Here is a 576,716-nt window from a genome sequence, read left to right on the forward strand (position 1 = left end):
AGGGTTCAATACAGTGGTACCTCGGGTTAAGAACTTAATTTGTTCTGGAGGTCTGTTCTTAACCTGAAACTGTTCTCAACCTGAAGCACCACTTTAGCTAATGGGGCCTCCCACTGCCGCCACGCCGCCACTGCACAATTTCTGTTCTCATCCTGAAGCAAAGTTCTTAACCCGAGGTACTATTTCTGGGTTAGCGGAGTGTGTAACCTGAAGCGTCTGTAACCCAAGGTACCACTGTACATCCATCCCCCCATCCCCCCCGTTTCCCAGTGGTCCTGTTTTGGCTACAATACTATCAGCACTCCACCACCTGAACCTGCTGTTAGCAGGAGCGATAGGACTGAAGTTTTTGACTGCCACTCTATGCTCACAGGAAAAAGTCCTGCTGGACTCTGTGAGACTTGCTTCCCAGCAAACACATATGCAATCGAGCTGCTTGCATGTCTCATCAAACTCTGTGATAATAACACAGAGAACTGCAGCAGCAAGGGAGAGACACTACGCCTTATTGGAATTTGTGCTGCCATGCTCAGTGGGTGTGGGAGAAGCTGGAGGCACAAGGGCACCCTCGGGAGTTTCACGAAATGATGGGGGGGGGGGAGTAAACATAATCTGTTAAATTAAAACCCACAATCTCCTCCTCCTCCTGTTCTCATATTGCAGACTCCAGCATTCTCCAAATACCTTTATCATCCCACCAACAGAATTGCTGCTGTTGCTGCCGGACTGAGGGAGACGCAAGCTGTGACTCTTAGAAAATGCATTTCTGTTCTTCAGCTGAGATGTTGACCCTTCTTTACCTTACCAAGAGCTGTTGAGTGATCCCTATTCAGGTGGTACGGTAGAATTATAGCAAATGCAACCCCCATCCCACCAATGATAGTTAAGGTTCCCAGTTACACTTCATTCCTCATTACTGTACAGTGCTACCTCGGTTTAAGAACAGTCCTGTTTAAGAACGATTTGGTTTACAAACTTTGCAAAACTGGAAATAGTGTCCCGGTTTGAAAACTTTACCTCAGTCTAAGAACAGAATCCAAACGGTGGTGGAAGGGCACTGGCGGCAGGAGGCCTCATCAGGGAAAGCGCACCTTGGTTTAAGAACGGTTTCAGTTTAAGAACAGACTTCCGGAACAGATTAAATTTGTAAACTGAAGTACCACTGTACTGTAGAAAGCACACTGAGAGTTGCCTAGGCTTTGGGTGATTGCTGCAGCTCTTTGCTACAACCGGTGGACCTGACTTCTTGTTCGTTCAGAGGGATGGTTCATGTTTCTGACTCAGCACCACTTTGGTACACTGGGGGGTATTAAAGATATTATCCTTCCTTCAGCATAGCCCTGTTGGAATGTGCCTCCTGGGAGTAGTTCCTACAGAGAGACCCTGAGGCTCAAGTCACATCTCATACCCCTTAATCCTAAATTAGAGAGCCCAGCTATATGATTACTCACTGATGATGCGAAGGCATTCAGCAAATGACCTTGGAAACAGCCACCAGCATCACTTTATGTGATGCTGGAATTATACCTGATTAGTGCCAAGCTATCCTCTCCACCACCAGCCAGCTCACTTGCATGGAATTCTACCAGGTGAGCTGTTAGCATAAAGCTGTTTTAAAGGTCTGGAAGTTGAGGCAGGTGAATAATGCAGCAGCCAAGCTGCTGAGTGGAGGACCTGACCTGAAGGTGTTTCACTGGCCACCAATTAGGTAGTTTCCTAGCCGTGTTCATGGTCTTGTTACTAACATAATAACAGCCTTAAACAACTAAGGACCAGGTTACCAGAAGGACGGACTGCCCCTGCATAAACCTGTAACACTACTTTGATCATCTGGGGAAACTTAACTCATGGCATTGCACCCGACATAATTGTCACAGAATTGTGACCCAAAAGCAGGCATTTCCTGCCATTAGCCCACATTCTGGAATCGGCTGTGCAGGAAGCACCATCCATCAGTAGTTTCAGATTGTAAAGATGTACCACTTTGCCCAGGCTTTAAATGACTCGTAAGACTGGACCCTGATGCAACTAGATTTCTGATTTTAACTCTGTTTTTATGGTACCGTTATGCTAGTTTTCTTGTATCTTTCTACGCTGGTTAGTGATGTTGAATATTAAGCCATGAAGAAATGCTTTTAAATAAGTAAATAAAGTAAATAAGTAAATAAAAAATAGCTAGAATTGCCTCCTATCGAGAAATCCCCCAACTGGCCAGGTCTGCTGTTGTGTATGAAAAGGTGAATCATTTCCCAGATTAGAGCTAAACATTATGTGCACCAGCCTGGTGGATAAAGAGGCAGCTCTGGTGGCCAGCTGAAAAGTTAGCAGCTGCTGAAGTGTGCTTTCCAATTTAATTCAGGAAAAAGAAATTGTGTCTTTGCAGTCACAGACATTTGTTACATAACTGTCTTATGGTACATATAAAATGCTTTGCATACGACCACAAAAATGTAATGTGCAAAGCCACCCTAGTGGTTGAAAGGACTACGTGGTTGTATTAGAAAGACCTCCCTTCAATTCCACAAACAAGTCTTTGAATTCTATATGGTTTCCATTTACATTCAGCTGCAACATTTCCTCCATGTTCAGCAGATGTTGCTCCTCTTAAAATACTGTAGAAGGAAATAACTAGAGCAGGTAGAAGGGTAGGGGGTGACCCAGTTTCCCTGACCTTTTAAACCAAAGGGGGCATTTCCAAACCACTGGAAGGCTCAAGTCTTATTTCTTGCGATATTCACAATTCCCTATGTGTGGCAATCACGTTTCCTTTGCCCTGTGTACAGAGATTTCTGTATGACAAAGGTACATCTGCTACCAGCTTTTTATTCTTTTTTTTTTTTAAAAAAAGCTTCCTTTTGCACAAGCATTATAGGAGGGTTAGAGTTACTGAGTTGTCACCACATTTGGTCGAGCAACTACATTAGTAGCATTTTAAATTGATTAATTGGCATTCAAATAAAATAATGATTCTGGAGAAACAGGCCTACTTCTTTTGGGTTTTTTTTTGATAATGCACACTTCTGCTGCATAAGGCCTAATTGTAGCAAAGACATCTCCACCTCTAGGGGCAATGCAAGGGTGCCATCCTCAATAAAATATTATATTTGGGGGGGGGGATAAGCCCTAGCCTTCATAATCGATCATAAGACACACACACACCATTTGGATGGCAATGCCCATCAACTGGGGGGGGGACCTGGCCCCTTCAAATATTTTATGGGGTGGGGCTTGAGGGACCTTGTCCCCTAGGAGTTCCCAGCTACGATTTTTGAAAGTACTTACATTAAAAACTATTTAGCTTTCTTCAGTTGGTGGTCCATTTAATCAGGGACAGCATTCTGACCCACTTGTCTCAGCTAATTAGTCCCAGGATGAATAACCTCAGGCCCTCCAAGCCTCTTTATGTGGCCCTTGGGGCTGTCCTCAGGACACACCCCTCACTGTCCATGCTTTTTTAGCCTCATTGGGTGCTTTTTCCTGGTGGCAATCTGTCCTTGTGGCTGTGATGACGCCTCCTGTCTGTCTGGGTGGAGGGTAGACAGGTGTGAGTGTGTAGAAACTAGTCTACTGAAGAAAAGGAACAGTCTAATTGCTCGCTTTTGCCTCAAGTCCTGCCCACCTTGACATGTGGGAGCTGGAAAGTTGCCCAGAAGGGAATGCGGATCTGTGGCTGAAAAAGGTTCCCCACCCGCAGATTAGCCTTAATCAAGAAAATTCTGTAGCCCTGGGTTCATAAGACCTAGCTTGGCCTCACCCACCAAATCCTATGGCATTCTTCTGAACTTTGAAAAGAAAGTTACAATGCAGTCTTGTGCGTGTCTACCAAGTTCAATGGGACTTAGGCTGCTGTAGCTAGGAATGCAGCCTTAAGGACTGTTATTATGCTTCCCTGCTTAAATCCAACAGGGTCTTTGGACTCCAGCCACAAATTGTTATATATAATTGTTCGGTCTCTCTTTCTTTGTGTCTCTGTTTCTCTTTCCCTTGCTGCACACACACACATGCCTTTTGTTTGCTGCTTAGTCAGCTTTATACTGCAATGTGTGGCAGCTATTGTAAATTCTTTTTCTTACAGCCTGGAAACAAGCACGCACACGGTCAACAAAATAACAAGATATATACAAGCTCCTGGCAAGTATGCAAAGTAAACAAACAAAAGATTCTCAAGGAAAATCTGCTGCCTCTATGCAAAATTTCTGTGAATGTTTCCTGCTTCTCCCTTAAAGGGAAATGAAAACATACAGGGCCGGATCCAGCTAACTAGGTCTGCCAGCCAGTGTCGGCCTGAGGAAGCATGTCTAGCTCAGCAGGGCTTTTCCCTCGTCCTCCCGCTGCAGGGGAAGGGTTTGGAGAGCCCCTGGAACAGCACGTGGGGGCAGGAGGAGTGGGCAGACCAGGCTTGTCCTGATGGAGAGATCTGCTTAGTGCTGTGTTGAATTCCTCCCACAGACATAACACCAAATGCTCAGTGCTTTTATTTATACCAGTTACATCCAAAATCTGCACAAACCTTTTGCATCAAATGGGTTGCTGTGAGCCCCAAAAGGGAGTGTCATATGCTTGCTGCACAAATGCAATGTGGGAGAAACTTAAGGCCCGTTTCACAGAGCCTCCAGACTTGCTTGCATTTTGTGTGACAGATTCAAGCCCACACCAGAAATTTAGGTTTGTGCAATTATAGTGGGTTAAAGCACTATGTGATCCTGGTGAAACACTTCTACCTTTTTTTAAAACAACAACAACAACTGACTTTTTATGGTTAGGGAAGTGAGAGGGAAATACACTGAAAAGTGTGGGGTGATCAAACAAATATTAGTAAGACTTATACGTAAATGCAAGCAGATCAGAATGAAATCAGGTTGAGTGCTCATTGTTGTAGAACCTCTCCACAAAGAGATTACACAGATGCTCACCATAGACTGGAGATAGTCTAACCTCTGCATAAGCTTTGTGCAAGCAAATAAGGATGAGTGCTCAGTAAACAGGTCATCTGGAGAAACCCTGGGACCATGCTGTAAGTGGGCTGAAGGCAAAGGAGCTCAGGGCTCCATGTAGGCAGGAACCAACTGCCCTGGTTCTGACACCCACAAATCATGTCACAGAGGGACTATGCAGCAGAGGGATGGTTGCTGCCAGTCCACAATGACCATGTAGGATCAGCACTGATGGCACAGCAACAACAGTGCCAAACTCTTATGCTAGTACTTCCACTTCCCTTTGAACGAAACTTCCAGTGCTGATGATCAGCTGGAGAAATTGCAGTCTCCTTGGAGAGCAGCCTGTGCCTTTCCCCTTTTCCTGCGCCCTCCTAGTCTGCACAATGGGTTCTCCCTTCTTCACATATTAAACCAGGAACTAGAAACCTGTGCCCTGCAAGATGTTGGACTACGACTCCCATCATCCCTCATCATTGGCCATACTGATGGGGCTGATAGGAACAGGAGTCCAGCAACTTTGGGGGGGGGGATTTCCCCTCCCTGCCTTAGCTGTTTAAGAATCCAACAAAGGTACAAGTCTGTGTTTGCAAAGACATGTTCACCCATTAGGGATTGCCAGCTACACCATGCCTTCACTATTATTCGACTTTAAATGTCATGGCATTCCTGGGAACTATAGTTTGTTAAGGGTGATGAGAGTTGTTAGGAAACCCCTCACTGTGCTACAGTTTCCAAAAAAAAAACTTTAAAAGCTACAATTAAAGATAGGTAGCCTATTGGTCTGCCGTAGTCGAAGTAAAATACAATAAAACTCCTTCCAGTAGCACCTTAGAGACCAAGTTTGTTATTGGTAGGAGCTTTCGTGTGCATGCACACTTCTTCAGATACACTGTGTATCTGAGTTGGTCTCTAAGCTGCTACTGGAAGGATTCTTTTTAAATTTTTGTTTTAACGAGCTACAGTTCTCACTATTATTTGGGGGAAGCCATAGCCGTTAAAAGGTATGAGTGCTTTAAGCATATTGTGTCAATGTGACCTAACTCGGAGGCAGTCCCGGGTTTAACCGATATAACATGCGAAACAACCTAATGCATGCCTAATTATTACAGATTTGGGAGCGACTGGGCTCCTCCCCCTCTCTCTCGCGTCCTGCGCTGAAAAGCGGGCGGGGAATGCTTCTACCGGCTTGCTAAAGCCACTCAGCTAATTGGCGACTGAGCAGATTACACGAAGCTATAATCCAAATGCAAGTGGACCGTGAGGGTCACAATTATTTTTTTAAAACTGAGTAGGTGCATACTCAGGGGGCCCGACTCTATGAATTTACTTCCTTGATGTGTGTGTGTTTCCCTTCCAGGAACCTCCGTCTCCTCTCCTACAAGTCTATAGTGAAAACACACACGCCAAGATGAAGTTTTGATTGCTCATATCACTCCAGCCTTGTCCTTTTAATATAATTCAGGCCCAATGGAAGGAAGTGCCCAACCCCTACAGAAGTCTCGTTTTTTTGCCACTTCGTAACATTCCGCCTTCCTGGGCGAGAGGAAAGGGAAAAAAAACCATTTTATTTTATTTTTGCGCGCTCAAGAGAACTAAAGAAGAAGGAAGGGGCGGAGCTGCCTCTTTTTCCTATTTGCATATTCCAGCTTTCCGATCCTATCTTTGCCTTCGAGGGGCGTTCCCAGGGCGTATTCGCTCCTCCTTTCCCCGAATCTCATTGGTTCAAAATAGACCCTTCTGGGAGCTGCGCCCGCCCCCTTGGTAAAATGTCAATGACAGGTTCTGGAACGCTCAGACCCCGAGTAAAGCTGCGATTGGCGGAGCGGCGCCTATTTGTTACACTCGCAATCAGCATCCTATTGCCCGCAGAGCGTTCCGGGCCCGCCCCGGGGAACACCTGCTGCTGCTCCGAAGTTCCCCAGGCCCGTCCTTTAGGGATCTGCTGCCCGGGACTATTATCGCACTTTGCAGGCAACTCTGCACAACTCGCCTGCCATCGAGTTTCTTCCCGGGGCGTCCGAGCAGCCTTAAGGGACAGAGAGCATGATGAACAACGGGGGAGGGAGCGAGCTTCTGCCCCGGCTGTGCTGCCCGGAGAAGGGGCCGAACGGCTACGGCTTCCACCTGCACGGGGAGAAAGGCAAAGTGGGCCAGTTCATCCGGCTGGTGGAGCCCGATTCCCCGGCCGAGAAGTCCGGGCTGCGGGCCGGGGACCGCTTGGTGGAGGTGAACGGCGACAACGTAGAGAAGGAGAGCCACCAGCAGGTGGTGAACCGCATCCGAGGCTCGCCGGGCTCCGTGCGTCTGCTGGTGGTGGACTCCGCGACGGACGAGCGGCTGCAGAAGCTGGGCCTCGAGTGCACCGAAGACCTGGTCCGCGGTCTTCCCGACGAGAAGTTGGAGGAGGCGAAGAGCGGCGGCCAGGAGCCGCGGGAGGCTGCGCAGCGGGAGCCGGACGTGGCGGAGGAAGATAAGAAGAAGAAAGCGGACGGGGAGAAGGAGGAGGGGGAGGCGAACCACGCTGCCCAGCGGGTGAGAATCTAGGTCACTCCCGGGAAAGAGGGGCTGAGGAAAGCCCCAGGGGGGTGGGAAGGGAAGCGGGGGAAGGAGGCTGGGAGAAGCAGGAGGAGTTCCGGGGGGGGGGTAGCTTTAAAAGCACAGAGGCTGTGTGATGGGAGATAATAGCCTTTTAAACAAGGGAGTGGCAGGCAGAAGTTCAACCGGTGAGGGTCTCTCCGTTAATGCACCGGCAAGAAAGTTTGAATGGGTGCTCCTCTCGCAACGCCCGAGGCTTTTCCCGCCTTCGCGGTCGGCGGAACCGCGCTGCACCAGCTGAATTTCTGCCTGTCGCTTCGCTCTTACAGGTTTTCTCGCTGCCGTGGCTGGGTGGGTGGTGGCGACCCTAACGCATACAACGACCTGGGATGGATTCGGGGCGTGGGGGGGGACAGTCTCTTAAACCTAGGGAAACTGGGGCTCCAATCCTAACTGTGCCTACTCACAAGTTCCATTCAGGGGGCTTACTCTCAGGAAAGCGGTTAGGATTGCAGCCTGGCTGTAACTCCTTGTATAGATGCAGCTACTGGCTTCTTTGCGTATTTATATTATGTATTTCCTGATGGATAAATAGTCTGAAACACCAGACTACAGTATTTCCTTCCCATCTCCCGAAGATTTATTTGGTGTGATTCAGCTAACTTTTCTTTGGGTGCTGATGAATAACTCGGCTCTGCTTTCTCCCTCTCCCTTCCTCCTCCCTCTCTCATTATGAAATGTGACCTCTTGAAAGCTGGGTCGCTTCCGCTGTGTGTGATCTGAATGCCAGCCCTGCTGGCACCCACATGAGTCCGGAATGCCGCTGAGTCTTGGCTTGCAGAGAATTACTGAGAGCTAAACAGAGAGATGGGTTACAAAACAAAACACCCACCCCTCCAAATATTAGACGCCTTGCAGTATGTCCTCTGCCAGAGGCAGAAAAATAAGTCTTCTGCAAGGGACTCTAGTCAAAAATATTCTGGTGGTATCCAGTGGGCAGGAAACTGGGCACTTCTGTAATCTAGTGTAATTGAGCAAGTTCAAGGTGTTCCTTTAAAAAGCAGTGCCAGACTTTCATTTGGGGGGGGTGGTGGTAAATTTCTTCTCGTTCTGTTCTAGCGTTAGATCAGTGAAGCAGAAAGAACCTTCCCAGTATTTGCTGGTACTCTTCGACTTGTTCAAATTCATTTTCTGGTATAAACCTGAACTGTGGTTTTTCTTATGGTAGCGCAGCAAAAACTGTCATTTCCTCCATACATGCAGAGGTTCACTGCAGACGACAGTCTTGGCTTCAGATGAAACATTTTCTTTTTCTTTGTTTTCTTTTTGTAAATCGCTCTTTGAGCAGGCTTCCCCAACCTGGGGCCCTGCAGGTTTTTGGACTACCCCTCCCCCATCAGACCCAGAAGCCATGGCCAATGGTCAGGGATGATGGGAATTGCAGTCCATCAAATACACCCAGGGGGCATTAGTTAGGGGAAGATTATCTTAGAATAACTTTAATATTGCTATATGCATTTTTTTGCTTGTGGCTTACAGCACAATCCTGTACTTACCTACTTGGTAGTAAGCACCATTGTATTCATCTGGGTTTACTCCCTGACAAGTGGATATAGAATTGTGGCCTTTATCTCACTCTGCTGCTTTTTCTCACACTTTCCCCGGTAACTCAAATGAGGGAATCTAATGCCTGTTGAAAAATATTACTAAATAAAGGAACCATACTTGCTGCACCCATTCTGAACCTTTTAGGATAAAATGGGATAACTATTTATGCATGTAATCTTTTTAATCCCCTTTCCTTTTGTAAAGATAATCTCACATTGCAGGAAGCGCAGCACACTGAACAACAATACAAAACACAAAATTCAACACTTGAAACACCCCTGAAATTTAGTTAGCGAGCACATTTTAGTCAGTCCTGCACAGCCATAACAAAATTGCTGGAAACTAGTGGTGCAATCCTAAAGACGCCTACTCAGAAGTAAGTCCTATTGAATTCATTGGGGCTTCCTCCCAAGTATCTGGGCTTCAGATTACAGGCTAAGCCAATAACATCTTACCTTGAAGGCCTGATCAGTGAATATTTAATTGTATAATTAATCGAGTGCTAGTTGGTATGGAGAAACTAGCATTCATCAGTTCCTCCTGTTTTCACTTATTGGATATTGGAAATTTTCTTCTCACCATTTATAAAATATTACAAAAGCTACCTATATTTTCACTGGAGTATGATCTACTCCAAGGTCCTAATGATTGTAGCTCAAAGCTGCTCTGCAGCGGCCCTTTGTCCACAGGGCAGGCTCAAACCAGTGGCTTAAAAGGTAGCCTTGGATCTGGGAGGAGGATCCTAGATGTGCTTCTCCTGTGGGCCTTCCGTGCAGCCTTGCGGAAGTTGCTATTTACCTGTCGCCTTCAGTTTAGTGTGTGTGTAAAATGGAAATAGTCATAATAATACTAAACCACCTTATTTGATAGTAGAAATAAAGATACAAAATTTGCACTGCTGAGCACACTTAACTGGGAAGCAAACTCCATTGAACATAGGATGGTGCTGTTAAGCATTTTTATATCAGACTTGGCAAAGGATCAGCAGTAGAATGAGAAGAGAAGAGGCCGTAAAGAACTGGAACTGAATATATAAGAACTGGAACATTGGGGGGGGGGTGTTTATTTGCTTTGGAGTGATTTTAAGAAGCTTTTGTATGACATTGGTGGAGAAACATTTCTATCCCTAGGACATCTGAAATAGTTATTTCTCCAAACTTGCCCACTGTTATCAGAAGTGGTCAGAAGGTAGTTCTGGGGGCCAGTGGTAGATTAGCAAGTGTTTTTGACTCCCTGTGGTTTTAACAGGAGCAACAACTAAAAGGCTTTCTCATGCTCTCTTCCCCCACCCTTAATTTAGGCTGCTGACTTGAGGAGAGTTTGATGTGGGAGAGGGAAAACGAGGAGTGGATTTTTGTGTGACAGGACTGTGAACTCTTGTTCAATTCCTGGGCTGAGAAATGTCCTCAAAGTTAAAGGTAAAGGTACCCCTGCCCGTACGGGCCAGTCTTGACAGACTCTAGGGTTGTGCGCCCATCTCACTTAAGAGGCCGGGAGCCAACACTGTCCGGAGACACTTCCAGGTCACGTGGACAGCGTGACAAAGCTGCATCTGGCGAGCCAGCGCAGCACACAGAAACGCCGTTTACCTTCCCGCCAGTAAGCGGTCCCTATTTATCTACTTGCACCCGGGGGTGCTTTCGAACTGCTAGGTTGGCAGGCGCTGGGACCGAGCAACGGGAGCGCACCCCACCGCGGGGATTCGAACCGCCGACCTTTTGATCAGCAAGCCCTAGGCGCTGAGGCTTTTACCCACAGCGCCACCCGCGTCCCATCCTCAAAGGTACCTGGTTCTTAATTCTGTATCCCCCCCTCCTGCATTTTGCACCTGGAACTCCAGGATACTAGTCAAAAACAGAAGATTATGAAAGCTGCCTACCATGAATACATAGCCTGAAATTTGTCAATCTCTGGACTTGTTGAATATATAGCTGCATAGAAATCTGTGGTGCAGTTGGGTGTGTGGGTGTGTGATTTTTATTTCACCACACCTGGTTTTTCAGTCAGTTCTTAACTTCTCCAAAAAGAGAGGGGATTTGCTGTGTCAGACCAGTGCAGATGTTTTGCCTTGTGCCTTAGGGGAAGCCTGCTCTGCAAGTGTGTGGGGAACCAGGCCCAGGAAATGGTTTGATCAGCTAAGCAGGTGTGGACCTAACTACTTGTAAACCAGATCAGTAGTTGGCTCGCCAGATACCCTTTAATAGGAACCCAACAATATAGTGACGAAGGATTGAGGATTGGAGTGATCGTTCTGAGGTATTGTGGCTGTGGACAAAGCTGAAGTGTAACTTTTGAACAAATGTGTTTTTAATGAAGTAAAACTTGGATGGGAGACCCTGTGGTGTAGCATCGGGTTAACAAAAATGAAAATAGGTGAAAGCCAGTGCTGCTGTTCCACTTACTGAATGGCACATGTAAGAAAAGGGTGGTGTGATTTTGGCTGATTCTTCATTTCCATGGCAGGCCTAGGCAAATATGTTTCAGAGGGTTGGGAGACAACCACCCCCACCCCGAACACTGAGGAAGGTGACATTGTGGGGAGACAGGTGCAGGTGGAAGGAGATTCAGCCAAAATCACACACACCCCGACCGCCTTTTCTTACATTATAGAAGTTCTCTACTGGATCAAGAACCGTTCCATGAATGGAGCAGCCATATTGGATTTCATCGTATAGTATATTAAACAAGTGTGTGGAGACAAGCTGTAGTTGGGAGAGGAGCTTTGCAAAGGCTCTAAAGTGATTATTTTTATTTAATTCACTTCCTGCCTTGCACTGAGTGCCAAGCCTGCAAAATAAAATGGTAGCCGCTATTAAGGATGTTACAGCAGCAGCAGCAGCATTTAAATGTTGGAGTAGTTGGCTGAGAATCGGTAATGAAATCAACAATTAGACTGCAGTTAGGTCAATGGTAACTCCCTTATACATATTCCAGGTTTCAGCCTTTGTGTCGAAAGCAGTTTCTGTGGTTGAGCCCTGGCACATAAAAAAGTAATATTTGCATTGCATGGGAGGTTGACACTAATTGCAGGAATCGGAGTCTTGGGGGAAATTCTCAATCTGCTTACTGAAAGGTTTATTGCTGTGGTGGGGAGCTGGTGCGGACACCTTCTTGCCTTGAACTCTGGGATTATACCTTCAGGGTTCTGGAAGCGGGTAGGCTGGCAAGACGCCAGGCCTCTGGAGCAATGGCACATACTGGCAAGGCACATATTACTACTGTATGCCATAAGAAGATGTCTGCTGGATGAGGCCAGTCTAGTATCCTATTCTTACGTTAGCTAACCAGATCCCTGTGCAAGGAGGACCCAAGCAGAAGAGCTCTGCCCTCCTATTTCTTTATTATTTTATTCATTTTATTAAATTTGTATACCTCCCTTCATCACAAGGCCTCAGGGCGGTTCACATAATAAAATCAAGGTAAAAACACAAGCAAATAGTTAAAAGAAAAAACAACAACAAAACAATACTGCCCCCTTCCCACAAACACATTATTTTTATTTATTCAGTTTATAGAAATACATACCCTTTAATTCCCAGCAACAGCTTTTCATAGGCCTCTGGCAGGAGAAGTAGCATAGCTGTTGTGGCATGTAGCCTTCGATAGCTGTGTCCTCCATGCATTTGTCTAAACCTGGGTAGGCAAACTAAGGCCCAGGAGCCGGATGTGGCCCAGTTGCCTTCTAAATCCAGCCCACGGACGGTCCAGGAATCAGCGTGTTTTTACCTGAGTAGAATGTGTCCTTTTATTTAAAATGCATCTCTGGGTTATTTGTGGGGCCTGCCTGGTGTTTTTACATGAGTAGAATGTGTGCCTTTTATTTAAAGTGCATCTCTGGGTTATTTGTGGGGCATAGGAATTCGTTCATCCCCCGCCCCCCAAAATATAGTCCAGTCCCCCACAGCGTCTGAGGGACAGCACCATAGAGCAGATGTGTGGAACCTTTGTCCCTCCAGATGTTGGTGAACTACAACTCCCATCAGCCACAGCAAGCATAGCCAAGGATGATGGGAGTTGTAGTTCAAGAGTAGTTGGAGGGACAAAGGTTCCCCACACCTGCCATAGAGGGAGGATACACAAAGGCAGGAATTCATGCATCCATGGTACAGCAAGACTTTCTCATGTGCTTGATGGAAAGCGGTCAGTCATTAAAACAGGTACAAGTGACTGACTTGGGTCATCCACACACTCCTTGAGGATATTAAGCTGCTCGTTTGACTCTCAACTCCCAAGTGTTCAGATTACATCTCAAAGTGCCACACTTGTAAGAGCACCACATGTTTATGCAACTGCTATGCTAGTTGGGGGTAAATACATTCTGTAAATATGTGTATTCTTCTGTGTTTTGATTATAGCTCACAAGCTGCATGAAGTTAAATTTTAACCCAGGGATCAGCAAACTTTTTCAGAAGGGGGCCGGTCCACTGTCCCTCAGACCACAAGGCGGGCTGGACTATATATATTTTTTGGGGGGGGGGGAGAAAAAAAAACGAATTCCTATGCCCCACAAATAACCCAGAGATGCATTTTAAATAAAAGCACACATTCTACTCATGTAAAAACATGCTGATTCCTGGTCCATCCGCGGGCCGGATTTATAAGGTGATTGGGCCGTATCCGGCCCCCGGGCCTTAGTTTTAACCAGTGGTTGAAGTACAAATAACTGGAGCATAGTCTGTGAGGCAGGTGTGGAGAACCTCTGGCCCTCCAGGTTCTGCTGAACCACAGCTCCCATCCCTGGCATGCTTGTGATGGACATTGCCGTTCAGCCATATCTGGAGGGCTGAAGGTTCCCCACTCCTGCTGTGTGGAGTAGCTAGAGATAATTCACTGAATTATGCCGAGGGGGCAATTGCAGCACATCATCAACTTTGTTTTCCATGGGAGTACATTTCCATAAGCAATTCTCCATGGTGTAGACAGTTCACAAATATAACACAGTCATACCTTGGAAGTCGAACAGCTTAATTCCTGAACGTTTTGGCTCCTGAACGTTGCACACATGGAAGTGACTGTTCCAGTTTGCAAACTATTTTTGGAAACCGAACGTCTGACCGGGCTTCCGCAGCTTCCGATTGGCTGCAGGAGCTCCCTGCAGCCAATCAGAAGCTGCACTTTGGTTTTCGAACGTTTTGGAAGTCGAACATACTTCCGGAACGGATTCGGTTCGACTTCCAAAGTACAACTGTATAAGCGGTGGGGAAATTGGAGTGCCCAAACATGGGGCTTGACCACATAGCACCAAATCATGGTTTGTATTTTTAATAATGGTGAATCACCCTGGGATCAGTTATCTGTGATGGGTGGCAGATGGGTGATACCCAACATGAGTCATTCTCTGGGTGGACCCATTGAAACCAATGGACTTAAGTTAATGGATCTGCCCTTAGCATGACTAATAATTGGGTATCACCTATAGTTAGAGCAGAACTGCCGTTTGCTCAGAAATGCATGCGGAGCTCATAATATAGACTGGCTGTCAGTGTGCGTTGCCCAACACTGGGGTTGTGTATAGTGTCCCAGTGAATAGTATTCATCTTCCTTTGCAATACAGGGCCCCTGAGTCCTCTTTGTATAGTCAAACTATCTGTGAAGAATGACTGCTGCTTGAATATGCTATCCTGTGAACATTTGTACTTAACTAAATTGAAGAAGCTTGATTTTTATCACCTGGAGGGATTTTACGATCAATGCTCAGTCTAAATATTTTTATGGATGGAGGGCAGGAGTGTAACTTGTTAAAGATTTCACAGTTATAGCGATGAATTGTGAGCTGCTGACTGTTCTCTATATTAAGGCTGCCTTGAGGCATGGGCTACTTTCCCACAGGAGAGCAGAGGGAATATTTGAGAACTCTGCATTGCCTTGATTTCTGCTCTCTTTTCATATTAAAAAGCTAAAACTAGAGCCTTTGGTGAGGCTCTGCAAAGGCTGCATTGTGCTCTTAATTCATGGGGCTTAGAATAGAAGATTGTCAAAGGAAAAGTTCTTGCCCAGGCTGCTGTTGAGCAGAATGGCCTGTGGTTGCTCAGAGACTTCCTCAAATGACATTTCCTTGAGTAGCTGTGTCAGCTGAATATTGAAATTCAAGGCTCTATTTTTGTAAGACAAAATATTTACTTAATAGTGGGGCAGACAGAGAGCTGTGCCCCCTCAGTACGAGCTCATTAAACCTCAACTCTCCTTTAATGAGACTTCTTAAAGCAGCCTGGGTGGTGATGGTAAAATAATAGATACTAGAGCACCCATTGTTTTTTTAGATCCTCCCATTGATATATTGGGAGCAGGCCTCTGAGAATAGTTCTGCAGAAGTGGTGACACCCCTGTTGACAGTTGTGAGAATGCTCTTTGTTAATAGAGTAATGGATTAGTGCAAGATCTGGAACACTCCCCATTAGCATGCCTCTGAATAGAGGAAGGAAATCTCCTTTCAAGCTGTGCCCTTTAATAACCTTGAATCTTGTTAATGAATTTCTGCTAAATAACCCTGTGAAAACTACATTTACCTAAAACTGTTCCCTTCCTGTACTGTGCCTTTGAGGTGCTAATCTGTTATCCTGCTTTCCTTATAAAAGCTGTCTCTGTTGATTCCCAGGTGGGGTCATAAGATGCTTTTGAGGCCTGCTGCTAAAGGGCTAAACTAAGGTAGTAAATTTGCGCAAACATTTGCACTATTTAATCAACAGCAACAAGGAGATAAAGAAGAACACAGGCTCCTTGGCATCTCCTGTTTGCTTGATGCAAGCTTTCTTTGGTGGAGGGTGAAAGGTCCCCCATTTTTAAGATCAGCCACAATGTAGCAAAACAGCGAGTAAGGGTTCAAGCTCTCCAGAACTCTTAATAAGATATTAGGCATGCAAAAAGGGGGAGGAGGGGCAATGGTGCTGTCTTGAATAGTAAAACATCCAGATATTAAGTGCAATGCATGTGATTTACTTACTTATTGCATTTATGTTCCACCTTTCCTCAAAGGAGCTCAAGGTAGCCTCTTCCTCACCATTTTATCCTCACAACAACCCTGTGAGGTAAATTAGGCTGAAGAGACTGTGACTGGCCCAGGGTCGTCATGGCTGAGCAGGGGTTTGAACCCGGGTTTCTCAAGTCCTAGTCCATGGGTAGGCAAACTAAGGCCCGGGGGCTGGATCCAGCTCAATCACCTTCTAAATCCGGCCCGAGGACGGTCCGGGAATCAGCATGTTTTTACCTGAGTAGAATGTGTCCTTTTATATAAAATGCATCTCTGGGTTATTTGTGGGGCATAGGAATTCCATTTCCTCCCAAAAAATATAGTCCGGCCCCCCACAAGGTCTGAGGGACAGTGGACCAACCCCCTGCTGAAAAAGTTTGCTGGCCCCTGTCCTAGTCCGACACACTAATCACTACTGCAGGTTTTGTGCTTATTTGAGTTGCTGGTGCATCCTCTGATAAACACTCACAGTGGCCTTCATGTGGGGTATGGATTCACATTTGTTTTTGACAATGATAACAGGAAGACTGCTACACCCCCCCACTACATCCAATGTAGAAGTCTGAACGTCTCCTATCTCATCCTGTGGACTTCTGACCAAAGCCCTGAAGTGTTGCTTGAAGATATCTTTCACTTTGTTAACGCTGGAGTGAGTCCTGTAGGCAGAGTTGGAGGGATTTTTGTGTGGCATTCTTAATTAAATGCTCCAACTCTGTAAGATGCTGTTTGTGCTGGAGGTGATCTTAAGGGCAGTGATGGAAAAGGGGCAATGGACTTTGCTGTCAGTGCTAAGCCATCACTTCTTGCCCTCTTCAGTTTATGATTATATGCAGTTTTGTTAATCGTTCTCCTTGTTGGACTTTAACCTAGAACATTGATGCTGCCTTCTGATCTCCATGTTAGGAGTGGCAGGCACAGAGCGTGGTGGAATTTTTCCACTGTTAGAAAGAAACTAGGCTTGCCATGGTTTTTTGTGGCAGGAGGGGAAACCTCCCTGGCAGGAGTAAGGGTTTTTTTTTTGGGGGGGGGTGAGTTTCTATTTAAAGGCTAATGAAAGCCAGTGTAGAATAGTGGTTTATAGACTAGGACCAGAGAGACCCAGGTGCAAATTCTCCCTTGGCCATGATACAGTGTTAGAAACTCAGGTATATACTGTAAACCAGTCAGCACCAAATAGCTCCTGGAATCTAGGTTGTGGTCTCCAAAATATCTATTCACCAGGCAATTTGGGACTAAATGACCCTCAGGATCCCTTCCAACGCCACAATTCTATGATCTCCACCACGTTGCTTGACTGCAGCTTGCTCTTATAACAATTCACTTGTCCCAGTATGCAAGTAGGAAAAACACGCACAGTGGAAATGGAAATGGTATTAACTATGGATTAAGGCAAAAGTTTTTAAACTGTGGTTGCCATCCTGGCACCGAGAAATCTCCACATAGTCGCTATTAGACCTGCACCAGTAGCAAAACATGCCTGGCGCCTGGCTGGTTTTGAACACTGGCCATGAAACTCTTTGGGTGATCTTGGATCAGTCACTATCTCTCAGCCCAACCTACCTGATAATTCTTTTGAGGCTAAAATGGCGGAAAGGAGAAGAGTCCAGCTGTGAGGAACATGTGGCCCTCCAGATATTGTACTTCAAAGTTTCCATCATCCTTGACTATTGACCATGTTGGCTGGGGACGATGGGAGCTGGTGTCCATCAACATATGAAGGGCCACAGGTTCTCCATGCTCAACATATAAGAAGAAGGATGGGATTAAACTGAATAATAATGTAGAGGAGGGGATGTCTTCAGGTTCTGCTTTGGGAATAATCTTATTAAATTGGTGATGTGATGTTGCATCCGGTGGTTCACTCTTTAGCCAGTTTCATGTTGAGTTTAAACTCTAAGCCATATCCTTCTAAGTAGCATGGATTCCTTGGTTTTGTTGGAAAGGTGGGAAATCAGTCTTAGCTGATTTGCTTCAGTTTGAAGCATGCTTAATTGGCATAGCTGCACTATAATGGAAAAGCTCATGGAAGGCTTAAATGTAAACAAAAAAACAAATCAGGCTCTTCAGTAAAGGCAGAACTTTGCCTCTTTTAAATAGTAGTTTATTCAAAACAAATTCAGCTGAGGAACTGGTGCTGCATTTAGCTTGTAACTTTTAGCATATACGGTTCCTAAATTTATCACTGCTCATGTGTACCCTTTTAATCAGTGCAGAAGGCGAATAGTTAATAGTGAATTTCGGTTTTGTATTTCCCAAAATCCTCTGTCAGCAAGCCTTTTGTCCTTCTAGCCAGAAGGATGACTTCCTATGAGGACTTTCCATAAGAGGGATTGTGTTAATTAGGGGTAGTTTAAGATAGAAGTCCTTATCTGGCGCGAGTCATTTATAAAGATCTTGTACTTCACCCCCCACCATCTATTAATGATGGGTGGAGGGGTGGAAAAGGATCCTCTCTGGTACAGATATCCTTCTTGGGAAGACGTGGGTGGAATGCCTCCAGCAAAATGCTTTGATTAAGGGTCCAAGTTCGGATCGCAGTGCTTTTAAGGAAAATGTTACCAAGGCAGAATGGCTGAATTTGCACAAAATTCTCTACCCTGTTAATCTGGTAGCCTGTTAATCATTCCCTAGGAATCATCTCTCCCCCCCCCCCCCACCTTGCAACAGTCCTAGGGAGGGTAGGTCGTGTGTGTGTGTGTGTGTGTGTGTGTGTGTGTGTGTGTATTTTCATGAAGGGTAAAGAATAATGACTTTGCTTATTGTAGAGATATAGAGCACTCCAGGTGCTAGAAGGCCCCCTGTCCTAAGTTCGTCCTTTTCTGTTTGTTCTAGAATCCTGAAGAAGAGATCAGAATTTCTTCCTCCAGCGTCCAAAGAAAGGGCAGAGGGAATGATTAGTGGTTTGAAGGTGTTGGCTGGGGCTGAAATCTTATACAGTACATGTGTTCTCGGGAAGTTCCAATGAACTTAGTGAGACTTTATTCCCTCCACCTTTACTCAGAACTGAGCTGTGCCTTATACCCCTCCTGCATCCTCCTCATTGGAGACATTGCGATTTTGGGAGAACATTTGCTTAATGTGGGGATGTGGCTCCTGTGACAGCTGAGGCTGGGCAATCATGGTTTGAAGCAGCCTCCCCAAATCTGGTGCCTTCCAGATGTTGTTGGACTTTGACTCCCATCATGCCTGTCCGTTGAGCATGCTGGGAGTAGAGGTCCAACAGCATCTGAAAGGCAGGGTACAAACTTGGGGAAAACTGATTTGTAGCTTTAAGGGCAGGTTCTGGTGAGATTGTAGGACTTCTGCAGTGTGGACATTGAATCCAAGACTTCTTGGGAAAGCCCCCTTCTCCTGTTGGCATGCGATTCTGGTTAGGGTGCTACCTGACCTCTTCTTAGCTTTGCAAGTCATTGTTTGAAACTAAATATGTTTCAATAAACTGCTCAATAGGGCCTTTTAAAATGAAACAGCAAAGTAACAGCCTTAGTTCCGGGTTCTTGTTCCCTGCAAAGCCTTGTAATAGACAAATGATTGCAGGACATCGTTTCTTCAGTCAAGGTGACGGTTAAAGGTGTTGTCATGAAACTTTAACTGGTAAGTGCTAACAAGACTTCAGTGCCTAAAGGTAGCCTAAAGTTCATGCTCTCAGTTCCTGCCCTCCCTGCAAACAGGAAGTACATCTCTTATTGGGCCACGAGGCTCGTTAGTGTGCAGTTCACGGCAACCCCTCTGGGAACTTATTGTCTGCACACTTCCCTTCCTGCCCAAATTCATTTCTCAGCTTATTTTGAGGTGAGCCCATAGCACACAGTGGCTTGTGGTTCTTGGCTAGTGGCTTAAACTCCTCCTCAGCTGCCATGTGAGTTGCATGGTTTTGCGAGTTTGCTTAGCTGAAACCGAATTTTGTGCAAATTCAGTTGGACTGCTTGAATTTCAACGACATCCGTAACTGGATGACTACAGTAGTAATAGAAGTAGCAGTACTAGTAATCATAATACAGTGGTGCCTCGCAAGACGAAATTAATCCGTTCCGCGAGTCTCTTCGTCTTGCGGTTTTTTCGTCTTGCGAAGCACGGCTATTAGCAGCTTAGCGGCGCTTAGCGGCTATTAACGGCTTAGCGGCTTTAAGAAAAAGGAAAAAAACTCTCAAGAACTCGCAAGACGTTTCGTCTTGCGAAGCAAGCCCATAGGGAAATTAGTCTAGCAAAGCGACGCAAAACCCGAAAAACCCTTTCGTCTTGCGCGTTTTTCGTTTTGCGAGGCATTCGTCTTGCGGGGCACCACTGTAAACTTTCAGGGATGAACCACCCAAGTTTGTGTGCAGCTTCTTGTGGGCATGCAGGATTGCCTCAGGACTAATCAGTTACCTCCACTATTACCTGCAGGGTCATATTACCTGTGTTGTCACCTTAGAATCATAGAATTGTAGAGTTGGAAGGCACCAGGTGGGTCATCTAATAATAATAATAATTTATTATTTATACCCCGCCCATCTGGCTGGGTTTCCCCAGCCACTCTGGGCAGCTTCCAACAGAATATTAAAATACAATAATCTATTAAACATTAAAAGCTTCCCTAAACAAGGCTGCCTTCAGATGTCTTCTAAAAGTCTGGTAGTTGTTGTTCTCTTTGACATCTGGTGGGAGGGCGTTCCACAGGGCGGGTGCCACTACCGAGAAGGCCCTCTGCTTGGTTCCCTGTAGCTTGGCTTTTTGCAGTGAGGGAACCGCCAGAAGGCCCTTGGCGCTGGACCTCAGTGTCCGGGCGGAACGATGGGGGGTGGAGATGCTCCTTCAGGTATAGTCCAACCCCCTGCAGTGCAGGAATCTTTTGCCCAACATGGGGCTCAAACTCATAACAGTGAGATTCTCATGCTCTACTGACTGGACTATTACAGCCTGCAATTGGGGACCTCCTCATCCAACCTTTCCTCAGGGTTTGCCTCAATGACTTGAACTTATCAGAGTGTGAGAGGTGGTGGCATGAAGACATGGGAGGCAGGCATAAACTGGTTGATATCCCTGTGGAGTCACTTTTAAGGCTATGACAACCTCTCAGTAAGGAGGATCTGTACTTATCCAAGGAGGATGTGTCATGTTCTCAGATCTTAAGGCAGTCTTAAGGTTATTCCCCTGCTCGATACTCTAGATGTTATTGGTAATTGCAACTGAGCAAATGAACTGGAATTCTTGGGACCAAAATTGAATGAAGGGAGCTTGCTTGAGCTCTTCCCTCCAACCCACCCGCAGGCAATTGTTTGAGCTCTGCTTCACAGTAGAGTGAAAGGAAGAATTGGAGCTGTGGAGCTGAAGCTGTGGAGCTTGTGATTTCTCAACTCTCTTGGGTGCGGACTCTCAGGGTTATGCTGAAATAGTTGGGTGTGTAGAGCTGCGCTGGAGTGAATTTTGCAATCTACCACAAATGATGCAGTCAAGTTACCCTCAGTGGGGGAAATTGCAGAGGGTCAACACACTTGGAGCACAATGGAGAACCTCCTTCGCTATCCACTTCAAGTGCAACTGAGTTCAGGGAAACACTGTGTAGTCTGCTCCCAGCCGTTCGCCAGCACAGTATATGCTATGCAGAGCAGAATTTGCTGTTTTGTAAATCCTGGCTCCAGTGTCAAAAGCTATTCCACACAACTTGGAAATGTCTGTATAGTGCTTCTGATGATCGGGGCTGCTGCCCTTTGCATCTCTTTCTCAATTTTTAGTCTTCTTCTGCTCTTTTCCTTGTCCGAAAGTTACAAATTCTGCAGAAAGCATCAACTGTTAGAACCAGATTGCCTTTGGGCCCTTGAAACACTCTCCATGCCAAGCCCCCCATTGGCCCTGCTTTTAACCTTCCTTGAGTGTTTTGGAACTCCATTAATGCCCTTTGCTTCTCTAGTTGGAGAATATATGGGAGCTAGCCTCCAATACAAAAGTGCAATTCACATTTGTTGCTCTGTCCACTTTTGCTTCTGGTCCCACCTACAAATAGCACGTGGCCCCTTGGAAAGTTGCCTAGAATTGACTGTGGCCCATGGGCAGAGAAAGGTGCATCTCATCCATGCCTGGCCACAGTGATCCATGCGGCGGTCATCTCCAGGCTTGACTACTGTAATTCGCTCTATGCGGGGCTGCCCTTGAAGCTGTCCCAGAAACTCCAGCGGGTACAGAATGCTGCAGCGAGGCTCCTCACGGGGTCTCTGCCATGGGAGCATATTCACCCAGTGCTTTTCAAGCTGCACTGGCTCCCGGTGGAGTACAGGGTCAGATTTAAGGTGCTGCTTTTGACCTTTAAAGCCCTTCACGGCCTAGGAACCTCGTACCTCCGGGACCGCCTCTCCTGGTATGCCCCACGGAGAGCCTCAAGGTCCATAAATAACAACATCCTAGTGTTCCCAGGCCCTAAAGAAGTTAGATTGGCTTCAACCAGAGCCAGGGCCTTTTCAACTCTGGCTCCAGCCTGGTGGAACGCTCTGCCTCATGAAACCAGGGCCCTGCAGGATCTGATTTCTTTCCGCAGGGCCTGTAAGACAGAGTTGTTCCGCCTGGCCTTTGGCTTGGAGCCAATTTGATTCCCTCCCCCCCCCTCTCTCTCTCTCTCTTTTTTTTTTTCTTTCCTTTTCCTTCTCCTGCGATGAGGCTACATTTTAATATTTTAATGTTCCATTATTTTAATGTTGTATTTTATTTTTGTTTTTAAGTTGTAATCATTCATCTTGTTTTTATTATTGCTTGTAAGCTGCTCTGAGCCCGGCCTTGGCTGGGGAGGGCGGGGTATAAATAAAAAAATATTATTATTATTATTATTATTATTATTATTAAGTCGTCTATGTGAGAAATAAGCAGGTGGAGAACTTGGGCTTACTTCGTGCAGAGTATTCTAAGTGAAAGAGAAATCTCAGACGCTTCTATCAAAGAGAGCACATCCATGTTGAGAGAGCTACCCTATTGCTGTTAATTGATGCTCTTGGGTCTCATGTGAGATAGGTTATTTCTGCTGAAGCTGTGAATTTGGCAGCCCCAGTATTTAATGAAGGTATCCAGCAAGCCAAAAATATATCCTCACATACTTGCATGATTTCACACGTCCTTCTGTGGATGAATTGTCAGATCTGGCCATTCAGAGTCCCATTTCTCTAACCATTTTTAGTGGACCACAGGCCTTCAATTTAGCACAGGCATTTTCGGTTTGAGCTGTGCACCTGGGCCAGGCCGTGAACCAGAAAGCGACTGTGCAGTGTGCCAGCTGAGCAAATGCTTTTGTCAGCTGCTTATCTGGGGAGCAAGACACTTTCTCCAGGCTTTAAAGTCCACTTTCCTGCTGGAGTTAATGATGAGGCTCCAGGTCCTGCTCTCCAGCTGAGATATTTGAATGTGTCAGAGTCCTATTTACTCTGTGGGGTTGGACTTGCCCTTTATTTGCTTAACAAGCTGGAAGCATTTCTCTGCCAGGGTGTTGTGGTAGGTGCCTGACAGCTCGGTCAGCTGGGGAGTGGAGCTGGAGGCTTTTGCATTTGGCTTTGGTCTCCCTGTCCCTCCCTCCCCTCCCCCAAGCGAAGGCATCGTTTTGCTGTGGAATTGGGGAACCTTTTCCATCACCTCCAGGACTGTATGCCAGCAATAGGCGGGGCCAGAAGCATAAAAGAGCAGATCAATGAATGTCAATTTTACCTTTCTGCATGTACACCCACACCACCCTCCATCCGGGCAAGCAAGAAGGATTATTCAAGTTCAAGGACACATTCCAGTCAGGCTAAAAGAGCTGAGTGCAAGACTATGTGTGACCTAGAGAAAGTTCCAAGTGCCATAGAGTGAGCGGCCTAGAGGGTCGCACCTGCCCTGCCAGGCCTGAGGTCCCTGAATTAATTGGTGTTTAGTTCACACTTTAAAATTTGTGTGTGTTGTATGTTTTTTATTTTGTAGAACTCATCATAGAGCGGAGTCCCATGTTCCACCAATACGCAGCATTGGGGTTGGGGGGGTGGGAGAGAAAGGGGAACTCTCTCCTGCACAAGCGAAACTTCTTAATACTTATTAGCCCAAGTTTTAAATGTGTGTATTATCTTGTAAATTTTTCAATGTAAATAAAAATAAGTGTCAGAATTTAACCAACATCTAGAAGATGAAACTTGTTTCCTAGTACAGCGGAACCTCGGTTTCTAAACGTCTCTGTTGACGAATGATTCAGAACTCGAACGCCGTAGTTTTTCATATTAATTTTTCCGTTTGGAGGTTTCTGTATCGAGTTCTTGGTTTTTGAACGTTTCGAAATTCAAACAGTCTTCCGGAACAGATTACGTTTGAAAACCAAGGTTCCACTGTACACTAGAGGGGAAGAAGTTCTGGAATGAGAAGGACTGCATTCAGCAAAATAACATTTTAAGGTCACTGGAAGGCTGCATCTGTGGCCAACAGAGACTTCCACCTGTGTGACAATTTAGAGTCTGGTTAAATCCGTTTTGGGTGCTGCAGGCTCTGGAAATTTTAATCCTAGAATTGAAGAGTTGGAAAGGACCCTGAGGGTCATCCAGTCCAAGCCCCTGCAGTACAGGAATCCTGCCCACAGCTGTCCTTTGGCGGGCTCATACCACCAACCTTCTGGTTAACAGCCAGATGCACTGACCCTTTGAGCCATTGGACTCCTTCTGTTTCTGTGATGGTTTTGCTTGTCATTGTCTCAAACTGTTTAAAACCGAGATCAGACCATGAAGTGGGGGAACTAGGATAATTAGGTTCATTGGTTCCCTGAAAAACAGCTAATTTTAAAACTCTTATCTGAAATTCTCAAGATTTTGCGGCAAAAAATCCACTTGTACATTGAACTGTGGGAACAGCACTTACAGGTTAAAATTGACCCCATAAAGTGGAACAAAATCTGGAACTTAATCCCATTTCAAGTTATTCATTGATGGTGCCTGTTTCCCTGCACTCTTAGCAAGATTTCAAGTACAAATAGCCCACTCTGTTGGAGAGGCTGTGGACGGGCAGATACCTATTTTCATATGTGGTGGTCAGGTGAGAAGATGCAGGAATTCTCAGGATGGGTGGTAACCTTTTACAAAATGGCACTTATAACGGGTCAGGTACTAATTAAGAGTCCAGGATGGTGTTATCCATCTTTGATGACGGAAGTAAAAAATGTTACAAAAAAAGGCTTATTAAAATTATTAATATCAGCAGCATGCTTGAGGATAACTGGAAGGTCAACAGTTAGGAGACAAATTGGGACAATTATGTTGATGGAAAAACTGACACAGAAGGTGAAGGACAGGAACAATTTTTCAAAAGGCAGAAGGAAAATGTTAAGTAGCATGGTATTTCTTAATTAAATACGTAGCACTAAAGGAACATAACTGATAACCATAGGCCACACACAGCCTATGTGTAATGGCTGTATAAGATGCCAGTGTAAACAAAGAAGGGTAATTCTGGTCATACGTAAAGAAGAACAAATATTTTACAGTAAAACAAAGATACAAGCAATGCTCTTAACTATATGCTAGTTATATGTGTTTACTTTTTTGTCACAAAAGCAAATTTTATTTTAGAAAGAGAGAGCCAAGAGCAACTGCAAGTGGAGTTTGGGAAGAGAGATTCTGGGACACTGTGTCCCAAAGGAAGCTCAGGGGAGATCTTGTTGGAAGTAGGTCTCAATGCCCTGAGCTTCTGCTTCTTTCTTCTGGGTGACCTAAATAGCTGTGCTAAGAACAAATCTGGATCAAGGGAAGGAGAGAGTGGGGCAAACCTTGTGTCAACGTTTCTTACTGCCCAACAGGCATCACTTCATCAGAATAATGTTTATTGCATATTCCTCTTGCGGCTGCTTTGTACAAGTAGTATGGTTTTTTTTTGTGATCAGCATTAATGCATATTGCAGCTTTCCTAGTCTTTGGAATAAGTGCATGGCTGACTAAGCTTCAGGCTTTTTTAAAAAAAATACTAAAGATTTTCATGGTTCACAAAAAATGTGCATTGTCTTTTCTCAAGTCGTATAGTCCTTTTTTACATTTGATGTGAGAAATATTACCACCCAAGTCCCCTCTCCCCCACCTTATTCTGTATAAGGTGGGGGAGAGAGGGGACTGGGGTGGTAATATTTAGTATATTTGTGGGGTTTTGTGCCAGTGTCACTTAAGCAGGTTCACTAATTCATCTATTTTATATGTACATGTATTAAGAGACGCAGGTGGCGCTGTGGTCTAAACCACTGAGCCCCTTGGGTTTGCCAATCAGAAGGTCAGCAGTTCGAATCCCTGTGACGGGGTGAGCTCCAGTTGCTTGGTCCCAGCTTTTGCCAACCTAGCAGTTCGAAAGCACGCCAAAAAAAGTGCAAGTAGATAAATAGGTACCGCTCTGGCGGGAAGGTAAATGGCGTTTTCGTGCGCTGCTCTGGTTTCGGTGTCGTGTTGTGCCAGAAGTGGCTTAGTCATGCTGGCCACATGACCCGGAAAAACTGTCTGTGGACAAATGTCGGCTCCCTCAGCCAGTAAAGCGAGATGAGCCCGCAACCCCAGAGTCATCTGCGACTGGACTTAACTCTCAGGGGTCCCTTACCTTTACCTTTTTTATATATATTTTATGTATACACACATACATTTTTCTTGGTAGTGAGAGAGGTTGGGGGAGCCTAGGGCATGGTTGGTTATCTTTAGTTGGCTGCAGTTAGATTTGTTCATGGGGTGGGGGTTGTTGGGCCAGGTCAGCCATATTGATTCAAATGCTGTCGGTGAGTTCTTGTTGTCTTGTTGGGCTGTGTATGTGATAAAGGGGAGCCATACTGGAATGAAGGCATATATTCTATTTGTCCCCGTGACAGTTTCATTCAGTCTATTGGTTAATTTTTCTAATAAGGCTGTTTCCCATATAGTTTGATACCATTGGCCCATGTTTACTCCTGACAGGTTTCTCCAGTGTCTGGCTATGTTGTTTCTGGCTGCTGAGAGTAGGTAGGTTATGAGCTCTTTATAGTGTGTGTGAGCATTATTATCTTGGAAGATGTTTAGCAGGGCTAGTTCTGGGGTGACTTCTAATAGCTGTTTAAGTTCTACCTAGGCTGCAAATGGAATTGCAAGCAAAGCCATGAATAGTGTGGGCTGCAGCCCTGATTCACGCAAAACTGTGAGCAAAAAATCAAACATTCTCAAAGGATTAATAATAATAATAAAAAGTTTGGAGCCCAGTTACCTAGTATTGCTTTCAAACTGGAAGTGAACCTGTCTAAATATGCTCTGAGAAAACACCTGGTTAAATCCTTGCCCTTTTTGTAAATCGTGCATTTCCTGAACAAGCGGGCATAATAGCTGGATTAGAAACATACTGGTTTTGCAACTAAAGAAAGCCTTTTACACCACCGCAATGTCTGGGCATGCAGTGCACATGGCTTAGAGGCAAGGGAGCAATTGTGAAGTGGAATTAATTTATTTTTTAGTGCTTAGGAAGATCACTCCGTTGAGGACAAGGGGCCACGACCGAGTACAGGGCTGCCCCACAATCGGTTGCTCCGGATTTTATCAGAAACCAAGCTGGTAAATAATTGCTGGCAAAAGCAGTGTATGTTTCACCATGAGATGGAAAGTAAATGTCAACTTTGTTTGATAGTCATAAATGGTGGCAATAAATGCAACAAACATGAGCTATGGGATGATATTTATAAAGCTTGCCTTGAAATATGCCCCCTGCGTGCAAAGAATAGCAGACTTTTTATTTGTTCTCTCCTGTCTCCACCCCTCCCTGTTTTTTTTTTTTAAAATATTTATTTATGGTTTTCAGTTATAACAAAGAAAACATTTCACAAATCAAACAACAGTAATTCTGTCATTTTAAATCTTGACTTCTCTCCCCCTCTTTCTGCGGTTCCTTAACATTGTTTTTGTCTTTCCTGCATATCCCAAATTGTTTCAACCTATTCTTTTTTTTTATCTGTTACTTTTTAGAAACTGCAAGCTTTTACAATAGTCCCGCTAATGTCTTGATCTGTTTGTGATTTGTTCGTAGGTATTCAATAAACCATTTCTTAATAAAAAGTTTGTTATTTCCCTCCCTATGTGTCAGAGCAGGGGTTCCCTATGCACTGCCCATGTATGCCATGGTACTTGAGAAGGTCTTCATTGGCACCCCCAAGCAGAGGCCCCGGACTCTAAGCATTCATTTTTTTAAAGTCTCCAGATTTCCTGTAAAGAAAGTTGTGAAGCAAAATATGCACATATCCTTCTAAGTGATGTCTGCTAAACTCCTGTCAGTGTTTTCAGCCAATGAGTGACTCAGAGCTGTGAGTGATGAGTGACTTGTTGGAACACAGGGCATTAGGAATCCCTGGCGTCCTAAAGAGCTGCTGTTTTCTCCTCCCTTTTCATGCACTTTTCCTGCTTCTGCCTTGTTTTCTGGCTCTTCGAATCTCTGTAGCCTGTCTCTTTCTGTTGCGCATGCGTCTTTCTTGTGGTAGTTTCTTCTGAGTTCAGATATAATTTGTACCCTGCCCATCTGACTGGGTTGCCCCAGCCACTCTGGGTAGTTTCCAGCATATATAAAAACATGGTAAAACATTAAACCTTAAAAAGCTTCCCTATAAAGGGCTGCCTTTAGATGTTTCTTAAATGTTATATAATTGCTTGTCTCCTTAACATCTGATGGGAGGGTGTTCCACAGTGAGGGAACCACCAGAAGGCCTTCAGTGCTGGACCTCAGTGTCTGGGTTGAACGATGGGGGTGGAGACGCTCCTTCAGGTATATTGGGCCAATACTGTTTAGGGCTTTAAAGGTCAGAACCAATACTTTGAACTGTGCTCAGAAATGTATTGGGAGCCATTGTGGATCTTTTGGGACCGGTGTTACGTGGTCTCGGCAGCTGCCCCCAGTCACCAGTCTAGTCGCTGCATTCTGGTTTAATTGTAGTTTCTGAGTCACCTTCAAAGGTAGCCCCACATGGAGCTCATTGCACTAGTCCAGATAACCAGAGCATGCACCACTCTGGCAAGACAGTCCGCAGGCTGGTAGGGTCTCAGCCTGCGTACCAGATGGAGCTGGTAGACAGCTGCCCTGGACACAGAATTGACCTGTGCCTCCATGGACAGCTGTGAGTCCAAACTGACTCGCAGGCTACATGGTTATTTTCTCCAAATACTATTACACAAGATGGATGGATGGATGTTTAAGAATGTCCCCCGAGCTCATGTAAAAACAAAGAGGCTTGGGCATGTCACCTACTGTGCAGGAGCTAAAACCAATTGTACCATATGGTTGACTTGCATCACGATTGTATACATGTCTACTCAGAAGTAAGTCTCTTCGTGTTTAATGGGGCTTACTCCCATGTAAGAGAACATAGGATGGCAGCCTATGTTTTGGTTTAAGGTTTGGCATTGGAAGGGAGGGTTCTTGCGTGTACAGTGGTACCTCGGGTTAAGAACTTAATTCATTCCGGAGGTCCGTTCTTAACCTGAAACTGTTCTTAACCTGAAGCACCACTTTAGCTAATGGGGCCTCCTGCTGCTGCCGCACTCCCGGAGCCCGATTTCTGTTCCTATCCTGAAGCAAAGTTCTTAACCCAAGGTATTATTTCTGGGTTAGCGAAGTCTGTAACCTGAAGCGTATGTAACCTGAAGCGTAACCGAGGTACCGCTGTATTTAAGAGCTCCATGGTAGGCAGAAATTCAGTAGGTTTAAACTTTCCTAGTATGAAAATACAAATATGCACCCACTTCATGGCAGCCATTTTGCGACTGGCACCCACAGTATTTCAAAATGTGCCCACTGGTCCAAAAGGTTTGGTAAGCCTTTTGTTAGAGGATCCTGAATTCAGTTTTAAGAGAAATGTTGGATTTAGCATATTTATACTAAACTCAGATTTCATTTTAGACCAGATAATGAACATAATGAATATATGTTTATATAATGAATATCCCTTAAAATCACTTGTCTTAACTCATTATTTCAATATGCTTTTTTATGGCTTTTATCTGCTGCTTATATATAATTTTTTTTTTATAGTATCCTGATAACCTGCACGAAGTTTTGTGTGGCTCCCAGATGGGGCCTGGAGTTTAGTTTATTTATAGCAACTTCAGAAGAAACAGTGCCTGGCTCAAGGTGGCTGCTTCCTCACTAAGAAACACTTAATATATCTACTCTGAGCCTCTTGTTTTCAACCAGGCTGTGTATTGTTCCCCATAAAATCCAGGGTGATCATTCCTGCTTTGTAAAAGCTCCCCAGCTGGGTCAGGTTGTTCTTACTCAGTGATCTGCCTTCAAAACCCTTGAGGGCTTCCCAGCCTTTATTAGCAGAGAATTGTGTGTCTTTCACACCTTTGACAAATTGACCATGGAGGAGTTGGCTAAATCGTATCACAATATAAGTTTTCAAAGGGAGCACACAGAACAGCATGTTTCTCAGCAAGCAAATTTAGTCCTTCAGCTTTGTTGCGGCCTCAAATATTGTTGTGGCCTCAAAAGAACCAGTAGCTTTATTTGCATGGCATGACAGTGTTTAGCTAAATTTCTGGTGACTGGGCAAAACAGAGAGCACAGCTGTTGCAACAGGAGAACAGGCCTACTGTATTAGCAGGATACCTGTACTTTGGTACCAACTCTAGCTGCTTTATGTAAATTTGTACGGTGAGAAGAGCCTGTCTTTGCTTGAGAAGTTTGGAGGAGCAAGTCAGTTGCTAGCTTTCTGTAACTCGGCTTTTGCATTCCTGCAGTTGATGCAATAGGTTGTTGTGAGTTTCTTAAGCGCATCCCACACACTTCTTTCTCTGCACTTAATAGCAACTCATGTAGCATCCTGACCTGAAACCTCCTCACCTGCCATTGTGCCTCAAGCTCTACTGACCTCCTCACCCCTGCCAACCAGCCAACTTCCTGAGTCCCTTAATCTTTCCTCCTAGTATTTAAATGGCATATTTGTCTCGTCTGCAGTTGGTGAGATTCCAGTGTGGGTGAAAAATAGCAGGGGATGGGTGGAGAAGAGAATGCATTTACTACTGACTTCCTCCCTGCCTTTGAAAACAGGGATCAGAGAGAATGGAGGACATTGAACTCTTCCCTTGGAAAAGTCTTAAACATTCCTGGTCTTCTCCAACTGGGATTAAAAAGTACAGGTGGGGAACTGAAAAGTGTTTCCGAGCAGATGTGCCTGGTGGAAATCTCGAACAGGCTTGAGTGATCTAACACAATGACTTGGCGTTAAAAGCTAAGTTTTATCTGACTGCCTGCTGGCCGCTTGTCTTTTTTGGATATTGCCCAAAGGCACAGATTTAGTCACCATGCTTACAGAATCATAGAATTGTAGAGTTTGAAGAGACTACGAGGGTCATCCAGTCCAACCCCCTGCAATGCAGGAATCTCTTTCCCCAGTGTGGGGCTTGAACCCACAACCCTGAGATTAAAGAGTATTGTGTTCTATTGACTGAGCTGTTTTAGTTTTCACAATAATGTAGTTAAATTTCTATACTAAAAGTATTGCAGAGTCTGTGCCAAGAAATACATATTCTGTAACTGGAATAAATGCTGGAAATCTGAATGCATCTGCATGCAGTTACATAATTAGCATGCTTTATGCTTCCACATTTTTTTTAAAAAATCAAAATATCGCTCTTGAGTCAGTGCACAGCCTAGAAGAGGAGAGCCAGTTTAGGGGCTTCATTTCTCTTGATTAGGGTTTTTTTTTTCTTCCCCTGTGCTAAATACTATCCTCTTGACATGGTAGAGTTGCAACCTTTACATTTCCGTATGTTTTTTAACGTCAGAGCCCCAGCATGGATGCAGCCTGAAACATCTCCTTTTGTTCCCTATTGTGGTCTGTGTGTAACTGATCCCCATTTCTACACAATGAAAGTGATACTTCCACGTAAGCGCTTTCCTGAGCCTGCTTACATGATAAGGAGTCCCAGGGTCATCAGAGAGGCTAGGTAACTGAGAGTTATCTCAAATCAACAGCTTCACCTCTGACTGTGTGCTTACAGAGAGGGCACATTCTGACATGAACATACAACTGAGAGGATAAGCTGGCCTGCCATTAACACCTTCTGACATGTGTGCTTGGCCGGCCATCATCAGCCCTGTGCTAGATGGCTATTAACCACAGTAACCTATTCTGACTCTGTCAATATACATGATGGGAAATGTAAAATGGCGGCTTGAGTCATTGCTTCCTTGGATTCATCTGTGAATTCTTTACATTTGGATACAGCAAGGTGACTGCTGTCTTTTTCGACTGCTCTCCTTGGACAGATGTTGCAGCTCTTTGATCCTTCAGAAGAAGCCAGTCTCTTGTATCTGTTCCTCCTGTTTGTCTGCCTTTTCCCTCCTTATCTCATGCGCAGCCACCTGTGGGAAGCCATACAGCAGATTTGAGCAGCTCTATTCCCGTTAACAAAAGTAGTTCTCCTTGCATTGGGTGTTTGCAAAGCTTGGCACGGGTCCCAGGGTGGTTGAATAAACAATTTAAGCTGGAGCAGGTTAGTTCTTACTTTCTGATCAAGGACACGAAATGTATGAGGGTGTGAGTGGTAGGTTTCCATTGTCTTAATTCAGAATGTTCTGTATAAATAACATCTCATTGGGCTTATTCGCCTGAGCTGTGTTCACAGGGTGTGTTAAAGCTGCACTCGCAAGGTTAGATTCTTGGTTTAGTGTGTACTTACTCAGTAAATTATGAATGCTGCAGGTTTGAGAGGCCTAGCTTTAAAATATCTGTGGCCCCGGTGCTTCCCAATTCTGGTGCTTATTCATAGAAGCATAGAATTGTAGAGTTAGAAGGGACCCTGAGGATCATCTAGTCCAACCCCCTCTTGGGCTTGCCGATCAGAAGGTTGGCGGTTCGAATCCCCAAGACAGAGTGACCTCCCGTTGCTCTGACCCTAGCAGTTCGAAAGCACACCAGTGCACATAGATACACAGGTACCGCTGTGGTGAGAAAGTAAACGGTGTTTCTGTGCACTCTGGTTTCCGTCATGGTGTCCCGTTGCAGCAGAAGCGTTTAGTCATGCTGGCCACATGACCCGGAAAGCTGTCTGTGGACAAACGCCGGCTCCCTCAACCTGATGAGTGAGATGAGTGCCGCAAACCCATAGTCGCCTTTGACTGGACTTAACCGTCCAGGTTAAACAATTATGTTATTAATTTCAGTTACCCCTGATAAACACAGGGGAATAAATCAGGTTTTTGGATCAAACCCCCAAAAGGCACAGAGACTGCTGAGATGTTTGGGCAGGGGGTTTTTTTGTGTTGGGGGGGGGAGGCTGGTTACAGAGGAAACACTAGCATCTTGAAAGCAGGAACATCTGGCTTGGCAATGAAGTGGAGCTTTTGAATGTTGAGCTCCCTCCCCATGCTCTAAAGTTATTGTCGCTATTGAAGACTGAAGGTGGAGTTAGGCCCAAGGCTTGAAACTGAGCCAGCCTGCCTGAATCCCTCTCTCAAAAGTCACGTGACTGCACAGCAGAGAGAACAGAGTCCTTGTGCTGGAGATCCCATTTTCTGTAGGGACTTGTCTGGCTCAGCCATTCTCTTGTCCCTTTGCATCACTCAAGAGAGCTGTGTTATCCTAGTGAGATTAGTGCCTCAAGGCAAGGAGCCAATGCCGTTTCCCTCAGAGCGTTGTTTTATTGAGCTTGTGCATTCTGCAAGTGTTCTCGATACAACATAATGGTGCGTTTAAGGTGGGTTCGTTCTGCTCTCTTAGTTCTTCTATGCTTTCCCCCCAGTGCTGCTGCATTAGAGGGGCTGTGTGTAGCTCAACAAAAGTGAGATGAGAAACACTCAGAACATTTGTGGTGTGAGGAAAAAGTTGCAGGATTTCAGCAGAAGAAATGCCCTGACAGGAAATGAAGCAGTGTGACAACCCCAGAACATTTGCAGGTGCAAATAGTATTGAAAAAGCGATTGCTTATGACTCGTCTGATAGCATAATGATAGCATAATGAGTACAACTCATTAATGAACAATAGAAAGGAGGGACTGTAGGAGGTTACCATCCTGGCAGGGGATTGTGGTAGTCTAAACAACCTATATGCCATTCGAGGAAGAACTATCCTAGATAAGCCTTGCTGTGACGCAAGCAAACAATTGAGATGTGTGCTCTGTGCATTTAACCTGTGTGCTTGAGGAGCCGGGAGTATGCATGAGGACAGAAACACTAAACGTTTCTGGGTCTTGATAGTATGTGGTTTCAAGCTAGGCGAAGCCATGTCTAGCCACTCTGGACAGTAGTGATTAATACTCTGTTCTTTCAATAAGTTATTGGGGTGGCTTGCAATAAAATATTGAAGTACAATACAACAATGTAATACAGTGGTACCTTGGGTTACAAAAACTTCAGGTTACAGACTCTGCTAACCCAGAAATATTACCTCGGGTTAAGAACGTTGCTTCAGGATGAGAACACAAATCGTGCTCTGGCAGTGCAGCAGCAGCAGGAGGCCCCATTAGCTAAAGTGGTACTTCAGGTTAAGAACAGTTTCAGGTTAAGAACGGACCTCCGGAATGAATTAAGTTCTTAACTAGAGGTACCACTGTATGCTAAAAAGCACTGTAAATAAATATTTTCAAGCCAAAATGGACTGTCAGGGGCACCACAAAATACGCGTTTCACAGAAGAAAAGCTGACAATGCTCAGAACCCTCTCCCTGCAAAAAAAAACAGACAAAATACCTATGAAACAAGTAAAGCACACAGAAATACCAGACCATCCACTATGAAACAATCAAAAATATCCCTCTCGGTGTTTTTTAACAGAGAGTAGCAGGTGTCCTTTGTGGGTGTCAGAGGGGGGTGTCTGCTGGAACCCTGGGTGTCACATTGGGGAATCCTAGGCATGGGGTTTCCTAGAATGAAGGAAAGGTTCTTGTGCATGAAATGTTAGTGCTTATCTAGATTTAAAATAGCCTTTCAACTGTCTGAATTGTGCCTTTACTAGCAATGATGACTATTTTGGCTCAAAATCCTTGTCAAAGATCAGCCTTGTCAGCAAGGTCTCTCTTGGAGAGCTCAAGTTTTCCAAAGTTGCCATTTAATCAAAAGTCAATATGTACCCGGAATTAAAAAGGGAAGAACAGAAGACGAAGTGGACTCTGCAGTGGAAGGTCAAGTGGGTCGTCCATTCTTTGGGTGACGTGTTGTATTATAGGAAAGCAGGAGGGTACCAGCACCCAGCAAATAGAAATCAAATGAAAGGAAACCCAGATAAGAGAGAAGTACTGTTGGCTTGCCAGGAATTTTGGCTAGTATCAAAAAGTGGTATTCGTTCTACTTTGGATGGGGCTGTACTGCCCTCGTAGGAGCAAGTGTGCAGCTTGGGCCATACACTTGGACCCTGGTGGTTTTTATCAGCTTTGGTTGATTCAACAACTTGGTTCTTTCTTGAAGACATGCTGAGCATTAGTTATCTATGTTTTGTTTACTCCCAGACTAGACTTATGCAATGTGTTCTTCGTGAGGCTGCCTTTTAAACACTTTTCGGAAAGGTAAAGGTAAAGGTACCCCTGGCCATTAGGTCCAGTCGTGACTGACTCTGGGGTTGTGGCGCTCATCTCGCTTTATTGGCCGAGGGAGCCAGCGTACAGCTTCCGGGTCATGTGGCCAGTATGACTAAGCCGCTTCTGGCGAACCAGAGCAGCGCACGGAAACACCGTTTACCTTCCCACCAGAGCAGTACCTATTTATCTACTTGCACTTTGATGTGCTTTCGAACTGCTAGGTTGGCAGGAGCAGGGACCGAGCAACAGGAGCTCACCCCGTCGCGGGGATTAGAACCGCCGACCTTCTGATTGGCAAGTCCTAGGCTCTGTGGTTTAAAATATGGAAGCCCGATTTGTTCCAACTTCATTTGGTTACCTGTCCATTTCTGGGCTTAATTTATATGGAAGATCTGGCCTTTAAGTCTTTAAATGGTCTTGGGTATGGTTACCTAAAGCACCACCTGTCCCCATAGCAACCTGCCCGGGCTTTCAGATCAGTTTTGCCATCCTAGTTTGCTGTGCCATTGTCCTTGCATGGCCAAGCAAGTGGGTATCAGAGACAAAGGGCTGCTTTGTGGGCTGCACCAAGCTTTGGAACACCTTCTCTGTGTGGATTACAGCAAACGCTAAAAAATCAGCCAGTGTCGAATGTGTTGGGAACAGTGTTAGAAATTAGCCAGGCACCAAGCGCATTTTGCAACTGGCATAGGTCCAGTTGCAACCACTTGGGAGATTTCTGGATGCCAGGCTGGTGACTGGGGAAAGCAAAATGTTGCTTAGAGAAGGATCTGAAATAATTTTCCTGTAGCTTGAATTTGTTTTACAGTCGAACTTCTACTTACGTATCCCTCTGAATGCGGAATCTTTGGGTTGCGGCCATGGCAAACCCAAAAGTGTGTACTTCCAGGTTTCACTGCTTGCACATGTGCAGAAGCGCTCGATCGCACTGTGTGCGCGCGCGCAGAAGTGCACCTCTATGTTATTTTGGGGTGCAAATGGACCCCCGGAACTTAATTAGTATCCAGAGGGTCCACTGTATTCTGGATTGTTTTATTCGGTGTTTTAATGTGTTGTAAACTGCTTTGAGATTTGTTCTTTAAAATATAAAGCAGTATAGAAATGAAATTGTTCTTATTCTTAATAATACTAATTCTAATATTTCAACCGGGGGTAGGGATGACACCTAGATATTCTGTTGTGGCAACCATAACCTAGGTTTAAGGTGCCATTAGATTAGATTAGATTATATATCTGAGGTACTAACACTGGTTAGCAACTGAGTCTCTGGAACATAACCAGGCAATTATAATAGGTTTTGATTGTTTCACTTTTGGTGTCGCTGTGGTCATTGTCTGCCCTTACTGTTCTACAGAGCTAGGACAATTCTATTAACATGTCAGTAAGCTTTGAGTCAGAAGCTGGGCAGTTTCTTTCTTTGGTTTTTCCATAGAAACTTGGTAATTAAGGCCAATACCCTGTAAAAATTCTGTTTGAAATTCAGCTGTGTGTATGGTCTCTGCCCATGGCCTGACATTTGTATGTGGGCCCTGCACAAGCAATGCTGAAGGCTTGTGCATCAATGCAAACGTGTTTAATAGCTGAAACTTGCAGTAGAGTGCATTAAAAAGCATTATGGAACATGCGGCTTTGTGTAATCGGCGATGGACAGGATGCAGGCAGCCTCACCAGTGCCAGATGGCAACCGCAAACCCAGTGGTTGCAAGAATTGGCCCTTTTGCTATTCTGCTGTCATTGGCAGCCAGGAAGTTAAGTGGGCAGGTATGATTACCATAGTGTTCTGCACTGAGGCTGCTGATAGCCTGCTCACTGGCGGAAGCTGCCTTCCCACGTCTCTTTAGCAAGTAACCACAATGCAAGTTTATGTTGCTTTCCTTCCTTTAATAAATTAAACTTTGTGTGTGCTGGCAGGCACATTCCTGCCCAAATAGTTCTTCATGCTAACAGTGCAAGAATTGTGCAGAGAGGCTACCTTTTGTCCACAGCCCCTGTACCCAGGCGTAAGTCTCACTGACTTCAGTGGTGACTCATGGATAGGATTGAGCTGCCTGTGCCATGCAGTGCTTGGGTGTAAGAGGGGAACAGGACAGGTTGGACGGAGCCTAGCCTAGCCATAAGGCGCAGCCGCGAGCTAGGGAAAGTTAACTGTGCATTGCTCTCCTTAACATTCTTCCACTGAAGAAACTTTGGGTGGAGGTGGGATACTGAGTTGGACAAGTCCCCACCCCCATTATGCACAAAATGGCATTGCACAAGTCTAATAGTGACATTTCAAAATCTTTTGTTTGCTTGTTTGTTTGTTTCAAAGGGATGTTTATTCTGCAGGTAAAGGTAAAGGGACCCCTGACCATTAGGTCCAGTCGCGGACAACTCTGGGGTTGCGGTGCTCATCTTGCTTTATTGGGCGAGGGAGCCGGCGTACAGCTTCTGGGTCATGTGGCCAGCATGACTAAGCCGCTTCTGGAGAAACCAGAGCAGTGTACAGAAACGCCATTTAGCTTCCCACCGGAGTGGTACCTATTTATCTACTTTCACTTTGACGTGCTTTTGAACTGCTAGGTGGGCAGGAGCAGGGACTGAGCAATGAGAGCTCACCCCATCACAGGGATTTGAACCGCCGACCTTCTGATTGGCAAGCCCTATGCTCTGTGGTTTAACTCACAGCGCCACCTGCATCTGCAGGTACTGGCTGCTAAATGCTGTATCTGAAATACCGACTAAGCATCAAGAAGAACTTTTTGACAGTAAGAGCTGTTTTACAGTGGAGCAGACTCCCACAAGAGGTGGCAGATTCTCCTTCCTTGTAGGTTTCAAAGCAGAGGTTGGATGGCCACCTGTCATGTATGATCTAGTTGAGATTCCTGCATTGCAGAGGGTTGGACTAGATGACTCTCGGGGTCCTTTCCAACCCTTCAGTTCTACGATTCTGTGAGTTAAGGGGGCAGGAGATGCTGCCTCCCAAGATCAAAGGTAACATACCCTGCTGAACTTTGCATCCTTAGGTCCTGCTTCTTTCCATCCCTTTCATTCCATCTGATTCCAGAGTCCTCAATAAATTGCATGGTAGTGAAGGCAAGTCAACCATTTGGGTCACTAGTCTGCTTGTAACCAAGTCTGACTAGGGGGTTATGGGACAGCAACCCACAATGAAGATCAGGCTGAAAGCTCTGCACAAAGCTGCTTTTCTGGTTTAATGTGTTTAGCCTTAGAAGTTTCAGTCTGAAACTGCCCAGAGTTTCTTGTGCTAGCTGGCCCATGGATGGTTTTGGCTTGGATAACCCAGCTCCAGATGCCCCATGCCTGCAAGTGCTGGCGACTGCCTGCTTTCCTTCACCGTAAAACAATGGCTCCAAAGCAGTAAATGGAGACTAAACAGAGCCAGGTTCAAGCTGTAAACATTCCTCCCCATGGCCCAGTGTCATCCTTTAGTTTTTCATTAGCACTGCTTTTAGGGATTGCTCACCTTTGCATTCCCATGCAAATTGAGATCGTGTGCAATTTGTAGTTGCTCTGTCAGGGGAGAGACTTCCTAAGTGCTTGCGTTTTTTTTTTATATAAATACTTGAGGCTTGTACAAAATGGCACAGAGCTGGAAAAAGTTGGGAAGGTGATTGATGGCCCCTGTGTCAAGCAGAGTAATGGCTATCTTCTTGCTGAAAACCAGTGGCGTACATTTAAATCCCAACTTGCAAAGGCATGTTGGGTGGCCTTTGCCAGCCCACTATAATGGGCTCCTTGCCTCAGTTCCATACTTGGAAAATCAGAGGCCTAATTAACCCAGATGAGAATTAACTGGTTTTGTTGTAAATAACTACATACAAGAGTAGAGCTGTAGCTCAGGGATAGAGCACATGTATTGCATGTACTGCATGCAGAAGGGATCTGTTTCAACCCCTTGCATCTCTTTTCTGCTGCCAGTCAGTGCAGACCAGCCTTCCTTAACTCGTTGACGTGCAGGTGTTGCTAGACTCAAACTCCTACCAGCATGGCTAATGGTCAATTAAGTTGTAGTGCCAACAGCATGTGGAGGGTTGGGGAAGGCTAAACTATATGATGCAGATCTAGGTGGACCATTGTCCTGTATGCACCCAATAGCTTGAAACACCCAAAGCACATTCTTGCCCTAAAAGAATTCTAGGTGCTGTAGTTTGTTATGGGTTGCTGAGAATTGTGACTCAGGGGTAAACTACACTTCCCATAAATCTTTGATAGGAAAAGCATATGCTTAGGAATGTGCTTTCAAAGCTGCAGGGTATACACAGCAGTGGAATGCCTTATTCAGTTCAAGCGTGTTAAAACAAAAGAGATTGTTTTGGCATTTGTTAAAACTCTTCTGGGAAACGGATCATCTGCCTTGTCGCTTTGGGAATCCCCAGTTTTGCTTTTCTTTTCATGAAGGCAATAGCTGTGCTTGGCCTTTGCAATACAACTTTGCATGGCGCTTCCCAAATGCCCAGCAGCCAGCTCAGCTGTCAGGAAACACTGTGGCTTTGCAAGCCCTGGGCTCTGTGCTTCCCAAGGGCCAAGCAGAGTGTAATAGTGTTCCACATAGAGAACTCTATTCTGCAGATGCTCCAGCTGTTTCTCTACCTGCCTGAAGCTAGCATCACATATGACATCAAGTTTGGGGCAACTGCCTGTGGTTTTGAGGAAGCTGCACCACGGGCCAACTTGGAGATCTGTGCTGGGCCAAATTTGGGCTGGGGGCTCCTCCCCTCTGCTCTAAGCACTGCAATACATTGCTTGCATTGGATTTATTTTAATATGAGGCATGTTTAGATTATTTTGCCTGCTTGGCTCTGAGAGACCAGACTGTAAATAAAAGGGGAACGTCGGTTGACAGAATTATTTGTGTGCATGCTCACATTAGCACCCTTAGACACAAATTCGTACACTGTTTTGCCCTTGGACTCTTAGAGACAACCAACCCACTATATAGAATTGGGTAGCAGAATTCTGGAAAGCTGCTGGTGTAGGTGGGGGGGGGTAATATTCAGAGCCCTGTTTTGTTTTGTTTTTGTGAGGCGGTGGTGGTGTTATTTCAAAGGAGGAATGTTTCTGGGGGGGGTGTATATTTATCGGCATGTGCCTGCTTTTGTGGGTTTTTGTACTGTACACATGTCTGTGCTAGCAGGACACGGTGCACCTGGGAGTAGGTATCGTAAAGGAACTGCCTGCCAATTCTTTATAAAAACCTTCAGGCCTTTCCTTATGGCCATGCCAAAAAGCTACAATTGGTTGCATAGCTGAAGTTCTTGCTATAACTAGCATAGACAGAATGTGACACAGAGCACATTTTCTTAAACGCAAATATCTGTGGTTATTTCTCCTCTGGAATTTCTTCCTAAGTGAAGATGAGGTGCTTTTCTTATAGGCTGCCCTCTGCAATGGTGAGAAACTGAGTTAAGGAAGTAGTAGAGGGCAGAACATGAGAATGTCTTGAGTGCAGAAGCAAGGGAAGAAGGGTGCACCGACAGCCATGTGTTTTGTGCATGGGGCAGAGGGCTAGAGGTATACAGGCAAGGGAAGAGCTTGGTTCAGCTGCCAAACCGTTCCCTTAATTTAGCTAAACTTCAAAAAAGGTACACAGTAGAAATGAAAGTGTATTTCCCCCCCCCCCCAGCTGCTAGAAAGGTGTCTCTGGTTTCTGAGCTGGGTAGTTGTAATGAGTGATGCTGAAAAGGGGGGAGGAAAGCAGGAGGAGAGAGATAGAAGGCTCATTCCTTTTTACTGGAAACCATAGACTAAACAAATTCATGGTGACAATTCTGCATGGTGTGCAAGTTGTACTCTGCAATCCAGTCCTGGGAAATACGGAGAAAAGAGGCTTCTGAACTCATCCCTGATGAGCTTGCGTTCAGGGGGGAGGAGGAGGAGGAGGAGAGTTATGAGAAGAATGTCTTCTTTTTTTTTAAGGAGCTGCAAGGGAGGTGGGATTAGGGGTTTATTTCACAGCCATAACTGAAAACAGTAAAGCTGTTTGATATCCAGTGCACAGATTCTCATTGCAAGGGCCATTTTAAACAGGGCTGTTTCTTGCATAGGAGGGCACTTCAGATTTCCACAGAAGGGAAAATTGTGGAAGGTGGCGGAATTTTGGAGAAAAGCCTGCTCTTGAGTAGGTCTGGGCAATAGAGCAGTATATCGCTATGAGGGGCTAACCGCGATGGCGGTTTCACTCAGCAGTATATCGCTGGTAAAACCGCCGCCACTCCTGAGTCCCTCCAGCACCTAGTGCAGAGCGAGAAACAGGCTGCATTGGTGAGGTGCTGATACAGCTTGTTCCTTCCTCCGTGTCTTTAAAATGCTTGGCTGAGGAGAGCACAGCTGCCCTCACCTCAGCCAAGCTGTTTTATGGAGCCCTAGACTTGCCACTGGCTCGCTGGCAAAGGAGCCCTGCTAACGGCGGCTGTTAGGCTCCATTGCAGGGCTCCCTCCATCTTGGGGAGTGGTCTGGCTTGCTCAGCTGTCAGGCGGGATCCTCCCCCCCAGCTGAGCAGCGGGCTTGGGCATTGGCCTCGACCTGCAAGGCGCTGGGGTGAAAGAGTCCCAGCTCCCATGGTGAGAGCTGTGGCAGTTTCACCCAGCGCCTCAAGGGCCAGGACCAACGCAGCTTTTTTCAACATCGTGGTATATCGCCAAACCACAATGTTTGGGCTGGTGATACACTGCGATGTTGAAAACCTAATATCGTCCAGCCCTGCTCTTGGCTTGCATTGTAACCGGGGGCATTTTCTCTTATCGAGCTGATTCTTACCCTTATTTAAAGTAATAGCACGTGAGCCATTGGGAATTTAAAAGTGGGGACCCTAGAGGCAAGTGACTGCCAACTAAAATAGCTGGTCTATTAAGAGGGGAGTGATGGCATACTGTCTTCTGTGGTCATTTGAGGAGCAAAGGCTTTGATCTCTAGGAGGATTCCACTCACCCCCTTGATGGTTGCCAACGTGGGACCCCCAATACATTCCTCCATCTTTCTGTCTGATGGATGATGTGCAATTCTTGTACTCTGTTTGCTACCCTGGGTGGTGTGTTGGTGCAGTGATCTTCTGTTTTCTGTCTATTTGTCCTTACGTCAGACTTCCCAGAACTTTCGCCTTTATGCATTCTGTGATGAAATGTTTTCTTAAGATTTGAACCATAATTGGGAAACGAAGTCAAGCGGGTTCTTTCACTGGAGGAAGGGGGATGACCCGACCCCCCCTTGCCATACTTCCTTTCCCCAAACCCACTCATCATAAGCAGAGTTCTTCCAGCAACAGGATCCACAGGGTGCCTCCTTGAGCAGTAGATTCGCACGAAAAGTTTGGACGGGGTTAGGAAAGAGACACTGCAGCTCTAAATCATAGCTATAACCCACCCTGCCTCCTTGCATACCAAACAAGCTGTTCTGGCAAATGCAAATCTTAAAACTTGGGGTTTTGTTCAAAACCCCCAGCATGCATCAGAGGCTGTAGTATAATTTGAAGAATGCTTGTGTGTTTCGTCATCTGGCAAGCAATGCATGAGAAGATTCGCTCCCAGCCAAGTCTGTGGAGGACACATGTTTGCCGGGTCAGTGTGCCCTCATGGCTAAAGCTTCTGAGACAAGTTTGTGTGCTGTAAATGGCTGAGGAATTGGGTGTTTCAGCACGTGTCAATATCTATCCTAAGGAGAAAATTTCAAAGGAAGGTCCATCTGCTTATATTCTGTGAATTCCTGGAACAGGCGTGAATACCCTCTGACAGCTCTCTAGGTGTTGCTGGACTCTCCTCATTACCTGACCATTGGCCACATCAGCTGGAACTGATGGAAGTCTTGCAATAGCTGAAGGAGTCCACAGGTCCCCCATCCCTCTTTCTTCTTCGAGTAAGGGGCAGCTCTTTAAACTGAAGCTTGCCCTCAACTCCTATACCACATTTCTGACATGATGGTCCACATGTGTTTCCCAGCTTTGAAAAAAGTCACTTAAAAGTCTCCTCCCACAGTGTATTCAGTATAGAGCTTTCACAATCTTAAATCGGATAATGAATAGCAGCATTGGTTTCTCGCTCATATAAAATACCAAAGCGGCTTGCAGAAGAAATTCTAACATCAACCTGGAAACTTTTAGCAGGAAGAGTTCCTTTATCTCCTACCCAGAATGATCTAGTCTTTCTTTTCTGTTCCTTTGCGTAGGAAGATAATTGTCAGGTTGTTCTAAAATGGTTTCTAACATTGTGTTTTTATGCTGTATGCTGCCCTGGGATCATCGGGTGAAGGCGGTCAATAAATAAATAAAAATATAAGACTAAATATTAGGGTGGGGTGCCTTATTTTTCTAGAGCTCCATAACTGGGGGAAAAACATTGTACCAGCATGAGCAGTGGAGGAAGATGGGTTTTTCAGTATCTCATAGGCAGACATAGGAATCAGGTGGTAGATCGACCTAGCTGTTTCCTAAAAAGTGACATGGCAGTGAGGTGAGCATCTGACATGCTTATTTGATCTTAGGCCAACTGAGAGGCACCACACGAGTTGCAGAAATGGGTGTCCTTTGAGCATGCCATATTGAAGAGTGAGGTGACTGAGGGTGGCTGTGGATTCTATCCTGTATGTCTCTGGGGATATGTTGCAATTACTGGATGTTCCACTTCCCAAAGAAGCTTCGTCATGGACTTGGCTTCCTTGTTTGAGGAGGGTGAAGTTGTGCCAGCTGCTGGGTGTGCCAGCTCCTCCTCAGTGTGGGCAGTGGCTGTGAATGATGTGTTCTTCCATCACTGCCCAGCTTTCCTATCCCCACTCAAAGAGGAAGCATGGAGGCAGGGTGTCCAACGAGTCAAATAAATGAATAATGGGAGGGTTGGGTGTTCTTCTACCATCTCTGTTGTTGTGGATATTAAAGTTCCCAGTAAACACTCTTGTTTGGGTTGCTAATCCTTTGTACAAATATATATGGAGGGATGATGGGGTTTCATTATGTAAAGCATTAGCTCTCTTGCTGTTTTGTATGGGTATTCAGCAAACACAGGTCGGTTAAGGGGTGCAGTATTTTTTTAAATTGATTTTTATTAGAGATTTTCTTGCGTTACAAAACAAATAGGGAAAAGTACATATAGCACCTTCATTTTTCCATTTATAGACTTTTTCACAGCTTGTTTACAATTGGTATGAGACACTATTGCCCTAGATATCATGCAGTTTGGGGGGGGGGGAGAGGGTAACATTCCTGGTCTCACTGGCTTCAGTACGACCCTAGGATACAAAAGCCAGGCTAGCTAGCCACAGCTGCACTGGTAATCCTCTGCAGACCCAGACCAACGTTTGCAGAGTTATGGATGGCAAGTCACACTTTAAAAATCTGCATTTCTGTCTCCAGGTGGTCCTGGCTATACAATTTGGAAAGAGATCAATGGAGAAGTTGAGAGTAGGATGGAGAAATGACCACAAACTGCAGTCCCAATGCTTCTTGTGTTTCTCCCCTTTAGAAAGAGTTGCGGCCTCGCCTCTGCCGGATGAAGAAGGGCCCCAATGGGTATGGATTCAACCTCCACAGCGACAAGGCCAAGCCGGGCCAGTATGTACGAGCGGTGGATCCAGATTCGCCAGCCGAAGCCTCGGGACTCCTGCCTCAAGACCGCATTATAGAGGTATACGGGGTTGGGGTGAGATGTGCACAGGCCCCAAACAAGGTCCCTTGTAGTGGTGTGGAAATAAGTCACCTAGCAAACAGACTGGCGTGACTGAAATCCTTGGGGTGACTTCTCACTCCTTTGTGACCTGTAACTATATGGCTCTGTTCAGGTGTAACAAACCATGGTGTGCTACAAAAGCCAACTGTGGTGGGCCACTGACTTGCATGCTTCCCTCTTATCTTCCTCCTCAGTACACAAGAGGAGATTGAAAACTTCCGCTTTGGGATAAACTACAGCTTTGTGTCATGTCCCAACTCTGAATTGTAGTTTGTTCTAACCATGGTTAGTTAAAATGAAACCAGGGTGTCAGGCAGTGGTTTTATCCTTTTTTGAGTGGATAGGCCATGGTTCCCTGGTTTCTGGGTGCTGCCGAAAACTGCAAAAGCCTCTGCAGTCTTCTCCTCTCACAGGCAAAGGAGGAGTTGGGAGCATGTGAGTCAGAGGTTTGTGGTCATCATAACAACAAATGATGGTTTCTTACATCGGAACTGGGTGTGTCTCAATTTTCATGTGTGGCCATTGCAACCAGAGCTCACATGTCACCTTCCCTGTATAGTGGTGCTGTGGAGTTTCCTTCCATAATTGTTCAGCAAACCAAAGAGCTAATAGAGTTTCATAGGGGTTGCCACAGGGGAATTAGCAAAATTAGAGTGACCTAGCTGTTTGTGAGTTGGCTATAAATGTAGCTTGTGATCCAGGTTGAGATAGTAGCAGGGCAGCTAGTGCAGTGTTTTTCCAAATTCTCTTCTCTCCCTGCACACCCACTTTTTAAATTAAACCTAAATGCCGTCAAAAATTGAGGAGTTCAGCTCTCATCTCCCAACTTGAAAGCCATTCTGGTTTTACAGATCTGCGCACCCCTCCTCCATTTTTCCCCACACACGTAACTTGGCAGTCTAACCTGCCTTAAAGGTAAAGGTAAAGGTACCCCTGCCCGTACGGGCCAGTCTTGACAGACTCTGGGGTTGTGCGCCCATCTCACTCAAGAGGCCAGGGGCCAGCGCTGTCCGGAGACACTTCCGGGTCACGTGGCCAGCGTGACATCGCTGCTCTGACAAGCCAGAGCCGCACACGGAAACGCCGTTTACCTTCCCGCTGGTAAGCGGTCCCTATTTATCTACTTGCACCCGGAGGTGCTTTCGAACTGCTAGGTTGGCAGGCGCTGGGACCGAGCAGCGGGAGCGCACCCCGCCGCAGGGATTCGAACCGCTGACCTTTCAATCGGCAAGTCCTAGGCGCTGAGGCTTTAACCCACAGCGCCACCTGCGTCCCACCCCTAACCTGCCTTAGGTATGTGTAATTCTTGTGTTTCTTTCTCAAAGGCCTTTACTTTGACATTAAGGGGGGGGGTTGTACAGCTACTATTCTGGGACTTCAGTGTGTGGAGAGTCATGGGCAGCAGTGTGTCAGTGTGGACTGATGCAGAAGGATTATTTTAGCATGGTACCACCACTCTTTCTCTCTTCCCTGGTAACAGGGCCCACCTGGCTGATGCAGCAGCTTCAGTTCCATGTTTCTTGCTCAGAGTCTTGTGGATTCCTAGCTGCTCTCATTTTAATTAAAGCACCACCAAACAAAACAGGTCCCTGCCCCGAGGAGCTTCCACATTTGTTTTTGTAAACCACTTGGAGCTCTGTTTTGTTTTTAGAATCAAGCGGTATATACATTTCATGAAATGAAATGAAATCTGACATGTTCTATGGGGAGGCACCAGCAAGAAGGAAGGAAGGAAGGAGTGGTCAAAAGTAACTAAGAAATTGTGCATTCAGTGTTCACTCTCTCCACCAAAGAAAATGTCTCCTTTGGTATTGTTAGTATTTGGATATTAGTCGTTTTGGCTCAAATCCAAACCGACAGGCCCTTTTTTTAAGGAGCAAAGGAGAGATATTGCAAGCAGTGCAGTGGGCTGAGAATCTATTGGCGGAAAAGGGTTTTGGTGGGGTTTTTTGGATCAAGTTGTGAGACGGTGCGCCTTGAATACAAATAAGAGTTTCATCATTGGGTCGTTTCACTAAAAGGCTTGTGAACTGCTGAACTAGAGGAAGACAAATGTATTAGTTGCCCTGGCACCAATTACAGCCAGATCTTTCATGCCGGAGCCGTTCAGGGATTAGCAGAGAAGCCAGCAAAACCTCATTAAAATCAGATTTCCCTGAAGCGATTAGCACAGGATTGCACAAGCAAAGCTGCCAGGTTTGTGTGGCCAGAGATGCACACAGGCTAGATGACAGGCCTGCACACCAGGCACGTGACGTTGTGTACAAACTGACAGGGAGGCTGCCTGGAAAGCTGTTGTCTGTGTGTTGTTTGTAGAAGATTCTTCTTCCCTCTGACAAACCGGTTGCTGCTCTAAATGCCCATCTTGCTTCCTCCCTAGCCCCATTGCTGTGTCCACGCGTGAAGCCAGCATTGCACGTTACACCAGAAGTTTGTGTGGACAGTGTTTTGGCTAGTAAATATCCATGTGGTCAGCCCCACCATCTGTTGATTGGTGACGGGCTGTTCTCCCCTCCCGTCTTATCCGTTGCTACCCCAGTTAATTCTTTAAAAGTGGGAACCCTCCTGTTGGGCTCACCAGAAAACCAAAAGTGTGAGACTTGATGCTCATAAGAAGAGCACCGCAGGGTCAGGCCAACAGGGAACCAACAAGTCTAGCATCCTGTTCTCACATTGGCTAACCAATTGCCTATGGGAAGGCCTGCAAGCAGAACCTAAGTGCAGCAGCCCCTCTCCCTACTGGTGATTCCCAGGATCTGGTATTCAGAGGCTTGCTGGCTCTGACAGTGGAGGCCGGACACAATGAGGCCCAAGCGCATGGGTGCCTTGGTTGTGCGACCTCTGCTTCCACCTTTCAGGTATGGTGGGGAGAGCATTGGTGGGTTGCTTCATCACTCTGGAGGAGACCTGGGCTGGTACCTTCATGAACATGGAGGATGGAGAACAACTGCCTCTTCTTGACAGGGCACGAACCAGTGTTAGAAACTCATATGCTAGGTGCCTTATAAATCTAGGTTGCGGTCGGCATAACGGAATGCCTATTTGCCAGGGTGTTGGACCAGGTGACTCTCGGGTTCCCTTCCAACACTACAATTCTATGATCTCAGTTACATTGCTTGATTGTAGCTTGCTCTTTCAACACATCACTTGTTCCAGTATGCAAGAAGGAGAAGGAGGATTGCACACAGTGGACATGGAATTGGTATTCTTATCTCTGTGCAAATCTACTTTGTTCCTGCTGCTGCTGCTGCTGCAACCCAGCCACCCCCTCGACCTACCTGCTGTGTCATGGCAATGTACTGGTCTCCAATGATAACAAACCAGGATGTGGCTCTGGTTGGCTTCATGCTCTAGGTCAAAATGTTTGGAATACAACATTTCGAATCGCATAGGAACTTCAGGCCTTGTGGTTTTGAATGATAAAATAATCTGCAGCAGACTCCTGTAGCCACATTTCCGTCTTTGTTGAACCTTCTGGTGATGGGGATAATGGTAGAGAGTTAATACAGGCCAGTGCTGAGCTTCTCCCAAGCCCCAAATATCAATGGTCCCGCCTTCGTTCCTGATTTGTATGCTACTCAAAGTGCTCAGGAAGCTCAATTGTTCTAGTGGCACCCCTTTGATCATGGAGTGGTTTGCATACTTTCTGGTTTGATAGTCCTTATCAAAAGGTTTTTAAACACTGAAGGAGTTTGTCTCCATCCTGGAATGCACAGTGTGGTCCTGCAACCCACACACCCTGGCAAAGCCAGGCATGACTGGGTTGTACTTTTGCTATTTGCAGTTCTCAGACTGTGCCTCCAGACCGTCAGTGTCAAGCCCATCCTAGAAAATTAGGCTTGAGCAGTGAAAGTGGGTTAAAGTCCTCTGTCACCTTAGTGCAAGGAATTCACTTTTTTAAAAGAGAGAGAGAGAAAAAAAAACCTTTTTGCAGTTAGGAAAATGAAGGCAAGTGAAAAGTTTAGAATGAACGTAACGGGAAGACGTACAAACACCCCGCAACCAAATCAGGGTGAACACTTGCTGTTGTATAACCTCCCCACAAACAAATATGAACAAATAGTCAATGAAGACCAGATATAGTCTGACCTCCGTGTAAGCTTTGAGCAAGCAAATTGAGATGCATGCTCAAAAAAAGTCTTCTGGGTGAGTCCCTTGAGAGCCTATGGGGGCTCTTCCATAAAATGATGGGCAAGTTCTCCTGAAACACACGTGGGTAGGCTGACTCTTGAAGGACCTTCAAGTTGTCTCTCCATATCTCTGGTGCACTGGGGGGAGCATGGTTTGCGATGGGTAGGCTGGTGCATGGGAAGCTGTAACCCCCAAGCATGTTCTTTCTCCCCCCCCCCATTTGTCATGAATGTAAGTGTGTGACCCTGTTAACCACAAGTCCAGCGCATGTCCCAGGCTTCCCCAGACAGCCCACCTACTGATGCACATGGCCTTCAATGTCAAGAAGGTTGCCCACTCCTGGTCTAAGGTGACAGCTTTTCTTTCCACCTACCAGACCACCTGCTGATTTATCTAATCTCAGAAACGCATTGCATTCCTTGCAGGTGAACGGGGTGTGCATGGAAGGCAAGCAACACTCGGACGTCGTTTCGGCCATAAGATCTGGTGGAGATGAGACTGAGCTGCTAGTGGTGGATAGCTTGGTGGACGAGTTTTTCAAGAAGTGCAATGTCATCCCTTCTGAAGCACATCTGAAAGGTGAGGCACCCATTCTGGCAGGAATAGTCCTAAGGATTGGTGTGATCTAATCAGGGCTGCTCATTGTTGTTTTGGATAGCGAAATTGAGGTTTTTCAACAGAGGGGCGGGTGGCCACATGTCATTGATACTTTAGTTGAGATTCCTGCATTCCAGGGTCCCTTCCAACTCTGCAGTTCCATAGTTCTATGAATCCGGTTCTGAAACTGCAGGACCTCTGCTAAGAAAGGCCACTGATTTTTTGTGCAGTTGAGAAAACCCTGCATAGCCATTGTGTATGTGTTCCTCTTTTTTTAAAAGGGGAGGGGAGCAATTGTTGATGGTGGAGAAGCTTTTTCCAAGAGTTGTTTCCCTGTGATTAAAGCAGCCTGCAAGCAATAACGCCATGGTAGATGGACCTAGCATGTATTAAATGCCAGCAGCTTCAGTTTGGGGTGGATTACGGTATTTCACTTAAACTCAATATTTGAATCTCCACCTTTCTGTTTAAATAAAATGTCCAGGGCATTTTATGCAGCATTTTTTAGAAGACTAATTAAATACGACCTGAATTAAAACACAATAACAGCAGCAGGCGGGTCAGTATGGTATTGTTCTGCAGCAAATTCAAAAGGGCTTTGTAAATGATGTCTTGGCTTGTTCCTGGGGGAGGTGTGCTGGAAGAGGGGGATTCTACATTTGAAAGACTCTTCCTCTGGTCACCAGCTTCTTAGCTTCTGAAGGCGGCATTCCTGGAGAATGGCCTCAGAAGAAAGGTGCTGGCATCTGGGCAGGTTCAAATGGGGACGATTGCCTTCTTGTTCATGCCCTCTATTTGGAAAGGAAATGGGGTGGGGGAAATCTTTCATCTCTCTGCAACCTGAGAGCATTTAATTAGAGGTACAGATGGGTGATTGAACCTGAATCTTAACGTATACCATGACTTTGTACAGGAATGATGTGCAGCTCCAGATGATGGTAGACTCCAGCTCCTTTCGCCAAATGGTCAGGGCTGATGGAGTCCAGCAAATTCTGGAGGGCGACAGGTTCCCTCATCTCTGCTATACTGCTTCAAAGTCTCAGAACAGAGAAGGCATACAAAAGCACTGTGCGCGCGCACACACACACTCTCACACATATAAAAACCCTCTAACCTGTTTGCAGGTCTTCAAGAGGCTAGAGATGAGGGACATGGGTGGCGCTGTGGGTTAAACCACAGAGCCTAGGGCTTGCCGATCAGAAGGTCGGCAGTTTGAATCCCCGCGACGGGGTGAGCTCCCGTTGCTCGGTCCCAGCTCCTGCCAACCTAGCAGTTCAAAAGCATGTCAAAGTGCAAGTAGATAAATAGGTACTGTTTCAGCGTACCTAAATGGTGTTTCCTTGCTTTGGTTCGCCAGAAGCGGCTTAGTTATGCTGGCCACATGACCTGGAAACTGTACGCCGGCTCCCTCGGCCAATAAAGCGAGATGAGCGCCGCAACCCCAGAGTCGGTCACGACTGGACCTAATGGTCAGGGGTCCCTTTACCTTTACCTGTAACCTGTTTGCAGGTCTTCGAGAGGCTAGAGATGCATAGGTTTGTAACAGTGACCTTAGAATTCTTTGTTTGCGTAACTACCAAAAACTGAGCAGTTGTATAGATGGGGTCTTTCTAAGCATTATACCTGGAAAGCATGGTGCACTTTTGGGAAAAGGTACAGCTTGGTTTGCATGCAAAAGATCTCCAGTTCTATTTCTGTCATCCCCAGATAAGGCTGGGAAATACTGCCTTGTCTGAAATTCTGGAAAGCCACAGTCCATTAGTGCAGATAATGCTAATTTAGACTGACCAATTGTCTCGCTCTGTGCTGAGAATCCAGCCTGGAGAATGTTTGCAAGGCACTGTGTATGCCTATCAACTGGGCTCTGCCCGTTATATGCTCCATTGGATCTAAGCCTGACCTCTGTGCTGCATAGGTTTCCACCTGATGGAAAGCACTTGCATGCTCAGCTGTGAAATGGACTTGTTTGCAAGAGCTTGCCAAAGGCCCAGACGCGACCTTCCTTCTTGCAGTGTGTTACCAGCCAAGCATTCGTTATGCAACAACAGGCTCTCAAGCCTCCAGGACCTGCTGTGGGAACCCCTGTGGGGATGGGTGGGTGGGTCTGAGTGCTGCTTGAGTGATTAATTTGCGAGGTCTCCCGGGAGCCGTGCAACAAGGAAGCGGGGAGGAAGCTCTCTGGAATCTCTTAATTAATCCTATTAACCTCCCATATTTCTCACCAAAATAGCCTATTGTTGGTGCTATAGTTAGTGCTTCAGCAGGTGCACACATATATTTGTCAATGGCTCCTCAGAATAGCAGAGAATCTAGGATGGAGTGGAGGAGATGGGGAGGTCAAAAGGACAAAGAGTTCCCTCTGCTCTGTGAATCTGACATGAACTCTCTGACGGCAAGAGCTGTTCAACATTGAAATGGACTCCCTTGGAAGGTGGTGGACTCTTCTTCCTTGGAGGTTTTTAAGCAGAAGTTGGATGGACATCTGTCAGGGATTCTTTAGCTGTGATTCTTGCATTGGGACCCTTCCAACTCTATACAGTTGTACCTTGGATCCTGAACGCCTTGGAACTCGGATGCTTTGGCTCCCAAACGTGCCAACCCAGAAGTGATTGTTCCAGTTTGCGAACGTTCTTTAGAACCTGAACGTCCGATGGGGCTTCCACAGTTTCTGATTGGCTGCAGGACCTTCCTGCAGCCAATCAGAAGCCACACTTTGGTTTCTGAACATTTTGAAAGTCGAACAGACTTCCAGAACGGATTCCGTTTGACTTCCATGGTACCACTACAGTTCAGAATGGGCTTGTTCTGCTTTTAAAACAGCTCTTTAGTCATCTTACTTCAGTTCTGAGTTTCCTGCCTTGTGTGCTCTGCAAAAACACCCACCCTGGCCATAATAAAATCCCTGTTTTTGTCATACACAGCACCCTGACTATACTGTCTGTATTTTCACCATGAACTTAAACTTTTAAATGTGGCACGTAGATTATGAGCCCCAGGAAAACCTTTCGTTTTCAGTTCTTTTGAAGCCCAGTGTTTTATCATATTTGTAGAAGGGCAGGCACCAGCTTGAGGAAATCTGAGTTTAAAGCAGAGCAGAAGAGCAGGTACAATATTAGTTAATCAATATTAACAGTAGCAGCAGGTACACAAGGTTATTCAGGGCTTGCATCACGTGGACCGTTGTTATAACACAAAGGTAATAATGGGATAATGAATAATGGGAATTATTGCAGGAAAAAGGTTTGGCAGGAGCAGTTAATTGCCGGGGTCTTGGTGATAGAGGTGTGTGACCGCAAAGACCCTAGAGTTTCTAGCACATGTAAACTGCTCCGAGGCAAGGTTAGCTTGTGTATGTGTGTCCCTTGCAGAAGGGTTTGGTGGTGGTTTTTAAAGCACACTAGCTGAGCTGAGAATTGAACCTGGTGACTTGCAATCAGTTTTTCCCCCACTTCGCAACTGCATTAGCAGCTAAGCAGAGCAGTTCTATAGCTGCTGTTTGGCTCCTTTCCCTGGCTCCAGCTCCACCAGAAGTCGACAAGGATTGAACCCAGAACTTTGGGTGTACAGTGGTACCTCGGGTTAAGTACTTAATTCGTTCCGGAGGTCCGTTCTTAACCTGAAACTGTTCTTAACCTGAAGCACCACTTTAGCTAATGGGGCCTGCTGCCGCCGCTGTGCCACCGGAGCACGATTTCTGTTCTCATCCTGAAGCAAAGTTCTTAACCCGAGGTACTATTTCAGGGTTAGCGGAGTCTGTAACCTGAAGCGTCTGTAACCCGAGGTACCACTGTACATGTCTTCTTGCACCTCCTCTCCTTGCAATGCGCCCATCTGCTTTGCTCCACCCCAAGCAAAGACACAGCGATCATTTGGAAACTGGGCTACTGTAAACAAACTGGAGCGAGCGGGGGTGGTTCTTTTCCGCAGCCGTGTGGAAACAGCTTCCCTGTGGAGCAATTCCACATAGCTGCCGTGAGTACCGCTGAGAATTGGTGTGATCTAGTGGACCAGGACTGCTCGGACCAGGACTGGGGAGATCAAAAGTTCAAATTCCACTTACCTATCAAGCTCACTGGTCTACCTTGGGCCAGGCACTCCTTCACACATCCCTCTCTCTCTTGGTCTAGCCCTACCACAAAGGGCTGTTGTGAGGATATAGAATCATAGAATCATAGTGTTGGAAGAGACCACAAGGGCCATCGAGTCCAACCCCCTGCCAAGCAGGAAACACCATCAGAGCACTCCTGACATATGGTTGTCAAGCCTCTGCTTAAAGACCTCCAAAGAAGGAGACTCCACCACACTCCTTGGCAGCAAATTCCACTGTTGAACAGCTCTTACTGTCAGGAAGTTCTTCCTAATGTTTAGGTGGAATCTTCTTTCTTGTAGTTTGGCACCATTGCTCCATGTCCGCTTCTCTGGAGCAGCAGAAAACAACCTTTCTCCCTCCTCTATGTGACATCCTTTTATATATTTGAACATGGCTATCATATCACCCCTTAACCTCCTCTTCTCCAAGCTAAAGATGCCCCTTAGCCGTTCCTCATAAGGCATCGTTTCCAGGCCTTTGACCATATGATAGATCTGCTATTGCGGACTGGGCTCTTTGGAGGGAAGCCAAGTTAAAAAAAGAAAAGTAGATACAGTAATAACTCTGTGGGTAGGAGCAACTGTGTTTGCTTTTCCCACCCGTCTGCCAAACCAGCCACATGACCGTGTGGTTTGAGTGTTCATACCCCACCCATACAGTGACCGGACAGGAAGTTGCCATGGGGGAAATGGGCTACCGCAGCTGTGAATAACAAGGGTTCTTCTTGGGGCTGGGCTGCTGTGACAGAACTGGGAGACAAAAGTAGCAGCTGCCTAGCTTATCTCCCTGGCTGCTGGCAGTCAGACAAGGGGTCAGGCCAGCTAGCAAAGCCCACCCTTTTGGGTTATAGAAATCCAATTAAATGAAACAAACGTCGCTACCAGAAGCTTTTCTTTTAGGAATTATAGGGGCAGAACTACCTAAATCGTATAGAAATTTATTCATGTATGCTACTATAGTAGCAAGAACGTTACTTGCCCCAAAGTGGAAAGAAGCAGAAGTCCCAGTAAAGGAAGAATGGATACAAAATGGAATATGCAGAAATGGCAAAACTTACCGGAACAATAAGAAATCAAGATAGCAGACTTTTTATAAAAAAATGGAAATGGTTTATTGAATATTTACAGATAAATTGTGAACAGATGAAAACATTAGCAGGATTATTGTAATAACCTGCAGTTTTATAAGAGAGTGTGTGTGTGTAGTAGATAATTAAATGAGCAAGTTAAATGAACTTGGATATGCAGAAGATATTAAAAAATTAAGGAACTGCAGAAAGAGGGGGAAGGGAGTCAAATTTTGAAATGTTAAATTGATTGTAAAACTAATGAAATCTATAAATTTGAAAAGTACAAATAAAAAACTAAAAAGAAAGAAAAAAATGTCACTAACTGCATATCTTTGCTGTTTTTTTGTTCCCCTCCAGGTCCTTTGCCAGAACCAGTTGCCAATGGTGATGTGGAGAAGGTAAAGGTTATGCCAAGTGCATGGTTCATTGATGGTCTCTTATGTTGTGTGAAGGCCCCTTTCGACAGTACAGGTTTGCTGGGCGTGCACGTGTAAGGGAAGAAGCACCAAAACTGTGTATACAGATTTTCCTGGCATCTATTCGGCCCACTGGGCCTGCATGGGCTAAGAAGCTGCAAACTGGATGCAGCTTCTCAATGCTTGTACACCGGGGGTGTTGTACAGACTCCAGGGTAGCAGGCTCTCCTTTCAGGATAAGGTTTTTATGCTAAGATGCGAGAAACAAGATGCCTCTTGTCTCAGCTGGGGCGTTTTGCAATCAGCACCAGAACCAAGCCTATAGGGCCTTTTGCACAGGCCTGGTTTCTCTCCCCACCCCCTGCTCCGCCAAAGCATTATTTTCCAGCAATCTAACCTGGGGATAGGGATGCAAGTGGCTCTGTGGTGTAAACTACTGAGCCTAGGGCTTGCAGGAGCCTAGGTTGGCGGTTCGAAACCCTGCGACTGGGTGAGCTCCTGTTGTTTGGTCCCGGCTCCTGCTAACCTAGCAGTTTGAAAGCACATCAAAGTGCAAGTAGATAAATAGGTACCGCTCCGGCGGGAAGGTAAACGGCATTTCCGTGCACTGCTCTGGTTCTCCAGAAGCGGCTTAGTCATGCTGGCCGCATGACCCGGAAGCTGTACACCGGCTCCCTCGGCCAATAAAGCGAGATGAGCGTTCAACCCCAGAGTCGTCCGCGACTGGACTAATCGTCAGGGGTACCTTTACCTTTACCTTTTAACCGGGGGGGGGGGGGCTTTTCAGCTGCTCCTTCTTTTAAAACAGCTGGAAGCTAGAAACCCTTTGCTCATTTCCTGCAAGTCCCCCTTTTACAGTTCATAGCTCAGTTGTAGAGCACATGCTTTTGAATGCAAAAGTTCCCAGGTTCATGTCCAGGTAGGGCCATCAACGATTCCTTCCTGAAACCCTGGAGAGGTGCTGACTGTTAGGGTGGACAGTACTAAGCAGGATGGGCCAACATTACGAGGCGGCTTCCTAATCTGCCTTCTGTCCATCGCTGGTGGACACTGTGCATGAGACCTACGTGCAGTAAGAGCTGCTTCAGGCCCTTAGCTGCCTTCCGTAGCGGAAGTATAAGCCATTCCTCCCTGATGCTGCTAGGAGTGCCTTGCAGCCTGCCTTGATGCCGCCAAGCAGAGCTTGACCTCTCAGTGGAGGAGGGGAGGGCAAAGCCCTTGCAGGCACGTCGCTCAATTTCCAGGGCCTGCCTCTTGTCACAGAACAGAATGGCCCATTCTTCACCCTGTGGGTGGAATCTCTTGCAGTGGGGGCCGTGTTACTTCCAGTCTGCTTTGAAAAAACAAAACCTAATTAAACCCAGAGTGAAGAGGAAGCCTCATTAGGAACCTCAAAAGACGGGAGGGCAGGAGGCAGGGATTTCAAATATACATTAAGGGGGCCGAGTGAGGATGTTCCCAGGCTAAAGCTTAAACCGGATAGAGAGATGTCATGCAACTTGTCTACCCGGTAGGTCTGAACGGCAGTTGGGAAGAAGCAGCCTGACTGCGTTGCATCGTAAATAAATAAATCCTGCTTCTATGGGGTGCAGGAGGGTGTTAATTGTTTAAACATGTTTTTTGTTGCAAACTTGCAAGTATAAAGCGCTCTGAAGCACAAGTGTATCTGGCTTCCAGTACTGTGGACAACCTTTCTTCCCTGCCCATTGCAATCTTTCTCCCAGCGTGAGTCTTATGTCCTGCATGCCTGTCTGCTGGGGTGATGCAAAAATTATCGGAATCCTCATTTGAATTTAGCATCTTGCTGAAACCAGGCTGGTTTGTATAAGCTGCTGAACCACAGTTTAGTGTGATAAGCACAAAGCTAGCCTACCACCTTCTGCCCTGGCTCTTATGGTCCCCTCTCCTCCATCATAGCCTCGAGGAGGTGCTCAGAAACTCTTGCTTCTATTTTTGATTTAACTGCAACTTGCTGTCATTCAAACCAGGGCAAGCAAACCATGGTTCATGAAGCAGGCTTTGCTTTCCATAACCATGGTTAATCTTAACTGCAGTTTAGGGTTTGGATAATAAGGACACGGGTGGCGCTGTGGGTTAAACCACAGAGCCTAGGACTTGCCGATCAGAAGGTCGGTGGTTCGAATTACCGCGACGGGGTGAGCTCCCTTTGCTCGGTCCCAGCTCCTGCCAACCTAGCAGTTTGAAAGCACAAAGTGCAAGTAGATAAATAGGTACCACTCCAGCAGGAAGGTAAACGGCATTTCCATGTGCTGCTCTGGTTCGCTAGAAGCGGTTTAGTCATGCTGGCCACATGACCCGGAAGCTGTACACCGGCTCCCTCGGCCAATAAAGCGAGATGAGCGTCGCAACCCCAGAGTCAGCCACGACTGGACCTAATGGTCAGGGGTCCCTTTACCTTTAATACCCTAAAATGTGGTTAGACTAAAATGGAAACACTTGGAATGGGAGAATGTGAGGCAGGTAGAATTGCTTAACAGTTTGAGAATCAAGGTTTAGTGTTGCATTTGACCAGAGCCATTGAACGGGGATGTCAGGCAGCAGTTCTGCCAACTGAATGCAGAGAATTTTCTCAGCCTGGGAATAAGAAGGACCTATCTGCTTCCATGCTGCCTTCAGTCACTTCTCAGTCCTGCTCATCTGGCTTTAAGCTCCCTTGCTCAACATTTAAACCAGTTTCATCTGATAACTCCAGATGTTCTTCATGCAAAACCACTTTCCTACGCGGCTGTCATAACTTATATCTTGTCATCTCGTCTTTGCTTGGCATAAACATGAAAGGAAACCTGCTCTTCCAGCGCAGGCCGACTCAGCATCAGCTGCTAATCAGCTTTCCCTACTGGGGGGTCTTTGGCACCATTTGGTGGCTGTAGATAGCTCTCTGTTTGCTGGCTTGCATGCAGCCTGTCAGTTTGCCACAGGTGAGCATGCACCCATTTTCTCAAGAGGAAAGTAGATTTCAACCCTCAGTACCCAACTACTGCTTTTGCAGAGGATTAACACTAGGCTTCAGTTGGATCTCAAAAGATGGATTCCTAGCCACACCTTCATGACTTTTCTTCTTCTTCAGTAGACACTGTCCACATCGCTATCTGCCCATGGGTCTTTTCCTTTGGAGCTGGTTTCATGCAAGGGGTGCCCTTTTTATTTGCCACTTTATGAATGTGGGTGTCTCAAGGTAGCACTATATTGTCACAGAGACATCTCAGAAACTGGGATGTGGGAGAGCCCACACCCCATATTTTGCATGCAGATAGGTTAGCTGTGATGTTGTCACTGAAAATTTGCTCACGAGAGTGATGGTGCAATTGCTTACACTGTTGCTTAATGGAGGTGATAAAGGCCGTCCTTAAGATGGTACCTGACTTGGAGCAAAACAGAAACTCCTTTATGTTGCTGCAAAGGGCCGGATTCCTTTTTTTATATTCTTGCATTGACAGAGAAGCACATGGTATTCTGCTCTGTCCCCAAGTAGTGCAAATGCCGCTGCCTTTATCAGTGTAGCTTCAAAAGCAGCCAGAAGTGTGCAGCTTTCCTTTCAGTTTAAGTCCATGTGCCTCTTGTCCTTTTTTAAAAAAATGAATAAATCTCACATGGAATGTCCAGAAAGCCGCTGCTCCTTTGTCTTCTGAGAAAAAAAGCAGGACAGATGACCAACTCTGGTGGAAACAAATACACTGAATTGCATTGTAATGATGGAAAGTAGCTGATAACTGAAAAGATATGGAGAACATTATAAGAGCCTTGCTGGATCAGACTAAAGGCCCATTCACCTAGCCCAGGGGTCAGCAAGGTTTACGTTGCCTGGACCAGTTCACTCCAACAGAGATCACTCTGGGGGCTGGATCACACGCATGCATGAGCCTGCGTGCCCGTGATTTCCGGTGTCTGCGTCTGCGCAGACGCAATTTCTGGGCCATGGAAGTGAGTCCCCACGTAGCACCGGTTTAGCACAGCACATGGGGACTCACTGAGTGGGTGGCTCGGTTCAGGGGCGGCTCGTGGGCCGGTTAAACGACCCCCGTGGGCTGCTTGTGGCCCATGGGCCTTAGGGTGCTGACCCTGACCTACCCCTTCAGTCTGTTCTCTCCGTGGTCAACTCCGTGGCACACTGCCTCTGACAATGGATAGGGAGTAGTTTGCTGTGGTTTCTTCCTTATACTCCACCCCCCTCTTGTTAGAGAAAGAACACAGCTGGCATTTAATCCTTCTCAGGGATAAAGAGGCTGGAGGATGCCCAGAGCAGGCTTATCAGCCTGCGGTCTGTCAACAGATTATGTGCTTAGAAGTGGGTTTCCTCATACTCCTTATTTCTCTGGTTCCCTCCAAGGAAGGGGCAGGCTGGGATAAATCAGCTCTTGTAGGTCCTGGTCTCTGGTCACTGAGGAGAAGAGGCCATTTTGAGAACATTGGGTTCTCCCCAGTTTTAGGAAGAGTCTTCCCAGGCTTCTTTTGTTGGGTTCTCCTGACAGTTGTGACCCTCTGGAGAATCCTGTCGTGTGGCTTTGGAGCTTCTTCCCTAAAACCAGAGCTGTTCCCACTGCCCCTTCTCAATGCCCTGAAATATGCAACTGGTGCATTAGAGGGAGGGAGGGCCGGTTGTGATGTACCCATCAGCTCTGGGTATGTTTGAGAGGTGGTCTAGCAAGAGTGTCCCAGAGGCCTGAGCTGTGAAGCAGTCGTATGCAGCTGATGATGGCAGCATTCCCTAAATCATGCCAAAGGGGGTAGGAGGAGGAGGAATGTTTTCTTCTGCACAAAAATGTGTGGAACTGGCTAGAATGGGGGGAAATTCAGGGAAGTGATGCAGTGAGTTCTACTTTGGTTGATTTACAAAATAAATAAATGCAGCTTGTTATTTATATAGCGATTGCCCCCCTTTTTTATTTCTAATTTCTCTTCCCTTCCCTGTTGTAGGAGATTATCAGAGATGACCAGCCTGAGCCTGTTTTGGAAAGTCCTTCAAGCCCTGAGCTGATGTCTCCTTCTCCAATTCTGAAAGAACCTCACAATGAGGTATGAAAGCAGCCTGGGAACAAAGGGAGGAAAGCCCAGAAATGGGGACTCCTAAACATGTGGTACAGGCATAGAGCCCCCTCTGTTCATTGAGCATTCATCCTGATTTTGCTGCAGGGTGTTTCCATGGATTCCTCATTATTCATTTGTTCATCCCACACTTTTCGGTGCATTTCCCCATCGCTTTCCAAACTGCAAAAAGTCTGTGTGTGCTTTTAAGTGCATCCGAGGGCAGCACAGCCCTTTAAATCCACTTTCAATACAGAAATCTTAAAGGTATGGTTTATACTTGAGTCCTGCTCACAAGAGCAGAGTCCAGAGGTTCCCTTGATTCTCTACAGAGTTTTCCTTTGCCAAAGACCAGCAGAAATGATTAGAGAAGTTCCAGCTTGTCCATTAGAGAACCATTTGCAAACTTTCAGAGCTTTGCCATTCTTTCTGCTCCCCTGTGGGGCCAGTCATTTTCTGCTGTAAAAATCTAGTTTGCCTGGCAACAACAGCAATTTGCCCTGGTCTTCCGTGTTCCCATTTTCAAATGGGCAGATGCCTCAATTTCTACAGAGCAAGTAATGAATGTTTAGTGTCCCTGACTGGAACCACGTCCAGTTTTTAATTAAATGGCTGAATTATAATCCAGGCGCTCTGTATCAAATCTGCTTAAGGACAAAACTGCATATTTTGTTCATACTTTTTTCCCTAAAGCATACTTAATGCTGCCACTTATTATTTTGAAGGGGAAAGGCTATGCAGGGCCCTAAATGAGGACCCTCATGCATTTGCTGCTTGCTCCAAAGATGCCAAACAGCTGCCAGGGAGAGCAATTCTGGGGAGGAAATGGGCAGGGCCCTGATCCAGATAAGGAGGATCGTATAAGTTTGGGACCCTGGGTGGCTTCTCTTTCTGTTGCTCTCTAATAACGGAGAGCATTCCTCAATACCAGGAAAAATATCCAAGGTGGCCACACGCACATTCACATTCATTTCACAGAAATCGCTTAGAAAGTGCCTGCACTTTTCACCCCATAACTTTCTTTTTTAGGAAGGCTAGAAGCTTTTAAGGAAAGTAAACTTTACTAAAATAAAGAATGAAAGCTTAGAGTCTGGGGCACCACTGGAAGCCTTCACAGGTGTAATGGCACCTGGAGATGCTGGGTTCACTACCCCTGCCCAAAGTTGGCCCATTGAAAAAAGTGTCCTTATAAGTCCATTCAATGATTACCACCACCCCTCCATGATTCTCCTCTGAGTATGATTAACTTTGGATATTACCCTCAATGTGACACCATTAAGCGTTTTTTCTAAAGTTGGAATAGCGTATAATTTGACTCTGAAGCAATTGTGATGCTGGCTGCCTGGAAGAAATGTCAGTAGTATCCAAAGGCAACACGATGACCAAATGCAACAATGCGATGTCAATATAAACTCTTTATATTTTCAGAGATTTAGAAGATTTCTGTTTATTTGGTTTTACAGAGAGTGCATATTTCATATACTTCATATTGTTCAATGTTCTGTATAGATTATATAGAGAGTTTATATTGACATCGCATTGTTGCATTTGGTCATCGTGTTGCCTTTGGATACTACTGATATTTGTTTGCAACACAGGGGTTTAATTGGAAGAAATGTCAGCCTCTCAGTTAAAAAAACCAGACACATTTCTGGTCAAAGATGTTGAATTCTGATGGCTTCCTTTATAGAAACAGATGTCCTGCTGGCCATTTGCAAGGAACCCAAAGGGAGGGACATATTGCTGCTAATTCCAGGCAAACTAGGCTTCGTATGAACACACAAAAGGCTGGTGGGTCAATAGAGTTATGCACAAGTGCCTGTGTTGCAAGCCAGGCTGTGCTGCTGGTCTCTTAGAAAAGTGCCCTGAACATGGCAGCTGGAGACAATGCCATTGCAGCAGACATGAGGCCGGTGTATGGAGAGGGGAGGGAAAGGAAGGAGGAGCAGGGACTGATCCTGCAAAATGAACCCTGTTCATTTTAATGGGTCCAGAGACACTTTTCCTTGTTTGCTGTTGTGCAATGTTGCAGCCTCAAGTGTCGGGTTTGTGTAGGAGGGCTCTCTGTCAACAACCGCCCGCTTCATCACTCCTCTGTTAGTTCTGTTACTGTGTGAGGCCTGTGGTTTTTAATGTTAGGGTTTTAATATGGGGCAATTTGGTGAAGGGCGGTCTTCAAGCAAAGGGGTAAAAGGAGAAAACAAGAAATTAAACACTGTCCTCAGCATTCATAGGACTCAAAGTAGGTCCAGTCAAAATTTTTGCATACGCAACACAACACACACACACACACACACACACACACACACACACCAAGTTCCATTTAGTAATTTCAATGAGATTTAGGCATACCAAACTGCAGAGTTAAATGCAAATCCCATTGGTTTCTGTTAGGAGCTTGTGTTGGGTTGCTCTGTCTGTTGTGCAGCATAGAATCTGGGACAGGGGAGTCTTCTCTAGCCAAGCAGTGCTCAGGTAACATGTGCGGGAAGGATCAGAAAAGAAGGCAAGGCCTCCAGCAGAACTTTTCTAATCACCTTTGTTGGGTGTACATCCAGTTCTTGCCCTATCTAGCCCAACAGCCTGTGAAAACACAAGCTTTAATTGCAACATATGAACATAATTAAATACAGAACAAATGATCGACACTGAATTACATCAGTCCCTTCTCTGGAACAGTTCTGTGGCCTTCTCTCCCTGAGAATTCTTGTGAGACGCTGAACATAACACTCCACGCAACCATTGCGGTTATATATCTTGTGACTTTTGCGAACTACATGTTTCATTGAGCACTTGGAAGGACACCTGCAGGCCCTTAACCGGAGCAGCGGGTTAGGGGTTTTCTGGAACTTTTGCTAGATCTAGGTCAAGTGAGAGAGCCGGGGTGTGTGTGTGGAAATCCACATCATTGGACAACATTTCCTCATTGGTGACTGGAGCAGAATATGCATGGCTGGTCCACTTTTAATTCTGCCAGGCAACCAAGTGTAAATTATTGGCCCTACTTATTTCAATGCATGCCTTTTGTGTCCACCTCCTCCTTACTCTAGCTTTTAACTAGTTGTGGCATGATACTCCTTTCTGACTTGGGTGTGTATGTGGGGGGGGGGGAGTGGAGACAGGGGGGTGTGCAGTTGGGATGGCTAGGACGCACAGCATTGATAATGTGATCACCATCAATTTAATTGTCATTCTATTAAATACGTTGTGCCTCCACTGTTGGCAGGCAACGTGCGTCTGAATGCCTGTTTCTAGGAAGCACAAACTGGGAGGGCGGCTGTTGCATTTAGGTCTTGCTTGTGGCCTTCACAGAGGCATTGGGTTGGCCATTGTGAGAACAGGATGCTGTGCCTTGATGGGCCCCCGTTGGCCTGATCCAATCTAATGCTCTTAATTTTACAACAACAACACCCCTGTTAGCAATAGTGGTAGGAAACAAGAAACTTGTGTGGAAAAAACCTTGAGTGCCTTGGCCTTGAGTTGTACATGGAGGCTTAGGTGGGGTCCGCAGCGGTTCCTCTTGGTCAACTTATTCTTGCTTTTTCTCTTTGCTGCCCAGTCACCCCTGCAGCTCAACTCTCAAGAGAAGGAAGAGAAGCACAGCTCCGTATCCGACCCAGTTCTTGACTTGGACATCCCGCTGGCGGTGGCCAAGGAGCGAGCTCACCAAAAACGCACCAGCAAAAGGGCGCCGCAGATGGACTGGAGCAAGAAAAACGAACTCTTCAGCAACCTGTGAAGTATCCCATCCCGCAAGCCGGGAGGAGGTGGTGCAGGGGCAAGGCCCAGCCAACCTGGCCAGCTCTTTCTCCTGCCCCTCCATTTCCCCCCCCCTGGAGGAGGGGTTTATTCCCCCCACCCACCCACCCACCCACTCCCCTCTCTTTGCCAGGGGAACAGGGGCAGGATCTTACACTGTCCTCTGTAATCTGAAGAAAAACAAAATGGCATCATGACTACTCCTGCACAATTCTGGAGAAGCAATTCTATTTTTTAAAAAAGAGAATGACGAGACACTTTTATACACTGTCTATAAATAGCTGAGTAAGTTCCATGTGAGTTTGTGGTGAGGGTTTCTGTGGGCCTGAAACTAATGTGGTGTCCATATTGAGCCCATGGAGAGGGTGGAGGGATAGCGTACTATGGCCCGTTAGTTCTGAGGAGAAACATGCTGATCTTTTGTTCTCTCCCCACCCCCCCAATTCAATTGGATTTTTTGTGGGAAACACATGTTCACAATAAGGTTTTTGAGATTGCCAGGGTTGCGGATTGAGGAGAAAAACTTGTGATGCTTAGCCCTTCCTAAATTCAAAGTGGTATCTGAAACCAGCCACCTAAAACCAATAGCCCCATGTAGGTTCTCATCGCAGAGATACCCTATTGGAAGCTGACTTGAGCCTTTCATTAAATTTGAGTGCTTAAAACCCTAATTTTGACTTCCAACAGCCATTGGGTGGGGGTTGTGAGCACACGTCCTCTCCTCTTCACAAGGAACCGTTTTCCTTTGACTGGAATGTCTGTCCCTGACACTCCATTTTTACTTTTATTTTTAAAAAGAATTTTCTTTAAAGCAATCAATGGTAAAATTATCTATGGGGCAAGACCCATGAACTTGTTGCACCACTTCCTGTATGTATTTCAAAGCTTTCTGATGGTAAGATGGAACCCTTGGAAACTGCTCTGACTGGAATCCTGTGGGGGGGTGGTGTGGTTCTTGTTTTGGCTGAGAGGGGGGAATCTTCTGGTCTAATACAGCAACTGAAAGCAGCCAGGAAATAATATCCTGTCTTCAACTCTCATTCCTGGAGATGGAGCCAATCAGGGTTTTTTTATGATAATGCTTAATTAACAGTTTATATATAAACTGTTTCATTTTCTGGAATGTTTTCTAATTATAGCTCTCTTTCTCCTCTGTCTGTTGTGTATGTTATGGAAATTATTCCTCCTCTACGGATGTGTTTTGTTCTTGTTTTCCTTGATTGTTTGTTATGAAAAATGCAAGAGAAGAAGAAGAAAAAAGAACCCTGTTTACCAGAAGGAAAAAAGTCACCTTGATTTTGTGTGTTCGTGTGCTTATTTTATGTTTAAATCTTTGTAAAGTTCCAGAGCCTTGTGGGAAGGCTCAGCACAGCATGTGAGCAGCCAACCCCTCCTGGCCTTCCAGCCTCTCTCCCTTGAGCTCTCAATTCATTACCAGGAGCTGGTTCATGTCAACAGGATGAACTCCAGTACAATAATGCCACCACCCAACCCTCCAGCAGAATCTTTCTTGGTTCAACTTCTGTATTCACGATGACCATTTGTGCAGGTCAGGGTGGAGATGGAGAGTGGGGATGTTTCTGGGAGTGGGTTGGAATCTATGCCAATCTCCAAGCCCAGCAATCACAATCGGCACCACCATTCTTATTTCAGTTTATATCCTGCCCTTCCTAAGAAGCTTGTTTTGCAACACTTTTTCCTCTCCTGGGGGAAGGCATGCACAGTTTCGCTGTTGCAACAGCCATGCATTTCAGGCCGAAGCCATAGCGTTAGGGTGGCCATAAGGAAAAGCCTTGGCAAGGAAATGCACCCGGGGGGGGGCTGCCTTACCCACCCAATCCCGTGCCACCCATTTTTCTCATGTGCTCACTGGGGGGCACGGAGTTGTTTTGTCCAGAGGCGGATTTGCATTTGTGGGATCGCCAACTGATTTAAAAGCAGTGGGTTTCTTGAGACCCGCAGTGGCTATTGAATCTTTTACACTGCTGCTCCTTTGTTGCAGCTGAGAACCTGTTTGTTGCTGTACAGAGAAGAACCAGCAGCTTCTGTAGAACTTGACCAGCTTTCTTTCTTTAATAACAACAACAAATTTGTACAAAGAGAACCCAGTGGGCTGTAAAATGCCGTGCAATGAGCTCAAAAGCAGCTGTTACCCAGGAAAATCAGGCTCAAGCTGATCTCTGACCATAATAATAAATTATTATTATTATAAGAAACTCAGGTTCTTCCACACTTCCTTTTGTGCTGCATTTCTAGGAAGCAGGTCTGGGTTTTCCGTGTGTGTGTGTGTTCCACACCTTCCCCGGGGAAACCTGTCTTTTACCATTGAATCAGAGCAACTGGCAATTCCAAAAGGCTGCCTAATCGGCAGAACTGGCAGGTAGGTTCGTACAGTTGCAAAGAGTGCACAGTAGGTTAGACCATAAAGCAAATTTGCCAAGAGGCCACTTGTGAGTTGCTGAAAGCATCAACATGTTCTTCTGCTCCGGTGACCAAATGGCTAATTTTGTGCTATGCATGGCTAATAAATGACTGAAAATATAAAATAAAAGCACCAACCAAGAAATTCTCATTGGCACCTTTAAAAAAGGGGAGGGGGAAGGGACAATTTGTAGGATACTTTTAACAGCTTGGATGTTTTAGAAAATAAATTACTGCAGGCCATATAGGTGCGAGTTTTTTAAAATTGCTAGTGTGTGTGTGTTCCAATCGCCTCCGAAGTATCACTGCAGGTTCCTGCTAACCCTGATTCAAGTGTGTGAAGCTGCAGTGGAGTCTACCACGGTTCAGAGCCAGGTCTTCTCTTTTGCTACAGATGAAGCCGTAGAATAGAGAGCATTCCAGTTACAAAGTGCTGACTCAGTGATTTCTCAGGACACACGGTGAGGCGTTTGCTCCCTGGGCAAGAAGTAAGGAACAATATTATGTACAGGAAGAATGCTAGGAAGTCATTTGTTACATGGTGGTTGTGTGCTACTGGTCAGCAAAAGCCATTCGTGCAGCAGCTATGAATGCCTTTTTTCTGACTAGACGGGAGAGTGGTTCTGTGGTTTAAAACATATCTATACTGCTCTGAGGTAAAAAAAAAAACATCCAGGGCAGTTTAAAACTTATAGAATTTCAGTAAGTCAAAACAAATCCACACAGCAATTGGCAATGTTAAAAGGTAGCACTTTAAGCACACAGAGAAGGGGGGGGGGCCAGTAACACAATCTTTCCTGACCATTGTTTCAAAAGCTTCACCTGGTCTGTTCCTTAAAGGTAAAGGGACCCCTGACGATTAGGTCCAGTCACGGACGACACTGGGGTTGCAGCGCTCATCTCGCTTTATTGGCTGAGGGAGCAGGCGTACAGCTTCCGGGTCATGTGGCCAGCATGACTAAGCCGCTTCTGGTGAACCAGAGCAGCACACAGAAACGCTGTTTACCTTCCTGCCGGAGTGGTACCTATTTATCTACTTTCACTTTGACGTGCTTTTGAACTGCTAGGTTGGCAGGAGCAGGGACCAAGGAACGGGAGCTCACCCCATCGCTGGGATTCAAACCACCAACCTTCTGATCGGCAAGTCCTAGACTGTGGTTTAACCCACAGCGCCACCTGCATCCCTTAGGTCTGTTCCTTAGTAGAATTCAAAATGCCAGTGCTACTTTCACATCAACTTGCCTCTTTAAGATCTTCCTGAGGCCCATTTTCCAATTCCTCCATCCCCTGCAAGTGGTGACAGACCTTTTGGTGGTGGCCACTCAGTGGCGTAGCGTGGGTTGTCAGCACCCAGGGCAAGGCAAGTAATTTGTGCCCCCTAACCCGTGGATTTGCGCACCCTAACCCCCAGATGTTGCACCCGGTGCGGCCGCCCCCCCCTGCACCCCCCACCTTTTACCTTCAAGGGGATTTTCATTCTGTAATGGTGTCCTTCAGATGTTTTGAGCTACACCGTGGCTGTGCTAGCTGGGGTTGATGGGAAGTTTTAGTCCAAAAGACTAAAAACTACTCCAAGAGGTTCCTATCATTCCCAGCTGAGAGTCACAGTTTAGGAGAGTCCTTTAGTAAGCTGAAAGGTTCGAATATCTCTGCAGAAGGTGGAAGCAAACCAATACTCTTCAACTGGTCCAGATGAGAATGCTTCTGACTGGCTAGCCTTTCCCTGCTGTAGAAGCACAAGGAAGCTCCCTTGTACCGAGGCAGGTTCAATCTCCGTACGGTACAATTGCATATTTGCAGAGAGTTGGACTACATGATCCTCAAGGTCCCTTCCAACTCTAACGATTCTATTCAGGGAAGGGTCATAGCAAAGTGGTAGAGCATCAGTTTTTCCTGAAGAAAGTCCTGGGTTCAATTCCTGGCATCTCCCAAGTAGACTGGGGGTGGGATCCAGTCAGAAAACCATGGAGTGCTGCTGCCAGACCACTGCCAGATGGACCAATGGTCAGCTTTCTATATGTACCATTGGTCCACCTAGCTCATAACGACAAAACGGGATAATCTTACCTTTTCCTCCTTTGATTTTGTAGACGAAATTTATACACGATGCAGAATAATTGCTTGAGAATGCTAATCCCAGGGTGATTAGCTTCAGTCACAAAAACAGCAGGGGCTGGAGGGGGCCCAGCCAGCCCTTCCATGGGTTAATAATGTCTGTGGATTATTAAAGCGCTGTAATCCCCATGGTTAGGAAAGGGGAGGGAGGTTGGCTATATCAGCTCTATAATCTCTCCCTGACTGGAAAGGCTCCCCAGAGAACTCTTCCGTAAGCTCCACTGATCGTTCTAGTGCGTTCCCCCTGCAGCACGGAGAGAGTCTTAGCGTGGGATGCTTGCTCCTAAAGACAATATGAGAGGCATCGGTTATAAGCTGTCACAACTCTATTGGCGTCACAAGATGCTCTGTAGGCACCTCCCCGCAAAATGCCCCATCTAGGAATGTGGCTGCCCCACTGAACAATGATGGCTGGCCAACTGGCTGATAATAGATAAATGCAACTCTGTGGTGCAAAAGGGCTGAGAGATCTGGCATATATTGAGAGTTCACTATAGGTGGGTGGAGAGGCAATAGGTACCGTACATTCTTTTAAAAAAACAACAAAGTTTGACAGTTCTCTTTGGGGCCATGACAAATGTGGCAATAATCACACAATTCATTATTGTGGTGAATAAGTTATTACGGTTAAGAAGTTAATTTTAATGATTACAAGCAATTAATAATTAGTAATTGTATCATTTTAAAATAAAACATAAATAGCATCAGTGTGCATATTTGAATCCCTATCATTTATATTTTATTAAGGTGGTTTCAGTTAAAAGAAATAAGAGTGATACAGAAAAAAGGGAAAGTGAGAGGGAGAAAAACAACAAGGCTACTTATTAAAAGTGAAAATATACAAAAAAAGCAATATACGATATTCCCATACATTCCTGTATAAAGTGGAATAGTGTTATTGTCCTAGTGCTTATGCAAATGTGAATAGCCTGCTACATTTTGTATAAACTCATTCCAAATGTTATTTTATCCATACAGAGTCTGTGCCTGTAAACAGTCAGTTCATAATCTGCCAGTGATGTCATATCACAAGTCATATCTTTTATATCATATCTTTTATTTTTCCAGTTCCTCAATATCAATCTCTTGGCCACCATTAGGGCACGGAAAATCCATTTCCCTTGTCCCGTTGATAATTTCCATATTTGAATCCATATCATGAGTGCAGCAGGGAAGACTGGGTTTAACAATTTCACCCCAACATCTGTGGCCCCAATCTGGGTTTTCTGCCCCCCCCCCCATTGCTGCTATTTTGATCAGGAGAAAAGCTCTCTGTAGAGAGTAGCCAAATGCCCTTGTTCCAGAAGCAGATGATCTCTATTTGTAGATGCCCATCAGGGTTTTATATACATTGGGGCTGAAAATGCATTTCTGCCAGATTAAGCACAGCAAGACAGATGGCTTTCAATGGGTGCGAATAAACCGTAGAATAAAAAGCACAAAGATCCTTGATGGATTTGACTGGACCAGAGTATACACAGAGTGCTCCCAACAAAGCCTACATTCCTGTGCATGCTCTACCTGCATGTAAGCCCCACTGAAGACAGTGGAACTTCTTTTTGAGTAATGGAATGTGCATAGGATTGTCCTGGAAGCCGCATAACTTGCAGCAGGGAAAACCTATAAGGGTCATGTTCCTCAGATGATGTAGTCTGTGCAATCTTATGGATAGGTTTTGTGGACTTTCAATCTGCAAGTGCAATGCATCGGTTTGTTTTGGTGTGGGCCAAACCATTTGTATTCTTGCTGTGTTGATCTAGGGTGGTGTTGTCTCTTAACTGCATCTGTAGTCTTTTTAACCACTCTCGCCCAACAATAAAATTGGACTGGCTGGCTGACATTTAGTGGGGGAGCTGGGCAGTCCTGAGGGATGTTTTATTGATAAGTAGACAGGGTAACTCTGGATGGTGGTCTATGAAGTTTTACTCAAAGTAGACCTACTGAAATTAATGCACCCAACTTAGGGCTCATACCACTTTTTGCCCCTTGCTTTCTAGGCACAGGTCTGCGCTTTAAAGCAGTGTCCAAGCGCTGTTTTTCTTTTTACCCAGTGCTGCTTTCCCCACAAAAACTTGCTCCTTAACACTGAATCAGAACAAATGGCAATTCAGCATTGTTCCATGAAGAAATCCCACTCACATATTGTCGCCAAGTGACAGTCCACTAGCCACAGAGTGACCAACAGGGTTTCCACAGAAGATCTTCAGTCTTGGCTTGGTCTCTGTGCTCTGGAAGTTGTTCTGCTAGGTACTTTGTTTTGCAAGTCCCATGCTGTGGAGCACTCTTCCAGCAGAAATGAAGCAGGCATCCTTGCTTTTGACTTTCAAGCATCTCTTTGAGACTTTTTTGTGTGCCCCAAATATTTTGCAGCTGCTTTCATATTTTTTTATATATAAATTAGTCATTAATCATGGCATTATTTGTCCTCCCCTTGCCTTAAAGTAGCACCTCCTGGGAGCTGGAACACGTATCTTGCTCCACGGCTGCCACCTTGTGGCACGTGCTTGGCCCATATTTATAAAGGCCTCTTTGATACTATGCACTGAAAGCAGTATCGTACCACTTTAAACCACCGTGGCTCCCTGCAAAGAATTCTGGGAACTGTAGTTTGTTAAGGGTGCTGAGAGTTGTTAGAAGAGCCTTTTTTCCCCTGCACAGAGCTGAAATTCTCAGAGTGGTTGAACAGTCAATCCCACTTCCTGGGGAAACTCTACTTCTCAAGATTCTTTTGGGGGAAGCCATCCTTGACTGGCATTTTGGCAAATGCAAGTAGATGTGGAGGAGAAGGAGAAGAAGAATAGTTTGGATTTGATATCCCGCTTTATCACTACCCGAAGGAGTCTCAAAGTGGCTAACATTCTCCTTTCCCTTCCTCCCCCACAACAAACACTCTGTGAGGTGAGTGACGCTGAGAGACTTCAAAGAAGTGTGACTAGCCCAAGGTCACCCAGCAGCTGCATGTGGAGGAGCGGAGACGCGAACCTGGTTCACCAGATTACGAGTCCATTGCTCCTAACCACTACACCACACCGGCTCTCAGGAGTAAGGAATCTTTGGTGGTTCCCAAATCTACTGGTTGCAGAAACATAACAAATGGGCTTTCCAGGCCACTAACTGTGGGTGGGACCTGAGTATAGCAGCAGTGTTGGATTTTTTTTAGGGAATTCGCTTCTGGGTCAGGAGATGGCATCAACAAGTGAGCCTATTCAGCCTGGTACAAACAGATTGCTCCCTACTGCCTCTACAAACCTGTTTCCTATCTGGATTTGTAGCCATTTGGGGTTGCTATTTACCCAATTAAATATCTGTTTCTGCAATTTGCTGCTGCTTCAGTTTAGTGAGCCAGGACATGCCCAGTTTAATGGGGATGTTCTGAGTCTTCCGTTAGCAAGCACCTCACTCCAGGGAGCTCACAGGACTCTGCTAAGCAGGAGAGGGTGCGCAGGGGTGAGAGCATCAACTGTCCAGGGCCATTTCCTATTCCTGAGGATTGCTGTGACAGAAAGTGCCAAGTAAACCAGAGGGTGGTTGGTGGTGCAGTGCCATGGAATCCCACCAGAGAGATGTGGCTTACAAAGTACTGGGCCGGAGCCTCGTTCTGATTAGCCAGAAGGGGGTGGAGACAAGCACTTTGTGAGGGAAAAAGAAAAGGCAGCTGAGAGTTTTTGGTTCTTGGGGTTCAAGAGGGATAAGAGTATAGCTTCTGAGAAGTGTGTGTGTGTAATTTGCCCTGAGGAAATTTCTACAGCCAGAAAAAGAACCCTCTAAGCTTAGAGTGAAAGATAGTGCATTTTAATAGTATACAGACAAATGAGAATTGGGAAGCTGAATTTGAGGCAGGAGAAGTGGAGTTGTGAGGGAACACTTTACTTGGGTCTCCATTTAGCCTGAGGGGGGGATAGATTTTCTGGAGAAAATCTTAAGTTGTTTATTTAACATCTTGTTCAGAATTGGAAGCCTGTGACAACCAGTGAGTGAGTGAGTGAGTGAGTGAGTGAAAACACACACACACACACACACACACACACACACACACAAAAACCAACAACCACACTTTCTTGAAAGAATTCTATTTCCCAACACAGCGTTCGTTTTACAAATTTTGTTGTAAAATTATTATTTTTTCCCTGCTTAAGTTCTCTAAGTCTCCAAGCACCCGTTTCTTAAAAAGCAAAAATAGCCAGTAAGTAGTAAGAGGAGGCGCACCCCAGAGCTTTAACATCATTTCCTTCTGCAACACAACCCATGACTGTAGAAATTCTGTTTTCTATATAAATTTATTTGGTTTTTCAAATTAAAATTTTACAGAGATATAGCAAACATAAATCATAAAAACAAGATTCCAAGGAATCTCCTGGACTTCCATCCTCCCCTTTGTCAGTCCTATTATTTCCTCCTGCATCTTTTATGATGATCCAAATCTTTTACATCTCCATTGTGTCCACAATTCACCCTTAAACTACAAGTGATATTCCAATCCTGCTAACGATTTTAACTACTGTAGAAATTCTTGTGTGTATTATGCAAATGTTCTTAGGTCAGCCTGGTCCTTGTGAGGGCGGCAAGTGTCAGGTGCTAGGAAAATGAATTGTTGTGCCTGACACCCCTCAATAAATCCTACATGTGGAAGTATTTTTATGCTATTCATATTTACTTGAGAGCAAGTCCCACTGACTCTCAAGTCCACACACACACATTTGCACTGTTAGAGGCTGTGTACACACTCCTGTTTACTCTGCAACCAGTGCAGTCTCACTGCTAGTTTGGGAAGTGGCCTATTTATGACATTAGCCACAATCCATAGTTCTCCTGTACCTGTCCTGTTATTTCTTATGAAATACTGCATTTTGATGTGTTTTTCCACAATTGGGGGGGGGGGATCTTAGCTGTGATTTAAGCTGGCACTGTGCATGTACACAGCCAAAGAGTGGTTGTGAACCATTTGGCTTCATTCACAACTTTAAAAATGGCCCTTCCTAAACCCAGGGATGGGAAACATTTTTGCAGCCCAGGGGCCATCTTCTGGGAGCTTCATGCCAACGGGTAGGCAAGACCAGAGGCAAACATGGATGGAGTAATTAATACAAATTTCACCTTGGTACAGCAGGCTAGTTTGGACACATACACACAACCAACCCCCTCTATATTTATTCCATCAAGGCAAGTGAGAGGCATGATCAGAGTTCAAAGACACATTCTAGCTAGGGAAAAACACTGAAGGAAGTTTGGAGAGCCACATTCCTTGGCCTGAGGCTCCTCATCCCTGCCCTAAACTTTTGTAGGTAAAAGTAACTTGTTGGCTAAGAGGACGGTGGTGCGATCTTCTGCACGCCTGCTGCTTAGATGTAGGCTCCTTAGATTTCAATGATATCCTCAGGCCAGCGAGTGCAAGTCAAGTCTCAAACACATCAAGGAATTTTTTTCTGTGCAATGAATCTTTTCAAATCCCCCTGCCTCTTCTCTCTCTGCCAGCTCTGCATGCTGGAAACTGCTTGTCTGCTTGTTAGGGAGGGAGAGATGCTAAGCAGGGGAGTGAATAGGCTACACTTCTCTTGGAAGCTCTCGCTGGCTGATCTGAAAGTAGCTGGACAAAGCGTGTAGGAGTTTCTGAGAGGCCCCTGCTGTGTGTGGGGGGGTGGATAAAGAGAGGGAGCGCTGATGGAAAGAAAGCAGCCTGCAGTTGTGCGAGGAAAGGCTTTTGGCTCATTGTCATCCACTGCACAGCTCCAACCTGGACACCAAAGCCGGCACATCAGGAACAACCTCCTACAGGACTTGCTGACCTTCCCTGGGAATTGTTGCAAGTCCCGAAGCAGCCAGGCCATCTCCACTACGTAGCCAAGCCAAGTCTAGATGGAGGATTCAAAGTGTGCTTTTAATTCTTGGAAGGCTCTTTTCTTTTAAACTAGAGCACCAGGACAACGCATCGAAGGAATGCAGTATAATTTCTGGGCTTAACTGCAGGATGGCAATAGTGCTGCCATGTCAACTGAGGACAACGAATAGCAGCGGTTGGGGAAGGGAGGTGATGAGGAAGAAAAAGGATTTATAAGGTATAACTTGGTGGGTGTGAGCATCTGTGCAAAGCAGGACTCCCTTAATCTAAACTCCTGAGCTGATGAAAGTCAACAAACAGCATTAGAAGTTGTCTCCCCCTTTTTGGGGGAGATAACAATTTCTCCGCATTTTTTCGAAGTAAATGGAGCAGTCAAGCTGGATCACAGCTTCCTCTCTTGTTGCTTTTGTGAGCTGAACAGGGTCAGCAGGCTGGAAGGCAGTCTCAGCTAATTCACTTTGTGAATTCACTAATGTGACATACCGTTTGCCACATTAGTCCTTCATGGTGGTGCTTCCTTCGATCCCAGTGACGTGGTATGCCAGGTGGTGAAAAGACTCTTTGCAAGGAGTGTGCAATTTGTGGCACTGCTGAATGTATGCCAACACAGCCATCATTTTTGTAGATGAGAAGAAGCCAAATGGGTCTGGATATGATGAAGCGGCTATTCCGAGGCACCTGCCATGCTTTGGGCACAACTTGGTCGTATTTATAGTAAACTCATTGCGACTTGCTTGACTTCCTTCCCTGCCTCTTATCTCCTGCTTCTGTTAAAAATGATTTGAAGCAGAGAGTGAGATTAAATACATTTGTGCAGTGGAGGGCTGTAGAAAATCCACCTGGCAGAAATTTGAAAAGAGCAAAGTAGCAAAGTACATTTGTGGCCAACAGGAAGGTAAAAATTACTGTAAATCTAATAGCCTTCTCTACATGGATTTCCCGAGAAATCAAATTACAGCAAAGTGATCCTTTGTTTGATTTCCTCCTTCTGCTTAGTTAACTCAGTGGCATCCAATATATCGCCCTACCTGAGAAACAGGGCAGGGAACTAGAGAGACCATTGGTTTGAGGAAGCAAGGCTTTTTGTTTGCATTGCAAATTAAGCCAGAAATACTTTGGAAATAGTAGCTTGGCAGCAGTGGGGCAGATCTGAAAAACGCTGGGCTTTGTGTTCCTTCTGCGCTGTTTGGTTTTGCTCACCATGGGTTTGCACTGCTTCACCACACTAAATAAGCTCTGGCCTTCCAAAGAAACAGTAGCCAGTAGGCCGCCTGACCACAGAGCTATCTTCTGCCATTCCAGTGCCCTCCTCTGTGTGGCCCTACTGCTTTGTAGTCTCTGCACAGGTGAAATGTCAACGTTTCCAGGGGACAGTGCTGCACCATCAGCAGCAGGGGAAACAGGAGCTAAGGCAAAGCCACTCAAGCAGTGGAGCTCTGCTAAATGCAAGGTAGTAGATCCTTGGAAAGGCCGAAGCCAGGGGCTGAGGGAAAAGGAAAGGCAACAGGTTTCAGAGAGCTTTGGAGGAATGAAGAGGGTGACCTTGTCGCTAAGAGCCAGATGCCAACAGGAGAAGGAAGAGGCCTTGGCAATCCTGTGCCCAGCAAAGTGTGCCTGCACAGTCACCGTGGTGAACTGCTCTCATCTGGGGTTGCTGGAAATCCCATCAGAAGATCCCTGCTCACTGAACAAAACAATCCTGTAAGTAAGCTGCTGGGGTGGTTTTACTCAGCGATATCCAGTGTGTATGGAGGTGGGAGGGGGATGCTTTAGAGATTGTAGTAGATGCTCCTTTCCCTGCGAGCCTGTGATGACTCACAGGGAGGGAGGTGAAGCATGTTCACTGGTGCTGAGTGGTGCCGTCTCATGGGAGTAAGCATTGCGAGAATGTTTGGGTCAGATGGAGCTGACCCTAGGAGCTTGCCAAAGAATGTTCGCTCCTCTGACTGCACATGTTGGCTCCTGACCCCTCGGCTCAAGGCACAGAGCCCTCAGGGAAATGGACTGGGAAGAAAACAGCCATCGTTATTTTTTCGAGGCAAATTACCACCGAGCAACCACCCTTGAAAGGGTGTACAAAGCTTCTCACAAGGGAATCCCACATCCTCTCATTTATAGGTCTGTAATCACATGTACAGGGCCAAAATCAAAGTCAAAGGAGGGTTTCAATACAGTTGTGATGCTGTGTGATTTACAGTTTCAGCACAATCACTTCCATGCAGCATTTTATAATATAATAATAATTTATTATTTATACCCCGCCCATCTGGCTGAGTTTCCCCAGCCACTCTGGGCAGTTCCCAATCAAGTGTTAAAAAAAATACAGCATTAAATATTTAAAACTTCCCTAAACAGGGCTGCCTTCAGATGTCTTTTAAAAATAGGATAGCTGCTTATTTCCTTGAGATCTGATGGGAGGGCGTTCCACAGGGCAGGCACCACTGCCAAGAAGGCCGTCTGTCTGGTTCCCTGTAACCTCACTTCCCACAATGAGGGTACGCCAGAAGGCCCTCGGTGCTGGATCTCAGTGTCCTGGCTGAACGATGGAGGTGGAGATGCTCCTTCAGGTATACAGGACCAAGGCCTGGTTTAAAGTTCTCTTAAGGCAGGACTATGTCTTGACATTGTGTGGCTTGTTTCACATGCCCATGTTGCTTCTGCGAATTCCACTTTGTCCTGCTTGAGCTGCCTAGCCTCCTAGCTTTTATAGGATACTAATAAGATGATTCTCATACATCTGCACGGCTGACAGTCTCTCTTCATTATATCTAAGGGAACACCTGGGGCTCATATTATGTTAAGAATAGGAAGGAATGCCTCAGCAGTAGGGAGCCAGTTTGCACTGTGAACTGATCACCACGGAGAACAATGTGGCATGTTACCGTATTGAACCAAACTGCTGTTTGCCAGATGTGGATTGTGAGATGCTGTTAACAAATGTCACTCTTGGTTTTGAATGCAGTGATCTTTCACATAACCGCCTGAGTATAGTCCGAAGAGTGGAGCTTGCTGGGTACCCCAACATCAAAGCATTGTAAGTGAATTCTTGCACAAAACTCCTCCAGTATAGTGCTGCAAATCACTTGCCACTCCATCCCTATTTGTGAAATCCCAGCTGTGTGAATATAGGGATTATAAATCCCCAGAAATGTCAATATGTGCAAAACAAAAACTGCTTTCCTTTTCAGCTTCTATAATCCAGGGTGCCTAGGTCATTGCTTTCCAGATGTTGTTGGATTATCATCCCTAAATATTGGACGCACGCACTGGCTGAGGCTCAGGGAAACAGCTAGTGGGGAGATTGGCTCAGTGTAGGTGCTGGTTCATTCACACTACACGAATGATGGAAGTCCAGTAATACCTGGAGGGCTACAGGTTCCACACACCTACTTATAATAGTAAAGTCCAAACTGTAGAGTTTGAAATGAACTTGGTAGGTTTGCAATCATATAAATGATTTTCAAATTTAGTCTTAATTACAAAATCTGGTTGTTAGCAGAATGTCTAAATTCTGGTTGTTAGTGGTTTGTTAAGGGTTGCTGGGAATTGTAACTCTGTGTGGGACAAACTACAGTGCCCAGAATTCTTTGAGGTGTGTGGGGGGGGGATGTGCTTTAAAGGCACTGTGTGTACTCAGTCATAGTACAGTGGTACCTTGGGTTATATATGCTTCAGGTTACATACGCTTCAGGTTACAGACTCCACTAATCCAGAAATAGTGCTTCAGGTTAAGAACTTTGCTTCAGGATGAGAACAGAAATCGTGCTCCAGCGGCACTGCAGCAGCAGCAGGCCCCATTAGCTAAAGTGGTGCTTCAGTTTAAGAACAGTTTCAGGTTAAGTACGGACCTCCGGAACGAATTAAGTACTTAACCCAAGGTACCACTGTAACTCTCTTTTGGAGTTTACTGCACCAAGGGACAGGCCTTGAAGTTTTCCGTTATCATCATGCTGCTTCTCGCTGATGGACACTTTCCCTGGACCTTGCAGTTTCTTCCAACATTTCTTTGTGCTCTAAATTCTGCAGGGACCTGAGCTTCAACTGCATCCACACCATTGAGGAGGGAGCCTTCCACTACCTGGGCAAACTGAGGACTCTGTACGTACCATTATCTGGCATGATCTCTTCTATGAATCTTCCCCCTTTACCTACCCCTCACACCCTGCCCAAAACCACATGCGGAAACCCTTTGGCCTGCCAGATAATGGCCAATGACCAGGTATGATAGCAGCCAGCCACATCTGGAAAGCTAGTGGTTCCCTGGTGGCGTCATTACAGAAAGATGTCAAGCAAATTTGTTCCCTTATTAGTAGTTGCCTTGATAGGTTTAGCTCAGTGGTGAGGAGCTTGTGGTCATCCAGGTGTTGTTGGACACCGGTCCCATCACTCCTAGCCAGCAGGGCCAGTGGTCCATGATGATGGGAGTTGCAGTCTAACAACATTAGCCTTGCACGAGAGGGAGGTACTATATCTTCAGGCTCAGGGGAAGCCCAAGGTCTGCAGAAGTACAAAAACGGAGTGGGGTATTTTGGGAAAAGGGCAACGCTGGCAGGGATCTTGAACAGTAGCATTCCATGTGCTGCAGCTTTTTGTTGGGGGTGTCACTTGTACCTATGGAACAGCAAACATATATTCATCTTGATATAGCCCACTGTTTAAAAAGCTTTGAACAGAGACTTGGTAGTGCCCTGTTCAAAGGTGGAGATCTTGCTTTCTTTTCCATTTTAGGGTAGAGGATTTCTCTAGGCCCACCAGGGGCACTTGTGCCTCACCCCACATTTAGATATTGTTAAAAGGAATATTACCAAATGACAAACTGATCTACTAAAGGGAAATCCACAAGCGAGTGGACTTATTGAAGGTTTGGGGCTTTGGTACGAACATGATCATTTATCCTTAGACAGCAGCCACTGAATGCATCTCACCTACTGAATTATTTACACAGACAAAGTAAACACAGAGATTTTCTGATTGCTTTAAACAATGATCTGTTGAAATGGTGTGGAAGTTAAAGGAGCAGAGTTAATGTGTTGGCCACCACTCTCTTTTGGGGGGGTATGTGTGTTTTGTGGCAGCGGGTTTTCCATACAGCCTGAGGGAGGTGTCTGACTTTCTTGCCCAAATCCCTTCTCCTTCTTCCTGACAGCAACCTCATCTCCAACAGTTTCACATATGACTGTTCCTTACACTGGTTGATGACGTGGGCACAAGAGAGGCACGTTTTCGTAAGCAACACAGAATTGCTCCGATGCGTCCCGGAAGCCACTGCTGGCAGCGCCAAACCACTGGATCGCTTATCACTGACCCGCAGTGAGTAAAATACCTTTTTGGCCAGCCAGATGGAAGAGTTTGTTGTCACCTTCAATGCTTTTTCTTCTTCTTTCACCTCGGGGCCCTGTGGAGCATCTCAGGTGTGCCTTATGGATGTAGCTGTGGTAGGAATCCATCTAATATGTGATTGTTGGGAGTTCCCACCCCACCGGTTGCTGGTGAAGGGAGTTTAGTTTCATCCAAAGCCCTGCGTGTCAGTAGCTTTCTTCTTCTCGTCTGTAAAAGCCAACACTGTGGTTAGACGTGCACTGTTAGTCTATCAGATGTCTGCCTACTCTCACAAAATCTGCATTGTACAATAAACCAAAACAAAACAAGCTACTGACAAGAGCTGTGGTCCTGGTGAGGAACCTGGTGCCCTCTGAATCTTGTTGTACTCAAACTTCCATCAACCCCAGAGAGAATGGCCAATGGGCAAGGTTGATGGGAGTTGTCGTTGTCGTTCAACAGCCTCTGGAAGGGCAGAGGTTCCCCAGTCCCACTCCAGAGACTCAAATTGGAAATGACTGTTGTCTGAGGCAGCTCTATCTACACTACATATTTATATCAGTTTCATATCAATTTGCTCAAAGAATCCTGGAGGTGGAGTCTGGTTGAGGTTGCAGACAGTGCTGTTGGACTCCTGGCCTTCTACTTCAGGAGAAAACCTAGCTCAGTAGTACAGCACGCTAATGTCAAAAGCAGCTTGCCTCAATATCTGCTGCTGGCAGTCACAAGCAGGAGAGTGCTTTTGCCCTCAAGCCCCACTTCTGGGCTTCCCAAAGGCATTTGTCTGGCTACTGCAAGAACAGAATTTTGCTTCTGGACTGATTCATCAGGACTCTGCTTGTGTCTGCATCCATCTCAGTGTTCACTCTGCAAAATGGGGAGAGCTTTCTTGCCAGTTTTACTGGAACAGTTTGTAAAGTGTAAACAAACAAAGCTGTGCAAACAGAAACAGAGTTTTTCAAGCATTTGTCCATAAGTGGTTCAAACATTTACCGTGAGTTTTCTCTTCCTCCCTTCCCAGCTGTTGATTTTATCTCCTGTGTGAAGGACACCCTGACCAGAAGTGATGCAGTCCTGCACTATTCTTACCTTTCAACTGGTACCCACACCCAGAAGTCCTGCCTTGAACTCTGCTATAGCAAAGGGTACACCTATTATGCCATGGACTTTTTGGATCATTGCCTATGTGGATCTTTAGGCAGTGAAGCGGAGGTGGACTGTGGGAAGGTGTGCTCCAATGAAATCCAGAGCCAAGTGTGCAATAAAACAGTCATCCATGCTGCATACCCAATTCAGGTAATGGAATCAGTTCTAATAGCATTTCTGCCCAATTTTGTGTTTGGGAATTGTGGTTTGGAAGTCCAACTCATTACTTCCCTACAAGAATGGGGAATCTGTGTCCCTCCAGATGTTGTTGGACTCCAGGATAGCCCAGTGGTCAGGATGGGAGCTGTAGTCTAGCAACATCTGGAGGGCCACAGGTTAGCTACCCCTTATTTACTAAGTGATGCTGATGATGAGCAGATTCTTGGCAGAGCACATCCTTTGTCCACAACATGTTCAATCCCTGTCATCTCAGACAAGAGAAATGGGACCTTGGTGACCTTGAGTTGCTGCCAATCAGACATGACAAAACTAGGCTTGATGGGCTTGTGGTCTCTGACTCAGCAACTTCACATATTCACATCAGATGGTGAGGGAATTTCTAGAGGGTTTGTAAAGAGTCCTGGGAAATGGAAGCCACCCCTGCCAGTGATGGAAAATAAAAAGAGTCAGTGGTGAGGGGCAAAGGCCACTTTAAAACTGGCAGTGCAAGCTCAAGTTCTAAAACAGCTCCTTTTCCTTGATCTCCATAAACATAAGCTGGATATGTTGTCTCTCCCAAACACAGTCACTGATTTTAGAGGTTAGAGCAGGGGCTCCCAAATTGTGCTTTGTTCAGATGGTCCACAGTGTGTTTGTATGGATTTGTGGCTGAAGATGGGAGATAGCTCATTCAGTACATTAAATACTCATATTCATATTTTTTGTTATATTATATTTTATTGAATTGCCCTTTGTAAATTTTAAAGTCATTGCTGGACCATTAGTGGGAGTTTAAATTTTTGGAAAAATTAGGTAGGCCATGTAAGACTGTAACCAGTCCATGCTTGTTCTGGAATGCCTGGTCTTCAAAAGTGTCTTTGAGTCTTTAATTGCTGCAGACATTTGGCAAATATGCTTCATCCAAAATAGGACTTCTGTACCTTTTGTTGCTACAGTACTATGAGAACAGGTACAGTTAATGCACAGCACTCCTTTGATCTGGATCTCCTCTTCATACTACCCAAAATGTTATCATCTGCACGGCCTCTAGCTGAGTGCTGTACAAGCTGCAGGAATTAGGAAAAGCCTGATGTTATTAATGAGTGAGGGACATTATCCCCTTCTCATGAAATTATACCTGCATCCTATTTATGCTTTGGGTTGGAGGAAGGGAAATTAAACCTGAGTCAAAACTTCCTACCTGCTCTTTCTGTTTAGGTGAAACTCTCATTCACCACACGGCAACACCATGGGCAACTTGTTGAATTCGCTGCCAATATCTCACTGCCTGGCATTCTGTACATCTGGGACTTTGGAGATGGAGGTGATGGAGGTCTCAGCACCACAGACCCAAGAGTGTTGCATGCGTATCTTCCTGGTACCTATATGGTGAAGGTTGAGGCCCTGACTGCTGGAAAGAGTCTGTTCCACAGAGCTACTATTCACGTGGTCTTGCCCATTAAAGCAGTAATCCTTAAGTGTCCAAAGGTTGTGGTAAGACACCAGAACAACATAGACATCTGGATCCATGCCCAAGAAGGTACTGATCTGTCTGTCATCTGGAGAATGAAGGACCCAGGAGGCCAGGAACTTCTTGGTGAGATAAGTGGTGCTGCAGAGAGATGTCTATCCATGTCCCACTTGGGTGGGTGGGGAAGCTGGCCATTATTTTGAGTCAAAGGTAGACTTAAGCATGGATGCTTTAAGTAGCGTGCCATCTCCTCCATCCTGGTGGGCCGGATTCTGGCTTACCCCACCTTCAGTGGGCTCTTTTGACAGGAGGGTGAGACCTGTCCACTTGTTAATCACCTGTCATCACTATCTGATGTCAATTGTGGGGCAGGAGGGTGTGGTTGGGGGTGGGAATGGCCTCCTGGGCCAAACTGGGACCTATGTCAGGCCTAACTAAGCCTGCAAGCTGAAGGTTCCCTACCCCTGTGGAAGGGGAAGACCATGGTATGTTTGTCAAGGGTGTATTTTTGAATAAAGCTTCCAAGGTATTAAAATTTTGGTACCAACCTCAAGGGAAGTGTTCTCCTAAATGTTATGCAAAGTTGGAAGCTGTCGAAAATGGAGATCAGAGCAAATAAGTAGTATATGGCCCCTAACAAAAGGTGCAGGATTTATGGTGGAGACAATCTGAAGTGGATCAAGGTTATTTAGGTGTGGATAAGGGAGGAGCTGGAGTTAAGGTGATGTGGAAGAAGAAGAAGAAGAAGAAGAAGAGTTTGGATTTGATATCCCGCTTTATCACAGTATCGTACCACTTTAAACCACCGTGGCTCCTTGCAAAGAATTCTGGGAACTGTAGTTTGTTAAGGGTGCTGAGAGTTGTTAGAAGAGCCTTTTTTTCTCTGCACAGAGCTGAAATTCTCAGAGTGGTTGAACAGTCAATCCCACTTCCTGGGAAAACTCTACTTCTCAAGATTCTTTTGGGGGAAGCCATCCTCGACTGGCATTTTGGCAAATGCAAGTAGATGTGGAGGAGGTGAAGAAGAAGAAGAAGAGTTTGGATTTGATATCCCGCTTTATCACTACCCTAAGGAGTCCCAAAGCAGCTAACATTCTCCTTTCCCTTCCTCCCCCACAACAAACACTCTGTGAGGTGAGTGGGGCTGAGAGACTTCAGAGAAGTGTGACTAGCCCAAGGTCACTAAGCAGCTGCATGTGGAGGAGCAGGGAAGTGATCCTGGTTCACCAGATTACGAGTCTACTGCTCTTAACCACTGCACCACACTGGCTCTAAAGCTGGCTTAAAGTGGCTCCACCAAACCTTTGGAATCTCGCAGGATCTGAAGCATGTCTGTGAGAGAAACTGACCTTGCGGGAAGAGAGATTACTGCAAGCATGATGGAGACACCTGGACGTCATGTTAGAATATTAGGAAAATGGAAGGAAGAGGGACAAGGCAGCAGAGCAGAGGCTCTAGAGAAAGCAAACTTGTCAGTTTACAGAAGGCTGAAGGGGAACAGCAGATGTGTAACCAGGGAGACTAGGGGGCAGCTAGAAAAAAGGCGTTTTTCCCCCTGGGAGAGAGAGAGAGTTGTAGAGCAGCAGAGCCCTTATAAAAAGACCAGAGAGGAGGCAGGAAGCCAGGGAAGCAGCACGAGGCAGCCAGCAATATCAGCCATTGATCTCAGAAGGCACACAGCACTGTCGGGTCCGTCTGATGCTATGAGTTTGAGAGGGGTCACTCTTAAGGTTGCCATTGTCTCAGCCTGGATGCTGTGATGGTGGACAGAAGGTGAGAAGTCAGCTGCTAACCTCACCTAGAGCTGCAGCTGGGATGCTGCTGAGGATGGCATCCCAGGGATTTCGACCATGGTGGCTATTGTTCCTGCTGCTGGGCAAAGGGGACACAGGTAGGCGAAGCAGTGTTTCTACAAAGTGGGAGTTCTGTGTTGGAAAAGCATAGCTGCAGTAGGATGACAAGGCTAGATCTCTTAGCATGTGTCAGTCAATTTTCAGCATGATTTAACCACCCTTCTGTTCACTAGATCAGGATGGTTAGAAGGGGTTGTTTTGGTTAGAAATGGCGGACTTTGCGCTTTAAAGCAATCACCAACCCATTTTGACTATGGAAAAATGCTCCAGGCTAATTATTCTTAAAGAAAAGAGAAGGATTCATGCAAAACTCATGCACGCATGCTCAAACTCATTCCCATCAAGTAGCACTAAAAAGAGTGGAGAATCCATCCTTAAAATACACAAGGCATGGTTAATGCAGCTGTTTTGTACACGTTTCAGAGATCATACTCTAAAGAGCAGAACTTTGAAGCTGATCTTTGTTAGTATTTGTCAGAAGAGGGTGAGGAGGTATTATCAGTCTGAATGAATTAGCCACAATTAAAAGACATTGTGTGGATGCTCCTTGTAGATGTAAGGAAAGTCTGAGCATCCTTGCCTGTCGGGCCCAAAAGTTTGCTTTCTGTGTTCACCTTTAAGAAGCTTCTTTGACATGGTCAGCAGTGACACTGCCATGTTTCTTAACACCCTGGTTAAGCAATTGGGAGTTGGTCATGTGCATGTGTGCTCCATCCTCTTCCCAGACTTAACCATGGTTCAGTGTTAGATCAGCATTGATGCTGGTCCCAATTAATAGCACTATTCAGGTTCCCCCTTAGGGAGGGCCTGTAAATTTACTTCAAACCCTGATTTCAAATCTTTTTTTTAAAACCCACCCAACCATCCAATCCAATATGTTTACCTGAGAGTAGGTCTCATTGAACGTAACAGCTCTTATTTCTGAGGGGACACACACTGTTAATGCTTCTCCTCTTGAGACAGCTACCCACCGTAGAATACCTGTTTATAAACCACCCTCTTCCCCTTCTCGTTTGGAAAAAGATGGCAGAAACTGAAAGCCAGGCTCCATGGAAACAGTAACAAAGTTTACTGGCAGCATTTGGGAGGGCTGAAAGACCCAAACAAAGCCCTTCTCTGGACACCTGAATGCCAGCACCTAAAGGAGATCTGTAGGGAGCCTTTAAAAAGTGATTTGTATAGTTGGGAGGATTTATGGGGTCAGCAACGGATCAGACTTTGTTTAGGGTTGTCACGACAACGAGTTTTTCAAAGCGGCTGCCAACTAGCCTCCTGTTGTTGCCAAGATAGTTGGGTTTGTGAGGAAAAGTGTGTGTCCATTATACAAAAACAATTATTAATGAAGGGTTGTAACTTCTTCTTTAAACTTTTCTTTTTTTAAATCCTGCATGCATTCTTAGGGATGGGATATTTGTGCTCAGGCTTGGTGTTGCCAGATCTGCTTTCTGCTGATTATAATTCCAAACATGGGCTCTGTCAAGGGTTCCTTTCGTTCTGAAGGACCTCATGATATAGCTTCTGCTTAAGGATAGCTCAGTTGGTTAGAGTATGGTGCGGATAACACCAAGGTTGCAGGTTCGATCCCTGTATGAGACAGCAGCATATTCATCTTCGATTAGATGATCCTCAGGGTCATTTTCCAACTCTATAATTCTATGAATCTACAAGGCCTATGTAGGATGGAATTAATTGCTGCTACCAAAATCAAAATGGTGTTGTAGCAATGGGTCTTAAATCAGAGGTGACTAATTTATTTTATTGTTTTCAATGGCTGAGTTGTAACCTACTTTAGCTGTCTTGGGGGCTTAGGTTTGCTATCAATATGGTCTCACATTCGAAATCTCTATTCCAATACTGTATATAATATTAAAATAAATACCCTTGTCATACTATATTAGATGTTCTTCACCAACAGAAAGAAAAAGCCCAACTTTTTATTTTATTTAAAAAAATGCTTATAGCATTAAAAACACGTGAGGCTTCTGCAATTCAAGACAGCATGTTCTGGTGTTCTCTTAAGCTTGAGTGGTTGTTGTTGTTGTTTTAATTCAGATACTTCCTCTTGCCCACGAGGTGGACAAATCAATTTGCAGAACTTGAACTGTTACTGGCTTGGTGAGACAAAGGAGACATGGCAGGATGCCAGGAAGCTCTGCCAGGGTGTGCCTGGAGGAGACCTGGTGGTGGTGAGGTCCCTGGAAGTACAGAGCTACCTCCAGAAATCTTTTTCTAAGTAAGTAACTTTAGCATGTGCCTCATTTGTAAACGTTTCCCAACTCCATGCATCATAAGGATTTTCTTTCTTTTTTTTAATGCATAGACTACCCTGCCAGGGACATGGGTGGCGCTGTGGTCTAAACCACAGAGCCTAGGACTTGCTGATCAGAAGTTTGGCGGTTCGAATCCCCGCAACGGGGTGAGCTCCCATTGCTCGGTCCCTGCTCCTGCCAACGTAGCAGTTCAAAAGCACGTCAAAGTGCAAGTAGATAAATAGGTACCGCTCTGGCGGGAAGGTAAACGGCATTTCCGTGCACTGCTCTGCTTCGCGAGAAGCAGCTTAGTCATGCTGGCCACATGACCCTGAAGCTGTATGCTGGCTCCCTCGGCCAATAAAGCGAGATGAGCACCGCAACCCCAGAGTCGGTCACAACTGGACCTAATGGTCAGGGGTCTCTTTACCTTTTTTAGACTACCCTGCCCCAGGGTCAGAAGGTTTGTTGTATTGTAATATGGCATGAGTGATCCAGGTCTCTGAAGTACTTTCTAAAACCATTCACCTGGAGATTAGATGGTTCAACAGACCATACTATGTTGGTTTTTCTTGACATTGGTGTGGTCAATGGTGCTACTCAGTGGTATGTGTTTGTAATAATGATTTGCATGGCAGCACCCCTGTGAGCTATCAACGTTTCAGCACACCTGTATCTTAACAATGTAACTAATTAGAGGTGGAGTTTACCTGCTGCACCAAATGCAGCGATGTGATAGGGTAACTGATTATTTTGAAAACTGTATTTAAGCTGAAGAAATGCTTTGTATTCTGCTGGGGGAGTGTGGAGTGGTGAGAAGGGTGTTTTTGCAGCTGTTTGATTATTTCTTAAAATAAATATAAGCAAAGATATCGCAGGCAAATTTTTATTCCATCGTCCCAGCTGCTGCACAAGCTCAGTTGGTCCAGAAGGTCCAACATACCATTGTACATCCGTGAGCAGCAACTAATGCTCAGATTAGCTGCCAGGGCTGATGCCAAGTTTTGAGGTGGCCCCGGGCAAGATGGTCTCTGTCCTCCCTCTTGTGCCACCATGGTACCACTCCAGGAAATGAAGATGGTGGCAACTGCGGAAGCTGCTTTCCACAGACTGAGCGTGGCTGCCTCCCTCCCAAGTATGTTTACTAGGCCAAGGAATGGACACTGGTACAGACAGGTGGTGGCAATAGCTGGCCTGAGGGATGAGCATGTTGGGTTGTGCATAAGGACTGAGGACAACTGGATTTAGTTCATATTTAAAGGTGAACCTACTTAATTCACAACCAGAACACAACCATCCTGTGAAATTCACCTTTCTCCTAATTTTTCAGTGCCATTCTCCAACAATGTTACGTGTACCAAAATGTATTTTATGGTAAAGTGTGCCTATAGATTCAATTATTAGTGAAAGTAACAGGCAAAAATGCAGTATATTACAGAAAATTGCTTGCAAAAATATGTGTATTTCAAAACTGCATACAAAAATGTGTTTATTAACAAAAACATGCACCAATATGCTGAAGAACTTTTGTGAGGGTATTTAAACAAAAAAATATATGCAGTACTGTGAAGACCTGAAATTGATTGGAAAAATGAGAAACAGAGAACCAAAAGGGACAGATTAATCAATCCTGTTTCTGATCCTCTTTACTTGAAGCCGATACACTTGTCTGCTTGCTGATCAAACTGCATTTTGCTTAGCAATGACCCATGGTTCAGCTGTTTCCATAAAGTTAGTATGAGGGTTATTTAAACCAACCATAGCTTGTTTGTTTCTTGTTTGTTCAAAATATTCTCAGACTGCCTTAGCATCAGGCAAGTATAGTGCAATCAAGCTAAACAATGAAATGTCAAGCAGCATGACAACGATCAATGGCTTCATCCCCAGAGGGAGTCCCCGGCTCCCTTGATCAACTATATTCTTTCTGCAGCACCCCTGTGGGGCTCAGGAGCCCAGTTATGTCACCCCTTGCCTGAAGAACTGGCAGCCTCTCACCTTTTTTCAAACACCCTCCCTTGTGGAGTGTTCCCTCAGGCTCCCCTCCTCTCCCCTCTCCTTGGAGTCCTCTGGGCAGCCACTGCTGCCACCCCTGGTCTCTGAGCTGCCCCTCCTGCCCCAAATAGAGGTTCCTCATCACACTGCCCCACAGGGGCCTGCGACTTGTTTGTCCCTTCCCTTCCCTGAGGAGAGAGGGAGGGAAGGAAAGAGGGACACAGGCCAGTGTTGCCTGCCCTGACCATCATTCAAGCCACCCTAGGGTGCCATGGCACACTGGTTGAAAACCACTGGCTTCATCCTGTTCTTTCTCCAAATATTGGCCCAGTCTGTGGTGTTACCAGAGTTATTGCCTTTCCTTGTCTTTCTTATCAGCAGTGCTGGCACCGTTTGGATTGGATTGCATGACCTTGGCTCCTCTGGGTCGATGCGCTGGGTTGACGGGGGCCTCTCAGATACATTCCAGAACTGGATGTCCTCAGGCCGACCCGAGGGAGGGAAGGAAATGTGTGTGAAGATGCTTCTAGCGGATTCAAAAGGGTGCTGGAGATGTAACCCATGCTCAGAGAAATCACCATTCATCTGTGAAAAGACAATTGGAGGTACTGGAGGCATTCTAGTTTGTGTTCTGTTATTTTAATGGAGTCTTTTTTTTGCAAATGTTTTGATGGGGTGGTATTACTGTGTATTTTCATTGTGGGTGTCTATATTATAATGTCTGTGTAACCAGTTTATGTACTTTGCAAACAGATTAGAAGCCTATTTTGATGTGAGGTGGCATATAAATTAAACAATAAATGCAGAAACAAACATGAATAGGCTGATCTTTATTATTCATCGAATGAGATCACTCCTCTCAAAAGAGGAGGATTCATTAGAAGGAAGCTGAGAAAGACAACCAGGTAGTTCTAATCTGTTCAGGAATCTTGGAGCAAAGTTGTAAGGGGCAATCCCATTAGCCTTAGAGACTTGGACTTTCGAAATCCTTGTGATGAAATCTCTTTTTGAAGGTCGGTAAGAAAACTTTGCAGTCATGGGATGACAGAGTTGGTAACTTGGTGGAGGAAACCAAGGAGCAGAGAATAGGGAAAGATGGGCAGCTTAGGAGACAGCTATAGGACAGATGCAGGTTGTGTTGGAAAAAAAACTCAGTGAACTTGCTCTAGAGACTGATGGGTCATCTGTAATGGACTAGAATAATTCCTCCTGCAAGGGGTTGAAAACGAGCCTTCTAGTCCATGATGTGGGAAGAATGATGAAACTGAATGCGAGCTCCTGCTGATGAGGAAGTGCTGAATGGTGAAGAAGGTGGACACAAAAAGGAAATAGGAGAGGGCTGAAAGGAAGCGGAAAGCAGGGTCTGCCAAGAGGCCAGCCAAGTCTAGCTTCTAACCCTGATTGCTATATTCTGAGCTCCCCACACCGTCTTGGTAAGCAGCAGCAACAGGCAGTGTTGGGAAGCCAGCAGAGCAACACAGCCTCACCCTGCCTCGCTATTGGATGTTATAGGACTGCATTGTCACTTCCTTTTTATGTGCTCTGTGATTACAGCTGCGCTTCCAAGCCCAAACTTCTTCCTGACGGGAATGCCAAGGTTTAGCGCTATCTATGAAGTGAAGAACGTCAGCACCAGAAAGGCAGCTCCTTTCTTAGGGGGCAGCAAAGTGGAGGTAATGTATTTCCAGGGCTGATTTGTTTTCATGCTTCAAATACATATTCTATTCCACAAGATGTTGCTTAGGGACCTTGAGAAATCTGCTGCTTTTTGACAGTGATCTCAGCATTATACAATCCAACATCTATGTAAGTAGAAAATTGCCCAGAAAGCCCAATATTAGAAGTTCATGGGAAACCCTGATTTCCAAATCTGATGTGTCTCTTGTAGCTTACCTCATATGTAAAAAAACCAACTGTGGCGCCATTGTTGCTCAGTATGTCCACTGTAGGCCCTAAACCCTCTACCCATCTTAAACTGCCCCCCAGCTACCCTTGACTTGCTTTTGTCTTGCAGCTGATGCTCTTTCCAGGCCTTTGGTTCAGCCACAATGGAACAGTCGCCTCCCTAGACTTTGCTATGCAAGCAACAAATAAGCCAATCCAGGCCCGTTTCCAGATTTTCCGTCCATATTGCAGTCCCAGTCAACATTTGATTCCACCAGGTAAGGGAGAAACCCCTTCTGCTCCCTTCCTTGCAATCCCTTAGGTCAAAGAATAACAGATTCTGTCTTTATTCTTTAAAGCAGTTTAATTAAAAAATAAGTTGCCATTTCTCCCTAGCAACATATTGTTTTCAGCTGAGGAAAATGGCTTTGCTGCAGATTTCTTATAGTTCTCCCCCCCCCCTCCCAATTTGTTAATTCCACCATTTAATTCATTTTTGTAATTGGAATTGCCTTCCAGTCACACTCATTTCTTCTAAAATGTGGTACTTAAATTACAACCTTTGCATATGCTGATCACAGTAATAAATTTGATAAGAGTGTGTGCGTGGGCCCAAACATTCACCTTGCATCTGTATATCTGCGTGGTTTAAAACGATATTGATCTGTTTCTAAGTCATTCTGTACTCTCTCTGCTTCGATCTCTAATTTAGGTTCTGAACTACCCTTTAAAAAAATAAAACTCTGTATTCCCCATCTGCTACCATAGATAATATAAAATGTTATAACTTCCCCCTGTTTTTCACCAAGGTAAATGACATTTACTGGCAGAGTAGTCCCTCCAGAGTGCAGTGAACCTGCCAAATTGCCGACAGATTGGTCCAGGGGCTTTTTGTGGGGTAAATAAAAGTGATTCACTTTACCCCATAATGAGGAGGGAGCATGTTTGCCTCTTGCTCTTTCTTTAAAATATTCTCCCCTGCACATTTCAAAAAACTTTGCAGCTTTGCATTGGTCTTTGCTTTCCAGTGACTGGAAATAGGCTTGACAGCATGAGACCATCTGTAAAACTGCCTGAGAGCTCTGTCTTTTGTTTTAAAGCAGAACAAGATAGGATTTTAAAGAAAACCCTTAAATGAAGTTTTTAACTTCTTCTTTTTAAAAAAAACTGCTTTAGCAAAAAATACTCAGTCTTCAGTGTGCCACTGGCAAAACTTTGAGCAGCCTCACTTACTGCAAAGTCCACGGACCTGGAGAAACAAAAAATATAGAAAAAATTAGAGCTATAAGATAAAGAGAAGCTTAGAAAGAACAGAGTGATAGGGCAACATGCGACTTTTGGACATCAGCTTGGGAGGGGGAAAGATTTGCAAATCATCCCAATTTGCCTTGTTATTTGAGCCCCCGTACAGGCGCAGGTGGCGCTGTGGGTTAAACCACAGAGCCTAGGACTTGCCGATCAGAAGGTTGGCGGTTCGAATCCCCGTGACGGGGTGAGCTCCCGTTGTTCGGTCCCTGCTCCTGCCAACCTAGCAGTTCGAAAGCACGTCAAAGTGCAAGTAGATAAATAGGTACCACTCCGGCGGGAAGGTAAACAGCGTTTTCATGCGCTGCTCTGGTTTGCCAGAAGCAGCTTAGTCATGCTGGCCACATGACCCGGAAGCTGTACACCGGCTCCCTCAGCCAGTAAAGTGAGATGAGCGCCACAACCCCAGAGTTGGCCACGACTGGACCTAATGGTCAGGGGTCCCTTTACCTTTATGTTACAGAGCTGATGCACACTCCTAAAATAGAAATGACATCTGGCTTTTTGGTTTTGTATCTTTTGTGCAATTCAGTGCCCTTTTATTTGTTCCTCAGGGTGCAAACGGCTTCATTCACCTTTTGCCTGCTGTCACTATGAGCCACTCTGTAATGCCATGGGTGAATGCCCAAGTGGGCAACAGTGGTGCCCTTTAAAGGATCGTTGCCTGAACATCTCCAGCCCTTGCAGCTCATATGCCTTTGAGAACACAACTGCTCACACCCAGCCATTCCCATACCCTCCGCGGTACAAAGGGGCTTCGCCATTCTATTCCATAGTGGCTGATCTGCCTTTATTGCTTGCCCCCAGCAATGAAAACACCCACATTCACGTAAGTGTATTCAGAAGTTGCCTTGGGGTTGCAAACAAGCCTTACCCTTGTCTTTCATCCAATGTTTGCTTTATGCTTTGAGGTTCTTCACATATCTTGTTTTGCCTTAGGTATACAGGAAGTGGTTCTGCGGTTCCACATGGAAAACACTTGCTGTGATAGCTCCCAGGTCATGGGACCTCTTCACCTTGAGAGCCTCTTTTTAGCCTGGCCCACCTTGCTATTTCGGCAGCCATGCAAAATGTTTTTGTTCAGATCTGCTTTTACAAATGAGTCATAAGGAGGAGCTACATGGCAACCCTGTTTTCAGTCCGATACGTGCTGCTCAGATTTTGGTGGTCTTTTTAAAATTTTATTTGGTTTTTACAAATTAATGTTTACATTCAAAATCATAGATAAAAACAAATAAACAAGATTCTTCCAAATCTTTAGACTTCCCTCTACCTCTCCATGGTTTCTTTACTTAAACTTTTCTACTACACATTTTAAGACACTCCAATTTTTAAAGTTGCCCATTGTGTCCAAAGTCATTGTTACATTACAAGAGTTATTTTAAACCTGCGAAAGAGTTCAAATGTTTACAGTGGTCCCCCCCCCCCCATTCTTTGTTGAAATTTTGATCCTCCTGATTTTTGATTTTCCCGGTCATTTTTGCCATTTCTGCATAGTCCAACAGTTTGGTCTGCCATTCCAATCTGGTAGGGATGCTGTCTTCTTTCCAGGCCTACCAGCATCCTGGAGGCTGTCGTTGTGTACATGAACAGTCTTTTCTGCTCCTTCGGTAATTCTACACCTACAATTCCTAACAAAAAGGCTTCTGGTTTTTTAAAAAAACAAACGTTATTTTAAACAGTTTTTTCAATTCATTATATATCATTTCCCAGAATTCTTTTAATACCTTACAGTTCCACCACATATGTTAAAAGGTCAGATTGCGGTGGTCTTGTGGTGTTTTATATTAGCATTACTTGCTGGTACACTGTTCTGCTTCTTGTGCACAACTGTAGGAAGGAGTTGAATGAAGACCAGGTGTGCGTACTTTAAATGGAGGCTGCCTCCCAATGATTCTGATTAGCTTCAGCTGTCTGTGCGTTTCAGGTTCTCCTGCCAGAAGAAGAGATCTTTGTCCATCCGGGTGACATCATAGGGATACAGCACAGCACTGATAGGGGCTCCTTCCTGCAGTGCCATCCCCACACGGATTCCCCTTGGCGACAGAGTTACATCAGCCTTATGAAGGAGGGCTGGTGGGAAGGAGTTATCCCTGGGCCGCCCAACCCCACCTGGGTGGACAGCATGCTTTGTGACCTACGAGTGACCTTTGCTCAAGCAATGAAGAGCTTGGCAAACCCTCCAATGCTGGCCCAAAGGCTGGAGTCTGGTACCTACACCTACACCGCCACAGTGAGAAATGCTGTCAGCAGCTCACAGGCCAGCTGCTCAGTGCAAGTGCAGTCAAAAGTCAGTGATCTGCAGCTTATCTACCCCACACCACTCAGCGGGAAGCTCAACATACCCACAAAGCAGGAGATTTTCCTGGTCGTCAAGATCACCTCCGGCTGCAAGGCTGTGGCTAACTGGATGTCCCCAGTGGACATGGCTGGGGTGCCGTTTGTGGCTGCTTGCCCAGCAGGGATTGTGCTGCATGTCCCCTCCTGCTACAGGGAGACCACAGACACCTGGTTCTCCTCGGTGAAGCTTGTCATGGATAAACCAAGAGAGGAGGAGATCTTGGACATCCTTGCTTCCAATGAGGTCAGTGCCCAGAAGTTGTCTGTGAAGATCCAGTCACATGATGCCATTGATGGACTCAGGGTGGTGCCTCCTGGACCATGCCGGATGCTAGTGGATGTGTCACAGGTGGGTTATGATGTTCCTTCCAAAGTTAACTCTTTGTTTTATGTGAGGGGTGTCTGGTGTCATGTTTTGAGGATAGTGGTCCAGGGACCTTCTGATACTCTGGCCGTTCCAGTTAACCAAACAGTCCCCAGCAACAACATCACAAGGGGGGAAAACTGCAAATGAAAGAGGCATCTTTCCAATGGGTAAGCTACAGAAGAACTGGTTGTCATTGTTTTTGGAGTGACCCCAGGGCACAGCTAGCTATTCTTATATGAAAAAAATATATTGTACATAGATGCATACCCTATACTGATTTTTGTGGCTTTGCAGAATTGGCAAGGACTGTACCTCTGAACTAGGAAACAATGCAGTCATGATCTTGAGTTATTGAAGTGTTAGGCAGTGCACAGACCCCTCAGTCCCAGGTCACTGAAGTATCCTACCCAGATCCAGACTCATTTACTGCTTCCCAATACTTAGCCCAAAATTCAGCCATTATAGCCAATATATGGGTTATTCTCATCGTGCAACTTCTTTGCTTTCACCAGGTATTTACTGCTGAGATCAGCCAGGGGTCCTCTGTCTCTTACACCTGGGTGATTGATAACATGGATATGTTTGCCTACAATGGTCAGAGCTACAGTGTCACATTTAAGAGACCTGCTACGTATAAGTTAAAGGTGAGAAACCAAAGCCATTCAACAACAACAGCAATAACAGCAACCCCATAGTAGAGCATTGCACATGTGGGCATTTCAAGGAATAGAAGTAGTATTTGTACAGCAATTTATATCTGTTATCTCAGTATTTCATACAACAGCTCTATAAGGTAGTCCAGTTTATTAGGAGACATTACATGTCAGAATGTGAAAATTGCATACAAAAATGAATATATGTAATGAAACTGTGTGCACTCTTGCATGGATTGATTTTTTAAAAAATTACAAACTGATGTAAGCAAATTGAACCAAGACTAGAAAGGTGAGGACATGAGGCGGGGGGGGGGGGGGAGAGAGACTGTAACATAACAGAGAGAGTTCCTTTGAGCCAGGGACTTCCTGACTCAAGCTGTTCTCTTTTGTCTCTCTCTACAGAAGCAAATAAGGGACGCGGGTGGTGCTGTGGGTTCAACCACAGAGCTTTGGGCTTGCCGATCAGAAGGTCGGCGGTTCGAATCCCCACGACAGGGTGAGCTCCCGTTGCTCAGTCCCTGCTCCTGCCAACTTAGCAGTTCGATAGCACGTCAAAGTGCAAGTAGATAAATAGGTACCACTCTGGCGGCAAGGTAAACGGTGTTTCCGTGCGCTGCTCTGGTTCGCCAGAAGTGGCTTAGTCATGCTGGCCACATGACCCGGAAGCTGTACGCCGGCTCCCTCGGCCAATAAAGCGAGATGAGCGCCACAACCCCAGTCGGTCACAACTGGATCTAATAGTCAGGGGTCCCTTTACCTTTACCTTACAGAAGCAAATGCATAGCTGAGCTGCTATGAACATTATCAGAAGATGCTTCAGTGACTTATGGGATTTGGGTGGTTTATTTGGTTTGGGATCAAAGGTTTCTTGGTTTTCTCCTCTTTGTTCATAGTTGACAGCAAAGAACCCAGTGAGCTTCAAATCTTTGGAACTGATGCTCATAGCTGAACCCATGAACCCCTTGGCTCACCCTGAATTGCTGGGACTCCCTGGAATTGTGGAAGTCAATGTTCCCCAGACTATGATATTCAGGGTGGAAGTAGACACTGCCGTGGATGTCATGGTGAGGTAAGAAGCAAGGCAAGGAAGTCTGGATAGGTGCTTTCAAGTGATTGCCTATCACCGAAATCCAAGTTGCAAGGAACACACAATCTTAGGGAAGAGCTCTTTGGGAACAGCCAGTGTATCTACTCAAGGCCAATTCACACCATCATTTTCTGCAGAAAAACCTCTCATTTGAGCTGACTTACAAACACTTCTGCTAAATTCATCCCAATTTAGCTTTTAGTATAGAATCGCTAACTCAGTTAGCAGCTACCAACTCAGTCTCATCCTATGCATAGATGCACAAACAGTCTGACCTGGTATCTTCCCCTAAATATATGACAGTTCGTAGTACTCCCCCCTTCCCTCTTTTTTGGCACATTCGGTGATGTTCAGGAGGTGTAGTAAACTGCATCTGTGACTTTGCCTGTGCATGAAAGCCACACTGGTTTGGTAGAAAATGAACCACGAGGCATAGAAGATCCCCAAGAACCAGGCTGTTGCAGGGCAACAGTCCAATTCAGATCACAGTAGACCACCACTGGGTACACTAAAATGGGGGGTGTTACAGGGGCCAGCAAAGCAAATTGCTTAAAATAATGTAAGCAAGACAAGTCACCTATTTCAGGGGAAGGCAGACGAACAAAAATCAGAATAACCAGTTCATCTGCTCTGGAGAAAGCTGCTTTCTGATCGAACTATAAGTCAGATTCAGAACATGACAGTGCCTGGGAGAATCACTGAACTTAAAATTTTAAAAAAGGATACAGTGGTATCCTCGGGTTACATACGCTTCAAGTTAAATACGCTTCAGGTTTCAGACTCCGCTAACCCAAAAATATTACCTCGGGTTAAGAACTTTGCTTCAGGATGAGAACAGAAATTGTGCAGCCGCGGTGCGGCGACAGTGGGAGGCCCCATTAGCTAAAGTGGTGCTTCAGGTCAAGAACAGTTTCAGGTTAAGAACAGACCTCCAGAATGAATTAAGTTCTTAATCCGAGGTACCACTGTACTCCAATTCAACACCCTGCTCTCTCAAGGTACCCTGGAGTTACCTGCTCTGTTGGTTCCTGTAATGTCCCCACTTTAGTGTACCCCACAAGCAAGAACTACCATGCCAGAGATGGCTTTTGGAAAAGGAATAAATATAGCGAAAAGACATTTGGGGTGTTGAAATAACAAATTGTGCAACCAGGACTTGCAAATTGCTTGACTTCCAGACCTTTGGCAGCAAACATTGTATCCATCTTGTGGAAAACAGAATTTTTGGCAGGGGCTAAAGGTGGTGATAGGTAATGTGGGAGATGTACCAGAGGGGGTGATGTGATAAGGGGCACAGAAGAAACTCTGGGAAGGAATTTATCATTGCCTTTGCTGAGTCCAGTCCAATCTCAGGCAGAGATAGGGTGAACTTTCTGGGTCTTGTTTTCAGTACTCCAGATCAACAAAACCAACAAAAGAGTCTTGTGGCATCTTGGCGACTAACAAATTTGCTATGGATTTATGGGCCAGAATCCAATTCACCAGCAACAAGAAGTATAATCCCTAATTAACAGGGAATATATGGGTTCCCCTGTGGTGTTTGGCCTGTGGACACAAGTGGATGGGAATGGAGAACACTGAGATCAAAGGGAAGCAAATTGCAAAAAGAATGGAGAGTAATAATTACATAAAATAAAACAGTTAAAGTGGCAATTAGGATAGCTGTGTTGGTGATAACAGAAACTTCCTGGCCTTGGTAAGTTAGCAAACACATATAGTGTGATAAAAATCTTGATTCAAGTCACAGATGATAGAACTGAATTCCTGATGAAATGTAATTCAGAGAGTTTCATGCAGGAGTCTCCCTTCAGATTTCCTTTGTTCATGGACAGGCAGGTCAACAGGCATCACTGGTAGAAATTCTGTGCCAAATTGTCACTTTGTGCAGATGCTTTAGGAAACACTGCCACTCTCATTGTGACCTCTGCCGGTTACCCACAGTATATCCAATGCATTATTTGTGGTCTGTATTTCTGTTTGCAGGTGGAATTTTGGTGATGGCAGCCCAGAGGCAGAGACCAACCTGGCTCCTCCTTACGATGCTCAGCTGCCACGACCAGATCCACAGACAGAACGAGTTCAAGTGTCAGCAAGGGTGACCCATGCTTTTATTCAGCCAGGTAGGAAAATGGGTTTGATACTAGGAGATAACTTAGGGAGCTCAAGGAGCTTCAAGTCACACCTTTCTCCCTGAAATGAAGAGGAGGAGAATAGATGGGTGAGAAGATAGCAGCTGAGAGAGCTATGGGGAGAAAGGTTAAAAATGGTGTGGGAAAATAGGTGCCAGGATAGGCTGACTAAGAACCAGCAGGCTGAAATCTAGGAAACCAGAAGAGAACAGGTGAGGCAACAGCATCATAGGAGACTGAGACGAAGACAGGAACACGCATATGGGAAGGGAAGCAAAGCTAATGAGGTGCATTGTAAAGTGAGGAAGGAGCTTTCCTGCTGTGTGGCAGCCGTGGGGAACCTGAGGCCCCTGCACTTAAATTGGCTGTCACCTGCCAATCACTTCAATCTACCTCAACAGCTTTTGGGTTTTTCTGGGGTTAGATTTATGCACATTTTACATATCTTACATTCTGTTACCCCTTACAGAAAGACAGAATATGAATCTGATAATTAACAGTTTAAATAGCCAATGCTAGTCAAACTCAAGAGTAGACCCATTGATGTTAATGGACCTATAAGTCATGTCCATTCATTTCAATGGGTCTGTTCTGCGTATGACTAACATTAGGCACAACCTGTATTTTAATTAACACATAAAGCAGAAACCTAGCTATGAGCAATAAATTGAAAACATCCAGCTTCTGAAAAATTACCACTCCTGAGTGATACGTGCTAATTGTTATTTCTGTAGGTGACTACACTGTCAGAGCTGAAGCCCTCAACAAGTATGAGCAAGTTCACCAAATGGCCAGAGTCTGTGCTGTCGTTCCCATAACCCTGGTGACCATACTGTCCAGTCCAGCTTCTCCATTGGTTAAAGAGATTACACGATTTGAGGCCTTGGTTTCTCCTTCCCTCTATGGCATATGGTATTCCTGGAACTTCGGCGATGGGTCACCTGTACAGGAGGGGCAAAATTCTACTGTGTGCTATTTCTTTGAAAAGGCCGGGATTTATAATGTGACCCTAAGAGTCAATAACAATCTCAGTGACATAACATCATGGGCATTGGTGTCTGTCAGGGAAGGAATTATGGGCCTGCACATAGTGTGCAGTGGGCCCAGTGACCTCGGTTCAGTCACAGTTGTCAATGCCACAGTTACCTCTGGCACAGATGTCAGGTGGTCTTTCGACATGGGAGATGGATCCATCTACAGAAATCTGTCACACGGTGTTGTTTCTCACATTTTTGCTGCTGAAGGAAAATACACAATAACAGTGACAGTTCACAGTGCTGCGGCCTATACTGAGGCATCCACCATAGCCAACATTTACAAACTGCGTATTAGCAGCATCCTGGCTCCTAGTTGTCTCTCCAGTGGGGAGCTGACCCGGTTCCAAGCTTTTGTGACAGGGCCAGTTAAAGGGGTTATGTTCTGCTGGGATTTCCAAGATGGCTGCCCTCCCACTGTTCGTCATGGAGACCCCACGGTCCTTCACAGCTACATGGCAGCTGGGAATTACCAGGTGAATCTGACTGTCTATGGCACAATGAGCAGTGCTTCCCGTCAACTAGCCGTTTGTGTAGAGGACAAAATCAGCTCAGTTAAGCTATTGGCTCCAATGTCTGCTGTAGCCTTAGAGGAACCGCTTTCCTTCTTGGCTGAAGTAGATCCAGGACCCGACCCTCAGCACCAGTACAGGTACCACTGGGATTTTGGCATCGGTGAAGACCCAGTGCCTTCCAAAACTCCAGAAATCACATTTGTGTACTTGGAGGCTGGGTTGTATATGGTAACTGTGACTGTGTGGAACATGGTCAGCCAACAAAACGCCTCGGTAAATATCACAGCTCAGCAGGCCATTAATACCATCTCCATTCACCATAGTGGTGAAACGGGCATCTTTCTAGCTGTGGGCACTCCCTACAACTTCGTGGCTGAAGTCAGCTGGGACACTACAGCCGCATTTCAGTGGGACTTTGGAGATGCCTCACCTCATCAGGTGGGTCAAAGAGCCCCCCACACCTATAAAAAAGCAGGAGATTTTACCATCGTGGTGGTGGGTGAGAATCTGGTCAGTCACAGGACAGCGACACTCACCATGACGGTGCTTACTCCAGTCAAGCTGTTGACTCTACATGCTGAGCAACCAGTGAGCGAGGCAGGGCAGGAAGTCACCTTCAGATCTTCTTTAGCTGCAGGGGATCGTGTTCGCTATCGCTGGGCTGTTGGTGAAAGAACTGGATTCCAAGAGGGAGCAGCCATTTTCACTCACACTTTCCCCACTCTTGGCACCTTTGTGGTGTTTGCCGTAGCTGAGAATGCTGTGAGCATAGAGAAGGCAAACGTCACTGTAGAGGTCCAGGAAAGAGTCCAAGGGGTGCAAATCCACAGTGAACATGTAGTGCAGGACAAGTATGTGGCCGTTGCGGAAGCCTTCTCTCTCTCCAGCGAGGTTGCTCAGGGCTCCAATGTCACCTTCCATTGGGCAGCTTTGAAAGGAAAGCATCTGCTGTTTACTTCTGAAGGACAGTTGTTCTTATTCTGCCCCAATACAAGTGGGGAGCTCCTGGTGGAGGTGAAGGCTGGGAATGCACTGGGTGAAGTCACCACCAGCCTTACCTTGGAAGTCTTGGAGAGAGTTCATGGTGTGAAGGTTCAGTCGGCCACTGATAATGTTGCAGTAGGAAAGCCAGTGAACCTGAACATTTCTGTGGTGTCAGGAACAGATCTCCTTTATCAGTGGAAGGTGCAGGAGGACGCACAGCTGCTGCTTACCACCACACCTTCCCTTTCACACATCTATAACACCCTAGGCTCCAAGCTTGTCTTTGTCACAGTCTACAATGCCCTGGGATCCAGCAATGGCTCCACAGAACTCAGAGTGCAGGAACCTGTTTCTGGGGCAAATTTCAGCGTGGCAGGAATCATGCAGCCCTTCTTCCTGAAGTCAGGCACCTCAGTAGAGCTTCTGGGCATGGTGGATGCAGGATCTGACCTTGCATGGGAATGGCAGCTACAGAGGGGGGAAGAGGAGAAGCTGATCCTCTCCCGTGAGCAGAACATCTCTCACAGATTTGAGCAGTTCGGAGACTATGGAGTGTTTCTGCGGGTCTGGAATGACATTAGCGAGAGTACAGCTCTGGGTGCCATCTCTGTCCAAGTCCCTGTGGCTGGACTGGCTGTGACAGTGGACAAGAGGACAGTGTGCACAGATGATGAGGTTACTTTTACACTGTGTGTGTTGAAGGGCTCGCGAGTGACCTTTGCCCTCTACTTCCCCTCACTGGGGATTCACGTGGATAACCCTGCGGGGATCTTCCACTTTTCTTTTCCAGTGAAAGCCTATCACCAGGTGCTGGCATCTGCTTACAACAATGTTAGTAATCAGACAGATATTATCATGGTGAAGGTCTTAGAGAAGGTGAAGGGGCTGCATCTCTTAGATGATTGCCCACCCATTCTGGAAGCCAACAAAGAACTTACACTCCGAGCAGCCGTGCAAGCTGGAGAGAACGTTGCTTTTTCCTGGACATTTCGGCTCCCTGGGCTGCCCGACTATAATGTCACAGGCCAGCAGGTGACATATACCCCCTCTGGCAAAGACAATTTAACCATTCTGATTGAGGCCACCAATGCTTTCTGTGCAGACACTCTCTTGGTGGTAAGAACGTTAGAGATGCCAGTAGTGACTGTTGACCTGTCCAGCAATGGCACCAGGACATTTGTCAATCAAACCGTGACATTTGACTTGATGGTGGTTGGTGGCAGCAACCTTCACATGGGGTGGAATTTTGGGGACTCGCCCAAAACCTTCACCAGTGAAGGAGATCAGAGAGTATTTCACAAATATCGCCAAGCTGGTGATTTCTTGGTAGAAGTGAGAGTCTACAACAACATCAGTTTTGTCTTGGCCCAGTCAAAAGTAACTGTGCAGCAGCTGCTCTGTGAAAGCCCTACTCTGAAGCTGGTTGAGCCTCTCTCTGTGATCTCCAAATCTTACACCACCTACTTTGAGGCTGATGTGGACTTGAAACAATGCACAGCCTACCGGGCGTTGTATCGGTGGGAGATATTTCGCAGCTGCAACTGTGATACTCTGTCCAAGACCGATGCAGTCTTGTTACCGCATGTAGATGTGCTAACCCCTCGCCTTGTGCTCCCCAAGCTCTCCCTGGACGTTGGTCCTCACTGCCTGCTTTTCACTATCTCTCTGGAGAACACACCCTTGGCCCGGATGGCTTGCAGCAACTTGACTGTGCTTTCCAGCAAGCTAGTTCCAGTCATCCAAGGAGGATCCTGGAGGAGAGGGACAGCCAAAATGGATCTGGTTCTAGATGGAAGCAAGTCATATGACCCTGATGTGGAGAAGGGTGGAAACTCCTCTCTGGCATACCACTGGGACTGTCAACTGGAGGTAAGAAAAGGACCTGGAATGGCACCAATAAGACACATTGTTTAGATCAGGGTTTCCCAAACTAGGGTCTCCAGCTGTTTTTGAAGTACAATTTCCACCATCCCTGACACTGCTAGCTAGGGATGATGCGAGTTGTAGTCCAAAAAGTTTGGGAAACCCTGGTGCTGATTAACTAATGAGAAGCATAACCTGAAAAGGTGGTTTTCCTTTACATGAAGGCTTTAATGCAGGGGTGGTGAAACAGGATTCTGCTGGAGGGCCAAATCCAGAAGCGACTGATTCCCCAGAGGCCACTTTGACAGGTGGGAGGATCACCTGCCATCACACGTTGCTTGGTGATTCAAACTTTGCAGCCATGGCTTGAATTCAACACTTTGTGAATTTGGTGTCTCTCTATGTCAAATTCTGTCAAATTCAGAAGGCACCAAATTTCCAGCAGCTGGAAATGAAGAAACAACAGTGCACTTGGAGTATGCTCCCAGTTCATTTTGCATTTGGAGCTATGGCTTTACCTACCCCTCCAGCCTCAATTTCAGCATCAGAGCAGAAATAGTTAATGCAAAAGGCCCTTAACTGAACTTCTCTCTGCCACAGGCACCTAATGTGTCCACAACTTTATGTGGCTTCCCTGCTATGGCAGGCCTGGACAGAGTGATTGTCCCACACACTATGCTGAATCCAGGAGCAACTTACCACTTCAACCTTACTGTGAGGAAGCCTGGTAAAGATCCTGCTTGGGTGACACAGACGGTGAGCTTGGCTTTCTTACCTTCTCTAGTCTCACGTTGCCACTCTGACTTCCCCACATATAAATTGACAGACAGACAGACACGGTGAACATGTAGTGCAGGACAAGTATGTGGCAGTCGCTGATGGTTGCTTATAGGGAGTCCTTTTGAAGAGTTTGCTGAGGGGAAAATGCTCCTAAAAGTGAAACGTTTTACCCCCTGCATAAAAATGCCTTGTAGTCAAAACACTTCCTCTGGAAAGAAAGAAAGAAAGAAAGAAAGAAAGAAAGAAAGAAAGAAAGAAAGAAAGAAAGAAAGAAAGTTCTGCTTAAAAACAGAGCTTTTTCTTTCTTTCCACAGAACACCCTCTGAATGCAAGCCGCTCCATACAGCCCCCTCAGCTGCACTAGGGAGTTCCTGAAGGGGAGTGATTCCTCCCTGCTGACTTGGACAGTTAGTTCCTGTCTTCTTGTATCAAAGACATAGATCAAAGACTGCCTTGTTGAATGACCTCTTCTTTTCTTTTTGACAAAGAAACACAATGTACGTAGGGATGCCAAATGGCAAGGAAAGCACCAAGCCCTGGAATAACGCTCAAATGCACATATGCTTGCTATGAAGCTGGCAAGCCCAGTCGAGACCAAATGTTAGGATTTAGCACTCAGGGACAAGTGCAGTATGGGCAAACCCCCTAGACACACTACTGGCTTTTGTCCACACTCTGATGGACCCTTCACCACAGTTCTGCTACATTGCCTGGGAGAGGTCCAAGGGACTCCTCCATTGCTGGACATCTTGCTCCTCTTCTGTAGGGTCGCGTTGCTCCATTTGTACCCACTAGCCTGCTGTGTCTTGATTTGGGGCTGACTTTAATATTGACTCGGGTGTCCGCTGGCAGGTTTCGATCGCATCTAGCCAGATCCTGCCTGTGACCCTGGAGTGCCGTTCCTGCAGTGCTTTGTCAAGCTACGAGGTCAGCAGCAGCATCCATGTCACGCTGTCTGGACGGTGCGAAAGCTGCGACAACGGAACGCTGGTGAGATGTTCTTTTCTGATTCCAGGGCTATAGAGCAGCAGGGTTTTAGTTGCTCTTAAAAAGAGGCGCCATTCTGATGTATCGTGATCTGTGCTGTCTGGCCCTTGCAGTACAGCTGGAGAGCTCGGAGTTCTGATGGCCAGCCTTTGACCTTGGACAATGTGACCACTTCTACTGGGGACTCCAACCGGGACCTGGTGATCAGGCAGGGAGTCCTGCAGGATGGAGTGAACTACACTTTCACCGTTTTGGTCACTCAGCCTAGAGGACAGCTGCAGGGAGAAGCTGGCATCACCCTCACCCCAAACCACCCACCCAGGGGAGGGCTCTGCATTCTGAGACCAGAAAACAATATCTACATCTTGGAGACACCAGTTAGATTTCAGTGCATGGGTAAGTAACGCAACAAGATTTCCCCAGTGGGGATCTCAGTGCCGTTAAAGAACTGGAACAGCTGCAACTCAAGGAGCTGTCCTTTGGAAGCTGTTTGAGCTCCACTTTTGTGGAAGCTGCAGGCAGGGAGGGCAGTCTTGTCATTTAGGCTCCGTAGGTACCTGGGTTATGTGTAATTTTGCCTGCCAGACCACTAGACAGTAATTTATGTATATGTGTGTGAGTATAGACATAGACTAGCATTGCATGGGATTCGTTCATGGCTCAGGCATATACAGCTGTGTTGGAGCCAGATTGATTCATATTCTCATGTGACCAAGCTGAAGTGATGTATACCTTTACACCTCCTCCATCAGATATCCTTCTGCATCTCCTGCTCTGACTCTTTCAGGTTGGATGGATGAGGACAGCAGCCCAACGCAGCAGCAGCAGCTGATCTACACCCTGACTGCCAAAATGTGCTCCCCTCACAGCAGCCATTGTTGGCACTCCTGCCTATATCGAGGGGTCAAGTCTGCCTTCAGCGTCTTCTTGCCCTCAGGCGCTCTTGGCACCCAAACCAGCGTCAACATCCTAGTTGAGCTGGAAGACTCACGGGGAGCAAAGACCTTGGCATTGAACCAGTAAATGTGGGACCTCCTTGGGATGGGCCGAGCAGGAGATCTCTGTGCCTTGTACTTCCAGGGACTCAGGAAGAAAAAAAGAACAGGCAGGAGAAGACAGCATGCTGTGCTGTGCTGTGCTGTGCTGTGCTGTGCTGTGCTGTGCTGTGCTGTGCTGCTGTCCTAGCAGTGGAATCAGTGCCACTTGCCAGGACAGTATGGGGGGAGGTTGGCAAGGCCTGGGCTGCGTTGATGCGCAAACAGAGCTAATCTGGCATTCCCTCCAGCACACCCACACAGCCCTAACCTTGCTAACATCCGCCCCCTGTACTGTTCTAGGAAATGGCAGTGATGCTGCTGTCAAGATGGAGGCAGCACAGCACTGCCACTGGCAGACAGCGTTGCTTTTGCAATACTTATTTCTACCTGGAGAAAGATTAAAGCTGCAGTCATTGTGTTACTTCCTTGAGGTCAGTTCTGTACTTGATTATGAGGTTACTATGGCATTCAGAGGGATGCGGGTAGCGCTGTGGGTTACACCACAGAGCCTAGGGCTTGCCGATCAGAAGGTTGGTGGTTTGAATCCCCGCGACGGGGTGAGCTCCAGCTGCTTGGTCCCTGCTCCTGCCAACCTAGCAGTTTGAAAGCACGTCAAAGTGCAAGTAGATAAATAGGTACCGCTCCAGCGGGAAGGTAAACGGCATTTCCGTGCACTGCTCTGGTTCACCAGAAGGGGCTTAGTCATGCTGGCCACATGATCTGGAAGCTGTACGCCGGCTCCCTCGGCCAATAAAACGAGATGAGTGCCGCAACCCCAGACTCAGTCACAACTGGACCTAATGGTCAGGGGTGTCGGGAATTCAAGCCCATATCAGGAGAAACTGGCAACAATCCCAGGCACCCGGCTTGATTCCCTGTTGACCTCTCTGGCTGCATTCCCCAGCAAGCGCAGGCTAGGTCTCGATCAGCGATTCTTCTCCAACGTGGGAAGAACACCCCCCCTCTTTCCTGCCCCCCCTGGCAGGGGAAAGAGATAGACAGAAACGTAGTTACATGCTTTTATTTCTGTCTTTGCAGCGTTACAAAAAACATGACTGCTCTCTTCAAACTCCAGCAGTGACGTGACAAACACTTCCTGTACTTCCAGGACAGGAACAAACGGAAGAGCTCATATTACACTCTGAGCTAATTCCGGTGCTTCGCACTGTGAATTGACTGTTCCTCTGTTTCCCACGGGCAGTCCCAACATTCCCATCATGTTTACTTCTCAAGCTAGGACTTTGCAGCAGCATTGCTTCAATATCGTAACAAGGGGTCCCTTTACCTTTACGGCATTCAGTACTTGAGGATGGTAGCAAAACCTTTCTAAGTGTGGCTTGCACGGGCAGGGAGGAGGGAGGGATGCTTGCAAAGTATGTTTGCACTTACAAAGTGTATTTGCAAATTCTGTCCGCTCTCCCTTTCAGAACCCTGACTCTCACCATGCCTGAACTCCCTTCAGGATTCAACACCATAACCAGCTGGTTGAAGAAGAAGAGCCAGTCGGAGCTGTGGGGTGTAGTCCAGCAAGGAAACCCACAGGAGGTGATTCCCTACTCCTTGGCTCTCATAAGCCTCCTGAATCACGTAAGCACTTGCTGGTGGGGGAGAACGCTTTATATCTGCGTACAGGTTAACAATGCCTGCACACCCAGGAACTTGAGATTCTCAAGGGAGGCCCTGCTCACGGTCCCATCCACAGCTAGGATCTGTTGTGCAGAGTTAGGAAAAAGGGTGCTCTCCACCGTGACACCCCAGTTTTGGCACTCCCTCCGTTTGCACTTGCCTGTTTATTTGTTAACACTTAGGTGCCAGCCGAAGACACACACACCTTAGCTTTGCGGGGATGGAGTGAACTTGGCGCCCGACAGTGAATGAGGTTGTGATATGGAAATTGGCTGGCGTGTTGTTTTTTGTATCTTCACTGTCGATTGAATTATTCAAGTTTTGTCAGGCCATGTTCTACTTTGCCCTGATATCCTTTGGGGAGGAAAGGTGATACACAAATATAATAATAAAAAGCACTTTAAAAAATACGTATCATCCCCATTTGGGCAGGTTTTCTTTTTCTTTTTGGCAGTATTCTGTTCCAGCAGAGGTGATTTGGCCACATGTGGTTTTTTTCCAGGACTTTGGAAGAGGGTATAGCATGAAGGAGCTGAGGGACCGCATCTCCATCCGCAGCAATGTCACAGCAGCTCTGGCCTCCCTGAATATCTCCAGTGTGAAGGATGTTGCTCAGCTTAGTGCTGCACTGAGGGCTTGTGTGGTAGGACTCCTCCAGTAGATGTTTTGTCATTGCTCTGTTGGAGTCAAAGAAGGTGTTGCAATGATGGCCCACAATATTTGGGACCCTGTGACAGAAAATCCAAATGGCAGTAAATATAACAATAAGCTGACTAGTGCTATTTGCTGTCCTTTCATAGTAATCCCTTCCCCAAGAAATCTGTGCTGGAGCTAGTGATATAAAAGGATCTGTTGGTTTCCCAATCTTAAATTCAGGTTTTTCACAGTGTTTTGTGATATATCCCCAAATCCTGCAGAAAGTGATGCGTGATAATTCCTCTGTTATCTTAGGGTCTCAGCCACACTTCTGCTTGCCCCATGCCTAGAAAGCATGAGGCCGAGTGGTTTTCTGCTTGACCCCCTCATTTCCCAGGAAAACCCCGCTCTTTAGCTCTAAATTAGAAAATAGAGTCATAGAATTGTAGAGTTGGAAGGGTCCACCAGACTCTCCTAGTCCCTGGAATCTTTTGCCCAACGTGGGGCCCGAACCTACAACCTTGTGAGTCTTACGCTTTACTGACTGAGCTATCCCACCTGACAATTGCTGTTTGCTCCAGCTGAGGGCTAAAGTGTGGATTTCCCCAGAGGAAAATAGAGAGGCAAGAGGCAGTCCGGATTAGCCCTTAGTGTGAATTTCTCCCAATAAACATGTTTATATATGTAGTTTTGACTGTGGACATTTTTGCAAGATGCATTTCCTAATTTAATGCAGTTTCATATCTTGTTTTCAGAGACATATTCATGTTTATGTACACTTTCCCCATAGATATCCGTTTTTGGAAACACTCTTTGGAGAAGTGCATCACAAAATTTGGAGAACTGAATTTTGGATATTTGTGTTTCAGTTTGCATATTGTTCTAGAAAGTGTGGATTTGATGGACTCAGCTTTAAATGCTGAATTTCTCCTTCCTCCCTCCTGCGCTAGCTAAAGCTGAGCTGTTAGTTTTGACATGCCATTGCCCATCTCAGGAGCTTTCTCTCTTTCCTTAAGCAGAAGAGAAAAAATTATCACTCAGAGTAAGAGCAACCATCTGCCTCCCGCAGCATCTTATCTTTCTTGGTTCTCGCCAGTGCTGCCATTCTGCTCATGCAGCAGACTTCTGCTTGTGCAATGCAACTTCTCCCCTCTTCTCCTCTCACTTGCACACCTGCACATATGTACACATTGACACACACCCAGCTGGAGGACCAGAGCAGATTTCGCGAGCAGAGAAAGAGAGGAAGGGGAAGTCCCATGGGATACAACCCCGTTTGTAAGATGCCTAGAGCCTTATTGATCTATTTATTTTAGTATGCAACAAACAAACAAATCATTCTGAGTGATGGAAGGAAACTAATGGGGTCTGGGGGAGCTGGAGGCTCACTTGATGTGTCCTTTCAAAGAGAACAATTGTGCGTTTGGGCAATCAGTGAAGAAGTCCTCTTTCCCCCCTGCAACACCAGGCATTCCCAGAAGAACTCAGCCTTGGATCTCGTACCCAAATGCTGGAAGCTGCCAAGAGAATGATCCAAGTTATCCACAGCGAGACAAAAGAAGGTCACGAAACCCCCGCCTCCACTGGCAACAGCATCTTGGCAATCCTGGGTAGGCAACAAAGGGCAGACGACTGCCATAACTACAGGGGCAGCACTTGGGCTGTATTGGAGCTGTGATTCAATCTCTGTCTCCACTCCTGCCCCTGGTCCTCCCCTTTCTAGCCCTGCAGCCAACAGAAGCAAAACAACTTGCTGTCTTCCTTTTATTTAGATTTTTTAAATGGCACCACAAACCTAAAGGACTAGGGTGGGTATTGTAGGTTATAAAACTTCAGGTCAAGCTACATTATACCCATGGCCTGTCTTCCCCTCTACTCATCAAATTGTTCATAATAGGGCAGAAGGGAAAAAAGTGGACAGAACTTCTCCCATGGCTTCCTTTTATCCTTTGCCTTTGTTCTCATGCTGCCCCTTAAAGAAAGGATATGAATCTGTTTTCCGTATCAATGCCAAGGGCTGACTCCAAAAAGTCAAATACCTAAGTCGTATCATTACATTACATAGCAACAGTGAACAATGGCCATGACACCCATGCTAAGCAAAGGTCTCTTGCAGACCATATGCTTATGGATTTCTGGGAGCTACTTAAAGAATTCTGGCCTTTTTTGTTTTCCTTATTTTTTATTATTACTTAAGTGCAGTTGGTATGAAGGAAAAGCTACCTTTCCTGGCAGATTTGTCAGAGAAGACTGTTATGTACTGAGTTGAACAGGATTCAGAATGCAGCAGTCTGATTGGTCCACAGGAGCCACCCAATCCAGCTCCAGGTGGAAGTGAATCCGCAACCTGATTGGCTTACAGGAGAATCCTGGAATTAGCCAATCACGTGGGGCCCATTGTGTAAATAATGTATATAAAGCAGACATTCTGGGGGAACTTCCATTCTTCCTCACCACTATGAGCTGAATAAAGAGCATGAAATCCACTCTCGACTCCAAGTATATTTCAAGACACAATGAAAACCTACTGTGAGTGGGCCCTTCTCTCAGGTCATTAAGCAAACATAATCCCTTGAAGGGAGATTGTGAAAACAGGTATAGGAGTGAGCGGCTATAAAGGACTGCATCTCTTAATACTGTATGTCATCATGTTGCTCCTAGGAATAATGTTAACTACTGAAGACACGAGACTGCACATGGTGGCAAATGACCGCGTGTCGAAGGAACCAACCCTCAGGAATTGGGTCTCCTCGGCTTTCAATCTCACTCGTGCTCTGATGAGGTCCTTGATGAAGTCCCGAGTGCTGAATGAGGAGACTCTGTCGCTCTCCGTCTCCAATATCCGCGTTCAGGGGAAAAGGGCGGATGCCAGCAATTTGCTGTGCACGATCCCCTCTGCGGAGTGCCTCTTCTCTGTGCCCAGGACGCTTGCCAAACAGCTGGCAGAAAGCCAGGAGGTGGTGCAGGTCACAATGGACCTTGCCATCAACCCCTTCCCTTTCAACTACTACACCAACTCTGCCATTTCCACCCGCCTTGCACTTCTGGAGTTCACCACTCCAGCAGGAGCGCCGATCTCAGTTGCCAACCTGCCTAAGGAGAGAGCCATCAGCCTGCGATTACCTGCTGGACAGCAGAAGCTGCAAGACTTGCCCCAAGCACTATTGGTCATCCCACCGGGAGACTCTGTTAACTTCACTGTGAAAGTTGCATCAGGCAGCAATGTGACAGGGACACATGTCCATGTCAGTTTCACTGTGATGGAGGGTAAGTGTGGCAGCGAAAAGTGGGAGGGGAATAGTGGAGAATGGTAAGTGAGACTCAGGAATTTCTTACACAAAGTCCTTATACTCCATTGGTGAGCAGCAATGTGGTACTTCCTCTTCCAAACCTGTTTTATCTCTCCTTTCATACTTAATTTTCTCTAGCTCATGCAAGTGGACTGAAACAATCCTATCCTTTCTTCCCAGGCTTTGGTTTCAGCCAGGAGAAGGTTCCCTCCCTTTATCTTTACGGACATAATTCTCCATCTCCCAATGAGTTCCACTACACCTTGAAGGAGGAAATTGCCTTTTCTAATGGTCTGGAGGAAAACCGCAATAGGGACGTCACCCTCTTAATTTCTCCTCTGTAAGTGTTGTTTGCCTATCCAGACACCCCTTTTCTCTCTCAGATTCTCTAATAATAATAATAATAATAATAATAATAATAATAATAATATTTTATTTATACCCCGCCCTTCCTGGTTCAAAAACTGGGCTCAGGGTGGAAAACAACAAATGTAAAACACTTAATTATAAAAGCGGCATAAAATACAGTATAAAAACATGAGTAACAATAAAAATCAGAAATCAATTAAATAATCCCCAGGGCTAGCTGGCTGAATTGGTCCTACTTGGGCCAGCGAGGAGGTCAGGGGAGAATTAGCTGTGGGGTCTCAGAGTGGGTGATCTTCATAAAAGGGGAGGGGGAGGGAAGAAAAGGGAAATAAAAGATCAGGCTGAATTCAAATTAAAGGCCAGGCGGAATAGCTCTGTCTTACAGGCCCGACAGAAGGAGGTTAAATCCTGAAGGGCCCTAGTCTCATGGGACAGAGCATTCCACCAGGTCGGAGCCATCACTGAAAAGGCTCTGCCCCTGGTGGAGGATAGTGTGACTTCCTTAGGGCCCGGGACCTCTAAACTATGGTTACTCATGGACCTAGCATGTCTGACCCTGAGGCTGTTCCCATTCCCAATTCCTTGAGCTGCTGTCACTGTTGAACCCTCGAGCCAAAGTGGGGAGACTGGACAAATGGCCATCCTCAAGTTAAAATTGAAAGCTGTTAATACTTGCCAGGACCAACTATTTCCACTGATTTTAGAAGGACCTGTGAGTGGGCTGGGAAGCCTCCTTTGTACTTGTTCATACAAAGAGAAAATAAGTCAGACTGAACCCTGGCCTGGCAGAACAGTTCTGTCTTGCAGGCCCTGCGAAAAGATGTCAAATCTCCTTGCGGCCCTGGTCTCTTGTGAGAGAGCATTCCACCAGGCCAGGGCCACGACCGAAAAGGCCCTGGCTCTGGTCAAGGTCAGTCTAATCTCCCTGGGCCTCGGGATCTTCAGGGTGTTGTTATTTGTAGACTGTAAGGTCCTCCATGGGGAATACCAGAAGAGGCCGTCCCGTAGGTACGAGGGTCCTAGGCCGTATAGGGCTTTAAAGGTTAAAAGCAGCACTTTAAACCTGATCCTGTAATTGTATTTCAGTTCAACAAGTGCTTTGATAAAATACATATTTTGTTATGTGCAAATGGCTTTAGATACCTATTAGGTCCATAAATTACCATATAGCCTATCTTCAACACAAAAAAACAGCGACAATTTGTTGTTGACAAAGGACAGCTGGGCATATAAAAGACCCCATTACCTTCAGTAGCTTAGGGCTTCATCAAACCTAAATCTGGTCCTGCTTCTGAGCAGATACTTGTCTCATATCGAGCATTCAAAGTACATGAAAGCATGTTCTCCTTGGGGCAGTGCTCCTTGTCCCCTCTGATCAAAACTGCAGAGATTATTTACATTCCCTGTAGTGTTAGTTAATCCAGAGGTAGCTACAGATACTTCACTGTTATGCCCTTTTGCTAATTTTGTGGCTGTCGACCTCTTCCATCCAGTCACCATCTCACTGCGACTCATCAGGAATACTACATCAACATCACCAGTCGCTTCTGCCATTCCCCCGTCCGTGCCAGCGTCTCTGTTTTTGCCAGCCTTTGCCAGTACTTCCATTTTCCCAGCATGCAGTGGAGTGCAGATGGAGTGACCCCAACAGCTGCCACCAGCCCCAAGGAGATTGTCTGCCTGACGGAGCATCTCACTGTCTTTGGGGGTAGCCTCTTTGTGCCTCTTCACAGTGTTGTCTTCTTGCCTCCGGTAAGAACTTCCTTTTCAGTTTGGCATGCAGAGGGGAGATGAGTGGGCAAGACTCCCATCAGTCGGTGGGCAACATCTTGTTAACATTGATCTCCTTGAGATATGCATGGCCCTAATGGGGAGGATATTCCAGGCCTGTGCTACTTGGGATCCTCCTCACTGAATATCAGGCTCCAGCCATGTATAGAGAGACCCACCAAATGCTGTTTTGGCAGTCCCAGGCAAGCAAGCCAAAATGCCCAGGATTTTATATATTCTTTACTCGTGGTACTACCTGTGGTGCTACTACCTGTGGTACCCGTGAGCTACCACCTGTGGCTGGTATGAGTTGTGTGCGCATCACAAGCTGTTTAATCAGTTTTCCCAAAACACAACAAACTTCAGGTGTCAAGCATGAAGTGACGTAACATCCATTAGGATGACCAATGAAGCACACTAATCCAAAGAAAGAATTAAATAAAACACCTGCAGGATACATTTAATAATAATAATAATAATAATAATAATAATAATAATAATAATAATAAAAAATTGTGGAGCTTGGAAGATCAAACATATGTGCAGCCTATTAGAGTAGCAGAAAACAAACAGTTACGTTGTGGCTTTTGTGGCCTGATATATTGTAATGCATGGTCCACAATGACTTGGAAACAGAAAGCCTTGTCTCCTTTAGAGTATGGGTAAGAAGCATTATCTGCTTGGCTTTAATGTGAGATCAGCCAAGCAAGGGATGGCTTGGGGAGGGGGGGGGGAGGATGGTGCGGTGCATTTCACTCCTGTTGAATTGCGTGGTGTGTAAACCATGTAGAGATTTGTTTAAATGTGAGTGGTATATTAAGTGCCCAAATATATAAATAAAGATCTATGCAGAACTGGCTAAACTGACATACAAACTTTGAGATAAGGACAACTGTGACTTCAAAGAATAATGAAACTATCTAAAAAGACAACAAAATGAACTGGACTCCTTTGCAGGTTTTGAATAAACCTACACAAATGTATTGATGGTTAATATAGTAGATAGATAATATAAGGATTTATACAATATTACAGTATGCAGAGAACAATATGTATTGAGAAATCAGAAAGAGGAACTGAGAGAAGTCTTGGGGGGGGAGGGAGGGTTCATTGGGGAGGTGGGGGGAAGGGGAAAAATAATGAATATGATATGTTTTGATATGTTGAAATTGTGTGTGTGTGTGTGTGTATAGCAGAGAACCACAGTTTCTCCACTGGTTGGTTAACCTGGAGCCTTCCCCTCCTCCCCCGCTATGCACACCAATCCCAGTCTGCTTTATTTCTTTCAGAGGAAGCATTCCTGGCAGAGTCCCTTGGCACTGATCACTTGCACCGTCCTTTTCTCCATTTACCTGGGGATAGCATTGATATCCCACAAGCTGGACGACATTGACATCACTCGGGTAGGGATCATCCCTCGGTGTGGTCAGCCTGGACGGTACAAGTACTGGCTGATAGTGAAGACAGGCTGGAAAAGAGGCTCAGGTATGGATGGGAAGAGTCAGGGTATTGTTCTGACAGCCCGTTTCACCACTGAACATGCTTCCGTACTCGCCCTTTCCCCTGGTATTTGCACCTTCCACTCAATCCTGAGAAATTTGTTTGTCTTTAAGGTGCTACGAGACCCTTTGTTGTAAAGAGCTAATGATTCACAGGAGTTTAATTTAACATTACCTTCCGCTATCCTGCGCCTCTTTTGAAGGTACCACAGCCCATATAGGGATCCGATTATATGGGCTGAACAAAAGCGGCTCTCGCCACCTGGACAAGGGCTGGGCCTTCCAGAGAAACAGCCAGGATATTTTCCAAATAGAAACGGATGCAAACCTAGGAGAGATTTGGAAGATCCACGTCTGGCACGATAACACAGGTATGACTTGACAATCAATGCTCTTTTTGTGCTTTTAAATTTTTAAAATACATTTATGTTCTACCTTTCCTCGTAGGAGTTCAGGGAAAATGTACATGATTCCCCTGCCTCCCATTTCACCCTTAGGTTAAGAGATAGTGGTTAGGTCTCCCCAGTTCTCATCCAACACTCTAACCCAGGGGTCAGCAATCTTTTTCAGCAGGGCAGGACTATATTTTGAAAAAAAAAAAATGAACTAATTCCTATGCCCCACAAATAACCTAGAGGTGCATTTTTGATGAGAACCTGCTCGCCATCCGTAAATAATCAGTCTCACACCAAGATGGGTTGCAGAAATCCGGCCGCAGCTCTCTCTCGAAGCTGCTGCAGCCCCAACCTTTATTGTGTGCCGAAGAAAAGATACAAATTCAAGGAGAAAACTTTGCCTCAGCTAGCAGATAAGGGCCATCGCACTAGACCACATAGACGATCAGGCTATGTTACGTGGACCAGTCATTTGGGACAGCACGAGCTATTCACGCGTTGATCATGCTCCAAGGATGCTTTTAGCTATGAAATCACCCTGCAATAATAAGAACTTTGCTCATGCTCTTATGTACAAGCAATCATTTCCCCACACATTTTAAATAAAAACACACATTCTACTCATGTAAAAACACCAGGCAGGCCCCACAAATAACCCAGAGATGCATTATAAATAAAAGAATACAGCCATACCTCATGTTACATTTGCTTCAGCTTGCGCATTTTCAGGTTGTGTTCCGCGGCGACCTGCAAGTACCGAAAACTGTTACTTCCGGGTTTCACCGCTTGCGTATGCACAGATGCGCAAAAATGACATCATGCACGTGCGCAGACGCGGGTTGTGTTCTTTTCAAGTTGCGAACGGGCCTCAGGAATGGATCCCGTTTGCAGCCAGAGGTACCACTGTACATTCTACTCATGTAAAAACATGCTGATTCCCGGACCGTCTGCGGGCCAGATTTAGAAGGTGTTTGGGCCAGATCCAGCCCCCGGGCCTTAGTTTGCCTACCCATGATCTAACCACTACATTACACTGCAGAGCAAAAAGCAAGGTGCCCACAGTCCAGAAAGCCCAGTCTTGGAATTTGCTATGGACAGCAGAATTTCTAGGTAGCCAGGTACCTTTGAGTATTCACAAGCAGGTTGTGATGGTGTTGGCTTTCCCTGGTTATTTGTCCCTGAGTCTGGCATTCTGCTTCATGTAATGATTCAGCATAAGACTGCATGCACACCATAAATTTAAAGCAAACTTGAAGCACATGACTTCCCCCAAAGAATCCTGGGAATTTTGTTTGCTAAAAGTGCTGGGAATTGCAGCTCCTTGAGGGATAAACTCACAGGATTCTGTGGAGGAAGTCATGTGCTTTAAATGAATGGTGTCTATGCAGCCTGATAGCCCTTAATAGATCTTCCTTCCATGAATTTGTTAAGTTTAGTTTCCATCATCAAATGTTGTAGTATTGCTTGCCATAAACTGATGACACTATAGCCAAGTTCACACAATGCTCTAACCCAGTGGTTCTCAAAAGGTGGGGCAGGAGAAGACCACAAATGGGGCAGGAAGATTCAAGGACAATCAAAGAAACATTTAAACATTTCTGTATAGTGTAGTATCAAATAATTTTATTTATTTGCAGAATATGGATAGATCTCTTCAAAATGAGAGCAAGAGCGTCAAGTGATACTGAGGATACTAGCTGTGTTTTGAAATGTATTTCTTATCAATAAACAATTCAGTGTGGCACAAGCAAATTTATATTAAAGTGTGACCCAGAGAAATAAGTCTGAGAACCACTGTGCTAAGCCAAGCTGTGTGAACATAAAGGACCCCAGAGAGGAGCTCACAATTACTATGTTCTTCCCTGTTCCCTTCAGCCGCTGCGCTGTGCTATGCCAAAGTTTGGCTTGGTGTGGTTTCTGAACCAGGACTCGGTATTAAGTTCTTTCCTCCTTAACTGCAAACTAAATCCAAAAAAAAAAAAAAAACCCCAATCAAAAGGGATCAGGGAGGAGCAAAGTTCCTGGGAGCCCATCTCTGGGCACCCACCCATTTGTGTGGTCCGGTGCCCCCTGTTGCCACAGTCCTGAACAGTTGTCATTTAGCTAGTTGTTTGGAGGTTGTTTGCTTCACCATCTTTCTTTATGACCAGGTCTGGACCCCTCTTGGTACCTGCAGCACGTTATTGTATGGGACAAGCAGACAGACAATATGTACTTCTTCCTAGTGGAGGACTGGCTGTCTGTGGAAAATGAAAAGAATGAGGGAATGGTGGAAAAAGAGGTCCTTGCAGCATGTGAGTTGATAGCCTGTGGGAATAGCTTCCTGAGCACTGCAGTTTTCATAGGTATTGGTAACCACGGGACTAGAAAATTGGCTGGGTAGTTCAAACCAGTATGGGATATCAAGTCTCTGGTATCCTACATTAGTCCACCCTTCTTGGCCCTCGTTTATTTATTTCATAAAATTTATACACCGCTTGATTATAAAAAAAAGAACCCTCAAAGCAGTTTACAAAAACAGTTGCCATTTCCAGAGCAAAGTACTATACAGTTGTACCTTGGAAGTCTAACAGAATCCATTCTGGAAGTCCGTTCAACTTCCAAAACATTTGGAAACCAAAGCGCAGCTTCTGATAGGCTACAGGAAGGTCCTGCAGCCAATCGGAAACCCCGTTGAACATGCGGCTTCCAAAAATAGTTCACAAACCAAAACATTTACTTCCGACTTGCGATGTTTGGGAGCCAAAACATTCGAGAACTAAGCTGTTCGAAAACCAAGGTACGACTGTAGTGATGAGTTGACATAGCGTACATCTTGCCTTGAACACCGGGCAGTTTCTTAATATTAAGACCAGCATCAGCACCCTCGAGCAGCTGCTGAGACCACCCACTCTCTTGGCTGCAGCTGGTCTGAGAATCATTGCACCATTGAGGGGGATTGTGGGTAATTTAGATGGTTGGTGGATTCCCAGAGTCTGCCACTGCTAACAGGTAAGCCTAACAGGGCAGAGACCAATCATGGGAGCCAACCATGTGGGCAGCTTGCCCCCATCCCGTTTTAAAGCCAAATCTGTTTTGACGCACACACTAATTTTCTTCTTTGTCTGAACTACTTTCTTGGAGCGCTTTCTCATTCACTTTACTTCCTCATTCTCTTTTTTTAAAATAATTTTTTTATTAGATTTTCCACAATGATAACATAAACCACAAAGCAAAATGATACACAAAAACAAAAAAAGAAAAAGAAAGGGGGGGAGGGAACAATAAACAGATAAACAATAACAACAAACTTAATTCTTCACAAATCCAACCTTTTAAACATCTTGGTTGACTTCCTCAAATCCCTCCCTTCTGAGTTTCCTTGTAATTAAATTACTTCCTCTTTCTCAGTCTGTTGCATCTATTCATCAATCACATGGTGACTTGTGGCCTCTTTATCGCTAGACCTCAGCCTGCCTCAGAAGCTATTCTTGTCCCTAGAGCCTGGGTGGGGGCTTTAATCCCAGCCAAACTTTCCTTTCCCTCACAAAATAAAAAAAAAATGTGGGTTTTGCGGAACTGGAATGTTTTTATTATTATTTGTGTTTTTATTGTTTATTAATTTTGTTGGTCACTTTATACAAAAGGGGGGACTCTTAAAATGATTTAACAGGATAAAATGCTGCAGATAAAACAATTAAAACTGGAAAAGTTAAAACAATGAATGCAAAAATACACAAAATGCTCATCCAATAACATATTAATAAGGACAAGTCCTAACCAATCCATTAAAGGATGGGCACCACCATAGGGGCCTATTTAATTACCAAAGGCCTGAGTAAATGAAAAAGTTTTGGGGGGGGATGTTTCTGTGAAAAACACTGTGACATTTTGCATGATATTCTTCAATTTTTCATATATGAAAAGTTTTGTGCACCACTGACAAGGCAACAGGTGCCCAAAATTATTGACAAGTCCAGTAGTTAAATAATTATGACAGTGGTGATGCTGGCTAGAGGAAATAAGGATGGTTCAGCATGAAGAGATGCTGTCGGCAGCAACTAGGAGGCAGTGAATTTCGTTTCTGTTATTGTTTACAGGTCCACAGGAACTGAGATGCTTTTCCCGAATTTTCCCTGCACAGATGCACCTTGGGTTTTCCGACTGGCACATCTGGCTTTCTGTTTGGAGCCGTCCTCCTAACAGCCGCTTTACCCGGGTACAGAGGCTCACTTGCTGCCTGCTCATGGTTCAGCTCTTCCTAGCTACGTGCGCCGTATGGTATGGTGCAGTTGGAGTTAAGGGCCACAGGTGAGCATATCGGGGAGCAAGGGAGGGAATGCGCAACAGGTGCAAGCAGAAAGGAAGGATGAGCTCAGTGGAATGACACACCATCCATTTAAAACACATGACTCTCTCTTCCCCCCAAATCATGGGGTGGGGGATGGCCTCGGCCCATTATACTTGAAGGAGCGTCTCCACCCCCATTGTTCTGCCCCACACTGAGTTCCAGCGCCGAGGGCCTTCTGGCGGTTCCCTCACTGGGGGAAGTGAAGTTACAGGGAACTAGGCAGAGGGCCTTCTCGGTAGTGGCACCCGTCCTCTGGAAAGCCCTCCCACCAGATGTCAAAGAAATTAACAACTATATGACTTTTAGAAGACATCTGAAGGACCTTAAATTAGTCCTTAGTTTAAGGACTATCTTAATAAATATTACAAGATTAAAGAATGTTAGATTGACATGGACTTAAAAATATTGGTTTTCAGAGACATTAGGGTAAGAAAAGGAATGGAATTAGTAAAAAACCTTTGGGAAATAAGGGAATGGAGTTGCTGATGGGATAATGAAACTAGAATACAAAACGGTGAGGTATGAGGAAGTCGGGGAAATAAGGTTGAGAAAATAAGTTTTGAAATTATACTTGTTGTTTTTTGTTTGTGTTTGTTTTCATTGTAGTTGTTTTGTACTTGTATGTTTTTATTGGAAAATTTAATAAATATTACTTAAAAATATATATATATGAAGGAATCCCTGTTTAGGGAAGCTTTTACTATTCGATGAATTATTGTATTTTAGTACAGTGGTACCTCGGGTTACAGACACCTAGGTTACAGATGCTTCAGGTTACAGACTTCACTAACCCAGAAATAGTACCTCGGGTTAATAACTTTGCTTCAGGATGAGAACAGAAATCGCACGGTGGTGGTATGACAGCAGCAGGAGGCCCCATTAGCTAAAGTGGTACCTCAGGTTAAGAACAGTTTCAGGTTAAGAACGGACCTCCAGAACGAATTAAGTTCTTAACCCGAGGTACCAGTGTATTTTGTTGGAATCTGCCCAGAGTGGCTGGGGAAACCCAGCCAGATGGGCAGGGTATAAATAATAAATTGTTGTTGTTGTTGTTGTTGTTAGACCTATGGCCAAAGAGCTCGAAGAGCTACAGTTCCCAGCATCTTAACAAACTACAGTTCCCAGGATGCCTGGGGGAGAGGAGAGTGAGATGCTTTAGCTGTATTGTTATAATCAGATGGCTCCTTTCGAGCTCTGACCATCTGATGCATGGATATCATGTTTGTGTGTGTGGTCTAAAAACTGTGCCCTCAGAAAGGAGTCCACATAAAATATGACACTATTCAGATCATTGCTCACTTACTCTAGGTTCTGGCTAAATGGCTAAATCTACATTTCCCCCCCTGCAGCTATCCTGTTGGAAGACAGATTTCTTTGACTGCAGAGAGCATTGTGGTTGGAATAACTGCAGCAGTCGTGGTTTACCCAATACAACTACTCTTCAGTTTTCTCTTCCGGAAAACACGCAGTAAGGTACCTCCTTCAATCATAAAGGCAACACGGAGAGAAAGCTAACCAGGAACCGAGGAAGGAAAGCCACAAAAACAGACATAACTGATAAGAATAGGAATAATACAAATGCTATAGAGTCATAGAGATGGAAGGGACCGCTGAGTCATGAATCGTTTCCTTTACATTGTGAAATGAATTAGAAATTGCCAAGCAAGTGCTGAGTGGAGCACCAGCCTTCCAAGTGGGTGGCAGCAGGACAAGGGCCCCACTGAATGTTTGGTTAGGGTGCGTGAACATGTCCCCTCTGTCCAACAGATTGTAATAGAAGATCCTGACCCGCCTGCTCAGGACTGCCAGACTGTGGAGATGGATGTGTCTCTTGACTGCTCTAACTTGGGTAGCTCCTCCTTCTTATCTGTCCCTGGAAGAATGGAGTCCATTGTGGATATGGGTTCTGTTGGCAGTGTGAGTAGAGCTATTCTGTGGGCCTCATAGTGGCAATAGAAAGAATTTCCACAGTGCTGAACTTGCATGAGATCCTGTAACCAACCAGCAACCTCCCCAGGCTTGAGCTATTGTTTTAAAAAGCATTTATAACAATATATAATGTTCAAAGTGCTGTGCATATATTATCTTGATTGTCTTTACAAGAACCCTGTGAGGTCGTTTGATTGCTTGTTTCTTATCATCATCATCAACATCATCATCACCCCCATGTTGCAAATGCAGGAGCTGAGTCTGAGAAACTGTGGCTTACCTAAGACCAGCTAGTGAGCTTGTAGTTGAGGAGAGGTTTGGATTTCCTGGTTTAAACTCCCGCCTCCTCATCCCACTGCAAGGAATTTGGCTACCAAGGATATCTAGAGGACATATTGCATTTTCAAAGCTGCTGCTTCTTCTTTTTTTTACAAAATAAAATTCTTTGTTGTGATGCCTTTGTCAGCCACTTCCATCTTAAAAGAGCTGCTTTGCTGGAATAAATTCTTCAGGTCGTGTGATACATTTGCAGGAGTAAAGAAAAACAGTATCCACCTTTATTTTATGTTCTACATAACTATAAAAGGTGGTGCCCTGTCATCTATTTCATCTAGTCACCCTCAGTTTGACTTCCGTTCAATATGACATAGTAGCAGAGAGATTAGTTTACTTATATACCCTGAATGGTAATTGGGATGAAGGTTCCTTTGAGGTTTACATTTCTTGGTTTTATGTGGCATCCATACTTGGTATTTCCCTCCCATTTGACCATTTTTATTTGTTTTATTTTGTCCTTTACAGGAATCCCTCTTTAGTAGAAAGCCAGTTTCCAACCAGAAGAACTTCATAGGCAACGACAGGTATTGTTACAATACTGCATGGCAATAGCAAAAATAGCAAGGGAGAATGACAGTTTCACCTTGGTCCTAGAAACAGCTCTCCCATGATGTTGCTTCATCTCATGTGGGTGGGTGCGCACACATTGGGACAAAGCATATAATAAATCTCACATTTAGTTTGGCCCTTAGTGGTGAGTTAGCCACAAAACAACCCTGAGAAATTATGACTTTGCTTACAGCTATCCAGCAACCTTCTTAGTTGAGTGGAACCTTGGGTTTTTGCTGGCGTATCCAATCACTTAGCTATAGTAGCATCCTGGCTTTGGTAGGTTTGTCTGAGCAGACTCTTGAGGCACCAGAATCTTTTCTCACCCTAGAACACCCTTCCCTAACCCAGTTCCTACCGATTATGTTGGTTGCTGGCTCTCTCATCAGCCCCAGCCAGAAGAGGCAATTGTCAGGGATGTGAAAGTCTGTTTCAGATTATGTAGCTACAGTTGAAGCATCCTCAACTAGTTAAACAAGGTGTGAGCTTCCTACTGGCCAAGGTTCTGACCTTATTCAGGTGCCTTTTCAAAAATCTGCAGGGCTGCCAATGAATGGCCTTCATGCAACAGCATCTTTGATATTCCTGACCTTTTGAACTCTGACCCCCTGATGAATGGAAGTCGGATTCTCAAGAGGAAGAAGGCAATGACAAAGTTGGGAATTGACTCCATGTCCAGTTCTGATGATGACCCCCTGTCCTTTTCATTCAGAGATTCTGAGGACAGTAGGAGGTCGAGCTGCGGCCATCACTCTGGTAATCTCCTACCACATTTTCCCTACTATGTCTCCCTTGCACTCAATCTCTCTCACACATAGATTTGCTCCTGTTTATGAGTAAAAGTTTGGCAGTGGTAAAAAAATGAACCAAACCTAGGCTGCAGTCCTAAGTAATACTCACTAGGGGAGTAGGTCCCACTGAACACAGCAGGGCTCGCTGTTGAGTAAACATGTGTAGGATTGCACTTCATCCTTCTACTGATAAATGTGGGTCAATCATAAGTGAAAGCAATTTCTAGCTGGTTTAGGGTACACTTGTTTGTTTGCTTTTTATGCTATTTTGATTCTGAAAAGGAACTTTGAAAGTTGGCCTCCCTCATAATGAGTTACTTCTTCCTCTATACATAAAAATGTAAGGCTGTCATCACGCAGACCCCCCCCCATTGGAGGATTTGTAATGAAAAAGGTGGTTAGTAGTTGTACTGTGCGGTAGGAGGAATGGACATAGGGATGAAGGTGGAAAGTGGGGTGCAAAGCAGGGCTGCAAAATAGGTGAGAGAATTGGCTTCAGAAATGGGGTTGGGAAGGTGAAAAGGAAGCTTAGCTGCATGAAGGCTTAGCAGTAGGGCCTACTTTATAACTTCAGTTTTTCTTATTGTCCCCACAGCGGAAGGTTTGCTCAACTGTGCTGTTGACAGAACTCAGGAGAACATCTCTGACTGTGTCACATCTGACAGTGGCCGGTTTTCACCTCAAGTTGAAGCAGATCTCATCTATGATGGGTATGTTGCCTGGTCTGCTGCTGCCTTGAGCAGCCATTCAACTCAAGAGATGGGGGCTCGCAGGGGCGGAGGGAACAAGGCCTTTAAGAAAGTAAATGGATGGACAGCCCAAACTCATAATAATTAATACCTCGATCAATTGAGTTATACACATAAATATAGTCATTCATTCTCATTTGGGTGTATTTTGGTTAATGGAAGCAGACAAATATGTGGTGAAAGTGGTTTGAGGCATTGCTTCTCGAGGCAGAGAGGCTGCGTTCAAACTGATTCTGCTGCACTTAGATTGCATGTAACTGCACCCCAAGCACAGTGTATCTCAAAGTGAGGTCTGAACAAGCTAAGCCTGATTATTATTATTATTAAAAAATAATATATTTAAAGTATTATTATATATTTATTTATACCACCAAATAAAAACCACCAAAACAAGAAAATAATAATTAAACAACAGGGAAACATTGATAGAATTGTTTTTGTTTAGTCGTTTAGTTGTGTCCGACTCTTCGTGACCCCATGGACCAGAGCACGCCAGGCACTTCTGTCTTCCACTGCCTCCCGCAGTTTGGTCAAACTCATGCTGGTAGCTTCAAGAACACTGTCCTACCATCTCGTCCTCTGTCGTCCCCTTCTCCTTGTGCCTTCCATCTTTCCCAACATCAGGGTATTTTCCAGGAAGTCTTCTCTTCTCATGAGGTGGCCAAAGTATTGGAGCCTCAGCTTCACGATCTGATCGTTTATAGAATTAAAACTCTATATATCATTATTATATTATATTATATTATATTATATTATATTATATTACACATATTATTCGACCCTAAGTTCAGACTCATCCTGGTGCAATAGCAGCAAGCCTGCATTAGCCTGAAAATTAGACATGTCTGTGCCAGCCTAGCCTGCACAGGGCTGTGAGCTGCCTGTAGCCCCCCCCCCCTTCTGAAATGGCTCCTATGTGTTGTTGTACCTTCCCTGGTGGTTGGGACACATCCTTTGCCTCTAATTCTGGCACATTCTTCTTTTGTTCCCTTGGCTGGCAGAATGGAAAGTTCTAGTAGTGGCTGGTCCGATGGGATTGTGCAGCATGGAAGCAGCTGGGGCTTACTACGGAAGTCGTTCTCTTACGTCTCTGCTATGACCAATATTGGCAGCGCTTTCTTTTCTGACTTGGAACTTCCTCCTGCTACTGTTTCCTCGCTTTCTACCCGGATTGGTATGTGTGAACACTAATGGGATATGTCCTCATAGACTTGTATTATGGGAGCCTTAGTGCTGGGACAGGGGGCACCTGTAATATGACGTAACATAGATTAGATTTCCCTTAGCACACTTTAATTTCTCTTTTGTACGTATGATCAAGGCAGCTAAATTGCTTCTCCCACCTTTTGCATAGTTGTTTAAAGGCAGAATCAGAATTTTATTCTGAGTTGGGACATAGTAATTATTCTGGATTAACTAATGCAGGATGGGACACAGATGGTGCTGTGGGTTAAACCACATAGCCTAGGAATTGCTGATCAGAAGGTCGGTGGTTCGAATCCCCGCGACGGGGTGAGCTCCCGTTGCTCGGTCCCTGCTCCTGCCAACCTAGCAGTTCGAAAGCACGTCAGTGTGCAAGTAGATAAATAGGTACTGCTCCAGCGGGAAGGTAAACCGCGTTTCCGTGTGCTGCTCTGGTTCGCCAGAAGCGGCTTAGTCATGCTGGCCACATGACCTGGAAGCTGTACGCCGGCTCCCTTGGCCAATAAAGCGAGATGAGCGCTGCAACCCCAGAGTCGGGCACGACTGGACCTAATGGTCAGGGGTCCCTTTACCTTTACCTTTTATCTAATGCAGGGGTGGTGGGGGAAAGAAACAGAGTCTGTTTTTCTTTCCACATAATTCAGGTGACCAGGTGAAGATAATGCCTGGACTCCTGTGCAACAAAAAGACATGCCATTTTCATGGCACTCTTAAGGGCTGACAAAGGATAGGATGTTGCAGCGTTTGATCCTGGTCAAATTTTACCCCTGACAACTTAACCCTTTCTGTTGTTGCATCTAGACTTTGGAATACTCTCCTCAGAGAAGATAATCTGCCCCTTTCCATAATATCTTTCAGCAAAAACAATTTTATTTATGCATACTGTTAAAGTAAAAAGCAGATAAATGGCTGTAGGAGGTTGCTTTGAGTTTCTGTATTCATACAGTCGTACCTTGGTTCTCGAATGCCTTGGTACTTGAATGTTTTGGCTCCCGAAAGCTGCAAACCCGAAAGTGAGTGTTCCGGTTTGCAAACATTTTTCAGAAGCCGAACGTCGGACGTGGCTTCCAATTGAGTGCAGGAAGCACGTGCATCCAATCGGAAGGCACACTTTGGTTTTCGAACAGTTCCAGGAGTTGAACGGACTCCCGGATCGGATTAAGTTCGACAACCAAGGTACAACTGTATATGCTTTCCCAAAGTAGTATATTATTGTTTTCTCTTTTGTGATTTTACATGATTTTATTGTTTTGAATTTATTTTGTTGGGAACACACTGGTGTTAATACTGTTGGACACTGTGTGTTTATGCTACATACATTGTTTTGGAATATTATTTGTTTCTTTTTAAAAAATAAATAAATTGGACACTTTAAAGTGGAAATGCAGAATGAATAAGGTCTCACTTGAGTGATGTCCCCTTATGGACCATGAGGCATTGAGGATAAGATTGCTTTCTTAAATGGGGCAAGGTGCATTTTCTGGTTAGGAGGAGGTGATACAGGGCTTAGAAGTACTTGGGGCAAGGGTAATTTTGCCCTGCTTGGATGGATTGATATAATAGATGAATGCCGTGTTCACCTAAAAGAGATAGAAATGCCCATGACTGCTTTCATACAGATGAAATCATAGCTCTTGAGAAGAGGAAGGACCCTGGGATTCTTCCAAATAAAAGAGATGGAACTCCAGGTGCTTGGTTGTCTTCATTTTAGGGGTGCCCCGAAGACCTCAGGAATGGCTCTTCCCTGCCAGGATGCTCCCAGCTATCTACATAGCCATCTTCTTGCTGCTTGCTGGCTGTTTCTCCATCAATATCTTATATGGCTCCTCCTTCCTTGACCACACTGCCTTGATGTGGCTAATCTCCTCTGCCTTTGCTTTCGCCACATCTTTCATCTTTTTGGAGCCAATGAAGGTAATAGCACAACAAAATTCATTGGCACTGCTGGAATTTTCTCAACGGTCACACCTGCTATATATTTACAGTGGTACCTTGCTTCTCAAACTTAAGGAAGTTTCTCAAATTCCGGAAGTCTGTTCCAAAACCAAAGTGTTCCAAAACCAAGGCGCGCTTTCCCATAGAAAGTAATGCAAAACAGATTAATCCATTCCAGACTTTTACAAACAACCCCCCAAAACAGCAATTTAACATGAATTTTACTATGTAACTAGACCATTGATCCATAAAATGAAAGCAATAATCAATGTACTGTAAAATAAATAGGACAGTATTGTAGATGATTAAAAATTAAAATTAAAAAAAAAAATCTTACCTGCACCGATGATGGTCATTGTTTGGATGGGGGGCTTTTATCCATTTCTGTAGTCACACAATCAATCAATCAATCAATCAATCAGTAGCTGAACTGGTCACAAAAACCCAGTCACAAAAACAAATTAACCTAAAAAGCCTCAAAAACAAAAACACAAAATAAATAGCAAAAACAAAAGCGCCAAACTTAATCCATTCCAGAAGTCCATTTGAATTCTGAAATGTTCAGATTGGTGCAGGTGCCCCAGAAACAATAGCCGACAGTCACATCGGACGTTCGGCTTCTGAAAGACGTTCGAAAACCTGAACACTTACTTCCAGGTTTTCGGTGTTTGGGAACCAAGGTACCACTGTATAGATAATGTGTAAACCAAAAAAAGGTTATTGCAAACAACTCTGTAATCAGCCTGTAAGCCTTTAAGTTCTTTTAAGACACAGTTGGCCAAACTATGCATGATGTGGGAGATCTGTGATGTTTTAATGCTTTCTTTTTAATGAGATAGTTCCTAGATTAAGCAGTGGCACTGGGAAGGATGTGCATTTAACAGTCTCTTTCCCATTCTATATGTTCCTGACCAAAATCCCCCTCCCCTGCTTATGGAAAATCTAATGACTTTTCAATTTAATGCGTAGTTTCCCTCTAAACCAAAGTAAGGGCTATTTGTACAACTGGCCTGCTAATAAAAGGCTGGGAAGAAAAACTAGTGAATTTTTAAAAAAGAAATCAGCAGAAAGGCTGCCCGTGAAGTATATTCGTAGTCAGAGTCAAGAAGTGCCATGATATCCACTCATAAGTCTAGAGAGAAGCTGTTCTTGAAAGAACAGCTTTGTGTATTGAATTAACACTTTCTGTACAGTGGTACCTTGGGTTAAGAACTTAATTCGTTCTGGAGATCTGATCTTAACCTGAAACTGTTCTTAACCTGAAGCACCACTTTAGCTAATGGGGTCTGCCACTGCACCACCGTCGTGCGATTTCTGTTCTCATCCTGAAGCAAAGTTCTTAACCTGAGGTACTATTTCTGGGTTAGCAGAGTCTGTAACCTGAAGTGTCTGTAACCCAGTGTACCACTGTACTAGGATTCCCTGGCATCTCCAGGGATTGAAAGACTCTTGGTAGGTGGGGGTTTGGGGTGCAACGCTGGCAAGCTGGCACCAATTAGTGTTGACAGTGCTTAACTAAATGGGCTGACTTGGCAGAAGACAGTTTCCTCTGTCCCTCTGGCAATGGCTTTGAGAATATACCTGCTCTCTCAGGTGCTCTTTGGGGCTCTGCATGCCGCTCTCATCAGCAAGCCAGTGGAGGGTGAAGCTGATGGGCTGGTGGAGAAGCCCTTGGTGAAGCAGATGCCTGAACGAGTTGGGAAGGTGCGCGTGCCCTGTGGTTATGGGCTGCTGCAGGCCAAGGAAGAGGCCAAGAAAGTCCGAGCTCTCAAAGGGTTGATGTGGGTAAGTGACTTCTTCCCTTGTGCAAAATGTTGGAATGGGTGGCTTGAGGAACCTCACAGATGATGAAGGTGAGAAAGAAGAATGATGCAATTGATAGAACATTCAGTTAGGCTCTAAGCAATGAGGCTTAATAATAATAATAATAATAATAATAATAATAATAATAATAATAATAATAATAATAATAAAAATAAAATTTATACCCTGCCCATCTGGCTGGGCTTCCCCAGCCACTCTGGGCAGCTTCCAACAAAATATTAAAATACAGTAACGCATCAAACCTTAAAAGCTTCCCTAAACAGAACTGCCTTCAGATGATTTATAAAAGTCTGGCAGTTGTTGTTCTCTTTGACGTCTGGTGGGAGGGCGTTCCACAGGGTGGGTGCCACTACCGAGAAGGCCCTCTGCCTGGTTCCCTGTAACTTGGCTTCTCACAGTGAGGGAACCGCCAGAAGGCCCTTGGAGCTGGACCTCAGTGTCCGGGTAGAACTATGGGGGTGGAGACGCTCCTTCAGATATACTGGACTGAGGCTGCTCTAAGCAATGGAGCAATGAATAAAGATGGCTAGAGGAAGAAGATACCCAAGGACAGAGGAAGACCCCTTCTAGATCAGATCTAGTGCTGTATCCTGTTCTTTCAGTGGCCAGAGGTAGTGGCAATCAAGGTAAGAGGAGTGTGTTTGTGGCAGGGGGGTTATTTATTTGTTTTTGGTTTATTATGTATTTTGTGTTCTCAGTTTACATCAGGCTACAACCAAACAGTGGGCCTGGTCCCTGACCCACAAGCTGGTGATGATCCATGAATTAGAAAAAACGAGATTGCAAGTGTGAGGATTTTCTTTGACCACTAGGTGTCAGAACAGATTTAAATTTCAACTTCATTGATAACGGCAGCTAAGGTTGGAGACCAATTATAATTTGAAGTTGAAAGTTAGGATGGCAGTGCATCAGTGATTCAAACAGGTATGCAGATTTCTTGTGGTACCCCCTAAGCTCCGCCAAACCAGTTTGACCAGAGATGATAACAGGGCAAGAGAAATAACTGTCCATCTCAAGAGCAATCCTGGATCTCACTTGGCCTTTGCTAGCCTGGAGCCCTCCAGGTGTTTTGAACTACAACTCCCACTAGCCCTGGCATTACATAGGGATGCTGGTTAGGGCTGATGGGAGTTTGTAGCCGCAAACATCTGGAGGGCACCAGGATGGCAAAGGCTGCTTTGATGTGTAGCACCTTCAACTCTCTGAAAAACGTTTGCCCAATAAGATTGTGGCTTTGACCTAAACATTAGCGACTTGTCTTGCGCAGGGACAAGTTCATATGGCTGGACCAGGGCTTCAGTGAAGTTAGTTATCCTGCTGCTGTTCTGGACTGGTTTTATAGGATAGGATATTCCATTCTATGGATAATTTCTGCCTGGCTGGATTTGAACTGATTTGACCAATATTGTTTTGTACTTTAAACGACACGGAAATCGAATTTAAGGGTGGCATAAAAGTGTTTTAAATAAATAAATAATAATAATAATAATAATAAATAGTAATGCAACCTAAATCCTTTTGTTGTTGTCGTCACTCAATGGTAGTGTTAGGTAGTTGGAAAGCACTACATCTTTCTGTGTTTAAATTAAATAATAAATGCACATTAGCAATTACTGGGGTTTTCACCTCTTTGCAGTCTGGTTTTTGATCACTCTCTTATTGGCAGTACTTGACATCCCTGTTCATTGCTCCATCACTTTTGTTGCTTTCTTCTCCCACCTCCTCCTCTCCAGAACTGCCTCACTCATATGCTATTCTTTCTGGTTGTGCTGACTATCAATTACCAGAGATGCTTCCATGACAACAACGTCCACCTCCTGCATGCTGCTGTCAAACAGGCCATCTCTGTGACAAACGACAAAGGACTGAACTTCACTTCTGTGCGCAGGTGAGCTCTCCAGAGAGAGAGGGGGGACCTGGACAGAGGAGGCAGCTCACCATCTCTAGAGAAATATAATAAAAAGTATATTTCAGGAAGACGCCACATGACCAAATAGTCAAATGTGTCAAAGAACAAGTAAGTTGTCTTCGAACAAAGCTGCAAATACAATCAGACATGGCCCAACTGCTTGTCCATCTTGCCAGATTTCTGTCTGTGTCAGTCATTGTTGCCAGATGCTACATACAGTATATTCACACTAGAGCAGTTGTTGTACTGTAGTGTGTGCTGTTTTTTCCCCAAAGTGCTTGAAGGCATTCTAACACAAAGCACCTTACATTTTTTAAAAGTTCTTCAAATTGTAAAAGTGCTACTAATCCCCCCCCCAAAAAAAAACCCTGCTGCAAATGCATCCTGCAAGCTGAGATAAAATAGAAAAACAATGCAGCATTTCCATCTTCTTGTAGTCATAGGATCATAGCTGAGGTGGCCTTGTCAGGCTGGCTAGTCCAAACCTTGCTCCGTTTGGGAAGACAGAGGATCCCTGAGAGATTTCTACCCAGCAAGTGCTTGAAGGCTCTCCAGCAAGGAAGGGTCACTGAATTCTTGACTGGAACGTTGCTGTAGTAGGCTGTTGCAGTAAAATCATTGTGTGGTACCCAAAAATGAGCATTCATTATCCATCTGGAAATTTAATGACACACTGTATTGAACATTGTCCATGCAAGTATTTCAGAATCACTCCTCTACCCCAGCTGTGTGTTGTTCTGGAGGTTCTTCTGACACCCTCCTGGGCCAGTTTTGTGGGGCATGGGGGAAATTCCTTTGCACATGGCTTCCATGGACAATGTTCATTAAGTGACTCCTGCCCTAGTTATTTCACCCTGAGCCTTGTTCATGTTAAGACTTTCAGAGACCAGAGCAGCCTCAAATCCCTGATGGTTGAAGGCCAAGGGGAGTCCACAGGTTGTTCTCAGTGTTCCTCTGGGTCTTGTGGCGAATACCTCCTTGTAAAGGCAAACTGGAACTGGCTGGCTGCACCCACAGATGGATTCCTTAGTCCATTGATGGGTGAAATCATCATACAGGGGTGGCAAGAAATTTTATTTCCTATATAACAACTTTCCAGTATGTGTTCAGTTGCAATCAGTTTATTTCGTCTCACCCGCATTTTTGTAGCAGTGATGGATTTTTAAAATATGTATTTTTATTAAAGTTTTTCTTGATTTACAAAGGGATGGATTTCATTGTCAGAGAATTCTAGGATTGCAAAGGGATTCTTTACTGTGATTTGCTTTAAAAACAAGCCACTTGGTTGAAGAACTACACCGGTCCTTTTTCTCTCCTTTTGCTTATTTTGTAGCTACTCCGACACACTGGAATGGATTGACACAGTGCTACTGAAATACCTTTATGGCAACACAAAGCTGACAATAGTAGGAGTGCCTCAGCTGCAGCTCCACAGCTCCACCGCAAGCCAAATGATGGATCTAGGTGTGAATTCTTCTACAATCACCTTTTTCTCTTGGGTGGTAAAGTGAGAAACAGGCAGTAAGAGATTGTGTCTGGCCAAAAGAAGAAAACAAATGAACGAACAAAATAACGAAGTTGGTTTTTTAAAAAATGTCAGGGTTGAGACTTCAGAAGAGCTAATGTAGTCAGGCTTGGTTTTATGGACACATTTGACAAACAATGAAAAGAGGAAATTGGGAACATTCAGGCGAAGCCCTAAAAATGTGAAAGTGAGCTGGAATGCGGGGGGGGGGGGGAGGAAATGTAACCCGGATCTGAGAGAAGCCCCAAGGTGACATGTACTGTACATTAAACCTGAACTAGTGGGAGGGACTTTTGTGGGACTGCAATAAGGTTACCCCCAAACATATGCCAGGGGTTTAAAGGAGAAATAGGATTAATATAGGTTGGGCTACTAAGTTGGAGAGTGTGAGCTTGTAGAAAATCACTTGTACAAGTTGAAAGGCATAATATTTAGCAAGTGGCATCTGAGATTCTTTAAAATAATAATAAAAAAGCTTTGCCTGTACCTTTTTCTGTGCCTCCTAGGACTTCCCCAGCCTGGAATTGCATCTCAGATATACCACTTCAGTACTGCCAGCTACCCCTGTCCTCTGTGCCACTTGTCTGGGTCCAGATCAGAAGCTCCTAGGGATACAAATAAGAACGCATGCCCTGACGCAACTGAGCACACTTCTATTAGGTATGAATTGATGTGGGGATGCTTACCTCTGGGTTTCTCCCTTGTAGTTCCTTCTTATTTCTCTTCTGAAGACCCATTCTCACAACCCCTATCAGCATGTGGCAGCTTTCAGTCTATCTGTGCTGACGCCCAGACAGGCTGCCACAGGTTGAACCAGTTGTGTGAATGCCAATGTCACATGTGGATGTCTCTGTGGATTGGGCAGTTATCATCCAAGAAGATTGAGGAAGAGGAGGAGAGACAGAGGGTGAAGAAAGAGCTGTGGGTGGAGGGCGTCCCCTTTCCCATCCTTCGGACCCCCAGGGAAACAACAAAACCTGCTGGACCTGGACCTGGATGTGGAGAGGGAATCTGAATGGGGCACAGTCTGAGGACGTACTATGCATCTAGGGCCTGCCCATGAAAAGCAAGTCTAGAGTGAGAGACTAGGGTAATGTCCACTGTTTCCAGGAATTCTTCTCACTGTGAGACTTTTGTGGGTGAGCTGAGTTTGTTGGACTGAGAACCTGGAGGCTGAGAGGGAGGGTGTATCAGAAGGAAAATGACTTGATATTGATTTTTATGTACAGTGGTACCTCGGGTTCAGGTTACATACGCTTCAGGTTACAGACTCCGCTAACCCAGAAATAGTGCTTCAGGTTAAGAACTTTGCTTCAGGATAAGAATAGAAATCGTGCTCCGGCGGCGCGGCGGCAGCAGGAGGCCCCATTAGCTAAAGTGGTGCTTCAGGTTAAGAACGGACCTCTGGAACGAATTAAGTACTTAACCCGAGGTACCACTGTACTTAACCCGAGGTACCACTGTATTTGCAACTTTGTATTAATGTAGCATTTTGATATGTAACTGTGTGTTTTTGCAATCTTTTAAGTTATTCGCCGTTGTTTCAGTTTCCTGTACACTGCTTAGAGACATTCTTTAATATATTAAGCGGTATTGAAATTAAATAATTAATCATCAATTATGACCAAAGCTTTGCATGCAAAGGTATGTTAAAAAAAAACAAAAACCCATTACACTAACTTCGTCATGTGGTCAGATCATTGCTTTGCAGTTTGACTGTACTTTAGCTTGGATTGACTGTTTGTTCCAAGTGCAAGGATGTGGTAGAGGATGTTCCAAAGGGAATTAGAAAAGGCTACAGGAGAAAAGAGGTTTACATTGCTCCCAAGGCATTCTGACACGTTAAATTCATGTTCCTTCAATGTGGCTCTGTTGGCAGGTTTTGGATCTGGGGTCATGCAGGATTTTACCATGCGAATGATGGCTGCGCAAAGGAGCTTGGGAACACCTCTGCAGAAGCTCAGAGGATATTGCATGACCTACAAGCAAGCAACTGGGTTCACAAAAGGCAAGCTGCCCAAGACTTTTGTTTTTGTTTGAAACTCAAGTCTTCCAGTAGAAAGAAAATCAGTTCCCTGTGGGGCTTTTGCTCTTGCTTTGCAAGGGAAGGAGGTTGTTAGCTTGTTCTCAGGACTCAATTGAAAGCCATGACACTTAACCAGGTCTGAAACTGGATCAAATATGTCATGTGGATGTGTCCTAAGTGTAAAGTAGTATGATATGTAGCATGCCTGATGTTAACGTTTATACTGTCATCTTCCCTTTGGGATGGTGGTGGTCAGGGAAAAGGTACCTCTCCCTCTCAGTTTCCAGACCCTGTCTGTCAAAACCCTTCAGGGGAGGGGAATCTAACCATATTCCAAAATCCAATCTCTACTTGTTAGCAAAAAAACATTTCTCTGTAGCTTGTTCCTGAGCTTGATATTCATAGATCTCTCTCCTCTGCATCATTTTCATGACAGGAATAAAGCTCTACTTGTCGAGTTCACTCAGTACAATGCTGATGTCAATCTGTATGTGACTGTGATGCTCCTGTTTGAGTTTCCGTCAGACAGGCCGGCAATTGCTTCAGTGTTTATATTCCCCTTCCCAATGTTAAAGTCAGGTGACAATGTGGACCTTCGCTTTGTTATGATGGTAGGTATCCTGCATTGAAAAGCACAGTCTGGGGCTACTTCTTGGCGCAAGGGAACTCAGTAGGCAGTGTGGCTTGGCAAAAGTACATACACATCACATCTTCCTCTCCCGTAGGCCTGAGGTCGCTATTTATTTTAATATATTTATTCCATTTATATTATCTCCTTCCTTCAAGGAGGTCGGGGCAGTCAACAAGGTTTCCTCCTCCCACAACAACCCTGTGAGGTCGGTTAGGTTGAGAGAGATCACCTAGTGAGCTTTATGGCTGAGCAATTATTTGAACTTAAATCTCCCCAATCCTAGTATATCACATTGACTACTATGTCACACATACTCATAGAACCGGGCCTTCAATATCTTCCAAACTAGTGTTTCCCAATCCTGGGTCCCCAGCTGTTTTTGGACTACAACTCCCATCATCCCTAGCTAGCAGGACCAGCGGTCAGGGGTGGTGGGAACTGTAGTCCAAAAACAGCTGGAGCTCCAGGTTTGGGAAACTGTTCTAAACAAATACCTAATATATTCTATAGGTGTCCTACAAATCATACCTGACGGACACCAACCTTCTCTTTAAGATGGCAAAAAATGGGATTCCTCAGTCACTTTAGGCATAAAAAAGGATCTCAGAAGAAGATAAAAATCTTATGGGTAGGCTCATATGGGAGGAGGTGGTATCTCAGATAGCCTGGCACTAACCTTGTTAGGATTCAAAGTACCTCGGGTTAAGAACTTAATTCGTTTTGGAGGTCTGATCTTAACCTGAAACTGTTCTTAACCTGAAGCACCACTTTAGCTAATGGGGCCTCCTGCTGCCCCCGCGCGATTTCTCTTCTCACCCTGAAGCAAAGTTCTTAACCCGAGGTAATATTTCTGGGTTAGCGGAGTCTGTAACCTGAAGCGTATGTAACTTGAAGCATATGTAACCCGAGGTACCACTGTATTACTATACTGGATCCAGTCACTTTGGGCCATGACACCAACTTCCGGCTTATCTGGAGGCAAGGAATCCAACAATTTACCAACAAAACCTGTGGCTTTTCCTTCTCTGCTGCAGATATGCCTGATTCTCTTCAGTGGAGCTTTTGTCCTACCAAAGCTCTCCTTCACACCTCCAGAAAAGCCGCCATGCCCATGGCAGCGCCACAGTCGCTTCCGGCTGCTCCTGGCCCTGATTTCCACCACTGTTGCTGCCTTGCACTTCACCAACAACCATTTAGCAAAGGCACGCTTGCTGCATTCCCAGAAGCACCGTCAGGCTTTCACCAGCTTTTACGAAGTGGCAGTGCTGGCTCGCATAGAAGCCATTCTCTGCGCCCTGCTGCTGACGATCACCATGCTGAAGGTGAGGAAGAGCAGAGGGGGGAACAGAAATCTTTCCAAGGCCATCTCCATCTGGCACACACATGAATGCATACCCTCCAACATTTTTGTGCCCCAAATTGGGATGTCAGGAGGGGCGGTGCTCCTTCCGATCCAGTACTCTGGTGCTTGTCAGCAGGGTCATGCCAGAGCTGGCTTGCACCAGAGTGAGCGTCTTTTGGTCTGGCACTCTGAACTCGCACCAGAGGGCCAGGCCAATAACAGGACATTCTGGGATTCAAACAGAAGCTGGGATTGGCTTATGTGCATTCTTCCATTGCACACAATGACCTGGACCACAATCCCCACACAAATGGGGGTTGCCTGTATATTTTATGCTTGTTTTATGTATCTTATATTTTTATTATCTTTAATAAATGATAATATCAATAAAATATTTTTAAAGTGGAAGTCAGGCAGAAAGCACCATAAAACAGCCAGCCAGCCAAAGTTTAGTTTGGAATGAAATGTTCTTTGGGAGGAAGCCAATAGATATTCTAGAGCAGGCTGTTCCATGGCCGAGATGTGACAATAGAGGGACCCAGTTATGTGTTCCCATTAACCAAAAGTCAAAGGTTAATGACCAGCACTTTGAACATAGCCTGGAATGAACCAGAGGTTGGTGAAGCTGGTGAAGATGATGATCTGTATTTCTCCCAGAGTTTAGAGACAGTGTGCATATACGCAAACTGTTAATAGCAATCTAAGGCAGCAACACACTGTTCTATCAGACCTGCTACTGCAAAACTAAATACAACCAATTTCTTTATTTCTAAATATGTGGGAGGGACCCCCCCCCACAAACTGGTTTTAATATGGGGATTAAGCTGTCCCTGCTTATTGAGAATTGAATCTGCTCGTTCACTACATAGCTCCACTTTGGGTTCTGTTTCCTCATACTGCGAAATGGAAAGTGTTATGTACTGAGTGAATAGGATGCAAAATGCAGCAGTCTGATTGGTCCTAGAACAATGCAGCAGTCTGATTGGTCTGCAGGAGCCACCCAATCCGGCTCCAGATGGAAGTGAATCCACAACCTGATTGGCCTACAGGAGAATTTCGGAATTAGCCAATCATGTGCAGCCCATTGTGTAAATAATGTATATAAAGCAGATACTTTGAGGGGACATTCATTCCTCCTCACCACTATGAGCTGAATAAAGAGCATGCAATCCACTCTCGACTCCGAGTATATTTCAGAAAGTTGGGAGTTGGCTTTATATAGATAGACGAAATGGTTAATTTTCTCCCCCAAACCAGACAGACTGGTTGGCAACTCTGGCTGCAGTCCTGTAATGTAGAGCCTAATGTTGTCCCTTTTTTAGTCACCAGGACAATCCCGGAAATAACTATTTCCAGGATGGTAGCCAGAAACATTGCGAGGCACTTAAAAGATTTCAGATACAGATCAACACAAATTAGCACATAACAATTTATAGGCATGGTAAGCCTCCCTGCAAGCAAAGTAAAAATATTGTTAATTAATAAATAAATAAAACAGAAAAAGGAGATATAAAGCTCATTGCAGAGAGCTGAGAATTGGGCCCCAGAGGCCACCCACAAACAGTGCCACTGATTGCAGCCTTTGTTTGAATTTCGACACCTGAGCAAGCATGACCATGTATTTTCCCTTCACCGTGACACATCCTTCTCTCCTCTTGGCCACAACCACTTGGTTAACAATTTCAGAATACATCTTCCGTCTCTTATAAAAGAGAAGATTTATTAAAATGGTCCCCTTCGTATATAGCAAAATGTCTGTTTTGGAAAGCACCGAGCCAGATCTATTAACAATCACAATGATGCATAGGTTCTTGTTAACGTGCCTCTTAAATGATGCTGTAATGACCTTATAATTGTCATTGAAGTTGCTACCGAGGGATAATCTTGGTGCCATTCCTTTCCATGTGCTGCCTAATGAATCTGCACAGGGAGACCCATCTGCTCCATCCAAGCTTGGATGTATTCGAATTAGAGCTTTGTTGCTGCCTCTTGTTTCCTTAATGAACAATGAAGGAACACACAGAGCAGATAAATAAAGGCTGCCCAAAGCTTCGGCTGTGAAGTCAGCAGGAAAGACCGTAGGGGAGCTGAGAATTTTCGTGGGTGGGAATTTCCAACAAACAGTATTGCTGTTTAACCAAAAGCAGCCTTTGTGTCCTTAAATTGAAGCAGCCAACTTCCTTAGGTCCTTCACATACACAAGAAACTCAGATGGCTGTACCCACAATATTTTCACTCCTATCACTGATGTGACACTCAACATTTATATTCCAAACCAACAGCCAGGCCTTATTAGCTAAAACGACTTCTCTAGTTTTGAGAATCTTCCCTTTGAGGTTCTCATTTATTGGACTATGACACCAAGCATTAGAGCTGCTTCCCTTGACCGATGCTCATGGTTGTGATGATGGCTGCTGTTTGTTATCTTGATGTAGCCTTGCGATAATATTCCTTGGCTCTCTTCCTGTGATAAGGGAACAGAGAAAGTGTTCTCAACGGCTTCTTCCCTTCAAAGAGGCAAGTCTCTGAACTAGCTTCTTCTTTTTCTTTCTAGATGGTGCAACAGCTGCGCTTTGTCCGGAGATGGTCTGTGTTTGGGAAAACCCTCCAGCATGCCTTGAGGGAGCTAGTGGCGATCAAACTCATCTTCCTCTTCTTCCTTCTCATCTGTGCCAAGTGTGGCTGTTTAGTAGGTTATAAAAAGAATGGGGTGAGGGTGAGAGAGAATGAGAAGTCAGTGCATGGGGAAATGATGCATGCTATTCTAAGGTTTCATCTCCACAACCTTTTTCTTTTCTTCTTCATTGTTCAGGCCTTCTCTTCAACTGTGGAAGAGTTCAGGACACTCCCGTGTGCCTTTTCAGCTCTGCTTTCCACTCTCTGTGGGAAGATCACTTTCCTCCAGTCTTTGATGCAGGTTTCCCCTATCCTGGGGACAACATACATCCTAAGCTTTGGAGCTGGTGTGCTCTGGATGGTGCAGAGCTTCCTTTGTGCCACTGTCCTTAACAGTTACCGTACTGTCCATTCTGAGATCTACCATCCAGCTATTGAGCCTCAGGATTATGAGATGACTGAGTTTTTGGTGAAAAGGTTGAAGCTGTGGCTAGGACTCAGCAAAACCAAAGAGGTAAGCGAGATAAAACACCCAAAGCAATAGAGGTGGAGGGTGGGGAGAAAGAGAAAAAGGGAATGGGGAATATAGCACTCTCCCGCACAGTCCTGTCTCAAGGGGAAGAGATGGAAATTGAGAATGTGGCTGCTCTATGGTGCTGTTCTATGCTTGCTCTATCACCACTTACGATGTGGTGGCAACTTGCAATACAAGCCACACGAAGGCAGCTTCACAGGGTTGAACTATTAATGCATAGCAGCTTCCCAGCTGTAAACAGCTGTTTACATAAATGTGATGACCATCTGAACGTCTCTTTTGTATGAACTGTTCTCCTCTAAATAGACTTGAGTATGATAATCCTGTAAGCTTGATTTCAGAATCAGTTTTGAGAGACCTTTCTCTATACCTCACACCACAATCTATATAAAGAATGGCAGCCTAGCTTGTCCCCATGATGGCTGAATTAGTTTCCCCAGACAACAGGAAAAAGAGTTTGCAACAGATTTTGATCTCTTTGCCTTTCAGTTTCGCCACAAGGTGAAATTTGAAGGGATGGACTCCCTGATTTCCCACTCTTCTGGAAACTCCAAACCTTCTCGCCTTCCTTCTCCGGGCACCAACTTTCACTGTGCTACTGCAACCATTTCTTCCTTCAGCTCTGAAGAGCTGGTGCTTCCCGAGAGCCCCATCCCTGATCCTTGCAATGTAGACTTTTACCTGGAGCACCTGCCATCCGCAGTCAACGATCTCCTGGACGGCTTTGACAGGGTCCTAAAGCTGATGGAGGATGTGTGCCATCTTGAGACCAGCTTAGAGGAGACTCAGAGGAGAATTTGCAAGAAGAAGAAGAAGGGGCAGAAAAACCATCCCACGGAAAAGGTAGCAACACTCGCCTCAAGAACCAGCTTAGGGCTGCCGAGAACTTACAGCACCTTCTCAGAGTCTGCCTTAGCCAGGCTCAGAGCTCACCATGTCAGGATTTCCAGCTGCAGTGCCGCTGAAGGGGGCAAGCAGCACCCAGCGGATACCGTATCTCAGCAAAGCTCAACAGGATACAAGGTTCTGGTGGGCAACCCTCCAGCTTCAGGCCACATCTTCCGAAGCACTCTTCCCTGGCCGACCCATTTGTTCAAAAAGAGACCCAGGAGTGAGGAAGGGCAGGGATATCCATGTTGCGATGTGCTTCAGAGACAGATCCCTTTAAAGAGGAGAGCATGGCAGACGGAAGGAACAGGTGACATGTAGAAAACATCTGTGTGGGTTTAACTGAGCACAAGAGCTGCTACCTGTTTGTTTTCCCTCCTCGTGCTTCACTCGCATAATGCAACTCACTGGAGAAGTAGGGTCCAGATTAACCTCCTTACCTTTGCTATCTATCAGGGTACTACTAGAACTCTGCCTAGAACGCCTTAAGTTTTCTGCACAGGAAAATTAGAATTATAATGGTGCATGTAAAGTACTTTGTAGTGTATTACAGTGGTACCTCGGGTTACATACGCTTCAGGTTACAGACTCCGCTAACCCAGAAATATTACCTCGGGTTAAGAACTTTGCTTCAGGATGAGAACAGAAATCGTGCAGTGGCGGCGCGGCGGCAGCAGGAGGCCCCATTAGCTAAAGTGGTGCTTCAGGTTAAGAACAGTTTCAGGTTAAGAACAGACCTCCGGAACGAATTAAGTACTTAACCCAAGGTACCACTGTACATTATTTACAATCTAGCACAGTAGCTTTGTGCAATCCTACTGTATTTTTGTACTACTGTTTGGAATGAAATACCTACAAGGAAGGTACAGGCATGGGCAACCTCAGGACAAGGGCCCAAATGCAGCCTCCAAGCCTCTTTATCAGGCTTTTCAAACACTCTCCAAGCCACATCTTCCTTACCAACTCTCCACCCTCCTTGGCCCTGCTGCACTCCTGCGTATTTCTGCCTGACTGAAATGCATTCTTTAATGTCTCTTGCTTGTCTGGTTAGAGAATGTGTGTGTGTGTCAGTATTCTATGGGACAGCCTAAGGGAGCAGAACTTCTAGCTAGCTACATTAAGCATTACATTCTTGAAGTTGCTGCAAAAATACATCTGTAATCACAGCCTTTGAGAACTTGTCATGTCTGTATTAAAACAATACATACGTCCAACATACTATGCTTACTACCAAGTCCTTCATTAGCCTCTGAGGGCAGGAGCCAGCAGAAGCCTTGCACAAAGGGGCCTCCCCCCTTCTCTCCTTGACATTGGCTTGGGGTTTGGGGGCAAGGACTTCCAGAACAGCATAGAGGAAGGGGATATGCTTGTGCAGATGGAGCATTTGTAACAGCACAATGCAATCAGCATTTTTCATCAAGTTCCTGTAACTAGTTTCACATACGGGAGATAATCACATCACTGGTAATGAGCCCTTCACTGTAGGTTTACATCTCTTATACTTCTGCAAATGGTGGTGGTGGTGGTGGAACACACAGCAAGACCTGAGCCCAGAAAAGAAACTGGCAGTAAGAGAACAGAGTGTACACGTTTTATGTTTTCACATTTCATCTTAGTAAAGAGAAACATACACACTTCCTGGCGTGTGCCAGTGAGAAAAGATCTGTCTCACTGAATAACTGAGAGGCTGTATAGGAGCCTGCAATGCTTTGAGATAAGCCCATTTAGTACTTTAGTTCAACTAAACATTAACCACCTGTTTCTAGGACTGCTGCCGATTAACCCTCGGAATAAGAGTAGGTTGTAGTTTATGTTTTTGGTAGAAACAGGCCCTAATCAAGGACCCTAGTAAGGCAATGATGAGACTGTCAGTTTGTAACAGAGGAGACAAGCTTAACTTTCCTGTCCCTTAGTAACACTGCAGCCCAAACACATTCAGTCCGCTCTATATACATCAAACTTTGTCATTTTCATCAATAGCAACCATTTCCCTAAGATGATAGTTTGTTCCAGTTGCAGTAGACATTACAAAAGTATGATGGGCAACAGCAAATCAAGTTGAATGCTAACCCAGTAAAGAGCCTGCAGCATTTTCTACTCCAGCGGTTGGTCCCTAACACCATAGATCCAGGCCATGATGCAGTTTGGAGGCAGAGATGCCATGCTTCTGGAGTCCGTATAAAGAGAGCTAAGCCTCATTAGCTGTCACAAACTCGATTCTGCAGCTTCGCTACATTGTAAAATTGTTCATCCACGTGGCTGGTTTGCTCAAGCAGCCACTGCCTTTCTTGCTCATCCACAATCAGTCTGAGTGTTACTTCGTGGAAGACGACATTGACTCCCACCTAGACAGTGCACAAGATAATAATCCAAGTTAACTTTAGGGTCTGCCACAAATACAGAGTCAACTAAAGATGGTTCTGCTACATGAGGAATACTTATTAGCGCACCTCCTTGAAATGAATCCTTTTGAACATGCCAATACTGGCTTCATTTTCCAATCCAATTTTAGCTTCAAAGGTGTTTAGTCCCAGGCGAGTCATTCCTACAGGATAGAAGATTAGAAATAAGCTACTGTCTCTACTCTTGTCAATTTCATTTGGGAAGGTTGATCACATGTTCTGCATGCAATGTGTCCCATTTTCTTTCCCTGGCATCTCCAGGTAGGGTTGGAAATGTCTGAAACCCTTGAGAGCCACGGTTAGCAAGTGTTGACAATACTAAGTGAGACGAAGTGATGAGCTTACTCAGTATAAGGCAGCTTCCTATGTTTCTACTATTATAGGCGATTGAAGACTCTGTGTTCCAAGTATAAGCAGAAAAGTAAACTCATTAGCAAGGTATCTTAAAACTCTATGGCAGAATTTCAAAGTCTTGGAATGGAAATCTTCTACCGCTATTGATGTACACAGAAATTAATCCTCCACGCATATGCAGCACCCTCCAACACTTTCCAACTTCATGCCAGACACTCTTACCATAGGACATCATGATCAGAGTGGCTTCCTTGCCAAATCCTCTGCCACGATAGCTGGCCTCTGAAAGATAGGAGCAGGGGAGAATTAAGAACTCTATCTGTTTCCATGTTCATCTAGAAGAAGGGTGGGGAACCTTTGGCCAACAGGAGGGTCTAGAATTTGGAATGGGTATCTCTCTCACACCCTAGAGTCTTCCTAATTCTAGGCACTTTTTTTAAGACAAGAAGGTACAAGATATGCAACATTTTTTTACAGAAAGATCAATCAGACTAAAGGGATACAGGGATAGGTGCAGAAAAAAGAAGAAGAGGCTCCTTTCTCGCACATTTAGTAAGATTTAGGCTTCATTTCTGAAAAATTCAGGACTGACAAAATACAACCCTGGCAGCTTGCACTGACTTACCAAGGAATGACGCTAGGTCAGGTTGCAATAGTTGTGCCAGACATTTGTGCACAGGATGTTTGTTTATAACCTATTTTATTTTTTGTTGGCTTTGGTCACTTCTGCTGAAGAGACAATCTTTTGAAGTAACTTGCTAAAGGCTGAAATATTGATGGGCCCAGAAGCGTTAGGTTACCTGCAATCATGATTTCGATCTCTCCGAGTGTTGGATCTTCACTGTCTGTGAGGAACAAGTTCACATCGCCCACCATGCAGTCTTCCTCCGTGGTTGTCTGCTTAGACCACTTATCTGTGTCAAGCACTATGAATGTGCATTCTGGGGAATTTTTTAAAAAAGAAGCAGGCCCAATGGAGAACATTTAAAACCATTTTAAATGAAACCAGAGTCAACTAATATAGTAATTAATGGCAACCAGCACAATGTAAGAAGCTTCCTCCTTGACTTAGAATGAGAGATCTCTTGCTTCAGGCTGGGTGCAAAAGCCAATGCAACTCTTTCCCTGTCCCTCAAAACCTTAGGAAAATACAGAACTCTGGGAAGAATTTAATCTCACCTAATGTCAATTTGGGCCAAAAAAAATGGGCAAGTGTTTGATGGGCCTATTCACTTTTAAAAAATATTAAAATCAGTGTGCAGGAGTTAAGAAAGAAATGTGTCTGCTCCCCTTCGCAGGAAAAAAAAAGGCTCATCTGAATTTTTATGTGGTAGCCGTAAGTAAGAAGGATGTTATAGTTCAGTTCCTGTGTACCTAACCACAGGTATTGGGCTAAAGAGAAGAACTTCCACAGCATCCAGAGGACATTGCATGGAAAGTTATCTAAGTGTTGAGAACTATAGATACCATGTTTAGGTAGCTGATATACGATTCTTGGGTACTTGTGTATTCTGCGGTTTTGGCCCTGAGTACCTTCCAAGATTTAATTTTGCTCAGAATAAAGTTGTCATCTATTTCTACACAGTCCAAATTATCAGTACAGTGGTGCCTCGCAAGATGAAATTAATTCGTTCCGCAAGTCTTTTCGTCTTGCGAGTTTTTCGTCTTGCGAGTTTTTTGTCTTGCGAAGCACGGTTTCCCATAGGAATGCATTGAAAATCAATCAATGCGTTCCTATGGAAACCGCCTTCAGACCAGGTCCGGGGACAGTCTGTCCCCCGACCTCTTCTGAAGGCCGGCGGGGGGGGGAAGTCTTTGCTTCCCCCCGCCTGCCTTCCCGGGACAGCGGAGGAATTCTCCGCTGTCCCGGGGCAATTTAAAAGCCCCCGGGAAGGCAGGCAGGGGGGAGCAAAGACTTTTGCCCCCCGCCGGCCTTCAGAAGAGGTCCAGGATCTCTTCTGAAGGCGGGCGGGGGGGGCAAAAGTCTTTGCTCCCCCCCGCCTGCCTTCAAAAGCCGTCCGCGCTGCGTTTCTCCGCTCTCCCAGGAAGGCAGGCAGGGGGGACAAAGACTTCCCTGCAGGGCTCTCCAAGCTGCGGATAGCAGCCTGCTGCCCCGCGCGAGGGGCGCTCTTAAGCAGAGCACCCCTCGCGCGGGGCAGCAGGCTGCTATCCGCAGCCTAGGCGGGAACTCTTCTGAAGGCTGGCGGGGGAGAAGGGCTTTTCTTTCCACCGCCAGCCTTCAGAACAGCCTTCTGAATGTTGGCGGTGGGGAGGAAAACCTTCCTCCCACCGCAAGTCTTCAACACAGGTCCGGGAACAGAGGAGAAGCGCTGCGCACCTTCCCCTCTGTTCCCGGACCTGTCCTGAAGGCTTGCGGTGGGAGGAGGGCTTTCCTCCCCACCGCCAACATTCAGAATGCTGTTCTGAAAGTTGGCGGTGGGGAGGAAAAACCCTCCTCCCACCGCAAGCCCCGGGAACAGAGGAGAAGCCCTTCGCGCCTTGTCCTCTGTTCCCGGACCTCCCACCGCAAGCCTTAGGACAGGTCCGGGAACAGAGGAGAAGGCGCGCTGCGCTTCCCCGCTGTCCCCGGAGATTTCCCTATGGGCTTTCGTCTTGCGAAGCAAGCCCATAGGGAAATTCGTCTTGCGAAGCCGCTAAAAATCGGAAAACCCTTTCGTCTTGCGGGTTTTTTGTTTAGCGAGGCATTCGTCTTGCGGGGCACCACTGTATTAGTTATTACCATGTTAAACTGATCAGCAGCTGAAATTTTAACATGGAAGAATCACTTTTATATGAATCGACCTTTAAATAAACTAGACAACATACGTGCTCGCTACCCTCATCTTCAAGTCCTGACAAATATTCAAAAATCTCACTGTCTGCATCTTCCCGCCAACTGCGCTGCATCTCATATTCCTGTTCAAGGCTTAATGGCTCTGATGCAGTCAGACGCTGCAGCTCTTCAGACTTCATCCACTCATGGTACCTGGTGAGAAAATCCAGAGAGGGAATATATTCCTCTTCAGAACATTGCCTACTATGTTCTGTTGGAAAGGTAAACAAGATCTCCACCACGAACCCATTTGAGGCATGAAATGACTGGTCCAGGCAAACTTATACCAACATTCTATTTTATTTCTTCACAACATGAAATAGGCACCACACGGACAGAAGAAATTATCTTAATAGCTGGGTTCACCAAGGTTTAACTCTCATTCCACTTGTACTTAGGATGCCATTGAATGGGGGGTGGGGTGGGTGGGAGCTGCACCTGGAGACAATATATTTAGAACAAAATACAACCTCTATTCCTGATCTTTTCTGAGAGGGTGCCCCAGGCCCTGCCTTCCATATATACATATCTCTCATGTAGTAATGACAGATATATTACCAGTAAGCAATAAATATGTACATTTCTAATAATTCCCAAATATGTTGTTCTTACTGCTTACAAATGAGGTTTCCAAATGCCTGCAGAGTTAAAAATTAAGGCTGTAATCTTAATGCATACTAGTTTAGGAGTAAGCTTCACCACACTCAGTGGAATGTACATCTCAGTAAACATGCACCAGACAGCAGTGATAGGTTCTTGGTAGTCTAGACAAGAGGTTACCATTACCATCATTCCCCTCCCCCCACAAGCACAGATGATTTATTTTGCCCACCTGTGCATATTTCAGACCTGGACATACCTGCAGTTTTGTTATCTCAAAATGTAGGAGGTGTTATCAAAAATATTCCTATGAACATATGTGAAAATTTGAATTTTTTAAAAAAGAAAAGTTCAAATCCCCCACAACTTTTGCATATATGCCCAATTAATATCAATAAACTGATCCATTCATACCTGCAGATCAGAACAGTTACAGGTAACTTCAGTGCTTATGGCTCAAGCAGTTTATCTGTTTGTTCCACTTGGAATGCAAATTAACAAATACATATTACAAACACATATATATATATAAATCTTTTGCAAAGAAATTTGTAAAGATGACTTAACATTCCAGATCTCTAAAGTCAATGTTTCCTCTCCCCCCCCCCCAAACTGGAGATTTGGCAAAGTATCTGTTTCATACTTGGGTACATGAGCAGACGTATATGGCACCAGGGTCACCCTCTTTCCCTGCAGTACAGTATTCTGGTTAATTCTCATGGCTCCAAGCCTGCAACAAACAAGATTATGTTAGTGATACACTTTTTCAAAATAAATGTTATTGGTTCAGTTTTGAAATAAGAATGAACAACAACAAATGAGAGGAAAATATAACAATGCTATACAGAGGAATCATACATATAAAGTTTAATATACAATCAGTCCAATTATAAACAATAAAGTGTAAGATACACAATTTAAAGGGCAGCTGCAATATATTTGTGTACATAAAATGTCGTTTACCATGGTTCATTTGTGAGCGATATAATCTGTAATTTGACCAAAATAATTGCCGAGAGTATCTTGAAGCAGATGAACTGCAAGAAAACTCTACTTATTTAATATTTCTCTTTGCCCCACCCCCACCAGAAATGGTACAATGTTTAATAACAAAGAAAAAAACTACAGTGGTAGTACAAGAATTATGAAGCAACTGCAAAGGAGGTCCGGACTACTTAGTCATGCAGCTATAAAGCATTTGCTACACTGTGATTGAAACACAGGATAATTACAGCAGTTCATAATTGACATCCAGGATTCAGAAGTTAAAACAGGAGGATGAGGAGGTGGAGGTGGTTGAGTGTCCGGGTGCAACCACACCGACAGCATTCCCTGGAAATAAATTCCACAATTTTGCTTGCGCACTGCATGGAATTTATTCCATAACATTTATACACCACTTGAAGAAAACAAACAAACAAACCTTAAAGCGAGTTACAAAAAAAAAAAAAGGAATTAGACTTTGCATGTAACTTTTCCAGAGACAACACTGAAGAGGCTTCAATCAGGGAGCCACTTTCGCAAGAGATCTTCCCCCACATACTACTCCTAATCTCCAGACAGGCAGCATTTGGCCGCAATCTACACCTGAACCAGAGAAAGAGAGACAAGCTCCACTTTAAACCCACCCAAAGCCACGCAAGCGCCTATTTACCTCGCTCCTCTACCATCCCAACACAAGCCGCACGCACGCACGCGCAGTGACCAAACTGTCCTTCCCGGTCGCGCTACGGTAGCCGCCGAGTCTCAATCCGACCAGCGTCTTTCCTAACCACCGACCGACGCATACAGCCACACACCCCGCCCCCGTGGTCACGTGCCATCAAGAGAAGGGACCAATCGGCGTAGAAAGCGATTCGAGAAGTCGTGGTCACGCGCGCGGAAAGCTCGGCTGTTGGCGGCTGTTGGTGGCGTCGAAGCGCTGTTTCCCTCCCTCCCCACTGCCCCGCCTACCCTCCCTCAGCGACTCCGCTTGCGCGCGTGCGCCGTCGGCGGGTTCCCCTTCCTCGCGCCGGTAATGAGGGAAAACGACGGTTGGGAGTTGCTGGGCCGGACGTTGCCGTGGAGCCGAGCGAGGAGCGCCGGCGTGGCGGGTAATGAGGCTTGTTGTGAGGAGGTTTTTTTTTGAGTGGGTGGCAGAGGGGGTGGTGGCGGCGGGGCGAAGTTCTGTGTGGCGACAGAAGGGGAATCGGGCTGGCGGCCTGAGGCGGGTCGGGGAAAGGGTTGGCGGGGAAGACGTGGCATTCCCGACGACGCTTCTTCTCCCGTGGCTCTCCGGAGGAGGCTTTTAAATAGGCGCAGGCTGTGTGTGACTGTTCTGCCTGTCTCTGGGCTGTTCCCCCCTGAAGGAGACCGCGCAGAGGACTACAGAAGTGCCTCCTCCGCTCGGCGTGAGCATCTTCCCAAACAGCGAGGAAGATCTACTGCCTATCAGGTGCAGGCGGTGGTCACGCGGTTGTCTGTATCTGCTCGGAGACCCAGTACACGTGTGCGTGTGTGAATTCACAGACGCATATATGGGGAGAGGGAAATGTCCATGCAATTGCTTGTGGGTACATCTCTCTCCATGGATTTATGTTGTGGGGGTGGGTGGCAGGACACCCACCTGTCATCATCCTCTGGCTGGCTGGCTCTGTCTAGCAGATTTGGAATGAAATGTCTCAACAACCGTTGCTTTAAATTGCTTTCTTTTGACCCCAAGTGTTCAGAAAAAAAAATCTGTCAAAATCTCCCTACAATTTCTACTTTGAGTATTTTTATTTTTTACTTTATGGGGGGAGGGGCAGCTGCATAGTGTACTGGTGGAGTAAGAAGCCTCTGAAGTAAAGCGGAAGCTGGTAGTTTCCAGTCTTTTTTTAGGATGAAACACAGCCTTGTAAATAAGGCCACAAAAATTACTAACCTGCAGATGTTCTTATTAACCTACTAAGAGGCTAGTGAGGTGCTTTTCCAGGCTGGCTGTGGAGGAGGGGGAGCCCCTCCTATTAGCAGACTAATAATATGCAGAATGGTGAAGAAAGGATGGAGTGATTCATCTCCACTATGCTTACTTGCTACATTTCTTTGCTGATTGTGAAGGAAACATTCTTACTTCCTCTTTTGTTAGTATGGAAACCAATCCCCCTTCCCCACCCATTCACATGCCTTTATAGAGGTTCTGCTCACCTATGGCCTTTAGGCCAGTGAGCAAAAATACAAGTGGTATTCCACCCCCCCCCCCAACTATCTAAGTGGACAGTTACATCTGCGGATTTTACTTTGTCATTATATTTGAATCAGGCTTTCTGGCGTTACACTGACTCCAAATATCATTCCTTAACATTTGCTTTGTCTGCGCCTTGTAGTCTTGTGCTTCAAATAACTGATGGAGCAATCCTAACCCCTTGCGGGGAGCAACAGAACAGCAGCTCAACCACTGCATCCCAAGCTTTACTGCTTATAGTGACTAGAATCAAAAGTGGTGGGTGGTTTGGGGGGGGGCTATAAAAGCTCCAGGCAGGCTCAGCAGAGTGCCCAAGAATTGAAACCTGCAGATTCCAAGCTGCCAGACCCTGCCTCAAAATGCCTCATTTCAGAGCTCTCTAATGGCTTTATAGTGGTAGAATCACTGTTGGTAGCTTTCTATTTCTCAGGGTATAGCAGCGGAGGCTGGCAGGAGCTGGTGGAGGGTCCCCTCTCCCTTATCCTCCTCTTCCTCCAGCAGCAGAGATTGAAAGAGTTAGGAGTACATTCTGAGTGTCTTCTGATAAGAGGCCCTCTTTATCGTATTTTCTGTTCACGGCAGTAATTGCATACATCCAATCTGAGTAGCCATTGAAAGTCCAGGTAAAACTTTCCTATGTCATGCACTAAGATGCAAACAGGAGTAGGAGCTAGGAAATTCAGGACAGAGTGGTTTCTTCAACAAAGAGCCCAGTCTCAGCCAAAGAAGGGGACTTGTGAGTACCTGTAAATGATATGGGGTAAGAAAGCAGGGCCTTGGAAATCCTTGCTTTTTGTATTCAGGCACATGCAGTGCCTTCCATGGTACTTACACTTTGCCTGTAACTTTTTCTGGCTCTCTGGTTCTCTTTTTGGTTCAGTGGAATTGCTAATGTGTTAGATAAGAATCTTAGTGCCAACTCATACAATACAGTATGGGTCGGTCCCCCCCCCCCCCATGTAAACATTTAGAAATTTTCCAGCACGCACACTTGCATGAAGAAACTCATCACGTGGGGTGTTTTCCTCATTGTTGTAAAAGGTCTGTGTAGACTGTGAGGCTTTCCTGCCTATTTAAGCCTTGCTCCAGTAGCATACTATAATTCTGTTTGGGTGGAGATTTTATTAGGGCCAATAAAAATGCCACAAAAAGTAAGCTTTCAAGTTCTGTTGCAGCTGCATTTGGGATAGCATGTACAGTTTGGGTTGCCTCACCACTTAAGCAATATTGTGAAGTTGGAAAAGGTTCAGAAAAGGGCAACCAAAATGATGAAGGGGATGGAGCACCTCTCGTATGAGGAAAGGTTGAAGCATTCAGGGCTTTTTAGTTTAGAGCAAAGGTAAGAGGCAACATGATAGGAATTCTCCATGTCATACATAATTTTATATACTTATAACACTAGAATTTGTGGACATCTACTGAAGCTGAATATTGGAGGATTCAGGACAGAGAAAAGAAAGTTACTCTCTACACAGCACATAGTTAAAGTATAGAATTCACTCCCACAGAAGGCACTGATGGCCCCCAACTTGGGTGGCTTTAAAAAAGGTTAAACAAATTCATGGAGGATAAGGCTGCCAGAAAGTTTTGAACCCCTATAACACAGCTTTCACCAACCTGGTGCTGTCCAAATATTTAGGCCATAACTCCCAGTACAAAATTTATGGAAGGCATCAGACTTGGCAGGCTTCCTTTCAACTAAGTCCCACTTGGTTCAGTTGCACTTTCAAATAACTATGCATATGATTGTAACTGTAGCCTTCAAGTAAAACATCTAACAATTATATTTAATTGTTAGCAACCAATTGTCATGAATGCTTGTTCAGGAGATGTGTAAATTGTAAAGTAAGTGACTTAATTTAAATGAAAGATCTTAAATCTATTTTCCCCTTAGTGATTATAATCCATTCATTCTAAATGGAATTCCTTAAAGTGTGTTACTATATCATCAGGCTAGATTATATACTTTTAGAGTGACAGGAGAACCTTAGTTTTGATCCTTGTTTTTGATGTGGCTGGTATTTCACTAGATTCTCTAAAAGGATTATGGACTTTAGTGAGAATTATGCAATTTGCAATGCAAGTGAAGAATTCTGATTTCAAATTCAAACTAGCTGGGGGAATCTGTTTACTTTTCTTTCCAGAGAAGGTAGGCAGCAATACTACTAGACTTGCATTAATGCACAGTGATGAACTGCAGTTACCGCTTGCTTTGTTGACTCCTGTAAACAGCTGATAAAATTTCTTTCAGGTTAACAGTGGTTGGATCAAAAGGAACTGACATCTCTCATCGGCTTCAACATGGCTGGAGGCATTACTGATACAGGAGAGCTGTACTCACCTTACGTGAGTATTTAGCATTACTACAGTCTCTTGCTGGAGACAAGCAGCACAGTTATGCTCTGTATTTCCTGCTCCTGTTTCTTCATGGTCCCCCCCCCCCCCGTTATTGTTTTGATTTTAGGCATTTTATACTTGTGTTACAATACATTTGGAAAAAACTCAGGAAACTTTTCTAATACAAGACTTGCTTGCTCTTTTCAAAAGCTTATCAGACTTGCGTTTTTAAACATGCTTTAATGCTTAGCAAACTTTGCCAAATACCCTCTACTGAGTCTCTAGTGAATATTCAAAGTATGTAAGTGCACTAAAGCTGCATCAGCGAATAAGGTTGCTTCAACATACCGTATTTTTGTCCCATAGGACACACCTAGTTTTTTGGGGGGGAAATAAAGGGAATTTCCCCCCCCTTTATTCCCCCCCCCCAAAAAAAACCAGGTCAGGGAAACCAAACCAGGTTGGGGAATAGCGGTATGGCAGCGCTCCGCATCCCCGCTGTCCCCCGAGCTTGTGGGCCTGGCGTGCTTCTCCCCAGCGCCAGCCTCCAAACCAGGTCGAGGAACAGCGGGATGGCGGCGCTGCGCCTCCCCGCTGTCCCCCGAGCTTGTGGGGCTGGCTGATGTCTGCCCGAAGCGCGGGGCTCTCTGTTTCAGGGTGCCCTGCGCCCCGGGCGGCAGGCTGTTATCCGCAGCATAGGGAACCCTGTGGGAGCTCCTGCAGGGCTCCCCACGCTGCAGATGTTTGCCCGGCGCGCGGGGCGCTCTGCTTCAGGGCGACCTGCGCGCCGGGCGGCAGGCTGCTATCCGCAGCCTAGGGAGCCCTGCGGGAACTCCCCCAGGCTTGCTGATAGCTTCCTGAAGCCTGGAGAGCGAGAGGGGTCGGTGCGCACCGACCCCTTTCGCTCTCCAAGCTTCAGTGAAAGCCTGTATTTGCCCCATAGGACACACACAGATTTCCCCTCCATTTTTGGAGGTGAAAAAGTGCGTCCTATAGGGTGAAAAATATGGTATGTTAGATTATGATAGATATAATACTAACAAGAGGGAAAAGAATCCCAAATATCAGAGGCAAGAGGAACTAAGTAATTTGGGCAGTGGATAGACTAGCCAGAAATTAGATGTGGCGGATTTTATCCCATGCTGTCCTTCCAATCATGGAAGTCTCTTTGATCCAGCAGAGGATTCCATGAACAGTTGGAGGTGATTTTCATTAGTTCCACTTTTGTGCTGCTAGCACCTTCATACCCTCCCCATCCATTTTTTAAAAAAATGTTTTTTATTAAAGAATTTCTTGGTTTATAAAAGTACGCACATTGATCTTTTTTCAAGTTCTAAAGTCCTTTCTACAGATTAGTTACATTTGACATGAGGCATTAGTGTTGTATACAGTATAAGGTTGGGGAAAGAAGGGGGGGCCCTCCCCATCTTTTCTAGGGAATTGGAGGATCCTCTGACACAGTATGGCAAAGAAAGGAGAAATTTGCAAAAATCACCTTCCTTTTTTGTCTGCAGGTGCCTGTATGGGAGCAAAGAACCTTCCATGTAAAAAAGGACTGCATTGGTTACAACTTGGCACCTTCAAAGCAGTTTTCAAACTTGTGCCATTTAGTGATGTAGTTGTGCAAAGTTACACCAGGCTGTTCTTCTGTGAAGCTGAACAGGTGTTATCCTGTAATTTCACTGAATGGAAGGCTATCTGGAAGCCATATGTAAAAGGCTCTTCAGGGAAGAGCAGTGTGCTAAATACTAAATACATGATTATACTTTTCTGGTTGTGAAGTCTTTAGGGCAGTGACACATTCTCTTACAGTCTAGACCGCTTCATGGAACAATAAAAAGACATGTGCACTAACAATGTGCACAAGATTCCTGGGTGCCTGTTTACATCAGTCAGTGCAGAGGCATTCTGCAACACAGGCGACAAAGGTTTTTAAAATTTGTGTGGCTTTCTTAAATGGCTGATAGGCTGTACTTGCCCCGATGGGTTCTGTTCTGTTTCCATTGTTGGAATTCTTGTAGCTGCCATCTTGCAGCAACAAGTGGTTAAAACATCAGGAAAGTATTTTTTAATATAAAAATTGAGATGAACAAAGAGGCTTTGAAAGCAGTGCACATACATACACAAGAGTTGAGAGTTGCTGAAGCTGCATCCTATGATGCCCTTTTATGGCATACCAGTGGACTCTGTCCTCCTTCCTAATATATAACCCATCACAGCTCTCTTGTCAAAGCTATCCTCATGAGTGGTGGTTTTCTGATTGCAAGTGATTTTTGAGAAGACATTAATCGGATAGTGATGCTTGCTGGTACATTTAGTCCATGGAAGATTGATCTGAATCTTCAAGGGGAAAAATAGACTCCCAAGATGTTAAATTACCAAGTACCTTACAGATTGAAAATTACAGCATTGCAGAAATCTTCAGGCTGTTGAGCATAAAAATGGTACTTGTCTCATTTTCGGAGGGCCCAAAATATGATTCTACCAGTATCTGAAATAAATCTTCCCTCCCTATACTGTTCTTTTTAATCAGAGTCAAAGAAAACCTCCAAGGTTTCTGTCCTCAAAGGCTTTGTGTGCAGAACCAATTAAGGCCTAGAGCCAGGAGGTGGTGTATGCAGGGAATGACAGTTCTGCCCAACGAGTTAAAAAAATCGCTTTGCAAACTGACAGCTACTGTTTCATCCTCTGGGAAAGCAGTCAAAAGATGCATTTGCTGTTCAGATGCCAGTAAGTACAGGAGGACCTTGTTCTCTCAAAGAGAAGTGAATGGCTATGCATAAAAGGTTTCTGAAGGATGCATCTGTAGTTCAGAACTTCTGCCATGAGCATTTGGTTTATAAACTGTATACATTCCCTGTTCTTAAGGTAATTTTATTTATGGTTACTTTTGGTTTAAAAATTGTGTGTTTGACAGTGGACATGAATTCCAGGTAGATGGTTGTCTTCTGATAATGGGCATTCCAGTAATTTTAATAAGGGGAAGGTAGCCATCAGTGGTGCTCTTTCTCTCATCCTCCCTGCACTACTTTCTTGCACTTCAAGTCTAATGGATACTGTATCTTAGATGACACATGATTTTAATAAGTTTAAATTATTTTCCTGCTAGTGCCCAGGGCTCATAGGAAGCAGCTGTATACTGAGTGTGGCCATTAGTTCATCTGCTTCGGTGTTGTCTGAATTGGCTAGTAGTTGCTCTCCAGGGTTTCAAGAAGAAATCTTTCCCAGCTCTACTTGGAGATGCTAGGGTTTGAATCTGGAGTCTTTTACATTCAGATATTGTCTTCTGTCACTGAGCTGCCACCTTAATTACCCATTGTGGTTCTGACTTACCAAATCTATTCATACATGAGTTCTTCATGCTACGTTTTAATACAGAACTGTTTTAGTTATGAGGGCACTGCCCCACAAATAGTAATGACTCTTGTTTTTGCTGCAGATAGAGCCAGTGTTGAACCTACAGGATAAAGCAGATTAAAAATAGAAATTGTGGAATCTGAGCCCCTTGAGGTAGTTCCATTTTAGCACTTTGTACTGTGGGAAGGCAAGTAGGTCTTTACTAAACAAAAGAGCAAATTTCTTTCGCTGTTACTATTAATGCAATGTTCTTCAATAAACAAGAATAATGCCTGGTCTTAGCCTGCCATTTAAATGTAAGAACTGAGGCAGGAACTAATTCAGAATAGCTCCTCTTAAGGGTTGATTTTACTGTCAACAAGCTTGTCATGCAGATATTCCCATTCGTTAACAAGATTCCTCTGGTGTCCCAATAAGGGAAAATTTCCATCTGCTTCACTGCTAAATATACTTGGGAGGAAAATTACTTGTCAGACTCCTGTTTGGCTAATAGTTGGCAAGCTGTCTAGCTTGCCAATTGTGTCTAGCTAAGCTCCTTTAATACCTCACATCCTATATTGGCTCCTCATGGGTGAAGTTGAGTATATAAAAAAGTTGAGTATATAAAAAACCCTCAGCCTCTTTGCAACACCTTTAGTTTCAGAGAATCTTTCCTTTGGAGTTAGAAACATGGCAAGTGAGAGAACTTCATGACTTGAGTGAAGGGCTTCGTGTCATAGGGTAGGGACAGTCACTGATACAACTGACATGATGTTTTGAGGCTATGTCCTTTCACCAGCATGTCTGGTCTTTCTGCTTAAGTCTTGCTATGTGGAGAAGGAGATTTTATCTGTAATCTCCCTCATCCTGAAGGCTTAGGTTGGGAAAACAAGAAATAAACTATTGGGCTATTGGAAAGTTGTGGTTTGCAGAGGGTTTGCATAGGTGTTTTTTTCTTTTTTTAAAAAAAACCAACAACTGTTAATATTTCTAAGGCCAAACATTAAACACTACCTAACTGTGTAAGTATGAGCTAAAAAGCATTTCTCTACTGAGACGATAATATTTTCTATAAAACTGCACCATTATAGTAGCCATGTTGGTTTGGATTGTCTATGGAGGCTGCTGCTTTCTGGCCATTTTGGGATTGCTAGCCAAAGAGTCTTTTTTAACAACTAAAAGTCACATGATTTTAACATTTATGATTTCTTTAATTATAGGTTGGCCTGGTTTACATGTTCAATCTCATAGTTGGGACTGGAGCTCTGACTATGCCAAAGGCGTTTGCCACTGCTGGTTGGCTTGTCAGCCTCATCCTAATAATGTTCTTGGGGTTCATGAGGTAAGAGTTTTCTGCATGTCAGTTTCCATTAACAATGTACTGGGAACTTGTAAATCCCAAAGGTGTCACTTGTATCTAAGTAATACAGTCCATTTGTCACCCAGCCATTGTGATTTCAATAAGAAAGTTGTGCCTTGGCCTTGAGGGAGTGTTTTACATAAGGCAGATCAGACAGTATTCTTACCTAGTTCATTCCCCCACATGTGCTGAAGAGTAAGAATGCACTTTCCTCCCTGCCCATTTGGCACATCAGCCCTTGCCTCCATTGCCACCTTACATCCATACATAGGTGTTCTAATATGGGGTGCATTTGCTCGAGTTCTGTGGTCAGAAATTGGACATTTATTGCACATTCTGAGCCCACACATGTGGCACATTAAATGTGAACACCCTGTTTGAACGTTATGTACAATAGCATCAGAGGCAAGACAGGTGATGCTTGGATGGACAGGGAGCAGAACATGCTCTAGCTTCCTGCCACATGTAGAGTAGCAATCTGGGTACAGTCTGAATTTTATCCAGTGAGGCCTAGCATCTGTCTCACGGATACCAGAAATTACTGGATACCTGCTCATTTAAGATGGTAGGAAAGAGAGTTCTCTCTTCCTTCTATCCCATTTCTGAGTTTTCTGTCTGTGGCCAAGTCAAAAGGACTTTGCTCTTTTACGTTTCCTCACACTTGATGTTGTTATCTCTCATGGATTAGGATTGTCTTTTGCTCCTTAGAGGAATTATGTTTGTTAATAGTAGTGAAAAGCTGATGAAACTTTAACATTGCAAAAGTCAAACCTCATCAAAACAACTTTGGTTGTAGAATAGGAGGTTAACAGGGACTACTGCCAGGCTTGCTCCTTGGCATCTTCCTCCCAGGCTTCATAGGAGCATGATTTATTCAGTAGCTGGATGATCTGAAATGGGTTGCTAGGTATCTTGAGCACAATTGGAAAAAAGATTTGTGAATCTGACCAAGCACAATATAGAGGCCAGTTGCAGACTTTTGAGGTGGTGGTGAGGGTATTTCTGCCTCCTTAACACTATTGGGTGAGCTGAATTGTGTCTAGCTAAGCTTTTGGGGTTTGTTTGTTTGTTTGTTTGTTTGATTTAGGTTATTAAATTCAGGCTCCTGGGCAGGAGCAGCTACCCCGGTGTGCGGAAAACTTGTTTGCTATGTCCTTTCCCTTTAGCTTCTGAGAACCAATATATAACCAATATATAAAGTGTGTAGCATATGCTCCACAATATTAAGGTGTCATTTTTCTGATTAAAGGTAAAACCTTGCTTTAAATTTAAAAATAAAATAAAAAGTGTGTGTGTGTGTATCATCTTAATTGAAAATCTACTATCCTGAATGTCAGGGATCCATAAAAGTCAGCTGATCTGTAGGGACCACAAGTCTCTCTTGGGTGACCTCCTTCTGTATGTCCAAGATTTGAGAGACCATTTCCCCCCCCCTTGTGTTTCCACTGGAAAAGGGATGCACTTACTGCAATTGGGACGCGGGTGGCGCTGTGGTCTAAACCACAGAGCCTAGGGCTTGCCGATTGGAAGGTCGGCAGTTCGAATCCCCGCGACGGGGTGAGCTCCTGTTGTTCGGTCCCAGCTCCTGCCCACCTAACAGTTCAAAAGCACATCAAGTGCAAGTAGATAAATAGATACCACTCCGGCGGGAAGGTAAATGGTGTTTCCATGCGCTGCTCTGGTTCTCCAGAAGCGGTTTAGTCATGCTGGCCATATGACCCAGTAGCTGTCTGCAGACAAATGCTGACTCCCTCGGCCTATAGAGCGAGATGAGCACTCAAGCCCAGAGTCATCTGCTACTGGACCTAACGGTCAGGGGTACCTTTACCTTTACTGCAATTGGGAGAAACAGACTGTATCCTTCCTTTGAAATCTGACAGCCAGGAAATTGCATAAGGAGGGGTCAATCTTGCATATTTATTGCAGCATGCTTTGGGGATGGACAGAAGAAGCAAGATGCTCTCTAAAAACTTGATGAGAAGTAAAAAAAAACTGACCCAGTCTCCTCTATTGCAGAGGGATTGCTAGTGACACAACTAATGGTTATCTACCAAGGCCAGCCTAAATTTTGTGGGCTTCCGATGAATGTGCCTGCTGCTTTAATTTGTTGCAGTTATTTTATGTACTTTACTGTTCCATTGTAAAAGTATTGTCTTTCAACATTGGACAGGGATACTCTCTTCCAGTGCCCTTTTACCCTGGGTTGAGACTGGATTGCTTTCATGTTGAGACATAATCTTATAAATTGCTTAACATCTGTGGAAGGAAAGGCATTATAAAAGTGTAAGTTCTGTTGGATGGGAAGCATAAATCCTTGCAGTACCAGTGACTGAATTGCTTCTGAGGCTTTGTAAAAGAGATTATTTCAGAACCTTGAAGCCTGCCTGTAGCATTCTCTGTCTCATGCTTTGATTTCTTTTCCAATTCATTTCTTGATGCTGTTGGGATATGGGTTGGTTTGCAATTACTGTATATATTTTGTATCAGCCTTGAAATGCTGCCCACTGGTGCCAAGTCGTTTGAGATTTTTTTACCCTGATCCTTCCATTCCTCTGTTTTGCACTTCTGGCTCCTTAATATCCTCTGGAGAATGCTCAGTGTAGTAAAAGAACATAGGGGAAATTATCCAGGCCTCTGGATGTTGCTGCTGTGCTCTAATCCTAGCAAAACTAATTTCTCATTCAAACTTGATAAATGAGTTCAGTAGGTGAAGCAGTAAGAAACCATTTTGTGGTTTAAATAAGATTGATTGTAGTTTTTAGTAAAAATGAGAGAGAAACCTTAACATGGTCATCTAACTGGGGTAATGGCAATTCATTTATAAGATCAACAAAGCAAATGGTAATGGGGAATGGGGACAACTGATTGATCACTTGCTCTCAGCTATCTTCCTGGCAGCTCTTGGAAAATGTTTTCAGTCCTTCACTTTTTAAATTTTTTAAGTGGTTCCTCTAACTCTGTCCAGCATTAGGTCTTTGAGTGCATTTGGATACCCAAGTGATCAGTCTTTTAGACTGATATAGCTCTGTCAGTATCTTATTTGTTTATTTAAATAATTTTGCCCCACTTTGCACTATGTATCTCAAAACAGCTTGTAGAAAAAATAAACATATATTATGCAATGAAGCTGAATGTCGGACTATTCAGGACAGGCAAAACAATGTATTTCTCCAAACAGTACATAGTTAAATATGGAATTCATTCTAACAAGGGGCAGTTACGGCCACCAACTTGGATGCCTTTAAAAGATAATTAGACAAATTCAAGGCTATCAGTTGCTACTAGCCATGATGGCTATAATTTGCCTCCAAGGTCAGTGGAGTTGCTGGAAACCATAGAAGAGGAAAATGTTTTTGTGTGCGAGTGCTGCTTGCAGACTTCCTTAAGGCATCTGGTTGGCACTGGGAGAGCAGGATGCTGGACTAGGTGGGCCTTTGGTCTGATGCAGCAGGGCTTTTCTTACGTTCTTACCTTGTTCAGATTATTTATTGGCCCTCATCCAGCCCACTACTGTGTCCAGGCATTGGTCCAGGTCTGCCTTTCCTGATTGAGATGCAATAGAAAAATATAACTGGTTATCAGCATGGTAATGACACCTTGCCTCAAATTGCCTAATGACTGATCCCAATGGCTTCATATAGATGGCAAATAACGTTGGAGATAAAATAGTGTTCTGTGGAACCTCATAACATAACAGTGGAACATTCTTCCGATGCTGGTCTCTGCTTATGACCCAAATAGAAACAGAACCACTGTGGCATAGTGCTTCTGATACCCATTCCACATCACTGGCCCAGCAGGATACCACGGTCACTGGTTTTGAAAGTCACCTAGAGATTAAGTAGAAGAAGCAGGGCCACACACTCATCATGGCGACCAAAGCTTTTTAGTCCCATGCACCTTAGCTGCACCTTTCATCCAAGGCACTAAATCTCTTACAGCTACCATGTTGCACCTTATTATAGATAGCGGAATTGTCCCCCATGACTGCCCATGATCATCCTGGTGTAATTGATGTATAGTGAGATGTCCTATGAAATGTGCTTATCCTATAATTTATTACTCCAGTTAGATTCAGTTCTGTAATTCTTGACATTTGGGGATATAATCCACCAAGATTTGTTCAGCAGGAATTCCATTAAAATGAATGGGAGTAACATAAGAACGGAGACATGAATTTATGCAGCTTTTTTCATTTCAGTTAAGGTTGTTCAGAATATGCTCCTGGTAGATGCAACACTTGTGCACTAGTCTTTCTGCTTTCTTCAATGCTGCCATGCGTGAGAGTCTTCGCTCATGTTAATTTTCTTTTGCCGTACTGCTAAGAAAATGTTCAGACATTATGGGGAGCAAGCAAATTTTATTTTTCAAGTGTCTACACCATTCATGAACAGAGAACAGGGTAGAGAGCATTTCTTTAACATTAGATGAGTCCTCCAGTAAGGGGAGCTGAGCCTCCCTCCTAATATGTCTTACATTTCTGCATTCCATCACTTTACACACTTTTTGTCCAACTCAGCCCAGCCACAGTACCATAAGTGAGCTGGATTCTAGTGGAAAAGTCCCTGAAATGATGGAGGACAGGAAAATAGAAGTGTCTGCAGCAGTGCAGCATGGGGAGAATAAGACCAGCTCTCCAAACCCATCTGACTCTTTTGATACAAAAATTAGAATCTCTTCCATGCTTTATACATAAACAGGACAGATAATAATAATAATAATATTTTTTTTATTTATACCCCGCCCTCCCCAGCTAAGGCCGGGCTCACAGCGGCTTACAAGCAATAATAAAAACAAGACGAATGATTACAACTTAAAAACAAAAATAAAATACAACATTAAAATATTAAAATGTAGCCTCATCGCAGGAGGAGAAGGAAAAGAAAGGAAAAAAAAAAGAGAGAGGGAGGGAATCAAATTGGCTCCAAGCCAAAGGCCAGCCGGAACAACTCTGTCTTACAGGCCCTGCGGAAAGAAATCAGATCCTGCAGGGCCCTAGTCTCATGAGGCAGAGCGTTCCACCAGGCCGGAGCCAGAGTTGAAAAGGCCCTGGCTCTGGTTGAAGCCAATCTAACTTCTTTAGGGCCTGGGACCACTAGGGTGTTGTTATTTATGGACCTTGAGGCTCTCCGTGGGGCATACCAGGAGAGGCGGTCCCGTAGGTACGAGGGTCTTAGGCCGTGAAGGGCTTTAAAGGTCAAAAGCAGCACCTTAAATCTGACCCTGTACTCCACCGGGAGCCAGTGCAGCTTGAAAAGCACTGGGTGAATATGCTCCCATGGCAGAGACCCCGTGAGGAGCCTCGCTGCAGCATTCTGTACCTGCTGGAGTTTCTGGGATAGCTTCAAGGGCAGCCCCGCATAGAGCGAATTACAGTAGTCAAGCCTGGAGATGACCATCGCATGGATCACTGTGGCCAGGTCGGGGCGGGAAAGGTAAGGGACCAACTGCTTGATGCGGCAAAGGTGGAAAAATGTCGCCTTGGCTGTTGCTGTAACTTGCGCCTCCATGGAAAGGGAGGCATCAAGGATTACACCCAAACTCTTAACGGAAGGCAATGGCACTAATTGGGCCTCCGCAAGAGAAGGGAGTTGGTCCCTCATCCCCATGCCATCCCGACCTAGCCATAGGACCTCTGTCTTCGAAGGATTTAGTTTCAATCGGCTCCCACGAAACCATCCAGCCACAGCTTCCAAGCATCTGGTCAGTGTGTTCGGGGCCGAGTCAGTGTGGCCATCCAGATGCAAGAACAACAATTGTGTGACTGCCCATACTGTGTACAGTCATGCCCTTAATCCCCAATTTTGTTTACACTTTGCACCTTAGAATATATAGGTTAAAGACTGTGTAGGTGGGGATGGAATATTGCAACCCATTGTTATTAACCAACTGGTACTTTTACCATTTTTCCGCCAGCTACATGACCACAACTTTTGTAATGGAGGCCATGGCTGCTGCAAATGCCCAGCTTCGTTGGAAGAGAATGGAAAAGCACAAGGTTTGTATGGCATTTCATTTAGTTGCTAATTATTTTTCTTCATTGCTATAAAATCTCAGTGGAGCAGATCTGTTTTCATTTCATTTGTTACGTGTTTACCTTAAAATCTGGCTGTAGATTCTGCACCATGTTGCAAAACTTGACTCATCACAAACTTAGCCATTTTGTCCCTGGCACTGGGATGGATGCACAGCCTTTTGGTAGACCAGCTGAAGCTATAAGCATGCCAGAAGGCTTTTGGCTGGAGAGGTTTAGTCTTTTTTCCAGCAAGTAAAGACTCCTCTTTTTTACCTCTTGACATTCTGTTTCTTGTCAGAATTCTGAAATTATTCTATGTTTTGAACACTTATGCTTATTTCTTACTCTTCTAGGATGATGATGAGGATTCTTCATCTGGGGTTTCTGATACTGATGTTCTTCTTCCTGAAGGCTACGAGCGATCAGAGACACGACCTATCCTATCTCTTCGTAAGTATCTAGCAAGAAACTTTTCTCACTCCTATGAGTTGCTCTTCAGTGCAGAGAACAAATGAGAAAGTTAGACACAGCCTACTTTCCCTGTGTCTTGTATACACATGCACATGTAGTAGCTTTCTGAGAAACACAATACTAGCATTTTTACAATTCAAGAAAACTAGTTTATCAAGGTATCAAGCCACTGGCAACCCTGTTTTCTCCCTAGCCTTGCTTCCACAGGGTTTCAGTGACACAAAATGTACAACTGTGAAAACCACCTGAATCTTTTTTATATGAAATCATTTGTGAGTTTCCTTTCAGACCAAAATGTTAACTCTGAGCCAGCATCTTAACTTACAACAACCTATAGCCTTGCAAGTAAAATCCCAAATGTAATAGTTTGCAGAGTTTTATTCGTCCTTCTGCCTTGCATGTACAGTACCTAATTTGTAGGGGGGAGGGAAATCTCAACTATTATAAAGTTTCCTTTTCTGGTCTCCTGCAGGCAATTATTGTTATAAGCAAGACAGGAAAGTGTTAATTTACATGTCTGAGCAAGATGGAGAGAGAACAGGTTGTGGCTTGAGCGGGACCCATCTTTGACATGTAGGCTAAGAGTTTCCTTCCCTCTAACCCTGCAGAGAGACGAGGAGCACCTAACGTTTTTGAAATCACTGAAAGGGTGGAGATGGGTCAGATGGCATCCATGTTCTTCAATAAAGGTAACTACCTCCAAGCCACGAAGGCTCTATTTCATATTATGTATATTTGGTTTTTTTATTTAACCTAGCTTTTGTCAGAATCTCTTAGTAGTTGGTGTTTTCCTTGAGGAATGACAGTTTCAAGTGAAAACTACATGTGCGAACCATAATAGGAATCACCCACTTTTCCAGAGTGTTTCTGAATGGTTCCTAAAGCCTAAATGTCAAGTTTGACACCCCACCCCATGTGAATATATAACTTCTTTTAAATAGGGATATTTAAGGCTTTATGTGGTCTCAAATCTGCTTGAGATACCGAATACCCACTTCTCCTGGCTACTAATTGTGTCTGGGGGTGGAGAAACAGGTACCATCTTGTCTGTGTGTTCATGTATTTTGGCTTCGAGAGACAAAGTCTCACTTAAAATAAAGTTTTAAGTGCTTGTAGTTTTAAAGAAAAGATTGACATGTGACACTAATCTATCTTTCTGTCTGAGAGTGTAAATAATTAACTTTGATAAGGCTTGAATTTTTTTAAAGGAATGAATATAACACATCTGGACTGGCAGTGGAAAGATAGTCAGCTGCAGAACTTCGCTGTACATAAATGCCGTATTAAATAGTCTCAAAATGTTTACTAATATGTATTGTGCTCCAGGTAACAATTTTTGCAGTACTGTTAAAGGTGCTGAACATTTTCTATAACCCTAATGTGCTGTACTCCTCATCCTGGATAAAAGCAAATAGTAATTTAAATTGCATCCTGTTTGCACTTTTGCACTCTTTCATTCTCAAAGAAACCACTGAAGTTCTTAAGCAATGGTAGAGCTACTTGACATAGGAGTTAGGGTTTGGGAACTGGAACTAGCTACTATAATTTTTTTTTTTACTGTTGGGTGTATTTCAATATGACAGAAGGAACTTGGTTTTGGGTTTGGTGTTAATGAGGCTTGTTGAGAGCAGTACAGATAAAATAAACCTGTGAGTGACATCCTAGTGAGTGGGTAGGTTGTAAAGATTCAGCCCAATTACAGATTCATTTAAATACTTAGCCCAGATTGAACTGCTAGAGATATGAACCGTTTGCCTTGAATGGGATGCTAGCATTCTATTTTAATTTCTGTGATGGATAACTTCACCCAGCAGAGGGTGCTCAGGTCACATGTGTGAATTCAGAACAGTAGCAGTTGAATATTATTTAATTATTTAATTATTCAACTTGCAATTCACACAAAACCTTCATTCCTTAGTTTTCCCTTTACCATAAGTAGACCATGCTGTCAAGTTCCTTCTTTTAGATGAGAGAATGTGAATACAGTGGTGCCCCGCAAGACGAATGCCTCGCTAAACGAAAAACCCGCAAGGCGAAAGGGTTTTCTGATTTTTAGCGGCTTCGCAAGACGAATTTCCCTAAGGGCTTGCTTCGCAAGACGAAAGCCCATAGGGAAATCTCCGGGGACAGCGGGGAAGCGCAGTGCTTTCTCCTCTGTTCCCGGACCTGTCCTGAAGGCTTGCGGTGGGAGGTCCGGGAACACAGGAGAAGGCGCGCAGCGCTTCTCCTCTGTTCCCGGGGCTTGCGGTGGGAGGAGGGTTTTTCCTCCCCACCGCCAACATTCAGAACAGCATTCTGAATGTTGGCGGTGGGGAGGAAAGCCCTCCTCCCACCGCAAGCCTTCAGGACAGGTCCGGGAACAGAGGGGAAGGCGCTGCGCTTCCCCGCTGTCCCCGGAGAACTCCTGCAGGGCTCCCCAAGCTGCGAATGTCTGCCCCGCGCGCGGGGCAGCAGGCTGCTATCCGCAGCTTGGAGAGCCCTGCGGGGAGGTCCTGCAGGGCTCCCCAAGCTACGAATGTCTGCCCCGCGCAAGGGGCAGCAGGCTGCTATCCGCAGCTTGGAGAGCCCTGCGGGGAAGTCCTGCAGGGGTCCCCAAGCTGCAGATGTCTGCCCCGCGCGAAGAGCGCCCCTCGTGCCAGGCAGCAGGCTGCTATCCGCAGCCTAGGCAGCCCTGCGGGGACTCTTCTGAAGGCTAGCGGCGGGAGAAGGGCTTTTCTTCCCACTGCCAGCCTTCAGAAGGCTGTTCTGAAGGCTGGCGGTGGGGAGAAAAGTCCTTCTCCCCCCGCCAGCCTTCAGATGAGGTCCGGGGACAGACTGTCCCCAGACCTGGTCTGAAGGCGGTCTCCATAGGAACGCATTAATTGATTTTCAATGCATTCCTATGGGAAACCGTGCTTCGCAAGACGAAAAACTCGCGAGAAGAAAAAACTTGCAGAACGAATTAATTTCGCCTTGCGAGGCACCACTGTATTGAATAATTACAGGAGGTTTCGTGAAAGAAGGCCCCCCCTCAAAGTCATGGATACCTGTATTTCCACGATATTTGCTTCTGTTCTGTCTTATGTATTAAGTGACATCTTATATGTTATATGTTAAAGTGACATCTTGGTGCTCAGAGTTTTGAAAGCATCATGCAGGTTTCACAGATCCACAAGTACCTTGACAGTAATGGAAGATAGCTTTCTGAGGATCTCTGAGCTCTATAAAATAACTAGTTTCTGTATCAAGAAAAGTTGTCCAGAAAGTTTTAAAATGTGTGGATGGTGTCTGTGAAAGATCTTGAAATGGATTTTGGAGGTGATCTTAAACCTGTAGCTTCCATTTGTGCCCTTTAGGTCTGATATTATTCTCATTTTCTTACCTCTGCTGCATCTCTTTCCTTGTCATAACTGTAATGCAACAGTAAGTCATCAATTTATGCAAATTTGGATAGTACAGGAAGATGAACTTTTTGATGGAACACAGATCCTTGACATGTCAAGAAAATTGGCTGTGCATTTTGGCAGACTGTTTTTGTACACATAACTTTTATGTATGAGCTGAAAGCCAATGTTTAATTAAACATGTATTACAGCAGACATAGGCAAATTCGGCCCTCCAGATAATTTGGGATTACAGTTCCCATCATCCCTGACCACGGGTGCTGTTAGCTAGGGATGATGGGAGTTGTAGTCCCAAAATATCTGGAGGGCTGAATTTGCCTATGCCTGTATTAGAGTGACCAGCTTAGTGTTTAAATCCTAGAGAGTGATTTTGAAAGACAGGGCATTCAGATTGGCCGGACTCTCTTGGGTTTCAATCAGCACACTATTGTGGCCCCTTTTAAAAGTTGCTCAAGTCACTTGATCTCCTTCAGATAGGTGGTAGTGAGGATTTCCATAGAGAGCCATTTCCCCAAACTTCTCAGGTAATTTTAAGAGGTTGCAGATCCCACAGATCATTTGATAGGCAAGATATTTTGATACTAGGCTTGAAGAGCCCCTTCATTTTAAAGCAGAGTTGGACAACCTGTGCCCTCTGGATGATGTTTTAGAACTACTCCCCAAATCCCTAATCACTGGCCATGCTAGCTGGGACCAATGGCAGTTGAGAGTTCAGCAATGTATGGAGGGCCACAGGTTCCCCAACCCTATTTTAAAGGCACCAAGTAGGCCCCATCATTCTGCCCAGACACTGAGGTCCAGTGCCAAGGGCCTTCTGGCAGTTCCTCGCTGCGAGAAGCCAAGTTACAGGGAACTAGGCAAAGGGCCTTCTCGGTAGTGGCGCCTGCCCTATGGGACGCCCTCCCACCAGATGTCAAAGAGAAAAACAAGTACCAGACTTTTAGAAGACATCTGAAGGCAGCCCTTTTTAGGGAAACTTTTAATGTTTAATAGACTATTGTATTTTAATATTCTGTTGGAAGCTGCCCAGAGTGGCTGGGGAAACGCAGTCAAATGGGCGGGGTATAAATAAATTATTATTATTATTATTATTATTATTATTATTATTATTATTATTATTATTATTATTATTATATTAATGGCTTCTGTTTACTACCATACATCTCCTGTTCTTGCTTCATCTATTCATCTTTGTTTCTGGGCAGCTTGTCTGGTTTGTGTAGAAGCCTTTCTCCTCCAGTTGGTTTGGATGTCTTTGCCTCCCCTCTGAAGTGCCAGATCTTTTCAACTGTCTTAATTCTCTAATCCCATCCCTTCAGAACTCAACCAGGCTTACTACAGTTAAGCATAATCAGAATTTGCACATGCATTCTTCAGTGAACTATAGCAATTATTTGCTCTTAAGGGATAACTTCTTACTGCCCCATTCTGTGTATTATGTTGTTTTATTTGAACCCCCAAACAAGTCTGCACAGTGACTGTATGCTAATGTTACACCCCGACCGCAACCTGGCAGGTTTGCTATTAGGGTCATGAGATTTATGCAGTACAGTCAATGAATAAGGCTTTCAGAGTTTCATGGCTAGGTGAAGATGTGTTGCGGCTCTGTTATACCTTCTTTTGAGAGTTATTGGCCTGTTAAAAGCAAAATCCTTGTTTTCACTGTATTCTTTGCTCATTTCCCTTGACTATCTTAACAATTTGACATGCTCTGGATCTGCAATCTTAAGAGTTGAGCTGTGTATAAATCTTCCACCTCTGACTTGTCTGCTTTCTGTAGGGAATAGATTTGCAGTCTTAACTCTAAGGAGAAAAAAGGGCCTCTGGCTGTGAAGGGAATCTTTTCTGAAGGATAGCTGGGTGCTCTTTATCAGGGATCCAGAAGTCATTTATTGTAATAATGGATTCAAGGCACATACATCATGTACCATCCTTGCAGGAAGTCATTGATCTTCCTGTTTTGTGTCCAGTAATGAAAGTATTGATCAATGAAGGTTGGTGGCAGTTTATAAAACAGAAACAACACTAATGTCTATCTGTAGGTGGAGAGGGTGGAGGCTATTGGGTGGTGCTTTCACCCCAAATCCTCAGCTGAGATCTGTGCCTTGAATAAACAACATAGAAGTGGGTCTGAGATGTTCTGCAGAGGACAACAGAATTGGTTAAAATGTTGTGGTTTCAAATTGTTAGAAGCTTTAAAATATTTAAAATACAGATTATCTGAATATTTTAAATGCTCTGAGCCACTGTGGCTAAGGCACAGGCCTTTATTTTGCCAAACAAATGAAAGCAGTATATTCAACTTTTGTTTTCTACAGAGTTCCTAGTGTAAATTAGATGTAAGAGGGCTGTAGTCAAGTGACCTAGCAGCTTGGGCACCGTACCTGTTGGTCTGATGGCAACAGTGAATAATAGCAATTCTTCCTTCCATCCCCTTCACTGTGTCCTTTTACCATGTTCATTTACAAGGTACTGTTTAGGCATTGATTGATAATCATTTGGGGAAACCAATCTCTTGAGTTGTGGTGACCTTTTCAAGCATTTGTTAAAGCATGCTTCCTTTCAGCTTTTTCTCCATAGATGTCAACACTTTAAAAGAAAGATCTCGCATCTCTTAAGACAGAATTTTCCTTTGCTTGCTAGTATTCCATGAAGCCCAAATGTCATATATCTTTTTACTGATGCTGAAAAAAGTATATACTATATCTTTTCTGTTTTTTTATTTTATTTACCTATATATGTTGGTAAATAAAAAGTTGTGTAAAGTGAGTATAATTTCCATATTTTATTTTGTTTGATATTTACTTAAATTTGACATTCTGGATGTGACACTTAAAGCTGCTATCCTTTACACAGTTATTTGGGAGTAAGCTCCATTAAACCTATTGCATCTTATTTCTGAGAAAACATGGTTAGGATTGCTGTGTTGGACTTGGTGTCACTTTGTATTATGAAAAACTAGCTGTGGACCTAATTTTGGAGTCACTACTGTGGATAAATGACAGCACGACTCACTGCACTGATGTACATACATATTAGATATGATATGAGAACACCTAATTTTGTTAAGCTTTCTTCACCCTTTTTCTTCTGTCCCATTTATCCAAGTAATGCTGAGATACTCACTCCTGTTTAAATGTAAGGAATAGCTGTGATCTCATTTCTCAATCTTTCCCAATATGAAATGTGTACTCTTCCGGAGGCTCTGTGATGAATTAAAGGCACTACTAATGTCTTTCTGAATATAGGAAAAATATTTTCGGCTGCAGTCTTTTGCGATCCTCTCCTTGTAGTCAGTTATTGATGTAGTGTTTTTGGACTCCAACTCCCATCAGCCCGAGCTACTATTGCCAGTGTTGATGGGAGTCAGCCAGCATCAGGTTCCTCACTTCTGGTGTAGTGAATAATTGTTTTCTTTACTTAACAAATTATTTTCCTCCCTTGGTCAGAAGGTTATTGCAAACTGGTTTGCACTGTTTTCTTTTCGCATGTTTTTTGAGACATGAATTTGTGTTAAGGCTTTGACATTGTAACTTCCAGGACATGTGAGTTCTCCCTGGTGTTCAAAGCAGAATTCTCATATCTCGCCCACAGATATTTGCACCTCTAGTTCATATATCTCACTGTAGGGGAGGGGGAAAAAATGGTGATCATATGGATCTTTCTGGAGATTTTGGTTCTCTTTTAAATGGCTAAACATGAGGTGGGCTGTCCTTTAGGTCATCTGGGATCTGTCATAGGGAAATTCTTTGGATGACACAAAGAAACTCAGAATAGGAATGGCAAGGCACTTCTGCTCTCCTCACAGATGGCCACACCTAAAGTCGAGAGCCAGTGTGGTGTAGTGGTTAAGAGCAGTAGTCTCGTAATCTGGGGAACCGGGTTTGCGTCTCCGCTCCTCCACATGCAGCTGCTGGGTGGCCTTGGGCCAATCACACTTCTTTGAAGTCTCTCAGCCTCACTCACCTCACAGAGTGTTTGTTGTGGGGGAGGAAGGGAAAGGAGAATGTTAGCTGCTTTGAGACTCCTGAAGGGGAGTGAAAGGCGGGATATCAAATCCAAACTCCTCTTATTCTTCTTCACTTCTAGGCCTCATACTGTCATAAAGCACAGCTGTGAATTGCTCTAAAGCTTCTATTTTTTTAGTAGCAGTGGTGCCACAACAATTTAGGTGTCAATATATGGCTCTGTTCTGTTGCCAAGCTCAAAATCCTGTGTTAGATTGCATCATAAAACACTCCACCATAACAGCTGAAGAATTTTGTATGGTGGAGCTGCTAGTGTAATGTGCAGTTAGAAGTTGTGCACCAAAATTCTAGACTAGATTAGTATTCCTGTCAAGCTCCTTTATTTTTTGCTTTCTTACAATATTCCTGTCTTCTCTCCTTTTATATGAAACAATGCATGTTTTGTTTCCTTGTCTCAGCGGCCTTTGGAAATGAAATCTGTTCAGATTGAGGCATTTAGTTCTATTTCTTTTAAGTCAAGCTGGTGCATTTTGGCATCTCTTTATCCTTATTGATTTCTCCTCATCAAAGCAGAGTTTGTTTGCCTCCCGGTAATTCTTTTTGTCTGTGAAACTATAAAGTCTGTCTCACCTGCGTCCTCTAGAGCAAGGGTATGGTGGCAGTGAATATTTTCCTTGATAAAAACGGAATATAGGATAGGTAACATTTTATGGCGGGGTGGAGAATATTTTTCAGTCTGGGGGTCGCATTTTACTCGTATACATTAGGTTAATTTACGCTCACTCACATGCCTGTATGCCCTCCAGCTAGGCCAGAAAAGGCACTGTTAAATGCCACATTCCAGCCACGCCAAAGCACTCAAGGAGGGAGCCAAAGCAGAGTCTGTGAGGGACATGGCAGGGGAGAGGGTGTCACATGAAAATAGCCAGGTATAGTGGCTTGGTGGGAGGCATTCTTGGCCCCTGGGTATGAGGTTCAGCACTTCTGTTTTATGGGATGCAAACTTTGTGGAAGTAGAATTGCACCTGGTTTTTAAATGGAGCTACTATAGAACTGGTTAGGTTAATGCAGGCATTTGATTACATATCTGCAGGGTAAGGAAGTCTGAAGCAGGGAAGGCCAAGTCATCTTTTCAAAATACCTTCCTTCTGACTAATATTGGTTACCATTGTTTGCTGTGTGATGATGGCTGGTTTTAAGCACCTTGTTTGTGCTCTTACATTACACAATGAACTGTATCTGAGCTTGCCCCTAGGCCTAGCTCAGAAGCTCTAGCTGGTACAGAAATATCTGCATGGGATGCTCATCATCAGGGCTTGCCTATCAAAAGGTCGGCAGTTCGAATCCCCGCAACAGGGTGAGCTCCTGTTGCTCGGTCCCAGCTCCTGCCAACCGAGCAGTTCGAAAGCACGTCAAAGTGCAAGTAGATAAATAGGTACCGCTCTGGCGGGAAGGTAAATGGCGTTTCCGTGCACTGCTCTGATTTTCACCAGAAGCGGCTTAGTCTGTCTGCATACAAACACCAGCTCCCTCAGCCAGAAAAGTGAGATGAGCGCTGCAACCCCAGAGTCGTTCACAACTGGACTTAACTGTCAGGGGTCCTTTACCTTTTTTTTAATTAATTGATGAAGGGCTCAACACCATAGGTCCAGGGTGCCTCAGGGACCACCTTGACCCTTTTATTTCAGTGCAATCACTGAGGTCATATGTAAGAGCATCATGTGAGATGGTGAGGTGCATTTGACGTAGACACAGAACTGAGCCTTAGAGATTCAGCAGGCACCTTCTATACTAATGTTTCAAATGTTTGCTGAAAACTTCTCTGTTGCTAGGCTTATGAAGACAGTTAAGAAACATTTCCCCTAATAGTGAGATGGAGAATTGTTTTAATTTTTGTGTGGTTTTTATTGTATTATAATTGTTGTAAATGGTTTTGTTACCTTTTATGAAAATACAGTATACAAATATTTTAATAATGTTGAAAATGCATGCTTATACAGTTACATTAGTCTTAGACAACTGGACTGCCCCTCAGGAACACTGTCCTAGCAATTGGTAGGGCTGATTTTTTTTACAAATGAATATCATTCAACTAGGTGAAATTAACAAGGTGTTGCCAATAGAGTCGTGAAATGTTTTCCCCAGAAGCCTTTTTGCAGCACAGCAAGTTGAAGTGGTGATCCACAAAAGGTTCCTAGATAGATCCTGGTGTAAAAAGTGAAACTACAGGAACAAACATAGGTCTAAACCTATGTTTACTATTCCCTTTATTTACAGTGGGAGTCAACTTGTTCTATTTCTGCATAATCATCTACCTCTATGGTGATTTGGCGATATATGCAGCTGCTGTCCCAGTTTCTCTCATGCAGGTGACCTGGTGAGTGTGCTTTCGGTGGCAATATTTTGCAAGCAGCAGTTTCTTGCTGAAATGTCGGAGGATTGCATAACCATTTCACATTGATGGCTCTGGCAGAAGATTGACTTGCTGGTTGTAATTAATAAATTTAAAGTATTTCTACCTCACACTTCAAACTAATTTTCCAGAGTGGGTTACATTGTTCTGATGTAATTTGACAGTGCTTAGCATATTGACAAAAACTAGGTCTAGGGGCTAATTTGTGAGTTACTTCTTTATAGGGCTGCAATGCTTACTTGATTGATTCTTTGATTAGATTAGATTATCAGAAGGTGCTGCTGACTAATTGGGCAGCAGATTTTACAATTGTCTAAAACAATTTTTGTGCCTGTATTTACAAAAAGCATGAATGACAGGTGCCACTATAGAACATACATTCCCCCTTCTATCCCACACAGCCGGGAATGGGTATTCTAAGACTAGGAGCCTGATACAAAAATAGCCTTTTCTTCAATACTGTTGTTGATTCATATAATCTGGCTTTAATCAATGAATTACAAGTTATATGATTAAATGACTACTATTTCTTTAATCAAGAAACACTTCTATTTTTAAAAATGTCTACATATACCTTACATGCCAAATCTATAAGGTACAGTGTTGAAGAATGTGGAGTTCTTGATTGACCGAGACTCCACATGGTGTGTGCTGTGTAAGGGGAAATTCTCCATCATCCTTTAAAAAAGTGTGGGGAGGAATGGTGGCTGGGGTTTGCATAGGTGCATGGGTGTAGCCAGGATTTATGGATGGGGAGAACCTCAAGTAATTAAGTGTTTTTAATGAGGGGCAGCTGCTATGCCCATGCATAGGTGCATTAACTGTGGTCTGCTTTTGCTTCTCCCTCTTGTCAGTAGTGTGACGGGCAATCATTCATGCAGTGTTGAAGATGGTACTAAGTATAATGACACAGACAAGTGCTGGGGACCAATCAGAAGGATTGATGCTTATAGAATTTATCTGGTGAGTATCTCCTGCGCCTGGGGGAATTTTACATCCTTAATTAAATAACTGATTCTGAAGGGATGCTTACATGCTAAGGGTGATACCCAGTATTAGTCATACCCATTGAAATCTGTGAACTGCTGAGTGAACTGCTGTGAACTGCTGAGTGAGATCAAATGTAGCACAAGCAGGCATTCATGTATGCAATGGGGTTTCCCCTTCCTTTCTTACACCCGAAATCTGCTTTGCAGGGTTGGGGGCTGTAGGGGTTGAAAACATGCCAGAAGTCCCATTGCTCAAACAAGCAGACATCATAGAATGCCACCTATAGGTTTCAGTGGGTCTACCCTAAATATGACTTTGTTTGATTTAAATTTTATTGGTGATAGCCATCTACTCTTGCTGATAGCCCCTTCCCTCTCCTTTTCCTGCTGGACACTTGTTACCCAAATGTTGAAGATGGACTTAGTAGCCTTCAAGGTTTGTCATTCTTGTCTTGAAAAGCAGTCCATCCAACAGTGAATCGGTTCTTGTTCACTGTGTTGCGAAACAAAAATGAATTTGACATTGCTGCCACGTTGTGAATACTGGCTGTACTTACAGTATGATGTCCTGTTTAGTTGCTCACTTAGATTCCCCCCAATAGTCTTCCTCCTGCTTTGCTGCTTTTTCTGTGTGTTGCAATAAGCAGCTGCATTGCTGGTGAAATGATGTTAATCTTACAAGAATTTATAGTTTGTATCAGAAATCACTCTGAAGAATCTTAATCCTTGTTTTCTTTCAATTTCATGGTATGTGTATGTGCACAAGATTAGATGCCTTTTACTTGTGAATGCTTCAAGCGTTTATGTAGTTCTGTGTCTTATATGTAGGCAGATTCCTCACAAATGCCTCTTTATCAGGAAACGGGTCTTTTTTAATTGACCTTTTTATTAGCCTTTTTTTAGTAGTATTTCAATATACTACTAAATTCCAATAGAATTTTCTCTGTTCTGTGATAAAAACTGCATGTTTTAAAGCATCCTTGTCAAAGGAACCTGCTTTGACATAAGTGGCAGATAGCTGATTGTATCTAAGCACAAAATAATAATAATTGGGATAGGAAGTGGGGGGCAAGGACAAGTAAATTAAAGGAATTCTCTCTTACTGAACAATAAAACCAACCAAAGTACTGTGGAACTAGAGTTATGGATAAAAATAAATATTGCAGTTGAAGGCTGAAGGTAAACATAACTGCTGGCAACGAGGAAGTGACCCAGAGCAATATATTCAGTTTTCATTTGACTGTGCATGTACATGTTGGGGTTTTTGTGAGTGCCTACTGGATCAGTTCCCGGAGCAGCACACTTCTCCTCCCCCCCCCCCCGCCACCACCCAGTAATAATAATGTTGAAGCAGGAGTTAGGAATATTAGCAAATGTCACAGCCTGGTTAATTATTTAAAAGAAATATTATTGCTTTATTAAATTGCGTCTAGGCCTATTTCTTCAGAATTTCTGCATGATTGAAGATTTTCTCAATGAATTTCAATAACTCTGACCCACCAGAAGGAGCTCATCAGGAAAGGCAGACATGCATTAATTACTGCCTGTACCTCCCATTTATTGCACCTGTAATTCATAAAGCCAGAGATTTAAAAAATAATAATATTGTGACTTTTGTAGAAACAGAAGGTTTATTGCTCTGGGTGTGCAAATTCTATGACACAATTTTGGTGTCTTTGTTTTGGATTTGAACAATACTTTATTATTTGTCAGTCCCTAGCAGCATTGATTCTTTCTCTTTTAGTAGATCAAAGTGTCAGTTCAAATTTACCAGTGTCACATAGCCTGGTTGTCATTTCTGTATTCTATGTAGAGCCTAGCACATTGCTAAATGAATGTGGAAGAATAATCGGAAGAGCTGGTAAACTGTAGATCAGCAATAGGTGCTTTACTCTGAATTTGTCTTTCTTCTGTCATTTTCAATGTCTCTGCCATGTCACTTAGACTGTTCAGATTGCTCTACCCCAGCAAACCCCACAACTGCTTTGGAGATGGGCCGTGGGTCTGACAAATAGGAACTTAAGAAGAGCCTGCTGAATCAGGCCAATGGTCCATCTGGTCCAGTATCTAGTACTCGCAGTGGTCAACCAGATGCTTAAAAGAAGTCCAGAGACAGGACCTGAGCACAACATGGGGCTGGGAAGGTGGGGTTGCTAGGGAAATGGGGAGAAGAAGTTAAAGAGGCAGCTGAGTGATAGAGACAGAAGGTGCTCTGGACATCTTTTAAATTTAAACTAACAGTGGCATGAGCAGCAATGCTTCTCTTCCCCCCACCCTAAGAAAGAAAGAAAGAAAGAAAGAAAGAAAGAAAGAAAGAAAGATGTTAGCTCTGATCTAGAAAGCACTTTGATACATGAAATGACTTATAAACGCATTCACTTTTAAACTGGCAGCAGTTGCTTATAGTGGGCTGTTACTGAGGTTTCATCCATGTTTGTATGGAGACTCGATTGACTGCTTGTTGGATGGCATGGAGGACCACATCTAAAAATAGCAGACTTGGAAGCCCTGTCATGTGGCCCCCTGGATTGAGGCTATTGAGATATGTTTATGCAGAAAGTGAGAGTATGTAGGGATGGACCTCAAAGCTTGGCTAAATTCTTGAATTATTTTCAGTCTGCATTTTTTTATAATATGTCTGCTCTACTCAAGGCAGCTTACATAAATTAAAATCACTGTGATTATTTAAATAGGAAACGAGGTGGTAAGGGAACACCTAGTTACTATAAATTAATTCACATATCCAGGGCTTGATGAGCTGCAGCCAAAGATACGAAAGGAGCTTGCAGATGTAATCTCTGAGCCTCTTTGTACAATGTTTGAGAATTCTTGGAAAACAGGTGAGGTCCCTGCAGACTGGAGGCGGGCAAATGTTGTCCCCATCTACAAAAAACAAAACAAAAAAGAAGACTCTGGTAACTACTGACTGGTCAGCTTGACACCGATACCAGGAAAGGTTCTAGAACAGATAATTAAATGGTCTGTCTGTGAGCTGTGATTACTAAGAATCATCGTGGGTTTCTTAGTAAAAAACAAGTCGTGCCAGAGGTTAGATAGCTATCTGTCATGGATGCTTTAGTGGAGAATCCTGCATTTTGGGGGTTAGAATAGATGATCCCCAGAATCCTTTCAAACTCTACAATTCAATGATTCTATGATAAAATAAATCAAAAGTAGAAGGGAAAAACATCAAAGTATATGCATTGACCATTCACCTTTTTGTGCATGTAAGTTTGTTTATGGACTGAACATTTGCAGAAGATAACTTGCTTTCTAAAGCATTTTCCAACAGCGGGTCTCATATTTTCTGAACTTCTTCCATTGAATCTGTTGTGTAGAAAGTAATAGTGCCTTTTAAGCAAGCTAATTCCAGTATGGGGAGAGAGAAATATTGAAAGACCAATGCTAAAGTACTTCGATATTCCATTGAGTCTGATGTGATTTCCTTCCTTCCTAGTATACTGTGTAGTCTAAGATAAATTTAACTTCCATCTGAAATTACAGGTTTATTAAGGACTGTGGAATTTGTATTCTCTCTTTCTGTGTATTCTCTCCATTGCTCCCTGTGACCTTTAGAATTCCAAATGACACTGTGATAGATTATTTGAATTTTACATTTTATGCATTTTCCTCATATGTTTGGATTATGTATTTTTCTGTTTATGTACTGTAAACCACCCTGTGATCGTCTGATGAAAGGCAGTATATAAATTAAATAAATATTAATAATAAAGCAGCCAACAAAATGGAAAAGAAATGCCACAAGATCTTTGCATCCTTAGAATTATTTGCAGTTTTAAAACAAATCAGTGGTATCCACTGATACTGGATTAATTGGGCAATTTTCATCCTAGAAAAGCCTTCTGTCTCCCTCCCGATGTCCCTGTTTGTCTTTACTCCCCTCCCTTTCAGTGCAGTAATAACTTTCAAACACTGTATCTCGGAGCTGGGAAAGAGGAGGAGTGAATGACTGACATAAAGTCCTATTTCATGGTTTAATGTCCCAAAAGTCCTCTGAAAATGGTCTCTGTTCCCGTGCTTCAAGAATGGAAGTTGAATGCCATGTACGTAATGAGAATATTTAGACAGATTAAGTTGCTCTCTGATGAGTTGCCTGCCTGTGCAGCATTTTTAATATTGCTCTGCAGACTCCAGCACACCTAAGTGGCTACACTGTCTGCACACAGTCTGTGGGGCCTGCATTAACCTTCGTCCTGCACAAATTTTACTGTTACCTCATCTCTCTTGTAAATTACCTCTGAAAGTACAGCCTTGCAAAATAAACAGGCGATGAAAAATGTTGTTAAAATGCTTAAATCAGTCTCTCTGCCACCCCACCCCGCAGCCCCATTATGTTATTTGAGGCTCTGCTCTGCTTCTGTTATTTTGGAAGACTACAGAAGGGTTTTGAAGTTGAACTATTCATTCATGGTACATTATCAATATGTTCTTTGTAATTCAGCTAGGAGCTTGGGTGACAATTATATTTCACCCAGTACCATGGTAATGTGAAATGTTCATGGTTTAAGCAAATAACTTACAGTCTCACGTTGTTTTCTGGTAGCTGAGTCTCATCCTCTAAAGCCAACATGATATGATTCTCTTAATTGTCCAGTAACAAGAAAGGTTTGCATGGTTTCATTGCTCCTTACATACTCTTTGCATGTTCCAGTTTAATTCCTTTTTTAGTGCAAGCTACAGTTAGAAACATGATTAGAAGCTGGTTTGCAATCCTGGTTTGTAGGTGCAATCCATAGTTTGTCAGTTTGAATATAATGCTGACAGAAGTTTGCCCCATAGAAGAAGTAACTGAATGGTTCTGATCAGGTGAAAGCTAGAGCATGGCTTTCTTATGTATTGCCAAAGCCATGCTTTGATATCTTATCTAAAGATCCCCGAATTTTCATAAACCATGTTCTGGGTCTAAAAAGGATATAGACTAGTTGTTTGGTAGCTCAATCATATCTTTTGAAATGGCACACCCGGATCTTTGCTACATGTTTCTGAATAAAGTGAGCCACTTGTATTCTGCATAAGCTGGTTTTGATTTGTGCTTTCACCGTAATAATGAAACTATGTGTGTACTGTACATTATTTTATACATTCCATGGATTACAGATGTGCAATAGCACTCATATTGCTAGAATAGAGACAGTTTTAACTGGAGCAATAAGTAGCCATCCAGAGGGTTGGAGCCAGGATGCAGCACAATAATTGCAAGCATCACCTCTGCTCTCCACCCAAACAGCTTTGTTTTCCCCCTCTGCTGTTCATCTACCTTCAGGGCACAGACGGAAAATGACTGAAGCTCCCAAGGCAGGGGAGGATAATACTGGTTTGGAAATAGGCTTTACAGAAGGCACTCTCTCCCTCCTGGCTTTGTGCTGTTTTGAGACGTTCTGGTACATCTGTTCTTTTAGGGTTTGGGCTGAGACTGTTTAGCTAATCAGGACAGGAACTGGTATCTGTGCATACAGGTTCACAGATGCTGCAGCGTTACAGGGAGCCCAGCGGGTGCAGGCTGAGCGAAGATGGGAGCACAGATGGTTTAATGGAGATTATCCCAGTTGGACACATGCTAGTGCAATGAATAAAATGAGGGCTCGCAAGCACTTACTGATTCTCTTTAGAAAGGGACAATGTCACCCTAACCTGAAACTGATTGGAATACTGAGCAAGTTTAGCCCCGCCCGTCTGATAAAGAGGCAATCCTCAGCCCATAAGAACCATTTAGATTCAAAATGTAATCAGAAAGCACCAAAGCTGAAATGCACTATTCATTAGAGAAGCATTTTGCTCATTATTTTCGTCTCAGTAGGGTGCTTCTTGCCTGACACTCCCAGGACAGAAATACACCTGCAGACTGCCATCAGTGTCTTCACCATGTGTTTCTTTTTCATGGTTCCCACGACTGTCTCCCAGCACGTCACTGAGTGATATCTCTCTCTCTCTCTCTCTCTCTCTCTCTCTCTCTCTCTCACACACACACACACACACACACACCATCTGGAGTACAGGCCTCAACTAGGTACAGGTGCTCTGCACCATAAACTTCAGGATGCGCTGTGGAGCAGCAATATGTGGGACCAAACACTTCCAGGCTTATGGCCCTATTCTTATTGCAGATTGATAGATAGGTCTGTTTCTAGAACATGCACACAGTCCACTCTTTGGGAAGACCTACGAATTTTATGACCCACCTGTTTGATCACAAGCTTGTTAATATATAGTTTCTTGAGATCAAGCAGTAAGGCTGCCAAGGATTTAGATGTTGCCCCGGATCATGGAGCAACCATAGTTTACCACAACTTTTCTGTTGCGAGTCGATGCCCTGCTCCCTCTTTGTAATGAAATAAGACACGTGGACACAAGTATTTTAGGTTAATGGGCTACAAAAGGCCACAACTTTATTGTTTACAGAATGTGACTGATATTGGCTTAGGCGTTGGATCTGAACAGACTATGTTTGACTCCTGCCCGCTCTGCAGGGAGTCACACGAGGGTTAACAACCTGTAGGGGGAGCTTGTTGATGTGAATCAACTGGAAGCTTTCCCCTAGAGTCACCGGAGGGTTGTGCCATGGCCCTAGCCACCACCTGGGCATTGGACATGAGAAACTATAATTACATAGTTTCTCACTATCGTTGGTGTATCTAGCTTTCTATACTGAAACTCTGATTGAACCTATGGAAATCACATTCGTTATGCCTGGACTGGTAGAGAGTAAGAAGTGTGCTTGGTTTCGGATTTATTTTTTTTAGGGGGCAAATGTTTCCCAAATGTCTCTGACATTTGAGCCCCACTTCTAAACTTGTTGTTCTTTCTGGGTCATCTCATCCCAGCAACGTCCATGTGTGCTGGATGTGTGCAGATCTCCTGGTGCACACCTGCAAACCAGTAACAGTTGTGTGAAGATCTCTGGGTTGCGATGAAGAGCTGTGAAAGATCTCCCAGCCAACCAGTCCTTCCCTTCATCAACTCCTGTTGATGCCAGTGCAACCAACCCTTTCACACAAACCAGCCCTGGTGAAAGTGAGATGGTGGAGGTTTATATGGATTCTAGAAAAACAGATAGAATTGCAGAAACGTGCTCACTCCACCCAGGTCATTTGGTTCTGTAGAGCTTTCTGCAGGGGCGGGGGAAATAATGGGGCCATAGGAATGCATGAAAGTACTGGTACTGTACTTAGAAATGGTACAATCTGAGAGACAAAGAAGACTCTAGCAGGCTTCCTTAGTCAGGGTGTCATTGTTTAGTTTAGTTACTTTTGTATGTCTGGTCTCTCCTTGTTTGCTTACAGACTTGTAAAATTTCCTTTCCCCCTCTTTGCTTTATAAAGTACAAGCCTCTAAAGGCAGTCTGTCTTCCTTGCATGTTAATACTAATTGGTATGGTTATTATCACTATTTAACCCAAATGGCCTTTGTGCAGAGGGCAAGGCTGGTTGAATGAAGCTTGTCCACAGGGACGGATTTTATAGCAGCTATCCCATCTGGCTCTGAGCAGTTCATACACACACAAAAATTTTTTGATATGAAGAGAACAGAGGCTGCCTTATACATTCAAAGGAGTCTTCTCTATTGAGATACCAAAGCTGAATATGCCAGGTACTTTCATTGTATGAAAACATAATTAAAGGATTCATATACACTGGAGCACCATGATCACGATACAGATTTAGACCATAGCGATCAGTGAGAGCAAAAGATGTAGCATATTTATGCTGTAGTTCAGTAACATTTTTGGGGCATTTTTGTAACAGAAAACATGCAGGAAACCCTCTTTTGGGAGCCTTGTCCATTTGTCCTTGTCCCTGAGCAAATCTTTTCCGTGTACAGTCATACCTCAGGATGAATACGCTTCAAGTTAAGCATTTTCGGGTTGTGCTCCTTGGTGACCCGGAAGTAACGGAGCACGTTACTTCCGGATTTCGCCGCATGCGCAGACGCTCAAAATGACGTCATGTGCGGAAGCGGCAAAACCAGACGCACAGTTGCGTGTTATGTTCGCTTCAGGATGTGAACAGGGCTCCGGAATGGATCCCGTTTGCATCCAGAGGTACCACTGTATTGTCAAAGTTGCATGGGTCTTGCAGTGCAAGGTGGCGGCCAGCGTGCATCTTGAAACAATGAATTGTATGTATAATCAATTCTGTTGTGTTGGCACAGATTTTCATTCTGATGTCATTAAATGCCAGAGATCATCAGAGTTGCAAGGGCCTTATAATTAGTTAAGATAATGCCGATAGTTATGCTTCATGTTAATTTATATGGATATTTGCATGTATGTGTTCTCTTGTATTTGCACTGAGTTTGGCCTGGAAAGTAGTGAATCCTGTTTAATGTTCATAACTGCAAAATCACAATTTAAAAAACACACCTGCAAACCACCATTTTGAATTGTGTGGCCCTTGCAACTCTGCCAGTGGTTGTTATTTATGTATTGAGTAATGGGACCAGACGAGCATCTGCGCCAAATTTCAGCTTTACCTGATGAGTTTCAACAAAACTACCAAAAAAATGCTTGTGGGCTAGGTGACAAGCAGCCCTCATTCCTGACCTTGCCCAAAAATGACACCATAATGAAGTACACAGAGAAGCAACCACTTTGTAACACGTTGGTAGTCTTGGCTTCAGATAATATTTAACAATTTTTTGTGATAGTTAAATAAGCATCACTTGACTGGTCAGTTTACAGTATTTGATGGTTCACTTGACTGGTTGTTGACTCTAGTTTAGGCATGCTTAAGCCTTGAAAGTGCTCTTTGTTTGTTGCCTTTTAATAATTGCAGATTTACAAAAGTTTTGGAAATAGAAGTTCTAGCATAACTGCACAAAGTAACGTGGAGTTGAGAAAGTGTATGCATACATCTTGATACAATTTTGACTAGAGCAGGTGTGAGAGGCATGAATGTCGTAAGGCAGGGGTTCCCAAACTTTTTTCAAAGAGGGCCAGATTTGATGAAGTGAACATGCGTGAGGACCAACCAAAGTTATTAAGCTTTTTTTAGGTTTGAAGTTGTTGAGCTATTTTTACAATTTTACCCCAAAATTGTTGAGCTTTTTTTTTGGGGGGGGGGTTGGGGATTTTACCCAGGACATATACTGCCATGGGGGCAGGATTAAATTGACCGGCCCCCAAAATGGACTTTAGGCATGAAAGGAGATTTTTCGCTCCAAAAGACACACCAGACCATAAGGCGCGCCTAGTTTTTAGAGGAGGAAAACAAGAAAAAAATATATTCTGAACGAAACAGTAGGTGTATGATTTTTGTGGTTCATGCTGTGGCCACAGACATGTGATTTGACGGTGAGTTTGGGGTAGCCCAGTGCAAAAATCCTGAGAATCCATGTGGATCCATGCTTTGTAGCCACATTTTTGCACCATTGCGACCCCAGGAAACAGTGGTTGCGTGATTTTTTTGGTGCAGGCTGTAGCCATGGACATGCTGTGTGATCTGATGCTGAATTTGGGGTGAATGAGGATCCATGAGCTTTTACCTCCCCCCTCCCAGGCAGCCTCCCTAGCGTCCCTTATGTCCCTTATCTCTCTCCTGATCCCACCAATCAGCTGCTTCCTTTCAACACTCCCTTCCCTCTTGTTTGCCTTAGTGTCTTTTCCCTAGCTGGAGCAGTTTTTTGCTCCTCCTTTTCTTCTAATTTCTCTCCTCATTGATTTAGTCTTCCTGTCTCCTCTCCTTGCAAGTTTGATGTCTTTACTTCCCTCTTCCCAGGCAGTCTCCTTTATTGCTAGCATCCCTTATCTCGCTTCTGATCACTTGGGCTTTGTTTCAACACCCAATTCCTTCTTTCTTTCCTTTTTTTTTAAAAAAAAGGCATGATCTGCTTTTTGCCCCTGAGCAATTCAGCTCCAGGGACCACGCATTCACTCCATAAGATGCACAGACATTTCCCCTTACTTTTTAGGAAGAAAAAAGTGTGTCTTATGGAGCGAAAAATACTGTAAGTAATGAGCTAAATGCCCACAACTAACTGGTTTTCTTTGCCCATACCATGATTTTGAGAACCTGATGAGTTGTCACTTGCTTCAACCACATTAGCTTTGAGAAATCTGCTTGATCGCACTTTGCAAGCCCAGTGTTTGCTCCAAACACTGGGATCACCATCTATGTGATTCTGTAATTATTATTCTCTCAGTACCTTACTTCTTGGTGTAGAACTTAGTATGCAGGCCTGTTAATATGACATTCCCTTCTTTCAGGGCCATTAGTCTTCCATTAACTTGGTAAATTCATTCTGTCAATTGCCTGCTTTTCAAAGACAACTCAGTCCTACTATTTTATAGCATTTTTCTTTCAGCCTATTATTTCCAGCCTGAACCCAAAGTTGTAGACAGACAAATGACCTGTTTGAGCTTTTGCTTAATTTGACATAGCTGAGATAGTGGCAGATTTCCTCTCCTCCCTGTTCTGCAAGTAAAACCTCAGGGTCCTTTAGAATCGGCTTCTGAGGGGATGAATTTGATTTCTTGTTTGCTTCTTGATGACACTGTGTGTGGGACAACAGAAAGCTCAGGTACCTTAGTGCTCCAGGGTGGGAACTGATCCTTGGATCTACATTGAAGGGAGACTTCAGGAAAATAGAAACTGCTGGCTTTAAAGGATTAGCTTGTCTCTCTTTACAGAGAGATCGATAACACACTGGACCTGAATGTGTTCTCTGTACAGAGATGTCTCCGTACTTCATGATGTGAAATTTTTCTATTCTTTTTAATTGAAGCCTGGATTATGCTGTCACTCATTCTGACTCTGAGCTTTTCTGGAGGAATGGTCTTAAGAAAGGGCTTTTGCAATCAGTTGTCCCATTCCAAACACCATAACCATGGCCTATACAGAGAACAAATATTTGTCTTGCATTGCTATGCCAAGGGGCAGCAGTTGGAAACATATACTGAAAGTTTGCCATGCTAAACCACAGTGTGGCAGCCTTTCAACAAAGATTTGCTGTCCTTAAAAGAATTTGGTGATGTCAAAGTATATCTAGATTAGCCAAAAGAGGGTAATTGTGTATTATAGCAATGAGTCTTATGAAGCAAGTGCTTTAGATGAAATTAACTATTTTGATGGGGCTGCACATATTCTATATGTCTGAGATCAGGTTTATTGGGGGGGGCGGCTTTTTTTTTAAAAAAAAAAGTGTGGGTACTGTCTCCCGGCACTTTAGATTAAAGAATATCTACAGTTCTTCATGGGCATCTCATTTGAGTGACTGGAGGCAAATGAGGACAGGTCTACTCTGGTTTTAATATTTGAGTGCATGAGAGAATTTTGGTACATTCAATCATGTCAAGAAGCTGCAGTCACTGAATTTTTTTCTTAGTTGATATTACATTGGTTTGCCAGGTCTTTGAATTTAATGTTCTCTCTGTTAACAACTAATTGTATTCGCCCCTCATGGTTCCTTGGAATTGATCTTTCTTCCATTCCAAAATTAAGTTGCTATTTCACATTATAGTAATAATAAATCTGAAAAGCTTGTGCTATGTGACTTCAAACCTTTCTTATTGAAAAGAAAAGAAGTGACACAATTTTGGCATTAAAAGGGTACTCAGCTGTTAAACCTTCAAGGATTTTGAATTCATGGAAATCAGAATAACTGTTTATATCCCTTTTGCCTTCTTACTTGGGTGTCGTGGCTGAGATTTGAATTGGAGGCTTACAGCTTATACACTTAAACCAGAGGTTTTCACCCTTTTTGAGTCCATGGCTCCCTTAACCAACTACATTCTTTCTGAGGCATCCTTGTGGGGTTCAGGAGCCCAGTTATGTCACCCCTTGCCCGCAGAGCTGGCAGCCTCTCAACCTTTTGCAAACACCCTCCCTTCTGAAGTATTCCCTCAGCCTCCTCTCCGGTCTCCCCTCTTTGGGAGTCCTCTGGGCAGCCCCAGTCTCTGAGCTGTCCCCCCTCCCCAAAGAGAAGGTGCCTCCCAGAGGCACCATTCGTCTGTGGAGCTTATAGCCAGGGCTGCTGCAATAATCAGCTGTGCAAGCCTTTGGGAGGGAAGGAAAGAGGGACAGAGGACAGTGTTGCCTACGGCACCCTGACCATCATTCAAGGCACCCCAGGGTGCTGTAGCACACTGGTTGAAAATCACTGTCTTAAACTTTTGCAGTACAGTAACTATATCGACAGAGGTGCTTCTTTATTTTACTGGATTTCCATACACCTATGTTTAAAAAAGGGATTTCAAAGCAGCCTACAATTAAATTATGTTAGAATAATAAAACAATCATGCAAACAAAATAAAACCTCAAAGCAAAAAATAAATTAGAATAAAAGCAGCAAACTAAATAAAAGAGCTAACAGTTAAAGACACATTGAGGTAGTGCTGTCTTAACCTCCTTGTGGAATGCTAAAAGATATGGAGCCAAGTTCATAGGTTATTGTGCCCTCAAAGTGAGGTTGGAGCTAGGAGAGTAGGATGAAAAATAGATGAATACTTAAATGGTCCTGATACAGGCAGCCCCTGAGGACTGTGAGAGTGCTGAACTACCAAACAAAATAATTTCTGTCCTAAGGGAGCAGCTATTCACCAGCCAAATAATGGGATAAGCGTATGAAGGCGTCCTTTTGGGGAGCAGAGTTTATTGAGTTGTCTAAACTTAGTGTTTGTGGTAAATACACTGCACCCTCAGTGATGAAGAAAACAGATCAAGACACCTAAACTTGTGAGATCTGTACTTGACAATGTATGTTAGTAATCGTAACATAATTTTTTTGGGGGGGGGGCACAAATTTAATTTTTTCTCCTGAATGCTTATTGTACAAGTGTGCATGTGCATCAATAAGTCAAATTCAATTAAGTTTGCAATTCTAATGGCAGATTTGGATTCCATCCCTGCCAGTGGCATGGTCTAGCTTGGGTTCAGACCAGTGGCACTGACATTGCTGGTGTTTGTTTGGGCAGGCAGTGGCCCTATTGGGGCCACATAAGGGCACCAGGGGGAATATCAATGTCAGTCCAGTGCTCTTGCCACTACAAGTGTGTGGCCCCAACATCACTACTTTTCTGCCTTGCCTCAGCCCTGCCTAGGTAAGTAACAGCAACACAAGGTAGCTGGCTAGTTCCACCTTAGCACATGTACCACTGCTTGCTCAGACAAAAGAACCAGGGAATTATCTCAACCCAAATAAGGTAAAGGTAAAGGTACCCCTGCCCGTACGGGCCAGTCTTGACAGACTCTGGGGTTGTGCGCCCATCTCACTCAAGAGGCCAGGGGCCAGCGCTGTCCGGAGACACTTCCGGGTCACGTGGCCAGCGTGACATCGCTGCTCTGGCGAGCCAGAGCCGCACACAGAAACGCCGTTTACCTTCCCGCTGGTAAGCGGTCCCTATTTATCTACTTGCACCCGGAGGTGCTTTCGGACTGCTAGGTTGGCAGGCGCTGGGACCGAGCAGCGGGAGCGCACCCCGCCGCAGGGATTCGAACCGCCGACCTTTCGATCGGCAAGTCCTAGGCGCTGAGGCTTTAACCCACAGCGCCACCTGCGTCCCCGCAACCCAAATAAACAATACAGATAAATCATTGGCCATACTGATATTTGAGATAGGGATGTGTGAAGCTGAGGTACAAAGTTGGAAGACACACACACAGTCCTAAAAACCAAGAAATAGCACTTAAATAGCAAAACCAATATCCTTCCCTGTGGTTTCACTACCTGTGGGGCAAACTCATATATTCATTGAATTAATTATTACCTTTAGTCCACTGCTGATGCAAACTTTAGAGAAACATTTTGTCATATTTTGAGAGCAAATACAACTCTTGCAGAGCAGACTTAGGATATTGTTATTATTCATTAAATTTCCATACTGCCTTTCATCTGAGGATCTCAGAGCGACTTACAATATAAAAACACAAAAATATGTAACATAGAAAGAAACAAAAACACCCCCATGTGTTGCTCTGTACAGTAGAAGCAGTTTGGCACATTTCAGCTGTTTTCTTGTAGTCATTTGCTTTTCTTCCCTTCCCCCTCTGTGTTGATGTAATTAGAAGATACAGAATGGAGAAGGTTGGAAGCCAAGGAGGCGCTAAAGTGATTACAAGATACTGCACCATAAATACTCAGGCAATGAAGAATTAAACAGTCACCTTAGAAAATTGGCAGTGTCTGTATTTCTACACACACACGTAAAAAATGACAATGGAAGCATATTTGCACTATAGATGCAAGCTTGCTGTTTGCTATGACTTCGTTCTATTAGTGCTAGGAACCACATTCCTTTTGTCAAATTGCTTTCTGAAAAACATTCTGGGTCTTTTAAACATAGCAAGGGAGAAACAGGATGCAACTCACTGAGTTTAATAATTTTTGTTAAACTATATCAGGCCTTGATAAAAGCTGGTCTTTTAGTTTCTTAGCAAAGATGACATAGTTGACAATGACAATTCATTCTTTCATCATAATATTGCACTAATGTGAGCATTCCTTAACTGTGAATGAGCACAGCAGTTCATTATCTTCAAATGATTCAGTTTTTATCCCCTTCTTTCATTGGAAAGAAAGAAGAAGCTGAGGCCAGGTTGATTAGATTAGCAATCTAATCCTTACAACAAGCTTTTTAAATCAAGGCAGGAGTATGTTTCCCTAGCTCTTGGTACTGGGTTCAATTCCAAAATTTTAATTACTTTTAAATCCTTTATATGCATAGTATACATATTCTAAAGGTTCAGAAATTAATTGGTAGCCCTATTTATACCTATTTCGAAAGTTAACAAAAACATTTGTCACTTTTGAGCCTAAGAATTATAATCATCATAATGCTGAATAGGTGTTTTTAAGTGTCGCTAAGCATGGAATAAGACAATTGTATCATAAACCATGCAGTATGTACAATGGAGTCGAGAAAATTGATTTCTGATTATTTATTTGGCCATTCAGCAAAAATGCCATTTAAAATCCAGCTTGCACCTGAGCCTTCTTGGTGAAGCACATTTACTTTCTCTGTCTTTTTTTTTTCATTTTTAAAAGCATCTTCAATAACTTGCAAATTACAAAATTGACATGCTATTTTCTTAGATATCAGCATCATAACAGCTATCATAGCTCTTAATTTTTATAATTTAAGCCTTCCAAAGGTTTTTGGAGAGTGCTGCCCAAGCGGATGGAATCTTCTGTTTCCTGTGATTTGTATCATAAAACTGTGAAGGATAAAGCTTAGATTTTAGCTCAAGAGCCATCTGGTGCTTTTGCTGAAGATCAGAATTCATATGAGAGGGAGAAGCATGTCAACTGTCAAACTGCAAAGACAAGACAGATGGCATGTAAGGTTCAGGAAGGAGTGTTCAAGGGAGTGTTGGCCATCAGATCAAGAGGGGACTTGGGCCCCTTTTCTGCTCCTGATATTTGCAATTGATTGGTTGTAATATCAATGTGTGTGATGCCGTTGCAGTGTTCACAGCTTCTGTAATGGGGGCATAAGGACAGTAGTTGCTGGGGGGTTTGTCATAAAATTACTCCACCAGCTATTGCTAATGGCCTTACAGGCTGAAAACAGATAGACTAAACCAGCAGTGATGACTAGTTTTTGGAGCAGTAAATAGAAGCGCTATACTTGAAATTGTTTTTAAGGCGATTGAAACACTTTTATTGTGATTTGAAGCATGTTAGTACCTCCTTAAATGGCCTAGTGCTTACCAGCAACTAACTCCAGAGCTTGTTACTTAGGCCGTTAGCTACCTTGGGAACTCTGGGTCAGTTTGCAGAATGGGCAGTTTAAAAAAATCTAAGGTGCTTGCCTCTGTCAGCAACATAACTTTGCTTACTGGCTTTATTATTGCTTACACATCTACCAAGGATCTTATTCAACCTTCAAAGCTATCACAACATTTTAATGTCCTTTGTCGAAGAGATCTTCAGCAGAGCTGTTATTTATCCTCTATTGAAGGACATTCTGTTTTTCTGCTCCTTAAAGTACATGGTTAGTTTTTACTGCCCCACACCTCGCAGCTGTAGGCCAGGCAGTAGCCTTGCCAATGCAGGCATTAGTATTTCTCCAACCCCCACAGAATTAAATGACATTGGAAAAATGTGAGACTCTATATTGCTCTTGTATGGAAAAAGGGCTGTTTAAAAATAACCACATTTCATTGGTAAGAGTAGGTAGGGTTGGTGGATAAATTTGATTCAGTTCGTATTTAAAGGTAAACTTAGCAAATCTGCATTCTCTGAAAGCATATGTGAAACTAAAACACAGCCTTCACTCAAAATTTGTACCTCTCTGAATTTTGCAATGCAATTCTGCAGCCAAATAAGGTGTACAGAAAATATAAACTAAGATTAAGTGTGCATATAAATGCATGTATTAGTGTAAATAACATACAAAAATACAACATATTAGGGGAAATTGCATACAGAAATGCGTTAATAAAAATTCACACTAAAAGACTGTTGAATTTTCATGAGATTTTTTAAAAATAAAAACAAACCACTAATTGCTGCAGAAGTGTTGAGAACTGAATTTTAGATTGGAAGAATGAGTAAGCTACATACTTGTAATGTAACCCTTTAAACATTTTATGTATGGAATTCTATTCCTAACTGCCTAGTCTTGGTGTTTGCAGCAAGATGGTTCAGCTGAGCCCAAAATATTATATTGTTATCTAATAAAAGAATGTAATTTAAAATATTGATGGCAACAGATGCAGAAGGTGAGATTCTGAATTCTGGTACAGGCACGTAAACGAATGTTGACTTTGGGAGGTAATAACAGACTTTAGTACGTCAACACTTTTCCAGCTCTGTAAGCTGGCCTGCTGCTCATTCTCTCACTAGCCTGGAGGCAATTTAGAGAGATAAACTGTGTTTCGTCCTCCTCCTCCTCTGCCTCCTGGATCACCTAGCTACTAACTCTGATTGGAAACAAAATATTCAGCAAAAGATACAAAACTGTTGCCATCTCACTCTATTGTGTGCTGGGTTGGTCTAGTTTCATATGCAAGATACTTATAAGGAAACTGACTTCTTCATTTTAGTGCAGAGCTTCTAGTTGGTTACTTCAGTAGCCTTTGATCAATGTTTGTCATTCCGGAACAGGGGTGAGAAAATGGATCCTGCTTGGTGGGCAGGATTCAAAATGGCCTACATTCTGCAGGCCACTTAGAGTGGGGAAGGGGCTTCCATTACCTGGTGTCAGGTGATGTGACTTTGAATCCATGGCATGCACAAGAAGAATTAGGAGTGCACTCTGCATGCACTCCAGATTATGAGTTTCTTCTTTTGCAGCCTTAGCTTACATTCAAGCTACAGTTGGAAAGAAAGATTTAGGAGTTCATTTTAGAATTCATTCCTGAGTCTTCCTTTTAAATTGGCCTGCTGCTTTACCTGTGCCTTGACATATGATTTCATGTGAAGGGTGTGTGGGTGTGCTTTGGGCCAAACCAATGTCATGGGCCAAATAGGAGGCCCTGGTAGGCCCATGGGTTAGAAGTTCCCCACTCCTGCTCAAGAGAGAGAGAGAGCAATGAATAGAGCTTATAGAAGTTTTCCTGTAGATAAGAATAACTGCCTTGCTTGATCTTGGTTTAAAAATATTCTCCTTGCTAACAGCAAAGGATGTAATAAATGGATATGCGGCTTATGATTGAAAAGCAGGCATAATTTCTTATCTTGTTCAGTTTGATATGAACCTTTCTTCTGAATCGATTGTTGTCAGTTGTAAACCACCAGGGTTAAGTAATGTGCTCCAATTTGAAGATTTGCCTGTTTGTTCCGCCTCAGGTTAATTTGCTAAAGCTTAGCAGGCAGGGTGATAAATGCCTTAGATATTTCTAAAATAGGTAGCTTGGGATGTAAGCTGCCAATTCCAGAACTCTTGAAGTGCCAACTAGGATTCTGTGAGTTTAGCTACAGCTTTATAGCTTGAAAGGTTTGATGCTTAATATTTATTGAGCTAGTGCAGACAAAATATATTCTTTTTCTGAAGAAAAAGTGAAGTTAAAACCTTAAGTCGTGTCAGGAACCCAACCATGAACAGGATCCTTGACTTTTGACTCCACCTCAATATTCTTGAACCCCTTCAGACCTTGGACTCATCTTTGACTACTTCTTGGAGATAAACTTTTATTTTTAATTATATATTGCTGTCTTCCTCTTTTTCTCTCTAAGATGCTCAGTTGCATCTTAAGAACACAGAAGGGAGTACAGAAGATGAGAAAGCCCACTTCTTTTGAAATTCCCCCTTCCATGTAAATTGTAAAAGTGCAGGGGAGCTGCCCATATCTGCATCTGGCCACCCTTTCTTTGTTTTCTCTCTTTTACAGCCCAGTCCTAACCACGTCAACTCAGAAGTCCTATTGAATTCAGTGGGGCTTATTCCTAGGTAAGTAGGGTTAGGATTGCAGCCTAAATCATTAGACACAAGATGCTAGTTATGTCATTGCTGCAACCTACCTTAAATAGGAGTGTGGCCTACTTCTGTCCATGAGTATAATGCACACCCTGTAAATTATTATTTCTTTTCATGATTAGAGTTGCTGTATGAGCGCCGCAACCCCATAGTCGCCTTTGACTGGACTTAACTATCCAGGGGTCCTTTACTTTTTTATAAGGGCTCATCCACACTTCTTTTTTATTTAGTTTTTATTGTCCATACTTCTGCTTGTCCTGTGCCTACAAAGCACAGATCCAAGTGGTTTTCTGCTTGCCCTATACTTTCTAGGCATGGGTCCAAGCAGTTTTGCCTTTTCCCTGCTGCTTTCCCCTGGAGAACCTATTCTTTAGTGCTAAATTGGAGCAAACATCAATCCAGAGAAAACCTGATTGAAATTTGCTCTGATGCCACAGTAAACAGTGGGTTTTCCAGGGAGAAGGCATCAGGACAATTGAAAGTGTGGATGAACCCTAGGTTTTCATACACTAATGATTTGCTTTTTAACACAAGAGATAATTAAAGTTCATTTGCTTTTCATTTCCCTGATAGCAGGATGCAAAAGTCTTAGCTTTTAGAATATTTCTGTTTCTGAAATAAAAATTATGCTGGTCTTCCTATTTGTGAACTATTCACAGTGTATTTTATTGCAAAACTAACAATCATTACTTAGGAAATGGTTTTAATTGTTACCTGTGGTTCATTCGTCAATCTCCCTGCATGTGAGAACTTTATTTTGGGACTGTACTTTTTGCTGGTTTATGACAGACATAGCTCCACTGTGCCTGCTAATGGCAGTTAGTGACATGAACCCCTTTTGAAAAAAATGTTTAAACATTTCTACCTCCTCTCTGATTATCCTTATCTTGGGGACTGGACAGTTAGAGAAGCAAATTCATCATGCCTTTTGGCTCAATTTGAGACTCATTAGGAGCAAAATATATATTTTCTTAATCAAAGGGATTGGGAAATAGATCCATAGTTCAGGTACAATGATTTATATGTTATTTCTCTGTAATAATCAACTGAGTGAAGGAGAGGGTGTATTTGAAGATGTACTCTGAAGCTCATCAGTGGGAGAGGATATGGTGGTTATTGTTTGAGAATTTATAACCATGTGCAAGTAAGATTACAAAACTGTCTCAGAAGGGTTTACTTTAAAACCCTTCTGACATCTACCCTCATAGCAACTGATCTGAGGCAGCAGTTTTCTCTGAGTTTGCTGCCACAAATATGTCTGTAAACTAGGCTTTCCAGACAGGCCTTTGCACCCTAAAGCAACAATTGATCTGAGGCAATTACAGGATTCAAACCCTATCACCTCGTCCATTGGGGATTCTCCGTCCTTCCTTCTGCTGGGCCAAGGTGCTGTTTTTGCCAGTTGGTTCTGGTGTGTTCTAATTTGCAGAGAACACCTGTTCCTTAATTATCCACATCCCTTGTCTGTCTCTTTGTTTCAGCTCTTTTTGATGTATGAGCTAATCATCTCTTTTTGAAGGGGGTTGTGTTAATTGTTTGACTGTGTGTTCCTAAGGAAGAAGGGCTGGGAACTGAATAATAACTTCCAGATTTAAAAGATGGCTGCTCTTCTTTTAGTACTGATGCAACTTTTCGATCTACTTGCTGTGGTCATGTGTTTTGGAGTGCACCAAATAATCATTGTTAATAGAACAGTGAGAAAGGGAAGCATATGAGAATCTTAACTGCAGTTGAGCATATTGTGCTAGTATTGCTTCTAGATTGCCTCTAAACCAGGCATGAATGGGAGGGGACAACCAAAGTGCTTCTGCTGCAACAACCTAAGTGTTAACTTCAGTCTCCATGTCTGTTTGTCACTGATTCCCCAAGCTACCATGGGATGCTTTGACATTGAATTGTTGCTGGGCTGTAGTGAACGGTATTGTGGGGCTGTACCACTTCCCTGACCTCCTTCTTGCTGAATCACTGCTTCATAGTGGTAGGAGGAGGCAGTGATGAGGTCAGTGCAGTACTAGCATGCAAGTAGAGCCAATCCTGTGAGCCAGCTGATGCCGACCTTATCACACCCTCATCCTCATCCCTCCCCCCCCCCCATTCTCTCCGTACTGATATGCAGTGACTTGGCCAGAGGGAAGTCAGGTGAATAACACATACATACTGTGCCATCAGCTACTGCAGTTAGGTAAAACAAATAAAAACAGAAATACAGCCCATTAAATGTATGCTTTCATCCCATAACACTTTCCACTTTAATTCTAATTGTGCAAACATAGTTACGGAAGTTCTCACGTATTCTTTATATTTAGAACTTTGATACAGGGAACAGAAAAGAAAACATAAACTGAATGGATCAATGTACAGTATCTCTTTATTAGTAATCTTCCCCCCACCCTCTTCCCTTGCCAATAAAAATAATCCCTCTGGGATTGGATTCTATTTCACTTAGCTCAGTCCATGCTCACCCACATTTCAAACCTCTTGACATTCTTTGAGTGTTCTTTAAAGCCCTCTTCTCATTATTATATAGCTTAGTTAATTAGAGACTTTTGGTGGAGTAGTACTTCATTCCCCTGTGATAGCAAATCAGCATAAAGAGGTCACAGCTCCTTCTCATGCTGTGCATTTTCTCTGATCCTGTTGTATTGCCTGGGCGGTGAAGGAAAGTTGCATAAATGAAATGTTATTCTTGGCTGCTAATGCTGCATTTTTCAAGGGTCTCTGAATGGGCAGGTTTTCAAAAGACAGCTTCAGGATGCTTATCTGAGCCTGTTCACATCCTCACATTGCTTTTAGACCAGTAGTTTTCAGCCACTGGTCCCATTGCCTCCCACTGGGATCTGCAGAAAGAGGGCTGGCATAGAGGAGGAGCTATTTTCTGAAGCAGCAAATGAAGAACTTTACTGTCAGCAGGAGGTCATAGCTGTCTGGTTGGTTGTTTTAATTAGCAGGCTACTTTCTTGCATAAATGTGCCCTTAGTGGCTCACAACACAATAAGAGTAATACATCTCAAAACATCATTGATTGAGTTTACTTACCGTATTTTTCGCCCTATAGGACACATTTCCCCCCCTCCAAAAATGAAGGGGAAATGTGTGTGCGTCCTATGGGGCGAATGCAGGCTTTCGCTGAAGCCTGGAGAGCGAGAGGGGTCGGTGCGCACCGACCCCTCTCACTCTCCAGGCTTCAGGAAGCTATCCGCAAGCTTTGGGAGCCCGCAGGAGTTCCCACCGGGCTTCCTAGGCTTGCGAATAGCAGCCTGCACCCCGAAGCCTGGGGCGCGCTGAGCAGCTTCGGGCAGATATCTGCAAGCCCGCGGGGGTTTCCATCGGGCTCCCTAGGCTTGTGGATAGCAGTCTGTTCTGGGGGCTGGGGTCGGGGGAAGCCTGGTGGGGAAATAATTTTTTTTCTCCCCCCCCCAAAAAAAACTAGGTGTGCCCTATGGGCCGGTGTGCCCTATAGGGTGAAAAATACGGCGAATGCCGCTTTTCCACAATGAGCTGTGCCTAAAGTGGCTTACAGCAAACGTCCAAACATCGAAATACGGAGCATTGGAAATACAAGTATACAAAATACAAAACATTCCAGTAAATTAAAAAATGATAAAAATCAACTATTTGGCAAACACAGAGCAAGTTCAACAGTAATTATCTAGGCTTAAATATGTAAATTCAAAGAAAAACAAGAGTTAACAATAAAGTTTTTGGAACTGGTCTTGCTGCACTCCAAGGAGCCTGACTTAAATACAATTCAGAGGAGAGGGGTAGGTGACATACAGCTGGCTCCCACATCTCTCCTCCAGGGGAGACTGACAGCATCAAAAGGCAAATGTCAGAGAGGGTGATGATGGTAAGTCTCTTCCTCAGCATCTTGCACATGTCAGCTGCTGATGCAGGTCTTATTGCCCTTCAAAAGCCCTCAGTATCACGGCTTAAATACAGTACAGAGGGGAAGGGTCCTCTCACCAGACCAGGTGGCATTATGATATAAATAATGTAAAATAATAGTAAATATTGCATTCCAAACAACCTGCTCTTTTCGGTGTCACTTTTATAACATTTTTAAGTTGATACAAAATTATCAGTCATTTTGTATCAATAGTATCAGTTGATATTGATATTATTATTATTATTATCATACTATTGAAATACACAAACCAGTCAGAGGAAATATTCTAGTGCAGCCACATAAGAAATTATATAACTGGTGCGTCAAAACAGAAATGCTTGTAAGCTTGTTTTCCTTAAGAACTATTTTAGCAAACCTTAAGTCTTAATTCATAAAATGTCTATGTTATTTGAAAATCACCCCATGTCTAAGCTATGTTCCATGCTACTTGCAGGTGTTCTCAAAGAGACACAAGGGAATTTTTAGGTTGATTGGTAAAAGGAAGCCTTATAGAAAAATACTTTTGACTGGTGGCACTGAGAGTTTAACAGGAAGGGTGGATAAGCAGAGGGTTATACATGATGACTTGGCTGGCCGACAATGCCCAAAATGTCAGCCAGAGGGTGTTAAAGAAGGACCGAACATTTTTTATGTATGCAACAACAGCAGCAAGGATACTTGTCGCTAAATACTGGAAAACCCAAGATTTGCCCACACTGGAAGAATGGCAGATGCAACTGATAGACTATATGGAGCTTGCAGAAATGACTGGCAGAATCCGAGACCTGGGAGAAGAAGTTGTGGAGGAGGACTGGAAGAAATTCAAGGACTATTTACAAAAATATTGTAAATTGTATGAATGTTAAGAAAGATGTAAGATTATCAACAATATGGCACCAATAAGTTAGTTAAAAGGAATATGAAGATAAATGAAAATATAAGAAAAGATAAATTTTGGATAAATATTATGTGAAAATTAAGCTTTTAAGGTTTGGGTTAAATTATCTAAAATTAGGGATACAATATCAGAAAATTATAATATAAGAATTGAAACAAGGTGATAAATTGCTGGGTAAAGTTCGAAAATTTGGAACGCAGGAACGAGAGATGCAAGGAAGTCCAAAGAAGTGATGAAAATGTGGATATTGGAAAAAAATATATGTTATTTTGTTTGTTCTTTCTATTGTTTTAAGAAAATCTTTAATAAATATTTATTAAAAAAAACAAAACATGATGACTTGGCTGGAACTCCTTCACCCGGCCCAGCACAAGACCCAGGGAAGCTGGGGTGCCATTAATAGAGACATACTGCTAATTCTTTATTCTATTTTTAAGGATTCTCAATCAAGGCAGGAGTATTAAATTAAGATGTTATGATGTCATTGTTCTTTTTAGCTTTGTGAACTATCCTGCAGTCAGAATATGCAAAAATTAGCATATAGAAGAACATATAATTGGATAAATCAGTGAAATAGTGAAACATTTGCTATTATGATCAACTATGGCTCTGAAGAAAAATGAGATTAAAATTTGATGAAACTTAAATGTGGAGAAGGAACTGAATTAAGTAATTGGGCTTAATGAACTGGTTAATTATTGATTTCATGCAAATGATTGTTATTTCATTTGTAATATGAGGCTCAATTTTTAACGAATTAGCTGATTTATTATAATGAAGTACCCCTTTAATGAATTAGTGGATTAAAATAATTAAGAAACTGAATAATAATTGTTTTACTGTTGATGGACTTGATGCTCTAATTTGAAAGGCGAAAATATCTTAACTAAATCAAGAAAATGAAGATAAACAAAATATTTATCCAAGAGATGCATTAGAATTACAGGTGTGAGATTATTAGATAAATCAGGAACATATGGAAGCAGTCCCAGAGAGAGAAAAGGATGTATGAGAGATTAGAATAAATATTTTTTATAGTTTGAATCCCTAGGGAAGATACAATTTTCCTCAGATGTTATCCCAGATATAAAAATATATATTTTAGAATGTCTATGAAATGACTCTCATAAACCTTTCTTTGGAAAGCATGTTTCCATGCTGAGTGGGGTCACTCAGAGAAGAAGATGGTGAAATGCAAACGGGACACAGAAAGGGCTGAACTCCTCAATGCCTTCTTTGCCTCAGTCTTCTCCAATAAAGAAAACAATGCCCGACCTGAAGAATTTGGAGCAAATGATTCAGCAGAGGAAACACAGCCCAGAATAACTAAGGAGATAGTACAAGAATACTTGGCTAGTTTAGATGTATTCAAGTCTCCAGGGCCAGAAGAACTGGCAGATGTGATCTCAGAACCACTGGCAGTCATCTTTGAGAATTCCTGGAGAACAGGCGAAGTCCCGGCAGACTGGAGAAGGGCAAATGTTGTCCCTATTTTCAAAAAGGGGAAAAGAGAGGACCCAAATAATTACCGCCCAGTCAGTCTGACATCAATACCAGGGAAGATTCTGGAGCAGATCATTAAGCAAACAGTCTGTGAGCACCTAGAAAGGAATGCTGTGATCACCAATAGTCAGCACGGATTTCTGAAAAATAAGTCATGTCAGACTAACCTGATCTCGTTTTTTGACAGAATTACAAGCCTGGTAGATGAAGGGAACGCAGTAGATGTAGCCTACCTTGATTTCAGCAAGGCATTTGACAAGGTGCCCCATGATATTCTTGTAAAGAAGCTGGTAAAATGCGGTCTTGACTATGCTACCACTCAGTGGATTTGTAACTGGCTGACCGACCGAACTCAAAGGGTGCTCATCAATGGTTCCTCTTCATCCTGGAGAAGAGTGACTAGTGGGGTGCCACAGGGTTCTGTCTTGGGCCCGGTCTTGTTCAACATCTTTATCAATGACTTGGATGATGGACTCAAGGGCATCCTGATCAAATTTGCAGATGACACCAAACTGGGAGGGGTGGCTAACACCCCAGAGGACAGGATCACACTTCAAAACGACCTTGACAGATTAGAGAACTGGGCCAAAACAAACAAGATGAATTTTAACAGGGAGAAATGTAAAGTATTGCACTTGGGCAAAAAAAATGAGAGGCACAAATACAAGATGGGTGACACCTGGCTTGAGAGCAGTACATGTGAAAAGGATCTAGGAGTCTTGGTTGACCACAAACTTGACATGAGCCAACAGTGTGACGCGGCAGCTAAAAAAGCCAATGCAATTCTGGGCTGCATCAATAGGAGTATAGTATCTAGATCAAGGGAAGTAATAGTGCCACTGTATTCTGCTGTGGTCAGACCTCACCTGGAGTACTGTGTCCAGTTCTGGGCACCACAGTTCAAGAAGGACACTGACAAACTGGAACGTGTCCAGAGGAGGGCAACCAAAATGGTCAAAGGCCTGGAAACGATGCCTTATGAGGAACGGCTAAGGGAGCTGGGCATGTTTAGCCTGGAGAAGAGGAGGTTAAGGGGTGATATGATAGCCATGTTCAAATATATAAAAGGATGTCACATAGAGGAGGGAGAAAGGTTGTTTTCTGCTGCTCCAGAGAAGCGGACACGGAGCAATGGATCCAAACTACAAGAAAGAAGATTCCACCTAAATATTAGGAAGAACCTCCTGACAGTAAGAGCTGTTCGACAGTGGAATTTGCTGCCAAGGAGTGTGGTGGAGTCTCCTTTGGAGGTCTTTAAGCAGAGGCTTGACAACCATATGTCAGGAGTGCTCTGATGGTGTTTCCTGCTTGGGGGTTGGACTCGATGGCCCTTGTGGTCTCTTCCAACTCTATGATTCTATGATTCTACAGAAATAGATGCTTTTCAAGAAGGTGACTTGATTATATGATGTGTGTGTGTTATATATTAATTAAAAGATAATGAAATTTAAAACCTGAAAGTTGGATTCTTTCATTCTGTGGCATACTGTACTATACCCTGGTGTTGCTGTTTTTTTGTTTTGTTTTGTTTTTGCAAGTGCTTAAAAATTAAGGAGAATAGTAATAGTAATAACCTAACTCATCTGAGTCAGGTAATGGCTATGTATTGGAATAGGTGACTTCAGTAAAGGGAAAACTATCAGATATTCATAAAGTAGTTTAAAGATGGAACCATTAAATATTTTAACATTTTTCTTTGGACCACATTTTTCATATTCTCCCATGGACAACATACTTGCTTCAAGAAAGCATAACTCATCAAATTATTATTGGTGGAATCATGTTGCTGGCAGTTTCAAATCATCAAAATCTAGACAAAATCTAGTCCAGTATTATGTGTATATAACCGTCAGAAGTGCAGAACAATGCAAATTCAATGGTCCAAATGGCTTTCTCCAACAGAACTTTATAAATTAGTAACTTTACTTATACAAAATATTTTGAATGTTGATAATAAGTGGATGCTTGTTGTAAGAACATAGGGGGTATTTTATGGACAGGAAAATTTGCATATATAAAAACGTTATCCCCAAATTTCATTTCATTAAGCAGTCAGCACTACTGACGGATGGACTGTGATTAATAAAAGCATCTCATATGGCAAATAATGAGTTTCTCACAAAATAAATGGAGAGCTAAGATTTTGAAATATTGAACTGTATTACAAAGCTGCGGTATTGTTGCACAGTTGGGAACGTTTGAGAACTTTGAAGAATATTTATGGCTTTCATTGGAATGAGACTAAACAGGCTCCCTGACTACCAGCTTTATATAGGAATTAATAAAGAACTGACATGTAGAATTAGGATTGCAGCTAATCTTAACTTGCCCTTTAACTGTTGGATAAATTCTGCCTCTTTCTTAGTCTCTTTATCTTGCCATTATAGGTGATTACAATAATACTAACTTTACTGGTTTTGGTATTTTATTTATAAATTTTGAATGAACAAGATAAGAAAAAAATATTGCTTGTCTAGGCAGTAGAAATAAATGGAAATTGGGTCTAAAATTAATCTTCCAATATTTTATCAATATTTACAAATTAGACATTTTAAAGAAAGGTTGACATTTAATAGTGCTCTAACTATTTGAGTTATTAGACTATCAGTGTAATGGATCTATAGGACTTTTCCCAGCAGTTTTATTATGTGCTTTTAACAAACTGCTTTGCAGAATCAGCTTTACTGTTCCTTAAAAATAATATGGGAACAGAACATTGATATAATTACACAAAATAAATTGCAATATCTATTAAGACAAAGTATGTCTCAATTTGTAACCTTTAATATAAAAAATTGTCCTTGACACCCGTAAAATTGAAGAGAATCTATATTAGTAATGTGAAATATTGAAAATCTGGCAGTTTGAGGGCTGACATGATGCCCTTTTGTTTGTAACACTGAATAATTAAAATGGTCTGGATAAATCAGTGAAGAGACGTGTTAGGGGTATCTGAAATTGGGTCTCCAGCTGTTTTTAAAATAAAAGTTCAGTAACAGGTGAGGGGAGACTAGAATCTTACTGGGACATCTTTCTGAATGAGAAATCATTGCCTTCTCCTCCCCTCCCTAGCTGATTATTTGCCTCAGGGGTCACCACGTACTAGTATTATAGGGCAAAGACTAGCATGCGGTGATTTTTTTGTTGTGGCCAATGTTCCTGTTCAATATTGTGGTCATGATTGGATACAGCCTCTCTCTCCCCCAACCCAGGGGCCTGGTAGCCACTACAACTTTTTTCCAGTAACATAACAACAACTATAATGGTAGAGAATCTGATAGCATTCAATATACTGGCTCTTCTGTTGGGTTATTTGAAGAGAGTCCACAAGAAGAGGAAGTTGAAGTGATGTAAAGCATAGTCGTGTTGGCAAAAATGGGGATGTGAAGAGATGGAAAACAAAACTGTGTGTGTGTGTGTGTGTAATCGACTTAACAAGTTTGGTCTCTGTTACAAATTGAAGAAGAATGAACAACCATTTAGAAGTGGGAATCTTCTGTTCACTTTTGATACCTGTAGAGGGGTCAACCAGGAATAATTTTGGATGTTTCCCTAAATTTATACTGATTTGCTCATCATTTTTTGTTAATTATATGCTAATTCCCCCCCCCCCCATGATGTATTATTTGTATGGGATACATTACAGTATCTTTTATTAAAATCTAGAGAGTACTACTGCTAAATAGGTTAGCAAGAACAAGTATGCAAGCCTAAACAGAATATGGGCAAAGAATGGAAAATAAATATTTTGTAGAGCTATGTAGCAATCATAGCAAATATTTATGAACCAAAATTTCACAAATGTTCTAATTCTGCCCTAGTCAGATGTCAGTCAAATAGTTTGACTGTGAAAAAGGTTTCTTTTCATTTTAAAACAAAAGAATGATTATCAGTAATAGAGACAATTTTTGTGAGTTGTACATAGTGAGTTTGCTTTTAACGCCATGATTTTCTTGACTTTTTGTTTATTCCTTATTTCAGGCAGCATTTACCATCCTCTTGGGCCCATTCACCTTTTTTAATGTGCAGAAAACAAAGTATCTTCAGATCCTGACATCACTCATGAGGTGGATAGGTAAGTCCATGAACAACTGCTGTTCTGCACGCACATTACAAATCATGAAATCATTGTGGGTTCCTCCTCTGATCTTACAATAGTCATGTCATTAGACTGCTTACAATGAGTAGTTTTTCATGTAAGTGAAATGGTAGCTGATAGACAAGACTGCCAACAATGCAAGAATTGCTGCATTGCTAGCCTTTCTATCTCCCTTGGCCAGGCTGCAATTGTTAGTTTGTATGTCATGAACCTCTCTGATTCTTAGCCAGGAGACTAGGGTTTGTTGCTGCAGTTGCTAGACATCTTGGAAACCTAGAGAAAATAATAAACTTCATGAGTAAAGAGGGAACCGCAGTATAGAAAGATAGATGCATTTTATTTAAAGGTGTAATTGAATTTGAAGCTACATTTGTATGTGTTTATGTGCCTCACACGGCCAAGAGCAGTTTTTCATGAATCTAATTAAGGTTTGGGATACATTTGTCGCAGGCAGCATACATATAGGAAGAAGACTTTAATGAGGTATTGAGCCCAAGATTAGACAGATCAACAAACACAGGACATGCTAATAATATCCCAGTTATCTTTTAAAAATGGTTGGCTGGGTATTTGGTGATATTATCACCCCAACAAAAGGGACTGCACTTATTATTCTAGCGTTCATAGGTATTTTTATTACACTTTTGTAACATCATTTTTCAAAAGCCTGTTGTAAAAGCAGAAATAGATACGGTGTTTAATCCTGATCATGTACCATTAACTCTTTATTGGGAATTTAAAGAGAGATCATCCCCTATTTGGCAGCTACATTACCTTTTTTAAGAGAATGTAGTCTTCACTACAGCGTAGGTGGCTGGAGTGGTGGTGAGATTCTAATCCCATTTTCATGGATGGATCATGGATCAAGTCCCCCCAATGTCCGTATCCATGAAACAAAAATGGTATGAGTAAGCAACAACAGCATTTGTTTTACAAACAAGAGATTCATTTTGCATCCAGTGGTGCTCACTTTACACAAAAAGGCAATCAAAGACAAATGCAAAAAGCAAGAGCACTCAGTGAACAAGCACTGAGGTGTGGTCTTCAGCTCTGTGCATGCTCAGAACAAATGAATGATTGTGATACAAGTTAAAGCTACCCACATGGGGCTGTGTCTGAAGCAGTTTTGACTCCTTCCATATCTGCTATAGCTGCTGTGCCATATAGTTCTCATAGATGAAGTAGAAGCCTTCATAGTGGGTTGTCTGATCAGGCAGTCAAATCAATCACATAGTTTTGTTGCTTAGAGATCCATGAGAGGGACCTCTTTGCCATAGCTGTATTCAGGTATAGGATTGGCTGAGTGATGCAGAAAGCTGATTGGCCAGAGAACAGGAGATTGGCAGAAATGCCGCTAAGTCCAAGGAGGCATAAAAGGTGTGGGGAACAGGAAAGTGTGTGTGGATTTGAGATTTGGGGGAGGAAATGCTTAAAAACTCCTTGACATACTCAGTGGGAGGGCTGTGCCCCAGTAACCCTAATGAACCAGCCTTCACTATCCTTATCACACCATTTTTACCCTGGCCATATAAAATCTTTGTAGGCTCTGGCTTCCTTGCTGGAAATGGTGATCTCATTAAGTGGTATTAGGAATGAAAAAGTAATTCCTTCTCAGGTCACTGATCCAGGGCTGATCACTCAACTTTCACTCTTGTGTAATGTGTAAATATATCATGCTGATCTCATCCTGTCTCTTTGAAAACCTGACAACTGTCTTTCCTGAAGTTGTAAGATAATGAAACCTTAGTACACAAGCCAGGCTTTGCCTCTGAGTGCTTGGTGAAGATGAGAAAGGTGAGAACAGTTTGGGCACAATGTAGGGAGAAACCTGTTCATTAGTTTAATTCCTGTTCAGGGCCAGTGGAAGATAAGCTGCCCCCAGGTAAAATTTAATGACTATGGCAATGCCTTACTGACTATTCAGTGCATACGATTTTCAGTGAATTTTTTTCGAGAGAAGAAGGAAAATAAGAGCTTAGTGATCTTATTGAAAAGTCAGAACTGTTGTCATCCAGGGCAGTATCTGTTTATGCAGGGCAGCAGTGGGTTCAGATTCTTACCAGCACCTAATATCTTCCTGTTATTGTCTGAGCACACACAAGCTTTGCGAATTCCATGCTCATTGGAGCAAATGGCGATCTTATTAAGTGGTAATAGGAGTTTGAAGAGCAATCCTTTCTCAGCTTGGAAACAGAGTTATTTGCTGTTAACAACTCTCTCACTGGCCTTAACTGAAGCAAATGAACTCGCCTCCCCACCCCTGTTTTGCAGACTCCATCCACTTGGACTCAAGAGCACAGATAGCATTTCCTGGCTCATTACAAGGCAGTGGTGCCAAAGGTGTTTCTGGAAGCACCCTTGAGCTTTCATGCCAAACTCTTTGTGTTAGGCAGACAGATCCTAATTAGTATTTTGTACTGTTAACAGGCATGCATCTTTTTTTTGTTTTGTTTCTGCTACTTACAGGATTACATTACACTGTAGCCTTCTCCCTCTGCTTAGTTTGGTTAATTCTCTTTGTGGCACAATGAACTTGGCAAATCAGAGATCAGAATCTCTTTATAATGGAGCAATAAATTTGAGGGAGCTGACTGACCTTAGTAAACTATGATTTTTAAAATCTGACACACAGTATGCCTGGCACAGGAGTTGCCTTGCTGTGCTCAGTGGTTTCATTCAGGCTGGCAGACATTAGTCTGTTCTGCTTCAGGTGTATGCTAAATTAAGATGACCATAGAGCAGAGTGATCTTGACAACAATGCTACATATGAAGATCATCTTGGGGACCTGCATTTTTCAGTGGTAGTGAACACAGTCCCTTTGTTTTGAAGACAGCCACCTACTGAAACATCAGGCCAACAATATGGCATAAGAAATATTTGAAATCACCTAGGGCTTCAGAAAGCAAGTGTGATAAAGTCAGCAGTTCCCGACAGCTGGGGTAGAATCTGTTAGCCTTTTGGGCATGGTCTGGAAACAAAGGCTGGCATGATGTAGCAAACTCCTTGTCATAACAAATAAGAGGAAGAAGGGCACTGGGACACATTACCTGAAGTGGAGCAAGCTCCAGATAAAAGCTCCTCTCAACGCAGATGCCTGGATCCATATTAACTCCTCTAGGGATCCCTCTTCATGCACTCATTTAAAAAATATTTTCAAAATGCTTATCTTGTTTTCATATTAAACGCATTCTAGCCTCAGTAATTCTGCCACTCTGGCAAGTGCGTTAATAGAATTATTGAAAATAAGCCTAGCTATGGCCCTGTTATATTGCTGTTAGCTAAAGTAGTATGTGCGAAAGCTTGCAGACAATGCTTGGTGATGTGTTAGAAGCCAGAGGGAGTGGTTGCATAAGATTACCAGCGGTCGAACGCTAAATCAATGCCTTACTTTGCTCCATTACTAGCAGAAGCAGATCTGTGTATAAGAAGCAAATGTGTCATTCAACTATATATACGTAATATAATTTGTGTCACTTCATAAAGCTGAAATAATGTTATGTAAGTTGGCTCTTCTTAGCACAGAAAATGGTGTCAAGATCTTAAAGAGTTTCAGATAAGCTAATGTAGCTTTTTGCTCAGAGATGATCCCAAGACAGCAGTGATGAATGTATTGCTGGATCACAGAATTCAATAAATAGTTGTGTTTCACCTCATGCATTGGTTCAAGAAGTGCAAATCAGGTAGGTTTGCATTAAAATACAAACTGAACACATTTATTAACATGCCTAGTTAATTATTAAATAATCTGACCATAAACATTGATAAAGGAAATAACTTGTACTTAATATTCATTAAAAAGTTCTTCTAGCACTTCTCTGTTAATCTGTTTCCCACTTTAATAATTATTGTTTATTTTATTAAAAGAATTTCTAACCCACTGTTCATTGAGTAATCAATGAAGTCCTTTTGCTCTTTACCACACATCCAGCTGCTTTACCACACATCCAGATTAATTCACTCATCCTTATTGTATAGTGCTTGTCCTCCAAAATAACTTCATTGTCCTCCAAATTTGTTTCCTTTTGGTTGAATCCCATTGTCAGCTCCAATGCCCACAAATGGCCATAGTCAAGATTCCCAAATATCTAGTCCACCAATTCATTCAGGGTGTGCTTGTTACTGCTAAAACTTATTTAAATGGTCTCTTACCTCTCTAACTTCCCTGTTGCTCTTCTACTCCTTCAGTTCAACTTTCCCTCCCATCTCTGCAACTGCCTTGGGAAGCAAAGTGAGGTACCTGAACCTTTCTGTTGGACCTTGATGGGGTTGGGTGTGCGTGTGTGCGCGTGCACACATGCACAGTTATTTTAAGCTAACATGGCCCAGACAATAGGGCAGAGTCTTGGTTGGATTGCTGGATATTATCTGGTCTCAGAGCCAAGATGTCCCAATTATGAATCTGCTCCCAGATGAACCTGACCACATGGCTGGTCTAAACTAGTTCCAGTGTTGCCTCTTTGTGTGTGCACATGTGCATGACAAATAGCCATGGGGGCTGCATGCAGCCTCAGTAAACTGGTTTGGTTTGGGGTATCATCTGCTCCCAGGAATATCTGTGAATGAATGATCGCACGGGAGTTTTCTATTCATTGCCTGTGCTATCATCCACCAACCTGAGCTGACTGCATTTTTAGATAGATCAACTCTTGATCAGAGCTTAATAAAGCCATTCTTAAGACCTGGAACACATAAAGGTGAAGTTGTATTTTGCCTATATTGAGCTTGGTCTTCTGTGCTTGTCTATAATTCTGTTTCATTTCTGCTTCATAAGCTGGAGGGAACTACTTATGCAGTGTGATATTATTCCTTTTTGCCAGACAACAGCATAATTTTTATTTTTCTTATGAAGGTTGTATATTCTTGCTGGTAGTGTGTTTCCCCCAAAATTAATGCTTAAAGGGCTTTCATTAAAAAAGAAGGCTGTGTTCCCATTGTCAAAGAAGGAAGGTCGGGAAGTAATGTGTGTAGGTTGCAATGGTGTAGACAGATTTGGCAATAAGATATACTGTTGCTTACTGTAAGAACAAATGTTACATGGAAATTATTGCCAAATTGCTCTCTGTGTAGATTTCTCAGTGGGTAGTTGGATAACAATACTTCCTGTATGACTGGGGATTTATGTATTTACAAAAAATATATATATTATTTTTTAGCCTTCAAGCGCTCTTCTAAAACTGTGAACAGGAAAATTTTAGCCCCACCACTTATTTAAAAAGCAGCCTCAAGAGAGGAAGATATAACAACAACAGCAAACAACAACAACAACAACTCCCACAGCTTGTTTGGATAAAAATAACCACCACCTCCCTACAAACCAGTAAAGATGGGGACAAGTAAACCTGTCTCAGAGGAGAGTTTCATAACCACAGTGCTGCCACTGAAGAAGCTCTGTCTCCTATCACTGCAAGACATGTCTCTCTCAACAGAACAAGCAGTAGGGCTTCCGATGATGGCTGCAGGTGACAAGTGAGTTATTATGGGAGGAAGCAGTTCTTGAGATATCCTAGCCCCAAACCATTTAGGGCTTGGTAGGTAAAACCAGCAGCTTCAAATGCACCTGGAAAGCAGTGTATCCTGCCTGTGTGCAGTTTTAACTTAACAACAATCCTCTGTCTGAGGCTTCATGTTAATTTTGTGATGAACTGACATGCTGAAAAATAGCTGACAGGCAGTAGCTTATATTAGTTCTTTTACAACCCCTCCCTTCCTTTCAAAAATCATATTGAGAGGGCAGAGTATGATCTGTATCTCATCCTGTTTTTTGTGTAAACGACATGCCACCTGGATCTACTGTGAACTATGTATAATGGTATTCTAAATGTAGTTATCTGAAACATACTTTTCAGGCTGCCACCATCACACAAATCCTTCTTTGATGTTCAGAGCAACTTCAGGGATACATGATGATAGGATATCATGGCACATACTTTTCTGATCTTCACAACAAATACAATGGATAGATCATCTTACACACTGGCGGCAAAGCTGTGGCTTTCCAGATGTGGTTGAGCTGCAACTCACAGCAACCCCAGTCAGTTTATGACCAGGAATTATGGTTCAGCAACATTGGGGGGGGGGGCATAGTTTAGCCACCCTTGGCCTAGAGCCCGGCATGCAGTGCCTCATTTTTTCCATGCAGCATTGTAGAATGTTTAATTGGTTAATCAATTAGTTTGTACTGCATGTGTTGAGAAGCATATATTAAGGGCTAGAGATCATGGGAAAAACACAACAGTGTGGAAGAATTCATCATTAAACATTGACTTTGTTAGCAGCTAAGGCATTTAATTGCAACTTGTTACAGTATGAGACTCCTAGCAGGCTGCAGAGCCAATGCTGAAGAGTTTACCCAGCTAGCCCTCAGTCAGGAGCAGGTTTTGTTCAGTTTGTTACAGATGCTATATTTACTATTATTGGATGTTGTTATATTTTAATAATTATGCCTTCTGCAAATTCCCCAGAGTGCTTGCTTTCAGTTTCTCAGTCTAGTTTTCTTTCAATGGTGCCCTCAAACTTACTCATTTCAGGAAAATTAGCATGTTAGTTCTCTGTGCAGTCTTCTTCCATGGACTGTCACAAACACTTAGGAAAGGTAGTGCCTGGATTTCTGCTCTTCTAACTGATAAGACCACACAGAAGATGGAGGCTGAAATCTTTTGCCCACTTACTTGGGAGTAAGTCCCTTTGAACAATTGTAGGTATATTTATTCAAAGGTAGGTGCATCTAGGTCCTATAGCAACACTGCAGAAAAACTGACAGTAAAACTGGAGAGTTCTGCTTTGCACATCTATGCATGTTCTTTCTTTTCATCCTTTGAACTCTCATTCAATTGCTTTCCAATACAGTGGCTTTAAATTTTGGAAAGTTATTTTTAAGAAAATGGTTGTGTCGATACAGTATGCCTTGCTTCACTAGTGGATAGATTAGGAAATCAGTACTAGTGGCAGATTCCCTACATACACACAACTGGGAAAAATGCTCAGATTAAGCGGTGCCTCTGATGGAGAAGTATAATGTAGAATGGTTTTCAAAAGAGGCCCTTTCTGCAGTACGGTTCCCATTATTTGTACACATTTAACAATTTGTATAATCTGTTAATAAATGTTTTAGACAGTAGTGGTGCTTGAACTTGGGATAAGAATGAAAGTTGGGTATTATAACCCAATTTTGCATGGTGGTTCCTGACATCAAGAGGTTTTTGTCTTTATGGATACAGTTGAACACCATTTTGAAATAAGATGGTAGAATAAACCTTTCAGGACTGTCCTGATTTTAACCACTGGTTTCAAAACTGTACTGATATTTTGTTTTCTTAGAATTCCCAAGCAACACTGAGTGTGATGCTTCTAGGTTTGAACTTTGGATAGTCACTTAATGATGTGTTCATTTCCCCTGATCTTGAGAAGATCCAGCGAGCTGCTCCTTTTTTTGTTTTATTTAAAGCATATGATGCATTAGTTTGCTACACAAGTGAAAGAAACTAGTTCTGCATTTCCAGAGAGCCTCTCTCTAGTGTTGCTCAATCCTTACTTAGAAAAAATACCTAAAATGCGTGTGATTTTCTTCTGTGGTGGTTCATCTGTTACCATTTGCCTTCTCTAAGATGAGCAATTAGCCAAAACAAAACAAAAGAACCCTCTTTTTCTGAGCTGCTGCATAGATTCATAATTCCATACAGTAGTATGGCTGTCCTGCTGCTGTTTTTAAATTAAAATGTAAATTCATCCGGAGATTCCATCTCTGAACTAGTTCTGTTCCCACTCCTAAAATTTGACAATTGCTAATTGGGAAAGGGGACTGGGGGAAGAATACTTCAATTTTTTAGAGCCATGGCTTGTACAGAGGTTTAAAAACTCTTGCTATTTCCAGTCTCCTGTAGTGAGATTAGTATGTCAGCATCCTTCTCCTCTAGACAGGCACTCTTCTTCTGATAAAAGGCTGAGCTTACTGTGACAGTTTACAATAGGCTCATTCAGACTTCTTGCTCTTTCGAGTCTGTTTTACACACTGTACAGGTAGGATGGGTAAAATTCTGAGCCACAAGCCATTTCATGTTTGTTTTAAGGGTATTCAAGTGACGTCCTTATCTCACCAAGTTTGTACGTGTGTATTTTCTTTGTTTCTTTTGAGGGAGGACAAGAACAGCTGTATAGTGGATAAATAATGCACTTAGAAGGGAGAAGAAAATATATTTACAACGACAAAGTTGAAATACCATGCTTCTCCACAATCTCATCTCTTTGTGAAACATCTGCTGAAGAACTAGTTTTCAGCACCGTCTGTTGGGGGTGAGGGGTGAGGTAAAGTGGTGCCATTTTGAGTCTTAGTCCCTTGTTAAAGGTAAAGGTAAAGGTACCCCTGCCCGTACGGGCCAGTCTTGACAGACTCTGGGGTTGTGCGCCCATCTCACTTAAGAGGCCAGGGGCCAGCGCTGTCCGGAGACACTTCCGGGTCACGTGGCCAGCGTGACAAAGCTGCATCTGGCGAGCCAGAGCCGCACATGGAAACGCCGTTTACCTTCCCGCTGGTAAGCAGTTCCTATTTATCTACTTGCACCCAGAGGTGCTTTCGAACTGCTAGGTTGGCAGGCGCTGGGACCGAGCAGCGGGAGCGCACCCCGCCGCAGGGATTCGAACCGCCGACCTTTCGATCAGCAAGTCCTAGGCGCTCAGGCTTTAACCCACAGCGCCACCTGCATCCCTAGTCCCTTGTTAGTTTCAGATAAAAAAAAAAAATCAAGAATGATATAGAGTGCTGTATCTGGCTGTTGAAGATCTTGCTAGATAAAATGAGTGTTTAAGAAGAGTGTTTCCCCCCCAGACTGGAAGAGAAAGTTGTGCCATTTGCATGGGCCACTTCAGTTATGTTTAGCTGTGGCATTCAGAGCAACTGTTTATTTCAATTTCGTGCTAACTGTTTATTTCAATTTCGAGTAACCCAACATGCCTTAATATCTGTAGTAGAGTATTTTGTTGCCCAGGCAGTTCTAGAAAATTGTGGTGCTTCATTGGATACTAGACCCACCAAATCGAGAAGTTTTCTTGTTATGTAAGATTTACATCTTGTTCATGACATGCCCAAGTTCTGTCCAAATATACATTGGCAGAGCTGGTGCTATAATGAGGCACATTGAAACCATTGTCTCAGGCAGCAGGCAAATGTGGTTAGGTTAACAAGCATGGACTGTTGCTCCCATGCCTCATTGTTGCTCCACTCTCATATTTCTCCACTCTCATTATTGCTGCCTCTGCCACTACCATTCACCCAGCTGCACACTGAGCCTCTCCAACACCCGCATCCTCCTCCTCTCTTGCTCTAGCACCTGAGGAAAGGCCCAAGGAGCCTTTCTCAGAGCAAGGCATTGTGAAGTGTACTTATAAAAATACCTCTAAGCAGTAGCCAGAAAACTAAAGCAACAACAATGAGGCAGGGCACCTGCACTGCCATAGCTCAAAACGGTGCATAAATGTAGGAAAAAGTTTAACGTTATGCTGTTTAAAGTAACTTTCACCTTGTTCCTTGTTCTTAAGCTTAAAAAACATTTCTAGCTGCTACAGCAGTGTGGGCACTTTCCCAGTACTTTCACATCTTTACCACCTAAATGCACAGTATTCTGTCATACTCAGTTTGAGGGATATCATCCTTTTTCTCATGGGGTGACATAAGTGAATTTCATAAAGTGCATTTAGTTGAAATTGAGCAGCGTAGCAAGTACATAGCTGTGCTAGTGCCCCCAGATTGTGAAGTTTTGCTGTCTACTAGATGAGAATAAATTAGGCAAAACAGCATTCCCATTTTGCTGACTAGGTGCCTACAGTCTTTTTTTATAAGACCATAATGCCTCCCTATATCTTGCTTGGTCTTCTATCTCCTTACAGGCTGACCCTCCACATTGCTCCTGTGTCCTTTTTTGGGGACACTTTTTTTCCAGAGCCTGCTCACATTCTGAACTTCTTTGTCATTTCTGTTGAGTTCTTGTTCCTAAGAGTGATATATTAATGATGTATTTCAGACATTGCAGTTCTTATAGTTTGTTATTCTTGCCACTGTTGTGTACTGGAATATGTAATAAATTTTATGAAAGCTTGCATAGAATGAAGCCTATGGCTCAAATAAATGTGAAGAAGAAGACTATGCCACCTGCAGGAGAATTGTTAAATAACTTAAAACAAAAAACATAATCATGCATCAAATTTAGTGAACTCTACTCCATGAAAGTTGCACCATAATGAATTTGTTAGTCTTTAAGGTGCCACAAGACTATTGTTTTTCCTGTTCCTTCTGGAAACTTTAAAAAAGTTGATCAAAGACATGATTACTTGAAATTAAGGGGAACTGAAATCAATGTGGCTTACAAGATACTTCTTTTTTAATCTTGGTGTGTTAGACTAATACTAGTGTTTCAGTGTTGTCCATCATTTACCCTCTGTTTGCTTTTCTCTTGAATCTTACCTCAGAACCTCTCAGTGCCAGTGTTTTGCTGGGTCTCTAGGCCATCACCATAACATTTTGCAAGCCTTTGCTTATACAGTGGTACCTCAGGTTACATACGCTTCAGGTTACAGACTCCGCTAACCTAGAAATAGTACCTTGGGTTAAGAACTTTGCTTCAGGATGAGAACAGAAATCGTGCTCTGGCGGCGCTGCGGCAACAGGAGGCCCCATTAGCTAAAGTGGTGCTTCAGGTTAAGAACTATTTCAGGTTACGAACGGACCTCTGGAACCAATTAAGTACTTAACCCGAGGTACTACTGTACTAAGGGATCTTGACAACAACTGTCTAGGAGCATGTGCAACTGTGAGAGGAAGAATCTGCCCCTGAACCCTCTCCTAAGGGCATTTCCCACCTTCAGAGGGACTGCAATATCCTCTCCTCTTCCTCCTCCTGTTTTCCTCCTGGTCCTCCTGGTGCTTCCTCCTCCTATCCTGATACTTTTTCGATGAGGAACAAAGCAAGAGGCATGTACTGCAAGAGGGTGATTCATTATCATTATGCGCTGGCGTATTGATTCTCCGCTTTGGGAGGAAAGTTCTGTCACGCCATCAGCTAGGACTGATGGATAGCTCTGCCAGAAATGTGTCAAAACTCTTGACACAGTGCTTGCTTAAACAAATAGTTCTAAGTGGATTGAGGGAAGGCATGGACTATGGGCACCTCCTATTCTGTCAAGATGGTAGGGTGGAATTTCATGCTCTCATCTGCTCTGCATTACTTGGAGAAGTGACAACTGAAAGTGTCATTCATGCCTTCTAGTGGCATTTGATCAGTGTTGCTCAAGGTTTTGAGCTTAAAGAATGTATGGTTCTGGGGAAGGTAGAATAACTGAGTTGCTCAATTTACACCTCCTGTTCTGTGTATATCTCCTGTTGCATGTAATTAGAGAGCTGTTCTGGCCAAGAATTTCCAGAGTAGTAGTCTTTTATTACTCTGTTGCAGCAGAACCAACTAAGAGCTTTGTGGCACATGAAAAGAGTTAGAGGTACTTATACACATGGTGATGGTGGAAAGTGTTAACAGTGAGGATGGAGGGAAATAAATAGTAATGACTATGGACAGGATTCTTCCACTTGTGCAACAGTACTTCTTTTCCTCCTTTCATGCAACTCCCAAAATTGGCTCTGTGGGGGTTGAGAGAACCCTCAGAACAGCACATATGGGGGAGAAGTAGTGGTATCTGGCAAACTGTAATGCTTGCATATACAGAAAGATTGTAAAAGCAGGATGTTGAATTCTACTGTGTTTAATTAACTGTAGACCTTAACATATCACAATATAAAGTCTTTGCTTTTGTCAGCAAGTTAAATATCCTTTATCTTGATTCAGTCCATAGGTGAATTATAGCATATTAAGAGATTTATTATGAATTGAATTGAGACAAATGATTTTTATCACAGTACACGTATTAAGGCTTAGTAGTATCAATATATTTATGTTATCAATAACTGGTTTGTGGATGTTCATAGTAAATTATGTAATTATCACTGTCCTTTTCTGCATTTCATTTCCCTCTGACCTCAATGTCGGTAATTCCCTCACCAACCATGTGTGGAAGTCAGGATAACACTTGATGATATGAACTGTAGTCTGGACCAAATGTGTTAGTCCTTAAAGTGCCACAAGATCCTTTTCCGTTTCTGTCTGAGAGTGTATATAAAAAGGTAAAGGTAAAGGACCCCTGACAGTTAAGTCCAGTCGCAGATACAGTCATATAAAATTGCTCTTGACTTTGTTGCCTTGCAGATAACCTAGCATAGTTATCCACAGTTGCTGAAACGTTGCTTGATGTGCTTGACCAATAATGCTTAGAATTGAAAGTCAGCATTGAAACAATTAGATATCGTCACATTGCCCAGAATAACTGCTAGATTCCAGATTATCAGAACAAGAGCCAACACATTTTAGCTCCGTAAGTAACATGAACATTACTTTTATGAAAATGGAACATAATTGTATAGGAATGTCATTTGATTATATTTAGGTATAGTTTTGAATGAGGTTTCACAAACCAGGACAGATAACCCAAAAGTATAAACATCCTCCAACAATTGTCAGCATAAGAACAAACAATTAGCCTGAAGGCAGAATGATCTAGTAGTGACCAGTGCAAGACTCCATAGAAAAACTTAACGTTTCAGTCCCTGATGTTGTTGAGTTTTTCTTGGTGGTCTGAAGCCTCTGTTGGCCTACACTTGCTTTATGTGTGACAGGAGCACTCATTCCGAAAAACTTCACACTTTCTGTCAAACAACACCTGATGAGCTTGGGAAGGCTAAACTAACTTTTCCGTGTTCCCTGTGGAGATCCGTGTCCTTATCTTTCTGCCACAAATGGAATTTTTAATATCCCCAGGCTTCCAGGCTTTCCCTAAGTACCAATGTTTAGATATAGGCTCATACATATTCATTCCACATCTGGCCAGAAGAACAGTTCCCTGTAGCAGAGTTGTCCACTTCTTTAAAATCAACATCTTCTGGGTCAAGTTGGGCAGACAGCATTTGTTTTCCTCACAGCAGGTCTTGCAAGAGGAAGCCTCATCACTCTTGAGTTCCCCTTCAGATTTACTCTTTGTTCTAGGAAAGGGGCAGGGAAGAAAAAGACATTATGCGCCTTCCTTGCTGCTCTCATGTGTTAAAGGCCTGGTCATATTGTGCAGGCTAAATCTTCTTTTAGAACATGCTTTTAGAGCACCTTGAGCAGGAAACCTTGGCTTTCTTTTCCTGACTACTACCTTAGATAGACTGTGACTTCTTTGTAGCTCCTTTTTAAAAAAACAACTACATGAAGACATCATATTTAATAATGGTATGTGTCGGGCCTTTCCCTGACTCTGAGGTGGGCTGCAGATGGGCTTTGTCTCAGGCATCAGATCAAGTATAGTAGGGTCTGAGGCAAATGAGTTTGAGCCAGGCAGAAAGAAGAATTCCAGGGGTTGAAGGGCCAAAGGCAAACAAGTTATGATTAGGAGACCAGAGGCCTAGACAGGCAGCTTGTACTGAGAAGGCTGCAAGGGCTTTGGGGGGCTTGGTGTGACGTAATTGACTTGGAGAGACAGTTGACATTATTGGAGGCACCACCAGGTTTGAGAGGGTCTTCCAAAGCCTCCCCTCCCCGGTCACTCCATTTCCACTCCTGGTTCTTCACTCTTCTCTTTGCCCTGCCTATTTTTTGTTTTTTAGGTATAGGTATCAGCAGCGGTGGCGCTGCTTTTCACCCTCCCTTTCTCTGTGACTGGGTAGGTTGCAAGCAAGCAAGGCAAAGCTGCTTGCCAGCATATACCAGATCCTTCATGACTCCAGCTTACAAACATTTTCATTAAGAAAAATTCAGAACCCAAGGCAGGAGTGGCAGCTGGCTCAGGCAGTAACACACTAGCTTTGACAATGCAGAATTGTTGAGGATAAAGGAGTAAAAGGCATTGGAACACTGACTGTTGGAAACCTTGGTTTGAGACCCCCTCAACACTTTTCCATGTGGCACAGAATGTGTTAATACTTCAGTGAAACATGTGTAAATTTGTTATATAAGTTGCCTCAACATGATCCTGCCATTATGCATCAGTGCATGATACTAAAGTTGTCTTTGCAGAATTTGTATTTCTTTTTGTTGGGAATTTGTGCTCCTGCTTATTTCCCAGTTGGTAATGCTGTATAGACTTGCCAGAGAACCTCATTTCAACAACTCTAAGGAGGTTGTGACTTTCAAGGACACGTTGGCTACATGCTCTGAGGAAGTCTTGAGAAGTGCATTCAGGGGACCTTTCGCTTCCTTCAAGGGTCACAGACCAGCCTGAGAACATCCCAAATTAGCAACTGTTGCCCTTTCATATCATCTTGATCATTACAGCATGTGTTTGCCAGTGAGAGAATAGGGAATGGAAATAACCATCCTATTATTTCCATTTGCAGAATTGCACCAGGATCTATTTTAGTTCTCTAAAAAGTAGCACAACACAACATCCTTTGTTATCCATATCAAAGGTTGGTTATGTTCATGTGGCTTATGTATGAATAGGTTAGGGATTCCAATGCTTGAAGCAGGACTCCCAGTACTGCAGCTCACTGGGCAAATCACATTTTCTGTGACTAAGCCACCACCAACAGGGATGTGAGACTAAACTACCAATCTGAGCTCTTAGGAAGAAGAGCTATCTTTAAAAGTAACACATAATCCTCATTCCCTATCTTTTGCCTTATATGGTTTCTCTCCATTTGTCACCTCCACTGCTTTTTCTCTCCTGTGTTTCCACAAATGCCTCATGAGGGCCTGTCCTCAACTATCCAGGAGCCATGTGTAGTTCCAGAGAAGTTTTGAACAGCCCTTGTTTTCACAAAACCTGGCTTCTTACACTCACTTTTCTAAATACAGTGGTACCTCGGGTTACATACCCTTCAGGTTACATACGCTTCAGGTTACAGACTCCGCTAACCCAGAAATAGTACCTCGGGTTAAGAACTTTGCTTCAGGATAAGAACAGAAATTATGCTCCGGCGGCGCAGCAGCAGTGGGAGGCCCCATTAGCTAAAGTGGTGCTTCAGGTTAAGAACAGTTTCGGGTTAAGAACGGACCTCTGGAACGAATTAAGTAATGGTAAATGAGCCTAAATAGATGGGGGTAGTATTGCTTTATTTTTCATTTTGCAGCTGTAAATAGTGCTAAGTGGGCTGTGCATTGGGGGATTTTTTTTTTTTAGTAAATAGTGACAATAATAAAACCATATTATAATTTTAACAGGTTTGACTACCACATATTTTGCCTTTGCTTCTTATTCTCCTTTATCAGATGTCTCCATTTCTGGCACATTGTCCGTGTCTCTGGTATCTCTGTGGAAAGGGTAAACTTGGCCACTGATGTTCTTTAGTTGTAAGAGACCTTTATTTGAGCAGGAGCTGAGTAAGCTGGGAAAGCCAATGCTGGAATAAAGGACATCGCTTAGAGCAGGAATGTGGAACCCCTTTCAGCCTACGGGCCATATTCCCTTCTAGGAGCCACAGTGGCAGATAATGACCAGAGACAGAAGTGGACGGAGCAATTAATTTGAACATTACCTTTGTATAGTAGGCTGGTAAGTGCACACACCATCTCTATCCAGGCAGGCAAGAAACATTATCAAAGCTTCAGCATTTCAACCAGGAAAACACTCAAGGAAGGTATAAAACAGGGCTGGTGAGGTGTGGCCTTGAGAAACCCAGAAGCCAGATAAGAGAGACCTGGAGGGCTTCCAGGTCTGAGGTTCCCCTTCTGCTTTAGACTACCAGAGCATTTGAGTTGTTGTATTCATCCTCATTGCCTTCGTTACATGAATACAGATGCATGGAGCTTCACATATGGCCACAAAACCCAGCTTCCCTCCTGGTCTATCAGGAGCTATCTGTTACAGACTATCACCCTCTCTTCGTTTTGATTTATCGCTGGACATAACTGGGTTTTGGAGCTTTGTCTTCATCTTGCTGCCACATAGGGACAGGAAGATAAATCTAGCCTGTGAATGTTTAGCTGTACAGTTCCAGCAGCACAAGGGAAAGGGATGTCCTCCTATATCCCCTTGACTAGGAAAATAGATCTGCCAGGATAGCTTTGGAGTGTTGAACTTCACCAGATCTTTGTGCAATGTGCATTGAAAAAATTCCATGTACTTCAAAATAAGAAACTCGGCTGAAAGGGTATGATTTAGGAAGGCAGATCAGATCTCTGCTGAAAAAGGAAAAAGAACCTATTATTCCAAGTGCTGGTACTGTTCTCATAAAGGACAATCCGTATATGTAAGTGTTGCATAACTATTGATAGCTTTGCAACGTTACAATCTTCCATAATGGAGAAGGTGCCTGAATTTCAAAAGTACCCATCATCTTACCCAGAAAGTAAGATGATACTCCTTAAATATCCAGTGTGGGATGGGAAGAAGAGGTCATTTCACTGAATTCAGTAGTCAGCAGACCAGGCCTTGCACTTTCGTCACAAAAATAACTTGCTTTTTTAAAAAGGGTGAGAGAAATCGACCAATTCACAGGATTAGTTCTCTACAGGAAGGCAAAATCAGGTCAGCTTTTTGCAGTGTAGGCTACCCTTAAAGCACCTGCCGGTTCAGAAAGGAGAAATAGCCAAGCTCTTATTCCACCATGACTTCATGTTTGTGGAGCTGTTGGTCTCTGACTTGGAAAACCACCACATCCCGTGTGGCACAGGGATGGCATGTTGGACTGACTCCTGAAGCAGGTTTGGAATGAAAAATGTGCCCTTGCAGGGTCCCCCTGACTAGCAAGCAGCTACCTGTTTTCATTAGTGGAGTATGCAGAGACATACCAGCTGACATAAAAGGCATCAAATTCAAGAGTCTGGAAAGTGTGGGTATGGGAAAGTCTACGGGGTTCATGCCGATAGCTTCGCTGAAAGGTCAGCTCCATCCTATTTAAGTGTTTTGTTTGTAAATAGAATGTATTTTATTTATAATTCTTATCATTTATACAAAAAGAATTACATTAAAAAATATAAGTATTTCTCGATCAGTGTTACCCTTGTGCTTGATGACCAGAAACAAGCTTTTTTATATCAGGCTCTATTGCTGTGAGGAATAACCCAAAGATCACCTCTGACCATTATATGAAGGTGATTTTGCGTGAGGCTGTGTAACTCTAGCATTCAGCAACGTTATCTCTTTGTGCAGTAATACTTGCATGAAGAGACAGCACCCTGCACACTTAGCACTGCTGCAGCCGCGCAGCATTGGTGTGCGGAAGTGGGAGGGAGAAGGAAACGGAAGCAATGTTGCCGCAGAGTGTGCGTGGTGCTCCATCCATTGGGAAGCACAGTCACTTCTCTGTTCACTCTACATCTTTGTTTTCTTTTCTCAGTCACTTCTCTGTTTTTTTCACTTCTCACTTCCCTCTGTAGCTCCCTAGTCTCATGTCATGCCCCTCCATTTATCCAATTTCTGCCTGTGGCCCCCTTGGAATATCATGGGGGCCCCCAGGGAGGCATATGGCCCCCCGGTTGGCGAGCACTGTTTTGTTAGCTTGTGGGCAAGGACTGTTTTGTTGCAGGTTGGTTTTGTATGAGCTGCTCTCTGAGACACTGGGCTGAAGAGCAGGACACACATGAATGAATAAATACTAAGAGTGGCTTGCATTCCTTAAAATACATGCTGCTTCTGGTGTGGAAAAGAATGGGTTAAATGAGCAGCCTGTACCTGATAAGGGAACTTGGCAAGGAAATAGGTCAGATCTTCACCCTTGATTGAGCAGAGATAGTAGAGATTTACTGCTTCTCTCTCTGCAGGGGAAGAGGTGCAGAGGTCTTGCAGTTAAATATAGTTAAGCTACGGCAGAGATACAGGACTGGACACCACAAGTCAAATTGTTTTCCCCAAAGAGAAAGATCTGGATATCTTCTGCTTGCTTTTTCTGAGAAGAATAACCTGCCTTGCTTGTTCTTTCTTGAGAGCTGTCTCTTCCATGTCACTCCTGCTCTCTTGTTCCTTTGTTCCTGTCAGAATGTCCGAGCTCACAATTCTCTTAAACTCTGTTGAGAATATTTGGTGTCCTTGGGCAGGTTCTAGATGACTTGAAGGGCTTTGTACCTTTGCTGTGGTGGTTTGTAGTTTTTCTGTATTTGTCATTGATAGAAGAGACTTATAAGGAGCAGTTCCAGCTGCTTTATAATGAATCTTTGGTCCCCCCCCCCCCTTTCTCCACCCTTTTTTTTATGTTGTCAAGACAGATAATTAAAGGAAATTCTCCAGTAAACAAAGAGGTGGCAAATGGTTTCTAACAGCTTCTGCTGTACAGAACATCTCATGGCGGTTATTTTTGATTGTTACTATGTTATGTGTTTTTATATTTTAAATTGCTCTGTGATCCTTGGAGGAAGGGCAGTATAGAAATTTAATTAATCCTCCTCCTCCTCCTCATGATAGTAATATGCACTGAAAGCCTGTCTGGTCCAGTGGATAGAGATAGACTTGTAACTGGAAGGCCCGCATGCCTTAAAATTACACCCTTTGAGCTATCTTTTATTATATATGTAAAACACTATTTATTCAAGGTTTCTAATTTCTCTTTATAGTATTGATAATCTCAATCTCAACTTCTTTTCAGTCTTCCATGTGATGGACCTTGAGATATTTGAAGATGGCTAGCATATGTCTTCTCAGTCTCCTCTTTTCCATGTTAAATATACCCAGCTCCATTGACCGTTCCTCATAAGGCTTGGTTTCCAGACCCTTGATAATATTGGTTGCTCTCCTCTGCACACATTCCAACTTCTCAATATCCTTTTTAATTTGTGGTGCCTAGAACTGGACATAATATTCAAAGTGTGGTCTGACGAAATTAGATCCTTGAAAAATTGTGGCAATCTGGTGATGCTTTGCCGCAAAGAAGGTTCTCTTTATGAGGACTCTCCAGACGCTTAATGGTGGTCACCAAGCAGTACAAGAAATGATGGTAGGATGATAGCAACCTGTATAAATTGCTCAGTTCTTGTTGCTTTGGGTATAAAAAAGTGGAGTCCTTGAAATATATTGTCTATAAGATTTTTCTGTGAGCATGTCAGTATTCAAATGATGAACTGGAAAACAAAATAGGCTTTGACATGTTAGGCCTGCTTTTCATGACAGTTGACCCCTTTTATATAGATAGAGTTATGCTGGATGCTGGGAAGCATATGTGCCCCTGGTACAATGAGTGATCTTGTGGTTCTGCATAGGCAGCTACAATGGAGGGAGCACATGACTAAAAGTGCACTTGAATTTACTAAATATTGTATCTTAGGTTTAATTCCATAATACTCATAGGCAATGTAAGTCGCTACTCGATTTACAGGGGGACTGTCTTCCTTTTTGTATCTACTGTTATAGGGCCTTTCAGAATGTGCAGCTTGTCGATTTAATTAAGAGCCCCCTAGCATTTGTCCCATAAGCCCAAGCATTGCTGTAAAATCTGGATTTAGCTGGGTTCTTGTGAGTGGCTAGTTAATTGGGTGTTTTCTGGTAGTCACCTTAGTTTTCAGTCCCTGTGTCTCCTCTCTTGGTTGCTGTGCTGTCAAAGTCCGTCTTTTTAAATGGCTTTAAATGTTCTGTGCAGTGGAAGTGTGCATTAGCATTCTGTGTGTTACAGTATCTGATTAATTGGTTTGGGGCTTCTGTTTCTCAGCCACAGCTAAAGACAGTTTGTACAAATGCCAAAACAGCCCATCTTGGCCCATTTGTTATCCTAAGCAGCCACTCTCCCCACTGAATACACCAAGTTGAGGCAGGGAGCAGGAGACGTTCCCCTTTCAAGCACAAAATGGCCATTCTCTGGAACAAGCATGCCAGCCTGCCCCCGTGATTGAGGGGGCTGGTGCTGACCACCATGTGCATCTTCCGTGCGACTTGCTGAGTCATTTCCACATGCTGCATGTGCAAGTGATGTCAGCATGTCGTGCAGCATAATGTACATGGTGTGCACACTGTCACCATGGAATTTAGAGGTTGGCCCCCTCCTTGGCCCCCTCCTTGAAAATTGGGGGGGGGGCTTGGCCCCCTGCCCCCTCCAATGGTGCCCCTCCTCTGGAACACTATCATGAAGGGCTGTAAACTACACAAGAAGAAAGTTCGCAATCAAAATGATGAGGGCTTAATGAATGAACTAATTTTTTCAGCCACTTCAGGTTTGGGTTTGTAAAATGGTTGCTTTCTGTTTTAGAGGCTGTTATGATCGCAAGGCTCAAAAGGTCAGCATAAGAAATGGAGATTGGAGAGGAAAAATAATTTAACAGAAATGAAACTTAAGCAGAAATTTACTAAACAGCAGTGGCTGCTGGTGCCCATTAAGATTGGTAGGGTGGAAGTCAGGGAGAACAGCAGTAGGTATAGCAGAGCCAAAGACAGGTAAAGCCAACTAAGATTTGTCCCTAACCTCCTTCCTACAAAGTTCTGCAAAGGCCTACAAACTTCCTACAAAGTTCTGCAAAGGCAACTCTGAGATGGAGGAGGCAGCCAGCAGCTAGGGCCACCCCCTAGACTGGAGCCAAGAAAGAAGACAGGCTTAAGGTGGTGGTGGCAGACTGAAATTGGTGGGCAGCACACTAATTGCTCTAATGGATCAGTCACAATGTCACTGAGAAGGGGTGGGGCATATTTGGACCCAAGTTGATTGAGAAGAAGATCCCACACTCCTATTAGCTAATTCATTAGAGTTTTAGAAAACAATGGAGCTGAATGGAGTGCCCAGTGGTCAAGGAACAAATCTTCAAACTGAAGGTCCTTGTGCCCTTCATCATACTGCTCAACTTCCTGTTCAAGCACATCTGAGGGCCCTATTTATTCTTTATTTTAGCTCAGTAAAACTATTTTTGTTACTATCACTAACGTTTAATATATGACATTAGACCTGCTTTGCCTTGCCCCAGCAAATCTTCTTTTGGCAAGCAAATAAACAGCATTATATGTTGCTGTTGTAGTAAATGTCAAGTAAGTGTGTGCTTTATGCCTGCATTTCAACTCCAATTTTCAGTGCTTTCTTTTCAGTCCCTGTTAGATTTTCTCCCAATTGAGATTAGTCCCAGGCAGCTTGTTTGGCTGTTTCTTATGCAGAACAATGTCAATGTGTTCTTTACAAATACCCTAAATTTAAATATAAGCCAGTTGCAAATATTCCTGTCTGTGTCATTTATGTAAAATACAGTCCCACTCTCCTCAAACAAATGCTGTGAAAACCAAAGGGCATGAGCATTGTGCGCTCCTGTGCTGCCCAGAAGCAATCTTTCAAATGCCCTTTCTGCCAAAGTGGTACATGCTCATGCTAGGAAATTTCTTCAGTGCACTTTTACTAACATGAATGAGACTGGGGACCCTGGGGTAAAGAGAAGGTGTTGAGTTCAAAGACAACAGTTTTATTTTATATTTCTTTGAGGACTCAAGCAGCAGCTGTGATGGGTCAAACCCATTTCCTACAAGGCAGATGCCCCTGAGAGAAAGTGTGATTGCTGGATAACCCTGTTTCAAAGATAGCCAACTGTACTTTTGTATTGGAGTCCCCACCCACAGTGTACAGCCTGGTGCTGAACACACGTATTTATCTCCTTGTAGATCTTTTCTTTGTATGCAGCACCGCTTTCTCCAGGGAAGCGTGTGTCGTCGTCCCCTTATCACTTGCACTATAGACTGTAGTGATTTCAGCACAGAGATTAGAGGAGGAAATATATGTTTTTGTGTGCATAGCTTCTGCTCTGACTTCAACATGTTCCTTTTCTCTCTCCTTCCCCACCCCTTGTCTTCCAGCATTTGTCATCATGATAATTATAGCCCTTCTCCGGATTTCCAAAGGGAAAGGGGAAGGTCACCCTCCTTTAGCGCAACTCTCAGGGATCCGCAATCTCTTTGGGGTGTGCGTTTATTCCTTCATGTGCCAGCACTCGCTACCATCTCTCATCACTCCCATCTCCAAGAAGAAACACGTTAACAAGTTGGTCCTGCTGGATTACACCTTAATCCTGGGTTTCTACAGCCTCTTGTCCTTCACTGCTATCTACTGCTTCAAGAACGGGACTCTCATGGATATGTATACGCTCAACTTCACCAGCTGTGAAATTGTCAATATCGCCGTCATCCGCTACTTCCTGGGCCTCTTTCCTGTCTTCACCATCAGCACCAACTTTCCTATAATTGCCGTGACTCTGAGGAACAATTGGAAGACGCTCTTCCACCGGGAAGGGGGAACCTACCCTTGGGTAGTAGATAGGATTTTTTTCCCAGTCATTACACTCATTCCCCCCATTATCGTGGCTTTCTGCACCCACGATTTGGAGTCCTTGGTGGGCATTACTGGAGCCTATGCTGGAAATGGGATCCAGTATATCATCCCTGCTTTCTTAGCATATTGCAGCCGAAAAGACACTCAGCTGATCTTTGGAAATGGCACGCTCAATAAACATTTGTCCCCTTTCCGGCACACATTCTGGATTGGGTTTGTCCTACTCTGGGGACTTTTTTGCTTTCTGTTTGTGACTGCAAATATCATATTGAGTGAAACTAAGCTCTAATGATGGAACGATGTCGTTTGTTATCAAAGAAACTGGAGGTGACTTCTGAGACTTCTTCTGATCTTGCACCTCCTAAGAACCCGTCTTGAGCTTGGTGCTCACTTTATCAATTTTGGGTGCAGTGCTGCTTGTCGGGTTCTGTTCTTAATTCAGATTTTCCCCTTCAAAGTATAAAACTTTGAGTGTGGTCACTCTACCAGGTTGCTGTGGCCGCACAGCATCTCTCTATATTTGCCTTGATCACAGATTCCCATACAAACTGTCTTCCTCTCATGTCCTATGATATGTCAGAGGCTGTCAGATATGTATCTCTCCCTCAAGAGTGATGGAGGGGTGAGCCTTGCTGAAACCAGTCAAGCAAGCAGCCAATGAAAGCAAGCAATGATTCCTTATCATTCTCATGTCCCCTGAGGTGACTCTCCTTTTTCCTCAACTAACAGGGAAGAATCAAGAGAAAGATGGACACAACTAGTTGAATCAGATTTCATTGAAATGTTCCATGGCGTGGGGTCAGCCTACACTGAAAAAAATGAGGGAGAAAATGCCCAGGGGTAGATTCTTCCCACTCCAACACTACTGTTGTTTCCTCCATTTCTGTTACAGTCTTTCCAGCACACATCTGCCTTGCTGCATGTAATGTAGGATCAGATGCATAGATGTTACTGTGGATTTAAATGAATACTTTTCATCTGGTGAGCATTTTGCTTCTGTCCGCTTTTGTGTTTTCTGTATGTAATGCCCAATTCCCTCCATACTTGATTCTATGCAGAGGGTGAAAAGGAGGTTGCGGTTAAGTCTGGGTGGGAACCACCAAAGCCTTATTTCATGAAGCATTGAAGGGAAAGCCTGTTTCCACAGTTCTTTTTTGCTGCTAAGTCACTTCAGCATTACCGTGGCCCTCTGTTTCACACCAGTCCTGAGGCAGCAGGGCAGGCCCTGACTGCAGCACTCTCCATCGCAGGCACAAAGGTGCTAATTACTTGCTGGATGGGTAACATGTAAAAGAAGCACAGTTCTCATTTCCTAGCACCTCACCTGCATGTTGCCAGATGTGGAGGGCAGCACCTAACCGTGTCTTTATGAAGAAATCGTATGAGTAAGTGTTACCAGAGAGAATAAAATCATGAGGGGAAGCTAAAGCAAGAGACATTCATGAAGCCATTGTTTTCTGTTTGAATATAAAGGCAATCATTACTTCCCAAAGCACACTAAATTGCCAAGAGAATTCACTCCCGCTCACTAAAAATCTCCCACCTCATCCCAGGTTCATGGTTGTTGTTTTTAAGGTTCCCACCACTTTGCCTTCAACATGACCTCTTTTTCAGTTTATGTAAATTTAAGCTACATCTGACTAGTACTGTGCTTTGAAACCTGGGTCTGCCACAGGTAAATCTAAGAGATGTGTGTGAGGGGATCTTATGTTAAACATAAAAGAAATGCAGATTGGAAGGGGGGCTATTAACTCCTTCCTTGCCTGTGCCTTATTTCCCTGTACTCTGTCCCCTAATGTCACTTTTCCCTTGGCCAGGCTGCTATATCAGAAGTCAGTGTGAGAGACTCCTGGTAGGGAAGTCTGCAGGGAAGCTTCTCTCTTCACCTGCACATCCCTTTTGCTCTTTAAATCATCCTCATTCTCCACCGCCCTGCTTTATACATGATGGGGAAAGGTCTGGATTTAAAGACACAGGTCTGCTTCTAATTGCATGTAGTTCGGACTGTGGGATCTTTGCCGACAAGGAGTACTGACCATCATTCTGTGATGAAATCACAAAAAGCATTTAGGAGATTGCAGAGCTTAGGAGGGGTCATGGGTCACAAAGGTTTTAATATGAGGGAAATTCAACTCTTTTCACTTCAAATATGTTTAAACTGCTTTTTCTATTATTAAATTTCATCTTCCAAACCCCCGGATTATACTTGCCTTTTCCATCCTGGTGTAGCTGTGATATTAAATTTGACATTTCATCAAAGTGAGTTAAGAAATTCAGTGGTTTTTTAAAAAAATAAATCAAAATTACTATCAAGTATAATTATAAAAATCAAATTGGTTTTGCTGCAAAAAAACAGATTGTTGGAAGGTGTGTTAAAAACAAACACAGCAAATTTTGTAACACAACTCTATTCATAGATAACAAAAGTCCTTGATATGTTGCATAAAGCTATGTTTGCCGACTAGGGGGAGTTTGCTCCAGGCACAATAAAACCTGATGACATCCCTCTCTTCTTCATCTCAAGCTGTACTTGGCAGTCCTTGCTGGTGCATCAGAGTCACCTATACAACCTGAAAGCTTGCAGATAGCTGATGCTGCTCCTTTGACACCAGGTTTCTGAGAACTGTCTCTGAGTGAATTGGTAAGGAATTACACAGTGCCCAGGTTGAGGGGAAACAAAATTACAGATTTTAAGATTCTATGTGCACAATCCATTTGAAATGGGAACCGTCCTGCCACAATTGGTTCAGAAGTTTAACAACTGATTCCTTCTGTCACTCTTTCTCATCACTGTTATAAGACTCTTGTCAGACTGGAAGTGAGAAAACAGAGCTGTCGCATGGAGGCCCAGCCTGCCCTTATGCAATATGAGACAGGCAAGGATAGTATCACTGCTGGCATTTTAGCAGCAGAATGGATGTACCTGAGAAATGACCTATAAATGTATGGAAATTGCACTGTGGCAATCTTCTCGTCTTTGGCTGGCTGTAGAATGTGCTTAGCTGCTGCAGTGCAGGACATCTTCAGGAGAAGACAAGCCTAAAGAGGAAACCCTACACAAATCTGAAGTGGAGTCCCTAAGGCTGTTGGATGACATCTTGTATGCCTCCCTCCAGCAACCCCTGCAGCCAAGCTGGTGCCAAATGTATTGTTCTGCTTTCCTTTGGACCACATCAGTGAGGCCGAGCGGGGGCAGCCTGGGACCTTCATACACACTGCCCAGGCTTCCCCCCCCCCCCCCCGGGAGGACACTGGTGCTGTTACTGCAGCTAAAACAATATTGGAGGCAGCAGTTATGAGTTATGGTTCTCTGCTGCAGCAGCAGGTGGTTTAATTCTCTAACAGTTTGATTTCACCCCAAGAGAGACCCATTGCCTCTTGAGATAGACGGATGCCAACAATACAGAAGGTGCTGAATAACCTGTGTCTGCTTCAGCCCCATGGAGCGGTCACTGAATTTTTCTGTGCTTTTGACTCTCAAGATAATATGGGTCACTTAATGCACATCTTCACCGGCAATCTTCAAAGAGTTTTCTTCTCTTCTGACACACCTTTTCGTTTTCTCCACGAGCCATCTCAGAAGAACAGAAAGCACTGGGTTTCACAGAAAGCTGAAGCTGGACAAATTGCTAAGGTTACAGCCAAACAGCAAGCCTAGTCTGGGACTTCTGCTACTTTAGCAGTTCTGTTTTCCATCTTGTCAAAGGTGTACTACAAAGCACAATTATGCTAATTGCCTGTATTGCACAAGAAATGTGTCCTTTGGACAGCCTCTCCAACCTCACCACCTCAGCTATACGTTGTCGTTTGGGATTTCTCCCTTCCCCTTTTATCTAAATCCCATGTGGCATTATGTGCCCTTTTGGCTTAGATTATATCTTTTCTCCTTTTATGTTGCTCCAAAGGTTAAAAAATGTGAAATTTCCTCTTTGATTTCAAAAGAAACTTGACAGTCAGGGATGACTTTTCTCTCTGCATGAATAGGAAGAGCACTTTTGAAATGACTTGGCAGTAGTACCTTCCATTCCTCTCTCACCTTGAAGAACTTCCTTTCCTGTTTTCTGATGGATTTGTATTGATGTACCTTCCCAGGTGCCTTCAGTATGTGAGCAGTGGAGGTGTCTACCTCAATTAATGGTGAAAGCCCTACAAGAGGAGGAAAAGTTTGATGCTAGTATCACAATATGCCTTAAAACACGAGAGAGATTGAGGTTGACCAAGATGGATAAAATGTATGTTTATGTGTGTATTTATTTTACTGGCACTATTACAAGAACCCCAAGGGCTGGGGTGGTGGTAGAATCTCTCATTCCTTGGAGGTTTTTAAGCAGAGGTTGCATGGCCATCTGTCATGGATGCTTTAGCTGATATTTCTGCATCTCGGGGTTAGACTAGAGGACCCTTGGGATCCCTTCCAACACTACGATTCTATGAATCCAGGGCTCAACCTGGCTGAATATGAAACAGTGGCTGATACCTTCTCCCATCTGGTTTAACGTGAGACAATATTTTTAATTGCCTATTAAAATGTAACAATTCTTCACTATGGCACTTTGCTGCTCTGTGTCCTCAGCTTGTCCCTGTATGTAATTATTTTTCAGAAAGCCATAAAGAAATAAATGCAGATTATGCATCTGTTGTGGTTTGGCCTTTTCCTGCATACATTAAGACAGTGTATCTTGAATTAGTTTCTGTTGACGGATCAGTTGGCAGAAGTAGCAAAGGGGAGGGGGGCATCCGGGGGGCATCCATGCTGGCAGCAGCTCGTGGAGTAATCCTTGTCTTCTCTTGTCCCTCCGTATTAGCCTCCTGCTTCCTGTAGCACTAGGTGTTCTCCGAAAAGTCAATTAAAACAGCTGTACCTTACCCGACTCAATTACATTTCCTTGTGCTTAAAAACTAAACAAATTGAATCATTTTGCTGCCTTAGGCAGCAAATGAAGTTTCTTCTGGTAAATTTATTATCATCATAAAGCACAGCTTGATTTATGTTAAAATATTAAAAGGCATCTTTATGATAGAAATAAACAGTTTCTACTTTCTCCTTCTGTGGCTCACACGTTCTTTCCCTCTGAGGAATTAAAGTGTGGCATGGGATTTATTAGGGAAGTGGACTGTAAATCTGAAATCAAAGTGCCACTGGAGCTTAAATCCCTTGTCTTTCTACACTTCAAAGACCATGAGGAGAAAGAGCCACCCTTAAAAGTGAGACAGTTGGAAAAGGGGCATCAGGTTTGAGAAACAGACTTTGAGAAGAGGCCTTCAGGGGGAAATCATGAGCTTCACCTGTAGTGTTATACTAGTTGCAGTGAAGCTTCTGGAAGTAGAAAAATGTCAAATGTCAGCATGGCTCAGTGAGTCCAGTCTCTAGTCAGTTCTTTAAAAAAAAATCCCTAGGCAGCTTAGGACAAACCATTCACTCTCATATTTTGGATCCCTATCTGTAAAATTGGATGAATAACTCTTTCTCATAGGATTTTCTTTTTAAAAATAATAATATAAGGATTGTAAAACACTTAGCAAATTGATTAAAGTCCCGTGTAAATAGCCCTGAAGAGGTTCCTGACTGCTCGATTTGATCTGCTTAAAAAGTTAATACAGCCAAGAGTTGAACTTTTACTTAAAGCATCAGACTATGTTCAGTGGTTATACACAAGAGAACAGACTGCTTTTTCGGCCCACTTCTCTGTGTCTCGTTGAAAAATACATGTCTCATTTGGATTGGGAATTCATAAGATAAAGTGCCCAGTATATTGCATATTTTGAAAACCACCCACCACAGCATGCAGATAAGCCTTGTACAATCCTATCTAGTGAACTAGATGGCTCAAAGCAAATGGTCTAACTAAGCAAGTGATAGAATACTAGTCTGTCTTACTGGATTTTTGTTGTTGTTTTTTAAATATCCGGCCCTTTTCCCAAAGGAGCCAAGGGCAGCAAACAATGTAGTAAAGCAGTACAGTTCAAAGCTTAACTATAACACATTTATAATGACAAGAACATCTAAAAACATTTGAAAGCAGTCACATACCCTCGGAGCTAATAATTTTAAATTGCCAGGAATAATACCTCTCAGCCATTAAATGCCTGGTTGAACAAGAATGTTTTAAAATCCCTCCTGAATGTCAATAATGTGGGAGATGGAGCACCTCACCAAAGAGGGTCTTCCGTAATGGGGAACTGCCACCAAAGAGGCTCTGTCATGGGTTAGCACCAATTGAGCAGCATCTAGTATAATGGACTGCATCATTGCAGAGTGGGGTCACAAGTCTGAATATTTAAAAAGCTTCTTGCAAGTTGAAAAACCACATCTCTGGCAATAGTGAAGAGAGGGTTGGGATAGAAGTTTGTAATGTGTTGAGGGTGTCAGAGAATTTACAGGGTGGCTTTGCATTTGAAAAATCTCCCCCCAAAATAGTGTGTGAATGCCCCCTATGTGTAGCCTGGCATGGTGCAGCTCACCTCACCGCTTCTAGCTGATGTTTGTACAGTGGTACCTCGGGTTACATACGCTTCAGGTTACAGACGCTTCAGGTTACAGACCCCGCTAACCCAGAAATAGTACCTCGGCTTAAGAACTTTGCTTCAGGATGAGAACAGGAATCGCACGCCTGCGGCGCAGCAGCAGCAGGAGTCCCCATTAGCTAAAGTGGAGCTTCAGGTTAAGAACAGTTACAGTTTCAGGTTAAGAACGGACCTCCAGAACGAATTAAGTACTTAAGTATAGGTACCACTGTATAGACCAGATCTTAGAGAAGCGTTTTTTTAAAACAACTTACTCGCAGACCAGGGTCGTACTGTAAAATGCCACAGTTTGAGGCAAGGCATTTGTATTTATCTCCTCTTCCTAGGCGGCCCTCATTTTCTCTGCCCCTATAGAACCATTACCTTTGAACAAGCAGCTCATTCCTTATTGCCGTGTGACAAGGACCCTGAATGCAGGGCAGCTTCTTTCTTTCAGCAGCTAATGACTGGAGTCTGCCTTGGTGTGTCAATGATGCATTCGTGTGTGGCAAAATCTCTTCTGACACAGCAATAAGATTTGCTGGTGCCCAGATGCTTAGAAGAAAAATGGCCTGTCTAATCAAGAGGGTGTGCCCAACACTTGGTGTGAGGTGGGAAGATCTGTGTACATATGTGCAGTGTTCTTTTGGACAAGTCCCTGCCACAAACTCTGACTAGTCCATCTGCTTCAGGAAGGAGCCCGATTCATCCTGCCAGCACAGGTCCTAATCCAGATAACAAAGATAGAATGAACAGAATCAGTTGGCTCCCACTGCACATAATCCCCCCCCCCTTTTGATATGTGTGCTGCTATTCCCTTCTGCCACATGGCAAGTGTGTGGGTAGGCTTTTCTTGCAAGGAAAAAGAGAGTTTTGACACATTCTATCAGGGTTAGAATGGTGCTGGCACAAGTAGACATCCCTGTTCTATGTAGACTATGTCACGGGAAAGGTATATCGCTGAAAATCGGGTGAAGGCAACTTTGCAAGCCTTTTTTGGGAGGCTGGAAGATTCCCGTGGGGAGAAGAGGGCATGGGAGTCAGTTTGTGCCAACCCCATTATGCATTTTCAACTCTGAATCCCTGCCATTGTGTTCTGCAGTTAGCACTGTGTCTCTAGCTGTATGTATTTCTGAGAGTTGGAGTCAAAGGAGGAGGGAAATTAGCTTCATCCCTATCCTATTTATTTTCTCCCCATTTCTACTGAGGATACCAGCTGTGAGGTTTTGGAATGTTGATGCTCCAGTAAGAACCTGAATGACATCTCAAAGTCATTGAGCACAGCCCACTGACCAGACTCCAGATGGCAGCAACTTTTGTCACTTTCATTCAGGCGATTTGCAGATTCGCACTCTTATTTTCAATTAGTTATTCTGGGGAGGAAGAACTCCCTGCTTCATTTCTCATGGCTAACAGAGTTGGGAATCCTCACTGTTACCATTTAGAATGCAGCCTCATGAGAAGCTAATGGTTAACTCTCCCATATTAAAGTAACATTTCAATGTGACTCAGTGAAAGGCTGCTTATGTATTTACTCCTGAAATCTCCCAGTAAAATTCTGGCAACAATAGGATTGCCATATTTCAAAAAGTGAAAATCCAGACACAAAACTTGTTGAACCTTTTCTCTTTTTTCCAAAGTTGCTCAGCTATTAAAAAAAAATTTTTTTTAGGAAATTCACCAAAAAATCAACACTTCCAACATGGGTTGCTATACTCCAGGGTTTTCCCAATCTTCAGAAATTCCACCCAGACATGACAAATGACAAATGAATCCCAGACATGTCTGGCAAAATTCTGGACAAATGGCAGTCCTAGGCAACAGGAACTTAGGATCTGGTTCTGTATTTGCATGCAGTGTTTCCATGCTGCCAGCATCAGTCACAAGGGGAAAATGTTCATGGGGACAAACCTCAGTGGAGGAATAGTGTTGACAACATCAGAAAACAAAAGGAAATCAAAGCATTATGCAGTCAGATGTGAAAGAATCCTGAGAACTGTAGTTTTGTAAGGAGCTCTGAGCGAAAACTACAGTTCCCAGGATTCTTTGGGGGGGGGGAGTCATGTGTGCTAATATGTGTTGGATATATTTTAAATATATGGTATGGATCTGCCCTCAGTGCCCTCTGGAAACCAGAGATTTAGGTTCTCTAGGTTTGCAGATCATTTATAGATCTTCTGCAGATCTCTAATTTTTAATCAATAATATTAATCTGACAAGCTTTTAATCACATTTTAATAATGGCCAAAGCAAGTTGTGATTACAGTCACATTGCTGTCTGTTGAGCCGCTTTATAAACCTTTCAGCTTTTGGTTAATAAAGAACAGCAGTGAAAACTTTAAGCTGCCACCATCAGAGCTTCCTCTTCTGTACCCTAGATGTGACTATGGCAGCCTCTCTTACTAAGGGAAAAGAGGTGGGTTGAAAGTTAATTACACAGTGCCAGTTAAAGTAGAAGATGGATGGAAGTCTAGGATGTACTGCCAAGTGGTAGAGGGTAGTCCTGGCGTGATGCCACCTTTTACCTTATAACACCTGCTTCTGGGGACGAGGAGCAAATCTATGCAGTGGGGGGCAGGGAGAGAAGCCGTGAAGGTGGTGGCCTAAAAACTAGGTCAAGGCTGTATGATCATCAGTCGCAGCCACCTTGGCAGTAGAGAAAGTTTGCAACTCTTAAAGTGCTGCTTTGCACATTCAGACACATGCATTTCTGAAAATGACTATCACTCCTGGTACCAAATCACCTGCCTGCTAACTGCGTAATGGATAACCTTTATAATCCCAGTCCTTTTTCAAAACATTGGTTGACAAGGGCAGCGCTAGGCAGTGGGGGCAGATCCAGTTGAACAGTTCCTATCTTGGGCTTGTAGGTCAGATTTTCCGTTACAAACTGCTATCACTTTATCCATCTGAAAGTTTTGTAGAAACTTCTCCCAATGTAACAGAATTAGGATTAGCAAATATTGTCATTCCCACCATGGAAATCATTCTTCTTAGTTTTCTAAGCACCAGTGGTCAGGTGAGAAGTGTGATTTGGGGTAGGTAGGGTCTGATGAGAGCCAATGTCCAGTAAAGGAAAGGTGGGTCCTCTAGAAATCTCTTAAGTGCTATCTAATAATAGTGACTTTGATCTCATTTTGGAGCGCTGACCCAGGATCTATGGTCCTCTGAGTTCATCGAACTATTTCCAAGCGAAACAGCTTTTGGCTCCAGTGGTATCTATATTCATGGGTAGGGAGTCTCCTTTTTTCAAGCCGTGCTTTAATTAGTTCTTTGCATATGCAAATAGGTTCTAAGTCACTTAAGCAGCATACTTGATAGAAATTTCCATTTTTGAACAAGGTCAGCTGGTACCTTCCAATTGTCCAGTGACTCCTGATTATAATGCAAACATTCACCCCCGCCCCATGATATTCCTCCAATTAAAGTTAGCTTTAGGCAATTGTTCTAAGTAGACTCTAAGCTGCTAAGAGAGGCTGTCAGAGAGACCTTATTGAAAGAATATTTGGCTCATGGAAACATTTTGTTTAAAATTATTGTCCTTATTTTTTAATAAGACCTTTGCCTGTTGCTTCTAATCCTGAAATAGTCACCTCATGTTGTTTTGGCTGCCCTACATATGCGCAGTAAGCATCACCTAAGGAATCCTGGGAATTAGTTTGGTGAGGGTGCTGATAATTCAGTGTTAGATGGCCCTCACGCTTGCAGAACTACAGTTCCCTGGGAACGGGGAATGGCTATGGCTGTTGTTGTCATCTTGCAAAGAGTCTTTTAGCACCTTAAAGGTTAATCTGTGTTCATACATCTGATAAAGTGGATTCCAGTCCATGAAAGTTTATGCCATAATAATTTTGCTAAATGATTACAAAATTTAAAGGCTTGCAATCTAACAGCCATGATTTAAAAGGGAAAGGGGAAAGCAAAGGCAGCTAATTCACTTACCAGTTCTTGCAAGTTACTTAGCCTCAGCAGTATCACCTGATGTGGACAGGTGGGCCTTCCTGTCTTTAAGTAGAAATACACACCCACAACCCAGCTGCCCTTAGTCCCCTGGCTGATGGCAGAGGACAGAATATGCTTCAACTTCAGCTGGAGATGATTGTCCTTTTCTGGCAGGGAGAGGGCAAGCTAGTGCCTTGTATCTGCTGCCTGTCTGACCTTCCCCTTGCTGTGAGCTTCTTCCAAGGAGGCAAGAGGCCTGCCCATGGCCCATTAAACCAATTTAAGTCCTTGCCTTCAGTAGCAAGCCCAAATTGCCAAAGACATGATGCCATCGCTCAATGGTAAGTGCTTGGGAAACTGTTCAACTAAAATGAAAACTTTTTCTTTTTGGTAATTTCCCCTTTCTTTTCATTTCATGTGTGCCTTGAGCAATAAAGTCATTAGGATTGTTGCTGAGACAACATTAGGAGTGTTGCCGAAAATGTTGCAGACACTTTCGCTATTGCCAGTTTGAGAGTGACTCAGAAGTGTTTTCTAGTGTACATTGTAGTTTTGGAATCAGGGTAAGAGCTTCAACAAGCACAGAAGGAGAGAAGGAGTGACCAGCTGGAAGAAATGCCCTGCTGACCATCAGTTGCCAAATCATGCAACTGCTTTCTGGTGTGTCCATCTGCATATCCAGGCTTATTTGTTTTCCCACCTCTGGTACTATCTGATTTGAGTTTAGAAAAATATACACCTAATGAATTTATCTGGTGCAAAACTCAAAGGTGTTGCCAAATTTGCAGTGAGGATTTTTGCTTCTAGTGGGAATGTATTTTGCTTCTTTTATTCCTAGCTTGTGATGAGTTCAAACCAGTCCCTGGTTCAAAGAACTGTGGGATACAGTTTTATTAAGCAGATGCAAACAAGGTGTTAAAGGGCTTCATGAAAGTCAGTCAGAATTTTGCAGTCTGTTTTTGCATCTACTTACTTGGATTCTCTGAGGTCTCTGAAAAATTTCCATTGATTAAAGGATTTCTCTAGTGCCTAGCATCAGCTCAAATGCAGTCAGCAAGCTTTTAGTGCTGGGAATTCCTGAATTAAAAGTTTAAAACTTGCAAATTACCAGTTATTAAAATGCAGCAAAATCATTCAAAAATATTGTGACCATCATCAGCATTTTTGCATGATGAAAATGAGAGGTTGACTTGTCCTATAGGAGGTTTAAGGTTTTGATTTTTGAAGTTCAAAAATTGAATTAGTCTCCACTTTAGGTTTAATCCAAAGTTGCTTGCAATGTGTAATATCCTGTGAAAGCAAAATACAGTGAATAATTTCTAAAGCAATCTCCTTGCACATCAAATTAAACTTTCCCTGTGTGCCCCTTGAGGCCCCTGCATAACTTGTTTTCATCTCAGCTCATCTTTGACTTCCGTGCTGATTCTCATCATTCCTTTTATTCTTCTCTTGCTGCTTTGCAACCATTTGCAGGCTGTTTGGAAATCTTGGGTTTTGCTCTTTTTCCACAAAAACAAATTTCCAGCGGTGTAGCCCTGTTAGTCTGTTGCAGCAAAAACAACAGACTTGTGGCAGCTTAAAGGCTTTCTGGTCTAATCACTATTAATTATTGTTATATTGAAATAATTATAATATAATAATGAGTGAACTCATTGCTCAAGTACGGATTCTTTGGTCGCCAAAAACAGCCCCATTCCCGCACAAAAGGGAGGCAGCAAGGGGACATCAAGGTTTTCGAGGGTACACAAAAAGGTACTGGTCTACAGTTGCAAACCTAGGTACCTCATTTTGGAAATAGACCCACTGAACGTGCCCTGCTTGAACATACATAGAGCAGTGGAAACCTAAGCAATATGGGTATCTGTTTCTTGCTCCATCTAGGGATTTTGTATCTGTGGCTAGCTTAAAATCTCTGCCCTTAAATCCATCGATCCTTGGGCATTAGTCATCATTACTCTAAACTACCCTTTTCGATCTCCACAAGATGATTATGTTCTAGCTATAAAAATCGGTGTCTCAGGGGAGCTGAGGGTTTCATTACCCAGCAAACATTCTGATCTTTCTGTTCATTGTATCTGCGGGGTGGCATAGCTTCCCCCACCCCCTGAAAAAATATTTTTCCAGTTTCTTTATTGTTAATGAATTATTACAAAGACCAACTGGTGGGGAGGGGAGAGTTCATTTTCTCAGGTACTGGAGTCTCAATCAAATGAATTTGAAAATGGGTTTTATGAATTGCCCTCAGGGTCAATGGCAAGGGAAGAGTGATGATTACAGATTTTAGACACATGGAAACCAATATTAAAAAAGGAAATAGTTTCCCACAAGAAAACAGTTCACAATATTAGCGTCTCCTGCTGTTAACCCTTTGGCTGTTCAGAGCTAGGCAACCTGCAGTGAGTAAGTTTTGTGACGTTCCTTACCCTAGATGGCTCTGTCTCCTGTAGATGGTGGAATAAGTGCTGTACATACTTAAAAGATGGAATTGGCTACAGCAGGATGTTGCAAGGGCCACCAGTTTAGATATCTTCAAAAGTGATTAAACTAATTCATGGAGGGTTAGGTTACCAGTAGCGTTATATATGATGGCTATATGCCAGTGGTGGCGAACCTATGGCACGGGTGCCAGAGTGAGCCATGCAGAGCCCTCTCTGTTGGCACACGCCATCACGCCAGCAATGTCGTTGTTTGGGGTTTTCAAATTGGGCAGCCACTTCCCCCAACGCCACCTCGTGAGTAAACTGCTCGCTCCCCGCTGGCAGCAGCTTAGAGGCAGTTTATCTCCCCAAAGCAGCTGTATTCCTGCCTCCCCGTCCCCCCCCCCCGAGATTGTTGTAGTTTGTGTGATTGGTGGGTTTGTCAAGGGTTTTCGTTGACTGGTTGCTGCATGTGATTCTTGAAACTGTGTTGTTTCTGCTCCAGAGAAAGTGTTTATAATGCTTGTGAGTGTTTTTCTCTCCCCCCCCCCTCCAAAAAAAACACCTGTGATCCAAGCCACTCAAAAAAGCTCTGCTAGTCTTGGTAATCCCCCCAAAAAACTCTGGGCAATGCCCCCACAAAAGCTCTATGTGTTGTTTCTGCTCCGCATGCCATAGGAAGCATTTGTAATTCGTGTGAGTGTTTTTCTCCGCCCAAAAAAACCACAACTGTGATCCAAGCCCCCCCCCCCCCCGCCCCAAAAAGATCTGCAAGTCTTGGCAATCCCCCCAAAAAAACTCGGGGCAATGCCCCCCCCCAAGCTCAGCAACTCGGGGCAGCCCCACCCCAGCTCATTTTATTATGGTATATTAATTATTATCCCATATTTAATTGCCATGTTGGCACTTTGTGATAAATTAGTAGGTTTGGGGTTGCAGTTTGGGCACTCGGTCTCCAAAAGGTTCACCACCACTGCTATATGCTATCTCCAGACTTCTGAATACCAGTTCCTGAGAAACTACATGGGAGAGGGCTGTTGCTCTCACATCCTGCTTGTGGGCTTTCCAAAGGCATTTGGATGACCACTGTAGAAAACAGGATTCTAGTCTAGATAGCTCTTTGGTGTAATCCTGTCAGACACTTCTTTTGAGCAACAACCTGCTCTTCATAGTCCTAGCCAGCCTGGTTCTTCCATCAACCTGCAGGGTGGAGACCAGTTGAGGATATTTCAAATATTTACTTTCTGGCCAGTTTGCTAAGAGGAAGAACACTTACGGATCTCTAGCGACAGCTCTAGGAATATGTGCTTGGTGAAACAAATCCAGATTTATTTGTTTATTAAGAGTATTTTTATACCACTTTTCAGGAGGACCTCACAAAACTGCTTGCATTAGGTTATTACAACAATAAGCACCATTAGAAAAGAAGAGAAAAGACAACATGTTTTCTTAGGAAAAGCTCTCCTTGCTTCTTCTCCCTTCTCCCCAGGGCAAGATGGTTCTTCAGATAGACCCATCTTTCCCCACCTAAAATAAAATGTGGTTTGAATGTTAGTAGCCACATTCTTGTGCTCAAGAAACCAAGTGTTTTAATATTTATTTTATTAATTCAGGTTTTTTCTTGTTTTTTCTTTATTTGCCAAGCTATTAGTTTCCCTGGCTTGTTAGCCTGTTCAAATTGCTTCTGTTCCAAATATTTAATTTCTCATTGTGTTTCCTGATTTATTATCATTGAATATTGCGTTTGCAATAACTTAATATCCTATTTCACTATCTCTTTTCGTGGGGAATTTATTAATTCTTTTTCTTTTCTTTTGATTTCTTGTAAGATTTCTTGTTTTTTCAGCTCTCTTTTTCTCTCTTTGGTACACACCTTACTGTATAAAAAAGCCCCGCATTACCACTTTACTCGCTTCCCAAACCCCCATTCTTTGCTTTTTTGATGCACTGTCAGCATAGCCAGAAGCATTTTCTCTTTTATTTGTTTAATTTATTTTTAATTGACACCATTATAAAACACTATTCTCTTTGCCTTATTTCCTTTTGATAATTTGGCAGAAAGATAGGGTGGACTCTGCTCCCTTAAAAAGCTGCATGTTTTCTGCGCTGCATAAACGGAAGCACTGTGTTACGGCACCTGGTGTCCTATGAAGTGTGTGTTTTCCTTTGAAAGTACCCTAAGCATCAGCCACCTGTGGGTTCTTTGCCTTTAATGCCTGACTCAGCTGAGCCATTGTTAAGCAGGTTGTAATAAATATAGCATGTCTCTGAGTTCTTTCTTCCTCCTCCCCACCAACAAAGTAAACCTCTTTTTTAAAAAGATTGCCTCAAATTCCCTCACTGCTTGAAAGAGGACTGTGTGTGGAACAGCATAATCCCCTTTCTCCTTAAGGCAGGGATGGGGAACCAGTGGGCATCCAGATGTTGCTGGATTGACTGTGGTCAATAGCCAAAAGATGCTGGAAGATAACAACATCTGGAGTACCACTGCTTCCCCATTGCTGCCTTAAGTGATTGAGGAGCTTTGAAGCAAGATTCACTTGAGAGTCAAACCTGGTTTTGCATCCCAAATAAGATTTGTGTTAGGTAGCTAAATGCTTCTCAAACCCCTACATTTGTGAATGTGTGGATTGTCCTTAGTCAGCGACTACAGCTGTCTCTCCCCTAGCCTCAGAGGAGGACAAAAATCCCAAGCACAGACCAAGCAGGCTGTATCTCAGGCATCAGATAAAAGCCCGTCTTCGAAGATCCTTTTATAAATGTGTGCGCTCAGTTTCCTAATTAACAGAGTTCCAAGCTTGCTTTTCAAGTCTGTCTTTTCCCAGTAGTGCTGGATGTCAAAGTGTAAGTAAAGTTGTTGTGTGTGGAGTTTTTTTTTTAAAGGAACTTTTCCAGCAGTTCTTGATTCGGTATGACAGAGGGTAGCAGGAGTTCTTCCATGACAGGCACGGCTGCTGCATTTCTGATGCTGCTCCTTTTAGAAGAGAGCTGGTTAGGGTTGCAATATTTATCACATTTCGCAGTGACTCCTGTTTTTGTTCTTCCTTGATACATCTGCCTTGCTGTTTGACTTTGGGAAACTCACTTACCCTCTTCATGCCATCTGTGAGGTGTCTGATAATAATACCTTCCATGCAGGGGTGCTGAGAGGCTTAATTAATGTTTTCAGAGCATGGCATGTGAGCGTTTATTTTTTAAGAAGCTCTGTGGAAGGGCAGCAAGTGATTGTCAGTAAAAGGATAGCATATGTCATGGTGTCCGATGCTCCCCTGTTTAAGAGTGGCTGCTAGAATGTGTCACCCAGCAAGTGTGGCTTAAAACGGGAAAACCTCCTTATGTGCCGCTTGGACTCTGAGCTGCTTCCGCAGTGGTTTGGGGGTGATAGTTGGAATTTGCACAAGACAATTTGAGCCCCTTGTTTCTTCTTAGAAACAGGAAACTAGAAGAGGAAAAATCAAATCTAGAACAGAGTCCTGCTTTGGACTTCTGTGATTCTAAAGTCACAAAAGGCTTTTCAGCGTGTTCCCATTTTCCTAAACTCCCTGGGACCTCTGAAGTTCCAGGGATCCCTGTTGGCAGCTGTATGTTGATACTCAACAGCATTTCTCCCAGAAACATATGGATGATCCCTTTCTCTTTCTCTAAAAAAGAGCTGATGTCATTTGAGCATAATTTGAAAGAGGTCTCAGAGGAGCCAGAATGAGGTACCAAGGGAGCTGGTTCAATAGTACACTGCAACCTTACCTAGGTTAATATTTCCAGATTAGGGAATCTTTTTTCTTAAGCATGAAAGAGAGAGAGCTATCTCTGGAGAAAATTCCGCACCAGATCCATGTGCACTTCCCTCCTTCCCTCCCTCTTCATTATTTTCTTAGCTGGGACAGAAAATTGCTTGCTCCTTATCAATGCTAAGGTCACATGCCCCCAATCTGTCAGTGTTATGGGCCTGGCCAATCAGAAGCTCTTAGCAGGACTGATGCAATGATGCAATGGACTGGTATTAAGCAAGCATTTCTCCAGGTTGGCTGATTGCAACGCTGCAGGGTGCAGGTGGGGTGCTCATCCAGAACAGAATGGTGCTACGGTTGGGCTGAGCAAGGCACTGGGTTGCGTGCGAATATATTTGCAGCAGGGGAAAGAGGTGCCGACTTTGCCTCTGCCTCCGTATTCTGCCGTCTGGCTGATTAGCTTAGAAATTCAAGCAGAGGAGATATCAGAAGACCTTTTGAAGTTAAATTGTCTGGATTTGCCCTCTTGACTCTTGGGACTATCAGCCATAGGAGGGAGGCTGTCATTTCTGCATATCTCATTCTGCAATACTCTCGTTTTTTAATTTAACTCTTCAGTCGCTTTCAATGCTGGTGTTTTTAGTTCTAGAACAGAAGATTTGTGTGGCACAGGGAGCTTTCCTGCAAGGAAACACCACAAACAGACTCATCTGGCTCTCTTAATAGGAACAAAGAGGTCACAAAGCTCATATAGACTAATCCCTAACCTAATCCCCAAACTGGTCTCATTAGCTTAGCTCTGACTTGATCAAACTCACCCTCGGCTATTGTGAAGATGTGTGTGTGTTTTGATTCTAGGGATGGGGCAAGAATTCAAAGCAGGGTCTATAACTCTGTGACTGTCCTCTCACCTGCTTCAGTTGTTGCAAGCAGAATTTGAAGTGGGCACATTGCCCATCTTGAGCAGAGCCATGCCTCAATTCTGTTCACGTTCCACAGCCTTGCAGTTACCCTGTGCTGCAAATCAGTGGAGAGGACATCTCCATCAGTGTACATAAGGGATGATTTAAGTGCTGCTGCTGGGGGAACTGCTGGGGGGGGGGGGCGAAAGGAGGAGTCAACTCACATGGGGGATCCTTATACTTGCAGACTGGAATATCCACCCCATTGTACTTTTTGTGGGGCAGAGTTGTTTGATTGCCTTCAAAAGCTGAAGAGCTTTTTCAAGTATTTAAAATGAACATTCACTGGGAAAAGTGATAATTTTGAGCTTAACGTTGGGGGCAGGGGGTGTTCACACACCCCTAGATTTTGTCTCCTTTCTTACTCAAATCTTAAAATGCAGGTAGGGGAAAATATACCAGGTGAAATAATCCATCATATCTGCCCCATGCAAGATACTTTACATGCATCCATGGTAAGCCAGCCAGTCAGTCTCTTTCTCCCCCCCCCCCCAGTGTGTCCATAGATGAGTGTTTTTCTGTTATGCCATACTAACTAAGCATGGGGGATAAGTTCAATTAAATTCACATTTAAAGCCACATCTATCAAATTTGCACTTTCTGAAACAACACAAGAACCAAAACTCAGGCATCCTTCAAAATTTACACTTTCCCAAATTCTGTGATGCAGTTCTCCAGCCAGTGTTGACAAAAATGCATATCTTAGGGGAAAGGGTGCATAAAAACAAACATATGAGTGAAAATAACATATAAAAATGCATTGATTGGTTTGTGTTGCTTGATAAAATGTGTACGTTAGTCAAAGCTGCATACAAACATTTCTTCCTTAGGAGAAATTCACACTGAAAGGAGGATTTTTTTTAAAAACCCACACAATTTCAAATTGCTGGAGGAATGTGGAGAACTGAATTTACCATTGGAAAAATGAGAAACTGAGAAAACTGAAACTGGCAGCTCCTCCCATCCTAATATTTACCCAGCTCATCTTCATCTGCAAAGGCAGGGTAGGAGCCAGGAGAGGAAGAGATGGTTTTAGCAGGAGCTGGAAAGAAGACAAAGGGGTGGGAGGGGGGTAGCAAAAAGCATGTTGAAGCAGGAGGGCTCCAAAGGGGTGGAAATGGGAGGGAGGGAGAGCTGGCATCCAAGAGGGACCCAGATGCCTTAGATAGGATGTAGGTTTGACTGCTCTGGAGAGTGAAGGGACGGGAAAAGAACGCCAACTGCCTTCCGCTGGTGCAGTGAGAGGGAGGAGAATGATGCATTCATTACTCAGGAGATATGGGGAAACGAAATGGGAAGGCATATCCTGAAGCACTTTCTGTACATGATGACATCTGGTAAATGTGAGTGATGCAAAGTTGCTGCACTGTGCTAATGACATTGTTAGTGCTTCTAGTCGAGTGGGTCTTTCTGTTCTTGTGCAAATGGCAAGAGTCCTCAAAAGCTGCCTTACGTTTTTGCTGCCTCTTTACTTCTGCAGTCGCTTCTGCAAGTGCAGGTCAGGTGCACCCATTCTTTTTTTCAAAAAGCAACATCCCAACACCTTCCTCATCAAACAACGCTGCTCTCAGAAATAGCAGAGCCCTTTGAACACCAGGCTATCGGTCTCTATGACTCACTTCTACAAAGCTCCCTGCATGTTTAAGAGGTGTGGTATGCCCCATAATGCTCATAAATCTGGGGAAAGGAAAAGTGGTTGGCATCTTCTAGAACTGAATTATTACTACAACAATTAAATTACAGGCTGCATGTTGATGCACACAGAGGTAGCCAGTGTGGTGAGGGGGCAGCACACTGAAATTGGACCAGAAGGTCAAGATTTTGGTTTTCACCTTAGTTACTGATTCATCAATTTATATAAGATACAGTGGTACCTCAGGTTACATACGCTTCAGGTTACAGACGCTTCAGGTTACAGACTCCGCTAACCCAGAAATAGTACCTCGGGTTAAAAACTTTGCTTCAGGATGAGAACAGAAATCATGCTCCGGTGGTGCGGCGCAGCGGCAGCAGGAGGCCCCATTAGCTAAAGTGGGGCTTCAGGTTAAGAACAGCTTCAGGTTAAGAACAGACCTCCGGAACAAATTAAGTTCTTAACCCAAGGTACCACTATATTCCTGCAGCACATCTGAGTTTTCAAGTGGTGAAATTTCAGGGTTGCAAACTGGCGATGGGACAACACTCTCTTATCAGTAGTGTGTGAAAGTACAAAGTTGATTTAAGCCCTACTTGTGGGGAAACTGCTGCAGTGGTGGGGTGAGTCCACCCACATAAGGGACCCTGATGTTGCGATGGTGTTTCCCCCCACCCCACCACGGGCTGATAGATTTATGATGATTGCTTGTTGGTAGCGAATGCTTGGTGGCATTTCGACAGACCAAATTAACTGCATGATTATATGTGCAGGAAGCCCATTATGGAAACCAGAAAAGGTTACAGCTGGGGAGGTGGTTATGGGCAGGTGATGTTCTTTAATCAAGGCATTTTCTACTGCAGTTTGCTTGGTTTTACATTCCCAAGCTCACTTTCTGAAGTGAGCAAAACCGATGCCTGCCTTATGACAAGCATTTTGTTTCCAGCACCACATTTCTTTAATTTGATTGTGATGAATGTCTCTGGCCCAATTTCATTTTTCAAATACGCCTTTCTCCCCCCATTCCTTGTGACAGGCCAGTTTATAATAATTGAGGTTATGAGATGTTCTTCCACCACCTTCGCCAAATGCAGGAGTGAGGGAGGAGAGAGGAAAGTGCTGCAACAACTTGCATGTTTATTGGCAGAGCTGGAGAGTACCATCTCCACCCCCCTCTCGCCATCCCCCAAACTCTCATCTATTTCACTCAAACACTTACAAGTGAAGATTGAGTTCCATTTGCTTTTCTGCTGGGGTTATAATGACAATGGCAGCTGTGCTTCGGGGCTCCTTGGAGAGATTCTCCTGAAAGTCTGGTTTGACACAGCAGGTTCAGACCAGCCACGGCAGACTATTGCATCTAAAACTTGCTGGTGCCAGAGGGTGGTAGCAGAGAATCCTTGTAGCAAGTGAGCTAGAAAGCTCTCTCTGTGTGTCTCATCCGTTGGAGAGCTTCCACTACAGGTGCATGCGCAAACTGGTGGCAAATTCTGCTCTGCAAATTCCACAACACAATTTTGCAACAAGGAAAGCCAAATTGTGCATACTAGAATATATTATGAAAGTGGAAGGAAGTGAGTATTTTTGATACTGCAGCTGCAAGAGGGGTTTGCTTTAACAGATCCCTTGTTGATGAAGAATAGAAAATAACCAGTCTGGTTACCAGCTGTGACTGCTTTCTGAAAATTAGAAATCTTTTACGTTCAATATATCTCTTCAGAGTTGTCCACTTAAAATGCCTGGATGTGAATTGCGGCTTCCCTGGGAGTTAAACTGCTTTGGCAGAAGATGATAAATTCCAGCAGGGGTAGCATGATGGTAGACTTGTGGCACTTTAAAAAGGAAGTAATATATACCTCTATAAGGTTTTGATTGCAAGTGTTCTTTAAAATATTCTAAGATGCAGGGCATGTGTGCAGATTGCCATTAGGGTGCATAGTTTGTTAGGGGTGCTGGGAATTGTAGCTCTGTGGAGGTAGATTATAGTTCCCAGGATTCTATGGGGAAAGTCCTGTGCTTTTAAATGTATGGTGCATCCAGTCTGGGTCAACCCTTCCACTCATCTTGCTCTGTTTTCCTACATCCTGGTCTGTTGGCTGTAGATCTCACTCCAGCTCTGGGAAAGTGGCCCTTGGCTCACATAACTGCCTGACAGATATGCTCAAATAAGTATTACCATTATCATACACTGGCAAAGACAGGAGGAATGGGAAATAAGTTTCTACAGCAGCCTCCAGCAACATATAAACAAGGTATGCAAAGGAGCCCAGCCCCCCGTTTTGGGGTCTTCACGCCCTTGCTGCCACAGCAGGCCTGTTGTATTCCTAAATGCAAAAGGTGGGGGGAGCCCCAAAAAACATAATGAGCAATATGCACCCCTCCCCCTGCTCCATTTGAAAGGAGGCTGTGGGATGGAAAGGACCATTTCCCCACTCCCTGCCAGAATGCGCAGCCATTGGGTTGCAGCTAGGGGCACTGAGCTGGTGGCAAAACTGATCCTCACAGCATCTAAGCCCAGGAGACATAAAACATACTTTTGAGACTTATTTGGAAGTATCCTACAGATGCAACAAGAAGAAGTCCTGTTGATTCATAGAATCATGGAATTGTAGAGTTGGAAGGGACCCTGAGGATCATCTAGTCCAACCCCCTGCAATGCAGGAATATGCAGTTGTCCCATATGGGGATCAAACCTGCAACCTTGGTGTTATCGGTACCTCACACTATCCAACTGAGCTATCCAGGGTCTTTGCTTTGAGCTGAGAAGAGCAATTAGAGAACTCCTGCATTGCAGGGGGTTGAACTAGATGACTCTTGAGGTCCCTTCCAATTCTCTGATTCTATGAAATGCGTTGTTTCCCTTTAATTTCACTATCCTGGCAGGTCAGTTTCTGGCTTTGATTGTGAAGGGCAGCAAGCAACATGTGTGGTTTGTAGATCTTCCTGCTCTTTTTCTTCTCTCTCCCCACCCCCCATGTCTTTTGGAGTAAAAGAAGATCCAGGGGTGATTCAGAAACAGTTCCATTGATCACCTCTCTGTTGATTATATTCTCCCGAGTTTATGATATTTATGATATTATCACACATTTGACACTGGCTACCAATTGGCCTAATGTACGACCAATTTTGTGCCATCTGTACTCAGTCGTCATGTCAATTTCAGTGAGTGGATGTCAGTTATCACCTGCAGACTCTGGATGATACTGCAGACTCTCTCCCCACCCCACCCCACTGCTGTCTTACAGCATATTTGCTTTGATTATTGAACATACTTGCTTCTCTGAACGCTCGCACATTGTGTCTTTGGGGCTGAATATCTTCCCACCCTGCTCTTTGAAGTCCTTGGTGTAGATATCTATCCAGCTTTGCCATGCTGGTAACTAGGTAGAGATACTGAGTTATCAGCTCAGCCAATCTGCCCCCTGCCAGGCCAGCACAGAATCTGCAATAGAAGATGCATTAAGAAGCACTTCAGCCAAGCAAGTACTTAACTTTAAGCACATGATTGGAACTCTTTTTCATCTAGAGGATTTGAGCATGAGTTTAAGTGCTTTGCAGCATCAGAGCAAGGGAATCTCATGCCTGCAACGTACCTTCAAGTGCTAATACTAGATCAAGGACACCGGTATTGAGTTGATGATGCTGTCCTTCATCTCCGCCATCAGGGCCACCTCCTAAGTTCCTGAGTCAGTCATCTTCTCTGGCCTAGAAAACATCCAGCCCTCCCTGGCTTTTCAAAAACTGGAAGATGACATTGCATATTATTTGCCTGCTTTATTTATAAAGCCCCCATCTGCCTCACCCTCTCTGCGATGCTCTGGAAGGTGGCATACGAGCAATTAAAACAAAATTGCACTGATGAATAAAGAACAATTAAGCCATCAGGCTGCGAAGCCAAATGTCACCACGATGGCGGAAGTGCCTTTTGAGATATTTGGCTGTGGGAGGGGGGATGGGGAGAAGAGGAGATGGCAGAGGAGAGTGCATTGCGTTGGGAGAGATGAACTCCTGCTCTGAGCAGCCAGTGCAAGGAGTGACAGCAGGCTGCCCAAGCTTATCCAGGGCTGGGATCCTTGGAAGAATAAGATTGCCAAGAACAGATCTCGAGAGGGCTCCTTTTAGGAGAGGCAGAGAAGGGGAAACACAAGTCTGCTGCCACTTTTTAAAAGCAGTGGAGCCTCCCAGGGGTGGGTGGGTGTTGATCTGGCAACATTAAGGAAGCAGACCCTTATGTGAAAATGCAGTGTCAAGAAAGCATTCACAAACAGTAGGTTTTGATTTGGCTTTGATTTGGCAACTCTGCTTGATCCCTAGATTGGAATATAATGGGGCTTAATCTCAACATCTGAAGCAGGCTGAAGGTTGCCAAGTGTAAAAAGAAGAAGCAGCTAGGGCTCCTCTAACCTGAATAGCTGTTGTAGGACCAGAATTTCAGCACGTGTGGCTTATTGTGCAAAAATGAGAGAGGCTGCACCTGCTAAAATTTCTGCTTCTGCACAGCTCATGAAGGCAGTGGAACCCTGTTGTCCTTGACAGTTGGTCACCCTGTTTGGAACAACTGCTGGCCTCCTTAATCCAGTGCTTTTCCTCATCTCTGCTGGCTTCATCAAACCCAGAACATCTCTTATGGTAGATAAAAGGCGTGGAGTGCATGCATGAAGCCCTGATTTAGCTATTATACCAGGAGGCAGTGAGAGATTTTACTGTACTTTCTTGGGCTACATGATCACTGCAGATGGTGACAGCAGTCATGAAATTAAAAGACGCCTGCTTCTTGGGAGAAAAGCAATGACAAACCTAGACAGCATCCTAAAAAGCAGAGACATCACCTTTCCGACAAAGGTCCGTATAGTTAAAGCTATGGTTTTCCCCGTAGTGCTGTATTAAAGCGAGAGCTGGACCATAAAGAAGGCTGATCGCTGAAGAATTGATGCTTTTGAATTATGGTGCTGGAAGAGACTCTTGAGAGTCCCATGGACTGCAAGACGATCAAACCTATCCATTCTTAAGGAAATCAGCCCTGAGTGCTCACTGGAAGGACAGATCCTGAAGCTGAGGCTCCAATACTTTGGCCACCTCATGAGAAGAGAAGACTCCCTGGAAAAGACCCTGATGTTGGGAAAGATGGAGGGCACAAGGAGAAGGGGACGACAGAGGACGAGATGGTTGGACAGTGTTCTCGAAGCTACAAACATGAGTCTGACCAAACTGCGGGAGGCAGTGGAAGACTGGAGTGCCTGGCGTGCTCTGGTCCATGGGGTCACAAAGAGTCAGACATGACTAAACGACTAAACAACAACAACCAGACAGGTGCTGTGACTAATTGCTGCTATCGTCTTTGGACCTAGCAAGCAGGATCAATGCAGAAGGCATAATCAAACAGCCCTGCAGTGCCTCTTTCTACGGGAATCTCTTCCACCTCCACCACCCACATTGTGAAACCAGCCACAGAGGAAGCTTGTGCATGGACAAGCTTCCCATAGGCTCCTTTCAGAGTGCCCTCACCAGCATGTAACCAAACGATGGTTTAGCAGGAATGAGCACGCCTGCCAGTCCACAGTGAGAAAGCTGCTTTTCTCTTCTCCCCCTGTGGCTGCTGCCAGGCTTCTGAGCTACAAACCATGAGTGGTGAGCCAAGAACAGTTCTTGGTTATGGCTCACGGTTTGTTTGGAGTGAGACAAACCATGAGCCTGAGTTCGGATGTTAACCCTTCACCAAAACAATGTGGTGGCAGCAGGGGAGAGGAAGAGCAAAGCAGCCATGATGTTTTTTGCTGAGCACTGTGCACTTGTTCGTTCACACCATGCCATAGTGTTACATGCACACCAGGTCACTGAGAGACCAAAGCTTGTCCAAAGCTGTTTGTTCCATTGCTTGAGCTCCTTTTGCATTCTGGGAAGGGATCTTGGTGAGTTAGTAGCACCAATAGAGGTGCAAGCAGGACTTGTTTCTCCCTTTTTGGACCGTATCTTACAGCAAGCTGGATTTTGTATTCCAGACTTTGCAGTCCTTTCTGAGCTGCATGGCAGGATTTGGGCCTTTGTTTGCTTTATATTTGGAATTTGGGGGTTTTTTAAATAAAAAATGCAAGGGCCATGAGTTTGTATGCTTCGCCCACCCTTTTTGGGTAATGATTTTCTTTGTCTGTGACAGAATGATGGATTAGAGCACAAACCAAAAATATAGTGGACATTTATAAGTGTTTCCACCAGCAGATTAGATTTTATTTTCAGTTCCCTAGCATGTTACTATAGTAGAAGATGCATAAAGATTATGAGAAAGAAAAGGAGTGTTGTAGCAGTAATACTATGAAGGGTTTGTTGTTGCTGTTTTTGAATACATTCAGATTATTTCTTTTATTAAGAAACAGTTACCATCCTAAGCCTCCTTCACTTTTCAGATTGCGGGTGGGCTATTACTGACAAATAACTGTGACACGGACAGAAGCCTCCCTACTGTGTCTCTGAGTCATAGACAGTTATGACAAGATACAGGTAGCCAACTTTAAGAAAGGAGAAGGAAGTACCCCTACCCTAGTTGCAGGAGTGCCAGCTTGGCCCCACAACTGTGATTGCCCAGGGCCATGGGTGCATGCAGCATGCATGGCCCTGGCACCAAAATTTGTAGGTGCCCGGCCTCTTCATGGGGAATTTGGTGGGTGGTCAGTCACCCAGGGAGTGGCACCTATGCCTAATGGTCTTCTTGCCTGTGAGATATATCATCTGAACAACCAAGGCTGAAGTGCTCTACTCCCACTGACCCAGGTGTTTAAGAGGGACTACAAAGGGGCTTCTTCCTTCAGAGTGCTAGGCATCTACAGGATCACGCTGTAATTCTGGCAATGGGTGGACAGTCTGATTCTGCCTCTGACTGGGATGCGGATTCTGCCTCAGAAACACAAGTTGCTGCCTGACTTCTCAGTGGATCAAATGCTTCTAGGCTGGCGAAGGAAATACCTTGATCCCCTTCAGGATAAACACACGAGATCATTACAGTACTGAATATTATGGGAGCCAGGGACCAAAACATGTGATATGCACAGACCCAGAAGTGCCTTGTTAAGAGGAGGTGGTTCCCACGTTTCAACTTCTTTCAGAAGACAGCTCTCTGAAAGCTGCTTTCCCCCATTACAAATGCCTCCCACTCTGTCATCCTCAACTCTTATTCCCCCAAGGCTCCCTTGCTCTCAATATTATCCCTGGGTAGAGCTTTTGAGTGGCACAAGGGAATAAGCTATTTCCCAATGAAATGACACTTCCACATGGTTTAATTTGCAGCCAAGCCTGTTGATCTGCCCCGCTCAGTGTTTATTAGCATTTCAGAAAGCTGGCTGCGCTGCTACAATCTACTATTTTTATTTTATGTATTTATTTTTGTTTCTTAGGAAACTTTGTTCCAGTTTTATCTTCTGCATCCTGCCGTGCACAAAATCAGGTTGCCTACAAGATTTCAGAATGAGAATTGTCCAGTTGGAAGGGACCCAAGGGTCATCTAGTCCAACCCCCTTCAGTGCAGGAATTTGAAGTGGATCATACATGACTGCTGGCCATCCAACCTCTGTCTAAACACCTCCAAGGAAGGAGCGTGCCCCGCCTCCCAAGGGAGTCTGCTCCACTGTTGAGCTGCTGTTACTGTCTGCAAGTTCCATTGTGGCAGCACAACCACCAAATTTGGGTCGGAAGTGCCATTCTTTCCTAAGTTTAGAGAACCTGCTCTTTCCATTTGAACTTGATGGGGCTGTGAGTGGTACTGATTTGTGGGCTTTGGGTGACATCACAAGACTACCCTTCCAGGTTTTCAACTTTTAAAAGCTATTAGTTGTGTCCTTAAAACAAAACTACAGTGAGGAACAAGACTTTAAGTTGAATTAACATTCATGTTGATCTTAAAAAAAAAATCCACACTGCTTGCCCATTGCATAATAACACAGAGGGGGAGGGCAAGACAGATGACTGAATTAGCATTCAGTGCACTGGCCGATACATCTGTTAAATGCCTTGTGAGGTGTGCATACGTGAGGGGGTGTCATTCAGGTTTGATTTCCTTAGACAAAATATGCAACAACTCCTGTTCATACCCTAAATGGTTCATATCGGGTTCCTTGATTTGGATGAATGAATTCAGCCCATATGCTTGCTTTATTTACCACAATATCTGAATATTTATAGTACTGCGAGAATGGCATAAGGTGACAAAAGTGAAAAGTGAAACAAGGTAGCAGGAGTGCACATGTCGGTAAGATGAGGGGAGTCTTTGAGAGATGGGCAGGCACAGAAATGCCTCTTTAGAAGGCGTCTGCCAAAAGTGTCTTCTTTCCTCCATCCACATAAAGGAGAGGGTGATTTTAAACTCTGTTCTGTGCATGAAAGAAATGTAAAGATTCGAGACATTGTCTGCTCTTTTTTTCTGAATAGACTTCCAGAGCTGTTTTACTTATTTCATAACATTTATATACAGCATGATTGTAAAGGAAAACCTCAAAGCAGTTTACAAAAAAGAGGGTAGATTTGTGTCCATCCATTCTGCTGACAGATCAGCTCCATTGGCTCCTGCCTCCTTCTACTGTCATCTATTAGCACCCATTACAACAAGCTGCAGAGCAAAGGCAGGGAAGAGAAGCAGGGCTGAAGACTGACTCCTTTGGTTTTTCCTCTCCCTGAACTCTCCATTCCAGCTGATTATTGATAGTTTCAAGAACACGTTTCTGAGTTTCCTTGTTTTCCTCTTCCCTCCTCTTCCCTTTTCCTTTCATTGCTGTGTTTTTAGGTTGGAAATCTGTGGGCAGCAGCTGCCTTATTTATTTTTCTATTTTGTTTTTATTGATCTTATGTCAACCACTCTGGGAGACTTTTCAGCTGAAGAACAGGGTAAAAATGCTTTAAATAAATACATAATAAATTTCAGCCTCTGAGATCTCTTCCCTCTGCATTTCTATTTCTGTCACTTTTATTATTCACTTCCCCCTTGTCACCTAACCAAGGGAGCACTCCTGTAGCATCGGCAGAGGAAGAAAATGTTATAGATGTACTCTGCGAAGAACGAAGCAGCCTTAACCTTCTCCTCTGATTTATCATGCAAACATCCTTGCACATTTAAATCTTTGGGCTGCCAGTTCTGTTTGGAGCTCCTCCATGCTTACACAAGCTCTGACACACTGTTGTGTTTGACAGAGGAAGGAAGTGGGAAGCAAGAGGGACAGGAAAACGTGGAGTGTTTATGCCTGGCATAAACAAACAAGCAAGTCTAACCCGCCTGCCCCCCCCAAGCCCCCCACCAACAATAATAATTTAATGTAGTTCATTTCAGGAGGACTTATCCTGAGGAAATATGTTTATGATTGCAGCATGGCAAAGCACAGAAAGCCGTTTGGGCAGGATTAGAGTGCAGTGCTGACGTATTTTACACACCATAGTAACACGTTCCTGCATTTCCAGAAAGAAAATCCATCTTATGCTAGATAAGTGGGTGCATGTGTGCATGCATGTGTATGCAAGATTCTGGATGGCGTCATGCGATCTGTAGTAAAGATAATGTCCCAAATTCCCCTCAACTGCCCAGAGTTCCAGCTCCTGCCCAGAGTTCCCCGGTACCCACCCTTCCTTCCTTCCTTCCTTCCTTCCTTCCTTCCTTCCTTTTTAGCTGACGGTATCCCCGCACTGCCTATTGGTATTTTGACTCGTGGGAGAATCAGTTCCTCTCAGCATCACATTTCCCTGTGCCCTTTTGCAGGCAGAGCCCACAACGTGTCACACGTGGCCGCGAGCTTTCCTTGCCAGGCCCTGCAATCTGCTCCAGCTGTGCCCTCATTTATCCCATGACGACACTGTGACAGCAAGTCCTGCCCTTGTGACCACGAGGATTGATTATTGTAATACCCTCTGAGCCGGCTGTCCAGACCAGCAGCCCCTCTTGCTCTCTCTGCCAAAGCTGCTTGTTCAGAAGACAACGGCATCGTGGGCAGCCCTGATCCTGTTATCTCACCTCCCCACATGCCCCTCCCTCTCTGGGAGCGATTGGCAACGCTGCTGAGAGCGCGGCATGTGGCAAACTGGACGTGGCCCTGTCGCACCATTAAGCCCTTTGCAGTGTTGGCTCTGGGATTTTAAAGGTCTTCTGTCCTGTTTTACTACAGCATGCCCCGGGCTCCATGACTCAGGTGTGCACCTGTGCATTGTGTGTGTGTTTTCTTTTAAGGTGGGGGGAACATAAAAGTGGTTTGGCTTCCTGCAGCTATGGATGCTAGTACCGATTAAAGAAGATGTCACAGGCTAGGCTGTAGAAAAGGTAGAGTGGTACCATGGTAGAGTATCTGCTTTCCAGGCAGAAGATCCCAGGGTCAATCCCTAGCATCTCCAGTGACAGGAACAAGCCAGCAGGAAATCAACCAAGCCAGTTGGAGTTAACTATTTATTACCAAAAACAGGATCTGCACAGGAGTGCCAGGCCTAATTTGCATAGCAACACATCTCTGGCAGGTCTTGCCCCCATGAAGCAGTTGCTGAGACTGAAGGTCCCTGCCTCCCTACCGCTGCCTAAGTCCCATCCTCTCCAGGGTTTTTCCCAAGCAATCTGAGACTGTGCCTGCGTGAAGCTGACTTCTCCTCTGCCTCTTTATGCCTCTTCTGGGCCTGGGAGTCCAGAGAGGAGGAGAGCTTGTCGCAGTGGGAGAGGGAGACACTTGTGCCTCTTCAACAGCCGCACTCATCTCTGCCTCTTGGCCTCCCTCCTCTCCTGCTTCAGCTTCTGCCTCTGATTCTGGACTTCTTTCTGTCACAGACTCTTCCAGCTCACTAAGCCCTGTTACCTCTTCAGCTTTTGACACTTCCTCCGTTTTCTCCCTCTGGCCACTCATTGTTGCCCCACCACCACTCCCCTGGCTCTGAGCCTTCTTCCCCTGGGGGTTTCCCAGCTGGTTCCTCCCCCCATTCCTCTGTATCCAAGCAGTTCTGTGACGTCCCGGTTTGCTGTTTTAAATTCTGTCTAGGAAATACCAGAAATATTACATTTTATTCTCTCACCTTAACAAAACCTTGTCTTTGACTACTCAGAAAGTAAGCAAACTAATTTAGGGAAATGGTGTGTGTGTGAGAGAGTTTGTGTGATACCTAGATATCTCACACCCACACCCACATGTTCATACCAAAGAGATGTGGCTGGACGACTGCTTAACAGAAAAGGAAAATACGAATGTACAGCCATGTTAGCCAACATGTAACTTCTAGCTTTGTGTATTTGTAGCTTTTGAATTTGGTAACCAAATTCAAGGGTACATGCAGTCCTGGGCAACTTGCCTTACCCTGCTAGGACCAAAGAGCCAGGAACCTGAAGGAGACTGAAGACCTGTTTCTCATGAGAAGCACACACCCCAATGCCAATCAGCAAACTACTTTTGCAGTTGGGGGGGGGTTAAAAGCAGCTTCTGACCTGGTCATAGGGCTTAGCTACCCAAAGAAACAAAAGCCCCAGGCTAGGGCAATCCTTTTATTTGAGGCTTAAAGGTTATTTGGACCCCGGGTGCTCATGGTTTGAACAAAGGATCTTCTTGAGCAAGGTATAAAATGCTTGCAAACATTTCCAGTGCGATTTTGGGGAGGGGGGCAGCTTAAGAAAACCCTCTAAGTGTTTGTTTTTTAAACTGTTTCCCATTTGTATTCCAGGGAAGCAATGAGCTATAATCTGACTTGGTTGGCACTGCTAATGCACCAGAGTATTTTGCTGTATTAAATTCTGTCTAGGGTATCAGAAATACTACATTTTATCCTCTCACCTTTTCTTGTCTCTAGCCTAGCAAGTTCTGAAGCGGTAAAATTAGGTCTGAGCTGTACCATTTTAGGGGGGTTCATTCTGCTCTGCTAACAACAACAACATCCTCCATATAGAAAACTTGATACCAGCGAGAAGAGTTCTTGTCTAGCTTGTTTCCCTGACATGCTACTTTTCCATGTGCAGGAATTTTTTGTCCAGTGCAGCATTCACTAAGGGTAGTCCCTGCTTGTAGCATGAAGTGGCATAGACCAAGCACAGATTTACTGCTCTAGTGTAAACTCCACTGCTGCCTTCTCACTTTTAGCCCCAAGAAATTTCCCCTTTATTCCATTGTTTGGCTTCTGTGTTTTATGGCTGCAGCTGGGCAGGTTTTGAGCAATTATTCCAATTGGGTGCTATTTGTGTTTGTGTTTTCTTTTCAGGTTTGGACATCTTGGTGCCTGCAATGGATGCTGACACAGATGGAATTAATGTTTCAGTGGAAGTGGAACCAGGACGGACATGGAACCTAACCATCCCTAGGTGAGGCAGAAGAATGGCATGTTGAAGTCTATTTGCAGCACACTGTAGCTATTACTACTATTCTTCTTATTAAGAGTGTTCTTGATTTTGGTGGAGGCCTGGTATTCCCTTGACAGTATTTCAGGGTCTGTTTCTGTAAGTTAATTGCCCAGGCTAATTTCATTTTACTGTAATTCATGAACTGTGGCATTGGTTGGGATAACAACAAGCACTGTCCTTGCTCTCTCAAGTGCAGCAGAGGAATTGGCTGGATGGTCAGAAGTGCTTAGTGAGCCTCCCCACCCCCAGCTGAGGAAGTTTGCAACTTGGGAAAAAAGGAGATGGTCAGATCTGAGCTCATGGCCACTGCATATTTACAGGCAACTTTCAAATCTTTAACTTTTAAATATGGGGTGCCTTGGTGCAAGAAACAGCAGGGAAGCTCTAGGTATTTTGCCACTGTGGGTGGCTTGGACTCACTCTAACCCCTTATGTGGGATTTGGTATATAAATTTTCCCTTGGCTTTTTTGCTGGCCCATGTAGGACCAGCATGGACAGCTGGCTCAGGTGAATATCTGATGTTTCCTCCCTTTATGGTCTTGATTTATGGGCTACTACTAAAATGAGGCTGCATTTTAAGCTGTATTTTAATTGGGGTTCTTTTTTTTATTACGTTTTATTGTAATTTATATTCGGTGTTAGCCGCCCTGAGCCTGGCCTTGGCCAGGGAGGTCTGGGTATAAATGAATTATTATTATTATTATTATTATTATTATTATTATTATTATTATTATTAATGCCGCTTGCTATGGCACCTAGGTATTGTGAGTTATGGTCATTATGCTTCATTAAAACATAAAAAGAGGGAGGGGGAGTTCTCCCCCCAAACCAAACCTGAAATGACTCCCCTCCAGCAGAAAGAAAAGCAGTTCAGCTCTTCAGCCTTAATGAACTTCATTGCACCCTCCATGGCACTTTGTCCCAGGTATTTAGCAGGCGTTGTGCACTCCAGTTTGGAAAGGAGGCAACTCTGAGAGTGAAGTCAAATGAAGGCAGTGCATTAGTCACACCAACCCCTAGCTATCTTGTGGTGTTAAGTGAAAAATTAGCAGTTAGGTGATGGCTCCTCAGGAGGCCTTTGATCCTACTGTGACTGTAATGAGACAAAGTGAATGAATCTCAAAAAAACAACAAGGAGCCTTGTAGAAATGAACAGGCAAAATATCAAAGGTCTCTTCTCTCTCTCTCTCTCCTTAAAACAGACTGGAGCTAAATTAAATGCATTTCCTCCGGTTTCTGTTAAAACAGCTCAACTTTCATGCTGTCAAGTTTGCTGAGGGTGGGGAAGGCTAGGCAGGGGCATTGCTGAGCTGTGATATTTTCCAAATATTAGGCTAGTAGCCCATTTTCAAAAGAAATTAAACTTTTTTTAAAAAGATATATATTTCATTATCTTCAGAAGTGATTGTCATCTCATGTAGCCTCAAGGTGAATATTGTAAGACTCATAGGAAGTTGGTGGGGTTGCTTTGCTTATGAATATATAATTGACAGGCTCTGGTTGAGACCTGACTTGCCCACTGCTAGTGCTTGTTTGTGCTGCTTTTGTAATGCCACGTGAAAGATCACTCTTTACTTCTCCTGTTTGCTGGAAATGGTTCTTGGCAATGAGGGCTGCAGGATCCTCCATGGAGGACGCAGATTTGTTTCACCACTAGTACCTGGACAGTATATCAATATATTGTCCAAAACCAGTTTCAAGTCCCTATCATTATTTCAGTTTCATATTTTTTGACCTGGCAATATATTGCAAATCATGATGTGTGTGTGTGCTGTGCAAAAATCACATTGGGGGGGAAACTGTGATGCCGGGCAATGCCTCTACATTGCTTCATCCTTATATCAAACATTGTGATATATCACCAGCTAAACACTGTATTATACTGATAATCATGAAGTTGATAACCAGCACCATCCTTATTTCAGACATTGTGATATATCAATATATCACGATGTTTATTTGGTGATATATTGCAGTGTTGAAAGCCAGATGTTGCTCAGCCCTACTATCTCCAAGATCTGCATGTCATATTTTCCTATGGAAAATGGCCAATTTATGAGATCTATCCATGACAGTAGAATCCTAGGGGGTTGCAAACAAACTATCTCTAAATGAGAAGCAGGATGCTACAGGTGTCGTTTCTGATGGTCCCCACTTGATCAAAGGAACTGCTCAGAAGGGAACATGCTGCCTTTTCCTTGACTATGATGCTTTTAATAGTTGGCTTTATGGTTTGCAAAGCTTGCTACAAGCAGAAGTCAAAACAATGCTATAAACCAGTCCCTGTGCACCTATCATTTGGGGTTGGGGAGGCACACGAAAGCCTGAACTACACAACTGGCAGTGTAGGCTGACTAGATGGCTGTCTGAGCCTCGTTGTTATCAGTTGCCTGAAAAAGGACCAGAGTAAACGTGGATTCAGTAATCAGCACTTCAGGTACTTGAAGCTTTATAGTTGGCTAGGATAGGGGCTACAAGGCATATCTTTGAGCCGGCTCAATGTAAGGTTATTTTGATCCTCAGCTCTTGAGTGCACCCGCAGGATCTTGCCTGGGAAGGGAACTCACTACAATTCAAGACACCATAGAGCAGACATAGGCAATAGGGTTACAAATTGCCTGAATTACATACGGAATGTATAACTTGAGAGCACTTCCAACAGGCATGAAAGGCTACCCAGGCCAGTCTGGCCAGTCTTCATTTAATGGATCTGGGAGACCAGGTTATTGTGCAGAACTGAAAACCTAACAGTTGATAACCCCACCCAACAAATTGAAATTCACTCACAGTCCTGCATACTTTCACGGATGCTAGTCCCAGTTAAATTGCATCACTCATTTTCAAGTATTAGCATGTGGTTCAGAATTTTTGAACAGGGAAAGCAGTAGCTTAGGGCAGAGCATCTGCTTGGCTTGCAGAAGGAGCCACGTTAAGTCCCCAAGTAGGGAGAAGGACACTTCTTGTCTGAAACCCTAGACAGATGCTGCCAATCAGTGCAGACCAGTGCTTCCCAATTAGCTAATGACTGAGGACCCCCTACTTTTGAAAATTTAATAATTCTATTGTAGTTACGTCTGCAAAGCAATTTTTTGAACAAAATTTGGGGTAGCCCCTAATATGCAAAGGATTTTAGGTATACTAAAAAAAACCAGACCATAAAATTTGTGATATCACCATGCAAAAATGACAAAAAATAGTTGGGGGGAGGCAACGGATGGGGCCGCAGACCCCCAGGGGTCCCCGGACTTCAATTGGGAACCACTGGTGTAGACAATAAGGAACTGACTCTATATAAGGAAGCTTCCTGTGTCCTATGAGTGACCTTGGGGTCCCTTTCTATAATTCTAAGTTGGACCAAAAAGATTTCAAAAACTCTGTGAAGATGGATAAGAGCTCTAAGTAATGCTGTCTAGTCTCATTCTAATCACAAGATTTGCCAAGTCCCAGTTGTAATGTCTGTTTAAAGTGGTATGCTACTGCTTTTAATTCATAGTGCAGATGAGGCCTTGGTGCAGTGATGGTAGTCTATTGCTAAAGGTGTGTTTTTAGGACCTAGGTTAAAAACAGTGGCAGGTTAGTCCCAGTCTAATGTGAATTAAGCAGCGATGGCAAGGAGAGGAGAGTTTGGTGCATGCCCCCACCCTCATCTACTGTTGCCGCCTTATCTAGCCAAGGATCCTCTGCCTTGAACTAAAGGTGGCAAATGCAACCCCGCCCCACCTCACACACCCTTCTTCTCCTGGTGGGGCTTGCAGGGGGGGGGGAGAGCTATGAAGGTAACATCTAGGGATGTCTCATGTCCTGGTGCATTTGACTCAAGAGAGGTTGAAAAAGGCAACCTTTGTCAATGTGGCCAAAAAGAAAGAATGAGAAAGGAAGGGTGTGTGAATACATTTTAAGAAGTGTGTATTTAATAACCTCCATTTGGCATTTTGGGCTCTTTACGAAGATCCAGAAAGTAATGTAAAACACTAAAAATATCATACTATGCCCCCTGTTCAGTCCTCTATACAGTCTCCATTTATATCAGTGCATTATGGGAAAGCAAGATAGTCCTAATCATTTTGTTTATTTGTTTAATAGGAGGCTGTTGGGCATTTCCCACTGTGTCACAGACAGCCATGCTCTGAACAATAAACTGGCACTGAAATGTAGATGGTTGACACTGCAACTGATGCTTCATAAGCTATCCACAGAGGCAGCATGACTGTGAATCACCACCATGAGAGAATCGTCTTGTACGCGAGTGAGGGCATCCCAGTGCCCAGCAATGGAAGACTTTGGAATCAGTCAATAAAGTGCCTTCAGCTGCTCCCGCTTTGCGTTTTGGTCCATTAGAGGATGGAGAAAGGTCACTTGCTCTTACGTTGATCCGGGGTGGTAGTAGTGAAGAGACAAAGAACTTTCTGCTGATACCGGCTTAACAGGGAGACGCAGAACGCTGGCTTGGAAGGCCTTGTCTCTTGCCCTCCTGGATGAGCTTCTTCTCTGCAGTCTCCAATCGAGCATCAAGAGCCCCAGCATCTTCCCCCTATCAGACTTCAGACTCTAGGCTAGAGATTCGCCTCCACGATCTTCCTGCGTAAGGGCTGTGCATCCTCTGGGTGCTCAGGAAGTCTCTCCGCTCAGTATTGACCATCTGAAGAAACGTCGGGTCCACCCTGCTGCGGTCCCTGTAGTCTCTGTAGGTGCTACCAAAGTACATGGTCCTCTGGCCATCCTGGTGGACCAGGAAGTCCCTGCTGCAAGGCGACCAGGGAGCTCGGCTGAAGCTGTGCTGGGTGGCACTGGACTGTTCGCACAGCTGCGGGGAGCCTGGGTAAAGGCGCCCCCAGTAGATAGGCAGGTTTGTGTACGAGTTCATGTAGGCATACTGCTTGTGCACCACCGTGGAAGAAGCCTTGTGCACGCCTGAGCTGTTGTGTAGGCAGGCCTCCCGGTACGAGGGGAGCCTCGTGGACTGCGAATGCAGCAGCCGCTGGTCCTTCCAAGGTAAGCCGTTGGCCTCCACACATTTCCTATTGCATGTATAACTCGGCCTAAGGGCACCGGGAGGGTAGGAATGCGTTCCAGGCACTGACATTGTTTTTGGAGCCCGGCCAGCTTTGGGGAAGAGGTCTGGCACATCCCCATAGGCTGAGGACTTCCCATGATGTTTCCACAGGCCTAGAGACTGGGATCTCTCCTGCTCCCAGCCGGACCTCGAGAGATTAGCTCTGTGGCTCAGCTTCTCTCTCCTTAGCTCTATTGAGTCAGATTCTTTGTACAGAAAGGGTCTGCAAGTCCTGTTAGCTTTGGGGAAGGAATTGTGGACACAGGCATGAGGCGGAAAGTGGCTCTCCAACTCCTTTCGCTTCTCGGAAGTGGAAGCCAGCCGCTCCACCTGGGCTGAGCTGTCGTCACCACCTTCTCCGTACACCAGGTGAACGTTCTGGTGGTGGAATTTCTCCTTGGTGTGCCCTCTGGCCAAGGCCAGCTTATGCTTATGCTCAGGTAGAGGAAGCTCCCTAGCAGTTCCTACTGGGGAGTGGGGAGCAGCACTAAGGTGGTTTCCAAGTGGCACGTGGTTTCTGACATGGGTCTGAGGTGTGGGTCTTACCATGTAGTGGGGGGAGCTGTTCACAGTGGAACCGGGGAGCACCTTGTCCTCAGAATAGCTGCCTCGGAACTTCAGCGGATGAAGAATCTGCGGCTGCTCTAGTGTCCCTCTCCAGTTTTCACTGGCTGGCACCAAAGACTGCTGGAGCGGAGAGAGGGATTGTGGGAGAGACCTCCCAAGCCTCTCAGCTGCTGCTGCATCGGGGGCATGAGCTGGCCTGGTAGGCCCACTGGTGTTCTGCACAACAAGCTGAGGAGTCCTTAGGGAGAAGGTGGTTTGGAGGTTTTCGCTCCTGTTTGACCAGTTCTCAATGGTGCGTGTGGCGTTCTCCAGGGAGTTCCCCACACTGGCTGTCGACACCATGTTCTTGGCGGCCTGTAGCATTTTCAACACGTTGGCTTGAGCAGAGTTAGCAGTGACGTCTGGTTTGTGGACGCGGGCAGGGCTCTCCAGATTCTGGACTCCATTGAAACAGCTGTAAATGCCCTGGAAAGAAAGAGAAGAGGGAAGGCAGTGACTAAGTAGGCATGTATTGGAAAGGGGATGAGCTGGAGGGTGGAGAGGGCAGGTTGGCTTAATGTTCAAGGTCATGCAGGACAGACATTACAAATACTGAATGACCACATTTTTCTGAGTGAACTGGGAGAATGTTCAAAATGTTTGAGCAACATGATACTTGGGTAAGCTAGCTATATTGACAGTCCTACTTACCCTGTTGCAAACCAAGTGCTTCAGCCATTCAAAGGAAATACAGTGGTACCTCAGGTTAAGAACTTAATTTGTTCCGGAGGTCCACTCTTAACCTGAGACTGTTCTTAACCTGAAGCACAACTTTAGCTAATGGGGCCTCCTGCTGCTGCGGTGCCACCAGAGCATGATTTCTGTTCTCATCCTGAAGCAAAGTTCTTAACCCGAGGAAATATTTCTGGGTTAGTGGAGTCTGTAACCTGAAGCGTATGTAACCCGAGGTACCACTGTACCAAGAAGCATTCTTTTTCTGCTAAAACTGTTTAGGTGAGGTGTGGGTGGGGCATTTTTTAATCTTCTGAAGTAGTTTCAGAACTTGGGTGAAAGATCAGGATTCCATTATAAGCTTGGCTGGATCACCAAACAGGGTTGATAAGAAACACGTTTCCTCCTTTTCTGCTGACCAAGTCGGGTTGTCCAGGAGGTTGTTCATTTCTGACCCCCCAGGCACTCTAGCATTCACAGATCCAACTCCCTCTCGCTACTTCTGGCATTCCAGTCTCCAATTGCCATGTACTGTTTTCTATGAAATATCGCAAGTTTCCTGTTTTGTTTCTTGGAGGTGAAGTAATTCTGTTAAAATGTATCAAGCTTACACATTTGAGAATCACTGTACTAGATTAATTTTATTTCATATGTTTATCTCCTGCTTTCCATCCCTCAGGTTTAAAGATCCTACACATTCTGAATCCTCGTTATCTGAACTTCAGCCCAATACACCTGGAGGAGCGTCTCCACCCCCATCATCCAGCCCAGACACTGAGGTCCAGCTCCAAGGGCTTTCTGGTGTTTCCCTCATTGCGAGAGGTGAGGTTATAGGGAACCGGGCAGAGGGTCTTTTCAGTAGTGGCGCCTACCCTGTGGGATACCCCTCCCAGCAGGTGCTGTATTGTGTTTTTATTGTTTTTTGTCAGGAGCCAGTCAGATGGGTGGCATATAAATAATTAATTTGAGTAATAATAATAATTATGTCCCATTACTCTTAAGGGCCCCTCAAGGTGATGGCATTCGACAAGTTTAAATACCGTATATACTCGGGTATAAGCCAACCCGAATATAAGCCGAGGCACCTAATTTTAGCAAAAAAACCGGGGAAACTTATTGACTCGAGTATAAGCAGGTTCACCACACCACAAACCTGGTGGTGGTGGCAGCAGCGGTGGCGGAGGAGGAAGGAGCAGCCCAAAAGACTGCTTTCGGGCTGCTCGTCCCTCTGCCGCCGCCTCTGCCGCTCGCAGGAGCAGGCATAGGAGCCACAGTTGGGAGAGGCGCAGCACAGGGCAGCACCTCTCCCAACCTTGCGAGAGACGGGCAGCAGCGGCGGTGGGACCAGCAGTGAGAAAGGGCTCCTTTCTCACTCAAGTATAAGCCGAGGGGGGCTTTTTCAGCATTAAAAATGTGCTGAAAAGTCGGCTTATACTCAAGTACAGTGGTGCCCCGCAAGACGAACGCCTCGCAAGACGAAAAACCCGCTAGACGAAAGGGTTTTCCGTTTTGGAGGCGCTTCGCAAAACGAATTTCCCTATGGGCTTGCTTTGCAAGAAGAAAGGCCATAGGGAAATCTCCGGGGACCTCTTTTAAATGCTAGCGGTGGGGAGCAAAGCCTTCCCCCCCCCCCTCCGGCCTTCAGAAGAGGTCCAGGAAGGCCGGCGGGGGCCGAAAGGCTTTGCTCCCCACCGCCAGCATTTTAAAAGCAGTCCGGGATAGCAGGGAAGCGCTTCCCGCTATCCCGGATGGCTTTTGAAGGCAGGCGGGGGGGAGCAAAGACTTTTGCCCCCTGCCCGCATTCAGAAGAGGTCCTGGACCTCTTCTGAAGGCCGGCGGGGGGCAAAGGTCTTTGCTCCCCCCCGCCTGCCTTCCCGGGAGAGCGGAGAAACGCAGTGCATTTCTCCGCTGTCCTGGAGGGCTTTTGTTGAAAGCAGTCTTTTGGGCTGCTCCTTCCTCCTCCGCCACCACTGCTGCCACCACCACCAGGTTTGTGGTGTGGTGAACCTGCTTATACTTGAGTCAATAAGTTTCCCCGGTTTTTTTGCTAAAATTAGATGCCTCGGCTTATATTCGGGTTGGCTTATACCCGAGTATATACGGTATTTAAAACGCTGCGTTTCTCTGCTCTCCCGGGAAGGCAGGCGGGGGGGGAAGCAAAGACTTTCGCCCCCCGCCGGCCTTCAGAAGAGGTCGGGGGACAGACTGTCCCCGGACCTGGTCTGAAGGCGGTTTCCATAGGAACGCATTAATTGATTTTAAATGCATTCTTATGGGAAACCGTGCTTCGCAAGACGAAAAACTCGCAAGACGAAAAGACTTGCGGAACGAATTAATTTCGTCTTGCGAGGCACCACTGTATACAGTAACTAATTAAGAACAGATTGAGGACAGAGGTGACAATAAAAGGCCCTGTAATGAGAAAGAGGCCTATTCTGATACTAGATATCAATCCAGATTATGTAGGAACAAATCTCTCTCTTGCTTCCGCTCAACAGTAAATAGTTTTAAACACCTATTACTTTGATCAGGTGAGGCACTGGCCGGAAACAGTTAAAGTTTTTTATGTTGGAGCAGACGGTGCAGCCTTGAAATGTAAATGCAGTAGAACCAGGAACAGGCAAATCAATTTCCTGGTCTTTTCTCCAGTAAATTTCTAATTGGGAAAAGATTGGTTTTTGATTGGTTTAATTTCAAATACATTTCACACAAATTAAGCATCAGTGATGCAGTCCTCTACAAATTGCTTCACGAAGCTGTCACAGAAAGCCTTGCTCTGTCTTGCCAGTACTAGGGAAGTGGGTCATGACTGGGCTACAAATACTGATAAGGCGGCTCCTTCAGTGTACACGAGGAGCAGCAGCACACTTGTTGCTTTATCCGCAGGCAGGTTGACTATGGAAGGCTTTCTTGAGCCTGCCCTGCCCACATGTTGCATTTTTGACCTGAAAGAATTGTGGTTGCCTAAGAGCTGACACCATGCTCAGAAGGAGCAGGGGCCGGCAGCTGTGGGCAGCGTTGTTCATTAGTTCCTAGCAGAAGGTTGTGCCTGGCTGGAGCACTCTTTGTTAACAAGGCCCAGGTGGCCCTAAAGAAAAACCGTGCAGGGCAGAGGTGGTTTCTGTTTTTACACTCTGCCTCCTTTGCTAGCTGTAGCCACCATGGGTATCATTACTGTTAAAACTGGTTGATATCATTCCTCCAGAACCATGTATGGAAAAACTAATTTCCATAAAAATACATTTTCAAATTTAAAATTTCAGGTTGGCATGAGGAAGACTGGAAGCTGTCCATGGAACCTGTACGTGTGGAGAATGTGTTCCGCTTATCTTTCGGTTGCTATTTTGTTGTTGTTAACATTGTTTTATGGATTATAAATGCTGTATTAGTTTGTTAATCATATAATGTGACTGGCTTGAATTGTGATGTAGCTTATTAGTTGTTGATTTGTAATTCTATGAGATTTACCGTATTTTTCACTCTATAGGACGCACTTTTTCCCCTTCAAAAATGGAGCGAAGATGCCATAGCCCCGCAACCCTCTCTCGGCTGGAGCCTCTATAGCCGCACGTCACCTCTCCAGCTGGAAGAGCGCGCGGGGCTAAAGAAGCACCCCGCAACCCTCTCCTGGCTGGAGAGGTGACACGCGGCTATGGCAGGAGCCTCGCTGCCGCGCCTTTCTGCTGCTCCCTGACCTGCTCTTTGGGTCTGGTGGTGGGCTTCCCCCCGCCAGCCCCAAAGAGCAGGTCGAAAGGAACCTGAAGCCTGGAGAGCGAGAGGGGTCGTTGCGCACCGACCCCTCTCGCTCTCCAGGCTTCCAAGGTAGCCGCCTGAACGCACCTTAAACGGCACCTTGTTTTAGAGCGGGAAAACAAGAAGGGGAAAATTCTCCCCCTCTCTGCGCAGCACCTCCTGCCGCTTCGCTGAAGGGGCGCTGGGCAGAGAGGGGGAGTTTTTTTTTTTCTTGTTCTCCCCCCTCTAAAACAAGGTGCGTCCTATTGTCCGGTGCGTCCTATGGTGCGAAAAATACAGTATCTTGTATTTGTGATTATCTATAATGTTAGGGTTATTTTTTGTTTGTAAGCTGCTTTGGGATTTATTTGAATGAAAAGCAGCATAGAAATATAATAAATAAAAACTAATTCATTTAAGCCACCTGCATAACCCTTGTTTTGAAAGTGAATACTAGATTGTTTTTAACCATTCCTGGTATGAACGTGGGGACAGACCAGGAGTCAGACAAAGTGAAATGGAATTATTGGCTTATTCCACCTCCCAACTACAGTATCACTTTGCACTGGTTCCTTCTTTTGTACTTATGCATGTAGGGCAACACTGTGGTTTAAGCCCTCTGTTCAAATATGACCAGTGGCTTGGAAGAATAAACTGTCTATGTGTCACATTAGGAATAATCTCAAAGGGGACATAGATATTGCATTGGAAAACAGAAGGGGTATGACTACATATCTACATGGCATCCTTACCCTGCTTATAGCCAGAAGGAAATCCAGCTTGTGAGACTTGGGTACAGAATGTCTCAGCTTCCAGTAGACCAGGTGTTCCCAGGCAAAGACGAGCAGGCTCAGCCCCATGGCCACCAGCAGCATGTAGAAGACGCCTGCCATGTTGTCAATGTCCAGCTTGCTGCTCATCACCTCGTTCTTCTCATTTTGGCAGATCCCTGACAACCACACAGTCTCTAGCTTCTGTGTTTCACCTGATAAACAAATAACAAGAAGGGAAGACGGTCAAATCCTAGCAAAGGGATCTCCTCTGATTGACATTACAGCTAGTTGCATCACAGATAGTTGAACCTGAAGAAATTTAGATTATTTTTGGCTTGTAGTATTCATTGTCCACCTCAGCCAAAATACCCATGGCTACTCAAGTAAAATGTCCTTTGTTCCCATGACCTTCCATAGGACTAAGCATTTCTGGAGGTCTATACCATGGAAAAACCTTTCCCCTGACAACAGAGCTTAAATTTAAGCTTACCAGCTTCATGGGCATTATAGTATAATCCTAGAACTGTAGAGTTGGAAGGGACCACGTGGGTCCCCCCAATATATAATATCAGGCCAGAAGGTATGGTCTCCACCCAGGCCAGAGTCCTGGGAGCAGCTGTCCACATTTGGGATGTTCACCCCGTGCTCCTCACTGTCACTCCACCACTGAACACCTCTCTGCTTTAAAACACAAGAAGCAGTGTTCAGAGAAGAGACAACAAGTCAAGACTGTGACAGGAACTCATTAAAGGGACTCTCTGATGTGTTCTTTAACCTTACTTGCTTTTGTTCACATAACAGCATATTTGTCATTGATCATACGTAGAAGAAGAAAAAGAAGAAGAAGAAGAAGAAGTCGAAGAAGAAGAAGAAGAAGAAGAAGAAGAGGAGGAGGAGGAGTTTGGATTTGATATCCCGCTTTATCACTACCCGAAGGAGTCTCAAAGCGGCTTACATTCTCCTTTCCCTTCCTCCCCCACAACAAACACTCTGTGAAGTGAGTGGGGCTGAGAGACTTCAGAGAAGTGTGACTGGCCCAAGGTCACCCAGCAGCTGCATGTGGAGGAGTGGAGACGCAAACCCGGTTCCCCAGATTACGAGATTACTGCTCTTAACCACTACACCACACTGGCTCCCAGTGTACTGACCTTCCCTTTTCCTCTCCTTTTCTCATAGCCTGTCTGCTTTTCTGGCTCTCTGATCCCCCATTATGTTCGACATTTCCTTAAAACACTCCCATCTGAACTCCCCCAACCCTGCACACATATCACTTGTTAAGGTCTCCAGAGTGACAAGAGAGCTTTATTTCCTACTGAAGGGAAGAGAGAGTGATTTCAGGGCGAGATAACTTCCCAGACACCTGACAAGGAGACATTGTGCTTGATTTAATGTGGACTACCAAACGGTGTGGCAGGGAGGAACAGTGCTCTGAAACCTTTTCAGAGTTCTCCCTAATGGCCAGAAAGGAACTCCGGTCACAGGCTGGTGGCTCAGTGGAGAGAGCCAGAATCCGAGCATACAGTTGTCCTAGCACCCTGGGGCGAAGCAGCCAGCAAGACAGAACCGACAGGAGGCATTGCCACATGGTGGTCAAGGAGACAACCGAGGCCTAAATACATGCAGCAACTGTAACATAAACGGGGGCCTGGCCAGCAACAACACAAGGAAAAAATATATACTGGAGGAGACACAATAGGAGCAAAGTTTGTCCCACGTGGGATAAATGATCCCACCCACAAACATCATATAATTGTACTAATTTTGATGATGTAGGGCTGCATTTCTAACCCCATTTAATTGGGAGCAAGCCCTACTGAAGTCAATAGACATGGTTAGGAATGCGGCCTTATCTTTCAAGTAAACATGTTTAAAATTGCAGCTCCAATTTAAATTCCAGTTTATCCTCCAGTTATTATTTGCATGTGAAAATGCCTTTTAAAGCAACCGCTATAATGGAGGGAGGGAGGGTGAGGGACTTGTGAGGGGGGGCCATCCTTGTGCCTCTTTTGCCCCTCAGGGTCAGAGGTTCTGACAGGCTGTTGGAAGGTTTTTTTTTTGGGGGGGGGGGAGGACGACGGGTTTAACACCTTCACACTTAAAAATAAATACAATTTTAAATAAACACAGAACTGTTGTGATTGTGCCAGGGAACATGGAGGGGTGGATGAGAAAGTGGAAAGAGGAGAGAGGGAATAAAGATTAAGTAGGGTTCAGCTTTGTGTTTTGTGAGGCACTTGTGGCCAGGTGTCCCCCCCCCCCCAAACCTGCTAAGACAGCGGTTTTCTTGTTCTGTGACCCCTTGGAGAAAAATACATAGGAGACTACTGACAACTACCCCTGAGGATGAGGAAGCAAAGTGTGTTTGGGGGGAGGAGAAAAAGAACTACCTACCATCTCCCAGGAATTGTAGGAGGGCTAAATCAATTGGCCTCTTCCACTTGGAGTCCTTCTGGAGGGCAATGCCATAGCCGGTGGTGGCAAAGACTTTCCCGCTGCCAATGGTCACTAGCTTGCAACCTTCATCCTTGCCCGCCATGTAGTTGAGCACCGCAGCATCATATATAAATGCATCCAGCTTTCTGGAATCAAGCAGAGAAAGAGAGAGAGATGGAGAGGGTGGGGGGAATTAAGGGACAGCAACTACAAAAGCCACACTAGGGAGGTTGGTAAGCTAGAAGGTCCCACAGTGCCAAGTGCCAGGCTATAAAATGATGCAAGAAAGCAAGTGAAGCTGTTCTCATCTGTGGGCTTGACCATATTTGTAGGACAGTCCCAGAATCTTCAATCCAATGGATTGCATATGTCATTGTCTTGCTTGTATTTTTTCGGAAACAACTTGTGCCTCTCTTAACACTGAAGAAGGGGACTGCACACTGTTCAAACAATTCATGTAAAAAAAAAAAAAGTTCACAAAATGGTGGTAAATAGCATATTCTCCAGGGCAGCCACAACTGTAATAGTTTGGAAGATAAATCACATTTTTCCCAGCTGCAAAATCTCACAGTTTGAGTGATTGGGGGGGCAATCACTTTCTCCATATCAAAAGTATGGCCTTGGGGGAAAGCAAGCATTACCCCACTGTCATAAACAACAGGGCAGTCAACTTGCACTGCTTTCACTCCCTTAGTTTTAGAATACCACATCACACTCAAGCCTCATTGTGCTGTGCAAGTTGCCTTTTAAAAAGGACAACAAGAGGTCAACAGAACAAAGGATAGCAACAGAGGAATGAAAGAAAGGAATGGAGCAATTGAAATTAGAGGGTGAATTAGAAGCTGGTAGCAGAGAGAAGACTCTCCTACTAATGAGTAATACATTCAAAATCTGGAAACGTGGAGACTTCTGTTGCTAAAATTAGGAGGCACTAAATATTTCGAGGCTTGTTAGCTACATCTACAGGAGTGAAACCAGGATTCACTGTGGAACGCACCCATCACGCACCAAAGGAAACCTCTATAAAGATGCTTGAGAATCATTGTTTTGATTGACCTAGCAACTTACCGGGGTATCAAAATTGTTAAATTTTGCATTACATGTAAAGACAGGAACCTTACATGTGACACACACATACTCCCAAACATCCAGATTGTTAGAAAAGTCTGAAAACAAGATACTTGGGCATCTCATGGCCAGCACTTGGTCTGTGACATTTACCTCACAACAGCAGGAAGCAAACTTCCACCCAGAACAAACATAATCATGTTTGGACAGAATATAGATACCCAGTTCACATGTTTGTGGATTGAGAGAAGGGATTCACAGTGAGAACCAGGAACTTAGGTCAACACTCAGAGAGTAAGCCAGCTATGTGACAGGATACTGAAACATAGTCATCATTAGCAGAGAGCTGCTTTATGGTTTAATCTCACACAGCATCAAGCGTGTAGAGAAACTTCAGTCAATAAAGATCCTGTTCGTAGGATGGTGACTTGATCAAGTTGCTATGGGCTGCCCATTTTTGACATGGTGGCCAGTCCTGCGAATGCCCCAAGGAAGTGGTCAGAAATGCAGCATGCCATAGTGTCAATCTGTGTGAGAGGCATACAGGAACTGTATCAGAATGTTTTCCTGAGTCTGTCATCACTGAAGCAGAAGCTCACAAGCAAACAGAAAACAAGAACCAGAAGGTGAAATAGGCCAGTTCCAACAACCAATCTCAACGTCATTATTGAAGTATATGCCAGTATATTTACTTATCCTGTTATATTTGCTAGGGCTGGCCATGAATGAACTCAGTGTGGCACAGATACCTTGAGGCCTTCTTGCACGCTGCTCTTTCTTATGGGGAAATGCAGCAACCTACCCCATTTTGAGGCTGACCAGGGCATCCTCCACCGAGCGCTGGTTGTACTTCACCATGTGCGAGTGCATGTCATGGTAGTTGCTCCGAATGTTCCTCTCGGTGCTGCCATTGGGAACTGTTCCAAACCGGAATGGGGGGTACTGCTCCTGAGGCCTTTGAAACTGGGAAGGACACCACAAGGACAAGTCTGTTGCCAGATCCAGAATGGAAGCAGCATCCTTCTATTCAGACTTGAGGATGCGCATTTCAGAAAGGGCTCTGGGCTCCTCCAGCCTAACTATTGAGTGTTCAACTCTGAGTTGCTTGCACAAAGCTTAGTTGGAGGTTAGACCTGGCCCTTACTGGGCATCTGTTCCAATTTGTTAGTGGGAAGGTTATACAACCATCAGCCTTCATCATGGATTCATCCTGATTTGTTTGTGCAGTGGTTATATGTCTTCCCATTAAATCAACTGTTCATCCCACAGTTTTCAATGCATTTCCTTGCCACTTTCCAAACCACAAAAAAACTGATCCTTTAAAAAAAGCAACAGGTTTGTTGCACCAGAGTGACAGAGCCCTTTAATCCACTTGAATGGCTGCAAACCTAAATTTTAGGTATGTGCTTAAATCCCTCCTACAAAAAGTTTTTATTTATTTAATGTATTGCATTGTAACCCATCTTTGCTCAAAGAAGCTCAAGATGGCATACATAGTTCTCCTCCTCCCCTATATTACCCTCATGAACAATCCTGTGAGGCAGGTTAGGCCGAGAAGGAGTGACTTGACCAAGGTCTCTGAGTGACCTTCGTGGCAGAGTGGAGATTTGAACCCTGGTCTCCAAAATCCTGGTCCAATACTCTAACCACTGTATAAAACTGACAGTCTGGAGGCAACCTGAGTGTGTACTTCAGTACCACCATTTTAGCATAATCTTCTACATAATTTTCTACATTTACTTATTTCAGTTTATAGCCCATGTTGCAACAGTGTCTTGGGAGCCAGTAATACAGAGGTCAGAAACTTTGAGAGTAAAAAGCAAAGCCATTGAGTTATCTTCAGCCTTACAGATGCAAAGGTGGGCACAGAAAGGGACACTTTTGTGTGGGCTTAATTTTCCTTGGTAACCAAAAGCTATCAGGTTTCCTCTAGCTGCTTACCAAAGCCAGCAAATGTAACCAACTTGAGTTTATGTCCTGCCATTCAGTCAGTACTAGCACATCTTCCTTGTGGGATATTCCAAGCTACAAAACGTTGCACCCATGGCCTAAGCACTCGACATTCATTCCCTTTGCCACCATTGCTCAAGCATTCCTCACCTTCTTATCGCTGAGCCCAGAGACAGTATCAATGTATTGCTCTTGGATCATGAAAGCTGCCAGATTAGCAGTGTAGCTGGCCAGGAAGATGACGGCGAAGAAAGCCCAGATGAGCACCATGATTTTACTTGTAGTCCCTTTGGGGTTTTCAATAGGAACGGAGTTGTTGAAAACCAGAGCCCAGAGCAGCCAGACGGACTTGCCAATAGTGAAGGAAGGCCCCCCAGATTCTAGAAAAGATGGAAGGGAAAGCGATTTGTAGGCAGCAGGTTTTTCCTGCTAGAAATAAGCCATTTTCGTTCATTGTAAGCTTTCGGAAGTAAAACACGTGCATTTTATTTACTTTGGAGATCTCTGCTGAAATATTTCTGGCCACCATTTCTGCTAAGGCTCATCACGTGAGCAGGATTTGCTTTGGGAAGGAATTGCTTCTTCCACTTGTTAAGCAAAGACATGCACTTGTATTTAAAGATGTAGGCACAGCAGAGTTTGACAAGCAGAAGGTCAAGAAGGAGAGAACCAGGGCAATCCAGAACCCAACAGTGTACTTAAGAGACCTCATAATCTGTTTGACCTTTGTTGGATTGCAACAATTGCTGCAACCTTTTTATTGCTCAACTCAGACACAGTATTGAGAATGCTGGCAGATTAGCTTCAGAGCTTGCCTGGGAAATGACATTGAAGAAGACCTAAATAAGCACCACGATCTTACTTGGAGTGCCTTTCCAGTATAATCTATTGAGAATTCTGAGAATCTTCATCATTTATTGTTTATAAGTTTCTAGACCCTATGACTACAGGGGAAAGCTTCAAAACCCAAACAATTAATGTGGGGCTTCACTTAAGCAGATCTCAGACTTTCTAGGACCACCCTGCTGAGAGCCAGAGGGCCCTGCTCCTGCCTCTCTCCACCTGGCCCAGCGCAGGGCTTGATAGGTTTTATAGGGGCTGCTGCTGCTGCTCAGCAAAAAGGGCTTCTTCTTTTATATCCTTTTAAATTGTTTTTTTTAACTGTTTTAAAGGGCATTTTTTGCGATGTGCCTGGGAGGAGAGGAGCGGGGGAGAGCAGGGGAGGCCCAATTGCAGCAGTTCTGGGCAGGGGGAGGTATGGCGTGGGAGGAGGGGCAAGCTGCGTGAGTGGCACACAGCACAGGCAGTTAGTGACTGCCGTGTACCCGTCCCCCCTCCAACCTGGGGAATTGTGATTGTCATATCAGTCGGCCCTCGGGTATGCGACTGCTGCTGTTGAATGCCAGAATAAAATCTCCCTCATCCATGATCTGATTATGGATGAGGAGGCTGATCTGGAATGTATCACTGAAAAACCTGGGTGGGTGAACAGGGTGGAGTTGGTCTCACCCAGCTGTGCCCACCAGGGTACTCAGTACAGCATCAGGCCAGACTCAAGGGTCGGAGAGGGAGTTGCTGTGGTCTGTAGAGATTCTCTATCTCCAGGCTCTCTGTCCAGTTATAGGGATCTAGAGTGTGTGTTCCTGGCATTGGGCAATCAGGACAGATTAGGGATTCTGCTGGTTTACCGCCTGCCTCGCTGCCCAGCAGTCTCCATGCCTGAGCTGACAGAGCTGGTCTCAGGGGCAGTGCTGAGGAGTCCCAGACTGCTGCTTCTGGGAGACTTCAACATCCATGCCAAGTCAGCTGGTTCTGGGGTATCTCAGGACTTCATAGCCGCCATTGACAACCATGGAGCTGTCCCAACATGTCACCAGTCCAACGCACATGGCAGGCCACACTCTGGACCTTGTTTTCTTGACCCAGCAGGAAGAAGGTGATTTGAAGGTGGGGGACATTGACATCAGCCCCTTGTCATGGTAATAATGAGGCCAAAGGAGGGACGGTGGCACAGTTAGGAATGTTTGCGAGTTCTTCATATTTCCATTTCCCTCCTGTTTGCAGTTATGAGATTCTGCTGCCATTTCTAAATTAAGAATGCAACAAAACAAGCCAAAGAACAAAAAAAAACCCACCCTAAAATCAGAAACCCAGAATGTTTAGAATGGTTCAAAGGCAGCTTCCAGTGAGAGGAAGGAAGGAAGCAGCAGGGTACCAGCCACTCACACTCTGCCAGAGGTTTGGTGTGTTTTTTTACAGAGTTGGATGATGAAAGCTAAAAATAGGTTGTATATTTTTATTCCAGGCTATTCTCTCCGTGTAGCTACCTCCTGACTTCCAGCATCTTTTACCTTTGTTTGATCCACCTTCAGCAGCAAATTCTCAGAGGTCAAGTGGGACGGTGGCATTTGGGGAGCTCTCCCAGGGAAAAGGCTAGCCAAAGGTGGCTGGAGGGTGTGTGGGACCTATCTCTCAGCACCCGAGGAGCCTTTTCATTCCCCACATGTCAGGATGTGTAAGTTTTAATGAGCATTTATCAAGGGCAGGGATGGTAGGATTGGCCTGGGGCTGACAGCTTCTCCAAGCAGCTGTGAGAAATCTTCTGCCCAGCTCACTTAAGACGCGGAAGCTGTTAACAGGAGGAACCGCTCACGGAGTTTACAGGCGAGCCTACAAATCAGGCTGGCTGATCCGGCCAGCTGTTGACAGTTCAGACACAAAAGATGCTGACATGACTCAGAGCTGGATCGGATCAGCCTGCAATGGATGCATTTGTTTCTTTGCACAGGAATCCAGGACAGTCTGACCTAAGGCTGCTGCCCTTGCAGGAGGAACACTTAAGGACCAGCTCCTGGGTGATCAGGAGGGCTTCCTTGGTACCCTCTAGACTGATTCGGAAGAGATCCAAAGGCACTATATCCTACAGGAAGGAGTCAAGGCAGGTGCTGACTACCAGATGCAATCTGGTGCCTTCCATAGCTGCAAAGAAGCCAGAATTTCTGCAGCTTTATCATGCAGAGGTGAGAAAATCTGCATTGACATGTTCCCTTCCGTGCATCTGTTTTAAAGGCACAGGAGCCCTGTTTGCTTTTACACCTGGTCCATCTATACACACGTAAATAAACAGGATAGGGAGTCCTGCCAGTGTTCATATAGTTTGCTTGAAAGGCTACTGGGTCTCTCTCCCCACAGCAGGGGACTCAAAATGGGCATTTTGGGTGCTTTTCAGTTTGCTCTCCTAAAATCTAAAGGGTTGTTTTTCCAGATTTTGTCACGAACTGCAGAAAATGTCTGGCAGGTCTTAAATATTTAACAACGGCACATATTTTGACAGAGATCTTTACCAGTCTCATTTGCCACATTTACGTTCTCTTGTTTGGGGTTTATGTGTGCACATGGAAATGTTATCGGTGCTGGTGGTGTGAAAAAGATGGCGACCATAAAGAAATAAATATCGTTGGGTCGCCACAGAGTGCTGTACTGCACCCTGGTTTTGCTGGGTAAAGGAGATGTCTGGAAATGCCATAACTAAAGTAAATAAATAAATGGAGGAATCCTTACACCAGAAACTGGAATGCCATGGGACTCTTGTGGTGGGGAGGCAGAGAAATCCCACCTGCTGGAGATTGCCACGGGCTCTCTTTCCAAAGGTCAATGCTTTTGATGAGATGCTGAGAATTGTTTATCTTTTGCAACTGTTTAAATGTGGAGTGTATAATAGCAGGGTGGCTCATGCTTATTACATCCTGCTTTTTGTCTTTGCCCCCACCAAAAAATTAAGGCTCACTTGCTGTGTGCAATTTTGGAAACTTACTTACTTTTGCCACTGGTTAAATTCTGGTTGTATCCAACAGGGCTGAAATATTCAAACATGAAGACTGTGATGGCAACGACAGTGAGACACATCACAAACATCATCACCCACACGGCTGGACTGTAGGGTTCTAGAAGACAAGAGGAAGCCAGTCAGCCCAGGGCAAGTGACAGTTTAAGAGTCACCCATTGATGCTACAAACACCCCCTCCCTGCCCATTGATAGAGAGAAAAGATGGCCTGATAGACAGTGGGAGACTTGCATTCAATGCCTGCTGAAGTCAACAACATGTGCTGTGAAATGCACCTCTATTGTGCTCACTCTTTGCGTGTGACAAAAGGAGTTGCGAGTGTGATTTGCAATGAATTGTTGTAGCAGGGAGTGCTTCCATTCACTGCACCAGACAACCCGCTACACCCTCCCCAATATTGCCACCCTCTTCTCCATGGTTTGATTCTGCTATGGCTACATTAACACCCCAAACGTCAGAAGCACAGAGAACCAGTGAGACCTGCAACAAAACATTACAGAGTGGAAGACTCATTTTCATCCTCTCCTCCTCTCCCCAAACCAAACAGTCTGTCATCATTCAGTGGCCTCTGAGTATGCTTGGTCCCCCTTGGGCTGTTTTGTGGGGCTCCCCACTCTTCTCTCTTTTTTCTCTAAATACTTCTGTGAAGTGGGATTCCCCTGAGCTTCCTGACTCCCTCTCAGTGTCAGTCTGAGCACTGAAAATGGAAAGAACGGTGATTGTGTGTGTAGCGATGCTGATAACAGGTATGGGTACATATTGGCTGCTGTGGTGGCACTGTTGAAGTGCACCCCAGCACCAGTATCAAACACCATGCAGGACTTACAAGAGCCCATATTATGAGTAGGCCAGCAGTAAATAAGACAGCTCAAGCTGGAGTTGAGTCTTCATTAGTCAGAACACAGTCTGCACAGACTTGGTGCAGTGTCAGGCCTAATGAGCACAGCAGCTTAGTCCCATGGATCATGTGCTGAGATCCAAAGTCCCTGTCTACCCACAGTCATCAAAGTTCCCTCCTCTCCAGGGCTTTTTCCAAGCAATCAGAGACTGCGCCAGTGTGAAGCCAACCTCCCCTCCACCCTTTTCATGCCCCTTCTAGTTCTTGTAGACAAGGAGGGAGGGGAGCTTTTCACAGCAGGAGAACAAGACACCAGCTTGACTCTCTCTCTGCCTCTTGTCCTCCCTCATCCCACTCGCCTGCTTCAGCTTCTGCCTCTGATTCTGGACTTCCCTCTGACACAGATTCTCCCAGCTCACTTAGCCTTGTTGCCTCTTTAGCTTCCAAAACCTCCTACTCCCAGTCTTCTCCTTTTGACCACTCATCATCATCCCACCACCAATCCCCTGGCGCTGAGTCTTCTTCCCTTGAGGGTCCCCCAGCTGGTTCCTCCCACCATTCCTCTGCACCCAATTGCAGCCCAAGAGACACAGGAGCCGTTTTAAGACAATATGCTGCTGCTGTTGCCCTGGGTACTCAATGGGGGCGGGGGAAAACTCTGTCCCCAATCTATGCGAGTTCATTAAATATCTGAATGAAGACAGGGAGGCGGGCAGAGTCTTCTACTGGAGGCCCTTTCATTTAGCAGGGAGAGAAGCATCAGGTATGGAAAGAATTAGAGTAGTACAACTACCCCTGGTGATAGGTGCTTAAAGAGTCAACTTCACTAAAATTTATGTAACCTTTCCATAGCACCACACCACACAAACACTTGCATCATCCACAGCAATGGTTTTGACAACAAAGCAAAGGAAATTAAGGTGACACCCAAGACCTTGGAAGATGTCCTTATCAAGCTGGAAAAGGCTGTTCATTCCCCATCTCTATTTCTCTCTCCCCAGTGCTGTTAGTAGACAGACATGAGTAAGAAATTTGGTGGTTGTGTGTGCCTCTTATAGAATCATAGTGTTGGAAGGGATCCCGAGGGTCATCTAGTCCAACCCCCTGCAATGCTGGAATCTCAACGAAAGCACCCATTTGCTGCATTCATTGGTTGCAGCAGATACCATAGAGTGTGCAACTAATGTCCATCAGGTATGTCCTAGAGAGTCAGTGGGAATCCTCTCCCCACATGAACGGACCCAGACCCTGCGAACATCATCTAAGGCCCTTCTTTGTGCGCCGCCTCCAAGAGAGGTCTGGAGAGTGGCAAAAAAAAGAACAGGCCTTTTCTACAGTGGCTTCCTCTTTATGAAATGTTCTCCCCAAGGAGGCTTACCTGGCGCCTTCATTACATACCTTTAGGCACCAGGTGAAAATGTTTCTCTTCAACCAGGTATTCGGCTGATTAACATTCGATGGTTTTTTAAATGTGTTTGTGGAAGGTGAGTTTGGGGTTTGTTTCTGTCTTTGTTTTATTGTGCATTTTGTATTCTCATTCAGTATTTTTCTGTTGTGAACCACCCTGGGATCTTTGATTAAGCGCAGAATACAAATTTAATACAAAATAGTAATAATAATAATAATAATAATAATAATAATAATAATAGTTCCAAATTAGGCCAGATCTTTATTTATTTCCCCCTCTGAAGCATAATGGAATGGAAGTCTTTACTTGAAAATCTCTATTGAACCAAAAGCTTCAATGTTTCTCTGCAAGGTAACCTCTTGGTGAGAAAATCTCTCTCCTTTTCTGTGAAGGGGGGGTGTTAGGAAGATGGGCCCACTGTGCAGGACTGTCAGTAAATATTACTATTCCCAAAACTAAGGCTGAAGCATTTTCAGGAGCATTTAGGAACCCTAAGCCACATTTTAAAGCTGTAAGAATGAACAGGCTCTCAAGTCAACGGGATATTTTTCAACACAACACACCCCAAAGCTACTTGTCTGCCTTTATCAGAAGAGAAAAATTAATATGGTTTTCCCTTCAGCTGTCAAATGCGGTTTTGCACACCAAGGTGTATGAACAGAATGTGCTTTGCTGGGCTGAGGCAGAGAATAATGGGAAATACCAACCCCGTGACCAGTTGCTTCAGCGTATGAAATATTTTCCCGTCCGGGGCTGGTATTTTGTGAGCAAAGAAAGAAAGAAAAACAAAACCCACCACAATGACTTTAAAGGTAATTTTGGGGCAGCAATATTTATCAAATTCCTTATGCAGATAGTGGGAGGGGAACTATAAGTACAAATTGTAATACGATGATGAAGTATACAGGAAATCTCAAAGCTTCCGGCGCATCTTACAGATGTGCTTAATTACACAGAAAGAGGAAAAACATATTATAAAGGCATCTCATTCTGTCAGTAATTACTCTGATGTAACTCTTCTATTTTGTTTATGTATTTTTGATGCACACGCACATATTACAAGAGGATCAGTTGCAAGGTTACAACCTGGTGATTTGCTCTACCTCTTTAAGGACTGAAAAAGTTGCATCGGAAGCCCCTGCCCTGCAGGTCCAGCATGGAGGGGGGGGGACATGAAAAGGTTGTACATGGCAGAGAAGAAAACAGATGAAGCCATAGCTGCTACATTTCCCACCTAGTTCTAAATCAGGCGTGGAGAACCTGTAGTCTCCCAGATGTTAGTGGACTACAACATCCCTGGGTTGTGCGTGTAAGTTTTGTAGGATTTGGCTCTCCCCCTGCCCTGCTTTTCAGGCTCTGGTTATTGGAAAATGGGTTTAATGAACACTTTTGCCTGTGACCTGCAGTCGGAGAAAGAAGCTGTTTCTGCCCCTGGGTGAGAGAACCTGTTTCTGTGCAGCAGGAGAGTCAAAAGAGAAGTGAGTGCATGAAGGTGGCTTGATTAATGGTTTCCCTGTGTCTTTGCCACAGGGTTAACCAGTGTTCTCAATGTCTTTTTCATCAGTGCTTGGTCAGCAGTGAGGGAACTGTGGCCTTCCAGAGATTACTGGACTACAACTCTCATCATCCCTGACCGTTGGCCCTGCCAATGGGAGTCAAAGTCCAGCAGCATATGGAGAGACACAGGCTCCCCATTAGGCATAGCGATGCAGCAACTGGACTCATGACTGGATGCAAAAACACGAAGGTAAAAAACACTAAGTTGCTGGCCTCTGTCTGTCTCGGGAGACAATGGAGGAGTGCTCCTTTGGGGGTGAAGTCCAACCGTTCGTTGGAAGGTTACAGTGCCTGCTGTGGCTGTAGAGACCGATAGGGGAGAGACATGTTTTGTTGCAGCTGGGGCAGGTGAAGGCATCCAGTTGTGCTGCTGCAGATGCACCATGCCGTTTCTTCTGTCTGCGCTCCTCCCACCAAACATTCCTCCTCTGGTCACTGGTAAGGATGCACGACCTGACTGGCCGTCTCCAGGCGATTGGGATTCCCATGGTTGACGTTGCCAGCCTTCATGCCGCGTTTGCAGACATCTTTGTAACACAGCGTTGGTCTGCCAACGGGCTTGGTGCCTGAAGCCATCTCCCCGTAGAGCATGTCTTTGGGGATCCCGGTATCTTCCATTCTGTGGACATGACCAAGCCAATGTAGATGTCACTGGGACAGGAGTGCGGACATGCATATTTGTTTGGAATTCTGTCCTGCCATTTGATATGGTGGTGAATACAGCACATGATATCATGGGCTGTCCCCGGAGTTCACTAGATGACATTGTGGGAGACCACTGTCTCAGGAGAGCGAGGAAAATTCTTAGGAACAACTCACACCCTGGCCAGCACCTCTTCGGGCAGGAGATACAGAAATATAGTCAGCCGCACCAACAGGTCAAAGAACAGTTTTTATCCGTGGCCTGTTGGGCTGCTGAATGGAAAAAAATAATGGTGCAATTGACTTCCGACAAGCACACAGAGCGCAAACAAAACTGAGTGTATTGGGGGGGGGGTCATTTAATTTCACTGCACACAGGTGGTGTAGTGACAAAAATTATTATTCTTCCCAAAATCCTCCTGATGCAGCACACTGAAGCATCGTTCCTGGAAGTTGTAAGTTGCCCACAACTCACTTCCATGAAGCAGCATGTTCAGCACTCAAGCCTGGCAGACCTTCATCACAGTATGAGACATTAGTATCACATTCACCCATACCCTTTTGGAGAGGTGAGCCATTGCCGTAGCTGCACTGCCAATACGCTTGTCCAGCTCAGTGTCAATGGAGAGGATGCTGGTTAGGGTGGAACCCAAGCAGACAAACTCATCCACCACCTTGAGTGTGTGGTCAGCAATTTTATAATGAATGATTTTAGAATTACAGATAGGTAGCCGTGTTGGTCTGCCATAGTCAAAACAAAATAAAAAAATTCCTTCCAGTAGCACCTTAAAGACCAACTAAGTTAGTTCTTGGTATGAGCTTTCGTGTGCATGCACACTTCTTCAGATACACTTCGTGTGCATGCACACGAAAGCTCATACCAAGAACTAACTTCTTCAGATACACTTCGTGTGCATGCACACGAAAGCTCATACCAAGAACTAACTTAGTTGGTCTTTAAGGTGCTACTGGAAGGAATTTTTTTATTTTGTTTTGATTTTAGAGTGTTGTTTGTGCTGTACTTTTGTAGTGTTTTATTGTTGTTAGCTGCCCTAAGCCTGGCTTCGGCTGGGGAGGGCGGGATATAAATAAAAATTATTATTATTATTATTATTATTATTATTATTATTATTATTATTATTATTATTATTACTGGCCCAGACCCAGGATGTTGGAGGTCATCAGGCTGATGGTAAGACTGAACTCTCTGCAGGCTTGGGCAAAATGGTGGACAAGTCTCTGTAGAGCTTCCTCAGAATGTGCTGTCATTAAGGTCTTATTATTACCATATAGCCCTAAACAGCTTGGGATCAAGTTACCGTGTAATCCTGCCTGGACACCTCAATTCTCGAGAGAGACACTCCTTAGTACAGTGGTAGCTCGGCTTACAGACACTTCAGGTTACAGACTCCCCTAACCCAGAAATAGTACCTCGGGTTAAGAACTTTACCTCAGGAAGAGAACAGAAATCGCATGGTGGCCGCGGGAGGCCCCATTAGCTAAAGTGGTACCTCAGGTTAAGAACAGACCTCCAGAACGAATTAAGCTCTTAACCTGAGGTACCACTGTATGCCATTTGCTCCTGAGGTTTGTCTTAAGTCCACAAAGATCCAGGGTCTTTGAAATGGCGGCATCTCCCCTTTGGTGTGTGCTCTCAAATGAACACCAGGCAGGCACCTCCTGACATTTAGGCACCTGCTTAAAACTCTGTTCACTCAGAATTCCTCTGATGGGTGATCCAGCTGTGCTGATGTATTAATCTGTGATGCATTTGGAACTTTTATTAATGTAACTTCCTTGTTGATTTTATGCTCTTCACCACCATTCCCCCCCCTTCATGTTGGAGGATAGAAATATCTGCAAATAAACAAGTTCCCTTCAGCCCCAACCAGCATGGTCAGGGAGGATGGCAGCTACAGTCCAACAACATCTGCAGGGCCCTAGTAAAGGTAAAAGGACCCCTGACCATTAGGTCCAGTTGTGACCGACTCTGGGGTTGCGGCGCTCATCTCGCTTTATTGACCAAGGGAGCCGGCGTTCAGCTTCTGGGTCATGTGGCCAGCATGACTAAGCCGCTTCTGGCAAACCAGAGCAGCGCACAGAAACGCCCTTTACCTTCCCGCCGGAGTGGTACCTATTTATCTACTTGCACTTCATGCTTTCGAACTGCTAGGTGGCAGGAGCAGGGACCAAGCAACGGGAGCTCACCCTGTCGCGGGGATTCGAACCACCGACCTTCTGATTGGCAAGTCCTAGGCTCTGTGGTTTAACCCACAGCGTCACCCGTGTCCCTCTGTAGGGCCCTAAAGGTAAAGGTAAAGGTACCCCTGCCCAAATGGGCCAGTCGTGTCCGACTCTAGGGTTGTGCGCCCATCTCACTTAAGAGGCCGGGGGCCAGCGCTGTCCGGAGACACTTCCGGGTCATGTGGCCAGCATGACGAAGCTGCTCTGGCGAGCCAGCGCAGCACACAGAAACGCCGTTTACCTTCCTGCTATAAAGCGGTCCCTATTTATCTACTTGCACTTAAGGGTGCTTTCGAACTGCTAGGTGGGCAGGAGCTGGGACCGAAAGACGGGAGCTCACCCCGCCGCGGGGATTCGAACCGCCGACCATGCGATCGGCAAGCCCTAGGCGCTGAAGTTTTACCCACAGCGCCACCCGTGTCCTGTAGGGCCCTAGGTGCCCGCAAATCTGCTTTTAAAGGGTCGGAGGTGGAGGAAGCCAGATGCACATACTCTGCTCCTCTTTTGGTTATCACTCAGTGTGGGCTGAGGTTGGGGGAATGCCAGCTGAGGCCGAGGTTCCCCTGCTTGCGTATACTGCGAGGACTTGCTTGTGCTGAGACACCACATCTCTTCCTCTAAGCAGGAGCTGTGCGGACGTGACCAAACTGAGGAAGAGAGCAACACAGGGGGGAGAGGAGGGGAAGAGCAGCAAACAGAGAGCCCAAGCAGTTGTCTGATGACAGCAGCAGACTGAGAGATAGAGCTCCAGCGTTAAAGGGCAGACTGAAGGATGGGATTAATTCAGGCCCTCAAAATACAGCAACCGAGGCCCATTTGTCAGCTTGTCCTTCCCTGTCAAGGAGGACAAAAACTTTATCTGATGGCATCAGATGCATTTCATTAGCACGTTGAGGCAGATGAGGAAGAGAAGAGATCCAGAAAAGCAAGCATCGCTGGGTGGGAATCCAAGAACAACAGCAGGAATGGCCCCTAATTTTCTCTGGGCTTAGTTTTGCCCCCACCACCCTGCCCTTCATCCAGATGGTTAGATGGGAGCAGGTAGCTCCCTCTTCTTGCCTTTATGTTCTCCCCATTCTTAAGAGCCTTTTTTGTTTTGAGTTGCTCCAGTATTTCTATGGCTTCCGAAAGGCTTTAGAGATGATCACTTCAGGTTCCCAGTCCAAAATGTGTGGGTATACACACACAAACACACACACACACACACGAACACACACACATGTTATATGATAACTATAGTACAGGTAATTACTGTGTACCCGGGGGACTGTGAATGCAAGAGGCAGCCACTCTGTTCTGTGATGCTAAGAGGATCTGGCATGTAGAGTCTCCCAGGTTTTTGTGCATGTGTGTGTGTGTGTGTTTTAAAATCCAGATCAAAGAAGTGTCTTTGTCCTAGAGGAATTTTTTAAATGTCTGATTCTTTTATTTTTCTGAACGGTAAGTAAAAGGTTCCGAGAGAGGTTTCTGACAAGCCCTCTCCTTTTTTAAAAAATAAAAATAAAAATAAAGTACATATTCCTCTAAAGTGGGGTACAGTGGTACCTCAGGTTACATACACTTCAGGTTACAGACTCTGCTAACCCAGAAATAGTACCTCGGGTTAAGAACTTTGCTTCAGGATGAGAACAGAAATCGTGCTTCGGCAGCGTGGCGGCAGCGGGAGGCCCCATTAGCTAAAGTGGTACCTCAGGTTAAGAACAGTTTCAGGTTAAGAACGGACTTCTACATGCCACGCTTACCCTTAACCAGTAAAGGCTGGCAGAGGTCACTACCAGAGGGGAGTTGGCATGGAGGCTGGAGCAAAGTTGGAGCAAATGGACATGCTCCAGCACTGCACCCACATCATGCCAGCCACCCCACTGCCTCCCCCATCTCAGTTACCAGCGGCACCCTCTGCAATGGTAAGCAATGCTGCTCCACTCCACCAGCCACTACTGCCCTTAAAAAACAGCTTCCTGCCTCTATTCCATTTTAATATTCTAGCTGTGGACCAGGCATGCAATGGGCTGCTTCCACCCACACTGAAGGCACAAGGGAACTCGGCTCAGAGCCATGGGATGATGCTGGTTCACTGAGCAAATGCACATCTGTTGGTCAATACTATCAACTTTCCAAATCCCTGCCAGGTGGGTTTTTGATAGTACTTGTGTCTTTGGGCACCTGTAAAGCAGTAGGCAAAATGGTACCCTCTTGATTTCCGAATGCACTTACTCCCTGCTAAGCGTATGCCATCGGTGTGCTACTGCTTTTCTCCCTAGGAGTACTGGATGCTCCTTTAAACTGAACTTGCACTTGGTCCTCTAGTGGACTCAACAAATCTCCACTTCCCCAGGAATCAGCCACTGCCTGCCTTTCTGCGAAACGGCTCCTCTCCCATGAGGTGTAATAGATTCCCCCCGACTGTTAAACAAGCTTCTATTTGAAATACTAGACCAATCAATCACTTGCCGTGTCAAAAGGCAAAACACAGCTGTTGTGCATCGAGGATGGCATTTCAAAGCTTTCCAAAGTACAACAGCATGACGTTGGATCCCTCCCACCCCGCGCCCGGAAGATGTAGCTCACTTGCTCAGCACCATACTGCGAGGTGCTAACTCGTGTAACGTAATACGTGTGCCTTTTTTTCAGATCCAGCAACTGATGGAAGACAGGCTACCACCTTTCTTGCACATAAACATTTGCCAGCACTCACTCAAAATAGCTAAAAAGCTACGGTAATATTTCACGCAAGGCTCTTGCAGATGCATAGCTACATTAATTTATCTTCCCAATGGATATTGTTTTCACTAATCTTCAACAAAGATTTCCTTTTGTTTCCATAATTATGTGTTTGCCGTTCCAAGAGAGAGCCTGATATGACCCCCCTCGACTGATTGCAGCGATAATTCTGCCTCCCTGTTGTTTATTTTGTTGTTTATTTTAGTGCCTTCAGCTTTTGGCATAGATGACGGTTGGTGCCAGAGAAACACAAGAAAGGAAGTGACAGTTTTTGTTTCACAACAGGAAGGAGGAGGGGCAGCTCTCAGGAAGCCCTGCCTGCCTCGGAGGGGCTTTAATGGGAGCCTATGAGAAGCCAGTGTCCTCACCTGGCACTGAGCAATTCGTTTCCAAGGGAGCTCCGTAGAGTGGAAGGAAATGCATCCCTTCCTTCGAGGGCAAACAATAAATTCCGCGATATAACAAGCTAGAACCAAAGTGTCTGGTTTTGTCCATATCTTTCAACTCCCAAGTGGGAAAAGGAGAAAGCCCTTTTCAGCTATGATACACCCATGGATAAACAACACAACGCATGGAGGTGACCATGTGGCAGCAGGCTCCGCCCCTGCCCAAGGGGCCTGCTCTTCATTGGCTGCACACACGCCATACATTTAAGGCACATGACATTCCCCAAAGAACCCTGGGACTGTAGTTTGTTGAGGGTGCTGGGGGACTGTAGCTCTGTGAGGTGTAAGCTACCATTTCCCATCATTCTTCAAGGAAGTCACCTGTTTTAGATGTATGGTATAGTTGTACTTTGGGTTACATACGGTTCAGGTTGCATACGCTTCAGGTTACAGATTCCGCTAACCCAGAAATAGTACCTTGGGTTAAGATAGTACCTTGCTTCAGGATGAGAACAGAAATCGCAGACAGCGGTGCAGTGGCAGACTCCATTAGCTAAAGTGGTGCTTCAGGTTAAGAACAGTTTCAGGTTAAGAACAGACCTCCGGAACGAATTAAGTTCTTAACCCAAGGTACCACTGTATAGGGGAGTTTTTAATATCTCTATGTTTTATTATGTTTCTGTATATGCTGGAAGTTGCGCAGAGTGGCTGGGGCAACCCAGTCAGAGGGGTGGAATACAAATAGTAAAATTATCATCCTCATCATTGTGTATGTGCAGCCGCTGTTTCAAATGAGCTTATGATGTGTTCAAGCGCACCTACAAAGATACCCATCCTTTTGTGCAATCAGAACTCTATTGCTGCGGTACTGCTACCATTTTTACGCCTCTCCCCCTTCATTTGACTTTAAAATGCTTCAAAAGATTATTTGATATTACTGAAGTAATTGAGCAGGAGCATTTTAAAAAAAGTGATTAAACACACACACACAAACAAATCTGATTGGGAGGAAAAGTAAACAAATGGCCTGCTCCTTCCCTGACCACTGAGCTACATTGCGGCTACTAACATGGGGGGAACACAGTGTAATCTAGACAGATGCAGGAACATAGTCAAAAGGTAAAAGGTATAGGACCCCTGGACGGTTAAGTCCAGTCAAAGGCGACTATGGGATGCAGTGCTCAACTTGCTTTCAGGCCAAGGGAGCCAGCATTGGTCCACAGACAACTTTCCAGGTCATGTGGCCAGCATGACTAAACCGCTTCTGGCACAACGGAACACCGTGATGGAAACCAGAGCGCACAGAGACATTGTTTACCTCCCTGCCGTAGTGGTACCTGTTTATCTACTTGCACTGGCGTGCTTTCAAACTGCTAGGTTGGCAGGAGCTGGAACAGAGCAACGGGAGCTCACTCCATTGCAGGGATTCGAACTGCCGACCTTCTGATTGGCAAGCCCAAAAGGCTCAGTGGTTTAGACCACTGCCTGGCATATGGAAAGACAATTGCAATTCCATGCATACTGACTCTATCTCGCTACACACATGCACCTTACACCAGCTTTGGCTGCAGGAAGGGAGATAACTTCACTTTCCAAGCCATCCTCTATTTGAAACTTTTTTGGAGAGATCTCTACATCAAGAGTCTGCCTAATGATTAGCTCCCATTAAAAGACAACTACCAGCTATCCTAGGCTATTAACCAGCCATCTCCCCGACAAAGGAATGGCTGGCCAGCAGCCATAACAATACATCCACATCCTTGTAAACAGGGGTTGCAAGCAAATTACCCAATAAAAGACTCGCCACCACCAAGGGCTGCTATGTTTAATATGCAGAGACCGTATTATGCTAGACTTTCTACAGTGTGGGGATGATGTAAGGAATTTAGACCACAATAAACAAAAGGAAGGACACGGGAGATTCTGGGAACCACGGGTGCAGTATAAACTGAAGCTATACGGCTGGCTTCAGCACAATTCTCAAGCTATCCAGCACTAAACAGATGAAAGAGCTTGCCAGGGGGAGTGCTAGCAAGCTAATTGGCCCATGATAAAAAAATGATACTTTAAGTAGGAAATGAACTCTTAACGCTGCTAATCCAACACGCAAGTTTAAAACTTAAGTGCCGCCTCCCACACTGTATCTGTCCCAAACTACTCTATGGACGCCGCCAAGTAATTGATGCATTTGGTAGCAATGCATCAACGGAGCGCCCATCAGTCAGGAGACATCATTAGAGCAATAAATTTTTATCCTACAGTACATTTCATCCAAGAAGCACTGAGTACACTATAAAACCGTTGATGAACTTGCTTTACTGCTTTGCTCTGCAGCTGGGCAGCCCAACTTTTCATATCAAGTGAGCCGCAAGAACACTTCGACACAGAACCTGCAGGCCACACACCACAAGGCCCAAATTTGAAACACGCCCTTGCACTGCCTTTCTAAAGCTGACTAAGTGAGGCATCAGGCTTTGGGAAGGGGTTGCAAGGCTCTGACAGGATCCTAGAGCCCTCCCACCTCCTTCCCAAATCTGGGAGATCACTAACTAGGCTTTGGGAGGTTGGTGGGAGAGATCTAGGAGCATGTCAGAGCCCTCATGCCTTCTTCCCAAAGCCCAGCGCCTTGTTTACCTGGCTTTGGGAAGGCAGTGTGGGAGCTGGGGGGTGGTGGTGTCAAATGTTGCTGAGGGCCTTTGAGAAGCTCACAATGAAGTTTCTACAATCTCTGGAGAACTCTGGTCTATCGGCAGATTTTGAAAGGTGAATGAGACTCCACTGGGAAAAGGTCAAATTTTTCCAAAAGAAACGAAAGGGACACGAGAGGATGTATTGGGGCTTTAAGTCTCTGGAAACATATCAGAACAGTTAATGAAGCAATACATCTCTAAGACTCTAGGACAACACAGGGTGATTACCAGAGATCAGCATGAATTTGTTAAGAACAAATCATGCCAGACTAAGCTAGTTTCCTCCACTGATGGAATAAACTCATGTTAATAGATAAGGGGGTGTAATTAATATCATATATCTTGACAGTTCAGCCTCTTCCGAGCCCTGCTATATTTCCTTGGTGTTGGAAGGGTAATCGCTGGCAACTGTACATCTGATGGTATCTCTTTGCTGCCAACCTTCCTTGATACCCTTTCCCTTTAGCATTTCCAAACATGTGACTTTTCCTGTCAGTTCCCAAAGCAACACATTATTTCATGCTCATTGTTCTTTTACCTACTGCTCACCTTAACTTCTCAAGCTATCACTTCATGACAAGATCTTCCCAGGTCACCCACAGCCTCTGTTCTCTCAGTTCTTTCCTGTTTGTATCAGCCCAATTCATTAATCTCTTAATTGGTTGCCCAATTTTCTGGTTCAAGGCAAAGCGGCACAGCATTTTATAAGAACTTTTGAAACGACAAACACCTCTCTTTTTGAAGTTGAGGCTCCATTCTTTTACAATTTACATTGTCCTCTCTTCTTCTCCACTCCCTCCACAACCTTTACCTGCCCTCGGTTGCATCATCTCATTAGCAATTTATCGTTTGATGTCACTCATTACATGTTCATTACATGCTCCCCAACTGTTGGGAATCACCCATATCACCGCTTCCACAATCAGCCAATGAAAAAACAGCTTAGATTCAACATTAACCAAGGGAAACAACACCAAACAATGTTATGAAATCGACCGGTCATGCAAAGTGTTCCTTTTGGAAGTATTTCTATTCTTCCACAAATCATAGTTTTCAGCTTGAAAATTGAAATCGGGTAGCATTATGCACAGCCACAATTGAATGTTAGCACCCCAAATATCTAGGCAGTTATAAAAGTGCTCAATTCTCCCTAGCACACATTATCAGCAAACCCTGTCATCTATTTGTGATGGTCGGAGATGAGGGCCAATCCTTATACAGTGGAACCTCTACTTACAGACATAATCAGTTCCGGAGGTCCATCCGTAAGTCGATCCGGATTGCTGGTAGAAGTGCCGTTGTGCACAGGTGCATTTGGCGGCAGCACGCTCCTGTGCAGACGGTGGCAGCTGCTTCTGCGCATGCGCAAATAGCAGCAAACCCAGTATTTACTTCCGGGTTTGCTGCAGTCATAACTTGGATTGCGCCCAAGTAGACTCAGTTCTAAGTAGAGGTTCTACTGTACAGCCAAAACAGCATCATCTGCACACAGGGAGGAGGCAATAGAAGCCTGGAGCGGGGGGCACTGAGGTTTATAGAAGCACAAGACATCTTTAAAAATAAACTTGGATGGGACGGGGACGGAACGGGACTCCACCACCACCACCACCTCAAAGCCAAATGAAGAACGAGTATGTTCAGTGGCTACAGGACACTTCTGGGTGGCGGGGGGGGGGGGGAGAGAAAGGAACAGAATATGATGGCAAAAGGCATGGCTGGCTGAAACAGTGAACAAGGGCACCCCATTCTGCAGCAACAACTTATAGCAAGTCCCTCTCATTCAGTGCTATCGGCATTAGCTCATACCTAGAAAAGCAGAAGGCGAGACAGTCCCATTGCTTCTTGCTACCATGACGCTGATGCCGGTCTCCACAAAGGGCACAGAGAAATCCACAATTTGTGAGCGCTCCTCATTGATGGTGAGGGACCCAATGGCCATGTCTGCTCGCTTGTAATACACCTAGAAAAGAATGAAACGACAGGAATAAATCCCCACCACCACGCGCACACAAAACACCACAGCAGAGCCAGCTGCACACAAACTGAGGAGAGCATCTTGCACTCATTGATCCCTTCCCTATCTTGTGCTGCATCTCTAACAAGCGGAAGAGGCTGCAACCTTATACACACATGGCTGGCAAGGGCCATAGCTCAGTGGTATCATCTGCTTTGCATGCAAAATATCCCAGGTTAAATCCCCATTGGCTCTCCAAGTAGGGTGGGCAAAGAAGCCTGCCTGAAACCACCTTGGAGAGCCACTGTCAGTCACTGAACTAGATAGACCAATGGTCTGACACGGATAAGACAGCTTCCTATAGGAGTAAGCCTCAATGAACACAGTGGGACTTACCCTAAGGAAATGTATATAGAATTGCTCCCTGGACAACCTATCTGCATGAATGTACTAGTGGTAAAGGTAAAGGATCCCTGGATGGTTAAGTCCAGACAAAGCTGACTATTGGGTTGTGGCACTCATCTCGCTTTCAGGCTGAGGGAGCCGGCGTTTGTCCACAGACAGCTTTCCGGGTCATGTGGCCAGCATGACTAAACTGCTTCTGGCACAACGGAAGCCAGAGCACACGGAAATGCTGTTTACCTTCCCGCCATAGCGGTACCTATTCATCTACTTGCACTGGTGTGCTTTCGAACTGCTGGGTTGGCAGGAGCTGGGACAGGGCAACAGACAGATCACACAAACACACTATTGGCTATAGGAAACTAAAGAATAAGGGGGAATGGTTCTAACATAGATGCCTCCCAAATATGGCAGATTTCCATGTGCAAAATGCCTAGCATTGTCTGCGTTGGCTCCTTGTCCTCATGGCCCATAATAAGTTGGCAGTGCGCACCCTCCCTCCCAAGACACCAATCTTCTATTTGCACAGCATTTTTATATGGATGTCAGGTGCACTGTCCTTCTCCCCTTCCTGTCAGAAATATCATCTTGTCTTTAATATTGCTCTGTCTGCCTTGGGAACATCTGATTATGCTTTGTTCCACTCTTGCGACCTAGGCAGGAGAAATGACATTGCTGTGGCTATATAAAGGTTCTTTGTACTCCCCGCCTGCACAAGCTCCGCTCTCGAGACCACAGTGTAGGGATCCTTTCGACCAGGCTAAGATGCTTCTCCCCAGAACCAAGGGAGCTGGTGGGGAGGCAAGTCAGAGAGGGCAGCTAACTGCGGGTGAGTCAGTAATAGCCCTGTGAATGAATGAATGACATGACCCCAAACTCTCGCAGCACAGAGACTCACATTCACAGCACACACTATGCCTGCAACAGACGATGATGTTGATGATGGAGAAAGACCTAAGGCAAAAAAAGTATTAGCGCCAAATAGTGGCAATGAGGAAATGAGGCTGTAAATGCAGGACTGGGGTAGTTAAGGCGGGGTGAAAATTTGTGCCAATTCAAAAGTTCAGGATCTACAACAATCAAACCTGCAACCTTCAGTTCAATCTCAAGTGTGGACCCTGCTATAATCTGCAACATGTCTGAGCAGTGATCCTTTCCTCTCTCAGCAAAAGACAGTGGCGGCCCAATACATTTCTCAGTCTGGAGTTCAAATGGAGACCCTCCACAACTGCAGCCAATATGAAAGCCTCACTGTATCGTTTGCACACCACTTCCTGCCTTCATCTATCCTCCCACGGGGGGAAACCTTAAGCAGGGCCACTTTCCCCTTGTGGCATGGTAGCGCCGGCTCTGCCTCAACTGGCTCCTCCCCCTTTTGCACACGGTCCGTGCTGGTGATGCTGCTGCCGCAGATCTTCCTTCCTTCTTGGCCCACCCCAAAAGGCAAGGGTTGAGAAGAGGCTGAATAGGGCCAGCAACATTATGCCACAACTTGCTAAATTCAATACCTTGTGGAGGTTCCTCCCCACCCCACTGCATCTTTTTTTTTAAAAAAAAAAAATCTTTATTAATTTAAATTACACACATATACAAAGAATTTAGAAAGAATTTACAATCTCATACTACAAAAAGAAAATTAAAGAAAAAACAATTATGAAAAAAGAAAATACAGAAAAAAGAAAGCAGAAAAAGCAGATTTACGTGCATAAAAAACCTTCCTAATACTTAAATAAACACTTAAATAAAAAAGCTTCTGAAAAAACGAGTCTTCCGATCATTCTCACTGTACTGTTTATACTGTCGTTTTTTCTGCACAGTTTTATATTCTTTAATATTGTTCCCATCTACACAAATGGAAGTGAGAGCTGGACCATAAAGAAAGCTGATCGCCGAAGAATTGATGTTTTTGAATTATGGTGCTGGAGGAGACTCTTGAGAGTCCCATGGACTGCAAGAAGATCAAACCTATCCATTCTTAAGGAAATCAGCCCTGAGTGCTCACTGGAAGGACAGATCGTGAAGCTGAGGCTCCAATACTTTGGCCACCTCATGAGAAGAGAAGACTCCCTGGAAAAGACTCTGATGTTGAGAAAGATGGAGGGCACAAGGAGAAGGGGACAACAGAGAACAAGATGGTTGGATAGTGTCCTCGAAGCTACCAGCATGAGTTTGACCAAACTGTGGGAGGCAGTGGAAGACAGGAGTGCCTGGCGTTCTCTGGTCCATGGGGTCACGAAGAGTCGGACACGACTAAACAACAACTCCACAAACAGTATTTGTTGTGTTTACAAGTATCACTCAAGTTCTGCTAATATGGTGTGGTTGGTACAATATGATCTTATATAATCCTGAAATATTCTCCAAATATTTTCTGGTTCAATACTCCTCTAACTCTTCCCATCAGTTTTGCTAGTTGTAAATATTCTAACATGAGTATCTGCCAGTCTGTAATTGTTTGTTTTGTTTCGTTTTTCCCACTGCATCTTAAAGCCCTCAAGTCTAACAATACCCATAGCTAGCAATACTGAAAGTTCAGAAAGATTCGCTTGAAAAACTGTTCCCGCCATGTGTTTCTGAGGCAGCTTCAGATCACAGGCGCTTCCCGGTTCTTCTGAAGTCTTGTCCCATTTTCTCTAGTGGAAAATTTTAATAGCTGGAATCCTGGAGCGAGAATAGTTTCTACTTATGGAGAAACAGCGAGTGTTCAAGCTAGAGTTCGGGGCTGCATGCCTAATACCCCACTCCCAATTTCATTGCTGCCAATGACTGCCTCCACCCACCCCCCTTAGGGCTGCTTAGCTGTATTTGCCAGCACACACAGTGGCCACTTAGTGCTGCTCTGGTGACTCAGCCAGTTCAGATGGATTTATGGCTCCTTACCGGGCTGATCCAAAGCAGCTGGAGCACACCAAAGCTGTGCCTGGTGTAATGTGTCAATATTTTCCCATCCCTTTTCTAACAGGTCAGATAAAACTGACTCTCCCCTGGTTGCAAATTCTGACATGACAGCACTGGCCAAGCTGTACGTTTGATTTCTGCTCTACCTGGAGATCTCCTGCCGCACACAAAGGGCATAAGGAAGAAGGGGAGGCTAGACCCTTCCTTCCTGTTTCACAGGACATTTGTGACATAAGTGTTCCTACATATAATACAAATAAATAAATCTTTATTTATACCCCGCCCTTCCCAGTTCAGAAAACCGGGCTCAGGGCGGCTAACAACAAATTTAAAACACTTAATTGATGCAAGAAAAAACAGCATGAAATACAGTATAAAACGTGAATGACAATAAATTCAGAATTCAAAAATCAATTTAGGGGGGAAATCTATCCAATAAACATTGGATGATCACCAGGGCTAGCTGGCTAAATTAGACCTATTTGGGCCAGCGAGGAGACCGGGGAGAATTAGCTGTGGGATTCCAGAATGGGTAATCTTCATAAAAAGGGGAGGGGGAGGAAAGGAAGGGGAATAAAAGATCAGGCTAAATTCAAATTGAAAGCCAGGCGGAATAGCTCTGTCTTATAGCTCTCCCCACCCCAGTTTGTATTGTGAATAGGAACAGTCCTGGGAGGACTGCACCATGTGATTTTTCTGAATGTGGCTGTTACATCCATGCTGCAAATGGCATCTAAATATGGACGGGGTTTAAAATGTATGATCAACAGCTAGAAAAATGTAAACTGAACCCATGGAACAAACTTTTCTAACAAATGATGTGCAGAGGCCACATTCACACCAGACATTACGGCACTATGATACCACTTGAAACAGTCCTTCTGGGAGCCGTAATTTGTTAAGCATGCTGGGAGCTGCTAGGAGACCCCTATTCCCCTCCAACAGCTACAATTCCTAAAATTCTCTGGGAAGAAGGATTGATCCAACTCTATATCCATTCTCATTTTAACACAGTTTTCCCTCAAACTTGGGTCTCCAGCTGTTTTCGGACTACAATTCCCATCTTCCCTGACTACTGGTCTTACTAGCTAGGGATGATGGGAGTTGTTGTCCAAAAATGGGTCTGGGAAACAGTACTCTAACAGAGGCATCAAGAGAGTCCCAGATCTTACACATCCGATGACTTCTCTGTTACTCGCTATACAGGTGTTGCAGAGACGTTCCTAGGAAAATGCAACCTTCGCGTATTTCCTTACCTCTCCGATCATGCCATTCCAGAAGCCATCAACTATTTTCCCATGTTTCCCATTTGTCACCAGGTAGAGGTCATAGGAGAACTTCACTGTCTTGGCCAGCTTCTTTAGAATATCAATGCAAAAGCCTTTGCAGCAGAGCTTGGTATAGGGATCCATTGGTTCTTCTCCACTGAAAGAAGGATATATTAAAAACACACACATAGGACATGCTTAGTAGTCCTTTGCCTCCTGCATTGTAGCCATGCTGGGGCTCTCCAATGATCTCTTAAGCGTGAGGGTGATCTCCGCCTAACTCCCTGGCCCCTTCCCTGTTTACTCAGAGCAACACTATAGCGACTGGCTCCATTACTCTTTTCTCAGAGGGGCTAGAACCCAGTCATTTGGAGGTGGCAGCCAGCCACATCCCAATCACACAATTTTTGCAATATAACTTTATCAGTGGCAAGAGTGGCTGATGCTCCCACCTTTCCTATCTCACAAACATCTCTCTCTCTCTCTCTCTCTCTCTCTCTCTCTCTCTCCCTCTCTCTGTGTGTGATGGCCATTACTGAAGTCAACTTTGCACACAAATGCTCTTACGAAGTACACAGCTGTCAGCATGTTCTGTCCCATGCCATTGCCCTCTAAGCACCTGTGAGGTTCTGGCATTCTGGAGCACCACACAGTCTAGCTGGGCTGCACACATAGTCAAGGTGTCTAGGTAGAATGAGTGATAAGAGGCACGCAACTAGGTTTGATAGTTATAGAAAGCAGATTCCAAAATACCCATCTCTAGGAGGGCTGAGGCTCCAATACTTTGGCCACCTCATGAGGAGAAGACTCCCTGGAAAAGACCCTGATGTTGGGAAAGATGAAGGGCACAAGGAGAAGGGGAAGACAGAGGACGAGATGGTTGGACAGTGTTCTCGAAACTACCAGCATGAGTCTGACCAGACTGCGGGAGGCAGTGGAAGACAGGAGTGCCTGGCGTGCTCTGGTCCACGGGGTCACGAAGAGTCGTACATGACTAAACAACAACAACAAATGAGGGCTACTAGCCCTGCTCATTTCCACTTACTGCCCCAAAGAAAAAACAGCAGACAGTTTTTTGCAAATTTGCTGAAGTCCCGTCTGCAGAAATGTTCCTTCACCCTTGAGTATGTGCAATCCTTTTCCTTCTTAAAGGTTGGGGGGGTGGTCAAATGCTTGCAAGAGGGAGAGGTGACAGCAGGCAGGGAGGAAGGGAGGAGTAACTGATTACAAGAAGCTTCATGTAGGGGATGCCTCCTAGCTCAAGAGGAAGTGGGCAGAGGGGGAAATAGAGTGTCTGGCAATCTTTGCTCAACTCCTAAGGAAGGGGACATGCTATCCTTAGCACTAGGAAAAATGCTAACCACGTCTGGGAAACTCTGGACACCACAGTGGGATGCGGGGAGACGAGCAGTCTTCTAAACAGTCTGGAAAAAAATCCAGTCAGAGACTACTGAAAAAGAGAGGAAAGATTAGGGGTTCTGGCTCTGACAAGAAAGCATTTGATACAGGCCTGGTAAAACAAAAAACAACAACCCTTAGGTTCCACCTTAAAACTAGACTTGCTCAAAATATTGTACTTGTTGTTGTTGGAAATGATAGCTGAAGTCTCACTTGCTCACAGCCAGTTTGCACGTCAGAGCCAGACACATCACAGAGTCGGCACCTCACTCGTTCCTTTTGTACTGATCTGATCTCCAAGGGAATTGTCCTCGCCTCCTCTCTGCTCAAAAGGACAGGGAAGGAAGGGGGTGCTCCACTGCTGTGGCTGCTGCCACCACCAGCAACATCACTTGATCTCAGGCCGTGGATGCAGGTGAGCATTCCCCACATGGCAACTTGGCGCACAGGCCATCTGCTTAATTCCAACTGGTGACAGGGAAATAGAATCTTGCCACATTTCTGCACCTGGTTACAAACCCCAGAAAAGCAAGCATGGGGACAACACTTTTCTGCCTGGTAGGACAATTCAGCTAACAACACATAGTGGGCAATGCTCACTGGGAGAGAATAGGGTTTCCCTGAAGGTTTCAGGTCCAAATCCTAACTGTCTCCAGCTAAAAGGTAACAAGTAATCAGGCTAGGAGAGGCCTTGGCCTTCCCCAACTCTGGGGCCTTCCAGATGTTGTGGCACTCTAGCTCCCATCATCCCCGACCACAGCCCACACTCTCTGAGGCTGATGGGAGGTGGAGTCCAGCACCAGCTGGAGGGCACCAGATTGAAGAAGACAGCCTTAGTTATTGCCGGTCAGAGTAGAAAAAAACTAGCTTACTCTTTATTGAAATTTGAAATATTTGAATGCTGTCATTTTCCTTAATTGCATTTTTTTTGTTTCATTTCACAGAGAAGGTCTTTACTTTTAAATATTGCATAGAAATGTTTCCAATAAATAAACAGATGACAATATGGATGGACATACTACAAGGCAGCTTCATATGTTCAAAACTGGCTTGCCAAACCACATTTTCCCCCACGGTGCTTGTGAATATACTGCCCATTGGAAGTTAGTTTCAGAATCTGTGTTTCTGCAAAAGCCTTCCGATAGTTTTTAACCTACATTTATTGAGCTGGGGAAAGTAGCTTGCTTCTTCACCCAGCAGGTTGGCTGACACAACTTTGATCAGAGGACTGCCGAGGTCGGCAACAGGCAGGTGATTAATAACTATGGGCAGACGTTTCAGGTTAGGTCTCGGTGGGGGCGTGCGGCAGACCGACTGCCATGACCACCTTTCCAGCTAGTTGCCTCCAAGGAGCAGCCACAGCCTTGAGAGTCTGCTTGCTGGGTCACCACATGTATGCGGTCCTGGAAGTGTAATTGATGGGCCAGCTCACCAGGTAGCCTGCTGGGAAAATGCTACCTTTATAGACATAGAAGTGGAGGGGAGGATGCTGCTGCGGGGGTTTCAAATCTACCTGCAAGCCAGAGACACCTCATCCAGAGCCTCCACCCCAAAGCCTCATCTTGCCTAGAGAAACCAAGCTGTCGGTGTTGGGACAGGAGTCCTTCCCGCATTAAGAAAACGCTACTTCAAATTCATTCAATGTTTTGCAGCAAGGGTGGGAAGCCTATAGCCCTCCAGGTGTAGTTGAGCTCCCATCAGCTGCAGGAGTCATGTCCAATGGTCAGGGTACAGCAGCTGGGAGCAGGACACATGTTCCCCACCTCTGTTTGGAGAAGTGTTTCCCTAACTTGGGTCTCCCACTGTTTTTGGACTACAATTTAAAGTATCACCTAGTGCAGGCATAGGCAAACTCGTCCCTCCAGATGTTTTTGGGACTACAACTCCCATCATCCCTGACCACTGGTCTTGATAGCTAGGGTTGATGGGAGCTGTAGTCCAAAAACAGCAGGAGACCCAAGTTTGGGAAACACTGGTTTAGAGGAAGCAGCATTTCTCACTGGGATCCTTGCTTCACTACAGTTGCCAGCATTTTTAGTTTCTTTGTCTTTGAAAGCTGCAAGTCCAAGAGAAAGTCAGCAAGTGAAGATTTTCCAATGTAATGATAGGAAAAGCTGCACTGAACTGAATTCGACTTTGTTATGCAACTATTAAAAACACAGTGACCCTTATTATGGAAGGAGAAGATAATTTAAAGTAAGCACAAAAATAATCTCATTTGATAATCTTGCTATCATTTAGCAAAACGGAGGTTTATCTTAAACTACCTGGTTCTTAAAATTGCCTTACTCACTGTAAGGATATGATACATAGCAGATGTAACTATGATGCATTGAGATTTGCATACAAGTTGTTTTCTCTTTTTTGTTATTTCTATATTTATTTAAAAATATAACAGTAAATTTAAAAAAAAAACAACAGAGAAAGAAAAGAAACAATAAGAATGCTCTGATTCCCAAGACTCAGCCAGCCAGGAACACTCAAGGTAACTTCTCTGTTTTCCCTGCTAAATTTTTCAGAAGTAAAAAAAACAAAACATCTGAGATCTCCATTGACTGATAATCATTTTCATCCATCAAGATGACTCCCACTTCTAGTGCCACCCTGGGAAGCAAACAAATGGCATTTCAAACTAACGGCAACGATTCTTCCAGCCAGTGGCCCAGCATCCATCATGTTTGTGTAATTTTTATGCAAATTCAATTAATTGTGTGATGTAAATTAAAATATGTCAAGTCCTGATGTGCTTCTTTTGTGGTTCTGGATATTGAGCACACTTCTCTGGGGCCCTGCCTGGGGCAGATTCTCATATTCCTTGGGCAGGCAGCAGGAAGGATAACTTTATCACTCACACACTCAGAGTCAAGAAGGATGAAGGAAGGCGTCATATAAAAATAAGACTCCCAGCAGCTTCCTCTCAGCTTTGCAACTGAATCGAAAGACAGTCAGCACACCAGTGAATTTGTCCATCTTCTTGCCCCTCCATGCTTCAGGTGGCTTGCCTCTCTCGGACTCACACAGCCACCTTTTGTCTTGGAAAGTTAATTATATTTCCCACAGATACAGAAAAGAGAGTCACAGGCTCTGATCTGCTCTGGAGACTGCAGAGGGTATGACAAGTTTGATCTTCTTGCTTCACACAGAGCCAGCAAAGGGTACAGCCCTTCCCCATTTCAGACATCCATACAAAGTCAGAGGGTCGTTTCTGTGGTTTTGGGTCAGCAGGAGTGGTGGGTGGGCAAGCAAGTCAGTGCCAGGCAGACTGCTTCAAACATGATATGCTTGTCCAGTTTATACTGAGGAGCCAAGAAACTTCAAATAGGCTTAAGCCGAACTTTCAGCATCTACGGCTTATGATGCTGGCATTATTTGAGTTGGTAGACTCGTGTTTGCTTCTACATAGTTCCCATCCTTATTATAGACATTGCGATATATTGGCATAGTGCAATGTTTAGCTGGTGATATATCATAATGCTGAAAACCAGATATCACCAAGCCCTACTCACAACTAAGCTATTTGAACTGCAAGCACCTCGTCCCAAGACTACTGTGCCCTTTTAAAATGGTGTGTGTGTGTGTGTGTGTGTGTGTGTGTGAGAGAGAGAGAGAGAGAGAGAGAGAGAGAGAGAGATTGATTATTGGGTTGTTGTTTTTATTTTGGTTGTGTATTTTGTGGTTTTATATTCTGATTTTATCCTGTGAAGTGCCCTGAGCATAGGATTCCTCACAAGAAAAGGGAAAAGTTGACAGCTATGGCCCCGAGACCTGAGGGTAGAGGGAGGGAGGGAGGGAAATAAATACCATATTTTTTGCTCTATAAGACGCACCAGACCAAAAGACGCACCTAGTTTTTGGAGGAGGAGAACAAGAAAAAAATATTCTGAATCTCAGAAGCCAAAACAACAAGAGGGATCGCTGCGCAGCGGAAGCAGCGATCCCTCTTGCTGTTCTGGCTTTTGGAATAGCTGCGCAGCCTGCATTCACTCCATAAGACGCACACACATTTCCCCTTACTTTTTAGGAGGGAAAAAGTGAGTCTTACAGAGCAAAAAATACGGTAAATATGAACATAGCAGCTGAAGGACTTGTCAGCACATGGCAGAGGATTGGTACAGAGAACACCAGGGCAACAAGAAATGCATAATTTGCCACCAGCTCAACCACAGACCCTGCTGGAATGTTCATGCCATTGAAGAAGCAACCCCAAAGGTTATTATGCAAAGGGTAGCAACCCCTTTATGAATTCTCCCAAAATGTGGACATCTGAGTTCCACATCTGGCCATCTGATCAAGCCACTGAATTCAAACATGATCATGGCTGCCTTGCTGAATATTCTTTATGGTGAGAAAGAAGGCATAAAGGTGAATGATAGCGGCCCACAACGTGAACCCTTTGTTAGGAAAGAAAGAACCCTGCGGGCTGTTCTCAAAGCAGCAGTAAGTCCTGTCAGTGCAAAAGTTCCCACTCCAAACCACCACCCACTCTCCCATGTGCCCCTTAAATCTGTTCCAGGGGTTCCCCCAACCCTCCAAAGCAATTTTAGGGAGGGCATGGGATGTCCCACTGCACAAGTGGAAATATCTGAGCTATAGAGATGCAGGAGTTGGGATACTGCCCTATTTCAGCTACAATGGGAAGGCCTATGGGGAAGAGGGGGCCCACATGGCTTCCCCCAGAGGTTGGTGGACATGCACTCCCATCAGTCCTAGACATTGTGGCTGATGGTCAGGAGCTTGTAGACTAGCAGCAATGGAAAGGCGCCATGTTGGTTAACCCTGCTGCAGGGTTATGCTGGGGAGTTGGCCAGTGGGGGGAGGCAGCAGGGAGCTCAATGCTCAAAAGGCACCCCATATCCACAAACCAACCCTAAATATAGACTTGGGCTAAGTGTGTCCCAGAAATCCTTGTTGCAGTCCCCCACCCCTTAACTGCCTTCCTATTTACCTCTTTGTGTGGTTGGCCTGTTCCCGGCAGGGGACGGTGTTGCGGACACACACTCCGGTGGTTGGGTCCGTCTTCTCCACAATGACAAAGGGCCGTTCCTCCAGGGTGGCTACTGTGAGGTGGTGGCTGTCGGCCATGGGCTGCAGGAAGGATCCGTAACGTGGCCACACCGGGTATTTCATGTGGATGATGCCCTTCTCCCATTTCCCCACCTGTGCAATGGGCAGAAAGCAAGGGACACAGTTTGAACCAAGCAAAACGAGGCCCGCAGCCATGTACACACCTTTGACACCCCGGCTGTGCCGTCCTAAGTAGCCTGTTGTCAGCAGGAAATTTCTGCTGCAAATGACTATAAGACTGACAGGGGAGGAGAACACAGGACAGAGCCAGGTCTCTCTGCAGCTCATAGGAAACCAAACACCGTGAAACGGACCCAGAAGTCAACACAGGCCCCCGGGGCACAGGAAATGCATGCTGCTGGCAGCCTCTGCCCTGACTGGGGAGGCGGCAGAGATTGGCAGCTTCCAGGCGGTCCCAACCTAGAACAATTTGCCAAGCAACTTGATGACAAGCCAACAGAGCAATTGGAAGGGCAGTTAGCATTCAGTATGTTTTGTATGGATACAGAAGACAGATGTTTTATTTCTGTTTCCCTGGTTGAATGGAGATGATTTTTTTTTGGGGGGGGGGAGACCACACTCCCGCTGCAACTGACTTCAGGAGATAACAGTCATTTTGGAAATAGAATTTGTGATATTAGTTTCAAATGAGCCAGATTTTGAAATGGCCCGGCAGCAATTGGCTATAGAGGCTCCTATTTATTTACAGAGATTGAACACAAACTAGCTATAACTCCAGGCAGGAGGAACTTAGGTTTTAAACAGAGCATTGTGTAGAGAGATTTTCTTTTGCTCTGGGACAGCTGTCTGGCTCCAGTAACCAGACAGAGCACACTCTATGGCCCCACTGTTAACTCTATGTCTGCTGCTCCTCATCTGAGCTCTTCATGGTCAACCTGTTACTTAGCTGGATATCACACTCCCCAGGAAGCTTGGAGGCTAGAATGTGAACTACAGTCGTACATCGGAAGTTGAACAGAATCTGTTCCAGAAGTCCATTCGACTTCCAAAATGTTTGAAAACCAAAGCGCGGCTTCTGATTGGCTCCAGGAAGCTCCTGCAGCCAATCAGAAGCCGCGGAAGCCCCGCCGAACATTCGGCTTCCAAAAATAGCTTGCAAACTGGAACAGTCAATTCCGGGTTTGCGGCGTTCGGGAACCAAAACGTTCAGGGACTAAGCTGTTCAAAAACCAAGGTACAACTGTACTTCCCTGGAGAAATCAAACCTTGTATCCATGAGTAAGGAGCTTCCCATGACATGGATTAAAAGGACCACTCCACTAAAAAGTTCTTGCTCTTTTATAGTTCTGTAATCATCCCAAAGGTGATTATTACAGAAACCAATCCTGGGTATCTCAAGGAATGATGGGTCAAAACCTTGCTAGATCAGTGTTCTGTGCAATGGCACAGAGTTGTTGCTTTCCACAAAATGCAAAAAGGGGTGGTGGTGGCTAGGATTCCGAATTTTTAAAATCTACTCAAGTTATTGTGATCTTACTGAAATTACATTTTTATTAGAGTTTATTTTTATGTCTATTTATATACTGTGACAACAAAAGCTTTGCAATAAATTGATAAGATCGAAGTGTGGTCCAAGTCAAGCATGAATCACTTGACATTAGAGATGTTGCCAAGACCTGCTCAGAAAGATGAGTCTCAGGGCTCACAAAGCTCACCCCAAGTACATTGTGTGCAACTTGACCCCTAAATTATCCTTGAGCTAAAACGTCTGCAGGAATGAAAAAGTTTTTTCAACTGATGTTGAAATGACACCAGCAAAGCATCATAAAAGCCTGTCCTCCTCAGTGACCAGCCCACAATATCTATATCAATTGGGGCACCAAATTAGGACCTCCAGAGATTATCTCAGCATCCTGGTAGGCTCAGATAGCAACAACCAATTCATCGGATGTGCCACATTTTAAAGCCAGGCCATTGAAACCAAATTTCATTGAAAAATCATATAGTGTACATTTTTACACACTTAGCATTTAGGTGGTAATCTTGGCTACTTTCACTACTGAAACTTGAACATTATCAACTGAAAACTATCTATTTATCCATCCCTCCTCAAAAAATGAATTTTTAGAATGAAATTATAGAATGTAGTTATCTAAATTCTGAAGTTGCCATGTTTAATCTGAGGCATGCAGGTTTAAGGCTGTGTACACACCATACATTTAAAGCACATTTAGCACATTCTCCCACCCACAGCTCAAAAGAATTCTAGAAACAGTAGTTTGTTACGAACTGTGACTCCGCAAGGGGTAAATTGCAGTTCCCAATATTCCTTTTGGTGGGTGGGGAACAGACTTTTAATGTATGGTATGTGTGCAGACTTGGTGAATTCAAACTATACCTTTCAAACTTGATTTTGCTCTTAGAAACACAAAAGGAATGCAGCAAACTAGGATGGATGGGATAAAGGCTTATTGTTGTTTGAAAAGATAGATATGTTCTCTTTATATGCTATTTGGCAGTTCCCTCAATACCTTCAATGAGAGAATATTAGGACAAGTCCATGCTAACACTGCAAATGCAGTTGTATCGACTGTGTTTATAGCATTGTACTCTTCGTTTCTTAAGAGAAGTATTGACAAAGCAATAGTAATAATTGCTATGATACACGAGAGAGCATTTTAACAGCCCAAACCAGTCATATCATAAAGGGAAAGTGTCAATGGAAAACATTTACTCAAACAGCAGGGTTGACTTAATTAACACTAATATTATTCCACTGGTAGCTTTCATCTCGGCCAAAGTACTTATGGCACTCTTCCAAAAAGAATAGAAAACCCAACCAGAAATATTTAGTAACACATGTTTGTCGGATAGAATAATCACACACACACACACACACACACACACACACACACACTTGGCCATCACAAGCAACTGGCTCTATTTTCCTCCCTTAGGTTTCACCACTTCTGAAGAGAGAAAATAATGGCCCAGTCTCAAATGCTTAAAACGTCCAACCATGGAGCAGGGAGACAATGCCAGTTCTCCAATCAGCAGTAGGATTTGGTTGCATGTATGGACCCCCAGCACAGTCTAATTGCCAGAACGTGCTAATAAGGCCAGGGGAATGGCAGATTCTGGAACATTCTGACACAAAACTGGGCCTATGGCACTGTTCAAGAGCCTACACTTACTGGAGCATTCCTAACCGGTAAAACCATGCAAGGATAAATGAAGCCAATAACCGTGGACGGCCCAAAATTAATCCTGACTATAATCCTGACTATACAGGGCCAATCTAAAGGTAAAGGTAAAGGTACCCCTGCCCATACGGGCCAGTCGTGTCCGACTCTAGGGTTGTGCGCCCATCTCACTTAAGAGGCCGGGGGCCAGCGCTGTCCGAAGACACTTCCGGGTCACGTGGCCAGCGTGACAAGCTGCATCTGGCGAGCCAGCACAGCACACGGAAACACGTTTACCTTCCCGCTAGTAAGCGGTCCCTATTTATCTACTTGCACCCGGGGGTGCTTTCGAACTGCTAGGTTGGCAGGCGCTGGGACTGAACGACTGGAGCGCAACCCGCCACGGGGATTCGAACCGCCGACCATGCGATCGGCAAGTCCTAGGCGCTGAGGTTTTACCCACAGCGCCACCCGTGTCCCTTAGGGCCAATCTAAGACCCTGGAATCTTCAGGTTCCCATCTGGAAATCTGGAAAGCCACAGCCAGTCAGTTTTGACAGTACTGAACTAGATGGACCAATGATCTGACTCAGTATAAGGTAGCTTTACATGTCCCTGTGACATTTTGCAGAAAATGGTGCCCTTTCTACCCCAAGCAGCACAGTATCCGAGGCCAATTAAGTTATTTTACACCTGAGGCAGGAAACTGACAAGGGCCTTTCCCCTATCCCAGACCATAAAAATGCCCCAATAATAAATGGAACAACTAACAATTTCCTGCCCTTTCCCGACATGCAAAATCATCTGCCTGAGGGGGCCGCCTCACTCTGGCTAACAGTAGGACTTGACCTGTGGACTAGACAAAAGAATGAAGAATATCACACAAAATGTAAATACTGGTGGGGAATTAACGTTCAGTGTCTATAGCAGGATATCAAACCATCTAAAAACAGAACTTTGTTCTATCTTTTGCCCTTTCTCCCTCCGAGGTAGAGATGGGTAAGTCTATTTCTGCTCCATGTCAATTTTGCATGTGTTCGGTCACAATTCTGCTCTATATTCTGTTTCCACATTAAACTGTGGCTTAAAAAAGAATATTCAATTTAAAACACCTATTCTCAAAAAAAACACCACCCCACCCTATTTAAATTCTGTTTGATCTCAATACACACATTTCTAAATGCACTTTATCTTAAAATATTCCCTTTTAATGCATTTTGGTACTTTTCTCCGAGTCAAGAACTGTATCAAAAAGTTCAGAGAAGTGCAAAATATGAAGGTAATTATGTTCCAGTCCAGGAGGTGTGGATCAAGATACTCTGTATTGGAAATTCACGGGAATCAAGTTACTTAAATTTCCCTTCACTATTGTGCAGCATTTTGGAGAGCTCCTATTGTATACCTGAGGGAGGACACTGGATATCAGTGGTTTCATCCCATAAGCCAGCCAACCTGTGGGCCTCTAGATACTGTTGGACTGTAACCCCCATCACCCCAACCCCATGTCATGCTAGCTGGGGCTGACTGATGTTGGAGTATAACATCTGGAGGGCAGTGGGTTAGCCACACCTGCCACAAGGGTTCCAATTTGTTTTCAACTTCTGATGAACGCAACTGATTGACAAGCTTCGCAGTTGCCCTCATCTCTGATCTGTAACTCACTTAAGCCAATTTGCCTTCACATAATTTGCCCAGTTCCGTTTTTTAATTCAATTCCACACGAACGAAACTACAAAGTAATCTCACGCAAACAAGGGCACTGCCGCCCTCTTTCTCCAACTGAGCTATGCGCCCCGTAGCATGTGATACATTACCAAGGCGCCGCAAATTAAATAAATTAGTTGTGTAACACTGAATAAATGAATCCCAAATTTCATTTCATTTCACGGTGCTTCCATTTGTTTATGAAATGAAATTGGATTGCCATGCAGATCCTGAAGAAAGCGTCGTTTTCAGCTTTTAATCATTCAGTTAAGTCATCACCTCGATGGCAGGAGCCGGGAGGAGCACAAAGCACAACTGGGAAATGCAACAGGAAGCAGAACTTGGGGGCTTCCAAGTCATTCTTTGGTTTAAAGCAGAGGCAGGGAACTCTTTTTGCAGCCCAAGGGCCACAGTCCCTTCTGGGCAAAATTCTGAGGGTCCCATACCAGCAGGGAGCGGGGCCAGAGACAAAAGTGGGTGGAGCAATGGGTGCAAATTTTGCAGTTTCTGCACGCACACACACACACACACACACACACACACACACAATCCTCCATTCAGACAAGGAAGAAGCAATATCAGAGTTCAAGGGAACATTTCAGCCAAGTAAAAACACTTGGGGAAAGTGAGGATTGTGGCTTAGGGGGAGTTCTGAGGTCTAGGTATAGAGAGACTTGGAGGGTTGCCTTTGGCTCCTGGTTTAAAGCCAATACCCCTCTTTCCTTGATTTTCTCCTTCCCTTCCTCCCCTCCACAAGCACTGGTATGTGTCACCCTGAAACTCTTAAAGCAGGAGAGCCTGGAGCTTGAATGGTGGGTAGACCCTCCTGCAGAAGAAGAAGAGGAGTTTGAATTTGATATCCCGCTTTACCACTCCCCTTCAGGAGTCTCAAAGCGGCTAACATTCTCCTTTCCCTTCCTCCCCCACAACAAACACTCTGTGAGGTGAGTGAGGCTGAGAGACTTCAGAGAAGTGTGACTAGCCCAAGGTCACCCAGCAGCTGCATGTGGAGGAGCGGAGACGCGAATACGGTTCACCAGATTACGAGTCTACTGCTCTTAACCACTACACTACACTGGCAGGAAGGGAGACTGTGCCTCCACTCACAGAGAAGGCTGCCCAGAAAAATAAAAAAGAGCCCTCACCATCTCCCAGAGCCGATGCCGGTTCAATGAGATCACCACCAAGGTGGGCCTCACCAGGAAGCCATCATCATTGAAGGAGAAGTCCCTGTTTTCCCACGTCACGTTGAGCAAATGCCTGTCGGGAGGAAACAAAAAGCACTTTGATGTTGCCAGGAGGGAAAAGGCAAGCGAGAAGTCCCCCCATTTCCTCAGTGCAATGTGCTCCATTTGTCTTCCTTTGAGAGAAAACATTTCCCCTTCCGTCTCTCTCACATGCTGACCTTGCAACAACCACCCAGGCCTCATCAGTTCAGAGCAAGATGGTTAAAGTGCATTTTTACCGAAAATGCCTACGCCTCCCTATGAGCTCAGGCATTGCTTTCCCCAAGAGATGCAAGGGCGAATTAGAAAAAATTTAGTAGAAAAGCCTTCTCGCAGGTGGTCTTATGGGGAGAGCACACGGCAGCAATAAAAATGCGAGCACATTTGCAAAGCAGACCAGGATCTGGTGTGGTTTCATGTTGTGGGTTCAGATTCCTACACTGCAGAGGATTGGGCTAGATGACCCTCAGGATGCCTTCCAACTCCACAACTCTACGCCCCGGGTGTCACCACTGAAGGGGGTGACAAAATGCCAGGCGGCACTCACCGCGGGGCCTGCAGCGCGCCTGAGCCACTCCTGGGAATGATGCGGTGGCTTGGGCGCCCGCAGGCTCCACGCTGCCCAAAACAGTCTGCCTGCTGCCTCCCCCTCAGTTGTAGGGCGGCTGAGTGGGAGGAGGCAGGCAGACGCCTCAGAGACCCCGCGGAGCATCCTGGCCCTGCTCACCCCACCCCTGCAGGTGGCTGGCCCCACCCCTGCCCCAGGAGCCTGATCGGCTTTCTCCGCCGCTGCATCACTGCCTCCAACAGTGGAAGCAGAACATGCTATGTCTAGTGGCCTTGACAGACTAAACCTCCATGGTGGCTATCACTGCCCCTTGTGGGAGCCAATTCCACAGCGATCTGCTTTGTGATGTTCTTTTGTCTGCCCCGAATCTTCCAAGATTCAGCTTCATTGGATGTATCCAGGTTCATCATCCTTCCCTCCTTAAAGGCTCCTGCGCTTGCCCTGCTGCCTTCTAGCCGACTCCCTCATCCACATCTAATACTTCCAAGGTTATGATCTTCAGGCTGCTCCACCAGCACCAGTCCCATTTATTTGTCTATTATTTATACCCACAGAGTGACTTGAAGGTTGTGCAAGTACCCATTAGTAGCAAAGCCCAAGATTTACATAACTCCCAAGTTAAAGCCGTTGCTCAGTTATTGAGTGTCACACTCCAGAACTGTTCATTAAAACCAGGAAATTAAAAAATGTTTCGCTCAGTTAGCTTTCTTCATACTTTAGATTTTTGCCATCCCTTGACTCACAACAGTTGAGCCTTCCTCGGCTTCTCTCTTTCTTTCTTTCTTTCTTTCTTTCTTTCTTTCTTTCTTTCTTTCTCCCTCCCACCCTCTCTCATTCTTCACTGCTGTACCAGTGACCACACAACCCACTTGAAACTATGGTGATCGGCTCAAACGACAGAAAGAAGAATAGCAAAGAGCTTCAAAATATCAAAGGGGGTGGTATCCAAAATCCTTGGTCTGCTAGCGCAATGACTCTTGGGTGAGCTTTACTGTTGTGCTACAATTCCCAGAGTTCCCTGTGAAGAGACACTGTTAGTTATATCACTCTGAGAATTGTAGTTCTGTGGCGGGGATAGGACTCTGCTAATAACTCTCAGCACACTTAACTACAGCTCCCAGAATTACCTGGGGGGAGCCGTGCCTGTTTAAAATGGAATGGAATGTGAAATAAGCTGGAGAATTGCATTTGTAGAAAATGGGCCATAATGCAGGATTATGATTGCAGAAAATGGCAGAATTCTCAAGTGTATGAAAACCAGTCTCTCTAACTACCAAGGCACAAAATCTTTCTTACAAATGGTTGCTGCAAATCAAATTCTAATTTCTGATGCACACCAGTAGCCAACAGGGTTTAAATCGTGTTAATTAATAGGCTGTTGCCCGGGCTGACCTGTAGAAGGTGTTGTTTGTGGGTATACTTGAAGGTGTCTTGTTGTTGCAGTCTCTACCCACTATGGGAAGGTAGCCATGGGTCCTAAAATAGCTCTCTGCTCCGAGGGCGATGATAGCCACACCATCCCGGACCTTTTGCCTCAGGCTCATTTTCCAGCTCTCCGTGACCACACTGATGAGGCCAATTGGGAAAGAGGCAGGTGGGACATCCATGTTCCCCACGGTCAGGCTAGGCACAATCCAGATATAGCCAGGTCCAATCAAACCAGCCTGTTCTGCCACTTGGAAGAGGTATTCCGCCTCCTCTCGCGAACAGTACACAATCATCACCTGAGCATCTAGCTGACGCAGCAACCTTTGGATCTTGGAGTTGCTCCCATCCTGGGACATCTCAAAGGTGAGGACATCTTGGATTTCCCAGCCAAAGTAGCTGGCATCTGTGAAGGACCGTATCACATCCAAGAAGACACTGTATCCAGGATATAGGCTGGTGATAATGGCAAAGGAGCTCCAGTCATATTCCTCCAGGACTTTGAAGATCACCTGTATTTGCTGCTCAATTGAGACACCCAGCTGTAGAAAGGCAGAGCCAGCCTCCTAGGAAAGGGGAAGAGAGATGGATTAGTAACAGGGGGTACATAAATAGTTTTAAAAATAAAGTAAATAAATAGTCCGTCATTACTGACTTCTTAGCTATTTTCACAGACCTTGAATAGCAGGCTTGATGGCCACTCTTGTTCTCAACACTCACCCTTTCCCAATTTAATATGAGCTGTGAGGTGCAAAACCTTCCTTTTGCTTCCAGATTTGCCACCTGCTTGCTGCATAAGCCCGGGTGCATCAGCAGAAAACTCTCTGTAGCTCAGAGCTCTCCGATTTTAAAACAGGAAGCACACACCCCACCATTAAAATCTGCAAGTCTATTGTGGAACTCAATTAGTCAATCTTTATATGATGATATATAGAGGCAGAAGATGTGTCATCACTTCTGGCACTTATTTCCTGCTCTGCCTCAGCTGCTCTTTGCCTGGGCCAGCTGTTACAAGTGGTCTCTTTCATCCCCAGTTCCTAATGGCTATCCCTGGTCTGTTCTTGTTTCCTACATGAACATTTGATTCTCTTGCTATCTGGGCAAATGCACACACCCATACATACTCACAGAGCAATAACTTTCAAAAGACTCAGTTGCTCCGCCACCTACAACACAATTTCCAGAACATCCCGTTTTACAAAGCAATGGAGAATGTCGCAATCCACAAATGAAACATGGTCCAGAGCAGGCATAGGCAAACTCAGCCCTCCAGATGTTTTGAGACTACAATTCCCATCATCCCTGACCACTGGTCCTGTTAGCTAGGGATGCTGGGAGTTGTAGTCCCAAAACATCTGGAGGGCTGAGTTTGCCTGTGCCTGGTCCACAGTATTTTCATTTGGGAACTTAAGCTCATTTGAGTCAACATTTGGCAGGGTCAAAATTTTCTTAGCCAAGTCAATCAGCCTAAACAGTCAGTGAGTTCATTCTTGCCCTCTGTGTATGTTTCTATTTTAAAAGCCGAACCAAACCTTCAAGTATTAAAACACAAAGGGGGAGGGGGGAAATCACATGGAGAATTGACAGTCAGTATTTGCTGGATATCCATCTGAATTTTTCATTTGTCTAATCTCCCTCTTTGGCTCAGCCTGGCCCTCTTAAGGACAAGATTAACTGATTGGTATTTATCTTTAAAACATTTACAAAATAGTTTGGAGTTGGAGAGGTGTTCTGTTATTTTTTTTGGAAGAAACTCACTTGGAAACTCAGCAAGATTTTTCTGCTGCAGTTTCCAAATAATTGTTTTCTAAAGGGATGCAAAGCAGTTCCAGACAAAACCACGTAGGAAAGATTTAGCAGGCAAATTGAGACAGTCAATGTGGGTTGAAGAGGACCTGGCCTGCCTTGGAATCTGAGGTTGCAGCAGAGGTATAGGGGTTGTCAAGTGAAAGAGCAAGGAGAGGACAAATGGGTTTCAGAGAGGTATATAATCCCAGGACAGCAGCAGCAGCAGCGAAGATTGGATGAAAATGAGGAAAACAGATTGCCAAGATCAAACCTAAATCAGTTAGGACCTTGAAGAAAGATCTCCCCTGAAAAATGAGCACTCTAAAGAACATTAAAACCACTAGTTTGGCAGTAGGTGACATTCTGCTCCTTGCCTTTCCCTCCCCCAACTTCCACTACCTAAGGACCATACCATCTTGCCCTGAGGGGAGGGGAGAGAGAGAAGACCAAACAACCTGGATAGCTGCTCACCATTTAGCTCTTGGAGTTCCAGTGAATGTGGTCTTTCCATCTCTCAGATACCACCACAGGGGCTATTTTGAAGACTATCTTGCCATGGGGGAAGGGGAGATCTAGCTTTCAACAAAGGTTTCTTCCTTGAAGCTTCCCTGGCTTGTTATAAAGGCTCATGCCCCCTCCACTGACAGCAGACTCCTTGATCCAGAGGTGTACATCAGCAGAATGGTGGGGTAGGAACACTGAATCAGAAGGTAAATGGTGTTTCCGTGCGCTGCTCTGGTTCACCAGAAGTGGCTTAGTCGTGCTGGCCACATGGCCCGGAAGCTGTACGCCGGCTCCCTCGGCCAATAAAGCGAGATGAGCGCCGCAACCCCAGAGTCGGCCATGACTGGACCTAATGGTCAGGGGTCCCTTTACCTTAAGGTTCAGCTGTAATGCAAAGCTCCAGTTTATTTAAAATGGAAGCGAAAGCTTCCGATCTCCTCCTTGTGGCCACACTGGAGACGATGGCAGGGAGGAGGAAGTGAACAAGCGAGGCACTCATGCACGTAATGCTAAGCCATACATTAGCATTAAATCTAAATGTGGCTAATGAAAACTGAAGGTGCTACTTCATTACTGCAAATGTGATAGCAAAACTAGAACGCCAACAATATGATGTGAAAACGAACAAGTTTCCTCTAAGAGTACTCCAATAAAGCTCAAAAACATGGAACTGATTCTGAAACAAGCTGTGGGTGATGATTATTTATGATAGGACTGGGTGCCTGTGGCCCTCTAGATGATGCTGGACTCCAGCTCCCATCAGCCTCATCCTGCACGGTCATCTGGAGGACCACCCCAATTTATAATGTCCCCAAGAAAGTCAACATTTGTGCTGCAAAACGCAACCCCATAATCATGCCTTAATGTATTCAAATGCTATGCTAAAATATAAAAATGAGCCAGCATTCCTATGAGTGTTTGCATCAGTGAATTAAAACACTTGAAATGAAAATATTCTGCTTATAGAAAAACAAAATTTCAATTGTTGATCAGATCCAGTCGAGAACGGTGAAACAGCGTAACCCTCTTTTTTGCATTGCTATAAATGGAAACTATATAAATGATTACTTGGTGTTTAGCTAAAGGGTGGGGAGGAACAGTGATTAGCATTCCCCCCCCCCGCTCTTTTTAAGAGCTTGATTGTGCCTGGGTGTCATTTTGAATGAAGTGCTCACATTATTTTAGTTTATTTTAAATAAGTTAGATTGGGGGGGGGGGAAAGGTGAGCATGCTTTCACATGCATTAAAGCATTTCTCGTCCTCTCCTTCAACGTGCAAGCCCTGGGTGCTCAGAAAGGTCACCATGTGTGTGTAATCCATGCAGCATTTACTTGTGGCCTGCTGCTGACGCACATCATGGAAGGAGGTTGGCAAGGAGGGAGGGGATGCAATATGCTAATGCTCTAAATGAACTTCTCCTGTTGTTCTTGGCCCCGAGGAAACACTGTGGAAACACATTAGGCAGCTCAACCAACGTTATAACCAACGTCCATTCCCTATGAGCATTAGCTTCTTCTGGAGGAAGGGGGCACCTTCTGGAGCTTCTCCTCTTCTCTTCCTGCTCACTACAGACATGACAAGACTACCACAGCCTTTCTCTTACACTACTTTGAACAGTGGTAAGCAAAGGGACCGTGTGGATCAACGTGCTGGAAAGCCTTGTGTGAACAGCTAGCAAGTTGGGAGGCACTGATCTGGGTTACTGTCAGAAACACTGGAAATAATGGCTCTCTGTGTGTGTTTTAAGGCCTTCCCAGTAGAGCACAATGTTCAGCAGCACCATGGAGAGCACCTCAGTTGCTGCATTGGCAGGGCTGTCCTGCTCACACTGCCCCCTCAGCCATGATAGCCCACCATTGATGGTGGGAGGCATATTTCTTTTCATGTGCCTGTTCCCATGTACGCTTAACTTTGGGGTTGAGAGCGGGGAGCCTTTAGCAGCAACAGGATCATGCAGGACATGAGCATCGAGCCCTTTTGCCTCCTTTGCCTTACTTGGCTGTAGTCCACTGTTTCAGTCTCTCTCTCACACACACCAATTCCAGGTTTACCTCTGGAACCTGGACCAACAGAAACAGAGAAATGGAGCCGGAGCAAACAAGGCAACCAGGAAACACAGAGGATGGGTGAAGGTTCAGCCCGCTGACCCTCTCTGCTTACACACACACACACACACACACACACACACACACACAACTTTCTTGCAGTGGACATGTGAACAACAGTTCCGTTGCATCTGACTGGGCTCCTGCCGTGTGTGTGTGTGCGTGCTGATAGGGTGGAACAGAGGTGGAAAAGTACATGGCGGGGGGCGGCTTCCCAAAATGGCAACCCCTGTGTTAATCTCGCTTTCCTTCACCTTCAATCTATAGCCATTGAAATATGTGTCATGATCTCATTGCACGGTGCTATTTCCTCACTCCAATGCAACAACAGTTAGTGAATGATGTGTCACCTGTTTCCACCACTATTATATAAGGAGCAGGAGACTGAACTCAACCTGGGACAGAGTTTGGTCTTCAAATGAGAGGAATATGCACTTGTTTAACAAAATTGAACACCTGGCCAGGAAGTGGGCTTTCAGTGATGCCATTGGGGGAGGCCTTTGGGGCAAAAGTTCAACCCCCCCCCCATTTAGCAAAACAAGCAGGAGGATCCCCAAAAGCATCAGGGTGGGGCTGACCACAAGTTGAAGTGAAGGAATACATTTTACCATCTAAAGGAGCACCCCACCCTGAGACCATGAAATTCAGAGACTAAAATGATCTTACTGCACCATAGACTGGCCCCTTCCTCTGATGTTCACTTCCATGTGGTAAGATGCTCCTCTGGAAATGCAGGCGATAGCTATCACCCCACTTTCACGGACTCATGCTTGGGTGGGTTTGTGGTGGCAAGATCCACCAGGGCTCCTCCTCTGCCACTGTTACATCATGTCACAGATAGGCTGCTACGGATGGGACTGCTTGCAGCCACCAGAGGGATCAGCTTCCGCATGATGAGACATCGCCCTACCAGCTCTTCTAGAAATCATGGCTTTAATTTGGCGAGACCCAGCAGCAAGTTCCTGTCAATAACCCAGAGGCCCTTTTTGACTGGAGAGCAAGAACTTGTTAGTGGCCAGCGATGGACATTTCCATGAATTGCTTTATGGAGCACATGTTGCCAGGGGAATGAGCACTAATGGAGCATGGCGAAGGTGAGGAGACTGATCCAAGGTGGTCCTTATTGTTCCTAATCATGTCCTAAAGGCTTCCCCCACCCCTCAAGGTAAGTATCACACATGATATTGGTCTTATGTAAGTTGTGCTGCCATAGAACGAGGCTCAGAGAAATTTCCCCGTGAGCAGGTGACAGTAACCGTCGCTGACATCCTGTGACAGGCAGGCAAGCCAAAAATAATTACACAGCGCACAGCCCACCTGTAAGGAATCAGGGTGCCCTACAGCAACGACTGCGCCGAACTTGCATGTGCTCTGAGCTGGTGATTTAAGAGGTAAATGCTGGGGTGAAACATGGGACTGGATTCCACCCTCGCCCACCTGAGCTACATCCCAATGGCTTTGGGACGGATGCAGAACAGATGGCATTTTGCCTTCCTTCCCACTAGCCTCTCCTCAACATTAGCATTCTCTGCACAATAACTTGTTGGGACTTGCTTACAACAATTGGTCCAGAAATCGATAAACGGACATCACATATTGACAGAGTCATTGGCCACTCAGCTTCCTCCCCTCATTATGAAGCGAGACAGTCCATTTTTCCCTATTTCAGCAGTACGGAAGGTTTTCATTAGGCACTCCATAATCAAAGGAAGTTTATCTGATTTCCATTTCCTGACCAAGACAGTTTTAGCAGCAGCTAACAAATAAATGGTTGGTTGGATCATTGGTCTCTAAAGAGACAACAACAGTTCCTGGCCATTCAGGGCCAGGAGAATACAACACAGATTATCAGGACCCTGGACCCTGTCCCTCCACATGCTGGTAACTATTAGCTCATAGCCATGGGTAGGCAAACTAAGGCCCGGGGGCTGGATCCGGCCCAATCACCTTCTAAATCCGGCCCAAGGACGGTCCAGGAATCAGCATGTTTTTACATGAGTAGAATGTGTCCTTTTATTTAAAATGAATCTCTGGGTTATTTATGGGCCCTGCCTGGTGTTCTGACATGAGTAGAATGTGTGCTTTTATTTAAAATGCATCTCTGGTTTATTTGTGGGGCACAGGAATTCGTTCATTTCCCCCCGAAAAATGGGGGTCTGAGGGACTGAGGGCCCCTTGCTGAAAAAGTTTGCTGGCCCCCGATAGCCTTTGGCCATAACAACAGTAGCAACAGGCTTAGGGAAATGGAACTGTAATGGAGCTGCTACAGCCTGACTTTGCTTGTATGGTGTATGAGACATTTGGCAACATACTAGGAATTAATATTCACATTACAAGTGGATGAGAGTAACCTGTTTAGAACACAAATACTTCTTCTATTATATAATTTTCCCAAACGTCTAGCCTTAGACTTTTCCTCGAGAGAGAGAGATGGACCATACAGCCATACAGAATGGGTGGTATCCAGACAAGTAGCACTGCCAGTGCAAGGACTTCTGGCTGCACAGTGCAATGTCCCCTCCCTCTCATCTCCCTGCAAGTCCCACTAAATCTGTTTTGGGGGTTCCCCCAATCCTTTGGACAGGTTCAGAAAGGGTGTGATGGCAAGCAGAGAGGGACAGGAAGCTACTTTGTGCTTCTTTGCTCTGGTGGTTTCACCTGATATATGGTATTCTTTGCAAGGTATTTTCTGCAAATGCTACCATACCGCAGGTAAGCTGAAGTCCAGGCAGTCATGACGAATTCACTGTATAGTTAACTAAACAACACAATGGTCTATATGGCTACTCAAAGTAGGTCTTTTTGTGTTTCATGGGGTTTGCACCCAGGTAAGTGAGTGCAGGATTATAGCCTTGACTGTCTTGTGAGGAAGGAGCAAAAAGGTTGATGGCGATGGGGCCAGTATCAAGGCAAAACAAACAGATATTAAAGGCAGCCTAAGTTTATAAGAGAGCAGTATAAAATCAACAATAATTTTAACGCGTTATTAATAAAATAAGCATTATTCTGTAACATTTAAAAATCCCGGCAGATCTTAGTGGTTTTGCAGTTGGGGCAGAACACTATAAAGTAGGAGCCAGTATTGTTGCTGTTTTAAACTGAGCAGTTAGGGAAAATACTGACTCCTTACTATTTTACCTATAAAAATAAAATAGTATATATCTCCCTCTTCTTTTCACAGCACCTCACCCACTCCCCTGTGGCTACAGGCCTAAGGCAACTCCTTCTGGAGTGCAACTGAACATAGGGATTATGCATCGGTGAAAAAAAGCAATAACCAGGCTAGACTAGGACTAGTTGAAACCTTAGAACTGTACTAAAATGCAGGGGTTGGGTACCCAGGAAAAAATAAGAAACTGTATAGTGCAATGACACATCACTATGGTTAAAGGAAGCAAACTTTGATGCTTAGGATACAAGCACTAAGTTCCCTTTTGCACTAGCTTTATTCCTCCTTCTATATCTTCACAATAGCCATGCAAAGTAGGTTAGGTTGAGAGATGTTGCCTCCCTCAATTTAGGAAACGAGCAAAATGCAATGAGAAGCGAGTTCGAAATATTAACTGCATGTGCTCAGAGTACTTTCTTATTGTTTACTACGACTGTCATGGGCAGTTATATATTTTGCTGATAGGAGTCAGGTTCTTAGTGACTATCCACTGCTATAACCCGACACATTTATGAATGGTGTACTGCATTCACCCCCAGTCTCCCAAAATAAAGAAAAGGTTTTTTCACCTTGGGTGTTAGGACCACAGCAGATCCTCCACTGATGCTAATGATGGGGACGTTGGTCTGGGACGAGATGAAGTCCAGAATCTGCGCCACGGCTTCTGTGCCGATGTTGTCCTCAAAGACGATCCCATGAATTTTCGTGCTGGACAGCATGTTGCAGATTTGGGTCAAGAGAGTCCTTGGGTTGGTGTCGTTCACTACTACGGTGACCGGGTGGATCTCCAGAGGCATATCCAGGAAGCTTTGGTGCGTCAGCCGGCTGCGGATGTGGACAGGGTAGGAAGAGCCCCCGAAAACCACTGCCACCGTTACCACTGGTTCCCCGGAGCTTGGCAGCGAGTCATCCATTAGGACAGCTGAACAGCCCAGCACCATGGACAGCACCAGGGTGTTTGTCAGAGCTCTGCCCATGTCCACCATGGATTGCCTGCAACCCAGGACAAAAGAAACATCGGTCGGAAAAGGACAGCGACAAAGGATCCAGAAGGAGAGCTGAAGGGAGGCATTAAAAGATGCTGTTTTGCCAGCAGATCTAAAGTCAACCGCACACAGCTGTTTAGCCACCAATGTGGGCCAGCCACCGAGCGTATGGGAGACAAGGGAGCCAATCCCAGCCTTCTGACAAGCTTGTCTGCACGATGTGCCACTTTTGAACACCTGCTTGCTGTGTGCATGCTTTGCATTTTTAGTTGCACATTTTAAAAAAGAACAATTTAGGGGAAGACCCGTGTGAAGTGGCCCCTGAGCAATAAAGCGACAGGTGGATTTATTCCACAAAACAGTCGCTAGACTATTCCTCCCACCCCTTAATATAGGCACATTTGGTGCCATGCTTTCTTCCCTCCAAACCCAACCGCACCTCCTTCACCCATTCCCTCTGTCAGATCAGCTCTCCAGCTAACCTCCACCCCATCTCTTTATCAGCCTGCCCCCAGCTTTCACTCTCCCTCCTTCCCCAGATCCCACCCCCCAGCCTTGCAGTCAATCCATTCTCACAACCCTTTACCCTTTCTGAACCTATTTCCACCTTTTCTCTTGCCACTAAGCTCCTCTCCAATCACAACCCTGTTCTTCCCAAACATCCACACTCGGGTAAGTTTCCTTCTGTCATCCTGGACGCCCTTTCATCCGGGGGGAGTGGAGTGAGGAATCTGTGGCCCTCCAGAAGTTAACAAGACTACAAAGCCCATCACTCCTGGCCACGCTGTCTGGGGCTGATGGGAGATGGACTCCTGCAGCCTCTGCCAAGCCACAAGTTTTCCCATCCCTGCTTTAATCCCAGCCACTTCTACACTTTCCTCAACCCAAGTTTCCCTCTGCTGCCACCCAGTGGCCATTTCCCAATGCTTCCTCGTTCTAGCTTTTTCCTAATGGGTCTCTTTGATTTCTTAGCGTCATTCAATCTCTGCTCGTGTATTATATATTTCCTTTTTAAAACATTCACTGCAGTGATCTCCATTTTTATTCTTCTTCTTTGGTATATTTTATAGGGCACATAGGGTTGGCAGGCAAAACATCCCAGGTTCAGTCCCTGGAATCTCCAGGTGAATCTGCCTGAAACCCTAGACAGCTGCTGCCAGCCAGTGCAGTTGGTACTGACTAATGGTCTGGGCTCACTATAAGGCAGCTCCCTATGTTCCTGTTTTGGTTAGAATAATGACTCTTCTAACACACAGGATAGACAGAGGCAAAAAGAAGAAGCAGCAAAAAAACTCCAATGCAAAAGGCTCGAGGCTAAATTGCTTGGCGCTTTGTATAGCTGACAATCAAATATTTAAGAGGGAAGACTCTCCCATTCCATCAGTCATCCGCACTGTAAATCATCACTGTAAATTCAACACTCATTGGCATCCCTGCCAGCAACCGCCAGTCACACAATGTTCTGGATCTCTCTCCCCCTTCTGCTGCATGAATTGGAAGATCAGCACATCTTACCCTAACAGTGGATACTCTCAAAGCAAGATCTTCGTTAGCAGAAGTGGAAGAAAACTGCCCTTCCTCAAGCCAAGTCTATGCTTCATCGAGGGCAATTTAATTGGGTTATGCTTCACAAATCTGCTTTGGGTAAGGGGCTGCTCTGCTTCGGACCATTTCGGATGAGACCTGCATTGCTTCAGATCCACAGTGAAGGGTGGCTTTGGTTTTCCAAAGCTTCATGTGTCTCTTCATTGACTATAATGAAGAAATCAAGAAATGGCCAAAAAAAAAATATTGGGGTTTTTTAAAAACCTTTTTGCCAGAATTGGATTAAACTTACAGGTAGTGTAGCTGCTTCTGAAGGGGTGAAAACCTGCCAAATTTCAGATTGGTGTTCTCTAAAGATTCACAGACATCCCAGTGTTTAATTCCCTGGCTTCAGCCAAATGCAACCAGGGTCAGAATGGGATGGAAAGTGGAGGGGGAAAGGAAGTGACTTGCCTAATTGCTAGCACTCAGGCATAAACAAACAACTGCAAGTGTCAAGAGGAATTAGGATGCAAGAATAGGATTGATTTCAAGAAAGCTTTGGTCTGGACTGGAATAAGATCACACAAGCAAAACACTACCACCAACAATTCAAACTGTTTCAACTTTGCGGCTCCTAGCAGAGTAATCATCCCCTCCAATTGCAACTGGAGAACCCTGGTAAAGTCAAGCCCTAGTTGGAAGCTATAGCTGTCAGTCACAAAATGACACTGACTCACTCACACAAAACCCACTTTCCTTCCTGCCTCCCTAGCATTCTCGTTTTATGGGGAGCTTGTGGGAGGTTCAGAAAGATATCCCATTGACCAGAAAAGTGTCCAAACACCCTAAGTGGGTGGGTCTCAAGCTGGGAGAGCTGATCACTTCACTTTGAACCACCCCAAATTATAAGACCTACTTTACTTTGGAGGAGGTCTGAATACTTGCAGAGCAGCCCACTTTAGGGTGATATTTGGGCTTCATCCAAAGCAGATATACACCCCACATACTATTTATACATTTACCCCTTCCATTCCTCCAGGATGCACCTGAATTTTGAGATGAAGAGGGTGGAACAGTTATGAACTGATCTTTTGATGAGTGGAGAGGGAGCCATAACACAACACTGGTCAGCACACATCTCTCTGCGAGTGTGCCCTGTGCATGAGAGAGTGTGGCCAGCCACACACACTTTTGTCCCCTAGCAAGTGGCCCTTGGAGGGTTAGCCAAAAGTGAATGTGGCTCTCAGGCTAAAAACAACAACAACACATTAGCCACCCCCTGATACAGAAAATACCACCTCGGTGCAGTAAGAAGGACGAACTTTCTGCTCTGCCATCACATAGGTTTTCCCTCCACCCTCTCTCAGTTTTCCTTCTTCTGATTCTCAGTCTAAGAAATTGCTCTCTCACTTCTCCCCCCCCCCCTTGAGCCTATACAGTGGTACCTCGGGTTAAGAACTTAATTCGTTCTAGAGGTCCGTTCTTAACCTGAAACTGTTCTTAACCTGAGGTACCACTTTAGCTAATGGGGCCTCCCGCTGCCACCGAGTAATTTCTGTTCTCATCCTGAGGTAAAGTTCTTAACCCGAGGTACTGTTTCTGGGTTAGCGGAGTCTGTAACCTGAGGTACCACTGTAAAGTGTAATTCAGTGAAATTCTATGGCACACCGTACTTCCCAAGTGAAAGAAAATTACAGGTGCAGAAATGAAAAATGTTGAGATGGATGGATGGGAACAATATGGAGAAGTTAGGCAAAAGGCTTCTCTCGGCTGGGGCAGCTCTCCCTCAAAGCGGAAGGGAGGAAAGGAAAGGGCCACCTGAAACATTTTGCTACCTGAGGTAAAGAACAAAAGGCACCCCCCTCCCCTCTTCACATACAGAAGTCATCCAGACTGGCAGTAGAGCCTGACTTCACCACTAGTGATGATATTATGTCTTCCACAGTACCTGAGGCACAGGGCCAGGGCCTTCAGAGGCCCTGAGCCAGCCTTTCTCAACCTGTGTGTCCCCAGATGTTGTTGAACTACAACTTCCATCACCCTTAGCTAGCAAGGCCAGAGCTCAGGGATGATGGGAGTTGTAGTCCAACAACATCTGGGGATCCACAGGTTGAGAACCTGAGCCCTGAAAAGAGTATGGTGCCTCCCATGTAATTCAAAATAAAAACAGTACAAAAAAACATAAAATAAAATGTTCTTCTTTGAAATGATACTAAACTCACCCTGCTGAGGCAGTGGGCTAGTTTGGGGCCAGGGGTAAGACAGACCATGTAGCGTAAATATCAAGTGATGCAACTTTTTTTACCTCATATTATCCAATTTTCTTAAAATTTTGTACACTTGTTAAATGATCATAACTAAAACTAACATTTTAATCTTTTTCCCATCTCGTTTGTGAGTTATGAGGGTTTGAAATTTCAAAAAAATATATGATCATTTTGGCCTTGCCAGGCTGCACAAAAACCTTAAAAGTTCAGCCCAAAATGGAGATGTGTCAAAACTAAAAACACCAATCTCTTCAAAATTTCATGGGCTTTAATATGATATGTCACATGATGGACTTACTGTAAATTTTAAGTTACAAAATTTAACATTTAAAAAAGGGATTAATAAAATGAATATGATTCGGCAAGGCAAAAGAGGTAAAAACGCTGGATCACTTGATTGGAAAGACCCATCTCTGAGGAGAAAAAAAGAGGAGGCCTGGAAGAAGCAGCCAAGGGGATGTTATGGCTCCCATCCCTCTGCACCTGCTGTCTGAGGCAGTTGCCTCACTTTACCTAACGGTAGGGCTGGGTTGGCAAATACCAGTCACATACCAGTAAACTCAATTACAGTTGATTGGGAGGTCTTTCACATCGATTTCCCGCCGTCTACTTTTGCAATAAGGAAAGTGAGGGGGAAATGCACCGAAAAGTGGGGGATCCACACTTCCTTTGACGCAATTCTACCTAAACAAATCAGAACAAAGGCTCATTTTATGATGGCTGCCACTGTCTAATCTCCCTAGAAACAGATCAGGATGAATGCTTGATAGACAGGTCACCTGGAAGTGCCCAGAGAGAAAATGGTGCCCCACTAGAGTTCTAAAACTGGGTTATAAAGTGCCCCTGCAAATTAAACATTCTCTCTGGTTTTCCCCCTCCAGCCACAAAGGAAATCTGCTCCACGACTCCCCAATTCTTTTGCCTCTATTTCCTGAGCAGTTAATAAAAACCCTCTTCTCCTTTCCTTCCACATTGCCCTTGGTTCCATAGCAGTTCAGTCTCCGAGTGTCCTTGAGCCATTTTTTATTTTTTTAAATGATGTTGGGGAGCAATATTGTCACTCCCCCTGCTGCCCATCCTCCTGGTCTTATGACTCCTGCCGTCCCTTGGCTGTGAGCTGCCGCAACGCAGCCTGTCTTCACCATTTCATTTCTTCTTCTTTTAAAAAAATTATTTCACAGCCTGATAGGCACCTTCAGTTCCATCAACTCAAAGATTAAGTACCAGCGGTAATAATAAAAAATTTAAAACACTTCAAGGGAAAGAAATTAGCTCTAACTACTTCTTTGGATGAGGCAGCAGTTAAAACAGCAGGTCTTGGGAAGGAATGCTGCAGGGCAAAAGACACACAGGTTTGGGAGCGGTCCCTAAAGCTAGCCTTGTCCCCACACCCCAATCCTAAGCACAATCACACTCAGATTCCATTGACTTCACTTAGAGCCGGGCTACTCATTTGGATGGCTGCGTGAAACACCTGCCCTTTTGCTAGTGTTTTCCCCTGCAAATGCGTAAAGCGCGGAAATAAAAGATGCATGCACATGCATCTTTTAAAAGCACCTTTACGAGTGTCTGGGAAACTTGATTAGCATAGCGATGCTTCAACAGGCATGCATATCCATTTCACACCGCCACACGTTCATGCCATAATACATCAATGTTTCTTGCAATAATTGCAAGCCATAGGGCTGCCCATTGGTCAGCATAGGATAGTGAGGGACCCATGGCCCTGCAGATATGCCTGGACTCCCATCGCCCCTGGCAGTTGTGTCATGCTGCCTGGGGCCGATGTGAGTTGGAGGCCAACAACATCTGCAGAGCCACAGGTTCCCCAGCTCTACTGCCGGCAAATGGGGACAAGGTCCCTGTCGCAGCCAGCAGCTTGAAGAGCCCTCTCTGCTCAACTTTCTCAGCTGCCTTAAAAAGGTCCCTTCAGTTCCCTTTTCCAAAATGGCTTTGAGCGGCATAGAAATGGCCAAACCAAATCAAACCGCTCTAGCTTGGTGTCCCAGCTCCAATTCAACTGCTTCAACAGACCGCAGAAACCCAAGACAAGCAGTTTTGAAATCTAGCTGTGAGCCTTGCACTTTTCTGAAACTGTGTGAGTTACTAAACCATTTACTAAGACTGATCTTCGTGCAGCAGAAGGTTGGGAAGTTTTTAATGTGTGACATTTTGATGTATTTTTAATGCTTGTTGGAAGCCACCCAGAGTGGCTAGGGAAACCCAGCCAGATGGGTGGGGTACAAATAATAAATTATTATTATTATTATTATTATTATTATTATTATTATTAGGAACCAAGCGTGGGTTGCAGCCTGAACTAAGGTAAAGTCCAAACAGTGGCACTAACACCATACACATTTTTGGTAAAATAAATTAATAAGGAAGCAAGCTAGCAGGTTCCCAAATGCATGGTTAAGCTAAAGGTGGGTCCCAGGTCCGAAAAGGTTGAACTCTACTGCCTCGCCTCTTTGCCAAAGTGGCCTCTTTGCAAACTCATTTGAGAGGACCTAATTCTAAGCACATATGCAGAGCATCAAGATCATACTACCCAAGCTACAAGGACTGAGAGGAATTCTGCTGGCTTCCATCCCACTGAGGGATTTTACCAGAATGTGCTACATTACCTGGGGTTTTTTTTTGGTCCTTAGGATGAAATCCTATGTGTAGCTCAGACAGGCGTTCTCAATATACAGCCCACAGAATGGGGAAACTTGAAAAACTTCTTTTTAACCTCCCTGCTCTTCCCACAAGATCCAACAGGTGAGGCGTCAACTCCCTCATTTGGCTGTTCTCAGCTTCTGCCATTGTGATTTAACTCAGCTGTGAGAAAAACTGGGTGGTTTTCAACTAGGTTTTACTCCTAATGGACCTAATGGACTCCTAATAAACATGACAAAGTAGTCATGTTTATTGTTTTTAATGGGTCTGTTCTAAATATTAAAAAAAGTTAGCTGAATACCGCCCTCACACCCATTACAACCATTTCATTCCTGGCTATTTAGGTTTTATTCATTATATTTACACATATCTATAATGACCCATCTTTCTAAACATTTTATAAATTCAAAGCAAATCACAAAAATTATTAAGAACGTAGTACATCATACCATTTTAAAACTCTAATAAGAGTGATTACCATAGATTTTTACTTTGAATGGAGTTTGTATCCAGCCATTAAACATTGTTCTTCCATCCATCTTTATGAGTTTTGGGAGGCTACCAAACCATATTCCTCATCCTAATTTCCCACAACCACTCTCATAGCCATCCAAGTTGATTAAGGTTGTCATTCCCCACCACCAACACCTTAGAAGCTTTCTGTATCTTCAAAAGTGACATAGCAGGAAGAAAATCAGCAGGTGAACCTTTTCCCCATCAAGATACAGGAAACCTCTCAGGAAAATATTGCCAACACACACTACATTGCAGTGTGTGCTGTAGACATATGTAATACACACACACCCATCCCTGAGATGCAGAATTTTATTTATTTTATTGGCTCTGGTTCCTGTGTCTTTTACAACAGACTTGCATGCAGGAATTTAAGCAAGAAAAACCTGTCCCAAACAATTCCTCTCTGTGCCAGGAAAACCTCATGGGCTGAATTTCTGCATGCAAGGTTACAGTTTAAAGGCACAGAAGCAGCAGGAGGAGGAGGAAGAGGGCCAGTGAGCAAGTTGGCAGGCCCAACGTTAACTGAACAAAATTCCATTCCACCCCAATGCTAACACCAGCTTGATGCCCCAAGCGCAAATGTTAGCATTTGGAAAAGGAAATGCAAAAATTTAATGGCAAAAACTTGGCCAGTGATAACCAAAGCATTAACGGGGTTGGAAGAGGGCGGGAATCAGTTTTGCCCTGGGCTCCTGTTCTCTTGCCGTCACTAATACTGGTTTCCTCTCCATCCCTCTTCCTCTCTCTTTTTGCTGAAAGATGTCAGCTGCCAGCAGGAGTCTTGGAAGCACCAACTGTAATTAAAAACTGGATTTCCAAATATGGCGCTGCTTTGTGGGGAGAACATCCCTTGCTGGGTGGACCTTTGCCTGCTGGGCTCCATTTAGACAGATGCAAGCACTTAGCTGAAAAAGCAACTGGTGGAAACAGGGCATTGGCAGGGTCCAGGGTATTTGCACTCCTGGCGCCTCCCAACACAATCCTCAGCACTTGCCCACCACGCCCAATTTCTTTTCAGAAGATGGATACTAGGAGGTCATGCACACACTCTCAGAAGATCATTCTCTGGAACTAGGCTGGGCTCCAACCATATTCTAGCAGGGGTGCTTTTGAATCTGGTATATTATATTTTTTTAAAAAAATATTTTTTATTGCTTTTTAGAAATACAGAAAAAAGAATAAAGAGTGGTTATAAGAAAATAGAATAGAAGAATAACAAATTTCCATATTCTTTTTCCATCCAATCTATAGGACTTCCCCACATCCTCCAAACCCTGCGTTCCCTGTCTTATAAAGCATCAGCAATTTGTTAACTTATTTCAAAACTTATTGTAACTTCCATTTTATCATGTTCCCTAATTTCAATTTTACTGTAACCCAATTCTTATATGCTTTGTATTAAACACAATAAAGTTGTTTCATTATTTTACCTCTAAATTCTTGTGTCTTAATTTTCATTTCATTAACTTACATTTGCTGAAGCTAGAGTTTCCTGAAAGGTGCATTTTTTAACATTCATACAGCTTATAGTGTTTTTTCAAATAGTCCTTAAACTTTTCCCAGTCCTCCTCAATTGTTTCTTCTCCCACGTCTCGAATTCTGCCAGTCATTTCAGCCAATTCCATATAGTCCATCAACTGCGATTGCCATTCCTCCAGCGTGGGTAAATCTTGTGTCTTCCAATATTTTGCGATCAAAATCCTTGCTGCTGTGGTAGCATACATGAAAAAGGTTCTATCCTTCTTAAGCACTCTCTGGTCCACCATGCCCAGAAGGAAGGCCTCTGGTTTCTTAGGTAAGGTAAATCTCAGTACCTTTTTTAGTTCATTATGGATCATTTCCCAGAAGGCCTTCACTTTCGGGCAGGTCCACCAGAGATGAAAGAATGTCCCTTCCGCCTCTCCACATTTCCAACATTTGTTGTCAGACAGATGATATATCTTAGCTAGCTTGACTGGGGTCATGTACCACCGGTATACCATTTTCATAATATTTTCCTTCAAGGCAATGCATGCCGTAAATTTCAAACCGGTGTTCCATAACCTTTCCCAGTCTACAAACATAATGTTATGCCCCCCATCCTGAGCCCATTTTATCATAGCGGATTTGACTGTCTCATCCTGTGTATTCCACTTAAGCAGCAAGTTATACATTCTCGAAAGTAGCTTACTTTTTGGCTCTAACAATTCAGTCTCTAGTTTCGATTTTTCCACCTGGAATCCAACTTTTTTATCTATTTTAAATACCTCTTGAATTTGCGCATAGTGCAGCCAGTCTCGTACCTTAGTTTTCAATTTCTCCAAGCTTAGCAACCTCCAATTGTCTCCAATTTTTTCAATTATTTCCCAATATTTAGGCCAATGGGCCTCCATGTTAAGTCTCTTACGTGCCTTGGCCTCCACCGGTGAGAGCCACCTCGGAGTTTTACTCTCCAATAAGTCTTTATATTTTATCCAGACCCTCCAAATTGCTCTTCTGACAATATGGTTTTTAAACAATTTGTGCACTTTAACCTTGTCATACCACAAATATGCATGCCACTGAATCTGGTATATTATAAACTGCCCAGCCATTCCCTGCATTAGTGAAGCCAAACATATTGTCATCTGCATTGTACTCTTCATGTACTGTGCACTATCCCCTTAACTTTTGCACTGTTTTCTTAAGTGCCACCCAGACCCCAGACGTCATCTGTCTTAAATGAAACACTGCTGCAGGCCTGCATTAAGACCCCTGCCAGGGGAACTGCGTAAACTACCATACTTTTCGCCCTATAGGGCGCACCGGCCCATAGGGCGCACCTAGTTTTGGGGAGGGGGGGAATAAAGGGGAAAAAATTATTCTCCCCCTCCCAGGTGCGGGGCTGGGGCGGGGGAAGCCCGAGCTTCCCCCAACCCCAGCCCCCAGAACAGGCTGCTATCCGCAAGCCTAGGGAGCCCGGCGGGAACTCCCGCGAGCTACCCAGGCTTGTGGATATCTGCCTGAAGCCCGGGGTGCGCTGCTCAGCGCTCCCTGGGCTTTGGGATGCGGGCTGCTATCCGCAAGCCTAGGGAGCCAGGCGAGAACTCCCACGGGCTCCCAAGGCTTGCGGAAAGCTTCCTGAAGCCTGGAGAGCGAGAGGGGTCGGTGCGCACCGACCCCTCTCACTCTCCAGGCTTCAGCGAAAGCCTGCATTTGCCCCATAGGACGCACACACATTTCCCCTTAATTTTTGGAGAGGAAAAAGTGCGTCCTATAGGGTGAAAAATATGGTAATTGATGGCTCAATCCATCAACCTTTGATGGATGATTTAGAAGGATTGGGTCCAGCATCACTTTCCCTGTGCATGTGTGCCAGTATCCATATTCAGCAGAGTTACATCTCAACGCAACTCCTTCCTTGGGGTTGAAGGTACACACAGTAGGCAATAAACACTCATGGATGCCATAAAGATTCAGTCAAGTGTAGAAGTTTACTTGACAGGTATAAAAGCGTATTGGTAGCAAATATATATATATACAATCATTCACCAGTACTATGGTAAAGGCATACTTAAAGAGTCCAACAAGAGTCCAAGACACTTTCTCTCTACTTCTCTCCCCACAAAGCACAAGCATGAGACTTACAACAAGCTACAAATTACAGTTGTACCTTGGGTTAAGTACTTAATTCATTCTGGAGGTCCGTTCTTAACCTGAAACTGTTCTTAACCTGAAGCACCACTTTAGCTAATGGGGCCGCCTGCTGCTGCCGCGCCGCCGGAGCACAATTTCTGTTCTCATCCTGAAGCAAAGTTCTTAACCCGAGGTACTATCTCTGGGTTAGCGGAGTCTGTAACCTGAAGCATCTGTAACCTGAAGCGTATGTAACCCGAGGTACCACTGTACATAGAACCGTTGTTATCAGTACTTCCTGTCACACTGCGCATGTCCAAAGAACAGTTCCCACAGAAAATGTTCTTGCATAGGAAAAAAACAATCTCAGTCTTCTGATGATTCCTGAAACAACTTCTCTGTTTCTGGAACAATTGACTCTCACATTGACTTTACCCCATGAGATATACTGCCACAGGGGCTAGATTAAATCGACCAGCAGGCAGGATTAGGCCCCCAAAATGGACTTTGGACATGCCTGCTTTAGGGGATGCAAACCATACCACTTTTAATTCTTCTATTATTTCAGTACAGAGCTGTGGCACATGGAGTAATTCAATCAAAGTGCAGAATACACCATCGGTGATTCATCCTATGAATGAAATCTGTCTTGCACAGAGTCAAACCACTCAGTATTGCAGGTAGCTAACCTAAGTATTGGGGTAGCTAACCTGTGGGCTCTCCAGGTGTGGCAGGACTAAGCATCTCCCATCAGCCCAGCCGGCATAGCCAATAGTCAGGAATGCCAGCAAAATCGGGAGGGTCAGATGCTCACCAGCCCTGCGATATTGTCTACTCTGCAAGGTCTCAGGCATAGGTCTTTCTCAACATTGCAATCTGAGATCTTTGGAGATGCCAGGAATGATGGGAAACCCAGATAATTCTGTGTTCTTTCACCAAATGGCACCTCCAAGTATTCATGTTAAAATTCCTATTTTCAATTATAATTGAAGGAGAAATTGCTTTGCGACAATTAAAAGAAAAAAATCCGGGTAAACGCTTTTCACAGTACATTTGCTTCATATTGCGGGGCAGATCTCCTAAAATGCGAGCAACTGCTAAAAATGATGAATGGGGTGATATAACCCAACTTCACATCTGTAACGGTGTGCATAAAAAATGCTCTCTGCCCCACCCCAAGTGTTCTTTCGACTATTAATACCAACTGTAATGATTGTACTGGAGATAATTACCTCTGATGCTGCTCCAGCAGAGGTGATTAAGAGAGTCTGCTTATGGCATTTCCTTCCAGTACGAAGGAACTCACAGCACATTCCCTATGCATGTCCAAAGTATACCTCGTTGAGTTTCATGGGACTTGCTCTTCGTTAAGTTTGTATAGCCTTCAAGCCTGTCGATTCTGTCCCTTTCTGCATGGACGGGGCTGCTATATAAGCACTATAGAAAATGTTCACTATTCATATATTTGGGACGGGGGCAGAGAACGTGATAATCTCAGGTCTGCTGAACCGGGCTGCTTCTTAGAGGAAGAGGAGGATGCAACATGGTAGAAAGGTAGAAGCCCTTTTCAAATAACAACCGAGGAAGAAGGAACGTGCGGAAGTAGGAGAGTAAGATTCATATCTACGGTAGGGTTGCCATATGTCCTCTTTTTCCAGGACATGTCCTCTTTTTCATGGGTAGAGTCATCATAGCAATCCATAGTTAAGTCAGCAAATGTCTCCTCTTTTTTGCTCTTCAAAATATGGCAACCCTAGATGGGGTCCCATCCCTGACCTCCATGCGTTAATTCAAACCTGTGCACTAAACAAAATTATCTGGTTCTGTGCCCAATGCATGCACAGTAAATCCTTTTCTTTTTTTAACATGCACAGTAAGTTCTATGCACAGAGCATGAATTAATGCATTTAAGTTGGGTGTGTGTGGCGAGTGAATGAGTGCAATATCAGATTTCCCTCCTGCACGCTGTCTTTCTCTGTTGTTTTCTAGAGAGGAATACATCACCCACACACAAAATACTATGTCACCCACTCTACTAGAAAATTCTTCTGGACAAGTCCCATAGAAATGACTTTCGATGAGGTTTGCACAGCACCACCTTATGGTCCTGGATGGGCCCAATCTGTCTAGTTCCCCACCCGGCCACCATTAGCAATTCCCAAAATCATCTGCCTGAGGCAGCCGCCTCGCATCGCCTCATGGCAGGGCCTCCTTTGGAAAGTAACGAGAGCCAATAAATCCATCACAATGCGACTGGCGTTATAACTCTTCTCAAAACATGTTCATCCATATGCAGCCTGGAGAGCAGGGATTAATGATGACAATCACATGGCTGCCTATCTCCACGGAAAGGTATCATCCTCAGCGTATCCCAGGGGGCACAAATCAGGAAAGCACTCTGTGCTGTTGCAAATTATAGCAATGCAGCCATTCCATGTTACTTTGAAGAGAGGAAGAGACCAAATATATATTATGAATGGGGGAGTTCTGATGAGCAGACTAAACAATGGGGGGGGGGAGGAATAACACCAATGCAAGTGGGTCAATCCTAACGCGGGAAGGCACTAGAGACTCCCTGAAGTTCTCTAGGGATTTGATATCTGATCCCCTGTCCCATACACACACCATAGAAAACATTCAGGTGTGTCAATTAAAGGGTTGGCTGTGTTTGGCCTAAGATTTGTAGGGTGCTTTGGATACTCAAGATTTGCACCTCTGCTGAAATGTGACAATCATTTTCCATCCTTATCTCTGGCTTAAATGTGGCATGTTTAAACACTGGTTTAGAGCAGTGTGCAACGAACACAATGAGAGGAAGGAGGATTGCAAGCACAAACACACACACACACACTCCCAGCCGCATGCATTCATCAGCTCTGTATGCACAGAGTCTACATCTCCGCAAGTTATATACACAAGGAGGTGCAATCAGGGTGCTTGGTTTGTGCTTAAGTCTCCAAGTCATGCAATCCTGCATGCATATAGGCTCCATGCACATATAATGGATGAATGTACGAAAGTTGGGAAGGAGGAGATGAGGGGAGCACAAACCTGTCCGCCATACCCCGGTGCATTCTGTTTATCATATGCGTGTTCAAAACATGACAGCAGGGCCGTCTCACCCACAGGCAGTAAGGATGTGGGGCGCCAGGCTCTCAGGGGTGCCAGGCCAAGAGTCCAGGGCACGAGAGTCCGAGGAAGAGGCCGTCCATCGGTCAGAGCGCCACAGCGGGCTCTTCTGCTGTGGGAGGCTCTGCGCTGCAAGTTCGGGGGCAACCAAGCCAGCGAGACGCCGAGGCAGGCGGACAGCTCTGCCCTCCTGCATGCCTGGGACTGGGCAACCGGGGAGGTGCGTGCCAGGCGGATCTTTGCACCCCTGGTTCATTAGGGATGATGGGAGTTTTAGCCCAGCCTCTGGAGGGCAACAGGTTAGTTATCCTTGCTGTAGAATTTGTATCTAATATAACCAGTGCTTTTTTTCTAGAAAAATAGGTGCCCATACTCACCATGAAGTTGTTACAGTAAGTGCCACACTTTTTAACAATGAAAAAGAGGTGCCATTACTGTGTACCCTTGAGTGTACCCCCTGAAAAAAAGCACTGAATATAATGCATGTAAAACATGCATTCCAAACAAATACAGTGGTACCTCGGGTTACAGACACTTCAGGTTACAGACTCCGCTCACCCAGAAATAGTACCTCGGGTTAAGAACTTTGCTTCAGGATGAAAACAGAAATCGCACGGTGGCAGCGCAGTGGCAGCGGGAGGCCCCATTAGCTAAAGTGGTACCTCAGGTTAAGAACAGTTTCAGGTTAAGAACAGACCTCCAGAACGAATTAAGTTCTTAACCCGAGGTACCACTGTATCAGCTTCCCCAGGCACAGAGACAAAATGATGGGGGGCATGTTTCAGCTCCTTCATTTCTGCATGTCAGGCGGAGGGGTGCTGCTTGAGTCTCTTTTAAATGCATGTGCTGGGGGGGGCAGGTAGATTTTTAGGTTGGTGGCACAAACTGCAGAGCAAGGTTTGGAGATCTGCTCTTGGAGCCTATATCTGGAATCTTTCAAAGAGCATTTGTTTCTGTTACTTGTATACTTCATAACAATGAAAAAGGGTGATGAGAACCATTATGGGCCGCTAAGAGATTTCTACTTCAAACCTGGAAGGCTAAATGCCTGCTATCAGAAGACTTCAATGCCCTTGCTGCATTTCAAACCACTTTTTATAAAGGCTAACTTCACTTGGATAGCTATCTGGACATTTGGATGACATAGATCGAGCTTTATGTGTAAACTAAGACAGATGAACTGATGGTTATTGCATTGCGAATGTGAGCTGATGGGCTTTTCTTTCTTTTCCGCACTTCCTCCTTTCCTTTCACTCTTTTTGGCTTTAATAAATTGCGATGAAAATCAATTAGAATACTTTGTGACAAAAGACATGGATATTCCTGAGGAATTATCACATGCAGGCTGAAGACCAGAAGTGTCTGCCCCCAACCTCCTTCTCCCTAAATGGTGTCCTCAGTCTGGCTGCTGTTAAATGTCCAAGGTAAAACAAAGAGATGGACAACCCTAATGTAAGGCCAACTTTGCCTCTTTTGTTCCCTCCCCTCATTATGATTTTTTAGGAACCAGCCAGGCAAATAGAAAGTAAGAGCACCTTTAAGCATTTCAGGTAGGTCTCCCCCACCTTCATACTTGACACCAAGGAAGGGCCATAACTCGGTGGTAGACCACATGGGTTGGATGCAGAAGACACCCAGTTCAGTTGCTGGTATCTCTAGTTAGGAGAATTAGGGGAGATAGCAGGTAGGCCTCATTGTCTGAGATCCTAAGAGAGGTCCCGTAGGTCAGATGAGACAATATTGGGCCGATGGCCAAAGAGTCTTAAACCTGATATAAGGCTGCTTCCTAAAAGGAAAACAACATGGATGGCCTAGCATTGAGGATAGGCTTTTAAAAAGAAATATTTCAAGGTGGGAGATTAGGCAGAAGACGGTGAGGATCCCAGGTGAGAGCTGGAAGGGTCCACCCTCATGACATAGAATAAAAGTTAAAATGTATTGTTGACAGAGGGCTCTGTATTCTTTTTAACATCCCCCCCCCTCTCCTTTCTATTCTTTTCTCTTTACTTCTGCTCTTTCATTCCCCACCCCACCCCTTTAGATTAGTTTGAATTTTCCTGTATTTTACGCAGAAAACTTTTAATGAAAATTTGATAATAAAAGGCTCAGTACTCAAGTATGCATCAAGTATGCATTTTTTGCACAGGAAAAAGAAAGAAAGAAAAGAGGATAGGCTTTTAAGGCCTAAGTGGGGAACCCAAAGGAGAAAACAGCCAGGACAATTCAGTAGTACATCAAGGTCCTTATTAATTCACTAGGAACAGGAATTAGAATTACAGTAAACTGTAGCCTGTTTGATGTGCCACCCTCCTTCACACCCTTTCAGATGCAGAGTGAGGCCACTGAGGGCTTTGGTGGCAATAGTAGCTGCCTCCTCCCCAGCTATTCCTTCTGAACCACCAGACCTTCCCCTCTGTTGCAGGACTGAGCCACGTAAGGTGGTTGCCCTGTTCTCCATAAGTTAACTTGCTTCCCTCAGGTGTGGCAAAGGATGCTGTCTCAACACGGACATTGAATTAAGATAGGTAGCCGTGTTGGTCTGCCATAGTCAAAACAAAAAAAAATCCTTCCAGTAGCACCTTAAAGACCAACTAAGTCAGTTCTTGGTATGAGCTTTCGTGTGCATGCACACTTCTTCAGAAGTGTGCATGCACACTTCTTCAGAAGTGGTATCTGAAGAAGTGTGCATGCACACGAAAGCTCATACCAAGAACTGACTTAGTTGGTCTTTAAGGTGCTACTGGAAGGATTTGTTTTTGTATTGAATTAAGAGTTAACCGTCCATCTGGTTGGCCTTTGTACAACGAATGGAGGAGGGGGAGCTCCATCTTGTCCTTCGTGCCTCAGGCGGCAAAATGTTTTGGGCCAGTCCTGATGGCCTAGACATGCGCACCAAACAGCAAGAGTTCCATGGACTGCAAGAAGATCAAACCTATCCGTTCTGAAGGAAATCAGCCCTGAGTGCTTACTGGAAGGACAGATCCTGAAGCTGATGCTCCAATACTTTGGCCACCTCATGAGAAGAGAAGACTCCCTGGAAAATACCCTGATGTTGGGAAAGATGGAGGGCACAAGGAGAAGGGGACGACAGAGGACAAGATGGTTGGATAGTGTTCTCAAAGCTACCAGCTTGAGTTTGACCAAACTGCGGGAGGCAGTGGAAGACAGGAGGGCCTGGCATGCTCTGGTCCATGGGGTCACGAAGAGTCAGACATGACTAAACAACAACAAATTAGAAGCATCAAACTTAAGAAAAGGGAGGATCCAGATTCTGTAAACAGAGACCTCCCATTCTGCCAGCAGGAAATGTGATGCGTATCAGTGCTATTACAATGCAGGCTTCATATTTCTTGCCACATTGCATGAGCATAAGACATGTCGGTCCTCAGCACATAAGGGGCAAAAGGGGGCCTGCCACGGGGACGTATAGGAGATGTATTGGGATCGCAGAAGCAAGGGGCAGTGAAATATTTGGCTCTCAGCAAGGAGAAAAGCTGGGACCTAAATGATGCTACTATCCTGGGCCAGTTTCTCAAGCGTCTTAAGCGAGGAGGTAGTTCCTAGGTCCTAGTGCCTGTCCGATTCTCCTCAACCTGAGCATGGGGAAATGGAGAAGGCATTGAAGCCAATACAAACAGACACCTGATACCTTCTCAGAGCTGACATTCGCGGTTATTGTGACTGCATCAAATTTGTGAAGGCATCGTAACATGACATACTCAAGTTTACACACTCCAGCGTCCCTGCCTGGGCTGGGCCAGGCTGGTAGGAAAGGCTCTTCTATTCATTGCTGTGAATTTCCAAGTATTTTTAGCCCTGTGATCAATAATTCATGGTGATTATGGCATCAACTACCTGAGACCAGTTAAAAAAAAAACACCCAAAAAAGAGACCCAGAGTCTCTTAAATCCAAGATTCGCCCATTTTAATTTCACTTCAAGGGCATTTAAACACACTGTAGGCAGCACTTTCTACCCATAGAGGCTAATAAGTTTCTTCTGTATCAGATTTGATGCACTACTAACACTACAGAAACTCCTGCATCATGCTTCAGCTGCTTTGTGGCTCCATCTTCAGCTTCAAGGCTACCTCTGTCTAGTGAGAAGAGTTATGCACACCAAAACTGGCCCGCTTGATACCAGGACTTAATCTTTAACAGAAGAAGAGCCAACGTTCAAGTATCACAGAAGCAGGGACAGACTTTGGTCTTTCGTGGTTTTCTCCCGATTGAAGTGCAGAGTGTTAGAGGTCTGGGACATTCGCAGGGAAACCAAAATGCTTGTTTACAAAGCTATTGTACTACCAACCTTACTGTATGCTTGTGAAACATGGACCACTTATAAACGCCATCTCCAACTCCTCGAAAGATTCTATCAACGGTGTCTCCGAAAAATTTTAAACATCACTTGGGAAGACAGGCAAACTAATACCATTGTACTAGAAGAAGCAAAGATCACCAGTGTCAAAGCAATGATTCTTCAACATCAACTTCGTTGGACTGGTCATGTTGTGTGGATGCCTGATTATTGTCTTCCAAAGCAACTACTCTATTCTAAACTAAAAAATGGGAAGCCTAATGCTGGTGTTCAACAAAAGAGGTTTAAAGACTGTTTCAAGGGAATTTTTTTAAATATGTAGTATAAACACCAACAACTGGGAAACGCTTGCCTGCAAGCGCTCCAACTGGAGAACAGCCTTTCCCAAAGGTGTCATGGGCTTTGAAGACACTCAGGATGCAACTCAGGAAGCAAGGGAGAAATGTGCTAAGAGGGAGGCATGCTTGGCAAATCCACACCGTGATCAACTCCCGCCAGGAAACCAATGTCCCCACTGTGGAAGGATGTGTGGATCCAGAATTGGCCTCCACAGTCCCTTACGACTCATTGTTAAAACCATGTTTATGGAAGACAATCTTACTCGACTATGAGTCATGACCAAAGAAGAAGAAGAAGAAGAATAGGGCTGCCTCTGAAGATGGTTCAGAAACTTTAGCTAGTGCAGAATTCAGCAGCCAGGTTGCTCACCAGAGCAAGGTGGTTTGAGCATATTAATGTTAGACAGTGAAAAGGAGGTTGGAAACTCCATGGTTCCTTCATAACATCAAGTTTGCTACTCAATGCTAAGATGAAGATCCAGAGCCAGAGAGATAGATTGAAAACCAGAAATGAACAACAAAAGTAATGCTATGATCCCCTGAACATATCATACATGAAATGTCATTTGAGCTATGGGGGCGGGCGGGTGTTTGTGTGTGTGTGCATAGACCACAAGTGTCCCGAAAAACAGGAACATCCCATTTCCCCCTGCAAGAGTACAGTGGCCATTTTAAGTGCACAATTTCATGCTGAGAACTTGCCCTAAAAAAAGTTGGTTTTGGGGGGGCTGCGATATTGCAGTGTGCCCAAAAATGAAAATGGATTCCTTACGTCCTAATGGTGGCCAAGAGGCAGATACAGATGAATTGGAAGCATAAAGATACAATTCCCCTTAATCAATGACTTGACAACGTGACAATATTGGCAACGTATGAATGGGCAGCTTATAGATGCAGACTCTCTTTGGATAAATACAGTGATATTTGGAATGAGTTTACACAGAATATATTTGGTTATCAATAACTATGTGTGTATTAGGATAAAAAGATTATGAACATCTATATACTAATGTATGAAAATGTAATGGAGTATTCCCCCCCCTCTTTTTTTTTCATTCTCACTCACTTTTTTTCTTTCTTTTTTTTGGTCACTCTACCTTTTTATAAATCGAATTCTTCAAATAAAATTCTAATAATAAATGACTGGTTCATATAGACCAAAAAGGGTCGCCCTTGTGAAATTCGCTAAAGGTGCACTGTAACTCTTTGACCTTGCTCTAAGGTACAGCGCACCCTGGTTCCTATCCAGCAAAGCACTTACGCATGTGCTTAAACTAAGCACAGACTTCAATGGGATTATTCACAAGCATAATGTTAATAATCATACTTGAGTGCTTTGCTGGGCTGGGGCCAGATTGTTCACCTCTTTCCTCATCTCGCTGTCCCCTGTATCTCACAGCAGCCCCTTAACCTGCAAAAAATAAAACACAAAAGAGGCGACTTCTTAAGGGCAAATGCAAAGATCAATTCACCTAGCTCTAAAATACACACTATTCCAGGGCTAAACAGTAGCATCTCCTTAAGTGCCAAGTTGCAACACACACACACACACACACACACACACACAAAACAGCCAAGGACAGGATAAAGAGAACGAGGATGCCATCTCCATTTCTAAATACAGAATTAAATTGAGGTCAGTACATTTCTGGGACTTTGGAAATCCAGCCAGAAGAACCCTTCAGCTCTGCTTGCAGAGCACCAGAGTGCAATGATTGACAACAAGTGGTCAGAACCTGGGGAAAGGGCACCTCCGAGACAAGGGTTGATGCCTTGTTTTCTGATTCAAGAGCACCTGGCTCTACAATGCACTGGGAAGCAATTCACACCCAGTTGGAACACCTTGAGTTTGCAACGCAATGTCACAGGCACTCCGAATCTCAATAGCACCCATTGTCTTATTCAAAGGGGACACCCCTGATCTGTGAAAGTGCCTTCCCCAATTCTCCCCCTCAGGAGCATTATGAAAAGCAAAGCTTGGGGAGACATCCTTCACGAGCCTGCGGGCAACATCTACATTACATACAGAGATTGGCTTTATATTAGCTGAACTGCCCATTGATAGCTGAACTGTGATGGCTGCCCCCTCCCAAAGAATCCTGGGATTCACAGTGTGCAAAAATTCCATTAGAAGTTCTAAATACCCGCCTACAGAACACTACCAGCCCCAATATTCCACAGGGAGAGGAATTACTGCTTAACCAGTATATATATCTTCTGTTCTGTAGACTAGGGGTAGGCAGAAGGTAGATCATGATCTAGTGGTAGATCCCTGGGTAATTTGAGGTAGATCAGCTAGGATTTCTGATTCACATATGTTTAGCAGTGGCAACAGTGAAGTGACTTCCCCTGAAATTAAGAAAGCTGGCAAGGGGAGAGTAACCTGGTTTGTGTAGCAGGACTTTGAGCTTGTTGTGTGTTTGTTTTTGGAACTCCAAACAAACTGATGGCTCTGAATTCTTGAGTTCTGATGGTGCTGGGCTCAAGGGGAATTCAATCACATTGCAGAAAATCCAGACAAGCACACTCAAAGTTGATTTGCTGCTCTTGCGTAACAAACCCCACTGCCCTAAACTGGCTTTTTGGCAATAAAGAAAGTGATGGGGGAATGCACTGGAAAGTGTGGTAATAACACTTGCTTGACACAATGTTCTCTTGACACCCAGACATTCTGAAGGACATCCAGAATTTGCGAATATGAAAAGTTTGAAGTGTTGTAGCAACAACACTTATAAGGAGCTCAAGGACAACATAGACTATGGAATAATCAATAAGTTCAGATAGGTGAGAAGCAGATAGTGGAGATCACAACGTTCACCTGGTCTAATAAACCCCTGGAAAAGTTCTCTGTTGGGCCAGTTCAGGGGAGGTCCTGAAGTTCTGACAACACTCCACGGTTTAAGGACATCCCAAGCAAAAGCAGGCAAACTTTGTCCATCACTTGCAGTAGGTTTAATGTTTTAGATGGCGGGTACGTTTCTGCCTAGATTGCATTTAATTTGATTTTAATCATGTATGCACCCTGTCCTGGGACCATTTGGTGATGGGCAGGTTTATAAATCTCATAAAAAAGAAACTCTAGTGCCGAGCGCCATCAGCTATGCAGCCCAAATGGGACTGCTGAGAAACAGAAGAGAGGTGTCGGCATGTCTGGGATAAGCCTCGGGATTTGGAGAAATATGAAATACATTTAGGGGGAAGCAGTAGTGTGGCTGCACTGCGGAGCCTCCCTCCCGACACTGCCATCATCAATGAAGCTGACTAGATGGAGATGGGCAGGGTGGCTGCAAGGTCAGGATTGTGTGGGCACATGGACAGGAGGAACACAGACTTGGCTAGACCAGGGCACCCGTGCAGCCTCAACCTCACCACCACACCACCTTAATCCCAGGTAAACTGCAGCACTGGTAGTGTGAAGAGGGCAGCTCTGAAACTCCACCTTGCCACTACTGAGGGGAAGATAAAGGGGAGAGAAATCTCCCCAATGGACCACTGAGAACAGAACATGCTCAGCGACCACAGGATTCTTAGTAATGAAAAGCTGGGGGAGAGGGAGGAATGGAATGGAGCAAGTGGTCTGGCACCCTGAACAGGTGTGTACCACACTGCAATGTCTCATTGCAGGACCCGCTTACCCTCTTGACTAATAAAGGTAAAGGGTAAAGGGGCCCCCTGACCATTAGGTCCAGTCGCGGACAACTCTAGAGTTGCAGCGCTCATCTCGCTTTACTGGCTGAGGGAGCCGGCGTACAGCTTCCAGGTCATGTGGCCAGCATGACTAAGCCGCTTCTGGCAAACCAGAGCAGCGCACGGAAACGCCGTTTACCTTCCTGCTGGAGCGGTACCTATGTATCTACTTGTACTTTGATGTGCTTTCTGACTGCTAGGTTGGCAGGAGCAGGGACTGAGCAACAGGAGCTCACCCTGTCGCGGGGATTCGAACCGCCAACCTTCTGATCGGCAAGCCCTAGGCTCTGTGGTTTAACCCACAGCGCCACCTATGTCCTCTTGACTAGTAGCAAGGCACAAACTGATCTACTTCTTTCGATCAGCAACAACCCCTTTCGAACAAAGATGGGACCAAAAGTAGCACTAGAAGCACCAAGCCCCCCCCCCTCTGTTTTTCTCCCTTTGATATACCAGCAGAGAGACGACAATTCTTTCACTGAGTGTAAGTAAACAAGCATACCTAAACTCCAGACCCTAGTCAAATCATCATCCTTTACTCACTTTGGCCCCACCTTTAAGGCTGGCTTAGTCCATACAACAGACAAAACGAGGACATTTCTTTTTGCAGTCGTTTGGGGAAAACCGAACCAACCCAAACCAACTCGCAACAGCACCAGTCAAATCTGGCTCCCTACTGAAAAAGTGTAGGTGGTGTTAGGGGAAGTGTAATACTGCTAGTGGGGGACATGTTGTGCTCCTTCTCGGGTGGTTTGTCCATCTTTGGACCCCACCCTGTATTCAGCTCTCACCTGTGGCTCCTAGAAGCTATCAGTATAGGACAGTGGCCACACCCTGGAAATGGCTTCAACTGACCGGCTAAACCGGGTGAGGGTAGCCAATGGGTCTCAAACCCATTGGGGTTTGAGTTAGGGACTTGCGAAGATGTGGCAGATTGAGCGGATGAGACCAATACTGGACCCAACAGTCAAGAAGGAGGTTTCTGAATGTGCTGTAGAGAGAAGTGAGGGACAGATGGGGTTCATCAACCTGGAAAGTTAGCCCATCTAGGATCCTAAACCTCTGCTGCCTTGCAGGATATCTTTGGGAGTAGAAAGGGCTAAGGAGTAAAACCCTTCACAAATCCAGAGGGGAGTCCCCAAGATGGTTGATGGTGTCTTGTATGCCTTCTTCTGGCAACTCCTGCAGCCAAGCTGGTGCCAAGCATATTGCCCTGCTTTCCTTTGAATCACATCAGTGAGGCCAAGAGGAGGGTCTTGTTGTCTGGACAGCCCAGGACCTCCATAAACACTGCCCAGGCTTGTGCCTAGGGGAGGTCACTTTGGTGCTAATGCAGCGATTTGACTTCATCCCTGGAGGTGCTCTCCATGGTCTCTTGAGACAGATAGATACCAACAATAATAATGATATTATAATAATTTATTATTTGTACCCCACCCATCTGGCTGGGTTTCCCCCGCCACTCTGGGTGGCTTCCAACAAAGATTAAAGATAAATTAAAATGTCACACAGTAAAAACTTCCCTAAACAGGGCTGCCTTCAGGTGTCTTCTAAAAGTCAGGTAATTGTTTATTTCCTTGACATCTGATGGGAGGTGGTTCCACAGGGCGGGTGACACTACCGAGAAGGCCCTCTGCCTGGTTCCCTGTAGGTTTGCTTCTCGTAGTGAGGGAACCGCCAGAAGGCCCTCGGCATTGGACCTCAGCATCCGGGCAGAACGATGGGGGTGGAGACGCTCCTTAAGGTATACTGGGCCAAGGCTGTTTAGGGCTTTAAAGGTCAGCACCAACACTTTGAATTGTGCTCGGAAACATACTGGGAGCCAATGAAGGTCTTCCAAGACCGGTGTTATATGGTCTCGGCGGCTGCTGCCATCACCAGTCTAGCTGCTGCATTCTGGATTAATTGTAGTTTCCGGGTCACCTTCAAAGGTAGCCCCCACATAGAGCGCATTGCAGTAGTCCAAGCAGGAGATAACTAGAGCATGCACCACTCTGGCGAGACAGTCCACGGGCAGGTAGGGTCTTAGCCTGTGTACCAGATGGAGCTGGTACACAGCCGCCCTGGATACAGAATTGACCTGAGCCTCCATGGACAGCTGTGAGTCCAGAATGACTCCCAGGCTGCGCACCTGGTCCTTCAGGGGACCAGTTGCCCCATTCAGGACCAGGGAGTTCTCCACACCAGCCCGCCCCGTCCCCCAAGAACAGTACTTCTGTCTTGTCAGGATTCAACCTCAATCCATTAGCTGCCATCCATCCTCCAACTGCCTCCAGGCACCCGCACAGGACATTCACTGCCTTCACTGGTTCTGATTTGAAAGAGAGATAGAACTGAAAAAGGATTCATCCTCTCTTGTAGGATGTGTCTTACCCCTCAAGAAAACACTTACATAAGTGGGAGAAAAGACTCGGGACCAATTCATGCAAGAGAACGTCACATCCCTCGCCCCAATCCTTACGGAATGCTGTGACATCACAGCATTCTGTAAGGAGTGAGAAAATGCTGAGACATTTTCCTGCTGCATGAATAATCCTCTCTCCCACTCATGTGGGCACAGGGGGTGGTAGCCCATTTAAGTTTCACACAGAGATTCTTATACAATAGGGCTATTAGGTCTTCCTGTCATTCTGAGATTAGAAGCACAAAGGGGAACCTAACTGATACAGTTAATACAGAGAGCAGTTGTGATCAGTGTTGCATCCATACCGCTGGGTCCTCATGGCTAGCCCAGCTCATGGAAATAACTCCAAACCCTCACCCCCCCCCCCCGCAACTTCACAGGGCATCCGTCTTCCTCAGCATTTCCAAAACCCATCACGTAAAGGCAGCAGCTGGCTTGGGATCTGCAGCCCGGGCTCAAATCACAAATCAGCCACAGGCGAGTCAATCATACAATCTCAGTTCTTCATTCCAAGGGGGGGGGGGACAAATGCGAGGCAGGCACACACAGCTGTTGTGTGAATGAGGCTCAATCAACAAGTACAGCAGAACAAGATGGTATAAGTGATTGCACTGTTTCAGAGTACATTTGTGAATGTCCCGCCCCTCCCGCCATATACAATTTAAAAATCAAGTTTACACAGCCCAGCTTATTCCTAGGGCAGTTTTAAATAGCAAAGTAACTTGCGAGGGTTTTTGCTTTCTTCCTTTCTAAATGCAGGCATCCAATCATGTCCCCCCCCACCACCCTATGCAAACTGGAGTGGTACAGTCACTTCTAAAACTGCAGGACTCTGCCACTTCATTCTGCTCCATACATAGACCTGCCCTGAAATAAGAATTGTTGCCTGCTTAAAAGGCAGTCTAGTTAGCCAAGGATAATATTCTGAAGTTTTACTTCCTCCAACTGGACAGGTGAAAGAAGCCTCTTTTTTGTTGAGAAGTCATCTTTGCCAAGAAAATGTTATTTGCTTAAGAGTCAGGGTCCAACGACATATTCAGTCAGAGACAAGTGATGTGAACCCAAACCATTGCTTAGCACAAATGCACAAGCTGCTGGAGAGGAGATTGTGGCTATTTTGCTGTTCCTCTGATCCTGCTGCTGTTGCTGCACTCCTGCAAGCAAAGCCATGGTTTTGCTTTGAATGTTATCTGAACCTGGGCTCAAGGTTTGTCTCATTCCAGACAGACCACAAGCTGTAAATGGTGAACAAAACCTTGGTTATAATCATTGGCTTGTCTGGGGCAGAGACAGGCCTCACGCCTGGTTGAGATGACACACTAAGCAGTGGCGTAGCGTGGGGGGTGCAGGGGGGGCCGGCCGCACCGGGCGCAACATCTGGGGGTTAGGGGGCGCAAATCCACGGGTTAGGGGGCGCAAAACCACGGGTTAGGGGGCGCAAATTACTTGCCTTGCCCCGGGTGCTGACAACCCACGCTGCGCCACTGACACTAAGGCAAATCAGTTCAGTTGTATACTAAACATGTACCTTCTTGGTAGTGGTGCCTTCCCTGTGGAACGCCCTCCCTTTAGGTGTCAAGGAGATAAAGAAGTACACAACTTTTAGAAGACATCTGAAGGCAGCCCTGTATTGTGAGATTTTTAATGCTTGATGTTTTTAGATATGCTGTAAGCTGCCCAGAGTGGCTGGAGAAACCCAGCCAGGTGGGTGGAGTAGTAGTAGTAGTAGTAGTAGTAGTAGTAGTAGTAGTAGTGGGTGGAGGAGTAGTAGTAGTAGTAATAATAATAATAATAATAATAATAATAATAATAATTCCTGCCCTGGCCTTTGACACACTATATACCTGTATTTTAGGGCACCCCTCTATGCTTCTAATTGTAAATTGTTTTAGCAATTTAGCTGGTTCCACTGTTGTTGTTTTACACTGTTGCAGCTTGCCCTGGGAACTTGTGGTGAAGGGCAGGTAAGACATCTAATAAAAAACAACAATGCTGAAGCATAAAAACTCCAGCAGCAGAGATTAGAATTAGTAGAGAACTACTCTCAAGCAACACCAGAAGATATTCCAAGCAGGTTTTAAAATTTAAAAAACCTGCGAAAGAAATAAAAAGAAGTTTTCACCTGGTGCCCAAAAGACCACAAAGTGAATGCCAGGCAAGCCTCTATGAGGACAGCATTCCATAGCTAGGGTGCCACCATTGAAAAGGCCCTGTCCCCAGTAACCACCTGCCACACATTTTCTTGGCAGAGATACCAAGAGAATGGGACATAGTCCCCAGCATGGCACTCATAGGCACCATTGTGCCCTCAGACATCCCTTGGTGTCCACCAAGGTTTCCACTGCTCCTTCTTATTTTTTACTTTTAAATTTACTGTTTGTTTGGGGGGAATGCTTTTTGGGAGGCAGCTTTGTATCTTTTTTTATTTTGGGAGTATAGGTGTTTGCCTGTTGTTTGGCATTTGTGTCCCAATTAGTCAGTTTTTCTTCTGCAAAATGGGTATTTTGAGGTGCCCATGGCAGTTTCTTCGATTTCAGATGTATCTCCCAGGCCCCAAAAGGCTGGGGGTTCCTGATCGAAGGCATTTCAGAAAAAAGGTATTAACATGGAGATCACTTCTGCCTAGGAAACTTTATGAGTGCCATGTGCAGTTTGTCAAATATGAATGTGACAATGCATCTATTCCACTGCACCGTCAGTTGTGGCTTCCTGCTGAATATACCTGTATCAAAATAGCCACCAAGCATTCATCACAGCTGATGAACTACTCACAGGAATTATGTAAGCAGCTTCCATGCGGGAAGTGCCTCTCTCACGTGAAAATCGTTTTGATGTGTTAATATCCCTGATCAAGCAAATGCAGTGGGAACTTGTGGGAAAGTATATTCAGTACTTGTGAACAGCTGCAGATACTGCCAGCTAAGGCTTCTGTTATTCTTATCTATCATCATCATTTATTAATTTATTGATTGCCTTTTACACACATCTCAAGGCAATTTACAAACACACCATAAAACAAGTAAAAACTACCCCCACGGATAGCCTCCACTGTTTGCAAAAGAGAAAAGTCATTAACTGAATTAATATCTTCCAAGGGGTGGTCATGTAAAAAACGGTATTTCCATTAGCGTGCCGGTCTGTTTAACTGACACAACAATGGGCAGCTGCAATGCACTGCACAGCAGCAGCAGCAATAGGAAGTTGCGAGACCCATGAAAAAGCTACCTGCCCACATAGACACAACATCTTTTCCGGATTGTCCCGTCACAATTACCTGCATGGAGCTGTGCAATATTCAAGTACAGTGGTACCTCGGGTTAAGTACTTAATTCATTCCGGAGGTCCGTTCTTAACCTGAAACCGTTCTTAACCTGAAGCACCACTTTAGCTAATGGGGCCTTCTGCTGCTGCCGCGCCGCCGGAGCACAATTTCCTGAAGCAAAGTTCTTAACGTGAGGTACTATTTCTGGGTTAGCGGAGTCTGTAACCTGAAGCGTATGTAACCTGAAGTGTCTGTAACCCGAGGTACCACTGTACAGTGGTACGTCAGGTAAGAACTTAATTCGTTCTGGAGGTCTGTTCTTAACCTGAAACTGTTCTTAACCTGAGGTACCACTTAAGCTAATGGGGGCCTCCCACTGCCTCCACACAATTTCTGTTCTCATCCTGAAGCAAAGTTCTTAACCCGAGGTACTATTTCTGGGTTAGCAGACTCTGTAACCTGAAGCGTCTGTAACCTGAGGTACCACTGTACAGAGGAAGCACAAGCACAACAATATTGCTGCAGGTGGGTGGTTGTGATCAGGTTTCACTGGTTTGCTTTCCATAAATCCAATTAGATCTTTCTCCAGCTTTCCACTCACTTGTCCATCTCCCTGCATTTGTATCAGGATCCCTTGACACAACCTACATGCAACGTAGCCATTTCACAGAGGAGCTGCGAGACGAGAAATTTCTCTGAAGCATTCTGATGGGGACAGAACTACGCCACTGACACAGGATGACTGCTATTTTTCTAGAAAAGGAGGTGCCGAAACTCGCCATAAACACCCCCTTATTCTCTTATAATGGGAATGGCGCCCACTGAGAGGTGCCAAAATTGAGTCTTGGCTGGAAAAAAGCCCTGCCTAGCTCTGCAAAGTGTGACGAAGGCTGAAGAAGTCACAAGTGTCTGGAGCTAAAGTGATTTGGAGATTGTTGCAAGGATGGCACTTAGTGAGCGTAAACAGAATTGTGTTTGTTTAACTCTTCCAAAGGCCGAGACCTGAAATGTTTAGTAGCATTTCAGTAATGTCAAGGGCAGGAGAATGTGGACAGTAAATTTGAACAGCAGATGTGAAGAGCTGAGAGAGGACCAGCAATTCAGAATTGTAAGATATTCCTCCCTGTTGTGGGACGAAGGGAATGCGGCAAAACAGAACCCAAAGATGAACTACTGAGGAAATGTATAAAGTTAGTAACTATCTAGGCTTGATGCACCCATCTCAGGCTACAGCTGGAATCAAGCAGTTCCAATCACCCCTGTGTCTCAGAGATGACTCTCCACGATGATGCTGTTTCAACCCAGAGCACAGAATGGATGGAAAAGGGACCAAGAGGCTCCGAATGTGCTGAATTCAAATATACTTGGTTTTTTTACTGGTATGTCAAGTGATCCAGGTCTTGCCAAACTACAAGGGAACGAGAAAGACCCAAGGAAATCTTTCAAGAATGAGAGTTGTAAGCAAGTATAGACTCCTGTGCTGTGTTTTCCCTCTGTCAGTTTCAAGCTGTGGCTACACAGAACACCACCAATGCTGCCTTTCTCTCTTCTTTCCCCAGGAAATACGTAGCAGGAAGAGCAGTGGGTGATGGTTCGATCCTGCTTCCCTGCCTGCTTGTCCAGTTTTCCTGCATGCTACAGAGTCCCAACCCCCACCCCCTGCTCTGACTGTACTTTTTAAAAATGTATTAAAAAGAGGGAGGAAAAAACAGCCTCTTTAATCCATATTTCCTAAAGCCCTCTAAATAAGCATCACATAAGTACTTATTTAGGAAAATTATTTAAAAGGGAGATTATGAGCCGAAAGGATTGGGAAGTCACTGCTGCTAGGCTGAGGGTGGTCAACCCCAAGGCATTTCAGAGCTACTACATTCCCTCTTCAAACAAGGCAGAGGCCCTGGGTGCAGGGAATAAATTCAGGTGGAAGCAAATCTTGGCCTATGTCCCCACCGCCACCTTATGAAATGTGGGAGCAGATTTGGGCCTTGGTCCTGAAGTCGGAGAGATTTTTTGCTGTTGGACGCAATGGAAGGGCAACATTTTCACCTCTGTGGAGCTCAAGGAAAGTGAAGGCTGGTGGCTTCTTGAGAAAGCCCTCAAAACCCAGTACGGCGTATTTCTCTTTCCCAGGAGGAGGAAGAAGAGGAAGAACATCTACCTTATCACAGCTCCCAACATTTTGCATGCAAAGCTCCGTTTGTAGGGAACACCTTTCAAGCATATTGTTTTATAATATACATAGGCAAACCTGTCGCAGCCGTATTTTGTTGGTGCTACCGTAAACAGTGGATTTTGTTAGTGCTGCATTTGCCAACACACACACACACACACACACACACATTGTGGATTGCTAAAGAGTACACAGAGAAAGGTGGAAGAGAAGAAGGAAAACCCCAAGAACAGCAGCAAAGAGTTCCAGAGGAAATGAATGGAAACTGAACAGATCCTTCCCTTGTATATCCATGGAGCTTGCAGAAGAGAACCTCCTGGGTGCCCCCTCTTCACCTCCAGTAGGAGCAGAGTTTCCAGTTTCTAATTCCAAAGGCGGTGAGACTAACCCCATCCCTGACAGCGCTCAGGCTGCGGGTGAAAACATTCCGATTCTGCATAGCTTTTAATGCATCTTTAATATATGAAAGAAGGTTTTAACTCTGCTTTTTTCTCCCATGTTAAGGTTTCAGTTTTCAGTTTTTTACTTGATGGTATGATTTGTTTATCTTTTCTTTTTAATGGTATGATTCCCCCCCCCCCCCAATTAAAATATATATATCCAACCAACCTGGAGAATATTTCATTTTAGATTCAGTTTCTTTCTCGCCACTCATATCAAGTCATGGCAGGTGGTTATGGAGAACAAAACGGCCTTATTTATAAACCTCGCTTTACTATCACCTTCCTCTCCTCCCAAAACGTATCTCCAGGTAACACACACAACTGTCAGTGGAAATTATTTTAACTCCCCTTAATTTTGTGGATGATGAAAATTCCTTAAAATATCAGTACGTTTAAATCTACCTGTTATCTGTGTGAGAGTTATATTTTGTTTATTTACTACTGTTATGTGTTGAAAATAAGCTCAAGGGGGTTACCCCCTTTCTATTTTATCTTCACAACAACCCTGTTAAGTAGGCTAGGCTGAGAGACAGTGATTGGCCCAAGGATGCCCAACTTAGCTGGGTTGTGATTTGAACCCTGGTCTCCCAGGTCCTAGCCCCATAATCTAACCACCGCACCGCCCTAACCAAAGCTACAAACTTTTAAAAATCCTAAATTTGAGGATGGATTGAAGCACAGGTTTCCCTCCTCCATGATTGAGATTCTGATGTCTTTTAACTGGGCTAGAAGGATCATTTGCATTATAATGATCCCATTCCAGGAAACAACCCCACTGCCAAGTTTAAGAGAATATAGCTAAAGGAAGGGAGGAAAGTTAGTTAGAACTGGGTAGCAGGGAATAGTGCACGTTGTTGATATACAGAGGACAAAGTGGAAAACTGAGATTACAGAACAGAAGGAGAAAAAGGAACAGGGGGAGAGATTCAGGAGAATCTACTTCTGTAGCGCTTCCAAGGATACTTGAGGAGGGGAGAAGATGATGGTGATGTAATTCTTCCCCTCAGGAAGGTACTTCTATGACATGCCACACTCTGCCCCATTATCCTGTCTGACTTTTTGTTCCTCTACCCCCAAACTTCCGGACGCGCATGAATAATCGCCACACACACACCCCCCAAAAAAAACATCGTTCCCAACCTTTCCTCTAAGACCCCGATGCTCTAATGTATGTCCGCCTTATTAGTAGAAACCGTATTATTCATAGCATTCTTATGTAATTTCCCCCTTTCTCCCCTTTGCTCCTCCCGCAGCAACAGTTGGAGACGGGGCGGGAGGGAGGAAGAGCGTTATCAATACCAATTAGAACCCTAATCGTTTGTAGACAAATGCCAGAAGCCCAGGAGGAACATGGAGGGGGGGGAGAGAGGGAGAGAGGACCATTTGTCACCGGGACAAGACTCCCTCCCTGCCGGGCTCCGACTCAGACACGCAAGAAGGAAGAAGGGAGGGAGCGAGGCAAAAAAATGCAGCTTAAAAAGGTCGCATATGGATTAACCAAAAATAAATGCAAAGTGTCCTGCCTGATGCGATGTTACGCAAGGTGCTGGGAGGGGGGTGGGGGGGATGTAAAAATACCGACACTCGGCGATTTAGGAGGGGAGAACAAGCGAGCGCCAAAACACACACACACACACCAACCAAACTCTCTTGCCTTCCAACCAAGCCAACCTTGGTGTTTCGTGGAAACGTTCCCAACACGACCCGGAGGGTGGATGGATGGGAGCTGCTTTCAGAGGGAAGGCGAGAGAGGGGGATAGCAAGGAAAGGGAGTTTTTTTTTTTTTAGAAGGGGGAGGGCGAGTTCTTCCTTGGGGGTGCAGAACTTGGGGAAAGCGCCACGGACTTGGCGCTGCGCAAAGCCCTCCAGGAACAACTCCAGGCGTGACATTGACAAGGTGGCAGCGGGATGGGCGCCTCTCGGGTTACTTACTAGCTAGACGCCGCTGTTGCTGCTGCGGCGGCGGAGGGAGAAGTAAACAAACCGGGGCTACTTACTAGAGGGCAAGTGCGGCGGCGGAGGGCTGCATCCCCTGGTCTCCGGGGCACGTCTGGGCTCCTCGCGGTCTCGGGAAGAGGGGGGTGCTGTCGGGGGTCGGCCCCCCTGTCCGCTCGCCAACCCTCTGGCGGCTGGCTGGGCGAGGCATAAGCGACCCTCGGCTCCTTCTTCCGCGCGTCCTCTCCCGCCTTCCCTGTCGCCACCACGGAGCCAGACGAGTGGCGCGAAGGGCTCTCCGTGGCTGCCTGGCGGGGGTCACCAGCGTATCCTTGCAAGGAGTGGGGACGGGGGGGACGGGACCGAGGGATCCCAACGGCTTTGGAGCGAGGGAGGTGGCGAGATCCAACTTGGGCAGCTGGCGGCGGCGGCGGCGGCGGCTAGCAAGGAGGAGGACTTGCCCTCCGTCGAGGGTCGCCCTTGGAGGAGGCGAGACGGCCGCGCGCCCGGGATGCCAGCAAGTGCCTCCTTCCCGCCCGCTTCATCGCCCTCCGCGGCTCTTCTCCATCTCCGCGGCCGAGGAGGAGGAGGAGGAGGAGGCGGGCGGGACGGCGGAGAGGATCTTAGACAGCAGCAAGGCTGCGCAGGGCGCTGGCACAAAGATCGGGCAGATGTCCTTCCGTGCGCGCGGGGCCGCCCGGGCTGCCATCCCCTCCCCTCCCCTCTAACCCGGCCTGAACCCTCCTGCAACTTGGCGCCTAGGCGCTGGGCCAGCGAGTCCCAGGAGGGGGACAGGTGGCTCCGATTAAAGCTGCCTCGCTCCGTCTGCGCGGGCACCGCTCCCAGTTTAGGGAGAGGGAGGGCGCTCGGGGCGGGAAGCGGGCGAGTGGCCTTGGCCTCCGCTCGCCCGGTGGCCTCGGTCCGCCTCTCGATCGCGCCCCTTCCCCAGAAACGACGCGCAGGGCAACCTCTCCTTTAAAGAAGCGGCGCCGTCGGAAGACCGAGGTGTCCCCACGTGCGGCGCCCATAGGCGGCCCGAAGAGGCGGAGGGTGCCTCGTCGGCTCTAAAGCCCCCAGCACGCACTCAGGGTTGGACCGGCCGGGAGAAGCCAGACGGATCCCCGCGCGGAACACACCTGCGAGCTAATCGGCGGAGTGGCCGGAGGAGCCCTCCCGTGCTCGGCGGACCGCCCGCGCTCCCCCGACGCTCAGCCGCCGCTGCCTCCCTTCTTCTCCCCAAGCTCCAGCCGGCAGGAGCTCGCCTGTGCCCTTCGGCTGCCCACCTCCCCTCCTTCTTCCCGCCGCTCCTGCCATGCTCTGCTACCCGCCGCGCCTCGAGCCCACGCTCTCCCCTGCTCCCCAGCCAAGAGGCGTCCCACCAAGGTCCTCTTCCGCAGCCTGTCCCTTTAAGGGCGCTCGGACCCCGGCCCTTAAGCAGGGCGGCGTGGGAGGGGCCTGGAGGGAGGGGGAGCCGCCCCCGCCCCTCCTACGCAAAAGGGAGGAGGAGGAGGAGGCGGAGAGCGCCGAAGCCTTCGGAGTCAGGAGCCTCCAGCTGTCGCCTGGACCCCATCAGGGCTAAGGGTCACGTGGTCAGGAGGCTTTTAATTTGGAACGGAGTCAATGGGCAGGGGAGATGCTTTGCCATTAGTTTGTTAGTAGGAAAGACAGAAGGTCCCTTTGCCAACTCTGATGAAGCCTTGTTTGCATGGCATGCACCCCCCACACACGTCGCAGTATTCGCATCTTCAGGACTAGTGCCATGGGCTCTTTGTTATAGTAAAGGTAAAACGGTTCCATCCGCCTCTCTCTCTGCATTGGGTGCGAGGAGTTGGTGCCCATCAACCCTCGTTAGACTCCAACTCCTACCAGCCCCAGCTGGCATGGCCAGTGTGGTCTGGGATTGTAGGACTGGATAGTCCAGGGACACCTGGAAAGCTGTGGCTTCTCCACCTCTCATTTAAGGGTTGAGAGCGCAACAGCCTGGCCAGGGACAATTCTTGCCTCTTTAGCCATATACACGCTCTTGGGGAAGTTGCCTGGCCTCTTGCTGATTCCTGTAACTCTGATGCAGGTTGTACCTGGCAGAGAGAGCTCTTCTCAATCAGTCTGGTTATAGATGTGACCACAACTGAGAAGACTGGTCACATTGCAGGCTGACAGAACATGAGCAAGCCTCCTCCATCCCAACCATACACACCTTTGTTCTGTTTTATTGGGGAGGGGGCTATGTTTCTACACCTCATGGGCTTTGCAGGTGAAATCTTGTGAGACACTGGTGGGAAGTGAGCTAAAACACTCAGATATTGTTTAAATCAACACATCAAAAAACTGAAGGCCAGTTGCCTCAACACGAAGACTCCCGAGGCTGGTCTTGTGACATGTAAAATAATTAAACTGGGGCAAGATGACGAGCTTGTTCTTGATTTTTCTAAAAGCACATGGCCAATTCTGTACCAGCTTGGACCTGAAAAAATGTGCAGGGTGAGCTTTCTGTGCCAGAGACTCTTCGTCAGGAGACTATTGTTTTCACCACTACAGAGAAGCAGTGTGTTTAGCTGGGGCAGTAGAGTTCTTGACATCCTATGTTCATAAATCAGAGAATTGTAGGGTTGGGAGGGATGCTGAAGACCATCTATTTCAACCCCCTGCAATGCAGGAATATGCAGCAGTCCCATACAGGGATCGAACCTGCAACCTTGGTATTATCAGCACCACACACTAACCAACTGAGCTATCAAGCATACATCTGAGCTATTCATTTCTCCCAGGCCTCCACAAGCTTATATTGCCAGTGGTACGTGGGACACTGGGGTGGCAGTCCAGGGCCCCATTCAGCAGAAGAAGTAGGATGGCCCCCACAGGGCCAGCCAAAGATGTTTTGGCACCTGAAGCAAACCACAAAATGGCACACACACACCCCCTCTCCCCCAGGGAAAAAGAGGTGAGTGAAGAACTGTGTCAGGAAGAAGGGGAAATAAAGATTCTGCCACCCGAGTCAGTCCCCACACTTTGTCTTATTAACATCCAGAATCTAAAATTATCCATTTGCATGGCATGGCTGTAAATTACAATGGAAGTCCCAAACAATTTTGCTTGAGAGATGAACACAAGGGCTGGCATGCAACGAAGCTTTACTCAGAGTAGACCCACTGAAATGAATGAACATGGCAAACTTAGGTCCATTAATTTCAGTGTGTCTACTCTGCACAAAACTTTGTTTAATATCACCCAGTGAACTCCCACCTCCACCACTGCTCCCACCTCTGCTCTTTAGCTTAAATATGAAATTTAATAAGGAAACCCATTTTTTAAAGTACCTTAAATTGAACACAAAATGTCCAAAATGTCACAGACCAGGGTACAAAACTTCAGAGAGAGAAATGTTCATCATACCGTATCAAGATTGCTTTTCTAATGCTGGATTTCAAATTCTTTTGATATGCAATTTTTTAAATAAAAAAGTAGAAAGTGGGAAGTACGTAGTTACTTTTGAAATGAGGATGGTGAGGATGAGATCTTGATTAGGAAGAATTGTCCATTTGCTGCGGCTAATAAATCTTACAGTTTTGGGGGCAGGCAGGGACAAATCCAAAAGTTAGCTCTTTCCAGATAAGCGCAGGACCTGGTAAAGAATGGCTCTTTAAAAAACCACCACCAGCAGCAACAATAGTGTGCTTCGTCCTTGAGCAATCAGCCTGCTCTGGCTGATCATTACAGAGCAGCCACATGATGCAGAAGAAGCTACAGAGCTTCTTCATTTATAGAGGGAGGTTCTCCAAAGAGATGTCTTGCCTCACCGAGACAGTGTATGCTAATTATACATGGCTTGCGCAATACCTGCATAAAGTTCAAGTGAGCAACTGCAGTCCCAGACAGGACAATATTTCAGAAATTCCCAGGCTGATCAATTCAATCTGATAACCTTCTCTATGAGCGTTGTAAATGCAAGACGCATGACGTGGCACCCGTGAGCTCTTTTGTGCCACTGGTGCCCAAACTGATAAGGGGCAAGAAGTTTTTGTTTAAATCAAGTGTGCCTTCCAGCCAGTGTCAGAATTACAAATACAAGAAAGGCGAAATGGGTTAAGTGGTAACAGACCACACTGCCAGCTATAACTCTCTGTATTTTCTGGAAACAAATGAATACATTTTGCTTATTTGTTTCAAGAAACTTGTCCAACTGAATCTGTGTTTTTGGTGTTCATTTTGTATTGCTTTTTAAACTACCTTCAGTAAAAAAAACATTCTCCTGTTGGATTTCAGCAATAAAACAAAAGAGAAACTACCCCTCTCCCACCCCTGGCCTTTTGTACTGATTTAAAAACTGTGTGTGTGTGTGTACATTGCCATGACACAAAGCAATTCATAAATTATAATAATAATGACAACAATGAAGGTCTACAGAAGTACCAAGAGAGTCACAGAGGGGAGAGACTTCCCCTTTCTCTTCCGTCAATTGACACATGACCACCTGGTCATCTCTGGGCCAAGGCAAGAGGGGACTGGTGACTGGGAATAATAGGGCAGGAGGCCAACAGTAGGTGGTACTAGAGTCAATGACAGCAGAAGGCATCCTCTGGTTGTAAGAAAGGAGCCAGGCAGGAGCTGGTTGAGGGCAGTGCCACATTTGCCAAAGTAGACCAACCCCACCAGTGGCCAAGGCTAAAAAAAACCTGTCCCACAAAGTTACAGATATACTAGAATCTGCTAGTTGTTGTGACCCACATCCCCCTCCAAAAGAGGATGAGTATGGCATGTAGAACAGTTTGAACAAGACTCAACTGCTGACGATCTAAAGGTCTTTGGTCCTGAGCAGTGCCTGGATGTGAGGCCACCGGGGTGCTTGATTAAAGCCACTATGAATTCCATAGGGAAAGAATGGATAAAAGCTTGCAATCCTAGCCCCACTTGCCTGGGGAGTAAGCCCTATTGAATTCAATGGGCTTGACTTCTGAGCAGACATAGTTAGGATTGAAGCCTAAGTAAATAGCTGGGACCCAGCTCAATCCACAAAACTCTGGAGGAATTTCCAAAGTTGCAGATGGCCCCAGGATATAGGCTTGAGCATGACCTACAGCTCACCTGTCATTTTTGGCTGTATATGCTGCTGCAGAGATGCAGCGTCAAAGGTGGTGAGTGCTTAAGATTCACTTTGTACTTCTTTCAGCAGCAGCAGCATCCACTGAAACATCCTGGTACGGCTAACACGGCTCCTTGTGTAGCAGTTTGCGCCATCAAGTCCAACGATCTGGACTGTCGATCCCTAAGAATCTTGGGCGCCTGTGTGTGGGACAAGGGAGGTTGGCTCATCCACGTGAAACTCTAGGACTGAATGAGAGTCGTGAGTTCCACTTTGTGCTTCAGCCGGAGAGAGTGAGGGAGTCTATTACAGCACAGCTAAAACGCTAAATATAACTCAGGCTGTTAAGGGTGCCTATCTTTAGCACTGTGTAGACCACAACTCCAGTCCCTGGCATGGTGACCGGTGTCCTGTCGATACCAACAGGAAGTGGGATAAGTGAGCAACTGATCTGGATCTGCAGTGGGTCAGCGGCAGGTCAAAGCACAAGGATTCCTGAGCTATGCTCAGATCAAGAGGAAGACCTATGAGTAAGATCTACTACACTGCAGGATATTATGTATTTATTTCTCAGCTTGGGCCCACATACCTGGGAAACACTGGTTTAAACAATCTACTGTTATTTCATGTGAGGATCTATTTGTTGGCTAGGAAGAGCAGCCTCAGGCAAATTCTGCAGAGAAATTTCTTTCAGCTACATAGTCTGAATTGCAGAAGTCAAAGTTTCAGCTTGCAGCACTTCCCTGTTTTTGCAGTAGAATGTGAACATCTTCCATCCAGAATTTGGGGGGGTAGGGAGACAAAATCTAAGTGCAATAAATAGAACCTCAAATGATTATCTTCTCTCGCATCGTCCATAAAAATGGCACCCCTTCGTATCTCTGGGAGCTTACAAATATTGTGTCCTTGCTAAAACTGATAAAGCAAAGTGTATGGTGGCAGCATGTAAATTGATGTTGCCAGATCTTGATGGTGGATCTCTCAAGAGAGAGAGATCACTGCTTACACATTTGGCCTGACTCAGCCAGTTGTCTATTAGTAACCCAAAAGACTGGCTGCTAACAGCCTACACTAAGGGAACTAGTGATGGGCTGGTGATAGGCCATTTACAGCCACCTCAGTTAAACCCTGGGGAGAGAGGGAATATTACAAAGAAGCCAGACAGCAACCAGCTCATAACTAGCTCAAGCAGCAACACACATTATTGCTCTGTCTGGAAGACAAGTTTTTTTTAGCAAGTCTAACATGCCAGAATCAGAAATAGTAGCATCCCCTGCTTTACTTACGACTGACTCACTTTCCACACAAGCTGGTAGTAGTCAAGCAGCCATGAAATACTCAGGTAGACCTCACTCTGCTTGTTTGTTTATTGCAGAAGATTTCAACATTTTGGAGCCCACAGTTCCTTTGACCAACTACAGTGGTACCTCGGGTTAAGTATTTAATTCGTTCCAGAGGTCCGTTCTTAACCTGAAACTGTTCTTAACCTGAAGCACCACTTTAGCTAATGGGGCCTCCCGCTGCTGCCGTGCCGCCAGAGCACGATTTCTGTTCTCACCCTGAAGCAAAGTCCTTAACCCGAGGTATTATTTCTGGGTTATCAGAGTCTGCAACCTGAAGCGTATGTAACCCGAGGTACCATTGTACATGCTTTCTGCAGCACCCCTGTGGGGCTCAGGAGCCTAGTTATGCCACCCCTTGCCTGCAGAGCTGGCAGCCTGTGACCCTTTTGTGGCTCCACTGTTTTCCACGAAGCTTTGCCAAAGCTGGCTAAACGTTCAGCACCAAGGAATGCGTGGCAGGCCATTTGTTTTCTGAGTCGGAGCGCTTACAGTGTACACATTTCACTTATGCTATCAATCTCCTCAGTGGCTCCAGCACCTTGGGGCAGAGGCTTTGTGTTTCTCTGCCTGGCTGACCAGCAGCAATCCAATGATCTTCTCCTACACCACGGCTTTAGAATGACAGTTTGGAAGAGTTTGGATTTGATATCCCGCTTTATCACTACCCTAAGGAGTCTCAAAGCAGCTAACAATCTCCTTTTCCCTTCCTCCCCCACAACAAACACTCTGTGAGGTGAGTGAGGCTGAGAGACTTCAGAGAAGTATGACTAGCCCAAGGTCACCCAGCAGCTGCATGTGGAGGAGCGGGGAATCAAACCCGGTTCACCAGATTACGAGTCCACCGCTCTTAACCACTACACCACATTGGCTCTCACACGTGCCACGTGACAGTGACAACACATATGCACTAAAAAGAGCAATTCCTGCGACCCGCCATGTGTTTTTTTGGACTTGGTTCACATCAGCCTCCTCTCGGCATGGCCAGTGGTCAGGGAGGATGGGAGTTTTAATCTAGCAGCATCCGTGGCAGATGCAAGTATGTAATAGATTACATGGAATTGGCAGAAATGACTGGCAGAATCCGAGACCTGGGAGAAGAAGCGGTGAAAGAGGACTGGAAGAAGTTTAAGAACTATCTGCAGAAACACTGTAAAGTGTACGAATGTTAAAATGATGTTGGATATGAAATAATATGGCATCAGTGGTACAGTGTTAAAAAATATGTAAAAAATGAAATAGAACAAGGGTGGAAAAATAAGGTTATATTATGTCAAAGTAAACAATATGTTAAAGGTGTTTAATTATAAGGAGGAAAGATTGGAGACATAATAGAAGTGATTACAATAACCAGAAATGAGTTTTGAAGAAGGGTAAGGATTTGCTGTATCTGATTGGACAAAGAGGAATACAAAAAAGGGAGGCGTGAGGAGGTCAAGAAAGAAAGTTTTGTAAACATGATTCTGAAAACTGGAGTTTTTGTTTTTAATTTTTTCTTTTCTTTTTACTTTTTTATGTGGTGTATTGTTTTGCTGTTTTGTGTTGTTTTGATGTTTCCTTGGTTTTTGGAAAAAATAAATATATATATATATATTTTTAAAAAATAATAATCTAGCAGCATCCGGTGTGTGTGTGTGTGTGTGTGTCACAGGTTCCCCAATTGTGGGAGAGCAGGAGCTCAGAGCCCACTCAGCCATGAAGCTCGCTGGCAGACCTTGGGCCAGTCACCTTCTCTCAGTCTAAGCTTCCTCACAGGGTTGTTGTGCAGAAGGGGAAATCTGTGTATGCCACCTTGAGCTCTTTGGAGCAAAATGTGGGATTTAACTGGAAAGAACAGATAAAGAATTTCTTCTTAATGTGCATTTATCAACCCTGACTAATCATGAGCTATTTACCTCCCTATCTGCTGATCCTTGGCAGGTGCTCAGTTCTGGAACAGTTTCCCCAACCTGGGGCTTTCCTGCTACAACTCCCATCAGCACAAGACCAACATGGCCAGGATGGAAAAAAGCTGCTTGAGATCTTTCTTTCTCTCTTTTTAAAAAGACTTCCCCCTACAGATGTAGAAACATTTGCAGAGTTGTGCTTTTAATCAAAAATCAAAGGAAGGCTAGTTCTGCAAATGTTCCACGTATGGCATTCCTAATTAAAAGTCACTGAGACTTCTGGACTTGGACAGTTTGTTGCATTAGCCTCAGGGCCACAGATGGATTAATATGTGAAACTGCACAGCTTATCTTTTTAAAAAGTTGTTTCCACTATAATTGGCCTCATTTACAAAAGCCAGCATAAATACTCGTGCAAAACAGTACATTGGTCTGCAGCTTTATTCAGCAGCTGGCTACAGATGTAGGCCCAGGAACGGTTTTCTGACAAAAAATTCAGTGGGCGATTCCCCACACCCCAATGTCATGATCCTATGGACAGGAATAAGTAAAGAGTAAGACATCTCTCTCTCTCTAGAGCGGCCTTGCCCAACATGGTTTCTTCCCTTCAGACGTTTGGACTTCAACCCCCTTCAGTCCCAGCCAGCTTGGCCTGCGATCAGGAATTATGGGAGCTGCAGTCTGACATTTGGTGTGTCGTGGTTTCCTATTCCCACTCTGCACACTTCTCCGTGGGGAAGATTTATTCAGCTCAATGAAACTTACTACTGAATAGAGATGTGCAGTTGGGTTTGCTTTCTGTCATTATTGCTTTTGTTCCTTTTAAAGCAGAATTCTGGCTTCCTGTCGTAAAGGGCTATAGATTTTCATTTCTGTTGCCCCCCCTTCTGACCCCCAGGTTTGAGTAACCAAAGCCAGAGTACAATTAAACACAGAGCCCCAAATTGCACATTTTGCACTTACTGTACTTGGAATCAGAGAGCGCTACGCATCCACAATCACCGGCAAGCAAACATTGCTTGCTTGAACACATTACAAAATCCGTACATACCTGGAAAACCCTTCCATGTCAGGGTGTGCAGGAAACCTGTTTATGGATCATACACATTTGCCAGTCGTATGTATGGGATTTCCACTGCATGTACACATGGTGAGAAGGAGCAATTGGCAAGCACGCACATTTAAGGAAACATGGATAATCCTTGCATGTTGATACTCATAACGCAGATTCTAGGTAGAAATTTCCTAATATACACATTGGCAAAGGACATTGGTGGGCACTTAGGGCAGTGATTTTCAAAGCCTCTGCTTGCGGAGAACCCTCCCCTGTCTGAATCTTTACCTGATCAATATGGAACCCTGTGGCTTCTGGGGAGGGTCCTATGCTACCCACAGCTCATATGGGATGCTCACAAGGACATTTGGGGCTTCTTGATGCCCTCCATGGACTGAATAATAAAGGAACAGAGCATGTCCAAGATTTCCCCATGGTGGTATATTTCCAAAGAAGATAGGTGGGAAGGTTTTCCACCTGCTAATTGTGGAGCCTTTGATAATCTTCCAAGGAATCCTATGGTTCTGCACTGAAGAGACCCAACAGGAAAATAGGATGTTGGAATGCTTGAGGCTCTTTTCAGGGATTTCGTGTGATAACTTACTCATCTTCTATGTTAGAAAAGCTCCTCAGAGAGCACTTGCCTGCTAAGGTGAGGAAAGAGCTGGGTGTGTGTGTGTGTGTGTGTGTGTGTGTGTGTGTGTGTGTGGCAGGGAGCAGCAGCAAACAGACAAATGTATGGAAAATTTGGCATCTGTAAGTATTTTTTAGATTGGGTTTCAAGGAAGTTGCACCAGTTTATGCCAGCCAAGATTCTGGCTTTTTAATGTGGCCTAAGCCCTGTTCCACCTGGACTCCTAGAATCTCCATGGAAATTCTACCCAAAGGATAGCAGAGCCAATGTAAAGAAGCATCTTCTATGCATCTGCTCTAACAGTCGAGAAATCAGTCATTCCAAGGGCAGCAGATTCCAAAATTCCCAGCCGTAACTTAGCTGAGCAGCAATCACAAGCTGGGCGGCGTAAGAGGTTTTTACAATAGGAATCTTTGTCGATTGTTATTTCGGCTTCTGCTCACGGGCTGATTGGACCTGTATTTACTAGGCGTTAGAAATCTCTTTTCTCATTATGCACACCATAGTAATAATAACTATGTGGCCGCATTCACAGGTCCAGCTCTACCATTAGGCAAAGTGAGGCGGCCACCTCCAGAGCTTATTTTGGGTTGTCATGGAAGGGCAGAATTTATTTTGGCTATTTAATTTGTTATTGTTGTATTTTCGCTTTAAGGGAAAGATACTGGTGAGATTCTTTAGCCTTGGGCACCAAAAAACAAAGCCTTGGCCAGTCTTGAATACTATGCCCCTTGGCACTGTGTCTCTATCTGTGTGTGTGTACACACACACACACACACACACACATACTTGCAGTTCCTCCTTAGGCAGCAGGATGTCTTGGGATGAGCCTGTGTATTTGCTACATTCTTGTCCTTATCCTTGTCTCCCTCTTCCTCCTCCTCGAGGCAGGAAAACCTCCTTTGTTCATGTTTCTATGTTCTACGCCAGGCTTCCTCAACCTTGGCCCTCCAGATGTTTTGAGACTACAATTCCCATCATCCCTGACCACTGGTCTTGCTAGCTAGGGATCATGGGAGTTGTAGGCCAAAAAACATCTGGAGGGCCGAGGTTGAGGAAGCCTGTTCTACGTTTTGTGCAGCAGAGGAGCTAAATAAAAACGCAATTTGAACAGCCACAGCATAATGGGACAGTACTTGACCAGCAGTGTCCTTTGGTTGTTTCCCTTGGTCCCTGTTCCTGAGAAAAGCTAAAGTCCCCCCGCCCATTCTGCCCAGCAGCTTCTCTGACTGAGCTGTAGTATAATGTTGGAGGAACCTAGAATGACAGCTCTGGTTGATTTCACTATCCATACTGAGGATGTCTCTAGTGTCCTGGCTTGGGCCTTTGTGGTCTCCATGACAACCACGGGCCTGTCTCAAGTTGTCCTCAGTCCAATACTCAGGGCACGGTATACCCTCAATTTGGTCTTTGCTACAGATGATGGAAGGGGAGATTTGGAAATAAGGGAGTGGACTACATCCTGATGAAAGTTGGACTCCATTGTTTTATAGATATGTAATTGTTTTAATAGATTTTCATTATAGGCAACTGTTATTTTATTGTATGCTGAAACTGCTCCAAGATGCCTCATAGGAAGTAATTCATAAATGAAATAAATAGTTATTATTTGAACCAGGTTCTTGCAAGTGAGAAAATTATGATATGCAGAGGGCAGCACACCTACCAGTGCTGGGTGAAGACCCATTAATCTGGAACAACAACTAAATGAAATGGTACCCCCAAGATTGCCTGAGGGAAAAATGTGAGACAAGCAAGGTCAGTTGCCCAAAGTCCACCTCTGAATAAAGTCTGGACTGTCCTTCTCCTGTGAGCCTGGTCATAATCCCTGTCCAACCCCCCTCACCTTCCTTTTATCAGGCCCAGCGGCTGCCTCTAGCCATTTCATCGGACTTCCATTTCAGCCGTGCTGCCAGGTGCTCATTCACTGATGCATTAGACATAGCAAATGACTTTGTCATTTTTTCCCCTTGAAAACACTATGTTTTATTAAACTTGAGGAGTGACCCTCCCCCCCACTTCCCCCATCCCTGGAGAGCATGATGGAACTAGGTATCCATCAGACTTATGACAACACTCATCAGCTGCAGCAGCAGCAGCAGCAGCAGCAGCATAGAGAAGAGGCAGGCTAATCTTGGAGGAAATTGGCTTGGTACCTGCCAAGGGATTGCTCCCAAAGTGGGCATTTCCAGTAACCACAAGGGGAAAGTTAAGAGCATAAAGCCTGCTAGCCAGTGCCCCCTTCTCCTGTTCTCACAGTGACAAAACCAGAAGCCTATGGGAAGTGTGATGTGAGTGCAACAGCACAGAAGAAGGTAGGGATTTGTTTCCAGGTTTGCTCTGCACCTCCTCGAGTGTTTTTGCCTGACTTGAACTCTGAACATGCTTCCTGCACACCTGGATGCAGGATAGAGAAGTAGGTGTAACAACTAGCCTACTGAACAAAGGTAACATTTATGTTTCTTGCACCAAACATTTTTACGCCCTGGCTACACCCACAACTTGTGTGCAATCCCCAGAATAATAATAATAATAATAATAATAATAATAATAATAATAATAATAATAATAATAATAATAATAATTTATTATTTATACCCCACCCATCTGGCTGAGTTTCCCCAGCCACTCTGGGCGGCTCCCAATCAAGTGTTAAAAACAGTACAGCATTAAATATTAAAAACTTCCCTCAACAGGGCTGCCTTAAGATGTCTTCTGAATGTCAGGTAGTTGTTTATCTCTTTGACATCTGATGGGAGGGTGTTCCACAGGGCAGGCGCCACTACCAGAGAAGGCCCTCTGTCTGGTTCCCTGTAGCCTCACTTCTCGCAATGAGGGAACCGCCAGAAGGCCCTCGGCGCTGGATCTCAGTGTCCGGGCTGAACGATGGGAGTGGAGACGCTCCTTCAGGACCAAGGCCATTTAGGGCTTTAAAGCACCAACACTTTGAATTGTGCTCGGAAACATACTGGGAGCCAAGGGTGCTCAGGGATGTGGCTCTCAGCCTGGAAAAGGTTGCCCACTCTTTCAGCAGGTTTTCAACTCCCTGGTGTTATAAGTGCTGGGAGCTGTTTGCCTATTTAGCTGGATGGGGTCCTTAAAGATGCAGCTGGCCACCAGCATCCCGAAATGATACAATCTCTAGAAAAAGCTTTACCACTTCACTTTTGCTGAATGGGTAGAAAGCAGCCCTTTTTCTCCCTGGCCCTTCCAACATTCATCTGCCCTTGTTCTTCCTGATCACCATTACCATGCAAGTTGTAATATGCAATTGCATCTCATCTGCCTTCTATTTTTCTCTGTTTTGTCTGATCCGCCGCCGATTTATTTCAGTCTGGAATGGCCCCGTAAACTTTTAGGAGGAGAATCGGTTTCATGAGATCCTCTAAAGTGCCACCCAAGCTACTGATGTAATAAATGAGGCTGGCTCACGCGCACACACACACACACACACACACACACACACACACAGTGAGACAAAAGAAACCAAAAGCCTGCACACAGAGAATCTGAGAGGGACTTTTTCACATGTGCGATTAGGTTGTGTTCTCTAAAAACAACCGGCGGCAGAGGACCTTGAAACGGGAAAGGTGACAGCATCTCGTGTCACTTTTCTTAATCAGCCTTTCCTTCTGTGCTGAGGGGCTGCAGCGGGGAGCGTAATGAAAATAGAACACTGCTCCAGTCAATTCATAAAAAGGCTACAGGATGCAGGTGGCTGAACCATCGAGGGCCAAAATGCTGATCCAGGTTTTATGGGCACAAATATCGTCCGGCGCCATTTAGCTTGGATTTCTGCCACTGGAGCTGGACAGCTCTAGCAAACTGACTGCATGAGTACCATCCACCAGGAATGGCTTCTGGAGAAGGGGCCAAAGCTTAGCTGTAGGAGAGCAGGAAAAAGGTTTAACTGGAGCTGGCTTCCAGGGTTAAAAGGATAGCAGATAGCAGTTGCTGGGAAAGACTCCAAGTCTCCAGTGTTGTCATCGGGGTAGGGGAGGCACAAGAAATAACAGGAGCCCCCCCCCCAAAGCACAGACACCCCTCCAAACACCCATTGTTTTGGGAAGCTTTTAATGTTTGATGTTCTGGTGTTTTCTTTTATACTTTGTTCGCAGCTGCCTAGAGTAGCTCGGATAACCCAGTCATATGCATGGGCTGCAATAATTAAATTGTTATTGTTATCCTCAGGCCCTAACACCAGCCCTCAGCTCCCTCCACAGGGTGGTTGATTGTGCAAGCTGACTGACTTTCTATTTTATTTGTTTATCTATTTAGCTCACTGTGTTTTAACTACTTACAGTTACTGAAATGGCGGACAGCTTGCAGGCCCAATCACTCCAGGGCATTGTGGGAAATTACAATACTTGCTGCTATTTTAATTCATTATTTCCCACAATGCCCTGGAGTGAAGCTACATTGTGAGATTTATGGGTAATTAAAATGGTGGGCAGTTTGTAGGGGCCTGGTGCAGATGTGCACCACTGCTGCTGCCCACAATTAGCAGCTGGTACATAAGTCTGCTATGAGTCCCACAGATATGGGGAGGGAGAGTGGCAGAAAACACTTTAACAGAGACCACCCTCAAACGTGGAGCTGGAGTGGGATTTGCTTGCACAACTTCTGCTTGCACAATGGGACTCTTTCCTCCTCCTCTTGAATTCATCTCCTGACCCGGTGCAACCTATATGCTCACGGTATTTGTGTATTCCTCTGCTTGTGTGACCTACTGGTAGTGAGAATACTTTCCCACCACCTTTTCTAGTCATGGTTTTTTATGAATCCAGAAATGCAAAGGCCGAAACTGCGTATTAAAAATGAGAGAGAGGGAAGCACAGCAGAACCACACCCCGGTTGCAAAAACTGAATCCTACCAAACATAGAGCCCAAGTAATCACAGCAGATGTCATTGCAGAGATGATGATTCTCGTAAAGAAAGCAGCACCTGGCTGAGACTGATGGGAGTTGAAGTCCAACCATGTCCTGAGAGCCACAGGTTCCTATCCCTGCTCTCAACTTAAGAAACCCCTCTTCCCCCACCCCAAAAAAGTATTAAGAAGATGCAAGAGTCAAGATGCTTGTGAGATCAGCCCATGAGTGGAGTAGGTCAGCAGATATAAGTAAAGGAAAATAAACAGTCTTGCTTGAATTGTGTTTTGTGCCGGTCTTTCAACAGCTCCACAAAACAGCTGTTGCAGGTGTACCTTCCAGGCTGTTCAATTCCCTTTCCAGCCTTTGAAAACCTGCTTGCAGGCCTGTGCTGTACAAACTGACACACACGGAGAGGGGGAAAGAAGCCCTCAATGAATCCAGAGAACTACTTGTGGCTAAGATGAGAAAGCAAACAAAATCTGGAGGAGGAAAACCTGTTAGCCTCTCCCCAGGTGTCATGAAGCAAACGACAAGCAAGGCACATGAGCCTTAGCAAACAGGCAGCTTTCCTGGAGGCTCTTCCTAGGACGTGCTGCTCAAAGCCCAGGGGCCATCAAAGGACAGCAGCAATTCGCTGCGGAAACTCACAGGGATCCTTGCTATCATCAGCCAGGCAGCAAGTGCTGGAGAAGAGTGGTGCTCTCAAACTGTCACTTATACTACGGCGTTGCTCATCACCGGCAAAAGGTTGAGGGAGCCACCATCGTAGGCAGGGAGGAGCTGGGACTGGAAAAGAGCTCCAAGAGCAATGCTGGGTGGAGAAATCCTCTTTTCTGGAGACTTGAAATCTCATTTAACCAGTCCTTTAAATGGAGAGCAACACGTTTCCTTCAGAATTACAGGCACGAGCTTGTCTCATCCAACACACATTTGAAAGTGTAGGGCTTCCCCCTCAAGAATCCTGGGAATTGTAGTTCACAGAATTCCATACCCATCAACATTTCTCCAATGAAAATAGGGACGTCCTATTCCATTATTATTATTATTATTATTATTATTATTATTATTATTATGCTGGAAGAGACTCTTGAGATTCCCATGGACTGCAAGAAGATCAAACCTATCCATTCTTAAGGAAATCAGCCCTGAGTGCTCACTGGAAGGACAGATCCTGAAGCTGAGGCTCCAGTACTTTGGCCACCTCAAGAGAAGAGAAGACTCCCTGGAAAAGACCCTGATGTTGGGAAAGATTGAGGGCACAAGGAGAAGGGGACGACAGAGGACGAGATGGTTGGACAGTGTTCTTGAAGCTACCAGCATGAGTTTGACCAAACTGCGGGAGGCAGTGGAAGACAGGAGGGCCTGGCGTGCTCTGGTCCATAGGGTCATGAAGAGTCGGATACGACTAAACGACTAAACAACAACAACAACAACAACAACAACATTATTATTATTATTATTATTATTATTATTATTATTCCCCCGCTCATCTGACTGGGTTGCCCCAGCCATTCTGGACAGCTTCCAACATAACAGTCGTACCTTGGTTGATGAACAGCATCCATTCTGGAAGTCCGTTCGACTTCCAAAAATGTTCGACAACCAAGGCGCAGCTTCCAATTGGCTGCAGGAGCTTCCTGAACTCAATCGCAAGCTGTGTTGGACGTTTGGTTTCCAAAGAACATTTGCAAACCAAAACACTCACTTCCAGGTTTGTGGCGTTCAGGAGCCAAAACGTTCCGAGTCACAAGGTGTTCGAGATCAAAGGTACAACTGTATATAAAAACATAATAAAACATTAAACATTCAAAAACTTCCCTATACAGGGCTGCCTTTAGATGTCTTCTAAAGGTTTTATAGCTACTTGCCTCCTTGGCTGAGGGGTCACATAACTCCATACCCTCTGACATTTTGCTGATGAAAACAGGGATGTCCTAAGGAAAAGTGGGACATTTTTGGATCAAATCAGAAACCGGGGTGGCTTCTGTAAATCTGGGACTGTCCCTGGAAAATAGGGACACTTGGCACGCTCGACAAACTACAATTCCCAGGATTCTTTGGGGCTGTCAGATGTGTGCTAAATGGTGCTTTATATGGTGTGGAAGTGGTACCTCGGGTTAAGTACTTAATTCTTTCCGGAGGTCCGTTCTGAACCTGAAACTGTTCTTAACCTGAAGCACCACTTTAGCTAATGGGGCCTCCTGCTGCTGCTGTGCCACCGTCGTGCAATTTCTGTTCTCATCCTGAAGCAAAGTTTTTAACCAGAGGTAATATTTCTGGGTTAGCGGAGTCGGTAGCGTCTGTAACCTGAAGCACATGTAACCCGAGGTACCACTGTACTAACAGCAGTCTCTCCTTAGGCCGAGGGGCGGGAGACGCCAGGTGGGGCGCAATGAGTGCCCTTTCCCCACAACTGGCATTTTCAAGAGGCTCAGCAGGGCTTGCGCTCAGGCCAGCATTTCAGCAAAACGGAGCCTTCCGGTGCCAGCAGCCTCCGGTGCCATCTGTTCCTCGAATGAAAGGCCATTAAGGAAAGAATCATGAAGCCGCGCACCCGAACGACGGCTGCCGGGCCCGATGATTCATTGCCGCTAATGTCGGGGAACTTTTTAAAAAGCGGGACGCAGTCCCGGCAGACGGGTGTGTGTGTGTGTGTGTGTGTGTGTGTGTGCACGTGTGGTAATTTGGGAAATTCATCTAATTATTTTTTTAACGGTTTCCTTAAACAAATCGCTTTTTGAACAACGTCCCTCTCCCGCTCTGCTTCCCTCTTTGCTCGCTTCTGAACCGCCCTCTTCCCCTCCTCACCGCTCTGCCCAAAATGGAGGCAAGGAGGCCTCTCCTCCTCCTTCGTCCCTCGTGAACATTAAATAACCAGGTAGCCAGGCGGCATGGGTCCCCAGGTAGCATTGCGCACACACTTAGGAAGAGCTATTACAATAACGAGGGCGGTAGTTAAGCAGGCGGGTGCGCCAGTCATTTGTTGCGCCTGCACAGAGGAACATGTTTACAAACACAATGGGAAGGAAATGACAGGCTTTGGCGTCAACTGGCATAATGGGCCTCTGCTGTGGGAAGCTGCCGCGTTGGCATCGCCTGCTTCAGGGATTCTGCAGGGGGCCGAGCTAGTGCATTTTCTGTCGCTTGTTATCCCCACCCCCCTCTCCTCTCTCTATTTTTAAGCCTGCGTCATGGGGCAATAGATGGGGCTACTAGAAAAAGAGGCTAGCAAAATGGATGGCAGGCTTGTTTCGTTTTTTGAGTGTGCAAGGACATAGGTCACATTCGCACCATCCATTTGAAGAGCTATTATGACCACTTTTGACCGTCGTGAAGGACGCTGGGAACTGTAGTTGTGAAGGGTCACTCTGTGAGGTCAGCACCCTTATAAAAAACTACAGTTCTCCATGACTGCTAAAAAGTGGCACAACAGGGCTTTAAGTGGCTGGTATGGATGAAGTGAGCAGAATTGCCCACCCACAACTTTTCCATTGATGTGGCAGTACGAAAGAAGTGAGGGGGTGTATCAGGAGAACATGCCCTTTATCATACAGCCTTCGGCTCTCTTAAAAGCAATTTTGTCTGTAATATAACGAGGGATGGGGAAGAAATTTGGTTGTGGTCACATTTTGATGCAAAGTGACTTAACCTGCGCTTCCTCAAACAATATATGAACCAATCCTTTGAAATTCACCAAATTTTGTGGTGCAATTTCCCAACCATATACTGTATTTTTCTGTGTTTAGACTAGGGGTTGTTTTTTTTCCTCCCCCCAAAAAGGTTTAAAATTGGGGCTCATCTTATACACAGGTAGTGCTGAGGGGTGCTTTCTTAATTTGGGGTCCCCAAAAATAGGGGGCGTCTTATACATGGGGGCATCTTATACATGGGAAAATACGGTAATGAGTATAAAAATGATTAGGGGAAAGTGTGCATAAAAAGGCAGGCACTAATGCAAATCTTATGCCCCAAAATGCATTATATTAAGACGAATTGCCAGCAAAAAATAATGTGATAAGCAGGCCCTTCTGGCTTTGTCTTTTGTGTCCATAGAGCTGAAGCCCAAAGATAGCTTCTGCACTATTAGTAGCTATGAGACAAGGAAACATTGGGGTAGAGGAGGGTGCCACTTATTCCATCACAGTTGTGTTGATGGTGAGTAAGGGAGCAGTGTCTGTAAGTTCCCTCTTCTCTCTTGACACAGGGATGTTAAATACATAGTAAGTGCAACCTCATTTGTCAAGAAAGAATGCTAACATATCAGCTCTCAGACTCTTAATTTGTGGTGCACCCCTTGTATTTGTGAACAGACAAGAACGTGGAGAATTAAGAGACCCCACCAACAGAGTACAGTATTCTCTTCATAGCATCTGTTGCCCTGCCAATCGTGGAATAAAACGCTCAAAACAAAACTCTGCGAAGCAGCCTTTTTCAATCCAATGCCCCCCATATGCTTTGGACTAGTGGTGACTGGGGCTAATGGGCAACAGGTCAGTGAAGGCAGATGTAAAAACTATGCAGAAACAAACTAAGAATTTAACCCCCCCCCCAAAAAAAAAAATGGAGGGAAAAGGTGAGTATGTAAGCTAACTGTTGGAAGCTTGGATGCAACTCAGCTTTTTTCATGGGACCTCCAGCTTTCCAGGCAAATCTCTGTTCTTTTATCTCTTTGCTGACTTCTCTCTAGCCTTTGAAGTATAGACTGATACATCTTCGATGGCATCCTGTTTATAACTTCCTCCTCCTCACACTTTCTCTGGACCTCGAAGTGAGAGGTCATCTTGGATTTATCTTCTGAGAACAAAGCGTGGCTCCTTTTTTTCTTCGACTAGTTAGCTAGGACTACAAAACTATTTTCTATCAAGAATGTAATTCCTTTAAACAAGCTTTCTTATTTAATACCAAGTCTCAGATCTGAATACCTTCCAACTAAAGGTGTGCTCCAAGAAGAATGCATTTAACTAAAGTTAACTTCTGCTGCTTATGAACTCTCTATGCTAACACTATTTTCTACTAAGAAGTCTTCTTGATCAGAGGAAACAGGAGATGGGGGAATAACTGAAATGATTTCAGAATTGTGAAAGTGTATGGTACCTTCAAAGTCATTTCTCCAGTTCCACACTTCATATAGCTCCACAACAGTCTGGCCTCTCAGTATTCCACAGAGGAAATTCTCCTTCCTCTTAATAAAAACCATAACAGCGCCCTATAAACAGAACAAATACATTTTTAAAAACCTGTGAACCCAAATAAAGGAATGAAAGGTTGCACAGGTTTTTAGGCAAACCAGTTGCAAGATTTAGGTTTTCTATGTACTGAATTCTAATTCCCTAGATTTCGTTTTCCCTCAGTTCCTGTTCCCTAGGTGGCTTCACACTTCGTAGGGCAGTCATGTGTGTACCAAATGTCTAGAAGGGCACATGTCTATAAATACACAGTGGGCACATGCTGAGAACCACGCTTGGTACTGGCATCCTGGCACACAGCCGCTGCATGCTTGCCCATCTCCCCTCCTAAAGTTATGGAGCTCATTGTTTTTATGCACCAGGCAACTAAGAGACACATTGGCTACCTAAAACATAAAGGAGCCTCACTGGAACACTAAAGATTAAACCCAACAGGTGGCTTATTCACCTGTTGATATTATCAACAGATGCCTCAGCAGGAGAAAAATAATGGTTTGTGCCATAATGGGCAAAAGCTGAGGGAATCTTTTCCTGTCACCAGCCTTTAGATCAGCCTTCGTCAACCTCCAACACTTTAGACTGGGCTGGGATAAATGGGGCATGATCGACCCACATGGCAGTGCGAGGAGACAGGCAGTCCAGGGAACATCTTTTAATTGCATGACAAAGTGTAGACAGGGCATTTTATTGCAAACCTGCATTTAGCAGGGAAGATGGTGAGAGGCATATCTGAAACTTGAGCTCACACCCTCTCTATAGGTGATCTTAAGCTGTTTCCAGATTATTCCCACCCCTTCCTCCCAGTCCTAAACACAGGTTTAGCCTGCAAATTTTGTTGTTCTTGTTCCAACCAGGACAGAATTATCAGGGCATGCTGCAGAGTTTGGAGCTAAAGGAACCATTCCATTCCTTATATCCCTGCCTCATCACTGAGGTCTTGAGGTGAATCGCTGTTTGTGGTCCTCCACAGCTCAGATGCACGGCTCCCTTCTACCAGGAGCCATGCACATTCAAGTACTATGGGCCCAATTTTGGGAAGCTCCCTTCCAGTTGAGATCAGACGGGCTCCTTCCCCACTGGAACTTCTGGCACCTGGTAAAGTCGTATTTAAATTTCTGCAGGCATTTCAAGTCAGGTGGGTGGGATACAAATAATAAAATTATTATTGTTCTTTCCAGGTTTATAATTAGCTATTAACTGGCCTTTTCTCTGGTGTATTTGTTGAGCTTGTTGTACACTGCTTAGAGGTGATGGTAACTGAGCAGGATATACTGGTAAATGGTCAAAATAAATAACTCCTGTATTGAATGGGCACCTCTCTTTTTTGAACATCTCTCCCCCACCCCTTTCTCATTTAGCACTGCATAGCTCAGTCGTACCTGGAGTTAGAAATACCCTTAACACTCCAACTGGGAAGCCATGGGAAAGAGCCTCCTTCTAAACTTAGCAGCAGGCAGCTCCTGTGCAAAGAACGATTCCCTTCCTCTCCCCAACCTGCCTCCCACCGGTTAAACTGGCAGAATGGATCTTAAACAGAGGAGAAGGCAAGTCAATATGTGTGGCATGAGCCATGCCATGGCAACCAAGCCAAGCCTTAAGTCCAGCCACTTTTCACTCAAACTTTTGAGGAACAATCAGGTGTCTTGGAAGGGGTGTGTGGGCGCATGCACAGTAGTTTCTGGCTCCACAGCACCACCTAATGGACATAGTAGACTCGGGACAAGAAAGTTGCCCCAGGAAGGTCGGCCTCGGATGGGAAGAGAGAGAACGAAGGGTTTTCAGGCCAAATTGGGTCACAGCAAACCGATGTGGTGGGAGGGGCAGTTCAAAGGCATGAAGAACCGGCAGCACATTTACATAATCTTTACTGAGGGCTCCCTTCCCTCGCCTGCTCCCACAAGGTTAAGCCCAAAGGATTGACTTTTTGTCCTCCGGTGCTACTTTGCATAGGGGCATTAATCCCCCAAGCTCAAATCAGACTTCAGTGTGAATAGCTAAGTGGCTGCCCCAAAAAGTTTCTCCTTCAAGTCTTCGCCCTTTCTCAGTTACTGACGTAGAGGGGAAGCCAAACCAGAATGTCGGCAGGATGGTCATCTACGCGGAGCTGCCATCTTTTTCTAGTTTTACACAGCAGGAATGGTGAAGGTTGTGTGGGTGTCAAATAATGTACCATTTACTTCCACTGTGGATTTTTTTTTACCTGTAGGCCCGATCTCGAGGTAGTTCCTGCAAGGGGCACAGGGAAACGCCTTTGCAATGGGAATTCAGTCATTTTGACAGAAGCACCAGCACTAAGACCTTGCACCCACCGTTGAGTTGGGACGGTACGTCAGAGGCCCTCCTCCACCTCAACATCCCCACCAGAAGCCCAGCTCTTCCACCTCCACAAACCCTAAGCACACGTCAAGGCTAATTCAAGAACAAGAAATACGACAACGAAACAGAGTAGGCACACTTCGACTGGCCTCCTTAATATATTCAAGGCTGCAGCTTTATACCTTACAACACTCGCTTTATTTACAAAAGGAAATGTTGGAGGCAGGATTTATAGATGGTCCCCCAAAGTACCTATTTCTCCCATTTATGAGAGGCCAGGCAGAGATGATATGTGTGCAGCAAAAACTGATCACTTGCCCAGCTCCCCAAGGGCTCCGGAGAGAGCAATAGTCAGGCTCACTCTCTGCAAACTCACACTAGCACAGGCAAGAATTTGAATTCCAAACTCTGTTGCTGGGAGACAGCATGGCTGGCCCCAAACGTTTTGCTTCCCAAGGTAGCATATCCACATGACCCTCCTCTGCCCCACAGAGGCAGACAAACCCCACTTAATGGCAAACAGTGCTGTGGTGATATCATCTTCAGGAACACCAGGGGTTTGCTCTGGCTGGTGAATGAGGAGATGACAAGGCTTTCAAGTTTTGCTTTTGTTTGTGAAATGTCAGCATGTGACATGATTACTGTCAGCTTAAAACGCTTGGCTATAATGGTATATTATACAATTGGTATAATGCTGGGCACTATTACTCTTTTGTGTCTACGTGTAAATTCAGGAATAGGGAACCAGGTGCTCTCCGTGTGATGATGTAGGACTTCTATCAGCCCCAACTTATGCTCAGGAATGATGGGAGTTGTAGTCCAACTACCTCCGTTGAAACAAGAGCTGCCTGATAGCATGATTCCTGGTCATTTCAATGTGCTTTTTACAGAGTAACCACCCAAGCAGAGTCTGCTACATGGGATAGATCCTCCCCGTCTCTCACCCAAAGTTGGTCTCTGCAGCAGCTAGCTCACCTTGCTTCATGGTGGGGTCGCTGCTGGAGGTGAGATCCTAGCTCAATCCCCAAGCAGCAAGGGTCAGCTACCACCCTTGGGGTCCAGGTAAGCCGCCTCTTTTATCCACAGATGCACCCAGCAAAGGATGGTGGGATGCTTCAGAGTATAAGATTGCCTTCTGCCGAAAGGCTTTAAAAAAACAAAAGCCAGCCTTCCTGTATCTTTGGATACAGGAGCAGGCCAGATCAGAAAACTAAAGGGCCCCCGCTTTTTGTACTGGGACCCTGAATCCTCACAGAGCAGGGGACGCAGATCAGTTCCAACACTTCTTAGAGCATGCTGCCAAAACCAGCTTTCCTAAATCCAGAGTTGATGTAATCCCCAGATCAGAGAGAGTAACACCATAAATGCATCATCCAAGTGCCGTAACAGGGGCTCTATCACACAAGCAGCTGTTCGACAAGCTTTATTGCTCGTTTGCATACGACTTTCCAGCAGTCACTCCATTTCTCCCGAGTTCCCTAATGAGAGACTGCAAATGAGATTCCGGGGGTGCATGCGTGCCTTCTCTCTGGGTTGGAAATGGGTCTCAAATACGGAAACCGGGCAGCTCGAAACCTAGTGTCTCCCAGCAACTGAAAAAGCCCCCTCAGGCCCCCATAGTGCAGTGAAATTGTGTATTTTGTGCTCAAAAAGCAAAAAAAGAAAAGCCGAGGCAATAAAACAAATCTGAATTTTTTAAAAACTAGAAAAATCCACACATTTCAATGGGTTTGCACAATTTATTCTGTCCTGCTAAATCATGGAGAAGGGTAATGAATTCTGCAGGGGCCCTATGCCATAACCCTGCCAATAAGGCTGGCTTTAGAGATCCCACCTGGGAACCTCTTATTTGCAGCTACAACAGTTCTAGAACATGGCTGTGGAACCTTTTCTTCTGTGAAGAGCCACATTTCCTTGGGGAAAGGCCCTTTGAAGGGCTGCATGCTAGCAGTGGGCAGGGTCTGGAGCCGCTGCTGTTGGGGGGGTTGGGTCAATGACAAAAGTAGGTGGGGCCTGAAACCAGTCCCCCACCTCCTTGCCATCTGTCTGAAATGATTTAACAAAATGCATATACTGCTTGATTGTACGAAAACCTCTAAGCAGTTTACCAAAATATAAAATAAAATTATTGGTTAAAAACCAGCCTAAAACAGGCATTTAAAAATATTCTTCCAAACAACCCAAGGTCTAAAACCAACTTGACGAATCCTGCCTTGTTTTGTGAGCTAACTAACCACAGTTTCCAGTTATGCTCAAACCTGGAAACTAAGGTCAAGTGCTGGATCTTGGCTTGCACAAAGGTAGGAGCAAAAGAGTTCCAGATACCGAAATGTAGCTTAGGCACATGTTGGCTTATTAAGCTTGGAACTGATGGTGCGAAGGAGATCACATTGCCTCTGCAGCCCTACCAAGCGAGGAGGATTACAAACCTCCTCCTTTCAACATAATAGATTGATACCCAGAGACACACTCCATGGCCTGAGAAAGCCCTAAAACATGCAACCCGAGAAGCCATCACTAATGCCCACCCAAACTTTGCATTGTGGGAGCAAGCTAATTAATCACGCACATACTTCCTTTATCTGCAGCAGTAATCCAGCTTCTGTTTGAGCTTCCAACAAGAAAAGATAATCATCGCCTGTGATTTATTGACAGTGACCGTGTGCTTGAAATTGACAAGGACCAGTCAAGTTTGTCAAGAGCAGCCCTGCATTTCCCCAGCTCTTAGGACGGCTCCCGTGGCAGGTTTGCAGGCCTGCGTTAAAGCTAAAGCACACAGGCTGGCTAAGGAAGCTGGATTCCACTGTGCTGACCCAGGTTCACCTTCTGTTTGAGAAAGAGCTTTATTTTAAAATGGTTATACAATCCGCAATCTGGCATCAAAGTTGGGCGGCGGGTAGAAAGGAATAATTTGAGTTTCAGGGCGAAGGGGAAAGGTGACTGATGTTTCTCGTCCTATCTCTGGCTCATTCTCATGATTATTCATCCAACTTTTTGGCCCTCTCTCGGAAAGTTCTTTGACTTGGGTTTTTACTTCTTTTATGCTCACGTCCAGTGTGTGTGTAAATGGAATGCTCTGTACATTTAACTGGGGGGTGCTCTTATGAAGCTTTTCATTATGGCAGAATAAGAGATGGCGAAAACTCATCAGGATTTTCTAATTACACAGGGAGAGGGGGAGGCGTGCCTGGCTTTGTCTCCTCAAGATGGTTTGTGTAAACCTCATTACGTGGAGATGTGAAGTGAGAAAAACAAAGGGACAACCCTGAAATAACAAGTAAGGCACTTGGGAAAGGCCTGAATAATAAAAAAAACAAAACAAAAATTTAAATTGTTCGCTTTAACCATTTACAGGCTACCTTTTCTGCAATGATTATGGCAAAGAGACAAGTGAGCCAATTCATTTTCTGGAGCAGGACTGTAAATCAGGAGGTAAAACTATGGCTAAAAGCCAGAGGTCCTTTGCAAAAAAAAAAAAAATGAGCGCAAAGGTGGACAGGGCTCTGGACCAAACACTACTGCTGGCAGTAGCAACAAGCTTTTAGCATATTCACATCATTTTCAAAGTCCAGAGCCAGCACCGCCGTCACACGTTCTCTGTTTTCGGCGCATCTGTAGCATCATGAACGATGATTTCCACCATCTTTAGCAAACCAAGCACCTTTGGGAGCTGCAGGGCCATTAACACGGCTAATTCTTGGCCGATTCCTGGCTGCATCTCAGGGACCGATCAATTCTAGCATTTCCTTCGGGTCGACAATCTTCTCCCGAGGCTTCCCGGCCAGCTTGCCTCTCGCCACTTCGGCAGCGTCAATCTTCTCCCAATCCGAAAAGGAAACTGGGCGGATCCCTGTTAATCACCGCAGAAAGGGAAAGCACAGATCAGATCAACCTGCTGCTCCCAGATAAATTCACACATGCAAAAACGGCAGAAGCTCACAAGCCTTCCGCATCAATTACTAGGCAGACTCAGGAGTGCCGGTCAAATGAGATTACTTGTATCTTGGAAGGCTCTTATAATAGCACAGCTCTACCTTAGGGGATGAAGCTCTTTTTGGTTCGCTTTAAAAGCCTGAATTGGTTTAGAAGGAACACGTTAATTGAAAGCATTTAAATATAATGACAGCAAAGGACCCAGTTGGGCTTTAAAACTACGTCCTCAAGCCCACTGGGGAAGGATCGCTGCAAAAACGATTCAACGTTTCTCCACAAAAACAAAGCCGTATTCCTGTGGTCTTTTTTCCCCAGGTTCTGCACATCACTGAGAAGCAGTCAAACCGGCCGGGTTCCTTTTGAGATGGCATTTCTGCCCTCTCAATCTTGCCACAGCTACTGCTTTTCACATCACCACCACCCCATAGCTTTGCACCCTTGAGAGTGCAGGGATCCTTTTTGCATAGGAATAAATTACCTGCATGGATCTCTCTGCCAGACAGCAAAGTGAGCATGCACCTTTGTGGGTGGACAGTTACATGGGCATCCCTTATGCTGCATGTTCAAATAGAGCAGGAAGTTTTAAATGGCCCAGGTCACCAAACGAAATAGACACTAGGCCTGGGTGATATATCACATGATAGTGGTTTCATAATTTGTGATCTGGCAATATATCACAATTCATGATATATGTTTGTGTGTGTGTGCCCTATGCAAAAAAATATGTGGGGAAAACCGTGAAGTCAGCCAATGCCTCTTTGTAGCTCCATCCTTATTTCAGGCACTGTGATATAAAAGTAAAAGGCAAAGGGCTTCTGGACGGTTAAGTTCAGTCATCTCGCTTTCAGGCCGAGGGAGCCGGCATTGGTCCACAGATAGCTTTCCGGGTCATGTGGCCAGCATGACTAAACAGCTTCTGGCACAACGGAACACCGTGATGGAAGCCAGAGCGCACGGAAACGCTGTTTACCTTCCCGCCACAGCGGTACCGATTTATCTACTTGCACTGGCATGCTTTTGAACTGCTAGGTTGGCAGAAGCTGGGACAGAGCAACAGGAGCTCACTTCATCGCAGGGATTCGAACCACTGACCTTCTGATTACTGAGCCCAAGAGGCTCAGTTGTTTAGACCACAGCGCCACCCGCATCCCTATCAGTATATCACAATGTTTAGCAGGCAATATATCACGATGCTGAAAACCAGATATCGCTCAACCCTACTGCTCACCTCTACAGAGTTTCATCCTTATTTCAGACATTGTGATATATCGATATATCACAATGTTTAGCTGGCAATATATTGTGATGTTGAAAACCAGATACTGCCCAGTCCTAATAGATACATGTTTCTATCACATAACTGTGTGTCCACAAACAATTGCTTTTACATACTAGGTAACTATTTTCCCACGGGCAAAGTGGCCCCAAGAGCTGCCAATGGCTTCCTGCTTGCTGTCTTGGCTTTTATTTGAGTCAGATATGTAAGCAACAGCACAGTGCTCTTACATAGACAAACCTTGTTCACCCGCCCCCAAAGCTTGCCTGACATGCTGAACACGACACAGCACAAACCTGACGTAATGCTCTATTACGGCAGGCAAAAAAGACTTAGAGACTTTCATCCCTTTCCACACCACCAGACTCTTTGTGTGGAAAGGGATGAAAGTCTCTAATCGTAAGAATGAACACCCAGTTCAAGCTCCAGTTCTTTCAACCTCGGCTCCCCTTCAGTGAAGCACTGAACAACAGCTCACCTTAAAGCACTTGAGGCAAGTTTAGGCAAAGACTGCAAAATACACACTTAAAGAAGAGAACAACCACAGTAACACCAAGTTCCTGTCTTTGGTTCCTGGGAGAGGAAGGCTGAATTTCCTGTCCATGATGTTTGGGTCAAAAAAAAAAATCTCATTAAAAGTGAGAACAGCAAAATAAAGTTGACGGCAGGTATCCTCAAGGCTCCAAAAAGAGATTAGAAAGAAACACAACAGCAAAGGGCATTATTATTTCTTAAGATCCTTATAATGTACCAAGTACAGATAAAAAACAAGAACCCAAAAATCAAGTCCCCTGGCAAAGCCTTAAAAATCTAACATATTTCTTTAAAAATTAGAAGATGTATCTTGTCCCTCAACACCTGAACTGTGTATTTAAAGCCTCACATTTCCAAATCTTGTCTCTTTGTTCGGTGGACTGTGCGTCTTTCGGCAATATATTGGGTCATTAAGGTAGCTGCATGGACACCATTGCCAATCTGGTGACAAGCTTCTCTAATGAGAATTAAAATACACACCTTGGCCAAGGTCACCTGTCCTATTATAGGATTCCAGTGTGAATCGCAGTAGGATGGACAGAAAGACAGAGCAACACACTTACGTCGGGATTGAAGGATGCTTCTCACTGAGCCAAAGCCTTCCTTGGCATCAGGAAAGTCCAGAGCGCCAGACTGCAGGTCCTCCAGCACAGACTGGGCTGTGTCAAAGCTATCGTTCATCGTGGTGATGATGACGCCGGTGGGGCCCCTCTTCACCCAGCCACTGCAGTAGAGCCCTGCGAAGGGAAATGAGCAGATGAAGCAACATGGCTGCAGGTCTTCACCTTGAACACCTCCAAGCAGAAGCTGCAAACTTTCTCCAGGGTCAACTGGAATACCTGCTGCCGACCCCAGGAAAAATTACTGTATTTTAATATTTTGTTGGAAGCCACCCAGAGTGGCTGGGGAAGCCCAGCCATATGGGCGGGGTATAAATACAGTGGTACCTCGGGTTACAGACGCTTCAGGTTACAGACTCCACTAACCTGGAAGTAGCACCTTGGGTTAAGAAATTTACCTCAGAATGAGAACAGAAATCGCGTGTTGGTGTCAGCGGGAGGCCCCATTAGCTAAAGTGGTACCTCAGGTTAAGAACAGTTTCAGGTTAAGAACAGACCTCCAGAACGAATTAAGTACTTAACCCAAGGTACCACTGTATTATTATTATTATTGGGAGGGGGTACAAATGCAGCAGCGACACTCCAAGGCCCATGCATGCAGGTGCCGCAAAGCTGGCCCAGAAAGCCTCGGTGCCGGAGCCACGAATCTTTCAGTAGAAATTACCCTGGGAATCCCAGCCAGCCGCTCTCACAAGCAACCCCGTCGGAAACACAGTCTCACCCTCTGCAATGCCAGTCTCCACATGGCTGCAAGTCCACTAACCTGGTGCCCCGAGAACTCTGCCCGACTGGTTCGGGATAAAGCCTCGCTTGGGGTCAAAGGGCACGGCGGGGTCAATCGGGAGGCTCCTGTACCCAATGCTGCTGAGAATCAATCCGCTCATGACGTCCTCAGTATCTCCAGTGGGGACTGCCTTGGCAGCGTCTCCTGAGCCCTGCACAGTTCAGGGGCAGAAAAAGAGGAGCAGAGGACAGCATTAGGGAGGGACGTCCTGTCCTGCCAGCACACACACAAAAACCAGGCTTATTAGCCAGGTGCATGAGCCAAGAGCCCCCAGCAGAACTGCTGGACCCAAGAAGGTGTGGTCCTGGCTAGGCGTCTCCGCCACCCCTGTCCTGAGAGCCTCGTGCTCTGAGCTTTTACGTAGCTGAAATAGATTTCAGAATCAGCATCCGTTTGGGTCTCAGCCTCCCCAGGATGCTGGCGATCTCCTCGTGAGCACTGGCTGTGTTATTAGGGCATCCTTCTTACCCCAGCTACCAAAGAGATTGTGGGAGGGGGAGACACTTTCTGTACCACTCGGAGGAAAATGGATCCTCGGGGAGACATCGTCCTGGCTTGCTGAGAAGCTACCATTTCAGCTTGCAGACGGCAGGCAGTTTACACCGGTGGCTCTAATTAGACTGGGAGAATAAAGCTGTCTTCCACTTAATGCCGAAAGGCTCCTGGGGGAAACTCCAAAGCTAAATGGATGCAGCAAGGCGTTCCAAGCGCCAGACAGGATGAGCGAAAGGGGGCGGGAGCAGGGAAGGAAACGAGGCTTGGTGGGGCCATGGGAGAGGAATTTCGGAGCTCGTACTTCCAACCTGGTGGCAGCCAATCGGATGGCTCTGGCCTGCTTCCCGTCGGCGGTGGGCAAGACTTCCAGTGGGCTGCACAAGAACTTCAGGCTCCACTCCTTGGAGGCCGAAAGCCAGCGGCCAGACACCACCTCCCCGGGCTCTTCCAAGGCTGTTTTGGCCATCAGCTCCGTCAGCCGTTTCCTAGGTCTGGGGAGATCTGAAAATTACAAAAGCACTTCAGAAGCACAGGGCGGCCCTGTTGGGATCAGAGGTCCCTGTTGTGCTACTTCAGATGGTGATGGAAGAAGGCCCAGCAGGAGGAAGAGAGACCATCTTGCTCTGCTACACAGTAATCAGAAAAAGTGGAAGACTATCTCCGGGACTCAGCCAGCCACCAGAACGTGAGAAATTGGGGTTAAGGCTCCATTAACTGAGGCAGCTGGCACTGAGCTCGGTAATAGAACATGAGGAACAGGACAATTCTGCCCACAGAGCAACTTGCAACGAGGGGATTCAACCTGCCGTGTGAAGCGCAAAGCAGAAGACTTTTTTCTCACAAGGAGAGAAAACACAACAGCCATCTACATGGATACAACAATGGAGCCTAAATGGGGAGGGCTATTACCCCTTTGAAGAGGTAGCCACTTTCCTACAAAAGGAAACACACAAATAAAGCAGACGTGGAATCCTCATGTGATACACTGGGCTCCATTAGCAGTTCTCAGAAGGCATCCCAAGCATGGCGGCATCCGTAAAGGTCAAACTAGACATGAAGTGATAGGTTCTCCCCCAGCGAGGCCCTTTGCTTTGCTTAAAAGCAGCAATGGCGGGGTAGAGGTGAGATTGGATTGGGGCCCAGGAGGAGAAGGAGGGGTCAACTCTTTTCCCTGCCACTAACACAGTGATTTATATTGCCCCACAGCCCAAACTGTTATTAGCCTCCAGGTGTGGGATTTGTGGGGAGGGGGTAAGGAAGACCCATGCAGTATTTCAACATAAATAAAGCGTACATCTAGGGATCTGATCACAGATCTTCTCCCATGCCTAGTCTGCATCTTGGGCTGCCAATTCATCAAAAGCAGAGATAGAACTGGCTCAAGTCTGCAAACTGTTTCAAGCCCTTCACAGCTTGCTGCATTTCAAGGGGTGGGAAAACTTGGGTTGTGCTTTTACCAAAATTATTGTTGTTGTTGTTGTTGTTGTTGTTGTTGTTGTTGTTGTTGTTGTTGTTGTTGTTGTTCACTTGGTGAGGTGGCAACAAACATTCATTCCCCACCCCCAATCTGAAGGAGTTCAGATTTTACTTGCTGAATTCAAAATTTGAACATACAACACTTTAAAAGACAAACAGTTTAGGCCAGCTCAGCTACGAGACGGAATTCCAAACACAGCATTTATCTGTTTCCCCCCGCCAACAGAATGCTTAACCTTCTACTCTCTTCTACTCAGCCCCCTTGAAATGCAGCCTCCATCAACTCCTTCGCCGCCTACCCTCTCGGCTCCTCCTCCTTCTCCCCTGATGTTCCTTTGCTGTTGTTGCGATCGGGATGTGCAGAGAAGAAGCCTTAGGACAGAGCTTGCTGCACGCTCCCGAGAGCCAGCGAGCGAGGAGGAGCTTCTGCCTGTCTCTGGCCCTCAGCCATCTCAAGGTTAAAGACAGCTGTTGTTGCAGCTCATTGCCCTTTGGAGCACTGCAGTTCGTCCCGACAGCGCACACTTCATTATTATAAAAGAGGCTCTCCGCAGGAAACAAAAGGCAAAACAGGGGACATGTTTCGCTTGCTAAACCAAACCACTCCTGTTTGAGGGACGGCTGCACTGTAAACATTTGCAATGGTTCAACCCTCATAGCAACCCTCACACCTCCACCATGGAATTTGGGTATGGTGAGGAGGACTGGTTCAAATTATCACCCTGTGTTGACTTGGCCTTGGTCATCAGCACCAAATGGTAATTTATGAACTATAAAAAGGCACCAGCTGCCGAACGAAACATAAACATCATCCACATGTCTCTGCCATCTAAATGGAGGACCCCTTCGTCTCTATATGGGGACTTGGCCCCAGAGCATCTGATGTGCCCCTACCCATGTACAGAGTGCTTTCTGCTCATCACTTCCCATGCTCAGCCACACCACAACCAGCTGGGATTAGCAGGAAAGGTTTTCAGATTACGAGCCATAGCAGCAGCGACATTCATTTAGGAAACAAGCTTTGGCTGATTCCTCACCTTTAACAGCCTCTCCAAGGTCTTTGAAGTCTGCAGGATCTAGGAAAGGCCGGGCGCTAGGTAGGTTGATCATCTCCCGCAGCTCCTGAAGGTTGTCATACAGAGAGCCATTATGCGCCACAACTCCACGCCACCGAGTTGCAGAAACAGGTGTGATGCAGGGAAGCAGAATCAAATTGGCTTCCAAAAGTCCTATTATCAATATATATTTATACTCCACTGCCATAAAGAGCCTATAGACTTAGAAAACTTACGTTTCAAATACCCACAAATTTGGGGGTCTTTTCTACCCAGCTGGCTAGCCTCACAACCAGGTGTGTCCTGGCAGGAACAGGCAGAGATTGCAGTCATTTCTGCGATTGTGAACTGCGAGCAATCTTCCCGCCTTCAAAACATTGGTGTGGAGTGCAGAAGCTCTTGCTCTGTTCCTTTTGAGACCATAACGTGGCGAATCCAAGCCTGTCTTGGATACTCTTCATCCCAAACTTTAATCAGTGACTTCAGCAATTTTATACCCAATGGACCATATCAACCACACCAGATGAAGTGATAATTATACTGAGCTGGAAGACACAGAACCTGAAGAGCTTTCAACTGAAAAACAAAAGAAGCGTGTGTGTCTGTTTGTTCATACCTTTATGGTAAAAGCCACCTGGAGGGGTCCCCTCCTACCGATAAGGCACACCCGCTTGACTTTGCTGCGGGCCAAGGCTGTCAGGGCATCCTCCGTGATGTCGGTTTTCTAGACAAAGGGAAGAACAGCACCATCCAGGGTTAAGGCAGGGCCACGAAGACCAAGAGTGAAAGTCATGTAGCCACCAGTTCACATGAACGACCCAATCTCCTTCAACGCAAAGCTCATCTACGCAAGCAAATCTGCCATTCAAAATCTGAAGAATTGAGTGCAGCATAACCTGGGTGGGAGTATAGGAATTTGCATCATTCCAGCTGGTCCACACTGCTAAGTATTGTCTGCACCAGGGTTTCCCAAACTTGGGTCTGCAGTTGTTGTTGTTTTTTGGACTACAGTTCCCATCATCCCTGACCAAGGGGCCTGCTAGCTAGGGATGATGGGAACTGTAGTCAAAACACAGCTGGAGAAGTTTGAGAAATCCTGGTCAACATTGATGTACAGCAGCACTCCAAGGCAGAGGCCTCTCTCAGCTCTTAACTGGAGAAGCCAAGGATGGAAACAGGGACTTTCTGCTTCACCTCTGAGCCACACCCCTTCCACACATTTCTCGAGATTATAGACCAGCCATGAGAGTGCTGGAAACTCTGCCTGCTGCCTTCTTTATATGGCACACCTGGTAACTCAGGAATCAAATTCTGACGGTGTGTCAGTTCTGAGCTTAGAACAGCAAACTAGTTCTTTGTCGTTTTGTCACTTATGAATGGCCAAAGGCTTCTGGTTGCAGAGGGACCCAGTCCTCATCTGATGACCAGTCACATATTATACACAAGAAAGAGCTGCAATTGACATACAATGTGCCAATAAGAAACTATGGGTTGCGTCCCAAGGAAGACATCCCATCAGCGCAAATGCTTCCACACCTGCACAACAAGATCTCCTCTCCCCTGTCTCTAAGAAGGGACAGGTGTTTGCAGGTAGAATCAACCAGCATATCCATGGCGACACATCTGGCAACCCAACCAGATGGGCGGGGTATGAATGAATGAATGAATAAATTATTATTGTTAGAAAGCTCCTTAGGGCAGGGCAATGGCATCTGCATAGCTCACAGGGGAGATCTTTCTAGGCATTTTTGCAATGACTCGCCCAACTAGTTGAGCTTCAACGTGAAATCTTCCAGTGGGAAGGCGGGAGAACAGAGAGCTGCACAGCAGCGTGATGAAAGGTCAGCCGAACAAAGCCAGAAGCACAATTTGACATGAGTGTGGAGGGAGAAGCCTCAACGGGCAGCATCTCTGGAGCTTGCAATTCATGTTAGCTCAAGACCGGTTTTCTCTCCTTTGCTAGCGCAAGAAAGCTGCAGTCTAAGCCTAGCAGGGCTCACCGGATTCTCCACTGTCCGTGTTTTCCAGATATAAAAGGGTCGAGGGATGCTCAGATGCCTTTTGCCCAAGGCTGAATAAACTCCAGTTCAATCAGCGCCTCCAGGTGGATTTAGTCCAGATGGAAGGCAAAAGAAAGGCTGGCTGTAGTCACCAGGGAAGCAGTGGATAAAACTCAAGGCGCCAAGTTGGACGTGGGTCGGAGGAGGAGGCGGGAGAGAGTTTCCTGACCAACGTACATGAAAGACATACCCAGGCTGCCACCTTGTGCTCAGCTGAGGTATGGGAGACGTTTCCAGAAGCACGCACTGTGGCAAGAGCTGTTCCCATTTCGAACATCAGTTCAAGAAAGCTCTACCCTTCTGCATGCAAGCACTGTTCCCTCGATGGACAATTCTGCTTTTATATTTTTAAGGATATCCTTTCCTCCAGTTCCCATAGGATGGAAGACTTAGAAGTGCATGCAGGCAACCTCTAGGCCAGGGAAGGGGAATCTCTGTCATCCCGAGGGCCATGCTGCTTTGTAGGAAACCTTCCAAGGGCCACAGGGTATGTGGCAAAAAGTGGTTGTGGCCAGACATGTCCCATAGCATCCTCCCTCCAAGCAAGCAAAATATATTCTTACTACAGCTCAAGGGCACATTCCAGCCCAGTAAAATCTCCCGAGAGGTGGGCACGGAGCAGGGCCAGGGAGGAGCATGGCTTGGGGAAAGGGGAGTGTGGGCTGAGGAGTGCCAAGGGCCAGGCAGAAAGGCTTGGAGGGCCACATTCAGCCCTGCAGTTCCGCATCCCTGCACTAGGCTCCATTTATTGCCACCCAGAGAACTTAGTTGTGGGGGAAATGAACAAATATTAAAATATGAGGGGCTGTGGGATTTTTGCACCATTAACACAGTCTGTTCGGCCCTCCCAAAGCAGAAGACAGAAAGAAAACACGAGATGAGGAAAAAGGAAATGAAGAGGGCAGAATTCACCTTCTCTAAATCTTGCAAGGAAAGAAACAAAAGAATTTAATGCATTTAAATAGCAGAGAATGCAAGGGGTTTGGTTTTGTTTTTAAAGAAATCCATTTTGCCCGTGACGGTGTGTCAGTCCTACCGGGTTGGTGGATTTAAGCAGACACACCTTAAGGAAACGCGAAAGTTGATTTGTCTGTGTCTCATTTCTCACCCATCTCATGCACACACAGAGCGACACACACGGCTGTGACCCTATCAGAACCCTCAATCACTCTCCACCCTCCACCCCCGGCCACCTCCCTACCCCAAACTCCTTCAGCGGCAGATGCAGGATTACAACCTCCCCACAGAGCTAAGCAGCAGAAGGACAGCTCTTATCTACAAGGCAGGACTCCAACAAGCTGGCTGCAGCCATGTAGCTGCTTTTAATTAGATTCTGCCCAGCTCCACCTCCATGGCAAGAGCCCTTCATTAATCGAGATGGGATTTTCTGGTATAGTTTTACGCAAAGCCTTTACTGGCTTACACACACCCCTGCGCCTGACTTTTGTTGCTTGTTCTCGACTTACCTGAAGGATTTCGAGTGGGGATAAGAGAATCCGGGCAACGTCCAGCGCCACATTCCCATGTCCCAGGACCACAGCCGTCTCACTGCTCAAGTCTGGTTTCAGCTACAAAAAGGAAAGGGATTTTTCATCACAAGCACTCCAGCCATCCCCCTCAGTCTTATTACACAGCACAGATTATCTGCTCTTCAGGACGTGCAGTTATGCTTTGTCTGCCCTTCGCTGTCTCTTGCAGGACTTCCCATGCCTCCCCGCTCGAAATCTCTGGAAGAGTTTCCCATGCCTCCCTCTCAGGGTCTCTGGCAGAACTTCCACGCCTGTGGATATAGGCCTGTGGACTCCATTTCTCTGTGCTCCAAAGGGGCCACTGTTCTTCTGACCAACTAAAAGCTGTCGCCAGCGTCACAACCGATGTGGTTAATTGAAGAAAATCTACCATAGAAGCCACTTAGTCCCATATAAGAGACCCACTTCAAATCTCCTCAGGTGGGAGCCTTGGGCAAGCCACCATTCCCAAGCCTCCCCACCACATGCCATATTGGGATAACAAAGCTTTTCGTACAGGTTATAAGACAGCCCAATCCTTTTATTTCCTACATTCAAACAGGGGTGGGGGGGTGGGAGGTGGGGGAAACGCCCCACTGGACATATCCCCCCTTCCCCAAAGCAGAAAAATGCCCCTTCTAGGTTTCCTCATGGCACCTCCAAGAGAGGGTGCCAGCTAATCCCCTCTTATGGACGTGCAAATTGTTCACATTTGTAAGTCTAAGGAGGATTTAATTTGATGTCTGCTAATCTTTTCCAATTGCAGGCCTTTCAGCTAGCCACTAATCTGAAGCTGGATGGCTTCTCTGGAACATGTGGAAAGCCTGAAGAGGCTGCCGGGGGTGGGGGTGGGGACGTCCTCCTTACGTCTCTGTTCTCAGGCAGGCCATTGTACCACCCCACGAAGGCTCTGGCTGTATAAACTCCGGCCAGGTCCTCCCCTGGTATCCCCAGGGTCCGATTGTCCTCAGCTCCATAGCTCTGCAGGGGAAAGAGAAGAAATCCACATACATTTTGCAGCACAGCTGGGAGGAATGGCTGGCAACATTCTGCAACACTGCGATGGGTTTCCCCCAACTTAAATTACCCTCATGTTATCTGCAGCAGAGGAGGAGGTGGGAAGACCACGATGACCACAGAACTGTCAATATCCTGGCAGAGCGGCAATGTTACTTCTCCCTTAGTTCTAGTGTGCTACAAGGGACTTTTGCAGAGATCTCACACTCACATTTATCTGATTGTAATGGACGGCTTGAGCATTTTGAACTTCTAAGCCTCCAGCGATTTGTTTTCAGACTTCTGCATGGGACTTTTTTGTACTCTGGGAGCTTTTCCAGTTCCCAACAGTCAGAACTGAAGCAAAGTGGTTCTATTTGGGTATTTTAAATGGTTCCTGTCACTAGGGGGCAGTGTAACAACAACAACAACTTTATTATTTAACAACTACTACTTTACAGTAGTGGGACGCAGGTGGCGCTGTGGGTTAAAGCCTCAGTGCCTAGGACTTGCCGATTGAAAGGTCGGCGGTTCAAACCCCTGCGGCGGGGTGCGCTCCCGCTGCTCGGTCCCAGCGCCTGCCAACCTAGCAGTTCGAAAGCACCTCCGGGTGCAAGTAGATAAATAGGGACCGCTTACCAGCGGGAAGGTAAATGGCGTTTCCGTGTGCAGCTCTGGCTCGCCAGATGCAGCTTTGTCACGCTGGCCACGTGACCCGGAAGTGTCTTCGGACAGCGCTGGCCCCTGGCCTCTTAAGTGAGATGGGCGCACAACCCCAGAGTCTGTCAAGACTGGCCCGTACGGGCAGGGGTACCTTTACCTTTACCTTACTTTACAGTAGTAAAGTACTTTACAGATGAAGGGCACTGTGGGTTAAACCACAGAGCCTAGGTCTTGCCAATCAGAAGGTTAGCAGTTCAAATCCCCGCAACGGGGTGAGCTCCCGTTGCTCGGTCCCTGCTCTTGCCAACCTAGCAGTTTGAAAGCACGCAGTGCAAATAGATAAATAGATACCATTCCGACGGGAAGGTAAACGGCGTTTCTGTGCACTGTTCTGGTTCACCAGAAGCAGCTTAGTCATGCTGGCCACATGAACCGGAAGCTGTACGCTGGCTCCCTTGGCCAATAAAGCGAGATGAGCGCCACAACTCCAGAGTCGGCCACGACTGGACCTAATAGTCAGGGGTCCCTTTACCTTTACCACTTTATTATTTAACCCCCTGCCCATCTGGCTGGGTTGCCCCAGCCACTCTGGGCAGCTTCTAACACATATAAAAATGTGTCTTTGTGGTTTCAGTCCCAGGAAAAAAATAACTAGGGACTTAGCAATGGACACTGTGAGAAGTGGGCACACCTGGACTAAGGTAAAACATAGTCCAACATTCTGACCTAGCCAATATATCTTTGAAAAACCCATGTCTGATCAGGCCTGCCACCGATTCTCCCGCTTAAAAACCAGAGCCAAGCAAACTTACCAAAACCACCGCATGGTATGCTTTCTGCAGCTCCTCTACGGTTACGTCCTTCCCCACAGTCACATTCCCGTAAAAGGAGCAGCGATCGGAATGTGCCGTCTGAGTAAAGGTGTTGATCACGTTCTGTTGCAAGAGGTCAAAAGGGAGAGTTCAGAAGAAGTCGTGTTCCCACATACGCAGAGAGAACTCCCACAGCACCCAGGCGGGAGACCAGAGTCAGGCCGGAGAACAATGAAGGTCCTCAATGACCTTGCAGCATTTAAGCCAGCACCTCGCTCTCTGGTTCATGCTGCCTCTTCCAAGACTCTTATCTGACAACCGACGAGAACATCTCATTTTAAAACAACATTGTTATCCATGACCTGGCACAAGGCCAGACAGTTTCACTAAAACGGTACATTTATTTATTTTTCATCCCCCAGCGTATAATCATAGGAGAAAGATCGGGGGAGGGGAGGGTTTCAAGTGCTGTATTCACAGGGGGGGAAGGGGGCTTTCTCACTCATCCATTTACAAGCATTTTATCAACAAGATGAGACAATGGCAGGCTAGCAACGACCTTGTCCAGACATCAGGGTTTACCTCTCCAAAAATCTAGTTACCCATACTATTGCTTTCCACTGAAAATCCTGCAAAATCAATAGGTGAAGTGCAAAGAAGAAATCTAAACCCATGGAAATAATGCAAGTGCTGCACGTATTACCACTTTTAAAGCACCTGCCCACAGAAGACAGTGCTTGCCCGCAGGAACAATCTAATAGACATGGCACAAAAGGTGAAGGGGAAAAAAGATGGAGGGAAGAGGACAAATTCAGATAGCAATTATTGAAGTTACATAACCTGAGCAGCATCATTTGAACAGGACAGGTGGGCATCCCTGCCTTTTAAGTACAAATATATATGCAACCCAGCAGCCCTTAGTCCCTCAACCAATGACAGAGTCTACTCTGGTTTTCTCTTCAGCTTAGCAATTGGATCCTAGCTATTGCTTACCCATCCTGCCCCAAATTCATACCTCTAGGATATTTCTTCCTTTCACTATAATACCTATGTGACTTGTACAGCTCCCTTTACTAGGCAGGTGGAGAGAGGAGCCATTGGTCTAGCCTGCTTCTTCCCATAGGAAGCCTGCTTCTTCATGCCATAAGGAGGAATATTGCTCCCTCTGACCTAAGATACACACACCCAAAAAACCTGCAGCCAGGGCAAAACGGCTCAGGTGCTCGCAGCTTTTCCAATTCTCCATTTTGCAAAGGTCAAGTGGCTCCTCCCTGTTCAGCATGAGATCCCTCAGCCTTGGATCTCTCCTACTTCTTTTTAACTACTCTGTAGGATCCACATTTGTCTCGACTCTTTTATGGAGAAGCTCACGGCAGCATTTTGGCTTCACTGCAACCTGTGAGGTAAGGGAGGCTGACAGATGGCGACTTGGCCAAGGCTACAGAGTTCAATACTCCACTAAGCAAGGATATGAATCTGTGCTTCCCCACAGCCAAACCCCAAATCCTGCCCAGAGTGCCAGGCTGGCTCACAGGCATCTGTGTCATTTCATGGAGAAGAAAAGAAAGAAAAGAGTGATTAAAGCAGGAGTGGGGAACTTATGCCCCTCTAGATCAGTGGCGTGGCAACTTGTGGTCCTCCAGGTGTTGCTTGGCAACAATTCCCATCACCCTCAGCTATGCTGCTCTGGCAAATGGGAGTTGCAGTTGCACAACAACCAGAGGACTATAGGTTAGCCATCCCTGCTCTAGGTGTTGCTGCTGCCACCATCCCAGATCATTGGCCACGCTGACTGGGACTGACAGGATCTTGAGGTTAACGATATCTAGAAAAGCACAGGTTGGTTTTAAGGAGAGAGATGTTCCCAAGCTACTATTTACCTTTACTTCAGGGTGGTCCGGAGCTACTCCAAAACGAACAAGGCCAAAGGGAACAGGCAACTTCTCATATATATCCACCTGAGCCAGTTTGTGGTGCTAGGGGGGAAATTAAGTTGGATTAACACATGTAGCTGATAGCGGTGGGGCGGGGGACACAGGAAAAGTTGAAATTAAATTGACTGAAGCTATTATACAGTTGAAATAGGCCATATGCAACAGCTGCTGTTGCAGCAGTTTAATGCAACTCCTATTTTTACTTTTTGAACAGTTAGTTTTGAGGTCCACTTACTCACTAATCGCTGTGGACGCCACCCATGGATTACATTACTTCCTTTAAAAAAAACCACATCTTCTGCTGGATAAGTTGGTGGGGATCAAAGCGTAACCACTTCAAGTCAGCACTGACACCATCTTGGGAGTTCCCAGGACCGATGCAGCCACCTGGTCTGGAGTTCTCACAAAGCAGAACCCAACATCCCTATGTGTTCATTTTCAATTTACTTCAATTACAATTAGCAACTTCAAACATTCCACTTTTCAGAGGTTTATCTCGGAACAGGTCTTCTTGCCTAAACCAGGGAAATGTGGGTTCTCTCCTCCTTTACTGCAGCCACAAGGAGGAGCCTGAAAGCTTTCCCTTCTGTTTTAAGTTTACTGTGGTTTTCTGTAATGCCAGAACCTGGAACTGTGGCTAAACTTAACTACCACTTAGGAAACGGGATCATAAACCACAGTTTGAAGTTGGCTTCTTTAAGATTGACCACTGTTTGTCCAGGTTTAGCTGTAACACACAACCGCGGCTTGTAGGAAACTGAAGCAAAAGCTTCTGATCTTCACCTTGCAACTGTGCTAGAGGAGGAAAGAGCCTGATGCACAATCACGTAACACTAACACTACAGTTCAGTGTTACGTCCAAAACACAGCCACCATGCTCCAATAATGTAATGCCTTTTTCTTAAATCTTAGTGCTCTTTATTCATCGCCGCATAATGTGTATTTAACAAGCAGCAGGCCGCAGTCCCAACTACTGGGAAGTGAATCCCATCAGACTTAATGGGATTTGTTCTGAGTAAACATGCTCAGGGTTGCTTTGTTAGGAAAGGAACTACAATAGATCTCAGTTAATTACCAGATACTTGTGAACCAGTTGGAACCATCCATTTGTGGATGAGCTCCGGAACATGCTAAACAGTACAATACAGAACAGCTCATCACAACTGCCACCTTCTAACCCAAAGAATTGCCTGTTATTGGAATACAGATTGGCAAAGGGACAAGACCTCGATTCAGTTATAAATATGTATGCGAGGTTTTGAACTTTGGGGACATTATTGTTTCTCGGAGAGACTTCCCTCACGACCTGGTAAATTATTTGCTTTTGATCATCCTTTGCCTGGGGATTTCGGGGTAAATCTTAACACTGCAATTGTTTCAGCAGAAGTGGGAACTCTGGGAAGGGGGCTAGAATCTAAAGTAGGCACACACTTTGAAAATTCGGTTAGAGAATACTATGCATTTAAAGATGCTTCCCACCAGGTAACCAAATGTCTCCCACCAGACAGCTATTATGGAATCCAACAACAACAAACCCAAAACCCTGGGAATGATGGGGTTGTATTCAAAAGCTGTTTGTGCCCAAGTAGAGGTGACTTCGACTCCTGCAATGGGACATTACCTCTCTCCTTTCCCTTCCCATGTCATCAGGGTTGGGGGATCTGCCAGAGAAGATTTCAGGAGCATGTGGTGGGAGGACAGAAAGGTGAAGTCCCACTGCGTGGGCTGAAGTCCATTCACACAACACTGGGTTCCATTCTGTAGCTCTGCGAAATGACTGGTGGCTCCTACAAACTAGCAGTACATTGGAGGCAGTATGCTTCTGATTACCAGCTGACAAGGACAGTACATTTGTGAGCAGGTCCTCTTTCCAGGGTTCCTACAGGAATCTGGCTGGCCACTGCGAGAATCAGATGGTTCTCTGGTCTGATCCATCCGGGTTCCTCTGAGCAGCACTCACAGAACTACCATCCCTATGGTTCTTCAGGAGGAAGCGGTGAGACTTTAATCAACTGAAAACAAGCTTTAAATGTGGAGGACAGATTTAATGTTGGCTTGTAGCAATTCAGATGGCCCCGCATTATAGCGTATTAGAAAGCCAGCGTGGCACAGTGGTTGAGGTGCTGGACTAAGACATGAGAGTCAAGGGTTCTAATCCCAACTCATCCACGAAGCTAACATGGTGACCTTGGGCCAATCACAAGTCTCCATCCTACCCCACAGGGTCGTTGTGAAGATAAAATGTGTCGGCAGTGGAAATCGTGGGTAGGACTCAACTAAAAAAGCCCCACAAATGGAAGGGCCTTTGCTAGCACAACGGCCTTTGCCCCACCTCCCACACTGGCCTTGGCTCTGGGTGCGTTGGCAGAACCCCCAGAACAGGGAGGGAGGGAGGAGAGGGTAAAAACTGTCCCATTAGGCAAGCAGAAATGTTTGTGGTGATGGGAGCAATCTGCTTAGCACCACACAGAATTTCTCCCTGCGAATGCCTCCTAAGGCAAGATAGGAATGCATGCAAATTCCTTTTGGCAATCTGAAGCCACAGTAGTAACTCCATGAGCAGTACTGTTGTAGGGGGTTAAGATGAGGTAGAGATATTCCTCCTCCAGGCTCCAGCGGGGCGGGAGAGCAGGAGGTCTGCCCCTGCCCAAGCCCCAACTGTACCTGGCAAAAGCCAGTAGAACAGGGCAAAGCAATTCAAAGCTGCTCCTCCACCCCCAGAGAGGAGGCTGATATTTGCCCCTGCTCTGCTGCACCAACGTGAAGCTAGCGCAGCAAAAAAAGCATGCGTGCACATGCACACATGCGCAGACACCCCTTGTGGCCAGCAGGGTCTGGGTGCAGTGGAGGACCTGATGTTACGTTCCTCCCCAGCCAGTCTTAGGACTGCCATGCCGGAGGACTTTCACAAGCCTTGACACAAACGCAGGACATAAAACAAGGCTAGGGAAGCCAGAGCTACTCTTGCAGAGACCCACATTTTCAGCTACACTAGCATCACACGTCAGTCAAGAGCTCGCCCTGAGCAGGGAGAGCGATGCCCTTGAACATGCTGGCACCCATTCCAGGATCAGTTTGTTATGCCTTTCAGGATTATCCTTCACAGTCGAATTTTGCAGCTGAGGGTGAGCAACAGGAACATTGTTTTCCCAATTTCAACCAAGAGGGAGAGAGAGAGAGAGCTCTTGAAGTTCAAAAGGATAGCAGTGGAGGCGGGAGAGAGAAGAGTGATCCTAATTTAATAGCATCACAACCAGTACTGCAAGAAGCAGAACACTTTATTCCCAATTACAGTCTCTTCCATATTCTGAACCGGCCTTCCAGCGAGAGATTTCCATCCCTCCAAGAGTCTCTGATGTGCTAATTAACCTACCTGACCTGGCTATACACAAGCACAGAAAATCCTTTTTTCTTTTTACTATTTGGATCTAATCTCCCTTGCAAAAAAAAAAAGTTGTGTGAAGCTTGCTTTCTCTTTTCGGGTCCAAAACGTTGTCCCAATCAAAGAAATCGCCTCCACCATCAAAACTTGCAATCTCATGCAAGGCTTAAGACCAAGATCTGCTAAGCATTTCAGACAGTGGGTGTGAAATTTTCTAGTTTAGAATCCCTCTGCAGAAAAGCTGCAGGCCTACATAGACCCTTAACCAGGAGTAAGTCCTATTGAATTCAGTGGGGCATACTTCTGAATAGACAAATGCAGGGTTTTCTCTGTTATTGCCTCCACGAAAGGAGGCTCACCAAAAACCTGCTATTAACAGTGTCCAGTTAAGAGATGAAGGTTGCAATTCTACACAGGCACAGTAAGTACCAAGGAACTGAGCCTAAATGCACAGGATTGCATTTTTGCTCACACTAATGTATGAGGATGGATTTTTTAAAAATATTATTTGGGAATGGCTATTGTAGTTGTTGCTGTTTTTTATCCTATTACATGGTACAGGAAGCAAACCCTTACATCTGCTTCTCAGTGACTTACACGCAGACACACACAAAGAGGGGAAATGCTACTAATCGCCTGTGATCTTGCAGGTACTATTCAACACACACCTAATAATATTAATAATAATAATAATTTATTATTTATACCCCGCCCATCTGGCTGAGTTTCCCCAGCCACTCTGGGCAGCTTCCTATCAAGAGTTAAAAACAATACAGCATTAAATATTAAAAACTTCCCTAAACAGGGCTGCCTTCAGATGTCTTATAAAAGTCTGGAAGTTGTTTTTTCTCTTTGACATCTGAGGGGAGGGCGTTCCACAGGGCAGGTGCCACTACCGAGAAAGCCCTCTGTCTGGTTCCCTGTAACCTCACTTCTCGCAATGAGGGAACCGCCAGAAGGCCCTCGGCGCTGGACCTCAGAATGTTTTAAATCAAACCACAAGGGAAAGCAATTGGTCCTAAAACATTCCAATCTAAAACAAAAATAGATAACTATGTGTTTTTTTGCATTTTAATGCTTGCCTAAGTGTTTCACTAACAAACATACAACAGAGCCACCAAAATACCCAATAATATAGAAACGAGCTAAAATGCCAACTCTCCAAACGTTTTTTCAGCTACTCAGGTCTTCTTCAGCAGTTTAAGCACATTAAAAAGAATCCTACAAGAGTTGGAAGGGACCATGAGAGTCATCTAGTCCAACCCCCTGCAAGGGAGGAATCTTTTGCCCAATGAGGGGCTTGAACCCACTTCCCTGAAATTACGAATCTTTTGCACTACTGACTGAGCTAAGAAACTTTGTTCTTGCTCATCTGGGCCCTGCTAGGCCTACATATTCATCATGTCCCCCAAGTTCTGGTATGTTTCATGCACACAATAGAGCTATGATGGATCAAAAAGGAAGACAATATGCCGTGTCTGGGTCTCTTGGGCCTTTGTGCACATTTTTTTCTGCTTTAGCCAACAGAGGCCTTGGCATCATGATAAGAGTAGCGGAAAAGCAGATGCTAAGCCAAAACAAAGGTGACAGAATAGCACATTTTGGCAAAATGGCACTGGAATGTGACAAAATGCCCTGTGTGGAGAACTGCCGACACAGCAGGGTCCCAGGTGCTCAATTCTCCACCCCCTCCCAAATTAATTAATTAGTCTGTTTCTACTCTATACAGTGGTACCTCGGGTTAAGTACTTAATTCGTTCCAGAGGTCTGTTCTTAACCTGAAACTGTTCTTAACCTGAAGCACCACTTTTGTTAATGGGGCCTCCTGCTGCCACTGTGCCGCAGCTGTGCAATTTCTGTTCTCATCCTGAAGCAAAGTTCTTAACCTGAGGTATTATTTCTGGGTTAGCGGAGTCTGTAACCTGAAGCGTATGTAACCCGAGGTACCACTGTATACGTAGTCATGTCGGCTGCATGAACAGTAAAATTAATAGAAAGTTCCTGGTTCCATTACTGAATGATCTTAAGACGTAAAGGGATTTTTTAAGGTTGTTCTTTTGCGGAGTTTTCTGGTCCCGCCCCCCTTCTTTCTTGCTTCACGATTGCATTCCATATGGATTTTCATATCACTTAATAGTCATACCTCGGAAGTTGAACAAAATTGGTTCCGGAAGTCTGTTCGACTTCTGAAACATTTGACTTCCAAAGCGCAGCTTCCGATTGTCTGCAGGAAACTCCTGCAGACAATCGGAAGCCGCGGAAACCCCCTCTTCGGACATATGGCTTCCAAAAGAACTTTAGAAAACCGGAACACTCACTTCCAGTTTTCGATCGTTCGGGAGCCGGAACATTTGACTCCCAAGGCATTCAGGAACCATTAAGCTTTGGATAGTATTATAACAAAGTGAGCAACTGCAGTCCTTTGTTGCCTCTTTCCCACATGATAAGCCGTCAAAGCCCCAAAGAGAGAATTTGGAACACATGTATTAAGTGAATTCTTCACCCTCCAGGGATAATCATTGCCAGCAAATAAGAGTCATAGAATAGTAGAGTTGGAAGGGACCACAAAGATCATCTAGCCCAACCCCCTGCAATGCAGGAATATTTTGCCCAATGTGGGACTCAAACCTGTGACCCTAAGAATAAGAGTCTCGTGCTCTACCGACTGAGCTATCTAAGCTCCTGCTTCCAGAAGCCACAGTGGAGATAAGAAGCCTTTGTAAGTATGCCAATTACCTTCAGAAGGTGTTGTGCCGTGTAGAATCCAGCAGGTCCACTGCCTACAATACATATCCGAGGTTCGGTCTTGGCTGTGGAAAGGAGCCTCTTGTTGGCTGAGAACAAAACTGGGGGGAAGACAACAGAGAAGTCACACGAAAAGCAAAAAAAACAAAAACCACAGTGGTCCATAGCTGGTAGGTTCAATCCAGCTGCAGAAATGTGCACCTGGCCTGGAAAATAATAATATATCACTGGAAAAGTGATATATACACACCCTTTCAGTTCCAGCCTGATTGCTGTCAAAAGTGGTTATCAGCAAACAAAGCAGAACCAAACCCCATGGAAGTGGGGCAGAAACAGTGGGGCAGGAAGAAGACCCTATTAAAACAAGGGGGCTTATGGCCCACTGTTTCCACGTTCACCTTGCCTGCTGATCACCACTATCAGCTTATTCAGCTTGCAGAATGAAGCACAGAAGCATAGAGTTGTAAGTGTGCAATATTTTCAATTCCCCAACCACCCCCTCCTCTAGCCATCCTTGCTCAGAGTTAACATATAGAGAAAATGTTATTCTTGTGTCTGTGAATTTTATTCCCCTCATAGGGGAAAGTGAACTGGTGCCTCCTTTATTACTAAGCATCCCCAACTCTACCAGTTAATTTAAAAAATAGCAACAATTGTTCCTATAAGCAGTTATCAGCACAGTTTGGATAAGCAGCTGTGAATCCAATATACCCACAAAATGCATGTCAAAGGAATTAGAGGGGGCCTTACACTTATTGTAACAACCTCATGGTGATAATGAGCTACCTATTATATTGGGGGGGGGGGCACCAGTCACAGCATTGCATGGGTTTGCACTGTAGTATTTTATATTTCCCCCATGATCCAAGTTCTTGACAGCTTGCTTATCCATGACAAATAACAGGGTTCATACTCTCATCCCCTTTGTGCCCCAGCAGCAATGCTGGTTTGAAATATCTCATTCACGACAGCAATACAATCCAGAGGCCAAAGATCATCAGTTACCACATGTGACTTAATCAAAAAGGCGAAGGTCTAGAGATCGTAGCCTTCCCCCCCCCCCCCAGCCTACAAAGACCTTGGCAGTCACTGATAATTTTTACACTGTGAAGTACAAAGATAGCCCTATTCCCCAGCACGTCACTGAGTCTAACATTTTGACGAACTGTCCCTGATATTTTATGGGTTGTTGTTTTTTACCAGTTTGGGTTGTGCAAGCATTATTTGCTTCAGAACTGCTAGACTTGCTTGGATCCCCAGCCTGCCTAAACTTGTATTCCAGTTCCAACTGGGGCCAATATTAGAAGCTTGAAAACAGAGATTGAGAACCAGTGGGCCCTCCAGAAGTTGCGGCCTACAGAGCAGTCAGTGCACAGATCAAAATGGACTTCAATACACCCCTATGGCCTTTCAGAAGGACAAGCATTTGCCCCCTATACCAAGGCTACACTATTGAAAAATGCTACTAATCTACCTCAGAAGACTCTTGTATGACCTACTGAGATAGTGAACGTGAATATCCAGAAAGACATGAATGCCAAATCAGATCTATATAGTGGCTGAAGGAAGCATTGTGGGTGTGAGGATCTATGGGTCTTTGGGGGCACACTATGTGAACCTGCCGTGGATGGTTCAGCCTCCCCGGCTATCACAATGCATTGTAGAGGTCATTTGGGAACTTGTCTGATTTACACAACAGACACTAAAGCATACAAGCAATTTAGCAGGATACACCCTATGCCAGTGATGTCCAACATGTCGATCACGATCAACAGGTCGATTCCCGGGGGCTCCCTTTTGATTGCCAGCTGTAAAAAGAATTGTGTCCCCCCCTCCAATGACAATGTGTAGATCACTGCCAGTTGTTTTATACTGGGAGTAGATCGCAGTCTCTAGGGAGGTAGACATGCCTGCCCTGCGCTAATGCATTGCCACTGAGAAAGGGAATACCTTTACTGCCTGTGCCTGACCCCGCCTGTGTCTGCAGTCTAAAGACTACTGTGTAAACTTTACCTTTGGTTAAATACAGTCTTGCAGCCCTTGGAATACTTTGTGTAGGCCTACACCCATCTGAAAGCAGGGTGATCCAACACAAAGCCCAAGGGCCACATGCAGCCCTCAAGGCCTTTTTTGGCAGCAGTGTTAGAAAATCAGATATACAGTGGAACCTGGGTTTTCGAATGTAATCCGTTCTGGAAAACCTTTTGACTTCCAAAACGTTCAAAAATGGAAGCAATTACTTCCGGGTTTTCAGCGTTCAAAAACCGAAAGGTTCAGCTTCCAAGACGCGAAAAAACTGATGTTCCACTGTTTAAGCTAACCAACCAAATGGTTCCTTACACCTGGGTTACGGTAAGGTTGCCACAGCAGAATATCTAGGCGCCATCATTTATATACCACTTTATAGTTTAGGGGGGGGCATCTCAAAGTGGTTTACAATACATTAAAGCATCCAATGAAACAATCCAATTTCCAGCTTCAAGGAAAATACTTCAGTGTCATTTTGCTTTCCCCATATTGATTTACCAACATAATTTATATAGCTTCCCCTTAGCAGAAGACTACTCTATGAAAACAGAGTGGTAGTTAGTGTTGGACTAGGACCTGGAAAATGCCTGTACAGTGGTACCTCGGGTTACAGACACTTCAGGTTACAGACGCTGCAAACCCAGAAATATTACCTCGGGTTAAGAACTTTGCTTCAGGATGAGAACAGAAATCGTGGTCCGGCGGCATGGCAGCAGCAGGAGGCCCCATTAGCTAAAGTGGTGCTTCAGGTTAAGAACTGTTTCAGGTTAAGAACGGACCTCCAGAACAAACTAAGTTCTTAACCCAAGGTACCACTGTATTTGTGCTTCACCCATGGCCCTAAGACGCCCATGAAATGTACGTTACCTAAGCGGGTCCAAGACAGAACAGCAGCACCATATCCAATTGCAGTAACGCTGCACCTAACCCCAAACTCACCCCTGCACATGAATGCAGAAAATCTCTGGTGTACCCTGGTTTGCACACACTCCAAATGCCACAAAACCAACAAGATCAGACAAAAGATCTCTCCCTCTCTAGTCCGGCCTCCTGTTCCCACAGTGGCCAACCAGAACCCACAGCAGCAGGACATGAGCACAACAGTCCTCACCCCTCATAGTGCCTCTGGTCCTGGAGAGAGCATAAATAGCAGCCCCCCTGAGTAGTAGCCACCGACAAGGAATTTGATACCAAACACTTTTTCAAGCTATGCATGCCAGTGTTGGCTTCCCACGCTCTGGACTAACAACGGTGGGAGAAAGAAGCACCTTCTAACCCACTGGGGTTAGTAGCACCAAGCAACACCTGGGCAGATCACACAGGCAACCCACACTACTGGCCTTTCAACTGCCACACCTCTGGAGCATGGAAAGACCAAAGGGGCAGCAGCATAGGCCTGAGCTCATGTGGCCTATGGCCTCAGGTGTGCCCAATAAGGGCACCAACTTGCCCCTCCTCCTGCTGTTGCTGGGATAGCAGAGTTGGTAGAGCATGAGACTTCATGCTGACCTTCAAAGCCCTAAATGACCTCAGTCCTGTATACCTGAAGGAGCATCTCCACCCCATCATACAGCCCGGACACTGAGATCCAGCGCCAAGGGCCTTATGGCGGTTCCCTCACTGTGAGAAGCCAAGTTACAGGGAACCAGGCAAAGGGCCTTATTGGTAGTGGCACCCGCCCTGTAGATGTGAAGGAAATAAGCAGCTATCTTATCTTTAAAAGACATCTGAAGACAGCTCTGTTTAGGGAAGTTTTTAATATTTAATGCTGTATTGTTTTTAACACTCGATTGGAAGCCGCCCAGAGTGGCTGGGGAAACTCAGCCAGATGGGCAGGGTATAAATAATAAATTATTATTATTATTCATCTCAGGGTCGTGGGTTCAAGCCCCACATTGGGCCAAAAGATTCCTGCATTGCAGAAGGTTGGACTAGATGACTCTCCGAGATTCCCCACACACACATTCCCTGCGGCCTGGACTTGGGCGCCTCCCTCTCCCTGTTTCTCCACCCTGCCAAACAGCCAAGTTCTGGGACAGCTCCCTTGGTAAAAGCCTAGGACTCTTAATATCTCAGGGTTGTCTGTTCAAGTCCCACGCTGGGCAAAAGATTCCTGCACTGCAGGGGGTTGGACTGGATGACCCTGGGGGTCCCTTCCAACTCGACAATTCTACGATTCCGTTCTTCTACCTTAGTCTTCCAGCAGATCGAGAGCAAGGTATCGCTTTCGTTTCTTGCTATGCCGTTTATCTTTTGCCTTTTTATATTGCAAACCGCCCTGTGACCGTCGTGCGGTATAGAATTTTAATTGATATTAAGAACAACCAAGCATGCAATCAAATGACGCCCCCCACTTATAGGGTCCCCCCCCCCAAAAAAAATCCACCAGCTGCCCCGCTTACCGGCTCCGGAGGGAGGCCGCTCTCCCGCGAGGGCTCCGCTAGGCAGAGAAGAGCGGAGCGCGCTCGCCCTCCTCCAGCGAAGGATCCCCCCGGCGCGGCTCATCTTAGCAAGCGGCGCGGTAGCATCGAACCCCGGCGCCTGTCCCGCCGCTTTAGTCTGCTCTCGCCCGGAGAACGCCGCGACCAATCGCAGGGTGCGAGGGGCACGTCCTTAGCGTGGGTCCGCCCACGCGCCGCCGGACGGCTCCGTTCTCGTCCCGCCCCTCGGTCAGCCAGAGGGCCAATCGCGCCGAGCGCAAGTTATTTAGCATAGGACCGGCCCAACCCGGAAATTCAGAGCGCGGCCACAGGAGGAAGCACGTGACGGAATGCGCCTCTACTGCCTTGGCCAGGTGGGCTGCGGAGCTCTATGGTGCACCCTCTGCGAAAAAGGGGTATCGATTCTTCCCCCAGCTGCATGGGAAGCATTGATAAGTAAAGGTAGCTACGATCATGGGCATAGCCAAGGGGGCGGGGCAGACCCCCCCCAAATAAATCAAAATCAATAGAAATCTGAGGTTCTGCCTCTCCGTAACTAAAATCCTGGCTACACCTATGGCTACGGTGATGGGGAATAACCACACTTGCCCAGCCCTGAGTTGTATTCTGTTCAACAGTGAGTGGACAATTGACTGTCCACGTGCAGCAGCAGCCCTGCCTCGTAACAGGGCTTTAATCCACCCTGGTCCATACTAATTCTTCCTTATCGCAAACTATCATTTGCAGACAGCATGCATGAATTCCCTTGCTAGGAAAGAAATAGATTTGTTTTCTCGTACACCACTAGATGTGAAACGTAAATGTGGAGCCCTACAATACAGAAGTGCAAATTGCATGTTGTTGTCACTGCCTTGACATGGCGAAGGGGCTTGAATAACTCAGAGAAGCTATGAGCTATGCCGTGCAGGGCCACCCAAGATGGACAGGGCATAGTGGAGAGTTTTGACCAAACGTGATCCACCTGGAGAAGGAACCGGCAAGCCACTCCAGTATCCCTGCCAAGAAAACTCCATGGACAAAGACAACAGGCACATTGTTGTGGTGGTGGTTATTATTACTATTATTATTATTGTACCCCACCCATCTGACTGGGTTGCCCCAGGCACTCTGAGCAGCTTCCAGCATACAGTGGTACCTCGGGTTACATACACTTCAGGTTACAGACTCCGCTAACCCAGAAATAGTACCTCGGGTTAAGAACTTTTCTTCAGGATGAGAACAGAAATCATGCTCTGGCGGCGTGGCGGCAGCGGGAGGCCCCATTAGCTAAAGTGGTCTTCAGGTTAAGAACAGTTTCAGGTTAAGAACAGACCTCCGGAACGAATTAAGTACTTAACCTGAGGTACCACTGTATACAAAAACATCAAACGTAAAAAACTTCCCTATACAGGGCCGCCTTCAGATGTCTTCAAAAGGTTGTATAGTTACTTATCTTCTTGACATCTGATGGGAGGGGGTTCCACAGGGCGGGCACCACTACCAAGAAGCCCCTCTGGCTAGTTAATGATTAATACAGCCTCTTTCCTCTTCCATTGCTTTCTACCTTAACATTAGCTAGATAAGTGTGCTGCTAAGGGAAACCGCCAGGCATAAGAAATGTTTCAACTGGATCACTGTTGTGTGTGATAGAGGACCTTGGTGTGACACCTGAGGATGCCAAGCCCTAAGAGTTACTTGTCTAGTAATATAAACTAAATACAGGGGTACCTCGGGTTAAGTACTTAATTCGTTCCGGAGGTCCGTTCTTAACCTGAAACTGTTCTTAACCTGAAGAAGCACTTTAGCTAATGCTGCTGCACCGCCGGAGCACGATTTCTGTTCTCATCCTGAAGCAAAGTTCTTAACCCGAGGTAATATTTCTGGGTTAGTGGAGTCTGTAACCTGAAGTGTATGTAACCCGAGATACCACTGTAGTGCCTTCTGAATTGGGTGCAAAATGCTGTCCAATCACAGTCAGTTTCATAAAACTTTTAACATTATATAACCTTTATAATGTCAAACAGGAAACACTTATTACATTTTTGTTCCACCATTCCACCTTCAGGAGGTATGGATGTTTCTCTCTCATCCCTCATTTTACCTTGATAAAAGCCTTGTGAGATAGTTTAGACTGAGAGATGGTGGTTGGTTCAAGGTTATTCAGTGAGTTTCATGGCCAAGTGAGGGATTTGATGCTGGGTCTCCCACATCCTTGTCTGACACACTGATTTTTCCATAGGCTCAGTAGCTCTGCACGTCAAATGTTAATGGTAAAACTGAAGGTTGAGATACAGCTGGAATCTTTTCTGGTCAACAACCCTTTATGGATGGTAATCTGAGTCATTGCTGTTCCACAGTGATCTGGAACAGTACTTTGGAAAGCAGCATACTATTTATTACTTTTCTTCACAGCTCGTTTTCTTCACAGCTTGTTTAGCAGGGCCAAGCCCCCCCCCCCCCACAGTTGTACATACGGTTACATTTGTACTGTAAATCATGTTGTTTCCAAAGAGGTATCCAGCCTGATTCCGTGCATGTTTAGTTGGAAAGAAGTCCATTTACTTTCAAGTAAGTAGTAGCATTCTCTGTGATACTGCAGTATTCGCTCGTGGTGTAGTGGTTAAGAGCGGTAGACTCGTAATCTGGTGAACTGGGTTCGCTTCCCCGCTCCTCCACATGCAGCTGCTGGGTGACCTTGGGCCAGTCACACTTCTCTGAAGTCTCTCAGCCCCACTCACCTCACAGAGTGTTTGTTGTGGGGGAGGAAGGGAAAGGAGAATGTTAGCCGCTTTGAGACTCCTGAAGGGGAGTGGAAGGCGGGATATCAAATCCAAACTCTTCTTCGCTCAGTATTCAAGTTGACAAAATCATATACATATCAACACACTAGACTTCTTGTCTATCCCGTTGTATATTCCTTTTTTTACAAATGAATGTACTCTTATTATTGTATATTTCTTTACATTTTATCTAATACATTCCTATAGCAATATGTGCTCTTATTCTTATTTCTCAACTCAGTCTCACTCCAACGTCAATCAAATGCTAGCATAGATAACAAACCTTTACTGTATTTTTGAACATATCTTTTATATCTATCCCACTTTTCCATAAATTTTTGTTTTGAATTGCCTCTCAGGGTATTTGTTAACTGCGCCATTTGTTTTTGTTTTTTCTCTTTGTTCTTTCTTTTTTTTCTTTTTTGGTTTGTTTGTTTCATTTTTTTTCTAGGTATATAAAATTTTTGTATACATGTTGGAAATTATATTATAGTAAGTCCTGTAATGTAATATAACAACGTTTACCGATGTAATATAAGAATGTTAACAAATAGATAAAATGCAAATACAATATATATATATATATATATATATATATATATATTCAAGTTGACATAGCTGTTGTCCTGCCCCCAAATCTGGCTTCCTTAGTCACAGCTACCTCTTTTTTTCTTCTTCTTTTTGGTCATCAGTTACATGTTGAAGGATTTTTTGTTCCCAGGACAAACCATGCCTTTAGAAGTCTATTTTTATTAAAGACCTTGAAGCCATAAATAAATACTTCCTAAAAGGTCTGCTAGATAAGCCATTCACAGAAAGAAAAAACAAGGCTATATTTATCTGCCTAAAATAGACCATATTTTCCCTTTCATCTTGTCTTGAAGTCATTGATCTGCAGAATTGCCAATTATTCAAGATTTCAGTATGAATGATAGGAAATGTGCCCCAGCACAAATGTTGCTAGTTCTGTCTGTTCTCCCTTTATTTAATAGCCAAGAAGAGCATAAAAACATGACCTAGGTTTATTTCAAGACAAGCTGTTGCAATCCACTACTTGTTATGCCACAATATGTGGGTTTTTACAACACTGAGTATAATGCAAAAATTATATTCTTTATAATTTCTAGTGTGTTCTGATTTCTCACTAAACTGACACAGTGGTACCTTGGGTTACATACGCTTCAGGTTACAGGCGCTTCAGGTTACAGACTCCGCTAACCCAGAAATAGTACCTCAGGTTAAGAACTTTGCTTCAGGATGAGAACAGAAATCGTGCTCCGGCGGCGCGGCAGCAGCAGGAGGCCCCATTAGCTAAAGTGCTTCTTCAGGTTAAGAACAGTTTCGGGTTAAGAACGGACCTCCAGAACAAATTAAGTTCTTAACCCGAGGTACCACTGTACACAGTTGTCTAGTATTGAATCCTTCATGGCACTTCCTCAGTAACATATTGCAATAAAAAGAGTTTCCATGAAGTTGGGATAAAGGGCAACACAAAATGGCACCGTGTGGTGGCTTCCTGAGGAGGATGGGCAAGATCTACTGCCTCTGAACTTGGAGGGGATGTAATAATACAGAGCCATCGTGACTAGTAGCCATTGATAGCTTTCCCCACTGATGTGTAAAAAAAACCCAAACCCTTTTTAAAGCCATCCCTGTTTGTGGCTATTGCCAGATCTTGTGACAGCATATTCTGCAGTTCGGCCATGCACTGTGTGAAGATGTATGCTGATATGGAAAATGTCCAACACTTTGTCTGTCCTGATCTCCCATCAATCAGCTTTTGTTGGATGACCTCCAAGTTTTGGCACAGTGGTACCTCGGGTTAAGAACTTAATTCGTTCCGGAGGTCCGTTCTTAACCTGAAACTGTTCTTAACCTGAAGCACCACTTTAGCTAATGGGGCCTCCCGCTGCTGCCGCACCACCGGAGCACGATTTCTGTTCTCATCCTGAGGTAAAGTTCTTAACCCGAGGTACTATTTCTGGGTTAGCGGAGTCTGTAACCTGAAGCGTATGTAACCCGAGGTACCACTGTATTATTAAAGAGGGAGAAAAACTTACCCACTTCCTCCACACCATTGTTCTAGAAACTTCTTGTAATGTCCTCCCTTACTCAGTAGAATCAGAGATGGAAGGGACCGTGTGGGTCATCTAGCCCAGCCCCCTACAATGCAGGATTTATTTATTTTTTACTAAGGTGGGGCTTAAACCCACAACCCTGAGATTAAGAGTCTCATTCTCTACAAACTGTACTATCCTAGCCTAGATTATATCCTATTTTTGGTAAACTAAAAAGCTGAAAATGTTTGTAACCTTTCGTCTGGGGTGTTGCTCTTGCTCCCCTGATAATTTTGGCTGCTCTTTCTCTGCAGCTTTTCCAGCTCTTAAATCTAAACCATGTCTGTCTAGACCAGCCTCTTGTTTCGTGAAACAGCCAGCTGGAATATTCTGGGGCCTTACAAGCAAAGCACCAAGAGCATAGTCTTCTCCTGTTTGTTCTCCGTGTCGGGTAGTCATTTAAACAGCATATGAAGCTGAAGGTTTATTATCCATTTAGAGTCTTTCCACCCTGACTCCAAATCACTTTAGTCATCAGAGTCGTTCGTAAACATTACATTTATAGGTGCATGATATCAACCCTCTACAATGGCAGTTCTTCTGACATATATCCAAGCAAGCACTGAATAAGATACTTTCTGAATATCCTGCTGGCATGAGACAATTCTCCTGAAGTGAGAGGGACTAGCTGATTTTTAAGCGATCTGTTTTGAATGCTGGGTCCTGTGATAGTTAATACCATGTCTTATAGCCATTGGTAGACTTAGCTTTCATAAATGTGCCTAATCCAGTTCAAGGCAGCTTCCAAACCAGCAGCTACCATCACATTTTGTGATAGTAAATTCCACAAGTTAATATATGTGCATTGTGTGAAGCATTTTATCCTGTCATCTGTGAGCTTATTGCCAATCAGCTTCATTGAATGGCTGCCCCATTCTCATAGCATGAGAGAATAATTATTTTGCCCATTTTATCCACTCTGTACCCAATTTTGTAAACTCCTTAATGATAGCAAATTAATTATGAGCAAGCCCTTTGGATCCCCATTCAACCTGCAGATGTTGGCTAAGTATGCAATCTGATGCATACTTACCTGTGGTTAAACTCCACTGGTTTGAATGGGATTATGAGTAGACATGCATAAGATTGCACTGCTAATCTCTGTGTGGTGAGACTATAGAGAGAGGCATTATTTTCAGTAGCAAGCAAATTTTGCTTAAAAACTTCACCTGCATGTTGTCAATATTTTACTGCAATAGCAACCACTGTGTATATGAACTGTATAGCTAAGCTTTATTCTGAACAAGATCAGAGCTTGTCAAACATGATTGTTTCTGAACTGAGCTGTAATTATGTCAGCAGCATGTGGCATTGGGATTAACCTCTTCACACAATCTGAAATGGTATCGAAATAAATCTCAGTTTAATCCTCCTCTCCCCCCCTTGCCCCTTAATTTTGCTGCCATTGGATTGGGGGGCACTGTGGTCTTTGTAAACCACGGAGGAAATTCATCATGATGATTAATCAAGCCTTTAATGAACAAATAGAGAGGAATGGATGGGAAATTAGACCAGCAAAATCCACCCTTGTCAGCCAGTTCAGGATTATTCCCTACGCAGTGCTTGCTTCTACTCTGAAATGATAAAGCCTTACTTTCAGTTGTTGGCTATTAAGTAAAAGTTGAAGTAAATGTGTTGTTTTGAAAATATTGTGATGAATACTCAGATTTTTTAAAAAATCAGGATAACAAAAGGCCAACAAATGACCTTTCAGAAATTTGTTGGAATATGACTCCCACCATCCCTGACCATTGGGCTTTGCTGATTAGGGATAATGGGAGCTGGAGTCCCAGCAAAATCTGAAGGGCCGCAGGTTCTGCATCCCTGGCTTCCAAGAACATTCAGGTTTATCTTCTACTTCTTGTTCTTGTGGCATACTGCTTAATTTGCCATGATTCATTTGCTGGTCAACAGTGAAAACACTGCACATCGATAGTTGCAAAACAGACATCACTCTGAGCTTGCAGACATAAGACAGGTGAACCATTATCAATGACTTCTTGTATTATCTTATATTCCATCCTTTCAGCACTTACCTTTTTACATTCCACTCTTATCCTCCATGGTGTAGGAACTCTGGAAGTGGTGTGATAGCTATAACTATGGTTTGCCCTTTCAGATATCACAGAATAATAGAAATGTTGTAGTTAGGATTCCTTAACCATGACTTGGCATCATGTCTGACTTGTGCCTATGTATCAGTCATTAAGGAATTGTATTACATGCTTGATACGTTGTTGGGGGGTTTATATTCTTGCTATTTGGAATGGGGGGTTCATTGGTTCATAAGCGACAACAATGACTTTCATAATAAAACTTGCAGTATAGAAAGAACTTCAAATTTGGTCTATTTTGCACTAGGTAAGTTCAAGTGATACATACTCTACAATTAATATTCCATTCGATACCCACTAAGGCCAAAGAATAACAGTTTCGGGAACTAGCTGAATTGAAATGAATATTCAGAGCAAAATGAATTTGTTATCTTGGTTCGGCACAGCTACTGTGTTGCTGATCTCTTGCCTAAGAGAGTGAGAACAGGCATCAGGCTCCTATTTGCTTCAAAGTGATGTGTGTTGAGTACTACAGAATACAGTGGTACCTCAGGTTACATATGCTTCAGGTTACATACGCTTCAGGTTACAGACTCCACTAACCCAGAAATAGTACCTCAGGTTAAGAACTTTGCTTCAGGATGAGAACAGAAATGGTGCTCCGGTGGCGGGGCGGCTAATGGGAGGCCCCATTAGCTAAAGTGGTGCTTCAGGTTAAGAACAGTTTCAGGTTAAGAACAGACCTCCGGAACGAATTAAGTACTTAACCCGAGGTACCACTGTACTCACATTCACATCTCATCCTGATTTTCTGCCCCCAAATATCTCCACACTTTTTCTCCCTATCAAAAATACCTTGCCTTGTACTGGATGCTTCATGAACCTAGCTGTACCAAGTGATAACAAATGGCACATTGATTACACAACGCTCAACACTTGCAGCCAGATTCGGGATGACAGGTTTTTTTTATATATATATATATATATATATATATATATATATATATATAAAATAATCTATCAAATCATGGATATGTTACAGAGCCTAGTTGGCTGTCTTATTGCAAAAATGTCACTTTAAAGTTCAGTAATACTAAATTTGGAATGTCGGAGCAGCATCAGCGATTTCAATATCCTGACTACATCTGGGTCTCTGTGATAGCTCATGCCATGTTCCACCCACCCAGTCATCTTCCCTTCCTGCCTCTGCTACCTGCGACCTTGCTGGTGATGCTCAGTGGCGGAGGAACTCTCTCCGGCACCTGGGGCGGCACAGCCCATACAGATTGCGCATGTGCGGCATCCCACGCTTGCGCAGTCCATATGGGATGCAGCTCACGTGTGGCAGCATCCCGTATGGACAGAACGAGCAAGCAGCAGCCCTCGGCCGCTCTATAGCTGGGGGGAGGCAAGGGCTATCTTGTCATCCCTCCCAGAGTGGCACCTGGGGTGACCCTGCCCCCTCTGCCCCCCCTTCCTACATCCCTGGTGATGCTCCAGATTTTTTCAAAAGAAAATAAATTAGGCAAGGGACAGATGTAAAATTGCATTACCAGTTTTATCTCAAGAACGTAAGTTCTCCATCACAGGAAATTTGAGGGGGAGGGGGAGGTAATATAAGAATTCATTTTCTTCCTACCTCCCCCCCCCCCATTGCATAATAATTTCCACAGCAGCAGTCTTTAATATAGGCTCCCCCCCCCAACATCATTCTTGTTAAGAAGTCTACCACCCAAGGTGGTTGTGTTGCCCCGGCTTATGGGCTGTCATCATTTGCAGAGGTAACTTCCATTTTGGCAGTTCTGGAAATTTGCCTTCAAGGCCCATCAATCATTCCATGGAGAAGTATCGCCTTTTCAATTGTCCTAGATTGGAGGCTTGACTTAACAAAGTGATTTAGCTAAGTTTAACAAAGTCCCTGAGTTCTCCTGTCTGCACTGGGACAGGAGGCAACTCGATCTTCATGTCTTACTTTCCCCCCTTGCAGACAGAACCTCCACACATTTCATGTCTGTTGTAATGAATGGAAAGCAGTATGAAATTTCCTCTATTGTGGATTCATAAATCAGCATCAGTCTGATCTGAGCCATACACCAAAGTCGTGTGGGGGAACACCACTCAACCATCTTGCTGTGTGCAAGTGTTTCCTGACATGAACGTTACATCTGTTTAAGGGGCAGCGGGGGAAATAACGCATGAATCAGCCCTTACAGCAGGAGTGGCAAACCTGTGGCTCTCCATTTGTTGCTGAAACATAACTCTCATCAGCCCCAGCAAACATGGTCAGGGATGATGGAAACTCTAATATAGCAATGTCTTGACTGGAGCGTCTGCAGGTTCACCATCCCTACTCTATAATTCATGGGAAGGATGCATCAAAGTTGTCGGTGTGCAAAATTAAAAGAGAGCGGGGAGGGGAGTCAAAGTATTAAAAATATCTCTTGTATAGGAGCAACTGATCTCCCCTTTGACTCATCACTGAGCAGATGCAGTTTCTTATCCAAAAGGTCATCTACTTGTCCATATGGAAGATATTAAAGACATGCTGGTGTTCCCCTTGATAGCTTGATCCAGTTCCTAATCTGAATTCTAAATTTCTTGATCCTGGGAAAGAGCAGTCTTGCCTTAGGTTTATAACAGCTGTGTGTCCTAGAAGAGTTGTCACTGAATCCCAACAAGTTCAGAAATAGGTGGCGCATGGACCATCAGTTCTTCATATTTGGCCAGGAACAACTTCAGGCGGGACCAATAAGAATCCTCATTGTATGTCAACTTCTTCTCTTTAAAGTACCGGGAAACAATTGGCTTGATCTAAAAGGGAAAGGCAGCATTAATTAGCATTACTAGTGATTACTAATATTTCCAGCAGTTAGGATAGCCCCTAGACTAAATCCCTCTTGGGCCCTCATTTGCCAGCTGCAGAAGCAAAAGAAGGGTGAGGTTAAACAGCATGCCCTTCAACATTTCTCTGATGAAAATAGGGACATCCTATTCAATAAATAGGGACGCAGGTGGCGCTGTGGGTTAAACCACTGAGCCTTGGCTTTGCTGGTCGGAAGATTGGCAGTTTGAATCCCTGTGACGGGGTGAGCTCCTGTTGCTCGGTCCCTGCTCCTGCCAACCTAGCAGTTTGAAAGGACGTCAAAGTGCAAGTAGATAAATAGGTACCGCTCCAGTGGGAAGGTAAACAGCGTTTCTGTGCGCTGCTCTGGTTTTCCAGAAGCTGCTTAGTCAATAAATATTCAATTTATTGAATATTTATTCATTAATAATAATTATTATGTTTATGTTTATATCCTGCCCATCTGACTGGGTTGCCCCAGCCACTCTAGGTAGCTTCCAACATATATAAAAACATCATAAAACATTTAAAAAACTTCCCTATACAGAGCTGCCTTTGGATGGCTTGGGGGTCGCAAAACAACATACCCGCCAATATTTCTCTGATGAAAATAGGAACACTCTAAGGAAAAGTGGGACATTTCAGGATCAAATCAGAAACTGGGACAGCTTCTGAAAATCCAGGACTGTCCCTAGAAAACAGGGGCACTTGGAGTGTCTGGAACAGTCCTCATGCCACAGATATTTGGCAAGTGGCTGGGGGGGTGTCCTCCACTTCCATCACAAAGCAGCCCCAGCTCCAGCAAAACTCTTTGCTGTTGACCTGAGTTAAAGGCTCAGGCCCCAAGTATCTGAACAACCACATCCTTCCCTACAACCCCTCTCAACTGTTAAGATTGGTGGGAAGGCGGGTGCTTGGTATTTCTGCTGCCCTCAAAACTAATGTGAGGTGGTGGCCTGGAAACCAGCATTCTTTGTGACAGCCCCTAAATTGTGGGATTCCCATGGCACCAAGGTTTGTCCAGCATCTTCACTGTACAGCTTCCATTGGATGCAGAAGACACTCCTCTTTACCCTGGTCTTTGATAGCCGAGAATGTAAAAATATACCTGTCTCTGCCTTCCGATTTAAACTGCATGGGTTTCTTATTTAAATTGTATTAGTTGCTTATAAAAATTATTTTTATCTGATTTTAAAATTAGATGGCTGCATTGTTGTAACCTCCTTATGGTGAGGAGTGGGTAAGGAAACCTATAATGGATAGAATAAATGCAATTTCTTCTATCCCCAGAGATGTGGCCTTGACCTCCCATGAATTCACTTCCTTCTTAAAACCACCAGACATGTCCCCTTCTCCTTACTCATTCCACATTCAATAGACACTCCTGCCTTCTAAAGACCCAACACGTCCATTCGCCACCCAACTTCGCACCTTTAGGCACATGTTATCAGAAAGTGCTGGGAAGAGATGATGCTCCACGTGGCAGCTGATGATCGAGTGCCCAAAGGACCAGTCCAGCAGGGGATTCCGAGGCAGGTTCAGAACGCCGCAGCTCATCATGTGAATCCGTTTGGGCTTTTTGTCAGCTGCGAACATTGGCAGGCCAATATGCTACGAGACAAAACCACAAAGAGCTAGCTGCTGCTGATCCTTCCTAAGAGCTCAAGAGGAAGCTTAGCTACAGAAGGAAGCATCTGAATAATAGCAATAAATCATGTTTCCAGATACATCGCAGTGAGCCCCACTCTATAGTGGAGAAACAGTAACTCATCAGAAATGGAACAGACCCAGAATTCTGCATTAAGTAATTCGCAACCTGCATAAAGGCAGGGATGGGGAATCAATTTGATTTAGTTCACATAAACCTAGAATTTGTATGTTCTGAAACAACGTGCAAACTGAAATGCAAGCAAGATTTCCAAATTTGCACTTCTCTAAATTCTGCAATACTGTATAGTTTATAGCATCACAAAAATATAAATAATTCACTTTTCAGGGGAAATGTGGCATAAAAATGCATATATTAGTGAGATTAAAGCAAAAAATTATTATTAACATATAGAGGGGAAATCTTGCAAAAACACGTACATCAAGCAAGATTTCATAAAACAATCTGTATATTAGGAGAAATGCATGCTAACATTCTATTTTTTGTGAGGACTTCTTTTCAACAAAGTAAATAGTAATGTAGGAATGTAGGGACCTGAACTTAAGATGGGGGAAAAGAGAAACTGCAAGAAGCCTAAATGGACAGATTCATCCATCTACTGTATATAAAAAAGATCACATCAAGTATGGATGCTGTCAAATATCTGATGCAGCCTAATTCCATGTTTACTTGCAATATTGCATCATATACCGTATACTTAGAAGTGAGTTTGTTTATAAACTACATTACACTTATTATATTTGAGTGGGACTTATTCTTAATTGAGTGAACAGGATTGCAGCCAAAATGCATACTTTCTGAGAGGCATCTCTATATGTGTGTTTGTGTAGTTAAATATGCAACTAATGTTTCATTGTTCCATTTCCTTTGCAGGTTTTGCAGAATCCCATCTTTTAATCTACTTACAGCTCAGTCCTGTGCATCCCCATTCAGAAGCTGGTTTTGCGGAGTTCAGTGGGAGCTCATATATATGTGTGTGGGTGTGGGTGTGTAGGATTGCAGCCTAAACATGTCAACAGTGGGAAAGAATAAAGCATTTGCCAAATATGTTGGATGTTTCGAGTCACACGGCCTATTGCCGCGAGACCATCAATTAGTTAAACAGCAAGAGAGCCCTTGATACAGAGTTGGTAGCATTTACCTGGAAAATATTAACATGGATGTAAGGGTGAGAAAGGAGAGCTCGTGTGACCAGCATGCAACTGAGAGCGGACCACATGGACTGGAAACCTGAGATGTTGATCAGCAGCCAGTAATGGGAGTACAGGCCAACAAACATGCAACAGAGTGTCCGGATGGCCGTCTTCAGTTCAACTTCTTTGAGCAAGCCTGTGGAATCAAGAATCTGTGAATGTAGCAGCTCTCAGGGCTCTTTTCCTAAGCTCTCAGGGCTCTTTACCATAGGTGGGAAGGCACATTTCTGAGAAGCAACCTGAAGCTCTGCCTCATGTGGGGCAATTTGCAGCAAGGCTCCATTCCTCATCCTTCTCCCTGCTAATGCTACAGCAACAGTCATTCTATTTTTGAAGCATTTCTATAGAGCCAAGCAGTGGTGTTAGGAGAGGGGGTGTTCAGCTCTTTTTCCTCATCACATTTCCCTAATGGCCTCCTTCTTGGGAGCTCGGTGGCAGGGGAAAATATAGGTACAGCATCTGTGTGTGTTGGTGGGGGGAGAGAATTTAGAGTGGGGAAATAGTTCAGGAAAGATCAGTGGCTTGCTTAGGCTCCCCTCCCCACAGAAAAACACATCACCAAAAAGTAGCCAATAGAAGATGCAGTTCTGTGCAGAATTAGCTTCTGCTGACTTATGTAGGTGCAAATTTAGAAATACTTGCTATAATCGAAAGAGAAATAAAACATACCTAACTTCACACAAGATTACAGTGGTATCTCGGGTTACGTATGCTTCAGGTTACATACACTTCAGGTTACAGACTCCGCTAACCCAGAAATATTACCTCAGGTTAAGAACTTTGCTTCAGGATGAGAACAGAAATAGTGCTCTGGCAGTGCGGTGGCAGCAGGAGGCCCCATTAGCTAAAGTGGTCTTCAGGTTAAGAACAGTTTCAGGTTAAGAATGGACCTCCAGAACGAATTAAGTACTTAACCCGAGATACCACTGTATTGTTAAATATTTGAAAACTAGGAAAAGGTGTGGATTTTGTTGAGTGGCATCGAGGTACTCCCCAGTAAAACTAGTTTTGGTAGGATGTGGTAAATGGTTTTATTCTGCACTCAAGGTCCACCTGCCTGATCATAATATTTAAGGTCAGGAGTATTTGAGGTCAGGCGAGACTGGCTTAGCAACCCTGCGGAGGCAGGTTTCTCCCCTCTAATGTGTGGAATGGCCTGTTTGCTTGCTTCAAATAGCTGGAACTATGTTCTACAGGCCTCTTTCTCAGCTTGTGAGCACACTTGATTCATATTAAGTAGGTGGGACTGGTAAAACAGATGCTCTTGTCTAATGGAAGTGGATTAGACTAGCATACTACATCTGAACCCCTGGAACATGAATTGAGAAACCTGTGGGTCATGGACTTTCTAAAGTAAACCAAACGTAATTATTGCTTTTAATCTTTAACTGGTATGATGAATACCTCTACAACTTTTTGTTTTCTTGACGTAACGCTCATGATATTGACCTATGAGTATTTTTAGTACTGCTTGTAAAACTGTACGCTTTTAAAACAATATTGCAATATCCTGCAATCCAATGGTGGTATTCTTAGATTCCTATAAACAAAAACAGCAAATTGCTTTGTAAGTACTATAAATATTTCAACAAATGATTCCACATTGATAGAAGCATTAAGTGCATTTTTGCTTCGATGCCTCATATACTGGTTATAAAATAAGCACAAACTTGCAGTTAAAATGCATGACATCTATGGCTGCCAAAGACCTAAGGTCCAAAACTCAGGCGACAGTAAAAAGATGAGTCACACCACACCAAGTGAATTTCGATTGGCGGGTTGCCATACCAAAAAGGTTTGGAACCGCTAGAGTAGCATATCTTTGGTCCTTCCCCATCTTCTTACACTGAGGCAAAGAATAAATGCTACACATACTGTGAGATACAATGACCAAAAATATCTCGACTTAAATCACCTTCTACATGAAGATACTCAAAATTGTCTAGGATAAATGTTATATTTGAAAAGTAACAGGATCCAGAGGAGAGCAACGTACCAATGGCTACCAATGGGGTGAGGATGGGCACTGCAATGGGTGCAATGAACATGTAAACATAGCGGTTCAGGAAGGGAAGCTTCCATGTGCTAGAGTCTCCCAGGCCGATGACATTTGTGTAAGCGTGGTGGATTTTCACATGGTTGTAGGACCCCTGTTCTGCCGTGAAAGCAGAGCAAACCTGGGACAGAAAGAAATGGTAAATAAACGAACACTGCCTGCTTATGTATGTAGTACATATGCATCCAGGGCTCTCAGAAGTGACAGTATTACGGAATTTTACATAAGGTTGCAAGCCTTGTAAGCTCACTATTGGTCAACAAGACCTACTAGGCGGTACCGTATTGGCCCAAATATAAGCCACACTCCCCCCCCCCAATTCTGATCATGAAAAGTTAAAGTGCGGCTTATATTCGGAACCTTACACCACCAGCAAAACAGCACAGCTCCCACCCCCCGGAAGGGCGGCTGCCCACCACCCCAAAGCCTTCCCCAAGCTGTTGGAACGAAGGTGGGGAGTCATATCTCACTCCTTATCCCTGGCAGCTCAAGGGAGGCTTTGGAGCAGCGGGTGGGCTGTGCGATTTTGCCCCAGGCTCCCCTCTGGGCAGGGGGAGCTGCACCGCTTTGCTGATGCCCACTCTTTGATCCGTCCACTCGAAGGAGGCTTTGGAGCGGCCGTTCCTAAGCCTCCCCTGACCCACCAGAGCTAAGGGGGGGAAGGCTGCCAACAAAGCGGCGTGACTCCCCCCCCCCCCCCAGAGCAGCCCGGGAGCATGGGAAACCGCAGTCCACCGCAGCTTATATTCAGGGTTCCCCCCTCCAGTTTTATAGGTGTGGCTTATTTTCGGGTGCGGCTTATATTCAGGCCAATATGGTAAGTTTTAGAACACTGCTGTTTGGTGGTGAATGCTCTAATTACTTAATTCAGTGTAGCCTCCCTGACTCAAATGGGACTATGTTAGAATGTGTAGTTTCACAACAGGGTCCATAACACAAGATTTCATCTGCTTGTACCACCCAAGGGTCAAACTACACATTACACAGAAATACATGGAAACGTAGCTTGTAAGCCTGTTTTGAAGAGTAAGGACTACTTGGAGAGGGGGAATGTCATTTGGGAGCACAGAAGGGGTGCCGGGGAAGGAAATTTCATTCTTCCACTTCTCATTACTTTCCTGTTCCAGATTGCTCCTGAAAAACACAATCCGATGCATGCCATCTCAGAGTCTTAAAATTGCAGCCTAAGTGACTTTCTTCACCTGCAGAGTTACACACGTGTGCAAATATGCATTAAAGATCATACCCCAGACCCTCCCCTTTTTAGTCCTGGCTATCCCAATTTCCATTTCATATAAGACTCTGAAATTGTTGCAGGCAATTTGAATGAATTCATTTTGCAAAATAAAAGGGCAAGGTTGGCTGTGAATTTGTTTTATACTCGATCTGAATCAAGCAGTTTGGAATTTCCTCACTTGTAATCTTATTTTGACATCTTTCAATTAGGGCAACTTTTTCTCTAAAGCTTTGCCAGGTTCAGCCACAACTTGAGTGGAGCTGAAGTTTCACAGACTCCACAGACTCACCTTTGAGAGCCACTCCTTGAATCTTGCTACCCAGGATTTGTGAGAAAGCATTTAGCAATCCCTTTGCGAGGTGCCCCCATGTGTGGGGACGCGGGTGGCGCTGTGGGTAAAAGCCTCAGCGCCTAGGGCTTGCCGATCGAAAGGTCGGCGGTTCGAATCCCCGCGGCGGGGTGCGCTCCCGCTGCTCGGTCCCAGCGCCTGCCAACCTAGCAGTTCGAAAGCACCCCCGGGTGCAAGTAGATAAATAGGGACCGCTGACTGGCGGGAAGGTAAACGGCGTTTCCGTGTGCTGTGCTGGCTCGCCAGATGCAGCTTGTCACGCTGGCCACGTGACCCGGAAGTGTCTCCGGACAGCGCTGGCCCCCGGCCTCTTGAGTGAGATGGGCGCACCAACCCCAGAGTCTGTCAAGACTGGCCCGCACGGGCAGGGGTACCTTTACCTTTACCTTTGCGAGGTGTGCAGTGTTGATGTGGCCTAAAGGTTATAAAAGACTGATGCCTTGTAAGTTGTCTGTGCTGCCGGCGCCCTGCCACTCTCCATTTCCAACACAAGATAGGAAAATGATGGACATAATGATGGAAAGAACTTCTTTCAAGGGAAAGATTTCTATATTCAATGTACCCCTTTTTCAGGGCAACTTTTCACAAAAAAGGGAGCTTTTTCAGATTTCTCAATTTTTATCTGACCCTACATAAATATTATTTCCTGCTTTCCTGAGGTTAAGACAGCGTGAGAAACAAATATGGGGTTAGATCCATGGAGTAAAATGTGGCACGTGAGCCCCCTGACCACATTCTCCACTAATCTACAAGAGAACTCTCAAGTTTGTTCATTGGTGGTTTTATGTGCCAGTTCAAATGGTCCACATTCAGGGCAATGGTAATGCGTCATGTTGGCAGTAATGCAACAAAAGACGATCTTTTACTGGATCTGTCCAGTATTAAAGCAAGTGGTCATGCAGATAGAGATAGAGCGGCACTGGACCCCATTAGGTTTAATATCTGTATTACACAGAAGAAAATGCTGGTGATGTTTGTAACCCCCTAATCATTTATTTGATGGTGAAATAAGATAAAGGTAAAGGGACCCCTGACTATTAGGTCCAGTCGTGACCGACTCTGGGGTTGCGGCGCTCATCTCGCTTTATTGGCCGAGGGAGCCAGCGTACAGCTTCCAGGTCATGTGGCCAGCATGACTAAGCCACTTCTGGCGAACCAGAGCAGCGCACGGAAACGCCGTTTACCTTCCCACCAGAATGCTACCTATTTATCTACTTGCACTTTGATGTGCTTTCGAACTGCTAGGTTGGCAGGAGCAGGGACCGAGCAACGGGAGCTCACCCCGTCGCAGGGATTCAAACCGCCGACCTTCTGATCGGCAAGTCCTAGGCATCAATTACTTTAGATAACTATTGCAATATGTAGTTTACCCCTCATGAAGCTGCAATTCCCAGCATAAACTGCAGTTCCTAGGATCCTTTTTCTTTGGGGGTGCTTTAAATGTAAAGTTTATGTAAATGTAAAATGTGCTTTTAACATAAAAGGAGGGGGCACCTGCAGATGAAGAAATAGCCTCACACTGACACACACAGACGTGCACGCGCGCACACACACACACACACACACACACACACACACAGCTTTCCACTCTCCTCCTCTAAAATAAAAGGGGGGAATGGGTTGATACGAGTCAAACCTCTTTGCATTCTCTCACAGAACAGGAGCTGCTGAAAGTGAAACGCACCTCAAGGAAGAATACGGCCCATATTTTCCCCCAGGACTTGGACTCCGCCAGAGCATTGTGGGTGGCCAGGTGGCTCCCCTTCACAGTGAGGGTTTGATGTCCCACACCCAAGATGGCAATGCCCAACAGGAAAGGGAACAGATTGTCAGAACGCAGAAGCAGGAACCCTGGGGAGAGAGAGGACACATTTAGAACCTTCTGCTAGAGGTAATCAAAGGACCTAGAAGGTCCATGGGTCCTAACCAGTCTATCATGATAGCAACAAGGACCTTAGAATTATTTGGGCTCAGCTCATAGCTAGAAGGGAGGTTGATCATACTATCTGGTAGTCAGACAGAATCAGGACACTTGTGAAGAACAGGATCACACCTGTACTGTACATTTAAAGCACATGACGCCTCTTAACAAACCCCAAGAGTGCTGGGAATGACAGCTCTGTGAGAAGTAACTAACCCTTCTCAGAATTCTTTAGAATAAGACATTTCCTTTAAATGTATGGTGTGAATAGGACCCAAACTGGTCTGCTTTTTGGAGTTTAATGAAGCCTGGACACTTTGAATTGAGGGCTGCCGAAAAGTGATTTGTTTTGGGGTGGGTCTTTTTTTACCATAGCCGTGTGGTGTTTTTCTGTGTTTTTTTTCTTTTTTGAAGGCCCAAATAGGCATTAAAATGAGAGGCAGAGCTTTTGCAACTCAGTGTCATGTGGATGATGTCATTGTGCCATATTTTGCCCTGCCCCACGTCATTGGCAGGGTCAGGATAAGGCATGGCACCAATGATGCTGTGCCACATGTTCTAACTCAACATTACAGGAAATGAGAAGAGACCAAAAATGAAAACAAACCAGCAGCAACAACTTCCATGTCTTTCAAGATGGTCTAGTTCAGGGTTTTCCAGACTTAGGTCTCTAACTGTTGTTGAACTACAACTCCCACCTTCCCTAACTAGCAGGACCAGTGGTCAGGGATGGTGGGAACTATAGTTTGGGGACCCAAGTTTGGAAAACACTGTTCTTGTTGGACCTTCAAATGCACTCAGCTAAGTCAATGTGAAAGAACCACAAATACATTGTTCTGTTCCATTCTGGAATGGTTTAAGGCATATTTATTTGTTTTTGCTGTAACCCACCATGGGACCTCATGTTGAAGGAGGGATAATAAATAAATTTTCATGCAGCTGGGACAGATATGAGGGAGAACATCCTCCAGACTCTTCAGCTGGCTGAGGAATAATTTGGTCAAATACATCCCAAAAATTAAACTCCCAAAGAGAGTGTCTCTCTCCCCTGTAAATAACCACATACCACCTGGGCACTCCATTACTGACCTTACTGTTAGATAGCACGGATTTTATTATGCAGGATGACTAACCACCAGGAGGTCAGGCTGCACAGCAAAATAGTGACTGATCTGAAATTCACCAGATTAGCTCTATAAAAGCACCTGCCAACATCAATGCAGATTTCCAAAACCACTCCAGTAATGTTTGCTGTGACTTGCTGTGTTCTTGCTTGATACCATTTGCAACATGCCCACTGAGCTAGGTTGGAGAGCTCCTCCACAAATAAGTTTCTATGGGGAATATCTCAAGATGATTTATGATAACATCAGTACAGTGTTGCACTGACTCACTTTTCAGTGTGGGAAAGCTCCACCATCCTTTTCTGTTGCATAGTCCAGGGAATATGTGGCCATAAGCGGCAAAATGAAATAGTAGCCCCACCCCCAACCCCATGCTTAGGAGTGCAGCACAAGGACGTTAACGTACTCCATGCTGTGAGGGTCAGACACAAGTCTCAGAGCATTCTAACCAACCCATCTCTCAGCAGCCAGGCAGATGCCCCAGAGAAGTCTCTGTGCAGGGTAAGACTGGACAATGCCCATGCCTTGGTAGCTCAGCAGTTGGCAACCTATGCTTCCCCTTCTTTGACCACATCACAGGGCTTAAGATCGGTAAACTTTCAGGTGTAATAGCACCCGTCAAGAATCACAGGACTCCCCGGCCTTCCTCCCACACCACTCCGCAAGTTCAATGAGCACCTGAGGCATTCTCCTTACCTACTGGCAGGGAGAGAAGGTTCAAAGCGATGATTGTGCCATCGATGCCATGCCTCTCCCACCAGCTGCTGCTCTTCACCACGTCCTGCACCATCTCAGAGAGCTCCCGCATCATGGATTCCTCAGACCTCCTCCCTCCGGTTGGCTCCAGTTCCTCCTTGGCTGATCTTTTTAATACGCCCATCTTGTTTCCTTTGCCTAGGCCTGAATCGCCTTGGGGGGCCCTTAGGCTTTGTTCTACTGAAATCTCCTCTTCCGAAGGGCCTTCTCTTCTGGAGTCATTTGGCAGCTGTCGCTTGGCACCTGCGCCCTCTTGGCTTGGGGCGACCCCTTGTCCTAGCCTCCTCTCACTTTCATCCTGGCAACCGTTCCCCTTTTCCGGCGCCACCCCAGGGCTTAAAGGAGACGCTCCCTGCAGAGGTCCTCCACCATTCACATCTGCTGCCTTGGGCTGCTCCTCTTTCCTTCTCTCTGGGCACCATTCCTGGTTGTCCTTCATCAGCATCTCGCCCTGCCGTGGCTCCATTCTTCCCTGCAGAGCACAGGACACTGCAGAGTGAGAGCCAAGGTCCTGGTGCTTCCGCAGGATCAAATAACAAGCAAGGCTGTCCCAGCAGGAAGGGGAGAGAGAGAGAGAGAGCAGAGAAATGCAGGTGGCCTTCCTGGCAGAAGTGCCACAGTGTGCAGTCAGAAATGCTCACTGGGCTGTAAGCTCATGTTGCTTCGCTCTAGCCTGGAGAAGTTGGCCCCAGTCCCATCCCTAGGCTCTGCCCATTTTATCAGCCTCTGCTCTGGCAGCTTCCGCCACTCCCATTCTGCTTGTGTCTCCATCCCAATGGGGCCGTGTCCCTTGCCCTTGGCTCTCTCTGTCATTAAGAACAGCTTGTTCAGGCAGGAACAGTGCTGCTGCGCTCACCACTGCCGAAGGACATGGGAAGGGCAGGGCAGCGGGTATCTTTGAAAAAAGGAGCGCGGAGCTCTGCTGGAGGCAAATAGGAAAAGCAAGAGAAGAGGCAGACTGCAAGAGAGAGACCCAGGTCCATCACATCCCAGTCTTAAAGGGCCATCCCTGATATTAAAGCAGAACACTCTTCAAACATTCCTGGATCTGCAGTTTTAAAAGTATATTCTAAATGCTTACAGCTCTCCATCTGTGTGTAGCACAGATGAACGTACAGTTTTGTGAATGTGAGGAGAGGGGGTCATAGTTGGAAGAGTTTATTATGAGCGTGGATTACTATTGTATTATTTTTCGGTATTCAGCAGAACCCTCATTACTCCAACCTGATTTGTGTCTTCCTTCATAATAGAAAACCTGTGTTGGTGTAAACAGCTTTTTCATTTATCTTCTTAGCATAAGCCTGTGCCACAATGGCTCAGGGGATTTATTTAAAGGGCTGCCGTGCCAGTTCTGAAGAACTAAAAAATGAATTAAAAAAATCAACTCCTCGCAAATCATGAGACTTTATAAATGCCAGTTATAAATGTTGGGAAATTATTTGTATTGGCCCACAGATATTGCCAATATTAAAGGATACAAATAGATTTCTTTCCGTGTGTGTGTGTGTGTGTGTGTGTGTGTGTGTGTGTAGGCATATTTAAAATAAGCTAGTACCTAAACACAAACATATACACACAGAGAGAAGAAAGCACTATAAAATTCATATTAGTTTCCTGATCTCTGGCCAGGACCACTAATATTTTTGCTATGCTTTGACCTCTTTCTCACAAAAGTTGTTTTTATTTATTATTTTAAAACAAACAGTTGAGTAGCCTAGGGCTGCCATACATCCGGTTTCCCCTGGATATTAATGGGACTTAAAAGGCAGAATTGACGTCCGGGGAAGATTTGCAAAAGGTGGTGGTTTGTCCTGGGTCTTAGGTAAGTCAATAGAAAAATTCTGGGGTTGTTTTTTTGTGTCTTTGTAAACAGTTTGGGTGTTTCCTTAAAAAAAGCTCAACAACCTTCAGGATGTCCTGGTTTTTACTTTTGGAAATATGGCAACCCTAGAGTAGCCTAAACCTATAAGAGAGCCAGTGTTGCATAGTGGATTAGGACCTGGAAGACTAGGGTTCAAATCCCCACTCAGCCATAAAGCTCACTGGGTCACCTTGGGCTGGTCACTGCCTCTCAGTTTAACCTACCTCACGGGGTTGTTGTCAGGATTGAATGAGTATAGGGAGAACCACGTATTCAACCTTGAACACCTTGGAGACAAAGGTTTGGGTGGGAGTGGGAGAGAAAGGAAGGAAGGAAGGGGGTCAGAGTAAAAAAGAAGACAGATGTAGGCAGTGGAAACAGCAAAGGCGGCAAAGAGAAACACAAGCTGTGTATTTAGGCTGGCAGATATTGTTTCAGTTTCCCAAGATAAGCTGAGTAGGGTATATGTAGGACAGGCATGTACTGAGACTATTAAAACTATTTGAGGGGGCAGTAGGGAGGAATGGGCAGACTAGTTTGGTGTATTAGAATGTTGCATGCTCAGATGCTATGAAGATTGTGTGTTTCAGGTCAAGCGAAAGGACAAAAGCTGCCAAACAGGTCTGGCTCAATACATTTTGCTGCCTGAGGCAGAAGAATTTTGCCTGAGGCGCCTCCTCCGCATTCCATCTACGTAAACTGACTGGACTGGCAGTGCAATCTTACCTCTGCCCTTGCAATAGGAGTTCCAGGAAAGGTATGTGACACACACACGTGACTTCAAGAAGTCAGGGAATGGCTTGGGAACTCAGGAGACAAAGCCAGGGGAGCTGCTGCTACTGCTGCCACCCAGTATGTGCTGCATGAGCCAGTTGCCTCACTTTCCCCAATGGTAGGGCCAGTCTCAGTGTCAAATGCCTGATAATGTGTAATCTGTCAGCTTCCAGGCAGAATTCCCAGAAGTAATGTTATTTTATTGATTGAGTGAGTGAGTGAGTGAGTGAGTGAGTGATGTTTTTATTTTATTTTTCTTTCGCAATCAAAGTGGTTAAGAAAAAGATAAATCAATAAAATCAAGGGGGGGGGGAATACAACCCTACTTTTAAACACACAAAAATTAAAATATTAAAGCAGGTTAAAATCACTTCAGCTTTCTAAGCATCTGGGTAGGCTTGTCAACACCATGTTTTTTAGCAGGTGCCTTCTTGATTTCAATAGGCAGGGAGTTCGCAGTGTAAGTGCTGCCACACACAACAATCAAGTTCTTACAGATGTGGCATCTGTAGCAGTGTCAATTCTGCTGATTGAAGTGGTCAAGTGGGCACATATGGGGCATGGCAATGTCATAGGTAGATATTAAATAGTACTAGAGATAAGATATCCCCCCTGCGGCACCCCATAATGTAGCCACCAGGGAACAAAAAGGCACTCACCCAAAGCTCCTCTCTGGACTTGGTTGTGAAAGTAAGATTGGAAACATGGTATAATACAGTGCCTCAAATTTCCATTCCCCAGAGGAGATCCAGGAGAATACTATGATCAATGGTATCAAAAACTGATAAGAGATCAAGAATCAAAAGGAAAGTGGCAATCCCCGTGTCCCGCTCTGCGCATCAGGGAGACCAAGTTCTGTGGCCAGGCCTGAACTCAGATTGGAGTGGTTCTAAATAATCTGTGTCCTCCAAGAACACTGGCTGCTGCCCCACCACAGCCCCCCACCACTTTCACCACAAAAGGGGTATGCACAACTTGTCGATAGTTATTCCAGTCCAAAGGGCCTACAGCCAGTTTACTTAGAAGTGCCTTCACCACTTTCAATGCAGCAGGGACCAGTCCCTCACCCAGTGAAGGGTTAACACAACCCAGTTATCCACCATCAGTTTGCCCTCCCAGATTCTAATGAAGATGTGGTGTTAAAAAAAACCACAACTTCATTTCACTTTTAAGGAAAAGAATCCCCCCCCCCTCGTGTGTGTGTGTGTGTGTGTGTGTGTGTTTCATATACAGGGCCAGCACCCAGTATAATCAGCAAAATGAAAGGGCCCTGGGGCACCCTACTGCAGCTGATGTGGTTCAGCTGGGCATTGGCTGCAAACGGTGGAGCTCCAAGTTTGCTTGGTGGGTAGGGGGTGAATACTGTCACCCTCTTAACCAGGGGTCAGCAAACATTTTCAGCAGGGGGCCGGTCCACTGTCCCTCAGACCTTGCGGAGGGCCGGACTATATTTTGAAAAAAAAGTAATAATGAACAAATTCCTATGCCCCACAAAAATCAAAATTGGAAACAGAATTGTAAGATTCAAAAATTAAGAACTTGTCAAGAATGTATAACTTGCTGTTGAAATGGAACACTCAGGATGAAATGGTGAAATCTGCTATGATAAAATGGGCACAATACGTAGGACATAACATAACGATGGCTGACTGGGAACAGTTATGGACCACAGGTATGAAATTTACGGCATGTAATGCCTTAAGAGAGAATTTAATGAAAATTATTTACAGGTGGAACATGACACCAGTCAAGCTTGCAAAAATTTATAATTTACCTGACAATAAATGTTGGAAATGTAATGAGACTGAAGGTACATTCTTTCACCTTTGGTGGATATGCCCAAGGATTAAGACATTCTGGGAGATGATCTATAATGAAATGAAAAAGGTATTTAAATATACCTTCCTGAAGAAACCAGAGGCCTTTCTCCTGGGTATGGTCGGCCAACTGGTGCCAAAGAAGGACAGAACTTTTTTTATGTATGCAACAACAGCAGCAAGAATACTCATCGCGGAGTATTGGAAGACACAAGATTTACCCACCCGGGAAGAATGGCAGATGAAGTTGATGGACTATATGGAACTGGCGGAAATGACTGGCAGAATCTGAGACCAGGGAGAATAGTCGGTGGAAGAAGACTGGAAAAAATTTAAAGACTATTTACAGAAATACTGTAAAATCAATGAATGTTAGAAAAATGTTGGAATGAAGCTATATGGCTTTAGTAGAAATGTTATAAGGAATTAAGTACAAATAGATTATTAATGTATTAAAGGGGAAAAAATAAGGTTAGAATATGTTAAGATAATTACAGGACAGAAAACAGAGGAAGATGGAAAGGAATTGCTGAAACAGTTAACTGAAGTGGAATACAAAAAGGGAGGTGTGAGGAGGTCGTTGAAACAAGTGAATGAAAGATAAGATATTGAAATTATTGGATGTGTTTTAAATTGTTTTTGTTTTGTTTTGTTAGTTTAATGTTTTAGTGTTAGTGTTATGTAGTGTTTTTGTTTTTGTATTGTATTGTATTGTCTTTTTTTCTTCTGTAGCGTTTGTATTGTTAATAAATATTATTTAAAAAAACAAAACAAATTCCTATGCCCCACAGATAACCCAGAGATGCATTTTAAATAAAAGCACACATTCTACTCGTGTAAAAACACCAGGCAGGCCCCACAAATAATCCAGAGATGCATTTTAAATAAAAGGACATATTCTACTCATGTAAAAACACGCTGATTCCTGGACCATCCACAGGCCGGATTTAGAAGGCGATTGGGTCGGATCCAGCCCCTGGGCCTTAGTTTGCCTACCCATGCTCTTGCCTCATAATGGCGGCAGCACCCCTGAGTTAGGGGTACGGTAGGGTAGGGCTGGTTTTAACATAGGGATTCTGGTCAGTTCATGTATCCCAACTGGACACAGAGTTCCACATGGTACCGCCATAACCAGGCCACCTCCCTGTATTCTGCCAGGAATTTCCCTCTCAAAGAAAATTCCTAAGCAGGAATTTCCTTCAGTTAGTGCAGAAGCGAAAGGAAGGCTTAACCACCACCCTTTCCACACCTTCTGGCATGCAAATAATTATCAGAGAAAGACAGACAGACAGACACGCACACACACACAAACATACCCCTCCAGCTGATGTTATTTTCATTTTTAAAAACCTGTAAATTAAATGCGAAGGTAACATCTTACCTGGTTTGGTCTCAGAAACATGCAACTTTGATGGCTCTCTTTGACCCATGTTGTAACCCACAGCATAAGTTCTGCATGTCAGGTGACACCCACCCACTGAGGAATTAATCATCTCTGGGAATTTGTTACATAACCATGTGATACCCATCCAAACAACTGCAGGCCATTGCTCAAATGGGATGCAATGCTAGCACGTCGCAGGATTTCTGGGGAAACCTGTCTGAACCGGTTCTTTGTAATGATGGGGAATTCAAATTATTAGCTGCTATATATACAGGCTTCTCCTCTTATATTCCATTGGCTCTTCTGTGGTATAAATTAGGACTGTGCACCATCACCCTGATCTGATCTGGGGCCCAATCAAGCACTTGGGATCTGAAGCAGTTTTGGGCCAACCCAGATCTGGGCCCCAACTCAACTCTATCCATGCAACCCTAATGTTTAATGAGGATTTTAAATCTTAATTACACACGCTGTCAGGAGAGGGTGCTGCTTTGCCAACACACTGCCTGCCTCAGTCTAGTCTCAGCTGGTGCCTTGTACCCGGGAGTTGTATCACACCTCTTCCTATAGGCCCAGCCAGCCTTGCTTCATTTCCATCCTGACAGAGCTCCACAGAGCCTGTGGCTCTTAGCTTCATGGGGGGCACACTGGGACTGCCTAAGAAGGAGGAAGCCGCAGGGTGAAGGGGTGGGGTGGGGGAAACACTGTCCTTGCCGTAGTAATACAGCCGCTGCTTCTTACTCCTCATCTTTGGCTACTTCTGCACCTGAGAAGGCAGTGAATGGGGTTGGTGAGGAGAAGCAGAGCACAAACGGAACTGACTCTGGAAGGAGTTCAACGTCATCCCTTAGAAACCAGCACTGCCAAGTGTGCACATGGAAGGGCAACCACCGTCTCAGACCACAACACCAAGTCCTGTACAGTGGTATCTCGGGTTAAGTACTTAATTCGTTCCGGAGGTCTGTTCTTAACCTGAAACTGTTGTTAACCTGAAGCACCACTTTAGCTAATGGGGCCTTCTGCTGCCGCCGCGCCGCCAGAGCCCGATTTCTGTTCTTATCCTGAAGCAAAGTTCTTAACCCGAGGTACTATTTCTGGGTTAGCAGAGTCTGTAACCTGAAGCGTATGTAACCTGAGGTACCACTGTACTGAGTATCTGCTCAGGATTGTCCCAGTTCTTCTCGACCCTTCGCTTGTGCAGCCCAGGCAAGGAAAGTATCTATTCTGTAACACTCTCACAGACACACAAACACGTCCTGACCTCCCTCTGCTAAGTCAGTGGGCATTGCAGGAGGATGAGTGGGGTGGGAAGTCCCATTGCTCTAGCAGGAGTCCTTGTGTGGGCTTCTGCTATAGGCAACAATTTGTCAAATCCTGCCCTATACTTAATTCAACAGTATGAATAGTTTTCATCAGTGGTTTTCCCTAAAAAAAAAGTTTAGGGGTACTCTCATTTTCCTACTCATATTGAAATACTGCCCCTCAATGAGGCCAAACTTAGATTCACAAAATGTTTAGGGGTATATGTACCCCTGCATCCCCCCCCAGAAAAAAAGCACTGGTTTTCATGCTTACTCATCCGATGAGACAACAAATGTAGTTAGCAGGCAAATAGCATTTTGGCACCCCCTAGTGACAGAACACACATATTTCAATATACTAGCTGAGAGGAAGCCAGTCTTCTGCTGCAGCCCAGAGAGACTGCATGTTTAAACAGTCTAATCCATTGAGAATCTAATTACAGAAGTCCAGCCTGATATATTTTCTGTGTAAATTCATCCTCATTCAGAAATGAGGCAACTATAAGAGGCAGCTCCTTTTAAACAGTACCTCTGTATCCAGAGATGTCAGGGACTGACCCTGGTAAAGCATGTGTTCTACCACTGAGCCCAGAGAAAGAGAATATGAGCTCACCCACACACTCTCAGAGTGGTGCAGCAGGAAGGATTACTCTATTAGAGACATGCAACCATTTCCTCACTTAAGCTCTCCCTCTGGCAAAAGAAAGAATCCCTAGGAGCAGGCAGCACTTCTGGGTTCTACACACAGCATAGGAGAACTGGGAACAGACAGGGCAAGTGGCATACTAGGTTCCCATTAAGGCCCACAATCAGTCGTATTGTGTTAAAGCTGGTTTACCCATGATGGTGATAGGAGGTAAGAGGTACTCATTTTGCACCTGACTACAGGCCACCTGCAACCAAGTGAAGGTGCCTAGGAGCCACAATGGTGCCTGAAATCTCCACCATCTGGAAGTGCATCCCTGGGGAACCTTCGATCTTGACTGTTTTCACACACTATCAACACATTCTGTAGAATTCTATCCGTTATCTTTTATCTGCACAATCAGAATGAATTTCAGACACCAATAAGTCATATTGAAAAATACAACTTTTGAGCTTTCTGAGCTCAAAATGGCAACTAGGCATTCCCTTTTGGCAACTGTAACCCTGGTTTAAGGAGCCATTTGGTGCCTAGATTATACAGCAGTTTCTAATAATGTTCCTGGGTATCTTACAAGGGTACTCCCCTACCTAGACTAAAGTTACACAGCTCTGCGTTTTGCTAAAATGTGCCAATTTCTGAGCCAGCTCTACTTGATTGACACCTGCCTTTCCTCTGGCAGAACAAAACTAGGGCTTCACTAGCGCTTTTCCTCAGAACACAGGCAAGGAGGTTTCAGACATGCAAAGAGGCACATGCCCCAAGCAACTGAAGTAACTATGTGCATCTATTCACTTTTTAAAAATTACGTAGTTATTTTCTGAAAAGTCAGAACAGAATCTTACCAATTCACCCAATATGTCCTCTTGCTGTATATAGACAACATAAATAATTCCTACACCAGCAAACAAAACATAACATAACCATCCTTAAAAATATTACCTCTAAATTAGGTGCGAGTCATAGGTCTATGATGTGGCCATAGGATGTGAGGAAGCATACTACTGACCTCAGGTCCTGCAGCATGTGGGCTTCTTGAAGGCCCCTGGTTGGTCACTGTGGCAAATGGATCCTGGACTTTGATTTGATGAAGTAGGGATCTCTTGTGTTCTTATGATCATCTGAGGGCACAAAAAATTTTAATTGATTCATTTATTATACAGTGCTATACAGTGCTATATTATACAGTGCTAGAAAAAGAGATGCTGGAACTCACCATGAGGACCTCCCTTGTTCTCTTAAAATGGCAATGGCACCCACTTGAGAGGTGCCGGAACTGAGTTACAGTGAGTTCTGGGTGAAAAAAGCGCTGATAATATATACACCCCACAAACCTAGCACACAAACATACCTTCAGGCAATCCAACTCTGGTTTCAGTCCTTCTTTGAGTTTTCCTTCTCAACAAGCTGATAATGGTTGTCATTGGACACCACCCAATTATACTGATGATAACTCTTTGCAGCCGCTTAGGTCCAGGTCACATTATACAGGGGTCAGCAAACTTTTTCAGCAGGGGGGCGGTCCACTGTCCCTCAGACCTTGTGGGGGGGGCGGACTATATTTTGGAAGGGGGGGGGGAATGAATGAATTCCTATGCTCCACAAATAACCCAGAGATGCATTTTAAATAAAAGGACACATTCTACTCATGTAAAAACACCAGGCAGGCCCCACAAATAACCCAGAGATGCATTTTAAATAAAAGAGAACATTCTACTCGTGTAAAAACACACTGATTCCCATGGGCCAGATTTAGAAGGCTATTGGGCCAGATCCGGCCCCCGGGCCTTAGTTTGCCTACCCATGCATTATGAGGTAAATAATGAACACTAAGCAACAGCTCGTCCCGGGCATTTCCTCTGAGTGTTTTCCTCAGAACAACGGTTTGTATAAATTGCAACCACCCCCCATCAAGAGAGGAATTAACCGCCGCGACATTTTCCCATGTATGAGAGATGGTAATAATAACTACATGCAGCAGTTAATGATCTATGGTGAACAGCCGCTGTAGAATATTAGGTGCTCCAGGAGTGACAGTGCAAACCACAAGCAAGTAATAGACCGAAAACAGCCCTAAGAAAAACAGGAATTCAACCTGATAGTGTGTCTCATCACTTGAAGGTCAAATTTAGCCAAAGAGGGAGTGGTTGCTCTTGCATATTCAATTAGCCCTGGCCATGTGACTAACCAGCATAAGATCAGAGGATAATTGGATGACATCTATACTAATTCATACCCAGTCCATCTAAGTCAATATTGTCTACACTGACCAGCAACAGCTCTCCAAGGCTTCAGCCTTATCTGGAGATGCTGAGGATCGGGACCTTTTGCATTCAGATCACATGCTCTGTATTGAGCTACAGACTTTCCTTAATATTAGATGTAGCCAAACATTTGATAAAAGTTAATAGAAAACGACTCAATGGGTGCCACTGAGTTGTCAGGAGAAAGAGACTACATTCAGCAATCAGGTAAAAAGGAAATGTGAATAGATTATATTAACTGCAAAAACTTTACCTAAACATACTTCCTCCCTCTATTCCTACTTCAAATACATGTGGTTGGGCAGAATTGACCATTATATTGGGAAGGAAAGTAATGATGGAAGAAAAGGACACTTAGTGTGAAGTTTGGGGCTGGGGGGTCTGCCTCTGCTGAGTTCGCCACTGTTCAGAATTGTGAAACCTAAAGGGGAGCCAAAGTCCCATGGGTGAGTTTGATTGGCATTGCTCCCTCCCTGTCCTGGTGTTTACTAAGTCAGCGCCAAAATCTGGTTTCCCTCCCGCTCGGCACAGGATTTTGGGAGGGAAAAATGAGATGATCTCAGTGAAAAATCGTTGCTATCCCTCCCTCCACTGGCTGAACTTTGAATGCAGATCTGTGGATTGTCATATATATGTTTTTTTTTAAAAAAAGTGGCATATTTCAAAAAGTGAAAATCCAGACAGAAAAGTTGTTGGCAAAGTTGTTGAGCTTTTAGTTTTGGCCAAAGTTGTTGAGATATTTCTAAGGAAAACCAGCAAAGAGGACATTTAGCAGATTTTCGGCCGGGCACTGCTTGCAGCTGCAATATTCCAGATAGGTCCTGGAAATTTGAGGTGTATGGCAACCCTAGGTACTGCATACTGTTGAGTACCACCAGAGAAAAATTTTTTTTTGCATCTTATCACCATTTACCTCTATGAATACCTGAACCACCCACATTCCCACTCTTTTAAAGATATTAAATACAATTGCAGCACTTTTTGGAACCGACAGCAGAATTTTCTGTTAAAGCTTCAGAAATGATGGATCTGCAATATTCTCCAGGTCCTTGTCTCATGAACATCTGTGTATTTTCTTATACACTCATTTTTACACACGCAACACTGCAAATAGAAGCACACAAGCAGGAAACTGGCACACACAAAAGATATGAATCCTTATTTTTAGAGGCGCATAGAATTTTTAATGCTCCTGTGGCACTTTGGTCCTTGGTTTGATATTTCAGTAAACAGTAAAGACCTACCCAAGTCAGATCTGACTGTGTGTTGTCTCCAAGTGAAGAGCACCATCTACTGGTAAGCTGTAGCATCGTCCTTTCTCCAGCTTAACTAGTTACTAGTCTGGTCCCTGCAGTTTAATACTTGGGACAGCAGAGGATTGGTTTGCAAAGGATCCATGCACTTTTGCTCAACAATATTTGGTCCTGTTGTAGCCCCGGCTGAGTCCCATTGCTGAGCAAGCAGGGGCTAGGAGTCTGGAAGGAGCTCTCACCTGAGAGCAGAATCCACATACAAAGTCAAACAGTCCAGAGATCAGGGAATCCTGATGGAGAGCAGGTAGCAGCAAGCTAGAGCCAGAAACTACAGACATTGTTTCCAGCATCTGACTGCTGCTGAGAGCTCTGTTTAAGAAGGCCACAGCCAGCTGGTTCTCATCAGTGCTTTCTCCCGTAGAGTCACTCCACCTTCTCCTCCTTCAGGATGCTGTTCAACAGGTGAAGCTGACTCCTGGGCCCATGACAGGTCCAGGCAGAGCACCATACCAAGTGGGGCTAGGATTGCAGCCTTTGGTTTACAGCAAACCTTCAAAATATCAAAACGCAAAAGGGGTGGGAGAGAGAAGTCGCTTTGCAAAACATATCAATAAATCAATAAATTCAAAAATCAACAATTTTGCAAATGCAGAACAGAATTTCAATAGAAACACAATTGAAATAATCTAGACTTAAATATATAGGCGGAGAGCAAAAAAAGGCCCAGGCCCTGGTCTTCTTGCTGTATGACCTTCGCAGCCTGGCTTAAATAAAGTTCAGAGGGGGAGCAAGGTCATCAGAAGACATCTGAAGGCAGCCCCGAGTAGGGAAATTTTTAATGTTCCATGTTTTATTGTATTTTTATATTTTGCTGGAAGTCGCCCAGAGTGGCTGGGGCAACCCAGTCAGATAGGTGGGGTACAATTATTTAGAGGTTTGGGGTTAAACCCATCTCCCCCACCCAAGAGCTCTGCCAAAATTCAGAGCCACCATAACTGGGTTTCAGGAAATCAAAATAATAGGCGATTCATAGATCTTCCACTTCTTCTCTGGCTTGGCCTAACTTGAATTTCACCCAAGGAACTTAGTTCAGTCTTATCTATAAAAAGAAGTGCATATTAGTTGCTGGCAAAGCTGGATAAACAAACCAGTCAAATGTATCGCCTGCCTATTGTACTGCTTTCGCAAGAATCAGAAAACCAAAGGAACAGATTAATGAAAGCACAGTTTGCATTGTTCATGACTTTTTCCCATTGAATTCCAACAGTTCTTAAGAAGACAACAATGCAACCAATCATAGATTTCATCCAACACGTTCCAAAGATTGCAGTGATAACGACAGCAGGCCCCTGGCACCTTGAAGTCTAACTATGCCACAATAAATCTGTTAAGTCCTTTAAGATACTTCAAAACTCTTTGTTGTTTCATCTGATACATGTTGCCCTAGGAAATCTTTCGACAGCAAAATATGACAACATGTGTTCTAGTCTGATGAAGCGATGCAACAATTCATTATATAAAGTGCTGGTTTTGGCAAGATAAAGCTTGTTGCTCATTATCTGGAGAATCCATGCCTAAAAGATCAATGGTTCAAATTCTGACCCAATATGGCCATTATTCTTACTTGGTGCTGAGAGGATATTTTATCCATGGAGGTAATGGTTGCGTTCTGCTTGGCAGGATGATTCTCCGGGGTGTTTTTTATCATTTTATCTGCTGGGCTGTGCAAAGGAGCAAGTGCTACGGCATATGTCAAACTGACATTTGGGGAGAGATAGGTCGGTCTGCCATTGCTTTGCTGATTCACATCATACTAGGCAGAAGTTCTCAAACTTTCCCATAATAATGGGGAAGCCTGCATTTTAAGGGAGAGACGTGCTCCATGAAGCACCACTCCCTCCGAGGCCACTGGGGCTGTGGAAGCTGAAACCAAGGGCATCAGAAGGACAGTAGGAGTAGACTGTGCAACATCTATTTTAGTGAGCCAGTATGGTGTAGTGGTTAGAGTGTTGGACTATGACCTGAGAGATTAGGGTTCTAATCCCCACTTAACCATGAAGCTCACTGGGTGACCTTGGGCCAGCCACTATGGGACTGAGCATGAGGGATAGCTCAGCTGGTAGAGCATGAGGCTCTTAATCTCAGGGTCGTGGGTTCGAACCTCATGTTGGGCGAAAGATCCCGACATTGCAGGGGGTAGACCAGATAATCCTCGCCATCCCTTCCAACTCTACAGTTCTATGACAGGCAGCAGAGCTGAGAGAGGCCTGCACAGAGTGAGCCATCTCTCAGCCTAACCTACCTCACGCGGTTGTTGTGAGGTTGAAATGTGGAGGAGGAGAACCACTTTGAGCTCCTGGGGGGGGGGTATATAAATGTAATAAACACGCCAAATCCTTCAGATGGTTAGGACTACAACCAGCATTATGTAAGATAAATACCTCACTGGAACAGCTCCATAAGAAGACGGATGTCATGACTACAAAAATTGATAACTTGGGACAAAAAGTGATTAATTTGGGACAAAAAGGGAACATTATTACAGAAACTACTCAGGAACCGATACAGGGATCTACTTTGACAGGGCAAATTGTGGAGAAGGCAGGGGAGAAAGTTGTTGTTGATGAACCTAAAGTAGTACAAGTGGAGGGGGAGAGAGCCCCAGCCTTACAGATGCAATTTGATGATTATAAGTTGATGCTATTTATGAGTGAATTTAGAGAAAGTCAGATTTTGAGGATTGGAGCCCTGTTTGGACTGGAGAAGGAAAGTTGGATAGATCCCTTCATGCAGGGATTTACTGACCTTTGGGACCTGGACTTGGGTCAGGAGCAGACTGGTGTTGTGGGGACCTCCAGATTTGGAGAAACTTTGAAACATGTCCTGAAACATATTTTGAACTTTAGTTTCATAATGGAGATTTGGCTGACCTGTCGAGAAGGAATAAAAACATTGCCAGGTGGGAATTTCCCCGAGATCTACTCTTCAGCTTCAAAGGAAGGAAAATAAGAACAAGATCAGAAGAAGACAAAGTAAAGTGCATGCATAAATATGAAGAAGACTCGCAGAAGGGACTTGGAAAAGAGTTAAGAGCCTCGGACAGAAGATCACCAGGTTGATGGACTACATGGAATTGACGGAAAAGACTGGCAGTATCTGTGACCAGGGAGAAGAGATGGCGGAAGAATATAGGAAAAAGTTTAAAGTTTATGTATAGAAATAATGTAATATTAATGAGTGTTAGAAAAATGATGGAATGGAATCATATGGCTTTAGTAGAAATGTTACAATGAATTAAGTATAAATAGGTATTATAGTATTAATGGAAAATAAGGTTAAAATATGTTAAGATAACTATTTGACAGAAAATGGAGAAAGATGGAAAGGATTTGCTGAAATAATTAATAGAAATGGAATACAAAAAGGGAGGTGAGAGGAGGTCGATGAAACAAGGGAATGAAAGAGAGGGTATTGAGATGTTATGATGTATGTTTTTTAAACTGTTTTTGATTTGTGTGTTTCTTTTGTTTAATGTGTTAATGTTGTGTACTGTTTATATATTGTATTGTATTGTGTTTTTTTCTTTGCTTTTTTTTCTTTTTTCCCCTCCTTTTTGTAAGGTTTAAAAGTAATAAATATTATTTTTAAAAAAAGATAAATAGATAGAGATAGATAGCTAGATAGCTAGCTAGCTAGATAGCTAGATAGATGATAGCTAGCTAGCTAGATAGATGATAGAGATAGATAGATGATAGATAGATGATAGATAGATAGATAGATAGATAGATAGAGATAGAGATAGATAGATAGATAGATAGATAGATAGATAGATAGATAGATGATAGATAGATAGATGATAGATAGATGATAGATAGATGGATAGATAGATGGATAGATGATAGATAGATAGATAGATAGATAGATAGATAGATAGATAGATAGATGATAGATGGATGATAGATAGATGATTGATTGATAGATTAGATAGATAGATGATAGATAGATATAGATAGATAGATAGATAGATAGATAGATAGATAGATAGATAGATATAGTTGATAGATAGATATAGATAGATAGATAGATAGATAGATAGATAGATAGATAGTTGGATAGATGATAGATAGATGATAGATGATGATAGATGATAGATGATAGATAGATTCAAAATGAGTTTTTTCAACAAAATATTGACGATGGGAGGGCTGGAAAATTTGTCTTACACCAGATCAGACTATCTGCCCACCTCACACAGTACTGTCTACTCTGGCTGGCAGCAGCCGTTCAGTGTGTCCAGTAGAGGAGCTTCCTATTACCTATCTCACCATGTAATTGGAGATGCCACCAGGGGTGGAATGTGGTGTCTTCTGCATGCCAGGCATGTGGCGCTTGACCACTGAGCTACAGCCCAGGGACATCCTGGGTGGTTGCTCAGCCTTGTGGCCACCACACTAAATGTACAAGGGCATGAGCCACTTCCCTTCCCATCTGTGATGCCTGCAGAACTCTGTGGAACAATAATTTACAAGAGGCATGCATCCTGCATCTTCATGTGATGCATGTTACTGTAAAACAACAGAATGAGCCACAACCAATTTACTGGCTAGCTTATTCACTGCGGGCTGCAGCGTGTGAACCACTGCCTCTGGGTATGCATGCGTTATGTGTCATTTTGTGATTTTAATTAATCACTGCCGCACACGTATGGATCTACTACGGATATCAGAGGCACAAACATTCTTCACAAAGCTACATGCAAACTGAAGTGGTGGAAAGATTTGCTTTCAGATGACTTGTTTACTGAGCATTCATCCTGATTTATTTGTATGCACTTTCTGTCAATTGATGATGATGATTTATTAATTTTTTATACTGCCCGTCATCCTCACCCATTTTTAAAAAAACTTGATTTGTTGAGCAAGGGCACCAGAGTGCTTCAATCCACATTAATTGTGCAAACCTACATTTCCCAGTATGCATTTTAATCGCTCCAGCAAAATAGTAACAACCTTGAGATAGCTAGTAAACATGGGAAGTCTATTTACAAGAGACTAGCACAAGGAGAAGGGGATGACAGAGGATGAGATGGTTGGACAGCGTTCTCAAAGCTACCAGCATGAGTTTGACCAAAGTGCGGGAGGCAGTGGAAGACAGGAGTGCCTGGCGTGCTCTGGTCCATGGGGTCACGAAGAGTAGGACACAACTAAATGACTAAACAAAAGCAAAAAGCCTCTAGAGGGAGACATAGGCATAGATATAAGCAACAGTTAATGATCTGAAAAAGAGATGCAGTACCTTACCAGAGCTCTTTTAGCAAAAAAACAAAACAGTATCTTGTGTCTATTGGTATCCAGCTCTTTCCGCCATCTGGTTCTCGGTAAAATAGATACCAGCATTCTTGTGCTAATCTTGGGGGCGATGCATTCATGATCACTGCATAAGGAGATGGCACAGCCTACACATCACATCGTAGAATATGTGACATCGTATTCAATACATCGCTTGAGTGGATTGACCCCCCCAAAAAATGTACCTAACTAAAATTGCACAATCACCTTGCCAACAAAGTTCTGTATAGTTAAAGCTATGGTTTTCCCAGTGGTGATGTATGGAAGTGAGAGCTGGACCATAAAGAAGGCTGATCGCCAAAGAATGGATGCTTTTGAATTAAGGTGCTGGAGGAGACTCTTGAGAGTCCCATGGACTGCAAGAAGATCAAACCTCTCCATTCTTAAGGAAATCAGCCCTGAGTGCTCACTGGAAGGACAGATCATGAAGCTGAGGCTCCAATACTTTGGCCACCTCATGAGAAAAGAAGACTCCTTGGAAAAGACCCTGGTGCTGGGAAAGATGGAGGGCACAAGGAGAAGAGGACAACAGAGAACGAGATGGTTGGACAGTGTTCTCGAAGTTACCAGCATGAGTTTGGCCATGGGGTCACAAGGAGTCGGACACGACTAAACGACTAAACAACAACAACAACAAATTGCACAAGCCTTTATTGATCTAGTATCACACTGCCCAAGCACCACTGTGGGGTAGGGACATTTGGGAGGGTGAATTAGAGAGGTGACTGTTGATAGTTGCGAAACAGAAACTAATAAACTATTACAATGAGAGAGGTGAAAGAACAAAGGCTCGGATTAAAAAGGAAGTCAGCAAAGATGCTACTTAGCTAATGCCAAGAAACAATGTTACAGAACATTTCCACAGTTCAAACAGATTAATATTATAAGAAACAGAAAAGACATGGAAACAAAGCAAATATTGGACTTAAGTCATAACCTGAAACTCAAACAGTCCATTGTTAATATATGATTTTGAAGTTAGCCATAAACTACAAACATACCAAAGAAAGCCTCTAGGTGGGAATTCAGACAGAAAGCAGGTTCTTCAAGCTCTTTGGTCAGGAAAACACTTCCTTACCCAAACTCAGCTCCTCCTCATTTTTTGGGAGCAGCTAAGAAAGCTAAGTAAGATTTTTCTAAAGACAGGCAGTGATGGGGAACAGGTGTCCATCAGGGAGTTTTGTACCACAACTTTCATCAGCCCAGTCAGCATAGCCTGTGTTCAGAGATGAGGGGCTCTGTAGCCCACCAACACCTTGGAGTGCCACAGGTTGGTCACCCCTGCATTAAAGAATCCTTAGGAAGCTCGTGGAAATGCATTTCCCCCCCCTCTTACAACTATCACCATATAATTTCACAATCTTTCGTATGCTCTCGTGCCGTCTGTTGCTACTGAGCAAATATTATTTGACATTTGGAGAAGACAATCTGTTTCCATAAAGGCTTTTCTCTCTCAAGCAATTTTATTCATATCTAATGTCTGTACGCTATCTGTCAGGGCCCACAGGAAATGCAGGTGTGGATAATTTCATGCAAAGCAACTCATGGCTTGCTTAGATACCAGAGCACCTTATTTGTCCAGAAGCATACCCATGACAACATTCAGGGTGTGTTCCCATGCCCTGGCAAGACTTCTAGTCAGGGCTCTTGAAGAAATCTCATAGCTTTGGCACACTCAGCGACATGGCATGCCATAATTCAGGTTCTGTGGCTGGCTTTGCTCCTTGCGCCCGTCCATCTTCAGCGGACAACTCTCCTGCCATGATATCCCTCAGTAACACGCTTCCTTTAATGTGGTTTTCATACACAGTGGTCTAACCACAGTAGACGTTTTGCTTGGCCAGTCTTATCTCAATAGAGTGGATGAAGTATTGTGGTCACAAGTATAAGAAATGAAGCAGTCATAATTGATTCCCTATAGGGGTTTTGACAAATCGTCAGCATGCCTGCACGGATTTTCCAAAGGCATATGATTGGCTAGGATGCTGGACTAGATAAGCCATTGGCCTGATCCAGCAGGGCTCCTCTCATGTGCTTACGTACTACTGGAGAAGAGGTAGGTGTTGCTCAGCCTCCTTCCCTTGATTTCCCTTGGTGTGCCGCTTTATTGCTCAGCGCTCTCTTCCCGTGTTGCCAAGACTTGCCAAGCTACAGCTTTAGGGAACAAATTAATGGCTCTGAGATGAATGAATGTGATAGCATATTTGCACTGGTCCTCTATTAGCTTTCAGGCACGGCCCATGAAACTTGTTCCCGACCCAAGAATGCAGCCCTAACTAGTAGATGCGTGCACTAAGTCCAAGCACATTCCCCAGGCATTTTCTGTGGCTGCCCCACAGCTGCGCACTCCCTTCCATTGCAGACCCGCAGAGCTGCTAACACCACAGACGTGCCAAAATACAAGGGCTGATTTTAAACAGATGGCGTTAAAACAGAAAAGGTTCCTCAGTAAAATGTTACTGAGCACAATTCCCAGAGTTGAAGGTGAAGAGGGATGGGTGGTTAAACCACTCTTGGAACTGTATCCCTGGGAGGGGAAGAGAGGTCTTCTAACAACTCTCTGCACCCTTCACAATCTATAGATTCCACATTTCTCTGGGGAAGCCACGACAGTTTAAAGTGGTATCACAGTGCCTTAAATGTATAGTGTGACTGTAGCCTGAGTTAGATGAGAAGCTTGGATTCCAAACTCACGTCAACCGAAGAAGCACACCACTGTTGGAAGAAGCAAGATTTCTTGCAACCCTATAATGATCCCTAGCAAAACAAGACCAATGCAGGTTCAAAAAGGCCTATATGGTATACAAACCAAAATTTCTCATAACATGTTTTCCCCCCTGAAGGGGTATTTTGTGGTAGCGGCCACCACCGCTCCTGCAAATGCCCTGGAACAATGCAAAGTCTGGAGAAGTGTGGAAGAAGCAAAATGGTGGCCAGGCTACCAATGAAGAGGAATGTCTCAGAAAAAAAGAGGCTGTGCTAATGCCACTGTTCATAAGGAGTCTCGTCCCTGAGACACTACTGGAGAATTTCTCCTCCCCCTAAAGAAATTCCGGAAAATGTCCCTGTCCCCCCCAGCAAATGTAGTGGGGAATTTTGAGAGGCCATTTGTATATAGCATTAGATATGAATGTGGAGGTTTGAATGCTGTGAGCTAAAGATATCATGTGCTGAGCAGCATATAAACACAGCTCCTTCCTAGCAAAAATCAAAGTGCCTGACAGGTAAAGGTAATGGTAAAGAGACCCCTGACCCTTAGGTCCAGTCGTGACCGACTCTGGGGTTGCGGCGCTCATCTCGCTTTATTGGCCGAGGGAGCCGGCGTACAGCTTCCGGGTCATGTGGCCAGCATGAATAAGCCACTTCTGGCAAACCAGAGCAGCACACGGAAACGCCGTTTACCTTCCCACCGGAGTGGTACCTATTTATCTACTTGCACTTTGATGTGCTTTCAAACTGCTAGGTTGGCAGGAGCTGGGGCCGAGCAACGGGAGCTCACCCCGTTGCGGGGATTCAAACCACCAACCTTCTGATCGGCAAATCCTAGGCTCTGTGGTTTAACCCACAGCGCCACACCAGCTTTAATACAATATACTGATGCCGAACAATATAGCAGTGCCCTTAAGGCTAAAGGAAATAACCCAGCAGAGGAATAATTTGGCAATTGCCAGAGGACATGCATTGGGGGCTTGAGGAACCCTGCGTAAAGTTACTGAGCTTCCAAAAACAATTCCTGTTTGCGTTCATCAAGTTGCACAGAATAGCCAAGGGGACGCAATTGGCATAAATCATGCCCTGTTCTTCAGCGGCAGATTTTGTTATGCACAGCCTAGAACTGTGGGTGTCAGCTTTTAAACTGCATGACGTTGATCCCTGGGTGTCATCTCCCTCCAAAGCTTCACCGTGATGTTTCCCACAGAAGTTGTTGGCAATTGCATGCACTGTCTGAATCCTTTCTGGCTCCTGGCAAGTTTTATTTGAGGAACCAGTTTGAATCAACACAGCATGCCTTTATGTACTCAGCTGACTTGAATTAAAGCAGGGCTTGACCTGACCTAGTGATATGTGCAAATCCCTCCAGTTCTCCCACGACTGCACTGGAGGGACATGTTTTGCCCCAGTTATTCTCTCACTTAACCCCATTCCTACAGGGTTATGTCAGAAACTCAGGGCCTTGTCTGGCCCAGTTGTGCCTCAGAGGCCTTTGACACCTCCCACTTTCAGGAGCCTCAGCTGTTTGTTTGCAGATATGTACTTCTTCATTTCAATTTTTATTTCTTGTAAGAAAAAGACAAAGGGATAAATTAAAACTACCACTGATAGAATCCATCTGGTCAACTAATAGGCACTCTTTTCTTAGCTTCAAGCCTCTCCAGGAGCCATTGTTCTCTGCTCCGACACCAAGCCATATTTTGGGAAGCAAAAGTATGCATGTAACTGGAAAGAGTGTGGAGGTGTGAGGGAGGTTTCAGGAAGCTGGCAGGTGAAGAACCAAGAGAAGATAATTGGGTATCTCAGCTAGGTTGCTTCCTTTTCATGCCGCACCCCCTTTCCTAGTCTCAGGGCCTATGCAAAATGCGCTGTAGCATGTCCATGAGAGAAAGAACAGCCATACATTGATACTACGCCGGGTGAAAACATGTAGTTAGGAAGTTTTCTCTTGCATAATTCATGCTATCTATTTCACATGTTACCTCTTATAGCACCAAGAGGAACCATTAAAGAAGAATGTGATTGCTTTGTTGGCACCAGCTCAGCCAACATTCTGAACAAAGGGAGTCACCGCTGAGGAAACCTGCTGTAACGTATTGTTATGCATTTGGAGGGTCGGTTTGGATGACACCCTGCTTTTCTTCCAAACCCTTGAACCTGTATCTGTGAGGATACTGTTAAACAAGGAACTTCACCAAGGTTATGGCCTTTGCTGGCCGGTTAAGCTGCCCTCATCAGCATTTTAAAGAATGAACAGCTAGGCATTTTCCTCACTCCCCTCACCTGGCTGGAAGCCACGTAATCCAAGGTAGAAGAACAGTAGCCAGAGTTGCATGTGTGAGTTTGACTGGTATTAGAAGCTGGAGACAGAGAGACACTCTGTGCTGGATCTAAATTTGGGACTCCCTCTGAAAATCTACTTATGCCCCTTCACCTTATGCTTCAGTGTGAATGAATCCTAAAGACACCAGTCCCTACTGACCATTGTTCCAGGGAAACCAAACTGTGGGAAAGTACAGGAACCCCTGGAGTCACTCAGAGATTAGAGATGTATCAATATAAAGGGGACAGCTGGTGAAGGGCCTCAGCAGAGGTTCTTGATGTGCAGGCTGGTTGTTATGTGAACAGGCCCTTGCCATGTTGAACCCAGTCATCACATACAGCTCCCAAGGTAAAACAGTACAACGCATCATCAGAGATCTACAACCTTTCCCAGACAATGACAGTTCTCTTTCTCAAGCTCTGGGAGGAAGACCTTTCATTGCCTACAGACAGCCACCCAATCTTAAACAACTCCTAACCCACAATAATACTACAACCAGACTTAACACGGACACTGGCACCAGAGCCTGCAATAAACCCAGATGCCAACTTTGCTGCCACATACACCCAGACAACACCATTACTGGCCCCAACAACATCACACATACCATCTCGGGACTATTTAATTGCTCATCGTCCAACATTGTGTATGCCATCAAATGCCAACAGTGTCCTTCAGCTCTCTATATTGGACAAACAGGCCAAACCTTACGCCAAAGAATAAACGGACATAAATCTGACATCAGGAATCACAAGACAGAGAAACCAGTAGGAGAACACTTCAATCTCCCAGGACATTCTATACAAGACCTCAAAGTAGCTGTTTTACTACAAAGGAATTTCAGAAATAAGACTGGAAAGAGAAGCTGCTGAATTGCAACTTATTACCAAACTTAAAACCATGGAGAGACCTGGTCTGAACAAAGACATTGGATTCTTATCTCATTATACATGACAAAGCCATTTTTCACCTTCTCACCCCTTGCTTTTTCCTGTAATACCTATTGCAGTCGTTAAGAGTCGTCAACAGGCTCATCATAGCTATCTGCCAATCACCCATTCCCACCACCCTTCTGAGTAATACCCCTCCCCACCTTCTCACTATATAGAAGGGTCTGGTAACTTCTGTTTCAGTGTATCTGAAGAAGTGTGCATGCACACGAAAGCTCATACCAAGAACTAACTTAGTTGGTCTTTAAGGTGCTACTGGAAGGATTTTTTTTTGTTCCAACTGACACTGTTAGGCATGATATAAATCCACTTGACCAGGGGTAGCCAACATACTGCCCTGCATTTTTAAAAAAATACAATTCCTATCATCCCTTAACATTGGCCACACTGGAAGAGGCTGATGGGAACCAAAGTCCAACAACATCATTTGGAGAACCAACGATTCCAAAGTGTGTTTCCAGTTCCCACTGCATATAAAGCAGAGGAGAGGACAGAACTGGGCCGATCTGTGACTGGGATTTTACTCTTAAACTCAAAAGAAAGCCCTCTGTGAAAAACAGTTGCATGCAACTTTTGTTGTTGTTGTTGTTTAGTCATTTAGTCGTGTCCAACCCCATGGACCAGAGCACGCCAGGCACTCCTGTCTTCCACTGCCTCCCGCAGTTTGGTCAAACACATGCTGGTAGCTTTGAGAACACTGTCCAACCATCTTGTCCTCCGTCGTCCCCTTCTCCTTATGCCCTCCATCTTTCCCAACATCAGGGTCTTTTCCAGGGAGTCTTCTCTTCTCGTGAGGTGGCCAAAGTATTGGAGCCTCAGCTTCAGGATCTGTCCTTTCAGTGAGCACTCAGGGCTGATTTCCTTAAGAATGGATAGGTTTGATCTTCTTGCAGTCCATCAAACTCTCAAGAGTCTTCTCCAGCACCATAATTCAAAGGCATAATTCTTCGGCAATCAGCCTTCTTTATGGTCCAGCTCCCATGCAACTTTACCGCAATGTTATTTAAAAACGAGAAGGAGCCGTTGCAATTTTAAGTGGAAGAAGAACAGGTGGAGAGGTTAGCATGTCAACCCCTTTCCTTTGGCCCTTGTGGTGATTTTTCTGCTCCAACTCTCACACCCATGCTCAGCTGCACCAGTGATTCTTTCCAGTACTTGGTTAGCCAATGTCACAGGATCATATCTGTAATGAACTGGTCACCATAGAAGAGATGGCACTGCTATTTCCACATGTCCCCTTCCTTCTCTATGACAAGCTCAGAGATAGGAGGCATGTTGACACCTCAGGATTGTCAGCAACCCAAAACCCAGAATGGAAACCATGATCCATCTGTGAGAACGAAATGCCATATGGAGCAAGTCCTGGCTGGAGACATTTGAAAGATTAACTCTGACATCATTAGTGGGCAATTAATACAGAAATCATTTTGGACTTTGTGGAATCCTATTTGGCTTGTGAAGCAAAATCAGTTTCATCCTCCCAGAGTTTCTTCGGTCACACACATCCTCTCTTTACTTATGTGAGGCCCACAGTATAATTTGTGTATCTATTCTTGTCTTAATTATACCAAGTCCTTTCTCCCATCTTCGTCCCAAATGTCACCACCTTTGTGGAATAAAATCCTTTTGAGTGTTAATTAAGCTCCCATTGCTCTGATGCAATACATTATTATCTTCTTGGTTTATGGAACAGCCTCAAATATTTTTACCTTAGCCATGCATGCTATTCTGCCAGTAATTATTTCTCTAAAATGCTACTGTAAGTGTATACACAGTATCCAGTTGCTCTCAGCTTATCATTTGTTAATACATTGCACATTCTACTAATTCTAAAAGTTTCATAACAGCATATATTTTATTTCAGTCCACTAGTATGAGGGGAGCAGAAATTATTATTGATTGACACTTCAGGTTAATACCTCGAAGTTCTAGTTCTTCATGATTTACTTGAGCATCACCTTTGCCATGTAGTCTCTTCTACATCACGCTGGCATGAAAATGTTCTCCATCGTGTGGTACTTCTCATGGCATTTTATCCAAGACCGCTTTTCCCCAGTGTGCCAGGTGTTTTTGGACTTCAACACCCACCCGCCCCAGACAGTATCTCCACACAGTTGGAAGCGACCCGGAGGATCATGTAGTTCAACCCCCTGCAGTGCAGGAATATGCAACTGTCCCATATGGGGAATCGAACCTGCAGCCTTGGTGTTATCAGCACCATGCTGTAAACCAACTGAGCTATCCAGTGCTCATGCCATGCATCATTTTATATACTTCTAGCATGTCACCTCTTATTTACCTTTTCTCTAAACTTAAAAGCCCCAAATGCTGCAGTCTTTCATAGGAGATTGATCATTTTGCCTGCCCTTTTCTGAACTTTCCCCAGCTCTACAATATCCTTTTGGAGGTGAGGGAACCAGAAATGTGAATTTAAGATTATTTTTTGCTCCAGTGTGCATCATCTGCAGCTCCCAACAGCACTGCTACAATCCAGAAAATGTTTTGTGACTGACTTCTGCTGATGGTGCAAACCAGTATAGAATACCTTGCCTAGTCCCTGACTAAGAGGAAATCTGAGCTGAAAACTTTTACCTCACCTGTATTTCACCAGCTCTTTCATCTATTAGTGTACGGATATGACTTGCAAATTGATCTAGACGTAACCTGGTATTTCCATGATTTGCGTCATCCACAAGTAATCTGCTTGCTTTAAATTCATAGACTTTGTTGTTTCACCCATCCAACATAATGTGGTCTGTCTTGCTAGAAATTCTGGGTTTGGGCCTACTATTATCACAAATACAAATCCAGTGGACCTGTCATAATCCTTACAGTTTGGAGCTAAATTAAGACCTCGAAGATAAACATCGAGAGTCTGTTTGCCAACCAAATCAAACTCTACTAATTTATCAACTTTTGCAGTTTATCCAACTCAGGTGACAAATCAATATGTCAGTTCTCCCCAAAGTCCTGCTCCAAAGTTCAGTTCAACCTCGGCCACAAATGTATGCATCAAGTAGCCATCATTGATGTTATCCGAATTTACGTCTTCCAATTCTGCCACACTTTTGTTGAAACAAGGAGTCTTACTGTGTGGTCCAAGGCTGACTATTAGCAGGGCCAGCCCAAAGCAATTTGCTGCCTGATGCAGTGGACAAGATAGGGCACCTTCACTCAATCCCCATTCCACTTACAGGGCAGTGCTATTTTTCTAGAAGAAGAGGTGCCAGAACTCACTATGAATGCCTCCCTTGTTCTCTGTGCCCACCTGGGAGGTGCCAGAACTGAGTTCTGCTGAGTTCCTGCTGAAAAATGTCCTTTTACAGGGTTATTTCCAATGTGGTGCTAAACAACTTGTTGTGTCAACACAAGGATTTACATTTGCACACAGGAACTCCCCTCCCCCACTTTCCTCTTCCCACGCGCACCCTGCACTCTCTCCAGAGAGTTAGGGGGAGACCCCAGAACAAATTTAGAGGTTATGCAAGAGTGGATGAGAGGGGGGAAAGTTCTGTTGTTCAAGCCTAAAATCTTTACACCGATGGAGCCAGTAAGTTGGCTAACACCCACAGAATTCAGCTACAGGGTGGGTAGCTGAATTTCACCTTAACCCTGTTGATGGGACAATATCCTCCCACCATCCCTGAGGGCAGTAGACTAGCTTAAGGGGTACAGAAGAGGCTGGCTTAGGGAACTCAGAGAGAATGTGAACAGGGAACTGCTGCCACCTGAAACAGCCGCCTCACTTTGCCTAACAGTTGGGCCGGACCTGAACCTGAGCCACACCCATTGGGTCCAAGCTATCTGAAAGATCGTATTCCCTCATACAAACCTGCTCAGGTTTTGAGATCTTTGGGGGAGGCCCTTCTCTCAGTACTGCCATCCTCACAGGCGCACTTGGTGGGGATGTGGGCAAGGGCCTTCTCAGTGGCTGCTCCCAGGCTCTGGAACTCCATCCCTGGAGAAGCTAGCCTGGCTCTGTCCTTGTCCTTCTGCCAGCAAGTGAAGACGTTTTCATTCCATCAAGCTTTTGGGAACTGACTGCTTCTAATGAAAGCTCTGGTGCTGTTCTTATTTGAAATTATTTGCATGGTTTTAACACATTGTATATATGTATATAGTCTTCCTTCTAACAATGCTTGATTGTTTTTTAATGATTTTTTTCTATGTTTTTAGCGGTTCTCGTGTTTATAGGTAAGCTGCCTTGAGTCTCGTCAGGGGGAAAGGGTATAAATATATGACGATGGTGATGATGATGATGAGAATGATGATGATAAAAATTTCCCCATCTGAGATAATTGATCTGACTACACCTGACGGCATCTTCAGAATCAAGTTCTGGAGAAGCGGAAAAAGGTACTTTTGGACTGCTCCACAGGATTTCAGTTCCCTGAGAACATACCATGAGATGTTTGCAGTGCTTCCATGGGAAACGTAAGAAATCACATCCTGTGTCGTGTACAGGGAACCTGCTCTGCAAAACCATTTGTCCTATTTTCAGGGTTTAGATTCCTCTTGCAATGATGATCAAGTGACGGTTTTATTTCCTCAGCCTAACCACTCACTTTCCAATCTTGCCCTTGGAGGAACTTCCTGTTTTTGCTCTACCACCTGTCAAGCCAGAAGAGATGCCATCTTCCAGGTTATTCCCCATGCTAGAGTTGGCACCTTGCTGCTAGTTCCTCTATGGCCTCTTAGGCTCCACATTTTAAATTCTATCACACAACATCCTTCCTGCCAGCGCAATGATTCACGTGTTTTAAGATGCTGTTTTAAAGCAATATTCCGACTGACAGTGTCAGAACCAAGTCAATGGCTACAACTGGAATTTTTTCTTTTAACGAACGGTTCCATGTGATGAGGACATACACACTTGATACAATTTACCAGTTTACCTGTGGGATCACCTTACCCCAACTGCTATGATCTCCAGAACAGGCACTGTTCCTGCATTGCAGGGACATGGGTGGCGCTGTGGTCTAAACCACTGAGCCTCTTGGTCTTGCCAATCAGAAGGTTGGCAGTTCAAATCCCCACTATGGGCTAAACTCCTGTTGCTCTGTCTCAGTTCCTGCCAACCCAGCACTCTGAAAGCATGCCGGTGCAAGTAGATAAATAGGTACCACTGTGGCAATAAGGTAAATGGCGTTTCCGTGCACTCTGGTTTCCCTCATGGTGTTCTGCTGTGCCAAAAGCAGTTTAGGCATGCTGGTCACATGAGCTGGGAAGCTGTCTGTGGACAAACGTCGGATCCCTTGGCCTAAAAGCGAGATGAGCACCACAACCCCATAGTCGCCTTTGACTGGACTTAACCATCCGGGGGCTCCTACTTTTTTTCCTACTGCAGGGGGTTGGACTAGATGACCCTCATGGTCCCTTCCAACCCTACAATTCTATCATTCCCTCAATCTTTTACTTTAGCAGTACATATATACACTTTGAAACACCCTTATTATTGATAACAGGCAGGCACTTTTACTACAATCTTTTAAGTGGCTGCTAAAAACATTTCTTTTTTTAGACAAACCAATCCCTATCCCTATCCCTATCCCTATCCCTATCGTGGTTCGAATCCCAGCAACGGCGTGAGCTCCCATTGTTCAGTCTGATCCTGCCAACCTAGCAGTTCAAAAGCATGTCAAAGTGCAAGTAGATAAATAGGTACTGCTCTGGTGGGAAGGTAAACGGCGTTTCTGTGCGCTGCTCTGGTTCACCAGAAGTGGCTTAGTCATGCTGGCCACATGACCCAGAAGCTGTACGCCGGCTCCCTCGGCCAGTAAAGCGAGATGAGCGCCACAACCCCAGAGTCATCCGCGACTGGACCTAACAGTCAGGGGTCCCTTTACCTTTTTATCCAGATATCTAGAATGAGAATGTTTTAATCTGTTGTGTGTTGCACCTGTCCCCACTAGCAACCCACCAAGGAATGCCTCACCAATGGAAGTAGTGCTTGTGGTGATAGATGGCACCCAGCAAACAATTGTCACACACTTTAAAAAAAAAAAAACACCACTACCACACTCCCACACAATGCACTTCAGCATGTCCTGCGTAATATGTGATTTTTATGTTGGATTCCCCCCAACTTACTACATTATCTCTGGATCAGAAAAATCCAAATTAAATTGGGGGTGGGGGGTAGTAGTACAAACTGAACTTGGAACAGGATGTTGTGCGGATAATGCACAACACACACACCTGGGACACATCAAACCCACTTTACAGTGCCCTGTGTTCACACCTTGAGTCAATATTGGTGATGAGGAACTGAGGCTGAGAAATAGTGATGTACCTAAAGGTTCCAAATGACTTGAAAAGTAAGGTGGGATTTGAAGTGTCGACAATCTGGTTCAAAGCCTCAGTCACACGTCCCCAGCTCTCGAGGTCACTTAAGCCTCTCTGTCATCTACGAACTTGTAAGGAAACACATAAAAAAACCACAACGATATCTTTTTATGGTTGTTTATGCTTTGAGGCCTTCTTCATGGGATCTGAGCAGCCATTTTTCATCTCACCATATCTGTGGCAGATAGTTGTGTACTTTGTTGGTGTTCCTTGTCTTTGACTGACTAGAATAAGGAAACCACAGAGGTCAGAGGTTTCCTGAAGCATGAAGTGTGATGAGAAATAGGGTTGAATGGAAATATGTACTACTCCTCTAATATATATATAAAATCTACCTGCAATCCAATATACCTGGTTTTGAAGGCACTGGCAGAGGTGGGCATTTCTTACTTTCTTGGCAAGGTGTTTTCTCTTTGAGAATCTCCCTTCCTATCTTTTTCTATCTAGTACCCTAGTACTCTGATCCCTCAGAGCTTGCCAAGAAGATGGAGGCATACACCTTACACCAAAATGAGAGCATTCCTAGGGGTAATTGAAACCAGCTCCTGCTGAGGCCGCAAGCCCAGCGGGGGTGCAAAAATCACCTATCAGGTGTTGAAGTCCTCCCAATATCGGGAGCACCCCCCTCACCCAATGCTCAGCACTCCAGCATCTGTTTTGCTGGCAGAAGGAATCCGCTGGGATCTCTAGCAGGAAGAACTGCTGCTCCTGCTGCAGGAGGAGGAGATGGAATGGCCTCCAGGCATAGAGTGGCACAAATGTCCCATTGAGTCCCAAGGAGCCATGGTCCTCCTGTTCAGGCAACCTTGCCTGCTTCTCAGGTTGTTGTTTTTTTCAGGGGAGGGGGGTGCCTATACAGCTCCTTGCCAAGGGTGCAAGGGACACTAGGTATGCCTCTGAGAGCATCCACCTTATACCCTCAAGTGCATGTATCATCTTCAGGCTCCTCCAGGGAAATGTGAAAATTTGTAGGTCACCTGCCACCTCCTATGGTGTTTTGTTCCTTAATTGATTTATTTAAAGCCGGCAGGGTGAAACCAAATACAGGAAGAAACGAACAATGGACTCTCCTGCTTCCATTGCCACTTATATAACCAAATTACAACCTGGTTTAGACAATTCCCGCCTCAACTCTTATGGGTAATTTAGAGCGCCGTCCCACTGCTTGTGATGGAATTCCTAACACAACTATGCAAGTACATTTCCAAGCGATGATTGATGTAAATAACTTTTGGGCTAGCCATTATGGAGTCGTGAGAAGTCCCAAGGAAGGGTGTGTACAATTTCCTGGTCTGGTGTGTGGAGAGAAAAGAAGGCTGTAGGCCTCAGAGACCCCAGAGCTATGGCAACAGAAGAGTAATATGTAACTCAAAGGGAACTGGGCCCTGTTAGGTGACCATAGGGCCAAACTAGCCGATACATTAGCTTTGTATCTGGGCCCTTAAATGCATCTTTAAGCCAGCTGGCTACACATCATTTAGTTTGGTCCTGCATGGCACATAACCCTGAAGAAAGTATACCAGTGTAAGTCAATGGCTCGCTCACACATCTTGAGTTGAGATTATGTAAAGGATAAACAGTAGGTGCTTAACTTGGTCATCAGGACACATTAATTAGGCTTGGCAAGCAGTAGCTGCTAAATATTTGGCAAAGCTGGAGGATTATTGGCTAAAACCCAGGTTTCTTCCTCCCTGGGCACCATATTTCCCCCTTTATGTTTAAGACTTAATTTCCAGGTGCCATTTGAAACTGGCAGGAGAAGAGAAGAGACTGGTTCATTTGCAGGCGTGTAGGAGGTTATGGATCCATTAGTGCAATTATGCGTGCTTGAGGCCTGCTGGGTTATGAACTCAGGGTCAAACTAGATCCAACTTGAAGTACCTGATTCAAAACTCTGCTTGTGTTTATTTACAACATTCCTACACCACCCATTAATAAAAAGTTCTCTGGGTGGTTCAAGAACAAAAGTTAAAACCTCCATGAAGTGAAAAAGCAGAATGCAAGCATAAAATCTGATCAGAATAAAACCAGCATAAAGGCAGCAACAGAAAATAGTGCAAAGAGCATTAAAAGAAACCCTGAGAAAATAAAAGGGCCTTTTGCCACAGCATGGGTCTCAGGAGGACAATCTCTCTAGTGAGAGAATTCTGCAGCCAGAAGTGTTGAAAAGGCCTTCCCCTAGTGACAGCCAGCGTGGTGTAGTGGGTAAGAGCGGTGGACTCGTAATCTGGCAAACTGGGTTCGCTTCTCCACTCCTCCGCATGCAGCTGCTGGGTGACCTTGGGCCAGTCACACTTCTCTGAAGTCTCTCAGCCCCACTCACCTCACAGAGTGTTTGTTGGGAGGGAGGGAGGGAAAGGAGATTGATAGCCGCTTTGAGACTCCTTAAGGGGAGTGAAAGGTGGGATATCAAGTCCAAACTCTTCCTCCTATTCTTCTTCTTCTGGCCACCAGCTTCAGTTCAAATGATGTCTCCTTGCCCTACTTTGTAGAGGGCAGACCTCTGTTTGAAAGTGTCCTCTAGAGCAGATCTCTTCAACCTTTAGAAACTCAGGACCCACCTTTAAGCCAAACACGCATTTATGGACCCATTTCTTATGCTTTTACCATATTCCAATTTAAATGTTACAAATTTCTTTCAAAATTGGTATTTATACACTTAAGCTAAGGTAAAGGTAAAGGTACCCCTGCCCGTATGGGCCAGTCTTGACAGACTCTGGGGTTGTGCGCCCATCTCACTTAAGAGGCCAGGGGCCAGCGCTGTCCGGAGACACTTCCGGGTCACGTGGCCAGCGTGACATCGCTGCTCTGGCGAGCCAGAGCCGCACACGGAAACGCCGTTTACCTTCCCGCTGGTAAGCGGTCCCTATTTATCTACTTGCACCTGGAGGTGCTTTCGAACTGCTAGGTTGCAGGCGATACACTTAAGCTACCATATGCAAATTGGAGTCCTCTTTTGCCCCCTACTTTTTTGGTGTCACAAATCATAATCTCCTATATTGATTAAAATTGGGGTGCTCGTTTGGCCCCGAGTTTTTGCAGGAGCCAGCTGACTCAAGCAAGAGCGCAAAACCAAAGAACGGGCATATTTTGGGCCAGAGATCTAGCACGAGCTGCTAGCATGTGGCAGAGTGCCCAACCAAAAAATGGGACATTCCAGGATCCAATCAGAAGCTGGGTTGGCTTTTGTAATTCCAGGATGTCCCCCTCAAACCAGGATGGTTGAGGAGTATGGCAGATCCTTAACTTTGGCAATGCGTGGCTGACCACCCTATGGGACGAATTTATTGAGGACACCCAGAGAAGGGGTTCTTAAATGAGTCTCTTGAAACAGACTGGAAAGTAATTGGAAATTAAATTCAGAATTCCCCGTTCTGTGTCTGGGGAAACCAACTGGTCTGAGCTGGTGAGAAAAGGGAGATTAAGCCTTTCCTCCTTGCTTCCTAAACCACCACCCCCCCTCCGATATGCTATTTACAACTAGGGCAAACAGCTTTTTTGGGTGGTGCTTTATATTTATAAAATATTATTTTAGGCAATAATCCTAGGTGCAATTACCTGAACATTAATACTACTGAAATCATTATCTATAATTATAATATTAAGATTGCTGTGATAGTTAGTTACATATTCACCCTCCCAGACATTTGTCAGCTGGGAACTAGGTGCAAGGCTTTCAGTAAGGGAGAAATTAGAAAATTACCTTTTACCAGCTTTGTCTGATTCACAAGCTGGGGCTGTTTGTGGACAGGGATAGACTAATCGCTGTAGTCAATGCCTTGGTAACTTAAAGGCTGGGTTACTGCAATACACTTTATGTGGGGCTGCCTTTGGACCTGACTCCAACTAGAGCAGAATGCAGTGGCCTGGTTATCCCTCAACTTTCCCAGGAAAACAGGGACTTCCCATTTTTTAACACGAGAGCGTGGCAGTCATTTTGGGATACTCTGCCAATAGAGATTCAGCAGGCACCTTCCGTTTCAACTTTTAAATTCCTGCTGAAAACTTTATATTCCATCAGGCTTATGCAGGCAACTACGGTAATAATGCATATTTCCATAGTATAGGTAACTCACAAATTATGCACATTCAACTTGTGCACATTCAGCTTTACACACTTTGCAAATAAAAAATAAAAAGGAGTGGGGTTCTAAGAAAAATGACTTTGGCAACCCCAATCACCATCGAACTCAGTGTATTTTTGACTATATACAATTTTGGCTTTACAGGTGATCCCAGAATGGAACCCTGCATAAGTTGAGATTCATTTGTAATTGGCTGCTTTCTGATTGAAACATTTTCGAATGGCATGCATTGTCCTTTACGTATGGTTCTTGTAAACCATTCTGATTCTTTTTAAAAAAAATGAATAGCAGTATATAAATATTTTTTATAAATAAATAAATATTGTTGTTATGCACAATGGCAAATGTCATGATACAGACATTTTCATCAGTTCCAATGGCTGGGGGGGGGGGGAACCCAGTGGATAGAAAGAGGATAGTAAGAGTTGCTGCACTATCAAATGCAATATACAGTACATATAAACAAATCCTGATTATCCTTCTTACTTTTGTGGTTTAGAGTCTGCCCTAAAGAATTCACCCTCATCCCGTTATGCTAAAATGAAACAACTAGTTGTCACCGTTCCTTTGTATTGTGAGTTGTTTTTCCCCGCACTCCACCCACAAGTCGTCACATATGGTCCTGGAACTGCTTATAGAGCAACAACAGAAAGCACTGTTTACTTGCAATGCAGAGCATCTTGCTGGGAACAACAGGTCCGGCCAGCCCCAAAAGCCTCTGTGATGCTGTGCAAACAGCCAGAGGGAACCTTGCCCTAATTCAACAGTGTTAACTAGGGGCAGGGGATAGGGGAACCTGCCTCAAGTGTAGCCTGGACAGGAGAGCAAATTGGTCGCTTTAATCATCTAACATTCCACTGACAGCTGCTAAAGCAATACTTCATTTGCAATAATCTGACATGTTTTCCAAGCCGGTAGCTGAAAAGTCAAGAAGCACAGGTATCAGCTTGCTCAGGGTGCTGGCGGGAACAGCAAGCCAGACTTAATGAGATCCATCTAATTTGCCAGTAGACTAAGCTTAGCCAAAGAACCCTCATACTGCAAGTGAGGGAAAAGGAAATCAGAGCTATGCAACTTTCTCCAGATTTTACCATTCATTTCCCAAAGGAAGTTAAGGTTGTGGATGAATCCATCAATTTGGGGTTCTCATTTTTGCAGTCTTCAGTTCTCTGCATATCTGCATTAGTTTGTTATACTGTACACACGCAGGTGGCGCTGTGGGTAAAAGCCTCAGCGCCTAGGGCTTGCCGATCGAAAGGTCGGCGGTTCGAATCCCTGCGGCGGGGTGCGCTCCCGTCGTTCGGTCCCAGCGCTTGCCAACCTAGCAGTTCGAAAGCACCCCTGGGTGCAAGTAGATAAATAGGGACCGCTTACTAGCGGGAAGGTAAACGGCGTTTCCGTGTGCGGCTCTGGCTCTGGCTCTGGCCAGAGCAGCGATGTCACGCTGGCCACGTGACCCGGAAGTGTCTCCGGACAGCGCTGGCCCCCGGCCTCTTGAGTGAGATGGGCGCACCAACCCCAGAGTCTGGCAAGACTGGCCCGTACGGGCAGGGGTACCTTTACCTTTACCTTTACACACACTCCAGAAATGCATCAGCCTTTAAGTACAAATTTATCCTAATATGCAATTTTTGGTGTGCAACTCTGCCCAAGTGGTGAAGTGCCCACGTTTGACACTTTGCAGGCTGTGACTGGAAATTGCATTTCCAACATTTCACAAAAACATAGGGATATGATTGTATCACGTCATTTCCCATGCCAAGGATCGGTGCCTGAGCTCCCCACAACTAGCACATATAATAAAAGGCTACCATTCACTTGATACATGGACCCCAGACCCCAATTATTTTTAATGATCACCAAGTTCCCTCAACTTCCGGTTTGAGATCGCAAGCAGTAGGGAGCGCGGAAAAGCCGCTAAGAGCTTTTCCGAACTGCGTGGGGGCTTGGGGGCGACGCAAGGGCACTGCGACCCCCGAAACCTCAAGAGGGGACACCTTGAGGGATTAGCTATCCAGCAGCGTTGGAGCGGTTCCGAAGCTTCTTCGGGGTTTTTTTCTAAAGGATCCGAGAGCGACGGGACTGAGAACGCATATGGTAAGCTCTGCAGACCCCGCGCAGCAATGCCTCTAGCTCCTACTGGAAAAGCGGCAAATTTCCACAACTTTAAGAACAGAGCCCTTAGTGCTTACGGAGTAATTTAGAACGAAAAACTGGGATCAAGCACTAAGTGAAAACTGGATGTTAAATGATTGAAGTAAGGAACCCGACCTGTTTTTTCAGAGCTAATATGGCGCAGGGCACTCAATCATAAGAGAGAAGAAAGGAAGTGACTTAGCGCCCGCTGCGGAGAACTGAAAAGTGAAAGCCCTTGGCTATACTTCTAGCGAGGCAGAGGAAACAAAGGAAGTTCCCTCAACATTTAAATATATATATACAGTGGACGCTCAGGTTGCGAACGTGATCCATGCAGGATGCACGTTAGCAACCCGCAGTGGCACATTGAAGATGACTCGGAAACTACAACTAATCCAGAATGCGGCAGCTAGACTGGTGACTGGGGACGGCTGCCGAGACCACATAGCACTGGTCTTGAAAGACCTACATTGGCTCCCAGTACGTTTCCGAGCACAATTCAAAGTGCTGGTGTTGACCTTTAAAGCCCTAAAGGGCCTCAGCCCAGTATACCTGAAGGAGCGACTCCACCCCCATCGTTCTGCCCGGACGCTGAAGTCCAGCGCCGAGGGCCTTCTGGCGGTTCCCTCATTGCGAGAAGCAAAGCTACAGGGAACCAGGCAGAGGGCCTTCTCGGTAGTGGCGCCCGCCCTGTGGAATGCCCTCCCGTTAGATGTCAAAGCGATAAATAACTACCTGACATTCAGAAGACATCTTAAGGCAGCCCTCTTCAGGGAAGTTTTTAATCTGTGATATTTTAGTGTATTTTTGGTTTCTATGGAAGCCACCCAGAGTGGCTGGGGAAACCCAGCCAGATGGGCGGGGTACAAATAATAAATTATTATTATTATTATTATTATTATTATTATTATTATGCGCTTCTGCGCACGCGCAACCTCCAAAACCCGGAAGTAACCCATTCCAGTATTTCCGGGTTTCGGAGCGTCCGTAACCTGAAGCGTCTGTAACCCGAGGTATGACTGTACTGCAGTGTGATGTTCTCCTCTGAGTTTTTTTATCTCGGGTGGTGGTGTCATGCTCCCTCTCCAGCCATTGTCAACAGCAGCAGAACCGTACCCAGTAAGTTACCTGCCACTTCCTCATTCATGATAGCTTTTGCAATGCTCAGTCATCTTTGAGCACTTCTGGGAAGCCTTGTCTGCCCACTGAATGATCAGCAGCGGCTGGCTAGTCCCAGCAGAGATTGCACATTAAAGCAGCCACTGTTCTGCCATGCCAGAAGTTTCACAGAGCTACTTTTCTGTGCTAAGTGCTTGCTGAGCACCCTACATATGTCAAGTACTTGTTTGATCAAGACTGGAATCAGGAAATTAATTATCCATTGTTTTGCGATTTGAGGACGTTGACGCTGCTTATATAATAAAAACAAGAGTTCCCAAATTATTTAAGAGTTAATGAATTTAATTTAATGAAATGATGCTGAATTATTAAATATATGTCTGGCAACACCCTCTTTGTGCACTTCTGCCACACCCACTTTGGCATGCAGTCCCCAGGGAGATGGCCAGGGGACAATGTCGGCCTCAGACCAAAAACGGTTAGCTAGCCCTAATTTGGATGCAGCTCCTCTGCATACTTCCAGTCTGAGCTCACTTTTGGTGCAACCTTTCATTGAACATTCCTCCTGGTTTGTTGGCACAAAGTTTACAGGGAGATTACATGACATGACCTATTTATCTAGCATGCAGTTGGATTTGTTTATGGGGAGTTTATGTGCAGACCCTTCAAGTGTCCCTATTTTTCAGGGACAGTCCCAGATTTAGAGAAGCCGTCCTGGTTTCTGATTTGATCCCCAAATGTCCCGCTTATCGTTTGGACATCCCTATTTTCATCGGAGAAACGTTGGAGGGTATGGAATTGTGTAACCCCAGAGCCCAGGAGGTAAGTAACTTGAAACCTTTAGAAGGCACCTGAAGGCAACCCTTATGTTGGAAGCCACCCGGAGTGACTCTGGCAGGTGAGTCAAATGGGTGGGATACAAATAATAACATCATCATTATTATTATTATTATTATTATTATTATTATTATTATTATTATTGAATAGGATGTCCCTATTTTCATCAGAGAAATGTTGGAGTGTGTGCATGTGATGTTGGATCCAGCAATCATTACCCTACATCCACTGTCTACAAGTTGGGTCAGGGCAGCCCACCATGCCACTTCAGTTGAGCTGGCTGTCTAGCAATGACTGACTAGGGGGCAACCTGGATGTAGCTGTGCTGAGGAGAGCTGTGGATCCACTTGGTGCACCTGAACTAGCCAACGCCACCCTGGGGCTGGCCCTGTGCGGAGATGTGCAGGTCGGGCAGTGCCAGCATCATTAGCAGGGCAGCACCAGCCACTGCACATATGCAAAGCAGACCCAGAACTCCACTCAGCACAGCCACCAAACCGGAGCATCCACTGTGGGGTTAGCTGTGTCATTAAGCCCTCCCAGGGAATCCATTGTTTGCTTTGCCATGCATGCCAGGAGCGGATGCCAGGCCTATTAAATCCCATTAGGCGTAAACATGCATAGGATTGCACTTCATGCTAAAGTCTATGGCGCTGCATTGATTGATTGATTGATTGATTGATTGATTGACTGGCAGACATGGAAGAGGAGCCACAGAAGAAACCTTTCGAATTTAGGAGAGATTGGATTATAGTTTCTCTGTGCCTATAAAATCAACGTGCATGGATTGTTAGTGTGCAGGACAGCAGGCCTTGGACAGCAGGTGACACGTGTGCTTGCACAAAACAGGTTATAAACATACTTAGTGTGGCTGACACTGACACTGGCATCTCTCTTGCACATCCTCAGATGAGAAAGAAGCCAGCCAGCCCTGTTTTATGGCTACAAATAATAAGCCCTCACAATGTCCACAGTGCACCGTCACTACCATCCAAAGGGCTGGGCAAGCATTCTGTTGCATTGCTCCTCCTAGGAATTATAATTTGGTTTCACATGCCCTGCACTTACCCAGCAGCAGCACCTATGCTAAAGAGCTGCTTGAAAATTCTCTGTTGCCACCAAACTAAGGGTGGAATTATCTGAAAATCTCAATGTCAAGTTTATCCGCCATATTTCCCCCCCCCCCTAATTCCTGCCTCACTCATTCTCAAAGAGACGTTTACTGGTTCTATTAAAAACACAAACAATTCTTGCACAGTCTACACACACAAACACACACACACGAACACACACACGAATAATATTACTAGGGGCTGCCAACCTGGCTTGCTCTATTCACCAACCCACCAATCCCTTTGCCAACCCTCTTCCCCCACACCCAGCCAACCCCTTCTCATTCCCCAACTGGGTAGGCAAATGAGCAGGGTGGGGCTAGATGTGTTTGATTTGCCAAGATGCTATAAACTATATTAACATACCCGCCTACATTTCTCTGATGAAAATAGGGGCATCCTATTCAACAATAATAGTAACAGTAATAATGTGTTTCCAACATATATATAAATATAATAAAACATTAAACATTAAAACAATTCCTTGTAAAGGATTGCCTTCAGATGTCTTCTAAAGATTTTATAGTTACTTGTCTCCTTGGCCCAGGGGTTGCATAACTCAATACCTTCCAATGTTTCTCCAATGAAAAAGCCACTTCCTCAATGAACAAGGAGGTGGGGTTGCGGGCGACACGCCCCTTCCCCACATTTGCGGGGGCTGACTCCAGCCCCCGCAATACCTAAGGGAATCCCCGCCCGTGGGCCTCGGCTATTTAAACCTGCTGTAGCCGAGGCTCCTCCTCTTTTCCTCCGCTGCTGCAGCTGACCCGGTTTTCCCGCCCATGCCACCCCTTTTTTAGGATAGGTTCTCTGACGTTGCTATGAACTCCGGTTGGTCGCCGCCAAGGGGCGTGGTAGGAATTTTCCCAAATGGCAGATTGGCTCCAGCCATTTGGTTTTCGCCTACCTCGTAGCAAACCGTCACAACTCCTCGGTATTGGCGGTTAGGCATTGGTAGGGGTACTGTCCTATTGTTATGCAAATGAAGGGGAGGAGCTCCATCACCTTCCCCCAAGCAAGGGTAGTCTGGTAAAGGATTCCGGGGGGCGTGGCCTTGTCCTAAGCCTAAGGAGGTGTGGGCCCACGGCACGCCCCCATGCAGTGACGCCCGAGGGAGATCCTAGTTGATGTGCCTCAGCAGGACTCCTCCCTCTGGTGATTAACCCTTCCGGCCTCTATCCGGTTAGTAGTTAGGACCAATGCCTAAGCCAATACCGCTCAATTCCTGTAATCAATAAAGCTGTGGCCTAATTTGACCCATTAACCTGAATTCTTGTGTCCTGTGTCTTTATTTCCTCACGGGGAGGCGAGAACTCGCCACGCAATAGGAATAGCCTACCATACCCTCCAACATTTCACCAATTAAAATAGGGATGTCCTAAGGGAAAACAGAACATTCCAGGATAAAATCAAAAGCTGAGACAGCTTCTGTAAATCCAGAGCTGTGCCTGGAAAATAGGGACACTTGGAGAGTCTATATTAATGTCAACAGAGAATTGCCAACATGTTCATCTCCCGCCACCCATTTATCTTCAGCATAATAGGGGCATCTCTTACGTAAGTTATCATTTTGTAATAAACCCTGCTGGAAATTACCTTCCAAACTTTCAGTAGCATGACTCAACAGAAGTTACATGTTTAGGGTGTGAGGTTAAAAGCCTCTGTGTACTTAAGTAGGCTTCAAGTGAGGTTGTCAGTCTGTAATAACCCCTCTTAATAAACAACCAGTGCAGTGGCCAGGGAACTGTTGCCTAGGGACTTGGTGCAGGTACCACTCCAACCAGCTAGCTCCTCACACACAAAGTGGCTCAGAAGAGTGACGCATGCAAGGGAACGCAGGTCCCTGCCTGCAATTAGAAAAAGTGGCAGCTTGCCATTTTCCTGTTCAAAAAGAGAGGGAGCAAAGCACATTACTACTACATAAGTAGGCTGTTCAGATGAGCGGATAGTTATGCAGTCAAAGCTTGCTGCACTAACATCTGTCCTGGCAGTATTATTATTATTATTATTATTATTATTATTATTATTATTATTAAACTAATAGCCACTCTGATTTTTACAGTTCTCATGCTGTTGCTTATTGCTTGTTCTTATTAACTGGGCTGCATTAAACAACGGTCACTTTTTTTGCATTATTGTATTCTGTGCATTGTTGGAAACTATCCTAGAATCACATAAATGTCTACAAACTGGACAGATAAATAAACTGCCTTACAGCCCACGTCCTGGAACTGGTGTTGGTGCGGCGGGATGAGAGGAACTGCAAAGAAATGGAGCGGCTGGGTGGAAGCGCTCCCGGAAACGTGCCACTGCGCCCCTCAGATGGAGACCGGCGGCAGCCAGAAGAGATCAGGGCGCCGGCTCTGCCATGGCCAAGTAGTGCGACGCGGTGGAGTGTCTCTACTGTGACAAGGTCTCCAAGTACGAGAAGCGGGCCAAGATTGGGCAAGGCACCTTCGGGGAGGTCTTCAAAGCAAAACATCGTCAAACAGGCAAAATTGCATTGAAAAAAGTGTTGATGGAGAATGAAAAAGACGGGTTCCCCATCACAGCCCAACGGGAGATCAAAATCCTCCAGCTACTCATGCATGAAAACGTTGTGAATCTCATTGAGATCTGCAGGACCAAAGCCTCTCCGTACAAGTGCTGCAAGGGCAGCATCTACCTGGTACAGTGGTACCTCAGGTTAAGTACTTAATTCATTCCAAAGGTCCGTACTTAACCTGAAACTGTTCTTAACCTGAAGCACCACTTTAGCTAATGGGGCCTCCTGCTGCTACCGCGCCGCCGGAGCCCGATTTCTGTTCTCATCCTGAAGCAAAGTTCTTAACCTGAAGCACTATTTCTGGGTTAGCGGAGTCTGTAACCTGAAGCGTATGTAACCTGAGGTACCACTGTATTTGACTTCTGCGAGCATGACCTGACTGGACTCCTTAGCAATGCCCATGTCAAGTTTACACTTTTGGAGATCAAGAAAGTCATGCAAATGCTGCTGAACGGCCTGTACTACATCCACCGGAATAAGATCTTGCATTGGGATATGAAAGCAGCCGACGTGCTTATCACCCGCAATGGTGTTCTGAAGCTGGCCAAATTTGGCCTGGTTCGGGCCTTCAGCCTGTCAAAGAACAGCCAGCCCAATCACTACACTAACAGGGTGGTGACTTTGTGGTATTGTCCTCCGAAGCTGCTTCTGGGCGAATGAGATTATGGACCACCCATTGACAACTGGGGCACAGGATGCATAATGGCAGAGATGTGGACCCGAAGCCCCATCATGCAGGGAAACACAGAACAGCACCAGCTGACTCTCATCAGCCAGCTTTGTGGATGCATAGCCCCGGAGGTGTGGCCAAGCATGGAGAAGTACAAACTGTATGAGAAGGTGGGCTTGCCAAAAAGGCAAAAGTGCAAGGTGAAGGAGAGGGCAAAAGTGTATGTCAAAGACCCATATGCTCTGGATCTCATAGACAAGCTGCTGGTCCTGGATCCTGCCCAAAGGATAGATAGCGATGACGCCCTGAATCACGACTTCTTCTGATCCGACCCTATGCCTTCTGATCTCAAAAACATGCTCTCCACCCATAACCAATCCATGTTCGAGTACCTGACTCCTCCCAGGAGGAGGGGTGGACATGTGCCACAGCAACCTGCCAATCAGGGCAGGAATCCAGTGGTGACCAATCAGACAGAGTTCGACAGAGTGTTCTGATGGCTGTGGACCAAGAACAAGAATGGAGTACTGGTTTCCAATGGAATAATGAAAACGATTTGTTTCAGCTGTTGTTTTGTTGTTGTTTTTTTACAGTTGCAAAGCAAAACAAAATGAACAAAACAAAAATTGGTGGGAAGAGAACAAAACACCTGCGGGTCTGTATTTTAAGAGCTGCAGGGCTTGATTAAACACTGCCTGGAAAGGTGTGTAGAGTTCTGCCTACCTGGGCTATCACAGACTGAACTGCAGCTTTTCTGTGCTTGTTGATTTCTGAGGTACTGAAACAATCTTGGTGAACTGTTTTTCGGGGTTGTTGTTGTTTTTAATTCATTGCTTCTATGAAGTTGCACTGCTAGGAAAGTGTGTATCTGGTGTGCAGGAGGATGGAGCAGATTGGGTAGGGTCTTGTGTCCAAGAATGGCTGCTGACTTTGAATCATACCGTGTGGCCTATCCACTTCTGTCAGCAAGTTCCACACATGTGTTGCTGTAGTGGGTTTGTAGCAGTGGTCTCCAAGATTCTGAGAAAACCCATATTGTGAGAAACAGTTTGTCATGTACTCAATTGCAGCTATAGGCCATGGAGAGTTGTGAGAAGACTTATTCTTTTTGTACTAACCAGTGACGGTAAAGCTCCCTTTATCTTATCTGTGGAATGTTGCTTAGAAGAACCAAGAAAGTCTGTTCGGAACAATAATGAAGGCCATGAAAGAATGATTGAGCTTATGTGAGAAAGGGGGGAGTTAACCTTAAAAGGAGTGAGGAAGGATGTGGTTTAACAATTAGCTAATGAATATGTACAGTGGTGCCTCGCAAGACGAAATTAATTCGTTCCGCAAGTCTTTTCGTCTTGCGAGTTTTTCGTCTTGCGAAGCACGGTTTCCCATAGGAATGCATTGAAAATCAATCAATGCGTTCCTATGGAAACCGCCTTCAGACCAGGTTTGGGGACAGTCTGTCCCCCGACCTCTTCTGAAGGCCGACGTGGGGGGGCGAAAGTCTTTGCTTCCCCCCCCCTTCCCGGGACAGCGGAGACTTCTCCGCTGTCCGGGGCGATCTTAAAATGCTGGCGGGCGGCAGCGCTGCCGCCCGCCAGCATTTTAAAATCCCCCGGGAAGGCAGGCAGGGGGGACAAAGACTTTTGCCCCCCACCCGCCTTCAGAAGAGGTCCAGAGGGCTCTCCAAGCTGCGGATAGCAGCCTGCTGCCCTGCGCGAGGGGCAGACATTCGCAGCTTGGGGAACCCTGCAGGACTTCCCCGCAGGGCTCTCCAAGCTGCGGATAGCAGCCTGCTGCCCCGCGCGAGGGGCGCTCTTAAGCAGAGCGCCCCTCGCACGGCGCAGACATTCGCAGCTTGGGGAACCCTGCAGGACTTCCCCGCAGGGCTCTCCAAGCGGCGAATGTCGGCCCCGCGCGAGGGGCGCTCTGCTTAAGAGCGCCCCTCACGTGGGGCAGCAGGCTGCGCACCTTCCCCTCTGTTCCCGGACCTGTCCTGAAGGCTTGCAGTGGGAGGAGGGCTTTCCTCCCCACCGCCAACATTCAGAATGCTGTTCTGAATGTTGGCGGTGGGGAGGAAAAACCCTCCTCCCACCGCAAGCCCCGGGAACAGAGGAGAAGCGCTGCGCACCTTCCCCTCTGTTCCCGGACCTGTCCTGAAGGCTTGCAGTGGGAGGAGGGCTTTCCTCCCCACCGCCAACATTCAGAATGCTGTTCTGAATGTTGGCGGTGGGGAGGAAAAACCCTCCTCCCACCGCAAGCCCCGGGAACAGAGGAGAAGCCCTTCGCGCCTTCCCCTCTGTTCCCGGACCTCCCACCGCAAGCCTTAGGACAGGTCCGGGAACAGAGGAGAAGGCGCGCTGCGCTTCCCCATTGTCCCCGGAGATTTCCCTATGGGCTTTCGTCTTGCGAAGCAAGCCCATAGGGAAATTCGTCTTGCGAAGCAAGCCCATAGGGAAATTCGTCTTGCGAAGCCGCTAAAAAATCGGAAAACCCTTTCGTCTTGCGGGTTTTTCGTTTAGCGAGGCATTCATCTTGCGGGGCACCACTGTAATGCTTCATGTATGTTAGCCAAAAATAAAGTATATAAGCCTCTGAGCAACCATGGCAAGGCACTCAGCTTTTGGAAGTATCCTCTGAGTATCCACTGCTTGCTGTCAGCAAACAATAAATTTACTTTCCTTTTCTCTGTTGCTGCATTTTGAAGTTTTAATTCAGTCTGCAGAATCTTGCAACAGGTTGGTTAGGGTGGCCAGGAAGAAAGCTGCTGATCTCCCAGGCTTTGGTAACAGAGGTAGCCTTCCCATGGTGGGTGAGAAGAATGTGGCCATCTAACCAGTGTTTCTTGGATTTAGGTCCCCAGCTGTTCGACTACAAGTCCCACCATGCCTGGCCACTGGTTCTGCTAGCTATGGATGATGGGAGTTATAGTCTAGCAGCTAGTGGCCAAGGTTTGAGAAACACTGAATTCTTATATTTTTGCTGCACCATTATATATAGCTCTGCCATGGATTTTGTAGACTTCAAGCTTCTTTAAAAAAAAAAAAATCCCAACAGCAGCAGTAAATGCTCACTTACTTGGACCTAACAAGGCAAGAGGTCTGATGACTTTCCATTCTGGGTATGGGTGGGATACTTATTTGTATTACACTTTTATCATGTTCTGGTCTTTTTCTAAATAGCTCAACTGTAATAAACTGTATTTGCATACACACACACACACACACACACACTGTCTTACAAACTGGACAGATAAATAAACTGCCTTGTTGTTATTACTTGTATACTCCACTTTCCAATTAATATTTCTCAAGGTAGTTTAGGACGACGATGATCAAATATTTAAAAAACCTACAGGGTTCGGCCAATATACAGTATACAGTTGAATCAATTAAATTCATCACAACAGATTATATGGGTATACATAACTGACACAAGACAAAGGGACAGTTAAATTTGAGGCTGGCAGCTTAAAATAATAGTGCGGCAGTCGGAAACAGAACAGACCAATTTAACATCAACTTAAAACATGGTCACTTCAAATATTTTTTTTAAAAAAGGTAAACAAAGTCCCCCCCCCCCCCCAGTTAGCAACAAGAAGTAAAAAAGCACTAAGAAATAAAGGTCTGGCTTCGGGCCTAGCATATGAACTAGGCACTAAGCAAGAGTAGCAGTTTCAAGTACTGAATGGCAGTGGTGCGTTTTAGTACTTTGCAGCAGAAGTCCAAGGCCTCACCAAGTGCAGGCAGGGCTCCCCAATGCAGTCAGGCTGGCCGGCTGACACAGTTTGTGTGACTGTGACACATTCGGCTTCTGAAACTTCCATTATAATGAAAACCAGATGCTGAGCCAGTGAAAGGGTAAATCTGTGCATTATTTGGAATTTGCATCTATTTAGCTTAGAGATTGCCTCCATCCATACTTCATGCACCACAGGAGGAACAGCAGTGTGGTGTTAACAAGACAGGTATGGTATGTCATCCTATAAGCAGCCTGCAGAAGGACATTCTCTTCAGAGGACTCCAAGCCTGACTCAGGTCATGAAACATTTAGCTTATGCAGGCATTCAAGTGATGCATCCCTAGGGATTTTTATGGTTTTAAGCATGCAGTTTTAAGCATGTCTGTGTGTATGTATGCGATATTAAATGTGTTTATTTTGTACATGGAGAACTTTGGGCAATGGGTGCTTTCATTTAAAAAAAATCACAATGGGCATAATCCATACATAAAACCCTCCCACTGAAACTGATGGGACTGAAAACACCTATTTGAGACAAATTTTGTACTTCTTTTATAAGACTAATAATCAAATTTATTCCAGTCATTTATAATGTTTATGTAAAAAAAAATCAATCAAATTTCAACATCAAATAAACAGGAAAATACAAAATGTTTTACTTTTCTGGCTTATACACATGCACACAAAAAGAGAAAGAGAGAAAGAGAAAGAGTGTGAATGAGAGAGATCAGTTGAAACTGAATTTTATGCATCCCATGTTTGCATATTTTTGTATCATCTACACAACACTGCCCTCATCCAAATGTCAGTTGGTATTTTCTTCCCATTCCTCAGGCAGGAGAAATATGTCATTTGTTATCCACAATCGCTGCTGCTGTGGATGTTCCTTGGCACTTTTTTGCAGTGGGTGGTTTGTCGTGTGTGGCGACCAGTTATACTGCTTTCAGTGCTCTCTACTGCCACACCCCCGACTTCTTCACCTGAGCACAATGAAACCGTTTTGTTTCTGTGGCCTACACAATAAGAGTGTGCCTATTTCCTCTGGCTACTGAAGGCATGCTCCCGGTACACATATATATATATATATATATTTGTTTTTAATGCACCAGCCTTACCCAAAACTACACCTGCACAAAACATCAGCATTAAAAATAATATAGAAGCATAGAACTGTAGAGTTGGAAGTGGTCCCAATGGCCATGTAGTCCAACCCGCTGCAATGCAGGAATCTCAACACGTGGTTCCTCATCCAATTTGAAATCATATTGGACCCTGCTTAGCTTTGCAAATGCGCTAACTGTTTTGTTGCTGCACCATTAGGAGATAATTTGGACTGATATCCTCTCTTGGCTCTCACCCAACAAACACAGTTAGAGGCTCTTACCTGTAACAATACAGGCTCAGCAGCAGACACCGTTCTCAGGAGTCACGATTCAGGAGCAGGACAAGAAGTTCAGAACTGGATGGAAGTGATGAAGATGTCCCAGCAAGTTTTCCCACACCTCCTGCCAAAATTTCAAAGATGAGGCATGGTACACTAACTCACAAGGCTCCAACAATTTTGCCTGCTTCACCACCGCTGCTTCCTCCTCTTCCATCAGAGCCTGTCAGCCCAAACCTAAGAGCACTGTGGGGCTCAAGACTCAACCTGAATAACACCTATGGCAAGTAGAAAGGGGGAGAGTCCAGGTGACATGAGCTCATGCCACGGACCCCCCTCCCCTCCGGTTCTACAATATGCATGAGCATGATAAGTGAGGGAGATTCACTGTGCAGATATGATACACTGATATATGATGTAGCATAGATAGCTAGATAGAGGAAAGATACAGATACTCAATATACCAGTTTAGTGCAAATTGCTTCTCTGCCAAAAAAAGAAAGAAAGGTCTGTATTAAAATTTTGAGCAAATGTTGATCCATTAGGATATGGTCAGGATTTGGTAGCCTTCCACTCACTCAGATCATATCACATTAAATTCACACTCCTGTCTCTCATCACAAAAAAAACTCCCTCCCTTACCTCCTTGACTTACAGCTGTTCAGAAAACTGGCGATTTCACTTTTTGTGTTGGCGAAAGAAGAAACAAAGCAGAAGGAAAAAGACCCCAAAACAGCCACTTGATTTTTGTGTGCTTGGGGAGTGAAATGGCCTGGGAATGAGCTTGATAGCAGCTTAAGAGAGACTTTGCAGGGGTGAAACATGGCGGGTGGGGGCGGGGAGACAACAATATTGGGTCCGTTTTAAACTGCTGTGTAGACAGACCAAGCCTGGATAGAGCCCACTGGTGTGGACTGCAAACAACGCATATAGTGTCTAAAAACCCTGGAGTGTGTGTGTGGACACTTGCAAGTCAATAGTTCACACACATGAAACAATTCTGAACCACCTGTTTGCAAGATTCCAAGCATCACTGAAGCTGAAAGAAAGATTGATTCCAACCTGTTTATAAAGCATCCGTCCTGATTTCTTTGTACAAAGGTTGTATAACTTACCATCAACTGATGGCTATACCACGCTTTCTTGTGCCATTATCCCACACATTCCAGCACATTTCCCCACCACTTTCCTTACCGCAAAAAGTCTATTAAAAGAAAAGGTGGATTTGTTGTGCAAGAGAGCCAAATCCACTTTAATTGTGCAATGTGAATTTTCTCGTTTGCTATTGGATCCCACCTACAAACTAGCAACGGTCTGAAAACAGCCAAATCAGTTCATGTGTCCAGTGTCATGTATACACATCTCCATCTTGCGTTGTAAATTAACATGCTAATTCTATGAATGCTTATCTTTAATTATTCATAGGACACTTAAACTTATAATTGACATGTTACAAAAATAAAAACAGGCCCTGCCTGTGGGTGTTCAACTGGAAATCAACCTGTGCAGTCAAAGTGCTTTTTTAAACTTCAATTGATTTCAGTGGTAGAGAATTAAGAATGGGCTTAACTTCTGTGGATCATGCACTTAGTAAATATCATCTCAGAAAAGGCCCTCCTGCAGTGCAGTGAGGCTTAAATTCTGAGTAAACATACATACAGGATGCATATGATGTTAACATTTAGTGTCTCCCAGCTCAATATGTTTTAATAAATGCTGTGTGGTGCCATAGGGATTGATCATCAACTCTTATTGCCTGACTTATATTACGGGAGAATCCTGTAAGGAATGAACACTGTCCAGAAGAGGAGATCTATTGCGGAATAAATTACACCAGGGTTTAGCCAGTCATCACCTCCTCTGCCCCTATTTGTCAACTCCTTTCAATGATGCCGGAGAGAAAATCCCATGTCCCTCTCACCTTTCCTCATTCTTCTGGGCCCTTTTCCCACGCCCAGCAAATAATTCCAAAACATTTCCAGCAGCATTCCACCACATCCTTTTTCTTATTAGTACATATTTAAATTTAATTGTTCTCAACAGTGATTTCCCATGAAAACATGTTTTAGCACCCCCCCCCCCAGTAGCTTTTCTTTTTCGCTTTCTAAAATCACCATAGGTAAAGGTAAAGGGACTCCTGACCATTAGGTCCAGTCATGACCGACTCTGGGGTTGCGGCGCTCATCTCGCTTTACTGGCCGAGGGAGCCAGCGTACAGTTTCCGGGTCATGTGGCCAGCAAGACTAAGCCACTTCTGGTGAACCGGAACAGCGCACGGAAACGTCGTTTATCTTCCCACCGGAGCAGTACCTATTTATCTACTTGCCCTTTGACATGCTTTTGAACTGCTAGGTGGGCAGGAGCAGGGACCGAGCAATGGGAGCTCACCCCATCACGGGGATTCGAACCGCCGACCTTCTGATCGGCAAGTCCTAGGCTCTGTGGTTTAACCCACAGCGCCACCCGCATCCCTTAAAATTACCATAGTGGTGCTCAAATCTAGTGCCCCTTCAGGCATTCTGGTTTCCAACACCCATCAGTTGTGTGACCAGCACAGGGAATGGGAAAGGATTATGGGAGTTGTAGTCTGGACCAAAACACCCGTTCAAGGAAGGATGAACTAGGACTGGGACCCCCAATGGTGGCATCCGTGGGCATCAGGTTCTCCATCCCCTTGGTGCCTAACAAGGCACACCTCTCTTTTTTTTTTAACTTGAAGGTTGGGGGAGACGACCATTTGGGCCAAAACGAATTTCAACAGATGTACTGCTAAGTTAATAATGCAAAGGGCTGCCCTGTACGCCTGCTATTGAGCAAGAATTTTGCTAGTTCAGTAGGCAAACAGGGTAAAAGGGAAATTAAGAAGGTAATGAAATGTTTTTCTTCTGGCTTTTGTGAATGAGGCACACAATTTCGAAATGATTCTCTAGAAGGAGCCAAATTTAAATATGTCCTTAACTGCTCAAAATGTCCCCAAGCAACTACTCAGAATTGCTTTTTTTAAAAAAATAGAAATGTGTAACTTGCGGTTTCTCTGCATTCTTTCCTTACTTTTCTGTGTTTTGAAGAGGTTGTTTGAGCAATTCCCACTGGCGCAGAACCCACATTGTGAATGCTGTACTTTCTACCACGTCAGAGTAATGGTTCAGGCCTGGTCTACACCTTGTAAAAACTGAGGTGCTGACAGTCATATACTGATAAAAGTTATTTGGGTGCCGTGGACAGTAAGAGAGACAGAGACAGAGACAGAGAGACTGACTGACTGACAGACTGACTGACTGACTGGCTGGCTGGCTGGTACTCCGTGTTGGTGAGTACTGTAACAGAAAAAAGCCCTGACATTATTTTTAAAAACAGCCTGTTCTTGAATCCTGATTCTATGTTCTGAGGTATTAGCCACCCCTCCCAGTTTGGTGTCATCTACAGTTTTCATGAGTATTCCCTCAATTCCTTCATCCAAATCATTTATAAAAATGTTGGACAGCACCAAGCCCAGAACAGGAACCAGTAGCACCCCACATATAAGGCCTTGGTACAGTTTACCAGGATAATAGAACCATAGAATTGCAGAGTTGGAAGGGACCCTGAGGGTCATCCAGTCCAACCCCCTGCAGTTCAGGAATCCTGCCCACACTTGTCCCTGGCTGGGCTCAAACCACCAACCTTCTAGTTAACAGCCAGACACACTGACCCATTGCACCACAAGTTCCCTTAATGTGTGTGAAGAACTTTGAACACTCATAAAATGTAGCTGTTTCTGTTTTAACTATTTGCATTTTTATCTTGTATTTTAATCTTTTGATGAAGGATGGTATATAAATCTAAAGAAAGAAAGAAAAGCGTGATATAAATTTCAGTGGTTTGTACTGGTACCAGAGAACACACAAACCCTTCAAGAGCTTATGTCATCAAAGGACCATACAAAGAGAATAAATAAACAAATTATTACTATCACTATCCTTTTGGGTCTTTGGACTGCAATAAAGAATTGACTGATACTACTGCTATGACCATGTACGCTTAGCACTTCAGCACTTTTCATTTTAGAAACAGAATACTACTTTGCAGTGTTTTTCGGGGGGGAGTTTAGGGGTACTCTCATTTTGACTCAAGAAAATCACCATTTTATAGTTCAAATCAGGGAAAATAAATACAGTAAATGGACAAAAGTACAGTACAAAGATTCGCAAAATGTTTAGGGGTATGAATACCCCTGCGTACCCCCAGAAACCCTCGAAAGGTAACGTGGAAAGCAGTCCATATTTTGTCCTCGCCCCCTCCAGTTAAATTCTTTAAAGTGAGATACTGGAGCTGAAGCCATCTATACATGAGTAACATGTAGTTGTGCACACACATGCACATTCAGAGGGCGTTCACACACCCAAGAATCCTGGGATCTGTAGTTTGCTAAGGGTGCTGGGAAATATAGTTTTGTGTGTGGGTGTGAACTGCAGTTCTCAGAATTCTTTGATGGCAGTGATTTAAATGTATGGGATCTATGCAGCCTCAAATGTGTGTGGGCTGGTCAGGTATGATATTGTAGTTGGTCATGCTGTTATTTTCTTCGTTGTGGCCAAACCCGGGAATGCAGGTAAGCCCTGGCCCAGCTCAAGCTCCTTACTGACCTCTAGCGGTATAAAGAAGCAAGAACAAATGGAACTGAAGCAAGCCTCAAACTTGCTTTTTAAGTGCAGAGACAGGGGACCTGTGGCCTCCCCCTACAGCTCCCATTATTTTGACTATTGGCCATGCTGGTGGAGGCTGATGGGCATTGGAGTGCAACAACATCTGGAGGGCCACAGGTTCCCCACCCTGGTTGAAAGTGAACTTTCCAGTTCTCGCTGCATATGGGGGCAGGATAGGATAGGACTGGGCAAGATCTGTGGCTGGAAAATTTTGCAGAGGACATTTGCGGTGGCACGCACTTTCCCAGCTGGTGCTCAGAGGAAATGCATGCCCAAGTAGCAAAACAAAAAGGGCTGTTTTTGCTGTGTGTGGTTCCTTGTTGCCTGAAATGCACTCTCCAGAAACCTTTTGCTTTAATCAATGGGAGATTATCATATCGACGGAGAAATTCCCTTTTGTTGCAAAGCCAACTCCTTGCCATTTGGGCCTCAGCTCAACTTTAAACAATAAAGAGTAAATATTGGCTCTAGTTTCACATAGTTGTTAAAAGGTGGCTGTTTTCAGCGGCCCTCCAGAGGTTGTTTAATTGAGTCCAACAATACCCAGAGAGCTGCAAAGTCATCCACCCAGATGTAGAGTTTCTCTACTGCCGCTGCCCCCCCCATGAAAAACTGAAATTAGTAATAGGGTTTTATTATTTATTCATTAATAGATTTGTACCCCACTTATCCATGGAGGCCATATATTCAAAATGGCTAACAAGAAAATCCAAAAACCTACCATAAAAACATCCAATATAATTTCAAATGAAGCTTGCTCTTATTTGGATTCCACCTGGCTGAAATCGTTTCAGTTCAAGTCAATCAAATTTCTATAACCAGTTCAGCACAAAATAGAAGAAAATAAAATGATGCTTAATTTCTTATAGGTGAGTAATACCCATTTCAGAGTCAGAGCAGAACAAGATGACCTAGTGACAGAAGCCAGTGTGTTTTAACATTACTTTCTACAATAAATCTGATCTGCTCCAGGGTGAAGTTCCCTTTGCATCAATGGGCAGAGTTCTTATCTAGACACCACACAGAAAAGCAGTAAGTACTTTATTTCACAATTCCTTCCCCCCTCCCCTCTCCATTTCAGTGTAGAAGGAAGATGGGAGCGAATTCTCAACTGGTTTGCCCAATCACAGCCAACTTGCACCAACTAGGAGTTCTGCAGGTCATGGAAAGGGGTGGGGCTGTGGTTCAGGAGGCAGGGAATCTCATCAGAATTAAAAGTGCTATATAGAAGCACCTGCCAGAGTCATTCTGCTCTCAGTTGCCCAGTGCTGCATCATCAAACAGCTTCCTGGATCGTCTACTCAGCCTGGATTGAAGACAAACACCTGTGCTTTCTTCTTATCCCACTTACTACCTGATACGCCTACTGCAAGCAACAGACCTCGGTACATCACTTCTGTAGGGATAACCAGCACGCATCAGGGGAACATAAAGAAGAGTGATGATGGAGCAAGGTAAGTGAAGCAGGATAACTTCTTTATCGCCTTTTTTTTTTAAAGTGGAGCTTGGAATATGCAAGATCAAGAACAGCAAAAAAAGAGTTCTGGCATGCTGAAGTTTACCATTAAATAATGTACTGCTTGCATTTTAAAGGGTTTCCCCTTGTTCTGCCTTCTCTTGCTGATGAGACTGGAAAATATGGGATGTTAAATAGGTTCTGAGCTACTAGTATTTGGTTTAGCTTGTTGATGGTATTCCTGTGCCTTCCTCTGCCACCTCCTGAAAGTTGTTGTCGTTCTCGTTTGAAGTCTCTCTGTGCTTTTTTGTGCCTTACCCATCTTTGAACTCTAGGAGTGAATGAGTAACATAACCAGAATTCTGCCTTGGTCCTCATCACACAGGAAGATCACTGGGCATTAGTAGTGGCTGTGCAGCAAAACAGTCATCCAGCTAATTTGTCACATGTACAAGTTGGGTTTCACCCTGAAATAATGTGCCACAGAAGTCAATAGTTCATCTCTTTAACTGGTTGAAACTTGATCTAAGTGCATGTTGGAGCCATCAGACATTTCCAGGACACAGGCATGGGGTGGTCAGTTAGTTTCTGCTCAAAAAAACATGAACTGAAAGTATCAGACAGATATTTGTCTGGGATTGTAGACCAGGTGGAGGTGATGTGATTGATAGGTTGTCAGTGGCACATGCACTTATTTCCCACCCCACTCCCCCTCCTCCTATTGCCTCTGGTCAAAGATGTTCAGTAGGGCTTTGAAATGCTGAAAGCTCATTTGGCCAGAGGCAATAGCGGTGTCAGTGCCAGCTCCAGGTTTGGTCAAGATGCCTTCAGCCAACCTTTCTCTTTTCTTCTCTGAGTTGACCCACCTTTAAACATCTCTGCCCTTTTGCTTGTCCTCACCCTCTGGACTCAAGAGAAATGGTTGCTGCTTCATTCCTGCTGCTTAAATATCCAAAGAGGACCAATGATTAGGTAGAGCCAGAGATGAAAGAGTAGCAAGGCCAGGAGGCTCTTAGCATTGATGATGGGCTCTCTGCAGGGGTGTAGACTTTGGCAAGTGCCTGATAATGATGATGATCATGATGATATCCTGAGCCTAAATGCCAGGGAGGAAAACCAGTGAGTGCAACTGTGAGCATCAATGGTTTTACTACTATCTGCAACTCTCTTTGAGGAGGACAGGAGAAGAATCTCTTGACTATCTCCATCCTAAAATATCTATAATTCTTTGTGAGCCTCCTAGGATGGTAACACAAGAGGCCTTCTCTGCAGTGGCTCCCCGTCTGTGGAATGCTCTTTCCAGGGAAGTTCGTCTGGTGACTTCCTTATACACCTTTAAGCACCAGGCAAAAATGTTCCTTTTTAACCAGGCCTTTGCATGTTTTGATTGACATCCTATGCCCTTTTAAAATGGGGGGTTGTTGTTTTTTTATATATTTTGTGGTTTTATATTTTGATTTTGTTCTGTGAACCACCCTGAGACCTCTGGGTATAGGGTGGTATACAAATTCAATAAATAAAATAAAATAAACAATAATATAAGGCCATAGGTAAAGTTAAAGGTACCCCTGCCCGTACGGGCCAGTCTTGACAGACTCTGGGGTTGTGCGCCCATCTCACTTAAGAGGCCAGGGGCCAGCGCTGTCCGGAGACACTTCCGGGTCACGTGGCCAGCGTGACATCGCTGCTCTGGCGAGCCAGAGCCGCACACGGAAACGCCGTTTACCTTCCCACTGGTAAGCGGTCCCTATTTATCTACTTGCACCCGGAGGTGCTTTCGAACTGCTAGGTTGGCAGGCGCTGGGACCGAGCAGCGGGAGCGCACCCCGCCGCAGGGATTCGAACCGCCGACCTTTCGATCGGCAAGTCCTAGGCGCTGAGGCTTTGACCCACAGCGCCACCTGCGTCCCTAATATAAGGTAATGTAACTGAGAAAATGGAGTCACTCTTTGAAATAGATAGCAACTTGTTTCCATGGCTACAACTTCTGTCTACTCAAAATTACATGCAGAACATAGATTGGAATTTAGATCTTTATTGGATCTTAGTGTTGTGCAAGGATATTTGTCCAAAATTTCAGGCAGAGAGGTTTATTGGTACTTTTTCCTTCCTTGTAGTTTATAGAGCTGTTGTATATAATTCCTTCACCATTAATGTTATGTCTGCAATCCAGCAAGTGGATTTTCAGGCTTCATTCCTCTTTGTTTCACCATACATAGGTCTTATTTTATTTTCTGCAAAGCTCTCATTTATTTCAATAGAATGTACAGTACGGGTGCTTCCAAACTACCGCTATTTTGGGATGGAATTCAGTCACAGACCAGCAAATTCAGGTTGTGCAATGGTAGTTGAGGTTAGGAATTGTGCATCAAGACGTCTTCTAACCTGTGTCTTCCAACCTCTTTGGAAACAAATCAGGATGACTGCTGAATAAATGGTTTTGCTTGAAGAGGCCTCAATGTCATGCAGGCTTGCTTGTAGTCCACACATTTCCCACTGGCTTTTATCCTTCCTTTCTTATTTGTCTTGCAAAACACACAGCTTTGAAGCCATTTAGATAGATAACTAAGAGTGCAATAAATACCACAGGGAGAGAGAGAGAGACTAAAACTTTTATTAGTTGGTAATACATGGAAGCATAAAAGCAGAATGGTGACCACAACTATTTTTCCCAAGAAAAGAAGAAATGGGGCAGGGGTGGGTGTGTGAAGCATTGTTGCTTGGGAGTGAAAAGTTCAAATGTCACCTTACACTCTAAGTAAGCAGCTTCAGAGCCTCACAGCAAGATTCATAAAACTTTTAGGGCAACACCTTTCCCATAAGATGTCTTAAATGCCAGATGTCCTGTTTAATTTCCTCGTGGGTCCCAATTTTGCAGAAAGGAAGTGGGTTATAAGTCTCCTTGATGGCTATGTCTTCCAGTTAATTATTTGGGATCCGAAATAACTAGCTTCAGTAGAAGTAAATTGCACACTAGTGTTTTGAGGACAACAGCCTTGCAGATAAATCTTACGCTGCCTCCAGGCAGCACTTTATTCCATTTACTCAATGTTTATTACCTGTTAATTTCTGCAGTGAGGCTGATACTGACCCAAGCAAGCATGCATAAAATTGCAGCCTTGGCTTCCTCACTGATAAACTTTATCTCCCCATTTCAGTCAGCCAGTCTCAGGGCCCCTCCTGCCTTGTATGTGTTTCCTTTTTTGCTGGTGTCTTCTGTGACACGCCACTGATGCAATAATTATGCATTAGTGGTGGGTTTACTATGGACCATCCACACATCATTCTGCTTTATTAGTTGCTCTGCTCTGCTTCCTCTGTGTTACTGAATTATAGCCATCCGGACAGGCACTTTTGCACTACGGTGGTATCTTGGTTCTCAAACTTAATCTGTTCCGGAAGTCCGTTCCAAAACCAAAGCATTCTAAAACCAAGGCATGCTTTCCCATAGAAAGTAATGCAAAACAGATTAATCCATTACAGACTTTTAAAAACAACCTCTAAAACAGCAATTTAACATTAATTTTACTCTCTAACAAGTCCATTGATCCACAAAATGAAAGCAATAAACAACGCACCGCAGTCACACAACTGAGTTCCACACAGTCACAAAACCAAAACAAAACAATACAAAAAAGTCACAAAAACATAAAATAAATAGCAAAAACAGACAGTCCTCAGCGTAACGCTCAAAACGGAAGTGTGGCACTCAAACCGGAAGCGTTACACTCAAAACGGAGTATGTTCAACTTCCGGAAAAAGTTCGCAAACCGGAACACTTACCTCTGGGTTTGCACTGTTTGGGTTTGAGAACCAAGGCATTTGAGAACCAAGGTACCACTGTATAGCACAATAAAAATGGGACAAAATAAATAAATAAGCCAGAATTCTTGTGGTATGAAAAGTTACAGGATTTCAGCAGACACGAAATGAGGCAGTATGTCCGCCCCGAAACATTTGCAGGCACAAATAGTACTGAAAGCAAGATCGCATATACCTACACCATCTGTCACGGATGCTATAGCTGAAATTCCTGCATTGCAGGGGGTTGGACTAGATGACCCTTGGGGTCACTTCCAACAACTGTTTTTGTTGTTATTGTTATACCCCACCCACCTTGCTGGGTTTCCCCAGCCACTCTGGGCAGCTTCCAGCACATATAAAAACATAACGAAACATCTGCAATGCTATGATTCTACCCCAATACTATTGCAAACACAAGCACAATGAAAAGGATGTATGGAGAAGCCCTATGATCTTTTTAAAAGATTAGAAAGGACAGGATGGCACAAGATTGCACCTTAAGCTGCATGTCCAGTGACCACACTATGGGCTTGGGAAAGATGTGGGGCCATAACTTCTATCCAACTTTACAGTTAAACTTTAACTCATCTGCTAGCGTGGACTAAAGTATATTGATGAGCAATGTTTGGTCTGTGTGTCTGTGTGTTGCCCAAACCCCTATGGCCACGTGAAGGTAGACCTGGGAACAAATGAGAAGGGGAGTGGCTTGATTTACCACAGGCACTTCTGCATGACCGAAAGAACTCTTGCAGAGTCTCCAGCTTGGTGCAAATACTTCCAGTTGCAATGGGTGTAATTAACTTAGAAGCACTCTCTGTTGCTAGATATCAGCAAGGGCTGAGTCACAGGGAGGAGACACCAAAATGACTAGGGTGAGCACATGCAGTGACTCTAGCTGGGATGCCAAGAGTCTATTAGTGGTTCAGGCATTTGTGTTTCCTTGAAAGGCTCTTAGGCACAAAACTGGCATCTCTCCATCCCCATCAGCTCCACATTGTTTGTTCTGTGGCTGGTTCTCCCTTGCATTCCTGTCTGGCCTACAGGGATAGGTAAGGCGGTGTTTATGGATCTGCGCTACCCATAGCAGGCAATCTTAGGTGCTTGAGGCTGCAATCCATGTATACTCATAGTTGGGAGTAACTCCCATTCAGCTTAATAAGGTTTAATAGGGTGCTGAGCTTCTCTGCTGTCGCGTCTCAATGGCGAAAGCAGGTAGATTTCCAGAACCCACCCCTGACCCTGAAAGAAGCAGCAGGAGGGATCTATAAGACTGTACCAGTTTCTCTTCCCTTCCTTCACATGTTTTGCTAACTCTCTCGTAAGCTGGTTTCCAGCACCCAGTTGACTTCTGTTGGCTTTGGCCCATAATTTTCCAGCTGTAAGTATCTGTGAGAAGGGAGGAGACTGCCAGTATCCACGTTTCAGCCTTGTGACATTTGGCAAGTCAACTCCCAAGTCATCATACCAAGCATACCTGTCGTAGGTATCATAGGTGCCAGATTGCCTCTTAATTTCCAAATCTGATCTCCCGGCTGCAGAGACTTGCTGGAGACTCAATGAAAATATGGAGCAGGGGGACGCAGTTTTAAATCCTTGCAATTCTATCAGATTATGGGCTCCCCTTACCCACCCAAGACAAGAATTACATAGGAACTCTGTGCCCGGGATATGAAATGATGACCAGGTTAAAGGACCAGCTATCAGAGTGCTCTTTTCCAGATTACATGAAGGAGCAGTGGGTGTTTTGAGATGCCAAACGCTGATCCCATTATTTTCATTATTATGTATTTATATACCGCCTTTCCTTTTAAGAAGAAATGAAGCAAGGATCGCAAGTGGGTACTCGCTTGGTGTCAAAGTAAGGATCAGGCAGAATGGAGAATAAGAAGGTGAAGTTTATTGCCAGGCAATAAGGGCCCAGTTTGGATTCTCTTCCAAAAGGAACTGGGACCCCGATTGACAGAAATCCAGAGGTCTTATACCTGAGCAGATCACAGCAAATCATAGATCATGAGACAATCATGAGGGACTCACAATATTGTCAGCGAGAATCAGCCAATCAGCAAGCTCTTGTCACGCTACCCGACCCTGGTCAAGCACTGGCCAAGCACAGGGTTCTAGTTCTGCTTTCCAATGACGCTCTGTCTAACCTTTCCCCTAGTTATGACAGGACAGGGAGCTTGGACATTTTGTGGTTTCGCTCTTCCTGTTCTGTGGATTAATTTAGCCTGTATCTGAGGGGATTTTGTACCAGAATCTCTGATTCACGTCTTCCCCTTGTCCAGGGTACACAGATGTTTGTGGGGGAAAGGTCGGCTCCTAACTTGCTGTTTCAAGCAGTTTGCAATTAGCTAAGGCACAGCTTCCCTTTGATTCAAAATGGATTATAAAATACTGTAAGCCCTGATTATGTGCAAACATATATGGATATATAATGAATATATTGATTACTGATAACTGATTATATGGATAGCATAGGGGTAGCCCTTCTTCCTTGCCTTAGAAACACCAAAGCAGTTCACAAACCACAATCAACCGCAAAATAACAAGAATAAAACCAAATGGTAAAAATGCAGCCATACAGGTCTAGCACAGGTCTTCCAAAGCTATGGAGTGATAAAATCATTTCCTGGGCAATGAAGTAGATCCCATGTTTATGAAGAAATAAAATGAGGTCTTTTTTATTCTAATGCAATGGTTTGGCTCTCAACACTACTTCTAAAAGAGATGCGTGTTACAGGTAGTTGCAAAATGCGATCAAAGTGATGAGGTGACAAATATACACATGGCAATAATCTGCAATGGATTTTATCACTTCATTTGAAAATTGGGAACGCTGATATTTATGTAAAAACTCCAAACTGGTACCACCACTTTTTAAACCATTCCCCCACCCGCCTCTACTGCCACAACTTTTATTTAGCATAGCCCACAAAGAAAATAAAATATTATTTGCTGCATAGTTGCAGTTGTAACTGCTGATTCAAGCATGCATTTTTTTTCTTTCATGATTCCACAGCTGCCCCCTCGCCCAAATGAAATATTTGTGCAGATCAGGATTCCTCAGTTTCATCACAGAAAAAGGATACATAATCCCAGGTTTCTAGCTCTTAAGACTGCCATGGAAAGCTTAAAAGAGGGTAAATCTCAGAAACCACAATATGAGTTAGGGATGGGTATTAGTGCCCAGCCTTTTGCCCCTCCCTAGGGCTAGCAGAATAAGCATCAGAAGCAAGGATGTTGCAACACTTTAGGTGGCATACTATGTCCTGTCATAAACCTTTGGGGCAGGGGATATAGTACACAACACCGTCACCTATTACAGTTTTGAAGTGGCACATATAAGATAACCCACAGAATTAAATCTTACATATGCTAAAATTTCACACTCTGAAAAAGATCAACTGTACTCACCAAAAGCCAGACCAGATTTCCTTTTTTGTTTAAATGCTTAGGGCCACATTCAATGAAGCTTTTGCGCTAGAAGAAGCCAGCGCAACGAATCCTACTAGGGCAATGCTAGTACATTGTCACATTCCAGCCAAGCAAAGGACAGGGTGTGGGAAGAGTCAACGGGTCGCCTCAAGAGGCCTGGAGGGCTTCACTCAGTCTCCTAGGCCCAAGATTTCCTTTCCTTGCTGCAAAATATGCAAGGCCCCTAGCCGATTTGTGCCATGCAACAAGCATTCACTTTTGCTTAATCACCAGTTTCCTCAGCCCCTCCCCTAAAAAAAAAAACCATTCTATACTGAAACCCATCCCAGGTTGAAAACAATGTAGGGTGGAGTGATTTGGTCCAAGCCCCATCTTCTCCTTGACACATTATTCTGCTTCCTTCCTCTAAAACTTCTCTTGATTTCAAGCCAGGAAGGATCATTGCAGAGCTTCTTTTCACGCCTTCCTACTGAACTGCTAAATAAAGGTGGGATTGGGAGCAAGATCACTACAGACCTGTCCTCCCCCCTGACAAAACAGTCCGGGAGGGATGGCTAAATTGTGGCCCTCCAGTTGTTGGATTCCAGCTCCCAGCAGCCCCAGCCAATATGGCCAGTGGTCAAGTATGAGGAAGGTGTCGCCCGACAGCAACCGGGGCACCACAGAGTTCCTCATCCCTGCATTACAAGAGCAACACCTAGAATTTGGGTCTTTTATTGTGAGCATATCAGATTTGGTGCATATCCCTCAAACCCTTAGAGTGAATGGAGATCTCATATGCCAGTAGCAGCTCATGCCATGGTGACAACACTAGTCCCATGACTGTGGAACCAACTGTTGCTAGACGCACCAATTAATCGTCAACATACCTCGATTTTCTCGTTTTTGTGAATAAGGAAACCAAGTCACACAGGAAATGTAGCGAGGCGTCCGGAAACGTGGGCTGAGTGCCTGAGTTCTACCTCAGTGCTCCCTTGAACCAGTCAGATGGAAACAGGTGGAATGCCAAGGAGGTGACTCCATTTTGTTTGTGGCTTCCATCACACCAGATTAATGAAGACATAATAACTGTGAGAAAAACACTCTGCTCCCCGAAGGTCTAGCATGTGGTGAAGTTGTTTTCTTCTTCTTCTGAGTAGCATGGAATGAAATTTAAAAATACATAGAATCAAATACACCCCCACTCCTGATTTAGTGCTTTTGAAGGTCCACAGCAGGAGCCTGAAGCAAAGTGGAAACCGGTGAAGTTGGAATGATATTGGGAGTGATATGCTCTGTGAAGTGTGTTATGTAGTGAAGTTCACCCTGGGCCAGCAGGGGGATACTGTACATAGTTTTCACTCAGGTCTGTAGATAGTTTTCACTCAGGTCCACGTCAGTTATTTTAGGCGGGAAACTCTGGGTTGTTGTTGTTACAATGTTGACAGCCGGCTGCCTATAAAAGCAGGCCGGCTGAGCTGTTTGCTGTTCAGTTTGCTGTTCCAGCTTACAAAATAAAGAGCTGTTTTGGAGACATTGCTGTGTCGTCTGCCATGTCTACCCACTATTCTACAAAGTGAACCCATGTTAAGGGTCCTCCAGACTGCAAATCCACAACCCCTTCATGCTCAAGTGAAAAGGCTGAAGCTCATCTCAGCTTTATTAGATGTTTGGAATAAACTGGTTTTCATCCAAGTGCTTCAGCTCCACTGGGCTCTGAAAATACTAGTTTGGATGAGACGCTGGTGTAATGAAGAGCAATGAGGCCTATTTAGCTGAAGAACATAACCATGCTGGATTAGGTGTTTCTTTTTCGCCTGCCCTGTTTTAAACTGCACAGAGCCCCTTGTTTTGACAGACGGGGGGGGGGGGGGGTCCTAACAAATCTCATAAGCCTCAACAAACTTCAATTCCCAGGATTCTTTGGGTTCCGATAAATCTTTGATATAAGCTTGGATTTGTAAACCATTGGTACCATAAATAAAAGCTGGGGGCTAAAAGAAATGTGAACCAGCAACCACTCTCCTTATGAACTCACTCTCCTTGTGTTATCAGACTGCAAGAGAATTCAGTGTATAGCAGATTTTAAATAAATACATTTTAAAATAAAGTAAGTTGAACCAGTAGATGCTAAACCTAGAATAGTGATAAGGGTGTGCTGCCTATGTGGACTGATTTTATGCTTGCCCTGTAGTGGTTAGAACAATTGATGTGCCTCCAGAATCCATGGGGGGGGGGGTTGTAAATTTATTGTTACTTATGGTTATGTTTGTAGCAGCACATTCCTCTTATAAATATTTGACGTTTTGGTTCTGAATGTCTGGTTTCATTACTGTCCTCTGTACACCATGGTTTTTGCCGCCTCCCTTTATTTGTAGAGCCACTTTGGTGTTGGTGGGAGTGGCGATGGCAAGATGTCTTTCCAAGATCCAGCAGCTTTTCTTCCTCTCTTGAGTATCCCACAAGGTGAGGCAGTCTGAATAGCTGCCAACTTCTGACATCCCTACGATTCTCTCCAAACAGGTTTGCCTAGTTTGGGCATGAGAGGGAAAAAACCTTGAGCTGAGCTGTTCATTTTGTGGCTTCTGTAGTACTATTGACATCGCTTCCTGGTTTCTCTCGATGGCTTCCTCCTGGGCTCTTCTTGCCATGCTGACCTGTCCTTACACCCCAATGGGAACGAATTGCCAAGCTTAATAAATGGAGCTCTTTAATGCAGCGGTAACATATATCCACAAAACCCTACGTTAGGCTTGTAGGTCAGCCATGCATCGTCTCAAAATGGGTGGAACAGAGAGCTATGAATCTCCAGAGTTTGTGGATTTAAAATCTGGCCTGCTAAGTCTCACATTGATTGACTTTGGTTTGTTGACTTGAAAAGTTTTTGAAATCTTGCTGCAGAATCGTTTGATGATCTCAGCCTGGCTTTTCTTTTCTCGTCATAGGAACCTTTTCCACAAACCTCTTCTCCCTCCTATATTACATCATAGAGCCTCTCTTCCATTGGGATTGGTTGCATCATTTTTCTGACTTTCCAGCTGATAATACCCAAAGTCTGCTTTGGATGGATATACACACGGGGGGCAGGGGGGGGATGCTATAAATAAGTCAGAAATTGAATCGTTATAACAAACGAGAAAAAAAGCTATGTAAATTCACTTCGTTGTTTGTTTGTTTTTGCTCTCTGGTGCCATCCTGCATGTTTATAACGAATTCAAAATCTTGGTTTTTTACTAATGTAGCTGAGTCCTTTGTCTGTGATACTGTTTCTCTTGAGAAGTTTGAGCCAGTTGGATATTGTTCTGAAACCAGGATGCCAACTAAATCACAATCCTGGTGATATCCTTAGTCTTTATCTTCAGGAGTGTCAGAGTGGGCTGGCAGCAAGTTTGCACTTAGAAAACCAGCACTTTGGGCTGCTTCTATAGCTTAGCATAAGAACCCCAAAATCAGGGAATTATTGAGAATGAGATAAACCAAGCAGTCCTCTGATCCATGCTCCAAGGCAAAAGATGCACCAGACATTTAAGAATCCCTAGGAGATGAGCACAAGATATTCAGATGGCAGTATTCTGCGATCAGTTTACCCACCACACAGAATTGCAGCATCTCCTGGGGGGTGGAATAACCTACATTCTTGATTAACACACCGCAAGGTTGCACAACATTTCTGTGGAAGGAAGCAAACCTTTCTGCTGAAACTTCAGGGGATACTCAAGTAGGCAGATTGTAATTGCTCAATTTGGGAAGAACCCAAAAACACCTGCAGTGTTTCAGGACACCAGCAAGCAAGGTTCTGATCTTCTACTTTCCCTAGGTCACTGCACAAGCGTAAAGAAGTGACCCCTAGTAGGGCATTCATTCAGATGTCTCACTGGGAAAACCTGTAAGTCCAAAGCTTGCATGTTATAGAAAGTATGTGGAAGTTAACTTAACGTGCTAAAAAAAAATCAAAATGGAACCAAATTTCTGATATTCAAACTTTCATAGCTAGTTTCCTTTGCTTTAGTGTGCATGTGCCAAACATATATCTTGAACAATTAGAATACAACCCAAAAACACATTCGGGTACAATACTTGTAAAAGGTTGGTGTGGTGTGATAACACACACAGTTGACTTCTATAGACAGGGAAAGCAAAACTTCAGTTACTGTAGTAGCACATAGGAATGTGCTCTCTTAAATATGGGGGAGCAGAAAATATTTACACTACATTTTGTTACCTCACTCTATATGGATAGAGTTCTTTCTGATATATGGGAGGCCACAAAGAGAAATGACTGGACCTGCTTTTGCAGTAAGAAAGACAAAATTGGTGGGTGCAAGAGAACATTATTTGATAAGCAGAGTTCTACATTTCCCACCATGTTTTGAATATACTTCTCCTGGGGAAACTAGTCAGCTTTTAAATTTGAAACTAAAATTCTGATTCAGTTCAATTTCTTCCATCTTACTCCAGAGCAAATCACATCTATGCAGTGCAATTTAAAGCATGTGGTGTATCCTGTCCCCCCAAAGAATCATGGGAACTGTAGTTTGTTAATAAAGATGGGAATTGCAGCTCTGTAAGGAGTACAGAACTTCTACCAAGATTCTTTGGAGGAAACCATGTGCTTTAAATGTATGGTTTGCATATGAGACAATTGTACAGGCTAACCTGCTGTATACATTGAGAGAGAGAATATCTTGCCTTTACGATCAGGAAATAGAATTAAACTTTCTTGCCATTGTGCAGCTATGAAAGGAGACTTATCTGGAAAGAGCTTGAAATCAAGAGTACTGTTTTCTCAAACAAGATACCAGTTAGTTTCCCAGAAAAATACTGTGTTTAGAAACCAGCCTGGTATCTTATTTCCTGGTGTCGTCGTTTTTAACTGTTTTAACCTCCATAGTCAGCATGCCATACAGTTGCATATTCTGGTGGGAGGGATTTGGATCTGAGTAGACCCATGGGGTAGTCTTGGGTAACCCTCACCCATAAAATAAGAACAAAGAGAGATGCGTGGGGATTGTAAAGTAGATTGGCTGGTGTCATAAGAAGCAGTCATATTTTAAAATCCATGGGACGGCTTTACCAAGGCGACAAAAGGCCTATATAGAAATGCTGAAGAAGGAATAGGACGTTTTGCGTGTAGGAAAGGACAGTTGTTTTCTTGTTGTTATGAAAAGAACCAATTAAAGGGCACTCACAGTCTGAAGCAGTTTCTGCCTTGGAGGCAAAATACTTAAGCGTGTTGGAAGGGGTGAAACCTCCACTGGCCTGTGTGCTGGTTTCACAAGATGCCTCTCCAGAATGCATTTGCTACAGCCATAAATAATGGGCATGCAAATCAGCACGTGTGGTGGTGGCCCTGCCTGGCTGACCTACCGGCTGTGCTTCCTTTCAGCAGCAGCCAAGGAGTCTGTTTCGGCATGTGAGTGTCACCAAGCAAAAGCAGAACACCAGCCCCAAGATTCCTCTGTTCCTGCATATATTGTCTCCAGCTAGGATCAGGACAGCGATAGCTCTCTGACCTTCCGCCCGTTTTTCCCCAAAAGCTAACCCTGCAAAGCCTTCATCATAAAAGACTTGAATCACCCATGTCCCGATTCCCCAAAGGCTCTCTCCTTCCAGAAGAGCCCTGCTTTCTGGAATAATCTCTTTAACAAAATGAAAGCTACTTGGCCAACTATTTTATCTAACAAAGCCAGACCTCTGTGGCAGGTTTGACCAGTTGTGCAGGCCCCCCGCCCTATTTTCCAGACCCCAGCCTTAAAAAAAAACAAAACCATGAGCCTGGGAAGTATCCGAAGGGGAAATCCAGACCAATCCCTCCACTAAAAAAAATTCCAATTCTCATTAGCCCAGCCAGCATAGCTGAAGGTCAGGAATAATGAGAACTGTAGTTCAGCAACTTCATCGATGGCTGAACAAGTTTCAAGTGAAGGCACTCTGCAGCGCCTTTCAGGTGCTGGCCCCTCTTGCCCTGGTTTCGCCTTTCCCAACCAGACACCTTCCAGATGCTTTGGACTACAGGACCCATCATTCCTAACCATGAGCCATACAGACTTCTGGTTAATGGGAGTTGTGGTCTAATAACACTGGGAAGGTACCAGGTGGGGGAAGGCTGTCTAATCTTTTTCTTTTGAGGAAGGAGAACAGGGGCATTTGCATTGACCAGATAGCAAAGGGGTTACAGCCTTATATTTTAACCAAAAGAAAAAGGATATATTGCGCTTGAGGACAGCTGGAGACCCTAGGAAAGTAGCATAAAACAATCTTAAAATCAAGTTGTAAAATGGGTGTTTCTTAGCACCAGTGGACTGCACCTGCATATCTTTAAACTTGGAATACATAGTCAATGTGTCCTCTTCATCTCTCCCTGTATCATGTGAAATGGATGATTAGCAATGGGCCACCAATGTTGAAGCAGCTCAATAGCAGAGCTTCTCAAAATTTTGCAGCAACCTCTGTCACCCCCTTAGCTGGCAGGGTTTGACTCGCAGCAGCAAACACACACCTACCTCCAGAGGTTTCCAAATGCTGCCTGCAATGGGCGCAGCTTCTTTTTGCCTCACACCCCTTCATTATGCTAGCCTGTCAGTTAAGATCTCAGATGCTTCCACAGCTGAGGACACTCCTGCTAAGTAACTGCTTAGTATTGGTTTCACTCCATTTTGCGTGGTATGGACTGAGAAAGGGAGGGAGGAACAAATGTCAATCATCGTGTCATGAAACAAATCCTGGAATGGAGCAAAGAGGTTGTCAGGGACACGAGTTTTGCAAAGGTCACCCTGTTAAGGGCTGTCCACACAGTCTGGGAAATCTTAAGAACTGTATACTTTTGCCGCGAAAGAAAGGTTAACGTGAGGAATACTGTTTCAATAATTCAAATGCACACATTTAAGCTGTACTGAGAAATCCCTTCTCTTTCCCCTGCAGACATCAAACCCCACAAAATATGGCTTTATGAAATGCTTTTAAGGACTATGGATCCCACTTGTGGAAGAAACATATATATAGGAAAAATATATTCATCATTGCACCTTCATTTAATATGTTACACTTCCAAACATTAAGGCACTGTCATTTTAAAAGACCTAACAGGATTTGTGTCATTTATATAGTAGAAATTAAATTGATAAAGCTTCGTTTAACTCAGAATGCCCTCTTTTCTTTTGCTGCAGGCAGCAAAATGTCTTAAGACTGTGCTTTTATATATCCACCATGCTCTGCTTTTACTGTATATCTCTTTAGGAATGGCTGTTTAGTCCGGTGTCAGACAATATCTGAAGGGCACTGCATCAACTGCCCATGCTGTACACACTTTCCTGGTAGTCAGTCCTATGGATATACTTCCAAGTAGGAATGCATGCGATTGCACTTTATATCTTTGAGATCAGCAGCAAGAAAAAAGCCACGCCTGTCAGAAAGGAAGGTAGATTCCAATACAGTAATTCCTTTATCAGCATTCTCCAAGCAGAGCCAGTAGATCTATTGCACATACAGAGAGTGGGGGGGAAGAGATGCCCTGGAGCATACAAAACGCCTTCATGTTTAATTTGCAAGTTCTGAAAACACCCCAAATGGCTGGCACTCCTATTGCACCTCTTTCGCCACCACCCCCCAGTCACACCGAAAGAGCACGCCTAGGCTGCAGGCCGGCCTAGATAAAGAAAGCATGACAGGGCATGCTTTTGCAGAATTGTTGTCAGATGTTTCTGGTGCTTCTTTTCCAGCAGAGGGTGCAATCGCACTACCAATTCTATAGTCTATTAACAGGGAGTGGTTTAGGAGCAAACAAGGTGAAATCCAGGACTCTACTACAGAGAGCTATTTCAAGACCGGCTGGCTATGCTACTGGTCTGGTGGCGTGGAAAAAGAGAGAGACAGGCACAAGACGACTGCAGTTGTGAGTGTTCACTCACTGTGTTCGTTATATGTTTACATAGAATAGCCACAGACTGTGCAGATTGTATTTCTTTGTGGACATTTTGTCCCATAGCCTACATTTTATTTCCTGGGTGGAAAGCCCAGTTACTATTATCATTTGTTGAAGAGTTCTAATGATGTGGCTTCACAAGTTGTCATTTGGGGTACACTGATCTGTCATGCAGTACCTTGTACCAATAAGCGTCCCGATTCACCAGCCGTTATGTTCTGGGAACGTGCTCAGCTGCAGTGTCACACCTTCCTTAAGCCAGGTGTGCTTGGCCACCTCACCCCAGATGCTCACCAGTCTGCAAAGGCACAAGGCAAGAACAGGTGGACTGCAACCCAAACATTAGAGAAACAAGCCATGGTTTGTTTGGTCACCTATGGGGCAACTCAGCATTGGTTCAGCAAACCATGGTTTAGCATTAGCTGAGAACTGGGCCAATGTCAAGGCTGTTTGCTGGGCCCCCAGTATTGAGCATACACTTCTGGAAAACACACCTTAACCTCTGTGAAATGACCCACAGTGAGATTATATGGGTGAGCAAGGATTCAACTTCCTCACCTTCATTGCATAGCAATGAAACTCAATATCAGCTGAACACTGGAACCTACACAACCCTATGCAAGTTCTGGTGATCACTACATTTTTGCTGTCTGCAACAAATCAAATCCACTATCTAGGTGCACCTTAAAAATGTTTGTGAGACTCAGCATTTCAGGAAGCTGCAGCTGCTGCAATCTCTTGCTTTCTTCAGCAGTGTTGTGCTCAATCTGTGAATGCATCCCAGAGCACCTATTGCTCCATCTCAGTAGAGCTACTACCTATGAGAAATGGGGCTTTATGCCAGGCGCAAAGCGCCTGGAATGAGTGATGCAATGGTCTCTCTGGCTTGGAAACAGAGCAGGAACTGAGTCAGTGGGCTTCATTTTGGCCAAAAACTGCAATTACTGGGATCTGGCTATACTAAAATACTGCCCTTGTTCTAGTCCCAAATGATGCGATTTGCATTTAAAATATACCTGCAGGAAACGTACCTGGAAGCAACCTCCTCTTCTAAATTACAATCATGAAAGACAAACTACGCCAGGTTCTTTTTATTAAAAATATTGTAATCAGGCAGTGGCAGGGAATAGTATGCACATGGTATAATAAATAAGCGGTAAACAACAGGGTCCTTTTACAGGTTGGATATACATACATACATACAAGGAATACAAAACATACCAAACATCCACAGAAGATAGGAGATGTACTGTAAATGCACAAACATTTCCAAACTGCAGCCCAATTTTATGCATATTTACTCAGAAATGAGTCCCTGTTGGATTGTAAAATTAACTTCTGCTCATGCAATAGGACTTCACCTTCTCCCTCTCCCAGCCCTCTTCACACCTCAGAATATGTGTTCTGGATGGTGGGGATTTCCTATCCAGAGCAAAATTTGGGTGTTCACAGGAGAAAGAGACGGAAGCAGTGAAGGCCCATTGTGCAAGAGAAAGTTTGCACAACATTGGATTCCACCCACTGATGTTCAGTCAGGCTTACTGCCAAGTACACATAAGATTGCAGCCTGAAAGATATACACTGTAGATATGGTCGGGCACAAGAGAGTCATGTAAAGTGGAGAAAGGGAAACAGTTTCTCTCCATGATCTCAAACCACACAACACTTGCTCCAGATAAATCCTACTGAATAAAAGTAGGCTTGAAAATTGCAACCAAGTTTAGGTTGTTCGTTTAATGGCTAATATAAACAAAGAGCTTGGCTAAAATTCAGTTTACCACAGTTTAAATTTGCCCAGTATTGGTCCTTTGGATTCAAACCACATGCAAATGTGATCAGATGCTCTTAACTGCTGTCAAATGATAGTGGCACAGGGGCGGCGGCTGTGGGCAGGATCCTGCAATCCTAGGGGGTTGGACTAGCTGACCCTCCACAATTCTGTGAGTGGAGGGACCCTGTGTTTACACATGGCAATAAGCTGTCCAGTGCTGAAAGGTCTGCCCCTATATTTTGTCAGTGGAGTTTTCTTCACCAATCCCACTGGTATGGCTTAGCTTGCTTTACCTTTATTTCAAATGTTGCAACAAAGCCTTTGCAAAACTGATGAGGAAGCATCACCAGGAGAAGTTCTATAACATAGACCAGCCCATCCATTAGCAAAAATATAAACCTTGTGGGGAAAAGAGGCTTGAGACAATGTGTGTATGTGTGTTTGTTCCAGTCACAGTAAGTGGAAGCAACAGACATAAAGACAAGGCAGGCATAAAAAATAAACTAATTCCACCCATGCCTGTTTCCATACATTTGCCTCCCACTCCAAATCATGCAGTCAGAACTGTGCAAAGTTACTTGGAATAAGAGCAATTTCCCTAGAGTTCTCAGAGCAGGAAATGCAGGTGAGCTCCTGCTCAACTCGCCCCTGAGATTTGCTTTGAAGCATGGTGGCTTCACAGTGTGATAGCCAAAGTTACAATACTGGTGGGACTCCACTGACATTGCAAATCTTGGTGGTGGTAATCACAGAGTCGTGAAGGTTTTGTTCAAATGAAGCTCCTTCATCCGTCGCTGTTCATATAGGATAGGCCTGGAAAAACTGTGGTGGGAGAAAGTGTTTGACAACAGCTGGAGCGCCACAGGCCCTGTAAGTCCTGTTGGACTTGATGGCGCTTACTTCTGAGTAGACATGTATAAGACTGCATGGTTAGATTAGTGTAGTGCAGCTCATGTCCCCAAAATGCTCTTAAGCAAGAGGCTGTTGTCTGGCAAAAGTCTGCAGGCAGGAAAGCAGAGAAAGGAAGCTGAGAGGTGGTTAGAATTGGGCCTTTTATTATGGCGTTCATTATTTCCCACTGTTAGGATCACTGGGAGATGTTTTCTGGCAACTTAGAACTGGGGTTTTGTTTTTCTGTTCATTTCTTGTTCCTTAAAAACAGCTATCTGCAACGGAGAAAAGAAATTTTGTTAACGTAAAAGGACATTAAGGTACAATTACCGAGCTTCACAGGGCTACAGAGTCATCACTGATACAAAAGCATGAAGCAACAAAAATATTACTGGTATCTGTGAGAAGCCCACTGTAAATCCAGCATTCCACAAAATGTTCCTCAAAGCTGCCTAGGAGATTGCAGTTCCTGTCCTCCATTCTTTGCAACAAGTAAAGAAGCGTATTTAAGTCTTCAGACCTGCTTTACAAATAACCACTTAAGGTTAGGAACAAGAATGGGATAACAGGCTTGCGGTTTACCAAGAAGTGGCACAGGTTTTTAATGCCAACACTATGATTAATTGAAGACTCCCATGCTGTCACATAAGAAATATATTATCAGACAGCAGCCACTGATTAAGTAAATGAGAATCTGTTTACAAAGCCAGATCTATCTTTTCTTCAGACCAACCACCTGAATACTATTTTTGCCTTTTAAGGGATGGTGGGGAAACTCTGGCCTTCCAGATGTTGAGTCCCATGAGCCTCAGCCAGCACAACCCAATGTACAAGAATTATGGGAGCTGTAGTCTAGCATCTGAAGGGCTGTGAGTTTCTCATGCCTGCTTTAAAGCTGCCAACAGGCCCGAACTAGCTGTTGGACAGGTACAAATAGTATGGGGCTATGGGCCAGTAAGCAACAGCCAAAGGGAAGTCTCCCCACCACCACACAACACGCTCTTTTAGCAGAGGGTGATGCAATGCAACATCTGAAGCAGCAGGAGGTGGCTTTGCCAGTACTGTGCTTGTGAGTTTGCTGATCAGATGGCATGAGCCCAAAAGTCCATAAGAAGACCTGTCCTGTAAGGGTATGGAATAGCCCAAGGTCTGTCCCTAGAAGCTCAACTTTTGGTTGTTTGGCCAAGACTGGTTAAAAATGGCCTCCAGTGGCTTTAATGGCAGCACTTTAGTGTTGATTTCACTGGGTAAAAATTATATTGATACCAACACTACCTTAATCTTGGTAGCAAAAAGAATCTGATTTAAGACATTACCTCAAGGCAACTTGCGTACCCAGCTTGCAAATATTGAAACATTTGTATAAATTCATTTTTGTCAGTCAAGTCAAGTTCTTTCTGCTGGCAATTTTCTGCCGTACGCTACGCAGACATTCTCCTAGCACCCTGGTCTATCGGAGAATTCCTGTTATTCAAATACATAATATGAATGTACGTAAGAAGTACCATTCTATGCTATGCGCATCGCATGCTGAAGACCTGTGAGCTTTCCATGAGTGTGAAAGGAGGGGGCTCAATTGCTTACAGCTCAGTGTCTTCTATGACTTCAGGGTTCTCCATAGTCTGTCTCCTCCTCTTGCAAGCATCCAGCATCTTTTTCCGGGGCCCCAGTGGAATGTTGATGCTTTTCAGATCATTGTCCGAACACAGCATAAGAGCTTCCAGGTCAATCTTCTCCTTCTTGAGGATTGAAATGAACTCAGACATATGCAAGGAAGCCAGAAAGGTCTCCAAGGGGCTCGTCTCGGGTTCAATATCATCATCCAGGCCCAGCTCCACCTCATCCCACGGCAGCTCCTCCACATTCCTCTCCTGCAGGCTGTTGGCACTGCCGATGCTGTCATTGAGACTTGGCGAGCGCTGCAGGCGGTTGTGAAGTTTTACACCCATCCTGTCCTCTCCCAGCATGCTGGGGTCATCCTGGCCAATTCCAAACAGTCCACTACTGACATAGTTCCTCCGGAAAACCATCGTGCCAAGTCCAGGTCGATTGAATAAAGAGTCATGACCAGAATCAGTGCTGACCTCAGAATGGGCCGAGTCCATGTGCAAACCTGGGTCACTTATGGCACGGGAGACAGTATCTTCGTCCGTCATAAACATGTCCCTAACGTTGCGCCGGGTCCAGTCCTTTGGGCTAACATAGGTGCCTTGTTTCACAAACATGACGTCGTTGCCCAGCTGCAAACCAGACAAGGACCTCACACTTTTCCTCCCATCCTCGTAGATTTTGAAGGTGCCATCCACTTGCTTCTTTTTCTCCAGCTTCTTCTGGATTTTGGTCTTGCCCTTGGCTGTGCCGTGTATGGTGGCCTGAGAATATGGCAAGGAAGTCATCATAGACATGTGCTGGAACCTCCTGCTCAGAGTGCTGCTGGAGTAGCTGGAAAAACTCATAGTGTCCGAGTGGTCAGACATTTCCTTCTTGTACCGCTTCTCCATCCTCTCGTGGTGCTTCTTCTGCATCTTTACACAGTCCTTAATCCGCTTCTCTGCGTCCTTGAAGGCCTTGTCCTTCAGCTTGCTCACCAGCTTGGGGTTGAGGCCACTCTGCTTGGCAGCAATGGAGTCCAAATAACGCACACACTCCATGTGGCCCTTCATGGCTGCCATGTCCAGCGGAGTGTGGTAGTCATTGTCCAAACACCAGATGTTGGCCCCAAAAGACACCAGGAAGGAGAGGCAATTGAGATGACCATTGGCTGCTGACAGATGAAGAGGCGTGTTCCCCCAGATATCACATTTGTCTGGGTCACCCCTAAAATTCAGGAAACAAATAAGTTAGTGATCAAGGAAGCCTGTATACCTAATGAGTAGATGTTGCTTAGGACTTGTGAAATGTATCAAATCAGTTTACACATTCTTATTCTGGCGCTTACCTTACCTGTGGCCCTCATGTTAATCAATCACAGTAATTCTGGAGCATTTTTTGGGAGGAGGAAATCCACACAAGCAGAATTATACCCAATAAACTTCCCTTCATCTCCTGTCAAAAGATCTCTTTCCACCCTTCTTCACAATGCATTATTGACCTTTTTTAAAGCTTAACTTCAGACCTGCTGTGCTTGTTCAGTCTTCTTCTTTTCCTCAGAGTGAGAGAGGGTATATTTGAAGTTTGGGGATGGCAAAGGTGGCAAGCAGCACTGACACTGAAGTATGACATTGTGCACTCTCTCGACCTTTTTTGTGTGGGCATGAGGTGAAACGAATCCCTGCTTTTCAAATACACTAGAGGTATTGCACAAATTAGAGCAGCTCCTCCCTACCCACTCACGCCTGCTTAAATGCCCTTGGTTATCTTCTCCAGAAATCCAGGACAAGTTAGCCAGGAGCACATTTCACAAGGGAGCAAAGGTGAGTCCACCTCCAGAACCACAGTCTTCACTAGCACCGAGCTTATAATCAGGTCACACCTTTCCCCAGCAAAGTCGGCACAATGGGAGGCTAGTATAACCAGGCATGCTAAAAGTTGCCCTAGTATGCAAACCAAGACTCAGGCCTGCAAACAACATTTTGTTATTTTATTTTCTGTCCCGCCCTTTCCCTCAAGGAAATCCAGCTGTCATACATGTCCCCTGCACCGCCAACTTTATCATCAGTAAGACCAAGGAGACCTAGGTTCAAATTCCCACTCAGCTTTAACCTACCTAGGTGACTTTGAACCAATCATACTACTTCTTAGGGCTTATGCACACTTTTGCCCCACTCTTTCCAGGCATAGGCCAGCACTTGAAATCTCTGTATCCAAGCATTGTGTTATTTTTGCCCCAGAGCTTTTCCTGCAAAAAAAACTGCTCTTTAGTGCTCAATCAGCACAACTGTCAATACTGGGTCTTCATATGGAAAACTCTGGGGGAAAAGAAAAACAATGCTTGGATACAGAGCTTTAATGGATAAGCCTTGGTTATGTTGAGTTTAAAAAAATAAAATTAAATTGTTATCAGTTATGATGTTTTATTTATTGTTTATGACTATTTTTGTTACATTGCAGTTAAGTTTCTTTCGTGTTGTATGCTGCCTTGAGCGTGGCTTGAACTGTGGAAAGGTGGCATACAAATTAAATTAGGTACGCATGCATCCCACCTCACAAGGTTGTTGTGATGCTTAAAATGGAGGGGAAGGTAGTACCCTGCACACTGCCTTTTCCCATTAATATTTTACATTTTTATGGCTGCCCATCAGTACAGTTCTCTAGTCCACTTGCAAAACATGTGTTCTGCCTCACTCTCTTTGGAGGAAAGGCAGCATACAAATATAATATATAAAGCTGAGTGTTGTTGTTTTGAGTGGTGCTTGTTAACTACATAGGCAAAAGCAAAAGACACGTTTTTAAAAGAGCAGTGTTGCTTAGTGGAGTGCCTTCTCCCTATTTTAATGATATGCTGGAGTGACCGATACAAGATTTCTAAGCCACCCAACTCCAGATAAGTTCTCTGTTGCGTTTCCCACATAGAGCGAAACCTATCTAACCAGCCAGGCCCAGCAAGCAGCGACAGGAGGTGGGAGGATGAAGTTGTCTGGCAGCAGAACGCTGGAACAGGTTTCCTTTTGCTTTGTGGCCCTGGGTAAATGAGTACCATCCAGGAGCTGGCAACAGGTTCGCTGCGACTCCTTCGCCAGCCTGCCCTCATCCCTTCACCTTGATACTGGCCTATCGGTAGTGGGGAACTCAGGGAAAAGATGAATATTTGATGAATTGCAAGAGGGGTGAATTATTGATGGAGATTGCTTAAAGAGACACAGAAACTGTAAATGCTGGAGCCGGCTGTGAGCTCAGGGCGTGTGCGGCATTGTTTATGTTTGTTCTGAATGAAGACATGTGCGTTGGAATTGGGCGTGGAGGCTTGCAAGCAACCGGAAAAGCGGAATCAGACCCTATTGTTTTCTCCCTGCAAGCGAGAAATGCCACGTGTTTCCCAATAAAGCAATCTATTTCACACTGATACAAAGCAGTATCGAGTGCAGGTCCAGGGCAGGAAAATGCAGCTATATCAAAGATTCTTGTTGCCAATGCAGGAAATTTCAACACGTCTCATCAGAATGTCCCAGCTTGGAGGGGCTGAGGGAAAAGTGGGTGACGGTTGCTTCCCTCGTAACCTTTGGTTGGAATGTGAATTCACCAAAGCTTAGTGACTGAAACGTTAAGCAAAACTATTTAGATCCACTTCACACCAAGCATTTTTTCACTGCCCTGAGCTGGAACTTGACATAAGAATCCTGCTAGAGTAAGCCAATGGGCCACCCAGCTGCCAATGGCATTCTGTCCCCACAGTGGCCAACCAGACACCTATGGGAAACAAGCAAACAGGATCCGGCCATGAGGGTACTCTGTCCTCCCATTGCTTCCTGTGACCATGGAGGCAGAGCATAGCCATCATGGCTAGTAGACATTAATAGCCTTACCTTCCATGAATTTATCCAGTCCTTTCAAGATGGGAGCTGCAAAGTACAATACAACTGTTCCTTGCACCACATTGTGCTGCAGCCCTTCATTATTGAAAATTGCAACACAAATTTAGCTGCTAAACCATAGAGTATCCGGGCTGGAAAGAAGCAGCATGCCTCATATTGTCCTCTCTTACATTCACCCACTTGCTTACCCAGCCCAAGGCATGTTAGTGCCTGAAGCAGGAAAAATCCCAGTGGAACCTACCTCCCAAATAGTGGCTAGTCTCATGACACAATTGACAGCTTGTTGCTCTTTAAATAGTACTTTAAAATCTAGTGCCCAGTGTGACCTGCCTCCACCTGCTAAAAGGTAGGCCTCAGTCTGGATAGCAGCTTCTGCTGCTGCCGGATGATTTCAGGCAGGTTGTAAGGGGTTGGTTGGTTGGTTGGTTTGTTCCTTCTTCAATTTGGGCCTTGAAAATCAGTGAAGAGTCTTGTGGAACCTTGAAAGATTAACCATATTTTTATAGCATAAGCTTAAAACTACTACTGCTGCTGCTGCTACTACTACTAAATAGGATGTTTAGTATTTAATTTGCCACAATACTCTCCTTTTTTGGTTGCAACAGACTCACTCTGGAAATTTGTTTCAATGAAAATGACTTCTTGAAGAGCCAATGTTTGAGAAGGGTCTTTACATTAAAATGCTGAGGTGTGGATTCGTACTCAAGGCAGATGGGGGATGCTGGCAGCTCCAGGCAGGGCATTAGGCAGAGTGGGGTGACCGCCTCAGGGAGCAGCCCTCAAATGTTCCTCTTGAACACACATCCCTTCTGCCATTCCCTTCTGTTGCCACACTGCTTGTCCTGCACACTACTGTGGCCTGGTGCCTCAGATACAGTGGAGAAAGCTGTTGCATCCCCAGTGTTGATATCAGATTCCACTGCCATTCCAATTGATTTCTGCGCTTGGAATGTGGAGGGACGCCATCTTGTCTGCCTCAGGCAGCAAGACGACTTGAAGAAGAAGAAGATTTTGGATTTGATATCCCACTTTATCACTACCCGAAGGAGTCTCAAAGTGGCTAACATTCTCCTTTCCCTTCCTCCCCCACAACAAACACTCTGTGAGGTGAGTGGGGCTGAGAGACTTCAAAGAAGTGTGACTAGCCCAAGGTCACCCAGCAGCTGCATGTGGAGGAGCGGGGAAGCGAACCCAGTTCACCAGATTACAAGTCCACCGCTCTTAACCACTACACCACACTTGGGCCAGCCCTGGCTCCGGGACTGCTTGATTCCCACACTGGAAGGGCTCTCATACTGCAAACATACTCCATGACTAGGTCAAGTTTCAGTGCCAAGGGCCAGATTGGTGTGCTTTCCATTCCGCTCCAGCATAGGATTTCTGTAACCTCGCTGCACGGCCGCCTCCTTTGTCTGGTATGATGTGAAGTGCTTCCGCAACACAGCTGGACACCATCGTTATGTGGGACAGGGTGCGTGAGCGGGGCTACAAGGTACGCAAGAGACCAAGTAGCCATGTGATGGAGGGAGAGGAAGAGTCCTGTCCAAAAGCCTCCTTCCCACTTGACTGATACCAGATCATCCTTTATGGGAAATTCAGTAATCCCTGCTAACAACATCCAGGCAGGAAAAACATAATTAAGTGCAATGACTGGTGGCAGTTACAAAACCACCAGAAGCAGGAATCAGCAAGAACCAGTAACCAGGGGGAAGTCCCTTTGCTAGGTGGAACATTTCCCGCCTGGCATTGGGGGAAGTGCATGGGAAGGGGTAACGTTGCATCAAGCTCCAATTAATGTGAGCCCAAGCTTAATCACAGTTAATAATAATCTAATTGGCTGTGATGTTTGCTTAATTGTGACATATTGCCGCTTCCAAGCACTTAAAGCGCTTCCCTTAAAAAACAAATGCCACCAAAATACCCTATAGATAACTGTTTCTCAAAGAGGGGGCCGGGACCCACCAGTGGGCCTTGGGACGCTTTCAGATGGGCCTCAGTGCCACAGTCTGCCCACTGCTCCCTCCTCACTTGCCTTCCCTGCTTTTGGCCACGCCATACCCTTTTGGTTGGACCAATGGCAGTATCAGCCAACTGCTTAAAAGTTAAAGGGACCACTGATCATTATGTCCAGTTGTGGCCGACTCTGGGGTTGCGGTGCTCATCAAGCTTTATTGGCCGAGGGAGCCGGCGTACAGCTTCTGGGTCATGTGGCCAGCGTGACTAAACCGCTTCTGGTGAACCAGAGCAGCGCACGGAAACGCCGCTTACCTTCCCGCCGGAGCGGTACCTATTTATCTACTTGCAGTTTGAGGTGCTTTCGAACTGCTAGGTTGGCAGGAGCAGGGACCGAGCAACGGGAGCTCACCCTGTCACGGGGATTTAAACCGCCGACCTTCTGATCAGCAAGTCCTAGGCTCTGTGGTTTAACCCACAGCGCCACCCACGTCCCTCAGGCAACTGCTTACATGGTGAGAAAACATGGCTGGAGACAGGGTGGGGGGTGGGAAGGAGCGGAGGAAAGAAATGTCCCCCTTTCTCTGAGGAGAAAGGACCAGGGAAGGTGATGGAGGAAATTAGAAAGTCAGACAAAAGGTGGTTGTTGTTGCTGCTGCTGTTGCTGCTGCTGCTGTTAGCAGTAGTAATGAACAAACTGGGACTAGTATATCTGGAGGGGACTCGGACTGGGATGGTTTGTTAAGGGGGGTGGTTGTTGTTGGTTTTTTGCAGCTTTGTTTACGTTCTTTGTGATTCATGTGGGAATTGTTTGGTTTTGGTTTTGTAATTTTTAATGCTTTATTTATTATTTATAACTACTTTTGATATGATGTAGGTATGTATTCTTTTCTGTTTTAAGCTGCCTTGAGCATAGTTTGAACTGTGGAAGGGCAGCATACAAAACAAATTATGTATGTATGTATGCACGGCTTTTTTAAAAAAATAGAAGAAGTTGTCGGTACTGACCGTGAAGTTGTTACAGCAAGTGCCACACTTTTAACATTTGGGGGGAAAGGAGGTGCCCAGAAAAAAGCGTTGTATGTATTTATGAATAGAAATGAAGAAAGCTGTTTTACATTAAAGGACCAAGTGAAATGGCAGTTGAGTCCAAGTTCAGTGTGAAAGAAAGGGAAAATAAATCACAGGAGATGAGCAAAAATACTTTGAGAGGCATGCAGAGTTGGGAAGATAAAAATATAAAAGAAAAAAATGAAGTTCTCTAATTAGGAGCCTCTGGATTAGCAAATTCCGCCTAAAATGGGAAGGCTGAGGTACACCATACCTCCAGAGCAAATGTCTGTAGTAAGCAGAGCTATGGAACTCATTGACGCAAGGAAATTGCTGTGGCAAAGAAGTAGGCCATTTCAAAAGATGGATTAGGTGTAACTAGAAGGTGATGTCAGCAATGGCTAGCTGCTTATGCCAAAGTCTGCATCCATCTGCCACCATTTTGTGATGGGTGTGCTTCAGTAATTTTTGCCTGTTCCAAATGGGTCCTAGGGAGCAGATAGTTTGAGAACGCCTGCTTTTGTTAACCCAACAAGTGGCCTACATTGAGCAGCCTCTTTTTATCTTCTGTAAACCTCAGCCCCATCCATTTGTTGCCACATATAGTGATGCAACAGCTATAAATAAGGCCCTCACTATTTGCATACATAATATTTATGAGTAATCACAGGTATTTAGGATTGCCGTTTTTTGTCGCCATGGATTCTATGCCTTAAACTGACACGTGATAGGCAGAAATGCTAAGGTTGTAGCTTTTCCCAGCCTTGTAATGCTATCATGACAGGGTAAAAAGGCCTTTGTTGAATTTCTGCTCCTTCTTGACACTTGTAAATGTACAGGATCACAGCATCTAAATGTAAAATAAATACAGAAAAGGATGCTACTACATTAAAGGGAACCACTGAGTTCTCTTGAAGTGTCTGCAAGATGTACAGATCACTGGGCCACTGGGGATGTTATTTTTAACTGCTCTAGCCAGCACATTCACTCACTTCCAACACATTTTTGGAACTTTATAAACAAAAAAACAAATCTCTGACATTCTGTGCTCATCTGTCTCCTTGCATGTCAGCCTTCTCATGAACTGCCTTCCTGGAACAGGCAGAAATCTAAGAGGGAAGGGAACATAACAGGCTAGTACAGTGGTACCTCAGTTTACGAACTTAATCCGTTCTGAAAGTCCATTCTTAAACCAAAGCTGTTCTTAAACTGAGGTGCGCTTTCCCTAATGAGGCCTCCCGCCACCGGCCTTTCCACCGTTTGGCCTTCGTTCGTAGACAGAGGTAAAGTTCACTAACCGGAACACTAATTCCGGTTTTGCGGAGTTCATATACTGAATAGTTCGTAAACAGAGCTGTTCTTAAACTAAAGTACCCCTGCATTTGGAAACATGTAATCTTTAAGTGGGGAGTAAGTGTCCATCTGTATCCTCCACTGCAGGGAAGAAGTTAGCAAGACTGAGTATAGAGGCTCAAGTGTCTTTACAACATTTGGTAAACTAAATCTCACTCCTGTCTTTAAGTCAACAATCCTCACGATCACTACTCAGTAATTTAAAATATTGCCTTGCAAATTACTGATGTCCTGATTTCAAATAGAATTAACTCAGATTCTGGGCAAGGATCAATTATTGCCATGAGTAACCAGACAGGGAAATGATCTTGGCAGTGGCGTCTGTCTAAATTTTTTAAAGACTTCTGCCTCTTTTGCCCTAGAGGGCTACATAAAAATGTCAAATTAATTTTATAATTGGTGTAGAGGCTCAAGGCGGCTTATATTATTTTCCCTGCAGCCTGTCTAAGGCAGGAAGAGGCACCAACAGGTGTGCCTAACTGGAGAAGGGAAGGATGGGAGAGGGTAGCATGCATGCATGGCAAGCATGCAGGATAAAAATGAAGAACCAGGGGAGAGAAGCTATGAGATTGTGCAAAATTTGGGGTGGAGGAAGGGTACAATAGAAGGAAGACAGCAGATTGCAAAACAACCTTGCTGTGTGTTAAGCCACTAATGTGAAAACATCCTACATCAGGGATGGGGAACCTTTGTACAAGGCTGGCAGGCTGCCCACCTGTCACTCAACTGGTGTCACTATGGCAACAGGTGATGCTGCGCTTTGGAGTCCCAGGTTGTCAAAACTTCCAGAACTGTTTGAAAGCCTTTTGCTGTTTCCCTCCCCTCTTACTTTGGATTTGCACCAGCTGAAGCTTAAGCCCTGCCTAGATCAGGTGGAGTTCCATGCATTTGCACTCCAGAGCCTGCCTGTGAGGAAGTGTGGGATCAAGCTGAAGCCATGAATTCAAATCCAGAGCAGGAAGTATAGCTAAGATCAGGGTCTCCACATCCTGCAAATCTGAACACTGCACACTGCATTTGGTCTACAACTGAATTATGAAAAGAGAGCATCTCTGGCATTCACCCAGGAATGAAACAAACAGGGGGGAACGACACATTCTTTAATGAGTGTGTTGTTGCCAAAATAACACACTGCCACCTCATCTCCTGAAACCCTTCATTGTGAAGCCCAGCTAATCATAAGCTGGCCCATCTCCCATCTTGGGCACTGCTGCTGATGAGCTTGTCAAAAACTCTCACTAAAGAGCAATTGTCTCTCTCGGAGGCTGTGGCACCAAATGCCAGCTTGCCTCCCTTTTCCCAGCCATCACATTAATTGTGTTCCTTTCCCTCATTAGCGCACAGCCAGGAGGATGAAAGAGGCCTTTTGTCTGACTAATGAACAGGGCAGATCTACCACCAAATCCTCCTGTCTTCCCCACAATCCTGCCTTCATCATGTGCTGTACAAAATAGAAACATGGTGTTTCTGCAGAGCTGTGCACCCAGACAAATCCTTCGTGTGCAACAGTGGTATTGCCTCATTGTTCCCTGCATTGTGCATTGAGAGGATAAAGTGGTGCACACAGCTGATATAAGATTTGGGAGTGAGGCCTATGATCATAGCCTCCATATTCACCAGATATCCGTTTTGGAAAAGCTAAGGGAGGCAGTCCATACAGCAATTTATCCTCCAGTCTAGCACACCAAAGCACATTCAGCCACTGATTACTGGTGCATAAACGTCTGCAGGAATTAGTTGCAATTGTGCAAAAGTATTTGTCCAACAGAAGACCTAAACAACTGGAGCTCATAATCTTCTGCAACAAAGTTAAGTTCCCTGCCGATTTCTGCTCGGCAGCTAGGCAGCTGTGCCAATACAGGCTATGTTACTGTCGTTAATTGGGGGACTGGGGGAGAATAGTGACATTGCAGATGCAGGCAAACTTTCCCAGCCAATACTAAGCATCAATAATTTTGCTTCTCTGCGCGCAGCAAGGCCTCCTCCCTCCCTCTTGCAAATTCCGTGCTGTTTTAATTAAGCACCAGGGTATATTTCTTCCATCTCTGACAAACTGTGGCCAATGATGAAAGCACCTTTTAAAGAGCCAGCCTCATCTGTCTTTTCCTAATAACATTCATCACCAAAAGGGCATGAGCATTCCTCTCTACTATATCCTCCCCACTGACAGCAAGCACATAGTATTTTCAGTTCATTAAACACTAGCTGAGCTGCAGGGAAGATGCTCATCCAGAACCATCTATTCCAGTCCAAATGTACCATCTTGCTGCAGAAATCCACATTTAAGCCCATTTGAGGGGTGGCAAAATTGTATGGAACTGCAGACAACACTGAAAAATTAGGGGAATGCCGCTTACCCATCAGATAATAATGAGAGCACTTGTATTTAGTGCTCAGAGGAGAAACATATAAAAATGTGTGCATTAGCAATCCTGGAAATCAAAAAGCCTCAATGTAAGGCAAGTTAGTGTAATGACTTGTTCTTTGCTTTCTGTGCGAAAGCTGAGATTTCAAAAGACCTTTTGAAAGGGACCTGCTTTGGCCCAAAAGGTTATAGGCTCCGGTGCTTCTTCTGCACACTGGAGCTATCTGAGAGCTGCTTGGACACTTCAGCAATTAAGCAGCATATGAATACATTAAATAAATAAATACTTTGAATTTCTAATAGTCCAGCAGCACCTGCCCAAGCAATTTCGGCAAACCTCATACAGTACTAGCTATGGTCCCTGGTCAACTGATCTATGCTGGAGCTCTGCACTGACTGGCCTCAGGTGAACTTCCATTCCTATCCCTAAGTTCATTTGGGGAATGGGAACAACAGCACTCCAATCTTGCAGATTTGTGAACAGCAGTGGCTAAACTGAGGACACCTTAGATTATTTGGTCACCACAGAACCCATAGCCCTCATCCAATAGTTACAGCTGATTTTGCATAGTGCCCATCTTCAACAGATAACCAAAACATGTATTTTCATCTTGTAAAAGTTCAGCTTTTCTGGGACACAGGCAGCATAATCTAGGAAGAGGATCCAATTATCCTGATACCTCTCTGCCTCTCAGATTCTTCCTCTTGCAGCTTCTATGATTAACACCATCAGTGATTGTGATGGAGAAGATAAGAGCACAGGTCTGATATGTGTTTTAGCACACTTATTTTGCAGGCCTCCTCCATCCTTCTCAGCACACTGTCTTCAATGGATTTTGGAGGGGGTGCATAGATAATTAATTCCCTCTTCAAACTATAACAAAAGAACCGATACAGCCCCATCAATGCCTCATGAGCCAGAGTTGGCTTGAAAAACAAATCGCTTTGGGGAGAGAGGGGTGTTGAGAGATCTCCTCCATCCAGCTCCCACATCTAATAGGTTTGGTAGGTTTTTGTAGTGCTTCAAAATGCACACAAAACCCAGAGGTAATAGAAATGTGAGTGCATGGAGGAAGCAATGCTAAAAAAACACTTTCATGTCTCTTTAAAACTATTGGCACACATAACAGGAGAGAGTTACCAACCCCTGCCTCTGCCAGATAAAACAAGAGAACGGGGCTAGAGTTGCCAGCCAAGCACCAAACATCTTAACCAACATTGAGAGAACACAGTGCTGCGGTCTGTCCATTCATGATAGTTTTAAGGGTGAAATCTGCAAGGGAGGGAGACCAATCCAAGACATTCACAGGCAGTGAAATATACAATTGTTAAAAGATGGGATAAGGTGATGGGGGAGGAGGTTTTCTTGCCCACTGACCCAACACAGCAGCTACACCGAGTCAAAAGCTTCTCTGCTTTCCCAACATGTCCATATGGGAAATTTAGGCTAGCACAGATTTACACATTCCCCCCCCCCAAAGGTGGAAAAACAAGCAGGCTCAATCCACCTGCTTTGCTTTCATTCCCTGCGAGGCTGTGTGGCCTGTCAAGGGAAAGAGCCGTGGACTTTTCGCTGAGCCCTGCATCACAGCAAAGTCAAAACAGGGCAAAAGGCAGGACTTACCCTCTGCTAACTATCAGCCTTAACGCATCCAAGTTGCCATGGTAGGCAGCCCATAGGGTTGGGGTCATGCCATCCTCATCCAGCGAGTTGAGGTCCTTCTTGGTGGCTTCCTTCAGCAGGTCAAGGTAGCCATCCCTGGCTGCCCTGTGGTAGTGGTCGTTCATGGTGCAGCTTTACTCCCTGGCCGCTTCATTGGGAAGGGCGAGAGGGGATAGTAAGAGGACGGGCATGGAGTCTGAGGAGAGAGTTCCAGGAAAGCAGCTGGCTGAGAAAAGAGAGGAGGAGGAGGAGGAGGGAGCTTTGTTACTTGGACACCTGAGAATCCCTGACCAGTGAGGGGAGGAACTCCTCATATTGAATGCATGAGATTAGTTTCTGTGGATTCCCCTGGGTCCTAAGGATTCTTTGCCTCTCTCTGGTGTGCACTTCACCTTAGCAAACCCCTTGCAGAAGACACTCATTCTGTCCTCTTCCTAGCAGCAAAATGGGCTGGTAACACTGTGGAATTCTCTGCTCAGCTGTTGCCTCAATAGCTGAAGTTCTCGCTTTCAAGGGACTTAAAACTTTCTGCCTGCTACCTGCTATTCTGAGACATTTTCTCCCTCCCCTTCAAATCTGAGATAACAGTGTTGTTGTTGTTTTTTTTGAAAGGAAGTTTGTGGGAGGGATAGTTGCCGCATACAAAAATCCACTTTCGAAAAGGCTTCCCTTCCCTTCCATTCAACAGAGAACTCTACAACTGTGTGAAGCAGCATAGCAGCTGACTTTTAACCAGTTAGACCCTTGCGCCATCCATCTCAGTATTGTGGGCACTGACTGGCAGCTCTCCAGGTCTTCAGGCCGGGGGTCTCTCCCAGTCCTACCTGGAAGGGGTGGGCAATTCTGCATGAAAAACACCACCCGCTGTGCTATGGCACTTCCTCCAGTGTTTACCCAAGTGACAAGGTTCAATTTCAGAATAGCAGTAGTTGTCTTCCAGGAATGTTCTTCAGAATTGCTTTGTGCTTGTTTACTACGCAGTGTATGCCCACATCTAATGCAGGCTGCGCATGTGGTGCCTGTATGATGCATGTGCTTCCAGGCACCTGTTTGTTGCATCAATCATCTCAGTATGCGTGACCTGAATTTCAAAGGGCTGTGAGTGACCACTAGTTCCCTCTTCCCGGCTCTCTTTGGGAATACCTGGTCTTCTGGCGCCATCTGTTGCTCAGAGAATGAAATTCACTTAGAAGCTCTACCAGAAATAAGTGGCACTTTAGTGGCATAAGCTGTCATGGACTAGCGTCCAGAAATGTTTGTTTCCTTCCAGCCTTATTGAGCATGGAACTGGATGATTCACTCCTGCAGTTTTCTTAGGATAAATGGCTGCAAATGGCATTCTATTGCAATAGCATAAGTGGATGTCATGGATTATTATTTTTTAATGTAAACTGCTTAGAGGTTTTGATGATGAAGTGGTGTATAAATCTGGTTAAGTCAGTGAACAACTCATTGCCAGGGTTCCTTCCCTACAGTGAAATAACAGCAATCTTCTAACTAATCTGAATTGTGCACTGTTGGCTAAAGGACACTGATATTTAAGCACAAACAAAAACACAGACCCACAGGAAACAACAGTGGCATTTCATGCCTAGGATAGTCAGGTGAAAAAGGGCTAAAGGTAAAGGTAAAGGGACCCCGATCATTAGGTCCAGTCATGATCGACTCTGGGGTTGCGGCGCTCATCTCGCTTTATTGGCTGAAGGAGCCGGCGTACAGCTTCCAGGTCATGTGGCCAGCATGACTAAGCCGCTTCTGGCGAACCAGAGCAGCGCACGGAAACGCCGTTTGCCTTCCCGCTGGAGCAGTACCTATTTATCTACTTGCACTTTGATGTGCTTTTGAACTGCTAGGTTGGCAGGAACAGGGACCAAGCAACGGGAGCTCACCCCGTCACGGGGATTCGAACCGCTGACCTTCTGATCAGCAAGTCCTAGCCTCTGTGGTTTAACCCACAGCGGGGCTCCTTTGTCTTTAATAGTTGTGTAGAAAAGGGTTTGGTTGTGATTTTGTTTTGTTGCCATTTATACTGGAATCCCCTCCCCTGCATAACTATTACAGGCACAAGAGCTCTGTACTCTTTTTCATCTGGCCCCCAACTCCAAAAATATGCAGGAGATAAGGCACCGACAATGCAGTCCTTATATATCACATCTACTCAGAAGACCCAGTAAGTTCAATGGAGCTCGTATAGGATCAATGGAGTGTGTATAGGATTTCAGCCTAAAGAGGTTTTACTTCCAGCTCAAGACTGGCAGGTTGATACTAAGCCAAGGCCAATTGTTGCTGTCATGCTTTTTAAAAAATAATAATAATAATAATGAAATGAATTGTGACCTGTGCAGTATGGTTTGTGATAAGATCCCACCTTCCCACCATTTTTACTGTCAAGTGACCTTGACCCTCTCTTCCTCATCCTTTCTTCCCTAAAACTAGCTACTGCACAAAATGGATCATGTGAGCCTTTCTGAGTTTATGAAGATCACTGGTGGTGTAAATCACAGAGGTGTCCAGACAGATATAAATTCCAGGGCATCTGTGAGCTGGGGGAAAAGGAAGCTTGTGTGAAAGCAGCGGTGAGGAAAGAGGACTTGCGGGTGGAAAACAGGTAGGTGCATTTGTTGTGATTACTGTTCTTGTCTCTTCGTGCCTAGTTATAAAATACCAACTTAGCGATATTAGTAGCAAATCTTAACTCCAGCACTGCATGCAATCCCATGCATCTAAAGTAAGTTCAGTTTGTTTTCAACGGGACTTATTCCCAGGCTAATGCTCATACGATTGCAACCTAGGGCTGTAGGTTTCAATACACACCTGGGAATACACTCTCGAGTATATTTTCAATGGAGTTTGTAGGATCCAGCGCCAATGGCTGAGGTCCCTTTGCCCCCACCCCCCCAATAAAATATTTGAAGGGGTCAGCCTCCCCACCAAAAAGTTGCTGGGCATTGCCATTCAAATGGTGTACGTGCACTATGTCTTGTGATTGATATTTTATTCAAATTGGCAACCCAGGTGTGCTCCCCTAGCTGATCTGTTTCTTCACAATGCAGTAGTACAACTAGATAGTTCTTGCTGCTTGCAAATCCCTCAAAATAAGGGCCTTAGAAAGTAACAGAATAGGCCTTCACAACATGGGAGCTTGCTATGGAAAGACCAGGTGAAAGATTGCACCTTGAAGCCCACCTTTGCAGGTCTTACTGTTCTCTTTTTATGTGCATCTCCCCCTTTTTCTAACAATACCATAATTTACAATGACACTAACGTAGGTGTGTACATTTTCTCTCTTCCTGCCCCGACCTTCAGGCCAGCAGCATCATCTCCTCGGTGCCCATTAAATCATGACCGAAGTATCAATGTGGCAAGACTGTGAGATCAGACGTGAGGATTCCATTATGGGCTCCGGCCACAAGGACGATAAGGGCAGCTTTGGACCTGACCCGCTATCTCCCACCTCTCCCATTGGCTCCCACAAGTGCCCGTCTCCCTCGCCACACAGCTCCAAAGAAGTCTGGAAGAAAGGAGGGCGTGTCTTCTCCATTCTACTAGCCATCAATTTGGTGCTTCTGTCCTGCACACTGGTCAGCGGTGGGGCTTTCCAAGAAGTAAAGCTGCATGACTATGATGTCTTTTTCATGCTCATCATTGTGATGCTGATCAACATTGCCTGGATGCTCTTCTACATCTTCAGAACCTCCAGGCTGCAGGGTGCCATTCCTTGCAAGGACAACCACGCAGGGCCCATCTGGCTGAGAGGTGAGCAGGAAGCTATATGTTGTTGGGTGGGAAGGACAAAGCGTAAACATGATGAGCAAGTGGGTCTTATTCCCATGGGAATGGGGCAAATCCATGAAAGGGGTGCTGCTCCATTCATAAGAATATGAAAAGAGACAGCTGGATCAGGCCAGCGGCCCATTGTAGTACATCAACCTATTCTCACAGTGGCCAAGCACAGTCCTGCCTAAATTTAATCAAAAATCTCAACTGTTCTCTAAGTTCTGCAAGACTTACTGTTCTGCTGAGTGCCGTAAGCAGGAAATACCTTCAGTGTCCAAGAAGAAAGCTAGGTAAAAAGTTATGTCACATTTGGTGTGGCAGCCAGAGGTGATGCCAGGATCTGGAGCATCTAACCCAGGTTCATGGGTTTTCAAAGCAAAGCTGTTGATCCAGTACAATCCCTAACACACACACACACCCCAACCACTTATCCTCCAGTGCTTTGGAGAGCATCAAGGAGGGTGGATTTAAGAATTACAGAAGCAAGCAAGTGACCTAATATTACTGGGGAGGCTCAGATGTCTTGTCTGTCTGTCAAACAGAAAATGGGGCAGTGCCGATCTTTTGCCAAAGGGGCCCAGCAGAAATCTGGAGCCAGCTCTGAGTACCCCTGTGTAATCAAGGACTTGGAAGAGTAGTTGGAGCTCCATTTACTGAGACGGATTCTGCACCCTGACTTGCTTGAGGCAACACACACACACACACACACACACACACACACACACACACACACGTATTCCATTTTATAAAAGCAAAAATAACCCAATAAGACTCCTGTTTCAGCAGACTGGTACCTTGTACATGAAATTCCATTGTTGTTACTTTATGTGGGCTGCTGGCATAAAGGATCCATGGCTGTGGGTAAAAAGACAAAATAGGGGAACTATAGGAGTCTAGGAATCTGACGTGCACAGAATGTGATTGCATTTTTTTTTCCAAAACAGGAGGCTTGGTCTTGTTTGCAGTCCTCTCGCTGGTAATGGATGCTTTTAAGACCGGATATTATTCCAGCTACTATAAGTGCCTGTCACCCATCAGAATAATGTTTCCAGTGGTACAGGGTGTGTTTGTGATCACTCAGGTGAGTTGGACTCTTCTTTTGGGTACATAGGAGATGGTCTATGGTGGGGGAAGCCAGCCTGGGACTCTCCAGATGTTGTTGGACCCCAAATCCCATCAACTCCAGCCAGTATGGCTAAGGCTTAGGGAAGATGGGAGTTCAGATCTTGCTGTGACTGATTCACTGAACCCAGCACATGCAGCAACCTTAGCTGAGATGAGGAAGCAAAAGGAATGGGTGGTGGCAAGTTCTTTAGCCTCGTTAGCTGTGCTTGTGTTTACTGGAGACTGTTCTTAGTTAGGACCTTGTCTGCTAGGAGGAGAGTGGATAAAATTATGCCACTGTTTCCTTTTTGTGTGGCCTCACAGCTGCCTGGTTAATATACTTGGAGAGCCTCTTCTCTATCTTTTGGATTATTTTAGACCTGGAAAGGTTAACATTCCTGTAGAAAACATTCTAATGGGCGCAGGAGAATCTGTCACTAATTAGATCCAGGACACTTCCAAACTATGGGGGGGTTTTTTTTTGGGGGGGGAGGGGAGATCTGAGTGTATTCTGCAACATTTCACAGATTCAGCAATTGTGCATTAGTGGTGGATTTATACTTGGCTGTCCACGCAGCATCCTGCTTCATTAGTTTAACCCTCTTCTACAGGAATGATGTATAGAAACAGCTGGGTGGGAAATGAATCCTACAGCCATTTTATATTGGAAGGGCAAGGATATTAGTAAGACTAGCCATGCCTTTAAGGCCCCGAAGTGATCCTTGGGAGTTGGCGAGTTTGCATCGCTTAGAAGTGGAAGGAATATTTCCTCTATAAGCTGGGTGAAGGGACAGAAGTTACTAAATAGGATAAGAAGAGTAAATGTGACATCAAATTTATTTGCTCTCTTTTTTTGCCTCTTCCATTCATTCCCTGCACTTCATTCCCTACCTACTTTGGAATGTCATTTTAAATATATATACTTCTTCCCTGTTCTAGACTGTCTTCCTCTGGATGTCTGCCCAAGACTGCATCCACAAGCATCTGAATCTTACCAGGTAAATATCCAGGCCACCTAACTGAGTCTGTCCATGCTGCTTTGTCATTTTATTAAGCCTCAGCCTAGGCTGGCTGAACAGAGGGCCGAATCCCAACATGCTAGCCATAACATCATCACCACTCATGAAAGACAAGGAAGGGATCTGCAACAAAATGCAGGGTCCTGTTCCGTCTTAAAGGGCTCTTTGAAAAGGCCAGCCCAAGACACATTGCTGCTTAAGGTAGAACAGCAAATGATATCATCCTCTCGAGACCAGCCAAGTTATTCTGGGAACTGCATCAGAAAACCCCACAAGTATCTCTCCCCCTCCCTGGCAGTAAATATACAATCATAATAAGTAAATAACAACTTGCTGCCTTCTCATGAATCCCAGAATTGTTGCCTAAAGTGGCTGTCTTGCTCTACCTAATGGTGGGTGTCCTCTGCAAGTTCCTGCTCCAGAGGATAAGTTACAAGTAGGTAGCCATGCTGGTCTGCCGTAGTCGAAACAAAATAAAATAAAATAAAATAATTCCTTCCAGTAGCACCTCAGAGACCAACTAAGAAGTGTGCATGCACACGAAAGCTCATCCCAATAACAAACGCAGTTGGTCTCTAAGGTGCTGCTGGAAGGATTTTTTTTATTTTGTTCCAGAGGATAACTACATGATGGAAGACCTCTTCTCTCTGCCTGTTGCTGTTGTTTGTCTTAGCCCTCCTGGTGGAAATAGCTCACAGCAACAACAGCAGCTTAGAATTTTTATATTGAGCTTTTTCTCAGTGCTCCAAAATCCCACCTCTTGCATTTATTGTCATGGTGTATAATCCTGTAATGAACAGAGTTTAACTCCATGGTTCCACGCTTTCTCTTCCTACAGATGTGGCTTGATGCTCACGTTGACCACCAACCTAGCAGTGTGGATGGCAGCTGTAACAGATGAGTCAGTTCATAAGGCTGAATCAAAGAACCCAGTTGCAAATGTTACACACAGAATGGGTAAGTGGCTCAAGCAAGGCGATCCGTTTAGAATAACTGAGATTAAAACTCACAAGGCTTGCTCACTCACACATTACACTGAACTCAGGTACAAGCTGTCTCTGCACATGTACAAGTGGTTGCATGAAGCAATGTATACTTGTAGATTTGCACAACTCGTTGTACATGGACTGCATACCTGGTTGAATGTTAATATGTGAATAATTCTACAGATGTACAGCTCAGCTCCTTATGTACACAGATTATACACTTGTCGAATGTTCATGTGTGGACATGCCTACAGTGCAGTGGACAGCCCTACAGAGCAGCAGTTTCATAGTGGATCATTTTACAATTTTCTTTTACTTTTGCTTATATTAAAGAGCAGTTTACCCAAAAGCAGACTTCAGTGGAAACTTCCATGGAGTAAGGTTGAAATTAGGGTCCCCACTTCTTAACCAGCCCATATCTGCCCTATCTCCTGAACATTCCAAGGCCAGGAAAAATTAGTTGGGTAGTGGTGGTGTTTCTTTCTTTTGTGAAGTGCTACATAGATTATTCAAATCCCTACGAGGGGGTGAGCTCCTGTTGCTTGGTCCCTGCTCCTGCCAACCTAGCAGTTCGAAAGCACGTCAAAGTGCAAGTAGATAAATAGGTACCACTCTGGTGGAAAGGTAAACGGCGTTTCCGTGCGCTGCTCTGGTTCGCCAGAAGCAGCTTAGTCATGCTGGCCACATGACCCAGAAGCTCCCTCGGCCAATAAAGCAGGATGAGTGCCGCAACCCCAGAGTCGGTCACAACTGGATCTAATGGTCAGGGGTCCCTTTACCTTTACCTTTACATAGATTATTGTCCCCCTTCTGCACCACAACTCACAAACTAAAAGATTCTTCCTGGGAAGACATCAGGAACAAGCCTCGGCCTCACATGCTCCCATCCCTTCCCTGGTCTTCCTACTCCATTCTGGAAAGTATGAGAAGTCAATCACCACCAAAGGAGGCCTGCTGTTATTTGAACAAGAAATCTCCCCAGCTGCCAAGAAAATAAACTGTTTCTAAAAGGGTAGTCGGCCATTCGGGCTCTCATTTAGCTCCTGTAAGAAGGGGTTGGGAGGGAGACCATGGGCTTGTGTGAGTGAACCTAAGGGCCCCTCTCAGTATTCCTCTCTGAGGGTGATAACATCCAAAGAAACCCAAATAATCTCTCTCTCTCTCTCTCTCTCTCTCTCTCTCTCTCTCTCTCTCTCACACACACACACACACACACACACCTACCTGCCCCTTCCCCTACCTCTTAGCCTAATTAGTTTCAGAGTTGTTGGGAGGGGGGACATCTGTGTGTATCATTTTGACCACCACAGAGGAAAAGCAAGATATAAATGCAATGCACAAAGCACCTGTAGAGTTTTGAGAGGGCTTGAAGAATCATGGAGATGGCTCTGAAGTGGCAGCTCCCATTTCAATCCCATTCCAACAAAATTCATAGATATTGCAATCTTTGGCTCATTTCTTCTCAGAGTCCTGTTTTGTTTAAAGAACAAAAACCTTTCACAGAACAATAAGTAGCCCCTAACAAGCTTGTTTTCTCTTTGTTGCAGCTCTGTTAATGATGAGGGCGGCCTCGCAAACAGAAAACTGTGCCTGCAAAAGCCAACTCTGCAAGATCTTCCAGAATGGCTATTACTGGCTGTACCCCTTCAATATCGAGTACAGCCTCTTCGCTTCCGCCATGGTCTACGTCATGTGGAAGAACGTTGGCCGCCTCATTGACCCCCATGACAACCATATCCACCAACTGAAGTTCAAGCTTTTCAGAAGGACTTATTTTTTGGGCACCATTGTGGGGTTCTTGGTCCTTGTGACAGGCATAGCGGTCCTGATTGTGTATGAGATTCAGGTAAATTCAAAGGAAGACTCTAAGAGGACCGACCAGGTGCTCACTATGTATTACAGCTTCAACATCGTTTGCCTGAGCCTGATGTCCGCCATCTGCATCGCAGGCTCCATCGTTTATAGATTTGACAAGAGGGACATGGACCACCACAAGAACCCAACCAGAACTTTAGATGTAGCATTATTGATGGGTGCAGCCTTGGGGCAATATGCCATTTCCTATTACTCTATTGTGGCCACAGTGGCCAGTTCACCAAGAGACACTATAAATGCCCTCAACTTGAGCTATTCCCTGCTGATGCTTGCTCAACCCACTTTCCAAAACATTTTCATCATTGAAGGCTTGCACCGGCAACCCCCAGAAGAGGAAAACAAAGTTGACCCTCAGCAGAAGGATATCTATGGGCTCACTTTTGTCAATATGAATGCAGTATCGCTCCGTGTCCCTGAGAGTTTGAGTGCTCTACCGCCCAGCGCACTGCCAGGATTAGCCATTCAGACTTCTGAAGCGAGGCGGTCTCTTAAGGCCTCCAAGAAAATGAATTGGAGAAGAAGATTCTTAAAGGAGATCTCAGTGTTCCTGCTCTTGGGGAATGCCATTGTAAGTAAATCAGCTAATTAATTTGAAAAATTTCTTATTCCTTAGGGGAGAAATACATAGCAGCAAAGCATGCAAGGAACTCCTGCTCTGAGGGAGGGAAATGTAGATGTACATTTTGAGTATTTCCTTTTATAACCAGTTGCGGTCATGTTAATTACATCAACACATTTTCATGTGTGACAAAAGATGTAGCTGTAGGGTGTGTAGTGGAGTCTCTGATAGAACTAGGTGTTGACATGGAACACTCTCTCTCTCTCTCTCTCTCTCTCTCTCTCTCTCTCTCTCTCTCTCTGCTAACAAAACGTACCGTATTTTTCCATGTATAAGACTAGGGTTTTCCCCTAAAAAATAATGTCAAAAATTAGGGGGCATCTTCTATATGGGGCCATCTCCCCCATTTTCTTAAATCTGAGCCCCCCCAAAATAGGGGTGTCTTATACATGGGGGCATCTTATAGAAGGAAAAATACGGTATATTACACTGTATTATTTTTTCTATACAGGGCTCACCCACACTTCCTTCTTTGCCATGCTTTCTAGGCTAAAGTCCAGGCTTTCCAGATCCAGAATTTCCAAGCTGTTTTACCTCCTTAAACTGCTTTCCCCTGGAAAACCGGCATTTTTCTGCTGAATCCAAGCAAACCTTTGCTCCGATTCAGTGGTAAAACCCGGGTCTCCCTGGGCAAACAGTAGGACCAAAACAAGTGGTCAGACGTGGGCCTGGAAATCCTGGATCTGTGCCTGCAGTAGAAAACAGCACAAAAGGAAGTGTGGATGAGCCCAGAGAGTGGGAGAAACGCATGGCACGATGGCATCATCTCCTGTGCTGTTATTTTTAAAAGCTATTGAGAAGTGAGCTCCAGGTCTCTTGAAAAGCCTATTTTCTGCCCTTTATAGCTTGCTGATATAAAACTATGTAATACAGAGGTTGCTTACAGATTCCTAATGTTCTTGTGTGGGTTTTTTCCCTTTCTTTCCCCAAACAGCTCTGGGTCATGCCAGCATTTGGAGCCCGGCCACAGTTTGACAACAAAACAGAGCTTGCGTTCTACGGTTATCCCATGTGGGCTGCCATTGTGGACATCTGCCTGCCATTTGGCATCTTCTACAGAATGCATGCAGTGGCCAGCCTACTGGAAGTCTACATCATGTCTTAATCGGAACAATTAAGAGTTTCTTATAACAACCTACGCTATCATGCCCCTCCCAGGACTGGATGATGCACTTCATTGGGGGGGGGGAGGTTGAGTTTCACTTTGATGTCAGACCCTGGTGAATAGTGGGCTGGCAATAGCCCACATGTACCCTAGAGATTTTTTATTTTTTATTTTTTTCCCCTGTGTGTTTCATCGTTCTATTTAAGTGCCTCCTTTTCTTCATCCTACTAAGGGTTGTTCATCTTTGATTACTTTTCTCCCCCCCTCCCCCTACCACCACAAAATGCTGACATGGAGTGTTTATAGCCTGAGGCTAATTCCTGGTCACTTTAAGGCCTGTTCAGTCAACCAGTCTAGGGAAGGTCAGTTTGAAAGAAGAATCAAGTGAATGTTGAAGCCAGTTAAACACTCCGCAGTCGTTTGGATGACTTTGTAGGTTCCTGTTGTCCCCCCTCCACGGAGACTAAATCCAGCGGTTATTAACGGCCTTGGGGAGTATGACCCTGTTGGAACTCACACGATAAGTATAAGGCTGAAGTCCCAGAGGTTTCAGTGAAACTTACTTGCTGTCCTGAATCAGGGCCTGCAGCGTGCCAGAGTGTAGGGTTGTGCTTTCAAAAGGGTATTGAGATATGTTAGTTTTTAAAGGTAGCGTAATAATTTTTTTAACGAGTCTATTTTTATATGAAAAAATATTTATTGATTTTCATTCTGATAGCACACACACAAACATATATGAGTGAATAGGGGCATTGAGGCAATCACCATTGAACTCAATACAATGGCAGCGCCTAAAGTGCAGGCATGCCTAAAAAGGTCAGAGCCTCTTCCTCAGCTCAGATGTTGTAGGAAGCAGGGTATTCGTTGTTACCCTTGCTTGGCCTTCAAAGTCGACTGAAAATTATTGGGTGAGGTGTCTGCAAATGTGTCCTACATACAGTGGGATTTGATGGCTTTTCTTTTCAAAGTCTCCACCATCACCAGCTTTTAGTCCAGCCTTCCAAACCTAGAGGACTCTGGATTTATTTTATTTTTTACTACAGTTCCCATCACCCCTTGCCATTGTCTAGTCTGGATGGGGCTGGTGGGAATTGTAGTCCAAGACATCTGGAGTGCATCAAGGTTTTGGAAGGCAATGCCAAGCTTTGGAAAGCCTAACCTGCTCAAGATGCTCTTCCATATTGGCTAGGGCCATCATATATGTTACAAATCCTTCATAGACGCTATACAGGGAATATTCTTTCAATGGAAAGGCTTGAGGCTCATTCAGTTAGAATATCCCTGCTCTTTTTCGGTTCTTATTCAAGCATCCCTGCCCCCATGAATTTTGAATGACTGTCAACATGTAAGCAGCCCAGATAGACACTCGTACACTTGTGGTTAAAATTTAGCCCATCTAAATCTTTGCCATGGTTTCGTGACGTTCTTCCACTGGAAGCCACAGCTGCAACATTAAGATGGAGAGTAGAGGTGATGGTTCCGTCAGCTGATTCCATTCCCCCCAAATGTTTGTAGATCCAGATTTACTAGGTATACACCTACATGCACTGCCAGGATTTAAAAAAAAAACCATGAAACTGTATTCACAATGGAAAGAAATGCCTTTTGCTGCTTAAAACATGGAGGGCGGGTGTTGGAAAATCTAAAATGAACAAATAAATGAAAATCATGTTTGATTTGGGTGAGTTTATTCTCTTCTTTTGAAATACATTAAGGATCAATGCAGAGGGGGAAGGTTGGGTTGGGGTTTGAGCTGATTTACTCTGTCAAATACCAAAAGTCATTTAGAAGTTTGAAGTCTACATTTCCATGGATACATTTGGGGGAAAGAAACATTTTTGTGCAGTAGTAAAAATATTTTAGCTGGAATCCTAAGAGTCAGCATAAGTTAATGGAAGGAAGGTTTCCACTGTAGGGATTTACATGCCCTCCAAAACCTCTCTTAAGTTTCAGATATGGGGCTGTGTGGGACTGTGTTCACATTCCTGTTTAATGGGCACTCACTTTGTTTAGAGTGCTGGGATTTTAATCCATATTCGCACAACATTACCCATAATGCATATGGATCCTGTACTTCATTATGAGATCCCATTGTTTAATGCATTGTTTCTCAAACCAGTTTCACACTGTTTGGAACCATTAAGCCACTCCTAATTCGCCTTTAGTCAAGGTGTGAACACTCTTGCACAGGGTAAAGGCATCCCGTCCTGTCAAGGGGAAAGCACCTTCACTGCACTTTAAGGTGCTAATGTGAACACACCCTAGGATAGGGCATTGAGGCTGCTGAGAAGAAATCACCAAAACAGCTTCGCAGCCCCTCAAAAATCCATGTCCCTTTGCCCTGTCCCATGCTACACCCCTGGCCCCTGCAGACATTATACATAGCCATGGGCAGTGCGAACCATAGTTCATTATCTAAATCCTGGTTATATTGTCAAATATACAATGAAACCCGATTTTGTTTTCTGAAGTTAAGCCCTGCTTCCTTCAAGCATCTGTAAAGAGACAACTGAGTTGCATTTGGCTGGCATGCAGGAGAGAGCATTCTGTAGAGTTTCACCTAGATTTGGGAATTTCCTTCTGAGGGAGGCCTGCTTAGCCTCATCCTCAGCGGCCCTCTCTCAGCTTGCAAAGATTGGTCTCTTTCACCTCCTGAATTCTACCGGCCCAGTTACTGTTTAATTTTTATTGGCTGTCTTCTTTTGATCTCTGAAGACTTTTTTAAAATCACACATTTTTGCAAATATCTATTGTTTACCTCATAGTGAGAGTTTCAATGGAAAGATGGGGAGTAAGAGTTTAGAAAAAGAACTAAGCAGGTGGTTTTTAAAGGACACAGTTAAACACACTGTTTGCTGATGGTCCTTACATGCCATTTTGTTTGCAGGAGGCACTAGCGCAATGTTTGCCAAACTGGTGCCTTCCAGATGTTTTTGACCAAAAAAAACCCACTAGCGCCAGCGAGTGCAGTCAATTCTAGCCCAAAACCTCTGGAAAGGGGCATCAGGTTTGCAGAGGCTGCCCTACTGTGTAGCCGCTGGTAGTGTTCTGTGTACATTTCAGGGCTGCTCTCAGCCTATAAAGTTTTCAAAATCCAACATGATTACCACACAGGCCATTTCCCTCTGTCCTGCCATTAATTTTACCTCAGAAGAGCATAGTGCCCTTGTGGCACACTGCTATCCACAGGCACACTTGGGTGGTATTATTTCAGAAGCACCTACAACACTTTTTCATTTGGGCTAACATGTCACATTTAGGCTTTGCAAGTTGTAAGATATTTAGTGGTGCCAGCAGCAGTTAATTTAATGCCCACCTGTTGGTATGAAGCTGTAACCAAGGTGTATTCATTCCTGCCTCAGTTTATGGGCAAATGAGTGGGGGCCTAGGAGCTGGCAGGGGAGCAGCTCATGTCTACACAAACACAAATACAGTGGTACCTCGGGTTACATACGCTTCATATTACAGACGCTTCAGGTTACAGACTCTGCTAACCCAGAAATAGTACCTTGGGTTAAGAACTTTACCTCAGGATGGGAACAGAAATTGTGCGGTGGCAGCGGGAGGCCCCATTAGCTAAAGTGGTACCCCAGGTTAAGAACAGTTTCAGGTTAAGAACAGACCTCCAGAACGAATTAAGTTCTTAACACGAGGTACCACTCTACATTTATGCTTACAGAAAGGCCCCACATGACCAACTCTACCATTAGACAACATGAGGTGGCCCTCAGGTCCCTAATTTTGGATTGCCACAAAAAGCCAACAAATTGTAAGAAGTTTAACTGCATTGCTATATGTATACTGCCAGAGAGAGGTACGTTTGAACTTTTTTTGCCTCAGATGCCAAAATAACTTAGCCAGTCTTGGGTACCTAACTTTTGGGGTCGGTGTGGGGAGTGACATTTGTTGTTCTGCTTCAGGCCAGCCCTGCAGAAAAGTTGCCATGCTGTAAATGCAGCAGGTGTGTTAAGTGGCCTCATTAGTCGTTGGTGACTGAACCAAGGCCAACACAAAAGCCAAGACTTTTCACTGTCTAATTACTTAACAATGGCTCTAATCTTGCTAATGGGCAATGATAAGAAAGCTCTCATACTTTAGCTGCTCATGATGTGTCAGCGTTGTTAGAAAACACAAGAACTGCACAAGCTGTCTTCCCCAATTTCTTCACTCTGAGAGGGTGCAGCATGTGTGCATTCGTTTTACGTTTCAGTCTCAGAAGAAGATGCAGCAGCCTCAGGGGTCTTGCAGTTACAATTGCCCAGCAAACAGGTGCAAGAAGGCCAGCGTGCTTGGGAAAATGAGAGGCAAATGCTCACCACTGTGCCGTGTGCCACCCTTAGCAATATGACCATGTTTGGGGGGGGGGGTCTCAAAGATGTCGCCGATTTCTGCTACCTAACAGTGTCTGCCAGGACTTACCTTTGAACGAGGCATGAACCAGGCAGCTCCTGGGCTGGAGTCTCTTTGGTCCCCAAAGTGGCTTTTGAAACCATTTTTTTAAACAATGTTGCTATCATAATAAAGGCAATATTAACAGATTTACAAAGGAGAGCATAAGCGGTAGTGTTGTAATATAGCAAAATCCAGTCAAACTGCTAAAACATGGGTGAGGAATCTCAGACCCAAGGACCATATGTAGCCCTCAAACCCTCCCATTCCCAAGTCACACCCCTCTCTGGTGCTGTCCTGTGTCCTCCTCAAATGCAATAATAATAATACTAATAACAACAAACAACAACAATAGTATTTATATCCCGCCCATCTGACCAGGTTGCCCCAGTCACTCTGGGAGGCTTCCAACACATATAAAAACAAAATAAAACATTAAACCCTAAAAGGTTTCCCTATATGGGGCAGTCTTCTCCTTGTCATCTGATGGAAGGGCATTCCACAGGGAGGGTGCCACTACCCAGAAGGCCCTCTGCCTGCTTCTCTGTAGCTTCCCCCTGCTCATGCTAAAACTTGGTTAAACAAAACGACTTTCACTTGTGCTTAAAGAGAATAAACACAAACATAAATGTATTTAGGGACCTAACTGGATAACCATCACTGACAAAGCTCCACCCCTGGTCACCACTCAAATCACCTCCAAAGCTGGAGACTATTGATTCTAAGAACTGGGGGGAAAGTTTTCTGCAAACAGACAAAAACGCACCGCAGAAAAGGTGATTTCATTGACAAAACATCATTGGGGCATTTATCTGTGGGTGAGAGCAGTTTGAAGCGATGCATACTGGAGTGTCCTATGCGTATTATATTCTGTAATATGATAGCATCTATGCAACCCGCTTGAACAAATCTTGATGCTTTACATAAACTTCCTATGACCTGATTTTTTATTGACACATTGCTGTGTGCAAGCAGGCAAAGACTCCACCTGCATGTAACCTTCAGCTTCTCCCTTTTCAATCCTGCTCTGGTCCTGGGAGACAGTGGAGCAGCAGACATTGGGGGCAGGAGGTGTGGAAGGCCTTGACACTACAGCAGCCTGATCTCTCTTTCCCACCTCCTGCACCTGATCTTTACTCCTCTATCCTGCCGCTTCTCCTACCTCTGACTCCCATCTCCTGGCTGTTACAGATTCCCCCCAGGTCATGGATCCCTTCTTCCAAACCAGCCTCCAACTCCCCTGCTCCCAACGCCCACTTATCAGTATCCAGCCACCCCTCTGCGGTGCCCAGCCATTCCCTGGCCTACAATACTGCTTAAAATGCATACTGCAGATGAAGCTTCAGCCTTCATAACAAGGACGCTCTGCTAGGACATTGGGAGAGCACCTGCCACTGCCTCCTTCCCCTCCTGTCCCAATGCATGTCAAGAAACCAAACCCTATTTGATCCTTGCTCCATCTTTACCAATAACCATGTCTAATGGTGATACCTTCCTTAATCTAATTGCAAATCTTCCATTGTTCTGGTCAAGCAACCTTTCCTCAGAGGGAGTACAGTGGTACCTCGGCTTAAGTACTTAATTTGTTCCAGAGGTCCATTCTTAACCTGAAGCACCACTTTAGCTAATGGGGCCTCCTGCTGCTGCCGTGCCACCGGAGCACAATTTCTGTTCTCATCCTGAAGCAAAGTTCTTAACCCGAGGTACTATTTCTAGGTTAGCGGAGTCTGTAACCTGAAGCGTATGTAACCTGAAGCGTATGTAACCCAAGGTACCACTGTACAGAAAATAAACAAGAGTCCAAGATGACAAAGGGAGAGCTTCTGAACCTCTGAAGAACATGGGCCAGAAATTCAGATCATGTAGCAGTCTGCAGCGATTAAACTTCAGGCGATCCAGTTAGCCTAGAACGGGCCCATTTCTCACACCCTGGATTCCTCTCAAATTGCAGCCTCGGCGGCATTAGTCATGGAGCTCTGTGGTTTTGCACTCGGCACATCCTGTGGTGCAGACTTAAACTGTTGACGTGAGCTAACCAGGCAGGTGTACATGAGGGTGGCTGGATCCCATTGGTTGGACTCTCCAGCTCTAATGAACCTCTCAGCCTGGTAATTAATATAATGACACGACTATCCCCAAAGTAAACAAGGGGGAAAAATCAATGCAAACTACACTTTTTATTGGCAGCTAGGCTTGCCTGTGACTATTTCTCAGTCCTTCTGAGAGGAAAGGGATTCGCAGCCCCGGAGAAGGAATGCATTTTACTACTACTACTACTACTACCTGTTTCTAGTTATGTTTCCCTGGAAGATGTAGGATAAGACAGTTTCCCACTATTCCAGTTTTCCTGCTGAAGCTGCCAGTGATCAAGTGCGAGGTAAGAAGTGTGAAGTCACATTCCTTAAACTGCATTTTCTAGAACTTCCCTTCTTTGCTGGGGATTTGATTTAGGGTTGATCAGGGATCCCAGAAACATTGTGGCTCTGGGGGCTTGGTGACAAGAAGATGGATGCATTTTAAACATTCCTTTTGAAATGGAATTGGACGGTTTCCAATGAGGACACATTAAACCCGTCATGGTGTGTTTAAGTCGGAAAATAATGGCAGCATGTTAAATGACCAATTCTGATTTGTTTTTAAGGATTTGGGGTTTAAGAGAAACAGGAAACCAGGGGGAGAGAGATTTCACAGAGGATAGAATTCATTTACCTTTCATAGTCACAAAGAATAAGAAAAGCTGTGCCTGCAAATCATAATCTAGAAGATTGCCTCTGAGGAAGTATGGTAGTTCTCAGGATCAAAGAGGTTTCTCACATCTGGTATAGACAATGCCGAGGGAGGTAGACGGCTGATCTTAGTGTTAGACAGCTTCATACGAAGCACCCTGAACCTATCCCACTAGCATCTGCCGCTTCCTTTGGAGTAAAGACTTGGTCAAGTCTAGTCCAACAACCACCTCTTGGTCCTGCACTTATGGTGTCAATGACCCAACCTTTGTTAAATGTCTAGGGGGGTTAAAAGCAAACTCTTCCTACCCAGCAGCCAAAGCATCATCCAGCCATGGATATCAAAGCAACAGCGCATCAGAGACACCATCCCCAGGAAGCTGGAGAAGATGAGACTGCTTCCCCCAACCCAGAGGGCTGGAAGATCAACTACGAGAAGTCGTGGCTACATCGCCATTGCTCTTCCTTGCTCCTCCGTGACAAGCAGGCCCAGAAGGCTGGGCGGCTTTTCTCAGGACTGATGGCCATGAACGTGGTGTTCCTGGGCAGTGCCTTCATCTGCAGCATGATTTTCAACAAGGTGGTCATTACGCTGGAAGACGTCTGGATCTTCCTCTCCATCCTCAAGGTCCTGGCCTTAGGCTGGATGGCAAGCTATTTATTGTTCACCAGGAGGAAGCCACACGCTATCTTGTACCGGGATGCCCATGCAGGGCCCATGTGGGTTAAAGGTAAGCAGTGCTGCCACCATCTACAACGTCCTGACAATGTGTCTAGAGTACTTCACATACCAGGATCCAAGCATAGCCCCTAGGGCACCTACCTGGTTAATAGGCCCAAGTACCTGTTTTCTCAGGTGGGCGGTGTCACATCTTGGGGGAAACCTTAATGGTGGGCTATGGAAGCTCTAGAAGAGATAGTTCACTAATTGTTTTTAGGCAGCCTAAGAAGTACAGATTAAAAAAAAAAGACACATACTACAAACTCTGGGGACACCTTGTTGGTGCATTCCCTTTTGCACTGTGCTTGGTTTTTTTAAAGGTGCTTTTATTTAATACCAGGGGTGGGAGATCTCAGGTTCAAAGCCAAATGTGGCCCTCCCTGTCCTTCTGTCTGGCCCTTGGAACTCTCCCCAGGTCACACACTGCAAGTGTTTTTTTCCTGGCTGCAATGCATCCATTAACTCTGCTCATGTCTACCTCCTAACTAGACAAGCAAGGGAGAAGAATGTGTGTGTAGAAAGCAGCTACCTGTACAAAGGTAAAATCTGCATTCAATGCTCCACCCACTTTTGCCTTGGTCCCCCACTCACCACTGGTTGCCCAGAAGGGAATGCGGTGCTCAGGCTGAAACAGGACTCCCACCTCGCAGGTTGACTGCTCTTATTAGCTAGTTCTTGACAAAATATGGTTGGTTTGTGTGTTCATACAGGTTCTCTAATCCTGTTTGGCGCTTGCAGTGTCCTCCTGCACATGTTCCGGATTGGGTACAACATTATCCATATTCAGTGTAAATCCCAGGTGGCCCTTTTGTTCCCATCCATAGGAATCCTCTTCATCTGCATTCAGGTATTAGCTCCTGCTTTTGCTACAGCTCAGCCTCTTTGCTAACAAAAGAGCTCACTTTTATCATTGGTATCAAAAGTATATATACACATTATTGTATAAACACAATGATATTATATGCTGCCATTCTAAGAGTTGTGTGTGTGCACGCGCGCACGCGCGCACGCACGCACACACAAACACACAGAGGGTTGCTTGCCTTCAACTCCTGAGTTTTTCCCCAGACCTTCAGATTTGCAGGAGGGGTGGGGGGAACCAGCTGCCGTTTCTCCCATTTCCAATCTGGTCCTTTCACATTTTATCCACTGCAGCAAACAGGAGACTCCCAAAGTGGGAAGACGGCATACAGGCAAAACACAAAGTTGCAAAGTTACAACACACAGGGAGGGAGGGGAAAACCACAAAAGTGCCCTTCAAAACTGCAGTTTTATATTAAGTACTAGCAGCCTTGTACTTGGCATTGCTTGGTAATTCTAAGTAACAGACAAAAATTGGAGCAGTTTGAAAATTACCCACATATAGACAAAAACTTGCTCCTAGATCTCAGGACACATAGTGTAGAATTTGGTTACATCTCAGGAGATGTTCAAATGCTAACAAGGTTACATTAAAGTATCTGTAGCCGAACACAGAACAAATGGCCCACTCCCTCCCAGTGGCATAGCTTGAATTGCCAGTGCCCAGGGCAAGGAAAGTATTGTGCCCCAATTACCTGTACAAAAATACAAGCAACATGCTTAATTTATCTAACAAGATTTACTGTATTTTTCTGTTTATGACTAGGTTTTTTTAACCAAAAAATTAGGTTAAAAATTGGGGCTCATCTTATACATGGGTAGTGCTGAGGGATGTTTTCATAATTTGTAGTCCCCCAAAATAAAGGTAAAGGTACCCCTGCCCGTACGGGCCAGTCTTGACAGACTCTGGGGTTGTGCGCCCATCTCACTTAAGAGGCCAGGGGCCAGCGCTGTCCGGAGACACTTCCGGGTCACGTGGCCAGCGTGACATCGCTGCTCTGGCGAGCCAGAGCCGCACACGGAAACGCCGTTTACCTTCCCGCTGGTAAGCGGTCCCTATTTATCTACTTGCACCCGGAGGTGCTTTCGAACTGCTAGGTTGGCAGGCGCTGGGACCGAGCAGCGGGAGCGCACCCCGCCGCAGGGATTCGAACCGCCGACCTTTCGATCGGCAAGTCCTAGGCGCTGAGGCTTTAACCCACAGCGCCCCCAAAATAGGGGGCGTCTTATACATGGGGATGGAAAAATACGGGATATACTGCTTGATTGCAAGAAAGCCTTTAAGTGGTTTTTACATGTTGGCTATCTGTACAAAACTGTTTTCATTCTTGCTGCCACACTAATTTAATTTTCCTCTCTGCATTGATTTCAGACTTACTTTATATGGTGCCATGCAAAGGACTGCACCCAGGTTCATCACAACTTCACCAGGTAGGAAAACAGAAGCAGCATGAAACCTTTACAAATCGTAATGGTGAAACGGGAGCAGTGGGGGCTCACTTCATAACAGAGGCAAAGAACCTGTGGCCTATCAGGTGTTATGGCCCCAACTCTCATCAGCACCAACAGCCAACAAGGCCAATGGTCAGGGATGATGTGAGTTGAGAGAACAGCATCTCATAGGGCCACCAATTCCCCACCCTTAACAAAATTAAGTACTTTGTCACACAACACATAGCTAAACTATGGGATTTGCTCCTGTTGGTAGCAATGGCCACCAACTGAGATAGTTTCAAAAGAGGATTAGACCAATTCGTGGACAATAAGTGGCCACTAGCTGCAATGGCTGTATTCTACCTCTACCATTAGAGTAGGTCTCTGAATACCAGTTGCCAGGAATCGCAAGTGGGGAGACTGACACTCAAGTCCTGCTTTGGGGCAACTGGTATTCAATAAGCTTCTGGCTGGCCCTTGTGAGAATAGAGTGCTGGACCAAATAGGTCACTGGCCTGATCCAACAGGCTTTTGCTATGCAGAATCTAGCACTAGTTATATAAGATTGCATCCAGTTGTTGCCCTACTAAGGGTAGACCCACAGCAGTTAACAGGCATAACTAAGGGTTGGTCATTTCAATGGGTCTACGTTGAGTAGGGGGACGTGGGTGGCGATGTGGGTTAAACCACAGAGCCTAGGACTTGCTGATCAGAAGCTTGGCGGTTCGAATCCCCGCAATGGGGTGAGCTCCCGTTGCTCGGTCCCTGCTCCTGCCAACCTAGCAATTTGAAAGCAAGTCAAAGTGCAAATAGATAAATAGGTACCGCTCCGGTGGGAAGGTAAACGGCGTTTCCGTGCGCTGCTCTGGTTCTCCAGAGCTTTGCAGGCTAGGTAGGAACCTTTTTCATTAATGAAAGAGGAAGCCCTCAGGGTGCTGATCTCTGTTCCCGATGCCAGACTCCACAACTGGAACAGGATCATGGAGCTGGATTGTGTTAGCCACACAACTAAGGACTTTCACACAGCTGTTTGTCCTGCCAATTTTCCCCAGGTAAACTCTGCTCTTTACCACTGAATCAGAGAAAACATCAATTGGTCTTTCCACAGATTGAAATTTGCGCCGATTCAGCCATAGAGAGCGGGTTTCCCTGGGAAAAGCCAAAATCCATTGGACCTGTGCTATCTGGGCATGGGACCAGCGAGAGTGTGGATGAGCCCTTAACTTTGCTATGTTAACTCAAACACGGAAAGGTCAGTCAAGTTCCCCATTCGGTTACCAACAAAAGAACTGAATACCAGTACTGTGAGAACAGGTAGAATACAGCTTCATTAATAAAAGACCGATGTCAAAAGACTATAAACATGTGTTTCTTTTTTTGACAGATGTGGGCTAATGCTGACCTTAGCCATTAACCTCTTGCTGTGGCTCTTAGCAGTGACCGATGACTCAGTTCACAAGGAAATTGAATCAGAGCAAAACAATACCATGCAGAGATATGAAGGCAAGGTTCATTATCTATTTTATTTTATTTTAAAGTGGGCATGAGATCCAAAAACAAGACACATTCTTCATCTTCTTAAAAAGGGTAGAGTAGGAAAATGGGGAACATGCCAGGTGAGCAGAAAGCTTTGCACATTTCCACACAGACAAACTGTGATTGTGAAGACATCACAGGCAATAAGATGCTAACTTAGGTTATGAACTCTATTGATAGCTTAGGTGATCGGAAAGCAGGGTGGATTATTTTCTCACTGAAATTAAGTGAGCCCTGATGGATCATTTATAGTCCAGCATCCTGTTTTCAACATAGTCAAGCCCAAAAGCAGAACATGAATACAACAATACAAATGGTTTTCTATATGCAAAACCATTTTGGGGGTGGAGAGGTCCTGCTTCTTGTAGACCAGTGATGGCGAAACTTGGCCCTCCAGCTGTTTTGGGACTACAATTCCCATCATCCCTGACCACTGGTCCTGTTAGCTAGGGATGATGGGAGTTGTAGTTCCAAAACAGCTGGAGGGCCAAGTTTGGCCATGCCTGTTGTAGACCTATATGAGGAATAGAATGTAGGGATGATCGCGGAGTGGGGAGTGGGGTCCAGAAGGAGCACACTCCTCACCCGCAGGCAGCCTCAGCCTGCCTGCACATGTGACCTTGGGGTGCAGAGCACATACACCCCTCACAAAGCCACGGCTGTCTGAACATGGTTGCCTCTGTCTACCCTTTTGCGGTCTCAGTAGTCTGCAGTGCCCTGTTTGTTTCTGAGACCTTTTGTCTCCTTCGTCATACACTGTGCAAGGGGAAAATGACGGGGTGGAAACAGGTGCCAAAATACCTTTGTACCACCCCACGATCTCAGGACCGGAAGATGTGTAAAGGTCACAGCCCAAAATGTATCTGCCTGGTTTGCATATTTGTCTCAATAAAAGGAGGCTCCACAGGGCTGGCCGGCAGCTTGCATGCAGCTCACCTGTGCGCAGCTCACCTGCATTATCAACTCCTGCCTCATGTCCATCACTTCAATAGAAACCCAGTCAATCTGATGCCTCCTTTCCCAACTGTATTGCAGAATTTAGAGTTCCAGTCCTGTAATTTGATGAGTAGGAGAGAGGGGAGAATGGTCCAACAATAGTACCGTCATTGGTGGCTCCAGATATGTCCAGTTTACTTGTAATGTGCCAAACTGTAGTCTAATCACTGGATTACTTGGTCTGTGCCTGTCCTGATAACTCAAAATGCCAGTATTAAACAGAAAAGAGCAGAAAACACACAGAGCTGCAATCAGGCGTAATTCACAAGGAGCCAAGAACAGAAATAGAGTCATATGCCTTTCAAAAAGAAATGTGTGCCGATACTGATGGGTTAAGACAGAATTGCCCCATGCAGGTTGAGTATCAGCATTTGATTCCAGCACCTTTTCATGTGCAAACTTCATAGAAGTCTTCTAATAACATCCTGCCATTCTCCCCATCTTATTCCAGGCAATGGGACCAGCTCCTGCAGGTGCTCCAACAAAACAGGCTGCAAGGTCTTCCAGAATGGCTATATTTTGCTGTACCCCTTCAACACGGAATACTGCCTGATCTGCTGCTCCATGCTTTATGTCATGTGGAAGAACGTGGGCCGGCGCATAGCTCAGCACCATAGTACTTGTGCCAAGCCCAGATTCAAACCACATGGGGTCATTTTCGGGCCGCTGCTGGGCATCTTTGCAGTGATCGCTGGCATCTGCATTTTCATGATGTATCAGGTCCAAGCCACCAGCTCCTCCCCGAGCCATCAAGCATTTATTCTCTATTATTCCTACTACATTGTTTTGTTGCCTGTGATGACACTAGGAGCCTTAATTGGAACCATCACCCATGGCTTAGAAGAGAGGGAGCTGGACACGCTAAAAAACCCAACACGAAGCCTCGATGTGATATTGCTCATGGGAGCAGCCTTAGGCCAGATCGGCATCTCTTACTTTTCCATTGTGGCCATTGTGGCCACAGACCCAACGGATTTGTTGAACAGCATCATCCTAGCCTATTCAGTGAGCCTCATCATTCAGCACATCACCCAGAACATCTTCATTATTGAGGGGCTCCATAGACAGCCACTGCCGGCAAATGAAGGTCGCAGCCAGGCTGAACATTCCAGGAATGGCTCTACCTCAACCCAGAGCCCACCCAGTGAACACATGATTGCATCCCCTGGCTGTCAAGAACCTGTCTCATCCGCAGCCAACAAGGAGGCAGATCCAAATGAAGGGGAGAAATGTGAACATGCTAGCGTCCCAAAGGTTTGCAACCAAGAGAGAAGGCAGGGCATCCGGAAAGCTTCACAGACCTACATCCAGACCTACAGCCATTTGAACTGGAAGAGGAAAGCTCTGAAAGAGATCTCTAGCTTCTTGATCATGTGCAACATCATAGTAAGTGCTTGACTTCAGTGCATATAGAAAACTCAGGTGAGGATTGTAGTGAAGAGCCCCAAAGCCTGCCCAGGAACACGAGCAGCTCCCATCTCTAAACTTGAGGTATGCTGCCACCAGCCCTCACTTTTCCCTCTTACATTGAGACAAAGACAATTCTCAAAGCTACAAGCAGTTAATATTAGTTAGGGCAGAGTTTGCCAACACACCATCTGTGGGCACCACTGTGCTTGTTAGTACCTTTCAGGGCACCCATGAAACATCTCTTCTAAAATCCACAGTGCATGAGAACATGGTTTGCTCTTCCTTAATATAAGGTCAGGGCAGGGCTTTTTTTTCAGCCGGAGCTCAGCTCTGGCACCTCTCAGATGGGCGTCATTGCCATTCTAAGAGAATGAGGGAGATGTTCATTGTGAGCTCTGGCATCTCTTTCTAGGGAAAACAGTACTGGGAGGGAGGGGTAAGAAAACAAGAGGATAGATAGACCTTTGTATATGGGATCAGCAGCAGCAGGAGACAACCCTGGCACATGGAACCAAGGTTGCTTTGATTTTCAGGTCACTGGAAAAGGAGGAACAGGAAGTGGGGGCCTAAATCAAAGGCAAAAAAATACCTTGAGGTATCTCTATATTAACTGTCCCCCTTCCCTGAGCTTCGACTGACAAACATTCTCTGGTTTTTGCTCTTTTCACACCCCTTTTCAGTTGTGGATCATGCCATCATTTGGAGCACATCCGGTGTTTGAGAATGGAATAGAGAAATCATTTTATGGCTACTCTACCTGGTTTGTTATCGTCAATTTCGGGCTTCCCTTGGGTGTGTTCTACAGGATGCATTCCGTTGGCGATCTTCTGGAGGTGTACCGATCTGCTTGAACTCAACTCAAGCCTTCATACATGGATAGCTGAGTGAAAACTTCACTGAAATATTTATGGAAACCAGTAACTGTTATGAGAATGTGACTTTAAAAAGTGGAAATTGTGGCTACGGTTTGAACAGTTTACGACACTGGGGTGGGGGAATCAAAGTAAATTTAACCTTCTTAGTACATAGCCTACTATGTCATAACAGATTATTATAGAACTGACACATTCTGTGTACATTATATTCTGATTGGCAAGTCCTAGGCTCTGTGGTTTAACCCACAGTGCCACCCGTGTCCCTACAATTATGCTAAACAGCCATTAGTGAGAAACACAAGACTTGGAAGATGTGGGAACTGAGCTGGGCCCAACAATCCCTTCGGCAAAACTGTCACCTTCCATGAATATGTCAGTCCTTTAGGGTGCAAGAACCAGCCTTCAGAGACTGAGAAGCGGGTCGCCAGAGGCATTTTGAAAAGGACATGGTAAGCGAATACTCGTGTTAACACCCATCCACATCTAAAGAGTTAACAAACTACAATGTCTGAATTTGATGCATGTCTGGCAGGTCCAGAGATGCTTCTGGTGTTTTGTCCTTCATGTTGCCTCAATAGGCATATAGCGCAAGTAGTAATGCTCAGGAAGACTGAAACATAACCAGGTATCAAGCAGAAAAGGAGCAAGAAAATCTGTAACACCAGTTTCCCAATATTGTCTTCAAAGTAACTACTGTATTTGAGGGAAAGATGATTTGAGTTCTGATCTCTGCTGACACTGGGCTATTATCCTTTTATTGTCAGGGGTTTACAACAATTAATAGGACTTTAGGGGGTGTGGAAAGGGACAAAGTACCCTCAGGATACTCACATTGCCGCAATAGTTGTCCCATTCCCACTGGAAAGCCTTGTTTAGAGGATGTCCCCAGGACATGATGGAATAAGACAAGGAGTATAAAGTGTTCAGAATGCAATCACACATTTTTTAAGTTAGCATGGGCCAATAGTCTAATTCTGTTTCCATGATTTATCTAGTAATACTGAACTGGGAACAGATAGATTTTAAGAGATGTGATGTATAGTTTTGAAGAAATTGCATTTGATCTGTAGCAATAGTGATGGCACTGTGGTGAACCTTGAAAAGCCACACCATTAAGCAATTAACATGCCTAGCTAAATGTTAAAGTTTATTGCATGTGCAATCTGCATTTCACCCATGTTCAGGACACAGAAAAGCCAGTAGAACACAATGAAAAGCTGCCACTAAATTATAATAGGTCTTGGCTCAGCCTGGTGATCCATTATATAAGGGATTAAAAGCTGCTCCTGGCGTTGCAATCAATTCATCTTTTAGCACTATCTAAATCCTTCTTGTTGCTGAAGGCTAATAGATGGAACTGTAAACATCTCGTTTTATTACTCTCTTGCAAAATAAACCACTCTCAAGCAATTTCTTGGTCAAGGTATGGGCTTGACGTCCTTTTTAAAAATAATAATAATAATGAGTTATGAGAGGCAAAAACAGTATGCACAGGTCTTAGGTTCCCATGACTGTCAAACAGTGTGGAGACTATTTCACTTGGACTTATAGGGCAAAAGGTCTTACGCTTTTGGACTTTGCATCTCTGTTAATTTTACCCAGCCTTATGTCAACAGGAACTGTCAGAAGAAATAAAAGCTGGATAAATTAGCACTCTTAAAAGTTAATTATTACCCCAATCCTCATGGGCAAAAGCACAGGATCCCATCAAAGGAGCTTACTGAAGGTTAGTCCTCTTTTTAAATGAAGAATTAGGGAAAGGATTATAGAGCTTGCAACAAAGAACTCTGTATGTGCAAGGGAGGCTGCCTGGACTGGAGTATACACATGGGGAGCTGGGCCTGTCCTACGACAGTTAAGTTCAAACAGATCCATTGCATAAGCTGATCAGGGTTTTAAACATCCCATTCAAATTCCCACATTGCTTTCAGAACATGTTCATGTCCAATGCTTTTGGTTTCCCATATTGCTCTGCAGATGGACTTCTTCTGCACACCTTAATTTGACAAACCTGTAAGCTCGTTGCAGGCATGGAGGAATGAATGGGTGAGGACCCGTAAGCTACGTTTAAACCCTGTTGAGACGGAGGCCTTGTGGGTGAGTTGCTTCTGCATCCAAGAAACAGGAGAGTTACCTGCTCTAGATGGGGCTTCACTCCCTTCTGAATGAACAAGAATGGAGTCCTGCCATGCTCCTGGATCCCTCTTTGTCACTGAAGGCACAGGTAGCCTCGGTTGCTAGGAGTGCCTTTTACCAGCTTCATCTGGTAAGGCCATAGTGGCCACTGGAGTTAGGGGCCTCAAGACTGGATGCCTGCAACGTGCTGCATGTCGGGGATTCCCAGAAAGCTGTAGCTAGTGCAGAATGCAGCAACCAGGCTGTTAACTGCAACATCTTCCCAACAGCATATAGCACCTCCGCTAAGAGATCTGCACGGACTGCCAAAATGCTATAGGGCTCAGTTCAAGAGTTTGCTTTCAGTGTTTAAAGCCCTATGCAACCTGGGGCCAGGTTACCTGAAGGACATCTTGCCACGTATATCCTTGCTCAGCAATTGCATTCCTCTGATGGGGTGTTGTTAAGAGTTCTGAATATCCCAGAAGTACATTTGATCTCAACTCGGGAAGCGTGTCTTTAGTGTTGTGGCTGTAGCTCTAAGTAATCAGCCTCCCACTGAACAGACGCGTGCTTAGCATCTTTACTTTTAGCAGCTACTGAACACTTATCTTTTTAAGACGTTTCTTATCTTTTTAAGAAAGTCAATTTCATACTGGATTACATTACACAGAATTTTGCAGTTTGACATTTTAAAGATATGCTTTAAAAAACAGTTGTGTATATTTCGTTGCTTATGAATTTTAAAAATATATTTCTGTTGAGCGCTGCTTCAGAAACATTTGTTGGGAAGCAGTTTAAAAACCCTTTAATAAATATGGCACCCAGCTGGAGCCTACATTCACCCTGTGGCTTTCTGTTAATTGGTGCAAGGGACTGTGCAAATGCTCTGAACTTATCTGTGGCATCTCTCTCCAGGTGCTGCTTCCAGTTTAGCAGTCGTGTTGAATCGGGAGCTCCTGTGCAGCCATGCCTTTAATGGAAAGTTACATGTTGCAAAGGACGCCAGATCATCATAAATCAAACAGTACCAAACAAACTCATAAACCTTCTGGAGATACAGACACAGAGGAAAGCCCATTGCGGTGTTTTAAGATAATTTTATCTCTATATGTAAAGCAAATAGTTTACAGTGCAACTCTGATTTTTCATGGAACAAAGAGCAGACCTGCAACACCAACGAATGCAAAAGTCAAGGTAAATTCACAAGGAACAACCCACATTGACACAAAATAAAAAGATGGGGTGCTCACAAAAGCGTCTCTGTGTGAAAGGGAATGGGACAGATCACTGTCTGGTACAGTGTGACACACTCAGCCAGATCCTTGCCAGAGCACTACCAAATCACATTTGAGAAATCAAAGACATTCCAGGGAAAGTATGAACTTCAGCCTGCCAGTGGAGGTGGAAGGTGAGATGAATAGATTAGTTTTGCCAATGAGAAAGGAATGAGATAAAGGATATTTGTCCTTTAAATTCTTCATCTATTTTCATCTTCTAAATATTTAGAATAAGCTCCAGATAAAACCTAGAATTTGCCAATTCTCTCCAAGATAGCCTACCCTATCCTGTTTAGGATAACCTAAAATATACGTTCTGTTCTTGAGCAAAATAATCAAACCACATCGGTACTATATTCTGCAGATGTAGCCATACATTTCTGTGACATCAGTTGCAAATCTTTAACAACCTGGAAGTTGAGAAAAGCAATCTGTAAGTAAAAAAAAAAACAAACAACCCAGCAAAATGGCCTCCTAATTGCAGAACTTCCAGTTAAGGGTCAGGTGAAAGCTGGCAGAGAGGTGATGACTGCAGAACACATCTCTCATTCCCTATAAGTGAGCAATAACTACCCATAGTGAACAAAAACTGTGATTCCAAACTGGTGGTGGCCCCTGGACCCTTTGAGAGCCTTCTGGGGAGTCTGAAGAATCTTAGACTCAAGTGGTGATCAGCCAGAAATGGACCTGTCATTCCATGACCATATTTGCAAGGGGATGTTGGCTTGCATCGTAAGATACAAAACTAATTAAACTCATGTTAGCTAACCCAGGTCTAAGCATAAATCTCAAATTCTGAAAATAGAAAACTCACATTCCTCTGTAAGAACACTTTTCAAATTCATGTTGATTCCTCAGAGACACATTCCAAAGGCATGTGGTCTATCGACCAGCCTTTGCCAGTCCCTCATGAATTCTGCTAGGGAGAAATTCCCATTTCCCCCTGCTAACTTTGAATCTATAAATCTAGCTTAAGCAACCCAGAACAGAAGCCACAAGGCGCAGCTTCTTAAATAATTAAACTTCATTCTAGCAGTCTTACTGCCTACAGTTATCATTAAACACAACAAAATGATTCTCTAAATCCCTGAAAAAGAGCATGGGTCCACCCCCTCCCACCCTCTCGCCACATGTCCCACCTCAGAACAGCTTTCCCAGAAACAATTCCTGCAACAAACACAGTGTGATGCATCTTAGACATACATCCACCATTAAAAGGGAGGAAGGACGAGGGAAGAGGAATGTGGATGCTACATTACAGCACCAATACAAAGTAGTTAAGCACATTTTCAGTTACAGGAAAGAAACAACCAGACCCAGAAGATTAACCTGAAGTGACTTAAATAAATAGAACCCCACAGCCACCTAGTAAAAGCTACTACTCCACCCTGGGAAGTTACAATAAAGCAAAACACCAGCAAGGTGGGCAACATAAAAGTGGTGGTAGGATACATTCTTTGGGAGGGGGGAAACCACAGAGCTACCTTCTGTGGTAGCACTTCCTTCATTGGTCCAGTTTTATATCATTCTTTACATTCAGCATATTTTAATTGAAAGGCTGAATCTGACCAGGGAATGAAAAGATCGCTTCTCTAGCTAGTCAGGTTCAGAACCCCACCCAGAAGCAGAAGAACAGCATGGTGATATACGGGTTGGTTTTCAGTGCAACCACCCAAAGCTTTCCTTGCGCATTCTTCCATCAAAGTTCCCTGGGAGCTGGGGGTGAGGGAAGATTTTTAGAGGGGGGTGGGTCCTCAGCTTGAAAGTGGCAGGTCAGTAAATGGAGGCGATTGTCCTTTGGATCACTCAGCAGGCAGTGAAATGAAGGAAGAGCTGTGATGAAGAAGCGCACAGCAAGATCCTTTTTCCAGTGTTCCCCTCTCAACAGGGGCAAGTTCCTCCCTCTCTTCCCCATTCCTTAGACTCGCTGAATTTCAAACAGCTTTACATCCGTGTCATACCAGATAGGGGGATCCACATTCCTGAAGAGAAACAGAAGTTTGTTTTATTAGGCAAACACAAATCCCGGCGTTTTCCCATCTAGGATAGTTACAACGTTCACAAAACTTTAACAGATTTGCAAACGCATGAGGTCAACAGACACAAGTTGCTAAGGACCACACTGTTTGTGATGTTCAGTCAACTATTTCTTCATTTTTTTTCTGCTCTTCTCAGACTGGAAGCAGCTCTCCAGAGCCTCAGACATATAAAAGTATTCTACATCTACCTGTTTTCTGATCCTTCTAAAATGAAGATGCCAAAGATTTTCTTTTACAAAACAGAACTGTGGAAGATCAGTAGTGGTGAGGCTTCGTAACTCTTTCTCCTCCAAGGCCCCCACCTTAAAAAAATTCCACACCCACACTCAAGAAAAATGTTAACAAATCAAAGTGATGCAGATCATCCAAACATATACAACTTGTGTATACAGTGTAAACTCACGGCTGCAGCTGGCTAGAAGTATATCCTTCCTATGCTGCTTCAACCTCTCAGATCCACTTGCAATCCATATAACAGAGATCACAATTACAAGAAACTGTGAAAAGGTTTACTTGTCGCCATGTCCATGCCTGCAGAAAGTTACACTGGAACAATTATCTCCACCCAGGCAAGGTGGAGATAATAATTCTACATTATAATAAACTGTCTACCATTTCCTTACTGATATTGTTATAGCAACTGCAAGTTCATTCATGGCAGTATTATTAAACTATTCCATACCACCAGGATGGGCTACCTGTGTTTTAATATATTGTTTAAATCCTGAAATTAACCGTCTTTAGCTGAGAAGGGGAAATATGCACGCAGGTACAGCACCCATGCCTAATAATAATAATAATAATAATAATTTATTTATACCCCACCCATCTGGCTGGGTTTCCCCAGCCACTCTGGACGGCTTCCAACTGAATATTAAAATACAATAACCTATTAAACATTAAAAGCTTCCCTAAACAGGGCTGCCTTCAGATGTCTTCTAAAAGTCTGGTAGTTGTTTTTCTCTTTGACATCTGGTGGGCGGGCGTTCCACAGGGCGGGTGCCACTACCAAGAAGGCCCTCTGCCTGGTTCCCTGTAACTTGGCTTCTCACAGCGAGGGAACCGCCAGAAGGCCCTCGGTGCTGGACCTCAGTGTCCGGGCAGAACGATGGGGGTAGAGACGCTCCTTCAGGTATACTGGACCGAGGCAGTTTGGGGCTTTAAAGGTCAGCACCAACACTTTGAATTGAAACGTACTGGGATCCAAAAAATAAAATGGCAGCATTTCTTAAAGGTTCAGAACCAAAATTTGAATAGCTGCCTAGGGCTGAATAGATGCTTATTGTGAAGAGGATTTTTCCCCCATTTCCCCAAGGTAACATGACCCATTATGGATTTTCTCTTAAATTTACTTTCCTGTATCTTAAACCCATGCTCTCCATACTATATTTAGTGCATCTGATGAATAATTGTTTTCCCTTTTTATTTCCAATATCTAAACATCATTTTGAATTGCCGTTTTGTTTTCAAATTCTAAGCCCAGTTCAATACTAAATGTACGTTATTCTCAGATGCCAATAAAACTCTGATTACACTTCAAAGTGATCTTACTGAAAATGAAATGTCATTCTCTGTACAGAACCTAACAACATGGCTCATGAAAGTCTTGGCAACCATCACTTTGTGCAAAATTTAAAATTCACAGAGTAACTCCAGCTCATGCTTATGAAGGCAGCTTTTAGTACCAACCACTTAACTGAAAACAAGGCAGGCCACTCGTCAGCAACATGCTATCAATGAAGAAAAATGAATTTGGGTTGTTTTGGGCCGACTTACCTCAAATAAATAACTCCCCACATGTAAGTGCGGAACCACATAGCAGTGCCACAGTTAGCCTGGTATTTGCGGATCAGGATGGGATGAGGAACAGGAAGCAGCCCCACCAATGTGCCATGCTGCAAGAACTTCAGAATCTCAGACTCATCTGTGAGGCCCCTGGAAAAAAGAGAGAACACTTAAATGGATGCTGCAGAAGAATAAACGTGACCTGTGACCCACAGAGTTTCCTTTTATTGGTGTGCACTCAAGTTCCACGGACAAGGGCAAGATGAAAGAGCATTAGAAATTCTCTAAAACTGGTCGGAGTGAAACAGTACAAACTTAAAGCTTTTGCAGATGACCTAGTTTTGACCTTACAGGAGCCAGAACCTAGTACGAAAAGAGTATTACAACTGATTCAAGAGTTTGGTCAGGTGGCGGGATTTAAACTAAACAAGCAGAAAACTAAGGTATTAGGAAAAAAACTTGACAGTTACAGAGTCAGAACGGTTTCAGAGAGAGACAGAGTTAAATGTGGTTAAAAAAGTAAAATACCTAGGGGTAGATATTACAGCAAAAAATTTGAGTCTATTTAAGGACAATTATGAGAAATGCTGGTCAGAAATTAAGAGATATTTAGAAAGTTGGACAAGATTGAAACTCTCCTTGTTAGGCCGAATTGCTGCTATTAAGATGAATGTATTGCCAAAAATGTTGTTTTTGTTTCAAACACTACAGATTGTGGACAAAACAGAGTGCTTTCGGAAGTGGCAGAGAGATATTTCCAAATTTGTCTGGCAGGGCAAAAAGCCCAGAATTAAGTTTAAGATATTAACAGATGCGAAAGAAAGAGGGGGCTTTGCCCTGCCAGACTTAAGGTTGTATTATGAATCAGCAGCTTTCTGCTGGTTAAAAGACTGGCTACTTCTCGAAGACACTGATGTATTGGATTTGGAAGGGTTTAACAATGCTTACGGTTGGCATGCATATTTATGGTATGACAAGGTTAAGATTAACAAGGTTTTCAAGAACCATATTGTCAGAAAAGCAGTGTTTAATGTCTGGACAAAATACAAAGACTTATTGGAAAATAAAACTCCAAGGTGGCTTTCAACATTGGAAGCTAAGGCCCGAAAAAGACTCAATATGGAGGCCAACTGGCCGAAATATTGTGAAATATTAGAAAAAGATGGAGATAATTGGAAATTGCAGAGTTTGGAGGAAATGAAAGATAAAGTGTGAGATTGGTTACACTATGCTCAGATTAAGGAAGTTTTTAAACTTGACAAAAAGTTAGGATTCCAGGTGGAAAAATCGAAGTTAGAAACGGAATTGTTAGAGCCTAAGACCAAGGTACTTTCAAGAATGTATAACTTGCTGCTAAAATGGAATACACAAGATGAAACGGTAAAATCGGCTATGATAAAGTGGGCACAGGACATTGGGTATAATATCATGTTTGAGGACTGGGAAAGGTTGTGGACTACTGGGCTGAAATTCACTGCTTGTAATGCTTTGAAAGAAAATGTTATGAAAATGATATATAGATGGTACATGACCCCAGTCAAACTTGCAAAAATATACCATTTGTCCGATAATAAATGCTGGAAATGTAGAGTAAGCGAAGGAACGTTTTTTCACCTCTAGTGGACTTGCCCTAGAGTGAAGGTTTTCTGGGAAATGATATATAATGAGCTGAAAAAGGTATTTAAGTATACCTTCCCTAAGAAACCAGAGGCCTTCCTCCTGGGTATTGTCAGCCAGAGAGTGTTAAAGAAGGACCGAACATTCTTCATGTATGCAACAACGGCAGCAAGGATACTCGTCGCCAAGCACTGGAAAACCCAAGATCTACCCACTCTGGAAGAATGGCAGATGCAACTGATAGACTATATGGAACTGGCCGAGATGACCGGCAGAATCCGAGACCTGGGAGAGGAGATGGTTGAAGAAGACTGGAAGAAATTCAAGTTCTATTTACAAAAACACTGTAAATTATATGAATGTTAAGAAGGTTGCTAGATCATAAATAATTTGGCACCATTAATTTAGATGGGATTATGAAGATAAGTTAGATTTAAGAAAAGAAAATTTTTTGGATAACTATTAGATTATATTAAACTCTTAGGATCTGAATAAAGGATATCTAAAATTAGAGAAACAACACGGGAAAACTAGATAAATAAGATTGGAAACAAGGTGATAAATTGCTGGCAAAATTTTATTGTGAGGAACGCAGGAGTGGGAGATGTGAGGGAGTCCAAAGATGTCAAGAAACTACGTTAAGATATATGTTATATTGTTTCTTTGTTGTGTATTGTATTCAAAAACTGTTAATAAATATTTATATATAAAAAAAGAAATTCTCTAAAACTGCCAGGAATTCCCTGCAGAACATATTGAAGTGTCCAGTTATTTCCTTCAAAATGACATTAGTTTATTGGTCCAAGCTTGCTTTTACAATACACTAAGGGGCTAAATTACATACAACTCTGGAGCTCTGTGTCTGGAGGTCCAAGGCAATGTACTTTTTTGTAAAAGCAGCCACACATTTCCAGTTGAGATCAGGCACAGGGGGTGAAGGTACAATCCTTCCTACAGCTGTGATCTAGACTGCTCCTCTGGAACAGCTGTTGCCAACAGGAAGTTCTACATGTGGGCTAAAAAAAATATTAAGTGAACAAGTTCCCCCTCCACAACTAACAGCCATTAAGGAATGAGGGTGATCTCAATAGGGGCCCACTCCACCCACACCCATTGCAGTTCTAGTCTAAAACTGGACCCCGTGGCTCATTTTACAAATTGGGAGCTGCAAAGCAAAGAGCTCCAATGTGACATGCAGTTTTGGTTCAGTGAAGAATGTCAACTTTGCTAATAAATATCTTCAGTCAGGACAAAGAAAACCAAAGAGTTTTACCCGCACATTTACAGGTATCTTTTTTCTGATTGTTAATGAGGTGACGGAGACTTGCCTATTACAAAAATTGATTAGGACCATAATGCTTATGTTTACTAACTCAACATATGTTGATAGGATATTATCTCTTTGAATAAAGAAAATTGCACAGTAACATTACAGATTATGCATGAGGTATCAGCCAGATTCAGGCTGGATCTAGACACATCAAAGAAGCGTTTCAGTTTAAAGCGTTATAAATTTAAACAGGGAAAACAGGTAGAGAAAAACGGGACTGCCATGTTGCCACCTGGTGGCACAATGTTATATTGCATATACAACGCATATAAGTCACTTTTTCTTTACCAATCTAGCTGAGTCCATAGTTTCAGCAATGTACTGTATGCTATCAGCGCAATAATAAGAGTTCAAAATTGCTTCTGTGTAAAGTGTTATCTGAAATCGTTATCGTGCTGCAATTTATTGCCTTTCTTAGGGAAACCAGTTAACCATCAGGTCGTGCAGCTGTAGGGAGCCAGCCCCATAATGCTCTGCACTTCTTAAACCACCCCCTCAAGCAATTCATTGGGGGTATAGAATCAAAAGGCCCTAAGAAAATGCAAATGTGGGGTCCGTACTCCTTCTCAAACTTTGCACTAAAGAAGATGTACAGAGGTGGGGACATCATGCTCCCTATTCAAGGAGAAGATCAGTTTCAGAGATCTTCAGAGAACGTCCTTGAGTTGCTGCTGGCTAATTTTAATGGTGACCATGCTTATGTTATTGTGGGTATAGGATTTCTTATTATCATCTAAACCATAGTGTATGATTACTTTTAGAGTTTGTTGTTGTGTGAGTATTTTTTTAATGGAAAGTTTGTATTAGAACTGTATCTCTCACTGCAATTTTGCGTTAAGACCTGCACAGGCAGATGAACAAATGAAATTTATTGTATTACCACAGTTAAAAGAAATTAGCAAGAAGATGTTCCCGCCATGCCTTAGGTAAACAACAAAAAAAACCTCTTGAGGGGAAGGTTGGCATGTGCAAGCTCGTAACAGATCTCTTGGATAGCCTCAAAGCTGGGCTTTGCACAAGTGCAGAGCCCCATACATTGAATCAATATAGATAGACTTCTTTCTGATGTTTGGGACTGCATTTACTTTGGATAATTATTGCCAAATTTGATATTACCCAAACTCCTATAGAAAAGTGAGCAGAGGGCATGTCCTGATCATCACAGTAATGACTTCTTTATAATTCATATCACTTTACAACTCCCCTCTGGCCCCCCCTCAAATATTCAAAGGACCACAGATACTTACTTGTCAATGCAAATCTTCTCTACCTGGGGGACCAAGACCTGTAAAAGCCGCATGATTGTCTGTAGGGGCAGCTTTGACTTCCAAGATACTACCTACAAAGAAAAGGAGTAGAAGATAAAATCAGTGATTTTGAACAACTCAGAAAGCATACAGATGAACATATTCATGTAGAACATGTCAAGTATATCAAACTAGGTTGCCCTTAACAGGGACAGTAGGAACATTAGAGTATTTTCCCAAAAAAGGAACTTCCAAGTCCCCCCCCCCCCCCCGCCACAAAAACATAGGCAGGGGTTCTGTGAATGCTTATACTAATTTTTTTCTATAAGAGAATTAAGTCTTCAAACATAACCACACAAGCTCTGAACACTGTAGGTTTCTGAAAGAAGAGTACAGTGGTACCTTGGTTCCCAAACGGCTTAGTTGACAAACAAATTGGCTCCTGAATGCCGCAAACCCAGAAGTAAGTGTACTGGTTTGTGAACGTTTTTTGGAAGCTGAAAGTCAGTTTCTGCTGTCGGCATTGTTTCCGGGGCCAATCAGAAGCCATGCCTTGGTTTTCAAATGTTCTGGAAGTCGAATGGACTTCCAGAACGGATTGAGTTCAAGAACCAAGGTACCATTGTACTCTGTCCCTACAGAGACAGAGAAAGCCGCAGGCCACCCCAGGGATAAATCCTCTTCTCATTTAGAATGAACACACAGCAACCCACCCTTCCACAGACAGAAAGAATCACGTAGACTTAAAAGCTAAGAAAGACTGCTTAACTATTAATAATTTTGATATTAAAAGCTTTTTATTGCATGTAGTGCGCAAAGTTCATTATAATTCCTGCTTCATTAAGCAATGAAGGGAGCAATGGAGCAGGACCAAAAACTATAGTGATCCCTAATGAGGGATGAAAAGTGTGGCACCTGCTTGCTGTTCTTTGCAGGCCCCTCTCTGCTCAGGTCCAGGTGGCAGGAGAATGCTGCTTCATCACTTTGGAACAAGCACACCCCCCCTCCCCCGACTGCATCACGCTTGCTGTAAAAAGGGCTCAGGGTGGGCATCTGCTCTAATGCACATAGCATTTTACTTAATCACCGCCTGTTTACTTTAACTGAGTAGGAGCAGCCCAGTTCAGCTCCTGCTGAATCAATAAGGAGTGAGAAGGAAAAGGAATCATGGAGCACAGGCTCCTCTCACCCATTCAGGAGTTGGATTCCACTGCCCAACTGAGGATGCACTGGACTGACGCCGTCGATCTCGCCGGGGCTGCAATGATTCCTGAGCAAAAGGGACACAACCATATCGCTTACCAACTTATCTGCACCACACTGCTGCCTGACTAATGCAAATATTACTTACATGCCGGTCAAGTGGGAGGATAAAGCATGAAAAGTAAGTGCAGTACATGAAAGGACTGGGTGGGAGGGAAGCAAATGCAAATTTCCCCAACATATTCCTTTTCATTAATTCTGGGGGGTTTTCACTGCAGTTTTTCACATTTGGAGGTTAACCATTGCAGATGGGCATAGCAATCTATGCCCCTGATTTGCTGCGCTGAAGAGGGTTTGGAAGAGGTAGACAGGGCCCCTCCACCCAGGCCTGCAAAAATCTGCTGGACTCTGCCAGGAGGAGCTCAACCAGCAAGACGTGTCCCAGTGTACTCCCCCAAACTGAGTGCAGAATCTATTGCTGGTGGTAATGCTACAAGCGGAAGCCAGCAGAAATTCTAGAAACAGGGCACGGGGTGGGTGGGGAGGGGGAGAGAGCTGAGCTGGCACAGGATCCAGCAGATCCTCAGCCAGCCCTGCTACTGTTATAGAAACGGGCCCAATCTAGACCTCTTCTCAGTGCCAATCTATGAGCTGGCACAGCACCCCCACCTTCTGCCTTAGATGGTGTGGGCAATGGGACTGTGGATGCATTCAGCCCCTACCTCTCTTGACCAGGGGCTTGTATTCTTCACCTCTAAGGTCAAGAAATCTAGCAGCTGTGTCTTAACATGCATCATGGATATTCACTGACTATACTGAACCAAATTTGTTACTAGGAGACCTTCAGCTCATATCATTTCCTGTGTGGTCATAGGGCCTTTGTGCTGGACATAAGGCCACTCTACACTTAAGCCCCAATAAAAGCACCTCTGCAGGACAATGTTGTAGTGTAGCATCCACTTCCAGGTACGTTGCAAAAACTCCTCACTGATACCATTCATCTCTGGAAACACTATACTGAGCTCTAAACCAACAGAAGTGTAATGCTGCTTATCTGGAAGCAAACAAGGTACAAGATGATCTGGGTCTCTATCTTTTTTGCCTCCAGGATTTATTTATAGTCACCATAAAGTGATTACACAATCCAGCATTATTTACAGGCACATTAACTTTATGGTATGTAGACTCCCGGACACCCCCAATAAAGTTTCCACAAATCAATCCATGAAAATACCTGTTTGGGGCCCATGTTCATGCCCTCCCCCATCCCCAGAGCATGAGAACCATAACCCTGTCCACAAAACTGACATTTTAAGAGATTATTGCAGCATAATTCTATTCGATCTACACAGCAATGTGTCAAACGGAGATACTTGCTAGATTTGTTCTGCTGATAAAAGAATTACTCAGGTTTAAAGTATGGATCTGAAATGCCACCAACTTCTCTATAGATGAGAAAAAGGCAGACTCCTAACTGCAATAGGTAAGAAACCCATTTTGGATCACCTCATTTTCTACACACACAAGCACTTTACCAAATGTGCTTTAGTGGATTTAATGCCAAGGGCAACAGTGTCCTTGAACTGCATCAAGGATAGCACTAGATCAGTGGATCCCAAACTCCCCCCACCCCCAGACCACTTGAAAATGGCTGAGAGACTTAATGGACCACTTAATGATTTTTCTTGCTGTAGAAATTGTAATGTGCTATGCTAGATGCTGTATGGTTTCCTTAATGGTGTTTCCATTGTTTCTTTTATTTCTTATAAGCCGTATTAAAATTTTAATTCTATGCAATTCAAATTATAATGCGATCATAGAATGGTAGAGTTGGAAGCTACCCCCAAGGGTCATCTTGTAAAATCCCCTGCGATGCAGGCATCTCAACTAGATCATCCATGACCAATGGCCATCCAACCTCTCCTTTAAAAACTCCACAAAGGAGAGTCCACCGCTTTTTCTTGTGCAATAAAATACATATAAGAAATAATAGGTGCAACAACAATACCATTAAATATCATTAAGAATGTTTAAGAAGATGGATGTGTAGTCTCTCCTCTTCAACCACAAATCCGTAGACACACCATCTGAATGAAGCTCATGGTTGTAGGACCATAGTTTGAGAATCCCTACCCTAGATACTGTTATTCAGTACCTGTATTACAACTACTAGCTATGCAAGTTTAGACAATAATAATCAGAATGTGTCCAAGCACAAGAGCAACATGTAGCCGTACCCCACTCCAAGATTCTGTATCACTGATAATGCCAGGAGGGCTGCCTTGTGCTGCAGACTGCGCAGACTCTGGCTCCAGGGAGCGCATCGTCCCATCCTCAGACACCTGGGCTTTCTCGGTGAGCTTGTCAATACCTGAATTTGGAAGACAGCATTAAGAGGAAACCAAGGAAGGCTCGGAGGAGGTCAACAATATAACTTAGACCAAATGATGCAACTCCCAGTATTTGCCTCTCTGTTAAGTACATTCTTCTTGCTTATGTTTAAACCGACATATCAAGACGTGTAAATTTGACATTTGTTTTAACACACAATCATATTTTATAATGTATATTTTTTTAACTGTCGGTTTTGTTTTGAAAGTTTTAAGGCTAACATCTGATTTTATCAGTAATTTTAATGTTATATAAATCTTGTTAGATAATTTCCCACCACTCTTTCCAGAGCAGAAAGCAGCTCTTTCTAGAAAAAGAACTACGATGGGGAGGGGGGGTAGGCAAGTTCCCCGACAATTGAATTAAGCTTAGGGACTAGGAAACCAAGAAGTTTACATCTGATCATTTGTGGGTAGCTACAAAACAGCCCGGTTCAAATGAGGGTTCTATGGCAATATCCTGGCAATGGTTCTATGACAATATCCTGGCTGACAAAGCCATTTCATAACACGGAGCTTAAGTTCTTTCCCTAAATAATCTTCATCATCAGGAAAGATATCAAAGATTGGTCCAATTCATCATCTTGAACTGAACTTGCACTTTATTTAAGCAACTATACAACAATAAAGGTTAGACTGACCTGGAGTTGCTACCAAGCTGGCCTTTAGCGTCCCGGGCTCAGCAGGTGCAGCCGGTCGAGACCCTTCCATGGACACTCCGTCCTGAGAGTTGGTGCGAGATATAGGTTCGGGAGCTTTCTTTTTGCGCTGCAAAGCTCTCTGGATGGACTGCAAGTCAGTAGGCAAATTGGCCAGCTGATGGAACACATTTCGCTTGCGGATAATGGCATAGACCAAGTTAGAATTGCCTAGGAAATCACAGCAGCAGAAGGGAGAAAAAAACATGATTAAGTAATTTTATTTGCAGGATAAAAGACCTACAAATAAGCCTGGGAGGCTGTATGCTACTTACAGTCCTGTATCAAGAACACCTTTCCTTACCTTCTCCTATCTTACCGCTAGGGGAAAAAATTAGTCCACAAAGCAAAAGCACAGTTCTTGAGTTGTTTACAGGGTACCCAATTGGCAATGCTAAGAAATTACTTAAGATCAATAACAGAGCAGAAGGAAGTGGGAGCCTAGTTAGCAGCATGCAGGATCTGAACTTGAATTTGCTTTCTTGCTTGGCTACCAACTTACTGAGACTTTGGCCTAGTCGCTGCTCTCAGCCTTAGTGCCCAGTGCATAAAATGGAAACTATAGTGACATGGATCAAAAGCAGTGTTAGAAACTGGGATAGAAAAGATGAAAGCCAAATGACTTCTGGGACCTGGGTTGTGGATGCCAAAACAGAATGTCTAGTTGCCATGGGGGGAGGGGGGGACTGACAACACTTTTTATTATGACTGTACTTAGAGTAATACATTATCTTCATTCTTGGCATGTCATCAGAAAGGGGTATTGGGCCGGCTTATTGTTTAGCAGCTACTCACCATCAAACTGATATTGAATGATATTATTGAAAACTTCCAGCAAAAAGAAGACAAGGTGGTGGTTCTGGACACTGGAGAAGAGGAACCAGGTGGTTGAAAAAGCTTCCAACAAGTGCAGCAGTTTGTTAGCAGCTACCATGGAAAGAGACTTCAAGTACGGAGATACTGGAAGAAGGGGAAAAGACAGTAATTCCCTTTATGATTGTTTATCTTCAGCATACATGGCACTTTAACACACACGGAAGGAAGGAAGGAAGGAAGGAAGGAAGGAAGGAAGGAAGGAAGGAAGGAAGGAAGGAAAGAAAGAAAGAAAGAATCTAAATTTTAACAGCGTGGAAGGTACATGGGGCAGGTAAAGACAGCAAAGGATGGATGTGAACAAATGTTATTATACATCCTAAATTACTGCAAGGGATGAGGATTAAACCAAAGGCTTCATAGTAGGGGTGAATTTTGGGAAGGCACCTATTTACTAGTTCACTCAGTCTTTTGTGAACTAGTAATATAAAACCTTAAATAAAAATAAAAAAGTTTACATCTAATTCTAGGAAAAAGGTGAAGCAGGAAACTTTGTTGAAGTTTGCATCATATCTTGAAAACTAGTTTAGGGGTTTTATGTATGTTCCATAAAGGGAAAGGCAAACTGTAGTGCCTCGTTACACAGGGTTCCATAGCTGTTACCTTCAGAATTAGGAGATACATGCACCATAGGGGCCTTGTAAAATAAAGGAAATCTGATCAGACACTACTTTAGCCTTTAAGACACTCTTATTGTGTTTTTAAAATTTGTTAAAATGGTTAATATATTTGGAACAAAATCCTGTAACAGGATACAAGAGCTAGTAAAGAAAAATTAAGTCAATTATGAAAAGGCAGCTCCAAAAAATGCTACAGGTTTCCTTTAATATGAAATAAATCTTGATTCTAAGCCACTGCATATTGTTAGCAAAGGAAGCCAATGCCATCCACTGCAGTGGAGAGGGTATTGCGCCATTTCCTCAGCTCCACATAAAATTACTTCAATGCTTATTGTACAGATTGACACAAACTAGGATGTATCTCGAATGAGAGTAAGGAAAATGCACAAAATAACTCAATGAACATTTCCCAACTGTTGCACTCACAATGGTCTTCTCTGACTGAGTTTTAAGGAACTAGAATGAAGATTTCCAGAAATAACATCTGCATATATTAGGTGGCATCCAACTAAACAGTTCCACTAGTGCAAGCTCTTTTGGCTGCACAACATAACTTCCCCTCCCTCTTCTCTCACCATGAAGCTGATTTAAGAGGACACAGAAGAGGGAAGAGAAGGTTAGCTCCACCACATGCCAATACCCAACAATCTGTTTTGCAGGATACCAGCAGCTGTCTGTTCCTTCAGATGTCAAGAGAAACACTAAAGGTAAAGGTAAAGGTACCCCTGCCCGTACGGGCCAGTCTTGACAGACTCTGGGGTTGTGCGCCCATCTCACTTAAGAGGCCAGGGGCCAGCGCTGTCCGGAGACACTTCCGGGTCACGTGGCCAGCGTGACATCGCTGCTCTGGCGAGCCAGAGCCGCACACGGAAACGCCGTTTACCTTCCCGCTGGTAAGCGGTCCCTATTTATCTACTTGCACCCGGAGGTGCTTTCGAACTGCTAGCTTGGCAGGCGCTGGGACCGAGCAGCGGGAGCGCACCCCGCCGCAGGGATTCGAACCGCCGACCTTTCGATCGGCAAGTCCTAGGCGCTGAGGCTTTAACCCGCAGCGCCACCTGCGTCCCATCCAAGAGAAACACTGATGGGCTATTATACTACCAAAGGTTTCTTTTGTGGGGAGGTTGTTGATTTAAACATAAATCTCCGTAACTAAGTAAGTGTTTCAATACAGTTCACTCTGGCAGCTTACCATTCACAATGATAGTAAGGAGGCAGTCGAAGAGGGGCTGCAGCCTCTGGTGCCCACTGGTGATGATCTTATGAAAGACCTGGAACACAGAATGAAAGTGGCAATGAACAGGTACAGACAGAATTATCATGTTACTCCTGTGCTGGCTGTTGCCACCACTGAAGAGCAAATGTAGCATGTGAAATTCTGTAAGTCGACCATGAAGCAGTTCACAAAATTCCTGCCCATTTCTCCTAAAATACAATATTTCTGATTAGCAAGACACGGGGCTCATATACACTTCCACTCATCCTTTGTTTTCTAGGAATGATTCTGAGTGGTGGTCTATTTTCTCTGCCGATTTCCCCCAGAAAAAAACGGCTCTTTAGTGCTAAATTGGAATAGACGACACTCCATGGAAAACCCAATTGCTGTTTGTTCTAATTCAGCATTAAACTGTGGGTTTCCTTGGGAAAACGGAAGTGTGGATGAGCAACGGGCACGGCTGGTAACTGCGACACTCACAATGATCAGGAGATCCGCATGTGTCCCTGTAAATACAGGGATATCCATTGGTACTCGAACGGAGTACGGCTTGTTCAGCCGAACCCCAAAATTTCTCTCTCCACTCAGCAGCAGTAGGATGAAGACACCGATATGCATAAGCCCAACTCGTGCTGTAAAGAGAAGAACAGTGCTGACGTTCAATCAACTAACGGAGATAGCGCAAATAATTTTGTAGAAGAATCTTCTGCACAGCAACTCCGCTACTGTTCAGCGCAATGGTCCTAAAGAAACTCATGATCAAAACAGACCCATTTCACTGTTAGGATATAGTTCCATTCCACCTTAAAAGGGTCAGGCATGACTGTTGTGTATCATATGCCTGTTTACGTCCAGCACAGTCTGCTGGGAACTTCCGTTGTATGTTGCTTTTGCTATACTGCTGTTTTGCCAGAGACGAAGGGATGCAGACATGTTTTCCTTTGTTCCTGAACTATGCTGAATAAATGCTGTAAATATGCTGGCACATTTCTCTGTCTTCCTCATCTGCTGTGTGATGTTTTACAAACTCTGCTGACAGAGTGTGCCCAGGTCTCTAAACGTATCTGAGGCTCATGTCACTGTTTGATGCTGTTCCAAGGAACACCGGCTGCCGGCCAGTGGATGGAGCCAGCTGGGGGCCTGCTTGATGCCTGCCTGATGCCCCTGTCTTCCCAGCAGTATCCCAACACCCAAGCAGTTTAACGGGGAAAGGGCCACAGCTCAGTGGTAGAGCATCTGCGGTGCATGCAGTTTTAATCTCCAGCATCTCCAGGTAGGGCAGGGAGAAACCCTTATCTGAAATCCTGGAAAGCTGCTCCCAGTCACTGCAGTGCTGAGCTAGATGTACTGCTGATGATTTTACTCAATATAAGGCATGGGGCAATGTGTGACTGCTGATTTTGTGAATGTACTCCAATGTACATTGACCTGTGAATGTACTCCAAGAAGGGCACTGAAAAAAAGGAGAGGGAGGCCCAAACCAGATATGACAGGCAAGCCACACATATCTACACGTTTAAAGCAGGGAGTGGGTGGACACCCTGTTTGCACACAAAAAAAACACCAAATACCTGTGAAGAGCTAAACCCTATCCTGCCTTACCTCACAGTCCTCCACTGCCTGCAGTGGTTCTTTCCCAGCCCAGCTCCAATATGGCACTGAGCAGAGCTGAAGAGAAACATACTTGAAAACAATGTAGTGAGGTTGGATGAGAGATGGCTAAGCTCCATTCATCTGTGAATGCCTTGTCATGTTAAGGAAAACAAAAAGAAGCCCTGAACCCTCACCCTCCCATGCTTTACACATGAAAATAACAGACATGTCTGCCCATGTCTAAACTGACGTGGCCCTAACGCAGCTCTCTTGCCTCTGCATCTGGAATCTGCATCTAGGCTGATGACCTAAGAGCCAAGGAAAATTAACGTGGGTATCATTTGATTAAACTATGTTTGGCTTCTGGATGCTGTGAACAGTAGACACCAAACCAGCTTCCCGCATATTCTAATGGTAACACACTGACCTGTGCTTTTCCAGCCATTCTTTTGAATCTTCCAAATTTGAGCTACCAGCTGAGCAGTACAGGAACACTAAGATTAGTGGGGAAGGCTGCTCATGATGGCCTATGGCTATATGACTGTAAACTGATAATTCTTGTTTCTCATGCTGCGTACACACTAGTGGGCAGACAGTGGGTATGGATGTCTTCCTGTAGCTTATATTTTCAAATTGAGTCAAAGCTGACGGGGTGGTGGGGGGCTGTAATGAAATACAGCATTTTCCAGCCTCACATACTCTCAAGGCACAACCACTTCAGTTGAATTGGACCCGACTACAGCTACACCCATGAAGTTATTTCCAGTATCTGTGACTGCACAAGCAATCACAATGAATGCAGAAGCAAGCCTTATCAACCTGAGTTTTGAGAAAAAGACAAGACCAAACTTACACTGATCTGCTCTGGCATCATTCAGGAAGAAGAGAATTGGCACCAGGATATCTAGGACATCGCTACTCTTCAGCACAAAGAAGAGAAATTTCTGAAAGGGAAAGATAAAGACTTGAACTCCTTCACACAGTTTATCTACTCTACAGGTCCAGCCACGGCCCAGTGGCCCAACAGAAAGAAGCTGATGCTTCCTATGAAGATGCGTCAGAGAGGAGGGACAGTATACGAACCAACAAGTTCAGAAGTGCTGGCTAGTTTGTCAGTGGTTTTGTGTTTTAGAACTCTGCTTTCTGCTGACTGCATTGCAGCACAAAAAGGTTAAGGAGAGAGTCCTACTAACTCAATGAGTCTCTCTTCTAAAAAGACATGGCAGGATTTGCACTGATAATCCCAGATTTATTTTCATGTTAAATGTCTTGATTGAATAATGAAAAGCATGCTCTGCAAATAGTTTATTATGTGAGGAAATCAGCAAACAGCTGGCACTATAATTTCCTATTTTCCCCCTTATAGGCTGCTTTCTGCTGGAGGTTTCTCAAGTGTCAGGTGTGCTGATTCAGCATGCCTGGAACCTGAAGCTCACATAAGGATTGGGTTGACGCCTATGCTGATCTCTGCAAGTCCAACCACATGCAAGCAGACTAGCAGTATCAGCAAGGGTTATAATGTCCCACACAGTCACCAGTTAATGAAAGAACGATACTAATCAGTATATTTTCCCTTCAATGATTCCCCATTCCGGCATCTTTCAGTGCTAAACCAGCCAAGGGGGAAGGAGGTCAGGAGAAAGAGGAGAACTGCCAACTAGGTAACACACACATCCCTAGTCGCTATCACTAAGATTCCCTTATTGCCTTGCTTGCTTTCAGCAGGCACAGATCTCTCCCCCTCTTGATTCTTTGGCAGACCCAACAGCTGTGCACCTTGTTGAAATCACAGAGTTTCCAGAAGAGAACCAGGAGCTCCTGATGGAACTGAATCTTCTTGGTAGAGTTTGGCAGGTAGGTTTGGACCAGTGGGTTGGAGAGTAGACGGGCCACTCCTTTCAGAATGAATTGAAAATCCTGCCAAAAAAAGATAATGTAAATGGAATAAACAAGTCCTGTCAACAAAGATAATGTAAATGGGCTCAAGGCTAGCCCAGTAAGTAGTCAAAAGAAGAATATGGCACAATACCTCTTCTCTGTGTATCCTGGACAGGTAATTGACAAACAGATTGTCTGGTCCCGGAGGCTGCATTAAAAGGAAGTTGAGATAGCACTTCTCAGCATTTGCATTGGCAATTAAGGGCATATAAAAAGTTATTTACATTCTCTGGCAACTGACATTTTCACCAAATTGTCAGAAAATTCTAATATTTGACAAATTCACTCAGTTAGGGATCAGTAATACACAGAACAGGATTTGGTATAATAAAAGTGCTTCTATTCATAGAATTTAGCAGCAAGCCAAGTGATACACCTTCCATTTTGAGGATGCAACGTACAGCAGTGCTGCTGACCAAAGTCAATACTTAGCATCCAGACTAGCATCTTAACATCTAGACTAGACTAGGCTACTTACTTTGCTTATTATATAAGGAATGCTATTAACTCTAAAAATTGACTTGCACACAAAAATAGGAAGTGGTTCCCAATAGTACTATTGATAGCATGCAAGGTTTTAATTGTCACACAAAGATTTCTGCTTGGAGTGGAAAGCTCTGCAAAGTTAGAAGGCTTGCGGTAATTATCCTATAAAATGAATTACCTCTGCTAGCACCCAACAATTTCAGGGCCGCACAGGGGAGGAACAATGGAGGGTGTGTGATTTGGTTTGAAAAAAAATGGCTGTAAAGGGGAAAAGGGAAAGGCATAAGCCCTCTCCCCACCTCCAAAGCTGTTTTTCTTCAACACTAACGACATTGGGGCTTCAGTATTTACGGTACATCTCTGGGTAACATGCAGTTTGCCTCACAGAACAGTATGATCTGTAATACTTTTCAGAGCATTCTTAGTACAAAGTATGTAGGGACAGACAGCTGAAAGCATTCTAAGATTTGAAGACTGAGCATCAGTTTGGCTCAAAAGGAGTGTTTCAGTACACAGATGACCTTCCCCTCCAATAAAGACCAGTTAGCTCCTTCACCTGAGCAAGAAAAGGAAGGGCTAGAGTGCTCCTTTCATCTCTGCTCATTTTGAGAGCGAGCATGGGATACCTTCCCAGCATGCGGACAGGAAGAAAAGCAGAGTGAAACCAAAACAATCACGTGAGCTACAACCACAGTGTGTGGAATGCCCTGAAATGAGCTAGTTAGTATGCACATTAATACAGGTCAGGGATTCAGAAGAAGTTATTTCAGTATTAAGGAGAAACAAACGCACCACTAAGCGCTTAGGATGATGGGGAGTTCATGTCTCAGATTTACCATGATTACTACAATTGTCTCTTAGCAAAAGACAGCTTGAAAAGAGGTTTTCAAAAACCAGCTGGACTCTAGAAAACAGCACTATACTGAAGTATGCACTATTGAGAGAGGGCAGAGTACTCAAACTTCAGTAGAAGTCAGTCATCCCACTACATTTCACATTGTGGTGAATTTATGATACATACATACTGTATTAGTTTTTGATCTTCCCTTTTTGAATTTATTGGGCTTTTTGATAGGAACAAATCCATTTACCTGTTTGGTCAAAGACACCATCTGATCTTCTCCCAAAACCCAAACTACATGTTGCATGCAAATTCTCTCCCCCGTGCTCTTTATCTGCAACAAAACTGTCTCTCCCCACCAAAAAATGACTTTTCCTTCACAGAGGTTCCTGAAGGGGTGTGTGTATGCAACATCTGGCAGTTTCAGGACCTTCAGCCTGACCAAAAGGACTCTTGTGTGAGTCTGGGCAATTTTTGAGACTGGTCTCATGACAGACACATACAGAAAATGCAGAACACAGGAACACAAAAATTCCAGCAGGAGAGTTACTCTTTGAGGTGTATTAATTTTATAAATAAAATAAATGACTGTGTGCCCACAAACTTCTCTAGAAAGGGAAGCCATCCTCCCCTCAGTACAAGAAACACAGCTAAACTTGGGAGCAACTCACATCAGCATCATCCATGACTGTTCCAGTGGTAGTTCCATCTACTGTGGGGCTGGAGCTGGTGGAAGTATCATAGTCCAGGGTGACTATCAAGACTTGGGCAGCCTGCTCCACCAGGGGTTCACGGTAGTCCGAGAAGAGCAAGTGGTTATATGGGATCCCATAGCCCACTGGATCATAAGCACAGACGATATTCAAGAGGGAAGTGAACAGTGGAAGCGCATGCCTAAAAGAGGATCCAACATGCTCAAGAAGTTGCACTGGGGATGAAAAACTCTTCAAAGCTTTCCAAAGGCAGCCGTACTTTCTATAAGGTGTGCATTCTGTTAGCATTGATTCACTTCTATGTGAAAGGGTAGAAACCTGTATGCCTCAGGGACAGCATGGATTAGTGAAAAGGGGGGGGGGGAGAGGCACTTATTCTGAGGCATCTGATATTTTTAGATTATTCTTCCTAGCCATTTAGATAAATGAAGCATTATTCCATAAGTGTGTCAACATGAACTTGAATTGAACCATTCTAACCCATACAGCTGTAATAAAAAAAATATATTTCATCGCTACTTAAGTGCTGCTGTTATACAAATCTTCTACTGTATCAAATAGTTGGGCAAAGTGCTTGTGGCATCACTAGCAATATGCAATTAAAACATACCCTATCCCTTTAACAAAACATTTTCCCAAAGCAATTTACAACAGACAATAAAAAAACAGCACCCACTCATATACCATGCAATTTTATGAGCGTAAAGGAGTTTATTTGTTTTCCTGCTTTACAGAGACGTTCCTCCTGCCATGGTAACAGGCAGTGAAATGCTCTTATTGCTCTCTCTTTTTTTAAGGGCAGTGGGGAAAGAGGTGGACATCAACAAAACTACCTCTTTCATAGACAACGAAGGGCTGCCTTTTGTTTTAATTCTCTGAGGCTAAGCACTCTTCCTCTCCAACACTGCTTTGTGTGCATGATTAAGTCTTTTTTTAAGTGGCACAAGGCTTACTTACACACTTGGCACTTGCTCCCTTCCATTACATGAACAGAAAGCACTGTCACTGGAGCTTGCTCCACCACAGTGCTAAGAATAAAAAACCATTTTGAATCATCTGCAAAGGCAGGCATGAAAAAAGCTGCCAGCAACTGATTTTATCACATCAACTGATGTAGCAAAAGGAAAGCAATACCACTCAGCTCAGGAGTGCTGGTTGGATAAATCCAGTCATATTCTAGACCAATGAAGGCGCTTAAGCCTTTTGAAAGGCAGAAGACTGCAAGATATGAACACCAGAGGGCAGGCATTCACCAGGAATCAAGGATTGCAATCCAGGTATAACCAACAACATACAGTGGTCAGAATATTTGAAGCCACAATTGGAAACCAATATAGAAAGTCCACCCTGTCTACCTTTCTTGTACTTCAGAAATTGGAGTACAGTACAGTGAACTTCAACTTCCAGTATGAGGCGTAGAATATATCACCTATTTGGGCAACACGTGTGAGTTGTAAATAAAGCTAGGCAAGTGTGGATATCCGTAAGGCAGATATAGTGAAACACCCACAAAAGGGGGGGTGGGGACACATGCAGAAGAGAGATACCATGTCTATAGAACAGGCATCCCCAAACTCGGCCCTCCATATGTTTTTGGGACTACAGCTCCCATCATCCCTAGCTAACAGGACCAATGGTCAAGGATGATGGGAATTGTAGTCCCAAAACATCTGGAGGCCCGAGTTTGGGGATGCCTGCTATAGAACTTCGTAGGCTAACAGATTTGGATTAAACCATATTGCTCCAAAGTATCCACCACATACAGTCAAGCTACCTCTTACCTATTCTCCGTGGAGCAGAAAAACTGGACCCAGGGATTTGAGTTGCTATCTGAGGAGGGGGGCAGGTACATGACCTCTGAGAAACAAGTCAGCAGGAGCTTCAGGAGCTCTGTCCTGAAAAACACAACAGCAAGAAATCCCAGTTGCATGAGGCTGTAAGGAATGGAGAGCTAATGGAGGGGTAGTTTCAGATTCTCTGTTACAATGTAAACTGAGCAACCTTTCATCAACCACCAGCTTAATATACATTACTAACTGCATTTTTCTTCATGTTGGCATTTGTAAGTGGTCACTGAGAAGTTTTCTTCAAAGACATGCTTTTTCTAGGAGCGCTTATTCCTTTAGCCATCAGGAGCCACAGGCCACTTATGCACTCTCCCATTCACAGTAAGTAGCTATTAGCAGACAGATCCTGAAGCTGAGACTCCAATACTTTGGCCACCTCATGAGAAGAGAAGACTCCCTGGAAAAGACCCTGATATTGGGAAAGATGGAGGGCACAAGGAGAAGGGGATGACAGAGGACGAGATGGTTGGACAGTGTTCTCGAAGCTACCAACATGAGTCTGACCAAACTGCGGGAGGCAGTGGAAGACAGGAGTGCCTGGCGTGCTCTGGTCCATGGGGTCACGAAGAGTCGGACACGACTAAACAACAACAAATATTGTGTCTTTTGTTTGGCCCTATTCCATGGAGCCCATCTAAGCAAAACAGTGACAGCAGGAAATAAAATGCAATGCAATGCCCGATGTAGCCTTTGCATTAGCACTGTTAGCTTGTGCAGCTTCATATATCGATGATGCCTTGGTTTTCATATTCTATCAGAGACCATCTAGAATGCGGACTTGAGTAGAAAAAAAAACCTCTCCATATATGAAATTAATTTAGTCCTAGTCTTCAATACCATAAGGTTATTAGCACCTAGTTTTCGCCCATACAAAGAAAGGTCTATTGAGATGCTCACATTTCTGTATAGAGTATTTTTTGATGTTCTTACCTGTTCAAGTCGTGATTGTAGCTGGGCTGTGGGGAGTGAGCAAACCCAACACCAGCCTCCCAGATGTATTCACAGCTGTCAATTGCATGGATATCCTCAGCTGTGTCCTGGAAAAGAAGTCAGGAGATGAAAGATAAATACTCATGCAAACCGGAAGTGGGATTTACTTTGTCTTTTTACTAGCAGAGGCTCCTGCTGAATCTTCCAGCTGAATGAATGGCCAGGATAACCAAGATCTGGGTAAATACCTCCTTATGCCAATGATCTCTTGTATATAGATTAAGAGGATCTGAGAGTTTCAAGCAGCAGAGAAGCGATATAGGGCTACTAGGGATAGACCAATCAGTCTATTTCCAGTCGTTGCTGATTTACTATGTGTTGGTTCAGAAGTCTGTTGTCTGCCCTTTTCCAAAGTTGTTTAAAATCCATACAAAAACATTATGAATTCAGATACACAATTAAATACATATTTATCACAAAATAGGTGTTTAAATACACAGAGCAGGATTCAACTAAAGAGTCCCATCAGGAGATGCCTGCACAAGGATTTCCACTTGTGCAATAGGGTTTCTCCTCTTTCTTCCCTCCCATGCCCTTCAAAATTGGCTCGGGGAGGTGGGAGTTGGGAGAACCCCAAAAACAACACATGGAAGGAGAGGGGGGTGTCGTTCTATTTGGAAAGCTGAAATGTTTGCATTGACAGAACAACTGCAATAGCCCAAGGTTGAATTCCTCCCACAGTTTATGCCAATGAGTGAATTTCTAATTGTCTTTAATCCTAAAACACATGTTAACAAATTTTGGTACGTTTTTGAGCCAAGAACCGTATTGCAAAACTTGGAGAAGCACGAAATCCAAAACATAGTCATGTTCCAATCTGCATATTAGCCCAGTAGACGTAAGTGAAGCCACTTAAAAATGCAGAACAAACAAAATTCACTTCCGGCCTTGAATGCCACACATCGCAACACACAGCCATGTTATGTTTTGTTTTTGTAGGAACTGATGATGTATACATTTATATTAGTTTACAATTTAGAGAGGCAGAGTTATGACAAGGTTGTTCCATTAGTGCCACAGAGCTTCCTTGCCCCATGTGCCCCTGGTACCCACAATCACACCCACAAAGGAGATGAGGGGGGCACAGGGGTGTGTGGTGAGAAAAGAGGAAGCCCTGTTGTGCAGGTGGAAGTCCTCGTGCTAATGGAAGGACTCCGTTGAATATAACTGAAAATGTGTGGGTATTTTCAATCTTCTGTTTAGATGAGCACGTCATGCATCTGGGAAGCTGGCATCTGGTCCAAAAAAGCTTATGGTACAAGAAATGATGCCACGAGACTCTGTTATTTCTAGTCTTGCATTCTGGACTATCATCCAGGACAAATCAGGTAGTCTCAGACATGTTTAGTAGCAAACAGATCCCACAATAGTGTAGTTAGCCACGAATAGCTCTTCTTCTATACAGAAAAGGGCACATTCCAATACTAGTTCATCCATATTCTTGCTGCCGCTTTTCAAGGCCAATAAATCATTACTCACATGAAGACCCCCTTCCCACCAGCACACACTGAAAACAGTTATAAATTTAAGAAGCTTTTCCTTTGTATCCAGCTTTATTAAGGTTGACCACTTTGCCCTTCTCTTACTTTCCCAGTATTGTTTTTTTGGCAGCAACACGCTCTATTCTGTGCCACAAACAAATCACTGGGACCACTTTTATGGAAACAAGCAGCCGTTGAATACAGTGGCGTTTTATTTTGCTTTTCAGGAGCAGCTGAGGCAAAAGGGGCCTCAGATTAACGTGCTCAAATTAAGGGCATCTGGCATCATTAAAACAAATCATTCCGGTGCTTTAATTAAGAAAGGTCTGTGTTATCCTTTCCCTGGCACACACGGAGTGGCATTTACAACTCTTGCCCAATGCCTCAGAATTTCCATTATATAATGGTCAACCTCACACATCCCAACACAGAGACAGGACAACACTTTGAATGGCTGGAGCGGCAACCAACTCTGCCTGCCTGCTAAGGCACAATCGTGCAGAGCATCGCCTTCTGTAGAGGAGTACAACTTTTAAGCTCAATCCTACAGCTGCAATCTCCCAATGGAGCCAACATTTCACTGAAGGCAAACAATCAAATAAGTTTTAGGTTTTTTTGTAAGTCACTCAGGGCTTTTAAAAATCTCTCTCAGACGTAAGTTCAATCAGTAGAATTAAAAAAGGAGCATGGCATAAAATGTGTCCAGCGAGCTAAAGAATACTTCTGCCGAGCTAACCTTGTCTCAATTAGAACGCCAATGAAAGAAGCAAGATGGTGCAATGATCACAATGGCTGAGTCACAGTAATGGGGACAGTATCAGCACCCCAGTTAAAGGTTCACTCAACAATACCACAACACTCTGCCAGCAACACTCCTTGGACAGTTTGTACCAGGCAACTCCAATTTAGTTTTTCCAAGAACAGCACAAAACTCATGGGAGAGAAAAGCTTCCTAATTTGACAGAACAGGCCAAATAGTCCGACTCTATTTACATCACTTACTCCTCTGCAGCTTGAAAGCATCATGCAGTGGGGAAGAGAGGCAGAAGGATCATGTGGTGCTCCTGAACCCCTACAACCAACTTGGTTTTGAATCCAGGGTAGATTCCTTAACACAATAACTGGTGCTAGCCTTTGCAGGGTGGTGCGTTGCTATAGCTGAGGATGGAGGGCAATTTCATCCCATATGCATTTTAAAGCAAATGGCACAAATGTGCGCTGGTAAGAAAATAATTGTATATTTAAATTTGCACTTCTATGAATTTCATGACCTAGTTCTTAGATTGAAAGCATATGAAATGTGTAAAAAGCATATTTTGGGGTAAAAAAAATCCGTTTAGAAATGTACTTATTGTATTTTGGTAATCTATTTAAAAAAATAAATAATTCACAGATTAATGAGTAGATATAATGGATTTATGAATGTATGAGAGACTGACATGTTAAACTGATTCACCCATATCTAGTTACATCAGGTGTTCAGAGGCTAGCCATGTAGAAAATTATTTTCAAGCACACCCCACCAAATAGGAAGGCAGAGGGGGTAGATTCAGCATTAGTCACACTAATTTTCCCATACATGAGTCACTATTCTGCAGTCAACAGCTCTTCAATATTGCTGGAGGCCCTTAGAATGACGCACTATGACAAGAGTAATTTCTACCCAACACACAGAGGTCTGTGCAAGAACCCTTGCCATCAAAAGAAGCCACAGGCTACACATATTGTGCCAAGGCTCTTCCACAGAGTCTAAAGGCACCCGTCCATTTTCATTTTTAAAAAGTCCTTGCTAATAGTATTTAATTATTGCGTATTATGCATGCCTGTTACCAAATAGCCTCAAGATGAATTACTACTTAAACATGTTAAAATATGACAAAGGAAAAGGAAAGAAATGTAAAAACAAGCTTTTGGAGATTATTGCAGTGTGCCAAAGGATCAGAAACCAAAAGGTAATTTAAAAAAAAAAGATATCTGAAAGATTCACAATTATGATTTTTATGGGTTCATCAAATTTTGGGTCATCAGTCTAATGTTAAATGCACTATGTTTACCATGCTACTTGCAAATGGAATACGAACTCATGGAGAAGCATACTATGCCCTACACCCAACACAGAGTTAGGCAAACCTGTTGCGTAAGCATGCCTAGGTGTGCTGAATTGGGACCTATAGGTGTGGATATTTTCTGTTAACATTCTAAGCAGGGCTTTATTCAAAACTCACAGTGCAATCCTAATCATGACTACTAAGTATTATTGAGCTGCAACCGTAACCTGTCAGGATAGAACAAAATCAAATTATTGAACTCACCACATTGTTTTTTCGGTGGCTCTGGACAGTGAATTCTGGACAAAAGAGCAAATCCGCAATGGCCAGAAGCAGTGACTCAGCGAGAGGCCTAGCATTTTCATCATCTTCGTCTCCCTGCAATCAAAGGATAAATCGCAGCATACTCAATCTGATCTTGACACTGACTGCAAAGCAACATTACTTAGTTCACTTAGCTTTCTGTGGAAGCACACAAAACACGTGTGTTGGAATAGGTTCTACCAAGAGGCACTGGTGCAGGATTCAGCAAAAGCCAAAACTATGGAGGAGGAGAAAATGCAACAGAGGCAAACCCTAAAAGAGGCAGTGCTACTAAGGGAAAGGGTGCCAATGTGGTCTAAACCACAGAGCCCCTTGGGCTTGCCGATTAGATGATCGGTGGTTCGATTCCCGAGATGGGGTGAGCTCCTGTTGTGCTGTTCCAGCTCCTGCCAACCTAGCAGTTTGAAAGCATACCTGTGCAAGTAAATAAATAGATACCGCTGTGGTGGAAAGGTAAACGGCGTTTCCGTGTGCTCTGGCTTCTGTCACGGTGTTCTGTTGTGCCAGAAGCGGTTTAATCATACTGGCCACATGACCTAGAAAGCTGTCTGTAGACAAACACTGGCTCCCTCAACCGGAAAGCGAGATAAAGTGCTGCACCCCATAGTCACCTTTGACTGGACTTATCCGTTCAGGGTCCTTTACCTTTACCTACCTTTACTGAGTTATGTGAAGCAACATGCTTATTTTTATTTAGAACCAGGCCTATTTCTATGGGTAAGGGCTGTGAACACAGCCTATTTATAGGATAAATATAAGGAGTAGGACACAGCTTTTTCCACGTTTTAGCTGAGGAAGCAAGTCTAAGCACTAACGTTTTTTCTTGGGACCACCCAATGGCAGCCTGACCAAGGTAGGAATTGAAACAAAGGGTTTATTTACATATCGTCCACAACTTTCTCTCAAATTACATTTTACCTATCTGCAGTTTCTGAGCACCTTTGCTCTGCAGACCACATGAAGCATGTTACTGTGTCCAGATGTTTTCTTTGGCAAGTGAATAGCTTTGTGCTGCTGCACTTCCCCTTGTGTTTTTAGTTTTCTAAATAAATTCACATGTACAAGTTTCCATGTAACTAAAACTCAGGATGAAATATAAAGTTGTCTTAGAGGAGTAGAACTGGAAAGTGCACCTTATCAGTTGTTGTTGTTTTTTTAATGATGGGATTACACAAGTACAGCCAAATACTCCTGGATAGGTAAGCAAATGATTTGAGTTATTTAACTGGAAATAAAAGTCTGGAGGGGGGGAATGTAACAGGGAAATTAATTTTTTAACAAGAATTATTGTTATTATTGTTATTAAAACCACACAATGGTCAGGTGTGGTTAAGACCAAATGGTAGAATATGGTTGTGGCTACCAGCCATAATAGCTGAAAATGGCGACTCCATGTTTAGAAGCAAGTCACCCCAATGAGGGGAGGGCTATCTTCATCATGCCGTAATTGTAAGCTTCCCAGGGGCATCCGGCTAGCCACTTTTGGAAACAAAATGCTGAGCTACAGGGACCTTTAGCTGCCTAACAAGCCAATGCTTATGTTTTAGCACAAGCTATGCATATGAAGAAAAAGTAGCATTCATGCAGCCCATGATCTACATCATAATTGCAAAACCTACTGATACATTATCTATAATTATTACAGGGCTTTCGCTCAGTGGAACACAATATATCCCAAAGGATCACACAAAAGTACAAAGTTAATATAGACTATGCATTGCCAAAAAAAATGGCTGCAAATGAGCCCAAATGTCATTGGTCAAATAATTTAACATCAGGGCCACTTTGGCTTCAAATACATTACTGTATTCTAGAATCTAGTCATTGCATGATCAGACCTTAAACAGAAGCATATAGTTCTTATGTTGCTGAATGATCTGTGAGAAATGTGTTATAGAGGCAGGGAGTTATTCAGCAAGGAGATGCTCTTAGTTTCGCTGGGGCAAAGCAAGTCTCTTCCTTCAGCGGCCCAAGTGCTTGCAGGCATCCAAATCAAGCCCTATTCTTCTATCTCAGCGCTGGTGCTTCAGTCACAAGTCTGCAGCTGTTTCCAAGGGAACCATACATCCCCTCTGCAGGCCTGTAGCACGGCCACTCAAAGCTCATCCTGGATCTCATACTCGCCTCCAGCGAAGGGGGAGGGACAGGGGCTTATCTGTGACAGCCAGGCCTGTATCAGCCTGTGCATGACACAGAGCCCTTCACTCATGGCAAGCAGGCTAGACTACAATAATGACCTGCATTGATCCGACGTCGTCTAGTACCATAACGGGGCAACCAATAAAAGCATACCAAGTGCAGAAATAGAAAACAAAAGAGATGGAAACTGGCTGGCTGCCCTTCCATTCAGCTTTGAAATCAGAGAAGGAAAAATAGTCTCTAAGAATCTTAAGGGCAAAAGCATCAAATCGATTAATCACAGACATCTGATATTGTTAACATGGGATGGATTTAACACAGAGCCGTGGCCTTCAGTGGAACATACAATGCACAGCTCTTGAGGTAAGCACCAATTACAATCTCCAGCTTAAGCTCCACTGAAATGAATATACTCTCACAGTTGTGCTCTTAAAACTCCTGCTCCTTTTAATGGGTCTAGCCTAGAAGAAACTCCTGAAAAAGAACAGAGCCCATAAATTGACCCCCCCCCCATAAATTATTTGATGTTATTTAGTCAACAAAAACATTTTCATACATGTTCCCAATATTTCAACTACAGTCAAACCTCAAGCTACAGACGCTTCGGGTTATGTGTTTTCGAGTTGTGCACCGCGCTGAACCCAGAAGTACTGGAACAGGTTACTTCTGGGTTTCGGCAATCGTGCTTTGCGCATGCACATAAGCACCGAATCGTAACCCGAGTGTGCACAGATGCGACACTGCGGGTTGCGAACGCTGCGGGTTGCGAACGTGCCTCCTGCACGGATCACATTGGCAACCCAAGCATCCACTGTATTGCATTTGACCAATTTAATAATTTAAAATGTTATTGGAAACAGGTTGGCAGTCTGTAGGAGGATGAACTATAGTAAAGCAAAATGAGGCAAGAAAGCACCACCATGCAGCTGTAATTGGCAGTGGGGACTATTTTTAAGCAAATCCTTCTGCAGCTATGGTGTGGAAACAGATTTCCGTGGCATTCTCAGTTTAACAATTTGCAAAAACAAAAATCCCACCAACAACTCAAAAACACATATAAAATGGTTTCATCCTGTGTTGCTTATGGCTACAAAACTGCAGTTAGTAAAACAAAATGAAAATGTTCCAAATTCTACGAGCAAAGCCCAAATGAGAAACCAAATCAATAAAACATGCAAAGTGGCTGAATGCTCAATATTTGGTTGCAGAAATTTCTGTGCTTTGTCAGATTTAAATTCCTTGACAGAAGTGGGAGGTTTAGAGATAGAATGGCATTATAGAAGTCAAAAGCACATAATTTTTATTACGCATTCGGGGAAAGTGGGCATAAACAACTCACAAACTGATTGCTTCCAGACAATATGAAGAAGTCCGCCCCACTTAGTGTTGCACTGGGGTTAGCCCTCTTCAGTACTTCCTGCACATTTTCCAAGCCCCATTTTCTAAGGCCAATGCAGAGAACACATTTCAAGTGTTCAACACAATTTACACCCACCGCATCCCTATTCCCACAAACACTTGGTCTGCACACATAGTCTTTGAGGAAGATAAATTAAGAATGCCACCAGCCACCTCTTCAGGAGAAGGAAATGGATTTGGATTCAGTCCTTTCACCTCCCCACCCAAGCCAAACAACTGATTTGTAGGATTCTAATATCATTTTTTTGAAGGTTCAAAGCAAGGTTTTGGCATTGATATACACAGCCGTATACAGCCTGGGACCAGGATAACTTGACGTTTCTACATCCCAGCTGATCATGTATGTATATATGATCATATGTGTTGTTATTGTAAATAACAACACCTGAAACTACTGAGAGTATGTCTGAACCCTGAAAACTATTGTGATTGTTGGCTCTGAATAAGCATGACTTGGAACAAGAGATCAATAGTACAGTCAGTCCTTGCCATTTTTCACTGGCACTGCAGACCAAAATTACTCCTTAGCAGGCTATTGCAGATGCTGAGTAAGATGCAAAATTCAGCAACGAAAAGCACCTTACGTTGTCCTTCCGAGGACATCACCAGTCTAGGTTCATTTAATTTTCTTCCCTCCCATCCCATTTATAGATAGAATGAATTTCAAGACAATTCTTCAACACCGGGTATCGTTTTGAGAATGACCAGCTTTCCCTTGAGATGCCCATGGATGAAAAATAGTTTAAAAGATACAGGCATGGACAAAACAAGGTGCCTGCTTTACCAGTCTTTCCATTATGAGCCTCTAGTCCTCCATTAAATATGTTTCAGTGCTTCATTTAAGAAGGTAGAAATGCTGCCAGGATCAGAGCAAACCAAGCAACACAGTCCAGGCATGCCTAGGCCTGGGTGAAGTTTTCCTACCTCTAGATAAATATAATTTAATAGTTAAAATAAATTAATCATTACACTTTGATTAAGAAGAAGTCCTTCCTCCTTCATCTGTTTGAAAGCAGTAGTACAATTCAATAGATACATACCCCTCCTCGACCTGCTCCAGGAACGGTTGACCAGAAAAAGCCTCTCCAGTCGGGATCCTCAAAGATATAGGGTAGGATGCGGGTCAACAGGCGGCTGCAGTTCAGGACAATCTGCTTTTCCTTATCAGAGTGACAGCCACTCTCAGCTCCCTGCACCAGCTTTTCCACTGCCTGGAACAAATAAGGTAAAGCAAATGACAGGAACCACTGGCATGCAGACACCAATTATTGCCACAGATAATGCAAGTTTTCAAATGGCTTACTGCAGCAGGAGCATTTAATAAATGCATAATTATTTATTATTAGTGCTGGCCTCTGTTTGAACGTAATAGGTAACATCCAATGTTTCCATCCCATTAGCACAACAGATTTCCATTCGTTTAAGAGAACTTGCCCTTCCTTCCCCCACCCAAATTTGCTTTTGGAACAGATTTTGAAGAGGGGGGAGGAGGGGAAAGGGAAATACTTTTGTGAGCATTTAAATCTGATCATGCAATGCTGTATGTTACCCAATACTGAAATCCATCTGAAAAAGACGTTTTCTGAGAATGTGACAATTTAGTAAAGGGCGGGGGAGAGAAAGACTTTCAAGACTTAGAAGTGTGTAATCAAAATCTTACTTTCTTCCTTGGTCTTGAAAAACGACTGAAGGTTCCACAGATGAATATGCTGCTCTATGAGAAGTGCTCTTAACAAGTGCCAAGCATAATGGAAGAGGTGGGAAATATGGATCCAACTGGTCAATAGATTTGTAAAGTGTGGGGAGAGAACATGCCAGACTTCCAAGATAAATACCTGAGATCAAGTTAATATCACTGTTTTTCAGGAACAAGGTCACTGACTCCAGTATAACCCTACCAGCAGCACTCCATGCCAGCTTCTATTTTTGTAGTTATCATCTTATATTCCCAGATACATTTTTAGTGGAGGGAGAAAAGCTTTGGTCTGCAGTATGGTATGCATTAATCTTGAAAATGAACTCATATTTGAATTGGAGATGCAAAGTACATTTTGAGGATCAATATGCCACTTCCAGCTCTTGGAGAACTATCAGAAATGGTTTAACATGACTGCTTACATAGTTTGAATAGCATGCATCCAGCCCAGTGATTTGCAAGGTATGTAAAGTCATATTAAATAGAGTGCTCTGCAGGTAAATACTGCATAGTGGACTAGCAATAGTCCAATCTACAAGTATTGGTGGTACAGTAGATACAAAAAGGTTCCTCTTTCCTCCATTTAAAAAGGTAAAGGTAAAGGTACCCCTGCCCGTACGGGCCAGTCTTGACAGACTCTGGGGTTGTGCGCCCATCTCACTTAAGAGGCCAGGGGCCAGCGCTGTCCGGAGACACTTCCGGGTCACGTGGCCAGCGTGACAAAGCTGCATCTGGCGAGCCAGAGCTGCACACGGAAACGCCGTTTACCTTCCCGCTGGTAAGCGGTCCCTATTTATCTACTTGCACCCGGAGGTGCTTTCGAACTGCTAGGTTGGCAGGCGCTGGGACCGAGCAGCGGGAGCGCACCCCGCCGCAGGGATTCGAACCGCCAACCTTTCAATCAGCAAGTCCTAGGCGCTGAGGCTTTAACCCACAGCGCCACCTGCGTCCCACTTTTCCTCCATTTACCAAAGAGTAAAAGAAGAGGGAAAACCTCATATATTAAAAGTATTTTCAATGTCTGAACGACATTCCAGACTAGAGCAGTTGAAGTTCCTATTGCTGAATATGGGAGAACTCTCCTAGGATACATCTTAGTGGTATGCAATTATCATAATATTCTACTGTGCCACATACATGTACAGAAAAAAGACAGACCCGCTTGCTTATTTTCTACACCTGAAAGCAAGAAACTACCAGTGGCGTAGCGTGGGTTGTCAGCACCCGGGGCAAGGCAAGTAATCTGCGCCCCCTAACATGTGGATTTTAGCACTCGAGTCTCTTCCGCGCCCCCCCCAGATGTTGCACCCGGTGCGGCTGGCCCCCCCTGCACTCCCCACGCTACGCCACTGGAAACTACAAATCTGATGCATATCCCCTGTCCAAGACACCCTTGTGCTGTTAAAGTCTTCTCTGTTAGACAGAGAATTACAAATATTCTGCTATAATGAATAAGAAAACCTAAACAAGAAGAGATAAAACCAAAGTCTTTAACAACCGCTTCAACTTATAATGCAAAGGTTTAAACCTGGTATACAAGATGGAATAATACAAAGGGCATTTTTATAAATACTGAACTTGCTCTGGGGCACAATTTTCTGAGGTAGGAAGTGATGTTTGTTTATTTAAGGAATGCATTCCCTGCTTTGCAATATATGTCTTGATGTGGCTTGCAATATAAACAGATAGATAACCACATCAGAAAATGGAAATATTACAGCAACATTCATAGTGCCTGGGCCTCCTGAAATAAAACTGCTTTAACCTGCAAGATGGTCCTCCTTCAGGAGGCACAAGCAATTTACTAGAAAAGCAAGTTCTAACTTGTTTTCCTTTTCACCAATATCATTCCCTCATCACTACATCATGTTCAGAACTAGAAAAGCATTTCCAGCAGCATTTTTTTTAGCCTCTGCGTGATCAGGTACAAGGAGTTTTTCATTCATGGTAGTGATGATGACCTTTTCTTTTCCAAAGCATTTTAGGGGGAGGCTGGAAGCACAGCCACTGGTCTTCAGCCAGCCTTTCCATTTCTATGGAGAAAACCTCTGGGACCACCCAATGGCACTCTAAGGAAAGTGAGGGAAGAAGGCTAGGTAGCTGAATGCCAAGCACCAAACGTTTAAAAATAGTTCTTAAACCTAATTTTAAAATAAAATAAAAATTGGGAGGGCCAGGGGGTCTTGATCCAAGGACACCATGCTGCCTGCAGACAGCACATAGGGGACTCCAGGCTTAAAAGAACATGAGAGTCCCTATAACGGGATTCAGAGGCATAACTGAGGTCCCATCTAGTTTGACCCTTAGGTCTGCTTTCCTGGGAAGGGTTAGAAAGATGGTATTCTGGGCCAGCTTAGCCTAGCAGTTACTTCAGAGCAATCTTTGCAGATTTACCAATTGCTTAACGGCAGTTTGATACCCCACAGGCGCTGTCTGGCTTTTTTAAAAAAAGAAAAGAAAAGAAAGAGAGAAAGATGGTATTCTAAAATTCACCTGGTAAATGTAACTCCTGAGCACACTTAAACTAGCAAAAGTCTGTCTGATCCTTTGATCATATGTACCAAGTATCTACAGTTGAAACACATGTGAGCTTTATAACTGGAATTCAGATCCTTGCACTCTTATTCTTGCCTTTCAGGCTGCTGCTGTCCAAGACTGATTGCCATAGTTAATCCTGTTGAAGTTTAACTACAGCTTTCATGTTTGCCTACCCTGCAGGGTATTGGTGGTTTGATACTATTTCCTCTTCCAGATTACCATAAACCTCAACTAACAATGAATCTACTGAAGTATCTTTCTATGCCTTGGTGCTAATTTAAGATTATTTGGAATTATGGAGTCATTTCAAAAACTGTGCATTCCATGTGATCAGTGGTCTCTACTTAAGAGTGATGGATATCTCATTCTTGATTGGTTTACCTTTGGCCAATTGCCCCCCTCTGAATGAGCTAATGTTTGTATAACTGAATTTCATAGTGGGGGCAATACAGGAAGAAGAATACCTTTTACCTTATAACACAAAGTAGCCAAATTTGAAGGAGATTCTTCCCTCACAGCTCTGATTTCTGCAGCAGGAACAAGAGCAAAAACATCTTGGACTGAAGTGGCTGTATCTGCCCAGAACTGGTCCCAGAACGCATCATCTGTTGCTTCTACAGGCTGAAGAGACACAAATATCAAAGGATTGAATTGATTCAGTATTCTTATGCTGCTTTTTCCAACAGCAAAGTTGAGGTCAAAGCAGCTCACAACAATAAAGATGAGAACACTTCCATCAGTATAATCATAGCACATCAGTATGCAAAAGCGGACCAATAAAAGACATTCAATACGAACCATGCTTCTTCAAAAATAATTTATCAGAAATGACTGCTAAGCACTAGCTCAGTGCCAGCTGACATAACTCCTATAGAAAGGGGTTTTCTCGCCCAATGCAGCAGCACAACCTGAGAAGGCAGATGGGAGTAGTCAGGTGGTCTTTAATGAAAACATACAAAATCTGGAAATGGGAATGACTTTTGGGAAAGCTAAGAGCCACAGAAGACTGTTTGGAATGCAGGGAATAGGGTAAAAACACCACCACACAATTATAACCTACATTGGTTTTTGAGTTACTGGTTGAATACTTGATGTGATCACTTTGTTTATCAAGCAGACATTTGAATGAAGTCCATGACCAAGGAACATCCAAAGCCATCCAACCACATCAACCCAATACTACTGACCAGTTGGACAAATGTAAATGCATCATTAATAAAATAACAGAGGATCTTGGAGAGACACAAGTAGGGTGGAAAAACTGAAGGGAAATGATGTAGAGAAGCTGGGAGCAAAAAGGCAAGGACTTAGGGCCAATAGGAAGGGGCAAGAAGCTGTGGTGAGATTCGGCAGGTCCCTATGAAGCTACACCACCATCTCTTGTTCGTTTGTTGCAGCTTTCAAGAAAGACACTTTGACAGACACTTACTTTAATAGAAACCAATGCATGTATGGGAACAGAGCTATATACACAGGCAGAGTAACACACAGTGTTCTGGACATGGGTGTACATCTACATGCATATAATTTATGATATAGGCAACCACAAAAGTCATACTGAGCAGACTTGATTATTTTGTGCCAACACAAACTGTCACTCTAAGAATACTTAAGTGTACCAAGTAAAGAAGGTTCTCTCTCTTAATAAAGGAAATAAATTTCAGTCATTACAGACTCACTGAATACTACTCAGCAGGACAAGTCAAGACATCAGGTAGAGTGAATATTCTATCGTGAACTTGTGTGACCTAGTAAAAGCTCCAAAAGCAAACAGCAGTTCTTGCCTAATAGCAAGTTATTCAGGGCATTTGGCAATTTCAAATTGTGTTTGGAAAGGGTGAGGAGAGGAAAGATGACTGCTTGTTTAAACAAAGACAATTTCCTGGCTTTACAGCAGATAAAGGCATCCAATGCCTACATTGTTAAAGAACAGTTTAAAAAGCAAGTGAGAGTGAGAAACTTTGTCATGCCTGATTAATAACTGGCTGTGATGAAGGGGCACTACCTGAGCTATTGATAGGTAATGTGTCACTAAAACATAAAGACCAGAAAGCTGAAGCAGGTAAGCAAAGCATAAACTGGTAGAGCAGGTTTGTTCTGTAGTGGTTATATATTCCCATGAGATACTAATGTCAACTACCTCCCTGTCACCATCCTTAACATCCATAAAATGAGCCCCTTTGCATTCTCTAAAAGTAGGCACTTAATCACAGGTGATTGCCTTAATGCAGAAAGTATTTGCATGTTAACCAATGGGCAACACAGCAAGTCTGCATTCAGCTCCTTCTCAGTGAGGAAAGAGGAAAAGAGAGTGAACAATCAGAAATAAATTCGGCAGAAAAGCATATTCATGGCACTGAACTACTGAGAATCAGGAATTTTAGTGGATTGCGTGCACAGGTGTAAAATGCATTTACACTGACATTCAGAATGATATAACCAAGTATTTAGGTAAAGAAGTGGCCCCTGACTTGATCAGAGTAACAACTACCCAGAATAAATAGGATTGGTATAACTGGGGGGCAGTGTATTATGCAACTCAAATACATCCATTACCTTGAAAAATATTCAAGTTACCAAACTCTTTTCAACATGGTCCTGGGATAAACTAATGAGCAAATCACCCACAATGCAGATGAATTAAAAATGTGACATTAAAAAATGTGATATTAAAATGTGCATTATGCTGGATATGAAAAGGCAAGAAGAATGCAAAACTAACTGGAAGGAATATCAAATATAGTGTATTAGAATAGTAGACACAGCACTCATCAAAGAAGTGTCAGCCTTGCCTCTTCCCTAAGCTCCACCCCCCTCATAGTATCCTCTCCCACACGCTACAAAATCCCCTTCCCAACTCCCAGAACAGCCAATTTATACGAAAGGGTAGCCATTTTGTGTATGCACCCCAAGCAGTGGATGAGGGTGGGTATATGAGCACTGGCCCCATGCTGTTAGCTGATATACTTTCCAGCCATTGAATTGTGTTAAGATGAACCCCCACCCCTCAAAAAAAAAAATTGCTCTGCAAGCTTATCTAGCCAGATGGCCATGAGGAAGCCAGAGAAGGAAGTACAGTACTATATGCTCTCAAGGCAATGATTCACCAGGGACTCTACTGAGAAGGTTGTACGCTGGAAGAGTGTTTATTTACATGAGGAGGGTGGGGAGAATTCAGTGCTGTGCACCCATTTATCCCACCACATAATATTAATTTCCTTTTATTTCACCCACTAAGAACCATGAAAATGTAAGGATCCCTGTAGTATATTAAAAAACCATATTGAATGTTACATTTGTAAATAATGTAAAACAAAAGTATAGAACATAAAAATTAAAAAAAACCAGTTTGATTCCAGATCTACCCTCTGTTTCACTGGAATGCAGTGTTTCCGGAAATACTGGATATCGTTCAGGGACTTAGGCAGAATGTCCTGGTCAGATGACTGCCAAGGGAAGGGGCCACTTCAGCAGAAAAGGCAGGTGTTCTACCTTACACTGAACAGTTTCCTGGCTGAAAAAACAGCAAGATTTTGCATTACAGAATCCTTCCCCAGGCATAAATATTTGGACTACTTATTATAGTAAACTGTTTCAATGATACCTCTTCAAATATCATGAGTATGTTTGATCCAATACACTTTGTACAAAGCATGGGACAAGTTGGGGGCAGGGGAGAACATACTTGAGAACTATGCTTTTAGGTCACCTCCAAAGTAAGCAGAGCCCAACAAAACTACCTTAAGCTGCTACCAGACTGATGTTCAGCTGTGCCATCCTTGATATGCCAAAAAGTTTCTACCACTTCCATTAGAATTAAAATGTATATTGAAATACAAAGGCATTGCAGACGAAGATATCTGAACATAACATAGCCACTTGCTACAGGCATGCTGTGATATGTCTGCAAGCCTAAGAGGACCAAGGGTATTATAAGTGAGCTAATGATCAAAAGTAACTATTACCAGTGATGCATTTATGGCAAGGGGGTGGGTGTGAAACGTACCACCATCACCCCCACTACAAATGTAGCCAAGGAGCACAGCTCTTATCATATGCCAGAAAATCAATGGCTACAACCATTTGATCTCAAATCTCCATAAGTGAAATTCTTATAGGAGATATAGGAAACACAATTATCTTATTACAGTGTAATGCTTTAAATATCTGTTTGTAAGTAAGACCCACTGAGTAAGGCAGGCCCACTGAGTTCAAGGGAACTTACTTCCAACTAAACAGGTACATGATTGCTGCCTTAGTTTATTTGAGGAAAGGGGTTAGAGCCAGGAAACATAGCTGAGGTTTAAAGTAATTACTATAAAATAAAGCAAGAGATTTAATCCAGCCCCTCCAGGAATAATCCACCCCAAACCTAGAGAAAGTGAATGTGTGTATCAAGTGGTGTGTTGCGCATTTTAGTTCTGTTTTAACAGCTTTGCTTTAACTTGAGAGAAATGAAAGGATCTACTTAAATTCCAGTGGACCTGATAATTTCCAGAGAATCAGGAGCTCTGCATAAGATTCCTGAGGAAACAGGATACATCTGCAGAAATAAGAGATTAGTGCTACCCTTTGAAACAGGAAAAGGCAACAACGCACTCTTCCAAATCAGCATTAGCTAGATTTTCAAATAATGGTAACTTCATAAAGATAGTGCAATGCAGAATGTTGGACTTATATGGGAAATCTGGGTTCAAATCCTTGCTGAAGTTGGTGGTCTTGATAAAATCACAGTCTCCTAGCCTACTTATAAGTTTGGTGCAATAATAAGATGCTTTGTAACTGCCCAGAGCCCTTTATGAGGGGAAACAACCTAGAGCTGTATAAAAATGAAAGGAGATCCTATGCTTACACCTGCAAGGTAAGACATGTATACAAATTAGCCCGCTGAATTGTCAAGCAAGAAAGCCTAGTTTGACCGTAGCTGCCCAAATAACTTTTGCTTCTCGTGTCTAAGGCCAGTTGCCTTGCTGAGTTCAAATGCCTAAAATTAATGCCTCTCTATTTGCTAATCCTACACATCAGTAAAGTAGATGATAGGAAGAAGGAAGGCATGCAATAAAAAAACAACTATCGTTTTCTCTGGAGAAAGTATTCCAGTTGCAATATAAAAAGCAATCCATCAACACGGACAGAATGCAATGGCAGGCAGCATATTTTCACCAAAGAGACTATGGAAAAGAAAGCACTGCTTATTTGCAATTTGTACAAATTACATTAACATAGTAAAGACACCAGTCCCCAGGTTACAGACGCACATAACCTTTCATACTGGTCACTTTTCAGGCTTTTTGAAAATCATCTCATTAGAAAACACAGACTACAGAAACTATCCATGTGCACCAAGTCCAGTTGGTTCAGATCTGCAGCCTGACATTCCTAAAAAGAAATTTCAAATAGTAGGATTTATTAGGTTGCACAAGGATGTGTTGTGTGTATATATAGTCTTTATGATCATTTTTTTTGTCAGTCTGTACAACAGTATGACTGGTGCATTTATGGTATAGTTTTCATTTTGACAAAACAGTCAAAAGCAACAGCATCAAACTTCAATTCACCTATCCCTGACTGATATGAAGGATCTACATTTTTATTATAATGGTGTAATAAACAACAGCACCAAAATGCTACATACAGAATGTGGCTGATAAGCAGTGCTATATCTTACACAGATATTTTGGTGACTAGCCACAAGAAGGCCTAGTCTTACATACTGTACCTGCAAGTACTGTAGTGCCCTTCTCAAGTATGTAAATATAGGCGTTCCATCTCCTCCACCCACCTTTCCTCATGGCACAGTCTCCCCAGTACTGCTATGGAGGCTTTTAACAAACCAAGCTAGGGACACCAAACGTTCACTTTTATAAAAGGAATGAACTTGTAAAGTCAGCAAACCAAAAAAATAACAACTCCTATTTCCTTGCTGTGTACTAGCACTATGCTCAGACTGTGAAACCCAAGGAGACATATTTATAGGAGTAAAAATCACTGAATTTAACCGAACTTATTTCTAAGCGGAGATCTCAAAAATTGCAAAGATACTCTCTTTGTACACACACAGCAGTTTCTAATTTTTCCTTTACTCAACTGAAGGACACCAC

At 44.6% G+C, this 576,716-nt stretch overlaps 12 protein-coding genes, 5 long non-coding RNA genes and 1 pseudogene across 36 annotated transcripts in view; 9 read left to right on the top strand and 9 right to left on the bottom strand.

Annotated features, from left to right (window-relative positions):
• Positions 1 to 6,311: 6,311 nt before the first annotated feature.
• Positions 6,312 to 65,562, top strand: NHERF1 (NHERF family PDZ scaffold protein 1). Its single transcript, XM_083728052.1, has 6 exons — positions 6,312 to 7,469; positions 44,958 to 45,119; positions 49,718 to 49,871; positions 55,406 to 55,446; positions 60,400 to 60,498; positions 64,067 to 65,562. The coding sequence occupies exons 1-6, from the start codon at positions 6,981 to 6,983 to the stop codon at positions 64,244 to 64,246; spliced, it is 1,125 nt and encodes a 374-aa protein (XP_083584178.1). The 5' UTR covers positions 6,312 to 6,980; the 3' UTR covers positions 64,247 to 65,562.
• A 7,027-nt stretch (positions 65,563 to 72,589) lies between these two features.
• Positions 72,590 to 134,580, top strand: LOC310839379 (polycystin-1-like; the record flags this gene model as incomplete). Of its 4 annotated transcripts, none has more annotated exons than XM_083727914.1 (43): positions 72,590 to 72,780; positions 74,343 to 76,339; positions 77,601 to 77,672; positions 78,665 to 78,736; positions 79,785 to 79,948; positions 80,979 to 81,253; positions 82,481 to 82,859; positions 86,639 to 86,819; positions 89,206 to 89,432; positions 90,382 to 90,500; positions 90,842 to 90,989; positions 92,571 to 92,845; positions 93,944 to 94,705; positions 95,236 to 95,367; positions 96,273 to 96,448; positions 98,450 to 98,586; positions 99,330 to 102,997; positions 103,592 to 103,747; positions 104,624 to 104,761; positions 104,872 to 105,154; positions 105,546 to 105,777; positions 107,223 to 107,382; positions 107,924 to 108,064; positions 109,526 to 109,667; positions 110,719 to 111,324; positions 111,528 to 111,687; positions 113,210 to 113,468; positions 114,776 to 114,971; positions 115,189 to 115,356; positions 117,531 to 117,674; positions 119,460 to 119,670; positions 121,060 to 121,183; positions 121,478 to 121,627; positions 122,441 to 122,499; positions 123,066 to 123,280; positions 123,911 to 124,025; positions 125,066 to 125,238; positions 126,979 to 127,181; positions 128,796 to 128,987; positions 130,760 to 130,914; positions 132,269 to 132,399; positions 132,967 to 133,120; positions 134,340 to 134,580. In XM_083727914.1, the coding sequence occupies exons 2-43, from the start codon at positions 75,840 to 75,842 to the stop codon at positions 134,578 to 134,580; spliced, it is 12,195 nt and encodes a 4,064-aa protein (XP_083584040.1). In that variant the 5' UTR covers positions 72,590 to 72,780; positions 74,343 to 75,839. The 4 variants fall into 4 exon arrangements, 3 of the variants coding, with proteins under 3 accessions (XP_083584040.1, XP_083584039.1, XP_083584041.1); XM_083727913.1 differs by having other exon boundaries at positions 72,590 to 72,776; XR_014561481.1 differs by lacking the exons at positions 125,066 to 125,238; positions 130,760 to 130,914; positions 132,269 to 132,399; positions 132,967 to 133,120; positions 134,340 to 134,580 and having other exon boundaries at positions 72,590 to 72,776; positions 128,796 to 128,920.
• Positions 134,581 to 134,918: 338 nt separating this feature from the next.
• LOC310839405 (polycystin-1-like) lies at positions 134,919 to 141,716 on the top strand. The gene is made up of 5 exons (XM_083728002.1): positions 134,919 to 135,097; positions 136,152 to 136,439; positions 139,014 to 139,148; positions 139,272 to 139,589; positions 140,100 to 141,716. Exons 1-5 carry the CDS (start codon positions 134,987 to 134,989, stop codon positions 140,817 to 140,819), a joined length of 1,572 nt encoding a protein of 523 aa, XP_083584128.1. The 5' UTR covers positions 134,919 to 134,986; the 3' UTR covers positions 140,820 to 141,716.
• NAT9 (N-acetyltransferase 9) lies at positions 141,668 to 148,448 on the bottom strand. Of its 3 annotated transcripts, none has more exons than XM_083728073.1 (7): positions 148,342 to 148,448; positions 147,331 to 147,417; positions 146,131 to 146,240; positions 144,055 to 144,195; positions 143,477 to 143,536; positions 142,949 to 143,043; positions 141,668 to 142,843 (listed from the first exon to the last, which is right to left on the bottom strand). In XM_083728073.1, exons 2-7 carry the CDS (start codon positions 147,405 to 147,407, stop codon positions 142,697 to 142,699), a joined length of 630 nt encoding a protein of 209 aa, XP_083584199.1. In that variant the 5' UTR covers positions 147,408 to 147,417; positions 148,342 to 148,448; the 3' UTR covers positions 141,668 to 142,696. The 3 variants fall into 3 exon arrangements, with proteins under 3 accessions (XP_083584199.1, XP_083584201.1, XP_083584200.1); XM_083728075.1 differs by lacking the exon at positions 148,342 to 148,448 and adding an exon at positions 148,316 to 148,336; XM_083728074.1 differs by lacking the exon at positions 148,342 to 148,448 and adding an exon at positions 148,111 to 148,307.
• A 72-nt stretch (positions 148,449 to 148,520) lies between these two features.
• On the top strand, positions 148,521 to 229,787 carry TMEM104 (transmembrane protein 104). Its single transcript, XM_083728009.1, has 10 exons — positions 148,521 to 148,780; positions 152,141 to 152,235; positions 156,783 to 156,904; positions 162,839 to 162,920; positions 163,292 to 163,388; positions 164,018 to 164,098; positions 173,038 to 173,137; positions 174,028 to 174,136; positions 202,804 to 202,897; positions 224,683 to 229,787. The coding sequence occupies exons 2-10, from the start codon at positions 152,191 to 152,193 to the stop codon at positions 225,441 to 225,443; spliced, it is 1,491 nt and encodes a 496-aa protein (XP_083584135.1). The 5' UTR covers positions 148,521 to 148,780; positions 152,141 to 152,190; the 3' UTR covers positions 225,444 to 229,787.
• LOC310839449 lies at positions 215,337 to 220,914 on the bottom strand. The gene is made up of 2 exons (XR_014561525.1): positions 220,609 to 220,914; positions 215,337 to 215,995 (listed from the first exon to the last, which is right to left on the bottom strand). It is a non-coding gene; the product is annotated as an uncharacterized lncRNA (long non-coding RNA).
• Positions 229,788 to 234,798: 5,011 nt separating the features above from the next.
• LOC310839457 lies at positions 234,799 to 260,782 on the top strand. Its single transcript, XR_014561534.1, has 3 exons — positions 234,799 to 234,889; positions 256,530 to 256,629; positions 260,753 to 260,782. It is a non-coding gene; the product is annotated as an uncharacterized lncRNA (long non-coding RNA).
• Positions 260,559 to 352,662, bottom strand: GRIN2C (glutamate ionotropic receptor NMDA type subunit 2C). Of its 2 annotated transcripts, none has more exons than XM_083727941.1 (13): positions 351,200 to 352,662; positions 318,472 to 318,895; positions 310,304 to 310,902; positions 308,263 to 308,377; positions 302,153 to 302,364; positions 295,798 to 295,966; positions 291,094 to 291,247; positions 276,775 to 276,900; positions 273,107 to 273,336; positions 271,809 to 271,969; positions 269,897 to 270,084; positions 267,485 to 267,717; positions 260,559 to 262,754 (listed from the first exon to the last, which is right to left on the bottom strand). In XM_083727941.1, the coding sequence occupies exons 2-13, from the start codon at positions 318,886 to 318,888 to the stop codon at positions 261,204 to 261,206; spliced, it is 4,155 nt and encodes a 1,384-aa protein (XP_083584067.1). In that variant the 5' UTR covers positions 318,889 to 318,895; positions 351,200 to 352,662; the 3' UTR covers positions 260,559 to 261,203. The 2 variants fall into 2 exon arrangements, with proteins under 2 accessions (XP_083584067.1, XP_083584066.1); XM_083727940.1 differs by having other exon boundaries at positions 352,274 to 352,558.
• Positions 352,663 to 373,687: 21,025 nt separating this feature from the next.
• On the bottom strand, positions 373,688 to 402,653 carry FDXR (ferredoxin reductase). The gene is made up of 12 exons (XM_083728004.1): positions 402,209 to 402,653; positions 397,770 to 397,879; positions 391,598 to 391,693; positions 389,718 to 389,840; positions 388,114 to 388,227; positions 387,205 to 387,306; positions 384,295 to 384,402; positions 383,661 to 383,745; positions 381,449 to 381,648; positions 380,632 to 380,803; positions 379,812 to 379,985; positions 373,688 to 377,355 (listed from the first exon to the last, which is right to left on the bottom strand). Exons 1-12 carry the CDS (start codon positions 402,309 to 402,311, stop codon positions 377,225 to 377,227), a joined length of 1,518 nt encoding a protein of 505 aa, XP_083584130.1. The 5' UTR covers positions 402,312 to 402,653; the 3' UTR covers positions 373,688 to 377,224.
• An 8,063-nt stretch (positions 402,654 to 410,716) lies between these two features.
• On the bottom strand, positions 410,717 to 434,151 carry FADS6 (fatty acid desaturase 6). Its single transcript, XM_083728001.1, is given in 9 exon segments — positions 410,717 to 411,988; positions 413,451 to 413,630; positions 414,830 to 415,017; positions 416,878 to 417,058; positions 420,208 to 420,374; positions 422,265 to 422,796; positions 431,114 to 431,164; positions 431,166 to 431,225; positions 433,613 to 434,151. Coding segments are annotated over 9 exon segments (1,575 nt in total). The 5' UTR covers positions 433,679 to 434,151; the 3' UTR covers positions 410,717 to 411,838.
• LOC310839444 lies at positions 418,198 to 420,153 on the bottom strand. The gene is made up of 2 exons (XR_014561506.1): positions 418,910 to 420,153; positions 418,198 to 418,524 (listed from the first exon to the last, which is right to left on the bottom strand). It is a non-coding gene; the product is annotated as an uncharacterized lncRNA (long non-coding RNA).
• Positions 434,152 to 438,396: 4,245 nt separating the features above from the next.
• LOC310839446 lies at positions 438,397 to 483,577 on the bottom strand. Of its 5 annotated transcripts, none has more exons than XR_014561519.1 (5): positions 482,279 to 483,577; positions 468,923 to 469,043; positions 461,854 to 461,966; positions 451,247 to 451,360; positions 438,397 to 439,054 (listed from the first exon to the last, which is right to left on the bottom strand). It is a non-coding gene; the product is annotated as an uncharacterized lncRNA (long non-coding RNA). The 5 variants fall into 5 exon arrangements; XR_014561520.1 differs by lacking the exon at positions 438,397 to 439,054 and adding an exon at positions 447,554 to 448,256; XR_014561521.1 differs by lacking the exon at positions 438,397 to 439,054 and adding an exon at positions 447,554 to 448,259.
• Positions 462,859 to 464,444, top strand: LOC310836353 (cyclin-dependent kinase 9-like; annotated as a pseudogene). Its single transcript has 2 exons — positions 462,859 to 463,256; positions 463,485 to 464,444. The product of its transcript is annotated as a cyclin-dependent kinase 9-like (transcript).
• Positions 474,836 to 518,877, top strand: OTOP2 (otopetrin 2). 2 transcript variants are annotated; one of them, XM_083727998.1, is made up of 8 exons: positions 474,836 to 475,058; positions 509,153 to 509,328; positions 510,023 to 510,472; positions 511,438 to 511,574; positions 512,537 to 512,595; positions 513,455 to 513,573; positions 515,150 to 516,045; positions 517,031 to 518,877. In XM_083727998.1, the coding sequence occupies exons 3-8, from the start codon at positions 510,058 to 510,060 to the stop codon at positions 517,199 to 517,201; spliced, it is 1,797 nt and encodes a 598-aa protein (XP_083584124.1). In that variant the 5' UTR covers positions 474,836 to 475,058; positions 509,153 to 509,328; positions 510,023 to 510,057; the 3' UTR covers positions 517,202 to 518,877. The 2 variants fall into 2 exon arrangements, with proteins under 2 accessions (XP_083584124.1, XP_083584123.1); XM_083727997.1 differs by having other exon boundaries at positions 509,153 to 509,324.
• Positions 491,286 to 521,829, bottom strand: USH1G (USH1 protein network component sans). Of its 7 annotated transcripts, XM_083728017.1 has the most exons (6): positions 521,621 to 521,829; positions 514,949 to 515,072; positions 511,288 to 511,348; positions 506,678 to 506,942; positions 494,446 to 495,678; positions 491,286 to 493,136 (listed from the first exon to the last, which is right to left on the bottom strand). In XM_083728017.1, the coding sequence occupies exons 4-6, from the start codon at positions 506,839 to 506,841 to the stop codon at positions 493,133 to 493,135; spliced, it is 1,401 nt and encodes a 466-aa protein (XP_083584143.1). In that variant the 5' UTR covers positions 506,842 to 506,942; positions 511,288 to 511,348; positions 514,949 to 515,072; positions 521,621 to 521,829; the 3' UTR covers positions 491,286 to 493,132. The 7 variants fall into 7 exon arrangements, 6 of the variants coding, with proteins under 6 accessions (XP_083584143.1, XP_083584145.1, XP_083584144.1 ...); XM_083728019.1 differs by lacking the exons at positions 511,288 to 511,348; positions 514,949 to 515,072; positions 521,621 to 521,829 and adding an exon at positions 507,611 to 508,337; XM_083728018.1 differs by lacking the exons at positions 511,288 to 511,348; positions 514,949 to 515,072; positions 521,621 to 521,829 and adding an exon at positions 507,109 to 507,552.
• A 1,274-nt stretch (positions 521,830 to 523,103) lies between these two features.
• Positions 523,104 to 532,233, top strand: OTOP3 (otopetrin 3). Of its 2 annotated transcripts, none has more exons than XM_083720550.1 (7): positions 523,104 to 523,967; positions 524,633 to 525,047; positions 525,748 to 525,884; positions 527,271 to 527,329; positions 528,717 to 528,835; positions 530,316 to 531,250; positions 531,955 to 532,233. In XM_083720550.1, exons 2-7 carry the CDS (start codon positions 524,651 to 524,653, stop codon positions 532,123 to 532,125), a joined length of 1,818 nt encoding a protein of 605 aa, XP_083576676.1. In that variant the 5' UTR covers positions 523,104 to 523,967; positions 524,633 to 524,650; the 3' UTR covers positions 532,126 to 532,233. The 2 variants fall into 2 exon arrangements, with proteins under 2 accessions (XP_083576676.1, XP_083576675.1); XM_083720549.1 differs by having other exon boundaries at positions 523,105 to 523,967; positions 524,630 to 525,047.
• Positions 532,234 to 532,363: 130 nt separating this feature from the next.
• Positions 532,364 to 536,214, top strand: LOC310839443. The gene is made up of 3 exons (XR_014561505.1): positions 532,364 to 534,415; positions 535,183 to 535,857; positions 536,080 to 536,214. It is a non-coding gene; the product is annotated as an uncharacterized lncRNA (long non-coding RNA).
• HID1 (HID1 domain containing) overlaps positions 535,345 to 576,716 on the bottom strand; it is a 43,792-nt gene continuing 2,420 nt past the window's right edge. Inside the window, exons 2-19 of the mRNA XM_083727967.1 lie at positions 571,087 to 571,236; positions 567,422 to 567,592; positions 562,764 to 562,877; positions 558,911 to 559,017; positions 557,915 to 558,028; positions 556,092 to 556,314; positions 554,185 to 554,241; positions 553,932 to 554,072; positions 553,009 to 553,099; positions 551,043 to 551,194; positions 550,539 to 550,617; positions 548,649 to 548,813; positions 547,797 to 548,024; positions 547,003 to 547,136; positions 544,752 to 544,832; positions 543,563 to 543,654; positions 539,360 to 539,518; positions 535,345 to 537,526 (exon numbers count right to left, since the gene is read on the bottom strand). Coding sequence (XP_083584093.1) covers positions 537,463 to 537,526; positions 539,360 to 539,518; positions 543,563 to 543,654; positions 544,752 to 544,832; positions 547,003 to 547,136; positions 547,797 to 548,024; positions 548,649 to 548,813; positions 550,539 to 550,617; positions 551,043 to 551,194; positions 553,009 to 553,099; positions 553,932 to 554,072; positions 554,185 to 554,241; positions 556,092 to 556,314; positions 557,915 to 558,028; positions 558,911 to 559,017; positions 562,764 to 562,877; positions 567,422 to 567,592; positions 571,087 to 571,236 — 2,322 coding nt within the window. The 3' untranslated portion in view covers positions 535,345 to 537,462. The remainder of the gene's footprint in view (positions 537,527 to 539,359; positions 539,519 to 543,562; positions 543,655 to 544,751; positions 544,833 to 547,002; positions 547,137 to 547,796; positions 548,025 to 548,648; positions 548,814 to 550,538; positions 550,618 to 551,042; positions 551,195 to 553,008; positions 553,100 to 553,931; positions 554,073 to 554,184; positions 554,242 to 556,091; positions 556,315 to 557,914; positions 558,029 to 558,910; positions 559,018 to 562,763; positions 562,878 to 567,421; positions 567,593 to 571,086; positions 571,237 to 576,716) is intronic.

This window comes from Podarcis gaigeae (assembly GCF_964106915.1).
Source record: "Podarcis gaigeae genome assembly, chromosome: 2".
Classification (NCBI taxonomy): domain Eukaryota; kingdom Metazoa; phylum Chordata; class Lepidosauria; order Squamata; family Lacertidae; genus Podarcis; species Podarcis gaigeae.

Coding starts and splice junctions, on each gene's coding strand:
- USH1G (XM_083728017.1), bottom strand. CDS start 506,841: ATGAACGACCACTACCACAGGGCAGCCAGGGATGGCTACCTTGACCTG. Junction 495,679..506,677: donor AGGCTGATAGTTAGCAGAGG/GTAAGTCCTGCC, acceptor CCTGAATTTTAG/GGGTGACCCAGACAAATGTG.
- FDXR (XM_083728004.1), bottom strand. CDS start 402,311: ATGAGCCGCGCCGGGGGGATCCTTCGCTGGAGGAGGGCGAGCGCGCTC. Junction 387,307..388,113: donor GCCTGCCTGAGAACAGAGAC/GTAAGGAGGACG, acceptor TCCTTTTTGTAG/CTGAAACCAGACTTGAGCAG. Junction 383,746..384,294: donor AGGTGGCTTTTACCATAAAG/GTATGAACAAAC, acceptor GACAACCTTCAG/GAGCTGCGGGAGATGATCAA.
- NAT9 (XM_083728073.1), bottom strand. CDS start 147,407: ATGAGAATTAACCAGAATACTGTACTGCAGGGAAAGAGGGTGACCCTG. Junction 143,044..143,476: donor TCTGATCATGATGTCCTATG/GTAAGAGTGTCT, acceptor TCTATCCTGTAG/GAATGACTCGCCTGGGACTA. Junction 142,844..142,948: donor AAAGGATTCATTTCAAGGAG/GTGCGCTAATAA, acceptor TGCACTGTCTAG/GTGGGAGTCAATGTCGTCTT.
- GRIN2C (XM_083727941.1), bottom strand. CDS start 318,888: ATGGTGGACATGGGCAGAGCTCTGACAAACACCCTGGTGCTGTCCATG. Junction 291,248..295,797: donor GGAATGGCATGATCGGAGAG/GTAAGGAAATAC, acceptor ATTCTTTTCTAG/GTGTATTACAAGCGAGCAGA. Junction 273,337..276,774: donor GAATTTAACCAGTGGCAAAA/GTAAGTAAGTTT, acceptor CATCTTTTCTAG/AATCTGGGGGGCCTTCCTTC.
- NHERF1 (XM_083728052.1), top strand. CDS start 6,981: ATGATGAACAACGGGGGAGGGAGCGAGCTTCTGCCCCGGCTGTGCTGC. Junction 45,120..49,717: donor CTCAAGACCGCATTATAGAG/GTATACGGGGTT, acceptor CATTCCTTGCAG/GTGAACGGGGTGTGCATGGA. Junction 49,872..55,405: donor TTCTGAAGCACATCTGAAAG/GTGAGGCACCCA, acceptor GTTCCCCTCCAG/GTCCTTTGCCAGAACCAGTT.
- LOC310839405 (XM_083728002.1), top strand. CDS start 134,987: ATGCTCCTGTTTGAGTTTCCGTCAGACAGGCCGGCAATTGCTTCAGTG. Junction 135,098..136,151: donor ACCTTCGCTTTGTTATGATG/GTAGGTATCCTG, acceptor TCTCTGCTGCAG/ATATGCCTGATTCTCTTCAG. Junction 139,149..139,271: donor GTGCCAAGTGTGGCTGTTTA/GTAGGTTATAAA, acceptor TTCATTGTTCAG/GCCTTCTCTTCAACTGTGGA.
- OTOP3 (XM_083720550.1), top strand. CDS start 524,651: ATGGATATCAAAGCAACAGCGCATCAGAGACACCATCCCCAGGAAGCT. Junction 525,885..527,270: donor TCCTCTTCATCTGCATTCAG/GTATTAGCTCCT, acceptor CATTGATTTCAG/ACTTACTTTATATGGTGCCA. Junction 527,330..528,716: donor GTTCATCACAACTTCACCAG/GTAGGAAAACAG, acceptor TTTTTTTGACAG/ATGTGGGCTAATGCTGACCT.
- TMEM104 (XM_083728009.1), top strand. CDS start 152,191: ATGGCTGGAGGCATTACTGATACAGGAGAGCTGTACTCACCTTAC. Junction 162,921..163,291: donor AGAGAATGGAAAAGCACAAG/GTTTGTATGGCA, acceptor TTACTCTTCTAG/GATGATGATGAGGATTCTTC. Junction 174,137..202,803: donor ATGCTTATAGAATTTATCTG/GTGAGTATCTCC, acceptor TCCTTATTTCAG/GCAGCATTTACCATCCTCTT.
- OTOP2 (XM_083727998.1), top strand. CDS start 510,058: ATGACCGAAGTATCAATGTGGCAAGACTGTGAGATCAGACGTGAGGAT. Junction 511,575..512,536: donor GTGTGTTTGTGATCACTCAG/GTGAGTTGGACT, acceptor TCCCTGTTCTAG/ACTGTCTTCCTCTGGATGTC. Junction 513,574..515,149: donor AAATGTTACACACAGAATGG/GTAAGTGGCTCA, acceptor TCTTTGTTGCAG/CTCTGTTAATGATGAGGGCG.